The sequence below is a fragment of the Halichoeres trimaculatus genome, unplaced genomic scaffold (genome assembly GCF_033239565.1).
Source record: "Halichoeres trimaculatus isolate MK-OKI-2021-1 unplaced genomic scaffold, fHalTri1.1 fHalTri1_scaffold_3, whole genome shotgun sequence".
NCBI classification, from domain to species: domain Eukaryota; kingdom Metazoa; phylum Chordata; class Actinopteri; order Labriformes; family Labridae; genus Halichoeres; species Halichoeres trimaculatus.
Window position 1 is genome coordinate 10,389,839 of NW_027437181.1, and position 576,716 is coordinate 10,966,554.

The following is a 576,716-nucleotide window of genomic DNA, read 5'->3' on the forward strand; positions in this document are numbered from 1 at the left end:
GCGCAGATAACCAAACATAATCAAATTTTCTCTCATTTTTCATTTTACGAAACCTTTTACGGTTTAAAGGAAGTTCAGGAAAAAAAAAAGTGTTTGATGTCATAACCTAAGTCTGCCACACGGGGGAGCTAAAAATTCAACTTTACCTCCTAAAGGGACATTTCACTAAAATACATGCCATAACCAAATTCAGACATCAGAAGGCCCATTGAAAAGAACAAGGTACGTTTTATCAGTCTGTTTGTTGTTTCTGTATGTTTGGTCTACAGTTTTTACCACATGCATTTCAACTAAAATCGACCATCAGAGGAAAAGCCACTCTACGATTCTATAGTGGGACCAATCAGAGCAGCTCTATATCGCTGTTCAAAAGGGTAGTTGGTGATTTTAATCTGGCTTGTATTTGCGCTTTGAAGACGTGTGACTCAGGGAGCTTCTTTTTTCTGCACCAAAATTACATTAAATCCTCAACAGGGTAATTTGATTCCCAACAGTGCTTTGTACGGTTTGGAAAATGAGAAAAGTGACATTACTATGTATTAATTATCTTATTTTGCTTGCCAAAAACTGATTCATGCCTCTGGAATTGTACACAGAATGATATTTTACCACAAAATAACTTAACAAAACACATCCAGTGACATTTGAACAAATTAATTCCAACAGTCCTTTTTCCCCCTTGAAAAAATGGTTATGGGGACATTACAATGTAAAAATCTGCATTTACTGCTTGCCAAAAACTGATTCATGCCTCTGGTAAAGTGCATAGAAGGATATTTTGCCTCAAAAAGACTTTGTATTACACATCAGAGTGAATTTTGCAACATTTGACTCCCACCAGAACTTTTATACCATTAAGAACAGGCTATGGTAAAGGGACATTACGATGTAAAATTTGCTTATTTTGAAACTGATTCATGCCTCTGGTATTGTACATAGCAGGAAATTTAGCCCCAAAATGACTTTATACAATACATCAGAGTGACATTTGCAAGAATTGACTTCAACCAGTACTTTTATACCACTAAATACATAAGTAAAGGGACAGAACAATGTAAAAAGCAGCTTATTTGATTGCCAAAAACTGATTTATGCCTTTGGTATTGTTCATAGAAGAAAACTTTACCCATTAATTGTTTTTAATTAACACACCAGAGTGACATTTGCAAGATTTAACTTCTACCAAGACGTTAACAGATAGGAAAATAAGTAAATGTTAAATGTTGCAAATGTCACTGGTCCGCGCAGGCCTCCCATGGCAGCATCAGGCCCCAATACATGATAACGGGGGAGGCTGGGGGGAGTGTTGTTGTTGTTGTTGATGTTGTTGTTGTTTTTTTTAACTGTAGCTGGAACAAACTCATCATAATGTTATATTTTCAGATTTAACATCAACATCATGTTTGTTCTCAACATTTGATATATTGTGTTTGTACATTTTCCAGCTAAAGATGGGGTTCAAGTCATGTCAAACCAGAAGATTAGTTGTTGTTGATTATGGTGTTTTTAAATGAACAACATCTTTTGATTTGGAGTTGCATAAAGTAACGATGATAAACTAATGAAGTAAAACTCAAAGTATTTGATTTTGACTCTTGTCATATTTTACTATTCAGCCAGATCAGGATTGAAACTTCATCACAGTAAAATATGTTTCGCTTTCTTTTCCCCAGTTTCGTCTTTAGCCCTCCCCTGCTCCCTCTGGTTCTCTCCCTCGCTCTCTCTTTCTCTCTATTTTGGTGCTTCCTCGCGCTGCCAAGCCCCTGACGTAATGCTCCGCTGTTAATGATTAGCATGTGGAAACGAGCGGCGCGAGCCTCCCTGTGTCAAGGTGCCCAAAACGTTTCCAGAAGTTGTGTGGCTTTATCTCCAAAGTAAAAGCGTTCAAGTCACAAACAGGTGGCCTTTTTTTCAACCGACAGCACTGACTGTGTATAGCCTACTTATTTCATTGTAAAGAATACAGAGATGCAGTGTTGGAATGGTAGCCTTGGCATCCATCTTTGATATCGCTTTTTGGTTTGTTTGTTGAATTTGTCTTGCGCAATTTAGAATTCAATATGTCTGTTAACACAGTAAAAATCACAGTTAAAATGCTGAACTTTTGTATTTGTAAACAAGATATTTAAAAGTATAAGTCTTGTGTTTGGAAACAAAAAAAGGCAATCTAAGACACAAATAGACACAGAGGCTTTGAACAGACATGGATTGAAAAGCTGCCTTTACACTTTTTAAGAACTATGACAACTAAAGTTGCTCTTGTGTCCTCAGCTCCTATGTTACTTTGAAAATAATAAATTCAGCACCTCATTTATTTCATTTACAACTCACCTAACTTTTTGTCATTATTTCAGATTAACAAAGCATGATTGCCAGTAACATCAAAAAATTTTTGCAAGAAAACAAAACAAGAGACTTGTCGCTGTGATAGCCCTAGGCCGTGACATGTCAAACTAACAGGTTCAGTGAAGCCATATCTATGCATTTGCAACACTGGAGAATACAAGTAGCTAAATTTAGATTTCAAGAAAACAACCAGTGTAGTGTCGCAGGAAAGTCGAACAAACAAAATCATGGCTCATCACTTGAAATAACCATTGAAATCTTTTTGCGCCACAGCACTCCAGCTTCATTTTGAATATCTTCAACAGGAAGTTCCCCACTGTATCCCGTCTAGCTTGACCGTGTCTCTTTAGAGCAGAGCAGTTGAGCAGCCTGTCTGCTGGAGAGACAGAGGAAAAGTTAGTCAAGATGGCAAATCTCACAGACCCAGAGTAAAGGGGCACAGCTCCCGAACCAAAGCTGAGCCCGACGACCGGTGAGACAAAGCCAACGATGCAGACTGTGCCAGAAGGTAAGGACTGTAAACTTTTTTCCCCTTTAAACCCTGTTCCCAACAATTGAAACACTGATAACAGAAGTTTTCTTGTGTGTCTACATTGTAATCGTGTTCTCTCGAACTACATGGGTTGTGTTAGTTTTGGTGTTTGCCCGAATGCTGATGTTGCACAGTCGATAACATTTTTAATGGACACAGTGAGAATTCTCAGCCGTTAATGTCAGTTACGGCGCGGAGCCGCTGTACGTTACCACTTCGCATAAACTCGCGTTCGATTCTCTACGGCGGTTACCTCTTGATGTAAAAAAGATTTGTATATTAAACCCAACAGTCATGCCTCAGGTGTGGCACGGTCCGCAGCATAATCGCGTCTTCTCAGAGACGATTATTGGGGCACAGTTGTTAAGAAATTATGTTAAAAATTGGCGCCGCCGGCTTGAATCGCGCCGTTAAGACTCATAGCGTCCCTGAGCAGCCGCTTGCAATACACAATGAACTGAGGCGAACTCTTCGCCGCGTCAGTTCGCGTTTGTTGGATTCGTACCGTTACTCTCGGTGCTCACGGTTGTAACTTTACCAACATTAGTGTACGATGTTAAAAACAAAGATTAACATCAGCACGGGTGAAGAGAATCAGATTGTAGAGGTGAGACCAATTAGTTTTCTTTGTACGAACAGCTCACACATATGCAGACATTCACACTCGCATATCCGCCAACGGTCATTCCCTGTGTGTGCTGATGAAGCAAAGTGACAGTTTTAGACAGTGGCTAATGCTCTGCCCCGAAACCCGGAGACTGCTCCCAGCTTGCTGCTATCCGTCTAAAACTCGCGGCTGCAGTCCCCCCTCGGTCTAAAATAGAGTTTATAAGTGTAACCTGTCATTATATTAGCGGGGTGAAGTCGTTCAGCTCACAGCCCTGTCAACAGCGTCGATAACCCAGCCTCGCGTCCTTTCTTTGGAAAATTCCAGGATGCAGTCCTAGTAGTACCGACAGCTGTATTTTTAGGAATGGGTGGATACCAGAAACGAAATTTATTTATTTTTGTCCCGGTGGTGAATGCCACAAGCCTATGCGCATAGGAAGCAGCAAGGAGGCGACCTATGAATGCGTGTATGAGTTTTTTCAAGGCTGTTTTCCCCTCCATTGCAGTAGCACAAAGTCTGCAGAGCTGAAGCAACAGGGAGACTGTCGCATTTCCATTGTGGCTGTCTCCTCTACTGCACTGTAAAAGACGGAGACGTGTAGAGCTAGAAAGAGCATTGTCTGTTGAACATATTTTTTCTGCCCTCCCCTAACTTCTAACATCCTCCTGCAGGCTTAAGAGGGATTCCCTGAAGAAAATGCCAGTGAGGCTGAAGCTGATGTGACACAGAGTGTGCTGGAAGAAGGCTGACTCATCAAATATCAATCCCTCTGGGACTTGACAGCCGAAAGCAGCTCATATCAGCTAATGCCGAACTAGAAGAGCACCACACACCCCCCAAAGCCCTTACAACAGAGATTATCAGAGAGAAGAAGACGGTGGCAGGAATATACCCAGAACCAGCTGCAGTGAAACAGATTTTGAGACTTCTGATCTGCTGCTGCTGCCAAGAAAGCTAAGAATGGCATTACAGTGCTTCAGCTGAAACCTCAAGAACTGCTCTGCTCTGCATATTTAAACATCAAAAGTCAACTGATACGCCATCCCACCTGCATCCACACCCAAAGTTTACCCAAGCCATCTGTGTGAAGCCAGTCCCCTTACAATCCCGCCTTCACAGACCATGATGTTTCGTGATCAGGTGGGAGTGCTTGCAAGCTGGTTCAAGGGATGGAACGAATGTGAGCAGACAGTAGCTCTGCTGTCTCTGCTGAAGAGGGTGAGCCGGACCCAGGCCCGTTTCCTGCAGCTCTGTCTGGAGCACTCTCTCGCTGAGTGCACGGAACTGCAGGTCTTGGAAGGAGAGGCCAACAACCCAGGTAAGACACCGTCAGCTATAACCACATCCACAAACATGTGATAAAATTGTTTGAAAGGTACTGACAGACCACATTCATCTGCAATCAATGTGACTGTTTAGTGCAGATTTTCATGAATGAAAACTTTGCGGGTGTACTTGGAAAGTCTTGAAATTTATGCCCTTGATTTTTTTTGGTCAAACTACATTAAGGTGTATTGATTATGATTGTCTCCGACTTATTTTAGCGTGTTTCCACATAATTTGATCCACTTATCTTTCACACACAATCTGTGCCCCACCCTGCCTTTTCTCTACCGATGTAACTTTTTGTGCGAAAAATCACTAAACAGCAGGTTTTAAACTAACACCTAGAAAAACAAATTATTTTTTAAAGATTTTTCACTAAATATAACAGATGGTCTGTGGGTGGCCAGGGCTTGTTAATGTTGATGAGAGCTTGAGAGTTCTGGATTAAACCAAAACTAAGATACAGAATGTCGTTGACAGCAACAAAGTGCTCATAACCTTTAAATCAAAGGTGAGAGATGGTTCAGTTTTAATATGACATGTTGCACATCTATAAATACATTACAAGGAGGGTGTGAAGTAAGACTTATTTCTTTTTGGCCACCTGCAGCACAGTGAGTCAGTCGCCACACATTATGTACATCTCATCTTTGAGGCACAGATCTTATAAACTCTGATAGTTTGTTCCACATCTGACATTCTTTAATATTTTTTGAGGGCACGTTTTCCCAAAGTCTGTGTAGTCCCTGACCAGGGACCAAAGACTCAGGAGAGCACTCACATATGGGACATCTCCAGTGTTCCCACCACCATTATAAGGGGGGGGAGCCTGGAAGTTAATTTTATTCAACATATAGCCCCAGATCAAATCAGAAAGAATTTAGTGTTACCTCTCTCATTAATCAGGTCTACACCTTGTTTTTTAATTTAACAGACAGACTTATGTTTTTCATCTTGTGAATTTCCTCACCAATGAGTTCATAGACACACTAACACGTGCGCACATTTACACACACGCATACAAGCACAATCTGTATAGCAGACAGCGATCTGGGAAAACCACCACAAGAAACATTTCTCAGAGACTTCCCTGTGAAGATGCTCTCCTGTGCTCACACCACCCTCACCCTGCTGCCCCCCAAGGCTGTAAACTTGGGGAAAACACTGGTCTACCTGGCATTAGAATACATTTTACTGCCCCAAACATTCCTGAAACCCCATCAAGAGAAATAAAAAGCTGAATCACTGCTGTTATGAAACTGTTCATAGTGTGGTGCTGAACTGTAGCCAGTTAGAGAGTCAATGTGGAAGGATCCTGGAGTTGTGTGCAGTGTTAGCTCAGCTGGCACTGTTGCCCGTCAGAGACGTCAGTCAGTCAGTCAGTGTGCCAGCCTATAGTGCTGTATCGCTCCCTGGGCTGGAATTGCGCCAAGGTACCCGGGGACGGTGGGGAGGGGGTTCTGGCTGGGTTTTGTTGCATCAGACTGCAGCGTGGCCATGGAAACAAAAACCTTGGCAACCAACTGGGCTCATGAAAAATAGAAAGAAGTGCTGCTGCTACTGGAGAGCAGGCGTCAGTGTGTACCTATGGCAACATCTGCATGCAGCAACACATCTGATGGCTTACACTGGGCTGACATAATGGCCCTGCCCTGCAGACACACACACACACACACACACACACACACACACACACACACACACACACACACACACACACACACACACACACACACACACACATACATTACACAAAGTTTCCATCAGGGTTTACAAGGGGCAGTGGCTGTAGTTAATAGTGGCGGCTCTGTGTTATTGTTTAATATAAAGTAGACATCAAAGCAGACTATATGAAGTTTCCTCAGTCGACCCCTCCCAAAGTCAGAGTGGTTCAGGCTTTCAGAGATCAAAGCAGACTGATGACGTAGGGAGGCGATAGAAGGGGCTTGACGTTTTCAACATCGCCTTTTTTCTTAGTTTTGTGAATATTTCAGAGTTCAGAACATCTGTGTGACTCAAAGAAAGTCTGTCCCTTAATCTTTGTGGCGATCCTGGAGTCACATCGGTAATTAAATCTCCCACCATTTGTGAATCTCTATATCTCAACAGTGACTTTTAGTTCCGAATTGTGTCCAACCAGGTGCTTAATAGTGGCTGCCTTGATGTATCTTGATATTAACTAAGCTTTCACTGATGCTGTATTCAACCCAAGCTTAAAAGCTTGCTGAATTAGAACTGATCATAGACAGCATTGAGAAAAAAAACTATGCTAGTCAGTTATGTTGTCTACCAAGTTGCACTCTGTGGTCACTGCATTTCAAACACCTTTGACCCTCTCAACAGATCCAGGTTGCGTTAATAACAAGATATCAATTATACAAACACTATTCATTTGCATACTACCAATTTTAGTACTTTCCCACACAAATTCCACACATAATTCCATTTTGAATAACTGACCAAAATGTTAATAGTTTAAAAAGCAACTATGAGGGAGTTTTTCTTGACTTCGGCACCTCATAATGCAAAAAATGGCAAAGTTCTGCATTTAATCACTGAGATCTTGTCCTGCACCAAAAGAGTATTTTTTTAGGGAAAAAAACATCATTTTTAAGCATGAGCATTAACCCACTGTCAATTTCTGCTGATGAAATCAAGAGGCTGCTTCTTTACTGTGCTGAAGAATTCTGATCTGACAACTCCCCCCTCGTGGTTTATGGCTCAAAAAAAGTCACAGTATAGAAATTGCCTGGTCAATTGATGGTCCTCCTTGCTTATGTAGGCTGTATAGAGGCACCAGTAGTACTTTTGGTCTTCTTCACAACCTGTTTTAAATTTAAATCAGTGTTGATCAAAATAAAGCAGGGAGTTTTTTCACTTGTTTAAACTTTGACCGAAATGTACCTATAATACTAGGGATGGGTACCTTTCACATTTGAAACAATACGATACTGATACCCGGTACCTGGCAATCAGTATTGGTACGCAACGGTACCAATTTTTAGTACTTTTGTAACATTTAGTCTTAAGTATAGCCTTGCAATGCTGTGTTCATGTCCAGCATGAAAAATTGCCCACTTTCTACTCTCTCACAGTCACGAGGGTGCGTTTAGGTACCTAAACATGGCAACATTTAAGTTTACCTGAATCGGTACTTGGTACTACAGATGCAATTCGGTCTGTACCTGTAAGTACCTAATTCTGTACCCGTCTGTATAAAATACAGTGCCTTTTTCAGTATTGCTCCTCTTCAACTCAAAACAGTGATGCTCAGTGTTTGTTTTAAAACTAACGTTTTTAATTTGGCACTGACAGTCTCTCCTGTATTGTGTCTAGCTGTACGCCTCCTCCCCTGAGCGGGACGATCGTCAGTTCAACGGTGGCTAAAGACCAGTGGCTAAATAATCAAGTTTGAAATCTCATAATACACATGTTGTCTGTCTACTGTGCAACCCTGCGATCGACTGGCAACCGGTACCGCCTCTCGCCCAGTGACAGCTGGAATAGGCTCCTGTACCCGCCCCGCAACCCCGAAAGGGATAGCTGGTATAGAAATGAATGAAATCACATACACGCCCCTCACCACCCCTGAATGGACAATCAAAGATGGCTGCCCCTATTCTAAACACTTATCAAGCTCCTGTAATAATCAGTTCACAAGCACTTCTGGCAAATGTTTGTTACACTAAATCAGCCGAATACATAGTATTGTTCAACTTATATTTCTAGAATTGCTGCCACAGTGTTATTTACATCCCTCATGTGGCATTTGTGAACTGAACGCAGAGCGTGCTTACAACAGCTAACACAACAGCCCTAGTAAATCGGCACAGTTAGCGGATGTGTAGAGGGTGTCTGCCAATCTGCTTGATTAGTCTCCCCGAGGGGTACAAGATGACGTAATGGTTGTGCTGCTCTAAATTGAAATTGAATTGTAAAACTGAATCTGCTTTTTGTGAATTGAAATTGAAATCTGAGTTTATTTAATTTAAAGTATAGAAAGAGTTTAATTTTTCTGTGTTTTTAAATTGAAAGTATAAAAAGAGTTGAATTTTCATTGGTAAAATACCATAATTCAAATTCAGTTTCTGATGGCACAAATTTAACCTCATAGTTGTGTTCTGTCTCTGTAAGTTAGATTTCCTGACAATGTGCATATTTCTTTCTTTTCAACGTGAATGGCATGGTTAACTGTTTGCTTCTGACCTTTTGTGAACAAAACTCTGTCCCAGTTAAATCCTGCTGAAGTATGTTTTTGTAAGCCTCTACCTATAGTGCCCAGATTAAGCTATGGACCCCACCCTTGAGTTCTTCTTCCACCTGTGTCAGCTTGTGGTGGCCTCAGGTCCACTGACTCAGCTAAGTGAGGTAGAGCTAGCAGTCCTGTTTCAGCTCTCTAGACTTTACATTAGGACACATGCCACTGAAAAGGGAGAGATTGAGAAGGTTGTCTGGTTACGTGATCCCTCTGGTATGTTGTGGTAGCTTGTTTGAGAGTGTATGTGCCAGAGTATGGCTGATGCGCCAGTCTGCTGTTTTACTGGAATAGTGCTGAGCTAGTATCAAATAAGTGTCACAGCAGAGGTTTTGACAGACTTTGTGGTAGGTATTGTATTGCTTTAAACTCCGTAGGAACATTGTTTTGTAGTTGCTGAAAATCTTTGTTTCATTACAAACAGCTTTTCGATTAATTTTAACAGTTTGCTTATCCAATCCAAAAATAGGCCTGTGAAGACAGTGAGAGTGAAATCTTTCAGCGTTTTCTGTGGTAGTTAATCACCACAGACTCAGTCAGTGTAATAACAGAGCCATGAGCAGCTCATACTTTGATGGGTTTTATCAGACCAAAGCACATCATACACTGTTGTGATTTTCCAGTCTGATGATCAGTTGTAGTGCTGTATGGTGTTTCTATGAGTGCAGGAGTGAGAGCGACAGGCTGCTAAAGGGTTAACATGCAGCTGGAAGTCTTGGGCTGAGTGGAAAAGCGCAACTATTTGGAAAGCGCTGTACAAATGAATGGAATCCTCAGTGACCTACTTCTCCCAGCCGCTGTGAGGCTGCCTTGTTTTAGGACCCAGCGATTGATGCGACTTCATGCAACAGCAATCAGAATCAATGCAGGATCATTATCACCCCACAAGATTAAATTGTCTTGAAGTTTCAAGCTATTTTTATATTTTACTCCAGTGAGTTATTTGGTGCTTCTAAGTTTGTGCAATATTGCCTTAACAACCCAGCACTTAACAACTCTACCAAGTGTGTTTTTTTTTGTAAGAATCTTTTCAAAGTGACTTTAAATCCTGGTTTTGTTCTGGGATTCTCGATAATAGCCTGAAGCAGCATTTCAGTAGTGGTTATTGAGGAATGTAACTTCCTGTTTTTCCTCCCCCCCTCGAGGAGAACAAAACTTCTTTTGAGACAATCTCAAGAGGGACAATATCCGATCAACTTGACGGGACATGAATAGCAGAAGAGTGCTGTCTGACGAATGACACTCACAAGCACATTCAAACATATGTACTCTCTTACACACACTCACACAAACACGTACACACACACAGGGTGTAGTGAAGTTGGTGTAAGGGGTGGGGTAGGGACAGGACACAGGGCCTGGTGTTCTGAATGACTAACTTCATTTTCCTGTGGTGTGGTGGATTGCTGACCTGGCCTGCGCAACTATTTGAGCTGGAAGGAGGCAGGCAGGGATTCAGTTTGTACAAGCAGCTGTCCTGAGAGCTGGAGCTAATGTCACTGACCATGCTGCTACCAACAAAGTCCAACAAAACCTTAAAAAAATATCTTCAGGCACAAGTTAGAGCAGACATTGCACTGGATATCTTACTTGTCCATCATTTTGACGGACAGGATTGTAAAAATTCGGTCATAGTGAACACTGATCCCTCAATTAAAAAATCAATGAGACCTTTTAACTATTAATTATACATTTTAGCATATCATCACAGACATGACTCTAATACAACTTGTACCATTAATTATGCAGGGCAATTCAACTGGCAGAAAGAGAAAACAGACAAAGACCAGTAATAGAAAATGTGAATAATAACACCCACCCTGCCATCTAGAGCTTTCTTAAGCAAAAAAAAATTGCTCTCACAGCAGGCGGGATGCACTTTTTTAATTAAATGGAAAAACTCAGATCTGTTTTCACGATAAGTTTCAAGTCAAGTTTTTTGCCAACTTTTTTTGGTATCCTCTGAGCTCAAACTTTTCTCTTGGGCTGCTTGGATTTAAAGTAGATGCTCATTTTAGCGCAATCAAGGTCGTCGAGCAAGAGAGCGGCAGAGGAGATCAGCATCAGGTTATGTATCTTTACCTCAGACAGCCGACTTCATCATGCATCTTTTTTTAATATAATGGAGGCTGAAGCCCTGTTCTGCTCAAGCGGCAACCTCCGGTCTCAGAATGTGAGACAATGCGGAAGTGCTAAAATCTGCTGTTCATCGAGTGTTCGCTTGAGACTGGCTCCGGAAGTAGCGGAAGTCACATACACACAAAGCCAAAAAAAGCCATTTTCAAAGCAGAAATTAACCTATTTACAGCCTGGTTAAAAAAAAGTCTCCTGTCTGAGTCGCTAATTTTACTACCGGCTCCCACTGTACGGGGGGTGAATTTTTTTCTAACATGGCTGTTCAGGGGATATTAAGATCGCAAGCTCCCCCAATAAGAGGCACAGCTGAGGGTCACGTGACGGCCGGTGCCCTATGGCTGTAGGCGAAGCCCTTGCCACTACCAATATGGCCGCTATAGCCAATGTGCTTCATTTTCCGTTTCAGAAACAGACGGGTGACGTCGGCGAGACTACGTCCATGTTTTATACAGTCTATGGTTCTGCTACAACACTACATACTGGAATGACCACTGCTGCTTCAGTAAGTGTTTCAAAGTCTGGAAACATTTCACCCAGTGAAGTACTTAACAATGGGCAAGACGGGTTTCCCAATCCCGCCAGAACCCACTTCGCCGGCAGGAAATCCTGAAGCATGTGATCCTGATGTACAAGAGGGGCCGCCTCAGAGTCGTAGTGGTCACAGATGTGCCACAATGTATCAACTCCATGGATCTTAAGCGTGCCGTCAGCAACAACCTGTGACTACAGTATGACAACACAGTGCCTGATTAATTATGCACGCTAGCCACCCATTGGACAGGGATTCGACTGCAGGTGCCGGGTGTGGTTAATTAGTGGTTTTGTGTGACAATGAAAGTGATGGACTGGATCACTCTCGGAGTTTCTAATCCGTCAAAATGACAGGCAACTTTCATAATTTTCGTCATTGCTTAAAAAATTCAGTCAAAGATTGAGGATAATTGGTCAATGCGACCTCTGAGTTAGAGTTGTTTTAATACCTTTTTCCTTTTCAATATCCAGTCCTGTGTCTACAACCTGTTCCAATTGAATGATAATGTGACAGTACCCTCCTCACTCTTTGTAAGGCGTGGTTTTGGTTAAAATTTTTGAAATCATACACACATCAGCAGAGGCCAAGTCTCAAAGAACTTCCTTTCATCCAGTTAAAACAGCTAGTATAAAGAAATAAAAACAAGAACCACAAGACACCAATTTTAAAGGTGAAACTTCCTTATTTAGTGTATTTTTTATGAATATTATCCACCAGTTTTTCAGGGAGAAGGAGAAGAAGTTACTTTGCCTGTCTATTTGACTTTGTGAGCAATAAACACTCAACGAACTTTAGCATAAAAAACAAGCAAAGTGCAAAGACGCATTCTGAGCTAGCCCTGAAGAAAACTTCTCTAACTGCTCTCTCGAACTTGAGTGAGTGTCACAACCCTGTAAAAACTGACTTTTCATACATGTCACAGTAGAGAAGTATATTTCAGCTTTTCATTTTATTTGGTATCAGAAGTTTCTAATACTGACAAAAATGATTTCCTTAAATCAGATACACCTGATATATGTTATATATTATGTGATGTTTTCATTGTCTGGTTGATTCTCCTCTGTATTAAATCTGAGGATTTGTTCAACAATATTTTCCCCGGATATTTAATCTTTAACTCAAACATCCTTAGTGTAGGATCTCAGTTTGAAAAGCTGTTTCAAGTTCCAGGTCAAAATATGACATTCAGAAAAATGATGACTTTCATTGACGCTCCAGGCAGAAGAGTGAGATAGCACGCCTCTGCATTTTTTTTACTGTAAGATGACTGACATGGAGGGAAAGCTGTCATTATATAACGGTTGATGTTACTCAGTGAATTCCTGTTAAGCTCTGCCTGAACTAGGTCTGATGAAAACGTGGGCTGGAAATCAGCATTCCCGGCTGAGGCGGTAAATGGTTCCGGTGTTGGGGATACTGTCTAGGAATGTAGGCACGTCGGAGCACACTTGAGTCAGGCCCTCAGTGAGGCTGGATGGGGCTTTTCCAGCATGGGGGGAAAAGACACAGTGGAAAAGGAAAACTGATTCCACCTTCAGTGGAGCTAAGGTCTCCTGAGTACACCGGGGTATTGAAGGAGGGAGGGTGAGGATGAGGAGGAGGGGGAATGGGTGGGTAGTAGAAAGGAAAGAATGGAGGCTTAGAAAATACTGGCACAATTTACAGCTGAAATTCATTCACCACTTTTTTCTAAGTTGTCTGATTTTCCCAGGACTTAATGCTGTCAAACTGAATCTGCACTTACTACACCAACTACAGAATCATCTGTTGGATCTCTAACTGGCAAACTGACCATTATTCTAACTAGGGTCTCACAAAGATTTTTACGAATGCTTATTAAGATGCTTGACTTTTTTACTATACCCAAAAGCTTAAACAATGAAACTATCTAGAAATTAAAAAAAAGTCATTGTCAACTTAGACAGATGTGACTATAATAAAACCCATGTGTAACAATTGAACTGAAGTCTTTTGTAGTCAAACACTTACTCTAGCTATATTTGTCAACATCCTCTCTAAACATGTCATTGGCCATTCCCTGAGTGAGAGAGAAAACTCTGTCTCTGTCCAAACTATTTCATCGCACCCCCGCATGAGCAAACAGTTTATTTCTGGAAGTTGACGGCGTGTTCTGTGAACTCGTTCTGAACCTCAGGAATGGGGACAGACGACCTGCCAAAACGAGCAGAGGGGAAGAAAAAATAAAGCTTGTCTTTTCCCTCCAGTCTCTTCAGGCTCTTCTTTTCAGCTCCCCCTTTCAGGTGTTTGTGTGTTAGTGTGTCTATAAAAACAAGAGGAGAGACAAACTAGAGTCATAACAAGCTGCTCAAATGCTGATGGAAGCTACTGGAAGCCCCAGACATGTGCCGCTCTTGTTATTTATCTCTGCGAGAGACAAACGTTGTTCCACTGATAGCATGGATTATGCAATCAAGCCCTTCATAAACCCTTGTGGTTTAGTTTCTCACTGAACTTGTCTGTGCTTCTTACAGCTCTGATCCCAGCTTTGCTTCCCACCAGCTTGTTGGATCGCTGCACTGTGTGCATCTGTGTATGTTTTTACTCAATCTCAATCTATCAGACACACTATCATCAGTCATGATTGAGTAGTGTGTGTGCTGACATTGGCGAAGTGTTACAAACAGACTGAGGACAAGCTGAAAACACAATTGTAGGGTTTTATGATACACACAATGAAAAGTTTGACGCATACTGTGGCTTTTGGGTGTGAAGTGGGTGTTGTATGTTTTTGGTACAGAAAGGAAGGGAAGACAAACATCTTTTTATGAAAGCCAGAAAACACCGAACACTCACGAAGAGACGCACACTCGCCAGGTCATTCAATGATCTGAAAATGGTTATTGAGTATTAAACAAAAGAAGTCATCTACAATCCAAGTATTGCACACAATTTTTTTTTCAATATACAAATGAAGAAACATTTTGGTAAGGCTTAACCAGCTGTATCTGAGTATAAAGGTATTTCCATGGCAGGTAACAATCCCACAGCGCTGGTTTGGATTTTGAATGTAAGGCTTGTTGAATGCTATTGGTAGAAGCCCTGGGTTTTTTTGGATGATACTCTGTAAATATTTGTAAGCAGAACCTTTACTTCTTTATAAATGCAAACTATGTATGATATGTACCGAAGATGAGATACTACAACTCCTTTCAAGGTAGGGTCTTCAGGATTTTCCTTAAAAAATGAAATATCAACTTTTACAGGAATATTCCTGCTCAATCCTCTTCTACTGGCCTCTATACATGTGTGTCAGTGTGTCTGTCTACCTCAACCCCCTCCTCAGCCTGTATGTTGATGTTATGGTTATTTCGGGATGTGTCTGGGTGGAGAGGGTGAAGTTTAGCTTGACTTTCTCTCGCTTTTTGGCACTCAAAGAGAGCAGCACAGAACAAAGAGCCTCACGAGTTGGCTCTCTGCTAATCAGGTATGTGTCAAATACCATTACTGTTTAGTTTGTGCTGATAAGCCAAGTCTGATGCACAGCTCTGGAGTCTCTTCCATGTAGAAATGTGATGCTACAGGTGGTTGCTGGGATGGTGAGTGTGTTCACATAGTGACAGTTGGAGATACAGTCTGTGAGTTGGAGGCTGTGGGTGTGCGCTGCCATTGGCACTGAGCCAAGGAGGAGGAGCCCAGTTTGAATGTTATGTTTACTAACAGTGTGTACCCACCGAAAGCATCGCAAATTTTTCGCGCGTTGATATTACATACAAAGTAAATTTAAAACCGCGAATTGACGCTGCGTCGGGGTGAGCATAGAGCGGCTTCAAGTGTTCAAGCGTTGAGCAGTGAGCGTTTCCAGCATAAAACGCTCGCTGCTCACCGCTCAACTTGAAATAATTGAACTTTTCGTGCGAGCGAGTGTCTTGACCGGGACAGCCTATCAGTGTGGAGATCGTCACCGATGGACAGGCGCTCCACAGCTGGAATGGAGCGCCTGTAGTTGGTATCCAGGCGGGAGATCCTGGCACCAACCCTGGATAGCAGGTCTTTTAACTGGGCAACAGTCAGCTTGAAGTACCGCTGGAACCGGCCGTCGTCCAGACGCAGCTCTTGCAAGAGACGGTGGAACTCACCAAGCTCAAACCATCTCCGTAGGGTAGCATGCATCCAGTACCGACGTCGGCTCCTAGCCCGCAGCAGCTGACTTCTCGACAGCAGGTACAGAGCTGTGATGGTAGTGATCAGAGCCATGTTCGAGGATGAAATGATGTTGGCGGACTTTCCGTGCAATGAAGCCGTGGCGAGCGGTGATCGTTTTTTGTATATTTGTACCAGCGTCAAAACTTGAGCGTCTAGCGCGGCGCAATTTTACTTGATGCGAATACATTTGCTCTTAACGCTTTCGGTGGGTACACACTGTAACAAGTAACGAAAATTCCTACAGACCCTTACCTTTAAGCAAATACTCTAACAAACTTTTATATCAAGCAAGGGGAAAAGAGGCATACTTATGGAGGGTCATAGCTTCCATGCTAACAGCTATAGTATGCACACTTGTAAATGACGTTAGCCATTCTCTTAAATATGCAAAAGATGTAATTATAATATCTTCTAAAATATTTTCTGTACCAGGCTGTAAACATGTTCGTTTTTGTCTAATAAGATCAACTTTTCTGAATGGGTGTGAATGTGGTTTCTGGTACTTCTGGGGCCAGCCTCAAGTGGATGCTTGAGGAACTGCAGTTTCTAGCACTTCTACATCTGCTTCTTTTCTAATTGCTGGAAGCTGTGGCTTGGTCAAAAAACTAGCAATGCATTTCTATGACAGGCTGAGTAAGTGAGGCAGTGTTGTCTTTGTCACTTACCTGCAACAAGTACGCGAGTATGCACGTTTTTTGCAGATAGTACCATCAATAACTCTGGCCTTCACTGTGAATACCTTGATTGTGTACTTTAATGTGTGTGAGTGAGGGAGGGGTGACGTTAATAAGAAAGAGAGAAGTGAGAGAGTATGTGAAAGAGAGAGCAGGAGAGGGTGAGAACAGGTGAGAGATACCAGTCTGTCTCATAGATGACCAGTCAGTCTCGCCCCGACCACAGCAGACATACAGGCATATAATGTTTCCCCACATAGCCGTCCAGACCCTCCGCCCAGCCCTTCCCCATCCCCGCCCTGCACCCAGGCAGCTGGCTGTGCTGTACACTGCACTTCTTGTGCAAGTGGCTGTTTAGGCTCAGGAGCCATCCAGTCTTAGCTGAACAGACAAGCAGGTTTTTACAGACAACAAGGCTGCACACAAAATAACATAAGTTTGACTTGGAACAAAAAACAAGATGGCCTTTGGCTGCTCAAGTCTGGAACCCAAAGACTTTGATAAATTTTAAAGAAGCAACAAATCTTCACATTTATAAGGCTACACCAAGTCACAAATTATTCAGCCATTTGTTTTATATTTAAATAGATTGCACTTCTTTTCACTGAGCAATTTATGGGTGGGCCACTGACCATATATTGTACTAAAAATACTTCATGAAGTTTCAGATACATCCGTGTCTCTTCCACATTTTTTTACATAACATTGAAATAGTTAAAGGAAGTTTTTATGCCAAAAGAATTGTTATCAGAAAACCCGGAAGACAATTTTTTTTTGGCCACTTTGGCCACTCCACTACAGCTGAGCCAGAACCTAGATGTGTGACTCTGCTTTGCCTCAGCTGTGTCTCTGACTGTCCTCTCTGTCCTCACATGAATGGACACTGACAGTGGAGACACAGCATGGCGCTGCCAACCACACTCACTCTCCTCTGATCGGTCGACACTGTTCTGGCCAGGACACACAAACTGACATCAGCAGGACCAGCCGGTGAAAGAGCCCCGTGGTAACAGTTGCCGCAGCGGCCATACAGCAGCAGTCTTTGAATCCCCTCAACAGGGGGGAAATGACCTCACCAAAACAGATCATCCAGGAAGTTGTGTTCACTGCTTGCTTCAGGACTTAATAAGTTGGGCACTCCCAGGCCAAAGCATCCCTGATACAGCTCCACAACATTTTTATCTCTCTGCTTTTAAGTGAGACAATTTGCCTCTTTCATCTTAAAACTGTCTCTTGTTGGCCACGTAGAAAAGATCACTTGTTGCCTTGAGCTGTTGTCCTGTCAAGGTTTTGTGAATGAGCCTCTGAATGTTTGCGCTGCATCATCTCATGTGATGATTTAGCCAAATGCTAAAACTTTATCCTCCAGGCTCTCGAAATTCTGCTTAGTGGAGCAGTTAGTATCTCATTCAGATATCACACGACATGTTATTCTCCAATATTCCTGGCCTGCTACAGAAGTTAGGTTTGACAAACTCAGCGACTGACCCCAAATTTTGGAATTCTTTCACTCAAGCAAACTTTGAGTTTTTGGTTTCAGAACAGCTGATCTGAGTTAGTTCAACCTGTTCTTTCTTGGACAGACTGAGGTTACCCCTTTTTTCAGTTTCAATTTACCTCCTTATCTGAAAATGAGAAACCAGAGTTTTACTCATATTCTCAGGATTAACAAACTCAGGCTTTTCACTAAACCTATTCTCTCGAACTGGCCCTAACGATGCTGACATTGTCAATACAGGGCATGTTATGAATTTATCAGATAATGGTCATCATAGTAGGGAGCAGTTTGACCAAAGCACCCCTCTTCTTCCAGACTTCTTCCCTCTTTGAGTGACTTGTTGATTGTTTCGTTGTTTAATAGATCACACACACTTAAGTAGTTTAACAGGACACCTCCTCACAAATAGAGGATGTGTCCTGATACTTCTGTGTGAATGTGTGTGTGCACCTTTCACTTTGGTGGCGTGTTCTCCTTCTTCCCAGCAGGTACAAAAATAAACCTTTCCTGCACAAAGGAAAATAATTATCATTCTTGTACTAGAAAGGAAGAAGAGGGGGTGGCGTTGGAGCGGAGTGAGAGACAGACAGAGAAGCGGAGAGGTTGAGAGAGCGGCTGATGGGCTCCTGACTGCCATTTCCTTAAATAGAGTTGTGGGCTTCTCCGGTCCAGCCCTGGCAGAGCTGAGGCTCACATTCCCAGCATAGCTGTGATTGCCACATTCAGAGCTTTTCAACACTGAAGTGTTACGCTTCCCCAGGTAGACTGCGAATCCTTTGCCCTGCTTTCAGCCCCCCACCCCGCTTCTTCCAGACCACCAGTTAGTCCTGCAGCAGGGGAGAAGAGGGGATGTTGATGAAAGACTCTGGAGGAAGTTGGGACGGAGGGGGGTTGGAGTAAGGGATCGCAGTGAATTGTTCTCCATTCATGCAGCAGCCGCGTCCTTTACCAGGAAACCTCCCCCACTCCTGGGAAATGGATGGGACAATAAAAAAATCTTGCCTCTTCATTCACAAAAAGACACCCAGAGATTAAGATATGTCTTATAGTACGCAAGAAAAGTCTTGCAGGATGAGCACAGACATTTGCATAGGAGATGAAACACAGAAAAAGTTGATCATTTGGGACCCAAATCAAATAAGCCAATGTTGTGAATAAAACTGTTTCTTCGTACTAATTTTTTTCTTTTCAACCATTCAAACAGACTGGAGCTATACTAGTGAGCTAGTGTGACACAGTCCTGCTTCTGCTGGATCAAAAATATTTTTAACAATATGTTTTTGGCAAGAGAGGGTTTCTTTGGTTGAGTGAAGTGCATTCGTCTGCAAATTTTAAATTCATTCTGAAACATTGTCCGACCGTTGCCTAAAGGCAATCTGTGATTTCAAAAGAAATTTAACTACTCAAGCTGCAGATAAATGCTTCTTATATTGAGGAGAAAACTTGTATGGAAAGTTGTTATTGAAAACTGTTCAAGTGTAAGGTATTGGCAGCATCAGGGTTTCTGGACTTGGCAGTTTGAATGAGGATGAGTGGAGAAGTGGGATGAGGTCAGAGGATACTACCACAGTGAAGCAAACGTGACTGCACACTGATGAGAAGCTGTGATGATGCTTTTCCTTTTCCTTCTGAGGGGAGACACGCACACAACCAGGTGCTTCCCTCACACACTCATATCTTGGCCGCTGTTTAAAACATTACACAGTATAAATAAATAAGCGTGAAAGAGGAAAAGACCTACTTTACACGTACTGTACAGCAGGCCTGCTGCAGCACAAACACACATTTACAGAGACTCACACAATGTGGAAACCAGATGAGAGCTGAGCTTTTTTTAATGCTCTCTAAATTGAGCAGGTGTGCTGGCTGTGATGATGCCAGACTGCTATGAAAAGGTATTCCTCTTCCTGTTCTATTTTAGTCACAGGAATCTCTCTCTGTCAAAATGCCCTGGATACACACTCCATCCCAGTGATTTCATTCTGCAGAAGTAACTCCTTTAATTCAGAAGCATGAGGGACAATGAACTTTTTTATCATCTATCCTCTGAAAATGAGACAGAAGTCCTGTTATGTGTGTGTGTGTGTGTCTTTTTCTTTCTTGTTGTAAGAGCTCCAAAAGCATGATATTATTGTGTTTCTCAGGAGTTTTGGTCAAAATTAGACCAACTCTGGGGAACTCCTACTCTCCACAGACCTGAGGAAACAATGTTGGACTAGTTGGGTTATGATATTTAAATCGTTCAGGGAGCATTTTGATCTATAATACCACTCACACTGTTGGCTGTCTACTAGATTTTTATAGGATGTTTTTTACAGGTTACCCCAGGATCAGGGGACAGAAATGAAGCCCTGTCCCCACCTTATAGGTGGTATTGCTCTCAGGTGTGATGCTAATAAGGCTATCAGTTCTGGGCTGTCAATCTTGTGTAAGAGTGAATTTTCTCCAAATATTAAGGACTAAGTAGGGTTGGGTTCCAGTTTCAACTCCACTTTTGCTCATCGATTTCAGTTTTCATTTTATCCTAACTCTGATTCCAATTCCATGATATTTGGGGAGGAAAAAGTACCAATTATTATAAAAAGAACTGGTATTTGCCTTTATTGTTGGGCCATTTTGACTCTCAGGCCACATTTACACGTCAATCCCAGTGCAGTGAAAACGCAGTGGAAAAAAAAACTGCATTTACACAAGAACGCGGGACTGAAAATGCTGTAGTAAGTATGCCAGACCTTTAGTTGGCACTACAACGATCTTGTCCAAAAGCTGCTTTTGGTAGATCTCCACGGAAGTTAAGTTGATCATCGAGTAACACAAGCACAACATGGTGGTCTGTTACAATCATAACAACAGTACTCTTGTCCTGTTGTATGCGCTAGTGTGACGTCAGCATTTCCACTGAAAAAGCGGGATTACGTTTACACGGCAACGGTGGCTGCAGCGTTTCAGAAAAAAATCACTCTGGAGGCCATTTTCAAAAGTTTGCGTTTTCGGTTGGCTAAAATGCTGTTTCCGAGTAAACATGAGGCTGAAACACAACATTACTTTTGCGTTTCACCCTACAACCGTTGTTTAACGGCCCCTCAATGTAAACTACCAAGTGCACCTCTATACAAATAAATAACATGTTGTGGTGAAGTAACTGTGACGATGAACATGCTTTCTCCTTTGTAGCATCAGTATCATTTTGAGCAAAACTTGGCCAAAGTTTAGAGAGGTTGTTTGTTCCACCATTAGCATTTTTGACCTCACACGCACTGCAGAATTCTCAGGTACAGATAAACAAAATGAAAATGCTTTATCAACTTTACAGATCTTTGAAATTTGTAAACACAACTTGCTCTCAATACCTGCTGCTTTGTAATGATGCTTGTGGTACCATGTTTCCAGTTTCTTTGTCCAAATCTTGTGATGGTGCTGTTCACTCAGAACACTTTAATGTTCAGATACATGATTGAAAAAGAGTGTCTATGATTAAAAGTGCTGTGATGTTCACGTGAAAATGTTTGATAAGTCTGGGTTCAACTACTGCTGCAGCTGCTTTTAGCCATCCTTGATGCGCTTGATATAAGTTCACACCTAAAGACTTAGTTGTTGGTTGCAGGTTAGTTGGATGTAAGAGAAACAACCGACTCATGACTCTTGCTGATTTTGCTTCCTGATAGTTTGACTAGCTGTCCCCTTACTCTCAGCTCCACTGACTGACACGCTAAAATGTGTGATATGAGTTCAGGTAGCTTTACTGAGTTCACGTTCTTTCTGAGATGCCTGAAAACCTAATTGAACTTTAGCTCTGCACCTTTCAGAGGCTCAGCTTCATGACCTCATGCAGAGAAATATGTTCCATATCTCCTACCTGTTTCAACAGCTGGAGGGCTCACAATACCATTTCCCCCCGTGTTGTTGAGTAGCATTCTGGGAAAGAGCTAAACTTTGCTCAGAGGTTTTTTAAAAGCAGACAAGACAAGAGTAAACAGCAGTTCTCCGTTCCTCCTGCTGCTCCTCCCCCCTCAGTCAGTTATGTGTCAGTAGGTCAGTATGAGGCCAAGGTCAGGCTGAACCCACTTCTCCTCGTCTTCCCTTCCGGCTCTGAGACACTCTTTCTTTTTCTTTTCCATTCTTTCTTGTTTTGTTTCCTTTCCTTTATGCTTAATAATCTTATCTTGTTTATTTTGCAATCTCCACTCTCTTTTCTCTCTCTTTCAGTTGGAACCTGTTGACACTAGTGAACTTTCTAGTCTCTTACTAAATCTCGTATCCTCCCCCTTCCTTTCCCGCCCCTCGTCTTTCAGCGTACACATACACATGTGTGCGGTGAGTGTACGCACAGGGCCCCAGAGCTTGTGTAGGGGCCTGTGGGAGCCTGCCTGCACTTCTTGTCGGGACATGGACTCTGTCTGTCTTTCTGTTCCTCTCTGTCAGGGTGGGGTGAAGCTGTGCATAGCATTAGATCATATATTTTGTGCACCACGCCTCTCTTTCTGCTAATACACTCACTGTCCCACCAACTCCTAACTTTCTGTCTGAACTGTGACTTTTTAGTGATTAACATCTTTTTTGTGTGTGTCCTTACAAGATTTCTCTTTAGTAACTTTTATTTCCTTTCTTTTTTAAACTTTTCTGCTTGTTTTCTCCTTTTTCTCTTGGTCTTGTGATTTTTCTTTTTACAGTAATCATTCTGATGGGTGTATTTCTTTTGACTTGTTTTCAACTTCCATAGCTTTAAGTGTTCTGACCTCTTTTTTTAAATAGCTTTTTTCGCTGATTGTGCCTCTTTTTTATAGATTATTTGGGCCAGAGTCCCTATGTTTGGAAAACAGATTCATCATGTGTCATCTCTGATTTTTCTTTCTATAGATATTACACAAAACATTGCTAACATATCTCTGTTTTGATTTTATTCCTCCTTTGATTCAGACACTTCACAGCCTCAACTGTAAAATGCTGTGTAGTTATTTTCTGTTGCGGTGAATTAGATAGATCAAACATTAATTTAAGACACGTGTTTTTTTCTTAAGATCTTGACTTTAACTTTTACTCAAATCCTTTTTTCTAAAGCTGCAGCATAAAGTGAGGCTTGTTGAGAAAAAAAAACATCAGCCTAAATGTCACTAAAATGTCGTCATCAACTGTATGACACACTGCCTGACCAGCATTACACACCAGTGTTTTGTGTAAACCTGGTCACAGTGAGGTTGTGGCTCGTTATATGTGGTGTGTGAAAAAGACCAGTCTTACCTAATACTGAGCTTCAATAAAAAAGGGATACAGCTTAGGCTTGGCCTTTGTCTGAGTGTGTGTGTGTGTGTTAGAGAGAGCTGCGGCTGTGTATCCGTTAGGAATCACTGCATTCTTCAGCAGCAGGCTCTGTGGTATGCCAGCACATTCCCCACTGCTGAGCTGGAGAATCCACTCGGAAAGCAGGAGCGGTAACTTTTCCTTTCTACACCCTCCCACCCCTCACTCCACCCAGCTATTCTGTCTTCACTGTTGTTCACAAGAATCTCCCTCTTTTCCGTTCACAGCTTCTTGTGAAGTTCTCTGGAGTGATTCTCTGTATTTCTTTGTACTCTGAGTCAGTGTGCGCATCAGATGTGTTGCCAGTATGTCTCGATTTCCCATCTTCAGTGTTTCTTCTCGCTGTCATCAGCCACCTTGGCAGGATCTCTGCTAAATAAAGCCCTCCACACTTTACATTGTTAGTCAGCTCTCCCTCGCTCTCAGCTCGGTGACGGGAACACGCTGTGTCAGACGTGGTGTTGAAACAACAGCAGCTATAGTGATTTGCGGGTAGTGTGACAAAGTGAGCCAGCTTCATGTTTGTTTTGCTAACAGGAGAAGCACAGGATGGAGGTTTAGAGGATACACACACTGAGAAACACGGGACACATACCATGGACAAGATTAACGCTCCATGGTTACACCTCAGCTAAAGCGTCATCTTTAGCTGAAACCTGATATGAGGAGATTTGAGCTGGTTATGAAACCGTCTCGATTTAATACTGGTGCCTCTATATGATCTCGAACAGCCAACAGGACCATGAGTGACACGATAGACTATTTTTGTGTGGTTATTCTTAATGCCTGTCTCCCAGAGAACCTTTTGTTTGTTGTGTCCCCAGCAAAGTCTGTCAGTGAGAAAAACATCAACAAGTGTGAAGGATTCAAAGCTTGGCAACAGTGAGCGAAATGTAGGATGACAGAGCATGAGTGAGGACAAACCAAACAACCTGACATGACTTTTAGGATCATTACTGTGGCTTTTATGACTGATGTTTTGAAGGAAGTCATTAGGGATGCACGATATTATCGGCACAATATCGGTATCGGCTGATAAAAGCTTAAAAACATGTTTATCGGTATCAGCAGATAAGAAAATGTCTGCCGTTAGGCACAGACGATAAGGTGCTATTCAGTTAGGATTATTATTATTATAATTCTGAAAAATAAGCTCCTTAAATAAAATATAGCACTTAATGTATTTGCACTGCAGAGCTCTGTGTCCGTCACCAGGTTGTTACATTAGCTCTAAAATAATCAAATGCAACTTGGTTATGTTTAAAAATGCATTGTACATTTAAAGTTCATGTGATCTAAAGAAATTATTTTTCTGTAATTCAATACTGAATGTCTTGAGTTTGAAAAAAAAAATACCTTTCTTATTTATGGTAAAATCAAATGTTATTTGTCTTTTTTTATGTGTGTTTCTTAAACAAATAAGACCATCACAATAAGAGTAACATATAAATTCCAGTATAGGATAGACTTAGCTTTCTTTACAGTGAAAAAAACAAACAAACTTGTGATTATCGGTATCGGTATTGGTATTGGTATCGGCCAAAAGGGATTTCGATATATCGACATATCAGATATCGGCAAAAATCCAATATCGTACATCCCTAGAAGTCATGTTTGTCAAAAGCATATTCCACATCTAAAAGACAGCTTTCACAGATGATGTCAAAATCAGTAAAAAAAAGTTCCCAAAGCTTTTTTCAATCAAAGAAAAATAAAGATCTCATCATCTTCATAACACTTCATGGTGGGAGTTATGTTGATCATCCAGTTTATTTGTCAGTTAATTAGAATTTACAAATTGACACTCTTTGTTCCCATTTAAGACATTTTTATACACTTACTTGCTCACACACAGTCATTCTCTTGGTCTCTCTTGACACAGAAGGCCTGTGTCATTGTCAGTTTGTTAGGAGTTACTGTGTCCCTTTGCCAACCACTACTATGGACTTATTTGCTTGGTAGCTGCCTTGTTGTGGCTTTGTGTGCTGTTGATCCATCTATATTTAGAACAAGAGGAATCATGTGTCCAACAACCAACAAACAGACTGTGTGTGTGTGTGTGTGTGTGTGTGTGTGTGTGTGTGTGTGTGTGTGTGTGTGTGTGTGTGTGTGTGTGTGTGTGTGTGTGTGTGTGTGTGTGTGTGTGTGTGTGTGTGCGCGCGCGCGGGCACACTCCCATCATGTGTATCAAATGAGCTCAAACAAACTCATTGTTTCCACTGCTGGCCTCTTGTGTCTTGTGATTGCAGCCGGATGCTGAGGGGTCACACAGCGTCCAGTTTTGAGGCCAAAGTTAGTTTTAAGAAGTTTTACGACTTTTCATTCTATTAACTCTTTGTCATAAAGTGAGGCCGCCACAAAACTGCTCCCCCCTGTGGCTGGCTGCAGTATAGGCCAAAAATCCAGCTCCCCAGTCATTCCAAATGTGCTGTGGTCAAACTTTAAAAAATTATTATACATACTAGAAATGTTTCTTGTGTCTGATAGTTGTGATGATTTAAAGGTATCATTTGGCTACTTTGTAAGTACTCTTTTTCTCTGAAAAGTTTCGTTTTGATTAGTTATTAGAGGTTAAAACGAGGCTTTACGTCACGTTAAACGATGATTGACAGCTGCCGCTCTTGTGTATTTTGGGGGAATTGTAAAACATGTTTGGAGGGAGAGCTAAGAAGAGATTAGATTCGCAAAAAAGAATTGTTATTATTGTCTCCCAGCTTCACTCAGATTCTCTCCAAGTCCCTCATAGCCTCTACTGCGCAGACTCTGGCCGTACAACAGCTGCCAATGGTGGTGCCTGTGAAAAAAATTGCCAAGTGCTTGTCTTATTTTAAACTCAAATTGAGTTTTGTCTTGTTTCCTAACTCTGCACCTTTGAATTTCTGCTTTTTCCTCCCTGCTAAATCGGAACAACTATTCTTCAGGCAGGAATCAGATAAAAAAAATGAGCATATGAGGTTTTGGATGAACCTGTCTCTTTATTAGTCATGTCTGGTTTTTTGGCCTAAAAAAGATTTCCTGCACTCAGCAGCTGACACAAGAGAGATGTTTCTGTTAAGAAGAGGTTCAGTCATCTGGGATCAAAAGTCAGTGCACTTTAGGTTTTGTTGTGTCATTTCATGTCAAGTTCTTCCTGAATCAGCTTGATTTGAGTAACTGCTGACTGTAACAATGGTGTTTAGTCTGCTCTATCAGTTAGGGTTGAAATCAGTGGATTGTGTCATAATGTGAACGCAGTGACCCACTGATTTCTACATCTACTGTAGAACCAAAAAGGAGACTAAGCAGGCAGGTTATAGAGGCAACATGAGCAGTTTGACGCAGGGCTCACAGAAGAGGAATTATACTCTGAGAGGCCAGGCTGTGTACTGCAGCACCCTTGTCTTGGTGCCAGAGAGGGTGTCAGAGGGCAGAGCCAGGCCAGGGTGGCACAGAGTTCAACAGCAGACATTGTCTGCATCAGCAAAATGCTGTGTCAGCCCCCAAACAAATGACTCCCTCTGTCTGAGGTTTTGCAAATGTCTGACTTTCTTTTTCACTGTTTCTTCTCAATGATGCTGTTCTGATTCATCACTTCTCAGCATGCCCTTCCACCCCACATGACTGAACAAAACTGAACACTCATTGAACACCTAACATCAGCTTTCTTTCTCTGTTTTTTTTAATTGTGTGGTTCCAACATGATCACATTTATTAGATTTATCACCCCTATAGTATACAGAATCCATATTTTATATTCACATACATTTGTAAGAGCATAGACAGATATAACACAAAGCTAACTTAACTATCAGACTGATTCCTACATCCCCTCTGACAGAGGGCAGCTGAGGTGGATGACTTCAGCAGAGCAATCCAGCACTGAAGTTCAACAAAGAAACAAGGAGACGAAGGAAGTGTCAGAGGATTATTAAAACAGTGTTTATAGCACTTTCCCCTTGAGGCTGATGTTGCTAGAGAGAGTCTGACTACCATACCCTTGGTTTGTCATTCTCTTTTAAATTTACATTTGGTTGTTTGTGTCAGGCTGTACAGATTCTGGTTATTTCTTCATAGAGGGTCTTGTTTTGTTTTTCTTGTTTTTCCAGCTGTTGAACTTCTACCTGTGACAGATGAGTCCACTATCACTTCTCTTTGATCTGAAAGAGATGCTGTTGTTTGTTCAGACTGAGTAAGAGGAAATGCTCCAAGGCTGACGCACTGAACTTTTAACCTTGGAGTTAGAGGTCAGAAAGTAAGCCTGGAGTATTTTCCTCACCCGTACGTTAAGATATCCTACCCTCTTGTGTTGCTGTTCTGTTTGAATTAGGCCTCTGGCAAGCTTATCCATTTATGAACCATTTTATTGTGCATGGTTTTAGTCTTATCAGAATCCAAGACCAATCAATGTTTTAGAATGACTTTGAAGGGGCTGAGAAGAGTCATACTTTATAAGTAGCTATGCTTAAAAATAAATCTGTAAGTGTTAAAAACAAATAGCTTGAAAACTGTTTTTGATGGAATGTTTCACAGCTTCAAATCAGTTAATCTATTGGATTTTTAATACTATCATCAAAACCTAGAATATATTAAATACGATGATATGTCTGACTTTTAAATACGCCTAAAGGCCCATTTATACTCCCTTTACGTACGAAACTGTATCCATCCTTTTTAAACAATGTTACAGTCACTGCTCATATACTTCAATGCGTCCTTTACGTTGGCATTGCAGTTAACCAATACATCCACCAGGGAACCAAGGGGGGCAGCCCAGAGTCAAAAGTTTATGACAACAACACTCAAAAAAAAGCACGATGACTGTGGAGGAGGTATTGCTAATGTACCACTTGCATAAAAGACAAAAATGAAGGCAGTGGATGGTGAGGCAGTTAAATACATTGCTAAAGTTCTGCCATTGTTATCTCTTCTTCGTGTCTCACTACAGCTTTGTATCAGGTAGTAACAGCAACACTGGCCCCAGGGTTTCCAGTGGTACTGCTCCATTTGGTCCTTATCTGTAAGCTTAACGTGCAGAAATACTGACAAAATGAACACAGAGCACGGACTAAAGGCTCAGTCTGTATCCGTATCTGTATCCGTATGTTATGTTGAGCATGAATGGGCTTTAAAGCTTCACATTGGATTTAGCACTAGGGATGCACCGATTCATCTTTTCTGGTCCAGATAACGATCCCTGGGCTTTGGGTACTGATTGATCCTGGTACTGATCAGATACAAGTGTTAAATAATAACCTGCATGCCCTACTGTGGGTTAAGATTGGTAATGTTTTGCGTAAAAGACAAAAGATGAGTACATATGGAATTACTGAAGTTAATACTTATAGGGATGCACAATAACTTTTTTCTTGAACCGATATCGATAACCGATAACTTTCAGCTTCTACAGGTCGATACCGATAACCAATAGCACACACTCTCAAACATTTATATATTTACCTAAGATCATGACTTGAATTCTATAAACAAAACCAAAATACTTTCATAATTGCAGCTACTGTGTACAGTATAGTGCTTGTTTATAAATTAAGTTTGTATCCTATATATATTTTTTTCTACTTGTGTGCTGGTTCTATTCTTTGGTGCAACTGCGGCTGGAATCTGAATTTCCTGGGGTAACCTTCCCGAGGGTTTAATGAAGTTCCTGTCTATCTATCTATATATCTATCCATCTATCTGCCGGCCATTCATGTCTTACAGTGGGAGCGGGGCACCACCACACTGACAAAGATACACATGTTATCGGGGCTAGCCGCCGTAATATCGGACCAATAGGAATGACGTAATAATTTCCCGTTATCGACCCGATAACTATCAGTTCGAAACATTTTATACCCTGTAGTCTAAATCATAATTAGCCTTTGTGTCAAGTTTGGACTGATTCTTTCCCATCAATACCTATAACCTGATCCAACTTTGAGGGGCTGTATCAGGGCCGATACCAGGATTGGATTGGTGCATCCCTAATTTTGTACTTTGATGCTCCTATGAAGAAACCCATCACACTAATCCTCTAAGAAAAGTTATTTGTTTAGACACTGTAGTCTAGCGAATGATGGAGCCTTTGTCATCAGTAATGATAAGTCAAGCCTTTAATGCCCTCTGAGCATCTTATGTAAGTAAAAAAACGCAACAAAACTTTTTTATAGCTGAAAAGTACATTGCAGAGTATCTGTGTTACATTTTCTCCTTTTCCAGTCATTCAGAAATAAAATTTTCATCATTGAACAATTCCTGTCCTTGGATGGACCGAGCCTTGCCTCATTCATAGGAATGAAGGATTACATCATCTCTGGAGCAGAGTGGAGTAACTCCCTGGCTCCCCTCGCAAAACTCAGCCCCTCCCTCATCCTTTCCTCAACCTCAGCTTTTCCCCACCTCTTCAGTCCTTGTGCTTTATGTTAGCCTTTGTTTAAACTATTTGCTGAGCTCTGGGGCAGCTTGGCCTTGTTCAGTCAGACTTATTTCGACCACAGATCTGTTCTTTATTTCAAAAAAAGTTCACCATCTAGCTTCATCTCAGTGGATGGTCTGTGCACACGATCTTAGTAGCTTTGGCAGAAATCTCCTCAAAATCTGTCAGATCTCAAGATGAGTCTGAAAAATTTAAACATTTCTGATGTGTAAAAGTGTAATGTTTTCAAGGCTGGTACTTAAAATGATTAAAGATAAGTTAGCTGTTTACAAAGATACTCATACTGCAGGTTTTCTTGTAACAGAAAAAGGCCCAGGGTAGTCACGTGATTGTATCAGTTTATGAGTAAGCTCAAGTCTGAATTGTTTAATCCTTCAGCCCTTGTCATCTTACACAGACCGACATGAATGTGAACCTTGTTGGGAAGGCTTCAGGGGTCTCTGGTCTTCCATCTGACTGTTCAGGACTGCAGCTGTCCACTTGACAGGGCAGAGAAAGCTGTACATCAACACAAAGTAGACTGTGACATTGAGATATCTTTGGACAGAAGGGCTAACAGATGTATTATCTAGTTTCACCTCATGTTGGAATTAGAGACAAGATCCTGAGGGTTAAGTATGACCCATCTCCCAAGCAGGAAGTAGCTCTGGCCTGGGTTCTGTCTCTATTTGTGTGTCTGTCCAAAGCTGTTGGCCTGACCCATTGGTATCTATAGCACTGGTCCAAGATGACAGGAATGAGCTCCTCACGTCCGTCTGACTCTGACAACAATAGAGCTCCATGACCTGCAGTTATGTATAGAGTGTAAAAGTGCTTGGAGCAAAGAGTAAAATAGAAGGATGACAGTGCAGAGGGTCTGACATCATCTCTGTGTCGTCTATTTTTAGCCCCAATCCATCTGTTCATCCATCAATTAGTGTCTCTTTTTTTTAAGCCTGAATACCGTGCAGAAGCATCCTGTGATTCATGTTTCCCCAAACAAGATCCAAATCCAAATTCTACTACTGCCCAAAACAGTGTGAATGCCAAACATTTAAAAACCATTTTGGGACTCAGTTCAGCAAAAGTTCACAGCATACTCCCATGCTGTTTTAAAAGAAGTCATTAGTTTAAACCTAATTGCCCCTAAAGTGTTCACTTACAGTGTCTACACTGATACTTCTAAATGTTGATTTTTCAGGGCTGTACGTATGATTGTTTTGTAACTCATTGGTTCTTTTATCTCCTCCGACAGGGGTGATCAGTCAGTGGCAGGGTGAGTCGAAGGAGCGAGTCATCTCTCTTGTCCTTACCCATCTCCCACTGCTCAAACCCGGCAATGTTGAAGCCAAGAGTGAGTACATGCGCCTGCTTCCACGCATCCTGGCCCACACCATCGAACACGGCCACCACCTGGAGGAGTCTCGCCAGCTCCTCTCTTATGCTCTCATCCATCCCGCCACCTCTCTGGAAGACCGGGCCGCTCTGGCTCTGTGGCTCAACCACCTGGAGGAGAGAGCTGCCGCCCGAGGAGACTCACTGGAAAGACCTCCCCCATCTGGGCAGCATCACCACCACCACCAGTCCACTCCTCCATCCACCCTCAGCTCATCGGGATCCTCCTCCTCTACAAACACATCCTCATCAGGCAATCTCTACTCGTTGCACCACCATCGCTATGGCTCGGATGACCGCCTGAATGGGTGGCAGGGCTCCAGAGATTCAGGGCTGGGTGGAGGTTGGCATCAGCAGCAGGGCTGTGAGAATGGACACCTCCTTCTCTACCCATCATCCTCTGTGCCGGCAACCATCAACACGGTTGGAACTGGTGGAGGTAGCACTAGTAAGTAATGCCCTGAATAATTAGCGAACAGTAAATTCATTTTGTTTTGCACACACATCATCAACTGTCTTAGGAAAGCAGACAGCTTAACACATGAGAGCTGATAACAGACCTCACTTACATACTATAGGCAAAGATTGTATTCAATAATTATACTATGAGCCTCAGTTCCTAAGACGTTCTGTAAATCTGCTAATATTTTAAAGGGGCAGTGAGTTTGAAAGTCATCTTAAGAAAGTCTTCCTTCTAGATTTATGCCTGATTATAATCCACACTTTGAATTGAGATTATCAACACTGATATTGCTGGTTACATGTTATTTTAAGCTGCTACTTCTTAGCTTCAAGGTCAGGTCAACCAGGACCAGATACAGCACGGTCTCTATGACAACGCCACGCTGGCTGACAAAGTTTAGTAGTGGGATGAGATAAAGGTTAACTAGCCTTTAGCTCGGGCTGTATCACTCTAACACAGGGATCTGTCCAAACTTGAGTCTATCAATAAAATGAAGAGTGAGGTTACGTTAGCTCTGCTTGGTAGATGACTGGCAGGACATAGCTAGTCAGGGTTTACTAATGTTACACATCACGGACATGTCTTAGAGCACCAGACTGTCAGCTGACAGCTACTAAACTACATACAAACTGACAGTCTTTACTTGTTGTCACGTTAGCCTACTGACACGTCAGAGCACCAGGCTGCTAACATGTAGCCGGCTGTTACAGTGTTTTCTTGATGTCACGTTTTGAACTGTATCGCTACATAACTGTACCGATAAGTCCCTTACCTCGGCATGTTGTATCCTGTAAAAATTTATCTTTAACGAAGAGAATTTGTTTCGATCCAATCTCCATTTAATTCTGAAACAGACATGCCTCGCTAAACATAATTAGCGACAGAGACTCCGGGCCACAAGGTGGCAAAGGAGTGCAATTAAAACAGATCCCCTTCATAGCATCTTTAAGTTATCCTCTTTTAAACTTTACAATAAGAATAAACCCAGAAGGGTCCTCCGTTCTCTAGTAGAAAGGTTAAAAAAAATATATACATCTTTGAACATCATTACCTCACAGCTTTAGTTTTTGCAACAAGTTATAGAGAGCAGTATTGTATCCTTACCCGTATCAATAAAATCCCAGCAATGCTTATGCATACTGATAGCCTGTCTGAAAGGTGATCTGATCACATGTGTAAAGAAACAGTTTCACACTTTGAACAACTCTAGTCCTCAAAAAAGAGGCTTTGAAACTAAAAACAGTAAACAGCTGTGTAAAAATCTGTTTTCTCTTTTAAATATCTCATCATGGCAGTTTACTATTTTACTGTTAGTGTTAAACTATTGAACAACTGACCGAAGGACACAAACATCTGCTTGGCATCTGGTTGAATAACAGTGGTCATCTGCAATATTATTAGAGGCACTCCTAAATACACTCCAAACAGCATAATGTACTACATACACTGAGAGAAAAAAACCAAATGGACTCAACACAGTAAACACCCCCTGGTCAGACCAACAGCGCTCTGAAGTACCCACACCGCAGCTCCAGAGGCTGTTTGAGGTGGAAGTCAACACACAGAGAGGGCAGGGCTGTGGAAATTGAACATAACTATGGTCAGAGCAGGATATTTCAAGACAAGAATGCAAAGGCCCTGTGTTTTTTTTCTGGGAGATGAAAGAAACAGCTGAGGGTTTATAAATACAGACACATTTAAAGCCCTGCTCGCTGCTCCAAGAAATATCCTCCTGTATTTTTGACTCCTCGCAGCCTTAGCCACGCACAAAAGACCGCAGGATTTCTCAACAGATAAACTAGAGTTACCCCAGACTGCAGTATGGGGCTAGTGGGCACACATGCATAACTTATGAAACTCTGAAGACGTGATTCTTACACAAAAACCAAGCAGTGTACAGTGATTAGTGTATAAGTCACGAACAGATGACAAAATATGCTTAAGCATTCCCTTAGGTGCCAAATTTTAGGATTTTTATTTCAGGTTTGAACCAGAGATTATAGGAAACATTTTAGCTACTGATAATACAACAGGGACTTAACCCATAGTACAGTTACTGGGCCCCCACCCTCTTCCCTAAACACTGTGTTTGTCTGGTTTTGTATGTATGATAATGGGAGTATAATTGTCCAACCACATCAACCTGTGTGCCACTGATACGGCATCCTGTTGACCCCCCACCCGTTCTTCCAGCCTTAGTCCAAGCCACAGCGGCACATACCTCCCATCCTTTCCCTTGTAAGGCATCCTTTGTGGGAGACTGTATTTAGGGAAAATGGCTAATATTTAGGGACTGGAACTTGTAATGTTAGCTGGGCACCTATTTTAAACAGGGCCCATGAAGTCCTATACATAGCGCCAGCAGTAAGAGAACCACATATAGGAGGAGGAGGAGAGACTGGAGTATTGGTGGCAGCTTACCCCGTCAGAGCGGCGACGCAAAAAGCCCTTTGGCTCTCCACCTTTTCATTCTGTTTCCCTCCAACAGAACTCTGTGATGATAAAGCTGCTTCAGTTGGGTTCAAAGTACTTTAATTTAGAAAATAATCATCACCTTTATTTGACCCTGCTAAGTCTAGATTATTTAGACACCCTAAGGAGCAAACACCTTCAATATTTAAAGTGAAAAGAGGAGAGAAAAGAAGGTGGAGACAGACACAATCACACCATGATACCATGAGGTTTATAGTGGAATGGATTAATGGGTAGAAGGATTTAACATCAGTGACAGTGTTTTCTTCTTTGGGGACATCGGTAAGCATGTTTAGGGTTCAAGTTCAAGTCTACAAGTTATTGAAGGAGAAAACTAAGGAGTAGACAAAGTAAATAAAGTCTACGACAAAGCTCTGAAATAAGGGATGTTCGATAGCACTTTTTATGCAGACCGATACCAGTACAAGTCTGGGTTTCCGTTATCCGGTAATTACCTGACTTTGACCGGTAAAATCTGCCGAAGTCCGACATATTTCAACTCCACCGGTCAAAATGTCCGGTGAAAAATATTCCCTCTTATTTTTTATCGATAGGCCTGGTCTATGTGGAACAAAACTTAAAAAAAAAAAAAAAATTTCAGGCGGTACTAAATTAGTAGCACGGGTTTCATTTACTCCGACGAAGTATGCAGTACAACAACAATACAGTGGGAGACACATGTCGAAACAGGCGAAACTTAAAGACTTTTTTACTAAACAAAATAGTTCAGAGGAGAAAGATGGTGGTGAGGCTGAAATCCCGGAGGCTGCAGCAGATGATGTCTTGCCTCCTGCCGAGAAGAAAAGGAAAAGTCGGTCGTTTCGGACTGAATGGAAGCTTCCGCTGTGCAATATTAATTTTAGTTAACCAATTGAGTCAGTTGATGGCACTCATTTTATTTGATACAGCCTATGCTTTAAAAGAAAGTTTTATAAATTGACATGCTTTGATATTATTCTTATATGTACGTCGTATCATTTTAAGTCTGCCCCTTAACGTAAACATGAGGGTCCATGTAAACTTAATGGCATGACCCTAAAAGCACCAAATTAGTTGCCTTAACGAATTTCGTTAGTAAATAATGTGAAAACTTGTAAAATACAACTTCCATGAGGCTATTCACTCATGCAGAGACAGATCACCCTATAGAGCCTAAATGTCATAGTCGCTGTCGAGGTGCGGATCCTAACTGTCATTATTTGGGAGCTGTCTGCGGGACTCCGCTGTTTGACTCCTCATTACCCATTGACGCACAGTGCAGGGTTTTATAATCAGTTTTTGGAATCAGTCCACTCAGGATGTAACACAACTGTACTTTGAAGATAGAACAAATGTTTCTAGGACCAAATTATTTATGTTTTTAAATCGCTTTGTCACATATAGTGACAAAGATTACATCAACTGAAAATTCACCCCCACTCAATAACAGGAATCGATTTTTTTTACAGGCTTGCTTTGCAGGTGATTAGACTTTATCCATATGTCCTGATCTTTGGGCATATCTTTGAATAAATTCCCCTACCACTCTATTGAAATTTAGTCCTCACGAAATTTGACAGGCGAGGACGGGGCCCTTTGAAAAGTACTTGCTTGACAGAAGATTTTCTTGCCCAGAGTATCTGCTGTTGGTTTCTGCAGCCCTCACGAGTACCGATACCTTGAGGAAAAGCTGGTATCGGCCCTAAACCAATTTCTTCTTTTGCTTAGTTGCATATTTGAAAGTGAGTGTATGGTCCACTGTGCAGCAAGGTTTATTATTGCACATCTAAGAAAACAGAAAGGTTGTCTGTTTTCAGGATGAAGTTTATTTGAGTCTGGATTTCAATAGTGGCATACAGACAAGATACCAGTAAAGTGTGTTTGCTCCCTGCCTAGCAAGTGCAGTTCCCTCCATCTAGCTGTTTGTAGTTCACTCACAGAGTTATGTTATAACGTCAACCTCATGCCCATTTAAAAATCAAGGCTGTGGAAAAAAGAGGTCTTATCGTGCCTAGAATCTGCCCTGAATTTTGAATTATTCATGATATAAAAAGTTTAATATCATGATACAGCAGTATGTAATGATATTTTCTGCAGCCTGATCAAGCTCTAACAGCCTGCATCTACCTGACTTGTCTTGCAGTCCTGTCAAGTGGAGGTGGCAGCCAGCAGCACAGTCCCTTGAAGCGCTCCGTGTCCCTAACGCCTCCAATGAGTGGCCCCAGCAATCAGCCTCTGGGCCACGTCTGGCTATCCCAGGAGGATTTACGGAGCGCTAGAGGCCCAGCCCCAGACCATGCGCCTCTCTCGCCACAGAGCAGCATAGCTTCTTCAGGCAGTGGAGGCAGTGAGCATCTGGAGGATGCTGGTTTAGGTTCAGGTTTGCATCGAAGCTCTTTCCATGAGGATGGCAGCGGCATGAGGGGTCAGTATTAAAGACTGGTTTGTGATTTTTGTTTTTCCCTCCGAGATTGACACATGTTCATTTCAAATTGTAGGATTTATGCAACGGAATAAGCAGCACTGGTTTGGTTGATTTAGTTTTGTCAATGTGGTGAAATCTTTTCTAACTGACCTTTGCTTAAAACATGCTGTAGCTTTGTTCATTAAAGAAACCATCCTTTTCTACATGAGTAGTTATACCGAGTACATGCAGCAAGATGTCTACTAACTTGCTAATGTATTCATAACTATACCAAGTTATTACAGTAAGATAGCCCACTGTGTAAAAAAAAAATTTTAAGTTATTCTTCAGGGTATCTTTGGTCTTACTGAGAAAAAAAAGTAAAACTGTCACCTGTCTCAAGTTGAAACTCCTTTAACTGTTAACACTGGAGGATCTTATTGGCTGTCTGCTATGTGTGCCTTAAAGCCATTCTTCTGGAGGCTTTGGAAAGTTGTTGATCCAGTCAGAGCAGTTTGTCAGGGGAAGCAGGGGCCAGAGCTGATGATCCTTGTGGCCTTTCTCTGAAACTATTACTCTTTTATTGGAGTCAAACCTTTGATGTGTCCATTCAGTCTGAGGTTTTTCTAGAGTCACAGGTATAAAGAGAAACTCCCCAAACATTCCTTAAATGCACTCCTGAGGTGAAAAAGAATAAGGTGCTTGTTTACACGGGTCGACTCTTTACCAATGTCTTACGATATATTAGAACGGCATTGTTTTTCATCAAAGACTTGGTTCGAAATTCACAGCAGTCAACATGATCTAAGATTGATTGACAACTTCCCTGCTCTGTACGAACTCTGCTTAAACTGTATCCTATTTGCTGGAAAATGAGCATGTCTCCGGCCTTTGGTGATTGCACCTCACATAGGCCTTCATGTATTAAACATGCATACAACCGAAAATGGGTGAACGCTCAGAACCATGCACAGATCAGCATTCATCAACCTGAACATGGCCATTGGGTGCACTCAAACCCCACACCAAGTCTGAGTTCATGTGTGCAAGTTTCATGTCAGTGGGGAACCCAGTGTAGCGAGGAAATCATCTATGGAGGGACATTATTAGATCACATGAGTGCGAAACATTTTCAGACAGAAAAACTGATGTTTTTAGATCAATATTTAGATCGTTGAATTAGATATGACTAAAAAAATGTTTTAACATTTTACACTTCTTCTGCCAATCTGTAAAATACATTGCTCATGAAAGAGCAGTGCAAGTTTTCAGCTGATATCTCCATATAACAAATGTGTTTCCTTTATTAATTCACTTTAAAAGAAAGAGAGAGATGCCGTTATTATTTATTAATACACTCCCATGTCTGTTTTAGTTTCAGTTTATTTATTTCGGACAAATAGTCCATAATAAAGTTTCTCCAGAGAACACACAGAGGACTCTGCATCAAACTTTTAGCATGGTTTTTTTTAAGGAAGCTGTATTGATTACAGGATTTACAGTAAAGATGATTATTTCACTCCTTACAGTATTGTCATATAGATGTGAACCTTGTGTGAAGAAGTGGATTATTTCATAACAAAAGACGTTCATTTACATTGGAACACAATCGGCTTATCTTGTGGTACAAATAATCATAAAACTGGCTGCCAAACAACACTGCGTCATCCCTTTCAACTTTGAAAGAGATGGTTGCTATGGCGTTGTCAATTTTCAGCACAGAGAAGTCCCCCTTTTTCCGTAATACGTCTCTCTATGTTGTAAATTCCTTGGGTTCAGCCAGATGAACCTTGAATATTTTGGGGTGTGTCATTTAAATCACGACTGTTTTCAGTCACCCCATTTATCAATACCTGATCAGGTGTACACTGTGATTGGCCCTGGTATGCACATTGCAGTAAGCTTGTTTTTACACCCAAATCTGCGCCAATTCCAACGTAGGATTGATAAACGAGGGCCAAAGTGACCAAAGTGATGTTCAGTTTCCAAGTATTTCCTTGTTGCACAGTCATTCAAGTTTTTATTTTTGCGAGTCTTTGCAGGAACATAGAAACCATCAGAAATGAGAAGATAATTATTGAAAAGCAGCTTAGCAGCTTATGAAGGGAATGTTTAGTGAACATAAGCAAAAAAAGAGAGATCAATAAGAAGCTATACATATGCACAGTTTTTTTTTGCTTACTTTTGTTTCTATTATTATCCTGTGAGCAAAGAGAAAAACCAAGCAGTGGGCTTTCCTCTACACTGCAAATTGAAGCAGAGATGGCTTAGCAACTAGTTAACACACTCAGCAGTTTGAATGGGGGCAGCAGAGATTAGCACTTGGGTAGTTCAGGCAAACATGATCAGTGAGAATTAAATACATTTTTTATAACTACCAGTACATGGCACTTATTTGTTCCTGTATACTGATCTTTAATAATTCATATGTGTTTTAGTTTCTTAGTTTTAGTTTACTTAGGTTTTTAAGTATGATTTGATTTTATGTTTGTACATAAAGACATTTTTTAAGTCTTTTTTTATTCTGACATTCTGTTTTCACCACTAAGAACTGCATTCAGTTTTTGTTTACATGTCTGTGATTCCTACCCATAGATGTTCCTGCCTGGCTGAAGAGTCTCCGTCTCCACAAATACGCAGCTCTGTTCTCCACAATGACCTACGACGAGATGATGTCCCTGTCTGAAGAGCAACTAGAAGCACAGGTTAAATACAATCATAAACTAACACACAACAACCAGGCTGATTTATTTTCAGATGCCAGAGCTTCTCATGAGTTTCCAATACATTCTGACACATGAATAGAAGAGCAGGGATAAAAGCAGAAAAAATTTGTGTTACAACATTAAAAATACATTACTACATTGTATTTAGTCATTCTTCTGAAAGTTATTGTAATCATACAACCATAGAAGCTCTAGTGGTTTTAGATTGAAAGAGTTTCCTGTTTGAATAGACTGGTGCAAGGCCAAATTAGTTGTGTTTCTTTTTCTGTGCCTGAACTTAAAGACATTGAAAAGTCTATTCTGAAACAGGATGCAACTAAATTTAACACAGTCCACCAGGAAGCTGTAGACTTCCTCCAGGTGCAGTTAACTTTTCTCTGTCTGACCCAACATGGTGCACATCTACAGAGACGTTCTGAACTCCTACAAGTCCTTTTTGCCCTCACCCCAAAATTTGCATTTTTTTTTTTCTAGAGTAGAACCGAGTTCCCTGCTGCCACTAAAATAATCATTACCTCTATGCATATTTATTTATCTCTTCCCATTTGATGAAATAATGAAAGCACAAAACCCTTTCTCCCAACAGAAAGTCACCAAAGGAGCAAGACACAAGATTGTTATCAGCATCATGAAGCTCAAAGAGAGGCAACATCTACTCCGCAGCCTGGAAAAGGTTGGTTCTCATGCAGTTTCACTCCTACATTCAAATTTGTAAGTCTTGTTAATTTACCAACACTTTGTGGCGAAAGTTGAGCTTACACAGGACTCCACATTTTATTTTCTGTTATAAGATTAAATGATAAAGGCGTCTCAGATGGCATTTGAGGGAACACCTAATCCAGGAAGGAGAGTTCTGGGCTCTGAATACAAACCCACAGCCCCCCATTCAGCCTTCAAAGCAATACAATGGCAGTCAAGGGCACACCACAGGAGGAACTTCTTGGGCCAGCTAAATTCAGACTTAACCTTTTCACCAACACTTCATTTTAAAATTTTGTCCCATACAGGGAAACAAGACACCTGTTGCTCGGTATTTTGGGTAAACACAGACTCATGTATATCACTGCTCTTACAAGGGGGGTTAGGGCGCTAATATGATGCATCTAAGTGGAGAAGGAACTCTATGTACAAGTCTCTACAGATATTGCTCTGTTATCAGGCAAATCCTCCTAGTTTTCTCTTTTCTCTCTTTTAGCATTCAGCAGAACAAACTTTCTCATAGACCACCTTATGAAGTCTTCCTCCTTATTCTCCGTACTTCTTTCCCCCTTTCATCTCCTTCAGGATGTGCTGGAAGGCAGTAACCTGCGCGCCCCGCTGCAGGAGCTCCACCAGATGATCATGACGCCCATCAAAGCTTTCAGTGGTGGGGATGAGGCCTCTGTGCAGCGCCCCCTGCTGAGTGCTGAGGGCAAGAGTGCTGCGCCTGGCTCCCATCTGAGCAGCAGCAGTGGAGGAGGAGAAGCCGAGTCGGGCACGAGTGTAATTGCAGAGGGAGATTTACCCGGCCAGTTCACTCGTGTCATGGGCAAAGGTGAGCGGCACGTACTAGTGATCTGCTGAAGATGTTTCATCAACTCAAAGGCATTTATAATTTAACCTTTGTCCTGTTTTCTTGTCAGTTTGTACTCAGCTACTGGTGTCGAGGTCAGATGAGGACAACATCAGCTCCTACCTACAACTCATCGACAAATGCCTTATCCATGAGGTACCAGCTTCTTATATGACAAAAGTCTGTTCACTGACTCTGTGAGACTCTTATGTTCGAGAGGAAAATCAGTTTTGTTAAATATTAGTCTAACTGTGCAGTTGTCGGTATTTACTCATAGAGCAGTATCTTACGTTACTCATACATGATGAATAAAGTTGTCGTCATTCACTGCTTCAATGCCTTAAAAATTCTCAGCTGTGCTCCTCACGGGTTCAGCCTCATTTCATCCCTGATTCATTCTGCTTGTTCTCCCCTCCCCCTCCCTTCCAGTCCTTCACTGAGACGCAGAAGAAGAGGCTGTTGTCATGGAAACAACAGGTCCAGAGGCTGTTCCGGTCCATTCCAAGGAAAACCCTTCTTGACATAGCAGGGTACCGACCGCAGAGGAGGTAGACAGACAGTGGCCTTGATTTTCTGATTTAAGTGTCTATAATGAAAACTTCTGAGTGAAATTTCACTTTAAATTCAGTAAAGAGCCAGAGAGCCAAAACAATTCATGGATCTGTTCAAACACTTGTCATGAGGGTGTCTATCAGTGTTAAAGTGTTTTTTCCTCATCCTGCTGCAGCCGTTTTGGCCAGTCCAACTCTCTCCCCACCGCTGGCTGTGTTGGGGGCAGTGTGTCAGCCAGGAGGAGCCTCCGCCAGTTCCAGATGCCTTCCAGGAGTTTGCCTGGTGCCAGACTGAACCTGTTGAGCAGTGGAGGGCTGCTTGGACCTACGCCTCGCAGCTCTAGCAGTACACCCACTGGTCCCAAACAGGGGAGACAGGTGAGTCACAGCAGCAGAACTGAAACCTTTGAACCTCCTCCCTCAAAGTAGCAAAGAGCCAGAATAAGTTTCTTGTGCAACTTTCTAAAGTGATTATAATAATCTCAAACTTTCAGTTTCCAGGGACTTTTTTGCCATGATTTAATTCATTTTGTGGTTTTGCTTGATATGACACTTTTAAGACTCAATGGATTTATAGTTCACAGTCCGAAATGGTGAATAATATTTTTGAAAAGTTCCCTGGTTTACATTTACAACTTCTAGGTTTGTTCTCTGTTGAGTGACCTTTTCTTAGGACATGGTCTTAAGATTTAACACAAGCCAGAAAGTCTCTTGAGTTGTAGCAGTGTTCTCTATGTCTCACTAAACTGACTCTTATGGGACCGCGCTTCATGTAAACAGACGCTCCACGTTGATGCGGCAGGTCATGCGTGTGCCTTAGGTCTGGTTCATATTGGAGTAGTGTGACCGAGGGCTGGATATCTGTGCTGTAGGGAGGCAATCCTGCTTGAGTACAGCACAGTCAGCCCACTGTGACTGCACCACACCGAATAGCATTTGTAGTCAAGACACAGTTAGTGAATTCAGTGATGAATCCTTTTAGCTATATATAGTTTGAAAAATGCCTGGTCTATTTACTGGAAATGTTAAAATATTTGTGTATGAGAAGTGTGTCACAACTGTTGCAGTTTCGTAGGTCAGAAGGGGCAGATGAAGATGAAGATGTTCAGATATGTTCCTAAAAGCTCAGTGTATTAAAGTTACCTAAGACAGGAAACCTAGAGCTAAATTCAAACTCTGTGTTTGGTGTGTGTGTGTGTGTGTGTGGTGTCTGGAATGCTGAGTAGCAGTGCTGTTCGTGACTGTACAAAGGAACATTTGGAAATATGAAATAATACATTCCAGGATGTTTACAATAACCTGGGCAGTGGAATTCCTTCTTCAGCACGTATTCAGCCTAAGATAGGGTTTTTTACTCCATGACCAAAAATTGTGGGGTGAGGAAGAGGAGCAGCGCTGCTGTTTGGCCAATGAAGCGAGGTGGATGGAACTCGTAGGCAGGTCACCCCACATACCAGAGGCTCTGCGTCAGTGCCGAACTCTGAAACAGGAGGAGCTGTAGAGCTGTTTCGGGCCCAACCTGGCACACTTTGGTCTAGGCTGACCCAGTTCATTGTAAACCTCTCCCTCTTTCTTTCTCTCCTTTCCTCACCCCCCCTCCTCATTCTTTACAATTGAAGGAAATACCTCCGTTCCTCCTCCTCACTCTGATCCGTCTTGTGTGGGACAGTAGTGTGGATGTGTAGGGAGGGAGAAGGAGGGTGGGAGGGAAATTTGTGAGTCATAGTTTGGGAGAGGTAGCTGTGGTGCTGGAGGAGGAGGAGGAGGAGGGGCGATAGGAGGGAGAGAGGCAGAGTTTGTACGAGTGTCTATGAGAGAGAAAGAGTGAGAGAGCCAGTCAGAGGCAGTGAGAACAGTGCACAGGCATTTCCTGTTTTTCCCTGGCCCGTGGCATTAGAGGGCCGCAAGGAGAGGAGGAGGGAGGGGGCCAGGGGGAGAGGGGAGGGGGGGTATGTGGTGATGGTGTTGGGGGGTATAATAGGCAGGTTACTATGAGGAATTCATGTGGCTAGCGTCTGAGACTGTCATTAGGTGTGGGCCAGACATCCAGACAGAAGTGGTGGTGGGAGGGGGGGTGAAAATATGAAGAAGTTGTGGTCTGATCGTAGACAAGTTTTCTTGCAAGCTTGCAGATTTCATAAAAATCTTTGATCTGTGAAAGTCTGAGCGATGTGGGGAAAAGTGATGTAAGGGATGATCTGAAGTAGGATAGTTTTACTTGAAAGATTTTTTTGAAGTGAATCAATGAAATAGTAGTAATTAATGACCAAGATCAACATAAATCATCAAAGTATCACTATATTTAACTACTGGTATCCACTTCTAAATGAGGGATATGATAATGTACATAATGTGATAAAGCTACATTGAGTTTTAAGCCCTTTCATTATATTATAATATAATATAGGTATCAGAGACTGAACTGTTCACAAAATCCACAGTTCAGTTTAAATCACAGTTTTGAGGTCATGGTTTTTGGTTCAGTTTGATTTTGATTGTTTTTAACACCCCAGATTACCCTATACCCTGATAATCCACTATAAACAGATTGTTTTGAATCAATTATTTCATGTATAGGCATTAAAAACTTGAAGAATGAGGCTGTCTCCCATTTGAAACATAATTAAAGCTGAGTGAAACATCGCTAGTTTCAACATGCCAACTCCCCAGTAAGGAAAGTCACTATTGCCTGTACCAAAGGTCAATAGATGACGCTGCTGTCTAATTTGCATAATAAACCATTTGCATGTTATTGTCATGGACTCTGTAGGAGAGAGAAATAATGTTGGAGAGACAGAAAGCAGGTAAAACACATAATCATAAATATGTTTAGAACTACAAACCAATTTTCCTCTGTTGATTATTATTATTTTTTCTTATTTGTCAAAATATCAACCCTCTTCCTTTATCTGGGCTTGGAACAGGCATAAATGACCATAATGAGACACACACTTGTGTGATTTCATCAGCTGCAAGTGAGGACTGTCTCTGTGTTTTGGATAGGAGAAGGGTTCACAGGAGCACAGGCTGCCCATTGAGGAGATCAAAAAACGCTCTAATGCCGGATTCTCCAAACTCCAGAAAAGCCGCAAGAATTGTCGTCTTTAAAAAACCATGCCAGAGGGGGTCTAAAGAGTCATTAAATGTAGCGATAAAATCTCTAAGTTGGCAACACTCAGTCACGGTTTTATCCTCCACTTTCTCACTGCTGTCATCAGAGCTCACACTGAATCTTAAGTGCTCCTAGACAGCAGAACAACACAACGCCACAGGTTCATCCTCTAACTCTGTCTTCTCTGCTCGTCATGTACAAAACACACACGCCTCCCCACAGCTCTTATGCTGTGCCTTGCGTTGCACATACACATGCGTATGATTGGAGCTACATACTTGTTCCAAACTGAGTTGTAAAACAGAAAAAGAAAAACACGAACCGAACAAAGCACACGCGCCCTGAACCAAGTGAGGGAAACTGAATGGTTCAGATTTTTTCATAATCCATTCCATCCCTAATCTGTTTGTTTTGCAGTGTGTCACAAAAGATGTTAAAGACTTTGTCATGCACCATGTATAACCATTAAATCCATGTTGCTTTTTGTATCTCTTGTAAACATAACAACAATCTAGACCTTTTCCTTTGTTCAGTGTCAGAGATAACTTCTGTCACAGTCTGATGCCACAGGAAGAACTCATTATTCTGACCCTTTAACATCAATCTTACTACAGTGATAGCTATGTTTTATTTTATTGTATTTTATTATATATATATATTTTTTTTTTTTTTTTCTTCTCTTCAGGGTTTGTGGTTTGCCAACCCGGGAGGAAGCAACAGTATGCCCAGCCGGACTCACAGCTCTGTGCAGAGGACCCGCTCCCTGCCAGTCCACACCACTCCACAAACCATGGTCATGTTCCAACAAGCTGGTAAGAAAGGGACACAACGTGATTGATGCTACTCGAGTGGTTTTAGACCATAATGGTGTAACAGGACAGCATTTATTCGTATGATAAATCTAAAGGTCGAGACTGCAAAGTACAATGATTGCATTTATTTGTTCCCATATCAAGATAGAGGAAATAATGACTTTACAATGTTAGTATGGACTTGAAAGTGTTTAAGTGTTTAAAATGCAAATTCATAATATTTTGTCAGTATAAGCTTCAATATGGTTCAAGTTCCAAGTTATATATCAAAACCAAACACTCCAGAAACCTGCTTTGTTATCTTTGATGCTTCAGGTTTCTTTTAGAGGCGTATTGGATACCTCACCGTAGAGCTACAATTTCAGCTACATGCCTTCTTGCCTTCATCTTTGGCAAAACACAGGAGATACAGGGGCTTCCAAAACACAGGGTTTACAGAGCGTGTTTTCAGTGTCCGAAACCACCTAACTCCTAACCTCCTAACTCAATTACAATTTTTAACCTTAGCCTTGAGTGGCTCTGAAAGCTCCAAACTTACAAAGTCTACCCTGGCTCAGCTCATAGAAACCAGCGTGAGGCAGAATGACCTGTAGTAACCTCTGCTGACGGGACTTTGTCCCACAGGAACAGTGGACAGTCATCAGACAAGCTGGGACTTCCTCCTCTCTCTGTCGCTTTTTTCTCTTTTTAGAATAAAGAGAAAAAAGCAGATTTTAAAAAAGCAGGAGGGAAGTTGGAGGGAGAGTGTGGAGAGAGGAAGAGATAGAAGCAGGGAGGGAGAAAAGAGTCAGAGTCTTACAATGAAGCTCTTTGTGCAGTGGGTACAGCGCTCCCTGACCCACTTTCCTCCCCTTCCTTCTCTCCCTGAGTTTCTCTCTTTCTTAACTTTTTTTCTCATGCCTCCATCTCTTAGGCTTTGACAACTGTGCAGAGTCATGCACTCAGAGCAGTCACTCTGGAGGAGGGCTATAGCTGGGTTTGGGCCAGAGAAACTGATTTGAAAGGCTATTGTCCCCTCTACCCCCTGTGTGTCTGTGGACATACATGCCATCCTTCTTTAACCCTCTGCCAACAGTTGGATTAAAAAAAAAACTTATCAAGTGAGATATAAAACAGGGGATGAAGGGACGAGCAAGCGTCTATGAGTACAGTACTCTTCTGAGTGTTTGTGTCGTTGTTGTCTAGGGGTGGAGGGGTGTGTGTCGGGCAGATTCAGAGCCTATAAATAGCCCAGTGTGGACTACTGGGCCTAACTCAGCTTTTCTCTCATGCCGCAAGAGATTTTCTCTGCCCGGCCTTCGTGAAAACTCAGCTAGGGACTAAACGGCTGAAAAAGGTTGCTAGGCTACAACAACACACATGGACTCTAACTTTAAAGTCAGCCCTCTTTTAAACTGCCCCCACCCCGACCACAGGCACAACATTTAAAGTTGAATTTAGGTGATAAGCATCTAGAAACAAAAATTTATTTCACATAATTTTATAATAGTGAAAGCAGTTAAAAACTCTGACAAGACTGTTGAATGCAAATACCCGTTAGTTTTATGATAACGGTTTTACTGATCAGCTATTCAAAATTTAATCCTCAGAGTGAGATATCACTATTGATAAATATTTACTCTTACTTGTTGAGAGAGTAAGTTCAAATTTTTGTCCCAAATCAAGCCTCTGATATTTGACACATACACGCACACACATATTTCAAATGACAAATAAATTTCTCCTCCTGTCTCTGCTGAGCCGTTTCTGTTTCAATGTACTGTGTGCCTCTGTGCTGGAGCTAACAGTCAGCTATAATCTGATCACTGTGGCTACACTCTGGTTGACTGGACCACATTGTTCCATCACACTGATCTGAATTCATTTCTTTTGTCCTTTGCCAAGTCCTCTGATGCTGCTTTCTTGAAAAGAGGGAGTGTAAGGATTATCGTGCTTTTGTTTAATTAGGATGAAAGCTGATCAGGAGTGTGTGAAGTCACTTTTTATTAACGAGGAACTGGTATTGTGCATGATCTAACCCTGGTGGAATAAATGTGATTAAAACAAAGCTTTATTTATTAGCCAACCTGCTGCGACCATCATCAGTTCATATTTGGATTACCTACCAATTGATCCCTGGCTCCGATATTTGTTTTATATCTGTTTTTTTGTTTGTTTGTTTGTTTGTTTTTAATACAGATCTTCAGTTACCAGTGACGGAGCCAGATATCAACAACCGCCTTGAGTCTCTGTGTCTGAGTATGACAGAGCACGCCTTGGGAGGTAAAAATCACTTGTTTACATTCGCCAATTAATCACTGCAAAAAATAGCTCAGCCTTTAACTGCATTCAATGATCAGTGCTAGATATTCAATTCAAGCCTGATCTTAGACCTTCTGACTCATTCTACCCCCTGAGGACAAAGAGGAGAAGGGTCAGCTTAAGTGCCTAAGTGTTCCCTGAACAGATTAGTCTTCAGACATCTCTTAAAAGTAGAAAAGGACTCTGCAGATTGTATAGAGTAAGGTAATTCATTCCACTATTTGGGCACAACAGAGAAAAAGAGTCTGGCTAGAGATTTAGAGCCGTGCTGGGCTGGGAGCACCGGGCATCTTTCACAAGCAGAGCGTAGCGGGCAAGAGGGGGTATAGACCTGGATGAGGGACCCCAGGTAGGCAGGAGCCATCTTTGTCAATGTTTTGTAAGCCAGAAAAAGATCTCTGAATTTGATTCAAGCTGCCACTAGAAGCCAGTGAAGAGAGATCAACAGTTTTTGACATTTGCTGTTTTGGGCTGGTAAAAGACCAGACATGCCAGTGCATTCTGGATCATCTGCAGAGGTTTAAATGGACACTCAGGGAGGCCTGCCAGGAGGGAGTTGCAGTAGTCGATGCTTGAAATCGCAAGGGCCTGTACCAGAAGCTGCATGGTGTCAAGTAGGGTCTGATCCTCCTGATGTTATAGAGGGCATATTGACAAGATCGATGACCTGTGGTTGAACCGAGGGACATGCTAGAAGGACAATGAGCTCAATTTTGGACAGATTTAGCGGAAGGTTGCGTTCCTTCATCCATGTGGAGATATCAGCCAGACACACTGGAAACTTGACTGAGAAAGTTGTTTTGTGGACAAGACAGGAAAAGCTCAGCGTCATCAACAAAGCAGTGGTAGGAGAAGCTGTGAGAGCGGATCACTGCACCGAGTGAGGTGGTGTATAAGGAGAAAAGTAGGGGACCAAGCACTGCACCCTGGGGTATCCCTGTTGATAAGCCATGTGATTTAGACACTTCTCTTCACCATGACACTCTGAAGGATCTGCCTGTAAGGTAGGACTTGAACCACGACAGCACAGATCCCGAATTCAGAGAGTGTGAGGAGGAGAATTTGATGGTTTACTATGTCAAAGGCAGCAGGCAGGTCCAGCAGCAGTATGACAGAGGACTGACCAGCAGCACAAGCCAGTTGCAGTGATTCTGTGACTGACAGAAGTACGGTCCCAGTGGAGTGATCTCACCTGAATCCAGACTGATAGCAGCATTCATTTGAACTGTGTTTACATTAGGGCTGTGTGGCTTGGTAAAATTGTGTGGTTAAGGTTAGAATGAGTAAAAGAGTGATTTTGGATGTATTTAATTATGTGAGTGTACAAGCTTGGCTATCAAGGAACATGCAGAAATTATTGCTCGACCATTGATTTCTGATAACAGAATTGAGATGTTATCCAACAAAACTAAAACTTAAACTAAAGCTCATTAGAATTTAACATTTTTTCAAATGCAAACATCCCCGAGCCTAGTAAGAAAAAAATCTCAATTGTTGTCACTTGTAAAAGCTATGTCATATTTTACAACGCATTGAGGGTACAGCTCACTTCCTACTCCAGAGTTCAAATTGGTTTAGGATATAATGGAAGCCAAAATCCAAAGTTGAGCAAATGTAATGACAGAATTATTGATTTGGCACCAAAAGCTGATACTTCTTTTTACAGCTTTCTTCAGTCCAATCAGAAGACTTTCTAGTTTTATCTCTATCAGGAATTCTATTGTTGCTTCACTTTGTGGAGGTCATAAGGTCTGAGCACTACAGTATTCATGCTGCTGACAGACCTGCACAGGTAGCAGGCTGCCCTCATAAACCTGCGCAGTATTTATGCCTCAGTATTCAGTTTTGAGGGGTCCTGCACGGGCTTGTTTCTCAGGCTTTTCCAGGTTTGTGAAACTGAGGTTTACACACTGACATGCCTGTGTACAAACGTGATCAGAGACTCTTCCCCAGCCCATCCAAGCTTCCTCTGTCATGACAAGAGCTTCTGTGTTGTGTTCAAAGTGTGTGTAAAACCCTTTAAGTGCCCCCGAAATTGCATCAGGCAGACAGTGAGTCATGTTCAGGTCAGGTCATTTTAGTTCATCTTAGCACTGATCTCTCTGCAGAGAGGCACATTCCAACACTCTGTAAATGATCCTGTTGTGTGAACAGCTTAAAGTCTGGAGATTTTTATTATCTGATAGCTGCTGACGTGCTGGAGCCTGACAAAGGTTTTTACACATTTGTTTGATTTTTTTCAAAACTCACCAAGTTTTTTGGCTGACTGTAATTTTGGCAACAGCTGAAGCGTGTTCAGAATCAATACGAGGAAGACAGAGATGATCTACTTATGGATATGGAACCTGTGCTCGAACCTTGTTGGAGATTTTGTTTTGTTTTTTAATACTACAAACCATTAAAAGCATGATGTTTATTGATAAACTTAAACATGTCTTTGTTTTTTTATGGTTGTCTTTGCCATTCTAAACCACTGAAAACAAGACTTTTGAGGCCTTTTTGAATTTTGAAACACTGGTCTCACATTTAGCTTGCTGAGTAATGAAGTTATTGAAGCTCCACCAGCTGATTGTTACAAACCCATTTACAAAGACTTGACCTTTATCTCACTCTTCAAGGCTAAATAGCTCCTCTGGGCGATAAACTCATTTGTCTGCGTTCACATTTGCTATAAAAGGGAAAACCATATTATAAAGACCTGAAAATGCTGATGCAAACTAAAAACCTTGAGAACACACAGATGACTTCTGGATCTGTCAGCAGTAAACTGTTGTTGACGTGGCTTTACGTGGTCTGCTCAGATGACATAAGCAGATTTTTTTTCATGTACAGTGAATTTGAGTCTGGGTTACAGCCAGTGCCAACACAGCCACTCCCCCCACATCCCAGAACTGAACTGAGGTAGAGACAGTGAGCCTCAGTGCTCGCTGGACAAGTGCTGCTTTGTGTGTGTGTGTGTGTGTGTGTGTGTGTGTGTGTGTGTGTGTGTGTGTGTGTTAAAAGAAGTTAAAGGTGAGTATACGGAAAGAGTGTGTTGAAGAAACTCCCACTTCATTAGTGTTTTACCTTGCACTGATCCCTCAAACATCCAGCTGTGTGTCGAAGCTTCACAAACAAAACTGAGTCACTGAATCCAGCAAGGTACCTGGAATAACCATGACACGATGATTTATGGAGGTGAGGAAGAGACTGAGGCTGTGCAGCTGGCTTTTAGTGACATCAAGACTCGAAACAACAAAAACAACCCGGGAAAAAAACAGCGTTTGGATTGCCTCATATCCATTTTATATTTTTTCCCCTTAATATTTACATTTATGTCCTCGGGATTATGAGTTATACTGCTCAACCTCTTACTGCCTGAATTAATTAACAATTATAAAAAAAATATTGTTTAAACGCGTTTTTGCATTCTTACAGATGTTAAATTAAGAGGAGATTGTAAATTTGAGTATAGTACACACAATAGTTATAACTAAGTTATATAATAAAAATAGACACAAGAAGTTCATCCCCTGACCAATACTTTGTGACATGGAGTGGATCTGATAAGATCTGTGGTATGTGTAGAGTATGAATCAATAGGTAATAATGAGATACAAAGGTAATTTCCGCTGCATCAAAACCTGGCAGGGTATGTCGTTAATATGCGACAACAGGCATCAAGGGGTTAATAAAAGAGTGCAGGTACTGGGATCAGATTAGATTTGCCTCAATCTCAGTCCTTGTCCGAAGTAAAGACTCAAGAAGCAAAGTACCTGTGAGAAGTGTATGTCTTAATTTAGCAATCAATTAGAGCCCGACTGATTAATTGGGCGAGTTGATTAATCCGGCCGATTATAGCCTGTCAACGATTAATCAACATCGGCCAAAATGTAGCCGATTATAAAAAACTTTGCTCCACGAAGATTCTGTCGCTCCTGCTCCTGTGTGTTAATTAATATAAGGCTACTACACAGTGTCTCACTCTATAATGCCATGCAGGATAAACCTGGGCTTATAAATTCACAAGTTATTGTTTTGGTTGAAATAATTTTTGAAAATGTTTCAATGTATTTTGTTGTAATTGTATTTATTGCATGTTTTGAAAGCAACGACATTGCTACTTAAAATCTAATTTAGTCCCATGCATTAAATGGAAGATGGAACTTTTTAATAGCTAGTCATAATTTGTGTTCATATACAGTATTTATCAATGAATTTATCACATATATCAGCCCATGTATCGGATATCAGTCGATATATCGGATATCGGCTTCTTTTTGCCCCCAGTATCGGTATCGACATCGCGCCTCAAAATCCCATATGGGTCGGGCTCTACAATCTATGTCATTTAAGATTCATCTCTAAACCCAAATTTTCCCCCAATGTGTTTCCCAAAAGTACAATATTTATGAAAAAAGAAAAGAGCACTGCCAACTAAGCTTGTTGTATTGGCATATAGAGTGGAATCAGATTTAGATAAGAGGCAGCAAAGACACTGTACACATTAGCCTTTTCTTTGGCTGCCAACAAGCTCCCAGCCCCAAAAACATGATCTATAGATCTTTTTATTGTTGGAGTATTTTGGTAGAGTCAAAATTTTGGAACTGGTGTGAGGTCAAGTCTATAAGACTCTCACATTTACTTACCATTAAATTATTCTGTCTGTACTTGACTCTGGTATCGAAAATGTTACTTTTTCATTCTGCAGCAACCAATAGCGACATTAATCTGCCCTTGTAATCTTTTTGATAACAAAGGTTTTGTTTTCATGGAATAAAAGTATCCAGCAGTGCGTAGCCTGATAACGTTTTCCTCTGCAGCCACACCAGAGGCAACAGCTGTCAGACTGTTGTTTTCCTCTGAACGCCTCTATCAGTATTTTGACAGATGTGTTGTTCTCTCACTGTGACAGTGTGGGCTCTGGCCCCTCACTGTTGAACAAGGCAGAAGAGCTTCAAGCCTTCTTCACTAAAAGTTCACGATGAAGTTAGATCATACATATATTACTGCACAGAAGATTAAAGTGTATCCATAAAGTACTCTGAATTAACCCACTGTATCCCAAAGAGGGTCAGAGAAACTTCTAGGAGAAAGTTGCTATAAAATGAACTTTTTCCAAGTGGAATAACTTTAGTAAGGAGAGTTGTACTGAAAGGATTAAGAGGTGTTAAAATTAAAGGAGGGCTGTGGTTATTAATAGTTCAAGGAAGTATTCAGCAAGGCTAAACTCCAGGTCAAATGACACATCTGTTTGGCTCTAGTAGTCAACATAAATTGGACCTAAGCTTTGGTTGCTGGACTGTAACTGTTATGACTCAGTTGGTGAACACTGATGATAGATGCTGGTGAAGACTTCTCCAAAGCTCTAACCACTATTCTCTCTGCCCTTCCTGTTCAGACGGTGCAGATCGCACATCTACGATATGAAATGAGGACCTGTGCGAGAGCAGCAGGACAGCGCTGGTTCACGAGGCTCTCTCACGTTAAGTCACCTCGAGGTCACCAGCTCCTCCTGTCCCCACTCCCTGTAGCCAATGGCAGAGCTCAACCAAAGGATCGGGACCGGAAACACGAAACACAGAGGAGCCAACCACCACACGGCTAACAGGAACCACCACATTGGGACCGTCCATCGAGGTGTAAAAACACACTTCCTGCTCCACCAGCATGCTTACAGTCACCTGCATCTGGGTGAGGAGAGAGAACAACGTCAAACATGGCCAGGACAGTGTGTGAACAGCGCCCCCTCACCAGGGAGGCCAAAAGCAGCACTGCAGACTGGTTTGAAAGGAGATGCTGGCTCTTGGATAAGAGCCTAGTGGGGCTTCGGCCCTTTCCCTCTCCAAAAACCTTCTGGTCCTTACACATAGATTTCAGCTCGTGGCATCTTCAAAATCTGTTACAGTACCTCAGACCCAGAAATAAGACAAAGCAGTCCGGCACAGAGAGAGGTTTGGGATATCCTTTTCAGTGTGTACTGAGCGTCAGAAACACAGAGGGAGGCCCCTGGCTCTGTATTGGATGGAAAAAAATCATTTATGTGTATTGTATGTATTTATTGTTTACATATTGATGCTACTTTCAAAGGGTACAGAAACATGGATGAATTTCAGGTATGAATCGTGTAATATTCTGTAAAGCCTCGGCTATCTACCAGCTTTATGTCCCATAAGTAGTCATCACGCTAGTTTACAACCAACGTGCATATTCTTTATTTCTACAGCAGATGAGGAAAATGTGTCTGCTCAAACATTTTACCACAAGAGAATGAGGGGGAGAAAAGGAGAGAGCAGAAGTTTAAGGAGGATCAGTGGAAGAAGTAAGAGAAAGACACAGGAAGTAGTGGAAGAAAGAGGGAGGCTGAAGTGATACTGGAAAGGGAAGCGGATGTTTAACGGAGAAAGACATCAGAGGCAGGACCTTTGGCCGGCTGAAGAGGACGGAGGAAGATGATGTCATGTCTAATCATATTGTAAGTGTGTTCACGTGAGTAAGTGTAGGAGGAAGGGAATTTGGCACCAGTCAGTTACATATTGTTTATCCGCAGCATGTACTGTATGAACTCTTTGTATTCAGAGCCTTTGTGGGCACAGTGTAGCTTTCTATATGAGTAAACGGGAGATAGATACAGCAGTATCATCAGTGGGATTTGTCTGCATGTTCAGATGTTTGGTTATTTTTTCTAAAGCAGGGTGATGTGCTTCAGCTGCGTGTTACAGCGAACACGTATGTCTTTGGGAAAAGACAGATTGTGAAATGGTCAGCGGCAGACTAAATAGAAGAACTATCTGGTTTCTGCTCCGACCGTGCTGCTGAGAAGATTGCAACATTGGAGAAATCACACTGTCAATCCATGAAGGGTAGTTTTCCCAGAGATTGTCTTATTAGTGCTTACCTCCACCTGCTGGCCGAACACAGTCATGACGGGAGGAGTCCACAAACACAAGCACTCTGTAGGGTGGTCTTCTGTTTGTCCTGTCAGTGTAGGTCTTCATGGGGTTTATTAACTTCTTTTAAATTCAGAATCTTCAGTTATTCTGTGTCTTAATATTTATCCTCCTCTTTGTGTCTGGACTTTATTGGAAAGGTTATATCGGAGAAAGTTGATCAGGAAACGGGAGCTGGGAGACCTGATCGAGGGTTGCTGTTTATTATTGTTTAGTTTCTTTACTATAGTTTGTTGCAATTCAGTAGTACTTTTCTTTGTATTCTGCACTTGATATAATGTGATACACTAAATTTAAATGTTCAAGGCTTAAAGCTATAGTTCAGTGCTTTGGAGTCGCCTCACACAGACATAGAACATTTATGATTGGCAGTGTTTCTTTGCACAGCAAAGACAACATGCTCCTCAGAGCTTTCATTGACACTAAAAGATGTCTGTTAGTCTGATGATGGATAGAAAAATCTCTACCGCAGCCACATTCAATTACAGGACCATGTTTGTGCATGTTTTAGTCCATTACTACAGTTAAAACACATATTACAGAGAAAACTCAAAACAGCAATGCTAAAGACAACTTTGGAAGGTTGTATCTTTTTCTAAACCTTCTCAAAACACACTAAGTATCCACGTTTTATATTTCTGCTCTAGAATAACTCCTTGGCTCATATAGATGCTCCAAAAAAGCTCCTGTTTTTGAACGTGCAAAGCTTTTAGATATATCTGCAGAGGCAAAAGAGCTCATTTAAGATGAGAAAAAAGCCTCTTTAACTTATATCTTATCGACACTTAATGTGTTAACAACCTCCAATTCTGACATTGTAAAAATACTTTTTTACAAATTCAAGAACATCGGAGCAAGAGCTCGAGAACACTAAAGTGATAGATCAAGTGTTGGATCTGTATTTAAGGGACTAAGTCATGCAGAAATTATCTCATGGTTCTTCATTTGTTACTCCTTTGATAGGTTGAATGTAGCTTCAGTTACTCTGCAGTGACTGAGGCTTGAAACTGGACTCTGGATGTGCGCACACTCAAACAGTCCACACACTAAGTGTGTACGGTGTTGGATTTCAGAATCGCAACATAGCTGCACTCAATATTTTCTCTCATGTATCAAGTGTGTTTAAAGCTCTCATACCCTGAGAGCAAATCTGACGTCAAACTTCAAGACTCCACCAAAGCATGAATGTGACATCAACCCGCTAAAATCCTGAAGCAGGATTACGATGTAGCATCTTAGACGTTTCTATCTGATGCTGAGAAGCAGCTTTGGGATCTGGTCATCATTATGAGACTGTTCACTATCACTGCCAGATGAATCAGTACTTAAAGTAGATGCAATTATTTATTCTTTTGTTTGTTTTGTTTTGTTTTCGTAAGTTTTGCAGAGGTGATACTGTTACTCATTTAGGTGTATTATTATTTAAAGTACCATATGTATTAACGTGTTATGGCTGGTGACCATACATACATCTCAAATATTAACATAGTTATTGTCAACTTTTTTGTTTCTTTATTTTTATTTTTGTTTTTGTTGCTGTTGTTGATCATAGACTCTTCCTTTGTAACAGTGTCATGTTGAGATTTTTCATATGAAGCTTCATGGTTGGAAAGCAGCAGCTGATTCTTCCAGAGACATCTGTTCACTCTTTTCAGAAGAGTTGTGTGCTAACAAAACAGTTTGTTGTTGTTGTTGTTGTTTTGGTCTTTGGCAGGCCAGGAAGTAGACCAGTCCATTGTGATCTGGAGTCTGAACTTGGTGCTTTGGTCGTGTCACCACCTCAGTCTGTGATCCTGAGTGTGAGAGGCTGATAATGTAGGTATACTTCACAGATAATGTCTGTAGTATTATGAGTTTTTCTTCCTGTCAACAAATCCCATAAAGGTATGCTGACCACTGAGTTAGTTTTTACGGAGTTTGTTTGATTCAAGAAAATGGAATCATACCTCTACATTCATCCCTGAAAATGTTTGACATCACTTGTTAAAACGATGAAACATGCGGTCAGTAATGAAATCAAAGGGATAATAAAAACTGTAGAACTCTTGCAGTATTGTTATTAACGTTCATATCATGGTGCCATGTTTGAGTTTTAAAGGTGTTCTGGATAAATGTCTGTGCCACATTTTATACAAACACTCACAGAGTGTTTCACTAACCTGACTTTGTTTTTGATATTTTTTTCTGGAGAACAGAACCAAGTAAAGTTCCATGTTTTGTGTTTAGAGTGTCAATCAGCAGCACAGGACTCCAGTTTCTACAGTTTCTGTCTGCTTCTCTGGGTCAGATCGACCACTGTGTGAACACAAAACACACCTGTGACGGGACGTTCAGCTCTGAGGTCTGGATCATTACTCTTCAAACCAAATGCTTTTATTTTGTTTTCTCTGAATGCATATCAGCTGTGTGGGTGTTCAGGAGGGCTTCTAACGCCGCACACACTGCAGTATTAACAGTTAGATAACGCCTTGATATTCCAAAAACATTTAATGTACCTTAAGTTGAGACATTTATGCTGTTTTGTATCTTTTATTTTTGTCATAGACTCTGCAGTTTAGTCAGTTTATGTCATTATGGGATGCCAAGACGTTTTTTTTTTTTTTTCTTTTGTTTTTTTTGTAAATTCAGCAGCATCCATTCTGTAACAAAGTGTTACCGCTTGACTGTGCTCCTTATTTCATTTAGTTTTATTTTATCAAATAGCCGATGTCCTGTATTGACTGCAGGCTTACGTATATATTTGACAAAAGAATATTGTATGTTTAATAATAAAAAAACACAAAAAAGACAAAAAATTTGAGAAAATGCAGAAAAAAGAGAAGGAAAGCATTGTGGGCAAAAAGTGTAATTTATATTTTAAAACTGCATGCACAAGGCTGGGAGAGTCATATTTAGAATAACAAATGGCAGTGCCTTTTTTTTGTACTCGAGACGTTTCACCCAAAATGTCAAATGGTTTTATACAGACTTAAAAAAAAAACTGTCATGTTACAGGATGAAACTAGTGACTGCTGCGTCGGCTCGCGTTCACACTGCAGCTCAAAGCGCCGCAATCCAGATAATTTCCCTTATCCCTGTACGATCTCTGTGGTTAGAGATCAAAAGATTGATTTTTTTTTATGTGCAGAGACTTATGTAGGTTAAGATGAATCCTTGTCTGGGCTGATTAGTGACACGCTACTATAATTACTGGAATAAACTGACATTATTTTCTTTAATTGTTAATAAAAATTCTTCAGCCCAAAAAAATAAAGTGAAATAAATCTAGAATAGTTTCCTAGAGCACAGGTGACACCAAAACACAAAGTACATTCTTATAACAAGAACATAAAATCCTTAAAGTTAAGGCGCTTTTATATTTGTTTTTTGGAATTGCACAGAACCAGAATGCCTAAAACATCCACACACTGAAACCCAAACTTGAATCTGGATTGCTCAGCGGTGCAGCAGTGTGAACGTGGCCGGCAGCTCTGAACTCAGTCTGTTGTGTGTGTGTACTCTGTAGGTACTCCTTCTTGCTGATATGAAGTTATGAGTTATTGTGGTCTGTATAAAAAAGTGTGTGAATGAGTGTGTGACAGTGTTGATATGTGTGGGAGTATGGGAGTGTGTGTGTGTCTGTGAGTGTGAATACATTCAAGTGTTTTTCAAAGTGTCTTGCTGTAATTTTGTCGCGATGTACCAGAATGCTGTGACTTGGCATGCCCCTGTTATACATAAAAAGAAAAGTTGTAACTCCTCTCTTTGTTTGATGGATGTTTCCCTTTTTTCATGATTTTGTTCTGATAACCAAACTCAGCTTAGAGGATCTGCAGGTTTAAAATGAGTTTCATCATCCTCTGTAAAATTCACTTTATTATCAATAACTCTAAAGTCAGTGTGAGATAAACAACCATCTCTCCTCCTCTCTTCTGTTTCCTCTCAGTTTAGATCCTCTGCAATGACGACCACTCTGAAAACTCAGAGCTCAGACCAGCAACATGTTGCAGCAGGTGTTTGCCCTCAGGAAGTCATGCCAGGGAGCAGAGACTTAACTCAGCCAGGAAGCTAACAGCTCAACCTGAACCACAGAGGGCAAGAGAGCAGGTTATGGAGAACACAGACAGAACCAGCACATTTTTGCAAATCAGGGTGATTTGGAGTACTTTTTTAGGCTTAAAGAGTTCAAAATGTTGTTATTATATCATCATAGTCTGCATCACGAGAAAGATCGCCTCAAACAAACTCAGCATCTGATCTGAAATGGCCCCAACCACAGCCTACCAGTCTTATGAACTGTCCTTCGTTGGGGTTGAGCCCTCAGTGTAGTTTTGTGTCAAAGGAGGATTTTACTTTATTGATCCCTAAAAGGAAGTTTAGTCTTTTTACAACAGTGCTGAATCATGACACACCCAGGTTGAAATGTGCCCCCTTTCTTTATCAGTTTGCTCTTTATAAAAGGAAACAACAACCACTGGATGGAGCTAAAGGACAATATTTTATTCTTAATTGCTGCTAAAGATGTTTGAAATCCTGGAAAAAAAAAAAAAAAAAAACATGTTTACAGCTCCTTCTTGATGATGTGTAGAGAAGATGCTTAGCTGGTTCGTTAGTTAAGTTGTAGACGGGCTAAAGTTAAGATACATTATTACATGTAGGTCAAACTGATGGGTTAATAAAGTTAATAACGAGTTAGTTAAATACTTTTTCTCAAATGTTCCCTCTTTTCTTTTTTTAGACCTTAGGCTGAAAGTTTGATTCTCGATTGTATTTATTCAAAGGCTTCTCATTAGTTCACATTGTTTACTCTTAACGTCAATCATTTTACAGACCTAGGGCAGTCTTTGCACATCCTCAAAGGAAGAAACAAGAAAAGTTTTTCAGACATTGTGTCACTACTTTAATGCCCTTTTATCTGAATTTAAGAAAAGATTGTTTGAACCGAATCCACATAGAAATTATGATACAGCCGGAAGCTTTGACATACAGCACTTTGTTAGTTACAAACAAAATATCAAAGATATAATTTGTTACAGGATAAGCACTCGTTTCTTTCCCAGTGTCTTTATGTAACCAGCAGAGGGCGCCAAAGTGACAGATACTGTTTCCCTCTTGACTATTTTCAGAATGAATGGATTCAGGAGTTACCTGAGCTCAGAGACAAATGTGGCATCATACTGCGGTTGAAGTTTGTGCCACAATTATTTATACAGAGGTCATTTCTCTGTCACCATATTGACATGATATCATCACAAAGTTGCAGCAGATGTGTCTGAACATCCATGATGAGAATCTCCCGTTCCATCACATCCCAAAGGTGCTCTATTGGATTGAGATCTGGGGACTGTGGAGGCCATTTGAGTACACTGAACTCATTGTCATGTTCAAGAAACCAGTCTGAGACGATTTTAGTTTTGTGACATGGAGCGTTATCCTGCAGGAAGTGGCCATCACACTGACACTGTGGTCATAAAGGGATGGACATGGTCAGCAGACATGGTCAGTATGAAGCATGCTTAAATGGTACTAAGGGACCCAAAGTGTGCCAAGAAAAAAAATGCCTCTCCAACTGATGATACAAGGCAGGATGGATCCATGTTTTCATGTTTACGCCAAACTCTGAGCCAAACAACTGAAGGTGGGAGCAGAAATCCAGACTCATCAGACCAGGTAACATTTCTCTGATCTTGGAAGCATCATACCTTGTTTGTAACCAGTGGTTATTTGGGTTACTGTTTCCTTTCTATCCTCTCCAATCTCAACAAGGCATTTACTCCAAGAGAACTGCTGCTCACTGAATGTTTGCTCTCTTTGGGACCATTCTCTGTAAACCCTAGAGATGGTTGTGGATCAGCAGAGCAGCAACCATGTCACATTCAAAGCCACTCAAATCACCTTTCCTCTCCAGCAGGTCATCTTCACCATCTGGATGCCTGAATGGATTGAGGTGTTCTTGATAGAGTGGCTGATGAGTAAGTGAAAATCAACAGGTTGTGTCCAAATACAACAAACATGGCCTTTTATAGTTATGGATATGTCTCAGTGCAGCAGTGGCTTACTTCCTTTGACAGTTTTGCTTCTTACGATCAGTCTTTTGTAACTTTTGATAGATTCAACCTGCAGTGGTGGTGACTTATTGTGACCTGAAGCGTTGAAGTTGTACCACATCACCTGATGACATCAACTATCCAGGTAACATGAGTTTAAATGTTGATCAGGCAAATAGCAGGAGCACACACACACAAACACTCTCACGGTTGTGTTTGAACACGAGCTTACTGAGTTTAACCTACAGTCCCACTCCTGCAGCTGTGGGGTTGATGGTAAATGAAATCTGCGAGTGTGATGTTATAAAACTCTCACTGGAGCTGCTGAGTCATTCCTCTGTCAGAAATCCAGATCATGTTCAGATCCATGTCCCGGGCGCAGGGCCAGATCAAGCCTCTAATTAGCATCAGGGCTGAAGTGAGCTGTGGGGCCCCCGATTTTAGGCTGCTCTACATGGGTTTGAGTGTTTTCTGTGTTTGCAAAAGAGCAACAGAGGATAAAAGGAATGAACCTAAAGCTTAAGACAGAACAAAGTCATCCATCACTGTCACATAGAGATTTATTTCATTTGATTAAAAAGTATTTCAATGAACACAGTACATAAAGTTACAATGATTGAAGGGCCAAAGAACAGGCCGTCCTTCTTTACAAGGCCACAAAAACAACATCAGAGCAGTGTGTTTGTGCTCGACTTCCCTCCATCTGTCTCTCACACACACACATGCGCACACACACGCATACTCATACAGGACTTCAGTAACTACATGGACGATTAATGACTTCTTAAAATCAGTCTGGGGACATTATGACGCGTTAAAATTCAAAAGTAAGCTACATGAGGAAATACAGACACTGAACAGCACACACATACACACACACACACTTCATACTTGTCTGCTGGGATGAACAAACACACACACGCACACACACATACAGTTCAGATTTGCAGCGTACAGTCAGGTTTTAGGGGGATTTTAAATCGAGTTGGCACACGGGTAGATCCTGACATGGGACCAAACGACAAAAGTTAGAAGTCTTCAGAGTTCAACACAAAGAGTTTGAATATTAGTGTGATCACTGTTTTGTGCAAAAAGTCCAAAAATGCTTGTTATTTAAAAACTTTGCTTTAGTTGATTGTAAAGTTTTCAGCTCTACTCTTAAACCGTGAAAATGATCTTGATGTAGTGACAGTAAAGGTTTGTGAGGTGTGACCGTGAGTAAAGTGCTGTTCATTAAAAACCAAAAGTTGAAACTTTTGCTTCTGTACAAAAACTAAAAGTAAGTACAATAATTGTAGCTTTCCAGAGCCCAAAGCAACATCTTTTCAAACTGCTTGTTTCCTCTAACTATCCAAAGCTGAACAGAAAATCCGTACAGATTTACTTTAATCATCTAGACATAAAACCAGTGAGTGGTTTGAGTTTAAAATAAAAAAAAAAACATCTCTGACTGTAAAAGTTATGGTTTAGAAATCTAACTTCATTTAAGTGGATCCTGAATAATTCTGCAAGTGAGTTTTTGAATAAGTTACTACCAAGCAGCATTGTGTGGTTTAAAAAAAAATAATGAAACTATTACGGAGTTGAAAGTCTTCGGTTGTGTCCGAAATCACTCACTCATTCCCTACTCACTACTCACTATATAGTGAATAAGATGTAGTTGACTATATAGTCCACTCAATCAGCTGAATTAAAACAACATTTCGGACACTACTCACTCATTTCCAAGCCGCTGACAGTGACGTATTTACTCTCGCGTCAGTCACGGACGGCTGGGGATTTACAGTTATATCTTTTCTTAAAAACTGCAAAACAGTATTCATTTTAGTGATACCTAATATCATATTTAGCTTATTTTCTGCAACAGCCAAATATAATAGAATCATTTATTACACGTTATTTTTAAATAAATAAACCATATATTTGCACGGAACTTATGCTGTGTTTAAGAATTACAAGGTCCTGTGAATGCATCACCCGCGTGGAACGGTTTAACGGCTAACGTCCGTGTTGTTTGTTTCTCAGCTCAAAGTTGTGGGATGGGCTCGTCTGAAAGTTCAACAGGGAGCTAAGTGTTATTCTCTGACAGTTTTTAATGTTGTTTCATGCTATTAGTGATCATTAAACATGTAATCAGCCATTTCTTCTGTTTGAACCAAAATGCATGACGATATATATTGCTCATATAGTGAGCATCGCAAATACACTACTTTTCAAAATGCATCGTGGGATACATTGAGTGGACTATATAGTGAATGACCATGCTCACTCAGATTTCAGACAGCACTACAAAATGGCGTATTCACTAAATAGTGCACTATATAGTGTATATGGAGTGATTTCGGACACAGCCTCCCAGTCCTTTATGAGTCATGTGTCAAACTGACCATTTTCACACAGGATCAAACATGGATACAGCCAGTTTAGGTCTGAACATCTGATTTCTCTCTTGAAACTTGAAACATCGTTTGGCCTCAGACACTTAAGGTTGTCATTACTCAGACTGCGTTTTGTTTTTGTGTTTTTTACAGGATATGTTTCTGATAGAAATGCTGATATGCTTCAATTTTTCCAACCACCATGAGATCCAAACAGGTGAGTCTGACACACACTAAAAACAGAACAATAAACAAACAGCTTCTCCTGCAAGTTGAAAATGTCTCCAATCAGCCAAACAAATCTTTATCCGTTTTATCGGATTCTGTAATTCCACGAATAGAAACTAATAACTTTACCAAACGATTAGCCACAAAATCAGCTTTATTGATTTATTTATTTGCTGCCGTAACTGTGTAATCTACTGTTAATGAGCTGGGACATAGAGTGCAGGCTTTGTTTGAGGAATAACTTTGTTAGTCAAGTTTGTAAGTTTTTATGTTATATTAAAGGCATATTTGCAGCAGTTAATTGGTCTATTGTAATGAGTTTATGAGCATTAATAGCCTCAAATAGGCTCAAAATGAGTTAAATGGTGTTTACTTAAGCAAAACACTCATTATTTGCTCCAATTAATTTACATATCTCAGATTTATGAAGCTGTTTTACTGCAAAGAAGCTAAAAATGTCATAAAATACTTTCACCAGAGTATTTAAAATAACCCAACCTGCTCTCTGCTGATATTTACATCATAAAGCTCAAAAACAACATGTAACAGTTTTTCTGCTGCTGTGATTTAACATCCCCCTCGAATGTGACAAAACAAACACCTGTTTGACAACACTGAGTTGTCGCTCTTTACAATGAAATTCCATTAACGAGACACTAAAGATGGTTACTTTAAATGTGTGTGGAGTCTTTCAGGGAAACTCTTCTTACGTAGTTTAAGGCCAAAGATTGATATTTGATCAATGATCACTCACACAACGTCTGGATTGGCCGGGTAAAGTCCTGACGTCTGAAACAAAAACATCGCCCTGGGATTAACCTCGCTCAGACGTCACTGAGATAACCACAATTAAAATGATTGGACACTCTCGCTCTGGACTCACACACACACACACACACATACACTCTCTCTCACACACACAAACACTGGCCCGTGCAGGTGGAGGTAACATCAGGCATCAGGAGGAGGAAGAGGAGGGGCTGGGTCTTCCTCAGCTCCGGATCAGCGTCAGAAACTCGTCGCGGGTTTTTGGGTCTTCCCTGAAAACGCCCAACATGGTGCTGGTGACGGTTTTACTGTTCATCTTCTGAACGCCTCGCATCACCATGCACATGTGGCTGCAGGGAGGAGAGAGGACTTTTAATGGAAGAATAGGAGATTACAATTTATATGTTTATCATGTTTATCTTCTGAGCAGGGATGGAAAACAACCAAGGAGTAAAAAGAAAATGTGTAACAGACAAGAGGGTTAATAAAACAATTGATAAATTAGTTTCAAGACCAAAGAGAAGAGGTGCTGAAACAAAAAAGGGAGCAAACAAACTAATAAGAAGGAAAGATAATCTAAAATGAAAGATGGACAATAGAGCTGAAAGTACAAAAAAAAGAGAAGAAAGTTCAGAAAATGAGCAGCAAAGGAGATAAAATGATAGAAGGGAAATTAATGACAGTCTTTTTTATACATCTGAGAAAAAAAGTTCCTAAAAAAGAGATGAAATGTCAAACTTTTTGAAAAAACTTCACAATAACATGAGAATCTTCTTAATAATAATATTAATCCAAAGAGTGAAACTACTGGCTGTCCACCTTAGTTTAAATTAAATACATTTGGAGAACTGTCTTTAAATAACTGATCATTAGTTTGTTCATTTCCTGCTGGAAGTATTTAGTTTTCCTGCTCTGCTGGACATTGTCTCAAAGGTCAGCTGAGCCAATGTTATATTAATGTAAGGTGACTATAAAGACAATCCAGTAGACTTTTCTTTAATCATTTTAAAACATTTCCAAAAAAAAATGAAATAAAGCAATCAAAAACGTGAAAAATGTGTTAAAAAAATCCCATCGTGGCTAAAAGATGTGATTAAAATCAAGACGCAACAGAAAAATGGAAGGCAAAGATGGCAAACAAAGTGACAAAAATGAAACAATGAAGAAAAGAAAATTAAAAAAATAAAGACCACAAAATAAAAAGAGAAGAGTTATGAAAGAAGAAATGGAAGAAGGAAAAAGTCAACACACTGGAAAAAACTGAAATCTTATCAAGTGTTTTTGTCTTATTTTTAGTAGAAGATGTCTTTTTGGATTTGATATGAGCCACATTCACCTGCCCAGTTCAGAAAAAATGTCTTGTTTTAAGTTATTCAAAGACAAAATGAGGTTTGAATTGTTTGTAACAATTAAAAGGAACAAGGAACAAAAGTTACTTGTTTAATACAGAACTCTAGTTTTAAGAAATTTTTCTTGTTCTATTGGCTGATTTTTTTTCACTTGTTACAAGCAATTCAGAGCTCATTTGTGTCTTTAAACAACGTGAAACACGACATTTTTCTGTACTGATCAGTCGAATGTGGCTCATATCAAGTATAATACGACAGTTTGTTCTTAAAATAAGACAAAAACACTCGATAAGATTTGAGTTTTTTGAATTGCAGGAAATAAGAAAAGGGGAAAAAAATATCTTTGGAACAACAAAGAAAATTGTAGATTATCTGAAAGTGAAATAAGATTATGAGAGAGAAGTCCAGAGGAAACAAATTGAAGGAAAGGGAAGAAGAAAGCAAGGATGAATCACTGAAGTGCGCATGGAGACAGATATCAGAGTGGACGTCCGTACGTTGCCTCGATGACGACTCCGACCCCGGTGGGCTGCAGGGCCTCGGTGATCGCCACGGCAATCTGTTTGGTCAACCTCTCCTGAACTGTGGAGAGACGGAGAGATGGACAAACATCAACTAGAGAGCAAACAGAGAGCTCTGAACTCTGGACGTGGACTGGATGTGGATTAAAAAATGAGAATCAGTGTCGGTGTTCCTCTTGTACCTTGTAGTCGGCGGCTGTAGATCTCAACGATCCTGAAGGAGAGAAGAGTGAGAAACATTTAAAACACACACATTTCCAAACAGTCATCGGAGGAGATCTACTGGAGAGGGATGAACAGAAACAGAAACAGCTCCATGAAAACCTTTGACCTGCTGCTCTTCTCTGTGAGCAAAACCGCTTCAGACAAGTTTAACCCCGACAACCTCCGAGGAAATGTCAAAGAGCAAACAGAGAAGTATGAGGAGAGGCTGAGATACACTGTGGATTCACAGAGAGACAGACACCGGACTAAAACTGAGAAAATAAACCAACAAAAGCTGATCTGAAGCCAGTAGGTGAAGAAAAGGAGGCTGTGGGGGGATTTTCTGGGGTTATGATACTCCACTCAGCTCTCAAAGATCTTCATCCCTGTCTTAAAAATTCTGTGGGACATTTTCAAAACATTCTTCTACATAATTAGTGAGAACAAAGATGGGCATTTACAAGATTAAAAAAAAAAAAAGCTTAATCTATAAGACCAAAGATTTCCTGAAGCAGAACTTCTGTCCCCTTCACAGTTTTGTTTTTGTCACAAAAATCTGAATGGATCAGCTGTTTGTCATCACCGTGTGTGAGTGTGTGTCCGATACGAGGTGTTAGTACGATAAGCCTGAAGGTATTGGGGTCAGTGGGATCAGACACCTTTAAATAATCAGCTTAAATACACACTAGCTCTCTCTCACACACACAAACACACACAAACACACACAAACACATCCACTTTAAGATGTCTAATTAAATATAGCAGAAAGAAAAAACACACACACATATAATCAGAGGGAGTGTACCCACCGTGCCAGTTTGCTGAGACCAAGAACTCGCTTGTTTGGTAGGTAACCGATGTGAACCTGCAGAGGAAAATTGTAAAAGAAGATATTTGTAAAATCATGGGTGAAAAAGTGAGCAAGTCCAAAACTTATCTGATACAAAACAAAAAGAAAAAATAATCTAAGACCTTCTGCTGTAAACATTTAAGGAGACAAAGGAGGACAAATTTGTAGGATTAGTGAGAGTAGGACATGGAAACGGGATGATCCTAAGGTATTAAAACAGGAGTATTCAAGAAGTGAAAACACGGCCAAGGCACTTCAAGATCAACACAAGATTCATGCAGATGTAATCCTAACAAGTAAGAAACTCAAAAATCTTTCAGTGAATCGGTGAAATCATTTGAATAAACATGATCTGACCCTTTCTGGTCTCCTTCAGAGCCTCAAAACCTAAACAGTTTCACATTTAGTCTGTTATTTAAAGCTCGAGCACTTCATGTCAGGAACACGTTGACTTTCTTTGTTTCTTCCCTCCACGGTTTCACAACAGCAGCCAACACATTTCTGATTTACTGAATATTTAACATCTACATTTCTGGTAGAGGCATCATCACAGGAGTCTGAAAAAGATGGTAGGAGCTGATTTATACTCATGGAGTCCAGAAGTGTCTCATTGTCTCACCTTTAGAGACAGAGAAAGGTTTTCTTCTCCCGTTGTCAGTGTGTGCATCTGTACAAATCAGAATACTGGCTTCTTTCATAGATCTCTTGTAGTTTCTAATCCTCAAAAAGGTGGTTGTTTTTCACTGGATTTATTATCATCCAAATCCATTCTGGTAACCTTTCAACTCCCTTCGCCCACTTCTTGTTTCATAAAGAAGTTTTTCATGGACTATCTCTTTGGTTTTTGCTATAGCAACACCTTTGGTCAGATCAGTAGTGTTTTTCTGGGATAAAGACTCGGTTTCCCATGAGCACCATCACCGACTGCAGTAAGAACGTCACTCTTGCCAAGTTGTGAGTCTGTACTGGTATTTTCAAAAAGGGAATGAAAACTCTTGTTTAGCTTTCTTCTGCTTTTTTGACCTTTTTTTTTTTTTTTTTTTTTTTTTTTTTTTTTTTTACAGTCCAGCTCCAGCTTCTATCATTACTGTAAAATAAATCCAAGAAATCCCTTTTCTTCAGAAAAAAGCTAAGATTTTGCCCTTCACTTCTAAACTTTCCTGGCCATCGTTATGTCAACAAAAGTCTATTTTTCCGAATATGTTTTTGTGTCTCCTGGAAAAATCCAATCTAACCATGAAAACTGAGAAGTAGTTTTTAGACATAACTAATTGTGTCTTTGATAATCTCATTTAAAGATGTGGATTATGAACTGGAAAAGTTAAGAAATTTCAAAATCACTTTTCAAAAAGTCCTGACAGGGCCTCACTGTTATTTGTCTTTCCTCTCTCCTGCTCATTTGGTTGTAATTTCAGTAGCAAATCTTTCTAGATAGCTTGAAGAACCCCTTCCCAGTCTTCAAAAGTGTCCCACTGCCCTTCCTCCTGACAGAAATATCGTCCAAAGCGGGGTCAACCCAGACCACGTGGCTGAGGCTGACTGAGTCCAAGCTCCTCTTTTTACAGACTCAGGAAATACATTCATGTGATTTTATGACCCGTCTTCAATGTTTCCATCAACAAAAATCTGATCCAAATCTGACCTCTGTCCATGCAAGTCTTTGAATAAATATGTAGTCAATTGCTTCTTGGAAACGTTGACCCCTGACTGATGCTTTAAGTGTAATTCAACTAAATGCAAAGTGTTTTTTCAAGGAATTACCCCAAAAACAAACTTAAGACCTCATGTATATGGAATCCCAAAAGATTCACTGAATAAATAAAAACAACAATTTGAAATAAATGCCAATTTGATAAATAAAAGAAAAATATGTAATTAAATTGTAAAATGTGGCAATATTATTTTAAAATATTTTTATCATTCTTTAAGATTGAATTATTATATTTAAATATTTGATATAATTATTTTAACAATTTCATGATTTTTAAACTAATGATTTTTTATTTATTTTCCAAGGTCTAAAAAAAAAAAAATGTTGTTTCATAATGTTCTCTCCACATTGGCCTTTTTATTGCATACTGTCGTTTTTCATCAGGGAATTACCCAAAAACTAGGGATGGGAATCGAAAACCAATTCCAACTGAGAATCGTTAACAGTTCCATCAAAGAATCAATATCATTAATTTTGTTGCTAATCAAATCCCTTATCAATTCCATTCAATTGACAGGGTTCAGAAGTGTCAGAATTGTGGCTTAATTTTAATTACACCTACTGCACAACCTTAAGTGAGTGGAAACACCAGCAACTTGCTGAAGCAGTTATCTATACTGGGATGTATGTTTGGCATTGTTGCCACTGAAAATCAGACCATTTGCCCACATGCAAAATTTACTGGAATCAGCAAAGGAATCGTTAAAAAATTGAATGGATTAGCAGGATTGTTGTCAGCATTGGTATTGATAAAATCTTATAATTCCCCATCCCTACCAAAAACAAACTTAAGACCTCATGTGAGGAACTTTTGGCTTTCTTTTCCCTTCCTTGAGCTTCTGATTAGAGTTAAAATGTGTTTTCAGACAGAATGGTTCTCATCAAACTTTCTTTAAACTGTCAGATTTGTTACTCACTCTGAATCTTTACAGGCTGACAGAAGCTGTTTAATACTGCACCACAGAACAATGTTTCAGTTCCATCTCACATCATACAGGCCGACCCTGTCCCTGTTTTTATTTCAGCATAAGACGAACAAAATGGACAAAGAGGCACCACCTAAAGACAAGAGGAGCAGGTGGATGAGCAGCAGACGAGAGCAGGAAGAGACAGAGTCGTCAGCTGGAGAATCACTACTGTGGATGTCTGGAGGCTCTAACTCTCTTAAGCACACGTGCACACCACTCAAATGTCAAATGCAATTTGTTGACAAGCCGAGAGAAAGGGCAGCAGCAACAAGCGTGCAGAGATCTTCCTTTCTGTTCTTCAGATCCCTCCCTGTGCGCTCAGCATCCTGACATATCGACATCTAACAGAGCGGCTGTGACGCTGCTTGCACATCAGTCTGCTCACTGGTTTCAGAACATTTAAGTGTTTTTTTTCCAAAAAAAACAAAACAAAAACAGTGCTTCCACTTTTCTCAGCTTACTCTCATGTAGTCAGTTTTTACTCGGACAGATTTTAGCTGCTGTAAAAGTACAAAAAAGAAACAACCATCATTTTTGAAGGATGAATCCTCAGCTTTTTTCTTTTGTTTAAAGTTTGTTTGTTTAAATATAAAGTTAGACATCTCCTGTGATTGGCTGGAAAGTTTCAAGCCTGATTCGATAGATTATTTTAACATGCTGTCTTCTTTCACAGTTGTCCTGATACTCTGCAACAATTTGCTCCTCTGTTACAGAGACTAAAAGAGTTTAGGAAATAGTGTCTACATCTGCCAAAAAAATGAAGAGGAGGAGGAGGAAGAGGAGGAGCTCTCTCAGTGGTGAGTCACTGACACACAGCAGACAGATGAACAGATGTGCGACGGTGGATAAGAGGTGACGCTGCTGACGGTAGCAAGGAAAGGGAGGAGGTTTAGAGACATGAACAGCCACCTGATGGACACTGATACACACACGCACACACACAGGAGGTGTGGTAAGTGTTGATGTGATTCACTGCTGTCATCAGAGCCCATTTGCAGTGGTGGGAAAGCATCAGCTGCCAGCCTCTATTGTCTTAAACGACATGCACCTGCAGGCGAAGATGGAGGGATAAGAGGGAGCAGAGGAAGAAAACTCCGACCGAGGGAAGAGGCCAATCAGGTTTCAGAGGAGAGTAATGATGTCAAAGGAGAAGGATGGTGGCTTAAACAAAAGGAATAAAAGGCTGGATAAACAGATCTCAGCTAATCTGATTGTTTCTTCTGTCTCTGCTGCTCTGCAGACCTCCGGAGAAACATCACAGAGAAGACTGGTTTGTTAGAAACATGTGAGCATCTTTAAGGCTAGAAATCTGATATTTGAAGCCTCTATGAGAACACAGTTTAAAAAGGCAGCTCTTTACAGAATTTTCTGTAAAATCTGCAAAATGAGGCAGGAGGGTTTAATCCACGGCAGGAAGAGAAGCTCAACAAACAAAAGACATGCACAAAGAGCTCCAGTAAAACTTAAAACTGTGTATTTCTCTCACCCTGCCGAAGATGGGCACCAGGTGATGCTCACACATGGAGAACATGTCGATGTCTTTGACGATCACCATCTCATCGTGGTCCTCATCAAAGATGGCGTCATTCAGCACGTCTGCAAGAGAAACGGGAAGTCATAAAAATAATCAAATTTTCCTGTAAGAAAAAATACCCCAGAGACACTTGATCTATTTCCAGCCTCTGTTTAAAACAACGTCCGGACAAGACAAATAATTACACAATGTTATCACTCATTTTTGTTTTTGGATGTTTCTAAATTTCTTTATTTAGTTTACAGAATGAGATATTTTTGATTCATCCAAAAGTTTTGGGCACATTTTTTGCACAGTTCATCCTCTTTACTTTATAGAGCTTATATTATCCAATCTAAATGTATTTATGAAGCACATTAAAAAATAACAAAATGCTGACCAAAGTGCTGTACAGTAAAAAATTAAAAACAAACAATGAAACGCAAACACAGGAAAAAGTCAAAACTGGAGAACGCCAGGGAGTAAAAGTGTGTTTTTAAGTTTGATTTGCAAACAGGCATAGAGGGGGACAGCCTAATAAGAAGAGGAAGAACATCCCATTTGATGCAGGGACTGAGAAAGCTGGGTCACCCCTGAGCTTCAACTTTGACCTGGGGACAGTCAGAAGACACTGATCGGAGGATCTAAGAGTTCAATACAAAAAATGTGGGGTTTTAAAAAGTCAAAAAGATAGATCACAAAATTTAAAATCAATCCTAAAATGCAGAGGAAGCCTGCAAATTAGTCATTATCTATAAACAAACATCTGTCTTTATCTGTGTCTATTTGATGCAACTTCAAAACACAACAAATAAAATCATTTGAATTTTTCATGCAACTGCAAGTGTTTTGGTTTTCACAAGTTTAAGAAACCAGTTTGTAGTTTTTTGGGGGGGGCTGAATCCCCTGTGGAGCATCTTTAAAAAGAGATTTTTAGTCGTACATTTCTGACTTTTCTATCAAAATCATTGGCAATCCATGTTAATAGATTACATAGACAAACAGCTTCATATCCTTCATTTTCATTTTCATTTTCATTTTCATTTTCGCTGACCCTACCATAAAAACTCTTTGAAGCACTTCTTTTCCTTAGTACTTGTGTGCACCAATAATAAAAACTGTAGGAATTTGAATTTATGAGTCAAAATTTTGCTTAGTTTTCAGTCATCATTAAACACAATCAATCAACTTTGATTGAAAAAAAAAATTAAAAGCTTTCCTTGTAATTTTCCATCCTTTTTTTAATTCTGACTTGCACTTAGATTTACTGCTCTAATTTTACCAACATAATCCATGTTTATCCAGATTATCCTGGTTTCTCGATCCAGTTTGAATTTCTAATGTGTTTATCATGAAGCTACTTTATGTTTTTCCCCGTGCCCTCCAATGACAGACTGATGGAAACCACCTGGACCTGATGTTCACCTGCTCGCTTCAGCTGCTCCCCTCTCTTTGTTGTTGACTTTCTGTGTTTCTTTCAAGCAAACATCCTTGTGTAATTATAGCTCTGCCTCCATACTCTCCTTCCTGTTGTTGCTTTATTGCATTTTTCAGTCGCCAGGGGTTCAATAAACCGCTTTATCTGTTCGTGACGATGCAGACGCCTCTCGCTCACTGCGGCACTTTTTAATTTCCTGACTGGCGATCTGTTAAAGGGAGAGGAGCCAGGGTCACTGATGAACAGGAGACATGCTGACTTGTTGCTGCAGAGTTTTTATTTGACGGTGTGTGTGAGTGTGTGAGTGAACCAGGTAATAGGTGGTTACGAGCATTTTTAGGTCAGTTTTTGGCATTTTTGTTAAGTTGATGATGACGCATGTTGGTGAAGGAGAGAAGAATAGTCCAACCATCAAAAAGAAATAGTGACGCAGGAACCTTCTTTTATACCTGTGTGTGGTTTAATATTTGATCATACATGTTCAACACTTAAGTATTTTAAACAAAAAAGTGTCAATAGAGGCGGTGAAAAAGGTTTTAGAACTGAAAAAAAGAGTCAAACCTCTTGAATAATAACTGAGAGGATGTTACTGTAACAGTTAAAGATTCTTCTCAGAGCAACATCCCCCTGAAGCAAAATAACGTCACCTTAAACAGATAAAGGGCAGCGGGTGAGGACTGTCTGTTCTGATGCCCAGGGTGACCATAAAGACAGTGTGTGTGTGTGTGTGTGTGCTGACATGTTCTTAATGAAGCAGGATACAGTTAATGAGTAAATTACTGAATAAACATGGTTTATTATTTGATTTTCAGATGTGTGTGTGTGTGTGTGTGTGTGTATTAAATGGTGCCCACTCATTACTAAAACACACACACACACATTTCCTATTAATAGCCATGACCCGGGGCATGAATTCATGACTCACCCGTTTACATTTGACGCCTGAAAACACACCGTTTTCGACACACAGTTAGTGTTAACTGACATTAAAAGCTTGTTGCTTTTTTTCTATCTTAACATCCCATAATATTCTCAATTCATGATAATTTCAAATCCATTTAAAAGTGAAAATATTACTTTATGTTGATCAAAAGTGTGTAGAATGACTCATGACTCGATGATTGATGCTGTGTGTGTGTGTGTGCGTGTTAGTAGGTTTGGGTGTGTATTTCTATCCTGTGAGGCAAGGTAAGGATATCTGTGTAGTTGTTCGCCATTATAACCCTGCTGTGCCAAATACCAAACTCTGATTGGTCGGAAGAGAGTCAAGCACATTTCACCTCAGCTTGTTGACACTGTGGCAAAGCGGGAAGCAAGTGAATCGCTAAATCATAACAATCCTTCAAAGCTCTGAGATGCTAGTTGCTAGGTGCCGCCCTGTTGGCTATGGCTGCCTTTTGCAGCAGCTCTCTCTTCTTTCTCCGTTTCTTGTAACTTTTTTCGTCTCTTTTTCGTAATCTTTGTATTTGGAGTGGATCATTACTTTGTATTGTTTGTTTGTTGGTCATGGACGCCAAACTTTTTGCGGCTTCAGTGATATTTTTACTATTTTTTCTCCTGTGTTTGTCTGGAGATCCTACATGTAACCATGGCTGCTTTGTTTACATGTGAACTCAGCTGTTAGCAGCCTGTAGCATGTCAATGCTAACTGGTGTAAGGCCTGATGTCTTCCAATAAGGTGAGGAGAAGGAGGTGAGGATGACGTACTGGTTCTCAGGTGTGAGCTAAGAAGTGACGACATCAACCTGTCCTTCCATTCATTGTTATTGGGAACGTAAGATCTATCTCCAGTAAGATGGACGAGCTAGCTGTGCTGACCCAGCAACAGAGGGAATACCAAAAGGAGGAGTAGCATCATGCTATTCACAGACATGGCTAACGGAGCTAACATCAGACCCCAACACCACATTGGAAGAGCTTCCCCTGCTGTGAGCAGACAGGATCCAGGAGATGGAGCATGACTGAAGAAGCTCAGTCCTGGACCCTGTGGAGGTGGAGGCTGGCTGAACAGGAGAATGATGGACAAGCTGTCATCATCCATTTTCTTATGGACCTTTTAGCACTTTCTATACACTTTCTTACTTTTGTTTTCTTGATTGCTGCTGTGACTTCAATTTTGTTGTACTTGTTACAATGACAATAAAGTTCTATTCTATTATTGACAACAATCACTGGATTGTTAATCTGCTCTTTACCTCTGTGTTAGCTTTTAAAATGTCTTACAATGAAATGCAAGTGACGTCAAGAAACTTTTAATTGTGAGACCTTCCAAAACCAAGAAGCTGCAAATAAGTAGACTGGAAAAAACTTTTAAGCATTGAGTAAAATGTTAAATTTTCTGGCATTACAATACTCAAGTTAACTCTTAAATTCTTATACAATGATCACCTTTAGTTTTAGCATTGTAGAAGCTAAAATAAGTTTAGCCGATGTCTTGCAGTAAAGATCAGTTTTTCTCAGTTTTTTTTAGACCAAGGACCACTTATACTTCCAGAAAAATCTTGCAGACCACCATGAGCTAAATATTCCCAGAACAACACCCCAGAGATCAAACTCATGAACTACAAACTCACATCAAACATGTTGTTGTAATTACAGCAGCTATAGTAAAAAAGTGAACTTAGTCCCTCTTGATTTTTTTTTTTTTTTTTTGAATGAGGGAAAAAAACGACCTGAGTATAACGACATCACTGATATATTATTCCATAATACTTAAAATTTCCAGTATTTAAATACTTAAATTCTTAGATTAAATGACATCACACAATGCTTTTATAAACCATTTTTTATTAATTTGTGTGGGAGCCATACTCACCTCCCTACCCCTCTTTTTTCTCAAATCTTCCATTAAAAAAAAAAAAAAAATTCTCCTCAGGGTCCGCGGACCACTACGGGACGCTGATGGACCACTAGGGGTCCACAGACCACAATTTGAGAAATACTGGTATAGATTAGATTGTCACATTGATGACATCAGAGCAGAATCTCATAGTCAGGGAGCTAAGATATTTTTGTTGACTGTCACTTTTTGTTGTCATGCTAATTTTTTTTCACCTTGGTTCTATCACCATCATTTGTTTAGTTTTCATCCAGTATTATTTTCCAATTTTTTGCCTGAATTACATATTGTTTCGTGACGGTTTTTGGATTTTTTTGCACAATAAACCCTTTGAACTGATCGCTGGACTTTTATTGAAAATTTTTGGACGCGTCACAAAAGGAGGAGCTTCACCCAGCAGCTGAACAATAGTAAGCAACAAGCATGATACATCTAAAGAAGACATCTCCTCCAATGTAACTCAGTGGTTTTGTGATGCCATTGTGCCTTTAAGTAGACGATACATTTAATTTAACATGTCCAAATTTTGCTTTTTCTAAATCCAAATTCTTTTAAATGCATCATAAAATAAGTCTGTGTCCTCGGTCAACCCTGCAGCTAATATTGAAATGTCCTGGCTGTGTGAAATGTAATAATCCTTTAAAGCTCTGGGCCTTTGACTGAAGACTGGTCAGTCATATTCAAGCACATGAGCACTTTCTGTGCTTTCCAGCAGCAACATGGTCGTATAAGCCAGCTGTGAGTGTGTGTGTACTTTCAGGACGCCTGCTTGACACTCCATCAGTGTAGGAATAAGTGTGTGTAAAGTGCAGATGCTGGAAGTGGAATGTTGTTAGGTGTCAATTTTAAATAATGAGAAAAGAAAACCAGAACATTTAAAGATTTAATTTTTCTTGATAGAGTTTGACGCAACATGGAGATTTCAGATTCTGTAATGTGTGACCACACTAGAATAAAAAAAACCCTAAAGATTACAAGAATTATAATATTGCCAGGATTGGGTATATGAAAGGATGGCCAGCAGGAGTTGGAGTTGAATTCCCATAAGATGACTGATTCCTGATTTGGACCCCAGATAAAATGTTCTGGGTCAGAATAAAGAAAAAATTATATATATTCGTTAATACTCTGAGGAAAAATAATCAAATTTACTTTTTTTCAGATGGAAACAAACAACATGATTTAGAGACTAAGGGAAATTGCCACATTGATTGGGATAATTAGTTAAGAGTAAAAACATGCAGTAAGCAGAAAAAGTGTTCAGTGTCTGTAATCTGGCTCCTATAACATCACAAGCTTAATAAATTCCTGCTTAATCTCCTCATAACTCTTCCTCATTACAGTTTGTTGGTCATGTGCTCAACAACAAGAGGATTTCTAGCTCATGTTGTGATGAAAGCTGAACCCATGACCTGCGTGCACGCATGCTAACACACACACACACACACACACACATGCGCACAATCACAGTAATCAAACAGTGTGAAACTTTAAAAAAGGCTGTAACTCTCCACAAACATCCAGCAGCCTAAAAACTAAAACACGTGTTTTTTGTGTTCAAAGGGGAGTCTCCAGTTACGACCAATCAGCATGCAGATAGACCACCACCTCCTGAAGAACAACACACATGTGTGTCATCATTATCTCGTCCCCTTCTCGCTCGGACGTGAGGGGAAACTGGGAACTGTACCTGTGTTTGAAACTGGACCAAACACCTCCTCCTCTCACATGGTGCCCTCACGTTTTCTCTCACGTCCCTGCATTCTTTCCTCCAGCATTACAACGCACCAAACGACCCCCACAACAAACTGACTCCAGATGGAGTTCTGGAGATGGAGGAGAGGGGGCAGATCCCTGACAGCAACCACTCCTGGGAGAAGCCGGCCAATGTGGACCCAACACTGTGTGTCAACCCCTTCACCGGGTGTTCCAAACCCCCTAACCCTCATCTGTACATGACTCAGCAAACAGGCTCTGGAAGTGAGTCCAGAGCAGCAGGCCAGGCTGGTTTGACTGGATTTAACATGAACCAGAGGAGGGATAGGCCGATCAACGACAAGGTGTCCCTTCTGATTTTAATATCAGTCACTCCCATCTTCGCAAAAGAAGTCATCCTGCTCTCCATCAACAGACAAATCTATTGCAAATTGCGAGAATGGGTAATATTTAAAAATCAGTCTGTGTGCTGATGATCTTGTTATGCAGACGATGAAGAGGCGTCACTGCAAGTTAGAAACACTGAAAGATCGTATCACGTAATCTTAAAAATAAAACAGAACAACAGTGCCTTCCATTAAGAAGTGGACATACCCTGTGGGTCTAAAAAAAAGCGAGTCAAAAAAGCCTTAGGCTGCATTCTCTCTTAATGGCCACTAGGGGCAGACTCCGCTGATTGTAGGAAATAGTGAACTTGTTTAAGGAAGAAGTAACCCACTTCTTGAAGATTTTTCATCTCATCTTACATTCGAATGACCCCACAAACTCATTAAATCTCTCTGGTAAAAGTTAGCGCCATCTTTTGGTTTACGAAGGGATCGATGGGTCAAACAAATAAACAAACTGTTGAGTTTCCGGTAATAAGAGAATTGTACTAGAAGTGATACAGACTGATAACTAGTCATAAATAATCCGATAACATCCAAAGTGGATGTTAAAAAAAAAAAAAAAAAAAAGGCTGCAAGTTTTTTTTCCTCTTAAAGTATCCACTAAGTGTAGTCTATTTACTATAAGTCCATAAAATCCCAAAAAATACTTGAAAATATTGAAATGCTGAAGCCAATAGTCGTGTTATCAAACTATTGTCTTGCTTAATCAACAGTGTAAAGAACGTTGATTACTTTTTTTACCTTGACTATTGTAGAAACTGAAGCTGTTATCAAACTTTTCTTTAATATTTAAAACAAATTCGGTCAAATTCCTGCTGAATAAGCTAATTAGCATTTTGTGGTTTATACAATTAACAGATTATCCTAATAGCTTTGGATCAATTTCTGCCAAGCCAATAATCGATAAATCGCTTCAGCTCTGACTCAAACAGCTGTTGCTGAACTGTTTTTATTGTCTTCTTTGGCAGTTTTAAGGAGGTTTGAGAACTTTTACATGAACTTCAAACAGGGTCAAAGTTTACAGGGGCAGTGTTTACCTCTCCCTCTGCAACATAAGCTACTAAAAAAGTCATATTTGCCAACAGTTGTCATTTTTACTCCACTTTTTCTACTCCACAGGCATAACAGAGTACAAAATGATATCCAACATTGTTGCAACTTTCTTGGAGATTCAATGTGATGCATTTTACACACTGACACTTAAATTAATTATAAGATGGAATATAAGTTGCTGTATCACCATATCACTCTCCTCTATCTGCATAGGAGTACTTTGTGCTTTGAAATTTCCATGCTTTACTTATTTTACAGAATTGTGCTTGTATTTTCCCAGCTTTTACTGATGACGAATGCCTCTCACAAATATCTGAAATCATTACACAATCTGTCCCTTTATAAGTAGGCTCAATATGAAGGATTATAGCCCACGATTTGGCTAAATATTGAGCAGCATCTTGTTAAAATGAAAATCAACAATGATGGTGTCCAGGAACTTTTCTTTCAGAAAGACAAATAAAGTAGTAAATGAAGTTATAAACATAGACGTGTTAAAAGATGAAGTAGTAATGCAAATAAGTATGTTGACTTGAGCACATGTCTTTAGTATTTGTTTTTAGCTTTAGTACTTTCTTTGCGTGCACACTTCTTACTTAAGAGGGACATCTTGTTCTTTTAACTCCAAAACAGCCCTATGAATCTATAAAAGTGTGTTGTTTTTCTTTTAAAAGGTTATAATGTCTAAGTCTTATAATTCATTAAGGAAGGCATGTGGATCATTTCTGTGGATGCCTGAAGCTGCAGAGTGAATTTTGGGATGTGTTTGCAGTCCACATGACACCTGTTGAACCGCAGCACAAATCCCCTGCACCTCTGAGCGGCTTTGTGGATTAAAAAACTCACCGATGATTTTCTCCTGGTAGCCCTTGGTGAAGAACTGCATGGCTGTCGCGGCTCTCCAGGGGGTCTTGAGGAGCCCCTGCCGCTGAGGGTCCTCCCCAAGCCCCCGCAGGATGGTGGTGTAAGCGGCAGCCAGGGAAGGCAGGCTCATCTCGTTGTCCTCCACGCTTCTGGTGCGCTCCTCCCTCCAGCTCTCCATCACCGCGTTGGTCTGCCGGTGCGACCCGCACTCTGCACCCGGAGGTTGGGGAGCGGGTGCGCGCACGGGGCCGCCGGCCGGCCGCTTCACAAGCCCGTCAAAGTGTCCGTTAGGCACGGAGCTGCTGTCCCCGCTTTCTTTGATCTCTTTCGACGTGTACTGAGTCTGTTTGGAGTGCTCCATCACTTCTTTTTCGTCTTCACTTTGTGTTTCTGTCTGCTGGGCACTCACTGACACACTTTCTCCACCTGATTGATCGTTTGCACTTGTTGTTTCACTTTTTGTGCGCGCTACTCGAGCAGCTGCTGCATCCTCAGCCTTTATAACAGCAGGATAATCCAGAGAGGGCTCCTATTGGCTGAAAGGCTCCAGGGGGCGGAGCCACTCAGTCTGACTCTCCCATGAACCCTGAAAATGATGAACCAGGTTCATAATGTACCACAGGTGCTGTTTCCATCTAACGAGGCTCAGTTCTTGATTCAGTGTTTAATGTATAACTTCATATTCATTGTACTAACTTGGAGACTGAAATTCTCTAAACCCTGCTTCTAAAGTGATAGGCTACTTGTGCAATAAAATCAGAAAAGTCTTAACTGAGATTTATTTCAGGGCTTTGACTTTAATCTTAGAATCTAATTTAAATCTTAAACTTCTCACTTATTTCAGAATAAGGACAGAAAAAAAAAAACTCAAAATTTTGACATTTGACATGTCATTCCACATTTTCACAGAGGTCTTTTGTAAATCCTGACTTTTGAAGTCATAATGTGAAAATATGTTGATATAGTCGACAGCATATTTCAGCAACACCACAAAGTGTAGGTGCCTTACACAATAATTTCAAATAATAGAAAAAAACATGTTGAAAGGAGACATTTTAAAAGCATTAAAATATTTAGGAGTCATTCAAACAGACTGATCAAATGATATTAAAAAAAGTCTGAACAACCCATTAAAAACATTCAGAAAGCATAAAAAGTTGGAATAATGTTATATTAAAGAGGTTAAAAATTACTGAGGAATTTTAAAGAAGTTATAGAAGCATTGCAAAAATGAATTTACATTGAGATCTGGTATATTTAAGAAAGACATAATCATCGCAAGATTTGATGATGATTTTTGAGTTCATTTTAAAGTTTTATTGATTGTTTTTAAGTGCTTGAATGGTCCGGCTCCACCTTATTTAACTGAACTTTTAAAGCCTCATATGACTACCAGGGCGCTTAGGTCATGAAACCAGTTGCTCCTGGCAGTACCTCAGACAAGGCTCTCCACTCGGGGGAGACCCTTTCCTATCTTTTACTCTACTTTTATTGTTTTTATTCTTATTTTATTTTATTTCTGTTTTTATGCATATTTAATGTTTGGCTCCTTAATATAAAGTGTATGAGAGATTGTTTTGTACCCCTGTAAAGCACTTTGGTCAACCAAGGTTGTTTTTAAATGTGCTCTATAAATAAACTTTGACTTGACTTGACAAGACAGAAGTTGATCAAACAGGAAGGGTCATATACTATATTTTAGAAATAAAGTTTTCACTTATTTCACCATTAACTTTTTTAGTGTAAACCCTCTCACCAAGCAAGACAAGAGTGACATGATATTAAACCACGTTAAACACACCAGGCTTCTTTATGACACCTCACAATCTACACCTGTAGTCAGGTAAACAACAGACATGCTGGAGGCTGTGGACAGGTGAATGCAGGTCCCTTGCATTTTCCCTGGTTAGGTTTGAAAGTTGAAACATTTTAGGGCAGTTTCTGGATTTTTGATGAGATTTATAAATACTTAAGGACCCACAGATTGTACACATTGGATATCAAAGGGATGACACCTCTTTAAAGTCCTGTGTAAGAAGGCAATCACAAGGAACTGGCCAAAATGTGACCCTCCTCAACAACAGAAGTTAGAGGTCAAGGAATTAGTAATCTACTCAGGTGAGGGAGTCTGCAAATCTTTTAAGAGTTGAGTGGCTAGTAATTTATTTTTTAACTTTTAACATCTGAGCTTGTAGGGTAAAGGCAGGACAAATTAAGAAGCTGAAAACCCAGATGTGAGCTTTGGTTTTTCACCTGATTCCCAGACAAGAAAAATGAAAGCACGTTGGTTTTATATATTTGATTTGTAATCAACAATTTTAAATTTGATGCCAAATGAAAGAAGAAAAAAATCAAAGGCAAAGCCGTTAACAGAAAAGTACATTTATTGAATTGTTAAAACATATTTAAAGAATTAATGAGAAGATACATAAAAACAAGCAGGACAAAAAAAAAAAATACACCATTTTTCATGACCCATGAGGGATTCTTATAAACCTTTATGTTCTGATGAAGTGCCCAAATTGATGAATGATTCTCATTTAACACATCAATGTCCACATTAGCAACAAATACCAAACATGTAAAACCCTTTAGTTTTTGTTAAAAGCAAACGCCGAAAGCTTTGACGAAGGATCCAACGATTTCTTCTTCTTCGCTTCTGCTTGTCCATTTTCATTTTCCCCTCCTCCTCCTTCCACTTCTCCTCCCTCTGCTCTTTTCCTCTTCTTCGGATCTGCAGCTTCTCCACTTTGGCCTTTTGCTCTTTCCGTCCATGACTGAAGGGGGGAAAATAAAAGGACATGAAAAGCACGCGTTAATTACTGAGAGAGAATCGGACAGAATGGTATTGTGTCTCTGTTTCCATCCAGGCAGCAGACACCTACATGCTGATGACTAAACACACGGACGCTCAGGCGTACACTTTGAAATTGCATCCTGTCATGTATAATCACTATTGACAGGCTGCGTCTCTTTGGCCTCTTTTCCTCCTCATGCTTTTGTTTTTTTTTCCTCCCTCCAGTCGAGACAAAAGGAAGCGCTTTCCTGGACGTAATGGAGCTGGGATGAATCATCACAGCCTGCTGATGGAGTGGACTGGCAGCATCACAGGACACACACACATTTACAAACACACACTTTTCACCTCCAGTGGTCATACAAGCGCCGCCATTAACCCCGTTAAAATTCAAACGCACAGAGGCACCACCAGAGCAGAGCTGGTTGACACAACAAGCTTTGACATCTCACCATTCAAGCGTAATTTGATTGTATTTGGACAAAATAATGAAATTAAGAAGAACTCACTCCATGTCACACACACAGCCCTCAGACGTTAACGAGGATACTGGATCATTGTCCTGCTTTCATTTAAACATTTACACAGCTAAAAAATAAAAAACCTGACTGCTTTTAGAAAACTACAGTGAAGAAATAAACCAGAATGCACCTTTGACTTCAGTGTCACCTGTAGTATTTTTTGCTCCTTAATAAAAGATCTGAAGTAACGATGCTTGATATCTGTAGAGGACTACAACATTTTTTAAACAGACCAGAGTAAGCTGCTTGGACTGATTTTAGACTCTAGCCGATAACACCTTAAAGAGGAGGTATTCTGCTTTTAAATTATTCATAATTTTTAGCTGAAAACAATCCATATTTTCTCCCACTGTTTCAGAAAACCCTTGTTTCAACCTCTTTTCTAAATGCTTAATTTTAGCTGCTGTCACTTTAAGCCTCCCTGTTTCACGAACCCCCTTCCCTCTGATTGGCCAGCCCTCTGGAGGTCTGCAGAAAGCAAAGCAATGGGTAGACCTTGGTGTTTGAGGCCCACTTCTCAATTGCCATTACTCAGTTTGGAAAACTTATGTGCTGACCCAATTTCAGTACGTCTCATGAAAACCTTGTGCTATTTACTGTATTCACTGTATATCTGTGTTTAAAAAATGAGAAAGCAGAATAACCCCTCTTTAACTTTGTTTTTCAGTTTGATGTTTTTCATTTGATTCAAGAGGTTAATGTAAAGAAAATAAACTTCAACAGTATTTTTACTTTTTACCCACTACAAGGTGTTAAGCGCCGTCCTGTTGTGGCATCCCTCTCTTATTTGTCTAATTATTGTAATTTTTTCATCTCTTTTTCGTCATTTTTGCATTTGGAGTGGGTCTTTACTTTGTATGGTTCATTTGTTGGTCATGGACACCAAACTAGTTTTGTCTTGAGTAATATTTTTACTATTTTTGCTCCTGTGTTTGACTGGAGATCCTACATGTAGCCATGGCTGCATTGTTTACATGTGAAATCAGCCATTAGCAGTCTGTAGCATGTCAATGCTAACTAGTGCATGGCCTGATGTCTTCCCACAAGGTGAGGAGAAGAAGGTGAGGACAATGTGCTGGTACTGAGGTGAAAGCAAAGAAGAGACAACATCGACCTGTCCTTCCATCCATCATTATTGGGAACGTAAGATCTATCTCCAATAAGATGGACGAGCTAGCTGTGCTAACCCAGCAACAGAGGGAATACCAGAGGGCAGAGTAGAATCATGCTATTCACAGACATGGCTAACAGAGTTAACACCAGACACCAGCGCTATAATTGGAGGAACTTCACCTGCTGTGAGCAGACAGGATACAGGAGACAGAGACTGAACAGACTGATGAGGAGGCTCAGTCCTGGACCCTGTGGAGGTGGAGACTGGCTGAACTGGGGAATGATGGACAAGCTGTCAGCATCTATTTTCTTACGGACCTTTTTGCACTTTTTATACACTTTCTCAATTTTGTTTTCTTGATTGCTGCTGTGACCCCTGAATTTCCCCTCAGGAATAAATATAGTATTTTGTCTTCTATCCTATTCTACTAGCTCGGCCTGTAGCTCCAGATAATGGGGACTCATTAGTTACTGTAACCCTTTTGTTACCCAGATGTAAACAAGAACAGATACCAAATGGGGGCTTGACCTTTGGGGTACAGAAAACAATGATTAATTCCCAAGTTACATTCCACTGAGTGATGCATAACTAGCCTAGTTAATGGGCATTAACCTGCTAAGAGGACTGAAGGCTGCTGCTAATAGTAGCTACAATCTGTGAAAGAAGTTGTTTACCTGTAGATTGTGATCCCATTTTTAGCCGTGTTTAATACATCATGCTGCATTTTGATTTTTTTTCAAGTGTTTTTTTCCTTGGACACACTTTTTACAAAAATCAAGAAAAGATTAAAAAAAAAAAGTGAAATCAGGGTGGCAGAGGATTTCAATATTTTCAAAGTGCTTCAGGTCTAATTAAGTGTTATAGGAGCCCCAGGAAAGCCTGGTGGTCAAATCATGTGTCCAACCTGCGGCCCCTTTCCTGCATTTCACTCCCCACTCTCTGCCTGTTTCCTGTTCCATCCACCGTCCTGTCACCTGAATAAAAGCCCAGCAATAAAAAGTGAAAAAGCTGTTTTAACTTCAAATCACTGATATTATCCTTTGAAGTCTCTTAAAAGAAATGTGCACCATGAACCGTTCCCTCCTGCAGACTGACCAGCTCTCTGTCCCTCACAGTATTATCATGAGATCAATGCTTTGTGCCCTCGCTGATAAAAACACACTCCACTGGGTTCCCAGGCAACAGGCGTCTCCCCCCTCCACTCCCACATCCACTTCCTCTTTTGTTTCAGTGGAGTGTCATTGTGCTTTCTGCTGAGGGTCTTGATGAATGCAGGGTCAGGACCTGGTTACTATACAGGCACACGGATTGATGTCTATTAGCCGTCAGGTGGATGAAAGGATGAGGTCTGTTATTACTGACACAGCAGGCCTCATTATGAAGCCATTGACTGAACACAGCTCAGGAGATATGAAGTGTGAGAGGGGGCACTGCTGTGAAATTTACAGTGAAGAAACAGAGAGCAGCTCCTCTATGGAATTAGATTTGTGTCAAAAAGAATCAAACAAAAAAATTAAATTGCAAAAAAAAAAATATACAAATTTGAGAGTTATAATCTAACTCAAGCAAAAAATGTATTAGTTGCAATCAATATATTTGTGTAATTATGTAAATAATTAGACTTTAACTTCTCCTGTCATGTTGTTTACAGTTTTGCCTTTTATTCTCAGTGATCAGACTTTTGTTCTCAATGTCAGCTTTCTCGTTTGCGCGGCCTGATTTTTTGATAGTGATTTTTGACACAAACCTCTTGAGTGGGTGGGCTTTGTGTGGAACGCGTTCTCATTGGCTGGATATTTTTTGGGTGACACCCCTTACCTGGATGTTGTTCTGTGCGGCCATAGACATTATATACAATGATGTTGTTGTTCCTCCTCTGCTTGTTAATACTCTTCCCTGTGTGTATTTTTATTACTCTTTTTTTATACTTTTTTCTTTGTTTTATTTACTATGAAAAATTTACATTTACAGTTACTATCATTATACTACAGCTGCTAGTGTTAAATGACTTTTCTCCCTTTTAAAACAAATCATTATTACTGTTGTTCTACTTATTATCTATTTTTTTTTAATCTTTGTTTTTATAAGAATCCGTACTACAGTTTAATTTCATTTCATTTTCATTGTGGCTGATGTTGCCATCGTTATTATTAATTTTACTACAATTAAGTAGTACATAGTATAAATATATATAAGTATATATGCATGACCACATAAATATTGTGTCTCATGTTTTGTCTGCCCATCTTAACAAACTTATCCGTGTGAAAATCAGGTAAAAATTTGCTGAGTTACGCTCATAATAGTTGTGCATTATACACCTTTCTCTAAAAAGTCTAATCATTTACATAATTACATGAATATCTTGATTGCAATTAATACATTTTTGCTTGAGTTAGATTATAATTCAAATTTGAATATATTTTTTGCAATTTAATTTTTTTGTTTGATTCTTTTTGACACAAATCAAGTTCTATACTCCTGCTTTCAAGCAAATTAAAAACATAATTTTAAGTATTTATATTTAGAAAGCACCTGTCCATTTATATTAAAGTTTAATTTCTACGTCAGAAAAACATGTTGATGCATCAGACCTGCAGCAGCTAAACTGCTGATCAGAAGGGTTTTTCTCTCCTGGATAATAAATAAAAAAAATAATAATAATAATTTTTAAAAAAACGAAAGAAAAAAAAACAGAAAAAAGGGTGCAGGTTGGTTCTGCTGCATTACAGGGGAATTTTTTATTAAGTTTTAAAAATGAATGATATCTTTCTTTATTCAAGTTCTCTACCGACTGCTTGGTTCAAAAGTTGGATCGCACTGTCTCATTTTTATTCATTAGAGTGGAGATCTAAAGCACTGAAATATCAGAGCACTCTGCCTCTTTATTGACTTAGATTTGTGGGATGTTATTTGGTATTTTAGTCAAATTAATCTGTGATTAAAGAAGGTTTAATCAACAATATAACAGCGTTGAACATTTTTGTTTTGGCTCATCTCTGGCTTCCATTCCCAGCCTCTGATGGGTCAGCTCATGACTCATGAAAACATGATCACATCACCACCACAGACCCTGCCCTGTGTCAAAAAATATAAAATCAAACAGTTTGAAAGCGTTAGGGTTTAAAAGAAATGAGTGTAGACGCTGTGTGTGGAGAGTCTTCAGACTAAAGAGACAAAGAGGTTCATGGATCTGCAGCTGGTAATCACTGCTATCCTACAGACTCTAATTGATGGTTTCATTGGTCAGTCTACTCATCAGGAGCCAAGCTGGAGTTAAATCTCAACAAAACTCTCTTTTTAGTTCTTTCTAGTTTCCTGCTCACTCTAAAGAGGAAACTTTTGCCAAGATGAAGACATCACCCCTCCCTCCTACAGTGTGCCGTACCAGTCTCTCCTCCGCCGTCAGCGTCCTGAAGCGTCCCATCGCCTCTTTGATGACGTCTGTTTCATCCAGATCCGGCTGGTCAGCGATGATGCTCTTTCTGTTCTCCTCCAACCAGAGCTGAAAGCCAGTCTTTGGCCTAGAAAGATGAAAGACCATGAGTCAACTCATAATCCACATTTTAGTGGTTTTAGAGCACGGGTGGAACATTTTGAACTCTTACCTTTGATTTTCTGTGTTTTCTGACTTGTCTGCAGGTGGGGCTGGAGGCGGGGCTTCTGCTTGTTTCTGCTCCTCTGCAGGGGGCTCTGGACTCTCCAGAGGTTTCTTACTGGCTGTTTTTTTGCTGGTCATCTGCAGCAAATTGGACTGAGTCTGGAGAGAATAGAATGAATGTTATCTGCAGGGTTAAATAAAGGTTTGTTGAGTGTATTTATGGTTTAAGACAAAGGGATGCTGTGTAAAATGTTCAGACTGAAGAGACGACAGCACCTTTGGTTTGGCTCTGGGGGCCAGTGGTTTTAGGACGGGGCCTTTGCCTGGTTTCCCTGCTGATCCGCTGAGTGAAGCGGACTTCCTGCTGGCCGTCATGTTGTCGAGGATATTAGAGACTCGCGGCTGCCCGGGTGCAAATGAGGGTTTCCCTGATCCTTGTACCTGCATGTAGACCATCCAAACATGAATCACTCTTTAAATCTTTGTTCTTCTTCTTTTCATTTTTTTTAAAAACCAAACAGTGAAAAAAAGTCTAAGTTCTTACCTTGAAAGGATTTGCACGTCCTACTTTGTTAACTGCCAAAAAAAACAGATAAAAGAATGAGTTGCTCAACTGAGTTAAGAACATAACAACTACGCCTCTCACCAATTATGCAAATCATGATGGTTAACTCACTTGGTGTCAGAGACGGAGGTTTCACAGGTGATCCTGCTTCTTTAGCGAATGGATTCACACCTTCAAAGCCACACACACACACACACACACACACACATCAGACCTGTTAGCAGAAATCTAATCTTACTGAGAACTGAAACAGGAAACAGAAGAGGGACTGACGTTTTCTGGTTTCTGTCAACTCTTCAGTATCCATCTCCTGTGCGTCCTCCTCCTCCCTGAGCTCCTCTTCCTGCTCCTCTTCATCCTCCTCCTGAGTAGGTCTCCTGCTGTACCGTCCTCCTGTGGACTCACTTTGTTCATACCTGTGAAAAAATACACTCATTGAGTCTCTGCTACCAGAACACAGCAGCTTCAATAAGCAGAGTAAGAAATTATTTGTTGTTACCTTGATGTTTGTCTGGAGTAGTGCGGCTCCTGCTCCTGCTCCTCCAGCTCTTCTTCCAGGACTTGGTTCGCCTTCTCCAGAGCGATCTCACTCAGCCGTTGAGCGAGATTCATACGTCTGGACCTGGACGCGTACCGGATGGCGAGGGTCACAACGTTTTGGGTCATCATCTCTGCCAGCTCCACGCAGCGAAACTCTCTCTCCAGCTTACAGGACAGCTGGAGAGAAACATGAACTCTGATTCAGTGAACGTTCCTCCACCTGCAGTCTGATGGTGAGAGTGTGTGAAGTTTTAATACTCACAGCAAACATCTTCATCAGCAGCTCCTGCTGCTCCTTCTGGGACCGACTCTGTCCGTCCTCATCGATCTCGTAGCCGCTGGAGGACAGGAAGCTGTAGTGGTTGTGGAAGAGCACTGAGCGCAGGAACTGTTCCTGGAGGAGACAGAGGAGGAAATTATTTAGTGAAAACTGTGTTTTTCCATTTTACCCCAAACTGTCCTCAATCAGCCAAGACTTTTCTCTGTTAACTACAGTTGTTAACACTTGTTAAGAAATCATTACTCTATCAGTGTAACAAAAAGAAAATAAACCCAGCCCTCTTTGAGTTTGACTGCCTTACCTCCATCTGCCCTTTCTCCGTGCTGGTCTGACACAGCGGCAGCTTGAAGGGCAGGATGGCGACAGCCGGTCTGGGGAGAGTCGGAGGGAACCTGGAGCCCTTACATGGGATACACCTGATGGGACGAGAAGAGAGTGAAGGTTACTGAGAGAACACGTCTTAATCTTTAGTATAAAACATCATCACAAAAAGGAAAAATTAAGGCTCAGGAAATTAAAAAAATCACACTGGTTGTTTTGTTTTTGTAGAATCAAACATTCAGTCAAGATTAAGTTTATTATGTTCAGAAATGAGAAGGATGTGAAGATCTTAAAGAGATGGAAAAACAAGTGGTTCACAGCGGCTGACGACACTGACGCTGAATAAAATGTATTTTTTTAGTTCAAGTATTAATTTAGTTGTACAGTTTTCTAGATGAAAAAAACTTAATTTAAGATAAATATTCAATTAATTCTAACAATGTATCAACCTTTATACACAATATTGTCTATATTGTGAAGATAAAGTAGATTTTGTGGCTCTGGACTGACTCTAATCCACGTAAACTGAGGCAAAGTGGCTCCTTTGGTACTGAAGGTTGCAGACCCCTGGTCTAGAAGATTCTTCCACTTTGATATCATTTCTTTCTTGTTTTAACACTTGTTTTCTACATAACATGTTTTTTTAACAGCTACCTTTAATCAGATTGTTTCATGAGATGCTCAAAATATGCTTCATCCCACAACTCTGCACTAAAACTGTTATGCTCATCTTTTAAAATCAATTTCATTTTATTAGAATCCTCGATTTTTCCATTTTATTTTTTCTCTTCCAAGTTTTTTTTCCCAATTAGGGTTTTTTTTTTGTTTTTTTTTTACCTCTGGAGGTTTTTTTTTGTCTTGAGTGAAGCACTTTGAATGGCCTTGATGCTGAAATGTGCTTTATAAATAAACCTGCCTCATCTTGTCTGAAGAAACTTTGTCCTCCACAGATTCATGGTAATTTCAGTTGGATTTGGAAAAAAAAAAATACAGCTGGGAAACTTTTTTCATTAGTTGATTCTGATTTTACTGTAAAAATAGTGTTTGTTCAACTGCTGAAAATTAGCATAAATAGTGTGAGCTATTCTTTAAATACAGGCTAGTTTTCCTCGCTGCAAACTGAGTCATAATGTCACCTTCAATTTTTTTACGGAAAATATATAAAAGGCAAATTCTTTAACCCTAAGTTTCAACGATTAGCCCTCTAACAAGTTATGTTTTGTAGTAAAAAGAGGAGGTTACACAAAGTGAACTTGCAGCTCATGGTCAAAGATGAAGTTTACCTGAGCTGTTGAGGATTCTCGTGGACTCCCACCACCCAGTAGTGATCAGATTTGCTTCTGCATGTCTCTCTGGTGTTACAGACCGGCGTCCATGTGTTCCCAAGAGAGCGGTTCAACATCCGGACGACTCCCTCTGAGTCCACATAACACGGGGTGCCTGAACCGACAACATAGTCCTCAAATTAAAGAAACAGAAACTGACGCCTCAGAGTCAAAGAAACAAAACGTGCAAAGAGACGGACTGACCCTCAGCAGTGAATCCGAGCCAGAGCAGGAAGGATCTCTGAGACAGAGGGAGGTTTTCTCCGTGGATCAGCTGTTTTCTCCTTCGACCAAACTGGAGAAGCTGAACACCAAGAGCCTGGTCGCCATCAAATCCTGTCGCTGGGGATGAAAAAGGAGGCATAACACTGACATGAGGCCCTGAAGACACTTCATCAAAACTTAGGCATGATCTGCTTTGCTAGATCACAAAGCTAGGAAGTAGTTTGAACACAAAATGAGGAAAGAAGTTTGATGAAAACTTTATTTACGTCCCTCACCTCTGTGGTAGACGACCAGCAGCTGCTCTCCGTGTCCGCTCATGCAGACTATAGGTCCCGGCAGGCTGAAGATTTCTTTCTGCACTCCTCCGATGGAGAAGAGCCGCAGCATCAGCGTGCTGGTGGCGACCGCAGCCCAACCCTGACCCAGGCACAGCGCCCGAGCATCCTCGCCCTGCGGCAGGTCCACCATCCACTCCTTGTTGGTGTCCCAGGACGAGAAGTGGAGGCACTGGAGCTTACTGAACAGAGGATCAGAGGGTTTAAGTGTTTGCTGAAAAAGTAAAAGTTTGAATGAGGAAGATTTTAAGAGGTGTACCTGGCAAGCTCATCTGTGCTGGGACTGGCCAGCAGCACGGCCTCCTGGGAAATATCAGCCATAGTGTGACCAAGGGAGTTTGTGAGGTGCATGGCGTGGTGAACAGCTGAGTCGTGAAACTCCACATCGATGGCGTTGTCCTGCTCGTCGTTGTAGCCTCGTATGATTCCCACAGAGTTCCACATCTGAGGCAGAGATGAAGTTTTAGGACATTTTAGACTCGAAATCTTAAATTTTACCTCCTTATTTTAAATCACAGAGTCAGTTTATGGTTCAACAGGAAAAAGATTTATCTTTTTTGTTTTATTGTGATGTCCTGGGTTTGTACCATGAAGCGGTGTGTGAGGTGTGCAGGGGTGGAGCCCGGCTGAAAGGCCTTCTGGGGGGGCGTCGGCATGGGTCCTTCATATACCGGCCTCAAAGGCACTGATGGGGCAGCTGGAGGCACCACAGCGCTACCAGCATCATCATCATCCTCCCCAAATTTATCCAGACCGAGCCTCAGTGATCCTGTGTCTGGATGAGAGGACGTAAAGATTTAAGAAGTCTTATCCTCTGTTTCTGCTCGGACTGAAACTCACTCATCAGTTTCCAGAGTAACAAATAAAAAAAAAAAATTCAGAAGTTTATTCTGTTCATTTCCTACTGCTCTGTATCGCCCCTGTATTGCTCTGTATCCTGAACTCCTTCATCACTCACCCAGCGAGTTCTCATCGTCCAGGATCGCCCCTCTGTTCCTGACTCGCCCGGTTGAAGGCATCAGGTCATCATCATCGTCATCATCGTCCCCAGTGACAGGCTTCTTTACAGGTGAGTTCGTCTCGCTCAGCCCTTCATCCATGAGTCTGTCGTCATCATCATCAAAAAGGTCGTCGTACTCCTTCGCTGCCTTTTTGGCTGCTGCCTGCTGAAAAGGAGGAGACGGTTCAGTTAATTTGGAAGGTTATAATCTGGGATTGAAATCATCAGCAGGTGAGTTTAAAGCAGAAGCTGAGCGTCACCTGTGTGGGTTCAGGGTTAGAGGTAGAGGTGTTGAGTCCCTCCAGCAGGCTCAGGCAGCCCTCTGTGTCTGTGAAGACGATTTGAGTCCCTGATGGATGCCAGGCCAAACCACACACCGTGAAACCTTTCTCGTGTTTCTGCCTGCAGCGAAAAAAAACAACTTTCACTTCTCTGGTCATCATCATCTTCCTCTTCTCCAAACAACTCACAGACTATTTCTATTACATTCAAAACTAAAATCCAAGAGAGAGTTTATGTTTTTTGAAGTAAAAACGCATCATTAGACTTTATGAGCTGCACTGTCTTCTTTCAAGACTGAATGACAAAAAAAAAGCCTGGATTTTTTTGACAAGAGTAAAACAAAATTCTACCAATGAGGTAAAAAAAAAAGTTGTTTTTCAAGTTTCTTGAAATAAGAAAAAAATCTTCATACAAGAAACTGAACAAGTATGTTGTTCTGACCCCAGTGGGAGATTTTTTTAAGAGATTCAGCCCTCAGTTTTGTTTTTTAATACCTTAAACGATACATTCATCTGGACTTGTCAGGTAAATGTGATCCATAACACAATGAAGGATTAGGGCCATATTTATGAGATTAATCTCATAAACTTCAAACAATAAAGTTTAAAGTTGTTATCTTAGTGTACCGCTATAGGCTATAAGAAGACCTTAGAAATGTAGAATGAATAACGTGAGATCATATGAGTGAAAATGATTTTGATGATGTTCCCTCCTCCGGGCTATTTAATATTTCTGTGTCATATTTATCAGTGTTGCAATTTGCAGACGTTTCATTCACAGAACAAGCTGGCTCTGCTTGAGGACAGAAAATGCGTTCGTAGCTCTCAGACTACCTTGCTGTGATTTAGAGAGGTGTGGATTTATTAAAAGTAATGTTCCACTGACGAGTCATTGATCTGGGAAAGATGCATCTGTTCATGTCTTTCTAACTTTAACGGAGGTTTTACCAAAGCCCAAGTTTCTTTGCCATCTTTCCAGGGTCCTTATACTCATCACAGAGCTATACTGATGTGCCAAAAGATGAAATAATTCCTTATTTGTAAAACCTACACTGAAGTATAACTTCACAAGATGCCCCAAGGTTCTCGTTTTTGAACAGGCAGCTGCTGCTTTTCTGATAGCCAGGCTATAGACTAAAATAAAAAATGTATTCTCATAAATTTATGATTTTAATCTCGGAGACTTGCGACTTTACGCTTGCAAATTTATGACTTCATTCTTGTAAATCTGTGAGATTAATCTTGTAAATTTACTTTTGTTCCTTTAACGTGGCCCTAATCCTCCGTCGTATCTTATTAAGTCTGATGAGACGTTTTTCCTAAACGGTTACTTAGTTATTTAGTTTAGTTATTGCAGTGTGATGGATTCTGCTGTCCTGATAATGCAACATTACAACCCATAATTTACATTTGAGATCCCAAATGATCAAACTTTTACCTTTATTTTCCATAAAAGAGGATAAACATGTAAAGACATTAAATGTACATTCATTTTTTTTTATCTCTGGTCCAATCATCTCACCTCTCAACACAAAGCTTGCTGTTCACGTCCCACACGGTCAGCGAACCTCCGACACCACCTGCTGCCAGGAACGTCCCACACGGAGACCAGGACACCACGTTGATGGGCTGCAGAGAAAACAGGAGGCATCTTTAGACTTTATAGTGATTAGATTGTTGGTGTGAAAACAATGTTTAAGTTAAAGAGGATGAAGTTGACATTAATAAAAGGCGACTATAGTAAAGCTGGAGCTCACCTGAGTCAGCAGATCATCAGTCAGAGTGCTCACATGATCCCAGGTGCCTCGCTCATACAGCTGCACCTTCATCTCCACAGGAACCGCTAAAAACTGAGAGGACACAGACACAGGAACACATTATACCGAGAAGAGGATGAACACAAATATAAAGAAGAACAGGAATCAGGCTCTACACTGACCTTCCCAGTCCCAGGCTGCCAGGCCAGCCGACACAGAGACTTGGCGTTACTGACGTCATTTGTCTTCTGCAGAAGAGGCCAGCTGATCAGCTGAGTCTGGAAGAAACAAGAACATCAGCATCAAACTGACACCCAACCTGGAGTGAAAGTGCAAAAAGGACCAAATCAGATAAAAAGAGATTGAGTCGAGATGTTTTTACCTGTTCCTCAATATTCCACACAACCACAGAGCCGTCACAGCTCGCTGACGCCTGACCATAGAAGAACAAGATTAAATGTTTTACAATCAGAACAGTTTGGGTCCTATTGTAAACACATTCTTTTTACCCACCAAGAATTCATCCTTTGGATCAAAGGTCACACTCAAGACTGGTGCTTCATGGCCTCTGAGTGTTTTCTGTTTGCTGCTGTCCGACACCTCCACCACCTTCACCATGAAGTCACTGAGGGGGAAATGCAGCATGTCTCATTATTTTCTGCAGATTTTTTTAATTTGTCAAGATACAACTATTCTTCAGGGAAATAAAATAAATGAAATTATGCAAAACTGTCAAGTGCAGGATGCAGTGAAAGCCACATCAGCTGTGAGACAACATATGCGCAAACCATCCAATCAATCAGTAAATATTTCTGATTTCCACCGGATGCAGATACTGAATGTTTCCAAACAGCCTCAGGTACCCGAGTTCTCACAATCAATATCAAAGCACTTATTAACTGAGTGAAAATAGCAGCATCAATACGACTCCATGCTCTGTGCTTTCATTGCTGTGATAAACTGGTTTAGAGCAAATCAATTCAGGCAGGAAACAGACGCTTATCTTCAAATAAGGCTGATCAGAAACCGAGTCTGTGAGGTGGAAACATCATTCAGGTGACTTTAAAGAAAGACATATCTGAACGTTATCACAGTAGATGATTAACACACAACAGCTTCTGCACAGGTAACCATAGTCAGCAGAACATTATATTCTTAGACTGTGGTTTAATGGCAGTCATTTATAATTAAAACAGGGAAATTTCTCCCATTCATGGATAAAGTGAAAAGTGTGTACGCATTTTAATTCTGACTGTAAAATAAATTTACAGTTATGCAGCTAAAATCTTGTACCTAGATCCTGCTGCAACTTTGGTACCGCTCCTGTTAAAAGTCACGTGCGTGGCATTGGTAGTGAACCGGGTCAGGATGCCATCTGGATCACCATCAGGAAACGTGTGGATCTGCACCGCTTTGTTGGAGCTTGCTGTCACCAGCTTCCCATTCTGTGGAGGAAAAATCACACATCAGTCCCAGCTTCTTTTATTCATAACATCCGGCACATAAACGTGGGTGTATGTACAATATGAATTTTTGTATATGTGTATATGTGTTAGGTGTAAAAACTACAGATTTAATAGTTATAGGCATTTACGTAGGTATGAATTGAAAAACAGATATTTAAAGGCAACAGTTCCTTTGGATTAAAATGTATAATTCATGAATTTATTTATTTAAAATGGTCATAATAGGTTGTTATTGTTTTACCGTGTCCTTTCTTTTAAATGGTCCAATTAACACTTTCAAATTCAAAAAAATTACATATAATATCTTAAAAAAGCAACCTAGATCTGACAGGAAACACCATATAACAAACCTTGAGTGCTAGGGAGTAAGCTTTCTCCCCAACAGTGATGAACTTTGGATCATCATCATCCAGACCCTCCCAGATCCGGACATCTCCATCATTCCCACAGGTGACAATGTACCTGAGAAAGAGTTTTTATCACTGTCAGGGTTGAGAGATATTACCAAGAAGAACAAAAGCAATCAGACATTTCTCACATCATTTATAACCGTTTGAGTGTGTTCATTTTCCTTTTAAATCAGCAAACCAAGACTAAACCATTCACTTATTATTTTCAAAGGCACAGACACAGACTGACTTCACTAGAAAAGAAATAAACCTCACTGTGGATACTGACACAGAGAGACTTTCTGTGCACTTTTGTTTGACTTACTTTCCAGAGTCATCGAAGCAGACCTCGGTGTGTCCCTCTGAGTGACCGTAACGAAGCTGCTTCCTCTCACACGGCATTTTAACAGACTGACAAAGAGACAAAAAACATGTTTAACACGAAACTATTATCAAAAAAGAGCCAATCCTTTGTCTTAAAAAACATTTCCTACGTCCTGTCAGTGTGTATGCCACAGGTTGGCTGTACACTTGTGCTACCATACTGACCCTTTTTAAGAGCTACCACGCTATTTCAAACTTATCGTTGTTGATATTTGATATAATCGCAGCTTTTTAGCCCTCAGTAAACGAAAAACTTTGTTGAGTCATAATTAGGAGTCAATATCTTTTTAAAAGTTGAAACTTACCCGGTTTTCTCCTCAGACCCGCTCCTCTTCTTTTCTCCTAAATCTCCCGCGCTGCGTTGAAAACAAGGAAACGCAGCGTCATAACTCCCGCCTGCTACGTCATGACGCATCAGCCAAAACTCCGCCCATATGACCGAGTATTGAAAATAATAGAATAAAATAATAAGAAAAAGGTTTTCAACACAGATAGGCACCCATAAATGGTTATAAACTAAATCATAACTAAAATTTATATAAAAGTTTATTTAAAAAATCAAATAAGACAATATAAAAAAATAAATAAATACACACATTAACACAGGCATACATATTTTCATATAAACATGCGATATTTAATAAAAATAAAATAAGAGCTGAACAATATTAATCGAGATCAAATGCTTTTGTTTTTTTTATCAGCTTTGTTATCTATTTGTGAAGTATTTACACTTTGCTTTCTTTTTTTCTTTTTTCTTTTCTTTTTCTTTTTTTTTTTTTTTACTGCTTAACGATAAGACAAAGTTTAGGAGGTCACACTGCTGTCCTCAAACCTGTTCTTGGAATATTTCATCTTGAATAATGAATTTTATCAAGGATTAATGCACAATATTCTGATGTTTCCACTGTCAAAGAAAAACCAGCATTGTCTCACTCCTCACCCGGCTGGTTGAACAGCATCCCAGGGGAGAATTTGATTAGTGCAACAGGAAGTGTTCTGTTGCTTGACAGCTGGTTGTCTCAATACCCCATCACTGAAACACTGCAGAGCGTGTACAGTAGACCATGAGTCTATGTGTTTAAGGCTGTATGAGACTGTATGAAGTAGATCAGGGTGAACTGAAAACCTTAGAGTGAAACATTTTATCCCACAAACCTGGATATCAGATGTATTATGAATGCAATGTTGCATTATATCAGCTCTGAGGATCTGAAAATGATGCCCTATTACAGGATAATTTGAGACAACATTAATATTTCATGTATGTGGTGCAGGACAATCAATGGATGTGGCTCCAGACTCCGTCCATTGAGTGAACTTTGACATGCTGACCACAATAGAGATCACACATGAGGACAGACTTAGCTTCAGTCCAATCAATATATTTATTATCTAGTTCATAATACAGTAGATCAATGTTGTTGTTTTTTTAATAAATTGATTAAGTTCTTGATAAATGGAGAGCTCACGTGATTGTTTTTGTAATTTGTTTTATGGTGTGATGGTTACTACCAGCCCTATATCCCTGTTTGGAAAATCTCCCTGCAGCACGATGGAGATGTCACGCACCACTTCAGGGCATATTTATTCACACAGAGACTGAATGAGAGATGAGTAAATCAATCGAGTGAGCTTTGTGTGGGGAAAAAGTGTTTTTCATGTCCTTATCTTTCCACCTGCTCTGCTGGAGCGCTGGCATTTAGACGTGTCCTTTGCAGAGAGCGAGGTGAATTGTTTTCAGAGCCGTACTTCTAAAGCAGCATTTTCCATACCATTACCCTGTCCAACTCTGAGCTGCTGCACCAACAGGCGTGGATAAACATGAGCACCATTAAATGAGAGCAGAGAGAAGAAAGAAGGAGTCTGGCAACAGAGGCAGAGTAAATGGGATTTATTGGTTTGTGTGTCAGTGAAATGTAAATACAACATTTTCAGTGAGGGTACCAGAGTGATTCAATAACTTTAAAAATAATGACCCAACCTCCTCAAAGCTGATCAGGCACAGGTCACAGAGGAGCTTTCAGATTAATTTGTTGGAATATAAACAGTTGAAGATGTGAGAAAAGGCTCCCTTGAATGCTCGATCTATGTAGAAGTGCTGCCATCCTGTGGCCAAAACGGAAAATGCAGCCAAGAATTAAGTATTGAGAGGCTGTAAAAGAAAAAAAGCATACAGTGAAGATGTTGTCAAGCCTTCTGTTGTTTTAGTATTACCATTTTCTTTTACTGATGAGCCCCACCAGACTCATAACCCAAACTCAAGCTTGAGCACCCAGAGAGTCTTCTGAGATATGTTTTGAAGTTTAAGATAAGTTGGAAAAGGGTTTTCTGTGTTATGGCAATTTAGAAAAGAGCTTTTCTGCACCAAATGACACAGCAGAAAAAGAAGTATCAGTATCCTGAAAGATGCAGTCCTTCTTTAGTGATCCCACATGCCAACACTATGAACCCTGATTGCCTTAAATTCAGAGGCAAATTGCTCCTGCTTTGTATCTCTCAAATATCACAGAAAAAGAGATTCACATTTAAGGTCTTAGTGATTTAAATTAAGAAATAAAGAAGGAAAATCTGCCACGTAGAGATCCATTAAACTTTTCAAGCTCTCTGAAACATATTATCTTAAAGGTGCAGCACAGATCGTATCGTATCATATTGTATCGTATCGAATCATCAGCCACTTTGATTTTGAGTCCTTTTACACCTTTAAATATCTACAGAAGTGAGGCTGCTTGAAAAGTGATTCAGATTTGGATATCCGGATCAGGGAGGAGGCACAATTCAGTGTACAGTTTATATTGTATTGATTGAATTGTATCATTTGGTATCGTTTCAGTCTCTCCACTTTTACATCCTTTAGACTTTAAGACCTGCAGCACTGAGGCTTCTTGAACGTCTTTGGCCACATTCTTGCCTCTTTTGCCAAGAGAACCAGCCGTGTTATTCCCATCTCTGGCCTCCTTGATATGGAGCCATATTCAAAGTGTCATACAGCACAGGCTCCATCACACTTTATGTGGTACTGTCGGAGGAAGTCCCTGAGCTGGGGGGGCAGTGGCAGACAGTCTATGCCCTGGTAGGTGGTGCAGCTACAGATTACAGCCCTGGACATGTGCTGGAGGGTGAAAGGGAAGGTCCTTGGTAGTGGCCTGGATAGGAGGGGCTCAAAGAAGAGGCAGGTAGCCGGGTCACTGTAGTGTCTCAAGAGTCCAGTCACACTTGGATCCCGATACATGCATGGGTCACGAACATCAAAACTGAAGCGCTTGTCATTCTGCTCAATCCGAGCATGCAGGGAGCGGCTGTAGCGCCTGAAGCTGACTGAGAAGAGGAACTCATCCTGGGCAGAGTCTCTAAGCAGAAATGTCCCCTCTGGTTTGCCCTCCAGTAGCTCCTCAGCTTCAAACCGGTTCAACACACCCCAGTAGCAGGAGCTGTTGTTGATCTGCAGGAGATCTGGGACGAGGATGTAGTCAGTGTGGCTACAGCTGCCCTCTGCTCCCCCACGAGGACAAGATGGGTCCCAGTCCTCCAGGCTGGTGCTTCCAGGCCCAGGCGAGCAGCAGATGTCATCCCAGGAGAGGGGGGTGTGTGGTGGGGAAGAGGAGGATGTTGAGACATTAGGTTTGAGGGGTGTCTCCATGTCTTTTAGGGAGTTTGAGTTTGCTGTGTTGTTTTTGATAAGGTGCCAACATCGTGCCAGTTCAGATTTGGGGGAAAAGGGACATTTGTCCTGCATGAGCTCAGAGACATGAATCTTGCGTTTGGACCAGAAGAGCACAGAAAAGGGTCTTGAAGAGCCTGCTGAATGATGGTGGTGATGATGATGGTGATGATGAGAGCGCAGTGGCAAGCACTGACCCACAGCATCCTGAAACTTCTGCCTCAGAGAGCGGCGGGACAAAGCCTTCCGACAAACTACATCAATGTCTCCAGAGGTCAAGGCATCTCCTATAGCGCTGCAGCTGCATTTTCTTTCTCTGCGCCTCCTTGTACAGGATCCTGAACGTACACCCAGTTCCTCTGTCCCCTCCATCTCCAAACTTCCAGGACTTGACCCGTTACGAGAACTACGGGAGCGTTTCTTTCCTCGCCACACATAACTGTCAGCACTCCAACTGCGGAGTCCACACTTGGGACGTGTGTCCGAACTCCTTGGCTTCTTCTCTGACATAGCTGCTTCCTGCTCCTGATCTGTGAAACATTCAAAAACAGAAGTCAGAATCATAGCAGGATAAAATCCCTGTGTTACGAATAGAGCGAGTAAGAATGAAAATAATAATACATGACCTCACCATAACCCTACTAAGCTACAAATACTTTACAATGACGACTACACAGACCAAAATATTAATATGGGTTGGCAGGAGAAGCATGCCATCTATTCTGCCACCCTGCGGATCAGATCATCAGTACAACATACTGTATATGTCAGCAGTGTTTTGGCTTCATAGTGGGAGGAGGTGCGTCATCCATATCTACATACAGTCAAAAAAAAAAAAAAAAAATTATATATATATATATATATATATATATATATATATATATATATATATATATATATATTTATATATATATATATATATATATATATATATATATTAATGTTTATATTTGTGTTTTTATTTTTGTCTGTAGGAATTAAATGCCAAACTGAATTGATTGGTTATGCCCACTCATTAAAAAAAAGGGGATGTTCAAGAACTTTTTTTAATCTCTGTGTGCTCGAGTGCTGGCTCATCATTTGACAGAAAATTGTCAGGGTCCCACAGAATGAATTGAATAAGGAGCAGAGATCAAACAGAGCTTTCAGATTAAATAAACCAGTTTCCATAAAACTACAGAAATTGGTTTCAAAATGTATAAAAGTAGCAGACTTCTCATACTTTGCTCAAAAACTGCAGTTTTATTGAGCAAGCTGTAATTCTGATTAAACTCTCTCCAGATTAAAGGCAAATTTTAACCAAATCCGGAAAATACAGACTGTCAGCAGCAGCAATCGCTGTTGTTATTTAAGAAAGATGATCTTACCTTCATAAAAGACTAAGAAACTCTGCTCCACTCCAGCGGACGTGTGTGACCATCCTGCAGCCTCTCCAGCCTGAACAGACGGCAGACTCCTCTGCCTCCTTTATAATTATGATGCCAAATCCCCAAGGGGGCAGCAGTTTCCTCTCCACCAGGAATGAATGAGGAGGTGCAGCGGGGTCGAGCTGATCGAGGAGAGGGTGAGGGGAGGGTAGTCTCGGGTTAATGGCTGCAAGACTTCCTCTTCTCTCTCTTACATCTCCTTTACACTTACATTGACAGAGAAAATAGGGCAGAGATACCCAGAGCAGCCAGAGAGTGCTCTTTCATTCACAAAGTGAATTATTTTTGCTGGTAATTCTATTTCTGCAGGTTTTAATTTCATTGAAGAGCCGTAACTTAAGTTCAAGCAAAGCACATTTCATAGGAGGCTTTTGACTGGTTTAATTCTGTCTGTGTCTGGAGGATGCTAAACTACAAACTACAAACAAATTGATCCTCAGGATAACAACAATGTTGTGTGCACTCATTTACAGACAGGTTTCTTAAATCCCAATGGATAAATTTATTTTCACACTTGCATTGAACACATTATCCAACAGGGGGCAGAAGTCGTTCCATAGATAATTCTTTGATGCAGCTCTTCTTAAACTTTCTCAAACTTCCAGCTACTCTTTCCCCCTCTCCTTGTACATTTACACGTTCCTCAGTTAACACTAAAACAAGCTGTTAAACACATCTTTAGCCAATAATTCAGTTTAAAGAATATTAGATTTAATGTTAGTGCAATGTTGAAATGAAAACTAACAAACCTTTGTCACATTTTCTTACTGGGATTTGGTGATTGAGATGTTTGGTGTAGCTCTATAACCTCACATTTACCTTACTGTCTATTTACGTATTTGGACATAATTAACCCCCGGTGTGCTGTTTTAATCAAGCTTTCTATATCCTCTCTCAAACCTCATTACTTCACTTAGGGGTCATGACCCCCCAGTCTGAAAATCAATACCCTGACGACTCCTCCAATGGGAGGGGTCACTTTGTGGTGTTGCTATCTTTTATGCCTCCATTAAAACTGACTTGCACCTTTGTAAGTTTAAACACACTTATGAATACTATATTCCATTTCTTCTAAGTGTGATTTGACCTTTTTTTTCTAAAGTTAATGACTCATACGTGTCACATTTCTGGGTGGTGATGTCAGCTCTATGAAGTACTTTTAAAGGGTTGAAAAAGGGTTTTGTGTAGCTTTGATTTGCCAGAAAACCCAAACTGTTTCCACTCATTTGCTAAACACAAAAAATAGATGAATTAAGAGTAATTAAATAATTAGAAAAGTAGACCTCTGCCAAACGTTTTGTGATTGTCACACAACACTTTAGTCCTACTTTAATGTTATACTCCCTTCTACCAGACTGTCTGCTACAATTTGCTGTTAGTTGCAGGTTTGTACCATAATTTGTTACCTGACAGTTTTGAAAATCATGATGACCCAGTACATATTTCATATTCCGGATTGTAGTATCCAGATTATTGCCAGGATCTGGATCCTACTTTTACATCTGTCAGAAATTATCATGACCTTGTCTTTTATTGTTTTGCAAAGGAATCAGACCATTTATGGTGGAGTTATATACACATTTGGTGAAAACGGCCCTATCTCACAATGATAAAGAATCCTTTGGAAAATCCTGGATCCAGTCTGTGATTTGGATCACCTCCAAAATTTAATCACTTTTTCTTTGTCCCATTTTTAACATTTCCTGAAAATTTCATCAAGATCCATCATTTACATTTTGAGTTATGTTGTTCACAGACAAACAGAAAAACTTTCCCAAAATCATAACCTCCTGGTGGAGGTGAAAAACACTGTAATGAACATGCATGAATAATTTCTTTTGGAAAGCTCAATAAAGACTCCAGATTAAAGAATCTTAGATCTGGAAAGAACTGAACACTTTAGACCTTACAGGGCCATAAGAGGAAACAACCAGGCGTTTGAAAAGCTTTGTTTATTGATTAAACCACCTTTGAGCTTCCCAGTTTAAACTTCCAGAAAGTGCCTTTGAAGGACTCATCTGTCAAAGTGATGTCATGCTCACAGCGTCCAGCCTGGATACTCACTCTGGATGACATTTTGGAAGATGATCAATAATTCATGAAACAAATAGACTACATCTATCAGACAAATAATATTACTCCCAGTGGTTTTGTGTGTGTTTGTGAGTGCGTGTGTGTCCTATCAGCTCTAACAGATAAAGGAAAGTCATCAATAAATCCCTGACATCTCAGATAATGTAGTGACACTCAACTTCCTCTTAACTGAATATTTAATGCTCTTCACATTATCACACAGCCCGGCCGGATGATAAACCAAAGATAATTTATTGACTTCTAACTTCTGGAAATAAAAGAAGTAAAACCAAACAGAAAAAACAAGGTCAGAGTTTAGTGAAGCAAATAAAATCATTTCTATTTCAACTGCAACAACCCACTCATGATACATTTATCGTCTCACAGAGTTCATGAGTCTACTTCATTTCATGTTCAAACAGCTGCACAAACACAGTTGTGTGCTACTTTCACAGCTTGGGTCTGGGTTTATTCTAGGGCCTCTATCTTTTTCAAAATAACAACATCTCTTTACCTTCACACACCTTCCAAGCTCCCCAAAGTGTGTCAGTAGGGTGTGGTGCAGAGTCTTTTGCAGGAAGTGCCTCCAGCAGCTGCTGAAATTCAGTCGGCCCATTAACCTGCTGAAGCCAGGACTCAACCGGGGGCTCGTATCAGTCCACATTACAGAAGCATCGATCCCAGGAGCAGCACGGCGGACAGGAGCTTTCATGAATATTTGATGCTGCTCTGATTGAGCGGAGACTCTGCTCTCCATTTTTTTATATGAACTATTGACTATAACAGCTTTCATTGACACTTATGCAGCCAGGAGCAGTGAAACTACAAAAAGGTTGTGTAAAAGTTTCAGTGGGAGACTGTTTGAGCTCAGTGTTGGATGTAAAAATACAAGTGCATCTCCAAAGCAATCAGATCATTTCAGTAGTTTTGGTTTATATCGTACAGCTTTCTTTGGGTGCATGTCGTATCATGTAGAGAATTGAGTATCACAAAACACAACCACAAACCTCTACTTATACATTAATATAAATTCTAATGCCTGGTACCACTAAAGGTATGTTACCATAAGAATATGATGAACATAAAAAAAAAAAAAAATGAATGTCCTATTTGACATGCTTAAGCTTTGTTTTATTCCCAGCGTATATAAGAGGCCTTCTCATGTCATAGGCAGCACTGCACAGCAAAAGGCTAATACTGGTTTCCTGCTTAGATTCATGTTGTAGCACATCTCAGAAGTTGTCAGCTCTCACATAATGCCCATAACAAAAGAATTATGTGACGCCACAAATGCAGCCATCTTGGAGCTGCTGGAAATCAGCATGAGTGAGAGACAGGTAGCCAAAAAACTTAAATCTCCAAGACAGCTGTTCATTACACCATGAAAGAGAAAGCTGAACATGGTTCTACCAAATGGATGGCTGGTTGAGTCTTTCTACCTCATGAGATGACCATGCACTCATCCGTTCCTGTGTCAGGAAACATTGTCAGATCTCCAGGGACCTTAAAACTGAGTGGGCACTGTCGAGGAATATCACTTTTTGGCGAGGACAGTTTGAAACCAAATTTTTGAAGCTGGCCTGAAGTCACTCAGGGCACGGAAGAAGCCTTTCATCAATGAGAGGCAGAGGAAGACCTGGTTACTCTTTGCTAAAGATCACAAGGATTGGACTGTTGATGATTGGGTGACGTTTCTCTCCAGGGTTGAGTCCAATTTTTAGTTAATGCTCCAGCCTCCTGCCAAAATACTGGTTAGAAGGGAGCCCAGAGAAGCCAACAAAAAACTGTCTTGCCCCAACAATAAAACATGGGGGTGGATCAGTGATGATCTGGGGTTGTTTTAGTATGGGTGGATCAGGGCAAATGCATCTATGTAAAGGGCGGATAAACTGGGTAGTGTACAAGGCTACTCTTGAAAACAGTCTTCTTCCACCATCTGGAGAACTCTTTCCTGCTCCAAATGACTGGATTTTCCAACAAATCAAAAGTTTCAGCATGAGACAGAAAACTGTTCCACTCTGTATGCTAGGTAGCTCAAAATCTACATGGGACCCTGATGGCTCTCAGTTTAAACTCTGGACACAACAAGACAAATGCAGGAAGTCAGTGATGTTAACAGTAAAGTTGTGGTGAACTTTTTCATGTCCTGTGATCTAAATAACAGAAATGTTATCCATATCTGTGCATTACAGTCAGTGTGTGTGTGTTTGTGTGTGTGTGTGTGTGTGTGTGTGTGTGTGTGTGTGTGTGTGTGTGTGTGTGTGTGTGTGTGTGTGTGTGTGTGTGTGTGTGTGTGTGTGTGTGTGTGTGATAATGTGAGTTTCAAAGATGGTAAATTGAATCTGCAGGGAGTCTCTGGCTCCGCTAGTCTCAGTTGTTTCCATTGATCTGTATCATAAGACTCCACTGACCAGCAGCAGTGCTGTTCCTCTCACTTTAGACACCACAGGGTCTCATTTTATCTCACTTAAAGAGACAGTACACCTTTTTTTTTCTTTCTACATTTAGAAACATGAGCTCTCAGACATTTGCTGCAGAGCAAAACAGTAGTTCTGTAGAAATTGTTTGCTCAGGATTTTGTGCATTTACTTATCTATTTTTCACAATGTTATTGCTGCTGCATGCAGACTTTCAAATAGCTGTCTATAAGGACTGGGGCTGACAGACCAACTTTTGAATTTCTGCTGGACGAGCTCTCACTTTATTTCCAATTTTGAGACTGGACCTCCAAGTGTTCGAGGGGATCATCCTCTCTGCTCTGATTGTTGTGCTCTAACTTTACATCCTCCTTTCTCACACTTAAACTTGGGTTGAGGTTTTTGAGCACTTCTTTCAATCATTGGGACCTCTCATGTTTGTGTGTATCATATGCACACTGTTTTGTATCCATTAAGATTCAGTCGGCCTCGAGTATTCCTCTTCCTGGGACATGTGAGCTGCTGTATCGACTTTCCTCAGGGGAGATTTATTTCTGCCTGCAGCCGCTCAGCTTCCCGCAAGCAAGGTGCACCAAGAAGGGTTTCTGCTGTCCGTCATGTTAGAGAGAGTGTAACTAGAGCTGGGATGGTCACTGGAGTCAAACACACACACACATACACACACATACACACACACACACACACACACACACACGGATGCAGGGATACAGGGATGCAGGGATGTATTGGTATATGGATATGTATACACAAGCTCATTTCACTTTCATGCAGGGGTTGTGTAGTTCAGTTTATTATCTGCAGGTGAATATCTCAGACTTTCCTGTCAGATAGAGATTGACGGGGACTTCATTGATTATCTGCAGGACATGTCACTGTCACAGCAGCTTCAATCACAGCCAACACAACACATCTTACAACAGATGCAAAACTGTTAAGGCACAGGAAATAAGCCAAAAACATGAAAGAAAAAAAAGGATTCATGGTTTTTAAACTTTAAAACAAAATAGTAAAAGTTGTGAGACTTATAGGAAATGTGGCTTTGAAATTAAAAAATTCAAGAAGCTGGAACAAGCAAAGATGTTCTGCCCTTGAGCATAAACTTAATTTATGTTTAAAAGCACAGTTAAAGGCCAAATTTTACTTTTTTTCCTCAAACATTACAAGCATTTAAGGACGCATGTGTAACAGAGAAGCCAGAAACTGAGACTGAAAGCTGCAGCAGCATCTTTTTTCCTTGTAGGAGGCAGCAGGATGTGAGTTGTCTCATCATGTAAAGACATCCTGACAGGAAGTCACAACAGAGGAACCGAATCAATATTAAGAGGATGAAGAGGATGAAAATCCTGACAGATAATATAATTATTACTTCTTATTACTGCAGCTCTTCACCGGCTCACACAGATACACAAGAAAAGAGAAATCTAGTTACATCTCATTGGCATCAGATTTGTCTCAAAACTTAAACGAAATTTAAAGTCTGTGTAAAGTAAAATCAGTTCAGTTAAAGTTAAAAACACTCTTTTTACGTTGAAACAAAATTGCTGCAAACATGCATTTGGAAAAGCATTTGATCAAAATCTCCAAATGTGTGTGTCATCGGGGCACACACTACCACTGTAAGCCAAGCTGTATACACTGACACACAGTTACTGGAATTTCTCCTCTCTGCTATTGATTTTCAGTGCAAATGTTTACATGACCAGCAAGAGACATACAAGCTTTTTCAAATGATCCCCTTCCCTGCTCTCCCTCCTCTGTGCATTAGGGAGCAGCAGACAGGCAGGATGTGAGCAGGCCGATAAGCTGCAGAGAGACAGAGAGGCTGCCTGAGACTCTCTGATGCTCCGTCTGTCACTGTCTAATAACCTGCATACTGTAAAAAAAATGTTTAAGCTCCTTTTTCATGCTGGTGGACATTTTAAGAGGATTAAAAAAAAGATACTGCAACATAATTTTCTTTTGTTTCTGATACGATCATATGATATGATCTCAATATGCTTCAAGTAAGAGCTCCAAGAAGTACACAGTTAAAGCCAAAGTTAACAGTCAGTTTGCGGTTTATTACACAACACAGCAAACCAGCACCTGCTCCTTAGTTTGATCTTCTAATGTTTGTTTGTTGAAGATTTATTCAGAAAAGGCTGGACGGGTCACCCCTTTGCTCTGCCCCTAATAAAGGCTGGACTTGTTGAGTAAATATAACATAAGTAGGACTTAAGTGGTGTAAATATGCTGCTTGGTGTGGTGGCTGCTGACACTGTCAGAGGTCTTCCTGATGGAAAGCGGTGTTAGAAAATCATCTCTCTGCAAAGATTTTACAAAATCCTGTTTTGAATTTTTAGGATGGGAAGTGTGCTGGTTTCTGTTTTTAGCCTGAGAAATACTGACCAATCATGAATCAGCAGGCTTTGTAAATAACAGCCTGTATGAGAAAGGCAGGTGAAACAAAACCAGTTGTTATCATCTAGTTCATAAACTGATCTCTGTAAACGGATATCTGAATGCAAGTGCAGCTTACAATCTGTTATAGATCAAGAGATTAAAATGTGCTCAGTGCTGTATTATAAAAGCAACTTATTAGATATTTTCATTAGGCTCATTTTTTGTGGCCCAACATTTCCAGAGGGTCAGTGCATGCCAGTTTGAATGACAAAGCTGACTCTTTAGTGATGCATTTTTATACTTAAGAATTTTAAAATATATTCAATGTGAGATTTTTTAGGTAGTTAGTTAGTTCGTTAGTTAATTGGTTGGTTATATGTTAATGTGGAGGACCTGCACAACAGCCAGACACAGTGACAGTGCTTGATATTTTGGCCTCACTATGGGGAGATGTCATGTTGTCCATTTTTTTTAACACTTTGTTGTAATGACTTGTGGTGATTTTGTTGTATCTACAGAATAACTGTGGTTGATTTGTGCACAATCTTCTTTTTCTTTTTCTGCAGAACCAAATTACAAAAGCTGTCTTAACAGTCTTGAGCTTGTTCCTGGATCAGACACCTGACTTCATAATCAACTTAACCTATAGTGATAAGTGTTTCATCAGAGTTATTTGTTTCTCGTACCACAGTTTACATTTCATTTTGTGTTTATTGTGATACAGTACAGGACTAATTTTGAAATCTAACCTGATACATATGGATACTTGTTTATTGCATATTGACATCCTGTGATAAAAACCTAAAGGGAGTCACAGGCTGGCACAAAAAGCTTACTTGTGCCAGTGAAAGACGCAGCTATTATCACTGTTTCAATGTTCAAAGGGAACAAGTTGTTAATCTCCACTGAAACCATTAACGGTGCTGTAACGTAGCAGATGTTTATCTCCCTGAGAACAAGAATTAGATGGAAAGTAATGACGTGTTTATCCATAATGTGACATTTTGTCTATTAACGGTATCTCTTCCATTACTATGACACCAAAGCCGCAAGAATGTGTGATTCATTTCCTCAAAGGGGGTAAATTAAAATATGCTGTGGATGTGAATCTGTACCATTAGCATAATCAGTTGTAAATGATTATATTTCAAACATACTACACCTGTGCATGAGTGATCTGCAGAGACTGTGCTTTGAGGAGAGGAACAGCAGATGGCAGCAGTGAGACATAACTCAGATTAAAGCCAATGGATAATAATAATAATAATAATTACAATAATAATAATAATAATAATAATAATAATAATAATAATGATGATGATGATGATGATGATTATTATTATTATTATTATTATTATTATTATTATTATTATTATTATTATTATTATTATTAGTCTCCAGTTAAAAAAAAAACAAACATTTCATAAAATGTGTGGACACCCTTTTCCATTGTGTTTTATGCACCAGATGTGTAGGTTTTTTGGCTGTTGTGACTTTGTAAAGTGTCTTAAGGCCTCAATTAAAGTAACATATTTTAGAGATGGTTAATGTCCTAAAATAAGGGAGAAATGATTAGATTGCCTCATAGCAATAAAACCCTAAATCTTGTTACAGCTCTGTAATATAAAAAATTAGTCTTATATGTTTTACTTTCAAACTAATGAGAAGCACACTACCATGAAGAGGAATGAGAGGGACTTGTTTGTATGATGAACAGTTCATCCATGAAGAATGTTCACATCTTTGTATTTTCTTAATTGAAGTGTCATGTATGCCCATGACATGTTATTGTGAACATTTTTAGGTGAAAGAAGACTAGTTTTAAGCAGCCTATAAAAATCTTTATGCAGCTCCAGGATGCATCTGCAAGTTTTCCTTACGCCTGTGCAAAATAAAGTAAAACGACTTTCAGAGTCTGGAAGGGGAAATCAGATGTGGTGTAGCAAACAAGCCCCCAGAAACACCTCTACCTGAACTTCACGCATACGCATTAAAGGGAATTGACTACTGCTTATGCATTTACAACCATTAAATAGGAATTTCTGACACGCTATGAGAGCTGCATGCTCATTTTGGTGCTCCATACTTCAGAGAACAAAGGAGAAAATGTACTTTTTAGGATTTATAAGTCCCTGTATGGGAATACTCTGCAGACTCTCCACCCTCACACCTCACACCTACACGCCAACAAGCTGTTTCAGCCTGTTTCATCATATTTTCTGCTCTTTAACACAACGTTAAGCAGATTCATTTATTCTCAAGATGAGCAAACAAGCCATAAATGATGTGTCACTTCCAATCATTTCAACGCTTTGCTTCAGATAAAGATGGATGGTGATGGGAGAAAAGTGTCAGTTTGTATCCTTCACTCATTCGTTTTCTCTTCACACACACACACACACACACACACACACACACACACACACACACACACACACACACACACACACACACACACACACACACACACACACACACACACACACACACACACACACACACACAGAAGTAAATCCCATCAAGCACCAGGGGGAGACAGGCAGGCAAACACTCAGTGACCGGTTCAACAGGGGGTAGACACATCTTATATTAGAATCTTTGCAGTCTGGAGTCCTCCCGCACCAATGTTTGGAGGGTAAAAGCAAAAGAAAAGCAGTTTCCTTCATTCACATTGAAGCACAAGGACCTCAGAGACATGCCTGACTTTGAGCATTTGCTTTTTTGGAAATATTTTGCTGTGTGTAGCAGACTTTGAATGCTAGTATTTGAATAATCTTTTCAACCTTGTTCAAAAAAATGATCTTAAAAGTGTTTCCTCCGCTGCAGCTGTTGCTTTTAGGCAAAATGTCTGCAGGAAATCAGCTTTGAGGTGTTGTTTGCTTCCTTTTTAGATTTCCTTTTTTTGAACACATTATTATGTGGGCAGTCCAGGTGATTATTTTAGACTGCTTCAGTTATTTCTTTTCAGCTCACGTACACAAACAGCAAGCAGGCGGCACTGAGCACTCAGTTCAAACAAGCCCCACAGACTTCTTTTCTGTTTGTGTGCACCACAGTTTATCAGTGAGGTCAAACAATGCGAGTAATGATTTGTCAAAAGTTGGACACATGAGGCTTTGTTGCATGTTAGTAGATAACTCTTCTAACTTGGCTTTCAAAATTACTAAATAAATAGAATTTTAATATCAACATTTAACCAAACAACTCAACATAATATCTGAGTTACTGAAAGAGTTACAATAAGCAGGACTTCCTCAAACTCAAGTTAACTTTCAGCGTCCTTAATGTACATCAACATCAGCACCAATGAACTAAGTGCGGCTACAGCATCACAGCACACAAAGACTGGGTAAGCTGGAGGAAAAAAAAGTGACGCATTTAACGACTGAAATGAATAATTTTCTCTGGAGATGGTGGGAAATAGAAAAAAAGAATAACAGTTATTTGCTTGCAGATGAAAGATTACATTCAATTTGATTACAGTGCCAGATCTGAAGAAAAATTAAGTACTGTATCTTCTTTGATTGCACACTCTTCTTCCCTTTCATCAGCCACACCTTCACCTTTCTGCAGATAGCATTATTGTCGTATCTTATACATCATCATCTTTATAAAACTTGAGTTTATTTTGTTGCCATCCTCTGAGTTAGATGATAGTTTTCTGAGTCTGAACCTTCTTTATTTTGATGTCTTTAATTCTTTCCTGCAAAAGGATAGATGCAAAAAAAAATATCAAAGCAATAGGGAGAAAATCTTATGACACCTTGTGAGATTTTCAAATAAGGTGTGAAATTTTCAAGTAGAGTGTGGGATCTTACAGTCTCACTTTTCTTGTTTGATATCTTTCTTTTTCTTTTTTTTTTTTTTACATGTTTTAGATCTTGGGAAATAAATAATAATACCTCATTTTTGAGAGTTGAGTTTATGTTTGTTTTTATGTTATGTTTATGATGACTCTATAAAGTTGGCACATCCTGGTAATGCAATTGAAACATCTTTAAAGCCTCTACATAAAACTTTTTGGTTGTGTCCATATTGGTGTCACCTGTGGCCAAAACAATGTGTAATATACACTTTTCACTTCTAAACTTTGTCAACTGGTATGGTGTTGCCATAGAGCTGTCTACATGCTGCAAATCAATCTGATCCTAAATGAGCCGGAAAATGAAACTGAGAAAATACATGTAGAAATAACCTGTTTTAGAGCTGATAATTTATTTTCAAGTTGTGGTTTAGGACCAGGTATATATACAAAAGTGAGGCTGTTTCAAGACTTCTAAAGTCCTCACAGGGCCTTTAAGTTGAGCCTTCAAAGTCTCTCTGCACAATGTTTTGAGTCTGCAAACCAGATATGGCAGCTTGTTAAAATTTGACACTGATCTCATCCTTCATTGCAGCTGGGACATAACAGACAATAAGAAGAAGAGCAGAAAAATACATTTTGCTGCAGAGCCTCAAGAATCTCATGACTCACTTTCTGGAGTGGGAGTATCTGGGTGCAAGACAAAACCCAAATTTTGCTCCTTGGAGATAAAATGCAGTTTACTCCTCACAAATCCTTCCTCTACGATTATTAATTACCCACAGTGTCAGGTATAAAAAAATATTTCATAAGCATTTCTATTTTCACACTCCCACAGTTTCATGTTCTCACAGGAGGTATTTTTTCTATCTTTTTTATCAGACACTTTCCCAAGTCTATTCTGCTGTTATATTTGCTTGACACAAGTTTTAAACACAGCAATGTACGAGAATATTGTCAGTCAAATATTTATATGCCTCATACAGCTATTATACAAATACTGAAAAATCAAGTTCATGTCAAGACACAGCTGCAAAGGAACCCTAAATCTTCCAAATACAAAGGCAAACTAAAGAAATCCAAAGGATAAATAGAAGCTTTCGTGTCTTACCCTTAATGAAAAATTTGCATCAGGAAACCAAGAGTGCGCCTTAAGCGCTGATACTGGCTGCTTCTACAGGGGCCCAGGCCAACACACGACTGAAAATGCTTAAAACCCCTGTGAGGGGTTTCTGCTGCCAAAGCAATAGGCTGAAGTAAATACTGATGCTTCCTAATGAGCTTTGAAAACAAACAAGACCATTAGCAACAAGACGGTGTAGTAATTTTTAATGCTTGTGACTGCTGTGAGGGTGTCGATATCTCACAAGACAATTAACAGAATGCTTGTTTCATATGTTCCACAGCTAATCGTCTTAATGAGTGATACATTTAAGTTTTAACTTAAAAGACAAAAGCCAGACAAAAATTGCATGTGCATCTACCAAATTACAGAATATATGCAAAGAAATAAGAAGTATGCTTTGTCCACAGAAGGTGCCAAAATGAACGTAACTGGAAGTTCCCTGTAGGGGCATCAAACTTCACGTTCACAGTGACACATTTGTTTATCCGTTCCCTGTGAACAGTTATACAATAAATTTGATTTTCTCAGGGTTGCTTGAGGCACATTTTCAAGTTAGAGTTTTTTTCATTGTGGTAAACACTATTCATTGTCACACATGAGAATTAATGTGTGAGTGAAGATAAAATTGAATTGACTTCACTTTGTGAGCATATTTGCCATAGGCTGTTTTATTGATGTATACATCTAAGTTGTATAATTTCAAACAGATAACCAAAATGAAAATGATTTAAAACTGCAGATTTTTGGTTATTTCAGGGCAGAAAAACATCATAACCATCAGAAAAACACAAATATGAGACATAATATGTTCTTAAACAGATGTTCTGGCTCCTGTGGGAAGAGGAAAAGAACATGAGATTCTTAACCTCTTTGAAATGGACCGAAGAGACACACCAACACTCCACTCTGTGCGCACATGCTTATGTCAAACATGTAGCAGGTGCACAGTTGTCTCATTTTGGACTGAAAAACCACACCACATAGAAAAGTAAGAGTGTTCTCTGCATGCAATATGAAATCCACCTCAGAGACAACGGCTGCTTGCTGCGTAGCGGCAGGGTTTTTACAAAAATATGCTTCAGGGCAGCCTAGGTGGCATTTAAAACAGCAGGTAAAACATTGAATTTTCCCTGCTGATAATCAAAAAACAGCAGGTCGTAAAGATACTGGTGAAAAACTAAACTTCATCTCCCAACACTTTAAATGCTGCCAGAAAAAAAGCACAGCCTCTTCTCTCAGTGGGATTCGGCCACCATGAGGCATGCGCAATACTCTATGTGTTTGTTCAGTGTTGTTTTGCGATGCTGTTGGTACACATCTTATGTTGTTTACTTGTCACTCCATGCTTTCAAAGCTGGCATGGACTGTATGTGCTTCATAGTGTGCTGAATACAAATGGATTCTGACAAGCAATGTTTCTATGCTGGACAGATATTGGAGTAGGCCAGTGTTTTGTTAAAATAAGACAACCAAACAGACATATGAGGGGGAAGATTTTCCCCTGGGTCAAGCACAACTAAGGAGGTTGATTTTTCAAAGAGGGGTCAATGAAGTGATAGCATAGCAGTCAGGTGTGTTTTCACATTGTTTATAATTCAGCAGCACTGTGCAATGACCTGTATTTCTTTCACTAATTAGAAATCAGAATTAGGTCAGTTTCAATGATCAACTATTAATGACAAGATAACTGAGGAGATATAATTGCGAGGCTTGTCAGCATCAGCTAGATTATATGACACTTTTCCTGCTGGGAGAGGCTGCTGCTGTGATGTCAAACTGCCACCCTGGAGGCACGAGGGTGTGTGTGTGCCTGTGTGTGCGCGCGCGGCCGGTCGAACGAACAGCGGATTCCCATCACAACCAAGATGGCGGCGGAGCGGACAGCCGGCTCCGTGCAGTGACTGACAGACAGAAGAAGCCTCACTCGGGCTGAGCAGCAAACGGTTTCCCTCTGACTGACAGAAACAAATACGAAAAACAACCGAACTGTTCATTTCATCTCCACGATACCGACTGTACCGAAATGAAGCAAAACCGTTAGACGACACCGGCTGAAGTTGTGCGCGAGGACTAATTTGACGTCCACGAACGGGGTAAGTAAAGATGAACCGTTATAGTGACAGACGGATTTACTCAACAGCTGCTAATAACGTACTTAGACAACCTAGAAATAACATCTCTCCCTCTGTCACCTCACTTTTTCTTTGTGTCTTTATTGTATTAAAGCCGATACTAATTGACGCTAATGACAACCCTGCCCTCATTGTATTTGACCCAGTATCTGCCATGCCGTCTTCGCTGATTCATTTCCAAAGCAACGCTAAGTGTGTGCCGATGTGCCACAGGTTGTTGCAGTCAACGCCAAATCGTGACTGTTTTAATCACCTCTACTGCGTGCGTGATGTAAACGAAACACTAGTCACACCACATTAAATCCCTTTTCATTAGGTGGTATATGACTGTTTTAGCCTCCAGCGTGAGGTCGTTAGGGAACTAAAAATATCCCCAAACACTACCTTCTCTCTATGCACCCCTTTTTTGCCTGAGGATATTTGGGGTCGTTCAGTTTTCACTTTTGTCTTATAAAATGCCTCCAACTTCACCTTGCTACAGGCTGTGGTACAAAATGTGCAAGGGGAGGCATTTCGGGATAGGGATTCCTCTGTTTTGATGCAGTTGAGGTTCACAATAGAGGCTGACACTTGTGGTGTATCAAGGAAAAGGGTTCATCATTGGGGACACGGTGTATGCTCTGTACTCTCAGCACTATCTGCATCACATGGATGAGATGATTGCAGCTGAGCAGATTTGATGCAGTAACATAAGTTGACAGCCTGTAAGGGCTTCATGATGAATAAGGCTAGATAATAATCTGCCAATAGTAGAAAATTAGATTTATATCACCTTTGCTGGCCTTTATTGGCTAACCTGTTGTCTACCATGAATTGAACTGATAAATATTTATAAAGAGAGCAGGGTTCAGGCCCTTAGTACATCTTTCCCGATAAATGTTTATGTTGTAAAAATATTTACTGATCTTATCACACAAGAAACAACATCAGGTTTGATTGGATACTGTTGTCATTGCAGTGATTTTCCAGCAGTCAGTGCTCTGCTCCTATAGTTGACATAACTTTCCGCATTGTCTGCAACACATAACTCAATAACTGCTTTACAATTCATAACAATGTAATATATTCATTTTTTAGGATTATTTTTATGCATTATTTTTTGATGATGCAGACTTTAGAGAACACTTGTAATTTCACAGTTGTGTAAAAATTGGTGCACAGTTCATATAGAAAGTATTTTCTTATCATCATTGCAAATATTTTTACTGAGAAATGGGAAGAGAATGCTGTTGAAGCGGAAACACCATAAGTCGAGTTGTTGTGGTTCACCGTGACTTTCTGACATCAGAACTCAGACATGCTCTGTGGTGATGGCTGCCATCACGTCTTGACATCTAGAGGATTTACTTCCCAAAGAATTCCCCTCTGCATCGTTAAGTGGTGTCGCTCAGGACAGGCAAGTCTGGTCAAATCACATATGTGACAGAAATACTCTTAAAGACTGTGATTTGAAAACCTCAGCTTCACATTCCTGCAAGGTAACCCACACTGTAATACTATAATTCCTCTGCCTGCGTGGCTTTTTTTTTGTATTTTGGTTTCATTCAAGCCTTAGTCCCTTCACATTTCATGAAGATTCTCATAGCCATGCGCTGTTGTTGTGCATGTGATGGACAGGGTGTTTGTCTTGTGTCTTTTTTGCCATGCCTGTTCATGTTCAGAGGGCAGAGGGGGGCCTTAGTGGAATGCTGGAGAGGAAAAAGAGAAATAGTTGAAGCCACTGTCATCAAACAAGAGCCAAATGGCAAAGACCCTTTGCAGGTTTCTTAACTGTGCCGTGAACTCTTGTGCAGGTCCATGTAGAGGATTTACGGCAGTAGGTAAAAGATCAAAGGACAGACAGCTAGATGTGTCTGCTTTACTGATTGAAGACCACATATATGCTCAGCAACCCTGGTTCCTCTCACCCTGACACCAGCCTCAGGGTTAATGCCTGCTGTCCACCTGTAATTGACACCACATATCATCTCATGTGGCAGGGGCAGGTTAATACCTGAGGTGAAGAGAGAGAAACTACTTGTAATTTTCTTCTTGATTAATTCAGTACACATAAACAAAGGGAGCAGTGATATAAGCTACAGACGATGCTCATCCTTCCCATGATTTTGAAAAAACTGAATTAGTACTGCCTTCTATGAAGCAATGAGTGCGCAGTACCTAAATTTATCAAAATTGCAATTAATTTCTAAGTGAAGTTTTTACTAGGGCTAAGTGTTATACCTATGTATTTAAGTACCTTTGTAAATAGAAATAAAAATGAATGTCATATGCCCAAACAGCAACTGACAGTGATGAAAAATGAAGCTTGAGAAAAATTGCAGCTGGCTGCAAAAGCCAAGGAAACCCCACAGGGTCCTGTATTGAAATGCTGAGCCGAACAGCAGAAATGATCATGTTTACAGTCTTGTTCCAAAAATGTTTTTGGCCTATGTTGCTCTTTTTTTTTGTACACACTGTACAAGGGGGTGGATTCTTTTAGGCAATAGGAGAGCAGTTGAGTTGACTAACAGGTAGATGCTCTGTGGTTGTTTTCCTGGAGGCCTGCCTTGGCACAGCCTGTTTTGAGCTTGTCTGAAAGTCTGGTTGAGTCAGCATTTCTTTGCCCATGATTTTTTATGGTCTGTAGTTATGTATGTATGGCAATTTTTACTTGGGGTAGGTGATAGCACATGAGTAACAAAGTGTAAGAACAAAGTTATGCAAGTAAGGTGCAATGAAATTGGCGCTACTTGGGTCAAAAACTAGCTTCTTATGGTGAAATGACTGTATGTATAAATGTGTCCTGTAAGTAAGAACACACAGAATTGGGCAAAAATTTAACTTTTCCTGAGGAACAACTGAATCAACTGCTTTAAACTTCAAATGAACCCTCTTTTAGGGTTTCCCTACTCAGTATGTTGTATTTGACGTGAGTTAAATCTCAGATTTCCTGTGGCTAGACTGAGGAACCAGGAGGATATTAAAACAACCGTACATTAATATGGTCTTTAAGAGATTCAGAATGGTCTCTCTCTTAAAAAATGGCCAGGCTTACACACAGAGTAAAAGAAAAACACCAATCAGTGCATGGTTTTTAAGTAACCATGTATCTGGGGTGTGATGATAATGAATTGTTTGTAGCTGTGATGCAGACACGCTGGTATATTTTAATTAGGAAGCTGGAGGCCACAGTAGCTTCTAGCATTTTTTAAATCTGTCATAATGATAAGTTTATAATTTAAAAGAGCGAATGAATGAATATCTGTCATCCCACCAAAGCCACTTTTTCTATTTACCCGTGGTTAAACGTTAGACAGGATAATACTGACAGTGGCAGCAAAGAAAAAACTCATAGAGCCATAAATATCGAAAATTAGTGACAGCTGTACTATTGGCATTTTAATCTATTTCCCAACTCCTCCCTTTGTGTCTGATGGTTTGTTTCCCCCTTATTTGTTGATTTCTCACACACAAGGGCCTCATTCTTACTGGACAAATATTACAGAGGACCCCATTTAATAGAGATTGACCTCTTGTTTCTGTGTATGCGTTCAGTGCATTCACAAGTCTGCAATTTACTCAGAGCTAATGATGTCAAAGATGAATGTCAAGGGTCTACATTGAATTTGCTTTCTAATGTAGCTGTCAAAAGATTGCCTCATGAATAAGCCTAATTTAAGATAGAAAATCCATCCATGTAATCATTTTGATATTTTACTTTTCTGAACATTTTTTACCTTATTCGTAATGTGCTGTCTAGCAAGAGAGCTGTTCAGTTTACACCCAGAATACTGTGAACAAATCCTCTAATGCGCACCTGAAAAGTCGAATTTGAACGAGTTTACAGGAAACCATGTGTCAAGAGTGTAGAGATGTTAAAGCATCCTCAATTTAAAGGGGACATATCATGCTTGTTTCTCCTTTTCACTTTGCCAGACGAGGATGCCTGTAAAGCATTTCTGCCCTCAGTACAAGTCATTTAGTTCCTTCATTGCCCCACAATAGCGTTCTCAATATCCTCATTTTAGGCCATTCTGAAGATCTCATTGAAACGCCCCGTTTCGAGAATGACAGTAACCTCGCAACATCACTGCCCTTTGAACTCTGATTGGTCAGTTCTATCAGAGGGGTGGAGGGGGTAGAGCCAGGGGGTGGTTTTTGCAGCGTGGCAGTATTTACAAAATCGCCGTATTGGATGGGGCAGACCGAGCGAGTTTGCTGTTTGCTAAAACTTCACCGTAAGGCATTGATAGCACTAATAAAATGGCAGAGTGTAGGATACGTCCTTTCGTATTCGACCCCGAGTCAGACCCGGACGGTTCTGCAGCTCAGGAGGAAGAAAATCCACCTCGACACAGATCATCTCAGGATGCTTCAGTGTAGTGAGTCAAACTGGTACTGTAACATGTATAGTTTATATGTTTATACTCAGCTCTTGGTGGGTGTATCCCTCGGTGGCGGTTGTGTGACTAACTGACTTCACAGAGGAGGAGCTGCTTTATCAGATTACTCCAATAAAAAGAGAGGATCCTTATGTCGTCACAACGTTTGAAATCTCGCGGCCAACTGGCAATGACCTATTTTCAGAGGCATCAAATCTCGTTGTAGGATATCAGAAAAAATACAATATCTCATTTTTTGAAAATTCAGGGGGTGAAAGGTCTTGTTTTCAACTTTATTATATTATATGTAAGTATTAAATCAGGGATCAGCATGATATGTCCCCTTTAAATGTCTGCATCCAGTTTACATTTGCTTTGTTAGCCGTGGCTGCTTTGTTAGCCATGGCTGACCTTCCACAGATTATATGACACAGCTAAAATTACACTAATATTAAAACTTGATCAGGAAACTCTGTAGCTTCTGATTCATGCTGCCAAACATCCCACTGAGTGTATACAAAAACTTTTGAGGCTGAACAGTCGTCTCTTTTATCACTGCAAATGATGCTAGAACTCTAATAGAGTTGTAACAAGACTTTTGTGGTAGCAGAATGAACATTTTTAGGATGAGAGACATTTTTTTAAATGAAACCAGGCTTCTGTGTCAGCCCAGAGGTCACAGCATAGCACAATTGCCATCTTCCTGCCATTCAACCAAAAGAAGACTTTGTTCTGGCAAATAAAAGCTGTTATGGATTTGCATGAAGACAGACTGAGGACAGGATTACATGTTCCCAGGGAATACCATCCACAAACACTAATTAGCTGTAAGCTTAGAGTACTGTCTGCTGGGAGAAAGACATAATGTGTCCTCAGTTGGTGGGTGGCATCTGGTGCTAGGCGAGATGATTTTGGGCGTTCTGTGCTGATCTCGTCATCTAAAGTGAGATTCACAGCTACCAGCAAAGTCATCTGTCAAACCAATAAAAATTAAACATTGACAGTTTTTTTCTCATTGTGAAACATGGCTGCAGTCTGTGGTGTGTGCAAATTTCTTGTAATTGATGTTCTTACAGATGTCAGTGTATAGCTTAAAATAGGGAGCACTACATTGATTGTTTTGAGTCACTATAGATGACCCATAATTACCTGTATGATGGCTGATGTTGACAAGATTATCTGTATTTTTTCACCTTCTGAGATTTACAGTACGTCACTGGGAGTGCCAGCCTCTAGAGTTACAAATCAGAAGATGTCACCGTTAAGGACATCGAAAGATCAGGCTGTGCGGGGGCAGGTTGGTGAGATCAGGTTTTGTGACATGGAACTAAGGGAACCAGATAGTCGTGTTGTATGATCAGCACAGCAGTCTGACACTACCGTTTCATGTGTGTAGATGCCGCCTGTGCACGGCTCTTTATAGTTTATTGTTTTTGTGTGGGTGTTTTTTTATTGCAATCAGATATTGATGTTATTAGGATCAGTAGCTGCATGGTAAAGTCTATCACTGCTGGTTCTCCTGCTGCTGCATCCCCATTTATCACAGTTTGTGCTTAATTATCCATAACAAACACACATCAGTCTCCCTCTCCCACCACCAGAGACAGATTGTCTTAAACTTGAGTGGAATTTCAAAACAGCTTTAAAATGTAGGTCAAGACCTTGCAGAGAGTTTTCAAGGCTCTACGCATGCTGTTCACTGCTTTCACTCTCAATGTGTTATCATCACAGTAATGTTTTGTGTAGGTTAGCCCATGCAGGGCACAAATTACCAACTCTGTCACTACTTTCCCATTTTTTTCCTCTTGATTCACTAATAGACCTAATTAACATCCTTGTGATCCTTTGTTTAGTTACATTGCTCAAATAAAGGCAGGTTTAGTCAGTGCTAATGGATAAAACATCAGTGACCTGACCCCAAGCATCCTCCTCCTGTTCTGAAAAGTGCTCAACTTTGAAGCTTTAAAAAGAAGTCAAGGAGAGTTTATCTGAAGAGAAAATACAAGACCCAGAGCTGCGGCAAAACCTTTACTGTCCTTTTTTGAATAAAGCAGCACATTTTCTTACAGGGTAACCTTGATGCTTGAATTGTTGTTCATTTTACAAAGCAGAGACATTTTAGAGAGCTTTTGGCAACAGATAGAAGTCCCATCCTCTTTGTTATTACAGAAAAAGTGAGGAAAATAAAATATAAAACTTTTTTCCCTGAAAGCTTTTAAAAGACCTTTCCTTATCCCTTCAAGTTGGATAAGGAAAATGAGACAGTCGACAATGATTTGTGTCTTTTTCTCCATGTCTCATAAATCATGACCTTTGGAGGATTGACATAGTTGTGACAAATCATGCAGTGATGTGTCATATTTCTTTTGTATTGTTGCATTGCTGACACACTGTCACAGTAACATGTCAACACAGGCTGCGTATTTGTGATTTGAGACAAGCATCACTTTTGAAAAAAACAGCATGTTTATTGTTGTCTTGCATCTTGTAGAGCTCTGTTTACGTGATGGGGGGTTGTAAAGGTAAATTTGATTTTAATTATCCCTGAGGGAAATTTGTTGCAGACGTTAAAAAGCAGCGCTAAAGTATGCAAACACAAAAACAAACTATCAACAACAAATAGTCTCATACCTAATTAAAAAACACCAAGCCTGTCAGCAGAGGTTAATGCATCCCAATTATCTTCTATGAATACTCTCTGAAAGCAATTTAAATCGAGGTTAATTGTTGAATTTTATGATATTTGAGTTGACAATGATTTCAGGAAAGATGTGATCATCTGTTGGAGGCATTTCTTGATTTGTCTTGTGTGTAAACATTCCCCATACTCGGAGCTGGCAAAGTGTAAAGCTTGTTGCCCTGTCCTTTGTGGCTATTTAGCTGTAATCATTTTTCTATTTCCTCTTTAATTGTTGCTTTGGGACCTGGGAGTTAATGAGGTGCAGCTCAGACAGGACCAGCAGCACATTTCATTTCAGTTGAGTGTTTCTGAGATTTTTGGCTGCAGAAATGTTTGCCTCTCAATGTAAATATTACAGCTCTACATGGATAAACGTAACTTCTTTCTCACAGAGGTCATCTTTCTTCCACACTGTGAAATGACCTGATGCTGCTAAAAGGCAAAAGAGCCAAACACCCTCTGCTCTGGGCAAATTGGAAGCAGATGCTTGGCTAGTGGGGCTTCCTATTGGCTTATGTTTATGTTCATGAGCACATTCCTTCTCACCTCCTCCACGTGTCTGCCCTGCTGTGGCTGTGTCTGTGCTAGTTGTCTTTACAGCTGCAGGCCAGAGCAGCGACCAGGGCCGTAGGAGCCTCAACCGAGAGTCCCTTCGGTGAGTTTCCCTGGCTCCAGTTCTCGTGAACTCAGGACAGCTGGAAATCGTTGGCCTGTCACGTTTGCTTAAATAAAACCCTTGTGGAGGAGACTGAAGGCCCTGTTGGGTCTGGACATCTTATCAAACTCCGCCTTGACATCCCACTGTGGTTATAAGTCAGCGAGTTTAGGCTGGGAAGCTTTGTCTTTGGCTCTGGCACCAGGCTCTTCATGTGGTCAAGTTTAAAGTTTCACTGCTTCTCTGACTCCCATGCTGCTCTCTATGCTGTGTGATCACTGCACAGCATTAGATAGAGCCCAGACAATCTTTGCATCCAGGTGTGTCATGTAATAAAGTACCTCATAAAGCAAGTTAAAGACATCATTTAAGATGCTCTGCTGTCAAACACTGATTTCAGCTTTACTGAGACAAATGGTCTGCAACATGTCAGAGAAAACTGTGTCTTAAGACATTTGTGCTGAGTCCACCCACAGCGTAAATCATTCAGTAAGATAAATATTACCCGTAGTGCTTCAGGAGCATTGTGAAAGACTGACCTCTTAGAGATGCTCGCAGCCTGAACACATCCCTTTTTAATTGTTCACATTTTTTTCAAAGCTGAGAGGAATCAGTGATTTCTTTCTGGGCGTCTACCTCCAGACTATGTCCAGCTTTCCCTTTCAGGTCAGTCTGCCAGGGGAGAAGTGGGACAGCCAGCAAATTAAGATATTTGGATTAGACCACTCAAGCCTTGAAGCAGATTTTTATGCGTGTGTGTCAGGCATGGTATGAGTCACAGCTCTGCATCTTTCTGCTGCTGCAAGAGGATCCTGTGTTGATCCTTGCATGATGGACTAAATATACAAAAGATGGGTGTTTTTCTCTCTTTTGCTCTCTAAGCACTTTGACTCACATGGATGAATTCAGAAATCTGGCTTTCTTTCAGCTTTTAAGTTTTGGCGATCACAAACAAGTTCCCATAAGATCAGAAGCAAATCAGTCCTCAGTTCTGCAAGTGATTATCACTTTGAGGATTTTAAAGATGTGCTGATGTGTTGCAGATGCTCAGGAAGGATCTGTTCAGTTAAATATCTGCAAGACCAAGTGACTGCAGTAACACCTAAAAGCCAAGTTACGGGTGCTATTGTGGGAAAATCAGGAGGTGGGTCATAGCATATTGCAGCGGAGCATACTGGATCAGGGACGCCTTTACTTGCTAGGTTGTTGTGGACATCTTTTTTTAAGAAATGCACTTTTGTGTGCTTGTTTTGAATTTTTTTTTAGATTACATTTTTCTGTTGTAGTGAACTGTGTTTCCTGGATCGTCACCAGCTATCCTGAAACTGAAATCACTTTGGACAAAACTGTGTGGATGGTGCATGTGTGGTGCAGCTAGGCCTGTCACGATAATCAATAAATCGATTAACCGAACGATAATTAAAAACGTCCTCGGTAAGTTTGCCAGCCTTGATAAACTGACCCCTGCATGCATGTTTGTTTTCCTCCTCTCTTTCGACCAAAGAAGCTGAATGAGAAGATGTCTCAATACGTCTATCTTTCCTAATATTGGGGTGCATAGGTTCTATTGCGGATTTAGCGGATTTATAGCTGAGAGAGCATCTGTCAAAAATGCGATCTTTGGCATCTTTTGTGACGGGGCTGCTCGCGCGTACACAGAGAGAGAGCTGAAGCGAGCCTCCTGATGGGTAAGGAGGAAACACACGCTAATATGAGTGATGGCAAAAAAGATACGGTTCTTAAGCCGCCTGCCACAGTCCCAGTGTGGGAATATTTTGTTTTTTATCAGAATGAACCAAGTGTGAGCTCATGAACACCAACGAGCTGATATGTCGCATTTGTTTGAAAATAGTGGCGACGAAGAAGAAAAGGGAGGTGCAGCGGAGCCTTGATCTTTCACAATTTGTCTTACTGAGGCTTTTGGTCTGCAAAGTAAATAGAAATAAAAGCGCCAAATGGTGGGCGCTCAAAGACAGCTACATTGCCAAAGAAATGCAGCCCTTCAATACGGTTGAAAGCCAGAAATGTTAAAAATGTTTGACAGACAGTACGGATTGACTGGGAAAAAGTACATGTTACAAACAATTCAGGAACTGTATAAACTCCCTTTTATTTAGGCTTTAGTTTTTATTGTTGTTGGTTTTTTTTTAGTTTTGTTTTTATTTAGAGACAGGGTCTATGTTTTATTGTTTTTGATTAGTATTAATTATTTTCATTGACATGTATTGTTTTTCTAAAAGAGAGTCCATTTCATTTTCATTGTATTTTTTTCTCTTTCTTGTTTGTTAAATGTATTATATTTTTTGTTTCATTAATTTTATTTTATTTAAAAGATCCTGACCTTTTAATTACAGTTAAATACTCTTAAGAAATTAAAGTTTCTTGCTTTTGATATGGTGTACTCACTTTATTATTCCATTTATCATAATTACATCAATGAAAAAATGGAAAAAAAATCAAAATAATACTGGCAATAATATCGTTTATCGGCAATAATATTTGGGAAAATTATCGTGTAGCAAAATTTGTTATCGTGACAGGCCTAGGTGCAGCAGTCTTTCAGAGCTGTATAGTGGGACAGACAGAGAGAGGGTTGCAGACAATAAAAGCAGTCCCACATATGCAATACATGAATTCCTTATATAATGTGTGCCACAGTTCTCCTTCTGCAGTGCTTTGCTTTGTATTTTTAGCTGTCTGACAGCATGGTAAGGATGAGTATCATTCTTTGGCTCGTCATGTGGCTCTGTGGTCGGTCTAGCTGGGGAGGTGTTACACCAGAGCTCTCCACTGCCCTGCAACCGAAGGACTTTGGAAAACGGGGTCAACGTCTCTTTGTTATGTTTCTGTTTGAAATAAGGGTTAACTGTACTTTCTGTGTTTCACATGAAACAATACCCATGGCTGTTTTTGCCAATTGAGTTTTATGCAAAATCCCTCTTGGTCCTTAAAGAAGCATGGATTTGTAAGAAACGGGATAGCTGCTGGAAGGACCAACACCCTGTGTTATTGCACCCCTCCTTTATTATGCATGATGTTATATTTTATGGACTGCATGTGCTTTGAATTTGTCTTAAGAAGGAGAACAACAGAACCAAGGCCAGATTCATAGTTTTGAGTGCTTGTCGTGCGTCTGACGAAACCACACAAGTTGACCCCTTCAGTTTCTGCCTTTTGTTAAGCCTGTGTTAATGCAAGAATGTGACCCCACAACCCTGTGCTCACACACACCAAAAAGCATCATCAATTTCTCACCTCCTCTGCAGACTATATGTTACCTTTTCAGCCTTTCCATGCACTCGCACTTGGGCTCACATGCCGGCTTTTTATGGTGGAGGGTGTTAGGAGCAAACCTGAAGGTGCAAAAAGAATGTGTTTGTTCCACAGCTATTTTTGTTTAGCTTTCCTCCCTCTTGTGCTTTTAGCTTTTCTGTTCCTTCAGTAAAAGTAAAGATGAAAGATTTGTATTTTATATAACATATCTGACCTTCACACTCACCGATCTGTACTGAAGGTTTTCATTTTGAAATCATTCTCTGTGCTTTGTAATGAGCTCAAGTCCCATATAAGTTTTTCTGAAAGAGGAGTGAGCACACGTCCCACATCCTGTCCTCTGGATGATACTCCAGTTAGTTCTAATGCAGAAACCTTTTATGAGTCTGCACTGTGTGTTGGACAGGATGTTGAATGTAGACTGTGGTCTTTGGCTGAGGATGCTCATACAGATGTGAAGCCCTCAGGGCTCCTGTGGTCACTCTTATGTTGGGAGGTGTTTCAACATATAACAGCCCTCTTATTCTCCATGTTTCACATACAGCCATTTCATAGCCAGGTGCTTCAGGCTAAAATATCCTGTCTCTCTTAAAATAAGCATGTTTTATGTAAACAATGCTGTTTTTACTTTCTTTTCACTATTTTCAATTAGATATAGGGTTGTTAGCAATTGTTAATTTTCAAGCTCAACCCAACATGTAAAATGTCTTGTTGATAACAGATATAAACATGATATGACCTGCTGCCATGAGAAGGATTATTGTGAAAAGTCCACCTGACTCACCTCAGGACTTTTTTATGTTATTAGTGCTGACCAGACATCATTTGGCACAGAAAATAACCTTACTGCTACTGTTTTCTCATTGGCTTCTTACTGTGAGGAAGTGATGAGATGTATTTGTAATCCGAGTGCAGGAGCCAGGACAAAATGAACCAGCGTTTTCTCACCATCTGTCAATAGCTGCAAGTGATAATCAGAAAAAAACACAAATGGCCCTTTATTTGGTTACAAACTTGGCTCATTTATACTGCAAATATGATCTCATTCTTACACTAAACACCCAGCCTTTGTCAGATTTATGCTAATCAACCTCTTTCTTCCTCTAAATGGTTTGGGAATTAAAAAGATAACTCTACTGTTTATATATTATGCTTCCTGCCAGTCAGAACAGCAACATGTGTCACAAGAACACTTTGAACACTGCAGATGAAAGACAAACAAAAATCAGACAGACAGAAACAGTAAAGGTCAAACTAGAGAGAGGTTTTCTTCACTTTGATCTCTTCTGTACTTACATCGGTATCTGCTGGTGAGAGCGGGAATAAAGGAGACACTAGCAGGTTTGTGTACATGCTGAGGGAGCTGAGGTTTTTCTAGCTGAGGATCACACATCCTGAAGTTGGCTGCTTTTTCAACATCCTCCTGATCCCACACATTTAAAATAGCTTACACCCCCTGCTAATTAAACCTCTCTCCTCACACCCTCTTTCTGCTTACAGTTGGAATCACTTGTCCGGTTGAATTATTCAGAATTAAACTGAGAAGAGGGCCTGTAGTTTCAAAATCTGCTTGCAATGAACGGACTCTCTGGGTGAGGCTTTGTCACAGGCTGTAGCACCAGCTTGGGAATGTTTTTATAGGGAACTCCCTTTAAAACTCTGTATTTCAACCAGATGTGCATGGTTTTGCAGGATGTAGCATAGCACGCTTTAGCAGGCTCGGTATCCGTCTAGTTTGGAAGCTGCAAACCTGAAATAGAACAGTGAGACATTAGTGGAGCCAAATAGTGATCTCTGTGTGACCTCAGCTAACAGTTTTATGAGACCAAACCCAATAAAAGTACTTCATCACATGCAAGGAGTTCCAGCCCGAACTCCACCTTCTTGTCTTTTGGCTGGCCCAAAACTTAGGTTGAGTCAGCTGCTGACGTTTGGTAAAAACCAACAAGTACCGTGACAGTGACTGCATCCATGTTTTATACAGTCATTGGTGGCAGCCCAATCTGACACAACTTGAGCTTTGACTCAGTTGGATTTTAGAAAATGCAGAGGCATAATCTGACTTAGTTTGAAAAGAAAAGTGTACTTTTTCAGTTTTTTTTAATCAGCTTCAAAGGGCTGATTAAAGGAAGCCTAAAGAGGTGCCACAAAACCTTTTTTTAATGCAGCGGAGCCTCAGATTCTTCTTTGGTGACTTAAAGTAATACTCCGGGATGGAACAAGTTGGGTCCTATCACAAGGTTTAGGGCAGAAATTACCCCTACAGCAGTGTTTTTGTGCAGTGGAAGCCCAGGATGCTCGCACCAAACACCCCCCCCCCTGCTCCTCTGCCGGTTTCCTCTGCACTCAGACGGGGCCATATTTTACTTGACCAAAAACACAAATAAACGGACTCCCACCAAAAAAATCTGATATTGGTCTGCATTCACGCTTTATTTAGAGAATTTTCAGTGCGTTACTTTCACACAAAAGCACTGCTAAATAAGGCTCTAGTTCTCATCGTGTCTCTCCGTCCTGGCAGACAACTTGCATTTGTTTATATCCAGCAGGCCGCGCGTGCGGACTGATAAACTAAGTGGCGAGCGCCTCGTAGCCAGCTGTGGCTCTGCAGCGGAGGTGGCTCTGCAGCAGAGGTGGCTCTGAAGCAGAGGTGGCTCTGCAGCGGAGGTGGCTCTGCAGAGGAGGTAGCGCCGGTTTATAGCACGATGAGAACTAGAGCCTTATTTAGCGGTGTTTTTGTGTGAAAGTAACGCGCTGAAAATTCTCTAAATTAAGCGTGAATGCAGACCCAAATCAGATTTTTTCGGTGGGAGTCCGTTTATTTGTGTTTTTGGGGGTCTTTTCAGGGATTGGTCAGTGGAAACACTGTAAAATGCGCCGTGCCAAGACGAACCGAACTGAACGGCTTGGGGGAACCAGGGCTTTAGACTGAGACTATTATCCAGGTACTGCAGACTTGAGACTTGACACACAACCCATTCTCTCTTGGTATGATTACACTGAGAATCCCCATGAGTTTCCAAGTGTTCAAAAGAAATGCCATGGAGAAGTCTGATTTCTTACCCACAGAGACAAACTTGACTGTAGGGCAAGTGTCAAAAGGTTGACTTATGGATTGAGACTTTACACCACAGCACCCTGAAGAACAGAAGTCCCTCATAAAAAACAGTTGCCACAGTATAACTGTGTTGCTCAGCACTTTAGCATTTTGTTGAACTGTAATGCAAAGAGTCAACTTGTTTGTCAGAGAGAAGAATGTTACACAAATCTTTTTTGAGAACATCAAGTCAGGGTTTGGGCTGCAGGCAGTGTTTGTAAACTGCAAAATCATTGAATGGAACTTGACGACAGAAAGAATGGAAAACATTTTTACATGCCATCCTCTTCACAATCTTTTTCTTTGAGTTTTTGTTCGTTTGGATGTTTTTGTGCCTCTGCAGGTGAACTTGTGAAGTGATTTATCATCTGCCTTCTTGCTGTTGGGGCACAAAAAAGAAAAAAACTTTGCTCTCATTTGATCTGCTAGAAACTAAACCTCAACCCTGAAGCAGTACAACACTCTGGTGTTGTTCAGTTTGTGACATGTTTGGTTATCACTTTTTCTAAAAATTAAGTTTCATTGCACATTTTTTTTTTGTTTTAATCAGAAGTCCCTGCATATATTTCTAATGTCAACCTGAAATCAAATTGTTTTGCAGTTGAACCAAACACCCTTTAAGACTCAAATGAAGAATCCAAAACATTTCTTTCAAAGGGAAGAAGAAACCCTCAAAGACATCATTTCTGGCCAAGCCTCAAGCAGCTGCTCTTTGAAGATGTGCCATAGTTCAGCTTCTCCTCACACCATTAATTTCCCTCTCTGTTGTGTCTTTGCTGTTGAGGTTTTGTATGCGGTTTTGTCCCAGACCATGATCTCAGGGGTTCTGATTCCTCTGTTCTTTTGGCACTGCTTTGCGATCACGATACAGCAAACAGTCTGTCACCAATTGTGTTGCAGAATCAGAGTGGCCATATCCATAAAGGGTTCTCAAAGAGAGGTCCTCTGTCTCTGTTTTTGCATCAGAAAAGACATTCATGTTGTTTTTGAGAATCACCCAAAAGACTATTGTTGGTTGAGTTTATTTCTGTGGCACTTTGTGAGGATATACTAATAAGAAAAAATCTTTTTATCCTCAAACAGCCTACAAGTTTTAATTCAAGGTTCTCTATCATGAAAAAAATCCTATTTTTCTCTAGTTAAAGGTGACATCTCTGCTTTTCCTAAGCTCTGACCAGATCAATGTCAGTATACCTCTCACCCTGTGCCATGAATGACGTTGTGCAGCCAGGACCTGTCATCCTCAGGCCTCTCTCCATACAGATTAAGGAAAAGACTGCTTGGCTTTTTATCACCCAGCTTAATAGGCTCCATGATATCACAGAGCTTCTCATCAGCAGGTTTTAATGTGGAGCTGCTTTGTAATTGAGGCAGAATGTCAAGTGTGAAGAAACACCTCGCTGCTCCCTTTTTAACATGCATGCTTGTGTCCTTGCAGGCAACCAGGCTTTGACTCTGCCTGTTCAGAATCGGAGGAAAGTTCAATCCTCAAATCTAACTGTCCTCTTTAGACTCCCTGTGTTGTGTCCTTGAACCAGCACACTGAACTTTGTAGTTTAATCATGTGAACTAAAGTCGATGTGGTCAAAGTCTGTCAGCTAGCTGTTTCAACTGCTAATGGCTGTCTGCTACCTAATTGAAGCCCCTCTCCTCCTCATATTGAACCCACTCTTTTAATTTGCCCTTCCACTGCCCTCCATTGAGGTAGATTTATGACTGTTGGATTTTTTATTTTACTGCCAAAGCAAGGGCGTGTGAACCGTCTGTACCTGCTACAACAATGAAAATCAATCTCCCTTTTGCTCCCTTTCTCTCCCTGCCTGTGTCTCTCTTCTACTCTTTCTCTATGAATCTGTGCAGGCAGCCAGGGGGGATGGGAGATGATGGAGGACAAAGGCCCCCGTGTAGCTGACTACTTTGTGGTAGCTGGTCTGACGGACCCATCCAAGCCGTTGGACCAGGAGATCCACTTTGATGATGTCTGCCACAAGACGGCCAAACCAAAGGCGCCCATCACAGATGTGTCTTTAGTGATCCGCTCCATGGGCGAGGAGGTGCCGCCAGGGTTCACATGTATAGACGAAACACCAAGTGGCCATTCAGCTGATCTTAACAACGGGGGCCTCATGGCTCCACAGATCTTCCTGTGCTACAGGCGAGGCCGGGACAAGCCGCCTCTCACTGACCTCGGGTATGTACCAAAAGTGGATGCCCCTTTGTGGTTGGAGCTAATTCAAGTTAAGTAACACAAAACACTGTATGCATTGAACATAAATCCAGAAGAATACATGAGTAGCTAACTCTGGTTACTGGTTCGATTAAAATTGGAATTACTTTGACTTGCATGGCCAAAAAAAATCAAGGATAATATTTGTATCAACATGTCTAAAGTTTACAGCTACTGCAGCAACTCTATGAGAGGCTAACTAGGGCTGAACAATTAATCGATTGTAAACCGACATCGCAATGTAATAGAATGCAATTTTGAAATCGCAAACCCTGCAATCAGAAAGAAAAAAAGAGTTTCATCATCTACACAGACCTTGTTCTTGTACTTGTTCTCCCCTAAAACCAGCAAAAGTCAAAATGCTGTTTTTTTTTCCTGGCAAAAAAAACCCTGTGAGCTACAAAGATCCATCCAGTAGATCGCAGAGCCATACCCCTTGATCACTTTATTCTGTATGGTTTGTTACTTTTACTGACAACTGGAGGTCAGTAAAATTTCACAGTGTTCCTTTTTCTTTTTCAATAAAGAAATGCAAATAAGACTTGTTTGAATGTTAACAGTATCTTTTGTCATGTAAGTCGTACTATAAAATTACTTAAAACTTGTGTTAAGTAAACAATGCAGAAGATAAATGCCCCCCCCCCCCCCCCCCCCCCAAAAAAAAAAAAGATTAATTAATTAATTAAAAAAAAATTGTATGCTAAATAATCTAATTGCAAACCCAATTGCAGTTAGATTATTTTTCAAAACTGTTCAGCCCTAATACTAACTGTAGGTAAGATGTTTATGAACGTAGGAATAACTTGGTGTTTGGCTGAAAATAAGCCATATTAATTAATCAAACTTAGCTTTTTGTGTTTCTGTTTTTCTGTTATTGTAGCCCCTCAGTTTTTTCAAATATTTGCTTTTTACTCTCTGTTACCCCCATAGTCATACCATTTATGCAACATGTCATATCTGTTATTTTTCTCATTCCCTGAAATAATCAGCAAACGCTGAAGCTATTTCTGTTTCTGTCAGGTTTCTTCCTAACCATATAACTAGGCGCTGCTGTGCCTCGCTGTTGTGGTCCCTATTGGAAAGTCCTCCATATCATGTTTGTTCTTAAAAGCTGAAGTGCTTTTGGCTTTAAAAAAAGTGCTCTGCTCTGCTCTGCCTGGAAAATCCTCCTGTGCAGCAGTTTTTTCCCCACAGCAGCCTGTTTCTGTTTGCCTTGCAGTCGTTCCACCACTGTGATTTTTGCACCAAGAAGTGAAATAGTGTGGAGCATTGTTACAGGTGTCCTCCTCAGCAACATCTTTAGAAATATGGGAATTCAATACTGTTTGTTCAGAGCTCCCACACCTTAGGCTGACAGAGGAAGGTGGTGACAATGCTAAGGAGGCTCATGTTAGCCTCTGACACTACAGAGTGCAGTGCTTATCAGGCACTGACACAGAGGCTGCTCAGACGCTATCAGCAGCTTCGTGTGCTGAAAGCTCAGAGGGCTGCACTTCCCAAACACTGTGAGACTAATGGGAAGCTGACGTGAGTGTGAGCATGTCTAGACATCATTTACATCCATCTTTACTTATTGCTCAATATGATGGCAAGTTGTTTCTCACACTGTTGAAGGAATAATCAGCAAGCAACAGTCATACTGATAGCAATCTGGCCTTGTGTATACCGAGAACCAGTGAAGAATATAAAAAGCATTAGCGGCTCTAAGATTTCAACCAAGAAACTGGTGAGCAGAGGTGGTAATCCACAGAGTCGCTGTCACATGCCATGTCATCATCGCTTTAGCCAGTAGCGACTCTTGTTTATATATATGTCAGAGCACCTTAGCTCTCTCTGTCTGAAGACCTGATCAAAAGAAGACAGTTTTGCAGTTTGCAGTTTTAATATGAACACTTATAAAGAAGCTTTGTGCTGTTTTTGTATTGCTAAGCAACAAGTGAAGAGCTTGTCCTCCAACAGCTTTCCTAAAAATTCAAGTAGCAGCTGTAATCTCTGTTGTCCCCTCCACACAGGGCCAACCACTAAATTCATTTGATTGGGATTGCAAATATATCTTTTCATGTTTTCTGCAAAGTTTGGCCTTTCCTTAATTTAGTGCATGAAAAGCATCATGCAAAAAAAACCCCAACAAGCTGCAAACTTCGAAAGGCAACACACAAAGGATGCATAGGCTTTGTACAAAAAATTCAGTGTCTGTAGAAAACAGCTGGAAAAAAGTGCTGCTCATTGTTTCATGATTCTTTTATTTCCTAACTATCTTATTAAACAGAGTCAAGTGATCTAATTTTAAAAAAGATAAATTATTACATAAGATGTCGACTTCCTCACTTGTTGATTGTGTCAACATAAAGCAGTCTGATCTCTCTGCAGAGAAAAATGTCCACTCAGTGTTTGGTCGTGCTGTGAGCAGAGCAGAATCACCACAGTGATGAGTACCAAACAGAAAAAGGGACAGAATGACAATCCCCACAGCTAGCTAGCCACTTGAAGTTCTCTTTCTTTTCAGCTTTGGTTTACTACCACACACTGCCTTTAGAGCTCCACTTGAAACAGTAATGGAGGATAAGTGCATGATGGAAGCACAAAGAGGAATGTTTAAAATTACTGCTCCTGTTACGTACCTCTGAGCATTCATCCTCTAAGTGGTTTGTGTGAGTGTCCTCTTGTGCCTCATTGCAAAGCTGTACTGGGTTAATATGTTTTGACAGACTCTGAACTATACATTAATCTTCATACCCAGAGAATATTTGAGCTGTCAGGTATAATAAATACCAAATTTTATGAGATTTTAAGGATCAAATTTAAATTTAATAACCATCAAAAACTTTTTCTTTTTTTAAAAAAAACACATCTCTAACACAAAAGGTCTGATACAAGTTTTTGATACACTTGCGCCACAAAAACAATACAAGTCAAGGTTTATTAGATAAAATATCCCAGATACAGAATCACAGTTAGTTTAAATGAATATTTTTCACACAGTCCATTCATGAAAGAAAAAAGTGCAGAGACTTTTTAGTGGCTATTCAAACAAGATATTGAACAAGGATTCATTTATGTGCCTTATTCCCTTTTATAATAAAGTTAATAACATCAAACTCCATGGCTAAATCTAATCTTGCTTCCTCAAATGTCATGGCAGACTAAAAGATGTAGATGTTTGAATCTTTCTCTTCCAGTCTCACCAACCTTCACCTTGTTTCTCTCTTTGTCATTTGCCAACTATCAAATTTTTGTCTTTTGATAACAACAGAAGTTATAACAGCTGCAACATTTCTTGAGATCTTACTGAGGTCTTTTGCTGTGCAGCATTTAACATAGCATCCATGCTGTGATTCTTTTACTAGCAGGTTTTAAAACCTAGAAACCAGAGTGTACACTGACTAAACAGCATCTCAGCACTTAATCATTGCATACAGCTTTGTCTCCATTTTATTAATTTTGTTTTATGAGCTCATATTTCTCTCTATAAATGGTATTAATTCAGCTTTGCTGTTTTCAAGGTGCAAAGCCAACCTTAATCTTAATCAACTCGATTATGTCAGGACATGCTTTTCCAATTAAAGACTCACACAATGACCTCCACCCTGTTGGCTCAATGAATAGTGGCATATTGTGTTGATTGATCTAGCATCCTAATCACTCTGTTAACTACACATTGATGTTGGTTTGTTGGCTAACTGCCCAACTGTCCCCCCTCCTGCAGTGTGCTGTATGAGTGGAAGGAGCGCCTGAAGCAGGGCTGTCACCTCATCCAGACCACGCCCTCCGGACGCCCGGCCAACATCAGCGGGAATTCTTCTCAGCGCATTTATGTAACTTACCGCCGGGCGCCTGAGAGCCAGCCACACACGGCTCTGGCTGTGACGGACATCTGCATCATCATCCCTAGCAAGGGAGAGACACCCCCACACACATTCTGCAAGGTGGAGAAGAACTTGAATAGCAGCATGGTGAGAGACACGTTCATGAACACTTTACACTTTGGGTGGTCCTGTGGTTGACTGCACATACTTTAAGGTCTGAAAAGAAGTTCTGAATAATTTACAGCAAAAATTCACCTTTAAAGATAACTTTAAAGAGGTGTCAGCTGAAATCATACAGGTTCAAACCTTTTGCAGAAATATCAAAGAGCTCAGGGCCTGCTTGTTCAAAAGTTAATCTGGATCAGTGTGTTCCAGGTTTGTGAATCCTTTCCCTTAATCATTAATTATGTGATTAATTACCATTTAACTTCATATAGGATGTTAAGTTGACTAATATGTAGGGGTGGGCAATATAAATCGTGTACATTATTATCCAAAATGTTGCTTTAACGATGTGCAATTTTACATTATGGAGTACTACTGTTTTGAAAAAAACAGACGGTGCATAGATGGCAAAGGAAAGGTGCTCAAAAGTCCTCATTCGCTGAATGCTTGGCTCAGAAACCAATCAGTGGACAGGGTTCAGTCACGTGACTCAGTGGAACCCAAAACACTTCATAGTCGCACGAGGAGGAAATATGCAGGAGTCTCCCATCTTAGCGGATGATTTAATAGCGATACACTAGCCTACCTTACACAATGGTAGGGAAAAGTATTTTTTGTTCAATATCATCAGATTATCGTTAACGGAAAATTAAAAAAATATATATAGATATATTTTGCCTTATCGCCCATCCCGACTAATATGAGAGTTCTGTCAAATGAATAAATGAACATTTTATTTATGAACCAGTGAAGTTACCTTTAAGTACAAACTTATTATGAAACTGTTTTTTATTTGGAGTTGTAAGCTGGATAATTACTGGTGAAATGTAGAGTGGAGAGAGTGGTTGGCAATTTGCAACTGGATCCCTTCAGGGAGATCCAGCTAAAACATAGTATAAACAATGAGAGGTTAATGAGAGGAACCCCTCATGGACTCTGGTGACAACGGTTTGGATGATCTCTAATTTCAGAGAGTGTTACGTCATGAAGATCCACAACTTAGAAAAAAAAAATGTTGGTTCTTATATTTCAGATTTTCTTTTTTATGTAAAGTTTTCTCCTTTGATAAAGTGTTTTTGGACCACAACTCTAAATTTGATGAAACCCTGAATAATACACATTGTTTCTATTCTCCTTAAAGGCAGCGTGTTAAATGCTCACATGGTAGTTTTCTACTCTGTTCTTGTTTTCAGTGGGGCTCCTCTGTATACCTGTGTTATAAGAAGTCTGTGGCCAAAACCAACACAATTGCCTACAAAGCAGGTAAGCCTTCCTAATCCCGTGACTACCGGTGTGCAGAGATCTGAATACTGATGTGACCTTCCTGTTCAGGGTGGAAAGACTGAGATATCAAATAACCGCGACGGATTCTTTTACCTTTCTAAGCTCTTCTCCTCCGTTTTTTTCATATGTGATAAACAGGCATTAAGATGATTTCAGATATGTGATAAATAACATAAAATTGCTCTTACTGCCTTTTTGTTTGGTAAAACTGTATGAATATGGATGTAAACGGAGTCCTCTGTATGAGTAGGCTGCGACAGCTGTTCATGCAGGCTCCAACTTGTTGAAGCATGCTGATGCCCTAGATCTGGAGCAATGAGATAAGCCACTGCAGGCCAGTATTCCTCATCTTAAAAGGGTTTATATAGTCACTAATATATTTAACATTAATGTTAATGATTCTGCACTTGTTGCACATTAAATCTATCCGATGTTTCAGCACTCTGAAAGAAGGCTGTCATTTAGTGATAATCCTGTTGGCTCAGTGCTGCCGTATTTGGCTCAACCTCAGACTTGCTGGCTGGGGTTTTGTTGAACATGTCTTGAATATGCAGCAGACTGTGAATGCAGAGATCCTATCTGTTTCTCACTGATGTTTTGCATGAGTCAGCCCACAGAGCTGAAGTTTATTTTCTACATTTCACGCCAGGAAGATTCCAGCACGCTTCAAGCTCTGAGTTTTTGGAAACAGACATGTTTTGCAACATCTGATCTTATTTATACTCTCATGCCACATTTTAATCCAGAATGAACATGCTGAGTTTGTTTTGCTGGTGGATGTATGGTTCTCATTTTGAATTGAAATACATTGAATGTGCTGTTATAGCTGAAAAGCAAGTCATTTACAGTGTAGGAGCAAAAATATTGATGACAAAAAACTGGCAGGAACCATTTTAAATTATGCTTTGTTAATTCTTTAATTTGCATCAATGAATTTGTATTTTTTATATTCACTAATAAAGTGAAGCAACTAAAATACTTCTTGCGTGAAGGGGCTGCATACATTCCAGGAAACTTATCAGCAGCTCTACAGCTCTTTCAAACTCATTAACCTTCCTTCAAATCATTGATTTTTCTCTAACAGTAATAATTAAAGTTTTTGTTCAGTCTCAGGGCTCTTTCGTCAGCCTGCATCCTGCAGCAAAGAGGAGGAAACAGATTCCGGCTGAAAGCCACAAAATTTCAGATAGAGAATGGAAGCAATAGGCAGGTTTGAAAATATCTGATAGTTTTCATTCATATGCAAAATAATCAGTGATTTTAGATTCTTCTTATGGCTACATGAAGCAGTCCTTATAAACACATTTTCAGTCAGTAAAATCAAGTGCTGTTCTTAAGTCTAAGATGTTTGCAAGTTCACTGTACTCCAACAAATATCCAGGGAATAACAAGGCAAATTTATGCATGTTGAATCCAATCACAAACTAAAGTTAAATCTTAACCGATCTTGGGTAAGCTGAACAGCTTTTTTCTCCAGCTTTTTTTCTTACTGTGCAGTCTTGAAAGTGCTGTCAACCTTAAGGCCCTGTCACAGATCCAGTGAGTCAACTCTAGATATGATGATGAATTAAAGAAAACCTAAACCTAGACTTCAAAGAATGAGTTTTGACTTTTGGGGCTATTGATGACCGCTTTAGTTGATGTGTCTTAACTTCACCCACAAACTGTTTTCCAGAAGACGTTTTGTGCAGCTTGTATCTGTGATGAATACTTGCAGATTGCAGCTGTAAAAGCCACACTGAGATGTAGCAGAATAAGATTTAACTAAATAAAAGCACTACCTCATTGTTTATTTTCCGTGTCCACTGACCATGACAAATGGCCCAGAGGCCTGATTACCCTGCACTGATTGCTTATTACAAAGCCAGGCGTTTTTGTAGCTGATCCCTGGCTCAATGAAGTCATACATTATTGCTGGGATTAAACTGCAACTAACTCCTTTTTTTCATTTAGGACTTATTGGAAAGGTGGGTTTACATCTAAATTGCATGTTAAATGGTTATCTCAGGAGGGAAGTGCCAGCAATCTGCTCTCAAAAGTAAGTTTTCTGACTGTTTACTTTTTGTTACCACCTGTAGGTTTGTTCAGCAGATATCCAGAAGAGGACTATGAGTCTTTCCCCTTGCCAGAGTCGGTCCCTCTTTTCTGCCTTCCCATGGGGGCCACAATTGAGTGCTGGCCAGCTAACACCAAATACTCCCTCCCTGTTTTTTCCACCTTTGTCCTCACCGGAGCCTCTGGAGAAAAGGTAAATAGACACTCTTCTTTTTCACTGTCTTTTGGCATATTTCTCTGTGGCAGCTTTGGGTGTGAAACAGTGACAGTTACACCTCAAAAACAGACGACTGCCAACTACACAGCTGACATGACCACAGACAAACCAACTATAATGAGACATGAGAAGAACCACAATGCCCCACATGCCAGGGGGAAAAGTGGGTCAGAATATGTGCTTCTTTGTCAGTAAAAACATCGTCACTTAACATCTAGTGACATTTTGTGTAACGGGCCTCTTGACAAACATCTGAAGAATGTAGTAATTATGTGAACTTTTTGAAACTAATTTATTCATAGAGCTTTTGTTCTTTTTTTGGCTCTAAGAAAGAGCTCACTGAGCTTTTTTTCTTTCAAGACAAACATGCATACTTGCTGACTTACTCATCTGTTTACACAGCCATCGGCATGTCACTGTACACACACTCGACAAATAGGTTTTTTTTATGTATACAGAGGATATAAACGCATCCAAATAAGATGAAAAATTCAGCAGAAGTTGAATTATTTTATTTAAGATTCAACATGATACAGAGGTCTTTCTGAAAGAACCAAAAACTATGATGGACATAAAAAGCATGCTTATTATTGAGAAATGTTGGAGGAAGGAAACTTTTCACTTTTCCATTTTTGACTCACTAGAAAACTATTCAGCACTGCCCGTCTCGCACTCATCTACAAGCTAGAGATCATCATGCAGGTAATTTTGTAGTCTTGACAGCACATCTCCTGGAAATCTGCCCTGACACTTCTTCCAGTACTCAGAATGTATTAGCAACCTTTTGAAAGTTCAGCACTGATCAAAAGTTGAGCCATTACGTATGATCCATCATGTTTGATGGAGGCAGCTCAGGTCAGTCTAGTCCCAGGTTCTAAAGACTGATATATGCCTCTGCAGTTTCAGATGGATGATTGTGTGGACATGCATAAAGAAGGTGGTTATTGGTTACATCTCCTGGATCAAAATGCAGTACTGATCAGTCAAGCGGATTGCTTGCACCACATTTCAAATCTCCAACTTCTGGTTTCTTGTACATTCTCTACACTTTGTGGTTAGCTAATCGTGACAGCGCTGCTTACTTGTTAATTCTTTTCACCATAACAGAAGCATGCAAATTTGCCACCACAACATTCATGAGTGATGGTTTGCGTGCTGTCTGGAAAAACTTTATTCCAGTTGTAGGCAGCTCATACACAAAGACGCAAACACACATTTTTGGTTTGCGAATCGAAACACAGGCCCCCACCCACTGTGCTAGTCTGTGGGTTTGGAAATTGGTCCAGATGGGATGACTCTCATGTTGACACGTATTAGCGAATTATGTGGTTAAACACAATCATGATTGAAAACAAATAACACCCAAAGCCTGCTGATGTTTAGATGGCAGCGGTTCTGCTGAACAAGGCCAGTCAGGGGTCAGCAGTGATCACTGGTGCCAAACCCTCTGTGCTCTGCTGTGGCTGCTGCTGAGTCATGTTGGGTTGTGTGTGTGTGTGTGTGTGTGTGTGTGTGTGTGTGTGTGTGTGTGTGTGTGTGTGTGTGTGTGTGTGTGTGTGTGTGTGTGTGTGTGTGTGTGTGTGTGTGTGTGTGTGTGTGTGTGTGTGTGTGTGTGTGTGTGTGTGGATCGGCCCTCCGTTGAGCATGCAGAGGACTATTTTTTGAGAACAGTCTGTGTGCTGACTTGTGTTTAAATGACCAAGGTCAAAGGGAGACTGAGCTGGACTCTGGTCGTCTGTGGACTCCATGTTTAACTGAGGGATCACCTGTTGACCCGTTTGCACTCATAACACACCAACACATCCCCTTCTTCCAAAACACTTACCTCTTATTAAGTTGAATTAATTATATCTCACTAGTGTTGTATACATCTTTTTTTAACTCTTACTCACCTGTATTAAAGTTGTAAATGTTTCACTGTGTCCCACATTTCTTTAACACTAGCTATACGATGTAATTTGTGTATTCAGAGGAAAGAAATGCCATCCTGCTTGAAAAACGAGACTAGTTTGTGAACACAGCACTAACACACAAAAAACACAGGTCTCATTGCGTTCGATCACCAGTAAACAAAATCTTAGGCAACCTCTGTCCCTTTTGGGAAAATGTGGAAAACTCAGTCAAACTCGGTCACATAGGCAGCTCAGTCGACCAGCAGATAAGCCCGTTAGCTTTGATTTGTGTGTGAATTGTGAAACTCATATTTCCAGTAAGCAATGGGGATTCATTTGGCTCAGTGCTGCTGCTGGTCCAGCTGGCTGTTTGTTTGTTCGGCCCCACTTGGCACTCATGGTATTGATGTTCAACAACAGTTAAACAAAGTGCTCTGTACTTACCCTTTTTCTGTGGTTATCGATTTTATCATTTATTTAAGAGTGCCGGGCTGATTTAGAGCCCTGCAGAGAGCTTTCTAAACTCCTTTTCATTGTGAGTTTGGCAAGTTGATCCATTTTACATTTTCTCTTGGAAGTTATTGTTAAACAATGACAAAAGCTTTAATTTACCCTTTGTATTTGTGTGAGGAATGAGCCAAGCATTGTGTATAAAGTCAGGACAGTTTTTACAAGGGATACTTTGGATTTTAGCCCTGTCTTCAGATGATTACAGAATGGTAAAAGACCAGTGTGAACTACATGTTTGGTTCACAAGTTCACAACTGTTAGGTTTTGATGGTGTGGACCACTGTTACCTGTTTAGTAGTACTTCTAATCAGTCAGACAAGAAGAAAGATGAAGAAAAACTGGTTTGTATGCAAGGAATGCCTTGGATGATAAAAGGGATGAATCCATCTTAGTAGTTTTAATATTAATGCAATACATTGGTCAAACAGTCATATTATTTTTGGTTACCAAAAATGCTCAAAATATGCTAAATTCAGCTGGTGAAGTGTGACTCATTTTCCATTTCAAATTGAATATCACTCTGAAGATTGTTTTTTTTTTTCATAGACATTTTTGTATTACTCGTCTACTACTGAACTTACCACTGAAGTTCTATCCCCTGTTGGGATTTAAATCAGAAAATTAATACTGCAGAGATGAAGTTCAGGGACTCATATGTGTTCCATCTGCACCTAAGCTGGCATTTTTTTAACTAATTAATAGACTCAACAGCCAAAGAGATAAAATACATTTTTGATTTTGAGCTGTGTACCAATCATGTGTTTTGTTCCAGGTGTACGGTGCAGCCATCCAGTTCTATGAGACCTACCCCCCAGAGTGTCTTACTGATCAGCAGCGTTCCCACCTGGGTCTCCTGAATCTGGATCCAAACAAGCCGACTTCCTCTAAGTCTACACCAACAGGCAACAAAAGTGCCACAAACAGCCCCACCACACAACGCTCGGTCCACACCAACAAGTGCATCTGTCTGCTCTCCCACTGGCCTTTCTTTGACGCTTTCCGAAAGTTCCTCACATTCCTGTATCGCTACTCCATCTCTGGCCCACACGCTCTGCCTATTGAGAAGTAAGTTATCTCATTTTTATCTCTCAATTTCACTTTTTTATGCTCTCTTAAATCTTGCTTAATTTCTATTTTTCTAATTTGAAGTCAGGTGGCAGTCAGTGAAGCTTGCTGTTGAATATTGTCAACACTTTTCTTATACAATCAACTTTTTAATCATTGTTTTTATTGGTTTTTTCATGACCTTGTCCTCAAGTGATTAGGTGATGTGTTACAGAGGAACTATACTTCATGTTTTTCTCCTGCTTGTAACTCTTGTTCCTCTACAAGGGGTGCTTTGACGAATCATTCAGCTGCCAGCTGCTGTTATTTTTGGCCTCACATCTCCTAATTTGTCTTCTTCTTCTTCCCAGGCACATTTCTCATTTTATGCACAAAGTTCCCTTCCCTTCCTCCCAGAGGCCTCGTATCCTGGTTCAGGTAGGTTTAGTTTTGAAGCGTAAAACATTCCCTGTGGTGTTTTCTGCATATGGTGCATGTTAGGACTGGTGGATTATCCTTTCTCTTCACATACTCTAGTGTTGTTTTCTGAAGTTGTGTTGGAGCCTTAAGCTGCATCAGCTTGCATCCTCCATTACTGATGAATATTTAAGTGTTACACTGAAAACGTTTTGTGCTCAGTTTGTTTTTATCTCACTTTCCACCTTTTCTGCAGCTCTCCCCTCATGATAGTTTGATGCTGAGCCAGCCGGTGTCTTCTCCTCTACCGCTCAGGTGAGAACAGCAGCACACAAGCTTTATTGGAAATACTGGATATTTTAAACAAGAGCTACATTAACCACTTTCTAATTGGTCCAAGAATGCAGTATGTGTGAGCAGGAGAGTTTGGGTCCTTTTAAGCTGTGAATACCTTCAGATCAAATACTGAATTTCTGGTAATTCTGAAACGGTCTGTGTGTTTGCAAGAAAAGTAGTTCGAAAGTTGGTTTAATATTTTTTTTATGACTCTAATTTTATTTTATTTTTATTTTTTTTTAACACCACTCTGAAAACATGCATAGAAAATAAGGCATAACTAAGACACATGATCTTATTGTGACAATAAAACATCAAAATATGAACAATAAATCAAACAATAAAGCAGGTAAAATTAGTCCATGCTCAACATGATAAGCATTAGGGATGGGTACCTTTCACACTCGAAATGATACGATACCGTTGTCCGGTACCTGGCAATCAGTACCGGTACTCAACGGTACCAATTTTCGATACTTTTGTGTTTATGTGGTAAAAAATATCAATTTGTTTGAAAATAAAACCTCAATTTTTTTAACATTTAATATATTTATTCTTCAATATAAAACCTTGCAATGCTGTGTTCGTGTCCAGCATGGAAAATCACTTACTCTACCACTTCCTCACAGTCACAAGGATGCGTTTTGGTAACTAAACATGGTACATTTTTGTTCTACATGAATCGATACCCGGTACTTTTGACAGAATTCGGTCAGTACCTATAAAAGTACCTAATTCCGCGCCTATCCCTAGTTAAGCAGGAGACAACCACAGCAATGCTGTATGTTTTTTCATTGCCCCATCTGAGGCTTACTGCCCACAGGTGGTAAACAGATCCCTGTATCGCACTCAGTCAACCTTCATCTTCGTTTCCATGCCGGCTCCCCATAAATAGACCACAATGATCACAGTGTATGCAATTACCTGTTAGCTATATACTTAAAAACATTACCCATTTCTCATGTATCAATATTATCCGTTAAACTGTGGGATATTCTTTCAAATTCTGCTGCTCTGACTAACTGGAAGCTAGTCTTTAAACAAGGGGCGTTCTGTATCTCTCCACTTTCTCATTGTCATCTGTTTGCCAATCATTATACTTGTCTGAATCCAATTGGTTAAGGGTTTTACAATTGGTTCAATACTCTGAAGTATGGTCATTCATCTAGTAGCCACATCACACCTTAAGAATGTCTTCAGGCTCAGAAAAAAAATCCCTTTTAATATTCAGTGAGACACAAAATACACACAAAAGTTCCAAAGTCCATTAGAGGTTCAGCACTTAGTAATAAACAACATTTGAAGCCTACCTCAGCACCTGGATTTAGTTGCTATTTCACAAACAACATTTAGATGACTGGGAACAAAAGCACCTGCAGAAAAAAAAGCCTCAGGCACAGAGAATGCCTGTATCAACAGTATTAATTAAGCCAAAATGTGGTCTATTGAAACTCTGTTGCATTTGCTTGTAAAAACACAAGCCTCAGGGTCTATTTGTATTTAATTTAAATTTTAATTTGTGTTCCTCCCAGTGGTGGTAGGTTTTCTACACTGCTCCAGAACCTCGGACCAGAGAACGCCGTCACCCTCCTGGTATTTGCCGTCACTGAACACAAGATTCTGGTCCACTCGTTACGACCTGCTGTACTGACCAGCGTCACTGAAGCTCTAGTGTCTGTAAGTTTCTGCTTTAGATTTCAAAGTGATCCCACAACAGCCAATGTTTTTACTCATTTAAAAACAAACCTGCAGCTGAAACATAGCATCCTCAACCTTTTCTGTATCTTAACGTACCCTCCTTTAACTGAATTATCATTTTTCCTCTCAGATGATTTTCCCGTTCCACTGGCCCTGTCCATATATTCCTCTTTGCCCCCTTGCTTTGGCTGATGTGTTGAGCGCCCCCTGTCCCTTCATTGTGGGTGTGGACTCCCGCTACTTTGATCTCTACGACCCTCCTCCCGACGTGAGCTGTGTGGACCTCGACACAAACACCATCTTCCAGTAAGCATAAAACCTAAAAACTTTCCTTTACCTTTTGAAGAACTTGCTCTTTCTTTACTACTCTGTCCCCTTTCATTTATAAATATTGTATGGCATCGCTGTGTGTGGTCAGTGAACTGAACGTATCCCATAGTGCACTTCTACCTAAGAGCTAAACATTGTTCCTTTTGCTGATCTTTTTTCCAGACCACATTACTGCCAGGTCATGGGTTCTAAGTTTAGAGACCTGGAGCCTGAGTGGAAGTGGCTATTTTTGTAGTGTCAGACTTGTTTAAGCTTTGAGGGATATGCATTTTTGTGGTGAATCAGGTACTGACAGTATTTTCAAATTGTATTTGGCCTCATTACCAGTTCGGCAGCAGCAGGGTGGTCTTAACTCCCCTGGTCTGACTGTTGTCCATGTTGGTTTTGGCCTATTTTTGCTGCTCTAGAACTCAGTGTGTGTTTATGCCTCTCCAGCAATGAGGATAAGCGAGCCCTCACGTGGAAGATTCTGCCAAAGAAAGCCTGTAAAAACCTGATGAATGTGCTGAGCAATCTCTACCAGCAACTGGTCGACGGTAAGTGCTGCTCATGAACATAGCAGTAAATGTCCCAATTGTTCAACAAATTAAACTCTCAAAAACTTCACTCTCTTTTTTTTAAATGTGACCAAGGCTGCACAGATAAAAAAAATACTGAAACTGCGATGTGTCAATGTCTAATCTGTACTTTTTGATGCAACCAAATTTTGTTATCAGAATGGATGAAAGGCTTTTAAGAATTGGTCGATACTTCATTACCACACACTTACGCTATTGAAACCGTTAATTTTCTGGAGTCAGATAAATCTAAAAGCGCCAAAGCTTACAAAAAAAAAAAAAACAAATCTGCCGTCATAGTTGTACCTACAGCAGACATTTTTATTCCCTTGGGGTTATCGACCATATCTGTGGTCCATTAAACCACTTGCAGAGTGTGTCATATGCAGTTCATCATCATTAGTTTAGATCCTTTTGTCTTTGCAGTTTATTCTGTGTTCAATCTTTTCATCCCCCTTCTAACTAAATGAAAGCTGCAGTAATCCCATCCGAGTTTAGATTTGAACAATTTCCTAATTATCCACCCGGCCTTCTGTGCTGTTCATTGTACTACTTTCAACCTCTGATACTTGTGGAGCTGTCTCATTGAGAAACTATGAAACCTGCTGTTTATTGAGCTGTAGAAATTGAATAAATGGATTTTCTGATTCAGTGAAGTTGAAAATCTACCCAGTTTCTGCCACTACTGCTGAATATTGATGAGTCTGCCAGAAGTTTAAGTTGACACATCTAAGCCCTATGGCTCTTTTGGAATCTTGGGCATCAACTTGTGTTTATTTTCCTAATTTTGCAATTCTAATCCTTGTTTTTTATACAAACACTTAAGTTTGAGGCCTCAGGCTGTGCAGCGGTGCAGGACTTTTCAATGCATAGCTTATAATCATCATCAGTGACCTAAACAAAATGCAAATTTTGCCAGAGGGAATTTTAACCCTGAGCTGAAAGTGTGCGGTTGTTTACAGCTAAAATTTGAGATAACCGTTTGGCTATAACACTGACTCTGCATTTTCATTCTTATCCTCAGCTTTAACCAGTGTTGTGTTCCTCTAACTGCAGGTCAGTACCGTCCTGATGGGTTGCTGGAGCTAAGCATGAGTGATACATCAGAGCTGAGCTGTGGGAAAAGCCTCCACACACTGGAGCTGGAGATCCAGGAAGCCTTCCTGCGCTTCATGGCAGCCATTTTGAAAGGCTACCGCTCGTTCCTGAGACCCATCACCCAGGCACCCTCTGAGAAAGCCACAGACGCCAGCTCCCTTTTTGACCTGCAAGGTATCTGGAATAGGGTCACTATAACCTCATAGAGTCAAATCATTATACGTTTTTTTATTAATGTGCATCATGTTTGAGTGAAATCTGCAGTCACACAGGAAACACAGATCCAGCTGTTCTATTCCCCAGCAGTTTCCTCAAACTCCTCACTCATGACCCAAAACAAGGTCACAGTTAAAAACAATGTCTTGAGCCAACATTTTCCCTTGAAAGAAAGGTTCCTGAGCAATGATTCCCACCAAAATGTTTACTCAGATGCAGATGGTTGAAGCTTTGCTGTCCTATTACCAGTAATCTAAAGGGGCTTTGTCATGCTTGAGACCTTCAAATCCACCACCAACTCGTGGGAAACATGGTGTTAAATGAGCTCTTGGTGGAATTATTGGTTCACAATGCCTTCAGGTAAACAAACAGTAGAAAACACGTAATTACTGTAGTTTTCCAAGGGTGGAAAGGCCAAGAGACTTTAGTATGTGGTCATTTAAACAGAATACAATCAGAGGGAGCTTTAGCTTGCAGCAATGGAAAAAGCTACGAGATAGATCTCAAGTTAATGTTATTTTGTTATTCTGTTATTTTCAATGTCAAATATTGACTTGCATACATTGTGCAGGTAATCTGTATTCTGTTGTCAAGATTTATACACCTGAGAAATTTTTTGAACTCATTTTTGTTTACTGGTTAACTGAATGGTTTCCGTGCAAGGCTCAGTCGGGCAAGTTCAGTGGTAAATCTTACTACCTTGGCTCAGTATCCACCTAATCAAAGCAATCATTCCCAACATATTGATTTGTGTTTCTTTCACAAACATTTGGAGATCTCTCCGGAGCAACAAGTCCTGTTCTTTCAGCTCCAGTGATCAGATCTCAGTCCAAAATCATTTGCTCCAAGAGCCAAACTTTGTTTTATTGATTTGATGAAAGGCTAGTTTCAAAACAAAGCAACAAAAGGGGGATCCAGACAGCTGAGATTAAGTGCCTTTTGATTGTGGAAAGTTTGTGCATTTGAGCCCATAGACCACCACCCGATCAGGGATATGTTTACAAACCAAAAAGTGCAGTTTTTTTACACAACCCCTAGAAATGATGTATTAAAAAATGAATAATAACTACCAAAAATCAACATCTGTCAAATCAAGTGTAACTTAAAGTCCCTATGAAACCTCTAACTCATGATTCAACATGTGTACATATTTGATTTGTTCTTTTCCCCGTGAACTTTCAGCACCTGCTGACAGTCTCTTGGATTCCTTTACTTGAACTACATTCAGGAAAACTAAACATCTCCTGTACCAAAATCTGACCGCACTCAAAGAGATTGTGAATTTATGGAAACTCAGAGAGGCCGTTGGCTGCAGGGATGGATACATTTCTAGATCTTTAACAGAAAGTGAATCCAAATGTCTGTTGTTCCGGAAAGTTTAGTTTTTCATCTCTCTGTCTTTTGCCATGACTGTGTGAAACCAGTTTGCCTCATGCTTGTACAGTTATGGTGCATGATAACCGCTAATGAGTCTATGAATACAGAAACTGATACTGTGTCATCTGTAGCACCTTCCCCTCTACAGCTGGCTCGCCTCAAAACAGATGGCGTTGTTTAATACATGAGCTCTTGTAAGGGTCTGTCCTTGCCTCTTAGTAAACACACACGCACACAAACACACACATGCTTTCACACAGACACACATACACGCACACTGCCTGTGTGTTTGGGTTGCAGGGGCTGCAGCTTGAGAAGAGGATGAGGTTGGAGGTTCAAGGCTGTTTGCAGACTGAAGGGTACTTAGAGCCGTGAGTGTGGCCTCTAGCTTTGGACCGGAGCCCATGAAAGCTGGTTCACATCACATCTGAAATGAGTTAGTCTGAAATCGTGCTCGCTCTGCTGGGGGATTGCTGCAGCCAAGGTTGTGTCTGGTAATGTTATATGATATGATGACAGGTTAGCTGCAGTACATTATGTAATGATAGAACAGCTCATGTATCGTGTGTGAACTCTGGGCTGTCTATGGAGCTAATATTAATAACAAAGAGAGATTACACAATATCTTAATGTGGCCACAGGGAATATTATTCTGTTTCCTGTTTTTCTAAAAATCACAGATATGTCTCTTTATGTTATAACTCTTTGAGTCCAACATCTGTGACTTTATAAGCAGGTTACTGCGAACTTTGAGATCTATTCAGCAGCTTCTCCGTCGTCACATTTAGAAGAAAAACTCCCTCCCCTGATTGTCATACTTCAGTACATCATTACCATACTATAAAGGAGCTCTGGAACAGCTACTCAATTCAGTTCTTTAGTGTTCATCACACAACAGTACCAAGTGTTTTGCTGTTTTCTTTTTCTTTTCTCATCTACTATAACTCGAATTTTATCGAGCTTTACATCCTTCATTAAAGTCTGTTCGGACGACATTCTATCATTTTTGCGTGTTCGGAGGTTTATTTTTCCATTACTTATTCATGTAAAAATAACTATAACTATTCACCTCACCTACTTATAAATGTATCAGAGGCTACCATTCTATATTTCTTTTTTTTTGACTTTCTGTCTTTCATTTTTTCAATTTAATCTGTATTCATCTGAAAGGAAATCAAAGATGACTCATGGATTGATTATTATAACACCCTTTTACAAAACTAAATGAGTGTTCTGAACCATTTTGATGACATACCTGATTTTCTGTGTATGCATCCGGCTTATGTAATCACATTATCCTTGGAGTGCATTACATCTTAAGATTTTGCAGAAGTTTTTCATTAGCATTCAAGTTAAAATGTTTTTGAAAGTGTGATGAAATTGAACATGCATTTGTTTTGTTTTTCTGAGGTTCATGAAGGATTTTTAATATACCAATGTAAGGAATGTATGCTCAGTCATATTAACAGTTTATACAACCCCTGGGATAAAATTCTGGTTTAACTGTTCTATTAATCTAAATTCACCACAAACAGTCATAAAAAACATTAATAAACTCACTGAGGTGAAGTTTATTCAGACTTGATTAATCCTCTGGGCTGAACGCAGCCTGTCAGTACTTAGTAATTTCTCCGTTGTAGGAAGTGTTTTTCTCACTTCACGCCAGTGTTTGGCTTCCACCTCTGCACTGTGAGCCAGCAGCCATCCATCCAGCTGTCAGTGTCACAACATCAGTGAATTATTAGTCAGCTAAGCTGCCTTCAGCATCTATTAAGGAAGCCATTTACCACCTTCTTGTACAAACAGACTATCAGCCTAATAACAATGTGCTAGCTTACATTATCCAAACCAAGACAAATGGAAGTTACATACATTGAGCTTTCAGAGGGGTAATGGGTTTTTTAACCACTGACTCACACACATCTGAACAAATGACAGTAAATGACCCTGAATACTCACTGTTTTCAGAAAGATAGAATGCTGAACTTAGAATGAACCTTCAGCTTTGTCTGAAATTATTTTTGATTCACTCCTCACCAAAAAAAAAAAAAAAATACCAGCAAGGGTAGAAAATAAAACAGCCTCTCATTTTTTTAGGCTGCACTTTTTATTTCAGAGGTCTAAGATAGAATAAGTGCAGTCCTTCGTTCTTCATTTTCAGATTGTCAGAATGTAATACAGTTTGGGAGAGATGAGGTTCCTGTTTGAGTAAAAGCCAAATAGTCGTGTCAAAGACTAAAGTGAGAGATTAACAGAAAATTAATTGAGTTTGTGAAGAGAAGACACCTGTCCTTTAGGTGCAAAATGTCTTTTGTTGTTATTTTTTTTCTTATGGAAATATTTACAGACTGCTGTTGTATAAAAGCAAACCTAAACACTGTTTATGTTTATGTTTGTTCTCAGGGTTCCTGAAGAGCCGTGACCGCTCACACCAGAAGTTCTACTCCTTGATGACTAAAACTCAGATGTTCATCCGCTTTATTGAAGAGTGCTCTTTTGTCAGTGACAAAGATGCCAGTTTGGCCTTCTTTGATGACTGTGTGGATAAGGTAACCATCCTTTTTCAATCAATGTTTTAAATTCATGGTGTTGCAATAAATCCCCCCCTTGAAAATAAAAACAAATTAGAATGATCATTTAAAAGCCTTTTTCCTTTTTGGCCATTTTTCTTTACTGTATTTTTTCTTTTTGTTTGTTTTTTTGCTTTTCTTCTGCTTAATGTGCTTCTGCCCCCCCTGCTTCAAATTTCCTGAGTGTTTCTCTGTCTTCTCCTTTCAACTTCTGTTTTTGAGCAGCTCTACAATTCAGAGCGGAGTGCAGACAAAGCAAGCAAGGTGAGATTTTTGTTAATTGGTTGTAATTCAATCCTTTTCTTGGTATATTTTTCTCAGACTGAGGAAATATGCATGGGGCATTTTATCTGCATGCTACCAAACTAAAGCTGCATGCAAGTTGGAACTACCAAAAGCTGAATTTGACACCAAAATTATCTCGTCATCTGCATCTTTTGCCTCTGACTGTCTCACTTAGTTGTTTGCATTAATGTTTCCAAAACCTTATCTGACTTCACTCTTGATGGACTGCAGGAAAAGTTGTTTGTATTATGTAACAACACCCTGTTGAGTCAAAACTGACTCACAGTGTGGAATTTAAAGGAATAACAGGGCTGTAGTTTGGCTGGTTATGAGTGAGAGTTGTCAAATGTTGTGTTATGCCATAACATTGGAGAATCTTAGTAACTTTTATGTTTGACAGTATAAGGAGGAAATACATTTTAAAAACAAAATAGATCTACAGGATTATTTTCAGCCTAAAGTTGCTGTGTGCAGAAAAAAAAGCTGTGAAAGGGAAAAAAGAGGACATTATTTACAGATATTTTTCACAGTTTCAGAGTCATGTTATAACCTTTCAGCACTTTCCAAATTTACACAAATGTGTAGAAAGTTGTTGGATTTTGGATATTCCTCCTGAAATCTATTTCTTTCTGTCTGAGGTCGAGCTGCTCTGCCTGCTACCACAGCCTCTATATCACTTAGTGTTCACATTTACAGTCTGCAGTACTGAAGTCTTTTATGGTCCCTTTGGCATATCATAAAGATGCACACATTGCGTTTATGTCTTTTGCAGACAGGCTGAGAGCAGAAGAGAGAGAGATGGCGATGTCACTTAGGCTCTATATGTTTATAAATCCTGGCTTGCAGATTGTTGATGGGGGAGCCAAAAAAACAGTGTACAATAGCAGACACACAAAAAATATTGACACAAGACTGTCAGAAAATAAAACAGACCTTTCTTTGCAGGTATTAATGAGCTGAAATGTATCGGGTCTGCACTTTATTTCAGGGAAATCTTGTTCACATTACCTGGAGCAGTGCCACAAAGAGGATGCATATGTAGAGTGATAGCACATGTATTGGGTGTTGAGTGGTATTTGGAGGCTTTGCAGAGTGACTTCAGACAACATTCGACCCCTCTAGTCTTTCTTTCATGTTATTTCCCCACCTACTCATCAGTGTGTAAATTAAATGAGTTCTTCCTGATCCTAACTGCATCTCCTTCCTTGAATCTTTTCATTTTTAATGAACACTGGATTATTCACTCTCCATGTCAAATTTGCTGCATCAGCAGTTTGTCGTCGAATAGTGAAAGTACAGTTTCATAGAAAGTCCATGCACACAGTTTTCTTCAGTAAATTTTTCATGACTTGGGGGATAGTATGGGCTTTTAGCGCCTCAGTGATTCCTGAAATGCTAACGGAGCTTAAAGTTGTTTTTTTAAATCCCCTGAGCTTGTAGCCTCGGGTGTGACAGTATGAAGGGCTTTGCTGCGGCTGTCAGTGTGTCTTCTGTGCTTAACTGAGGGAGTATCTAGCAGTTTGACCCTGCAGGCTCACAGCCTGGTGTTTCTCAATCAGGCTGTTTGTGAGTTGAAGGTTAAATTTGTTGTTTGCACTCTTAAAGTCCAAGTAGACTTGTCTCTCTGCTCACGTCCGCAGGTCACTTCTAACAGACTCTGTAATAGACTTGGCTGTCCTTGGATTACCTGTGTGTGTGCGTGTGTGTGTGAGTGTGTTTGTTCGGGTTGTAATTGAGACATACTGGAAGTGAATCCAGAGTCCAGCATCCACAGCCCCCCCTCCCTGTGTCCCCAGACCTCGACCTCCCTGTGTGTCTGCTCCACGGGCGATTAAATCCTCCGATTGTCTTTCTGCACTGTGGCTGTTTTACATTATCTACTCCCTCTGCAGGAAAGCACACTCCACCACAAAGGCCACACACACCTCACACTGTACTACACACACTCACAGCAGCCATGTACAAAAAGATAAGAGAAAAATGTACCGATCCCAGAGGGAAAGTAGCTCATCGCTGTAACAAAAGCAATTAAATCCAGCTGGGTGGAGAGACAAAACAATCTTATCACACACATGAAATACAATGGCATCAATTAAAAGCTGTCAACAGTACACACAGTAAATTAAAAACATAATGTTGCCAATTTTCTGATCAGAAGGGGATAAAGTCAGTGATTTCAAGGGCTTGTACGAAACTTCACAAACATACAAATTTTTGGTACTTCAGCGCAAAATGGCCATAAAATGCCTAAATGTGACATAAAGGTAAAAGTTCCTACTTTTTTCAGGATAATTTGGGATATGCAGCCTCTCTATATTGGAGTCTCTTACAAAGTGGACATGTCCTGCGTGTCTCCCATAGAAAACATCCGTTACCCTTACCTGAATGACTCCAACACTGATATTATTAAAAAAAAAAAAAAAAAGAAGAAGAAGAAGAAGACAGCTGTGGTTAAACTCTAACCTCTTTTTGATATCTGTGCTAATGCACCACTATTTTTGGAGCCTAATAAGTGCTCAATCTTTGATGTGCTGCTGTAGACACAGGAGAATTAACAAAAGTTTCCTCAGAATAAAAGGCCTTAGACTGCATCACAGAGAATAAATCTCACCTATTTATACTTAACGACTTCACTTTTAATTGCTATCACACCAAAACTTCACACTGAACTTTGAGCAACTACTCCACTTCCCCTCTTTGTGACATAAACTGAGCCATTGCTTTTATCACTACAGCCTGCCATGAAGCACCTCTCAATTTATAACCTCACTGTGACCCTAAATTCCATAAAAGCTCTAACTTTCTACTTTAATATTCACTATCTGTTAGCTCCAACAAGGCTGTAATGAAATATATCAAGAAACTCCAAATGTCAGGGATGAAATTTATAAGTACAATCTTTTGTGCTGACAGCAATTTACTCCTCCACCCAGATGTTATTGCTGCACCTTTTTGAATAATACTGTCTGGAACGGGGGGTTAAGGACAGAGACATGCTTTTAGAAGCTCTGCTTTGGGGTTATTTATTACTCATGCTGAGTTGACAGCTATGTAATAAAGTCACATAACTGACTGGAAAGGGGGTTTAAAGCAAACAGAATTTAAGATCTTCACTATCATGTGCAGAAAAAATGTTGGAGAGAAAATTCTCTTTACTGCTGTGGAAAAAAAAATGAGGAGTCTTACACTTGAACTTAAGACTTGGAAGACATGGGACATTATTACATAGTCACACAATCATCAGTTAACATTAAGTTCTGTACTTTGGCAGAGAGTTAGAGAGTATAATTTTTGGGTGAAACAGCTGCCCAATAATCAGCGATTAACTCATATTTCTGCTAGGGCTGGGACAATATGCTATTCTTGTGATTCAATTCTACTATGATTTTTGGGGTGCCAATTCGATTTGACCAGCGATTCTTCGATATTTACGATTTTTGCAATTTTTAGTTCTCTTTTTTAACACCAGACCATGTGAAAAAGTTAAATGATGATAATGTCTACAGACTATATCAGGAGCCATATTTTCCTATAAAATGCACATCACGTGAGTCAAAGAGAAAGATTTCACCCTCTGCTGGATACATTTTTTCCAATCTGTTTTATAAACAAAGACTGAAACGAAGAATTCGAATTTCCAAAAAAGATTTTTGATATCTAGAGTTTGATCTTGTCAAACAGAATACTTGTATATTGATTTTCGATTTTTTTTACCTGTCCCCGGTGTTGCTTTTGCTTTCAAAAAATAATTATGAGGCTTTGACCAATCAGAGTAAAACTGCTGTTTTTTGGCTGTTGAAAGTTGGCGGGCGTAAGAAGGATAGAGGCATGACATTTTGGGTCGGAGATACTTTGGCTGTAGAGTTTTAAGGAACAAACATTAACCACCTGCAGAAGTATTTGAAAAACAGACACGTTATAAAAGGCTTTGTAGGAAGTGCAGAGTGCAGTTTTCAGAATCATAGCATTTTCTTAATTTCTGAGTGTTTTAGCCTGACCAATACTGGGAATCAGCTGTATGCTCGACTGTTTTACATAGACTTTCACTCAAGCGCTTCATTCACCTCCATATAAATCTAACTAAATAAAAGCAATGTCTACATAAAAGCATTTTTTCTCAGAGAATATACTGTTGATGCAACAAAACTTTATTTAGTTTGAGCTCTGTGTGTATGTATGTGAGTGTCTGTGTGTCTGTGAAGATTGAGGGAGGCTGGTTCACTAAAGAAATCTAGGTCACCTGCTGTCAGCCTCCCTCAGATCTTTCTCTCACTCTTTCTGTAGAACTCTGCAGGTCTACAAAGCAGTTTTGAAATTATCTTTCAGTGCAAAATGTTATTCAAAGGTGACTCAGCAGACCAAAATCTTCCCGTCCAGGCAATGACGTGTTTTTATTAAAGGGCATAATGTCAAGCTCCGTGTGGAAATTCTCCCGTCTGGCGAGTTACTCCCCTTTTCCATCAGCTGTGATGAATGAAAGGTCACCGTACCACCACCCAAACATCTCTGTTCGTGTTTTGTTCTGTAGGTGGACAGTGACAGGCCGGAGGAGGCCAGACTGATAGAGATTGATGAATCCCAGCGTAGTGAGCACACAGTCTTCATCACACCACCAGAGCTGCCTCCTCTGCCAGACGGGGAGGAGTATCCTCTTTGCTACAGGTAAAATCCCTGCTGCTGACTTTCTCTACCTAATGCTCCTATTTTGCATGTTTATAATTATTGCCAAGTTACAAAGTTCCCGTCAGGAGCTGCGAAACAAAACATCTGTGATTCTCCAAATCAGGGCTGTCATCAATCAATGAGTGTTGAATTTCCAAACTGAAAAAGGAAACACGTTCTACTTCTTGTGTTGATTTACAATTTTCCACCTGATTTGTTTTAGAGTTAGTGTGGAAAATAGATTCAGCATTTGCTGATTTTCCTCTGTGTCTGAGGTGTAGCTGTAATACATGCTCGTCTCTGCACTGTTGCCATAATTTGATGTAGTTGGTTGCCCAGAGGAACTTCAAGCTGTTTCATCCTGGAATTGGCCTCAACCTCTGGAGACCTTTTTTCTTTGCTGCTCGTGCTCAAAGGAAGAATGGGTTGTCTACTTTTCTGTGAAAAGAGCGTACGTGGCTTCAGCAGTCCACATTTCAGAGTGTCCTTGGGCAGGACACCAAACTTCAATTTGCTCTCAATGCATAATCATAATGAGAAATTTGATGTGTGTGTAAATGAGTTGGATTCGGTCCTGGTGAGCACGTTGGCAACTTATTCAGCAGCCTCCTCCATCAGGGTATGAATGTTTTTAAAGGGGTGATATGGCAGTAAATTCAGGCATATGTCTGGATGATATGATTTGCAGTTCTGGATTCACCATGAAATTTTATCACTTATCTGTGTGATTCTCTAATTTCATCATTAAATGAGAATGTGCCTCATTTACGCACAAATTTGCGCCTAAATCATGGGTATGAACATTTGACACACAAATCTGTTATTTATTAATATATTTCTGTCTTGAATTTGTTTTTACTCTGAGAACAAATGCATGACATATTTAGACTATTTGCATTAAAAGAAAAAAGACTTGAATAGAATTCAAGGATAAAAACTGTGAATTCACTAAATGCACTAAATAACAACGAAATTGAAGCATATTCATGCCTATTATACATATGATATTGAATCTTAAATTAAGTACTTAGTTTTACATATCAAAATGCCCCAATGTACATTTTAAATATCACAGTTTGATGTTATGTTAATGAAACGGTTGGCTATCGTAAATACAGCATCTATAATTGAGGTCAGTTATAAAGCATGTTTCAAAATGCAGAGTGAAGACATGAAATAACTGCCTCTCCTCATGAGTTTATACATTTTCTGAGCAAATAGCACTCACACAGCTTCACTGTTCACTCAAACTTATTTATTTATTTATTCCTCCGCAAAAAAAATATATGTAATATCTAGCAGCGGTTTTAATGTGTGCCATCTATGTTTTGGATACCCGTTGCGATATCCCTCATAGCACCCATGACATCCAGCTGATTATTGATCAACTCGTAAAGACTCCCGTTGAGTGAACCGGGGAGTGGGCCGTGTTGTTGACACTGGCGATGCCGTTGTCAAGGTCTGTGGCGCCTGCATCAAACAGATGTCCTTATATGGATCAATTGGGGCGTGGTGCTATGCTCATGCAGGTTGCAGGCATTTGCCTGTTAATTTAGAATGATTCTGATTCAATAACATACACATGGTGGTGAGAAGAAAACTGGCTGGTGTACTTGTCATGAATCTGACAGAGATTTTGCTTTAACACAGAACTTGTTTGCACAGAAAGAACATTTCTATGCATTTATTAGTAAATCAGGCCCAATGAGCTTAAATTATGAATGCTTTATGAATTTAATTTTCTGACAGGAAAATATACTTTGTTTATATGTTTTCCTTATTCTTCCTGATACATTTATAGTCTTTTGAGACTTGAGTTTGTAAATTCTCTAGAAGGAATTCAAATTATTACTTTGCTGAAAGTGACAGAGTATTTTCCAGAAAGACCTGTTCCAAAATGTATATTCAAGATAAACAAAGTAGTGCAGCCTGTGTTTCTAGCGCTGAGCCACAGAAAGTCTTGAAGAGACGATTCATTTTCTTCACAACTGACTACTTGTCGTCTTATGTAAGGTCTCACCAATGTTTTTGAAAAGTAATGTTATGACATCTGACTCTTGTGTTCATCAGCCCCAATCCTTAAAACTCTACTGGATAGAAAATCCCTCTGGTACTTGCACTTGTTTGACAAGGGGGTTTTATGTCTGCTCACCAATGTCATCTAGTTTTAACTGTTTGTTTTGTTTGTCAGTCACTTACAGATTTTGCAGAAGTGCAAAACCTTGCTCCTGCACATCTGGTTTGAAAACACACTTCAGCTGTCATGATCTCATATTTTGATCTTTTGATTATTGTGGCCCAAACTATTAATGGTGAAGATATTATTGTAACAAAATATTCACAACAGAGCATTGCCCTATTTTTACTGCAATGTTTTTAAGATAGTTATTTTTTTTAATACTGGTAATATGTGACAGGCCTAAACATTTAATTTTCACTTAAGGTTTCATCTCTCCTCTTGACATCTTTCATGATACTCTCCAAACACCAAACCGGATCCTAACAGCAGGAAGAAATGAGAGTGTCTGACATGTACATGGAGTTGAAAATTGTGTATCACTAATTACGGACCAGCAGGAGTCCATCTCACTTAAGAGACTAAAGATTGAACACTTCAGCTGGACTCTGTGGGTCTTATTTTTGTATTCAGCAGTCATGTTTCGCTCAAAGAGCTTCCTGCCAAGATAGTTTAGAGAAGCACTTAAATTAAACTTCGTAATAATCCATAATGACCAGCAATGTCCCAGAGTTTTATCATCAGCTCTCTTTCAGATAATTACAAACTGTAATGATCCCTATAACCTTGGGAGGAATCATTTCATTTTAGATAAAACCTTCCTTTGCAGGCATTTTGAGCTGTGAGAAGAAAAAAAGAGTGCCTGTTGTAATTTACGTGTGTATTTTTCTCTTCATCAGATATGATGGTTTTCCAGTGTTGAGCCTTGACCTGTTCGACCCCGTAGAGGGCCTGCGTACCCCCTCCTCCCGCCTTGCTGCCAGGCACAGCTGTCCCACCAGCCCTGCCCCCATGTTTAGACGCACCAAGCAGGTCAGCAGAGCAATAACTCAGTGTTGTTACAGAATGATTTATTGATTTATCCTAAGAGACTGAGCTGGAACTCTTCTTAAGAGGAAAAGCACAAGTTTGATTTTCTTTCACCAAAACATCACAGTCTTTCAAAGCTTTGTAATAATTTAGCCTCAGCTCAGCCTCTTTTTGACATTTGACCATTAAAGATACACAAAAGGCAGCACAAGGCGCTCCATTGTAAAGAATCCCAGACTTCAGGAATTAAAGTTAATTCCCTTATACAATGGGATAAGATAACTGATATGTGACATCCAGTCCAAAAGATTGCACTAATATCTGATGTTTGTACTCCGTAATCCTCCTTTCAAACCACAGGAGATCAAATCAGCGCAGAAGATAGCCAAAAAGTACTCGTCCATCCCTCAGCTGTGGTCCAAATGTCTGCTCCGTCACTGCTATGGCCTGTGGTTCATCTGTCTGCCTGCATATGTGAAGGTGTGCCACTCCAAAGTGCGGGCGCTTCGCACTGCCTACGATGTCCTCAGGAAGATGCAGGCAAAGAAACTGCAGCCCCCTGATGAGGTACTTCAACTATTTTATAAATACTTGTTGATAGTTTTTGTTTCTTGACTCACGTTTTAAAGTTTATGTAATATGCATTAAACAGGTCTGCTACCGTGTGCTGATGCAGCTGTGTGGACAGTACGGCCAACCTGTGCTGGCAGTCAGGGTCCTGTTTGAGATGAAGAAAGCTGGTGTTCACCCCAATGCCATCACTTATGGCTACTACAACAAGGTACACACACAAACTATTATGAATGGATGAAAAAAGGGTGAGGTTTAAGTGAGCGCTGGGATTTTTATTTTGCTGTAGAGGAACAACAAATAAAAAGTTTTGATAGAGGTAGTTAAATTTTTTTGTATGGCCTGCATCTAAATCTATGCCCACTCTGGACGTAGACTTGAATAAAGGATGCAGCCCATCAGTGCACAAACACCAATAAAAATATACGAGCACTGGGACTCCCAAGTTCCATTTTGTCCCCCTGGGTGTCATTTTTCTGATGTGGGTGTGTTAGGAATAATTTGTTGATTCAGCTGCATAAGTGTGAACAAACCCATCATCGCAAAATGCTGAAAGAATCTCCAGGGAGAGCTGGATCCTCCCTTTTACATCAGCTGTAAAAGATGAAGAGACAGACTAAGTCAGCAGTAAAATGGGCAATAAAAGTTTGAAGAATCTGCCATAGTTCAAAGTGAACAACTTTTTTACTCATGGTATAATGACAGATTTTTATATGGAAAGCATAAAATCATCATCTATTAAAGCACAAAGTTTGTGGATGTCAAAACAGATTAGGAATAACAATGAAGCAGTGACAAATTTATTTTTAAAACACATCCAGAAACTGTATTATCCAACTGAAGTAAGCAATAAAACACAAATAAAATACCAATAAAAGACTCTGAGCACCAACATTCATAAAAATACACAAAACAAAGTTAAAATAAGTTGAAGAAGAAATTAAATGAGGGAGGATGCATAGACAGGTGGCTTATATAACACCAGCTATATTTTGTCAGTCAAGAATGTGTCTGTGCGTGCGTTTGTGTGTGTGTTCACAAATAGATGTAAGCTGTGGAATATTATAAAAGCATCTTAATGTTAGAAATGACTTTCAAAAGACATCTAAAGACTTGACAAACAATTATTCAGTCATTTTCATAGTTTATAAGTTGATCTTGAGTTTGTTTTGTACAGAGACTTTGTTTAAAATGCTGATCACACCTTCTCACAGCCCAAAGTGACGTTTTTGGAGCCAGTTATCCAGAAAAACAAAGATTATTAGTTTGTTATCATATATGACAAAAAGCAGCAAAAAATTATATTTAAAGTCTGTTACTAGTGAATGTTTGACATTTTTGCTCTAAAACAACCAAAAAGATTCAGAGATGACTCAGATTCAGTGTGCAATTAATTTTCTGTGCATCGTTATTATGACGCAGACTGATTACAACAAGGTGTTAATCATCTACTCCAGACTTGCTATAGCAGCATGATTCATGCATACAGATAATTCCACCCCTGTGTTGTTCTGCTGCTCCATCACTAAAGTCTCTGGATGGTAATTATGAGGCAGAGACATTTCATCACTGTTCCTCCTCTGCAGACGCGCGGTTTTCGGATAATAAAAGAAACATCGGTGACATTTGTAGTTTCCTACCAAGGTTGCAGACCGGTCGTGTGCAATCATCCTCAGGAGTCGAGATGAATCAAAGCTCTGTTATCATTACAACCAGTCCTGATATGAAAACCCAGGGAGCAAAAAGGTAAATTGTCTGATGTGATGTAGGAGTACACTGTCAGGAGATGAGCTGGCATTAAAGGTTACTTGGTTGTGTTTTGACACAGAGGCTCTCATTTTATCTTTTGGAGAGAGAGACTGGAGGCACAATATGGCTGATTCAACCTTAACTGCTGCAGTGGACTTCTGCAGGTCTTTTTATTTCTTTCATTTTTTGACCTCTGCAGATGTTTAAGGTATAAAGAGGAAGGAGGAATTTGCAGGTGTGCATGTTTTAATTTTTACTTTTCCATTCAGGCATTTCCCCAGCTGCACATTAAATAAATACTGGTAATTCTGGACATGGGTTACTCAAGCATTCAAACTGACATGCTATATGCATACAATATACACAATATACAATTCAATTCAGTACCTGAAAATTTGGCTCTTAATCACCACCTTAGAGAGGGCCGGATAACTTCGTCTGGTTTCTTGCTCTGGGAAACTCTGCTACAATATTAGAGCTTCCTTTCACTTCACCTAAGAATATATGGCAAAAAAAAGGGTGTGAAGTGTAACTTAAGTCACGATCAGTGGGACACATTGTACCTTAATGTTTTACTTCTTTGTCGCAACAGAATTCAACAAAGCTACACATATAGGCCCATGATTTTGTCCTCAGCAAGTAATCATTGTTTTGGTTATGAAGACATTCAAACTGGAATGCAGTTAATCAGCTCACCTCCAGACACCTCCCTGTCTCTGCTTTGGCAGCAACTAGCTATACAGCTTAAAGCTGCTACAAAGAGATCTTTGAGAACTTCATCCATGGATTTTAAAGTATCACGTAGTGGAGCACAGATGGCCTAGTGGTTTAGGTCACACTCCATGAGGTTCTCCCTTGCATGGGTGGCCCAGATTTGTATCCAGCCTGTGGCCTCTGTCTGCATATCACTCCCCACTCTCACCCTGATTCCTTAACTATCCATTGTCCTCTCCCCTATCCAATTAAAAGCATAAAAAGCCCCAAAATAACTTTAAAAAAGTGTCACATAGTGACAGAGTGTGGTGATGGATGCTAGTTATTTTTGTCTGGAAAGAGAAGCTGTCCCACCATTTGATGTTGTGTATGATTGCTTTCTTAAACTGCTCTCTCGAGGAAATATTTACAGTTCCAGTGGGAATCTGAGAGGCTTGAAAACTCCAGACAGCTTACCTGAAAATAAACTGAAAAGATTAAGAAACTTAAAATTTATACCGGGCTGGAACCTATCCCCAAGACTGTCAGGGGTTTACAAGGAACAAACTAAGAACTGATACCCACCCAATATAAGATTTTCTTAGGAGCAAAAACTGAGCTGCTGCAAATGCCAACAAGAATCAAAGTTAAACAAAACATGGGTCAAATTTCTTCCAGTCATGGATTTCTGTGGTATTAAGTTTACTAGGTGTAATCTGGCCTGGCAGCATAAAGGTATCCTTCACATACTTCACACCCAATTCTTGCTTATGTTGGTTGATTTCAGGTTGACATTGGTGGAAAAATGAAGCAGTTCATTCTTGTAGAAAAAACATACAAAGAAAGAAGCAACAATATCAATTCTTTTAAACTGATTGTTCCATGTTTCACAAGACATAAACTATCCCAAACTGTGACTAATATCTCAATCTTGAAACAGACAAAAACAGCTTTTGATAAGATTTGAAATGTTTTTTTTCATCGTGTGAGCTTACACTGTTAATTGATACTAGATATCGCCCACTCTTGATTTTCAGTTCCTCAAGATATGTCCATGATTATCATTGGAGAGTGTCTCCAGTGTGGTCCTGACATCAGTCATAAAGAGGTGTATTTAGTGGACGGAGCTCTATGCTTTAGTTGTCTAACATCTGCAGGAGGGCAGCTTCATTTCACCTGGCCCAAATCCTCTGAGTCTTCACACGAGAGCAGCTGGTGTAATAAACAGTTCTGCTCAGTAGCATACCAATCATGTTTTCCTCCGGAGGTTTCTGAAATGTATTTTAGGAGCAGACCGTGACTTTTAAACGTGACTTGGCAAATAACAGCTGCAGCTCTTAACTCCTTTTTTTCTCATGTTCAGTCTCACTGCGTCTTATACCACTGCAGCTAATAATTTGGTTTAAATATTAATTTAAAGTGATTATATGTGGAGCAGAAATTGGGTCAGTTTTAGTTCACTCAGTTTGAAACGTTAAGTTGAAACAGAATGAATGAGTCTGAAGATAATTGTGAGAATATTTTATGGAGGAGACTTTTGAAATAGTTAATTAACATCCATATTCTTTAGAGCTAAAATAAACCGTCTTCTTTTAATCTTCTTTTTCCTTATATTTGTCCTCCCATCTCCTTCGCCCTTCTCCTCTGGTCCAGGCGGTGTTGGAGAGCACGTGGCCCTCCAGCACCAGAGGAGGATACTTCCTGTGGATGAAGCTGAGAAACGTTGTGCTAGGGGTGGCGCAGTTCAAGCGGGCACTGCGGCGTCATGCTCCCCACACCCAAAGCCCCCTCTCAGGTAAAAGTGAACTTTGCTTGTCTCTGGAGGGGAAAGGTGATGTTGTTTTAGTTGATCAGTTAATTCCATGCATGAAGCAAAGATGATGAGCCCTGATACATTGAAAAAACAAAATTTTAACATCTTACTGTTGCTTGAACACTACCCAAGTAATAATCGGAATCAGAATCAGAATCAGAATAATGAAGACATCAAAACTGGAGCAACCACTGACACTACAGTCTAGAGTCCTAACTGTTCGATTGTTTGATTTAGGAATTTTTGGCGGGGATTATTTTTTTTTAGATTTTTTTGCCCAACTTTTATTTAATCAAACCCCCAGTGGGTATATGAACTTTGCTTAATCTCAAAACCTGAAACACTTTTTTGATACGTGCATAGAGAAAAACAAAGACTTTTTATGTTGTCGTTAACTGCAGCAAAATGAACAAAAACACATGATTGCTCTCCTGTGTTTCTTAGGCTTGGTCACACACATCTACAGCAGTGTATAAACACAGCAGATACAACAAACTTAAACAAAACAACACAAAGCTTAGACCCAACAAAAACATCTCAACAAATCATGATCTGATTGGAGTTCTTTTGGGTGAAATTTACTTAGAGGTACTGTACTAAGTCTTGAAATGTGTTTCGTAGCAGGGATGATCTATTTTAAATCCGAAATACCAGGGAGTTTATTGGCCAATTAAATGGCTATCAACGTCTTCCAGCTCCAAACTATCACTGTTTAATAGGCCTTTAAAAATCCACTTAGTCAGCCGTGAGCAGAGTCTTTATCCAAGAAGTCATTATCATAAATACAACATAAATAAATGATGATCAGATGCTTGCTTGATTTTAACATTATAAACAATAAATGATCTGACTATGACCTTGGAGAGTCACACCCATGTAGCTCCTGCCAACCATTTATAACGCTAAGCACTTGTTATTATCAGACCAAACAGAAGTCAAAGGTAAAACTATGAAGCACAACAATTACAGCATGTGTGGTTTGACTTCCCTGCATGCCATTGAGTATCTGCACATCCAGCATAAGCTTTTTCCCGTCCTGCTAATCCCTGTTTCTTTGGAATATCTCTCACCTGCCGTCAGCGTTATGTTCTTAACATCCCTCATAATATTGTGACAGAATAGGAGACTACCATGATCTGTCGTTTAAAGAAATTTGTTTTATTTACAAAAAAGGAAAGATATCATCAGTAATGTAGAAAGTGGGCGTCAGAGTTTGTCAAATAAAACCGATGAAATCCATCATTATCAGGCCTGCCATTGTCAATCGCCTGAGTGGGAGGTCTGGAGAGACTTTGGGAGGTGGAGTGCACCGTGTTCTTACAGCTCATATAACTGATGACCCTTTAATAATAATAACGATAATATTAAAATTATTTGTAAAGCACTTTTCAGCAAAGTATCTCACAAAGCTATGGATTAAAACAAGGTTAAAACAAGTTAAATGCTTTCTAGGAAAGCTTTTTTTCTTTGAAAAGAAGGGTAAAGGAGTCTGTTGTTTGTAAAGACCTCAGGTGGTCAGAAAGGGTATTCCACTAGTGAGAAGCAGCTGAGCTGAAGGCCCGATCTCCCATGGTACAGAGCTTAGTCCTGCGAGGCAGAAGGAGGTAGTTTTTACCAGAGCGGAGGCGTAATAAGGTTTGTGGTTTGAGTCATTCTTTGAGGTAAGGGGAGGCGTTTCCGTGAATGCAGTGATTTGTTAGAAGGGAGATTTTGTATTAAATCCTGAATGAGACCGTAAGCCAGTGGAGGGAATGAAGAACGGGTCTGGTATGGTCATACTTCCATACCCCCATCAGGATCTCAGCGGCACTTTAGCCAGTACACACCTTCCCTGTAACTCAGTATCAGGCGGAACCAGAGATGCACCGAAGTGGCCTGGTGGATGGGTTGACACATTCAGTTTAAAATACATAAAGTTACCTCTAGAAGTAAAAGACCCTAAAAAACTCATGCAAATAAAGGAGTTTTAGCTTCATTTTACACCATGGAAAGTGAAATAAATTTTCAACCTCATACTTCATGTGCTACTACTTCTTCTCACTTGGTTCATCTTTTTGTAACCAGAGCGTCACATCAAGATAAAGATTTCTTATCAAGAAAGCACCAAACACCTAGAATCATTCACCAAATCACATACACACAATAATGTGATACTGTGAAATAATGAAAACTTTGTAGAATTTACAGAGAACTGTTGAAAATAAAACTCCCCAAGGTGAATTAAACTCTGAAATAACTTTTAATTTTATGTTTTCTAATGGGTGTGATGCAGGCGATGTTCTGCAGTGGTTTATTGTTATTAGTTAACCTAAATTTCTGAGGCCTTGTTCTTTTTGAATTTATGTTTAAAATATCATGAAAAAGGGCCAAGTTAAAGCTGAATGTCCATTAGTTAATGTAAACTTAATTCTCTTATATGCTTATTATTTACTGTAGTTTTCTGTAGACAAGTCAAGCTCTCTTGATATTTACCTGACCTGATATTCACCTGTGCAAAGACTCGCAAGGCTGTGCCAACACAGAGTCAGACTGAATTAATTAGAAGTGTCAGAGCTAAGTCAATGTTTGTTTTCATTTCATTAAGACTGATTTAGATATGAAGTATTTACAGATGAAAGTTAGTTTCTCAAAAAACTGCCTGTATTAAAAAAAAGATGAAAACCATGCTTTTAGCTTTGTAAAATGAATTTATTCACTCAGTTTTTCACATCTTAGCCTTACTCTGGAACTATTCAAAGCTATGAAGAATCATTTTTTCTTTATTGCAAATTAGTTTGCAAAAAGTTAAGTTCACAAAAGTCATCAAGACACAACTAAAAAAAGTAGAACATGAGCTTCTTGTAATAAAAGTTAAAACCTTAAACATAGCACCTGCTTCCTTTAACCCCATGTTGTCTTTGGGCAGATGGCAGCGACCTGGATGCAGTGAGTCATGGCAGCCTGGATAGCTCTGCCGACACTAACCTGACCGAGCAGAGCGCCTACCCCACTGACTCTGCAAAAGTTTACCCCACTGACGATAGATCTAGCACAGGTACATTCATCAGGCTGCTTCTTCACCTCACCTTTCACAGGCAGCCATCTTGTCCTTCATCCTTGTCTCTCAATGACACTTATCTTTATCCTCCTTCCTCACTTTCCCCACTCAACAACCTCTGTTTTCTTCGTTTTGCCTCCTTTTCTTAATCCTCCATCTCTCCACCGCCTGTTTTTCCACCTTCCTTTCGTTCCTGTCGTCCATCCATGTCGTCCTCCTGGTTTTGCGGCTGTGGTTTCTGCTCTGCTCTGTCCCTAACCCTGCCCTTCACTCTGGCCCTGCCTGTGTTGCCCTTGCATGCAGCTGGCGGTGGGGGCGGCAGCGTGGGCGCCAGGGCCCCGGTGGTCCACTCACACTGGGGGGGCTCTGAGCTCAGAGAAGCCACCCTCCATCCAGGTAAACCTCTCTGTCTGCGTGTCTGTCTTTCTCTGGTTTCACCTCTGTGTCACATCTTACCTGCTCTGTGATGACGTTTTCAGGCCTTTCATTACCTTCTCTTTACTTCTCTGTCTGTAAATTTGTCTCCTCACTATGACATCTCTCCATCCAGCTCGTCTTTTATTCCTGCTCCTCTTTTTTCGCTTCCTTTCTTATTTGCTTCACCGCAGAGTGATTTGTCATTGTCAATTATGCAGAGTAATTACCAGAGGCACATTCTTTTTGATTATGGAAATCATTTTAATCATGAAGACGACACATCAGCAGGAGACAGTGCTTCGTGATGCAGTGAGTCTGAAGGGGGACCGCAGCCCACAGCACAGCAGGAAGAAAGGACCTCGATGTGCGCTTCATTGATTATCACAGTCCTGGCATGACTTTTGTCACTTGCTGTGCAGTCTTATGTTTTATTTAGAAGTGACGGCCGGAGAGGTTCATGGCAAAGATGAAAGGGGGGAACAAATCATCAGACAGCTGGTGGTCTGCAGACTGAGGGGTTTTACAGGCAGATGGAGTCAGCCCCGGGTGAACCCCCCCCCCCTAAAGGACAAGTCTCGAGCAGTTAAATTCATTAGCAGCTGTGAAACTGTGGTTAGCTTCCTGACTGTAAGTGTATATCTCTGTGTGCCCTGAGGAGGATTTTGTGATTCAGCACAGCTTAGCTGCTTCTCGACTCCTCGCTCTGCTATTGTGCTATACATCCCAGAATAGAAGAGATGAAAGGGAAGAAAAGTCACTTTTTTCAGTAACATACTTTGATTTGTATCTTCTTCTGCGGGGTTAAAGCTCCTGTGAGGAGTTCTGAGCTTGCAATGAATCAGACTGAAATCAAACCTAAAGTCCTTCGCTACAGAAAGTGAGACCCTCAGGGAGAGGATTGATTACATCCATATAATGATTTTATTCTCCTGTTGTGTCTGCTGCTAGATGCTGTCAGATGAGGTTGTTTACAGCACACAGCAGAAACAGCTTTTTTTTTTTTTTTACATTTATTTACCCCAAGGATTCATTGTGAGTTGTTTGGTTGATATTTGATAAAAAGAAGAGAATTTTATGTCGGAGAGCGTAAGATGCCTTTGCACAGAAGAGGATCCGCAATGTCAACAAATGTCATCTCAGAATTTTTTTCTCAAATTGCTCTTCTAGTCAGGTTTTCCATGTTTGATGTTGCATATTTATCTGTGATCTTGTAGACACCTCAGGGACTGTTACATCCTTCGAACACAACTTCATCCCTCTTTCTCTTCTTCTTTTTCTTCCTCAGGTGACCAGTCAGATTTGGGTTACAACTCGCTGTCCAAAGAGGAGGTTCGGAGAGGAGACCCCAACGCTCCAGACTCAGCCCCTGACAAAGATGACAAGAAGGAGAGCGACTGCAGCTCCTGTTAGTTCTCTGTCTGATCACCTGATATTTCTTTCTGCCTCAACTTCTATAAAGAATGATAACTTGGCTGCCTCACAGCCTCACAGGATTTCCCCTTCCTCTGCCTTGATCTTTCCGTCTCCTCTAGAGATGATTCATTCATTTTGGTTTCTCAGCATCAAAGAGTTTCAGCTCTGTGTCATCCTTCAATGGATTTTTTTAAGAACAGGCCCTTTTTCAAGCTGTGCTGGTAGTAAATTTTAAATGGTAATTTTTTGTTTGTAGTGTCGGAGACGGAGAGCAGCAAAGGAAGCAAAGACTGCCTGCCTCAGCTGGACGTGGAGAGCCAGTCCTCCTTCAAAACCAGAGGAATTGTTCGCAGCAGTTGTCCATTTGACGATTCGTCATGTAAACCCAAGAGCTCTGCAAGCACAGGTGAGGAGGTGGACTCAGGAGGTTTGTAGAGCTGAGGAGGATGCTAGTAAAGTTTCAGTATTTTCAATATAATAATCCTCAGCTGCTGTCACTCTGAAGAAGAACCCAGTAAAAAAAATCAACCTTATAAGTAGATTAATGGGTGGATGGAGCCTCTGTTGTGCACAAAAAATAATACAAATTTTAGCAGAAGCAGAAAGAAAAGGAGAGTCAGTGAAAAGGAAACTTTTACACCATTAAAATATGTGGTTCTATCAGCTTCATGTTTTATCTAAGCTCTACAAAGCCCTACCTTTACCCTCCCTGCTCGTTATCAGCTAACGCAACAGCATTGAAAGCTCAGATGATTGACGTTTTCTTTGTTAAAAAGATTCTCAGGAGTTGTGAATACATGCACACATGCTTTCACCTCAGATATTTCATCAAATGACTAGATATTTTCGAAAGGCAGTGTCTCTTTTTTCTGTTAAAGATTCATTCAGGAGAAATTTCATGGTCATCCAAGCTTGAATTGCACCTCAATCTCACAATTTCTACAAAGACCAAAATCTAAACACACCATATCTCTTTGATCTTAATGATTAACTAATTGTGTTTTCTTCTTTCGCAGGACATGTTGCAGGTCTCCTCTTCACCTCCTCCCTGGAAGAGATTGGTGAAGTCCACACCAACAGTCTGCTCAGGAGACATAAAAGTGCTCTGGAGGAGGTGGTCGGCAGTTCTGGAGGTAGCTCCGCTCTTGACTGGCAGGGTGTGAGGGGCCGCCGCCTGAGTGGAGACACAGTGGGCAGCAGTGGAAGCGGCACCACAGTCCTTGGCCTGGGCATGAGCCAGGCAGAAACCGACCCAGAAAAGATTGCAGGACACCTGGGTGCAGATGTCAAAATCCTCTCTGGTGCAAACTTCACTAAGAAAATGAGGCCTCGGTCGCTGATTTTGGGTGTGTCAGAGGAGGCTGCTGTCAAGCCAGGTGTAGGCAGGTGTCATGATCACATGGAGGAGGAAGAGGAAACAGAGGGACTGGACTCCAGCGATGAAGACAGAGGTAATACTGAAGCCATCTTTGATTTGGAGGACATAGATTTAGACAAACCAGCTCTCGAAGGAGGAGGAGGAGGAGGAGGCATCAGCTCTAAATCGACTCATAAAAAGCCTGTTGGGCGCAGTGCCAGCTATGGTGGCATTAGCACTGAGGTGTCGAGAGGTGCAGTGAAACGCACTGACATTGAGACAGGTTACGATCCTCTGTCCCTCCTGGCTGCAGAGTCCCAGACTAAACAACAAAATGAGGATCGGTACCCAGAGGTTGACGAGACCAGCACACCAAGCTCCCATAGGCATCTCGCCAGGGAGATCGAGCTTTACATGAACCACATGGGCAGCCCACTCAGCAGCCGCACACCCAGCTTGGACCTACAGGACCCTGCCAGCCCCCTCCTCCTTCACCCGTCCTCCCTCTCTGCCCCCCGCAGAGCCAGCCTTCCTCACAGCTCCCCCCTCAGGACTACAGGAGTACCACGCTCCTGCACCTTCCATCCACCCTCCCCCTCTGAGGCCATCTCACGCCAACGTCTGCTGTCGTCACCTTCGTATCGCAGCTCAAGCACCACCCCAAGCCCCAGCCCTCGTCCCAGGGAGTACAGGGAGAGGAGCGATAGGATGAGCCTGGCCTCACCCTCACCTTCCTCGTCCTCATTCGCTTTGGACACTCTGCTCACACCAACACTTGATGTATTCAAGACCAGTGTGGTCTCTGCTGGAAAGGGTGTGGCAGAGAAGGCAAGCCGCTGGTATTCTCGTCTTGCCACGTACACCACACCAACCAAGGTAGAGATTTATTGAGATAACTCAAAACTTCACGTTTGAAAACAACAACAAAAAAACACAGATAAAGATTGCAGATGAATCTGCTCAGAAGAACACAGGGAGCTTCAGTTACCTGATATGATGTGATGGATTTGTTAAAGTTGCATCAACTCGTCTTATTTTTTTAGGTTCTGTTGCGAATCTGAAACTGTGATATTCAGTTTAGGCTCCAGCAGTATTCCAAGAACAGAGTAAAGTCTGACTGGTGCTGCCACCCTGTGGCCTTGTGAGTGCCTGACAGTGTTCCTCTAATAGCCAATGGATGAAGAGCTTGTTGGCAGGCTGCTGTACATTTATCTTCTTTCTCCTCATTACTGTTTCTAAAGTTGTGAATTAGGTATGTGTAAATAGCTGTGGCTAGTTTTTATTAAATCAGCCAAATACATTTCATACAAGTGCAGAATCCCCATGCAGCAGTGTAAAATCCTCTGTTTTATTTTTATAGGGAATGATTGCCATGATTTAAACTTCTAGTCAGACCTTTTGTTGTATCCAATTTTTAACTTTGCTGACTCCTGATGCTTGAATTTAAAAGTAACGTACCTTTTTGGTTTGATTAACCATGACCTGAGAAAAATCAACTTATCTTGCAGGAGGGACTAAGTGATCAACTGAGTGTGTCCTCGCTTGGTGTTGGAGATCCTGACAGCGCCTCCATGCTGGACGAGGAGGACTGTGGGGAGTCAGGGAGCTCTGTGGTTTCTCCTCTGAGAAATGGCCCCGTGGGACCTCGCAGGAGCCCCAGACGAAGCCCCCTGCACAACAGACTGGAGAGTCCCACTGCAGGCTCCAGCCAGGGGAGACCCTCATCCCTGCTCCCTGGTAAGAAGACACTTAACTGAAAAATATGTTCAAAACCTTCCAAAGATGGTCTTGTTGCAACTGGATCTTAAAATTATACAACAGTTTAATTTACTTGTTGGCGATTCAAGTTTTATCATCTGCTTGTGTCGCTTTTTATTCAGTATCTGAACCACGTTTGCCTCGTGCTTAGTGACAAACAAGGAGACATAAGTTTACCATCACAGATAACAGCTGGCTTGAATCCATCAAAAGATATGTGCTGTTGGTTTTCTCCACCCTCCTTCAGGATGTCTTCTCTCACCTCCAGGTTTCCCTTTGCCGGATAAGTCAGACCTTGGCTCTTCACGCTACACCAGCAACACCAGCATCTTCAACAACTTTGCAATGGAGGTAAAACTACAGAATGAAAGTAGAAGTAGCACCCACTATCTTTCTCCCAAACGAATGTCAAAGATGTGGATGTTCTTTTCCTGTTAAAAGTGTAGTTACACATTGTAGCGATGATTTTTGAGGAGACATTAATTTTCATTTTTTTGCTTCAGACTTTTCACAAGGGAGCATGTTCGCAAGCTACAATTTTCTTGGCATTGATTTCTTCCTTTGTGGAAGCTGACTCATTGTGGCAGAGTTCTTTATAAATACTTCAGCTAAATTTTTAAATTTGAAAAATTCAAACAAAAAAGGCCTGTCAATGGTGTCTGAAAGAACTTTGTGATAACATTAACTGTGTTCTGAGGCTTAAAATACAAAAAGGCACGAATAGAATTTTTTTTTCATCATATTTCAGTGAGAAACTTTTGAAGTTTGAAGTCTTGGAAGCTGAAGTTTATTTATCTGCAGTAATTAAGACTCAAAGTGTAATTGGTTGAACCATATTGCAGTAACTGTAGCCATGACAAAAGCAGAAATGACTGTACAGTATATAACCAACTGGAATATTACATAATACAGATCAGCTTTAACTTGTAAAACAGTTCTGGTTTGAAAAGCTTAGTGGACTAAAGTGTGTGTGTGTGTGTGTGTGTGTGTGTGTGTGTGTTTGTCCAGCTGCTGATCTCCAGCTGTTCTCGCTGTAAGACGTGTGACTGCCTGGTGTACGATGAGGAGATCATGGCTGGCTGGACAGCCGACGACTCCAACCTGAACACCACCTGCCCCTTCTGTGGAAACCCTTTCCTGCCGTTCCTCAATGTGGAAATCAGGGACATGAGAGGACCTGGCAGGTAGATGTTGGATGAATGTCAGAAAACAATCACTGAAGTTTTGTTGAGAAGTGTTTTCTGTGACAGGGTAGAGAACTGCCCTTTTGCTGCACGCCAGAGGAAAATATTTCCCGTACTTTTTTTCCCCTCTCTGCAGACTTTTCCTGAAGGGAAGCCCATCTGTAGACGAGGCGATGACCTCGTCCTACTCAGCCTCCACAGGTCTCGATACAGGGACGTCCACCTTATCCACCCCTTGTCCTACAACTGCTGTCTACCCTCCCTCGCCTGTGATTGCGGTCCAGGAGTGCTCCGGCAGTGGACGGTGAGACTTCACTTGTTCACATCCTGATCCTGATTTAGTTTGATGTAATATTTATTTTCTCAGCTCATATGTATTCAGCTTCCAGTTTGTCTAATTGAACAATGCTTTTGAAGTAGGAACCTGCTGTAGCTGCCTCCAAATGCTCCACATCTGCATTGTAAAAGAGCAGTGTGAGGTGAATTGCAGCACCTGGTCTGAACAGCGCTCTCTGTGTGGAACAATAAAACATTCATCAGGTTATGAAATGTGTGAACAACAGAGAGAAGAGTGAATCAGACCTGGATGCCAATTATCAGGCTGCCAGATGTGATTCAGTGTGTTCTCTGAGTATTTACTGAATTTTTATCATACTTGAATAATCTGCTTTAGGTTTTGTCTGTGTGACAAAAGTTTAACTTTGAGTTATGTTTTGCTTCAGTGTTATGAGATTGGTTCCCACTTTGTGTTTCCACAGAACTCGGTCAACCAGAGCTCAAGGTATCAACATCCCTACAGACCATCGGCAGGGGGCGCTGTCCCCTGGCGGACCCATGGCTCGCAGCGTCAGTGCTTTTGGTCCTTTGGAGGAAACATCTCGACCCAGACGCTGTGTGCCCACATCAGGGAGCCTGCCGAGTCGTCTTAATGAAACTCCAGTATGTTTATACAGTCATGGATGCTTTTGAAGCCATAAAACAATGGTTGATGTCTTCTGAACTATAAATCAAATTATTTATTGAATGGAATGTGCAAAATTTTAAGCAAAGATACAAAATGAGGACAGTGACGGTTGTTAAAAAAAGTTCAAGTTAAATGCTTAACATTTTTTACGTAGAGTTTTGTGGCTTAGTCAGGGACTAAAACAAAAGCAACATCCTTATCTACCACCTGCCCTCTTCCCCTAACCTGCCCTCACTCATAACAACAATGCAACCCTGCTATGCTTTATCCTCAGGACCCTCTGAATATGGAGTGGCGGCTCCACAACCCAGAGCCAGTAACTGTCCCTTACCTGAGCCCCCTGGTCCTGTGGAAGGAGCTGGAGAGTCTTCTGGAGAACGAAGGCGACCCGGTAATCACAGAGGCTGACATGGTGGACCATCACCCCATCATCTACTGGAACCTGGTCTGGTATTTCAGACGGTTGGACCTTCCCAGCAACCTGCCGGGTCTCATTCTCACTTCAGACCACTGCAACATAGACTCCCAGGTCAGACACACATCCCCTTTGCATCCCCCAAATTATTTATTAAGAAAAAACTAACTTTCACCTTTGAAAAGCTTGAAAACATATGTATTTGTACTCTCTGTATTATGTTGAACAAGCCAAGCTGTCCCTCTTTTATATGGTAAAAACAGTATTAAAGAGTCAGGTTGTTGGTGATGATGTGGTGGAGGTAGAAGTAAGTGAACTAGCAGGGTTTAAAGGGGGATAGAATAATTTCTCCTGAAGACATTTAAACCCCCTCACTAAGCCGCCTTTTGTCTTTGCTGTCTTGTCAGGTTCCTCGTCACTGGATGTCGGAGGACAGCAAACACGTGTTAATTCAGATCTTGTGGGACAACCTGAAGCTGCACCAGGACGCCATCCAGCCTCTCTACATCCTGTGGAACACCTACAGTGAGTCAGTCGCTTGTGTTTGAGTCAGACCTGTTTTAAATTCAGCAGACGGTCGTGTTATTTACTCCCAGACAGTTCTGCTGCTGCTGCTGGGGCAGTTTTTCAGGAAGACATTTGAATTAAACTTTAAAGATGCTCAGTGCAGCATAAGGAAGAGTAGATAATGGAATTAAAGGATGAAAATTAACTTTTGAAGACAGAAAATTAAAGTCAAAGATTGGAGGATGTGTTGATTCATCATGAATAGTGAATTAACACATCTTTATCTTGCATCCTGATATATTCATAAAAATTGGATATTTTAAACTGTTGAAATACACAAAAGTAAGCTGTGCAGACTTAGTCAATAAATAATAGTCATGAAGCACATAAAGGCAGCTTACCAGGAAATCACAGAAGTGTATTTTTTCACATGTACAACTTCTAATATTTGCATTAAAGTCATTGTAATCTATTTAAAATTTCCCACAATCCTATGGAGAACTTAATGTGAAGTAAAAACCAATAAAGATAGGGAAAAGGTGTTCATGGGTCATTTGTTAAACCAGATTTCATCTTTATAGCTATTAAAAAAACATCAAAAGTGAACAGTTGGTGTGCAACCGTTTCATATTTTGCATGCATTTTGCAAAATATGAACACAAATGCCCAAAAAATGTTAAAAACAAAGACTAAAAACTGAAAAAAAAAGTGTGATGGAAACAGACTTTAAGATAAAGCACTCATTTCAACTCCTTCAGTGAAGACAGATCTGCAGAGCCACATATAGTTTGAAGTTGAGTGGAGTTATTTGAGCGTGAAGATGTCTGCTCTGTGCAGTAATCTGCTATTCAAGGAGAGGGGGGTGTGGCAGCAGCTGGCTAATGATGTGCTAACAGGCTGTGTCTGCTCTCTGTCTTGCAGGGCTTAATTGCTCTCTGTTCTTAGACAGTGAGTGTTTATCTCTCCTCTTTAGACCAGTCTCGTTTTATGTGTGCTGTTCTGTCTTCAGACCTGCTTCTCCTGTGGTGTCTCTCTCTTGCTTGATGCATTTCAGTGTATCATCTGTGGAAGTTCAGCCTCCTCCTCTTCAGAAATCACTGTGTTTGGAGTGAGCGTCTTCGTACGACGTAACCTTAATGACAGAGAGATTATACTTTGTGTTTGAAGCACTGTTGACGTGGAGCATGTTTGTCTCAAATACAGCCTTTCTCTGTATTTGAAAGCAGGTTTGCGTCTGTGATGAATGAGTCTCTCCACTCAGAAACCTTCAGAGGATGGCAGTGTGGTACTGAAGGGGCTGGGTATTTAAGCTATGAGATACCCTTATGCTCTTTTTAACTTTAACAAATGTGTTTGAAACATTTCCCTCTTCTTTAGATCTAATTTAGCAGCGAGGAAACTTTTAAGCTTCTCTAAAGAACTGTAGTTTTTGAGCACCCTCTGGAAAAAGACAGTCTCTATTGCTCGTTTTGTTCTGTTTTCTTTCATCATTCAGTCTCGTTTCTGATGGCCTTGTTTGCTTTGTTGGGTCATAAAGAGACATAAGTGTTAGTTAAACACTCCTCACAGCAGCTTTGAGCAGTTTTATTTTGTAATCCTACAGATACCCAGCCCCAAGTACTTTTCATCAGAGTGAAAAAAACATGTCAATGATCCAGCCATTCTCATTTTAAAGTTGTTTAATGTCTTGACTCTTGTACAGTACAGTTCACTGTTGAACTCCTTGTGTGTTTGTGTGTTTTGTCAGATGTGGGTTATCCTCTATCCCGGCCGGTCCCGGAGGAGGAGAAGCCGTTCAGTGAGGAGTTGCTGCAGAGCGTGGTGAGGAGCATCCAGAGGAATGACCTCAGTCGGCCGATGGCTCACCTGCTGCAGCTTCTGGGACAGACACTGGGGGTCAAAAGGCAAAGGTTAGCACCTGGGAATATACAGCATTTGTTAAAAAACTCAACTCCAGTGTTGCGACCCTTGGTCTCAATTAAGTTTAAGTTGTCTCATGGGTTAAATAGTGAATATACACTCACACTGGGGCACTTGGTTTATCAAATACACAACTCCATGTAAGGTTAACAGAAGTTTACGCTATTGTTTAGCTTCAAAGCTCATATTAGGGCAACAATAAAGGCACAGTTAATGAGCTGAGAGCAAAAATTTAAATTCATGGTTCATGATTTGTCGGTTTCACACGCACTGATTCAGTGAGTTGGCACAGCGGTTTATGTCATGCCCAATGAGGCTAGCCTGTCTCACCGTGTTTTCAGTTCTGATCACGATCCTGTCCTCTCTGAATAAAGACATAAAAAACCTGGAAAGTAAAAGACTGATTACAGCTGATGTTTCCATAAACAGAAACTGTTTACCCTCCTCCTCTCTTCTTCAGGAGTTTATACAGAGACATCCTCTTCCTCGCTCTGGTGGCTCTAGGAAAGGATAACATTGATATTGGTGAGTTTCGCTTAATATTTAAAATGTCAAACTTACCACTGGTTATTCATCCTGAGCATTTTTTCCTCAGACGCCTTCGACCGTGAGTACAAGGTGGCGTACGACCGTCTGGTGCCGAGCCTGGTGAAGCTGACCCATAACTGTGACCGTCCTCCCAGCACGGGGGTGATGGAGTGCCGCAGGACATTTGGAGAGCCTTACCTGTAAAATATCTCACCTCCACCTCCACCTTCACACACACAGAGGATTTAAACGGTCCTAAACACGTCATTGCTTTAAGACGAGCTCAGGAAACCTGATGGCAGACTGTGAATGTGCACTACAGTAACATGAATCTATAAAATGTTAAAGGTACGGTCGACAGCGCTCAGCTTTATGTAGCCTGAAGAAAAAATGAGTTTCAAATACTTTTTCTGAACTAACAAAAACACTCACACATTCATCAACTTCATCCAGCGCTGTTACACAAAGAGTCAAACCTGTGAAGATTCTATAAATATCCTGTAAATACACAACAGTAGAGGATTTTTTAACGCTACATTTATATTGTCATACAGCATATGAAGGCTATTATTAGCAATATTTTAACTTGAAATATTTATACAAAGTAAGCTTTATTTATTGTTGTGTCTTTTTATGTCAGGCTTAGTGTTTGTGTCCTGTTGTTGCTTTTAAACTAACATGACGAGCCTCCAGCACCCAAATGAGTTCAACATATCAAGGATATCTTCTTTTGTTTTTAGCCAGCACAGTTTACCTGTTGTAACTGTTAGAAAGAAGCCTTTACCACCAACCACACACATCAGTGAGTAAACTGGCAGCAGAGCAGTTTATTTTTCAAACCTGGAGCTAAATGAACCAAAAATATCAGTTTTTAAAATTTTCTTCCACCCTGCATCTGACAGCCCGGACTTCTATTTTGTGGTTTCAGCTTTGCAAAGTGTGTTTTTACTTTGAAATGAGATAAACCTTTACTGATCCCAAAGAAGGCAGAGAACTTAACCATCAATAAATCAGACAATTAGAATACTGTTACAGAGACACAGTTGTTGCAGATGTTTGTATCCCACATTCATCTGCAGGGGCGCCTTACAATATCTTGTAGATTTAAATGGTATAACTGTCATATCTTTGTTTTTGAGATATCAGATATCTGTAGTTCTGTTACAAAGAGATGCACAGTGCAGCAGAAGTTGTTTTAAATATCATCAGAGTAAAAACTGAGCCATCTTGTTTCACATCATCTCAGTCGTATAAAACTTGAACCAGAAATAAATTCTAACTCATCAGCTTATATCAACATGTTCAATGTCTACTTATCTTCAACCGAAACTTGAGCACTTTGTTTCCTAAAACATGAAGAGTTAAGAATGAAAGAGACTTTACAGTATACAGACATTTAAGTGTGTTTAGATACAGAAAATAAATTGTGACACGAATATTCAAACTTTAAAACGCAGGCACGCACTAATCTGCACCTACATGTATGGGGAAATTCAGCAATGGAGTCTCTTGAGTCCAGCAAAGGTGATCATTATTATCTTGTGCGCATAAGATGAGCCATTTGGGAAGATGATATGCACACTTTCCCAGACATGAATGTTTACTTTTGGCTCAAGAAACAGCGGAAGCACATCTGGTCTTTAGTAATAAGCTGCGAGAAATGACTAAACATAAGGCAATTTCCCAGCTACCTGTGATAAAAAGGTTGTTGAACCATGAAGATAAATGCAGCTTTGATCTAGCTAGGAAAGCATTAATGCACATTGTTGTGCATTAATTAGTCTCCATCAAATCCATATCCCCACAAAAATGTTTGATGTTACTTTCAGGGGCTGGCTCAAACATGTCACACAGACATATATCACTTAGAGGATAAACTCACTTAATTCAAAACTTTATAAAAGGCCTAATATAAACCATCCAAGCATTGGGAGCAACTTTTAACTCAACTTATCTAAAAAAAAACAACTAGCAAATATTTTAATTCAGTGATAAACAAGGGGAAATTGGTTAAATCATTTCCTCCACAGCCTTTTTAAACATTTTTTACGTGTGCACACAAGATAAAAATTATTATCTCATTGGACTGTTGTAACTCTGTGTTGAAGTAAATTTTCATTGTGTTAAAAAATTAACTCATTACCACATGTGAAATCCTTTCATATGTTTTTTACAGTTTTTAAAATCTCTAGTTCTGATTTTCTTTCAGTTAAAAAGACTGAAGCAACAGATGTTTTCTGAGTTATTGGAAACTTTTAACTAATGACTGATCCAATCCTGAAACGAACACCTGATGGATTATATTAGGAAAAGAACTGGATTTAGGCAGGAACAAACTGGATGTCTGACTTACTGTACTCAATGTTTTCATATGTATTTTATCAAAGTGACATCATGGTTGAAGGAGGACTCTGGGGTCTAAACTCATCAGGGTCTCATGATTTCTAACCATAACTGTGCTTCACAGCCAAAAGAACAAACTTAGGAAACGTTGCACTTTGTTTCTGAAACATGAATCTAAAGAGGGAGATGCATCATCAATGTGAGCAGGTTGAAACAGTTGTGATTAATCTGTGGATTTTTGTTGTTATAGTTGTTGTGGATAGCTGTACAAATGAACGGTTTTGCAGAATGTGTACATTTTAACCTTCCCTTTGTAGAAATCACATTTTATAACGGTTTATGTGAAAAGGTCCTTTTAAGATGTGCTGAAGGCTCTGTACAGCGACCAGATCTGCAGGACTGTTAAACTGTAAATAAAATCACTCACGCTGTCTTTCTGTCCTTCTGTGGGTTTCTTTATTTTATCAAGTACTCATACAACAGCAAGGATTTGTTCACCCTCCACTTTGCTCTTGAACTCTTAAATGCTGTTGATCCACCGTTTTCTGAAGTCCAGAGTCAACGCAGCCATCTGACAGGAAATTTAAAATCTGTTCATGCTTGATGCTGATTTCATTGTCCAGCAGGACACAGCACCTGCCGACACCGCCAGAAAAACAAAAGCTGGTTGAAGGACCATGACGTTACTGTGGTTGTATTGAAATAGTTTGGTTTTTTTAAATTTCAAATACTAAATCTAGACAGAAATGCAACTTAAACATATTTATCTAACACAAAGATCTCTGTATTTCATCTCAATGAGTGTAAGAAAGCTGTATAAAGAAACCACAGGCAGTTCATTACTGTTAGAAAAATAATTTATTGCAGCATGGACTTTTGATTCGGATAGCGTTCCCTATCATGAAAATACACGTTTGCATCCACCGAAATCCAACAAGAGTATTTAACAAGACAGCCACACTGACACCTGTGAGGGTTACCTTAGAGCTAACACAGCCTGACACACACATGATCACTGATTGTTTGAACAGAGGCCCCGCATATTTCTCAGGGGACATGTGTTGGAGTGAAGAAGTGGGGCGGTAGTGGTATGTTTTTTCATGAGAGCACCCATGTCTCTCAGATATTTTGTTCACAAATTGTTTTTTTTTTTTTTTCATACACGAACATCCTGGTGTACACAAAACACGAACAAACACAAGTTGGGTTTAAAATAAAACAAAGTCTTATAAATGATGCTGCAGGAAGAGACGTCCTGTTGTTTTTAGTCTGAACCGACATTAAAAAGGAGAACAAAGGTGGCCTCTTGTCTTAAGGCTTTATTCCTCTATCAGACGTTTCCCACAGACAGCACAGACCCCGTCTGGACACACTGACTTGTTTACAGTGTTGACAGCGTCTGTCCACTCAGATAGAGATGGGGCAGATGAGGGTGCGATCCTCCAGCAGGACACTGAGAACCAGGAACGCAAAGTACAGTACAAACATGGTGAGTCCCAACATCCGGCTCATTTTCCAGCGACACGCAGCAATGGAGATGATGACAAAGAGCAGCATGAGGAAGAGGAGCACAATGGCGCAGAAGAGGCCGTTGGAGCTCACGGTTACAGGGTCGCCTTTGTGTAACAGGGTGTACAAGAGCCACGGGACCGGCAGACTGAAAGCAGAGTGTGAGTTCCAGTTACGTTTATAGTTCACACAAAGCCCATTCTCTGAGTATCTCTTTAACCCCTTTCCTGAGTTTATCAGAATTTAGAACTCAAAGATCCTGTGAGGATATTTCATCAGGTTATAAAACAAACTGAAAGACATACTGTTGGCTCTGTATAGGATACAGAAGAAAAACAAGACTGTCAAGCATAAATATGACTTATAACATCACTTTGGTGTTCCTCAGGGTTCAAGTTTAGGTCCTCTGCTTTTTCACTCAGAACTATTCGTGGCAGAAACAACAAGCCTCATGATCTTCACTTTCACCATCTTGGTGTAACATTTGACTGCATTTGATTTGAATGCCTGGTTAAAGATTTCTAGCAATGACTTTTTTCAAACTAAAACTGTATCAATAAAATCACATTATAAATATACTAGGGGTGGGATGAAAAATAGAAAAACGATGTATCGGGATTTTTTTTGGCAATATCTAAATCAGGATTCTTTTTCAAAAAACAATTTATTTTTCCAATTCAAATTCTTTATTTCAGTCTTTGTTTATAAACTGAATTAGAAAAACGTTACCACTTTTCTCCAGCAGAGGGTGAAATGTTTCTCTCTGACTCGCATGATGTGCATTTTATGGGAAAATATGGCTCCTGATATAGTCTGTAGACATTTTCATCACCATTTAACTTTTTCACATGGTCTGGTGTTAGAAAAGCAAACTGAAAATTGTTAATATCAAAGAATCGCAATTTAATCGTACCCCAAAAGTTTGTAACAGAATCAAATCGTGAGAATAGCATATCGTCCCAGCCCCAGCCAGGACAGACTCACCCTACAGTGATGTCAAAGATGTTACTTCCCACAGAGCTGGACACCGCCATGTCTCCCAAACCTTTCCGTGCTACAATCACACTGGTGATCAAATCAGGAATCGACGTTCCAGCTGCCAGGATGGTCAGGCCCATTATTTCCTCTGAGATGCCCACAGTCTCGCCCACCTGTCCAAAAAACCACAACACCAGATGAAAGTAGATCAGGACCATGTGTTTCCAAACAGCTGATGTAAATACCTGTATAAGATTATCAACCCACCTGGTGAGCCCACCACACCATCAGATAGGAGAAAACTCCGATCCACAGGATTGAGCCGACAAACGTCATGATGAAAAATCTCTTGGACGCCTGGAAAACATAAATGAATTCAAAGACTTGTGGGACATAAGAAGTAGAAAGACAAAGTAGCAGAGTAGAAGTTTTTAGCTTCATAAGTTGGTGCGTGTTTCTCTGCTCTCACCGGGTTTCTGACGTCAGGCAGCGTGAGCCACAGCGGGAACACGATGGGCAGCAGGACCAGATACGTCGCCTGCTTCCTTCTGGTTTCAGGCCACTCCAAAGACAACGGTTCATTCTCCTCCTCTTCCTCTTCCTTTTTCTCTTCATCGTCATCTTCATCTTCACTCTCACTGGTGTCACTCCTCTCCTCGCCCCCACTGTCTTCCTCGGCTCCTCCCTCTGAGCCCTCTGACCCGCCAGCAGCCGTCTGGAGGAGAGTTAAACAGATGAGAGCAAGTGTTTGGTCATCATAGAAACGTGTGATTTGAGATAGCAGAGCATTTTCTGCCAGTCCAGCTTCTTGTGATTTTTTTCAGTTTTTTTTTGGCAAAATCCTCGACCCAAAATTTCTTAAACTGTCAGATGAAAGTAGATTAATAATCTCTGCTAAATTAGAGCACAGTAGAAGTAGAATAGAGAATAAGAAAATGCTATATGTCACAAAACTTGTCCTCGAATTGAATTTTCCACAGTCCAAACCAAGACTTAGTTTTGTGACTTCTTTCCTCTGTGCCTGGTTTCTTTTTTTCTACCCAGTTGAGTTCCTTTTTGACTACCTTGGCTGTCCTTTCTCTCGTCTCTTCATTCGGCTGAGGCTGTGAGGTCGATGGCTCGACTGCAGCGCCCCCTGCTGAAACAGATACCTCGGCGTTTGTCTTTGGGTAGTCATCTGTGCGGAAAAAAAGAGGAACCAAAACTTTCAATGTGACATGTTTGGAAAACAAGATTAATTTCAAAGTGCTTTACACCTGCATTCTTTTTCATGACCAGTAGAGGGCGACTATGGCAGCCACACCATAGACCGTATGTAGTGTGGACAGCGTGGCTCCGCCAGTTATCATTGTATTGTTTTGAAGCCAAAATACCCCTGTCACAGGCGCCACCATTGGTAGCAAATGCTTCCAGAGTTGGCACAGTAAAGACGATGAGGGATTCTGAGTGGAGCTGGGTGAGAAAAGTAATGACTTTTTTTTTTTCTTTCGAGTGTCTAATCACTTCTTGACTCTACCTCTGGACATATTTTACAATCCCCGAAAAATATACACAAGAACGTCATCTGTCAATCATCGATAAATGTTACGTAAAACCTTGTTTTCAACCTCGTCTAACTGATGAAAATGAAAGTTTTCAGATATAAGAGGACTTGAATCAGCACAACAATTGGATGTGAAAAACGTTTCTACGAGCTGTATTAATTTTTTTAAGTTTGACCACAGCCCATCTGAAATGGCTGGGAAGCCGTATTTTTTAACCTATACTGCAGCCAGCCACCAGGGGGAGCAGTTTTTGTGGAGACCTCACTTCCAGCCGAGTAAGCGGACGTCCATTTTTCTTTTATTGTCTATGGGCCACACATGAAGTCAGTAGATTCAATAACTGAGGAGATGTTTTTTTCTGAAAATCCATGCTCCTGTTTTCTGGATTTAGTCTTACCTCCAAGTGTTTATTCAACAAATTTTATTACAAGATTGACAACACACTGCAATGTCCAGCTAAAATACAACTTTGTCTGTGTGTAGTGTGGATGTTTCTTTCCAACAAATATTGTTAAAGCAGATGCTCCACTTTAGATCCATTCTGTTGTCTGGCCGTGGTCACCTCTCAAATAAAACTAACAGAAGCAGAAAGAGACAAGACTTTAAAAAACCTTGGTTCAACAAATAAAGGTAACGTTAAAGCTGCTTTAACCCAAAGTCTAAATTTAGCTGCTCCTTGTGTTTTACATCAGTCGATGTTTCTACTTTCTTTTTGTGAAGTTACAGTATTTCTTCCGTCACATTTTCATTTTACATCGTACTCTGAATGTTAACTATCATAAAATTATCCAGCAGGTCTGAAGAGCCAATGGGAATGATTGGAGTGTTGGTATATAAACATGTTCTGACAGTCGGGGTAAAGGGGTTTACTCCCATACACACACACAAACACGGACCCATCTGCATGTTAATCCTCACTCTGATTGATTCAAGCTCCTTCAGGCCTCTCCAGACAGCCTGCAGACCCACTTTAGAGCAAATCTCGGGGTCTGAAGGACCTAATCACTACACACTGTGACGCACAAACACACAGACTGAGTGGCTGTACTGATGGGGGAGAAAAACCTCTTTAACCCCAAAGACCATCTCTGATGTTCAGAATACTAACAGGGTTTCCACAGGGTCTGCAACTCCAACATAGACACATCTAAAAATAGAAACTTTACAGCATTATGTAAAGATGTGACACCTGAAAATGGAGTCATTTGGTTTCTACAAACTCACCTTCAGAGCAGCTGTGACGAGACTTGTTCTGTAATTTCCCAGAGAGCGGGATGTTCAGAGGTTTGACTTTGTTCTTTGCTGCAATTTAGAGAATCATCAGCCAAAAGCAACCCATGAATCTTTCCTATTTATCTAAAACAGCGTATCTTTGAGTATGAAGTTAATCATAAAGCCAAACACACTGATGACCTCAGACTCCAACACTCATCAGCTGTTTAGTGAGAGCGGTGTGCACAGACTGAAACTACGAAAAGGGCTGCCTTATTCAGAATTATTTATCCAACCCTCTCCTAAAACAAAATGAGTTTTTTAACATAATATACTTTTTTAGGAAGTTCTCCAAACAGCCGGAGTGTGTAAAGGTCTGAGATCCCTCACAACAACAACAACAACACAGAAACAAGCACAAAAACAGGCAAACGTCAAAGCCTTCAAATGCAAAACCAAGCAAACCTCTGAGACGGAAACAGACCAGACCGAGCACAACAACAACAACAACAACAACAACAACAACAACAACAACAACAACAACAACAACACAAAGACGTCTTACCTTTCCTCTGTACTGACCCCTCCCCTCTGACATCACCATTAAAAGAGGTCTCTGGTTGGTAGAGATTCAAACCAGGATTGAACCACATCCATCTCAACAATCTCTGCTTTTAAAGTTTTGATTTCGTGCAACAATAGAAGTCTGCACCCTCGTCCCGCTCTTACCTCTCCTGGTTTTCCTCAGGCCGGGGGTCCTCTGGGCCCCTCTGAGGGCGGACTCTGAGGCAGAAACCCACAGCGCAGATTTTAACCCTGATATTTTAACATGTTTTATGCAGTACTACACCTTGACTTGAAATTAAAAACTACCTCTCAAACTGACCAACACTGAGTTTTCCATGAACAAATGCAAAAGTGTCCAGGGTCAGTAGAGTCTAGCACACCGCCATTTTTGACGCTACGTCTCGTCTGCGGTGTCTAAGGCCTCTGATCTTTCCTCATAGGTAGTAACAGACACAGCAGGCCCATTCTGCACAGATTATGCTCAATGCCTTTCACACTCCTGCAGCTCTGTATCACTTTGTGAAATTACACACATGAACACCAGTATGAGGAAGAACAACCGTCAACATTCATGCTAACACCTCACAGTCCAGACAAAGAAACAGCTGTGATGAGTCTCAGCTCTGGTCCCTCTCCTGCGCCTCTTCCACAGAGATAAAGAGCTTGTTCTGGCTCTGACCCAGCTTTTATTAGCCTGTATTTAAAAGCTGATTAAGACTCACAGGTTGCCAGGTGCTGTGAAAGCGAGTGATGATGGCTGGTGAGCCTGAGTACAGGCTGAAGGTGGCTGAGGTTTATTATGTCACTTTGACTTACAGACAGTTAGGGGAGCTGCTGTGCTGGACTAAAAGTTTATGCAAAATATACAAATACACTCACCGGCCACTTTATTAGGCACACCTGTGCAACTGCTCATTAATGCAAATTGCTAATCAGCCAATCACATGGCAGCAGCTCAATGCATTTAGGCATGTAGACATGATCAAGATGATCTGCTGTAGTTCAAATTGAGCATCAGAATGGGGAAGAAAAGTGATTTAAGGAACTTTAAACGTGGCGTGGTCTGAGTATTTCAGAAACTGCTGATCTACTGGGATTTTCACGCACAACCATCTCTAGGGTTTACAGAGAATGGTCCCAAAAAGAGGAAATATCCAGTGAGCGGCAGTTCTGTGGGTGAAAATGCCTTGTTGATGCCAGAGGTCAGAGGAGAATGGACAGACTGGTTCAAGCTGATGGAAAGGCAACAGTAACTCAAATAACCACTCGTTACAACCGAGGTCTGCAGAAAAGCATCACTCAACGCACAACACATCCAACCTTGAAGCAGATGGGCTACAGCAGCAGAAGACCACACCGGGTGACCCTCCTGTCAGCTAAGAACAGGAAACTGAGGCTACAATTCACACAGGCTCACCAAAACTGGACAACAGAAGACTGGAAAAACGTTGCCTGGTCTGATGAGTCTGGATTTCTGCTGCAACATTCGGATGGTAGGGTCAGAATTTGGCACCAACAACATGAAAGCATGGATCCATCCTGCCTTGTATCAACAGTTCAGGCTGCTGCTGGTGTAATGGTGTGGGGGATATTTTCTCGGCTCACTTTGGGCCCCTTAGTACCAACCGAGCATGGTTTAAAGTCCACAGCCTACCTGAGTGTTATTTCTGACCATGTCCATCCCTTTATGAGCAGCAACTGTGTGATGCCATCATGTCAATATGGACCAAACTCTCTGAGGAATGTTTCCAGGATTAACGCAGTTCTGAAGGCCAAAGGGGGTCCAACCTGGTACTAGCAAGGTGTACCTAATAGAGTGGCCGGTGAGTGTACATTTCAAGTTTGTTTTGTTATCTAAAGGTTTCTGCTTTCTACTTTTGAACTGATGACATTTCTTGTTACCTTCTCCCAGAGGGTCGAGCGTGTGGATCATCAGCTGGAAGATGGTGCTCCTCAGTGAGGTGTTGTGGAGGGAAGCCGTGCTGCCACCCCGCTGCAGGACAGGGCGAACCTGGACACAGAATGAGAGAGAGGGATCAAAATGCAGCTAAAACTTACAGGTAACAGTTCATTATCAGATCTTTAAACTTTCACAGTTACATGCAAAATCATTACTTGGGAAGTACATATAGTGCAAGTGGGTTAATAATAATAGAAGCTTCTTCATCACAGCTAAAAAAATAAACATTTGGTAATGCTAAGTAATAATGAGTCCTGGGTACCCTGAGTCTGGTTTTGTCTTCCTGCGGATGTGAGTTGTGTTGTGGGGTGACAGGAGGATGTTCAGGCTCTCGTTTTGATTGATCTTCAGCTTTTGGTGCAGCAGCAGAAGCAGCAGCAGGAGGAGGGAGAGGAGGTGCTGATGGAGCTTCACTCTCCTGTAAAGTCAGTGAATACACTCCAACATTTAGCAGCACATTCAGTTCACATGCAGAAATAATAATGCAGACACATCATCAAACTGAAGAGCAGGTCTGAGGTGTTGTTTTAGCAGCAAGAGACTTTACATGAAGCCCAGGTGAAGACTTTCTATTCAGGTGAGCAGTGCATGTGTGCAAAGAGCTGCAGACATGATTACTGCAAAGTGAAGTGCTCGACCGAGTACTGAGGTGTTCCCGACAAAGGACTAAACAGTAATCCAATCCCTCTAACACGGCTGCATGGACAGCATGCATTTCTCATCATCAGCAAAAGAGCACATCATGCAGCTTAAGCCTTAAAGTGGATCTTTCTCTGTCCCCTCATCCTGACACCTCCATCATTCCTGCTGATACTATCTGTCCTCGGAGTTACATTGTTCAAATAGGCACACAGAAGGCCAGGGCCTGTGTCGTAATCTGGTGTTGGAATAATACACACCATGCATAAAGAGGGGTTTAGTTCGGGCCTCACACAAGTTAATCCAACTGGAGATCTGCTCTATGTCAACCTAAAGGTCTGTTCTTTACTTCGAATAGCTCCGCTCACTTTTTGGGTCAACATTTTTACTCTTACCGTTTGGCTTTGCAGCTTTTTAAAGCAGTTTTACAAGTATAATTCAGCAGTCTCTTAACCGCACTAAACATTCATCAGGATGCATCCATCTCAAACTGTTTTAGTTCAACATTAAAAACATATCTTATGGGAATATTATAGCTGATATATAAGTGTATAAAACTAAACTAGGATGTGTTGCTCCTGTTTACAGGGTCACTCTTTGCACTGGAAGACTGGGAGCTGTGACAGAGACACATTCACACTATCAGGCTCAAAAAAGACCATTGTTTAAGAGGTGTTAAACCAAGACCATCACAGCTGGGTGTCACCTTGTTGGACAGAGGGAGAAATGAAAACATTTCTTCATCATAAATTCCCAGTTTATTCCCACAAAATCCTGTGGAAAGTTTAAAACTTTAAAAATTCCCAGGATTTGCAACCCTAAAAGAAAAAGAAACTTGTGGAACATCCCTGAACACAGTGACAAAGTCTTAGACACACTGAGAATTCATCTGAAGCATCTGTTGCCCATTAACTGTATAACAAATATAATAACTCTAATAAAGACTAGAAAAGAAATCAAAAACGATAAGTAAACTAAAACTGTATCTTGTGTTCACAAAACTAACTGAAACTAACTAAAATTATAGAGAAGATTCCCTTACTTTTAGTTTTTGACAATATTAATAACCTTTAGGATTTAAATTAATCCGACACATTTTCCCAACCAATTTCACGACAGTTTTAGGCAGTTGTCAGCGCCGCACAGCACCATCATAGCGACGTACTGGGACATGCTTGTTTACTGCACTGACTGGCTGTGCGCTGTGCTGCGACGAAACGTGGTGGAGCAATGAATTAGAGCAGTCTGAATTTAATTGTATTTAAGTCTGTCTTTCTTGTTAGAGTCCAAGTTTCTAAATATTTAAGCTCATATTATATTGTTTTATATAGTTTTAATTTATGTTAATTTATGTAATTTAGGTTAACATTATTTTTTATATAATTTATGTTTATATTTTTATAATAAGTTTAAATATTTTCATGTGTTTAAGGCAGCAGCCAACAGTTCAGTATCAGCATTGACTGAGCAGTGAGCACTATGTTGGACTTGAAAATAAACAGTATTAAAAAATATATACTCTGACCTTTTTGAATCCTGCACCTGGTTAATAAGGTATGAAAAAACTAAAACTAAACCGAAACTAAACTAAACTAAAACTAAGCCTTGTTGCAAAAAACAAAACTAAATAAAAACTAGAATGCTGGCTCTAGAACTATTTAAAACTAAACTGTAATGGGAAAAAATTCAAAACTAACTAAAACTAAACTATAATGAGAAATCCAAAGCTATTATAACCTTGCTGACCAGGTCTTTCCACCAATAATTTCTTATCAACTTTAGTTTAATGTCACAGTAGTTTAAGTGACAAACTTGTCACACTTTTCAAGTTAAGTGTTTGTATAAAATTCTGCATCTGACTATCATTATTTCAGACATAATAAAATAGAAAAGTTGTTTTCAATCAAAAAGTAACTATGTAGAATATTGCATATAAGCAAACACATCTCATTGCAGTCTTTGTTTAATTTTTTGAAAGCCCAGGATAAAATATTTCTATGGTCTGGGCCGATGCCTTAAACTCAAAAGCTCAACCAGTCACCTTCTTTAGGCATCTGATCCAGAATGTGTCAGGGCTCCAAAAGTTCAACTATTTCCAGCTTCCAAAGTGACAAAAACCTGCAGATGCTGGAACCGTTTCAGAGCTAAGAACACTAAAGGCTGACAGGTTGAAATGCACACATTTCACGTAGTAAAAAGACACAAGAAAGGCCTAGCAAAAAAAAAAACCTTGTCGGTGGACATAGGCCCTGAATCCAAATGGTGCCTGATTTCTGCTCCTCACCCTCTCACCCACTTCAGAACGTCTATGTGCAGAACTGGTTTGTTGGATGCTCATGAATGATAATGCACGTTGGATACCTGGAAGAGGATGTGATGAATTCCAGTAACCCTGACCCATTAATGTGTCAGCATGCTTTATTACCCTCAGAGCAGAGACTGAAGGAGAAAAAGACATGCTTTACGTTAATTGAAGATCATTGCAGCAGTACTTGACTCACTGAAACACACAGCGTTGCATGTTAATTAAAGGCTTATACATCACTGCTCTATGTCTGCAGCAGGAGGATGTTCAGGCCTTAAAATATCTGCTCTGTCTTTGTTTTATCCGTGCACATGTTGTGGTTTCAGAGCTGTGACGTTTCAATCTTCATCACAGTGACACCTGGAGTCCCCTCTGTTCAGCATCATCAAAGGCTTTCACACAAACAGGCCGTCACCTGCCCAGACCCACAAATCACTGCTCTGTATCTGAGCAGGAAGCAGTCCCAACATGAGCACATGAAAGGAAACAAAAGCATACTGTGTGTGGAGATGAAGTCTGCAGAGACATCTGTTTCTATCTGAATCCAGCTTTTGTTGAGCTGAATGATGGAGGATTCTGTCTTTATGTGTCTGTGTTTGTCAGAACTTCCCTCTTTACAGAAAATGTGCAAAAATATGAAATAAGCATTGATTTAAAGCTCCTTAGAGGAAATTTTGTTAGTTGGGACTTTGGAGCCCCCTGTGGACAAAGCAGCATCTCTCATCTTTGCATGTTATGATGCACTGCCTACTCATATGAGACAAATGAAATTAATGCAACTGCCAAACAACATTTTCCCAACTAACCTTCTCGGGCTCCTCTGCCGTCCACACTTTAACGATGCTGACGTGTTTGTTGATCTGTGTCTTCACAGCCTTCTCAATCTGACTGTTGAACTTCATAAAGCTGACGTAGCTGATGTACCCAAACACCAACAGGATGCTCTCCCACCACAGGATCTTGTTGTCCAAGAAGAAGACGATGAGCATGATGAGGTCCAGGATGTAGAAGGTGACATCTCTGAAGAGCGGCCACCACGTCAGGTGCAGCATCTCTCTGGAGAAGATGGCACACATCCCGATAACGAAGAGGATGTTAAAGACTGCGGAGCCCACAATGGTGCCGATGCCAACGTTGCTGCGAGAGATGAAGACTCCAATCAGAGAGGTGAAGAGCTCAGGGGCGGATCCTCCAGCTGCCATGAAGGTTGCTCCAGCGACATCATCAGAGATCTCCAAGCTGCTGGTGATGACCTCCAGAGCGGGGACGAAAAACTCATCACAGACGATGGCCAGAGCTGCAAACATGTAGACCATACCAAGGATGTGAAGTGCCACCCATCCCTGCTGTCGCTGCTCCAAAGAGAAGAGGTCCTCAGGAAAGTCCCCCTTCTTGTGGGGGGGTTGGGGTGGAGGAGGAGGTGTGGTTGGAGGAGGGGGAGGTTGGGGTGGTTGAGGATCTACGTAGATACACTGTTCAATATCCGTCCTGTTTACAACCAACACAGACGGAGGTTTGGAGCTCTCAGGTGACATCACATCATCATCCTCTGTTTCATTAGATGCCCTAACCGTCCGGATGTTGACCTCCACAACATCATGGGTGGAGGCCGGCGGCTCCTGCAGTTGCATCTTCAGAGTCAGAGTGTAGACAAGACACAGCAGCACACCTGAGACGAAGAAGAGGAGACGACCACGTCTGAGCCTCCTCCTCAGAGACGTGTGTGCACCCATCGCCCTCGTGGTCTCGACTCCTAACAGAGACGCATTGTTAGTCCTCAGTGTTTCCAGCAGTTTGGTGAGTCAGGAGGACGCAGCAGGTGGTGCGACAAACACAGAAACACACAGTGCGTCTCATCTTCTGCAGCAGGCAGCGGCTGCTTCAACCTGTGGAAGGACTGAAGACAGAAAACACATCATCATCATCATCATCATCATCATCATCATGAACATGTGAGGTATTTTTAAACATGTCTTTGCTCACATAGTTGCAGAGGCAGACCTACTGAGGAGAAGTGTGTGTATGTGCATGAGTGTGTGTATGTGTTGGGGATGCAGACAGCCACCTGTTACTATGGCTACGTAATCACCCTGGCTTTGGCTTTTTACAAACCAGGAGCGAAGTGAAAACACGATCAATGCGATAAATAAAAAAAAAAAACCCAGAGAAATAAAAGACCTGTTCTCAAAATCCAGCACATAAACTCAAATCATATTAGTCTATAGCATGCACGCGCGCACCGGAACATCGTGATGAAAAGCGCGCGCGCACGCAACAGCTACTGATAAAACATTAGTTGGCACTTCATGATGGTAAAAAGGATTTGAAAAACCCAACAGGAGTCAATAGAAGAAACGCACTAAGGCGACATTTTACGGCATTCGGACAATAATGCAAAAACAAAGCAAATATTTCTGCATTTGTCGACAGTGAAGAAGAAATATGGATTAAAATCTACCCTAAAAGCAGTGAATAGAGTCATTAAGTAAGTGTTACCTGTACCGACGGCTGCTCGCCCCCTCGTCGCTGCGTACAGTCCCTCCAGCTGTGCGTAACGGACGCAGAGATGCTGACTCCGGGGTTTGGGGAGCTACAGGAGCGCACCGCATCTTCGGGCTTGACCCAAAGTCAGCATAATGCTGCTAATCGGATTAGGAACCGAACACCCCTCACCTTCCCTCTCACACATAGCGCTGCTGTATCAGTACACCAACATTCAAACAGGTGTGCGCGCGCGGGGCTGCAGCTGCGCGTGTGAGGTGAGACCTCTGAGCGCGTGCCTGATGGATGCAGAGTAATTACATACGCACGAGGACACGGGTAGAGTGATCTGTATTTGAGGTGCGGCCAGGTTCATTCTGGAGCTGATTTTAGTTCCTTATTTAAGTGCAAGATGTGAAAACACACAGAAACAAGTTGTGTTTTTAAAATGATCAATTACGGAAATATTTGTTTCGTGGTTATTACGAAGCAATTGGTTTTAAAACGCAAATTTAAATTTCAAGTTAGAAAAACGTGTCAGAAAAACGCAAGTGGTGTCTGAATAGCAGCATCAGGTGTCGAACCTGTAGTTCTTGTTGTGTAAGTCGAGTTTGGATTTTTCAGGCAGAATTTGACTTACACAAGTTAAAATCATCTAAACCAAACAATAAAAATGCCAAGTGAAAGGTAAAAGAAACTCAAATAGTACTTCAATAAACTTACATCAGAATCTAGGATCCAAAAAAGAAAACATCAGACCCTTTAAATTAGAAACTCTGGTGTTTATTCAGTCAGTAAAACATGATCACAACTAAAATTCTGTATCTGAATATTACATGATAAAATTAGACTTCTGAAATGAATCAAATTGTCTAAATCACACTGAATGTGCCCTAATACATAAAAAACCTAGAGAAAAAAATACAATGTACACAATTAAAGCAAAAACTTCAGTAAACAGCAATAAATAAAAACAATGAGGCTCAGGTGGAGAGTTTGGAAAAGAGATCTTAGTCATATGTGTCAAGAGTAGGGTGGATCATCAGAGGATAAGAAAAACTCTGAACATAGAGTTGAACGAAAAAGATTTGCATGTTTTTATCAGATTATGCGTCCTTAAAAATGTGACAAAACTGTGAAAGGATTCATAGATCAAGTTTATGTCAGGGCTTTACTCGTTAATTCATGAATCCAGCCCAAACTGCTTCCTGTTGATGCAGACATGTTAGGGGGGAATAGAATATGAAACTTAAATCTCTTTACATGTGTAACAGAGTATAGTAAAGTATACTGTAGGCAAACATTTTTAAAAAGCATTTCCAGTTTGATTGATTTCAGAACATGAAACATGGAAAATAAGAAGTAAACCACCTTTTTTAAAAGTCTGAGACAAGTAGTAAAAAGAGGACCTGGATTTTTGAACCTTACAGTAAAAGTAACAATACTGCAGAGTGAAACCCTTCAATGCAGCAACAGACGTGGTTTTCAAGCTATAAATTTTACTTGAAAGGGCCAAAAAGGAAAAGTTTCTAAATCTGCAATTTATCTTAAAGAATTTATTTCTTAATATATAAACTTGCCATGCTGTGTTTTTGTCCAACATAGAAAATTACCTTCTTTTCTTCTCCCCCACAGTCACAAGGATGTGTTTAGGTATCAAAACATCGTACTGTTGATTTTACACAAATCGGTACTTGGTACTAAAGACGGAATTTGGTTGGCACTTATAAAAGTACCTAATTCGGTAAAGGTGGAGCTTATTTATTAATTTATGCAAATTACTCACTTAAAGGGAATCACAGTATTAGCTTCTAAGTGAAGTCACATGAGTTAGCTTTAATGAAATCTGTCACTCAGTTCAAGAGCTAAAAAAATGTCTGATGATTTACCAACTAACAAGGTTAAATGAGTTCAACATCAGCTTGGAAACACTTCATTAAGAGATAAAGTTAGAAGTGTTATTTATAGTAATGGGTTAAAAATCTGTGAAACACCTTAAAAACATGGAAAGGAAAAGTTTTGAGAGTAACAATATTATTTTCAAACGAACAGTAACATTAGATTTAAAAACAATGAAAAGACAAACACAGAGGAAAGGCAGATTTTTAGTTTCAAGCCTTAATGGTTTTTCTGAACCACTTGTAATTTTCAGTTCCATATGTTTAAAAAGTAAACTCTTCTGATGATTTCCCAATGAAAAAGAAAGATGTTTTAATAAACATGTCTGTCTAAGAGAATAACATGAGGACTCACTGTCACTCTGGGTCAACATGTGGGATGTTTTCAGCATTTAGAAATGACAATGTGAGTGCAGGGGGGTGACCAGTGCTCCAGTATCATGTCTGAGTGTGTGTGTGTGTAGGAAGATGAGAAAAGGCAATAAAAGGAAAAGAAAGGTCCCGTGCGTAAGACACACGTTTATCAGTTACTGAGCTTTCCTTTTCTTTGAGCGGTATCGTCTCCTCCGCTGTTTGTACAGGTGTCGAAAGTTTATGAAGAGTCCTAGAGAGGAGAGGAAAGAGGAAAGAAAAGTCTTAGTCTTCATAGGGTCATGGACAGGCTGGCTCTTTTTGATCAGTTCAGTCACGTTACACAATTCATTAAATGAATTCTCCACCAAGCACAATGTTGCATGCTCTATGAATAAATGATGTCTTTTTTAGGATGTTGGCTGCTCTGCTGAGGCAGCAGGTGGTGTAAAGTTCATGTAGGGGGGTAGAGGGCAGCACCAATGAGCCGCCAAGCTGGTAGTGTACCATGTGGAGACACGTCGGGTCCTTACAGCAATAAGACTGGTGTGTGTGAGGTGAATAATACTCTAGTGTGTATTTTGACGTCTTACCCAGAAACATGAGGATCAGGTACAGCTGTAGAGTGTAGGAGAAGCTCAAAGAGTGACCCAACACTGCTGGGAGAGGGATGCTGAACAGACGAGTCTCATCGAAGATGGGCAGAGACTGGATCACTGCCACCGCTGGAAACACACACACAGAGCAACTGTTAGCAGCAATGACTGCAATCTTCCTGTTTACCAGTTAACTTCACAAACTCTTCATTTACCTTCAGCCAGACAACCCAGGGGATACAGAGGGATCCAGAGGCTGTATCTGAGCCAGGTTAGCAGCTTCCAGTCTGTGCCGATACAAGCCAGCATGTAGAAAGGGTATCTGATGAAGAGGAGAGAGGTGATGATACATCAGGTTACGAACTTACTGTACCTAAAGCAGAGTGAGCCGTCAGCTCACCTGAAGATCTCGATGGTGCTCCACAGGTAGAAAACAAAAAAGACGACAGCTTTGTTCTGCATCTCTTCCAGACTGCCAAAGATAACGAACAGAATGACGTTTCTACCCGCCACCTGCACGATCAAAGAGGGAAACACAGATCCTCAAAAAGTACAAGAGGGAAACACAGCAGCAGATTTAAATATGAATTGAAAGTAATTCTTTTAATACAGCTTTAACTGAAGTGTTTTGCTCAAAGTTTAGGGTTTAGTTGCCCCTGTATTACCTGTATCATAGCAGGAAAAAAGCCTGTCTTGACCAGACCCAGTAACGGATTAATGACCTCGAGCACGGCCATCATCTGGCAGAAATACATCATGTCAGCTGTGGTGTGGAAGGTATCATAGAAAGAGTCTGTGGAGAGAAACAGACATAATTAAACAGCACGATACACCGGACAACATCTATAACCCTCATCATTTGCAAAACAAATCCTCGCCATGTGTTTGTGTTCCTGTTTCTATTCAAATGAGCTTGTCTGTGAATAGCTCCTCACAAAACAAAAACACAGACCCTTCTCACCTCCTGTTTGTTTTTTCATTCCACACACGGGCACTAATTGCGTTTGTTTTGCTCTGTTTTTATGTTTCATAATCAATCACTTGAAAAGTGTCGCCCTGTGATTAAATATCCAGACCTTAAAATGAACAAGTAAAAACATTTCATCTGCTCCCTCCATTTGTCTTCATTCAGCCTTTTAAAGCCTAACTTGTTTGCTTTAACCCAATCTTTTTTGTTCCTACTTTAAAAACAGTTTTGTAGTGTTATGAATGAAGCAAATATGACTGTTTCTAAACAAAAGAGGTTTAATTTTATTATGAATGTATATTTATGAAGTTCAGAAATGACCTTAAAATCAGATTAATACGAGGACAGTTTGGGCTATCTGCTCTCTTTCTGCTGTAGATTTGGAGATTTTTACAAACCTTGACCAAGAATGAAGAGTCGAACGGTCATGTTGACAAAGATCCATGAGAATCCTAAAAACTGCACCAGGTTGTACATGAACAAGTATCCTTTCTTCAGGCCAAGGTAGGCTGAGGAAACAATAAAACAAAAACAACACATTCAGCTGATGCTAACTTTGATAGAATGGATCCTAAGATTTGTAAGTCTACTCACGGTCCTTTCGAACTCTGGACTCCACACTGATTCTGTTTAACTTCTCCTCCTCCTGAAAAAAACACACCATCAGAACCTGTGCTAGCCCAGTGGGAGGAGACTTTGCTGTGGAGAAGTTAACATTAGTCATGTTACATGTGTTTCGTGGTGAGCTAAAGCAGCCCACAATGAGGAAGTTCTGTGAACTATGTTTGCAACACAAAGTATGAGGAGGGCCCAGTGTTAAACAGGTCTCTTCTTTTGGGACTCTAATAAACACAAGAATCTGTCACATCTTTTTCCTACCTTTGCCTGAAGCTCCATCTCAGCGTCAGACTCGTCCAGCCAGCGGTCGAAGTCTGGAGCCAGAAACAGAGGCTTCTTCTCCTGCAGCGTGAGCCGGTCCCACCAGCGCTCTTCCTGCTTCCTGATCTTTATGTCCACCTGGCGCTGAGTGGACTTATGGCAGACCTGAAAACAAAGGATCAGAAAATTATGTCAGGCCAAGAAAAAACGTGAGAAGTTGAATTTATTACATTTAAATCCAACACTTCAGTTAAGGTCAATGTAAACAGCAAAGGTGGGACATAACATTTACAGCTTCGTCTTAAGTCTGACAAATATTGCATGGATGTCATCAAATTTTAGTTTTCTTATTTTAAATAGTAGAGCGCACCTCTAAACTTGTTTCCCCACCAGTTTGACTCACCCTGTCACCATTGCATTCATTCACACAGTGGCACTAAAGGCATTAATGCTGCACTTCAATCTTGAGGGCTTACAGTATAAATGCTAAATCATGATATTGTTATTAAAGTGGAGAGCATATCAGGAGTTACATCATATCCTGACTATCCTTACTATAACCACTGGTTATCGTAATTGCTTTGATTATTTATGGAGAAGTAACAGATCAATACCTCAGGTCGAACCGCTTCCAGGAACTCCAAACTGAACTCATATTCATTATCTCCTTTGGCTCCATGACCCTGTGCTGTGAGACATAAATAGCGAGTTAAAATCTTTAACAACAACATATCACATTATCACATTTGGCCATTGTATTGTTTATTAATAAATAAATGTCAAAATTTCCTGGTCAAAGTTTGATAAATGTGGGATTTGGAATTTTTCTTTGTCATTTCTGATAATAAATGAAGAGTCTTCAGGTTTGAACTGTTGGATGGTAAAAAGGAAGCATTTAAAACACATGACTTTGTGCTCTAAGAAAAATAACTAAAAATTGTGCACAAATTTGTACACTTAAATCGACTAAGTCAATATTAATGAGACAATCTGTGATATAACACGGTCAATAAAATCAATATCATAACAACACCTTAATAGAGCAGCAGTATGTGAAATATCTTTTATGGTTTAAAACTGTTTTAGTACAACTTATCTCCGTACTTTATTGTTTCATGTCAACATTTCTCATTCATGTAGAAACCGACCTCTAAACTGAAGCGTGTTGTTCTCTTGCAGGCTGATGTCAAGATTCTGAAAAAGACAACAAAAAGAAATCAAAACCAAATCAACACTCGAACAAAACCATCGAACGCACAGAGTTAATAACATAACGTCAATTTAAACAAGTCTGATAATATTTCCAATATTTTATTTTTGCATGTTCAAAGTTATAAAGTTATCAAAACAACTAGCAACTTAAAATTTTAGCAAACAATACTCAAATAGATGTGAGATGTGAAGCGTTCTACCACTCTTTTACTATTACTATTTACTATTCAGCTACAATTAAACCTAAATTAAGTGGTCAGAATTTTGATTGTTTTGACCAAAGTCTTTAGTTTTGGTTTTAATACACTGTTTATTAAAGCTGCTATGAGGATTTTTTTTTATGATGGCACCTCCTGTGGACAAAGTGTTACCTCTTCTCTTTTCCTGTTCATGGAGAAGCAGTGTTTCAGCAAATCCTTATCCTGATGCCTTTAAACAGCAAATGGTATCACCTACTGTGCGTATTTGTCTTAGAAACAATACAACTATCACCACCTGGTGTGGTTTCGACACCATCACCGTGGTTTCAGACATTAAATATTAAAAGAGAAATCCTCATCCTTGTTTCTGATGGTCTTGTTTATTTTTGAAGATCATGACGAAGCATCAGATTCCCTTTCTCAACCAGTCAAAAACCCATTGCCCTTAGAATTTGAAGGCCTTATGTTTTCTTATGATATAGATTTAACTACTAAAACCATCCAGAAAAACAACTGTCATACCACAGATGGTGTTCTTGAACAGGTGTTCTTCTGTCAACCCGTTCAGTAATCATTAAGCCATTCCCTTAAGAGGCTAAACAAGATCCTGGACGACCATTTAAATCCATGAATCTTTTATAAGACTTTTGTCCAACAGATGCAGAGTGACGCTGGGTTAACCTGGAAATGTCCAGGAGGGAAGAACTGGTATTTCATGTTATCAAAGCAAACAATCGTCTGCAAAGTAAATTAATGCATAAATAAGATACAGAGAGTCTGTTAGAGACACCCATAACTCAAATACTTCTTGAGATCCCCAACACAGATAATCAGCACAGATCTGTGTTTCCTGTCAAACCTGTTAAACTAGAGTCAGTCATCTGTTGAATATGCTTGTATGAGAGCAGGAATCTCTTATTGTACTCAGGTTGAATCACAGATTATAGACAAACTCACACTCGCTCTGATGCTGTCATTTAAAGCTGTTACTCTGCACCACTCTGCCATCAAACTCCACTCTTATCATGTTAGGTATACACTCTGTACATGGAAGTAAATACACCTCCGAGGTGAACCAAAAGTTCACAGAATACACAACTTTCACCTAAATTACATCTCTTTGACAGATTATAAATGAGTCCCATTTTAATGAGAAATCAGTGAGTGGATGGAAGGTATCAGCATGTGAAGATGTATTCAGTTGACAGACGTTTTTAGAGGAGAAATCCTGAGTGTCCACCAGAAAGGGGTTTAAGCCCAAAAGTCACTCAATGATAGTTGAGCTAGCTAGGATATGTTTAGACTGTGAAATATTAAGACGTGAACCAGAAACTTTTCTAGGCCAAAGATAAACACAGGCCTCTTGGTATGAGACCTGGGTTATAATGAAGGAACCATAAAACTATGTCCAGACAGAAAACTGCAACAAATATATGGTGATAACAATGACTTTTAGTTTATGGATTGCTAGTTAGCATAGATTTAATAAGTTTGTGAGTGAGTGTGACAAAATTACGTAATTTATCTGTGTGCATAAAATCTTTTTATTTTCTTTGTAATTCAAACCTTCACTTATCATTTTCTCTCCACATTGAGTCCTCAGCGTCGCACTTGGTCATAACCTTACCTCCAAATAAACTTTTATATTAACAACCCAAATTAAAAACTAGTTTAAGGATATCAGCATTTAATATTACTGGTTTACAGTCAAACCTGGTTAACTGAGACTGAATACAGAAAACTCATTTAGTAGCTAGCATTTGCAAACATCACTGGGGTTTCAGGGCAAAGTGTGACCATGTTAACCAGTGGCTTCACGCCAAGGGATGGGTACCTTTCACATTTGAAACGATACAGTACCGATGCCCGTTACCTGGCAATCGGTGCCGGTACTTAATGGTACCACTTTTCGGTACTTTTTTGTGTTTATGTGGTAAAAAATATCCATTTGTTTAATAATAAAATATTATATTTTTTCAATTTAACATATTCATTCTTCAATATATAACCTTGCAATGCTGTGTTCATGTCCAGCATGGGAAATCACCTACTCTTTCATTCCCTCACAGTCACAATTAATGGTGCCTAAACATGGTACCTTTTGGTTTTACCTGAATCGATACCTGGTGCTTTTGACAGACTTCGGTCGGTACCTATAAAAGTACCTAATTCGGTACCCATCCCTATTCACCCCTGATGGCTAGTGGTTGCTGCGTGGTCACAACAAAGCCCCAACAAAGCCCCAACAGTTTACATTAACAAAAGCTCCATCACTGACAAAGCACAAAGTAAGCCAAAGTAATGACTCTTGGGTGGCCAATCCTATTCCGTAGGAGACACCCCATGTCAACCCTCTGGACGCGCCCCTGCGCAGCTAGCAGTTAGGCTAACTGGTTATTAAACAGCAAATACAAGGGAAGAAGCTAACGGTATGCCCAATGCTTTGTGAAAAATAAGTCAAAGGGTGTCTACATATCTTAGTAAACACTGAAAGGTCAGTGTGTGAGAGTAAAGGCTGACAGAAGCCGGTAGATGCTGGGTCTGCCTTACCTTTGCATCGCTCAGCTCCACCCGCAGATAAACTTCTCCGTGCCGCTGTGCCCAGTAAACATGAGGGGTGAGGGTCTGCATCGTCACCGCTGGGTCTCTGGTATCTACAGGCCATAAAAGTACAGAAATCTACTACATGTAATGACAAGAAGTCCTTGTCTGACTATCTGACAACCCCCCACACAACAACACAGTGGATGAGGCAGCCTACTTCCGGGGGGAGGTCGCACACGAACTTCAAAATAAACGCTAAGGCTCTGTAGGGCAATTTCGAAATAAAAGTCCTAAAACGTGTGCGTCATAAAAAAAAGTTAAAAAGACAAGATTTCTGTGCGTTATTGTTAATATTCTAGTAACATGTCAGGATTATTTTAATCTCGTAAAGTAAAAGTGAAGAAAAGAATGAACTCCATAATTTCCTATCCCATACCCAGTTACAGGAAGAGGATTTGACAGGTCCCGGAAGGACCAGGAGATAAATAGTTAAACTCAACTCACTTTAACTATTGCGGTCAGAGGCACAGGTGCAGAGAAGAAGGACCAATCAGCCCATGGAGTCACTGAAAGATGCTGCTAGTATGAGAAGGACTATGGACTCTACGACCAAGGTAGGCTACGTGTTATCAGTCTGGGTATAAAAAGACACAAGTAGAAACATGAAATCATGCTGTTTTTCAGTGCTTTTTACCATTTGAAAATGATAAGTAGAAGTAGTAGTGCAACATAAGTGGGAGCAACATAACCGGTGTGAAGATTTGTTGTTGTTTTTTTGTTAAGTTCAGCGTCCCTTGCACCCAGGGTCAAATGAATATCCAAACACTTCCCAATTTTCCATTCAGCTGATAGTGGAAAAAATTAAATTGTCTTGAGAATGTAATGTTATAACAGACAAACATAGACATTGAAGAGAGAGTCTTAAGATTTAGTCTTAAACATTTCAGTTTGGAAAAATTTATTAGAAACAAAACAACCAATGTAGTGTATTTCATATACCAAAAGTCATATGGACAATAAAACAGACTCGAAGTGGCTGGCTATCCAAAGAAATTTTCAGGGCTGATGTGGCAGACAGAGACAAAGGTAGTTCATGCTATTTAACAAAAAATGTGTGTCTGTAAATTTGTGAGACGCAAACTTTAAGTGTCTTGTTGGCATGCTTTTTGTACTGGTATGGGATGTAGGACAAAATGTGAAATGTTTCAGGCACTGAATGGAACGCTCCATGTGCACTCTTGCACTGGCAATAAGTTTGTTGTGGTTAACTTCCTCCATTGTGAACTGTCCATTGACAAGGAATGTTGGGATGTTTAGTGATACACTTGCAGGCAAAATGTCATGAAGCCCTTGTCAGCCATCACCATGTCACCTGCTTCTAGCTGTTGAAGTACTCCGCAGTCTGCTGTTATTGCTTTGTCCCATGTGCTTCCACCCTATAGGTCAATAGCAAAGGCTATCACTCCATTGGCTGCCACAACAATCACAGCCTTAAGCGTGGTACATGCTTTGTAATGGCTGTACAGATGACATTGGGTGTCCAAACTTTCTGTGGTGGAGACAGCCACTTCAGTACAGTGTAGCACAGGGATGTCAAAAACTCCACCATGTGATTTCACTGATTACCTCGCCTTCCAGTAGAGAGCAGGTATTAATCAGTGAAATCATCTGGTGGAGTTCTGGTTGGAACGAAAACCTGCAGCCTCTCGGCCCTCCATGGCACGACTTTGACGCCTGTGGTCTAGCACAATCCGACAATTTTGAAATGGCTGGAAGCATCTGGCAGGGAGGTTTGGTTCTTGAGTCTGGAGGGGATTTTGTTTGCCATCATGCCAACATACAAAATGTCATGCAGGGCACTGGAGATGGTGATGAAGATGTTGGTGACTGTGGCACGGCAGCAATTGAACCTTGTATACCTTTCTATAGAAAGGTCTAGGACACCACAATTTAACTGAAGCTTCAATAAAGTCAAGAGCAACTGATCGATTATTTTTGGACATTCCAATCAAAGTGATACTGGAGGTCAAACACAAAAACGGACGCCGACTGATAAAACGTACCTTGGTCCTCTACCTATATATTTGTTGAAGAAGTTTAATTGTAATGACTCAGGCTATTCCCTTACTTAACTCGCGCCACCTTTTTTTGTTTTTTGGCGGGAGCTAAGTCAAACCTGACATAACTTGACAGTCTTTGGATCAAGTTGAAGAAGTACTCATGTGAATATCTGTAAAGTTTTTTGCTAGACTAATTTTAAACATGAAGTTAAACCAATTTAGTTCCAGGTTCACTGGAATGGAGGGCATGAACCTTAAATTTGATTTTAAAATTTTCCTAATGTGTTTAGCTACTACAAATAACTGAGTTCACAAATGGTGAAAAAAATATTAAAACAAATTTACAGAACCTTCCTTGTTCACATTAATACCTCTGTGAGAAATTTTACATTTTTTTTTGTTTGTTTAATACTTCGAAAGCAAATGAGTCCTCAAGCAACAAAACCAGTAACTGGAAATTTTATTTTATTTTTTTAAATGTGCAGTAGATATTAAAAACAACTGAAACTGTTAAAGATACAGCCTTTTTATATTTCCAAAAGAATAATTGTTCACAAAAGTGTCAAAATTAGCTGCTCAGCGGGGGCCATATTTTAACATTATATTCACTGTAAGGGCAACCGTAAGTCACATTTTTACATTTAACACAGTGGTGGGCAGTGGGGTGGGCTTTTGACTTCACTGTTAAAAAATGCGTGATAAAGTGCCCTCCTGTTGGCAAAAAAACACTAAACTGCCCCCTTGGCTGGGCAAAACATGATAAGCTGTCCTGGGAGGCTATAAAAAGTGCCAAAGTGCCTTCAAAACCATGCCAAACTTGGCGCCCTCTTTGGTGACAAGAAAACACTGTATGCCAGTCTAAAAGTCTGTGGATGCCACTGCCAGAGTGACATCCAGAAACTCACCGTCACCTTACTGGCTGACAAAGATGAGGAAGAAGTGGATCTTGAATCCTCTGTTTTGTTTTGTTTTTTATAAATGTTGCATGGAAGATAGGTTTTGATCAATCTCTTTGACCTGAAGAAAAACACAAAACTCACTGGTGCCTTGGTTTGAAAAAAGCCAAAACTGTTAAAGACTTGTTTCAGAAATGCGTCTCAGAGGAATTCTTTCAAAACTAAATCATTCATACCAAAACGAAGCTACTTTGTGGTGGTACCACCACTAGATGGCAGCAAACTTTTAAGTATTATGATGAGTCCCAGGTTAAGGCGCTGTCTGAGGGTCTGGATAGTAAACAACAATGAAATTAAACACTAATGCAAAACAGAGCCCCCATAATTCATTGGAATAGAGAGAATACACAGATTAAAAATCATAAATCCAGGACAGCCAGCAAATGGTGTTGATTATTTTATGTAAAATAATAATTCTGTTCTTATTAACTTTAGATTTAAAGCCTTTCTTCCCCCTTTTCACACTTTCTTTTGCAGGACCATGTGGTGGAACATGTGGCTCCTCTTGGTCTGCAGGTTCCTGTTTTAGCCAGCTCCACCCAGGGGATGATGCCTGTTTCTTTCAGGCTTTCTTCATGGTGTTAATAGGGATGATCACATTTTTCCAACATCCTGAAGGTTTTGACTTCAAAGGCTCGGTGAGATGGCACAACATGTAAGTTTCTCAGTTAATCATTCTCATGTACATTATAAAAGTAAATAAATTTCTTGTGCTAATTTTATTTAAAGGAGCTGAAAAGTCTCATCTCTTTAAGTTCAATTTTTGTCTTCAGAAGCAGTATTCACAGTAAAATACTACTCCACACATTTCTTCATAGATTTTTCTTGAAACCCCAAAGAACTCAACAACCTATAACATACAAACAGACACAGGAAATACTATTGTTCTAGACAGGAAATACTGAGAGTGGCCCCTCAAATGACACTCCTGGAGACTGAGATTGGGGGGCAAAGTGAATGCTGCATGACGATATGAGTGAATGTGAAGAAAAACACAGAGACAATGTCAGAAAACCACCTACGCTAAACAGTTTCTACCATGTCACCCAGAACAGCACATTCTGTCCTCATCTGCCTTGGTGACATTTACTCCAGCATGTGCAGACACTTACAGTCACACACACATAAGTGCACAAAACAAAGCAAGTATTGTAGTTAGCAGCCACGAGAGAAGAGTCTCACACGGCTATGGGAAGCTGAGCCATCCATGGTAACTGAGCTGGAATCTTGGCCTGTCTCCTGTATCCCTCTATCCTCAAAGTTAGGATGACGAAGATGTGATACTGTTTGAGTGTAGGTGGATGCTTTTGTGCTGGTGTAGTCAGAAATCTAGAAGCAAAGAGTGGTAGGAGATACATGAAAATTCTGATTTCTTTGAGGGTGTCGTCTAGATATTAAAGCTTAAGCATCAGGCGATAAACTCTGGGTGCATAAGGACTCATGAACCTGAGTTGGAACTGCAAAAAAAAAAAAAAACTCATAATACCTGAAAACTACTATGTTGTTTTTGAAAAATTCTGAGATAAATGTTTGAAAGGCAGTCATTTAACAAGAGACTGTTGACTGACAGTCTGAAAGTACATCATAGATATTTGACACAAATGATTTCATGATGGTATTGTATGGTCTACATCATTTAGAGTGCATTCCATTTGTCCCATGTTGGATCAGTTTATCTCACCCTTTAGCATGTGCAGTACCCCCTACCTATCTTTTGCTTCTTACATAATTATAATCTTTGTTATCTGCACATTTCTTACTTGCATTATTGGTTCTGTAGATATTTCTTATAGTCAATAGTAGAGATAGACTGATATGGATTTTTCAGGGCCGATACCGATACTGATTATTTGTAGTCAAGGAGGCCGGTATCCGATATTTGAAGCCGATATTAATTTCCACTGCTGATTGGCTGTTACCCAAACCATGGCTCTGCTTGTAACCAATCAGATGATACTGTGGGTGGGACAGTGCTGGGGATTGAATAGTGACTGCAAACAGCTGGAACAACACAGTTTTAAATTTGTTTCTTATCGGTTGTTGGATTATAAAAGAGGCAGATGCCGATATGCTTCAAAATGCCAAATATTGGTCCGATAGTCGGCCTCCTAGTCAGTAGCTCTGTACATATGTCGCTTACAATGCACTTATTTTATTTTAATCTTTCTATTTTAATTTTTGCAAAATCCACTTAAACCTCTTAAAACCCAAGCTTTTGTCTGGTGTGCATTTTTTAATTCATCTTGCTATTTTTGATAGGTGAGACCCAATAAGTATTACGACTAAACTTGGTCTTTGTATGGGAAGTTTGATTATTTGTGTTATGAGTTCTCTATTAGTTGTTTGTTAGTAGTGTTACTGAACTTAAATAAGTTGTTTTTTCACTAAAGTGGGTGTAATGTTGTGATTTCACCAAAATATGATGTTGGCAGTGTCTCTTAATTTGGCTGATGGGTCAAAGTTTCAAAAAATGAAGCATCATGGGTGTGAGAGGCAGAAATGTAATGTCCACATATGTGGATGCTGAGTCTTAAGAGGTTAATCAGCTGGACCCTGGTTCTGATGTGAATTAAAGACGCACACAGCTGGGGGTAGAAGAAAAAAAGACAAACATTAACTTAACTTTTTGTCCTTGTCTGCTGATATGTGTTTCCTTAGTATGTACGCATCTCTGTGATACTTTCACTTTAAGAGATTTCTAGATTCAGTGTATTTAAATTGGGTCTTGAATTAAAGTGTTTCTGTCCTCTCCCATCAATGTCTGTGCCACACACACACACACACACAGCGGATGACGTGCAGCCCGAGTAGCAGACTGCGACACAGCGTCCAACTCCCTCCCTCCCTCCCTCCCTTCCTCACTCTCTCCTGCAATCCTCTCCTCTGTCCTCTGCTGTCCCAGGCAGCACTGCTCCTCCTGCAGCCTGACTGCTCATCAATAAGCTGTATTAGGCCATCACTAATCATACTGCAGGAGACAGAGAGTGAGAGCGTAGGGCAGCTAGACTGTGTGTGCATCATTATCACTCTGTGTGTGTGTGTGTGGGAGAGAGAGAGAGTCTGTGTGTTTCCGTGTGTGTGCAGCCAGGGAGGGAGGAGGGAGGGGTGTATTCTAGCGAGGAGCTTTTCCCTATCGTAGTAACCAACCGCACGCCGACTGCCAGCCATTACTTCACTGCAGCAGCAACCGGCCTCTCCGTACTTAGTGATCCAGACACACTAACCTGTCTGTCCCCTCCTCTTTTCTCTCTCCCTCTGCATATTCAGCAGAGCTGCCCTCCTCTCCTCCTCATCACTCTGCCACTCCTGCAGCGTTGCTCTCTGCTTGAAGGGGACACTGGCCTGCTCCTCACCCACTGATTCTGCATGACTGTCACAAAGGTAAGAGCTCTCCGGATGGGGATAACTTTTCTGCATGTCACCACTCATTTGTGTGTGTTTTGGCCTGTGAAGCTGCTGTCTTCTCTGTCTGTGTGTTTCTGTCTTGTTGGTGAGTTTTGAAGGAGTGTTGGAGTTACCGGGTAGGGCAAGGTTATCCTGGTGCTTCTACCTGCAGATGTGTTTGTATGAATGTGGTCCAGTTACAGTGAACTGTACTCACAATGAGACCAACATTTAATACAGTTTGTGATCCAGAATATGGCTTCATATAAACTTTATTCATCTATTTTAACTCAGTGTCTGGCCTGTGCATTTAAATTCTTAACGTTACTTTACTTTCTTTCAACTCACTTATCATATTTTAGTGTTACAGGATTGTTAAGAGATCCCACAGTAGTGTCTTAAACTAGCTTCAATTATTGTTATTAAAAAAAAGTAAGAACAGTTTGATTATCCAGCAGCTGCAAGGAGCAAAACGTTTCCCATAAAGCTGTGCTGTGCCTTCTGATAAAACGTGATTCATGATGCAAATTAACAAGAAAGCTGACAATTACAATATGCAAACTATGGCTTATGGCTCATTATGAAGTGCTCCACTTAAAACACAACTTAGGGTGTTAAAGATTCCCCAAGTTTTGCTGTGGATCAGTCATATCCTGGTATAATGTGGCTGTAAATATTACTTTTCTGAGCTTAAAGAAGTAAATACTTACATGTAGTGTTCAGAATCAAGCTTTTAGGGCTCTGCTGTTGTTAGGAAATGATGAAAAGGTTTGTAAAAAGCCAACTGACAAACGTTAAGGGCAAGACTTGCTTTTTTATTTAACACTAGGGCTAAGTTAGATTAACTGTATATCAGTGTGATTAAAATGACGATAATGCTTTTTTTGATTTGTACAAATCAATGCAGTAACTGAGCAAGTGACAACAACAGACATGTGTCTACTAGCTGCTTGTGCAACTGTTTATGTACACTCAGGTGAGCCTTGGTGGTCAAGTCAGTACTTAACCCCGCTGCAGCCGGTTGAATCCTCTTAATCAATTAACAGAAGGAGACAAAGAAAGAGAGAGACACACTCACAGAGGAAATCAGCACACCTACTTTCATGTAAAGAATTAACCTGGACTAAAATAGATGACCTACTGCAGTCACAGGACAATGGCCTATTTGCTCACACTTATGGCTGCACACCTGCAACTTCCACATTCAAGTTCTGTTAATGCAGAAAAGTGTAGGAGGTAATTCCAGGCTGCTTTCTCCACAGCAAAACCACACAAAATCACAGACGATTGCTCTCCAAGAACAAATTTCCTGCCTGAGAGTGAGAGTGATTGTGTAGGAGGTGTGTGTGCCGCTGAGTAGGTGGACGTTCTCCACTACGAGAACTGGAAGAGGAAAAGGTCAGGTGCGCCTGCGTTGGCTTTCAGCCAAACTCTAAATCTGACTGTAGACAAAGCCAAAGGCAGTGAAGAGAATTTTAATGAAGACAGGAATTATTTTCTGGCTTGAAATTTGACTCATACCTGCAATTATGGAAATGAAGGAGGGAGAGAAAGAAGGACAGAAATGTGCTTTGACATCTCTGTTGGAAAAAATAAAAATGGTATAAAAGCACATTACCCAGTGGTATCTGAAAGATGATGGGTGTGTGGGAGAGGCAGAAAGCAAGGGAGTCTAGGGAGCTGTTTTCATGGCTTTGCCTGCCAACAGCAGAGAAGTCACCTTGGGAGGGAGGCAGGACAAGAGCTGCTCTGCTGACGGGGCTAAACAGTCTGCTACCCCTCAGCATAGAGATACACACACTGACAACATCCTGGAGAGACAGGCCCTGCTCATCCTACTTAGTGTTACATGAAGATTTGTATGATCTGGCCTAACCTCCTAACGTTACAGAGCAGATTTAGACATTAAAAAGGTTAGCACAGGCGGAGTCCCCTCGCTTTAAATTTGACACTGACAAGATGTCTTTTTTGTCCAGTAAGCACCGGCTAACCATCAAAGCTTTGTTCAGAGCATTCAAAGGGAGTATAACTCCTGGGTTAGCTCATTTACAAATATCCAAAGCTAACTGGACTCAATTAAAAGTGTAATAGGTGTCAAATTGATTCTGTGCTCTACTTTAGAAAGATAAAAGGCTCTTTTTGAAGTGGGATATTTTGTATCAATAACACGTTAAGTCGGCCAGGAGGAAAATTCAGAGTAACACAATAAAAAAGGCTATTTTAACTGTTTTCTCACTGGGACAAAGGTTCTGAGATGAGCTGCTTTTATGAACAAAGACTGACACATTTTCAATCCGACGTCACAAAATATTTCTGTCCACCCTCCTGGGAAAATAGGGAAGCAAAGTCTTGGGGAGCTCATGTGAGAGTAGCTGAAAATTAAAATTAAAAAACACATATATTTTTTTTCTTTCGAGAGTCTAATCACTTCTTGACTCTAGCTCCCGACATATTTTACAATCCCGGAAAAAATGCACAAGAATGGCAGCCCCCAATCATCGTTAAATGTGATCTAAAACTCAGTTTTTAACCTCTTATGACCAAAGAAAATGAAACTTTTCAGAAAAAAGTGAACTTGAATACAAGGCAGCCAAGTTATATCTTCAAATTACCACAACAATCGGATGTGAGAAACATTTCTACGAGGAGTATTAATTTTTCAAAGTTTGACCACAGCCCATCTGGAATGACTGGGGAGCCAGATTTTTTAACCTATACTGCAGCCAGCCACTAGGGGGAGCAGTTTTTGTGGCGACCTCACTTCAAGCCGAGCGAGATGACTTCCATTTTTTTTTTTACAGTCTATGGGTTGAAAAGTCGCTGGTTTGCGTCACCGTGTGTGTATGCATTGGGATGCTTGTCACTAGCTTTCATTTAAGATTTCAGGACTAGTGAATCTTAATACACCAATATTCAAAATAATCAAACAATTTTTCCAGTACAGATGTTTCAATCAAGCCACCACTCCATTTGCATTAACAGAGTAAAAGGAGCATGTTTAGACACTCTTTTTACAAAATTTAATGCATAGTATCAGGTCCAGGTTTCTTGCTGTAGGCATGTGCCAAGCCGTTAACACATTTCACTAGGAGGCACTTTTTGATGGTACACCAGTGTAATCCCAGAGACATCAACAAAAAACCTAGCTGCATTGGATTTTACTCATTTCTCTTCCTCATAGTGTATTAAAACATTCATTTGTTGACATGGTGGATACATTGACGATAAAAGTTGTTGTTGTACTCTGTTGCTTTGTCTGCCCACCTTTTTGTAATTAACTTTATTACGACCACTGACAACACAGCTGTGAATTCACTGACAAACGAATGTCAGTTTTAATATTGCATAACTTTGTAAAACATGACACCGTGGCTCCCACAGCCTCTATCTGACACCACGTCTAGTCGTTTGTGGCTGAATATTTTGTGGTTATTGTTTGTCCCCACCAAACATATTCATACTTATTTCCCACCAGACAGTCTAACTTTGTGTGTGCATCTGTGACATAAAGGAGTCCTGCACTCCAGACACAGATCAGAATAGGAGCTGTAATATACGCTGTTTGTTTTCCACTGAGACAGAGAATCCACCCGTCACTCGCTGACAGAATGCTGACATTGAAAATGGGTCATTGCATGTTTAAATCCACGGCCTTTGCTTTGAAACACGGCCTCTCTTGGCAGTGAGACTGGGCCTTAAGCTCTTTGGCTTTTTAAGGCCGACACTTTAGTCTACTGTTCATAATTTCTTTGAACCAGAGGTTTATCCTGCATACTGCTTCCAAATAATTCCAAATATCTTAATACCACAAGTTGAACAACATAACATGATTTGATAAATACCCAAGGGAAATACATTTGAAGTTTCTGGATGTTGTTATTATGTTGTAGGTTTATGAGCAGAATCAAGTCCTTGTGATGCTGATGGGCGCTTTAACTGTGCTGTTCAGATGCAGACTTTCAACACTGGAAGTTACTGAGGAGATAAATGACCAACTGCTTAGTGGACTTCCAGTCATAAAAGAGGAACAGTCAGTGCTATATTACCTTGAATTTAGACCATTTTACAGCTTTTTCTCCTCCTCATTAAGTCCCAATCATGCATTTAAAGAAAACAGTGGTGCACTTTTGAGCATTAATACCTATGGAGTACTAGTTTAACTGAAAATGCTCTTTTATCCAGTGCTATAGGCAAAGACAGATGGTACTGGAACAGGCTACACAGCTGCACGGAAACCGCACATTGCTGATTTCACTATTAAAGAATAGGTGGATAGTTTGATTTATTTTTCCCCAGGAAGCCCCCTGCATCCATTATACCATGGAACCATATTCTGGGTTTTACGGTAGTCCAATGCCAGGAAGCCTATTTAATTTGTACTTTAATAAGTGATTTAATTTGAGCTCTTTCCTTGTTTTCTATAAAAACAACTTTTCTCTCCCATTTTATTGTAGTTTTCGTAAATTTTAAATACATTTTTAGTCAAGAATTTTCATTAACTTCTGTTCATCCTCATTAAAATCTCCAACTACAGTTCTTAGGACTTTCCCAGTTGATTTATCAGAGACTGTCCTTTTTTTGACAGCATAAAAAAATCTCTTCAGCTGTTGGATCTCGTCTGCAGATTAATCACGCCACAAATCCTTTGACTGTGACACGAAAAATGAGCAGAATATTAGAGGAAGATAAATACATTTCTCTGGAGTGAGATGCTTTTTGCTGCATGCAGCGGACTGCTGTCGGTAGCTTGGCGGAAAAACTGCCAGCGAAGGAAGCGCATCAGGGCTCAACATGGGATTATAATAACTATATCTGGACACCATGTTCTCATTTGCTCTGTGATTGCGTGTATGTCTGTGAGCATGAGTGTGTGGATGTGGGTGGGAGGGCATGAATGTGAGTTGGCAGACACACTCAGTGTAGGTGGGTGGACAACTTCTATTACTACTAAACCAGTGTGTGGTGGAGGAGATTTTGAGATATCATTATAAGAATCTACCTCTGAATCTTCTGCTTTTGATCTCTGTCTAAAACCACGTCATTTGGTATTAGCTTAATGAAACCCTGCAGCTCACACAGAACGTAAGATGCTCATACTAAGAGCAAATACAGTCCCATTACTCAGCCTTCTGTTTGTCCAATAAACCAACACTTGACCGTCCTCCAACAAACCAGCGCCTGGCTCGAGCATTGATCGTCGCCCTGAGTTACCTTCCTGTCACTTCTAGTTTAGCTCCCAGTCCACTGGGCTCAAGGGAGAAGCATAATGGTCACAGTGGGATTTCTCTGTTCAAGGCACTGACCTCTCCAGAAGGCAAGGGTCAACTGGTCCTCTGTCTGCCAACGAGCTGCGGCCAGAGCCATTTGAGAATAAAAGCACACAAGGATTTCTGCTTCATATTCAAAGTCATTTCTCAGCATTTAGCAACATCACTAGCGCCAAGATGCTACCACTGAAAAAGTAACTCAAACCACTTGGGCTGTTGATTTGTATACCCCGTTTGATTAGTGTGCAGAAACAGCAACCTTTGAAATGGTCCAGTTGTTTTTGGTTGGATACCACAGAAAGAGCGGTGTGCCAGAGCTGGGGAGGGGGGACCGGGAAGACAGAGACGCTGAGGGAGGAGGAGGAGGGGTTCTGGCCTTTGGAGAACCTCTTTGTGTTCCTCGAGACACCAGCAGAAATACTCCCTAGATAACACTAAAGGGAGGCTGTGTGGTGATAAATGAGAGTCTCTTTTAAGAAGGGTTGACACCAGCAGAGGGACACAAAGACACATACATATTTATCTATTTATAACTCGGATCAGGAGGAGTTTTTATGGCTGCAGTCCTTTTTATGTCAGCTTCTAACAGCCAGACCTTCTTTTGCATTTTCCAATCAGGACACACTGACAATAAATGCACAGGGACAGGGTTTGAGTTGAGCTGCCTTAAAAACAGGAATGAAACGTTGGTAACATTACACTCTGTTCAATATTCCCATCACTTGTTGCTTGTTGGGCTTGACTTTTCCATGTTTTGCTTTTAGCGTACAGTGTTTCTGAGCCTTAAGTTAATTTGGAGAATTATTTGGATATTATTTGTCAGTGTTTTGGACTGTTGCAATTAGGGATAGACTGATATTGACTTTTTCTGGGCTGATACCGATACCGATTATTTGTAGTCAAGAAGACCAATAACCAATATTTGAAGCTGATACTTTGCAGTCAAAGTGCAAATATTTGTGTCAAAATTTTGAACAATACAAACCCAAACACTTAACTTCATTCAAATACCTTTAAACATGAGTTTATTAAACAGCTCCCAGGCTCAGCAGCATGTTTTATAAAGTTAAATGAAAACTTAAAAAAAATAAATACTAGCTTAAGTTTTCTACAGTAAATAAAGTTTTCAAAATTTCAATGTAACTGTAATTACTGTAATAACTGCTCTGCTGATTGGCTGTTTCCCAAGCCATGGATCTGCTTGTAACCAATCAGATGGTACTGTGGGTGGGACAGTGCTGGGGACTGAGTAGTGACTGTAGACAGCGGAGTGGCTGCATCAGTGCCGCAATAATGCAGTTTTAAATTAGTTTCTTATCGGCCATTGGATTAAAAAAAAGGCAGATGCCGATATGCTTCAAAATGGCAAATATCAGCCCGATAACCGACCCGGCCGATAACCGGTCTATCCCTAGTTGCAATCAAAACAGATGTATATTTAGACTTAGAGTAGGCATTTTTCTCTCTTTCCAGTGTTTATAAGAGATAGAAATATGCAATTGATTTGTGATTAATTGTGAGTTAACTGTTGACAGTCATGCTATTACTCACGATTCTTTTTTTTTGGAAAAAGGTTTTTTTTTTTTCTGCCCTTTTAAAGACGCTTGTGGGACTATCTTTTTAGAGATTTCATAGACACCTTTGGTAATGTTTTTTAGTGAGGGTGGGAGGAAAAATCGAAAATCGATATATTGTGATGTTGTATTTGACAATCTAAAAAGCTGGATACTTTGTCAAAAATCGTTTTTTGTTTTGTTTTGTTTTGTTTTTCTTTTTTAATTCAAAATTTTCATTTCAGTCTTTGTTTATAAACTGGATTGGAAACATTTCTCCTTTCCACATTTCTCCAGCTGAGGGCGAAATCTTTATCTCTGACTCATGTGATGTGAGACTCTAAAAATGGTATAACCAAAAATCACAATTTAAATTGAATTGGCACCCCAAAAACTGTAATAGAATCAAATTGCGAGCATATCGTCCCAGCCTTAATGCAGAGCGACATTGATCTTGCTCCTTCCTGCTAAACCCTGTCAGCTGGTGTAATGTCATCATAAAGACATTCAGTGTATGCCGTGAATGTGTTGGTCAGGTGATCCATGGCTACTGATAAATAGCATTTAGAAATAATTGATTTTGGCACTAATAATCTCATTTTTATTCTTGGAATCTGCAAATATATAAAAGTAAGACTATTACAAGATCACTTATTAGTCCTCACAGTGCCTTTAAGTTGCATCCTGATAAAGAAGTTTCTTTCTTTTATGGTTTAAGATTTAGCATCAAGAGTTTTGTCAAATTATACATTTATTTTATGTTGTGGAACTCACTCTATTCAAATTGCATACAAACACAAACGTGTACATGTTTTTTCTTGAGCAAATGCTTTATATATTTACCCATACTGATGTGTGCTCCATAATTCAAAGTAGCATTCCAGCTGTGTTATGTGTGTTTGCAATTATATATGTGCAAGCACTCCAATTATGAAGGAGGCCCTCGCTGCTGTGATGTCAAGCACACATGTGGTCGGAAAGACGTCTGAAAGCCATTTTCAGAGTTTATGGTTCAGCTTCTGCTGTTAACTGTGAGGTTTTTAAGACTCCCAAAGCACAAAACGATTCAAGATATTTTCAAGATAAGGAAGCTCAGATAAGTCTGTTGTTGAGCTGCTACATTTTTATGTGAGAAAAACATTAGATGGGAAACATTTGATGTAGATGGATTCTCATTTACACAGAAATCCAAGCACATCTACACTAAAACTGTCTGAGTTCCCTCCTCGGGGCACCTCGCCCACCATAAATCTTAATTGAGTCTGATTTAGACCACTGGCCATTTGTCAAGCTCAGTGTTTGCCCGCACGCTCTCTCACACACACCGCCACACACCGCCACATTAAACTGAGGGCCGAATCGCCATCCTAGCAACCCACAACCTGCCATTCCCAGAGAGAAGGAAAAATACTCAACAGTTTAGCAGATTAAGAAAACTAAATCCAGAATTAAGCTTTTTTGTGTCTTTTTTTTCACTGCAAATGAAGCAGATAAAAGAATTAACACACAAAAAGAGGGAGGTGTGTGTGTGACTGTGTGTGAGAAATGGAAGAAAAAAAAGAGAAATAGTTGTGAGAAAGCCACAGAAATGCATTCATCACGGGAAGACATTCAGATCTCATGAGCTCATTGCCTGTCAGAAAGCTCTTTTACTCTGCTGGATGTGTGTGTGTCTGTGTGTGACTATAAAAACTGTACTTTCCAAATCTGTGTGAAAGCCAGTGTGTTTCCAGTTGAGTTGGGAAACTCTTCTTTCCTTTTGTCACTGCATGAATCATTCCTCTGCTGCAGATGTATTCATACAGTCCACTCTCTCTCTTCGTCGGTGACTTTCTCACCACAGTGTGACGAGAGTTCTTTGATTCATTGTGAAAAGTGCAAAGGGGAGGAAGCTTTGTTGTGGCTTCTTTGGGATAAAAAGTGTTTCCCTTTTTTGGATTCCCCTTTGGGAGGTCTCTGAGATATATAAAAAAAGGAAAGAGTCCTGAAATTATTTATGAACATCCAGGAAATAGACACGGGACAGAGAGGGACCATTAGCAGCAGCGCCTTTTCCCCTCCAGCTGAGATTAGGTGCACATCCCATGGAGGGGATGCATCTGTGTGTGTATGTGTGTAGTCTGTACAATGAGGACATAGGATGTGCTTCCTGTTTGTGGGCCTGGGGACAGATGGTTGTTTTGCTTTGTGTGTGTGTCTCAGTTGTGGAGTCTAAGACTGGATGGCTGGTTAAAACTTAGTTCACAATCAAATATCCATAATCTGGTTATCAACATTTTACACACTACGATAAATCGTTCAGTTGTTTGCAAGAAAACAGATTTGAGTTTCTGTCTTTGAGAACTACACTTTAATTTTTTATTCAAAGCTGTCTGTTTCCTAGTGTTTTATTTAGAGTCTACATGGACTTCAACACCCGATCCCGAGTCTTATTTCAGTTTTGATCAGTAGGATATGTTTATGGATATGGCACGTAAGATTACCTGTTCTTTCATGTTACTGCACACATGATAAACTCTTGTTTCCACGTTTCTGATGAATTCTTTAATAAAATAACAACACTATAGCTTAACGCGGGCTCAGCACAACCAAATATAAATCCTGCATTGCTACATTTACGGCAACGAAAAGTAGAGCAACATGCATTGTTATAATATGTTCATGACTCTGACAGGTGACGGGTGACAGGTGAAGGTTTGCTGCAGTAGGGATGGGATCATCATCATGGAGTTCACTGATTCCAACATAGAAATAAAAAACTTTGTTGATTTTTCACTCTAGAAATAAGAGGTACTTTTATTGGTGCTGACTGATTCTGTCAAAAGTTCCAGGTACTGATTCATGTAAAACTGAAAGGTACCATGTTTATGTACCTAAACACATCCTTTTGACTGGGAGGGAGTGGAAAAGTAGGTGATTTTCCAATCTGGACATGAACACAGCACTGTGAGGTTATATGTTGAAGAATAAATATCTTAAATTGAAAAACTTTGAGATTGTATTATTATAATTTTGATATATTTTTCCACATAAACACAAAAAAGCACAGAAAATTGGTGCTGTTGAGTACCGATACCTGGCATCGGTACTAACCTGACACACCAGATGAACAGTTTCATAAATCCGCCACGGTAATATTTCACAAGTCCATCTGGGTAGAAGCTTTTTGGATTCGCTTTCTGAGGCGGGACCTTCAAAAAAATTAGCAGCTGGTGATTCGACGACCGCTCTGGTTGACACACTCACCACAGACCAATCCACATCAAGCCAAGGTATGACGTAGCTTATGTGCGCCGCTCCTGAGAAACAACAGACAAACAACTACAGGAACACAAGAAACAGCTGTGATAATGGTGTTAGATGACTGCTGTCGTTGGTCAATGGAACCTGTCAAGGTGGATCTGCAGGATTTCAGAAACTGAATCAGGCAGCTCCATCTGCTCTGCAAGGTTACATCAGTACCGTACCATTTCAAATGTGAAAGGTACCCATCCCTAATACTTACACATCTCAAATTTGACAACTGGCTTAAGTATTCTGCAAGCTATTGACTGCCAGCAGCCTTCACTGCGTTTGCTCTTATGCTGGGAGAAGAATATACAATATTGATGTGGATATCAGCTGGGCTAAGGCTGGGCTTTTTACCACACCTTTGGAAACAAAGCCGACAGACTGGTAAAAAGTCGATTAAGAGCGATTACTCACACAGGCAAACCTGGTTCACCCTTCTGTCTGCAGTCCAGCTACATCAAGGCCTTCTGAGTGGGTGTTTCCTGATGCTGGACTGCTGGGCTGCACTCCTGACTGACATTTGACCACATGGACGTGCTTATTTTTATCAGTATAGGCTGAAAACTGGACACGAGGAGTCCGTTTGGTTGCAGTGATTCCACATTGAGTAGTTTGAGCCTCACTCTTTTTGACCCTCAGAGATGTTTTTATATGCATGCTCCACATGATGGTACCAGTATGTTAAACATCTCTATACGCTCTGTAGCATTACAGTATGGTCAATTTATGCAGTTTATTTTTTAAAATATACATAAACACATTTTGTAATGTCATTTTTTCATGGTAAAAAATCTTTTTAGAGAAAACTAAAAATCTGCACCTGTCTAGGCCACAGTATGCCATTCATTCTCTGTGCACTTACTCTATGCCACATGTTTTGTTTTGTTTTGTTTTTCAGATAGGCCCTTCCCATGCAAAACAAGAATTAGCTTTTTTAAATCATTATTGTGATTTTTGGATTTTTTTTCCTCTATTAAGAAAGGAAATCTTGGGGGCAGAGAGTGGGGGAAGACATGCAGCAAATGTAGAAGACTAGAAACATGGTCCATGTTTCCATGACAGATTCTTTTCAGCCTCCAGCAAGATGAAGACTTATTCAGCTGAACTTCTATTTTATGGTTCAGTTAAAACATTAGCCTGCTTATTTGTTCTAATTCCATTACACCGAAGCAACATCAAACATGCTTCATTTAATAATAACAGGGCTAGTTAAATTAAAGTGGTATGGAGCTCTTCCAGTCAAAGATGTTCCTGCAGTGAGCAGAGGTAATTCATGATTTCTATTTTAGTGTCCCTGTAGATGCTCTGCTGTAGCTGCAGTGGTCAGTACGTGTCAGCTGCTCAGGCTTATGCTGCGTCACTGCAGTGAGCATCAGGGTGGTCCAGCGGCCTCCTCACTGGAGCTGCCTGGTTTGGTGACTTCACAAACATGCTTACGTAAATTTAGCTCACATCCCTCTCCTGCGTAAGGCTGACAGTAGCTGTGCAGTAGATTCTAAAGTAATGTCATCTCACATTTGGAGTCTGTTTTATTGTGTTTATCATCAGTTCTGTTGTCTCGTGTAACCAGATTTGTTTATTTTGCTGGTGTGGTGTAGCAGGTAGGATGTGCTTTCTTGTCTTGGTGACTCATAAAATCCTTTCCAAACCTTTTTTGTACAAAGAATGAATTTTTATTTGCTTGTTTTGTGATTTTAGTAGAGTTGTTTTCCATCTACACTGAATGAAACAATGCTGAATAGTTGCAAAACATAAGAGAGCACTGAGTGGGGAGTGGGGCAAAGATTGAGAGCACATCCACAGTAGATGATGCTACCGCCCACACACTCACACACGCTCACACAGACATCCACAGCGGAGTTCATCAGGGTCAGATCCAGCTTTGTATTTTGCCTTTGGGCACAGATCGCAGTGTAAATATAGATAATAGTGTCTCTAAAGCACAAAATCCTCTTTCTTTCCCTTCCTCATGTGCTTCTTCTTGCACTTCACATCACTTTTGTTCCTTTTACTTAATTTTTGCTGCGATCTGTTGGTCATGGTGGCTCAGTGTTCTGAACAAACTGATGAGCCCATGAGGAGATCACATGAAGCATAAATACATAAGCCTCTTACTGTATAAAGACCACAGTATAAGGTGAAAGTGTCAGCTCAGAGCCTCAGATAAAGTCTGTTATGTCAGCAGTTTGTGTGCGATGAGTTTGGCAGACTTCTCAGAAAGGCTTGTTTCACTTTAATTGATGTTTGTAGAGATCAGGTGCCAGGTGGTGCAGAGAGGAAGCTATTAGTGCAGCAGAAACCTGAGTGAAGCTCACAGAAAGGGATTTTTTAGCTGCACTAGAGGCTCCAAGTGTTGGCAAGAGTGTTTAGATTTAGATTCTGATAATGTCTTTAAGCTCAGGGGCACAATTAAAGTCCAAAGTAGACCATGTGACATAAATTTATACTTCTTTAGCTTTATTGTCCACTTGTTCTCTTAAGAGGTGACTTTAGTCTTCTGAATTTTCCAGATCATTTCAGGACAACCGGGGCCCATTTTTTCAGAAGCAACTTTCACACTTACAAATCACAGCAGGAGAGTGTCAGTGTTGGATGAGCTCCTCTAGCTCGAAATATTCATATTTGGATTAGGTTTTTGGTGTATGTCTGTGTGAAGCATGAAGGAGGAGGAAAGGGAGTTGTTGCCTTTGAAAGAGGATGTTTTTTGTTTCACTGCTTACTTGAGGTGGTGGCTCCAAGCTATTAGCCGCCACATCTTCACAACAGCTCTTCATGCAGACTTTTACTTAAAGGATAATAGTTCAAACTTTGCTTGTAGTGAAAAGGATTTGGATTAACAAATGGATCCCAGCTGGACAATGTTGGGAAATTTTCAAGAACCAATAAATTCTCATCCCCAGTTCATCAAAATCAACACTTCTTCACACACTGTCAGGTTTCCAACAGGCAAATATGTTAACTTCTAGACTAATTCTGCCAAAAAGTATCTTTGACATATGGTTAAAAGTAGGGTCTGCAGGAATTTTCATTACTTGTTAGCAATCACACAATATTCAAACTGGGCCAATCCTCCTTGGTTCAGTGCCAGCGGCAGCCCGCACCCACTGCCTCTGACAGTGACTGCGTGAACACACTCACTAGCCCAGCTACCACCTGTAGCATCACATTTCTATGTGGAAGAGACTTGAGATTGGTGCACCTGGCTTAGCATGTTAGCACAAGCTAATCATGGGTATTTGACACATACTAGCTTGTGTCGCTATTTGCCCCATGCTGCTCTCCAAGTGCCTAAAAGTGAGTGAAAGTCGAGCCAAGCTTCACATTCATCTAGTAAAAATTTGTATCTATTTGCCGTTTAGTTTTGTTTAGTTTTGTCTCACTTTGGTTGTGTTTTCCTTCCTCTGTGCCACGCCCACTGTCATAGCTGCTCTGATTAGCTCCACTGTCCATCATCAACACGCAAAGTCACTTGCGCACTGGTCGCTCTGTGATTGGCTAATGTATCCTAGCTTAATCCCCACCAAGAAATGTCCTGATACAACCAAAACACCAACACACAGGCTGAGGTGAGGGTTCAAAGCAGACACAGACACTGACACGTGTAGAACCCCGTAAGAGATGATAGCGCAGGAATATTCCTGTAAAATTTGACTTTTTTTTGATACATTTTTTTGGAAAATCATGCAGACTCTATCTTTAACACTTTAAATCGACCCAGCTTGTTTGGTTTAAGTCAGTACATTAACTATTTCCAAAGATTCGGACAGCATTAATAGGAATAGTTAAGTTTTGATTCTGACCCAGCCACAGACCAGCACAGCTTGGTTTGCTTTTCTGTGTAGCTACTTCATCACTTGTCTTTGTTGAGACATCAGATACGAGAAGACACCTTAAGCAGAGCCAGAGAAGCTCACTTTTCAACTCATTAATTTAAAATACACGCGGTTACAGATAATTGTCCAAATGATTAATATTAGCCCCTGGTAATCAGTCAGTCTGATTATCTATCGCCTTTTAATGAAAATGGTAATGAAGTAGGGGTGTAAAAACTAGACAATGGATTTTAGTCATCTTATATGAAACTGAGAGTCTGTTAATCACATCCCATAACGAAAAATCATCCTCCAGGTGCAGCACAGGTCGGCTCCGTGCTGAAATTTATTTCACAGATTGTAGAGGATTCCTTCTTCAGTTTCTGCCAGAAATCTTTCATCATGACTGTGAAACTTTTGTATAAATGTCACTCAGGCCTTTTTTTGTAGATGCTTTTTCTGAATCCAGCTCTCCGGATTTCCATTGCTGTCACTATGGAAACTCAGCTGGTATGCCTGTGTGTCAAAACAGCTACAGTCTGACAGAGGCGATAAAACAAAGAGCCTTTAGAAATTATGGTCATTAGAATTCATACCACTCCAGTCATGTCAACCATGAGCTCTTCTCTGCAAAATTATTAACATTCGTGAGTCGTTCTTTGACACATTGTTTTTGAGACATAATTAAAAATATTAATGAATAAACCATTTATTCAGATTTATTCAAAAGCTCAAGAAACACACTCAGGGTAACTTTTACCCTTTCATTGACTTTCACCAGGAAGTATCAATCACTTTGTACCAAGAAACTTCTGCTCAGGGAAAATGTGTCTATACCATGAAGTTGTGTTGAGCCGTATGTTGTAGAGAGAGGATTTTCTCTGTTATTGTTTACAGCACATATTCACCAGCTGAGAGGCAGCTGTGTCTGCATTCCAGCCCCTCGCTTCTTCACCCTGGGTGCTGACTGCTGCTGAGAGGGTTTCTGGGTCTCTGCTGATGAGTCAGGTCATTTATTTATGTGGTTGGTTCAGATGAAGTGAAATGGAGGAAAGTTACACATGTCATGAACAGAGAAGAAAGGAGGGCTAACGTAAATGTTTCCTGAGGGTGATTCAGCTCAGATCAAAGCATTGCCAATTAAATGTAAATGTGAATTGTCTTTTTTAAGTTTGGAAGCAAGAAGCAAGATCGACACCTCTTGAAAACAAATCCTACAAACTTACCTGATGAAAATCAGCAGAAACTTGTTCAGATTAATGATAGATATAAATTTACATAGTCCCAAGGTTAATCTAAAGTGGAGGTGGGGTGTAACAACAACAACAAAAAATATCAACTCCAGGACAAAGTGTGGTCAGAGTACTTCAGATCCTGCTGAAATTCAACACTCCAACCTGGGTTTGTTGCAGTTTGAGCTTGTTTTGGTTTGTGGCTGGTGGAGATAAGATATGGCCAGATACACTGAAATTATTTTTCTTGTGAAGTTTTGGTACAAACCAGGGATGAAATACTATGAACTTGTACCATACGACTCTGGAGGTTGTCACATGTGGGGATGGGTACCTTTCACATATGAAACGATACGGTACCAATGCCCGGTACCTGGCAATCGGTACTCAACGGTACCAATTTTTGGTACTTTTGTGTGTGTTTATGTGGTAATAAATATGAATTTCTTTAATAATAAAATCTCAAAGTTTTTCAATTTAACATTTATTTCTCAATATATAAACCTGCAATGTTGTGTTCACGTCCTGCATGGAAAATTGCCCACTCTTCCACTTCCTCAAAGTCACAAGGGTGCATTTAGGTACCTAAACATGGTACCTTTTGGTTTTACGTGAATCTATACCTAGTATTTCAGACAGAATTCGGTCGGTACCTATAAAAGTACCTAATTTAGTACCAATCCCTACATGGGTACCTTTCACATTTGAAACGATATGGTACCAATGCCCGATACCTATTGGTACCGGTACTTAACGGTACTAATTTTTGGTACTTTTTTGGCTGTATGTGGTAAAAAATATCAATTTGTTTAAAAATGTAATATATATTTTTTCAATTTAACATATTTCTTCTTCAATATATAACCTTGCAATGCTGTGTTCATGTCCAGCATTGAAAATACTCTTCCACTCCCTCACAGTCATAAGGATGCATTTAGGTACCTAAACATGGTAGCTTTTGATTTTAAATGAATTGGTACCCAGTACTTTTGGTACAGAATTCGGTAGGTACCTTTAAAAGTGCCTAGTTCTGAACCCATCCCTTATCACATGAGAACTATCTGAACTTTTTTAACTCTCTTCTTTTCAGGAGACTAGACTCTCAGCATCTCTTTCTGTGCAGTCATGGAGAAAATATATTTTACTTGCAGACAAGATAAACCTGAAAATAACCCAGGGAAACTTACAACATAGTTTAAAGACAGTCTAAATACCTTATATATTTGATATTCAAAAGTATTAATTATAATATTTAACTGTATGGTCGTTTTGACCCTAAATACACTTCTATGTGATTTGGCATCAGGCCTTCGTCTGGAAGTGAAGCAGATGTTAGTAAGCAGTGAGCTCTTTTAAAATACCTTCATTTCCTTACACCTGTTTGACTCCCTCATGAAGGCTCGCTTCTGAAATGTGTATGAGGGAGTTTTAGGATCAACATGAACATGCAGTTGAGAATAAAGGCCTGCAATTGGACTATTTCTTGGTTTTCTAAAACTGTGTATCCTTATCTAAAGAGCACCTTAAACGTCACCCTTTCTCGATCCCAGAAGAGTTCCTTCCTCGGTTTCTTTTTAAATTCTGCGGCTAAAAAAATAACTTGTAGACCTTGAGAAACACAGAATTATGTAAACTCAAACAAGACTTAATTGCCACAATTTTACTGCAAATCCTGCTGACGGTCACACAAGGTAAAGACTTCAGCACAGTGGCCACATTGGGAATGCACCTGACATTGAAGAATGGGAGCTGTGAATTCCTGAGCTTAGGGTAATAAAGGTTAAAAGACTTTATTCCACGTCGTCAGGGGAAAAAGAAGCTGTTGTGGTTTGGAGTGGAAAGGTGCTGAGAATAGCAGCAAAGACGGGCAAAGGAAAATAAAACTAGTCCTTGTGACATTAAGAGAAAAGGAAAGAAACCTTAATGTTAGTTGGAGTGGTTGTAGCTCGAGATCTGTTTTGTTTTACTTCCACACAAAATGGTTAACCTGCAAAAAGAGGGTGTTCACAGGCTGTTAAACTGAATCAAGAGCTGTCTAAGATTTCCGTCCATCCATTCATCTTGTGCTTGTCCTGATTCGGGTCACAGTTGCAGCAGGTGAAGCCAGTCAATCCAGACGTCCTCCTCCATCAGTGTTTTCATCTCTTCCTGGGGGAGTCCGAGGCATTCCCAAGCCAGACGGGATACATAACCTGTCAAGCTTGCTCCGGTCTTCCCCTGGGTCTCCTCCCAGTCAGGCATATGAGGGAAACCTTCAAAGGGAGACACCCAGGGATCTCCTTATCATTGTTATCATCCTTATTCAAAACCCCCTCAACTCTCTTCTTTAGATGTGGAAAAGTGGCATTTAGGCCGTTCTCCCCCCTGGATTTCTGAGCTCCTTTATATGCTCTAAAAAAGGAGTATAATTTTCTCTACAATTCTTTCTGTAAATGTTGTTGTGGAACGGATAACTGTATTTTAGCTGCCTCCATCATAAGGCACATTGTCTTCATGCTTTCAGTCAATACATGCTTTTTGATGCAAGTGCTGTGCAAGAGTATAACAGCAACTGACCAAAACTTTGGACGTCATTAATTAATCTGAGCAGCCAATGGGAATTGAGTTTGAATTTGAGCTGACTTCACAAGCAGTCATAGAGTTTAAAAACAGGTCAGACTTTCAATCTCATTCTTTTGGTCTCTTCCGTAAGATCATGATTTCAGGTGAAGATTGAAACATGGATAAACCGGTAAATCAAAAGCTCTGCCTCCGTGATGGTCCACAGTGCTGCTGATGCTGCTCCAATCCTCCTGTCAGTTCCGCCGTCCATCTTATTGTTTTATTCCAGATCCTAAGATACTGGAACTCCCTCACTTGGGGCAAATGGACTTTGATGGAGCAAACCATGGTTTTCTAGCTTTGAAATAATTTTGCTAGTTTCATATTCATTATCAGTTTAGCCATCCATCTGGTGCTGTTGTTTGATGGTTGTTTGTTGTTTGTAGTCAGTGGCAAAGTGTCCCGTCTAGGGATGCACTGATACTGATCCTGGTGTATCGGTGCCCCCCAAAGCTGGATAGGTATCAGTGGGAAAGGGGCTGATCCATAGTGCTGATCCAGGCAAACAGCTCCATGCCTTTTTTTCACTGGCGCTCTTGGCTACTTGATTTAAAATGTTACCTTTGATGTGCTTTTTTTTTTGCTACATTACCAGTCTACAGGGTTTGAAAGGTTACATTTGAGTAGAATTCCTGTACATTCTGAAGCATTGTTTTTGCCAAAATAGTGTTAAACATTTGAATATTCTATAGTTTAAATAAATATTTACTTCAGTTTTTCCATCTACTCATTTTTTGCCTTTTACCCCAAACATTACCAGTCTTATCCCACAGTAGGGCATGCAGGTTATTATTTAACACTGGTATTGAATCAGTATCGGTATGGACTGATACCCAAAGCCCAGGCATCTGTATCAGAACCAGAAAAGTTGGATCGGTGCATCCCTACATACCATGCCATTACATATTGCACCCAGGTTGTTGCAACGCTATTTAATAAATGGCTTGAAATTGAGAGTGTTTTGTTTGTTTAATGTTTTACTATGTTGTCCACTGTATTGGTATGGATCAGGTATTGGCACAATTGAATTTTGATAGATCGGATCGGATCGGAATGTAAAAAAGTCTATCGGCCCTAGAGATGGGAACCGAATTAGATACTTTTATTGGTACCGACCAAATTCTGCCAAAAGTACCGGGTACCGATTCACATAAAATCAAAAGTTACCATTTTTAGGTACCTAAATGCATCCTTGTGACTGTGAGGGGGTGGAAGAGTATGTGATTTTCTGTGCTGGACATGAACACAGCATTGCAAGGTTATATATTGAAGAATAAATATATTAAATAGAAAAGAATTAACATTTTATTATTAAACATACTGATATTTTTACCGCATCAACACACAAAAGTACCGATTGCCAGGTACCAGGAATTGGTACCATACCGTTTCAAATGTGAAAGGTACCCATCCCTAATCGGCCCATCTCTTGTCCAGTCATAGTGTTAAATTCCTGATTTGCTGTAACATGACAATTTATCTTTACCAAGCAGCAAAAACCCTTCATGAAGAAATGCAGGGGAGCAGGCTGTCATGGTGTTAATAACATGTTGTATTGAATTAACTTACCGGTAATAACAGTGCCCTTTTTTACGGAGCTTACCTCACCTTATACATTTTGCAGTGCCAGTCTTTGTCAGAGGTCTAGATATTAACAAATTCTAATAAAACAAGTTTGATAACTTGGTTGTACTTTGAAGCAGCTCCCAGCCACATTTACAACCCGGACAAGTTGTCAGAGGGGATCAACTGCACGTCGTACAGATCAGCGATAAAGATGTATCACCACTGATTACTTCTTAATAACTTCTGTGTCTTTGATCTGTTTGACAACACCGCAGCCCAGTTAATCCAGAATTCTCTAATACTCTAAGAAGCCGGCTACACAGGAACGAGGATGGTACAGATTAATCAGAGAGCTAAACTGGAAGTGCTTTGGAAGTGCTTGGACCCAGCAGGGAGTAGATGGTGCCAATAAAGGATCCCTGATGGAATATGAGCCAAATTTAAATATTTGTCCCAGAAGAGGACGCTAAAATGAGGTCTGTATTTTACAGCTGGCTTTTAAACTGGGCCACACTAGTGATGTGTGCAGTGGGAGTGCAATCGACTGGCTGGCAATAAAAGGATCAATGAAACAGACTGGAAGGATGTGCATCAGTGACCATAAAATATATCGGTTGTGTTATTTAGTGCCAACACTGACCTGTGTGTGGCTGCAGTGGGCTCATATTATATAATTTGAGACAAACGTGTGGGGGGACTTGGATGTAAACTGACTGTAGCATTACGGTCAATGTTTCCTCTGTGATCTCATCAACGCAGAGCTCCTCTGAAATGTAGGTCAAATTCACAACACATTAACCTTCACGCACATATGGGAATACTGTCATCTCAAATGTGGCTTAACAAGCTCACACATGGTAAAAGAGGAGTACTGCTGCCTGTCTCTGTCTCTTCCTCTCTATACGTGTGCATCAGGGAAAAGTGGAAATGTCTTTTGTTTCATTCTCTAATTGATGAAACAGAAAGCTGCAAAGGAAAATGAGACACTGGAGAGCTTGTCCTGGGTGCACAGGAGAATTTATTGTAGTTTTAACTCGAAACGTAAACGATTAAACGTCATCATCTTCACAAGTCAGCCTCAGAATAACTGGTCAGCGTAGTAAATAATTCATATCTTGAGTATCATGGACCTGAAATGCAGGTTGCATGTTGAGTCAAAGCTGTCGCCAAGCCACCAGCTACTGCAGCTTCTGTTACTGGTGAAAATCATGATGCCATAATGCTCTATTATCTGGATAATGGCAGTATTTTGGTTGAGAAAATGGGGAATAAGTTGCATAAAGGTTGTGTCTTGTTAACTCAACATAATGTATCATGAATAACCAGCACAGGCATGGGAAAACTGAAGGCTGGTGGTGCTAGCCCTGCTATTGTTAGCCCCTCCCAGCAAAAAATGTTGACATTGTTTATACACAGACTCTATGGTCTCATGGTCAATCATTAAACTTAAATTTATATATTTTTTTTAATGTTTTCATAAATTTTCATGGCTAAGCTGAGCTGTGCTAGGAGATACCATCTGTGCTTGTTTACATCCAGGTAGTAAAGTATTATGGTAGTAACCATCTACTGGAGCTACGTGCTGTGGTGTAACAGTATAAATTTCTTTTTTCAGACCGACTAGTAATTCTGGTACAGATTTGCAAAGATGACAATGTTTAATCTTTAAGTACGCTAAAAGCATAAATACTTAGTGCAATTTGTAGGTTTAGGATTCATCTGACAGCACAAAGTTGTGAAAGATCCCCAGTCATTTATTAAAACACTGACAGAGAAAGAAGTCAAGTAGGATGTTTGTACGATGGGGCTAAAAAGCCAAGGGCAGGGTGTTAAAAAATACTAAGCAGTGCATTTATTTATGATACTGTATGAATTAGCAGCTTTACAGAAGCTGAATCTGCTGACTTTAGTAGAAAAACCCATTAAGAGTCTTTCCTCCTGATCCCTACTCTGAATAAACAGGAACATCTGGAGTGTCCCAGCCCCCACTTTAACAACGGCAATCTGTTTGTCTCTCCCAGATTGGACCTAATTTGCATCCTGCCGATTGTAATTCACTGTGATATTCTTACCTTAAATTTAATCCAACAAAAAATTACATTTTGGGGGCTTCCTACCTGAGTAGCTTCAGATATCTGCTTGATCTTGCTAAGCTCTCTTTATTTCACCATATAATAATCTCATTTGAATCATTAACTGATAAACGATTCGAAAGGCAGTAAATGGGTGATATTAACTTCTACAGGACTTGTACTTACTCCATAAACCCACCTAGGATGTGACTCCACTAGTCAATTAAAATGTGAATAGTCTATAAAGAGATTACAGAGAGCTGACCCTTTTCACAAATATGATATTGACTTGAGTGAGGTTTCTGTACAAGGTCACCAGTTATCTCTTTACTCTGAGTAACTGTCAGACAAAGAGCTCTGTAATAGCTTTTCACCACTGGTATCAATCCTCTGTGCCCTCTGTGACTCAGTTATTCTCTCCAGTTCTTTGGTCCTGAGCAAAATATGTCAATACAACAGGAAAGATTGGAAAAAATATGCTGTGTCACCACAGGCTGCACAGTAATCGTTGCTAAAGTGAATCTCTGGCTTTGGTGAAAATGTCCAGAAAGAACAAGTGACATATTTAAAAGTAAGAGCAGAAACACTGTTTTTTAGTGATGGCAGAAAGTCATCATAGTGCGCTCCATCTTAAGGTTGATAAATGCCCACCATTACATCAATCTCAGGTCCCATCCCCCATGGCCTCTGGAACTGACGGCTAATGTTTCAGCCTTCCGGTGTAGCTTGCTGATATCAGGAAAATTGATAACGAACAGGCAACGACTCTGTTCTCCAACACTGTTAAAGAGCAACTTCAGACATGAGAATGAAGACTTGGTTCAGGTTTTCTTTCAGGTGTTTTTATTGCAGTAATGTAACAATGGAATTTTTTGCCAATGCAAAACAATATTCACCACAGAACACAGGAAAACATGTTAGCAAACAGTTACAACATAGATATATATGGATATGTAGGCATTTTTTGTCAATCTGGGCAAAAGAGAGGAAGAGAAAAAGAAAGAAAACAGTGGTATTACTTGGTTTTGTTAAACACATGGTCACAATTCAACGTTGTATAATGAATAATAACTACAAACTTAATGTAAAGCGCAGTTCTCTCATGAAACAAACACAAACATGTTATTTTAAGGAACATTATGTGTTTTCGCTTATGGAAGACACGTTTTTAAAGAGAAGTACTTCTTTCTGCCAAGGTTCAAATGGTCACAGTCTGGAATAACTGGGCAGATGGTCTGGCATGTTTGCTGTCCAGGGTTTCTTTTTCTTGTTATCCGTCCTTCTAATCTTTGGAAGAAAGAAAAAGAGACAGAGAGAGTTTAGAGAGGGCCAGGCAGACTGCGATAGACTGAAGCAGACAGAGATACTAAGGAGCTGGTTATGTGGTCACTGACACAGCTCAGCGTAAAGCTCATCGTACTGAGACTCTGGGGCTCTGGACTTCAAAGCTTTGTGTCTTGTCAAATCTAGATGAAGGATAGCTTTTCCTGGACTTTGAAGAAACTGACCAATAACTGTACAGTATGCTTTGTTTGAGGAAAGATCAGGCGGTGTTAATCATTGGAGATGACTCAGTGTTTAATTAGAGGAACAGTTTGATCGATGGTTTTAATGAGGAGGAGAAACTAAATGCTTGGACTGTTTTCATGTCATATTTTAACTCTGAATAAAGCTTTTATTTTGGTAGGTGTTCGTTCAATACTGTTATGATGTGTAGTCATTAGTTGAGTTGTGTTTTTGGGAGAGTTTGTTTGTCTGTCTGTGATCAACATAACTGAAAAAGTAACAAACGGGTCTTGATGAAATTTTCAGGAAATGTTCAAATCGGGATACAGAAGAGGTGGTTAAATTTTGTAGGTGACGGATCACCGGCTGGATCCAGGGTTTTTTGAAAGGATTCTTTATCATTGTGAGATAGAGTCGTTTTCACCAAAAGTTTATATAATTTGACAGTAAATGGTCGGATTGCTTTGCAAAACAATACAACACGAGGTCACCATAATTTCTGACAGATGTAAAAGTACGATCCAGATCCTGGCAATATTCTGGATACTAAGATCCGGAATATGAAATATGTACTGGGTCATTATAATTTTCAACACTGTCAGGTAACAAATTATCGTGCCACTAACACCAAATTGTAGCAGACAGTCTGCTGAAAGGAAGTATAAAATTAAAGTAGGGCTAAAGTGTTGCATCACAATCACAATATGCTTGGCGTAAGTCTGCCCTCTCTGAGTGTTTTTCTAGTCTGACATATCTTAAGCACTTGTGTTTTTAATCACAATGGAAATGTCTCTTCTCTGATCACAGTCCCTGAAACTGAAGTTACTAAAAAGTTATAATAGGAACAATCTGTCTTGTAAGATAAAATACATTCAAAGTGTTCAAATACAATCCATCTTAAAGGGATGCTATCACATACAAGTGCATGAATGCCTGAAATGCAGGAGCTTGTTATGCAATGCATAAAGGCATTGTTTGACTTTGTGTAAGGATGAAAGTGTGGTCACCTTACAGCGAAAACTTTAGAAGACACTGTCAATCTGTATTCATGTCGAGGTGCAGCAAATATTTCCATGTAATGACTCACCAGAGCTCATTTTGACGCCAACGTCGTGATTCAACCTTCTGCAAGTCAACGAGCTCCACCAGCAATCACCTTGAAGTTTCCAGTCATAACATCCAAACAGGTCAAATATCATAACTCAGTGACTGATTATTCATTCCACAGAGCAGTTTCTGTGATCTCAACCTGGATGATGGATTTCAATAATCTGATGAAAGTGCTCCTTCATCTCCTTACAGGGACGTGGCTCGATGCCATGTAGCTTTCTCAATTTGAAACGGTGCCAGAGGGGTTTTATTTCAGTGCTAATGAGATCTGTGTACCATGACATAAATCATAAACTTTCTATAGTGATGGTTCTCTACAAGACGCCTCCTGAAACATGACTGAAATTATTCATTATCATTATCAAAGGTTAAACAGATTTCCACTGCATAAGAAATAAAACGGTGTATTCAAGTTGTCTCTTTAGAGTTGTAACCAAGAAAAAAGGAAACACAAATTGCCGTCAGATTTTCAGTCTGGTGGCTAGATTTCACATTTTGTCACATTTCTGTTCTTTGTGGCAACAGAAAGTCATACGATGTCACCCCAAAAATTGAAGTTTTCATTGCATTTGGTGTAGCTGCAGCTCCTGTTCCTTCACACAAACAAACAATAGATGCAGACAAAGAAGCATCAGCCTACATGCTAATTTTTAATACACTTGACGGCACCTAAAAAAAAATTGGTTTTCAGGATCAGGAATTTAAGAAAGGGGTACTAAATAGTGGGCCACCAGTTCAGATCTGCAAAAGGCTTGATCAATGTTTATTTTTTTAGAGAGATGATGATGTATCTTCCAAACCTTACATGTAATTAAAGCCAGAAACTTTAAGTTACAGACAGGATCAAGTCTTCCCAAGATTGTTATATCTGGTAGTAAAGAGATTGAGCTTATTCTCAACAGAGTACTAATAAAATAGTGTCAAAACAACTCTCTGTTTCCATTTCTTCCTAAAAAGAAGACGGATTTTATGTCCTGAGTGCAAGCAACATGCCTTCAAAACAAAAACACAAAGTGTATCTTCCTGAGTCTTGACTGAATTGTCCTGTGTTTGCAGGACCCAAAGTGCAGGACTCAAGAGACGGGAAGACAGTTAAAAGGTTGTAAATCAAATTCAAGTTTGGTACAAAGCAATAACACAGGCAAAGGTATCCAAAATCGTTAGGCAGAGATGGAGCCAAAAACTGAGGTCAAAACAAAAAGGAAACACAGGGGGAATCTGCTGGAACCCTGACAACGAAGTTCAAGACAAATTGGCAAAGAAGAGGGAGATGACTGGGCTTAAATTCACACAAGAAGTGGGGATAACAAGACACAAGTGGGGCTCATCAGGGTCATCAGGGAAGTGGGAACAGAGCTACAAGACAAAGGATCTGAAAGCAGACCATAGAGCATCAAAATATAACACATTACAAGATGTGAAACAAGAAGAAGGAAAGCCAAAGATGTGAAAATAATTCAAATATAGAGAAAGGTTTAATCTGGATTCATCCCTGAGGTCTCCCTGCTTTGTAACATTAGTTTGGATTTGAAATCTGACAGAGTGAAGCAGACAGGAGGGTATTTCTGTCAGAGTGTTGTGCACAAAGAGACACAGATTTAAGCTCCCTGGATTGAGATATTCAATCATGCTGATGCTTCAGTTGTGGGTTTTTAGTTATTGAAAATATCAATTTTTATCTTCAGACAGTTTAAGTTGGCGTGTGTGTGTCTGGTGCGTGTGTGTGTGTGTGCACGTGCATGTGCTGCAGGCAGGTGGTCGGACAGAGGGGAGTTAATCTCTGTCTGGTAGGAGCCTCCTCTGCTCCTCCTCTCTGTCTGCCTTTCTCTTTGTGTCTAAATATTTCATCATTCTTTGTTGCTCGGCTCTCGGCCCTTTCTCCTTCTTTTTCTTATCTCTTCTGCTCTTTTCACCTTCTCCCTTTAAAGCACTGCCTTTATCTCTGTCTCTCTTTTGTCACTTGGGCCCACGTGGCTTCTTTTGTACGCGCGTCTTTCCTCTGGACTTCTCCTTAACTGTCCGTCTACAACCCCCCCTCCATCGTTGGGGGTGCAGGGACCAGCTCGCATCATTATGCTCCAAAAAGCATGTGGCAGCAACTCCTAGGGGAAAAGGGAAAGCAAGCACGAGGGAGATTATTAATTTAGACGTTTTTTTTTCTGATTTTCAAGAGTGACCTTGTAAATGGGAGAGTAAAAAGTGTCTCTCTTTTGTGTTTGCAAAAAGATGTGTCCCAGTTGAAAAGACAGAGGATTTGTGATTATCTACTGATCAAGGAAAAAAATGACATTATTTCTCCTGAACATCATCTGTAGGGAAAGACAGCTGTTGACAAACTCCTCATACCCTACATAAGTGGATGGATGGATTCCTGTACACCCACTCCTCCTGTGTACTCGTGCTCTGTAAAGTGCCCTTCAGGTTGGTTTTCTAGGTTTCCTGTCCTTGGGTAGTGTGCTCTTTGCATCATTACCGCTGCTTAATGGGGCTGGCTCCAGGCCTGAGAGCTGCCATTAGGTGCAGCTTCTGCATCTCCTGTCATTATCACGCTGTAATACCCTATTATCAGGAACTCACAAACTCATGCAGCTCAGGCAGCTGTTTCAGCGGGCTTGCATTGTAGGGATTATTTTTTACTCTATTAATGCTTTTTACTGTGATCTTTAGGATACAAGTCAAGGTGTGGTAGAATACTCCCAAGGTCTTGACACAAACAAGCTTTCATCTACTCTTTAGTGGCTACAACAGGTTGTAAAACAGATCTGTAACTCTTTTATTGGGTGGCTAAACACAGTACTCTTTTGGCCTTTGGGTGTTATGTTAGTGTTGAGCAGCTCCCATGTCTCTTGTATTCTGTGTTTTAGTTTAGACTGGATAATAAATAGATGTAGCATCCATGATGTCATCCATCTGTTTCTGATTCAGAGTTTTGAAGCAAATCGTTGGCGGCGAGAGCCATATTGGAAATGAAGAATGAACGTCTTCGCTAACATCCACAGGGTGTCCACCTGTGCCTCTGATTGGGTAAACCCATGATGTGAATATTGTCTGAACTGCTGAGTTACAAGAAAAAAAATTACCCCCTGTACAGTCATCAGAGAAATTAGCTATTCAGGTTGAAGTCAGTTTTTGTACCAGGTTGTAAATGTGTTTATTTCTGCTATTGAAATCATCTTTTTTGGCTTGGTGTGTGTATGTGGTTTCTGGTACCACTGGAGCCAGACACTGGGCAAGCTGCAGTTTTTAGCACTCCCACATTGACTTCATTTCTCACAGCCAGAAGCCGCTGCTTGGTCTTAGTTGGTTTGGCATATTAGCTTGCTATCGTTTGTTGATGGTGGTGGTGGTGGCTAAAGCTGATGAGAGTGTCTTTGATTGCCAGATTTTTGTTCAACGTGCTATGTACTCTACAAATTAAGATAAAATAAGGTAGGAAAACAATTGAAAGCTAGAAGATCAAATGTGTTCAAGTTTTCAAATAAACCAGGGGTCCATTAATGTTACGTTTCAAAGAGATCATCCTCTGGTTGTCTGATAAGATCACTGACTGTATATGGAATACACAGCGTGGCTTTGCCATTTACCACTGTATGGTTTTGAGGCCAAAATACCCCTGTTTCAGGTGCCGCCATTGGCAGCAGTTGTGCAGTCAGAGTTTGGGCAGTTGAGGCTATGACGGACTCAGAGAGAATCTGAGTGAGGCTAAGGGACAAAAATAATATTTTTTTCAAGAGTCTAAGCTCTTCTTAGCTGTCCTTCCCAACACACTTTACAACCCCGGAAAAAAATTCAGAAGCACGGTAACTGTCAATCATCGTCAAGCTTGTTGTAAAGCCTCGTTTTAACCTCTTATAACTAATGAAAATGAAACTCTTCAGAAAAAAGAGGACTTGAATGCAAGGCAGCCAAATAATATTTTCAGATTACCATAACAGTCGTACTTGAGAAACATTTCTACGATGTGTATTAATTTTTTTAAGTATGAACACAGCCCATCTGGAATGACTGGAGAGCCAGATTTTTTTTTTTTAACCTATACCAGCCAGCCACCAGGGGGAGCAGTTTTTGTGGCGACTGAGCAAAATATGTTTTTTAAAGTCTGGGGTAAGCTAATTATTATTACCTTTATTTAACCAGGAAAAAGTCTCAGTGAGATTAAAAATTTATTTTACAAGAGAGTCCTGGCCAAGACAGGCAGCAGCACAAACACAAAGCTGAAAAAAAACACACAACAACACAGTTAAAAACAAAGCAGAAAGAACAAGTACACAGAATAGACACAAAATCAGCGGTCAAAACATCTACAGCCAAATGTACTTGCTTCCAAGTCTTTCAGAAGAGCCTTAAAAGCATCAAGTGACACCAGATCCTATAACTTTTAGATTTTTTGCAGCTCATTCCATGCAGAAGGGGCAGCATAGCTGGAAACCCTGTTACCTAGTGCGGTGCAGACTCTCGGTACAGTCAGTAGAAACAAGTCCTGGGACCGAAGGTTCCGACTCCCAGTGCTTTTTTGAGTGAGATAGTTCCCCAAGTATGATGGAGGCAGGCCAAGAATGGCCTTATAAACAAAGACATGCTAAGATCTGGTACGAAAAGATATCATAGAACAGGGTGGGACGCAGTAGAGCATGACCTGGTACTGAACCATGTGGTTACATTCTAAACCATATAGTATGATACAATGGAGACGTCCACCTCTGGTCATCCCCACAAAAACACAATATTAATGGTTTAGTGATTTAGACCTGCAGGTCATAACCACCCCACTACTTTCACCTGCTGTTGCTCTAGTTGATTACGATGACTAGCTGGTTTGCTACCAAAGATGATGCAGCGTGGTTTGGCTTATTTTGATTTAGAAAATGAAAATGAAGCCTTATGAAGGCTGTGTTAACCGGACCAGAGTGTAGCCTGCAGGTCGGACCACGGGCTGGTGCTGCTAGCTCAACTCAAGCTAGCCATCCGGCAAACTCTACAATTTCGTTGGAAAGTTTGTGTGTGAAACTAAAAGATAAAGTGCAAAGTACAACAAGACCGAAGTATGTTACCATATGTCACAGTATGATACAGCGCAACTCAACACCCCAGTACCAAAAAATGCAATACCATATGGTACAATATACAACACAACACCATGCTATACAGTATAACTGGATATGGTGGCATATAATTGTATAGAGTACAGTTCAAAATAACATTACCGCGCTGAGAGTCATTAACCCTTCTTTTTCTTTAATGGAGTTTCCAAAAAGAGCAACTTTATATGACCATTCAGGTCCCACCATGTAAGCTGACAGAAATAAGCACTAACTCACCTCTTAACTTTTCTGTCTGCCGTCACAAACCGCACAGAAAACAGTAAAATGAACCTCAAGAGAGTCCTGACCAGCACAACTGTACTCTGCAGCACACTGTTAAACATTTGCATCTGTGCTGCTCCTCTGAGACATTTCAACAGACATCATGAGACTAAATTTGCAGTTTCAAGTTTAGTAATACAGGGGAATATTGCAGCTTTGCAGGCATAAATCATGGAGTTTGCACAGCACCACCCCCACCTTCACCTCCACCTGCCAGGAGTGTTCATGGGACAGGCTGACATTATAATTGGAAAGCCTTGGCCCTTCACCTAACCTGACTGTTTAATGAGATCTGTTGCAGTTAAGCTGTTACCGTGTGTTTGTGTTTGCTCTTAATAGTCTGAGAAACTCCAGAAATGACAACAGACACTAATGGGTTACATAACCGCCGCTGAGTGAGTTCCAATAGTTTCTGCGCCTACTTTCTCAGCTGATTGAAATAAATGCAGGTCAAATGAAAGATTACCTTTCCAACATTCCTCAACTAGCCATCTGGAAAATCTGACCAAAAAAAAACCCCAGATGGACTGATTCAGTTTGGGCTGCTGGAGCAGGTGTGTTAAATCTATTCTGCTCTGTTTTATTTTATTCCACTTTCTCACAGCTGCTCTCTCCTGCAGGGTTGGCTGTGCTGCACTCGTCTGAGTAAACTTTGCATGCACAACAATTGTTTCAATTGAAGATTTGTGGTGTTGTGTTTCAGTTTTAAAAGTAAAGACTTTTTCTAGTGTGTTAGTCTAATCTCTCATGGGAGCTTGTAAGTGCACCTTGCAGCGAGGTGCAAACTTTCTCTTTCATTGCCTGCTCATATTTTTGTCATGACTCAGTGGAGCTGTCAGTCACTGTTGCCAACAGACGGCTCGTCTTTTTTCTTCTGCCGTCTGTGACTCAAAAATGTTTCAGCATTTCTTACATTTCTCTGGACTTAGTTCTTTAATGCTGGTTATTATCTGTGTGAGAAAACCCTGAAGCTGGAATAGCCTTATCTTAACACATTGTATTGAATTTGCGCTTCATACAGTGCTTAAGGTGGAAAAATAAGTGTCCATACTACTATCGCACTTTCAGCAAGTATCAATAAGACATTAGTATCATCGCCGATTTCTCCAGACCTGTGTCCAGGGCCATGGATAGGATTTTTCTCTTGGAAGGCCAGGTAGGGGCACAGTCTGTAGAAGAGATACATAATGAAACTTTTTTTGATTGCCACACATAGATCTTATTAAAAACAGTGAGCTAAAATTAGCATAAATTCATATTAGCTAAAATGAATACACCTTGTTCAGTGTAAAATTGTCCAAAAAGTTGGTTTTGTAATCCATGAGGATCAGGTTTTGAAACTCCAGGCTGAAAAACTGATTGATAGCTCTGCTATCCCAGCCGGTCCAACCCCCAGTCAGCTCAATGGCCATGCCCCTGGATGTGTCATCATTAGGGATGCATGATCTGACTTTTCTGAGCCTGTCAACCCTCCTGACCTCTGAGGGAGTGTAACGACTTTTGGCCCATTCTCCTGCAGTTTCTCCCAATTTTCTCACGAGGATATGTGTCATCAGACCTGGCAGTATAACTTGGCAGCGAAAGAGTGCACAGATTTTAGCATAGAACATGGAGGTTAAAGAGCACAGACAAATGTTGAGGCACGGGTGGCAGGGGGGTTTGACAATGAATCTCACAATTCGTCACTATCTTATGTTGTCAGGTATGCTTTTCAAGTCCTGATACCAATTCCAATACTGAATTCATCTGATAGTAGTATTTATTTTACGTTCTCAATTCCTTGGTATGAGGATGAGATTATGTTTTTGCAAGTTCAGGCTTTTCTAACTTTGTAACTAAAGTTGAAAATCTCTAATACTAAAAAGAAGTGCAATCCGACCTCAGGGGTGCATAAGTGAGGAATTAAACATACACATTTTGCAAGTTGAAACTGCTGAGTCGCTGCAGTTGCTGTCCTTAATGCTTTTTTAGCTGTGACAAGCAAAAATGCGCTGCCCTATGGCATTGATGAGCATAAACAAGCATCATACTGAGATGGATAGATTTGTTTTGTCCATCAGCTTTTGTCATCGATATCCCAACTAACTTTTCAAGTCTGTATCAGACTGATACTAAAACCAGGATCAGACCTGGTTCACTTAAAAAATTTAGTGTCACAGTGTTGAAATATGTATCAGACACTTTTGTCCAAAGTAACATAGATCCAAGAGGGGATACAACACAAGCAAACATCTAAACAGGGGGAACCACATGAGTACGTGTCAAACTGTTTTAAGCCCAGTTGAACACAGCTGTTGATATGCCGTGTGAGACAATGGACAGAGTGTTCAGAAGCAGATTTTTTGCATGCTGTGTTGTATTCAAGCTGCCCTGGGAAGTATAAAATGAATGTTTTTTGGGAGATGGATGTTGTCAGTGTTGCTGCACTGAAACAGATTTACACCATCAAAAGATGCAGACTGTCAGCTGTAGCTAGACAAATGCAAATACTTTGCTCTGACAATCCACATCTCCAGAGCACACAAAAGCCCTTTATAAACCTCAGTCGTCCCATCAGGCAACGCTATAGCAGAGAGAAAATATTCCAGCACTCGAGCCAAGCTGTGACACTTCCTGTGTAAGTGAGAACGAGAGATGTCACTTCACGCTGGGAGAAAGTTTGGCCTAAAGAGCCGATAGGATGTCTCTCTTTTGGCGATATTTACTCCTCACGGAGACAGGAAGTCGTCATAAATGAGTGTAGAGTGTTGCTGCCAAGAGAGGAAGAAGAGACAGAGCACGGCGCGGCAGCTGACAGAGCTCCACTATGTCTGAAAGACGGGATATGCAGTCGTCCTGTGGATTTCTCTTTTGTATCCACTGAATATGAGCTCAGATGGTCCCACTTCCGGATTTGGCACCGATGTTGAGAAAATCTGGATTGAAACACTTTAACCCATTGATTGTGTTTGTTGGTGTTTTGAATGGCCTTTTTATGGTGCATAATAAGTCTGTATGGCAGCATTGATTCTTACACTTTGAGAGGAGAGTGGACATTTGGCTGCAGCTGGGATGATGGTTACAGAGAGCCAAGTGATGTTTTTTAGGAGATTTTTTAAGGTTTGTCAAAAAATTGTAGCTGCTTTTGTTACAATTTATTATTTATGGGATTATTTTGAAGCTATGGAACAAATATTTGGTGCTTTTAGGATTCTAGGAAGAGGGTTAAAAGCTCAAAGAGAGGAGGAAAAGGAGAGATTGAGTGTGCACAGAGCAGCAGCAGTGCCTTGAAGCAAGATGTAAAAAAAAGTCAATAAACACACTCAGCTCTCTGGAGTGGTCTGCCTCCCAGCCATGAACACTACAGTAAACGTATACTGGTGCAAACAGACAACATATGGTCAGACATGGATGCAGACATGGAAAATATGCACAACACACAGTAAATGCTAAAAGCAAAGAGCACCACACAAACACACACACAATAAAACACACACACTATTACAAAGCAAGCCAAGAGGCCAATGAAAACCGCCTTCACATAAACCTGCAGGGCTCCACCCACATTACAAACACACACATAACTGTCAGGGGAAGCAGTTTTCACTACAACACCTGCCTCTGTGTATCGACGTGACCAGAGGTCGTTTTAAAAAGTATCTGTGCTGGAGCAGCTCTCGCACAAGAGGAAACCAGCTCCCCCAAATCTCTGTGTGTATTTTGATGAGGAGAAAAAGATATAATTGATAGAGCGGAGAGAAGCTCACATAATCCTGACAAGAAGGCTCAGTCAGTGTTAATTACAAGACTGAATCATTGTTCCTAACAAAGTCATCTTCAAACCGGAACAAACACAGACGGTCAAATTAACTCAAGCTATTTCAAGTGTTGCTTGTAGCTTGTTGACACAAATCAAACCATGGTAACACAGCTACTGTGATATGTGCCTCCAGGGCCTGTTAAGAATGATGCAGAGTCCATCTCATCACCTAGGTGTGATTATTTCTACCACAATAGAAATAGTTTTACCAGACTTTGACAAAGTGTGGCAATAAGCTGATTTATGAATTAAAATGACGTGGTGATTCATGTCAGCAGATTCTTTACTCATGAGCAAATTGATCATTAAAACAGATTTCAGATTGATTTCAGATTTTAAGAGAGATGCTTATGTATATATTTTTTTAGCCAATACAGATAAACAGTAGTTACATGCTCCTGATGCTGATGAGATTTCTATTTCCAAAAAAACTGGTAAGAAGAACAGTGAGTAAAGCGGAATAAAAACTCAATATTTTGTACTTACAGACTCTTACCATACATTAGGTGTTTCCCTACATCCAAAATGAAAGTTGTGTTGAAGTCTTCATCCAGACACTGAGCTGTCAAACTTATCCTACTCACTCACTGAACTCTGGAGTCCACATGTTTGTGGTAAAACTCATATCGCTGACTGTGAATGGAGATCACATCAAACAGGGCAGAGAGCAAAAGTAGAGGGAACTCAGGACACTAAACCTGGGTTTAAAACACTCCTCAAAGGAAGGTTGGTCATCAGGTGCTGTAAAGTCAGTGTTTGATTTAGCATTGATTGTGTTCGATAAACTTTCTGCACCTCTTATCTTTAGATTCTTTACTCCAAATTACTTTTAGGATTTGTTTTTGTTTTTACTTCTCTCACAATTAAGAATTTTGTGTTATTGTCCTCTGAAGAAAAATCACACACACCTGAAAAGCCAATTTTACAAGCACTGTTGCTGTGCTTGTTGTTTTTTTCCTCTGCATGTAATTATGGATGGCACATCAACACCCACTGTCTTAGAATGTAAAACCTTGTTCATATGGGAATAAAGCCTTAACTACTGACTTTTTTTTCCCTCATAAAGTCACAATTAAAGTAGAAAAGCACTCAGAGAGCACAGACCTCCGCCAAGCATGTTGTGACCGTCACACAACACTGAAGTCCTACTTTAATGTTATACTCCCTTTCAGCAGAATGGAAATTATGTTGACCCTGTGCATATTTAATATTCTGGATCTTAGTATCCAGAATATTGCCAGGATCTGGATCATACTTTTACGTATGTCAGAAATTATGGTGACCTTGTCTTGTATTGTTTTGCAAAGCAATCTGACCATTTAGCGTGGAGTTGTTTACACACATGGTGAAAACGGCTCTATCTCACAATGATAAAGAATCCTTAAAAAAAAATCCTGAATCCAGACGGTGATCCGGATCACCTCCAAAATTTAATCAGTTCTTCCTTATCTCATTTTGAACATTTCCTGAAAATGTCATCAAGATCCGATTGTTACTTTTTGAGTTATGTTGTTCACAGACAAACAGACAAACTCTACCTCCTTGGCGGAGGTAAATACATTCCCACAATTGGCCAATAATTGGTTAGATCAATACATATCCTGCCTCCTTAGTTTTAAGCATGTAGAAAGAAACAACACATGGAATGATGATAGCAATAATTTAAAAGATAAACAATAAAAAGTCTGCTCTTTTCTTACAGTACGTAAAATATGGAAACATACAATATTCCAGCTCTCACAGTCTTTTTTTCAATAATGTTTTTCACAAATCTTTACAGCTACATTTACTATAGATAACACTTGGAATTTTAAACCATACCATTAGTGTTTCTATAAACTTTTTGCAATCACAACATTGAGTAAAATTAAAATTTCAGACTAACTTTAAGACAGGTTTCATGCTTCTGTTCAGAGCTACTGTGCAGGTTTCAAATAAGAAGAGCCGGAGGTTTTTCTGAGCTTTGAAACATCTTTGGTTTGTTTTACTCCTTATTGGGAACAGGTTCTTCTGCATTCTTGTCTTTGAATGTTTCTTATTGAAGAAAAGCCAGTCTGACAGTCTTTATTGCATTGTACTTTTTCTGCAAGGTAAATAGTTGCAGACTTTCCTTCTGGGGTCCACCTGTCCAACTTGCAAAGTTTTAGCAGGTTTCACACCTGTGGAGTGAGGGATCTGGGTCTGACAGTTAGAGAAAAGAGATTAAAAGATGAGATGAAGGAAGGAGTGAAAAGCTGCTGGTGGTGCTGGGGATCAGCCAGAAAGGCCTTGTGATTCCAAACAAGCAGAGGGTGGGAGAGGAAGGAGGATGAATGGCTACTACTCAACTGCTGCTGCCGCTGCTCTGCCTAGGCTGGATGGGCTGTGGGAGAGACTGAGGGGCAGGACGGGAGAGGGAAAGGGTAAGAGGAGGGAAGGGGGGAGTGCTAGCCCTCCAGCTATCAGTAGCAGAGGGAGGAGAAGAGAGTTTGAAGGGGAGGAGGGAGAAAACATGAGTGAGAAGGAGGTAGAGCAGATGCAGGCTGGCTGCTTGGATTTGACAGGGAGGAAGGAAGAGAGGAGGTCCTGGCTGCGTCTCTGAAACAGGAGGGTGAATGTTTGCAGCCAGAGGAGGCCACAGAGACTCTGTGACTATAGGGACACTTGTAAGGTAAGGTGAAATTTTCAATACAGAGTTTATGGAGAAGTATGTAGCAACTAAATACTCTTCTTTGAGAAAGTGAGGAGGGTTTTATTTTCACCTGGTTTGGCTTTCAGGTGTTTTGTTGAGAAAAAATGCAAGAAGAGTGTCTGCAAAGTGACAAAGCCATCACCCTGGAGGGAATTACCCTCATACCACAGAAGTCTTATGATCAGATGGAAACAGAGCCACTCCTGAGTTTCAGTGTATTTGCATGCCTGTACTCTCGATGCCTCGGTGTGTTTTTATGCATCGAACCCTCAAGAGATGAGAAAGACACAAACACACACACAGACATCCTCTCTGTGCCAGACGCTGATGACCAATGAATGAGCATCCTTGTAAAGAGAGCTCAAAACAGACGAGTCCACTCTTTCTCTCTCTTCTAATCGTCCCTCAGGCCTCTCTCTGCTGCTCTTCTGTTCCACATTAATTCTTTAACAAGCTGCCATTATGCTGCTCATACAGACATGGCTTCACAGCAGTCAGTCTGGATCAGAAAAGGACAGGGGTGAGATGTTTATGTGCTTATAGTAGCTCCGCATATATGGGGCCGCAGCTGATAGCTATGGTCATTACTGGTTGAAGACTTCTGAGTTTTCATGTTGCAGCTTTTGTTTGACCATCAATCCTTCAGATATTCAGTGTGTTATTCTACAAATTACAGTAGACACTAACTGGGTGAAGTTGTTTTTTTAAATTGATACAACAGTATAAAGATCTACTTAAGAAGTGAAAGTTACTTTCAATCTTACATCAAAGAATAGTACAGAAATGATATCATAAATGCACTTAAATTATGATAAAACTGTTTTTAGAGCTAGAATATCTAATTTTACAGGGGTGTTATATACAAGTATCCAATGCTGAAAGGTTCCATCCAAGAAAAAAAAAGTATTTTTTTATCTTGCTCTAGCACTAAGATCAGAAACCAAAAAGAAAAAAAATCACAACAATTATTTCAAAATGTAGAAACAGGTTTTACTCAGTTAAACATATTTTCAAAGAGATGTAGTGCCTCAAAAATGCCCTGCCAAACAGTTGAGCAGCAAGTTGAAGGATTAAAGCTCCTGTGAATAGTTTTTGCCAAAAATGATTTATGGTTCTTTATATTATATTATACTAAATCAAATCAGACCATAAGCAACTAAAAATATTTATATAAATGACTTTTTAAAAGACGTATGAAATTGCTGCAGGGTAGGTGTCTGGCGTTTGTCACTTTTTTTACATTTTCTACTGCTTTGTTTTTCTCCTTTTTTTTTTTTTTTTGTTTGTTTGTTTTGTTTTGTTTTTGTTTGTTTTTTTGAGGTGACAAATTTATTGTCCACAGGGGGCACCAAACTTGTCTAACCAGGAGTTCCTCGCAGGAGCTTTAATATATAATTAGTTTGTGTAGTTTTCTAATGCCTACTTTACTCCACTGGACACTGCGCATTTATGGTGCAACTACAGTAAAGCAAAAATGAAAAGTTACAGGTAGCTTAAAATGATGCTTTCAGGATATTTCTCAAATTACCTTGATGGATGAGTGCAAGTCACATGCACAACAATGTGGCCACATTTTACACACTTCTTGGAAACTACATATACAAATTTATAGGTGGATTAGTTGATTCAGACAATGAAATAACAATGTCACTTACTCAGTTCACAACTAGAGACACAAGAATTGTATCCTGTTACTGGAAACATTGGTACAAATGTCTTTGTGTTTCATTGTGGGCAATATGTGAACTGTGTTTTTCATTTTTTTTTCATTTTTTTTATCCATTATCCGTGGTTTTGCTATCAATACAATTATATGAAATAAAGTAAAGTAAAGAGTGAAGTAAAATGAGTAAATTAATGCTGTAGCTCAGTTTAACTTGGATGAGTCTTTAACTGAGTTGTATGTTTGTGAGCATATTATAAATAGCCTGTATAGTTTGTGTGCCCCTTTATTTTCTTATTTAGACAGTGTTTTCACTGGCTCTGTCTTTGTTTAGTGAGGTTTAGTGTGTTGGCAGGACTAAGACTTTCTTGCTGCATCTGTTTTGCATAGACTGGCAGGTATAGATCAGCATTTTTCTGTAGGGGTCTATGGAAGAAATGAGATATAGGGGGTCATGATTTGTTTCACTGTTTATTTGCTTCGAAGAAATAAACCACCAAAAACACAGAAACATCTGTTTTACTAAAGGATTTCTCCTGCTGTGTACATTCATCATTTGTGCTTCAGTTTAAAGTTTCATTGTAGAAAAAGTAGTGACACCTTTCAGACTAGACTGTGCTGTATGAGCCCAACACGCCTTGAAAATTAAATTGCTCTGAGAAAGTGCTGCAGTCACCTGCTGTTTAAGAGATGAAGTGCAAAGTGACCCGGCACTGTTACAGCCTTCTGGATGCCATTTCTCCAGTCTGGTTTGAGACGGATACAGAGCAGGACAATGGCAGCAGCATGGTCTGAGGATGTTTCTATCTGTATGAGTACACCACTCCCACCAGTTCCCCTCCACATCCTAAGAACAATGCTGAATAGAGGGGAGCCTGATGTCATCCTGCGTTACTGCTACTGATCTGACAAGAGTCATAAATCCTCTCTTTCAGCTTAAAACGAGAACATCCATCAAAGCAGTGAAACTCGAATTTTAAACAAATCTGGACATAGAATGTAGAATAATTCCTTCACAAAAACACAACAAAAAAAAACTTTCTCTGGGTCAAAGGGGATTACATGTCCACTTCCTGTGTCTGGGTCAGCTTTGGAGTGTCTCGGCACAACCAGTTCACGCCAAAAGATGAGAAAAACTTTGTAAATGCATTCTTGTGGTGGAGACACAAACAAAAGACGCATCTTGAGTCCAGTGTAACCACTCCTCTTTTGTTGTTTGCCGTGGCTGAAAACAAAGGCTGCTTTTCTGTTGTGCAAGAACCCAGAGTGACGGACAACAGGAAACACTGCAATCTGCTGCGTACAACAAAAATTAATCATTTTGGTTTACACGGCTGTCAGTTTTGGTGATGAACTCATTTGGAAAAAATGACTTTATATTTAAATTTTCTATCCTGATACATTATTCACCGTCTGTAATGCAACATGAGGCTGTTTTCATCCATTTTGTCACCCTTCAGAAGTCTCGCGCCATGGCCAATCTAGACTATTTCCCACAACTGTATGTGTGAATGTTATCATGCCTGCACAGATGGGACAGCCCACCCTGCAACTGCGTGCTTGGGAGATGAGAATTAGACATTAGATTTCACTAACATCTCTGTATCATCATCTGCCTGTAGAGATTCTGACTGAATTTACAGGACAGTGATGACTTTTATCAAAAAATGTAATTTCCTGTTACATTTCACCACAGATTTCTTATTTTCTTCCTATACATTCCTATAAAACTGCCGCTTGGTTGGCAGCAGTATGCTCAGCAGATGGCACAAAACCAGAAAGCATGTCTTTAGTCCATAGTCAAACCACAACAAACCTGCAACATACGATATCTGTTTGTTTATGTCTGGTTGGCAAGACTAGACGAAGCCATTATCCTGAATTGATGGAACAAAAAAGCAATTAGCAGCTTGGGCTGGAGATATTTGTAAAATTTTTTAAATTATTTTCTTGATGGATGATGACAAATTTACAACAAGACAGATTTATCAACACAGAAGAAGTGTTAGTTTTAGCCCTAAACAAAGCCAAATATCGTCACGTAGATTCACAAACAAGATTTTTTATTTTTTTTAGTCAACATCATGGCACCCTGTCAGCTAGAAAAATGATGATTTATTCAACTGCATTTTTTTCTGTTTTTATTTTTGGGTGAGACGTTGTCACCATTACTAGTTAACACGGTTATTAATCTTCTTTTTAATGAAGGCCTGAAATGCGAGTTGTTTATTGTGTCTGAGCTGTAATGCACCCACCCTCTGAGTGCCTTTCTAGTTTTTATTATTTTCTTAGAATTTTCTTTTTGTCACATTAACTTGCTAATTAGTCAGTTTGTGTCTGTGAAAGTGTTGAACAGAGGTCTTAAAAAAGAAGGCTTGGTGATCACAATGGCTGAATCAAATACTTGAGCAGTAAAACAAAGCCATAAAACTAGTCACTAGTCTAAATTATCTTTGTTTATCTTTCTCAGATGTCATGGCGTCCGACCTACCGAAGCTCCAAGTTTCGAAACGTCTACGGGAAAGTCGGAAACCGTGACAACTGCTACGATGGCATCCCCATCACGAAGAACGTCCATGACAACCACTTCTGTGCCGTCAACTCCAAGTACCTGGCAGTCGTCACTGAGAGCGCCGGCGGGGGTTCCTTCATTGTTATACCTGTGGGCCAGGTAGCCGGCACATCACACTCTCTGTTTGTGATTTTTTTTAACTTCACACTTCTAGTTTAAGGCCAATGAAATGCTAACAGCTGTAGTTTCCACTGTGTCCACTGGAGGCAGATGTGTGTTAAAACTCACATCTTTAAGCATCAAACATGTTTACAGCGTGGTTACAAACATGGTTTAGCTTCAAAAGCCCAATTCTCTGCTCATACACACTTTAAAGGGGTAAAAAAGAAACTTATATAACTCATTCATCATAAACATGATCTCACCATGTTCATGTTTAATACAGCTTATTTTTGAATACTATGTAGTGAACAAAATTTAAGTTTTTTTGTTAACAACTCCTTTAAAACGTGTGATGCAATGTGAGACAAAGCATTTTGTTTTTCTGAGGCGTGTTGTGCTGCATGCTTATTTACAGGTTTTTATTAAGAGTTTTTGTTGTTTTATAAGAACACACGTGACATCAAAACTATGAAAGTTGTTCTCAGAAATTCACTCCCTTCTTTTGCAGAGCCAAAATTTAAAGCCAAACTCATAAAAGAGTAAGATTGCCAATAAGATCTCATACAGGGCATGCTGGTTTTGCCCATAAATGAGACAAAACGGGCAGTGTTGTGATGAAAATGTGAGTTTTTACTGTTTTTTTTACAGAGAGATCCCTTTATTTTTAGCAGATATTGTTTTTCCAAGGTTATATTTTATGATTCAGGTTTGCAGGTTTCAGTAAGGAGTGGTGGGGGTGTTTTGTGTTCTGAATTTGATTTCTATAAGGAAAGGGGGAGTTTCTTTTAATTATTGTCATCATTGTGGCTGCGATTTCTGTCGCCTTCTGTGAGAAACAGCACATAGCAAAAAAAGAGTATATTCCCTCAATTTAGATGCCCAGTGTGCATCTTGTCCTTCTCTTAATGGACGACCGTGTGGGCCTGAGAAACCATGGAGTGCGTTGCCTCTTTAAGAGACGCTTTTGCCAAGGTACTTAAAAAGCTCTCAGCTGCCAGGCAGGGTCGAGTCAGGCTGTTATCAGGCAGGCAGCGAAAAAAAGTATTCAGTAAGCTGAGCTGTTCTGCTGTCTGAAGAAAGGAGGGAGACCTCAGCTACATTTAACTTACATCATCATGAGCTTCTGTACGGTGTTAAGCAAGAGAAAAAGAGCCTACAGGCTCAAAACCCAACAGTGGTGCTTATAGCCAGATCAGTAAACTCTACCTTTGCTGTATTATTTTATTTGCTGAACAAAAGAAGTTTGTTATAAGCTTCTAAGGCTTAAAGGTCCCACATAACATCCTTTTCTGCAGTTTAATATGGATCATTGATGTCTTCATGAAATTATACTAACATGTTTTGGTCCAAAAAGCCAATAAATCAAGCACAGCAGCATTGTTTCCAGGCTCTCATAGCCCCTCTGTTCAGATCGCTCTGATTTAGTGGGCGTGACCTTCATATGTAAATGAGCCACTGCTGATACCACCCTGCTCCTCCACGTCACTGAGAGCGGCGCCACAAGCTCTGAGTGAGCAATGTTTAGAAAACAGCGAAGCTCGTTTACTGTAACATCACAGGCTAAAACAACAGGCAGCCAAAGTTAGCATCCTGAAGCTAACACAGAGACAGGGGGGACGCTGAGGAAAATCTCTTACATCTGCTCCACAGCACACAGCATTTAAAATACTCACATTTCTAGGGTCCGAGGTTTGTTGGTGGATGGTTGGTAATGCGCCTGGATTCAGGACCAGTCTATTCGCTAGCCCTCTGTTGTACTGTCAAAGGTTGGAAAAGCAGTCAGCCGTGATGTGACTAGCACACACATGCACAGTTTTACTGAGTGTAGCTGACACATTTCCTTGATAAATGAACTCTAGCCACTTAGTCTTGTCTTCTTCCGAGATGGGAAGCTTGTGCATGGAACTATGTGGCTGATTACAGCCAAAAACAAAGCAGTGATGGCTCTTCAAATCTCTCCAGCAGTGGGGAGGAGAGTGGGCGGGGAGGGGGTTCGGGGGATCTGCCCAGGTGGACCAATCAGGTCAGACTTGCTCCTGATTAGTCAAAAAGGGAATCGCTGACGTCAGCAAATCCCAAATCCCAAAAAGCTTGTTTTAGGTCAGGATTTTACATTTACAGGCACTACTAAGAACAGGTTTTGTCATTAAATATCACATTTTGTGGGCTGGGGGGAAGCTGAAGACCCACGGATTTCACTTAAATACTTAATAAAGTGATTTTTGCATAATATGGGACCTTTAATACTGTCTCTCTGGTCCCCCTAGTAGCTTCATGTGGTTTACAGCTGAAAAAAGTTCTTTTTCATTTTTCTCACACTGGTGTTTTAGAAAACCCTTTCTTCAGTGTCTGTCCTAAAATTCTTTGTTTTAGCTGTTGTTTCTATAGGCTCCTGCTCAACAAACCTCCCTCTTTCTGTTTGGTCTTATCTGAGGGTTTCTGCATCACATAAATAAGAAGCAATATGAAAATCTGCATATATTTTGTATGAACATCCAAAATCTATACTTTTTATCCATGTTTAAAATGTGGGAAAGTGTAATACCCTCTCTTTAGGTTTCTGACCATGAAGAAGTGCTGCACAGCTTTCTGTCTCTTGTTGAGTTTGAGTTAGATGGAAGAAGGTTGGTTTTGCTGGTCTGAGATGTTACAGTAAGGCAGCTAACTTGTTGCTCTCATGATAAAATCATTGATGTTTTGCAATTAAAGAGGATTAATCAGACCAGTTAGCATCAGAGATAGATATGTAAATACAAGGTGTATGCAAACAAGCAGGTTTTCCTCAAAATAGTATATCAGAAGACAATTGTCAAGAACTCAAGATCAATTTCTTTACCTACATAACCTAACCTAAATTAGTCGCTAACACGACTTTTTCAGCATTCAGAATGCCAAGTAGTCCATAACCCAGACCTCTTATTCATTACGTAACTTCATATTTTACTGTGGTATTTTCCCGACTGAGCGTTGACTCCATCCATGACCCCATCCAGCTTGATCGATTTCCTCCTCGCCAAAGTATTGCACTCAGGCATTTCCTCTGCTTTCTGCTGAGGTGACAAGTTCACAAATGGAGTTTATCATATTCAGCAGCGGCAGATGACAGCTTCTGGGGGACCATGGCTGCTGTTTCATGCTGTATCCTCACGTCAAAACAGCAAATCAGCACGCTGAAGTGGGCCCTTGTATAAGACAGTTATGTAAGAAGAACTCACTTTTTGTATTTCAGTGTAGTTTCTTGTGGGGACCATGAAATGCAATAAGTTTCAAACATTTCATTTTTCCCTGAAGCTAACAAAAGAAGAGTTTTTACAAGGTTTGTGATGAAAGGATGATGTTATATAGCAAGGATGTTCTCAGTAACTTCTGGTGTGCCAGTATTAACTTACAACTGTCTGAAGGTCACCTCTGAACATTTCAGGATGTGGAAGTTTAATTAATCGATCAGCTCCTCTTCTCCTAAGGTGAGTCATAGTGTTTGACAGACCTCAAAGGAAGATAACTGACTGAAGTGAACCTCATAGAGTAATCAATGACAGGGGTTAAAGTCAAACAAGGTTTGGTATGCAGAGTGAAGTCAAACTTCAACCAAAATCAATACCTGTTAAATAGATGACTCTATCACACACAGCCAGGAGAGAGCCATCCTCCTGAGATCACTCAGGTTAGAAAAAATAAAAAGTCACAAAATTTGATTGAAGGCGAAATGACACATGTGAATGTTGAAAATGAGCTCCTTCTCTGTTACAAACCCAAACAAATCAGTGGGGGTGTCGGGCTAATGGCGAGGTGTAAGCCTGGCAGACATGTTCGGATGACAGCCGGCGAGACGGCCATATGGTAACTCCCAGACAACGCTGCTAGCAAGCGGAGGGACTACCGCTGGCACCACCTGGTACACAGACAGGCCCCAAAAACTGACAGATAAGGTCACATACACCTTTCATCACTACGTACAAAGAGTGCAGTGTGTCCTTCAACATAGAGCTTTAACGTACCATCATTAATGTTGATGCTGTTATATCAATCAAAAAAGAAAATTGATAGTTTCAGCTTCTTGTGTGTGAAGATTGTGTATATTTCTTTGTCTTACTTGAAGACAGTGTAACATTTTCAAATTCTTGGGCTTAACTGGCAACATACTGAAGCCATTGTGTGAAGGTTTCTCAAACATTTACTGACATTTGGTCATCCAGAGTTTGAAGATTAAACAGCAATGAATGGTTTCCCAAAACTACACATGGCTGAAATGTTTGTGAAAATATTTGCTACGTGAGTAAAACATGCAGCAAAGGGCTGAGGTCTGACCCTGACTTGTGGCACTGTGATGAGGACTAAAGCCTCTGATTAATTCAGTTCAGACAACTTTGTTTATACAGAAGAGCAAATTGGTTTTAACAGTTCACCAGGCCACACAAACAGCAATTAGTAGTATGTCAGAAGAAATAAACGTCAGTGGATTCTGTGCGCCCTTCTCACAAACGGCACATAGAGAAAACAGTTAAGCCACAGTTTAAAGTCCCTGTGAGGACTTTATAAGTGATCTTGAGATAGTCTCACTTCTCATATATTTGCCTGTTCATACTCTTCGGTTTTAAATGAGATTTTCAGCACCAAAATCGGTCATTTCTTAATGCCATTTCTCAGTCAAAATCAGATTTACTTGAGAGAACATGAATCCATTTCCAAGACCTGAAGTCCCTTTGACTACGCCATCCAGCAAAGTTTACCATCAAGAAGCAAGATCCATCCTTTGTATTGAAGAAAATGATTTCTTGGATTTATTTTTTCCATTTTTTTGCAAAGTTAAACTGCAGTGGTCTGTTCATAATTGAGAGTATTTAAAAAAATGAAGAGCTAGGTAAGTTAGCTCTGCCTGGTGAGGTTGGAGTTGGTAGATGGACAAAACCAGGATTCACTAACGTTACAGACATGTCATAGAGCATGATGCTACAAACTGAGTCTACAGTTTTTTCAAACAATCGCACTATGTAAATGAGTACATATCCTAGTTTCTTTGAATCATGACTCAGCATGTTTGTTAAGGCTAATGAATTATTAGCAACATGGAGAATAAAGATACAGGCACCAGAATATTATTGAATACTAAGATTCACAGCACCTCCATTCAGCAGGCTGTAACTCTGTGACTCTCATAATGAAATAAGGAAAGAAAAGACGTAATTGTAATATCAGACCTGATTTATTGAATCCACATTGTCTATTTCCTCCTCCTGAAATTAATTTATTCATATTGTTGCATATTAAACCATGAGGAATCATTTTGAAACATTCATCTTCTCATAGGCTTTTGGATAGGACAGGGTGTAGTCTGATGATGCTTTAACCATAGAGCAGCTGTGCTAAGCTTTGTTAATAAGGATTTATTGGGAATCGCTGTTCAATCTGAGCTAATAGTACTGTGGTGGAGAAATTTGTACCTGGTCTGAACATCTGTGATCACCAGGAGGGCTCATCTGAGACACAGCAACAGGAGATGAGCTGAAGATGAGATGTAATGTGGGTCTGTGCCTCCCACCAGTCATTCAGACAAACGTCAGCAACACTATTTTCATCGGTTCATCCACCTCTTTTTATCCTTCTTCTTGATTTTGGCAGAGATAAAGCAAAGTCACATCACACCTAAGCTCTAATCTTTGATGTCTTATTACATTTTCTGAATTCCTTCTAATCCTTCATAAACCGTCATAACCCCTAAGGTTCCCAGCAGACTTTATTTCTCTGCAGGTAATTAGTTCCATCTAAGTACAGAGTCCCTTTAGATCCTGAGTTATTAAGGTTTTGAGGCCATGTTAAAACCTCACAGTCACTCCAATGACTGTGTCATCAACACTTTAAAAGTCTGAGTTGAATGTAGCAACAACTCATTTTGTCCTTTCATCAAAAAGCTTTTATTCAAACTCACCTCACTGCTCTGCTTCAGGATCCTTCTTTATATCTCATATTAGTAGCTTAGTCACACTGTCTCCTCTGTCTCTTCCCTCCTCTATTGACTGAATTGATGGCCCACTTCACTGTTGTCAGGATTTGGCAGGCAGTGGTTTTATTGGTTCTGGCAGGTGTCCTTTTAACTTATTAGTGAAGCTTCAGTGTCTTTGGCAAAGTGTGAACTCAAAACTTATGGAACAATTTAATGTTTGCAGACTTTTCTTTTTGTAAAGTTGCATATTTATTGCTCTGCTTCCATTTTATGCAAGTGTTTATATATATGTTGTGCCCATATTTGAACACATTGGTATTTGTTTCTCATATTCTAAGATCCAGATTGCAGGACAATTCACAAAAAGATCAGGTCAGGAACACAGACTTTGAGAATAGGGATGTAGTCTCAGTGATGCCATCTGTTAGTGTCCAAAAAAGCTGCATTTCCACCGAGCAGACCGGTTCGGTTCGTCTTGGTATGGCGTGCATTTTGTGGTGTTTCCACTGACTTATCCCGGGATAGATCCCCAAATAACCGAGACGAGCCGTCCCACTTTTTGGGACCCTTTCGTATGCGTTGATCAGTCAAAAGGATTGCCACTTATCCTGCGACAGCGGCTGCATTTCTCCTGGCTGCACATAGCCTTCTTTGAAACAAAGCTTGATTGTTCTTTGTTTCAAACAGCCACATGCCAATCACAGAGAGGACGAAATGCTGCATGTCTTCCATCTTTGCTCTGTTGTGTTTTTCTTCTTTGTTGGATTTATTAGCAGGGCAAACTGTGTCGCGCTGCTATGGCATCATGCTATTGTTTAACAGCTGGGGCTTTCAGCATCCAGCTTACACACCGCCTACCACAAGAGGGCACAGTTCGCTGTGGAAGCGCAAACAGGATCAGGCTTAACTGTACCAAACTGTGCCAAACCGTACTGAGCCGAACCAGACTGCTTGGTGGAAACGCAGCTTTTAGATGGTCACATAGATGGTCGCTTGCTAAAGATGTTTTGAAGCCAAATAAAGGCTTTCACTGTGAGACTGCTGGCTCAACCTTGCTCTGGATCAACCCGTGACCCTCAAAACACTGTTGATGGGGACCGGCGACTCCCTGCCATAGAAATACACTGATAGGACAGTAACAAAACAACAGCAACAAACAAAAAGATGCTTTACTTTTCTGACCGGTAGGAAATTAGACTGCCTATATGCACATATTGATACTGTCTTAATTTGGTCACCTCAGGGGTCTTATTGCAACAAAGAAATGTGAAAAACAGATCATTTTTTTCTGTTTGCATTGTTTTGTATAGAATGAAACCTTAGTTTGGATGAAATATATGACTGTCAATGGTGTTTGACAATGGAAGGCGTTTCACGACCCCTACAAGTGTTCTGCTGACCCCTGCTGCAGTGAGTTCAATAAATAAATGTGCTAAATTCTGAGATGTTTATTTTTAAATAAAGCATTGAACATGCATATTCCTATTTTAAAAGTGGCCCTTTCGATATTAATCTTAATGGGCAGGCCTTGGGTTTTGCAGCCAGCACCAAGTGGCCACCATAGGAACTGCAGCTTTTGTTTCACTGTTTCACTGACTTCACTTGTCAACAGTGGATGCTGCTGCTTAGTTAAGACCGTACTCTTGTTTACCTTGAGCAGGAAGTTGACATTTGTCATCCGTGTCAATAAAGAACTTCCTTTCCAGCAGAGCTTGGCTCATGGTGAGCCGCCATCTGCCAGGATGTGATGGGCTGAGAAAGAGGGATGGTGTGTGTCCTCTTCCTGGATTAAAAGTCTTAATGGTTAACAGAATCACACCCAATGAGACAAAACATGGTCAAGTTTTTACACAGTAACTTGTCTTCCTGATAAATTCAACAAATAACTAGTTTCTGTGCTGCAGCCCACAACTCTTAAACCAGGGCAGAGAATCAGACTAACAGAAACAGAAACAGGGATGTTTTCATGTTTTTATGTATCAGTGAGTGTAGGGCAGTGATTGACAGACTCATAATCCTTTTAAACCTGGGAGCAACTGAATTAAACTGAAATGACTTTATTTAATTTAACAGGAATGAGACAGTGAAACAGTCTCAATATGCATGAAAATGATTAACTGAACAGAGCTGCAGATTTCAAGTCTAGGGTCTGATCCATAGACCTGCCTTTACGCAACCTGTTTAATTAAAAATACAGCATTAAGTTATATATAACCATGTTAAACGTGTATAAAATTAGCAAAAAAGAAGCTTATTTTATTCTTTCATTGTTATTTCTAAAGCATGTCTAGAGGGACTGTTAATGGTTCAGTGAGGACACTGCAAATACACACACACACACACACACACACACACACAGGATTTCATAGAGGCATGACCTGGCGCTTAAAAACAAATCTCTGAGGAGCTAAAAAAAAAAAGAGGTCAGTGTGGATTGAAGTGACATCAGACATTGATGACATCATGACCGACATTTGGAGGTTCCTCTGCTCTGTTGTTATGAGTCACTGCCCCTCTGTGGACTCAGCGGGTTATTGCAATAACAATAATGTAGCCTCAGACGTCCCTGCACAATAACCAGCTCTGCTTTGTTTTTTGCTTCCCGAGTCATCAAATCATCTCACTGATGCAATTTAGATTTTATTGTGTTATATTATTGTTTCATGTTCATGTTTGTGACGCTCTTTGGTGGATCCAACACAGCCAGGAAAGAAAATAATTCTGTTACTTTCTCTCATGTTTTACTGCTCATTAGTTATGTGCAGAATTATTCTCTGCTCCTTTCTGCTGTTTTATGTGTTTACATCTTCTGTGGCGCAGAGCACACATTTCTTCTGCTCAGGTCTGTTTAGTTCCAAAAACAGTTTTATAACGTCTAATTCAGGGCTTTCCTTTTTTTTCAGCCCGGTGCCCATGTTTGAATTTTTATTGTATATATATTTTTAATCAACATTGTTATTTTCCTACTGCAAGCAGCCTGAATTTCTCATTCATAATTTATTTATTGTTGCACTTCCTCTCCTGACCACAAATTAACACTGTGCTAGACTTGGAGTAGGATGTTGCTAGTCCTGTCAGCTCAAATCTGGGAGTCCATGACCAGAGAGTAAGAAGATTCAGGGTCATGGCTGGGATGGAGCGTATGAGACAGTGGCACTCTGACAGTTGGAAATATGAGTACTTTTTTTGTTCTTTTACAAAGTTTGACCCCACAGCTGTTTTGAAAGAGTTTGTAAATTAATGTAAATACAGTAGTCATTTACGAGGGGGATTAAAGCAGGTGACCAGTTTTATTACTATTCCATATTTAGAAGGATGGAAAATGCACTATTTTGGTCTCATAGGAGCATGCTGTGTCCCATGTTGTTCAGATTATATTGCATTAAATGTCTTTGAAGACATAGGCCCAGTATTTGTGCCGTATGGATGTTCAGTAATTGCATGCTGTGATATACAGGAAAGAAAAGTGTTTTCATTTTGCACAATTATGCTATAGACATATTTAATATCATGCACTGTGACATGAATGTTTAGTTTTGGCCCTCAACCCTCCACCCTGATTCATCTTTGGCCCTTCACTGAAAGGAATTTGGGCACCCCTGCCCTAACTGATGACGTGTCACATGAGAGAGATGAAGATAACAGATGCTGATGTTTTGATCTCCTAGTTATCAGAGGTTAATGTAAAATGATTTGTCGCTGTCACTCTGTTTCAGTCGGGCCGTCTGGACTCTCATCACCCAAAAGTGTGCGGCCACCAAGGCAATGTGCTGGATATCAAGTGGAATCCTTTCTTTGAAAACATCGTAGCATCCTGTTCTGAGGACACCTCGGTAAGTGAAACTTGTTTTATCAAAGATTACGTCATTCTTTCAGAAGAAAAAAGTAAAATGTGTATTTATAATGAATGGAGTTTTACTACCTAATCAGAATTGATTCAGACTGTTTTTTAACAGGACTCTAGCTTGTGCTTGGACTTTATCTGGCAGCTGCTCTGGTTGTCATTGTTGTGAGCCAGTGGCCTGAAAAAGACTGATGTGAAAACACCTTTGAGCAAAGCGAGCTCTTCAGTGACTGACTACACTAAACGACATTGGGTGGAATATAAAATGTCATTCACTATTACTCTTAATCTCAGCTGTCCCGCTACACATTGTACTCTCAGACCCTGTTGGCCTTTTTTCCAGTTCATGCACCTGTTATCTGTCTCTGCTGATCATACTGAAGCCACGGCAGCTCTGTGTCCTGTAAAGTACTTTCACTTGTTGCAGGATAATCTCCTCCGGTCATACACAGAGCCCGGAGCCATAGCTGTAATCCAGATTAATCCTAATGCAACGGGCTGCATTGATACCATGTGCTACTTTTGATCAGAGAGAACTCTGGCTGTGTCATGCTGATTGTGTTTTGGAGCTCATATCAGGAAGAATATGAAGTGGCACAAACGTGATGCTCATAACCTGCTCCTGTCGGTCTGTTTGTGCTTCATGATGCTGCAGTGTTTATTCATTTTCATGGTGTGTGTGTGTGTGTGTGTGTGTGTGTGTGTGTGTGTGTGTGTGTGTGTGTGTGTGTGTGTGTGTGTGTGTGTGTGTGTGTGTGTATGCACGTGTGTGTGGCAGGTGCGAGTATGGGAGATCCCAGAAGGTGGTCTGAGGCGAAACATGACAGAAGCAGTGCTGGAGCTGTACGGTCACAGCAGACGGGTGGGTCTGATCGAGTGGCACCCCACCAGCAGCGGCATCCTGTTCAGTGCTGGCTACGACTACAAGGTACCACGTCCCTGTTTCCCCCACAAACCAGACAGACTCTGTGCAGTATGCTCCAAATGTGCAGCACCCTGAACATCGATTATAAAACAGACAGAAAGGTTTCTTTATTCTGCATCAATGTAAGTACAATGTTTCTGGGACAAAACATGACATCAATGTGACACTTCGGGCACCTTGTTGGGACATTTTTACTATTTATTATGTTCAAGAGACACGGACAAAACAAAATCATTACATGAGAACACTGCAAAAAAAATTCAATCTTATCAAGTGTTTTTGTCTTATTTTCAGTAAAATGTCTTTTTGAATTTAAAGTTCCTATATTGTGCTCCTTTTCTGCAGTTTAATATGGATCATTGATGTCTTCATGAAATTATACTAACATGTTTTGGTCCAAAAAGCCAATAAATCAAACACAGCAGCATTGTTTCCAGGCTCTCATAGCCCCTCTGTTCAGAACGCTCTGATTTAGTGGGCGTGGCCTCCATATGTAAATGAGCCACTCCTCCTCCACGTCACTGAGAGCGGCGCCACAAGCTCCAAGTGAACAATGTTTAGAAAACAGCAAAGCTCGTTTACCGTAACATTACAGGCTAAAACAACAGGCTAACTGCAGCTAAAGTTAGCATCCTGAAGCTAACACGGAGACAGGGGGGGACACTGAAGAAAAGCTCTGACATCTGACAACATTTCCAGGGTCCCAGGTTTGTTGGCGGATGGTTGGTAATGCACTTGGATCCAGGACCAGTCTATTCGCTAGCCCTCTGTTGTTCTGTCCAAAGTTGGAAAAGCAGTCGGCTGTGAAGTGACTAGCACACACATACACAGTTTTACTGGGTGTAGCTGGCACATTTCCTTGATAAATGAACTCTAGACACTTAGTCTTGTCTTCTTCCGAGGTGGGAAGCTTGTGCACGGAACTATGTTGCTGTTTACAGCCAAAAACAAAGCAGTGATGGCTCTTCAACTTTTCTCCTCCCGGCTGCTGGAGAGAAGAGTGGGCAGGGAGGGGGGTCGGGTATCTGCTCCGGTGGACCAGTGAGGTCAGACTTGCTCCTGATTGGTCAAATAAGGGACTCGCTGATGTCGGCAAATCCCCAAAATCCAAACAGCTCGTCTTAAGTCAGGATTTCACTTTCACAAGCACTACTAAGTACAGGTTTTGTCATTAAATATCATATTTTGCGGGCTGGGAGGAAAGCCAAAGACCCACAAATTTCACCAAAAGATTAAATAAAGTGATTCTTGCATAATGTGGGACTTTTGATATGAGTCACATTCAATTGTAAGGTCCAGAAAAGTATCTTATTTCAAGTTGTTTACTGACAAAAATGAAGTCTGAACTGCTCTTAATGAGTAAAAAAAACCTGCCAGTGCGGTAAGAAAAAGGTACTTGTATTAAGACATTATTCTAGTCTTGACAAGCACATTTCTCTGACTGGCAGTTTTCTTTTTACTTGTTCCAAACAATTCAGACCTATTTTTTGTCTTTAAATAACTTAAAATAAGACACTTGTATGGACCTGTCAAGTGAATGTGGCCCATATTAAGTCTAAAAAGACATTTTACACTGAAATAAGACAAAACACTCAGAAAGATTTCAGGTTTTTGCAATGAATTCAAATAATATTTCTTCCAGCCTCCACGCAAAAGACTTGCAGTACACAGATTTTAGGTGATTACATCCCAGGACTGGCACCTTTTCTCATTCAAAGTCACATCCACAGTTCAAGTACTTCAGCCATCTAACATCTCCACCCAAACAATGTGTCAGATCCTCATCTGGAACCTGGAGATCGGAGAGCCAGTGAAGATGATTGACTGCCACACCGACGTCATCCTCAGCATGTCCTTTAACACAGACGGCAGCCTTCTGGCCACCAGCTGCAAAGACAAGAAGCTGCGTGTCATTGAGCCGCGCTCCGGGACAGTCCTGCAGGTAAAGGAGACAAGTTTGTGTATCCAGGGATCGGCTGTTTCTGTAACTTCATATGAATGATCCTGCTGAGGAAACTGAACAATAACAACACTAATCACACATAATCTGCCACATCAATTTACAATCAGATTTTCCCTGAATATTAGTGCTTGACTCTGACCTCCAGTGGCCTACTCATCTTTTTTTTAACAGAAATCTTATTTTTAGAGGTATATTCAGGGATTTGTTTTAAAGAAGAATTGACTTCTTAAAAAGCAGTGAATATTAAAATAAACTTCATTTGTCCACAGTGTGAGGAACTATCCTCAGCTCTACAGAAATTGCTCATCAAACATACAGACTAGAGCAGGCGTGGCCAACCAGTCAGAGACCAAGAGCCACAAAAACTACCGTGGTACTACAGAGAGCCACGTCACACATGGGGTCTTACAAACACACTTCCTCTCACACATAAACTAAATGACATAAAATAAAAATCAATACATTTCCAATTTTCAAAGCAAGATTTACTGTGTTTGTAAGTGTGTTTAAATTCGTACTAGAGAAGAGAAACTGAAACTTAAGTATCAATCAGTACACCCAAACATTGATCAACGCTGATCCCAACATTGGCATCAGTATATCAATATTTTAGATTGATCGGCACACCGCTACTCTTAACTATATATATTTTTATGAATGGATCAAAGAGCCACAAACTGAAAGGCAAAGAGCCACATATGGCTCCTGAGCCGCAGGTTGGCCACCCCTGGACTGGAAGCAATTCAAGTTCTTTCCATCGGTTTCATCTTAGTCAATATAATTCAATTCAACAATATATGAATCGAATATGAAATTATTTCCTAAACATTTTGTGATAAAAAGACGCCACAGACGATTCAGTATCATGATCAAGATGTAGAAAATCCTCAATAAACCAGCGACAGTTGAGGAATCTATGTTTTAGTTTAACTGCTTGAATTGCAAAATCCCCCACTGTGGAATGAAAAAACTCTCTGTAAATAAAACTATTTTGACAACTTGATGTGAAAAATGAAGAGCAGCCTTAACAGACCCTCGATTAAAATCCTCTTTCACTACTGGATGGTGAGTCAGACCTTATCACCAACCTCAGCTCTTGTGACTCCATCTATCAGCTTTTTAAAATCTTGTTGGAAACCAAAACAAGAGAAGTGAAAAACTGCTTGTGGTTTGTGATGAGACCTCCAACAGTGAGACAGTGTGAATCACTTTTGGACAAATCATCTCCCTGATTCTGAAGTAGCCTTGAACACCTGGTGGTGGTGGCTGGAGAATTTGGGGCGCCATTGTTTTGATTTCAGCTGTGTATCTCTATGAGCACAGTTAACATCATTTTCAAAAACCTGTGCTCACCTAAAAACAAGCTGCTGCTGGTGCAGACCACTTCTCAATCACTTCATGTTTGACCTTGGAGGTTTGGCCGCCTGATGACCATGAAATAGTTTCTGATTAGACCCGTGTGCCGTCTCCCTGCTGCACTGAGTGGGGCTCATTTAGAGCAGGCAGCTGGAGGAGGAGTAGAGGGACAAATCAGGAAAACCTGAAACACAAATGTGACTTCCAAGATTCCAAAAGAGGTGAAAACAGGCATGATGTCAGAAGATTATTTAAAAATTATAAGAAGTATGATAATATCAGTGCTAAGAGCCTTTTAAACTACATCATCACAAAATCTTACCAATAGAAACTGAACAATCTTTGCCTTATAGGTGACATTAAATTAGCTTATTGATAGTTTTCCTGACCTTTGTCTATCACATCTCGGCATAACAGTCCAAAAGCAGCTGTAAATGCTGCTAATGAAAGATTGGAAAGCATAATGTGTTATATAATTGTGATGTCACATTTTTTGGGGTCTGCAAGAAACCTGTTTTATCTCTGAATTTAAGATAAATACTACTCTATTATGATTTATATGATTTAAAATATCTAATTAACTTTGCAGCCCTTCTATAACAGAATTAACTTCCCTTACTGATGCATTTCCCATTAAATCTTTCCTCTCTCATTGTGCTCCTCTCCACCAGCATGCCAGTTGTAAAAACCACCGCGTAAACCGGGTGGTGTTCCTGGGCAACATGAAGCGCCTGCTCACCACAGGGGTTTCTCGCTGGAACACCCGGCAGATCGCTCTCTGGGATCAGGTCAGACAACACCTCCATATGGCTCTCGCCTGCAATGCCAGAGTGGGTGGAGCAAAAGTGTGTGTAAGCGTGTGTTTGTTCACTGCTTGTGTGTGAATGTGTGTGTTGCTCTCCCCAGGAGGACTTGTCCATGCCAATTGTGGAGGAGGACATAGACGGCCTCTCAGGACTGTTGTTTCCCTTCTATGATGCTGACACACACATGCTGTACCTGGCAGGAAAGGTCAGTGCTGAGCCTGCCTGGGTCAAACTGAGGAAATTATTCCTCATGACTGAAAAATTTCTTACATTTTGTACATTTACATCAAAATTTAACAGAATATTCTGGCTTGTTTTTCTGATATTAAAGCTAGTCATCTCACCAGCTAATAAAGGCAGGTGTTAGGTTTATTTTTGACCTTTTTTTCTTTTTTAGAGGAAGGAAATGGTTAATGTATAATATTTAGTGAGAAATAAGGGGATTGAATGCGTATTCTGGAACATTTCTGTAATTCTAGCCTTACTGATATAAACTGTGGTAGAAAAAAATCATCCCAGTTCTTTTGGGATTTGGAGCAGAGAGCGCAGACCTCCACCAAGCATATTGTGATTGTCACGCAACACTTCAGTCCTACTTTAATGTTATACTGCCTTTCAGCAGACTGTCTGCTACAATTTAGTGTTAGTTACAGGTTTGTACAATAATTTGTTACCTGACGGTGTTGGAAATTATGATGACCCAGTACATATTTCAAATTCCAGATCTTAGTATCCAGAATATTGCCAGGATCTAGATCATACTTTTACTTCAGTCAGAAATTATGGTGACCTTGTCTTGTATTGTTTTGCAAAGCAATCTGACCATTCATGGTGGTTTTATGTACACATATGGTGAAAACATCCCTATTTCACAATGATAAAGCCTTAAAAAAAAAATCCAGGATCCAGACCGTGATCCAGATCACCTCCAAAATGTAATTACTTCTTTCTTATCCCATTTTGAGCATTTCCTGAAAATTTCATGAAGATCCGTTTGATACTTTTTGAGTTATGTTGTTCACAAACAGATAAACTCTCCCAAAAACATAACCTCCTTGGCACAGGTTATTAGAAGAAGCTGAACAGGAAGTGTACAAACTGAGATGGATGAAGTGCTGTAAAATCATCTGCTGCATTCTGTTGCCCTCACAGGGGGACGGCAACATTCGCTACTTCGAGATCACCTCAGAGAAGCCATACTTACAATACCTGATGGAGTTTAGGTCCCCGGCTCCACAGAAAGGTCTAGGTAAGTCATTTGTTGAGTAATGATTGAAGATCCTGACCACTTCATTAGATCAGGTTAAAAGAAGTGGTAAGCTTGGCCTCGACACTACTCCAGAAGTGTTTTGGGGTTTTCTTTGTGGTTAAAAGAAAGAGTCAGTAAATTATGATATTCTCTCTTTGATGTTTTTTAAGTCCTTATATTTTTGCATCAGAAGCAGATCACAATAGTTTTACATTTTCCTCTGGTTGATGTGACCACACTGAACCATCAGTCTTTAAAAGTAGCATCCCAAGCCATTTTCATTTTCATTTCATTTCACCTGGAAATAACTAGAAAATGAAAAAGAACCAACCCCAAATTCTTGACAGACTTGCCACTTGTCCCTTGTAAAGTGGTGTTGGGTGGGGATCAGGAGGCGGGGCTTACAGCATGATGCTGCTGTGGTCAAAATGTTTTCAGGATATCGTATTTGCCTTTACATCAATGCTGTGTGATTGGAGTTAAACCAAAAATGAAAATACATGAAGGGAAAAAATTCACACTGTTGCACCAGTTGTGCATATATATTGTTTTAGCCGAAACCTCATCGCCCCCACCCACACGTTTGTGGTGAACTGACCTGAATTTTACCAGCTGCATTTTCACTGTAGCTCAACCTAACTACTTGCTAACATTTTCCAGGGGGTTTTCAGGAAACATTCCTGTTACAGTCGACAAATTTGTCATACATTTTGCCCTCAGCGTGTTGGGAAATGTTCAAAGATTAATTTCATATGTTAACACAGTTATGTTGACAGAACAATTATTGCACTGTGCTCTTATTTTCTTGTCTTTAGGTGTGATGCCAAAGCATGGGCTGGATGTGGGAGCTTGTGAGGTGTTTCGCTTCTACAAACTTGTGACCCTGAAGGGTTTGATTGAACCCATTTCCATGATTGTGCCAAGAAGGGTGAGTGAGAATTCAGTAAAGGGCAGAAATAATAATAATAATTTAAAAAATGTCATTTCCATGCTTTTAGAAAATATAATTTCGATTTTTACTGGATAATCATCTGTGCCAAATCTACACTGCAAAAAACTGAAATCTTATCAAGTGTTTTTGTCTAATTCTAGGGGGGGGAAAAAGTCTTTTTATACTCTGTTTTAGCCACATTCACGTGACCAGTCCAGAAAAATGTCTTGTTTCAAGTTATTTAAAGACAAAAAAGAGGTCTGAGTTGCTTATTGAAAATTTGCTTAAAACTGGAATAATGACTTAATATCTGGACTGGTCAGGTTAATGTGGTTCATTTTTAGGGATGGGGATCAAAAACCGGTTCCTGTTGAGAATCGATAAGAAATGTTTCAATCCATCGATATCGCCTTTTTGCTTAATAATTCTCTTATCAATTCTTTTTATTGTGCCAGAGCCGCCGGGCCTTACGTCAACTAGTCTGCTGCAGCTATCTTAGCTAAGCAGTTAGATAACGTTTCCCAAGAAAACTCTGATTTGGGATTTTCTGCTTAAAGTTTGACTGAAGAGCTGACTTCATAAAGAAATGTACATTCCTCTCTCTCAGGAGATTCATATTCAATGCATTAGAAATGGTATAAATCACCTTATTTACCAAAATAACAAAATAGCGCAAGCCTGATGCTAATGTATATGGGAAACTACATTGATATGCTACCAGTAAGCATACATCAGTATAACTTCAGCTTCAGAATATGATTTCAACTTTCATCACAGAAACATATCACATCAACTCTTTATAAAAAATACTTAGAATTTCAAATGTCAAAAGCTAACAGGCAACTAAAAGACTCATGGCTGACTCCATAACTACGGAAAGCTTCCAAACAACTTAAACCATTGCTATAACCACTTTGAGACACTAGATGGCCTACTTTATTAATATATTACAACATTGTACATCAACGTCACATTGTGTGCAATTTTTACCTGTTTCTGTATTATTATGTCCAGATATATCCAGACTCAGGGACCAATTACATTTTATTCACTTACAGTATAAACTCAATAAAATGTTGTTGACACAGAAAACCTGTAACGCTACTTTTTGTACCTAGAAAATTCTTACAGGAATTGACAAGGGAATGAATAAAGAATCAGATCGATAAGCAGAATTGATAAGGGCATCAGTATTGACAAAATCTTATCAATTCCCATCCCTTTTCATGTTAAGTCTAGAAAGACATTTCTTACTGAAAATAAGACAAAAACACTTGATAAGATTTCATTTTTTTTGCAGTGTAATAAATAACATGAAAATCTCTGTGGTGTGTCCTGGTCTACAGTCGGACACGTACCAGGAGGATATCTACCCCATGACTGCGGGAACAGAACCTGCGCTGTCTGCCAGTGAATGGCTGAGCGGCATAAATAGAGGTAAACAACACTTCACACACACCCAGGGATGGCCAACCCAGCATTTTAACACAGACCAAATTTAGAGGTTATGCAGTGATCTTCTCCTCCTGATTCATTGATGCAACAAAGATACACTTGAATGCGTGAGTGATTCAAAGGGCTTGCTATGAAGACGCAGAAAAAAAACTTTAACAGACACAAACAGGTCGAGCACCTCATGGTGTTTGCTTTCCAGTGGTCAGCCCGGGTTTGGATCCAACCTTCAGCCTCTTCCCTCCATGTCACTCCCCACTCTCACCCTGTTTCCTGCTCCGTCCACTGTCCTGTGATAAAAGCTTGAAAAAATAACTGGAAAAAAAAATCTAGATGTTGAGAATGTTTCTAGAAAGAAGAATTCACTCCCACCAGTTCTTGGCTGCAGAAAACACTAAGAAGAGGATACCTTCTTAATCAGAGAGTGGGGGCTGGAGATGAGTCACGGCAAACAATGCAGCAGCTCACACAGTAAGAGAACAAACCACAAGTTTGACTATCAGCTTACCTCAAGGCTCCCATCGCTGCAGAGAGACTCAAGGTCCAAAGATTCTTCTGCTGCTGGGCAAAGACTTCCTCCACCACCTGAAACACAGAGGACAAGACAGGATGAGGAAAGAGGTCAACAGAAACCTCACATCCACAGATTCTTTCACAGAAGCAGGTTAAGTCAGCTGGCTGAAGTTCACAGAGAGCTCAAAAAAAGTTTGCTGGACAGCAACAACCGTCCACATGATGAGGAACTAAAGGCTGGGAGGGTGATCTGAACCAAGCTCATAAGGGCATTACAAGGAGATGGGAGGGTAAAAGCAGAAAATCTCCAGCAAATACTCCAGAAAATCAGTCTCACCATCTGACATGAATTTGATTCTCTTCCATGTCATTTCAAAAAGATCTCTCCCAGTTGTGCAAAGATGACCTCTCACGCATCCTCTGTCTTATCTTGGAAGACCAGTCCCTCAAAAAGTCCCTGCGCTGCCCTTTATCCTCCTCTGTCCTGCTGTGCTGTAACAGCATTTGTCAGGGGAAAGTGAGATTCAAGCCGGATGCCTGACGAAGTCTAGATTCACAGCAGCTGGGCACGGCACGCGATGGAGATCAACATCCGACCAGTCGTGGGTCTGTAATTGGCTTGACTCCATCTCGTTTACATTATCAATTAGCTTACAGCAGCTTAAGCTAAGCTAGCTTCAAACTCAGGTGATCAGAGATCTTTGAATTCTCTGCAGCAAGCCTTCGGTTTGTAGTTCCAGGGGCTCCGACGACAAATTGTTTTCAACAACAGAAATCACTTTACTTTCTCCATCCTTGGCTTGGTGTCATTTGATCATGCTAATGACACCTCAGTCACCATAAAAAAGACAAATCTGTTTTATTGGTCTGCAGACTTTGATGTAAAGATGTCTACACACTTCAAAGCTGGCATCAAGACACAAGACACACTCCCTGTGATGATCATTTCTCCCTCTAAGTTCAGTCTTTGCTTCTTTGTTCAAACAGATCCAGTCTTGATGTCCCTAAAAGAGGGTTACAACCGCCCAAATAAACTAGTGTTCAAGGCCCCGGTGAAGGAGAAGAAGAGCGTGGTGGTGAATGGGATCGACCTCCTGGAGAACGTACCACCTCGGACAGAGAATGAGGTATGTGAAGAACCAAACACAGCACTACAAGTACGGCAATTTGTGTTTGGTTGATTATTTCATTCTTGACAATAAATCTTATGTTGCAAAGCCTTTGTTTCTCTTTTAAACGGTGCCACATTTGTAAGAATCATGTATTGGTGTGATGAGCAGCAGAGCTGAAAATGTGGGTCGCCCCGTGAAAAAAATAGCTAAATCTTCTCTGCCAATGCCAAACATCTTATTCACTTCTCTGTTGTCAGAGACACAGATGACACTAATTTTAGCAGATTGTTATCAGCTAAATCACAGAGTCATAGTATTACAACATATCATACAATAAGCAAGGGACTCGTAGCTAATTGCATGAGTATGTTGGGGTATTCACAGCAGGAGTTAGAGTTGATATTTGGAGTATTTCGGAGATGGATGAAGGTGATTGTGCGACATTTTACATCTATTATGTCTTAGTGAGCTAATAAGCTTGGAAAGTTTATCAATTTAGGGAATTTTTAGCTAATATAGGCAAAAAAGTGTGATGTGCAACACTCAAACATCATGAAAGAGGACTTTTAATAATCATTTACAGACTAAAAACTAGAAATGCACTCAGAGAGCGCAGGCCTCTACCAAGCATATTGTGATCTTCACCCAACACTTTAGTCCTACTTTAATGTTATACTCCCTTTCAGCAGACTGTCTGCTACAATTTGGTGTTAGTTGCAGGTTTGTACAATAATTTGTTACCTGACAGTGTTGAAGATTATCCGAGTCTTAGTATCCAGAACATTGGCAGGATCTGGATGGTATTTTTACATCTGTCAGAAATGATGGTGACCTTGTCTTGTCTTGTTTTGCAAAGCAATCCAACCATTTATCGTGGAGTTATATACACATATGGGGAAAACGGCCCTATCTCACAATGATAAAGAATCCTTTAAAAAAGATCCTGGATCCAGACGGTGATCTAGAGCACCTCCAAAATTTAGTCACTTCTTCCTTATTCCATTTTGAACATTTCCTGAAAATTTAATCAAGATCTGTTTGTAACTTTTTGAGTTATGTAGTTCACAGACAAACAAAGAAACAGACACACTCTTCCAAAAAACATAACCTCCTTGTAGGTAATAAAGAAAAAATAAAAACACCAAAAAAAAAGCAAGATATGGTAAGACAGTAGTAGAATGTAATCATAAAAGTTACGGTGCTGGGTTACATAATTTAGAGTTTTCATTCTTGATTTCCTTTTTGTCTTTTAGCTCCTGAGGATGTTCTTCCGACAGCAGGACGAGTTGCGGCGACTGAAGGAGGAGCTGACCACCAAGGATGTGCGAATACGCCAGCTGGAGCTGGAGCTCAACAACCTTAAGAACGTTAGCCCCAACAACGTGTGACCTCTCAGCCTCCTGGACTGGCAAAGCTGCTTCCTTTTGCCCCCAATTCTGACCTCCGACAAGCTTCTGAGCCCCTGATCCATCTTTTTTATATGTCATAAGTTCATTCCTGCTGCCCTGCGTAGTGCACACAATAATATGATCAATGTTGGATTATGTCTTAACTGATGCAGTTACGGGAATAACTTTATTACGATTAATAAGATAAATAATGTAAGCAAGGCAGTGTTCTTGGGGTGTCACCTGATGATGAAATCAGTGATAGAACTTCAACAATAGTGGTTTTCTCTCTGTTTTTAAACTTAATACTCTTGATCAAACACTCCTCAGTGTTGTGATCACTTGCTGCGTATTTTCTGCCAGACCTCCTGAGTGTTTGTCTCTCTATGCCTCCCCAATGATTTATGTGGCAATACACAGGCAAACGAGCCTCTGCACTCATCCCCCCTGTAATGACCAAAACATCATCTAGTTCTCATTATTGCTGGGGCAAAACTGGAGGATAAAAGACTGTGTCTGGCACCTACTTTTTCTTCCCCAAGGCCTTAGACCCTGCTGCAGACACAGATTGCAGCGAGCTGCAGCATCCTCTCAAAATGGCTGACGTGAAGTGGTTTTGCAAGATGAGACGAGCTTTTGCAGACACAGATCCTGTTTTTCCTCTGAGCTGCTCATCCCTTACTGCTCCTTTCACCCACAAATTTTGCCGGCTATAAATTGACTCCACAGTGCTGATAAACAGCCTCTCAAATGCAGTCTTTCTACCCAGGGAGAGTGGATCGCTGGCTCACTCAGAGTATTTCTGTTCTGTATTTAAACAGAGGGGTAGCAGCAGAGGAGACGTGGATCCAGAGGCGGTGGACTTGCATAACTACTCGATTTTAGTCTCAAGGGACGCTTTGCTGGCTTTTGGTTTTCAGGGCTAATTTTTGAGGATGGGTAGGGGAGGTGATGTATATTTGCTTCTATTTATTTGTTATATTTTACCTTTTTAGCTAATAACATGTATATTTGTTAACCTCATTGTTTTTGTACGATGTGGCTGCGCAAGTAATGATTGTGACGCTTGATAGATTTTGCTGAATGTTTCTGGTTGAAATGGTGCAAGATTTGTGTGAAACTGTACCTTTAACAGTGTTTGGTCTTTGACCCTGACAACAAACCTTCAGATGAGGTGTAAAAATACTCTCTTGCCTATTCCTAACAGTGCAGAAGACTGTCATAATAACCATCCTTTTACATTTAAGCTAAGTATATCACTATAACTGAGACGTGTTAACATGTAGATGTGTAATTTTCTCTAGAGACTCCTGGTCATCTGTCATCTCCGACTTCACTTATACCGTTTGTAGATGAAGGCTGAATTTTAGTTTGAATGCCTTTGCTCTACTTTTCTGTTCCAACAGGTTTTTTTTCCACCAGGCTGACATTTAAGAGAAGTGTGGACTGGCTTTGCAATTGATTGACTCGATTAGGCCAGTCGGGTTCAAGCTGCTCCAAAAGGTTCTGCTTAACGTTCAGTTTGTTTTTTAATCCTGAGACCAGAAAAAAAAGATGATCCACTGCATGCATAGAGAGAGTGAGAGTTATAGAGAGTAAATAGTAAGTGAAAGGCACAAGTCTTCATCATCACATCATAGTGGGGACAGAATACAATCTGCAGATCTAGACTTTGTCATTTAGACTTGACCCTCTGACATGTTAATGGTTGATTTGTATGTTGATTTTTTGCAGGGAGAATAAAAGGCTACAGTGAAAGTAGAGACAGGGATCCAGCAGTAAAGGATCAGGTTAAGTTGCAGCCAGAGTTGTGCTATGTCAGGTGACTTTTTTTTTTTTTTAACGACACAAAACTGTTAGTTTATAAGCAGATAGGACAACAGGATGTAATTTTTCTATGCTTTTCAAATGACTGGATCTCTCTTGATAGACTACACCTGTTGAGTAAATCTGAATGTCAGGTAGCTCAGTCTGATTCCTTGTTGTACTGTAAGTTTTGTGCAGTTTGGAGTTAACAGACATTTATCAGTGCAACCTGGATCGAATACACCTACAGAGGGAAAACGAAAGAAGACTGTGCGACTTTCACCGTGTGACTCTGTTAAACAAGGACCACAAACTTCCAAACATATATAAAAGGGATTTATTGAAGTGAATGGGAGGAACAAAAAGAAACAATTTGGCTGATGACAGTGGATGTAACAGAAAGTGAAAAATCACTGAGGTAGGCCAATTTGACCGTTAGGTATAGTAGTGAAAACAAAGTCCAAATAACTGACTTTTACCAGAGTTTACACTTTGAAACAATAAATTTTCAATGCACATAAGTTTCTGTTGTACCTCCATTTATATCAAGCACTTCTCTACTCTACCATCACAAACTCAGAACATTGCCACCTGTGTGTCACAGAAATGAACATGGAGAAAGCGTTAATGAGTTCTGACATTGAACAGTTGTCTTTATGGAAAGATTATGCATACAAAGTAGTGTTCAAATTCCAGAAATTTCACACTGCGTATTTTTAGATAAAGCAGCATAACATATTTAATATTTTATTACAATTCATAGTTTCACTTCAGTTGTCTGTTCAATGTCTGCCGTCATCAAAGAGAATACAAAAAAATAGATTTGGTCATTATTTACAAGAACACGTAATTTCCGAACTATCAAAGCTGAGGGTCTGAGGAGGAAGAGGAGGAGGAGGAGCTTTGACAAGGGCAGACATTTTTTTGCTATGATTTAAAAATATGCCCTGTGAGGGTCACACTGTGCATGTTCAAACACAAGTTTCACACCAGGACAGCAGAGAGTATTGGCATACTGGTGACACTACAAATACATAAGTTACATTTAGAAAAAAAAATACAATGCAAAAAGAAAAAATAAAATAAGATTAAGACGAGGAGAGAACAGCCATACATGAAATCCAGTAGTTGACTTTAAAATGTATTAGACATGCACTCTTTTTTTGTGTCATTTTGTTTTTTTCTTTTGAAGGGGGGGTCTTAAAATACACAATTCATCAGAAACTGGTCGTACACAAACGGTGAGAAAACAAAAAAACTTCTTAAAAAGGTTTATCTTTGCTATTATTTGAGATTACAAAATTGGTGTCCACAAAGCAGTTAAAATTGGACCATAAAGACTGGAATACGGGAGCATCAAAGATACAGAGGTTTAACTTATGTCTCCAGACAACCCTGCCTACCTGACTGGCCAATAACAAAAACCACTCCTACTGCAATATGAAACTGGGGGAAGGGGAATACATGGGGGTTTTGGGGAGTGACCGGGAGATACAAGTTTTAAAACAGTTCACAACTTAGCTCCAAGAGGTCTCTCAATCATCGTCGTCTTCTTCTCCTTCTTCATCAAGGTCCCTTTTTCTCTTCTGACCTCGCTCTTCTTCTAGAAAAGAAATGCAGAGTTAGAGGGGCAATCTCTTTCAGGTTTTGAAATCAGCAATTTTGGCCAAAATGCCACAATTTACACATGACGAGAAATTCTTGGCACAAAGTGGTGCAAAATGAAGACCTCTGGAATCAACTGAGTCGCAGATAGGTGGAGGTATGCACCAGGGACGCCACAGGTCTCACTCATTCAGTGTGGCATGTACTATCAAATAAGTGCTTGTGAACTGAGTTATCCACTATCCAATACTAGAGGAAAAGCTGACAGCGCTGGAAAGAGAGGCAGAAATATAAGGAACCATTACCGTCTTTTAAATCACAAAGGTGATTCCTACTCAAAAATAAATATATCAAACATAACTGGGGCATCAGAGAGACATTAAAATATAAAATGGGAAGTAGAGAGTTAGTTGCAGAGGATTTGAAGCTGTTTCAGTGCTGGAAGATTTGAGCCTCTGTCACCTTATGAAAACCTCAATTGTCTCACACAACTTTCTGCTCCAAGGTTATTCCTGATTCTTTATGAGACAACACACAAAGGTATTGAGAGCAAATGAACTGAAGCAAAGAGCCTTCCTCTTGCTACAGAAACAGATAGCAGCTACTTTACTGTTAAAGTTCACCACATGTCAGATCCGAAAATAAAAACTGCAATACCCCAGAATGAAAGCCATACAAGAACTCATTTGGCAGAGCAGTTAAAAAATGCATTACATACATGGAAATTGAATGAATGAAATATTATTTTGGTTTTGAATTAAAATACAGAAACAGATTGGGAATTAAAATATTAAGTTTTTTCCCCTTCCCTTGTTATTTCTCTAAACACACACTGATGACTTAGAGCATCAGAACAAAACTTTGACCAAAAAACAATATATGAATTGCTTTAACTGTATTTTCAAATCCAAAATATACATATCTGACAGATTTATCTGGTGTAGTGAGTGAACGAACTAAATAAAGAGCAGTAGTTTACCACAGGGAAACACAAAAAGGAAATCAAAGAGCATCAAATTACATTGGACTGATGGTGATGATGCAACTTCAGAAACACAAGGGACACTCTGCTGACTCAAATTCTTTAAGAAGTCTCGCCCTAAAGTTCTTGCATGACTTCTTTTCACAGCACAGGCACTAAAAGCATCACCTGTTGCATTACAATCAGTCACACTTTCCTTCTTGAGACCACTAGTAGTGCTATGGAGTAATGTTTTTACATATGGACGCTTTTTTATATGTTCTAAATGAGCAGAAAGACAAGGTGAAGCGACTAAAAGAATGAGTTGAAACTCCACAGAGCACATTTCAGTTTGTAGGTTTCTTTGGAAAATCACCAGAGACCACTCTCTAGTTTATTCTACCTCTGTAAGAACATATAAAAGGTTCAGAAAGAGCTTCTGTGTTTCCATTTTACTTACCCTCATCATCCTCATCATCAACCTCCCTGTCGTTCAGATCTTCCTCCTCTTCCTCCTTCAGAAAACATAAAATACATTTTGTCAGTGAATGTTTTAACAACGAAGGGCAAACATAATTTATGCTCCTTTGTTCACTGAATCTCACCTCTCCACTGAGGTCGTCCTCTTCCTCTTCTTCGTTCTCCTCCTCATCTTCCTCTCCTTCTTCTTCCTCTTCATCTCCTGGTGCTGCATCATCATCGTACTCCTCCTCATCTACATCTGGTTGAAACCAGTTAGTTGTTAATTACAGGCCACTCGCTTGAACGCCTCCGTTAGAGAGCCTAACAGTCTCTATGTTACTGTTTGTGAGACTTGAGCATCAAACTTACCATCTTCATCATCTTCATCATCCTCCAGGCCCTCTGCGTACACCTCAGCGTCAGAATCTGGTGCCTCTTTGTCGTCTTTGTCGTACCCATCCAGGTATGTTAGCTGTGGTAGTAGCTTGAACACGTTGTCTCTGTATTCATTCAGATTTGTCACTTCACAGTTGAACAGATCTAAACTTTTCAGGGTGGCCAATTCTTTCTGCCAAAAGAAGGAAGAAGTTTGATGAATATAACACAGATCAGATTTTTAGATTGTGCTTCATCTTATTAGTTTACACTTACCAATGGTTCTATTGTGCTCAGGTCTTTTATTTTGTTTCCACTGAGGTTGAGATGTGTGAGGTTGGGGCATTTGGCTGCCAGAACTTCCAACCCTCCTGAGATCCTGTTATCGCTGAGTTCAAGCTGTTAATCAAACAATCAACATATGAAAAAAACAAATCCAGCCTTAAAGTTGCACAGACTTGTTTGTGAAGAAGATACACACACCTTTTTGAGTTTATTTAGCTTCGGCAAGTGGGCAACCGTCGTCAGTCCAACATTGATTGTGCTAAGAAATTCCAGCTCCTCAAATTCATCTGTTAGACCCTCGATCTTTCCTTCGTTTGAGCGACAGTTGTCTAGCACAAGTTCTTTGACCTGTAGAGAGAATAAATACACCTGGTCAGCATCCGTCAACTTTAGAATTCAGCTGAAAATGTCAAATGCATAGTGTATAAAAGTAAGTCTGCTTTTTAAGTAATCTGTACAATTTGAGCAAAACACATAATTGTGCTTTTAGAAGACAACTCCCACAACTACCCAGTGCTTCAAGTCCTGGAACCAGTGTCTGAATACAGATGGGCAGCAAGTGGGCACCTCCTGTCTCTGGTGTTTTGTTAACAATTAGCTCTGCACCCCTGAGCAACACCCGAATTTCAAACCTAACCAAGGCCCATACATGCAGGCCCCAGGTAGTGACAACACTGATACTACCTACTAGGGATGCACGGTATTGGATTTTTGCCGATATCCGATATGCCGATATATCGAAACCCTTTTTGGCCGATACCGATACCGATAATCACAAGTTTGTTGGAGTTTCTTTCACTGTAAAGACGGCTAAGTCTATCCTGTACTGGAATTTATATGTTACTCTTATTGTGATGGTCTTATTTGTTTAAGAAACACACATAAAACAAGACAAAAAACATTTGATTTTACCATAAATAAGAAATGTATTATTTTTTCAAACTCAAGACATTCAGTATTGAAATACAGAAAAATAATTTCTTAAGATCACATGAACTTGAAATGTACAATGCATTTTTAAACAAGTTGCATTTGATTATTTTAGAGCTACTGTAACAACCTGGTGACAGACACAGAGCTCTGCAGTGAAAATAAATGAAGTGCTACATTTTATTTAAGGAGCTTATTTTTCAGATGGTAAATAATAATAATCCTAACTGAATAGCACCTTATCGGCTGTGCCTATCGGCAGAAATTTTCATATCTGCTGAAACCGATTAACGTGTTTTTAAGCTTTTATCAGCCGATACCGATATTGTGCCGATAATATCGTGCATCCCTACTACCGACACTACCCTTGGCTGCCAAAAACCCTAATCCCAAAGCTTGGGTAAGACTTAGCACATATATGGCAGAATGTAACTGAGTGTTTTAATAACAAAACATAAAACAAATCGGCCAGTTTGTGCAGATTATCAACAATTTCATCAAACTACCGTTCATCTGCTTCAACAGTAAAATACTGCCTGGTGTAAGAAAATCAATTGGAGAACGTTATCTGATACCTAATCTCTTCATTGAATACTGTTTAATTATTATTTTTTTAACCAAAACATTTATGATTGGATAATTCAATCATGTTTGAAGGTATGATATTAATTTCAAAAATATATTCTTTGCACTTTAGTCAACTTTAGGTTGTGTGTTCCCCTATAAAACATCACTTGTGAAGCAGTTAAGTAACGGTTTAATTAGTTCGACACAAAGATATTTAATATTTGGTCACGTGTGTGGATATAGGACATTACACCAATCAGCAGCACAAACCGGAACTTTAAAATACAGTACATAAATAATTAGTCAACACGTTACATCGCTTTAGGTATCGCGATGAATTGACTGTCCTTTCGTTACGTAAATATCACATTTAGTGACTTTTAGGGAAAACAGACAAAACAAGGCAGCTGAAAGGTGTTTCATCCCCCTCTTTGAAGATGAGTTTTGGTGGCTATGAGCGGCGCAGATGCACATTAGTGAAAACAAGCCGGAGCCAAACAGACCTACGAGTCGTGCACAGGGTCATTTGTGAGTAGGAGGGGCAGCTGAGGCAGATTAGATAGCTGCCAGGCAAACGTTTCATTGTTGCTTGTGCTAAACTGTTGCCGATTGGAGTGATGGCGAGTGTAGACTTCTTGTAAAACGAAGGTATGATGAATCGTTCGTCATTTGAGTCGAATAAACGGGATATTCAGTGTATTTCAGATAGCCTTTGTTTCTCGGTAAAATGGCGGCTTGTCCTAGTTCTGGAAAACTGGAGCAACAACGCGGCTCCACACTTTGTTTTCATTACCACTCATTATTGTGTCGTGGGGGACAATGGCTCGATGAAACAACCGAATAAAAGCCTTTCGGTGAAGGCGGACGCGGGCTTGTGTTAGTTCTCTGCCTGGTGGCGTATAACGGTCCATGCTAACGGTGCTTTCTTTCGGCCATCTGTGCGCACTGTTGGCTGCACAGGCTGCAGGCTCGCCTCTGTGCGCTCAGGCTCAACCTCTGAACGCACTTCCTGCAGAAATAACCAACTTCATCTGGATGCTTCGGCTTACTCCAGGTGCAGGATGCTCCTGCAAGGCGATAATACGAGTCTGTGATCTTTATGCATCATTGATAATGTCATGACTTTGAGTCTCCGCATCCTGAACGCGCCAAGTGCACGGCTGCAATGTTTATGGTTAATGCATTTTTCAGTAAAAGCATGCACATAGTTCATGAGACTGAGTAAATACCATTTGCAAAGGGTTTCAAAAAGAATAGCAGACCAAAAGTTGCAAAAATGGCTCCTCATACTGCTTGTCTTGTTTATATCGCTGTGCTGCATTCTCAAACTGCACATCCAAAACGTGAGCATCAAGCCGCACAAAAGTTCCACCAGCGTACCTGCAGCACCTGCACGGCTGTAAACACGTCCGTAACAATGTGACCCGACCTCTCCATCATCTATTAACTTGTAAGAAACTTTGTATCCCCACGCCAAGACATCACACGAAAGATTCTCCATTAGCTGAGTGTGAAAGCATCACCAGAGAGACGTGAGGCACACTTACGTCTGACGGAGTGCGGTTCCGCAACTCTAGATGAATTCTTTTCTTCATGTCCATCCTGGATCGACGCACCCGTGATATGATACACACTTTTGATAATTACAGCAAATGCAACTAGCACCTCCAGAACAGACTGCTGTTGTTCATTCAAACTTGATCCGCTCGGTGGGCGGGACCACGTTGCGGGATTGTCGTCACCGCTGACCAATGGCTGCGGCCGAATAAAGAGGGAACGGATTTACAGACACACAGGCCAATGGAGCCTCCCTTATAAAACTGGGTGGGGTTTTGTTGTCGAAGTTTGGTTGTTTGTTAACTTAAGTTTACATGGCAAATAAAATACTAAAATGTTTAGCAAATAAATACAGGCCACGAGGAAGGGATGCCACACAGAGACCACAGTCAAAGCATCTCCTCAGCTGAGGCACTGTGCAAAGCTGGTGATGCAGCTTTAGATATTTTGTCTGTTATAAAACAAAATGTATGATTCACTTCTACCAGTGTTTACAGTTCATAAGAATAAATCCTAAAATCTTGTTTGCCAATGGCTAGAGAAAGAGAAACCTAGTAGTGGTTGAAGAAACATGTATTTTAGTAGTCATAGTAGTAGTATTTTATTTGGTCACAATATAAATAACATAATTCACAGTACAGGCAGTTAACCAAACCAACAGTCATAAATCTAATAAAATTAAGCTACTAGTTTCCAAAGTAATACAGAAATTAACAACAATAATATTTACAATCTTCCAAAACTGCTTTGGGAACATTTTAAGAAATGACACACAATCAAATATTTAAAGTTTATACTCCATTATTTAACCCCAATGACAGAAACTCATCTCCTTTTTATACCTATCATGGTTCTGGTACAATAAGTGTTCAGATACCTCCATGTTACATTTATTCTCCTGAGTTAATATATATATATATATATATATATATATATATATATATATATATATATATATATATATATATATATATATGTGTGTGTGTGTGTGTGTGTGTGTGTGTGTGTGTGTGTGTGTGTGTGTGTGTATATATATATAAAATCAGAGTCAATAATAAAAGATGATATCTATTTTATCAATCATATCGGAGGTTGTTGTGGCAGAGGTGAAAATGATCTAAGACCAAAAAAATGCTAACTGTTAGCATGTACATTCTAATTGAAATCAGAAGTATAAAAGCAATTGTACAGTTTAACAGAACTTAATGTCAAAGTGGAAATTCCACATTAGAGGTGTCTTGGTAAAGTTAAGTGCAGAAAAATAGTGCCCAAAGTGAGAAGAGGAATAAACATCAGTGATCAGACAATTGCAATTGAGTTGGATGTTGATGATGTTAGCAAGTACTGCATCACATTTTGCATGAATAAAACCATTACAAATATTAATTCAATAAATAAGCTGTTTATAATGAGTGACTATCTTCCTAAATAAACAAATAAAAAGGTGATTAGTGGACATGACCATAAATGGGTTGATGGGTGGGGCTTTGAATTTCTTTATCAAAAATATTTTACTATAATTTCATTATATTAATATGATAATAAATGTATTTTTAAGATATTTTCATACCTTTCATACAACACTGTAAAAAATGTAGCCACCTTAGTTCAAAACCAGGAAAAATCAAGAATCAGATGCAGCTATCATTGATTTAGATGGGTGAATCCTGAGGAGTTCTCTGTGGTGCTGATGAGGATAGCTCAGGCTAAGGCAGTTAAGAGAACATCCACAGGGGGGCAGCAGAGTCACAGGTGAGGTGTGGCATGATGTTTAAATGGCCCTACTCAGTTAGACCCTTAGAAAGACCAAAAAAGAGGAAGGAGTAGAAAAAGATATTAATTTTTACTTAATGCATAATCCACTGTATGATAATAAAAATAGCCTTCAAAATACAGGTCCAAGAATTGTCTACATTAAAATGAAATTGTCTGTGAAAGGAAATGTAATCCAAGCCCCAGTGGAGCATTTGTCTGCCAAATGGAAACACACTCCAGTGGTTATCAAGAAGACTGCGTGCCTCACTGCTCTTCTTCTTGTTTCTTTATTAGTGTGATAAATAAGCTGCACAGTCATGATAACCAGAAATGTGAGTAACTGTCAATAACAACATCATTGCTGTTTTGCACTGCAGCCTCTGAGACAATCTGTTTCACACAGCGACCTATAATACCACACATTAAGTCCCTGCTTTCCTCCGTTAGTGTCAAATAGGCTGCAGTATAGAGCTGCACACATGCATCATGGGTAATGAGGCTTATCCTAACTGAAGAATACATCAGCGATTCGACTTTACATATATTATTTATCTGTTATAAACCAAGATGATAGGCACAGTAATGACTTCAATACATAATTGTGTTTTTCAGCCAGTCCTGTCATTTATTTCATAAACTGGCCACCCTTTATTTATGCTGAAAGTTAGATTCAAACTCAATATTTAATCTTTATGACTGCTTCTTTTATTTCTCACATTTCCCAGAAATATGCCCAAATTCAGATTGTTCAAACCCCACCATAGAATATGAAATTAATCTCTGAGGATTTGAGCAAAGTTTGGCTGCACAGCATGAGAAGGATGGTTTAAAAGGATGGAGTGGTTAGGGTGGGAACAAAACCACCAGAGGGCAGTCTTCACCTTTTCCTGCTGTTGGGTTTTTACTGTGGAAAAACAGCCATGGAAAATTAATCACGCTCGGCATGCCTGTGTGCCTCTTGAAATTCATGAGCCTCATGAATATGTATTCAAGCTATAGGTGTTGAGCCATACAGAGCAGCCGTGTGATGTATTTCAAGCCTTTAGATTATTTTAGAAAACCAGTGTTATAAATATTCACAGCTGACAGTTTCCAAAACGGTAACCAAGACCAGTCACAGCTCAGTCAGGCTGTTAAAATGGGACATTAAAGGACTAGCAGAAAAAAGCAAATCTTTTCCTTGAGTAAAAGAGGCAGAACAAAGGTGTACCAGAGTAACTCAGTCATACAACCTGAATTCCAAAGAAATTAGGAAGCTGTTAAATTTATTTTTTCCATCAAATCAGATTTTGAAATCATTTAAGCCTTATATCTATTGTAAAGTAATGCAAAACAACTTATTATCTCCTTTTAGGAACTCAGCTACTAAATAGTTTCAGGCCTGTGCCTCCTGCTAGAGTTAGCTTTGCAGTTTACGAAGTTAAAAACTTGTCTTTATGACATTTTGTCTGATTATTATGCTGGTTTCCTTTTGGCAGACAGTGCTAATGTTTTCCAGACAGGGTTTGAACACTTCCTGATCCTGATCCTGCTAAACGTTCCAGGTAAACAAGCATATATCTTTAAGGAGGCCCCTTTAAAACAAGTTGTTAGTATAACTTATTTGGAGAAACAACAGTAAATCTTTGATAATCTTATCATTCTGAGGCATGTATCCACCCGCTGATATTTGTCTGCTCTGTTTGTATTATCGGCTGAGTGATCACTGTATAATTTAAAAGTAACTGAATGAGCCTGGGGCTGGTCATATTCACAAGAGAGTGATTCCCTTTATAGATTGTGGGCTGAATATGTGGCTCAAACAAATCTAAGCAATCCCAAATGTATCAAGAGAATACAGACAGTGAGAGCGGAGAATGCACCGACGGTCTTTACAGAGTTTTTCATTTCTGTTTGAAAATATTCAGATCTTTAGAGGAGTCTTTTCAAGACTCTTAACTCAGACTTTAAACTTTGATCTAAAAAAGGGGTACTTTTTTTTTTTTTTTAAAGCTCCTGTTTCTCTGTTACCTCTGTAGTAGCTTTACATGATATGCAGCTACAATTAATCCAGTTTTCCCTTACACTTGTTTTACAATACTCTCATTTCGGTCTCTGTCTTATCTTAGCTGATGTTTCTTTCAGACTCCCCACTTCATAAATCCCTTGAGAGCAGAGCTATGGGCCATGGTGTTTGTGGCCCCCTCCATCCCCAATATCTTATGTATCAGTAAAGAGCTCCTTATGGGATCTCCTTGACATTTCAGCAAATACCATCAAGATCTTGCGCTATTTTTAGATCAGTTTGAGCAGTTTACAGACAGATTTGGGGATTTCTACAACATATGAACATAGTAGTTTAAAAATCTGTACAGGTTTAGTCTAAACATCCAGCTCTGTTACTTTATATCCATGTTTAAACTAAGGGAAATCAGAATATCCTCTCTTTGAATGAACTTACAAACCTTTAACAACAAGGTCTCCAAAGTTACGCAGTATTTCAGAGGAAATACCAGAGTTTGTATAAAATTCTACGTAGGGGCAATCCACTGCTGTTTTTAGAAACACTATCCCTCTTTGTCTGAGTGATCAAGCTTAGCCATGGATCAATTTAGTATCAATAAGTATAAAACTGTGTATCCTGGGAAAGATAAGAATATGTGCTTTGCAAGAATTTTAATGACCCTTCATACCAAAGCTCCTCCCCCACAGGTGCTGTCAGGTGTCATCCCTCAGTTTATTATGATCTGAAAAAAATCATCAGTCAGCTCAAACTTCATTACACAACTGTGATCAATATTTATAGCTAACATAATTCTTTCCCACTCCAAAGAAATGATACAGTCAAATGCATATTTGTCAAATAAAATTGTTCATTCTCAATAAGGGTGCAGCTCAACTGCAGTGCTCTTTTTGTCCACCAGAGGGCAGCAGCTCAAAGATCATCCTTTGTGCTAAAGCCAGAAGCAACTCAATGTGCCTCCCTCTGTGGCCTTTCACGGAAGATGTTCAGACATGCAGTGACAGAACCACCAGGGTAAATAAAATAAACCTTGAGTTCCTGCAGTTATGTCCTTTTATCATGGTTTCAGAATGATCAGTTGGTGTCTGGTGACTTGCTGCTGATCTTTTTTGTTCAAGTTGAACAAATTGTTCATCTTGCTAGCACACTAAGATCCAACACAGCCTCTGATTGATTAATACAGTCTATGACATCAGTTTCCATGCTCTCATAAGTCAGGCTACCATTGGAGCTTGGTTAGAAAAGAAAAGAAAATACACCAAGTGACTCCAGACCATTGACGTTGATAGAGTTTTTGAAGGGCAGGGGCAGAAAGAAAAAAATGGCACATAGCAAAACATTCTCGCCACGCAAGAGGGCAGTTGTATTTTGCTAACCAGGAGGGCACTTTAACATGCATTTTTGCCATCCAAGAGGGCAGTTTATCACCTTTAACCTGCCAAAAGGGCAGTTAAGTGGGGTTTTTTTTGCCGATCAGAAGGGCACTTAGACATGTGTTTTGGTTCCTAGGAGGGCACTTAAGTGCATTTTTTAACAACTTGGCCACAAAGATGAAATATATATGAAATATGTACTGGGTCATCATCATTATCAACACTGTCAGGTAACAAATTATTGTACAAACCTGCAACTAACACCAAATTGTAGCAGACAGTCTGCTGAAAGGGAGTATAACATTAAAGTAGGACTAAAGTGTTGTGTGATAGTCACAATACGCTTGGCAGAGGTCTACCAAGTGTAAAATGTCATACAGTTCCCTCTACAATGACACTTTAGTTAAGTTCAGATAGAGAAATGAAATTGAGTTACATGCTCATCTTTACTCAACCGATAATATCATGTAACAAAAAGGAGACATTTGCTCTCAAAACGTACTGAAGGCTTGTGACAGAGTCCACATACCACAAGAGGGAGATATTTGCTAAGAAGAGAAAGCACAGCTGGTCATTTGAGGACCTCACAGAAATAATGGATGTATCTGTATAAGCATCTGTGATCACTTTTAAAGAAAGAAGAGAATCTGTTGGCACAAAGCCTCACTTCAAAAAGCTGAGAGCAAGAGTGAAGATGTTTTGATGTCTCTCAGTTAATTGTATCTGAATGTGAGGAGCAATTCTTCTCCACACATTAAATTTTACAATACAGAAGTGCAGCTGATGAAGAGAAGTTTTACGGCACATTAACAACAGGGAGGAACAGTTGCTGCAGTCATAATCAAGCTCTTCCACTTTTCTCCACATGGCAGCACTTTATGCCGTGCTAACCCCCCTCCCATTTAAGTGCTCACACGCTGCAGATTTTACTTTAAATCTTTTCATGACGCTTGGTGGTTGGTTCTAATTAACTCCTCTCCCACCAGCAGCTGCCTGCAAATTTAAAGGAAAAAAAAAACCCAACCTGAGCAGACTTGATTAGAGTGAAGCTTTCCTCCGTCGGAGTTTGGGATAATTTGGCAGCTTTCCTGAGCAGCAGCAGGATTGTAGATGCAGATTTCAGGCAGGTGTTTTGTTTTTAAACACTGTTAAGTTAAAGCAGCAGCTGTACTCTTAAGACTTCTTTCAAAGACTTATCCCATATAAAGCTTCAAACATCTTTGCCCTGTCAAAACAACGCTGCATCAGGACAGAAAAACAGAAAATAATGAGTTGACGTTGAGAGAAAACAGCCAGCCAAAACTAATTGTCTGCACAGCTTGTTTATGACATGTATCCAGGGAGAAGATTGGGTTTTATAGTCATAAAAAATGATCAATAACTTTTCTTAAAAAAGAAAAAGAGTTGCTTTGAATTGGCTCTGTCTTTGAAAACGATTTCTCCATTTGTGTTCTTACTCTGAGAGCATCTCAGTCTTAATCATCTTTATGTTCCTAATAAACTCTATACTATCAGAGTTATTGATTCATCCTGTTATTAGGTACAATGAATCACCAGTCTGTGAATTGCTCATTGACATAAAAGTCAATAATGTAAATGAATGAGATCAATTTAGCTTTAACTGCAGAGCAGGCGAGAAACACAAGGCAATTTATTGGCCCAAATAATCAGCAGATGAACGGTTCACGTTTAAATGAAGCTAGTGTGAGGGATTAGGGTTAAGTTGTGCATTAATGTTTTAAGTAACCCCATGATACAGAAGAATAATAATTTACAGTTTTGAATTTCTTTGTGTTGTATCTGCCTTTGATTTCCTGTTGTATTTTATGGATATTCCACGTTCGTATTATCTGTATGAGTTATGATTTCTTATTAAACCTTTCTTGTGTTGTTTGTGTGCGATCCACGTTATGTGTTGTATTCTTTGTGCGTTTTTGTTCATATATCAAAGTTAAGTCAAGTCATTTCCTGTTTTATTTAGTACTTCTTGCTCTCTGTGTGTCTGGTTTAGTTTTACTTCCTGCCCCTTGTGTTTTCCTCCAGTTTGATTACATCCTAATTAGTTTCACCTGTGTCTCGTCACAGCTGTGTTATAGTACCATGTTTGTCAACATGTCTTCTCCTTTCTGTGTCCGTTCATAGTGTTGATTGTCATTTTTTCTTGTGTTTTCATTGTATTTTCTTTGACAGGATTTTGGACTTTTTGGGTAAGCTGGCCCCTTTGTTTATAAAGGATTATGTATTTATTTTTTTATGTGTAAAACTAGCTCTGATATCTTGGTGCAGTTCATCAGGTTATTTATTCCTAGTAAAGCAAAAAAAGACATGCAAGGCTTTTTTTAAAAAAATATCATCATGTTGTTTACTTGTCCAACCTCCTGAGGTCAAAGGTCAACACTTTGAACCTGCACTATTCAACAACAGAACGATAACCAATGACAGGAAACTTGAGAGCTTCATCAATCGTAATGAATTCTTTATCACTTCCTCCCATCCTTCAGGAGACAATGACAAATGCAAGATTGCTGCATCCAAGTTGTTTGAATGATCGCCATCACAGCATTCAAGGTAAGATGTCACCAAAGACTTGTTATTTGGTTTGAACAGAGCATGATTATCTGTACTCATATGGGGATTTTTGGCAACCTGTTTGGCTCTGAGCGCAGGATGAATCCTCCATCCAGCTGTCAACACACTGAAATACTCCAACAACCCTCCCCAGAGGATGAAACAGATTGAATGCAGTGATCAATGAGATTTCCTTCAGAGAAGTGTCTCAACACCGCAAAAACTGAAATCTTATCAAGTGTTTTTGTCTTATATTCAGTAGAGAATGCCCTTTTAAATTTAATATGAGCCACATTCATCTGACCAGCCCAGAATAATGTCTTGTTCCAAGTTATTTAAAGACAAAATGAGGTCTGGTTTGCTTGTAACAAGAAAAAAAATACTTGTTACAAGCAATTAAGACCTAATTTTTGTCCTTAAATAACTTAAAACAAGACATTTTATGGATTTATTAGTTGAACGTGGCTCAAATCGAGTATAATAAAGTATTTTTTATTTGAAATAAGACAAAAACACTTGATAAGATTTCAGGGTTTTTTTGCAGTACACATAAAACAGCTCAGTATTCTGTGCTTACTTGGTGCTGAATCCTTGCTAACATAGAGTTAATGGTTAATTTCTCCTAAATTCTAATTTTGGTTAAGACTTATACAAACTAGAAATATGTTATCAAGCTAACGGTAGCAAGCTAACACTCTGGGTTTTAAACTCTTGTTTAGTTTTTGCTGGTTATGAAACTGATTGACAAAACCAAAAGAAACCATCAGGAGAGAGACGTGATTATTTCTATGATGTAATTTAAAGAAATAGCCTTGTTTATATAATATTCTACAACTTCTGATGGATTTGTCTGTTAAAAGGCTGCAGGATTGGATTGTTTAAATGATAAACACTGTTTCTGTAGGTTTGTGCTTGTGTGTACTGTTGTTTGATATATCTTCTTGCTATACATGTGTTTGATGTTTTGTTATATAAAAGGGATCAGAGACGGTGTCATCCACGTGAATCTTCCTTATCAACACAGACTTCATAGGAGCTTAAAGTGGTAACTGTGTTGCATGCTTTAAGTCGGAGAAGTAAGCTACAGGTTCATGTAGTTGCTGACTGAACAATTAGTATAGTTTGTTGTTGTTGTTTTTCGGTATCTTTTAATTTTCTTTCAGTGTATGTTTTCCCTTTCAGCTTTAAACTACTGTAAAACTTTTTTTTTCTCCTTGTCAACTTTCTGAATGGACTAAGTGTTCATATTCTACGATTCAACTGTAAGGCAGATTTTAGCCAGCTGTAAAGAGCCATGTTTGTGCTGGCGGTCAGTGACCACTGGTTAGGGCCTGTTGACCCAGCTAATCTGTGTGAGCTGCGGTTGTTGAAGTGTGTAAAGTGATCTTAGTTGGTTGAGTAATGCAATTGATGTCTCTTGATTTAACTCGCTGGTGTCAGTCCGCAGAGACATAAGAGCGCCCTCCATCTCCATGTGGATCAGATCCCTTTTAAAAGCCACAATGTTTAGTGGTGCTTGAAAGTGCAGAATATGTGATGCGCGGCTTGTTGAGAACCTGTGATGCCTTTTAACCTGATGAAGAATACTTGAAGAGCTACTTTATCTATAAATAAAAATTAGCTTCTTGTTCCTCTTGCAAAATTAAGCCTGCCTGCGTGTGTGAGCTGGAACAAAGCGAGCACTCACGACCAACAGTGACAGTTGGCATTCATTATTCATATTAATTGATTCTGGCAGTTTGGAGACAATACCTTGTAATGCAACACCAGTGCGGGGCAGGAAGACAATAAACACACACACTAATCTGCTACAGCATGCACACTGAACAGGCTGCTCCCTGCTTGTATGACTCTTTCTTCTCACATCAACCAGCAACTGTGACTCAGGTTTTATTCTTGATGCAGGAGTGTGATTGTTGGAGAAAAGGGATGTTCATTGTGTGTACACTTGTCTTTCACAGGAATATTGGCACGCTGAAACTCTTCTTTGGCTGCTAGAAAGAGCTGGACTCAATTAGGAGGCTTTTGTGTGTAGCTTTTTTATATCTCAGGCAGATTGGTCTCATATTTGTTTATTTTTTACGTCACTGTGAGCTAAATCTGTCACGTCAAACACATGTTTTCATGTAAGACTCTCATATCCACTAACAGAGAAAATTAAAAACAGATCACTCCTGTGGGATATTGGGCAGCTTTAAGTGTTCTTATCTATAAATAATTTAAAAAGTCTAAACTGCTAAAATGAGCACACTGTTTTTCTCCAGCATCCTTTAATTTAATAACTGGGCTGCTAAGATAACACAAAGACAGAGGAGAGCTCACACACTTATTTTGTAAAAGTGAAACAAGAAAAAAAGAAGGTCACATGCATCTTGATGTAAATGGCGTTGCACTCAGCTCCGTGCTGCAATTAAAATTTAATGAGGCCTCTCCATTCTGCTCAACTAGAGCAGAGGGATGTTACCGTGCAGACTCTTTGCTCTTCAGCCGCTCCCTTCCCGTCATCTGCTGGCTTTTTTCTTCCACCTGCATGCTTATTTTAAAAGCAAACTGCATGAAAAATGATAGTCTGTCTTTTTTTGAGAATAATTCCTGCACGGAGTGATCTTGATCTTTAGAGTTCTTGTGTTTCATCTCCAGTGGGATGAGATTACTTTTAGATTTACTTCTCTGCTGTAGCTGAGACATACGAAACCAACAGAAGCATTAACCTCTCATAGTGAAACAGCATTCGATACCTGTGCTACTTTCACGAACATATGTATTGCTTTCAGCGAATCCATCTTCCTCTCTGACGGCTTCTTTCATACACACACATTCACACCAACATCCCCCTGCACCAAGCGGGTGGATGATGCATAATTACATATTTGCAGAGAGCTAATCTGTAGCGATGTCCTCTTGTTTGTTAGGAGGTGGAGAAGCATTTGACACAGATCTGATAATCTGTACAGTATGCTGCCATGAGACAAACAGGCTTTGTTGTCTCATTTGCTGCAAGTCCTGCAGATCTTGTATTTAGTGTTTTAGAGGCATAGCTTTTAACAGCAATTATAGTTGATCAATAGTTCATCTTTTTTTTTCCTTTATGTAAAAGTCAGGGGAAAGTTCACTATAGCCTTCACAAAACAGTATTAGATTTTCAATCCCTATCCACTGCTCTACACTGCATATTTGAGCTATTATTGGTGGTATTGCCATTACACTTGCAGATGTCCTCGGTGTGGAGAGAATTAACCTTGTTGACTTTGTGGATTTCTTGCTTTTCACGTAGTTCCACTAACTGGTCAAAATGTCCAGCAAAAATCTGAATGAAAATCTCTGACCACAAGTCAACACATCTAATTCAAGCAAGTTTAGAGAAATCTTCACTAATGTACTTTGCCAGTAAGGACAAATGAGTCGAATCAGTGCCAACAAAACACGCTGAGCCCTCTGACCTATCCTCTCCAGCCTGTTGGAATCAAGTCTCAAACTCTGCTGGATGGATGATAGCTACAAACCCAGAGTGAACCTCTTGGTTTGGATTGTTTCTTGAGTAAACATCCAGTTTAATTAAAGATGCTATGAGGAGGATCTGTTTTAATTGCATCCCCTCACCACCTTGTGTCCCGGAGTCTTCGCGCGCTGTCTTAAATTACTTTCAGCGAAGCATGTGTTTGTACTAGAAGTAAATGGAGATCGAAACAAAAACAAATTATCTTTGTTCAAGAAAACTTTTTACTGGATATAACTGCTGGGGTCATAGACTTATCAGTACAGTTACGTAGCGCTACAGTTTGAAACATGACATCAAGCTGGCTATATGTTAGCGACATAGGCAGCCTGGTGCTCTAACATATCTGCAGGTGACAACAAGTAAACACTGTAAGTTCGTAAGTAGTTAAATAGCCATTTAATTTTAGCACAGCGAGAAAAGCTCTGGTTAGCTATGTCCTGGTTAGCTATGTCCTGCCAGTCATCTATCAAGCAGACCTCACTCTTCATTTTATTGACAGACTCTCAAGTTTGAACAGACCACTGCAGAATAACTGCTGCATGTTGGTTGGAATGAACATTATCACAAACTGTTGAACCCTTGTGCTTTAGAGTGGTAGAGCCCGAGCTAAAGGCTAATTAGCCTCCCGTTTAGCTTTCTTCTGCTCTTCTGTCCTTATACTGTCTGACAGTTAGGCTCCTGTGTCCACCATTACTACAAAATAAATCAAAGAAATCGTTTTTAACAGAGAAAAACACGGATCTCTGTGTTTTATCTCTTCTCACAACTAAACTTCATCAGCCAGCGTGGTGTTGTCATAGAGACCCAGATGTGCCGTAGATCAATCTGGTCATGGTCAACCTGAACTGGAAGCAATTAGTTTGCAATTTAAAATAGCATGTAACCAGCAATATTAGCGCTTATAATCTCATTTTGAATTTGGATTACGATCAGGTGTATCCCTGGAGGGTGCGTATCTACCAACTCCAACCTCACCAAGCAGAGCAAACGCAACTTCACTATTTATAGCTTAGTAGGTTTTTTCCTTAGTGGGTTCTGACGCACATTATCGCTAACAGCTTAACCTGTGTTTTAGCCTGTGCTCTGTCACTCTGCCATTGATCTTTCTTCTGCTCTGATGTCCTTTTTCTTTTTGAGTGTCTAGCTCCAGTGTCTGTCATTACTGCATAACTAATCCTAGACTTTATTTCATTTTAGAAAAAGGTCAGATCTTGCTTCTCACTGCTGAACTTTGCTGGCCAGCTCAGTATCATTATAGGGCTCTTTGGCCTATGTGCCATGAATGGTTTATTTGACCACAGTTTATTAAAAATAGCTTTAGAAACAACTGATTTTGGTGCTGATAATATTTCAAATTGCGGATGATGACCATGCAAATATGAAAAATAAGATCCTTTTCCTGTGATAACCTCTTGTTCAGTGCAGTACTTTGGTTGATGACCAAATGCCTTCAAAACTCATGATGTTACTTTCTGCGTCAAACTCTGTGGTTTACACTCATAGACTGTATAAAAAATGGATGTAGTCTCAATGGCATCATCCATTGGCTGCAGAATAGAAGGTAGATGGTCGGCGCCCCATGGATGGAAAACTTCCTGGCATGACACTGCAGTCCTTGGAGCAGTGGCCTGGGTCTAACTCCCTCTAGTCTCATGCTATTCCTTCATCTCTCTTCTGTTTCCACTTCAGCATTCTGTCTCAAATCTCTATAAAGTCATAAAAAGTTCCAAAAATACTCTTTACAAGAAGACCTTCACTTCACATCTTTCTATAAATGTTCTATTAAGAAATGCCTCCACAGCAACAGAAGCAACTTGATTGACTTTCATGAAGGCAACCACTTCTTCCTCTCGGAGAGAAACATCATGTCCTCAGACTCCTGAGGAAAAAACATTTAAAGTTTCAGTTGAGCTGTTCCCAAAAATCACTGCAGCCAAACACAGAAGCTGCAGAGATAATGAAAGTGTAATTTATCTGGTGGCACAAACTTTTGTAATTTGCATGAATTCTCCCCGTGTTAATGTTTTTAAAGTCCAGACCTCATTTGCATAATTTCCATTATCCCATAAGAAGTGGTCCCAGCTTCATAAAGCTGCTCTCTCTTCTCTCTCTCGTGCTCATCGCTCTCTTCTTGTAGAGAAACGGGCTTATTTAGTTTTAAAAGGAAACACACAGTATTAGTGTTGTTCCAAAAGAAATAATCCCCACAGGACAAAATTAACAACTGAGGATTTACAGAGGAAGATGTTTTTCCTGGAGTATTTTTGTGATTTTACACTACTCTCAAACCTCTTCACAGGGATAAATAATGAATGTGTTGCTCTCAGCTGCAGACGCTCCTTTGTTATCAACAAGCTGAGCTGTTTTTTGCTGAGCTAATGCTCTGTGGCAGATATGATCTTTAAAATAATAACGTTTTAAAACAAATACAGCTTTAATGGACTGTATTCACGCACCAGACGATTTCATTGTCAGCCCTGTGAAAAGCTTATTTCTGTCCTATTTGAATTATTTAATATTTTCTCCTCAGGGTCTGCGTGGCCGTAACAATGGTGGCGCATATTGCCAACAAAGAACAGATGCACGCCTTTATTCTGTCACGGAGCAGCTTGACTCTTTCTCTTGCCTCATGTTGTCTTTTCATTTCTCACCCAAACAACTTGCAGCACGCTTGGTAGAAGAAAAATAAAAATAAAAATTCCTCATGACTGGAGAATTTAAAACCTGAAAGAAATTTAGTGCAGATATAATTTAATCAACTTTTTTGTTGGTAAGCGCTGAAAAACATATTGAGTGATGAGCAGACATTGATTCAGCTTCTTTGAAAAGAGTAATTGACGGTTTGGAAAATGCGATTACTTGCTGAGGAAAGCCAGTCAATACAACAAAACTGTCCTTTAGAAAAGTATTCAGCAGAGAATTGCTACAGAAACTCAAATATTGTTGAGCTCACTGCAGGCTTACAATAAGATGAAAAGCTCTGTAAACTTTTTAATGAAGAACTTTTACCATTCAGTCCCTTCTCCTAAAGCATTCTTCACTCTGCTCTCGACCTTCAAACTGAAATTAATAGAAAGGTGAAGCATACAAGACATTTTTCTAATGTATTGTTGAAGTTTACCTCAGCCTGGATCTAAAAATGAAACCAATGCAGAAGTATAAAAACATGCAGTACCCTGGGTGTCCATTTGAGCTTTAGAGGATGGAACTGAGGAATACAAAAGGTAAACACTTCTGTTATAAAAACACATTTATAACATGACCTTCCACCAACTCACAAAACCCACACACTTATAGTCCAGGTATTATGGTCCCTGACCTATACCAGCTGGAGACCATACACACACACACTCACACATACATACAAAACCACAAATGTGCGAAAGGCACAGGAAAACTGCAGTATGTGAGAGCACATTACAAAGAGTGTTGAGTTTCCCCCAAGTGGCAACAAGACAATACAGAAGTGCAAAAATCTGCCGTGTCCACTTGAGGCTGGCTCTGGAAGTGCCATAAGTGACATACACACCAAGCCAAAAAAAAGCCATTTTCACAGCAGAAATTACAAAAAAATGTGTCTGAATCTCACCGTGCGGGAGGTGACCCCACTTCCCATATAGATGTGTCAGCCAATATGCTTCAAAAACCTGTTTCAGAAACATACAGGTGGCGTCAGGGAGACTATGTTCATTTAATATACAGTCTATGGCTGGAGTAGACAACCTTTTCCACGACTCAAACCACATAAGAATACACTCATGCCTAAAGTGCCAATACTTATTTCTTTAATAAAATCAACGGTTGATAGGAAAGTCTCCTTGAATTGGTTTTCCATGCTCAGCTATGCCATGAGAAATGGTTTAACTTCCTTACGTTGTCTGGTTTTTAACAGTGCAGAAAGTTTTGAATATGTTGCTCTGTTTCACATACTTTGCAAACACTGTTTTCAGGTTTGGTCTCAAAAGGACGCTGCCCACTTGATGTCCTACATGTCACACTTTCACAGCAAATGGTGCATATCGCTCGATCTCCAGCCATCTCTGGCAAAAAATTCATACTCTATGATCTAACTGTGTTGCAAAGACTGAACTTGGTTTGTTTGCCTTAATAACAACTCTTAATCTTATTTTGTTTTTTTTTAACCCAATAAAAAATGGATGAAATTGCAAGCTAGCACACTGACTTCCTGAGAGATTTGCAGTGACGCACACTTGCAACATCATGATTTATCATTTAACTTTGTTAAATTTTTTCGTAAAGACATTTATAGTGTGCTTGATTTCTTGTGAAGTGTTAAATAGAATACAACAGAATAGTTTTATTATTTATCTATCATATTTATCTGTCCTCTGCCTTATTGTAATATTCTCTGCGTGCTAACATAAATAGCTTCCCGTGCCAGCTGTGGCAGCCGTGCCCAAGGTTGCCTACCCCTGGTCTATGGTTTTCACACACCTCAGGTCAGCAGGTTGCTGTTACCCGAGACCTGCACCATAGTGACTCAACATGCTTGTCTGACTTCGTTTTGACTGAGGGTACGATTAGGAAGATTAGCTGATGATCTCAGGGATCAGTTTTGGGCTGTAGCCAGTGACCAGGCCAGACCATCTACAGCTCTACAGACAAATAAATCTATTATGCTCCTTTAGCACCAACACCACCCAGCATGTTATAGCTGTTGTAGTTGCAAAGGAGACAGTGCAAAAAAGTTTGGTGCAGATTTATTAAACTATATAATGTGTGCTGATTCCAGCTCCAAGTGTCTTTGGCTCTGAATATCTTTAATGTGATCGGCGGTAGTTAATCTTTGAGGTTTGGGTATGAGAGAGGTTGGGCCTGGTGACATGAATAATTAGCTGAGGTTTCTCCCAACCAATCATCTGCACCACCCGCCTCATTAAGCAAAGAATCACCTTGAGATTATCAGCCCTGCTGAAGCCGCTTTAATTGTAAGTGGAAAAACCTCAGTCCACACGATAGTACTTTTTTATCCACTGCTGGATTAAGATGAAAAACGGTGGGCTGAATATCTCTTTTCACATAAAAAGTGACTGGACTAAGTTGTCTCCGTTGACGGTAGATTTACTCTTGAAGAAAATGACTCCAGGTTTCCTTTAGTTCAAACTGTGCTTGATTCAACATTTTCAGCTTCCCCTGAAAGTGCACAGACTCAGATTTGTCAAAGCGCTCTTTAGCTCACTGATGGATTGTAAGTGAAAAAGCTGAGCTTTCATTGGGCTGTCAGGAGGAGCTGCATACTTCAGCATTTCTATAACCTCTTTAAAAGTGAACAGCTCTATGGTAATTGCCACAGAAGAATTAAAGTAATAAATTACAAGCGCAGCTTTGTGTTGGGCTGTGGGTTCAGATGCTGTAGTGTGAGGCAGACATATTCATTTAGTGAGGTTCACAGCGTTCTAACATCGACATCAAGTACAAATATATGTTTCAAATAAATGTATTATTAAATGAGCAGTGCTTCTGACTCTGAGGACGGAGTCGATGTAACAGGGGGCAACTCCACTGCCCGCAAAAATATCTGGATGCATTAACTTCTTGACTGTTTATAAACAGGAAGTTACATTTCAGCAGTTCATTTTATCTCCATTCAAATAAGTGAGGTTGGATTCTGAAACTGCATTTAATAAATCACAGATACAGATACTGCCCTCTGTTTCAGTGTAAAATGTGACCCTGTTAACTGGTAACTCTTAGCTGACAATCAAATGCAATCACATCACTGCCTGCTCTCATGTTTCCTCAATTATTGCCCCCCTGATCAGTCTCCTCCCTCCTCTCTCCTACTCCTTCGAGCACAATTATCGACATCCTTCGATATGGCGACTCAGAAAGTATTTCCGGTGTCGTGGAGGAAAGAGGTGAGAGGAGACTGTGGTTTATCGCTTTATCGCTGAGATGCATCCTATGTCCATATTGTACAGTCCATGGTCCTACCACAGCAACATCTAAACAGGATGGAGGCAATCCATTTGTTAAAATATGGTCTCTTTGTTTTTCATACATATGCTCTGTAGTCTTTATGCAAATAGGTGATGTTTTGGTAGATACCCTGTGGATTGGACTGTAGTTTATGGTTATGTAGGGTGGTTATGAAGCAGTTTTACCCAGTAGTGTTAATTTTTGATGCAGATTGGTTAAAGTCCCAAAATGAAGTGATGTTAAGAAGCAGCCTGTTCACACATATTACATCAAATCAGTCCAGCACATGCTGACACTGGCAAAAATACTAGTCTTAGACTAGACTAAGACTAGTCTTAATACTAGCTTTCTGACTCAGCAAGTTAGTCATTATGGAGGATATTCTGAACATGGATCCTGTCCTACAATCCAGGCCACAGCAACAGCTGCTGAGTGTATCCCCAGTCTTTACAAAAGTCATGTACACTGTTAACAATGAAGATAAAGGTTTGCCACATTCGTGCAACACCATTTTTGCATCCTGCTCACCATGTCAGGATTCTAATTCACAAAAGCTCATTTAAAATTTCCCCTTTACATGTCACTTTCTGCATTTTCATATTCAGATCCAAATACATGCTTAAAGGTCTTATGTACTCTCTGATCTCTGAGGCTGCAGTGTGGTATACAGCTCTGAAGATGCTGAGTAGTCACTTTGTTTGAATCTCTCAAAAGTAAAAGTGGGAGGCTTTGGCTTAGATTTACATTTTAAGATAGAGAATTTGGGAGGGTGTTATATCTTGGATATTTTGGTATAAATAACTTGTCTTCTTCCCTCATCTGCCATTTCTCTTTCACTTTGATAAACAGAAATTTCTTTGGGGAGAAGAGGAGAGCTCAGAAAATATTTATAAAATCAGTGCAGCACTGTGTCCTCTGCAATGCTCTACTTAAAGTAAATTAAAAAACATTAGACGCAATGGCACATGAATCTTTTATGACCTTGAGAGAGCAGATACAGTGAAAGACAAAAGAACCTCTCCTCATAGAGCTTTCAGGGCGCTCTGATCAATCAAACGTCGGTCAGAAAGAGTCATCTCTGTGCAGAATCTTAATCTGAGTGTCTGTGACTCAGCTGGTGGGTTTCAGGAGAACATCAAGTGGTGCTGTGTTGTGCTGTAATATATAAACAGATGTGCTGAGCTGCAGAAATAGTCAGAAATAATTTAGCTAAAGCTTTGTTTAATAGTAACTACTGACAGTTGGTTAGAAACGTTTTGCTTTCAAACCCTTGATCTGTCTGAAAATTAGATTATTCCAAAAATCCTCCCCTGTCCTGTTATAGGATGTGAAGCAGGTATGACCTTGATGGGTGCAGATTTATTGCACAGGTTAAGCTATGAGTGATGTCATACCCTTTCCCTAATCAAGACGTGTTTATTTTACTGATAAAGCGTCACCCTCCCGCAAGTTAGTACAGTTCACAACAGAACAGGTTTCTTGTGTTTGTGGAAAGCAGACAGTTGAAGTAACTGGAGGCAGGCTTCATGGCCTATACTGCTGCTACACACTAGGAGGAGCTCCAAATATTTTGGCTCTACAGTTTGTAAACATCCATTACTTTCTTTTTGATATATAATGTCAGGTCTATGGCCATAAGTTTAGTTTCCCAACAATTATACTATCAGAGGAGCTGTAGATCAGATTTTGCTCTGTCCCTGTCTAATCTGAACATCTGCTGTCTGTCACACACACTTTTTAAGCAGTAGCTAACTCCCACAGCCCTTTATCGTTTACTCACTGGTGATAAATACACTTCCGTATTTCAATGCACATCTTAGAATCATTATAAAACAGCACAGCTTGCTGGGAATTCATTTCCAAAGCAAACCTCACCCAGGCCTGTATCAGTCATGTCTCAGGGTGCCTCGTGTAAAAAATTAGCATTTGATTATTTCTCTTTCTCTCCTTCTCCCTCCATCAGCAACGCTTTTCCAACCATTTTCAAGGACTGTGGATGTAAATGAGGAATCTAGCTAACAAACTGTTATCAATCTGAAAGGTCTCAGTGGGTTTTTGTGTATTTTATGAGTCAATGAAACCGCTCTTCATCAGTGCAAATTAGATTACACTCAGCACTGATACATGTGGTGAGAAATACAATGTTGAGAGAATCAGTGGGAGACATTCGAGGCTTTGGAGGAGGAATGATTGGACGTTATCACACTGCTAAAGCTGTACATAGGATTTTTTTTTAAATGTCTCCATCCACAGTGAGACCTCCTCCTTCTCTTTATCTCCAGCCACATTCGCTGTCAGTCAGTTCATTTCTCTTTCTCGTGCCTGAGGTTGATGTCAGATACGGAGAGCAGCACTTTAAAGTAGCACACCTGCTCTTCTTTTCCAAAAGTTTAAATGGGAAACGGTCTGAGAATCCCAATAGCCTCAGATCAAATGAATGGTGGGGATTTTAAACTCTTATCTCTCTCAGTCAGTCAGGTTGGAGTTGGCGCCCGCTACATAGACGCAGAGAGAGGACTGCGGCCTCAGAGATCCTCCCAGCTACACCTCTGGCTGCAAAGGAAACATGGACATACATATTTTATCCAGTATGTCACGATATTTTTTTAGTTTTTAACAGAAATGTTTCACTAATGCTGGATTTTGCTGGTTCTTTGCTATTAGACATTTATGTGAAAAGTAAATCTGACTGCAGCATTTAAGGGAGGGAATTTGATTTTTAAGACAGAGCGTTAAACCCCCTAATCCCTATTTTCTGCTGCCGTCGTCCTGGAATGATTTTTGACAGGTATTAAAAGTAGTTCTGCTGTTTGAAGTTCTTTTTTAGAAAGCTTCAGTGAACTTGGAGGTAAGTAGGGACTTTGAGAGTTGGAGCCACAAAAAACAGGCATAAATCTTTTCAGCTGTGCGTGTTTAATCAGCCTGTGAATGGAACATTTCAAAAAGAGGATGGTAATTTCCATTAAATTCCTCAGTGAGAGGGGTTTGATGGAGATGGCTGCTCTGCATGTCAACCAGAAATGTGATTAAGTCTGAAATATTCTTTGTGGATTGAAGAACCCTCGTTGAGACTCACTAACATATTCGCTTTCCAGTTTTGCATTCTACCATAGAGAAAAGGACAGGAGAGAGGAAATGATATGGTTTGAATCGCCCCTATTTGAGCACAAATTTACATTCCTGAAATTCATGGTAAATTTTTCTTTCAACTCCAATAATGCAGAATATATATTGCATATAGGTGTGACTGATTTTTGCCAACTCTCTGCTTGTTGAGAGTGGAAGTAAGCAGTGACTTAGTTTTTCCTCCTCATGTAAATCTATCTGCAGCTTCATTACCTTCACACTTATCGCCTGAATTGATAACCTGTTGTTTCTATTTGCCTTTTTTACCTTCTCATTTTGAAACAGCTGTCCCTTTTTTAATCCAATACCCCATTCAAAGCCCTCATTAGTTTCTAAGAATGTAACTTCTCTTTTAAAAAAAAGTAAGCCATGGTTTATCTTCTCTGTGCAGTTATACAACCTTTCATTTATAACAAAATACTTTCATTATTCAGTTACAATCCACACACAAAAAATGTCCTTCCACAGAAAGTTTTATGTAATGGTTTAAAGAATTACAATCACCTGGTGTCCTTGTGCGTTTGTGACAAGAATGTGCAAAGACTGAAATTTAAACAAATGGAAAATGATGCAAATGTGACCTTTCAGAAGGTGTCTGCTTGTATAAATGCATAAAACAACTTCAGTGAAAATCATCTTATTTTCATCCCCCAGAATTTATGTAACTGATCATCATTTCTCACCTCTCCGTTCTGATTTAAAAACAAAACAAAGAGCCAAATTTGCAGCTCTGAGAGGCTTTAATCTCAGCAATGTTTTCAGCTAAATACAAACATGAGCGTGCTAAAAAACAAAAAAAAATGCAAAAGTTTGCTCTGTTTTTAAAGCTTTTTTTAATCTTAATACTTTAAATACGGGTAATACATAGTGAAGAGGGAGCAGACAAAATAAAATTCCAGCAGGTTAAAAACAAAAAAGTCCTGCTTACAGTGAAGGAATTCTCATTGTCACAACAACCTATTCACTTTACATCACACGTATTATTAATATATAAAGATATAAACAAGTTAAAACAATATATTAGATGTAAGCCTTTTTTAAATGGTTCATTTCAAAGTTGTCTTTAAAACTCCATGCTGTTCATGTTCATTTCACATTAGCTGAACATTTCTACTGATGGTACAGTTAGAAAAGGTGAACAGGACTTTTGTGTGAATATTTTATGTTGATATTTTATCATTAACACTTATGGTTTTAGTGACTTTGTTGTGAACAGCAACTCAGAGATGTTGTCACCAGCTTTGCTATGTAGCCTGGACAAGCAGGACAAGTGGATGTTGCTACAATTCCCCCAGAGGTGGTTAGGGTACAGGAGCTCCTCTGGCTGCTCTCACATTTGAGCTGGCAACTGTTATTATCAAACTCTCAACTTTCACCAGCTTGAGATGTGAAGTAACATTTTTTGCCACAGTGTCAACAGGCAGAAGTTAAATGTCCCAGACTCTTTTACCCACTGATTTAATATGAAATGTGTGATCAGGTTGCCCCTTAAACTGTGAGGGCTGTAAGACATGAATTTTGATTATTTAAGAGTTTTGACCAATCAGAATCAAGCATTAAACACAGCTGGTTCTGATAAACAATCAATAAGTTACTGATGACGCTATAGTGGGAATCTAATTAGTTGTGTATTTAAAAAAGTAAATTTTATATAAATAAAAGTCAAGCTGTGTTTTCAATGGAAGTGTCTTGACCAGGGGTCTGCAACCTTTATTATCGAAGGAGCCAATTTGCTTCATCTCACTTGGATTCATGTCATTCCAGAGCCACAAAATCTAGTTTATCCTCACAAAAGGCCATAGTTGTTAGAATTTTAAACATAGTTGAAATATATTAAAAATGTATCCAAAAAAGAAGTTTTCTGAATTTATGAAATTGTAGAACTACAAAATGAAGAGTTGAATTTGATAACAAAGCCTTTATTGATAATGTCGCTCTACTCTCCATTGTTTTTTGTTTTTTTTTATTGTCTGCTAATTTTTTGCCATCAAACTTGCCATATTAAGCTGGCATGTTGGCCATTAAATGAATGCATTCACAAAATTGAAAACTGGTGGCTGTTGCTGTGGTAGGAGGTAAAGTAGGGGGGTGGCAGGCTTTATTGCAAGATGTGATGCATATTTAGCTCAACAAAATGTTGAATTGTGATTTGGTTCAGTGTCAGGGTTTGGTTAGGGTTAGTGCGTTTAGGGTTATGTAAGGGTTAGTAGGGTTAGGATCAGGGTTAGAGTTAGTAGGCTAAGGGTTAGGGTTAGTGTGTTCAGGGTTAGGGTTAGGATTATCATGATATTGTTAGTGTCAATTTCATCACTAATACCCTTTGTAAGAAAAATATTTTTTTATTATTAATTATATGTATCCCAAGCCACTAAGAGATACTGCAAAGGAGTCATAGGTAATAGACCCCTGGTTTATACTGAATGTTCAAATTTAGTAACTTCACAGTAAGTTATTGTGCCAAATACAGAAGTTTGACCCGTAAATGCTTAAGAAAAAGAGAATGTGATCTCAAAAGTGACTTTGACTTGTTCCTAAGGGAATATCTGTCAAACTATTTCAGTGCTTATTGTACAAATCATCAATCCACACATCTTAAAAAGAATCACAGTTATACCTTGATGTGTCATTTGTTGTTTACATTTACCTTGGCTTCATTCATCATGCATGATTGAATTGTTTGTCACACACACTTATACAGAAAATAAAGCGTGAATTCTCCAAAAGTCCTCTTGAATTTTTCTCTTTAAACTATTCCCTATAGAATGCAAAAAGACTCTGGTAGATACTTGGATTTAATGAGCATCCTTATGAAGTTTCTCTATACCTTCCATAACAGCTTTGTTAGCTTATGTGGGGATATAAGACACACATGATGAAACTGTTGGGCCACTTCCACAATTTTATTTAAAAAAAAAAATGTTAAAGTCTTGCCTCATGCACAGGCTGCACACTGAGGTCTTTTTGCATGGAATGATATCATCTTCCCTAATTCTTTCTCGTGGATTGTTTCATAAGATTTAACATCTCAGTGATTTAAGTATGCTGGAATACCCTCATACAGCCTCATGCAAAAGACATTAGCACTCAGAGACTCTAAGACACAGCCTTCATCATTCCCAATAACACAGGGCTGGTGCATTTATTTCTTTCATTCTTTTAATGTGCAGATGGGTAAGAGATCCATCCTGCTGGAAAAAAAGTAGATAGTGGTGTTGTCAGCCGTCTGCCTCGGGGCTGATCTACATTTCAAATCATGAGAATGTATAATACTTCAGTTTACAATTTGATCAGAAAAAAATAGGCTTCATTTCATTTTACTCCAGTTTCTGGCTCTCAGTGTTCATATACATGTAGCCAGGGACAAATGTAATGTAACATACAGTCAGCAAAGCTAAGAAAGCCAAGCAGGAGCAAACTGGAGAGTTAAGACCAAAACATGGCGTGAAAAAACCACATGCTTCCAACTTTGGAACCCTTCACCCAGAGGATAAAATTCTACACCAAATTAAAGATGCAGAAAAAAAGATATGTGCAGGAAATGGTCAAGAATGATAATATTTAAAAGCAAATGCCAAATGCTATACCTTGCTTCTTGTAACCTGAATAAATCCTGACATTGCTATTTCCTCCCATTGCATGATTTGGTTTTTCTGGACACTTCCTCGCCATGTTGAAATCAAGCTTAACAAGGTGACTCTGTCCAGCTGGCCTGAACATTTTGTGTAGCACATTATTGTGAGAGACAGGAATGTGATGAAAAATACCAGAATGTTGTGCAAGATATGAAATGCCTTACAGAGTGCCATGGTAAAATGTGGGACTTGTTCAGAGTTGAGGGATTTTTTGGGTCATGTAATGAATCATATAGACTGCTTTGTTACCTTACCCTATATCAGTACGTGTAGCCCTGTTGTGTTGCCACCATCTCCAATTCTGTTATTATGCACAGTTAGAAGAAGTTTAAGCACTATGATTACCAGGAGTTCAGGTTTAAAATTATACAATATTCTCCCTTCATTGTGATCTACACAATGTGAAACCAAGTTCTTCTGCTTGTTTTTTTTATTTTTAATCTTTATTTTTTTTTAAGTTATATATTTTCTTCTTTGGCCTTCTGCTTATTATTCAAAGTAAAAGTGTCATTTTGCAAACTGGTTAATCACAACATGCCATTAGAGACTAGTAATCGTTTTTTCTCATTCTTCAGTAAACAAAATCACAGAGAGCAAACACCATCCAACCCCCTGCAGATAATCCGTTTAACTCCTTGTATCTGAAGCTTTATTAACATAAATATAGTGTACATCCAGAGGGATCTATTTTTATGCTAATGAATGTAATTAAAGGAATAATCTCATTCATAGTTTTTCAAGCAGATAATCTAGAATTTGTCAAACATACTGTGCAAATATTTTTCAGCAACATATTTCAACAGTGATCACTTAAATATGAAAATCTGTCTTTGGATATGTTACTTAAAACATATTATGTTAATAAAACATTGCACAAAAGATCCCAAATCTCTACAGTTTTAACATTTCTTTAAACTAATAAAAACATTTTTGACAAAAGCCTTTATTGTACCTAGATCATTATTTCTGGCAGTTTTTTGTAGCCTTTTTTTATTTATTGCAGTTTTTATAACTAAAAATTTAAAAAAAAAAAAATCAACAAAAAACATCTACTGCCACATACCGTGATGTTTCTAATTATATTAACTTCTGTTTTTGCAACTTACACGAGAAAGGCTTCTGTTTGAAATGAAAAACGCAAGAAAAAAAAGACCGGATTATGTGTCTTTATACAGTGTACTGTAGTTGTGTTTGTGGTGATTTATCTCAACCGTTAATATTAATAAAACATACCTTATTTTTTCTCTTTTCACCAGTAATGCACACTGTCCTCAGCTTCTTCCCATGAAGCAGTAACATTAACGCTTGCCTCAAGCCGGCAAATCTGATTGGTCGGTTTTGAGAGTTCTCGCGATGTCTCGCGGTACTGCTGATCCTTCAGTGAGAGGCAGACCCTGAACTGTATTCAGTCGCTGTTGTGGCTCGGAGGCAGCACAGTCAGCCAGTCGGTGTCGTTGGTTGGTCCGCTATCAGCCTGAGGTGAACCAGGACTCTCTCAAACCAACCCACCGACTGAAATCAACTCCCACGGGCGTCTCAGAAGCTACTCCAGGTCTGCGCAACATCTTTAATCCTGCAGGTAAGGCTGCTAACGTTAAGTCTTGTCGGCTCTCTCTGTCCAGACACTCATTTGCAGAGCTAGCTGATATTTTCACAGTTTCACATCAAGAAAGCAACATTTAAATCTCAAAAGGCTTCGTTTCCTCCTCTGTAGCGTCTTACACTTCATAAATAAGTCCTGAACACTGCCTCCAGCTTGTCGCCTGGTGTTACGGGGACCAGAGGCGGACTGTGAGAACTTCAAAGCTGACTGTTGACTCTGTCTGAGGAATGTAAACCCCAGTTAGCTTCTATGCTAACGATACATCTGCTTAGTATAAAGTAGCTGTTGGCAGCCTCACTAGCTTAGCTGGCTTAGTCTCCTTCCAGCCAAAGAGGAAAATAAAAGCGTTTTATATGACTGTCCTGTTAGAGAGGTGGTGTTGTGGTAGCTACACGAGGGAGCAATGACAGGCTTTTTGTGAATGGACCAGAAACTGACAAACTTAACTTCTGCCACTGGTTAGCTTCAGCCACTCAGTCATGTGCGGCTTTACAGCTGGTTTTCAGTTTTTTTTTTTCAGCTTAAGTGCAGCTACTTTTCGGTGTTATATTATTGTGGACGTATAGTGTCACTCTTTGTGTGCTGTAACTTCAAGGATACTCCCCACCACCGTGATATTTCGCCACGCATCTCTGCAGCTGTCCTGTTATTACAGACCTGAGGTAGAAGACCATTTATGTGCACTTAGCTTGAACTGTGTATCCAGTACTTTCCAGTCTAGTCCCGCCTTCTTTTGTAGCTTTACAGCTGTTAACAGGGTGCTTTGTTCAGGCTATTTCTGGATGCTTTCTTATGTGTCTATATCATAACTGTCCACTGGGTAAAATAATGTTCACACTGATTGGGATTGGTGTACCTATGATGCTTGGTGTATGTTATAAAACTAGTGTATACAATTCATATTAACTATGCCTACACAGATAGTTGAATACAGTGTAACTGCTTACTGTTAAGTGACTTATTATTGATGTATTTTACTTCACAAATATACAAGATGCAATGTAGAAATTAAGCTAAGTAACGATAAAATAAAAAGAAATAAAAACTTAACCTGTAAGACAGCACAGACATTGTGCAACTGGCAAAAGGTCTCTTTCAATGTGAAGACTGTTCATGTTAGGACTATTGCTGAAGCATGTTATGGCTGAAAGGTTCCTGACAGGGGAGAGGAAAAATCCTCATCCTATTTTACTTCTGTGCTTTAAAACCTTTGCAGTTTCATTTTATAAAAGAGGCATCATGCAAATTATTGCCACTAAGGGACAGTTTGTAGAAAGTAGGATATTTGACATTTTGTAGTGTCTGAATCTAGACTGAAATGCTCCCTTGCTCACTCCTCCTGTCAGTGGAAGCGATCAAACACGTCTATAAAAACAAATCCTTTCATGCAAAACAACATGCCCTTTCATCTTCTTGGTCTTCATGTAATACAGCCGCTCACTAAATCCCAAAAAGTGTAAATTACTAATCTGTTTATTCTTTACTTCTGGAGAAATATGCTGGTGCAAGATGACAGCCTCTGTAAAAGGGACCCTGCTGGTTACAAAGGTTTATTTTAAGACCAGAAAAGCAAAACAGTTTTTACATTAAAGTTTCTACAATAATTTAAAAACGCTATTCATATTCCTTTTCCAAATGCTTCCTAAATGCTTCACATTACATTTAAGATTTTCCCTGAAAACAAAAGACATTCATGCTGTGCCAAATACTCTTTTCTTTAAATACTGTGATTTGTGACATTAAGATTTAATTGTCATGAAGTTGTTTTTGAAAACATTAGCATGCAGACAATTTTGATGCAGATTCTGTAATCGATTGTAATTATATTATTATGCTCTGGTACTTCTGTTCTGAGTAACATGTAAGTGCACATATTTGATTTGAATAGACAGTTAATGAGAGTAAAGATGTGTGTTTTCAAAGAACTTGCAGTAATTAAGTCTGCTGGGCTGGACCTTTCTGTTTGTACTCCTCTGAATCTGAATTCTTCACAAAAGACCACACTAAGGAGTGTCCTTGGCTCCTCTTGTGTTCCCAATGCATCATATGCCTGTGCTTTCAAAGAGTGCAATGAAAGGAGCAAGTGGAGCTGCTTCGTTCGTGTAGTTTAGAGAGGTTACGTGTAACGCTATAATGATTTTTTTTTCCTTTCAGCATTCTTTTTTTATAACAAACTAATTTGAAGGTAATATGTCAAACTCCTCCACAGGGGAGTTGTTTTTTATTACAGTGGCTGACTATCAAATACCTCAAATGCTTCTCATTTTGCTAAAGAGCCAGCTGTAACACGTTCAAATGCTGCTTAAATTCCTCGCTTATCGAGTACTGTGTCTTCACTTACATCTAACCTCTCTGGATTTATGCTCATTGACAGGTTTTACATTTAAATATCTGGCAGAGGTCAAGACTAAAAACTGCTCAAACTGAACACTGCATATCTTGTACCAGACAAGAACAAACTGCATCGTTTACTGATTTACTCTGTTGTAATCACAGATTGTTGACACAGTTCCCAAATACAGTGAATAAGAAAGTAGGTGTGGGATCAAAAGAGGGAAGTCCACCCAAATGAAAGAGAAAGGAACTCTTAAAAAGCAAAGAGATTGATTCCAAAAGAAGTCAAAAGCAGATATTAGAGACAGCGATTCCATTTGTGGAAAAGACACTTTGCAGTGATGTTGCAAATCACATATCCTGCATCTCTGACACCTTAAAATCAAATTTGCTCCAGGATTACACCTTATCTTTCACATACAGAATGATACTTTGTGAAAAACAAACTCATGTTAAAATCACAGTAATCAACCAACAGCCATACTAGTGTGTGATAATAATTGTCTTGTGCATCAAAACAGAGCAGACATAGTAAAAAAAAAAAAAAAAAACACTGTTAAACGACAAGCAGCTACCATTATACATCCCATCTCCATTAAAATCCCATTACACACCCTTTTTGTTCAGACTAATAAGTAGAAGTGTTATAACTGCCTCTATTTCAACTGATTTTAGGGAATATTGTGTTGGTATAGAAATACATTTATTTGAATTGAAATTTGTTCTCTGCAAATGTGACAGCTGTTTTACAATCGACTTATCACACCTGGATTTTTTTCTAATACATTTTCAGCGCGCTACTTTGCTGACCCTTTTTAACCATATGATACCATGGCAACATCAGACACAAGATAAACTCAGGCAATTTCTCAAGAAGCAAAGAATTTATTGGCGACCTGTTCAGTTTCCCAGGGACCCGCTTAAATTACCACTCTTGGGTTCATGGGACTCACTGGCTGCATTAGAAAACAATCAGCTTCACTGAATATGAACATAAATTTCCAAAAATGATGCAGTTGTTTTGGAAAATAAGAAAAGAAAAGTCAAATTTGTCTCATTTAAACACCCATATTGATTTTGTAGACAAAAATCAACCCGCAGAGTTGAAGATACCCCTCCTAGAATACACCAGGAGATTCTGAGGTGGAGTTAAGACTCAAAAAATGTAACTTTGTGTGATTCAGATATTAGACTGAAATATGAGATATATAAATGGTTATCTGAAGCTTTCATGCTTCAGTTGTGAACAATGATATCATGGCAGCCTTTCTCTCAACTTTGGCAACCAACATTGATCACTGGCAGCCAGCCTGGCTACAGTTTCTAAAAGTTGCCGTTGGGCGCTGTCTGGTTTCATTTGGTGCTCTGGATTTACACGTGAACCAGAAAGGCAGTGAAGTGAAACAGACACAAAGCATTTTTTTCTTCCCGTAGTGGAGAGTGAGGAGGAAGAGACACATTTGAGAGCTGGGGGGAAAGAGCGATATTTTACATCGTATGAATAAAAAATGTATTCTCGTGTGCTGATGTTTAGTACACTCTCATAGGGATAGTATACCACGGTTTCCTGCTACTGTCTACACCTTCACATAGATCTAGTGGTTTCTGCACGTAATCCAAATGTAGAGTTTCTGTCAATAATAAGTGCTTTTACTCAGATTGAACATGATAGTTAGGCTACAGTCTTAGTGTGTGTGAGTGTGTATTAAAGTGAGGGTTACCTACACATAATCCCACCTTTATAGGTATGTTCTTGTGTTTTCTCTTTGTCTCCTACACACTGCATATTCACACTTTTGATCTTCACACTTTGAGCCACAGAAATAAAAACGCACCCAGCCACACACACTCTGCAAGTATTCACACGGAATCAAACGCTCACTGGTTTCTGTAAAATCTGCTCATTATTCTGTTTCTCTGAGTAAACCTGTAGAAAAATCTACTGTACGCTATCACGTCACCTTCTTTCACTGCTCATCTTTTTCTAGCGTTTTCTTATTATATTCTCTGAATTTGATATGAACGCTGTGTGTTGTTGAAGCAGTAAACATGGGATAGACAATCTTGTTTGAAGTAATGTAACCATTGTCATACCCTGATGCTAGTTTCCTGGTTTGCGTGTTGGTTTTTGAGAATTACTGCTTTAAACTACTTACTGACTAAAGCTGCTTAAAACAAGCTGATCCCCTGGTTTGTACCAGCTGGCTGATGATAACGTGAAAAAAATATACGTCTATGTGTGCATGTCTGTGTGTAATCCAAAAACCAGATTAGTGACAATGATTGGAAATTGGAATAAGAAGTTTATTCATGGTTTATGGTGTCAAAGAAGTTTATGGCTGGGGCAAATGTTCCAAAATAGACTCAAAAACAAAACCATGGTCCTCAGAGTGAGAATCTGAACTATTTTTGCATGTTGGTAGATTTCAGTAACACTGGCAGGAGTTGGCAGCTTGCTAATTAGACAGACGAATAACCAGAACTCAGAATTTAGAGGAATGCCCAGAGGAGAAATGCAGTTTATTTTCTCTGTAATAAGTCAGTGAACTCTGATAAACGCGTTTGGGAAAGGAAGAGAGTTTGAATTAAACTGACCAACAATCAATTTAGGCATTAAGAGCAGTGAAATCCATAAATGTCAGCACCTGGCAAAGTAATCCTTTACTCTCTGGTATTGATCAACAATTCTTCCCGCCCCTCTTAGACGTATTAAGGCCATTTTATGTGTTAGTACAAAATACAGCTTTTCAGGAGGAACTCCCACAACTGAAAACTGCATAGAGGAAAATTTTCTGAGTCTCTATTAGGTGTGGTGCAAAAAATCAACACAGCTATATACCCTGTTCCTGACTTATGCAAGACAATTGTGGTATTCCTTACTTACTGCCAACTACTGATACGTAAATATAAAGATAATTCAGCTTTCTAAATGAGTCTTTTTTCCAGTTTGAGTCAGTGTCACTTCTTTTTGACTCCTTCTGGCAATAATTTTTATCTTGTGCTTTAGCTTCTTATAATTTTTAATTCTTCAGTTAATAAGAAATCCAAGGGTGTCATTTTACTGCAGAGCTGCATTATACATGATGTTATTATGGACAATTTATTGTGAACATCAAATCTGTTTCTGTTAATTTTAAAGGGGAAATATCATGCTGATCTCTGATTTAATACTTACATATAATATAATAAGTTTGAAAACAAGACCTTTCACCCCCTGAATTTTCAAAAAATTAGATATTGTATTTTTTCTGATATCCTAGAACGAGATTTGATGCCTCTGAAAATAGGTCATTGCCAGTTGGCCGCGAGATTTCGACAGTCGTGACGACACGAGGATCCTCTCTTTTTATTGGAGTAATCTGATAAAGCAGCTCCTCCTCTGTGATGTCAGTTAGTCACACAACCGCCACCGAGGGATACACCCACCAAGAGCCGAGTATAAACGTATAAACTATACATGTTACAGTACCGGTTTGACTCACCACACTGAAGCGTCCTGAGATGATCTGTGTCGAGGTGGATTTTCTTCCTCCTGAGCTGCAGAACCATCTGGGTCTGACTGGGGTCCATAACAAAAAGGACATATCCTACACTCTGCCATTTTATTAGTGCTATCAATGCCTTACGGTAAAGTTTTGGCAAACAGCAAAGTCGCTCGGTCTGCTCCATTCAATGTGGCGATTTTGTAAATACTGCCATGCTGCAAAAACCGCCCCCTGGCTCTGCCCCCTCCGCCCCTCTGATAGAACTGACCAATCAAAGCACAAAGGGCTGTGACGTTGCGAGGTTACTGGAGGTCATTCTCGAAACAGAGCGTTTCAACGAGATCTTCAGAATGGTCTAAAATGAGGATATTGAGAACGCTATTGTGGGGCAATGAAGGAACTAAATGACTTGTACTGAGGGCAGAAATGCTTTACAGGCATCCTAATCTGGCATAGTGAAAAGGAGAAACAAGCATGATATGTCCCCTTCGATTTAATTTACTCAGTCCTATACTCTCCATATTGAATCCTAAGTTTTGCATTTGGTCATAACTTTGGTGCAAAACAAACTATTTAATTAACATCACAAAGTAAAAATCGGATCTACTTGTCTCTGGTCAAAACTGGTTAAAACAGGATGGATACAGGAAACACATTCAACAGGGTGTTGGTGTGGTCTAGTGGTCTCTGTTGTGCGCCCCATGAGGCAAGCCCCAGAGCAGGCAGCCCAGGGTCAGTCCATCCTGTATATCATTTCCCTCTCAGTGTTTCCTACTCTGCTCTATCCTGTCCTGTCCTCCAGTTAAAGACATAAAAAGCCCCAAAACTGCAATGAAATAGTTATCGTAAGTGAACTATGGTGATGTTCGTTCTCTCATGTCTTTTAAAGTCTGAGTTATTGTGATTATGTGGCTCTAAGTATGTTACGGTCCTCTTCTCTTGCTCAGTTTGTTTTTTTCCTCAGTGAAAATGAATCGCAGGACCTTATCTAGCGCTATCTGCTGAATTTGGCAGAGTGCAGCTTTATGTCGCCGTGCTTTGATTTATTGATGACGTATGTCCTTCCAGAGCCATTTCAGTCTCTTCTCTGATGAGTGCCCTTAATCAGCACATTTCACCACACTGCAGAAAACAGCAGAGTGTCCTTGTGGCTCAAGTTCTCTCTTCTTGTTTCTAACACTTGGCCCTTTTAAAACATAAAGGAGAAAGGGACAAAAAGCTGTTGAATGCTTGAAGTGTTGTATATTTAACTTCACTTTTTTTTTTTGCACTTCTTCTGTGGCTCTTCTGCAGCAGAGTGGTAGCAGAGTGGAAACTAGATATGCCACTTGCAGCATGTTAGGTCCTTTGCTGTTGTAATAACCAGCCTTAAACCTGGGGCAACTGCCAGCTGTCTTTGATCCACCTGCACTCTGAACGATCCAGTCAGCTATGAAGACTATCCTTCCCTGTTATTACACTGTAATGCCAAGTCTAAAAATTAATGTCTCAGCCTAATTGCATACATTAATGTGGACAGTCATCTGCCTGAAGCTTGCAGATTGAAAGAACTGGCTGAAACGTGTGTCGACTCAGTAACACTTTCAAAGTACTAATGTTTATCTGTAATGTGGGTTTGGCTCCAGCAGCTCTGCCTGTGAAAAGATGCCAACAGATGTTTGGTGTAACTTTTCATCTTAGATTCTGTGTATCGAGATCACTCTACGGGCCATTAAAACAACATCAACATCTATTGTTATCAGCTAAACATTAATTTTGAATGTTGAAACACATTGAACAGAGAAAGCTAATGAAACATTTATTTTCATCTGTGTTTACAGGACTTCTTTTTGGAGTGTGTTTATCATCTTAATTAAGCTTTAAAGGAAAGGTCTGCATGCTGCTTGAGTCTTTCCTCACACTCTGGAGGCTTTCCCATCTGTTTCCTACCAACAGCCCAAAAAAAGATAATGCTGACTAATCATTAGCAGATTTAGATAATGTTTTTCATATTTATTTTCATGTGGTGTCCTAAGCATTCATTATGAAGTCTAATCTCTGAACTTTCAGGTTTGTGTACATATAAATGCTACTTCACTGAAAACTAATGATCACTTATACTCACTCTTCTTCTTCCCTAAGTCATGATTATTTGCTGGTAGAAGTTAAATTCTTGAAGTGTCAAAAAGGATTGGGCAAAATTCCAAACTAGAAATGATTAATAATTAAACATAATCATTTTCGCTAGATAGCACCAGAACACCTAAGTAAGAGATGTTATCAATGTCCAAAACGCCCCATTGCCATGCTTCCACCCTGCTACCCTGATGTAAAAAAAACAAAACAAAACAAAAAAAAAACAGATAACATCTTGTGGCACAGTAGTGATTTGAGCTAGAAATGGTGATACAGTTGTAATAATGCTGGATCTGAATGAACTACTCATTCAACCAGACAATGAGTAACCAGAACAGGCATGTGGACACTAACCTTCAAGTAGGACTAAGAACTGATGGTGCTCTCTCTGCCACTATTAGTCACATTTGGCAAACCAATGTAGCATTGTTTACTTGTAGACTCTGATGCTGTGTTAAACTGTTAAATTAATTTGTGTTGAATTTTTTATAGTTTAAATAATATGAAATGATATGAAACCAACATCGCAGTGTTGTTTCAAATCCCAAAGGCTGCAATTAAAATAAAATAAGTAAATAATTAGAAAAAGGTTTCATGTACACAAACCTGGAGGTAATATAATAACTTGTACTCATTCTTCCTTAAAACCAGCAGATGTCAATATGCTGATTTTTCTGATAAAAATGTTACATCTAAACTAGGCTTGAAGTTTAATCAATCAGTCAGTTTTCTTCTGGGATTGTAATAGTTAAATAAAGATGTGTTATTCATATCAGTTCATGCACCAGTTCATCTCATTTTATCATAATATGTAGGCCTGGCCTAAAGGAAAGAATCGTTCATATGTTAACAGTACCCTTTGCCGTGTAGGTCATACTATAAAATGATTTCGTGACTGATGCTGAAGATAAACGTCCCCCCGTATTTAATCGCAATCACAATATGGGTCCAAAAGAAACGCAGTTAGATTATTTTCCAAATTCTTCAGTCGTTCCTTTGGGCAACAAAAAAATCCTTTGAAATTATGAGGAAATTAGTGGGGATGTACCCAGCCAACTTGTGCCATGATACCAATGTGATATCTGGTGTTTGGTATCGGCTGATTCCAATGCTAATCCAGTCTGATACCAGTATTACTTTAACATTCTCTAACAGCTTTTTGTAAACAAAAATAAAACCAAAATGTATTTATTCTTATTAAAAATGCACAGACATGCTAGGGTTAATGTTGTACACGCTTTGCAAACACAGAAGAACACAGAACTGAGTTTAATGCATCTGACTGATGGTCCCTACAGCTCTTTGTCAACAAAATCTGATCTCATTTGAGTCTGCATCACAACTGAAACCCGATACAGGACTGGATCGGATATCATTTACTGTTTCTTTAAAAAAAAGTCTGGGCAATGTTGCAAATCTGGAGGTAAGGTTTATCTGTCTTTGGTTTAAGTTTTAACATCATAAGTTTTGTCAGGTACTTTAAATGATTTTGAAGTAAGACATTGCATCCTGTGATATTGTCTTATATTTGATACATTTTCTATAAAGTATAATATAAAGTATCTATCTCAATATTCATCTTGTTCTTGTTGTGTCATCAATTCAAAATACCATTATAGGACTTGTGATATATTGCCCATACCCCTGCACATATGACATTATCAGATGTGGGTTGTTGGTGACTAAGCTGGCAGATGGCAGTTCCACCGTTGATGCTCCTTTTCCTGCAGAAGTTGACCAGAAAATCCTCTTTAAATTAGCCATTTATTCCTGCTCCTCACATCGTAGCATCCTCAAAGCCGCTGTCTTGTGTCTGTTGGTCCTCTGAGACCCTTTATTGCCATGATTCACTTGTGCTCTTGAACAGCTTGCTGAGTGGATGTTGGATATCATAAAACAGGCCAGTTTTATACCCACTTTGCACAAAAGACCTGTGTTTAGATGTTTTCTTTTCCCCCAGCAGGGAGCTGACCCTTCTGTGACTCTTCAGTCCTCATGGGAGAGGGTGGAAGTAAAGAGAATTTCTGTCACTATTTGATGCAGGGTCAGATTGGGAAAATTAGAGAAAGATTTAGTCTTTCAAAATAGAATTTTTAAAAAAAATCTTTCTTCCTTTGTAACTCATTTAGGAGCAAAGAGCATACACAAACAGCTGACATTACTAGTATGCTCAGCCCTTAGACGAGCGCTTTATACTAACTACCAGTCCACACCCACCACTGTCTTCAATAAGTGGTGCCTTCTGTTTTCTTACACTGCATTGAACCACTCCCACCTTGGACCAGCTGGATGTAAACATCCTCTCAACATTACTGCTCCGACTGACAATATAGTGCTATATTGACTGTAATCCTCCACATGGAGCCTCAGCAGCCCTGCAAAACAAACCCTTCATACATCCTGGAACCAAAGTGAACACAAACACATCTGAAGTGTAAAAAAAGAGGAATGCTGTTCACTGAGTGGCTTTCCAACAGCACACCGCCCATTTCAGAGAATAGATAAGAGCTGCTGTTGGATGTTGTGGAAGTTGCTGACCTCAAGCTGTTACACCATCTTCCTTCAGCAAGCTTAAATGTCATCGATGTCTCTCCCACAACATGCCACGATCTCATGCTGAGATTTTCTGTCTTTAATGGTGCTGAAAGACAGTTTGTCACCAAGTTTGATAATAGCCTAACCAACAAAGAGTTACTCTGTTTTGCTCCATGCAAACACTTTCTAAAAGCATAAACCTCAGGGTACTGAAATTATTGCAGATTATTTTACTGTATATTGTTGTAAAGAGAAGGCAGATTGAAGAGTGTTTGTCTTTTGAATCAAGCTTATGGTTAATCAAAAGATTAAGGAGGTAGATATCTGTGAAGTTGCATTATGTGCGTAATAACCTGATGGGGATTAAATTAGATAACAGTGGTCACTCTGTTCTTAGATTCTGCTTCTGGGAAATAGTATCACAGATAAATGAGCTGGACATAAGGTTCTGAAGTCTGGAAAAACACAAGACAGAACTGGTTGTCTTGATTTGGCTGCTATGAGGCTTTTTGTCTCATAAAAGAGAGATTATATCTTGCTTTCCAAAGCTGGCCTATGACAGGGAACTGCCAGTAACTGGTCTCTTTATTTATCAACAGAGTGGGCCTCTCTATGGATTTAGACATTCATTTGACAGTTCTAGAGGAAGCTATGCTGAAGATTATGAACCTGAGCCACTGTTTAGTCTCAGTTTAGAGTTCTAGTGTCATTTAAACAGAAAAAAGAGCAGATGCCATTCATTTCTGCTAGGGATAATGTTTGATTATCATAAAGACACTAACTTAAAATACAAACCTGTTGGCAAAACAAATTGATCTAAAGATTATTTATAAATTTAAATAGACTTATGAATTTGGTTTTAAGAACAATATGCCCAGTGAGGGCAGTAGACATTCAACAGCAGTGGTTTCTTCTCTGCCTGTTCTGCCAGTTTATATTACTTAGTGAATCAATATGTATGACACTGTTGACACAACGATAGGATGTTAAGCTAAATGGCTTTTTCAAAAATACAAGTTATATGTTGTTTTATTTTAACATAACACTCAGATACACAGGTATCAATATGTAGAACTGTTTGAGAAATGAATCCAATTTTCTCAACTCAACTAGCACATCATTCAATTCAGTTATGTTAATATTCTCTCCTCTCTTCTTAGCCCACATCTGTGCTAATTTTTGGCAGTGGATCGAGTGGGGGTGGGATGAGTCAAGGCTCTCTGTGGGACACGGCTGTTCTAAAGCCTTGCCCTGTGACCCTCACAGTACAGACAACCACAGCCGGCTTCAAAGGCAACACACAGACAGCTTGTGTCTGCATACTTTGGAGCCATAACCCTACCCCAGGCACCTTCCTCTGCACCCCTCCTCTATGCTAAATACCAACCCACCCCGTTCAACAAAAGAAGATGACCCCTGTTGCCCTCAGGCAGGCGTACAGCTGATGCAGACCCCTGCTCCTGTCTCATTATTCACAGAGGTTTTTGGCTTTCTGTGAATAAGTCCTCAGTGAATGTCTAAAGCTGTTTTTTTTATAGTGGATGTAGCCAGGATTAAGGCTTTCCAAGGACTTGTAACACTCTACGGGAAGCGAAATGCTCCGGTTGGCTGGCTTATGATCATGTGTGGAGTGCTGGTGCCTTTGCCTTCTGTCCTTTCTGTCATAGTGTCGGTACCCAAAATCTCTCCCCACGCTCCTTCATGCACATGGATTAACAATTCAGGCCATTAGTTTTCTCTTTGCTCAGCCACAATTCTCTTGTGCGACACTTGGACTTCCAAATGTCTCGTCAATAGCTGTAAATAGAGACGCTTTCTCTGCTTGTGTTCAGTGCAACCAAAGTTAATAACGCCCCTTGTGTTATGCTGACAGGCTGAAAGCCTCTCACTTCATATTTACTCACTACAGACTTCCCCTGTCAGTCACTTGTTCAAACAGTTGTGCTTCTTGGTTGCATTGGGGTGTAAAAAAAACTTGGCACAAGCAAAACAAACAGCATATTTGTCTCTTGTGTCCTTGGTTGTTGTTGTCTGTGCCAGTGGAGCATGTACATTGACTTTCATTGTTTGTATTCAAGTACTTTGTATTCATCATGCATTCAAAGGAAAATTCCTGCTGTTCTTTCCTGGGTCAATTTCTAAGAGTTGTGTACATTGTGAGTTTGGGACATGCACACAATGCTGCTGTGTAGCTTTGAGAACTGTGAACTCAAGCAAAACAACATTTATCCAAACAGGCAGTTTGAGTTTTATCTGGTTTCAACTTCAAACACTCAACTCTTTGTCCAACTAAAAGAAGATGCACAAAGTAGCTGCTGTATCGTCCTGTTGAGGCGAATGCATCGGGGTTGACTTCATTGGCAAGTTCCCAGCCAGCTAGCACAGTCCAGCTTCGGTTTTATATTTATTGATAAAACTCAAAGCTTCTATATTTGTGAAATAGAATTGTGTCTGGTGTTTTGGAATTAAGAGTGACCCTGTTAACTGGAGGCTGTCCGCAGACACTCAGTGACAATTTAGGCTTAAGGTCCCCAGTTAGCATGGTCACTACTAATTCCAAAATACCAGTTGCTCTTTAATTCAGTGGAACTTGATTCAACTGTGGAGTATTGTTTCTCAAAACTGACCGCAGAACAGCCCAGCATGTTTTAGCTGTTTATAGTTTTAATTTAAGATAAAGAAAGCTAACTCATCTAATGAGCAGAGCTAAACACTGCTTTTGTTGCCAAATTGTGTAAACATCATTATGTTGACATAGTTTGTGAAGGGGTCAACACTAGGGCTGGGACATTATGCCATTCTCGGGAATCAATTCTGTTATGATTCTTGGGGTGCCGACAAAGTTAAATGATGATGATAATGTCTACTATATCAGGAGCCATATTGTCCCATAAAATGCACATCATGTGAGTCAGAAAGAAACATTTCACCCTTTGCTGGAGAAAAGTGGTAACTTTTTCCAATCCAGTTAATAAACAAAGACTGAAAAAAAGAATTTGAATCTGAAAAAAATATTGATTTTTGACAAAGAATCCTGATTTTCATATTGTCAAACAAAAAGTCTAAATACATTAATTTTCTTTTTTTTTCCCACCCCTAGTCAATACTAATAATTAAAGCAAGACAGATCAGCAATGTACTTGGCAGCAAGGCATACTTGGATGTCATTTATTGATCAAGATACTGTTATGTTACTAAGTCCAGACACAACAACCTCACTCAATTCATGTACTGTAAACAATTACTATGATAAACAGTTTTACAATAAACCAAAATGATGAAAATGATAAGATGTTATTAAAAAGATGATTGACAGCATGAAAATTAATGATGAATGTGATGTAACTAATGTGGCATAAATCTTAATGTATGTAGTGACTTGTATGACAAAGTCTGTGTGGAGAATATTTTTTGTTTTAAAGAAATGCATTTTAAATTTAACCTGACACACCAGACGGACAGTTTCATATACCCGCCACGGAAATATTTCACGAGTCCATCTGGGTAGCAGCTCTTCTGATTTGTTTTCAGAGGTGGGACCTTCAAAAAAATCAGCAGCTGGTGATTGGATGACCATTCTGATTGACACACTCACCACAGACCAATCCACATCAAGCCACGGTGTGGCGTAGCTTATGTGTGCCGCTGCTAAGAAACAATAGACAAACAACTACAGGAACACGAGAAACAGTTGTGATAGTGGCATTAGATGACTGCTGCCGTTTTTGCAAAGTTAATTTAAGAATCAAAGGAACGCTGACAAGTACGAAAGTCTGCTGATGTCACGTCTGCTCGTCACTTCCGCTGCTCCTGCAGCTCCCGCCTCTCTTCCCTGATTGGGCCAGTCAGAATTTATCCAAGTGAATCCATTGGACAAAAAATCCAAATATTCTAAAGGGAGGAGTCCAACATTCTTTATCCGCTGTGGATTATACCAAACTAACACCAAGGAGTCCTGGATTGAGGTCTGAGGAGACAACAGTTATGTGTTGAGCAGTTGTGAAATTTGTCATTACATGAAACCTAAGCTTAGAGATTTACACATAATTAGTCTCTCTCTGATCTCCTTCTGATGGCTGACATTTTCCTGCTTTGTTGACACGATCAACTTGCCAAGTATAACACTAGGGTACAACACACTGTGCACATTGTTTGTTTTGGTATGGACTGGCATACTTTCTAATACCTAAATGTTTTAAGACACTTTAAAGGACTATGCCAATACAGGTATTTCGATCAGAATGACTCTTTTATTATGGTAAGGTACACATATGGAAGTATCTTGGCATTCTAATTGAATGAAATCTCCCATGTTGACTAAAGAAGGTAGGTTGCCATTGAAGTCACAACCTGTGCATTCTTAGTCTTGTATTAAAAATGAGATCAAAATTGTTTAAGTATCTGAACACCACGCTTATAATGATTAAACATTCTCACATTTGGGCAGTTGACCAAAAAGAGAGTCATGATTTGGCATCTGTCAAGACAGACAGTGTTTCTTGAACTGAAGCAAAATTTTCTGTATTTCTCTCATAAAGCAGTACAGATGAAGACAGAAGAGCAGTCTAAGCCTCTAACTGATATTGTGCTTATGAAGGAGTTCTTTTTCATCTACTTCACTTATTGAAGGGCTCAGTTAATGTCATGAAATGTCTCAGGGCAGCCATTTCCATCACTCTCTCAAGAACCATCCACTCTTACTACCCACTGTGGGTAAAGGATGTCTTAGTTAATTGTTTTAATAGCCATCTTTACAACTCAGCATCCTTTAATATGGCAAAACAGGGAGACTTTGAAGCCCTCTCAGTTCCCTGAACAAAAGTAGTGCTCAGAGAGCCTCCTTTGCTGAGCCTCTGTGACATTCACACTTGATTAGGCTTGCAAATGAAGTTTTCCTTCTTTTGAGGTGGAAGGCGCGACCTTGGCCCCTGAGACCTGTTAAGTCTTTATTGGATTGGCTGGACGTATTAAACAAGGAGGATGCTCCAGTCGTGTTGTAACTGCAGACTATGTACGTGCTTCATTGGCACTTGTTCCCACTCTTCTTTGCTTTCTGTTTGTCAGGTCTTGGTAGTGACCAATATTTGAGACTGAAATAAATAAGAGGAGCCTCCATTTGTCTGATGATTTTCAGTAAATCTACCAGGTCGTTCACCTTTTTATATTCATAAGTCTCACAGGACTCACTGCTGTTTTCTAAGATTGCTCTCTGTTGATCAAGTTTTGGTGTGTCTACTTCATATCCAGATTGACTTTGGAGAGTCTGGATGGCCAAAAGAAACATACAGAATGTGATTGATTTTCAAATGGGATCCAAGCCAGATATAGAGTTGGTTTGAAAATTGGATTCAGTAGATTGCTACGGGTGCAGTGCTCGCAACCAAGGACAATGTGACATCTACATTGACAGAAGGGAGCCGGAGTGGCAAAGCAAAATGCAATTGGACTGTAATTGATTGGTGTTTGTTCAAGTCTTCTACTCCACTAGATTTGTCCGGTGCGACTTTACAGTCACACGTCACAAGATAACAGAGCCCGTTCTGAGCCAGAGGCCCAATTCTTCATTAAGTTAGCAATGTCCCACATTTTTAAGGTTTCTAAGACTACCACGCCAGATATTACAAAATATATTACCAAATTTCCCCTGGTATTAATAAAGTATTTCTGATATCTGGTTCCTGTGGGTTGAGGTGTTTTATGCCAACTTTGCCTCTTCCATCTGTCTGGAAGAACGGCACTGCCAGAGAAAACCTGTAAGTGTGTCAACCACCCAAAGGTAAAGGGGCTCAACAAGAAGCCATTTAGTTCATTGATCTCAGTAACCTGCTTTATAATGTGGTGGAAAATGTTGGCTTCTGAAGGTTAATAATTTACTTGAGGTCAAGTGCTAACTTTGCCGGGTCAGGTCATCATATCATAAGGAAACTGCTATGCACAGAGAGCAAGGCTCAAAGCAGAAAGGGATTACACTATTTGATCAGTCATTAGTTTTTGATAGCTCCCAGTGAGCACTCAAGAGTGTTTTTGCTTGAAATGCCCATATCAAGTATAGATTGTTAATATGATCAACATTAGTAAAATTGAATTTGAAAATACCATCATATCTGCAATGATCCAGTAGTGTGCATTCCCATTTGTCCCACCTGGGCTTCCTCTGAGTTGACTCTGTTCGTTGCCCTTTTGACTCACTTATTCTTGATGTCTGAATAATTTAGTGTCCATTTGTATCCTACAAATTCTCCTGTTAAGCAAGAGTTGAGCTCGTTTACTTCTATTTTCACAGCAGATGCAATGACTCTGTGAAGCAGGAAAAAAGGTGTTACTAATTACACTAATTATGACTCTTCTAGTTTCCAGTGTTGCATTAAAGTGATACTCCAGGATGGAACTAGTTGGGTCCTATCTCAAGGTTTAGGGCAGAAATTACCCCTACAGCAGTGATTTTGTGCAGCAGAAGCCCAGAGCGCTCGCACCAAACACCCCCTCCCTGCTCCTCTGCCGGTTTCCTCTGCACTCAGACTGGGCCATATTTTACTTGACCAAAAACACAAATAAACGGACTCCCACCGAAAAAATCTGATATCCGTCTGCATTCAGGCTTTATTTAGAGAATTTTCAGCGTGTTACTTTCACACAAAAACACCGCTAAATAAGGCTCTAGTTCTCATTGTGTCGTAAAACAGCGCTACCTCTGCTGCAGAGCCACAGCTGGCTACGAGGCGCTCGCCGCTTAGTGTATCAGTCCGCGCGCCCGGCGTGCCAGATATAAACAAATGCAGGTAGTCTACTAGGACAAATTATGCAATAACAACGTAAAGATGAGTGATTATGAGAGCCAGTAACGCTCTAAAAATTCTCTAAATACAGCGTGAATGCAGACCGATATCAGATTCGGTGGGAGACCGTTTATTTGTGTTTTTGGTCAAGTAAAATATGGCCCCGTCTGAGTGCAGAGGAAACCTGCAGAGGAGCAGGGAGGGGGTGTTTGGTGCGAGCGCCCTGGGCTTCTGCTGCACAAAATCACTGCTGTAGGGGTAATTTCTGCCCTAAACCTTGTGATAGGACCCAACTTGTTTCATCCTGGAGTATCACTTTAAGACACAACAGTGCGACAGAAAGTGCAGTATTGGGTCCCTGAGACGAAAGCAGCTGTTTTAAATGCACCGTTTTGAATATTTAAAGTTGTTGCTGTGTCATCAAAAGGACAACGCACTAGACTAATGTGCAAACTTTTTTATATGCATGAGCAGGCAGTCTTCATAATAAAATAGATGAAAGATAGAAGAGCTGTGGGGCCTCTTACCATCTGCAATAAGTCTGGTTGATTATGATGTTGAAATAATTTCAAACAGATACCTGGGTTAATGTTTTCTGAAAAGTGCTTTGGAAATTATTTGGTGTCATCAAAGGCTGTATTTTGATAAACTGTTTGATGCTTTTTTGATTAGAATTCTTTGAAATATTTTAGTGGGAAACATTTGTTACCTGGTGTCTGTGAAATATCTTGACTCAACCTCATTTCTTACTTTGCAATCACACGCTAGCTACACACTTACCCGTTGCTCTGTCTGTCAGATATGTAGCACATATTTTGTCATTCCTACACCCTCTCCTGCTCAAACCACCAGGTCAAAGAGGATTTAAGCTAACTAGTCCAATTCAGACAACTGTGTTCAAAAATTACCACAAAATTAAAATGCCATTTACAACACCGCAGGGAAACACTGCTGCACTGTTGCCTCGCAGCGAGGAGGCTAAAATCTGCTGGCCTTTCTGCATGGAGTATTCTTTCTGTCCCCAGGAGTCGGTCTCCTCTAAGTGCTCTAGTTTCCTCCCACAGTCCAGAGACATGCAGGTTAGATGAACTGGAAACTCTCTATAGGCCATGGATGCTCCTCACAAGAGCCAAACAGTCTCAACAGAGTCCCAGATGAATGCTATAAATCACTGCTGGCCAGTGTGTGTTAGAAAGAAGGCTGATGCTGAAGAGTTGAGATTAAAAAAAGGTCTTTGTTCTTGAAGTTTTGAGCAGGTTTTAGTTGATCAGAGAGAAAGAGAGAGATGACATGAAAAGGTTTCGAGTTGGCGCTAAATCAGCAACTGGACGTCTGAGAGAGCTGCTCAAAATTTCTATTCCTTAATGGTAAAAAGTATGTTGCTCTCCTTGCTTGTCTGATACAAACTGTTTGTATGAAATATGTTTTTAAACATGCACTCATCAATCCATGAATTTACAATGTTTCTTTAATAACATCATTTAATTCCCCGTCATCCCTGTTGTTATGTCTTCCCTTTGATCTCCAATGCCAGAATACCTGTTGGGATTGGAGTACTTTTCCATCATTTATGTCTTGCATGCATTGGTTGCAATACTCTTTTTCCTCTGCACCAACCTTGTCATTCTGAATGCTGCTCAAGTCTGTAAGTCGTGGGGATGCTGACTGCAGAGAAGGGGGTGAATATGCTGTCTCTGTAGAGCTCAACATATGAAGAAGTGTAGCTGAGTAAATAGGCTTTTCTGTACCATCAAAGTGAAGACGTGTCTCTTCTCTCTTTCTCTATACCGTACTCTCTGTACTGGTTCCCTGTACCTAAGATGAACATTTGCTATTCAGCTCAGCTCTGACAGCAGCCCTGTTAGTAATGACAAATTTGATGGAAGATAGCTTTCTCAATGTCATATCTCCAACCAACTCCATCCATCTATTGCAAGGAAGGAACTCTGTTACCAGAGGAAGGGCCTTGTTTTTGTGGGAGGATATAATAGGATGATATGGTGCATGTGCACAGACAGAGTGCCAAAGATATGGGAACCTATAAATAAGTAATCAAGCACAGTTAATATGTTTTGAGCTGTGTTTTGTCGTCTGTTTAATGGACCTTTGTCTCATTTTTTTGGTTCAGCTTCACTGAGTGAAACAGATGGAGGTTTCTGTCTCCAGGTAAAGAATGAGGTCATTTAAACTTCTCTATCTGCAGTAAGAGAGACCTCCAGAGTTGTACTGAATAACTAACTACTCCACAATAAACAATCAGTGGTACACTGTAAAGAGAATTTTATTGAGCCTTATGAAACAGCCTTATTTTGTACAATTATACACTAACAATGAGTCATTACTACATTTTGCGTGTTTAGCGTACAATGAGTGGGATTCTTTGTGGACAAATCTTTGCCAGGGACAGTAGGGGTGAGTATTGGCAAGAGCCCCACAATACGCATCGCAATACTTGGATCACGATACAATGATATCACAATATTGTGATAAATTGCAATAGTCTGCACAGTTAACTATTTGATTGAAAGAAATAGTCTGTTGTATTCTATATGAAATAATGAAAGTCAGATGCAGTTTCATACATATACTTAACTGGAAAACAGAAAGTGTGTCAAGTTTGTCACTTATGCTAATGTGACATTAAACTAATGTTACAAAAAATGTTCAGTGAAAGATGTGGTCAGTTGGTAAAAATGAAAAATTTCAATTAGTGTAACCAATGTTACTTATAAAAAAAAATCGAACATTGCGCAAAACATGACTATGATTATTATTTAGTCAGTCTACTACACTGTCAAAATTAAACTTGAAATGATTTCAAACTAACCTAAGAATAGAGAGAAAACACTGATCTTTACAGCATCAAAACCCACATCATCAAGTTTAGGAATGGAAGATTTTGAAAAGATTTTAAGATTATATTTATTATATGGTCTATGGGCAACATACAGCAGGGTAGCTCTTTGGTACTATCTACCCCAGTGGAGGTGCGGAAGATGTATTGTACTTCCAACTCACCTAAAGTATGAATTTTTATTCTAACAAAACTATTGATATTTATAGTTGAAATATCAATATTTTATCACAGATCAAAGTATTGCGATACATTGCCCTGTCAATATTTTTTCTCACCTCTAATGGACAGTACATTTTTCTGGAGCTGACAGAGTAAGCTAATGAAATGTAGTGCATTAGTGCTGTTCCCCAAATGACCTCTTGAGGATGAGCCATAAAGTAAGTTAGTGTCTTTAGACCTCCATGATAATGTGTCCAACTTGCAGGCTGTATTATAAATGGATGTAGTATCTGTGATGTCACCCGCCTGTTTTGGATCCAGAGTTATGAAGCCTATCATTGTTGGGAGCTATGATGGAAATTCTGACCTCAAGAGGTGGGCTTTGAGCCTCCTCACTAACAGCTACGATGTGCCCACCTGTCAATCATCTGAGGTGTGCCTCTGAGTGGGCAAACTAGTAATCTTAATATCCTTAAACTGCTGAGTAAAAACAGACCCTGACAGAGAAATAAGCGGTACTCCTGGGGCCACCCTCAAGCATACACTTGACATCTACCTTCTTTTTTTTTGGCACTTTCATATCCACTTTACTTCTTAAAGCCAAAGGGCGCTGTTTGTTCCAACTGGCATATTCATTATTTCACAGCTTTGATCACTGTATATATGCCTATAGCTTTAATCAATAGTGAGATGACTACTTTAAGTGACAGGTTGGTGCCTCTAGCAGTGTTCAGGCATCATTTAGTTCAAGTCATTAAATTTGACCCTCCTTTGGTCCATCCTTTGATCCATCCTTTGGTAGTTGTTCCTGGATGAAAAAAAGGAGAAGACACAGGAAACCAAGCGTCAAGTTTAAGGGTGTTTGTATCCTTACGCAGCTCAGTTTGTTTTCTTTCATTTTTTTTTATTGACGCTGCTCGGAACACTGTATTTACTGTCAGTTGTTTGTTCATTACTGAAATAGAAATAAAATTTTTCTGCACTTTAACAGTCTGTCTCAACACAAATATCTAGCCTGAATGTTTGAGTGCAAATGTAGTTTAATTTTGCTTAAATGAATTAAATCTAGAACATTGATATTGGCTGAAACGGCATGGCATTGGAGTGTAGAGGTTTTAGAAAATTGTTCTAGTCATAAATTATGATTTATTCCTTCTTGTCTTCTGAAGACCATCTCTCCCCCCAAAAAACTGGCAAACAATATTTTTTAGACTAACACTTAAGGGCCCGACTAGAAATTAAGCTGTAAACAACCTTATCCTAAATGTCAAACTCTATCAGCCAAGAGGATGGAGAGAAAAGCTATGCCTGAACAGTGAGAGACACGCTGGGGTTTGATATAAATTATGCATTAGTGTGGGAAAAAACAATATTTGTACAGTTTTTACCAGTAGAACAAGTTTATTTCAAAACACACTGTGGGCAGGTGAGATTGATAAAGTAGAAATAATCTTATTTTTCAAGCACTGTTTTAAGTCTTTAAAGATATAAGATCTGTAAGATGAATCAGTAGTTGCTTTTAAACTTGACGCTGTCACTTGTAGTAACTGTTAAGGGTTACTTGCAATTGTTTGAATATTATGTGCAATATTTTAGACCGCATTAATAGTGTGTTGGTGGCTGCACTGTTGTTATTATAACCTGCAAAAATAGCATTTTAGTCCACCCACTGTTTAAGTTTTGTTTTTGCTTTTTTCAAAATCTTTTTCTTAGAAATTGTAATTTTTATTGACACAGACATAACAGCAATAAAAAGGACCAACAAAAGACAGAAAGAACAAACCACCCAACTTAAAATAATATAACAGAAAGTGTCTGTGTCAGTCAGATGATGATTACAGAGTCTCACACAAAGGTCAGAGATGGAGTTTATGAAACCAAGACCGGACAAGGCAATGAAAGGAACAATCCAGAAGCAGAAGAGCCAGCATATAAATCCAAAGACACAGTGCTTCAAAAAGCAAAATACAGTTCAGTACAGAAAAAGACCATCCAAAGCAGTCATAGACCAGAAAGAAGATTGAATTTTAACGAGAGTCAAGCAACAGTTTTATCTGTTTTCACCTGATTTGCTAATGCATCAAAGTTATCCTGAAACACAAACTGAAGAGCCTTTTATTGTACATTTTTCTATGCAAGGTTGCATGAATTGTAGTTATAGTTTTGAATACACTGAGAACGAAAAAAGGCGTCTTCAGATTCTGTTCCTTTGAAATACTTCCAGTGGACATTTGGACTTCCCATTTGGAAAGTGTCACAGCCAAGTCACAAACATAGTCTCCAGCTCCCAGACTTGTGAGCAGTGTCAAAGATTTGGCATGGCCTTGTTGTACACTCTGTAAAACTAGAAGATTACATTCCTAAAACATCAACTACAAGCTAACTGTAGTGTAATAGTCTTTACACCCTTAGCATGTTCCTGTGTGGTCATACAAACACAGATGGTGAAAGGATAGGTCGAAAAGGAAGGAAATGGCCCTGGAGCTGCAGGCAGAGATTGCAGGATTTATCTCAGAGCAATTACAGGGAAGAGAGAAAAAGAAGAGATTGACAGGACACTGCCGCCCTCACTGGAGTAATAATTTGCTTGGAAAGGCCACTTACAGCCAACCCTGCAGAATACAGCCAAGCCAAGATGTGCAGAAAAGATCTCCTTTTGCTATCACCTGAAGGCTTTTACCTTTCCCTTCCTCGGGCATGTTCAACCCTGTAACTGGATGGCCAACACACTCTTGACATTTCTACTAAATTCTCTAACTCAGAGAAGCATGGTGATTTACATTTTAACTCTCACATCACTCCTGATTATCTGTGCAAAGACTCTTAAGGCTTTGTATTTGTTATGTTGAACACAGAAGGCTGAAATGACTAATTCAGAGTCTCTGTGTGTGTCAACAACCTTTTTTTCTCTGTGACTGAAAGGAGGTCTGACTTATTGCAAGAGACATGCTATCAGGCCAAATCTAATCTCTCTCCAAAGTGATGGTTAATTTTCTCACCGCAGCAAGGCTGCCATTATTAAATCAACGTGTTTGTCGAGGACTCACACCAAGAAAAACACAGTGTGCCTTCATTTCTTTCAATCCTTCAGAGGGTGGTGTTTCTGTAATTATTCCTGCACTGCTGGTGATCTAATCATTTCATTAGAGAACCTGACCTTAGATTCCTCTTGAGGGGACTGAATAAACCCTTCCTGTCTTATCCTGAGATGGTAGCAAGGAAGGACTTCTGTTTGCTTTCTGTTCCCATCCCTCCTCTTCCTCATCAGGAAACTCTATCTTCCCATCTCCATGATAGCCTTCCTCTTCCTTCAGAGGTGAGACCCAGAAACAGAAAGTGAATCATGTGTCATATCGGTTCTTTTTGATTTCCCCCAGAGCAGCCGCCTCCTTTCTCATGCAGTGGTAAAAGCAGAAGTGTGAAGAATTGTATCGCAGAACAGAACAGGAATATAACTTACTTATTAATGCCATAAAAGTGCTCTTTATTCAGAGTGTTTGCCTTATGAGTGTGTTTGCAGTGATGAATGACCTGAAAGTGCCCCACTTTCCTCCTCTTCTTCTTCTATTTCTGTCTCTGGAGCCAACTGTCTCTTTCAGCCCAAAGTCCTGACATTTTAAGAGCAGGTCTGTGTGATCGATGAATAATGATACATGTAGAATTGAGAGGGGAAGAATAACCTATCTCACCCTCCTCTCTCTGAAGCTCTTTGTTCCCCTTTCTTTACTTCTTCATTCCGTCATATCTGCCGGAGATTGAGCGATATATACCATCAAAGCCTTTTTGAAGCTTCCCACTCTCCTCCAAAATCCTTTTGATTTCCGACAGCATGAGCTGCTTAATATTCCAAACTAGTCGGTGGCCTTTTCAGAGAACTAACAAGGTTCTGAAGATGCAAGTCCTGTCTTCATGTGAGAGGCAGCTGGTGCGCAGCCCTCTGCTTTTTCAGAGCTCACACCGAGATGTCTGCGCATCTAACAAGTTCAAAGCTGTTTGTCAGAAACACAGGGGCCGGGAGGACATGTTCTTGTGTCAGATGTCTCCTTGTACTTTGTCTGCAAGAGTGCCCATCCTCTGCCCGTTCAAAGACAAAATATGTTCCTCTTCACTCGAGGTACAGCTCTTCGTTTGCTGGGTCAGTGGAGACAGAAAATAATCCTTCTTTTTTTCTGTAGTGCGTTTTAAAAAAGTTGATTGTATTTTTTCGCTCCATTCAGGGACTATAATCTCAAGGAGATGATCAGTAAAATGACCAATAGAGAATTAATTAGCTGCTCTTTTTATCTTCAATTACACGTTAGAAGGAAAAACTTTACTGATATGACAGCTCTTTGAGCTGAAGTTAGTCTTTTTTTAAGTGGGATGTTTTAAACTGCTGCCACATTGGAGTTTTCACAGGAGGTTGTTTAATAAATTATAAAGACTAAGCTATGTTTAATATTTGCTGACATTACCAACCTTATAAGACCTCAGTTTGCTCAGCTCGTGCAGACAGACCCTGCAGACAGTGCTTAAGAGTACTGTTAAATGTAGAGCCCGACTGATTAATCGGGCTGATTATAACCTGCCACTGATTAATCAACATCGACCAAAATGTAGCCAATTATAAAAATGTATCACTTCATAATGCCATGCAGGATTTACCTGGGCTTATAAATTCATAAGTTATTGTTTTGGTTGAAATAATTTTTGAAAATGTTTCAATGTATTTTGTTGTGATTGTATTTATTGCATGTTTTGAAAGCAGCAACATTGTTACTTAAAATCTAGTTAAGTCCCATGCATTAAATGGAAGATGAAACTTTTCAATAGCTAATCATAATTTGTGTTCATATACAGTATTTATCCTGTGTATACCAATGAATTTATTACATATATCAGCCCATATATCGGATATCAGCTTCTTTTTGCCCCCAGAATTGGTATCGACAACGGCCCCATAAATCCCATATCGGTCGGGCTCTAGTTAAATGTCTGTTACACAACCTTTTTTTGCATATTTTTCTGTTTATTTTTACCTTTTATATCCATGCATATCAAAAACAGTGTAAATATGAATGCTTTATCTGCATTTATGATGAATGATTTATATTTCTGCATAAATATGATGCACAGATGAAACACCCATTTTAAAAAAGCATTAGCTGTATCCCCACTCTGTTAAAATATAAACACAAACACGCAAGATGAGTTCACCCTTCAGGGCTGCACCAAAATAGCATATCATGGTTTAAAACAAACACCACTTGGTGGCTGTAAGTTTGAAATATTAGCTTTCGCATACTTAATGAGATAATGAATAATTCCTGCGATTTAACTGGTTTATGGCTTTTGCAGAAGGTTGTGTGCATGTGCATATTTATTTGCTGCTCCTGCGACTTATCATTTGAGTGTGATGGTAAAGTCTTTTATCGCCGGCTTTTCCCTACGAGGATGAAAAACTGAGTTCACTGCTGAGAGCACCACAGAGGCCTGACAGGCACCACGGGTATTTACTCAGCCTCCAAAAACTTCCAAACTCTTATTTACTTTCATCTTGGCTTCCTCTCGCAAGCTTGTCTTTGCTGCCTCCCACTCCAAGCCTTATCTTCTCATCCTGTTTCTTCCGTTTAGAGCTCGAGTGCCAAGCAGGAGTGGCTCTCAGAGACACTTCAGTTTTTGAGTCTTTCTGTTTTCAAACTTGCGTGCTGACTCCACCCGCCTCCCCGGAGCCTGTTTGAGCCTGTTGCATCAGCCTCCAACTGCGACACTCTTATACTTTTGTTACAATGATCTGATGACTGAGGCAGTAAGTAGCTTTGAGTGTGTGTTTGTTTAAAGTGCAACAAGCTTGTGATTGTGTGGGTGACATTTGGAAATTCAATTTTTTTTTAGAGAATTCAGAAATGTAAAATTACTTCTGTATGAGGAAAAAAAGAGCAGAGTGGGTGAACAGCTGCACTCAGTCAGGGTGTAAATGGCTGTAGAAAACCCGTTTTTTTCACACGCACATAAAGGGAGCTACAGAGCCTCTAAATATATGCAAAGCACCACTAAATAACATCAGAATTTACCGTCTACATCCCTGAACACTTGTGACAGCCACAACGCATCTCCCAGCATGTGATACGGGCCCTCTGAAACCCTCTTTGTGTAGTTAATCCAGTGTGAAAATTACCCTAATGTTTAGAGAGTTGGGAGAGGTTGGCATGGGCCCCGTGCTTTGGGAGTAGCATTGGTGACTAGCTCAGGCCCTGAGGTTTGTTTTAAAGTGGGTTCATTAATTATTCTCTGAATCACATTTGATGCAGCGAGAGGTGTTAAGAGCAGGGATTGATGCTCGAGGTGAAAACAGATCTTTTTAGGTACTGTTTTGACTGATTGTTACACGCAAATTTGTAATAATATCACAAGCTAGCATTGGTGTTGTATCTGGAACATCTTTCTGAAGATCTGCCCTAACCTAACCCTATTCAGGAGATACTTTTCCCTGATCTGCCATCCTTTCTACAATAGTTTTGGTGCAGACATTGAGCTGCACACTGGCTGCATTCTGAAAGTAAAATAAAAAAAAAACAGTTTCACTACAGGAAAAGATTTTGGTGTGGGCAAAAATTGTTTAACAAATTTTTGTCCCTTTGAACATTTTTTTTGTTTGACTGAAACATATCCGTATTGCGCAGCTGCCTTTGTAAGTAGTATTATCAGTATTGGCAAGTATTCCAAAAATGCACCAATCACATACTTAATAGTATTTTTCTTCCTAAAGATGAAGATATATTTATGATCAGTTATGAAATATTGAAATCTGGCAGCTGTGATTCACACAAACTCTCGCAATACTGTGTTGTGTTATACTTGGTAACAGCTGAATCATGTCTATGTATACTGTGAACCCCAAAGTTCAAGTACCCCATTGGATTAAGCTATGAAGACTTGAAATTTGTTAGTAAGTTGAATTTAATCAAATGTCTGAGTTTTCAGTGTTAAAAATGATTTCTGGGTAGATTTAACTTTTGTTAATGTTTAAGTAAGCACAACTTAAAATCATTAGTTTGTGACTGTGTTTTGTAACCGTGAGTGAGGGGGTGGTGCAGTCGATATGAGACCCTGCTGTACTTCTAGACATGCAGCAGTGGGACAGGTTCTCTGTGCTCCACATTATACTGACTGTTTGTCTGTGCCTCACAGCATGGATCAGCTGTCTGTGCCCCTCCTGGCATCTATCAGCTGTCTATGCTCTATGTGGTGTGGACTGACTGTGTCAAAAGTAAATATATCTTTTTACATTTAATTTTAAAATTGGCCTAAATAGCATGATAGTCCAGTCAAATATTTAATTGATAAATACATTAACCATTAAGCACACACTGCAAAAGTCAACAGGTACAAGATCCTGTGCCATGGAGCACAGACCACCAGTCAGTGCAGCGGGGCCCAAACAACCTGTGCCCCCTAAGCAGGGTCTCATATCTACTGCCTTTCCTCCTCACTCACGGTCACCAGAGTTATTATATTGGAGCTGATTTTTGTTGTGACGGTGCTTGTAACCATGAGTAGAGAGGGAACGTTTATGGATACGAGACCCAGCTGAAATTTAAAATGTTACTTAATTTAGTTGTTCAGATCTGCTTCAATTTTTTGTTATTATATTTACTTAATTCATAAGGCAATTTTTTTTATATCACACCTTTCAGTATTGAGTTAGGTCAACGTATTGTGTTTTACAGTGATATGCAACATTTTTTTTAACATTAATTAAAATTATAATCTGTAACAAATAAGCATCAGATTAATTGGATTAAAGACATTCAGTAGAATTAAAAAAATAATAAGTACTTAAGATGTTGATTTATGGATAAATTAAATCATCTCTATTTGAAGTTACAGTTAACTGTTTGGTGTCCTGTGAGTCTTGTCTTGGCATTAAGGCAAAGAGTGCATGAATAAACAACTTTCACTGGAACAGTTTTTCCGGACATCGTGACTAAACAGCCCAGTCAAGCCAATGAGATCAAATCTCAGTGTGTGACTCAGGATGTAGGACACTGGCCTGAGTCGAAACGCTGTGATTTAGGGAGCCTCTTGAAAAGTCTATATCACAAGGCATGTGTTGTTGGTGTGTGTGTGTGTGTGGGGGGGGTAATTATCATAGTTGATGGAATCCCTGATAAAAGTGATCACATGAAATCAATTGGCTCCACTTCTGCGAGCTGAAATCTCCTTTTAACAAGCCCCTCACTTTGCAGACTCAGAACTGTTGGATATTGCTCTGGGCATCAGATGGTCAGCGATGGCTGGCACCGTGGCGGCATCAGTGGTGTGATCACTCAAAGTTTGGCCAGCCATTGACTCCCCAGAGAAAATGGATGTATTATGAATGCCTAACAGATGGGTCCCCATCTCTTTTTTTGCACCGACTACAAGTCCTGATAGATGGCTGCTTGTGTCAGGATGGCTCCAAATGAAGAGGGACTAAAATAATTAATGGTCTAATATCACTCTGAGTCCAGCAGCAGTAAAAGACATATCCACTGCCTAATGTTCAAAATGTATTCACAGGAGAGGGCCATAAAGTTGATGTTCATGATTCATATGCAAGGTGTCAACCACTTGCTTAAGAAAGGTCGATTGAATGGGACAATATGTAAAGGCTATGAAAATGGAGTCAGTGCTGTGCTAAGCTGTGAAAGCCACATGCTAAGCTGCCACAAAGAGGAGCTGCAGTTTTATGCTTTCACCCTTTAGCTACACATTCTTAAGGGATCATTGTTGGAACTCATAATTTAATTGTTGAACTTTAGAAATGAAAAGCTTTAGAAATCCAAACCCGGGGAAGCTCGTCATTAACATGCCGATGCAATTACAGCCTCTTTGTTATATTCATAAATGGGCTGTTTTGTTTTTTGTTTTGCTTTAATTGTCTGTCAGTTGATGCCAAGGTCACAAGTATTTCAAACCTTTCAACAGAGCAACTCAAAAACCTTTAACTCATGTTTGTATAGTAACTGTTTATAAGTTTCTAAATGAAACCAAACAAACCAAAACAGAGTTTTTGTTCTTTTTTTCCATCTGATCCATGTAACTTCTAAATCAGTCACTTCATACTGTTTCCTCTGAAACACACTGTTGTTGAGAGGGGTCCAGCTGCAGACCTCCACTCTTAGCCGACTCCACTGACAGAAGGAAGTGACATAAGGATGTGAAGTTAAACAAAAAACAAACAACAAAAAAATCAGTATTTTAATTAGCTAACAAAGCGTTTAAAATTAAATAAATTTTAAATAGGTCAATGGATCTTGATATGTCTATTAGTATCTTGGCATTTAGAGTTTTGAGTAACAGAAAAACCGTTATATGTTTCTGTGATGACAGCTGAAATTCTGGTTTAAAACTGAAGTTATATCAACATATGCTACCAGCATATAAATGCTTTTTATGTTGCAAAATATACGTTAGCATCATCTAGTGCTATTTTGTCTCTATGCTGCTTTTTGTATATTAGGAGATGTATATAATGTTGAATGTATTGAATAGGAATCTGATGTGAGAGAGTATTTTACATTTCTTTGTGTGTTCAGTTCTTCAGTAAAACTTTAAGCAGAAAATTGAAAATCAGAGTTTTCTTGGGGAAGCTGTTATCAATCTGCTAAGCTAAGATAGCTGAGGTGTGAAACAATGAGGAAATAAAAAATCAGATTGTTTCACCTAACAAAGGCAACTTTTATTTTAAAATTTTATACTTCCCAACATCACTGCCTTCTGATGGTCAAGGAGCCCCCACGAGAGTGGGCTGAGAGTGGAGGTCTGCAGCTGGACTGTCTTGGCGTTGTTTACACTGTATGATCTGCATGCTTACAAGAAAGTGACTGAAACATTTATTAAACAGTAGTGTCCAAGTCTTTATTTCCCATGGACTTAGCATGCTTATTGTTTTATAATTTTAAGAGTTACACCAGATGCACTATAAAACAGTTTTGTTGCAAAAAAAAAGTCAGTCAGTAAAGATATTGATTGTAGTTTTCCTGAAAATAGGATTTTTTTGTGTTTCTGAACTCAACAAAGATGCTCCTTTGCAGCAGACTTAAAACATTTGGCTACTTTCAGTTCATCTTCACATCATTTTATTATATCCCACAGGGGTCTGTCCTAGGTCCCTTGCCATTCTTAATTTATCTTCTACTTGAGCTTGAAAATTTCTCATCAAATACACAGATACTCACCTTTTTACTAATTACTGCATGCTGTACCTTTAATACATTGTTTCAGCTTTGCAAATTACTAGATTTACTTCATTAAATCATATCTCAGCTTTGTGTAGCTACTTTTTTCGCCCTTATTTAACCTCATTTAGCAGGTATAAGCTAATAAAATAATAAATATGTATTATTCTATCTGCTCACTCAAATAAATAGGCATCCGAGATAGAAATTTTGGTATGTGCAGTTATTCAGAAACGGGTTGGTGAGGAGATTTCCTTACTGAGAGCACATCTGCATTTTCACAGTCTTGAAGTGTGATAAGCAGATTGTGCTGCCTTTTAGCTCTTATTGGTTCACTGTGTATGAACTTGTATGTTATTTTGCGCCATCTGATTTCTAGCTCCTACAGAAGTGGATGTCTGTGCAGTCAGTCGTCTGAGATGCTCCTTTAAGCAGAGCGCGACTCCATCCAGATGTTCAAGACGGCTGATATGAATAAATGCAGCCGAGAAAATGCAGAGATGGCAGGAGTGGTGCAGGATAAGCTCCAGGAAGAATGAGCTGCTCTAGGGTGACGTTCACTCTCATTTTCTACTTCTCACCATCTGCCTGCAGCACACCTGCCTCAAAAAAGCATCAGTACTCCTTTACAGTAGCCCGGACTATTGATTAAGACTGCTGACATTTCTACTTCCTTTTCACTGGCTGGGTACAAGGTGTGCTATCTTTCAGATGAAGGCTACGCACACAGACACACACACATTGCCCTTTGTGTCATCAGAGCATGATGAGGCCAGAAATTCTTCATAAAATATTACTTTTTTTCCTATTTTGAAAGAGCACATCTTATATAAAGAGTCTAGCTACAGGTCTCCAATCTAAATACTGTTTTTGGATCAAGTTGATGAGAGAAAGAGATTCAGACTGTTGCCTCTGCTCCTTCTGTGATGTCTTATTTGTAAAAGCCAAGCTGATGGATTGCAGAGTTTTGTTTCACATAATAAACAGGGATTTCTTCCTCCCAGTTAATGCCTGTCTTTAATGAGAGCATACTGCAGACTGCCTCTTTGGATATTAATTTGGAAGATAATTCACTGACATCATGTGCGACCTTTGCTCATTTTATTCCATCCAGTGTTCTTTCTGTATTGTCTGTTTCACTCCGTCTTGTTTTCAGCCTTCTCTTTTTGCTCCCCATTTTCTCCTTGAGTACTTTAACACTTCAGGGGGCCGTGCTATGACAGAAGGAGCCCAGCTGGTTTTATTTCCACAATATCTAATTTAAGTGCTTTGTCAATAAGCACATTCCGTGAAAAGATCAATATGCTCTCCTTGACGTGGCAATTTAGCTCCTTCTTAAGTTTAATAGCCTGTTTCAGCTGGGGCTAGAAATACATTGGTGAGATTAATTGCAGAGGAAAGTATCCATGTCACTCTGTGCATATTTTCACTGACAGAGTGGTTGTACTTTAATGACCCTGCTGTCGGCAGGCCTATAAATTCATCATGGGTGCAATTACAAATATGTATTTGTTTCCTCATCTTAATTTATTGGGCATACCTGTCAGAGTTAGTGGAGCATTGATTTAAGATTCTAATTAGCCACTGTGGAAAGAATTACATTACTTAATAATCTTTTTTTTTCCTTCTGAAAAGTTTGTATTGAAAAGCTGCTTAGCAGGAGGGTGTGATCAATCATAATTTACCCCCGGAAACGTTCGGCCTGTCGAAGGATTGCGTGTTAGGAATGTAGAGCCTGTTCAGACTGATATCCTTGGTGTACTCAGGAATTCATTCTTCTGTTGTTATCAATTGATCTGTAACTGAAACTAAAACCATCATGTCAGGTATGTGAATCTGCAACATGCAATCCACCGTTGCTAACATCAGGTGGAGTTTTGAATTGCAATATGAATTTGTTAAAAATAAATGATTGAGATGCTTTCTAGAGAGGTTAACCTGGCTTAAACTAACCCTGGTTATTTTTAAAGCTGAAATTATTTGTTGTAAACAAATGTTCAAGATAAATTGAAAATGGCAAGAGGCCCAGGAAAGACCCCTGTGGTACTCCGAAGACCAATGGAGAGGATTGTAAGATACAATGACAACCAATCTTATTCTGTACTTGATATTCCTAACCAATCACAAATTCTCCTCATCAGAATGTAGTGATTTATTTTGTCAAGGGCAACAGTTAAGTCAAGATGTAAACTAAATTGAACTAAAACTGGGCAATTGCCAGCGTCAGACTATATTAAGATGTACCGAGAGTCCCTGATTAGTGGCATTTAGCAAAACAGACCTGGAATAAATAACATCTGTATAATTAGATTAGTGAAGATAAAACTACTTTGTTTGTGAACTTAAAATGAGCTTTAAATAGCTGAACACTCATTTTTATAGCAATTATCACTTAGATTGGGTTGGATGCAACATAGCTCCGAATTGTAGGGATAGGTCATGATTTCTGAAGCTTCAAATATTTATTACCTTGTTAAAAGTTAGATGTTTATTGCAACGATTGCATCATTAAAAATGACAATTATTTACTGATTTTACCAGTGCCTGATTGTAATACAGTATTCCAGCCAGACAGTGTAGCATTTCCTTATGCTGTATGCTAACTATGACAGTCGCTGAAGAGATGCTAGTAGCAGTCAAATTTTAGCTTTTGATTTTAGCTTTGATTCATTTTGACATGAATGTTATTTTCTTGTGAATTCCTCAATGTTTTATTTTCTAGAAGCCCAAGAGTTTTTCAAATGAATCAGTATGAGAGGGAAACATGACCCTGTAGCTCCAAACTTGTTAATATCTCTGTGACAAAGAGGCAGAAGACGATAGCCTCAAATTGAGTATCTCAAGCGACAAAAGAAGCTTGGTCTCACGAGCTTTTGACTGGGGCTTTAGGGCTTTTGTCTGACAGCAAGAAGACTTAATTAATGCCATCTTTTTAAAATAAATCTAACAGAGACAAGAATAATGATGTACTTTGTACACACACACACTGAGGAAAAAGGGATGCATTTTACAATTAAAACGGCATTTGTTTGTGCTTGTATCTGTTATTGACATAGATTAATCACCTTGCATCCTCTTGACATCCTTGAGAATCTAAAATAACAGATTTGTATGCTTGTGTCTTTTAAAGTTATCACTATATTGGTATTTATGATCCTTCTCCCCTGTGTTCAGGTGCTGAGCGGAAAGTTCCAGAAGAGCCAGCTGTGGACTGACTCAGCGGTGGATGCCGGCAGGATGCTCAATGAGCTGACCTTTTCTTTGTGAATGGATTAGAGGTCAGTATGAATATCAGTGATATCACTAATTCAGGCCGACAAACCTCCACAATCAAGGTCCCAGTTAGCACTCAGAGAATAAAACAGTTATTTAGACATCATTAAGCGCTGACATTTTCCTCATCCACAGCCTTTTATTATGACCTCGCACTTTGTAAATTTGTTTTATGAAATGAACTCACTCACTCACTGCATGTGAGACTAAATAACTCACTCTATATGCGCTACGACCTCTTTTGCATGCCAATTTGTCCTCTGCTTCATTACACGGACAAATTAAATCCCAAACTTAGGCATGCTCCACTATCTGCGGTGAGAGATAGCCCGGTCTTGCTTGTATGATGAAATGATTAAGCAGAGCTGTTACAGATCCCCCTAAGCCCTGCATCCGTCCTCTTGTCATCAGTGAATCATCTTTGATAGCATAAGGAGAGATGGAGCTCTTTGAAGTAACTGTGGCTTCATTAGCTTGCATAACATGGGTAATTGTGTGTGTGTCTGTGTGTGTGTGTGTCTGTGTGTGTTTGAGAGAGAGGAAGAAAGAGAAGAAACTGTTGGACTTGAGACACTCCCCTTAAGCATCATTATAATCTCTAGATGAAGGACAAAAGCACTATATCACTGCTAATATTTTCGACACTAAAGTAACACAGTGCGGGCAAGCTTAGTCGTACACTTAGGTAAACAATTTGTAATTTAGAAAGAAGTATTCTCTTGAATGTGTTTTTGTGTTTCGAGCAGGGTGGTACATGTTTAAATCACCATTGAGGCTCTTTCCCTGGATGGTCTTATGTGTTTCATAGGGGCTAAATTAGTTGACCTGTTTGATGCAGAAAAGCCAAAAAGATGCACTGCTATGAATCAGCCTAAAAGCAGACATTTACAGGTGCAGAAGCAGTAAAAAGTTTGGAATAGAGGCTTATGTTTAATGAAGCTTGGCAGTCCTATACCTGTGACAGAGTGAAAGAAATAATAGAAAATTGCTTCCAATTTAGAGGAACTCTAAGTCGTTTCTTTATTATGCTTCCTTTTTTGTTAAACAGAAAATCCAACAGCTCTCAAAAGGATTGGGCCGCAAGCTTCACTTCAGCTCGTTAACTGAAGAAAAAAATATGAGTTGCAGTCTCATCAGAATACTTAAAACAGTAGGGGTGTGTTTAATGTGAGGGCGAGAAGAAGATTATAGAAAACAACTTATTTACCATGCATTTCAAAAGAATTAAAACACTCAACAGCAGCTCCAATTAGTCTCTAATGCACTAGCTACTGTTTGCAAGAACAATAATACCACAAAACACTTCATTAATGCTCCAACCACATGGCTGTATAACTGGTAATAGAAATTGCAGCCCTTGTTTCTCCAGGCACAAGGGACTGATTGCAATGCATTTTTGAGGACTCTACAGCTCTAACCAAACACCTGCCAAAAATCAAGTCAGTCCTCAGCAAACTACACTCTTTAGAGTGGGTTATTGTTCTGAATGAATACGGTTGTCAGATTTTCCAAAGTTTGAAACTACAGTGACAGAGGGGAAGTCCTTCAGACACCTTTCCAGATTCCTATTTTCCAAAGTGAAATCTTTTGATGATATCATCAAAAGTTTTGTGTTTGAAGCATTTACACCAAATGGTAGACTCCAGTGTTGAAGCTCTAAAAGCTAAGGAACTCCCATTAACACCCATGTTAAAATGAGGTCATTTTTCTGCAGCAGGCTGCAACAAAAATTTGGTCTGAACTACTTTTTTTTTGTATTTTTCTATATGTATTTGTACACACTGTCCCAAATGTGAAATTTATTGCAAATCATTTATTTTGTAGAAATGGAGTGAGGAAGTTTTTCATATTAGAAGCGTAGTGGGCTTTACCTCCAGATTTACATGCAGCTATCTAACCTTAATCTTAAGTCAACCTTGACTACAACGCTTTGCATCTTACTTGGTCATCTCAAAGTTATGCTGATCTCACACCAGATGAATTTTAGATCTTTACCCAAAAAAACATTGTGTGAAAAATCACAAGACTGTCCTAACTGATTTGTAAACATCACAATCTTACAATCACAAAAGACAATTCTATAAGAACACATGCAATCACACACTTAACATTTGTCATAATGAGTCCACAGACATGAGATCTTACAGTAGCTTGCATGATCAAGCATAACTTCAGAAAATAAACAAGCATGGTGGGTGATCATCGCCATAAGCTGGCTGCTGTGGTGTGTATGCTCTTAAAACAATAACAATAACAAAAGACAGGGAAAGCAATAAGGGTGAAATAATTTGACAAACTTTGTCTTCCTGTTCAGCATTCACCTTGGTTCGAGGTACAGCTGTTTACATTCATACGCCATGTTTGTTAGAGGTAAAAGTACCAAACATTCACTTCCACTCTGACTTGGAATTGTAAATATCAAACATGTTTGACATTTACAATTCCAGATTGGGGAGCCTCCAACATGATCAGCAGTAATAAGATAGTAGTACCAACACCACACACATTATTTGGGCAAATAGTCAGTTGTGATGAGCCCCAAATCAGGTCATGCCCTCCGGATTGTTTAGGGTGGTAAAGTCCCTAAAAGGGTTGCTGCATGTCTGACCAACTCCTCTGAGTTCCTGAAATGCAAATGACACAAATGACTTGATTCATCAAATACATGCAGCAGAAGAAATTTCAGTCAGAAAAACTTGTTGGTTAACCGGGGAATACAAGACTGCATTATAATAAGTTTACTTTGCTATTCGTGAGTGGGTGTGTGGCCTTTTAACACTCAAACTCTTGTTTTCTTGCTGAAATACATTTTTATGAATATTGAGTGTTTAAAAAACATTTCCCAAACTTTGTGTGCATATAAAAAGTAATTGTGATGCAGTTTGTTTATTCAGTCATCGACAAAGCAGTTTACACTAAAAGATTAGACTAAAATCCTTTGCCTTGTTCTCTGCGCTGACTGCTTCTGTCTACTCTTTGCAGACTCTAGCTGCAGCACTGTGCTCTAAATCCGACCACAGCATGATTTGTGTCTTAGTATTAAGTATCTTTTGCCACTCCCTATTTTTTAGATCTGTTTTAGGGGATGTGTCAGGACAAGCAGTTAGCATGACCTGCATAAAGTTGTTTATGAATTTCTCTCTTGTCTCTCCTCCATTTGATTAGGAGTTTGCTTAATCCCTCAGTAGGGCTCAGTTATAAGCTTTTTGGTTATGACCTGCTTAATCCTCCTACAGGAGATAAAGCACACAGTCGCATTAACTTCAAAGCAGTTTACTCTCCCCTAAGCTCCCTTAAAACAATGCTTTATTACTGAGCACTGCAGCAAGTTTGGTTGCTGATCTGTTGTGTTGGTGTAGGTTTGTCAGCTGAGCATCTGCTATTCTTATCTGTGACGCATAAGGAAAGTCACCATATGTTGTTTGTAGACTTGGAGTAACACCAAGGTTTTTGTCTGAAGTGCAAGTTTTTCAGTTTCATGGTGTTAATAGATCTGAAAAGTGTGTCACTCATAGATGCAACAAATGGAGCAGCTAAAAAGAAAAATATAAACCTTTTTTCATGTTTTTTTTAATATATATTATTTGGTCCTGAACCAACCTTCTAAGCTTTCTTAAAAAACACATATTTTTTTTACTTTTCCTTTGTTGTTTTTTTAAAAAAACAACCCAGACATTTTAAGACAGGTCATCATGAGTGAGGTGAAGTGTTTGATAAATCATACAGTATATTAAAAAAAAAACATTTATACAAACAAAAAAGGGGCTAGAAGGAGTTATGTTACTTGATCACTGCTAATAAATGTCTTGTTCATTAGTATTAAATACTGTTTGTTAAAATCTTTAAGAGTCTTTTCAGTCCAAGAATGGTTGAAAGAAACAAATCTGTTTTCACAGTTAAAGACATCATTACATGTTCATATGGGTTTTTTTTTAATCTCAAAATATTTTTCATCTTTTTGGTTTCTTATTTTAAAGAGAAAGCCAGTTGTTCCAGATGATGAAATTCTTAGCTTTTTTCCTTTCAGTGAGAGTTGGGTATTCCTGTATTATTCTGACGTTTTCTTTATTTTCTGACAATCTAATAAACAGAACAAATGATTAACCGCTCAGAAAGTAGCCTTGTTGTGACCAAGTATTTTCTAGCTTCTGTGTATTTCATCTATGATGACAGCACATTGGATAAAGCAGAAAATTGGACCCAGAGTAAGGAATGGCATGTGAGAAAAGGGCCACAGGTTGGAATCAAACTTGGGCCACCCTGCATAAGAACTCCAGCCTTTGTATAGAGCCCACGACTCCATTACTCCAAACCAGCGCCCCAGTTTTTGTGTCTTGAGGAGCCCTTTGGCTACTCAGTTTCAGAACTTACCCCCAACAACAAGAGCTGTGGCTGACAGGCAGACATTGGCGATGGTACAGCGAGCAGTTTTCCTTGAAGTGAGTCCCTGGCGCTTCATCATGAATATGCAGACCCCTCTGCTCTCTGTGGCTGCTGCTCACTGCTTTCAGCTGCACTCACAGAAGAGTGACGGGAAGAGGACGAGGGTCAGCAGACACATTGAAACTGTGGCCTCCTACCAGTGACTAAATTTAGTTCACCAAGGTTGACGTTTTGTAGTATTAAGCTGTGAAAAGCTTATTTTGTTCAAACTCCATTTGAAGTCAATGATTCAGAAATCGACCTTGAAGGAGTCAGGATTTAAAACGAAAACTTATGAATAGACAAACTCAAACGTTTTTTTGCACCTTCACGATCATTTGATTATTTTGGTGGATCTTGCCTTGAGGAAATTTTTCAATATTTTGGAAAAAAAATCTCGTTATTGACAACTGTGAGAATTTAGTAGAATATGAAAGTTCAAGCAGGTCGAGAAAGAGAGTCGTAGCTTCTCTACTTGCATTATCTCATGGTTTGCGCTTGAAGATCTAGGTTATTTTTCTTGTCAGTTGTTGCCTTGAATACACCTTGATGCCTGCACAGTAACATAATCAGGCTCAGAACCACAACAGTCTGCCCCAGCACACACACACAGACACACAGACACACAGATATAACACATACACACAGTCTCCCATCTCCACGGGAGCTAACATGCCTCCCAGCTTCGGCATAAGCTGATAATTTACAGGCAGTCTCAAACAGCCTGCCTCTCTCCAGCCGTGGAGGAGAGCAGTGAAAATGTCAGGAGTTTAGTTAAGGCTACAACACCTGCTCCTCACGCATACACCGGGGCTTCTGCTCCAATAGCTCCCAGAGGATGGCTCATGAGCACTCTGCTTTTATTGCCGAGATGACTGCTTGTGATTTTTACGCCGGAGGACAGCAGGAGAAGAAAAACAACTTCATTCAGCCATCCCTATGCTCACTGCCGCAGCAGTTTTGACATGTTGTAAATGTTTTACATCTTCACTGGGGACCAGAGCACAGATTAGCAGCTAGTTGGATTCGATGTCGGTTTAACAAGGTCAACTTATTTGATTTTTTTAAGCTCCTTTTTGCTTCAGAAGAGTTTATATTCATGAGACTCTTGTGAGACCTCCCCCAGCCTTGTTACTGGGGATTTAGGGGCAAAAGATATCAAATATTAGCATATATTGGAGGGGAAAACATGCATCTGGATGTCAACGTCAGGCAGAGTTTTCCATTTAAAGCTAAAAGTTCACATGCTGCAGATGATTCCATCAGGGCACTCAGATATCCCTCATACATTTCAGTCCATCTCAGCTGAAAGGCTCGCGGAGTAAAAAGCCTCTGATGATCTGCAGAAGCAGCAGAACGGCTGGGTATCATCTAGCACGTGAGCACCCATGGGACCCCAGGACAGCAGGGGGTGGAGGTGCTTTTCTGTCAGAGCGTGAAGCTGATGTTTGCTCACTTTAAGGTGTCAGCAGTTTCATGAGCAAGCTGTCGGATGAAGATGATTACCTTGTAAAAGTTAGATGAGACCTGCCATCAGTTAGTGGTTCTTTAAGCAGTTTGGATTTAGTGCTCAATAATATTAGGCACAGTTTTCATCCTCTGAGTGTTTCAGAAAAAACAGGAGTGTGGAGTCATTTTTATTTGTAGCTTTGGGAGTACAACCAGCCACTGCTGTCATTATTGATCATTTTGCCTTTTTTAATCAAATGATTCATCATCTGGTTTGTGATATTCTGAAAACAGGAAAAGTGTCTATGAGACATCCCCAACAAATGACTCATAACTCATTGATTTTAAGCTCAAAATCAGATAAAAGAAAGAAAAGACAAGATCTACTTTATTGATCCTCCGTGGAAGGACATTTTCTTGTTCCAGCAGCTCGCAACAAGGCACAGGAGAATACGACAATGTACTTACAGAATTAAAATAGAGGAGTATTAAAGGAAAAACTGAAATGTAGCAAATGTATTCACAATGTGCATGAGCAGCAGAGCTGAGTCTGTGGGTTCTACCCATGAAAAATTTGCAGATGCCCAACAGCTTCCTCTACAATTAACTCCACCAAAACAAACAACAACAAACAAGAGTCAATAACAGGAGAAACTGTTTAGCATTGGCAGAGAAGATTTGGGCACAACCTACATACTCAGCTCTGTTGCCCATCCCACAAATACACGTTCCTCACAAATTTCACTTCATTTAAAAGTAAAATGAAAACAGGTTTTCCAAGGGTATAAGATTTATTGCAGGAAGCATTTTTGCATCAAGGAAATAATCTACAAAACACAAATTGTCTTAATTTTTGTATTATGTTAAAGTATATAAGGACACAGAAATATTTGTGAGCTGAGATGCTAAAACATTTAACTTTGGCATTAACAGTGACTCATATGTAAAGTGATCACTTATGGGTTTATGGGTATGATTCATGAATAATGACCTGGAAAGATTGAAATGTAGTGCAAAGTCACTAAGTTGGGAAAAAAATGTGTTTTTTTTTCTAAGAAAAGTTCTTAAATAATGCATCAGCTCTTATGAAAGTTGTGTTGTTTAACTCCTTATAGATGTAAGGGAGCAGTAGCCAAAATACAACAGAGACAGAATAGCTCCTGTCTGAGCACCTGATGAAACATTGCTTGCCTTGTGATTAACCCACTCACAGCTACAGACATGTCTCCTCAAATGGTTTATTTAAAAGAACACAGCCTGGAGAACATTGCGATGAAAAGTTTTTCTTGAAGCTTCATTTATAGGGCATAACTTTCAATAACGACAGAGAAGACATGGCGAGAACATAGACCTTGTTGATTAGGAGCTAACACTCCTTCACAGACAGGGCTGGATCAGGTCATTTCTGAGAATAGCTCCTTTTGACCCAGTCCTTTCAACACCTTTAATGTGGGAAGATAAACTCCTGTATCTGAGTTCTGTAACTCTTTCTTGTGTGACTCTAACACAATAAGGCAAGCTTGTTTCTTACTGGCTTCACTAGCAGCTAGCCAGTTTCTTATTCTTTTTGGTTGTTGCATTTTTTAATTCACTGTAATAAAAAATGGAAGACAGCAGCTTTTATTAGTTTATTTTTCCTTTTTTAAATCTGTTCCCTCACAATCTGGGTCTCTTTCTTTATCTGTGAGAACTTCCTGTCTCTGCTGCAGGGCTCTGGTTTGTTTAAACTGCTTTCAGCCACACAGAAAATGGACAAAAGCTTAATTGAGACAAAGTGTGATATTATCGCACTCAGAACATTTATAGTTTCTGAGCCAAAAGCAAACTACTCTTATAATTTTCTCACATGTGACATTAACTCCTCTTCTGCTCCAGCAGGATATGATGCTCTCCTGGCTGCACTGCTTAAGCCCTTGTCTATCCACCTTGAGCCTGAGCTCAACAACCAGCAACGAATCACTATAAAAAGAGCCAATTATTTATAGCCGGCTCCCTGACAGGCTGGTCCCACTTATCTTTCAGGGTGCAGTCCCCAGGCCTTCCGCCTCGCATTTTCAGCATTGTCAGAGCTCCCAAGACAGCCTGATCTTTCATCACTGCACCAGGCTGACATTTCTCCAAATATCAATGATAGTTTTTATGTGTGGCAATAATTTATCAGGCAGAGATGCACCAACGCTTCTCCCCCCAGTGCTAAGTGGAAGACAACAGCAAAAAGTTTAGGATCTAAGAAAAAGAATTGAAGGAAAGCTTTTCTTGTGCAGCATAAAGGACTCAGCTGTGTATCGAGAAAAACATGTTCTGTGTGGTCACATCTCAACCCTTTTATTACAGCGAGCAAAGCCTGAATGCAGTGTAGTTTTTACAGTTTAACCTCTAAACCTTCGTTTTGAGAGAGCTCCTCTTCATCTCCCACAACTTTCACATTAACTTTGTTCAGAAAGCTGCTAACAACCTACAAAGCTGTGGCTCGGTGCTGTTGTCCAATTACTGCACATTAAGTGAGCTGACCTTTATAGCAGCTTCTTGTTGAGGCTGAGATATTGAGATAAACTTGTGGGGTAATGATTCTCCTCCTCTCCCTCCTCAGTGATCAGAGGGTCGAGCTTTGTCCTCACTGTAATTGTAAATTCTTTGAGCAGTAGGCTTTAATTAGTGCGAGGGAGGAGACCTTGGTATGCGTATTGATTTCTAGCTGGCTTGGTGAAAATGCCAGAAGAACACAGAGGACATGAAAACATAGATCCAGACTAACTGATCGAGTAAGGTGTCTGATTGGTGTGGTGCAGCGTTAAAAGGTATCGTTGTACAATTTAATTGCTTGTAGTTGTTTTAACCTTTTCAAATGTTTAACAATTGTAAAAAGTTCCAGAGAGCATTCAGTATAGATCAGGTCAGAGATAAACACTGATGACTTTATGGGAGTTCTCTAAAAGTAAAAAAATAAATAATCAGAAATTAAGTAACAGATAAGAAATCCGTTAATGTATTTTTGGTGCAATTGGTTTCTCACACACAGCATCCAAAATTTCTGCACAAGTCAAAAGTCGACATAGGCCCTTAAAGCTTGGCCCCAGAAAGAAACAAATAAGCTTTTCCCCTTAAATGTTGCATTATTCCTTTAGTTGCCACTCTTTTAATAGACATCTCAAATTGAAGAGCTGGAACCAATCAGCAAAAGAAAACCGATTTCACACATTTATTGGGCACAATGGATAATGAATAAGACACAAACAAATTCACAACCAAAGCAGAGTCCAAATCTTCTTATTGGTCATAATCTGTAGCTCATATGTGTGACCACAGACAAGTCCCATTGTGTTCTGTGTGATTACTGGCTAGCTTGTTTCTACCTTCTCTGTCCTCATGTGCCTCTAACTCTCCTCCTCCTCCAGACAGCAAAGTGGGTTTGACACAAATTATGACTCGTCATCTATTTAGAGAAAGATGCTCTGCACAGAAGTCTCCTGGGTGTATGTTTCATGAATGAATGAGACAACGCTGCTAACACTTGTACTGGAGACTCCTCTGTGTAATTTGGCATGTAGCTGATTTGCATTGTTTCCCTTTTTTTCCCCGAGTATATTTACAAACCAATTGACTGGAAGCAGGAAAACTGAACCTCTACAAAGACGAATTAAAGCAGAGACTCTTCTTGCAATCAGTGTTTGATTTGTGCTGAAGAAAGCTGACATCTGGTCTCATTTGTATATGTACATGTGCTTAATAAAGACTTAAGACTGCAAGAGCTGCAACAGAACTGCTGCAGGAAGAAAGCAAAGATAGTTTACATGACAGCCTCTTTCCTAAAGTCCAACTCACAATCAAACTGACACTAAATAGCCCCCAAAAGTCTAAATGAAGTCTCTTGTTTGTGTTATGCAGGCAAGTTGTGATCATGCGCTGCCTGGCTGCTCGGGTGAACTACAAGACCCTCATAGTCATCTGCGCCCTCTTCACACTCATCACTGTTCTGCTATGGAACCGCTGCTCCAGTGACACCACCCTACGCTTCTTGCCTCGTGCCGCCTTGGTTGCTCCGAGCCCTAAGGTGGGTGATGCCAGCATCAGCAGCCAGCAGCACCCTCCACAACCTCCAGAGCCCCCACCTGTGGTTGGGGTCGTCGGCGGGATCAAGTATGAAGAAATCGACTGCCTGATCAACGATGAAACCACTGTGAAAGGCCGGAGAGAGGGCGGAGATGTTTACCTGCCTTTCAGCTGGATGGAAAAATACTTTGAGGTGTATGGGAAAGTGGTGCAGTATGACGGCTACGATCGGTTTGAGTTCCAGCACAGCTACTCAAAAGTTTACACCCAGCGCGAGCCCTACCACCCTGATGGAGTCTTCATGTCGTTTGAGGGATACAACGTGGAGGTCCGAGACCGCGTCAAGTGTATAAGTGGAGTAGAAGGTAAGACCTTTGGTTCATGTACAAACACAAGAATAATTTCAAGTCCATTGTTTAGTAAATAGTGTTTGAGGAACACAAATTGAAGAGGTGAAGATATGAGTTTTTAAGACTATTTTATTTCTTCAGTCGGTTTACTGAAATTTATGATGTCTCTGGGTAGGTGGTGAGGTTAGACAGGGTTCAAATCCAGCCTGTAGCCTCTTTCCTTCATGTCTCTACTCACTCTTGCCCCGTTTCCTGTCCTCTGATTAAAGGCATAAAAAGCCTGAAAAAAAATACTAAAAATATTATGGGAACTTCTTGCTCAGATGTCTCCATCATGAATCATCATAGCAAAAACTTAACATGTTTTAGGCCTGAACAGCTTTCCACATTAATCTCTTACCAAAATGATAGAATACAATTTCTTTACAGATGTGCAAAATGCCTTAAAAGTGTCAATAACACACAGAAACCTATATACTTTGCTTGGTGATGGTTATTCTACAGTAGGGGAAGGCAACCTGGGACACTGGTGTCATAGCTGGCATGCAAGGCTATTTATGTTGGCACACAGAGAATAACTACAATGAGGTAGAGACAAAATAAATAGATAAATGATAAACGATTGTGTTGTATTCTATTTATCACTTAACTAAAGATTGAGCACACTATAAATGTTCTCACGTAAAAATTTAACAAATAACATTAAATAACAAATTTAAATTACAACGTTTAAGTACCCAAATGTGTCTTGCAGGTGCATCACCGCAAATCTCTTGGGAGGTCAGTCTTCTGGCTAACACTCACATCCATTTTCGGTATTATGGAGGCAAACAAACCAAGTTCCATTCATTCTTTCCAACATAGTTGAACAAGGGAGAATGGATTTGTTGCGGGCGATATGCCCCTTGTGCTGTGAAAGTGTGATATGTAAGACATAAAGTGTGAAGCGTCTCTTTGAGACCAAATAAGAAAACAGTGTTAGCAAAGTATGCTAAACAGAGCATCACATTCAAAACTTTCTTTACTGTTAGAACCAGGCAACAGAAGGAACTTGTACCATTTTTAAGCATGGAAAACCATTTAGGGAAACTTTCCAATTGACCGTTGATGGTTTCATGGAAGAAGTAAGTGTTGGCACTTTAGGGTTGAGTGTATTTTAAAGTGTCTCAAGTCATGGAAAAGGTTGCCTACCCCTGTTCTAAAGCTGTAACCATTGACTGTATATAACCACGGACAGTACAACAGCTACCCTAAGTGAAGCCAGAACTTAAAGCCTGCCTCTACCTTGAAAATTAAGATACACTTCAAGTAAATGTTCTCATCATCATTTTAGTTTGTTCTTATCTTGCTGCTGCATGTTCAAGTGTCTTTTTTTCTTTTTTTTTTTGAGTAAAAAAAAACAGAGTTTTGATGTTATAAAGAAAGGGGTGATGTCATGATTGACAGCTCTGATGGCGAATTCAGGCTCCTGCAGCGTTTTTTACCAGAACAAAGCAGAGGAGAAAAGGAGAAACTGTTTAATCCAATTGGAAGCACAGCTCACTTGACTGACAGGCAGGCACCTTACAGATTATTAGTGATAAGGCTTTAAGCTAGCCCCATTTCCAACATGGCTCCCACCAAAGATTTTCTTTAAAACTCTGTGTGAAACAAACGGGTGATGTCACAGAGTCTATATCCATTTATTTTACAGTTTATGGTTTTAGTTTGTAAAAGAGGTGTTTTATTATATTTTATGTCCACACCAACAGACGCAGTATTTTGGCTTCTCTTCTCACAGTAGGAGGATGTCGAGCCGCACTGTACATATTATTTCACAATATAATAGTAACATTATGGAAGAGATTCCTAAACAAAAGCCTCTTCAGTGGCTGGCTGAGATGCCATATATAAAGACCTACAGGAGAAGTTATGATTTGTTTCCTAACACACACATTCATAATTAGCCACTTAAAGGCAAGTGTGTTTGCTTTAATGTCAGTTATTAGGCTTTATTAAATAGTCCCTGTAGTAATGTACACTTTTCTTAATGAGGTGTATTTCAGCTAAGCTTGGATGATAAATTCTCTGTTTGATCTGTGAGAAAGTAAATCAAGACTTGATTAACAGGATGGATCCAATTTCAAAAGCACCTCCTCACTCTCTGCCACCCATTCCCAGACTCAGTTAGTCTTCCTTTAACACCAGCGCCATCAAACATCATTTGTGCTAAGTCAATTAAAACTCAATCTTGTCTTCATTCAGACACTGTCAGCATTTCTTTGTATAGCTTTCTGGATGTGTGTGAAGTGAGTTTGCCCCTCCCTCACACTTTGTCCCCGTCCTCAAAGTTGTTTTCTTTTTGAGGTTCCTTTTAAAGTAATTACCATGAAGGATCAATAGCTCATTTTAAAAAGCTATTAGTTTAAACCACATTGTCATCAATAAATGTCAGCGCCCTGCTCACTTGAAGAAGTGGCTTTGTAGATTTGCCTCAAATTCCAAAATAGATATTCATCGTCTCTTCCTGTGTTGTCAAAATCCAGCAAAACCAAAGAGACGCTAATACAGTGGAATCTGGAAATAATAGGTTAAAAATATTCTCTTACACACCCAAATATATCTCAGTTATGTATGAAAACGACAGAGAAAAAGAGATTTGTGTAGACATTTCTGCCACAGATCTGGGCGCTTTGCCCTCTGAGGAGTAAGCTTTTGTTTTCGTTGGGAGATGTAATATTAGATGATATACTCACCAGCAGAGTGTCAGTTGCTGAGCTTAGCTTGATGAGTAATGATAGCCAGTGTCTGAAAGCAATTTGTCGACAGTAAATAGGTATTTCTGCTGAGATGGATTGTGCAGTTTCACATATAGTCATTTCTTCTTCGCGCAGTGATACAAATCTGTTTTTCTGATCAGCTCAAAACAGAACACCACGTACTTATTGTTTTCTGTTTGTTGTAATATCTGCAATGAAGCCATTATTTATGTCAGTGCAGAAATATACAGCATGATTGTACACAGATCTCTTCCAGAGGTCATTTTATTTTCAGTAGATTTCATCATTTCATGTTTGGGTTCTCCAAACTTTTTGCTGTCCACTTTTTGGATAAGTCATGCTTCTGACTATAATTTTGCCCCACTCCCTCTCACATGAGGAAAGAAATATGTTAAAGGAAAAATGGGTCAGACAAGAATTCAGACAAGTCTCTGGGCTGAGCAGCAGAGATTCGAGTTATTCTCACTCTCCTGTTTCCTGCACACCGTTTCTTTTGGTACAAAATGGAGGAAACACGTCGACACTACAGCACACATACACACATGCACACACACAAACACACACACAGTTTACCAAGGTCCATTAATTAAGCCCAAGGCTCCGCGCTACTTAGCACTCCACATGCACAAGCACACACCTCTCTTCAATTTAGCATATTTTTATAGGTGAAAATAGCAGTTCATTAATTAGCCTGTCACAGTCTCGAAACCACAGGGCTTAAACAAGGTCATGGGAGCATTTCTATCCCAACTTACCCTGAGAACTTTTTAATGGGACCTTCAGCAATATTCATTAAACGTTGTGATGGGCCTTCTACACCACTCAAGCTTCTGTTGTATTCATTTGGGATGTTACATCTAACTGAAGTCTGTGCAGCATTTGACGAGCACACAGTTTTTACTGAGGTCTCAAGCTCAATCTAAAACTTAAGAATATATTATTTTTATTAAGTTATACTCTCAACGTTTTACTATTTGACAAAATTATGCACTTTTATGTGCCGCTGTGACGTGCCACATTGTCGTGCCATCTCCTGTGGATTGTGTTTCCTTATGAATGGGCGTGGAGGTCTCACGCTCCTCTGTGAGACACAGAGCAAAAGTTGAATAAAAGGACAGTCCAGCAGCTAGGATGCTATCAGTAGTGGCAGCAGTTAATTCTCTCTAACAACATCCTCTAAATCAGGACTTCCTCTCCTTGTCTCTTCCATTTTTAAACAATCTTTATCCCAACTCCTACTTTGCTGCAGACCACCAGCACTTTTCTCTCAAATACAGGCACATACTTCCATAAACATGTCTATTAGCCTGTACGTGCTTGACCAGACACTCATGATATAAAGATTTTTACAATGCTGATTATTTAAACTCCTTAAAAATGTGATACAAAGCATCAAACAAAGAAAGGATATAACAAGTGCATTTGATTCCCCAACCAAACACCTGTGTACTCTCAAGGAAGGAAAGAGCCCAGGTCTCACCATTTTCTTTCTGAAACCAGCCCCTCAAATATACAGTATTTTTGTCTAAGAATGTGCTTTTACACACATTAAACCAGATGCATGATTTAAACAAACTGCAGGAGTTTTTTGCAGGTTTATATGGTCACAACAAATAAAAGCCGTGGTTACTGTTGCCTCACATTTTTGCCTCACCATTACGACTTTTTTCAGCTGATATTACTGGTGGGCTGCAACAGTTGCATAATTCAGTCTTGAACATACAATTAGTAACAGAATTGGTATATCCAGCTCAATAAATGTGTTCTAGTTCTTCCAAAGTACTTGATATTGCAAATGTAAAGCACCAGTATTAATGCAAATCTATAATGGAGTAGCGATTTTGAGAGACTAACAACATTTGTAGCATAGTAGCCCTGATAAATCATTGATTCTCAAGCGATGTTTTCAAAGAGATTCTGTTTATACTTGTAGATCCAGCAGAAACAGAGAAACATGAGTCATTTTTCTGACCTCCAGTCTTTTATCAGTCCCTTTACCATTCTTTGGTCTCCCCTTCTGAAAAATACTTGGTGCTAGCTTCAGCATGCTTAACTTTGTCCATCAGTTTACTCCTCTTCACACAGAGATCATCAGAGCTTGGTCACACAGAAAACTGAAATTCTAACCAAGGCTTTAAGCTGTAAAACAACAACTGAACTGAGTCCTTATCCTCTGTGGGTTTGGCACAACAACCAACCCTTTCACACCACACTACAATCCTTCAGTTCAATGTTGATATCAAACAAGGCTTCTCGTCGCTTTAATGTCTGTTGTCATTCATCTAGACGTCCCAGTTGGACTGCTGGAGGAAATATAACATCAACGTGGTGGACGTTTTCTGCACCTACATTAACTTCAGTGAGCTTGGAGCTCGCTGTAATTGGTGTAAGACTTTGGTCTACAGATTTCTAGAAAAAGCCCGCTCTCTGGAGTCATGAAAATACACTGAGGCTTAACAGTCAATTCCACATGGATTACTTAGTGTTATTCACCGAGTTGCACAGCGCTACAGTGCTAGGATTTTTGACAGTCATTTGACTTAAGTTGTCAAGGGAGATGCCGGTAACAAGACAAGCATGAAGCAGAGTGTAGCCAGGCTGGAAAGTGTGTATCCGTCTGTGTGTGTGTTTATTTATTTATATATTTGGTGAACCCATAAATCAAAAGTATTGGTTCTCAATCAGGATGTGTTGTACGATTGTTCCAGGACATCGATTCCAATCTTTGTATTAGTGCCTGTTTTTAAAATTATATCTAAAAAACGGAAGATGGATTTACACCCCATTAGTTAAGGTTACTAAACTGAAGAAGACATAGTTTTGTATTCTGCTTTGGGCTTTTATGGCTTTGTTAGAAGGACAGGATGGTGGATAGAACAGAAAACTGGGAAGACTTGAAGGGGAATGACTTGCAGCAGAGGCCACTGTATTATGCACGGACAGAGCAGATCAGGGCTGGTTTGAGGATTTAGTTCAAGCATCTTGCCAAAAAAATATTCATGTTCTAATTATAGAAAGGTCAACAATTCGATGAAATGTTATTTTTTTTTCAAATAGTAGACAATAGGGGTGGGCGATATGACCTAAAATTTATATCACAGTATTTCTTCATATTGCGGTTACGGTATTATATCACAGTTTTCCAACATGAAATAAGGGAAGTCTTTTCAAAACAGTGAGTCTGTCTCTGACTCTGTTCTGTGTTATATGTGTACACATCCTACCTAGCAGGTGGCTGATGTTATTACAGGCTTCTCTCAGCGATGTTTTAGCATGCTGTTTTGCTTTCTGCACAACAGTAAATTTTTACTTCCTCTTGTAAGCCACGTCACGGCCTCTGTGCTACTGGACTTAAAGGTGTATGCACGTTGATTTTCAGAATGGCTGTGGCAAAAAAGTGATCTCTCATTACGTTGGGAGAAATAAATCTCCCATATAGCTACTCCGCCTGAATTATGTGTAACAATGCTTTACCACAGTAATTACGGTATTGCAAAATTCATTTTGTGGCAACACTTTATACTAGGGGTGCACAGATCACAATTTTCTGGCCAATCACCGATCACCGATTTTTAAAATGCCTGACCTGCCAAAACAGATTTGGGCCGATACCGATTTTTACTTTTTATTTTCTATAACTGACAGCATATAACTTCAATGTTCCAATCTTATTTTATTGAAAATCATTGAACAATACCAGTGAAACAATAAAATCTTTATGTTTTAACTTAAACAACCAATAAAGTGTCCTGAGTTTTAGGTCTCAGAACAAAAAGCAACAATGGCTGGCTGTCAGACCTTCCTGGAGGTATATAAAATCAGTTTCATATGTAAGAATGGGCCAATCACTGATTTCTGATCCTTGATCACTGATCCCCCAAAATTAAGGAAAATGTGTCTATATTATACCAGTGATGGTAATGAAACCGGTGTACCGCCCACCCCTTGTAGACAAAAGCAGGAATGAAACAAAGTCTGGCTTTGTGCATTTATTAGAATTTTGAGTTGCATAAGCCTTTTTAACAAATGTAGAATGAAAAATTATTTTGCTCATAAGAACTGAAGATGTAATTTAAAAATCTGTGCCGGGCTTTATCCTGCACGTCCCCGCATAACCTGTGTGTGTGTGTGTGTGTGTGTTACTGTCACATTACATTAATGTTGATTGCATTAATTATGCGGCATTACCATTTTAATGGCTGTTCGACTCTTAAAAGTCTTTTTTAGTACAGCACTTTGAGCTGCACCTGGAGCCACATGTGTGAAAGGTGCTGTGTAAATAAAGTCAAAGATGATAATTAACGCTTTTAGTATCACACACAATAATACTGCACCAGCTGTATGAAAATGTTTGTGGGTTGTACATCAGACAACAAAATATTTTTAAAAAGCTGTCTTTTGAGCAAGATGACCTCCTATAAAGACAACACCACTCAGGATAAGGAAAGCAGAGCCTCGGTGCTGTGCCGTGGCTGCAGAGGTGACTACTATAAAAAGAGGAGGAGTTTTATCACCCAGCCAGAATCAGAGTATCTTATCTTCCTCTTCCTGAAGTGATGGGTTTGGGTTGCACATGTGCTCTCTCTGTCACAAGGTCTTTATGTGAACCATCTAATCAGAGAGATTCTTCTCCCGGCGCTATTTCTGGCTGTGTGTGCTGGGAGCTCGCCTCTGGTGAAATGCAGCGTCCTGGGTTGAATTTCACCACATCGACCAGTCACTCACCAAAGCTGCTGGTGGAGGAGTTTGTTTACTAACCTTAATCTGATCTTCTGATGTGTCTTTTTCAAAGATCTCCGACCTCCATGTTAGTGTCAAAGTTGGCCTTGTTAAGTCAGTGGGAGGTTTTAATACTTTAGTGTTTGATATCAATAATTAATTTAGTGCCAGTTTTATTTGTACAACGAGGGTTATGAACTAAAAGTGACACTGCTTGAAACAGCTTCAGCATTTATCCTAGCCAAAACTAAATCTGTTGTGAAAACTGTCATCTTAACAGAAGATTTGCCTCAAAATTTTTAAAAACAAAACTCTCCAGATAAACAAGATGATTATCTAAGCTCCAGATGTAGTATCATCTCAAACACAAGGAAACAGCCTTAAAAAGAAGCATTTCTCTTTTCTCAGGCACATGAGGAGATCATTTTCTATTTTTAATTAACCTTCCTGTCCTTATCTCTTTTCTTTCCCTCCCCTTTGTCCACCCAGGCGTACCTCTGTCCACCCAGTGGGGCCCACAAGGCTACTTCTACGCCATCCAGATTGCTCAGTACGGCTTGAGCCATTACAGCAAGAACCTGACCGAGCGACCTCCTCATGTGGAGGTCTACGACACCGCTGAGGAGAGAGACAGCCGGGCCAGCTCAGCGCCCTGGAGTGTGCCGAAAGGCTGCGGTCTGAGCCGCCTCCATGACAAGAGCCGAGCCACCTCCGTGCGTCAGTTCAGTGCCCCAGGTATGTTAGCCTTCCATGAGCGCAGAGAGCCTCAGGGCAAGGAGCTTATCTCCTGTTAACTGTGGCTGTAGGAGGCTCGATATGGAACTTCACCCTCAGGACAGGATGATAGTCAGCAGTGAATCACAGCCAGAGAGACAGAGAGAAAATACTGGCAGGCAGAGCTGGTTGGCAGAGAACCCAAAACATAATAACAGATTTCTAAAATTTATGATAATTTAAGAAGCAGCAGACACAATATCACACGTTTCATCCTCTTCACTGAGTCAGACACTGTCACATACATGGTGCATTGTTTGAAATGCTGCCGACAGGAACACTTCCAGTCAACAATATTTTCAGTGTAAACCTTTTCTGTTTATCCAGAGCATGAATATCAGCGGCTGCGATGATCATTTTCATCTCCAGATTATATCAACCGCAGACAATTAGGCAGCATATTGTTGGTCTGTTGAAGGACAAAATGAGGCTTTAGACTGCTGTCTGGTTAGATTATTCTTTGCAAGCAAGTGTACACACCATTTAGGCTTTAATGGAAGGGTCAAACTATTATCTTTGTTCAGCAACAGGCTCAAAGAGGGTGAAGGTCTTCTTTGCTAAAACAAACTTTTAAATTTTTATTTTCTCAGACATGGTGAAGTTTTAAAATAGATAATGTATCTCACATGTTTACCACTCTGTACAAATATTTGGCTTCCTCGTGTGTTGGAAATGTTTGTGGACAACGGTTGTTGTCAATTGAACGCATCAGGCTTAAGCTGCTAAACATTAATTAAAATGTCTTTAAAAGTTATTCGTGGAAAAAAAAATAGAATATTGTCACACTTTCTATTGAGGGTATACGTTTACGTCACTTCCCCTCTGGGACACGCCCAATTCAGTCAGGGAGACCTGGAAAATGTGGAACATGACATGAAATTAAGGATAGTTGGACTCATCACTGATTTGTTAAAGCTATCAAAGAACCAGGGGTCCACAAACATCAACATGTGGCCGAAAATCATTTCGGACATCAGACATTTATTTTTACTTGATTTCAACACCAGGAAACACACAATGCCAAGTCTGACAGCTACGAAAGCCTCTATATGATTCAATTTACAGTATACAGTTTATTGACCCAAATGAATACATGTATTACCTATTTGTACTTTTGGTATTTAACATAGACTGAATTATTAATAGACGTATAGTCTCCATGAAGGTATCAAAGTAAAGTTAATATCAAACACTTTATACAACACAGCTACTACTGCTTGTGCTGGAGTCCCCCCTTATTTGGAAAAAACTGGGTCAGCCTCAGTTTTAAGCTGCTTTTCCACCAAGCAGACCGGTTCGGTTCGTCTCGGCACGGCGCGCATTTTGTGGCCTTTCCACTGACTTATACTGGGACAGATCCCCAAAAACAGAGACGAACCTGCATGCTTTTTTGGGACCCTTCCGTATGGGTGCCAGAGTGAACCGGTCCGCTCTCGGAAGGTGGAGCAACACACTGAAGACTGTTGATTGGTCAAAGGAATCGTCACCTACCCCCACAGCAACTGCATTTCTCCTGTTGGCACACAGACTTTGAATTGAATTGAATTTATTTATTTAATAGGGACGATGCAGTTTAACATAGTTCCATCACTAAGTATGAATCTGATGTGCTGCACAGAGAGTTTATAGCAAATGCTAATTTCCAACTCTTGTCCCTAGTTGGGCCTTTAAAAGTCATAAAATGTACAATATTTAACAGCATAAAATAATTTTAAAAAGTTTACAAAACAACAATAAAATACATGTTCACATCAGAACAAGTAATTATACGACTTCTCTTATAGACTTCTCTGAAATAAAGCTTGATTGTATTAAAGAGCTACATGCCAATCACAGAGAGGGCGAAATGCTGCATGTCTTCCATCGTTGCTCTTTGTTTACTGTGTCACGTTTTTCTTCTTTGCTGGATTTGATAGTGGGGTAAGCTGCTACGGCGTCACGCTAATGTTTAACAGCTGGGGATTGCGGCATCCGGCTTACACGACGCCTACCACGAGAGGGCACAGTTTGCTGTGGAAACGCAAACGGGATCAGGCTTAACTGTAACAAACCAAGCCAAACCGTACTGAACCGACCCGGACTGCTTGGTGGAAATGTGGCTTAAGTTAGTTTACAAATCATGTCGAGCATAAGGTTCATAATCACACAAAGACAAAATGTTTCAGTAATGAAAAATATAGCTGAATGAAAAACGCTAACAATCAGAGATTTCAGAATTTAAGGAATGATTTAATACAAAAATACAGCATAAATTAAAGTAAACTAACACAAAAAGAGTCGTCTGGTTTGTTTCTGAAAACTTTATCCATCAGTTTCTCTTCTCTTTGTCTTTTAGTAGCCAGTCAAAAAATAGCCCAGATTGCTTTACAAACATGTTCATTTAATCAATTGTGCAATAGCTCTTCCCCATTTTTAGATTTTGGTTTAGAGTTTATACGGTATTCAAGCCAACGCTGCCACTCATCTCCCTCAGAGGGCGCTACCACAATGACTTCCACTTGCTGTGTCATCACATGCATGCTCTCTATTTGTAAGTTGAAACAACTCAACCCAGTGTCTTTGGTTAGTTTTCTCAGGATTTTGGTTTCATCTTCTCTGTGAAGCGAGTTTTTGCTGGTTCTGTTTCAGTCCGGTGTGTTCAGCAGTGCTGTGTTGTGTTGCATTCATCAGTCAGATATCATTAGCTTTGACATCATCAGAAGTGATGTGTCAGTAATTTTGCTACTTCAGCCAGATGTTTTTCATTAAACGAGCCATCAAACTCTGTTAATCTCCACATTTTGAGTTACCATTATGAAGAGGGAAAAATGTAAGCATTGCTACAGCAGAGTTCACTAATTAACATTAAGCTCTCTGATGAGTCACACATTGAGTGATCATCCAAAAATGTCTCTAAAAACTTTGGGTTTTGTTTTTAAAGAGATTTAAAGATGTTTTAATCTTTTTGCCTGAACTTTCACACATCACTTCAAGCAGAGCAGTCTTTGGCATAATAAATGTTAGATTCTTTATCAGTGTACATGAGGCCCTCAGAAAATAGAGAGTTTTTCTTCACAGAACAAAAAGACTGAAGGGTTTCAAACTTAAAGGATTTGAGTTTCTTTGTTTTTGTGGCTGATATCTGCTCCAGCCTCCCTCAGACTCTGCAGCCATTTATTGTGTACAGCTCTCACTCTGCATCTAAAAAATGATCTATGAAGAAAGACATTTCGGAAAAAATAAGCTGTCTTCTTCTGCACTCCTATCATCCTTTTCATCGTGCACCAAACAGAGCTCTTTTCAGGGCTGCTGGATTTGGTTTGAGTGATGCAATCTGAAAGAATGCAATTAAAGTTTCATGTGGTGATCGCTGGTTTCTCTCGCTTTAATGACGACTGTCTCTCACAAATGTAATCAGCTTTCGCCTATTAATGTTCGTTCTGGGAGATGGCAAAACAACACAGATGAACTCACGGCTGCTGCCTGGTTAATAAGCTCACTCTCTGCATGCTTGTTTGTAGACTTCCACTGGTCCAAAGAGGGCTTTTTGGAGGGGAAACCATTGTTTCCAAAATAAAAGAAAAAAGCCTCCTTGTACTGTTAGAGAGAAACAGAATGGAATGTTATTTCTGAGATGACAATTCCTATGTTTTTGAAATCCCGGTTTAACATAAGACTAAAAAGTGTCTTGAAAATACTCCATTGAAAACAGACACACTCAGCGTTTCCCTGTGTAATTATTATTAGCCCCTTTTCTCAAAAACAACCAAAAGACTTCACATTTCTTCAGAGCCAGGTAACTGTTCAGCATTGAAAGTTGAGAATTTCATTATGAACTTCAAACTTTGAGCTCAGCTTTGATATCAACAGAGTAAAACATCTTGTAATAGCCTCAGTTTTAAGGATCCGGTCTGAGCTTCAGTGTTAATGTCATTTCCTTGTGTGTTACCTACAGTTCCCTTTATTCCCTCTTTTTTCAACTCTGTTTGGGGCTTTTATTGTCATAGTTTGGGGGTTTTAGGACAATTAAAAAAAGCATGATACTGGGAAATAGATGTGGCAATGAAATGTCAATCAATCAGCCAGCCAATCTTGATTTATATAGCACCAACTCTTGGGTTTAGACCTATCATTGTGTAATATTATTCAGGGACTCAACATCAAAACAAGATAAGAAGTCTTATCTCATCTTTGTCTGCCATGAGAAAAGACCTTTGCAGCATTTACCAAGTTACAATGGCAGGGAAAAACTTCCTTTTAATGGGTAGAAACTTTGAGTAGAACCAGACTCATGGACAGACGAGATGAGGAAAGAGAGAGATGGGCAGAGTTAGTAGTTGTGTGTTGCAGTCGTTATGATGATGGTGGGACTGCAACACCTGGGGTATAAAGCTATTATTGCAGCAAAATTATTATTGTAGCAATATTATAATTGTAACAAAATTATTTGTGTGTGTGTAAATGCATCCACAAATATGTGAACTGATCCACAAATGTGTGCGCAAATCTGCAAATGTGTATGCAAATCCACAAATACATGCACAAATCTACAAACGTGGACTGATTTGTAAACATTTATAGCTGAAAAGCCTCAGGTAGATCATTTGCACTACAGGACTGTTGCAAAATCTCATGTACCCAGACAGCAAGAAGGAGGCACGCCTCAGTTGTAACCAATAGTTTGCGCTTATTTTATTTCTGGTCCTGTAGACAAACCACTTAAGCCGCGTTTCCACCAAGCAGACTGGTTTGGTTCATCTAGGTACGACGCACATTTTGCAGTGTTTCCACTGACTTTTCCCGGGACAGATCTCTAAAAACCAAGACGAGCCCGCCTACTTTTTTGGGACCCTTCCGTATGGGTGCCAGAGTGAACCGATCCGCTCTCGGAAGGTGGAGCAACAACACTGCAGACTGTTGATTGGTCAAGAAGAATCATCACTTTCTGTGCGACAGCGGCTGCATTTCTCCTGGCGGCGCACAGTCTTCTCTGAAACAAAGCTTGATTGCACTTTGTAACAGAGAGCTACATGCAAATCACAGGGAGAACGAAATGCAGCATGTCTTCCATCTGTGCTCTTTGTTTACTGTATCGTGTTTTTCTTCTTCGTTGGATTTAATAGCGGGGTAAACTGCTACGGTGTCACAATATTGTTTAACAGCTGCTGCTATTGGCATCCAGCTTACACGCCGCCTACCACGAGAGGGCACAGTTTGCTGTGGAAACGCAAACGGGATCAGGCTTCACTGTACCAAACCGAGCCAAACCGTACTGAACCAACCCGGACTGCTTGGTGGAAACGCGGCTTTAGACTTTTCAGCCATTTAAGAAAACATATTTATTTGCTATCAGTCCACAAATTTGTGGATTTGCGCACACATTTGTAAATGTTCAACACATTTGCAAATCTGTTTACACATTTGTGGATCAACGCACTTGTGGATTGACTCATACTTTTGTGGATGCACTGACACACACAAATAGTTTTACTGCAATAATTGCTCCATATGTAGCAACTGAAGTCTGGCAAGTCCCTTGCAACAGGGCAGTGTGAGTTGAAGGACCGCAGATTGGCCACCTGCTTTGAGGGCTTAAGCCTCTGGACGCAGGGTATGTGATTTACCCACCTGGCCACACTGGCACACCTTGATGCACCACTTAAATTGCCAAATCGGCTGCTTCAAGAGGCTTTTTTCCTGGGTTTTAAATCTGACCCATGGCTCTTTGCCGCACAAAAAATCCTAAAAATATATTTATTTTTGAATGAGGACTTCAAGATTTCATAACAACTGGTGAAAATAGAAACACATCGTTAAAATAGACACTGACATGGTGCCCTGTGTTAGTTTAGAAATAAGCATTCAAGAGCCTATAGGTTTGAAGTGATCTCAGTTTTCATGTTTCTCCTTTTGAAGCTGAAGAGCCAAAGCTATTCTCTCCACCAGTCGCGTTCATGGTGTGCCATGCTACAAAAAAGTGAAAGATGCTTTAAGTTTCATAGCCGCAGCTTTTGTTGTTGAGAAGACATCTTGATACTTAATTTAGGGTAGGTAAATGTAGAATTGTTTCCTCTTTGTTTTTAGTTTTTAAGTAGCAACCTGAAAACCACCAAACCTCCTCCAGAATCCTGTGAAACATAAGTATAGCATCGAGTGTACTCCTCTGTGAGAAGTCTTCGTATCTAAACTATAAATAAAACCTGCCTTCATTAGAATAGAAATCTGAATTCTGCCCTAGTTTTTGCAGCTGTAAAATGACCATGGCTGAGAGCTGGTTGGTGCTGGAGTTATTTTTGGAATTGGAGAAGTCAAAATCTTTTACCCAGCGCTGACTGCGAGCTGTCTTTTCTTCTCTTTTGATCTCCTGCTGATATTTCCAGGACACTCTCCCACTGAGTGTCTGTGTGTCCTCTGTGAGCTGCTGCCTCAACTGTAATTTTCACCTCCTTCTAATTCCTCCACTTTCAACCTCTCATCATCAACAATTTCTTTTCATTCCACCACCCTGCACTTTTTTTCCTGTCTCTCTGTCTGCTCCTCCACACCTCAGCTTACAGCTTCAGCTCACTTTCATAGCTCTCTCTTTCCTCCACATCATCATGTTTTCATCATCACTCCTCAGCCCTCCCTCGGCACTTCTCTACCTCCATTAATCTTCCTCTCTCCATCCCAAGTTTCAGTCAGTTTTCCACCTCTATTTACTCATTTCCACCCTTTTATCGCCCCTCAGCCTTTCTGTGCCTCCTAAACGTTGCAATCACATTACCTCTATCTGTTTTACCGCGCTTTCTGCTCGCTCATCCAAACTTTTCTTGTCTCTGCTGTCAGTTTCTCTTTCTGTCTCTGCTCTCCTCCTCTTTCTGTTTGGGTCTCTTTTCCTCCTTACTGTATCTAGGGCAGCGGTGTTGAACAGCCTCTCAAATCCTCTGACAAGTGGATCAATCGTCTGTCCCGTGATAATAACCTACCATCTACCATCTGCACAATCCTGCACGAAAACTGTCCGCCACTGACTGCCTTCATTGTCTGAATTTCTCTGTGTTCCTTGATAGCCCAGAAATTCAGTTTGTCCAACCAGCCCTGCCAGGAACGGAGAAGTGATCTAAGTATGGAGTTGCAGCTGTCAGCGGCTTCAGCTCTTTGAAAAGTGTTCACAAACTTTGGGAGATTTCATGTTTCAGTGTCTGAACACAGGCTCAGAGTGGTGTGAAAGTGGGCTCTTTGACACCGAACAGAAGAAAATGCTTAAAGGTTATAAATATTAAGATTTCAGCCCTGCCATATACCGCAACACCTTAAGAAACTAAGTGTGGTTTAATATTTCACCACTAGCTCACCAGCGTGTGTGTCAGAAACAGAGAACCAGCTGCTGGTGTGTTATAGTTACTCACTCCGACCCAGCAAACACTTTGTGTTAATAAGGACGTCAGTCAATTTTAATTGCAAACGTGATTTGATTTCAGCCGAGGGCATGAAGGTTGGATTACTCTCTGAGGATTTGGAGGTGTGCTGCTTTGTCCAACAACTTTTGTTTCTCTTACCAATCTCTGAAAATTTGAATATGACTCACTGTCTAAATGATCTGATATCTGAAGCCTTTTTTGTTGAAGAGTCATAAATGTTGATTCTTCATAGTTAGAGCCTCTGGTATTTCAGCTGGGTGGTCTTTGACCATTTATCCCCCAAGTAATATGCATACCACCTGGGCTTCTTTTTCATTTTGACCTTAAAGAGAGGAATCATGCTACCAGTGTTTGCTTTTGCCTTTTTGAGAATAACATAGATCTTCAATATCTGGCAACATTTTCCTTTCTAGGGGTTTGGAGAATGTAGAAACAGTTTAAATGAAACAAAACAAAAAGACTTGGTTTGCACGTGGCTTCCTCTGCAGTATCATAATACCCCAGGTATCACCATAGAGCTTGTCTTTTCTTCTGTAAGAAGCTTTTTGAATTTTTTTCTCACGGGACCAAACGGTTGAGGAGTTACAGTTTTTTTAAAGAGCACTTGTAGAACAGGAGCCCTGATGGGATTAACTAAGGGCTAATGCCTGACGAGGCTTCCATTATCAGAAATGAATGGATGATGCGGAGGCGTGAACTGTCCGACGCAAAGCGAAGAAATCATACGTTTTTCACAAGAAGCGGCTAAGTGGACTATTTATTATCTCTCGTTATGATGTGTTGCCAAGGTAACCAGCTCTAGCCACAGAGCCCGCAGCTCGGTCGGCCACAGCTGTTACATTAGACCTAATCAGTGGAGGGAAGCAAGATGATTGCGCAACGTCAAGTTGCGTGATACAAAGTATCATTTCAGAGGACAAGTGCACCTCTTACCGCTTGTGTGTGTCCAGAGGATGATGGGAAGTTTAGTTTCAGAGAATCAAAGTCCACAGATAGCTTCCTGAATCATTTGTATTTCAAGAAATATTATCTGCCATTCACTCTGATCAATAAATGTGTATCAGGCTGTTTTTTTTTTTCTGGAAAATAGTGTGTAAGTGTATGGGGGGGTGTGGGGTGTAACCATTGAAACCTGCTGATAGTTGTTGAGGGTTGCCACACGACCACAACAACTATCAGCAGGTTTTTGTACAGCTATTGACCTCACGTTGGCTGCAGTGATCTGTCAATCACAGCAGAGACGCAGTGACAGGAGCTATGGACAGGAGATTAAAATCAGAGAGGCGCAGTGATTGTCCAGAGCAAAGTGGACCAAAAGTTGGGAAAGTTAAGTGACAACTGAGGCAAAGTTATGATGCTAATTTCAAGTCACTGATGGTCAATGCAATAGAGACGTTTAACGACTGTCAGGCAGCCAAACATGGAGTTGTGGAGTGTGAAGTCCAAAGATTGCCCGTCCATAAAGCATGTCTGAAAACTGCAAACTGTAAAAGAAACGTTTATCATGGACCACAAATTAGCCGTTTCCAAGAGACTGGCAGGAGGGTGTGTGAATTTATTGAGAAATGTAAAGGCATGCCCATTACCAGAGGGGTCATTAGAACTATATTTAAAACACAGATCTTAGTAATTGTATTTAAAGCCAAAAATGAAAGCAATCTTAATTATTTCAGTGGTGATCTCAGAATTTCAATAAAAAATAGTTACTAAGGCCCTCATTCATCAAATCTGTGTACGCCTGAAAAATGGGTATACACTCCTTTCCACGCACAGATCGGCATTAATAAATCTGAACATGGGTGTCGGTACGCTCAAGTCCCACACCAGGTCTGAGTTCATGTACGCAAGTTTCATGTCAGTGGGGAGTGCGGTGCAGCAAGGGAAATCCGTCTGTGGAGAAGAATTATTATATCATATGTGCACAAAACATTTGCAGAAATAAAAACTGATGTTCTGAGATTAATATTTAGATCCTTGATTTATATATGACACCAAGAATGTTTCTAACATTTCACTCTTCTTCCACCAAAAATACTTTGCTATGAGACAGCAGCAGTGCAAGCGGTCAGTTGATTTCTCTGTTTGAAAATGTGTTTCATCTATCGGTTTACTTAAAAAAATTGAAAATAGAGATGCTGTTATCAGTTTTTAATGCACTCCCATGTCCATGATAAAGTCTTTCCAGAGAACATTCAGAAGACGCTGGATCAAACTTTTAGAACTAATTTTTTTAAGGAATTTGTATTAATTACAGGATTGACTGTGAAGATGTTTATTTCACTCTTCATAATATTATCATATAAACATGAACTGTGAGCGAAAAAAGTGACTAGTTATTAACAGAAGAAATTCGTTAACATGAGATCACAATCTATGTCGCGTCTCGTGGTAGGAATAATCATAAAACTCTGGTCTACCTGTGCGTAATTGTGCACGATCGACACACTTCAGCTCCACTCTCTCCTTGGTCTGTGACAGGTTCAGGGTGAAGTCTGCAGCTTCTTTCTAAACTCAGACACATTTTTTTAAAGCCCAATTCCCACGTTTCTGGACCTGAACGGAAACAATTAATATTATTGTGGCTTTTAACAGTCAGACATCACAGATGAATCAATCAAGTTATAAATGAAGGCTGTGTAAATTAAATGTTTAAAACTCTGTTGTGTTTTACTTTGACACATCCACGCCCCTGAATCACTGCAGTGATTTCCTTGCAGATGAGTTTTTTTTTCTGATTCGCTCTACTTTTCCAACTGCCAAACAACGCGGCGTCATTTCCTCTCTACTTCTGTTGCTATGGCTTTGTGGATTACCAACCAGCATGGAGAAGTTCCCTTTTTCTCGTAAAGCGCCCCTCCATGTCGTAAATTCTGTGGGTTCAGCCAGCTGAACCTTAAATATTTAGGGGCATGTAATGTAAATTACGATTGTTTTCAGCCGGCACATTTATCAACAACTGATCAGGCGTACGCCGTGATTGGCCTTGGGGGGGTCTCATAATCGAGGTCTGTAAAATAACTTATGTTAACTTGTGTTCTGAGTTTCTGCTGCCACAGTTACCAACTAACGTTTGAGCCAGCTGAATAATTTGGAGCCATAATCAGGCTATTTGACCAGAACATCTTTATAGGTGTCCTATAACACTCTTTAACAAACACCCTGCAGCCAATCAGAATTGGGTATTCAGCCAGACCATAAAGAGTTATAACAACCACTTTTAAATTCCTTTTGTCTTCTTTGAAGGACAGACCCAACAAAATCTGCATTTTTACTTTTTAAAAATCTTCTTCAGGAAGTTGTTAATCTGGCAAACTCAAAACCTATAAATTTTAAATAAATGATGACGAAATATGTTTATTTCTGGCCTTGTATCACTGAATCAAACCTCTGTGTAATGTGCTCTAAGCTAGAACAGATAATCAGTCACTTCTCTGTGGTTTGTTATGAGCCAGAAGTGAGTAAAAGGAAGTCACCAGCTCCACCAGAAATCATGGAAAAGCTGGCACCTGTCCCCTGAGGCATGTGATGCATAAAGTGTCAGATAATGATGGGCGATGATTGACGCTGGCTTTTGTGATTGGCAGAAATGTGTCACAGCTCTGATTGGAGAGGACAGAAAACTGAAGCTGATGTCAAAAACAGTAGAGCGTTGCATGTGAGCAGCATTTCTCTGTGAATGCCTCACACTATTTGGAAGAGAAAACTGTGAAATCATGAATGACAAGATCTGGAAAATCTTGACCAAAACTTGTATCTTGATCCAAAGCTTGAATCCATCAAAGTATTAGAGATTAAAATTTCAAATCTCAGGGAGATAGATCTCCAGTATTCAATTTAAACAACCTTTTTACAATTTAACCGTATGAAACATTTTTAAGGCGTTTTATGAACGGAACATTAATAATGAAATAATTTGATCTTCTTTTCACTTTTTTCATGTGTTCTTCATCAAAAAGGCAAAGAAATCACAGACTTAGAGCAGACATGTCCAAAATATTTATGAATCGGGCCACAATGTGTTATGTGAAGATGACCAGGGGCCACTAGCTCTTACCGACAGATTTATTGACTATTTCTTTTAATGATTTCTTTATAACATCACTGTAATAAACATGTGTTCTCAAACATCCTTGTGCCATCAGTACAGACTTATGAAATCAAACCTCACCTGTCCCTCAGGTGTCTTTTGATACCAGATGATAAGTGGCCAGTTTTCTGCAGTGCTACTCTCTCCGTATACATGTGCAAACTCTGTTTCTGACTAAGGAAAACATTCTCCATTAGGGGGCGTGTGGGGGAAATATGTCAGGATCTGGAACTTATAAGGATTCTTTTTATGTTTGGGCTAATTTGACCTGAAAACAACATTTTTAGATACAAATATGTATCATTGATCTCGTCTTGTGTCCTCTATAGTGTTTTTTAAATTCTCTCATTTTTACATCATGATTAAAAAAAAAAAAAACATTGAAACACGTCAGCTGTAAGAGCTAAGTTTCTACAGAGGGTACAGAGCTGTAGCTTTATACAAATAGACTGTACACAGTCCAGATGTAGTTTAGTGAGGTGTTACTGAATAAAATATATATGTACACATAATGTAGAACAGGGGTGGCCAACGAGTCAGGGACCAAGAGCCACAAAAATTACTGTGGTACTACAAAGAGCCGCAAAAAACATGGTCTTACAAACAAAATTACATAAAATCAAAAAATTGAAAACATTTCCAATTTCAAAGCGAGATTTATTGTGTTTGTAAGTGTTTTTAAATCTGTATGTGGAGCCCTGTCAAAGACAAATTTCTGTTTTTACTGCAGAAGAGACAAAGTTCCATCTTTCTATCTATCTATCCATCTATCTATCTATCTATCTATCCATCTATCTATCTACGAGCACATAAACTACTGAGAGGAGCATATGTAGAGAAAAGAAACTGAAACTTTAGTATCAATCTCATCACCCAAGTATTGATTAATACTAGTCCCAACATTTGCAACAATATACAATATCAGTTTTATGAGTGGATCGAAGAGCCGCACACCAAAAGACAAAGAGCCACATGCGGCTCCACAGGTTGGCTCCACCCCTGATGTAGAACATGATTCATTTCGGTTTCAAAATTCATACATTGTAAGACAAGAGCTGGGGGCCGAATGAAGAACATGTCTGACTTTGAGGGGTTCAGCTCAAATAGAGAAACTTACTGTATTTTTTTTAATCCTTTTTGGTTTTAAACCCATTTCTGCAGGAATGTCATGTTACCTGCTTGAAAAAGCTGGTTTAAATGTCATCTTGGGATTAAGGATTTTTAAATAAACATTTTGTTTTGATTCTCCAACATATGGTAATTTATGAAATAATTGTTTTCTGCCCTGAAAACAGCAAAATATCCAACTGTGTGCTAGAATGAGGCGATGCGTGTCTTGTGGACACACTGATGCATTCACAGAAAGATCCAGATGAATAATTATGCCAGCGTTGACAGTCGTGTTGTTGCTTAGATCTTATGCAAAACACGTTCTGTACATGAGTTACTAAGTGTTCCTTCAACACACACACTCACTCATACATACGAGCATGCAATCACGCCAACATCCTCCTAGCTGCATGTCATCTCTGACTCCTGCCTTATTGCTAAACAGCCTGAGAGCCGAGCAGAGGAGGTGGATTCTCGTCTATATTCCCTTCCCATCCTTTATTGATGCCAGAGTAATCACGGGGCCAGAGTACAAATCCACTTACTCTCTGCATTGCCTTAAGTAATGGATTTATGAGTGCATTAAAGAGCCGTAGTCATCCAGAGGCCCCTGCCAGACTGGCTCTCTCCCTCATTCTCCTGCTGATCGACTGTCTTTGTGTCTCATCTGCTTCTGCTTTCTCAGCTCCTGTCATGTGAGATCTCTCCTTCTCGCTGATTCTCAATTGTCTTCTCACTGTTGGCTCATTTTCACTCCCTCCACTCTCAGACCGGCTTTAAGGGCACTTGTGTGACCCATCATTCCATTTCCCTCCATTTTGTTGACTCCTACTCTTTCCTGTCTTCATCCTCGGAGGCACCCCGTTGAGAAACGGAGGCTTGGCGTGTGTTTTATGTGTGTGAGCTGTGGAGACGCGGTAACAGGGCCTGAGGAGAGAGATGATTCCAGAAGCTGCTGGTTGTGTTGGGGGATTGAAATGAATTCAGAAGAGTGAGTAAAGTGGCTGACTGGCAGAAAGTTGAAATAATGTAAGAGGAGTGGTGGCAGTTTGGGAACTGAATATCATCTTTGAGTTTTTGCGGGGAAGGCGATGCAAATAGAAAAGTTGCTGCACTGCATCAACTTTGTCTCTGGCTCACTTGTTCCAACTTTTCTTGCTTTGTTCTTCTCCTCCCGTCTGTCCGGTTCTCCTCCTAATTAAGCCCAGTGTGCAGTGACACATCTGTTCTGAGAATCCCATGAGAAGTCTGTCCCTGTGTGTGTTTGAAACTCAGTCATACACACACACAGCTCCAGCCTCTTCACACAGATAATAACATTACAGAGTTCTTGGTGGAGAAAAATGAGATTTGACTGAATCTTTTCTGTAAACTCATTTGACTCTTATTGATCATTAGAGGATGTGACTTCAGAGTGAATCTCTAGAACAAAAGGACAAGCTTTAAAGGAAGCATGCCATCAAAGAGAGTCTTAAAGGAGACAGGCGCTCTGTAAAAAGCCTCAGCCGCTCTGCTGGAAATAGTCCATTGTGATCCAATAATTGTCAGAGGTGTTTTAAATCACTCAGAGGTTACTACATTTTTTCTGCACTCTAAGATGGGCTCTAAAAATGTATTCTCCTGCAATTCCTTTTTTTTACACATTTAATTTCCCTCCCACTCATTTATCTGTCGCTACCACCCTCCTCACCCCGCCACCCCCACAGAGGCCTCTGAAGGCGTGTCCCTCCCGCTGGGAAACTCCAAAGACTTCATCCTCAGCCTGGACATCAAGTTCACCTCTAACGGCAGCGTGTCTGTGATCCTGGAGACCACAGAGAAAGGACCCCCCTTTACCATCCACTACGTCACCAATACGCATCTCATCGCCTTTAAAGACCGCGACATCACGTACGGGATTGGGCCCAGAACCGCCTGGAGCACTCTGACCCGGGACCTGCTCACCGACCTCAGGAAGGGCGTCGGGCTGTCAAACACCAAGGCTGTGAAAGCTACGAAGGTGAGTTTATGACAAAAGTTTGGTGCTAAAATGCAGAGTTCCTGAATATTTTCATTTTCAACTTATTAATTGCAATAATTTAAATAATTATAATAATAATTTTTCTGTTTAGAAAAATAACCAGAGCAAATATTTCAAAGTGTTTTCTGAAATTTTCTTAAGCTACGGCTTTTATTGTCCAAAGAGAAAATTACTCAGTTGATCGATAAGGAAAGTAATCGTTAGTTGCAGCCCTGAGCTTTGCCGTACATCATTCATCAGGATTGATTTCCCGTCATACAGCCGCTCATCAGTCTGTGTTTAAAAAAAATATCATGATGACTATCTCTGGAGACTTTTTGAAAAATGTGTGAATAAAGACTTCTGTAGTGAAGCATTTTTGAGAAATTGAATATATTAAGTGTGTCTTCTTCAGAATTAAAAAATTATTATTGAACTCTGTCAAAGCTAACTCTTCACTTCTCTTGTCTTCATCTGCTCAGATCATGCCCAGACGGGTTGTGCGTTTAGTCCTCCAGGGGCGTGGCTTCGTCGACAACGTTACGATATCCACCACAGCACACATGGCCGCCTTCTTTGCCGCCAGCGAATGGCTTCTGCGAAACCAGGACGAGCACGGCGGCTGGCCCATCATGGTCACCCGTAAACTGGGTGAAGGCTTTAGACCTTTGGAGCCCGGCTGGTACTCAGCCATGGCTCAAGGCCAGGCCATGTCCACGCTGGTGAGAGCTTACCTCCTCACCAAGGACCAGGCCTACCTCAACGCTGCCCTCAAGGCAGTGGGACCCTACAAGGTGCCTTCATCGCAGCACGGGGTCAAAGCTGTGTTCATGAACAAATATGACTGGTATGAAGAGTATCCCACTACGCCCAGCTCCTTCGTCCTCAACGGCTTCATCTACTCCCTGCTGGGACTCTATGATTTGACTGAGACGGCAGGAGAGAAGCTGGGCCGGGAGGCGGGGCAGCTGTTCAGCCGGGGCATGGAGTCTCTGAGGGCCATGCTGCCGCTCTTTGACACAGGGTCAGGGAGCATCTACGACCTGCGCCACTACATGTTGGGCACTGCGCCCAACCTGGCACGCTGGGACTATCACACCACGCACATTAACCAGCTGCAGCTCATTGCATCTATAGACAACTCTCCCATCTTCAAGGATGTGGTTAAGCGCTGGAAAAACTACTTAAAAGGGATCCGTGCCAAGCACAACTAGAAAAACTGTAACCTGTGTTTGGTGAACAGCAGAGATGGTGATTGACAGTTGATTCTCTTCATGTGTGAGGACGTGGTGGATTAATGAATGTGAGGTGGTGCTTACAGTGCGTGTGTGTGTGTGTGTGTGAGTGTGTGTGTGTCCTGGTTTTGGATGGGGTTCATAAACTGAAAGAAGAGTTTATTCAGCTGCAGCTCAACACTAAACGTTTCTCTCGTGTGCTCTGTTGCAGGTTTTATCTTTTCTGCAACATTGACTGTAGCTCTCCCCTCAGATTTTATTTCCTTGAGCTAGTGTTTGTAATTATGCACAGACCTAGTTTCAGAGAGTGTGTGTGTGTGTGTGTGTGTGTGTGTGTGTTTGTGTTCAGACAGAGCATTTTGTGTGTATGTGAGTGTTTAGAGCAACAATATATGATGTTAGAGGAAGATAAAACTCCTGGAGTTTAAAAACACAATTCCAACATTTGTTGATGCATCCACCACAAGCCTCTTCTCCCGTTCTATTTTTAACCACTTCAGACAGATTTGCAAAGTTTATTGAGACAGATACACAGATTATATCAAAATAAAAGATTTTGAATAGAATGTTGCCAAAAAATCTCATCATGAAATACAGAAACGCTTTGGTTTTATTTGCAGAAAGCCTCTCCTGTCCTATAACCTTGAAGCTTCAACATTTTAGGATTTTTTTTAAGAGTGCGATGAAGTCAATTTGTTTAGCTTCCTGTTTTTTTTTTCTTATCCTCCTGAAAAACAGATCAACACAAACAAATTATTGTGAAGAGAAGTTATGTTGTTTGATTTTCAAACATCTCTTCATAGATATTTATTTCTCTTTATGTTCGTTCAGTCATGGATCAGGTGTTCAGCTCAAACCATCACATATGACCAGCTCCACTTCCTGCAAGCCTTCTTGCTTCCTACCCACAATTCCTCTGTCTAACTTTGCCTCTGCACAAAGGTCACAAACACAACTGTTTCTGTAAGATTCCTCTCCAGAATCAATATCCTGCTAAATAATGCATCCTTATTCCCCTCTAGTGCAGACACCCCTGTAAAGCTCACACCCCTCATGTAAGCTTAAAGATGACAAACTGAACCACAGAATTAAACACAGTAATTCATGCGTCTTTGCAGAATGCAGCCACAGAGACGTTTCTGCTTCTCTCTGAGTTCATGCCGATGTCAGCCGAGTCGATTCAGCTCCAGCGTTGCCACATCTGATCACAAATCAGAGAAATGAGCCACATGCTTCACTGAACACGTCACTTTTGCTCTGTTATTGGTGACTCTAGAAACTCGAAGGATGGAGATGGAGTCAGCTAACCAATCATTTTCAATCTCTTTGAGAGTTTTTTAATCTTAAACTGGGGGATTCCCAACGCTAGTTTGATGTTATCCAGTTTATAATTTCTTCAACCACTATGTCTGAGGATTGGAGGTTTAAATGATGTCACACAAACATGGCTACAAATAAAGATCAGTCCAATTGGTGACAATATTTAAGGCCAAGCTAGTGAAAAGATTTTAAAATCAATACTGAAACCTCAGTGTAACCTTCAAGAGCATCAGTAGCTATACTGACAAGGTCTTATGGTTGCATAGTGGGAGGTTTCTAACCAGGTGATTGACGGCACAGTGGAGAATCAGCCTTTCATAGCATTTTTACAGTAAAAGACTGTAAAAACAAAAACATATTTATGATTTTTTTTTATGTGAAGATTTTTATGTGCCATTTTGGCCTTTATTGATAGGACAGCTCAAAGATACAGGAAAACTGGGGAGTGAAGATGGAGAGGGAAGACATACTGCAGAGTTTATTAGCTTTATGAAGCTAGCTCTGGTCAAATACACCATATGAAGTTTTGTTCCAACACTTTACATGGTGCCTCTGTAAAGAAATTCACTTTTGTACTAAACTTTAGCCTGAAATGACTCCCTGACTTGGCGTTCAATATGAGAATGTTTTTGCCCCTTACTTTGAATAATAGCATCATTAGCTGTAGCTTCATTAAATAGGCTCCTATGCCCTACTTTAAGGTCTGTTGTGGCTGTTTCCCTGAGAACTCAGCTAAACAGCTCTTCTCCCTAACCCCACACTTCTAGTTAATAATTGCAGGATCAAGTGTAGGTGTGCAGATGTAGTGCATTCTGGTAGAGCATCTCGCTAACATGCCAATTTATAACATTTAAATAGACAATGCGAGGAGCGCTGGAGGTCAGGGGTGAAGCCTGGATGAACACAAAGAGGCTGTCAGTCCCAGCAGACTCTCACTGCTCCTCTCAGCTGCTGTGGGTGCATGAACTCAGCGTTTTTAATCTGAGTGCTGCCCTGTTGACCGCTGTGTGAGGAGAAACGGCCTCGCAGAGACACTAACAATTCACCCGGCTAATAGGCCTGAGAGGCTGTACGCCGCACAGTCCCCAGTCTGAGGATGAGTCAGCATCCACTGGCATCGCACCCACAAAGAAAACAAAGTGGAGGCCTCAGCATTAATGAGGCTCTCATCGATCTACCTTAAAGATTATAAATGGGAGGCAGAAGCGTCAGGCGGGTTCGGTTCTCTGAAGGTGTTTATGGTGGATTTTCTTTGACCATTTTCATAAAACTTTGAAAACTTTTCCCCCTTCTCGTCTGCTTTTAAGTAGTTATAGTGTCAGCTTATTTTACGAGTGCGTCGGAGAAGTCTGTGATGCATTACAGCGGGTGGCAAAAAATGAGACAGCTACGTTGCCTTTGTGCAAACTTAGTATTAAATCCTCTGTCTGATGCTTCCTGACTGTTCGGCTCCGTCTGTAGCTCAGCGGCATCAAGCAGGAGTGGGTGAGGATTTGGAGCTGAGTTTTTTGGGCCAGTGTTCAGAAAAAAATCACACATTATTAAGAAAAGTTGTTAGAAAAAGTCATGATACCGAGCAGAAAAGAGTAGCTTTCTGCAAAAAGAATGTTCAACCCAGTAAAAAGTTTTTTGTTAGCTACACACATGCATTAAAAAGCACAAACTCACAGTAATACAATAAAATACTTAAAACATAGAGCACCAGATGATCCAGCGTAACTGAATCTCTTCGTGACTTTATCAAGGATCCAGTTTGATTTCTTCTTTTATTTGGTGTTTGCAGATAAAAATTTTCCCCAAACATGCCTATTTAATCCTGAATTTTTCTCCAGAATTATCACTTTTTCCTTGCACATGATTCCCCAATCATCACAGAGGTGCAACGGTGCAACTTCAGAAGGAAAGATTTTAATTGATGCTCTGTTTTTCTACAAAAAAAAGGCTATCCCAGAGAAAGCTATGAGTGATTTTTTTTTTATTTTAACAATCCATCTTTTCTGTCTTTATTTTCTGGTAGCTTTGTCCTCCCATGAACACTCTCAAATCTCACAAGTAGAAATGTGTAGTCTAAAGGGAACATTCAGGAAATTGAAGTGTTGATTGTCATTCTCTGTTTTGTTTAAACCAAAGTCATCGACTCTATTTGAGTATGTGTATTTTTGTGTGAACTGATTTCCATTGAGCATTTAATGTTTGCTGACAGAGAGACACTGCCTTTAGAGAAATGTTAGTTTTTCAGATGTAGTTTTGAGTAAATGATGGTAAAAGAAGAGAGGTTAAACTTTGCTTTTTGTTTAAGGGGATGTGTGCAACTAGAGATAAGCATTTAGCCAGCTTCTGTTTCTGAGAGCTGCAGATTCTTCTTCAAGGTTTCCTTCCTTACTCTCAGACTTTGTTTTTCATTCATCTTTTGTTGGAATATTCTGCAGAGGAGTGAGATATTTTGCTAGATAGGCGCTAAAGCACAACTGCCGTTTTCCACTCACATGGTTTTGTTGCATTTCTTTGTTTTCTCCGTTTAGGACAATGTGCAACGCCTTCATTCAGGAAGCTGCTATTATTGTTCACTGTGGCACAGGAATGAGATCTTCTTCAGTTTCCTCATGTCAACTGTTTTTTCCTCTTTCTTTCTTTAAAGACTTCGACATATGGCCGCTGAGGTCAAATGTGATTTATGCAATAACATGTTTACTGGGGTTGTGACACCACAGGAGACCCAGAGCGGTTGTACAGACTTTTCAATCCAAGCACAATGTGCAAATGCTACCATTTTTTAGTCTAAGGAAGAGAGGTGTTTATATACAGAGTAAATCTTTGTGCTTTAAAATTTGCTTTTTAAAGGTGTAAAAAATAAAAGCATTTTTCTTAAACTTTGGTCCTTTTTCTTTTTCTGTGACATACAAAAGTTTATGTAACTGTAAAGTCTTGATTAAAAGATAAGTGCTTCTGAAAAAATAGGGATGGTTTTATAGGGTAGGGTGGAGGATGATGCCACTTATTCTTATAGCGAACTGCGGGTCTAAATTTGTTTATCAACAACCTCTCCACTCTTTTTTCTCCTCAGACCGCTGACTACACCTTTAACTTCGCCTGTTGGTCCTTTTCTCTTGATGGACCGTTACTTAGCCTCAGTAGGCTTTTGCCAATATAAAGACCTCCAACTTCAGGCTTCTTCCTTAACATATGACTGACTTTGAATCAGTTCTGATGATTGTATTAAAGATGCTGGTCTGTTTCTGGTTATTTTTGTTGTTTTGATAGCTCAGATTTAAGACATTTTCTTGTGCCCTTTGTCCTTCCTCTCTGCCGTAAAAAAAACTGTTTATTCATACAGAGCGTGGTCTCTATGAAGCTGCTGAAAAGAAAAACAATCCTTATGAATAATTGATCCTAATTAGGCTATTCTGATCCAGCGAGGAGCGCAGACACCTGAGAAGGACGGTGTCTGCTGCCACACGCTTGCATTTTTCATTACCTTCTGGCATTTCCACAATCTAGCCATAATTTCTCCCACACAGCCGCACACTTCACCCCACGCTTTTCATTCCTCCTCTTTCTTCCAGCTAATGATATTACCGTCCCTCCTGACAGAGAGTCTGTCTCCCAGTCCGGTAATTAGCCCAACATAAACCCCATAAACTGAGTCTCCTCATGGCCACTGCTGCCGCTCACATGAGATGACTGTGATAACATTACAGTGGATCCTTGGTTACCCGTCCTCTGGAGGCCACGGGCATCATGGTGTCCATAAATTTACTCTCTTGATGAAATTAACACTTTGTTGAACCCCGCCTTATTGGATTTGTTTGTTTGTAGTTGGGGGTCTCAGAGGAGGTGGGGGAGGAGAAACTGCATGTGAATGCATCAAGTGAAAACAGAAACAGAAAATCTGCTGCAGTTTTGCCCTGGAGTTTGAAAAAAGAAGGCGTCTGAGGTTCACCTCGATGAGCAACTTTCTTCCAGAGTTTTAATCTAAAAGCAAAATCAGCCAGATATTTGGAGGAATTCACTTTTTGCCCTCTGGCAGTGAGTTAGAGATGAGAAAATCAATACCTCTCTCATATCTCTCTATTAGATACACTTCCAAAGCTTCAGCAGCCTAGCTTAGCAGAAAACTTAAAGCAGAGTGAATCAGTAGTCTGGCGAAAAGGAGATATAAGCACCACTAAAGCACTCTAATCAAGTTAGAGGTAAAGTCCAGGGTGTGAACTGGGGTCCTACATCACACTGCTGGCTTCTTTTGCTCCAACAACTCACGTCTGAACACAATCCTGTTTATTACAGAGTCACTTATTAAATACCTCAATATTTGCCAAAACATGATCACTTTGTTGTTTTATTTGATAAAGGTTTCATTACTTCTTCTAAACTTAATCTGAATTTTAAGTGTTTCAGCCTGAAAATTACATTCAACAAACTGAATAGAGATAGTGTGGGGTTGGATGGGGCTGTGTCTGTCTTAAATAAACCCAAAGTCAGTGTTGAAGGATTTTTATCCTTTTTTCCCAAAAAACACAATCAATTTTTCTTAGTTAATAGGATGTGTTTTTCACAATCACATCCCCCCTGAAAAAGAGATCTTCTGATCTCAACGGGACTAAACTGGTTAAATAAGATTAAATACATTTTTTTTAAGTGCCCAGCACAGTGTCCCACTTGTGAAGAAATGTTTCTATTTATTCTATTTTATTACAACTTCATTTTTTTTTTTCAAAACATCCAAGATTCAACTTGCAATTTTGAAGATTTGCTTAAAGAGGGGGTATTGTGCTTCTTTTAGGTTGAAGACTGTCTTTATGATTCCCCTATCACAGTCTGCATGATTTTTCTCCCACATTTTTGTTTTTTTTATCTTTTTTTTTTTATTATTATTATTATTTATTTGAATTATTTCACCTTCTGTCTGAAACACTTCATTTTAGCTGCTGTCTCTTTAAGGCTCTTCACTCCACAAACCCCCTTCTTTCTGATTGGCCAGTCATCTGGAGGCCTGTCAGAGGGAAGGGCTATGGGAAAACCTTGGTGTTGGCCCGATTCAGGGATTTCTACAACATACAGATATATTGAGGTTTTATAGCCTACACAGGTTTAATATGAACATCCAGCTTGCTGTATATCATGATTAAAATTACCCCCTCTTTAAAAAAATCATCATAAAGTTAGATTTGCTGAACTAAAAAAAGAAATGTGAGAAATGTCAAAGGAGCTAAGAGCAACCTGTTGCAGCAAAGCCCAAATAATTGTTTTAAACCAAATCTACCTCTGACATGAAAAACAGACATTTTGGACGTTTTAATTATCTATTCTAATAATGTGACAGACATACATTCATATGACCAGGCCTTGTGTGCTTACAAGCCCGAGGAAGAAATTAAAAACAAATTCATTTTACGGAAAGATATTTCTCAATTTTCAAAACAAAACTAGCAAACATAAACGCATTGGTGTAAAGATTTTAGGATGGCCAATCAGAAGTCAAGGAGATCCCTGGTCATTCCTCTGGGTCTGCCCCTGGCTGGATGAATAAAAACCTTGAGTTAGAGCAAAACACAGCCAATAATGAAAAACAGCTTTAAACCTCTGCAGCCTGCTTGTTACACGATTAAATGTTTTAGTTTTTGTACAGATTGAAAAAAAAAAGGAAGCATATAATGAGATTTCATGTATTATGGGGCAGATGTTTGATAAATGTTTCCAGAGGAAGGCTAACTCTCTCCACCTGTATACAGTCTTGAAGCTAAGTTAAGCTAACTCCCTGCTGGCTGTATAGCTTTATATTTAACAGACAGACTGAAGGTCTGTATTGATCTTCACATTTACTGACACTGACAGAATAAGAACAAGCATATCCTCTAAAATGTCACAAGTACTTCTTTAGAAATCGTCCACATAATTAGCATCTACCTCAGCAGAGCTCCTGAGAGCTTCACTAAATCATCAAAAAGGAAAAAAAAAAAAAGAGGGAGAGAGAAGCAGTTTCTCCTCCCGGTGCTCTGCCAAATGGTTTTCAAACTTCACCTCTTATCTTTGTGCTGCTGAGCTGACAGTGCTGTGAAACTCAGCTCAGTCTCCTCTCCTCTAAATGAACACCAGAGACTGGGAATCGGCCATTACACCGCAATAAAATAAATCTCCTCTCTCCGTTTCCAAACCTGCTAACTGCTTTCTTTTGCTCATTCATGAGCAGCTGGATCATTTGGTTAATGTTACAGAGAGGATAAAAGTCTTCAACAGTGCTATCAGCACCCGAGCCAGAGATGACGATGGCTCCGGAGAAAGAAGAAGGGGATGAGGAGGAGACAGAGAAGCAGTGGGGGTTCGAGCTAATATAGAGATAATACAGAGACGTATAGGGGAGGATTCTCTCTGTGAAACTCTGACTCTCAACAGAAGAGGGGAAGAGAAGCGTGTGGAGTGTAACAACTATAAATAATGTATCAGGGGGGCGTCCGCCACACGCGCTCCTCATTTGAAGACACAAACTACACCTCATCAACCAAAACACCAGGGAGGCCCCAACACAGTGAGCAGCTGCAGCACAGCAGCCTGCTTCAGTCGAGTCTACCACCCATCTGTCCCTGCAACACCACGCTACACAGACCACAGGCTACACATCATCTGCACCAATATTATTACTGTTGTAGACACGGAGAAAGTAAAGAAGGAAATTATTGTTTAATGGAGCAAATCAAGAAAAGGACGAAGAGTCAGAGCTGTACGGTGTCTGCAGCTGGAGTTCTGTTCTTTCTGTATTTAATACCTGTATATGTATACACATGATCAGCATACTGCAGTGGGAAGTAAGTGCACTTACTCAGCCACTAAACTCAGCTGTGAATTTTAGTTTCTTAGTTTATTCAATTACCTACAAGGTAAAATGAGATTATCAGTGTTTGTTTTCTTATGGTGAACAAAAGTTGATGTTCAACCCTCACCAGGAAAAATGGGAGCTCTGGGTTGGTTGTCACACGTTTTACTCTAGTGTGAAATGCTCGTCATTAAAACATCCTTCCGTATTCATTCCTGCATTAAATTGAATCTTAAGGTGTTGGCAAGAAATGTGTGTCCATCTCATTGTCCAACTCATTGTAACAAAGAGGAAATTAACAATCTAAGACACTTTGACACAATCACAGGGATGGTTGTCACACACATGTCAAAATGTTATTTCAAAGGGACTGTGGGGACCATCTAGAAAAGCTTATATTTTTCCAGGATAAAGTTTCCCATGAGCACTATCACACTCTGTTGTTAAGATGTGACTTTTGCTTGCTTGTTTTGAAGCAAATCCTGGATCTTCTTTTTAATACTGCTTTTCAACAGTTACATACTGCTATAGTTTGAAATGTCACAACAAGAGAACTTTGTTAACTCAGTTTCTACTGTAGTTTCATAGCCAGACATATTTACTGCTACTGGTGACGCCAGGTTATGTCCTACCACTGCTCATCTACCAGCTCCAACCTCACCAAGCAGAGCTAACGTAACCTCACTCTTCATTTTACTGATAGACTCTCAAGTTTGAACAGACCACTGCAGAATAACTGCTGCATGAGGGTTAGATGAACATTATCACAAACTGCTTAGCTCGTGTGTTAGCCTATAGCTCGTGCTCTATCACTCTCCTGTTTAGCTTTCTTCTGCTCTTTCGTCCTTTAACTGTCTGACAGTCCAGCTCCAGTGTCCACCATCACTACAAAATTAATCCAAGAAAAACACAGATCTCTCTTCTCACTGCTTAACTCAGTTGGCTAGTAAATCAGTCCTGGCCAATCTGACAAAGAAACTGAGAAATAGCACTTAAATAAAAACTACACTGGTGCTGACAATCTCATTTTAAATTGTGGATTATGTTCAGGTTTATACCTAAAGGTGAAACTTTTTGAAGATCACTTACAAAGTCCTCACAGCCCCTTTAAGATTAAAACAGTTGAAGACACTTGCTCATTGAGGTGAACCTCAGACACCTTTAGTGCAGCAGATTTAATGTTTTTGTTTCTGTTTCTGTTCTGAGATACTGTTAGCAGGATGTCTTGTTTCGCTAAACTGGATACAGAAACATCTACTAGCTCACATAATCTTTGTGAAAGATGTAATGGACCATCTCCACCTAAACTGAAGAGAATCATGTCTTCAACTCAAATGATGACCTTTTATGGACAGCCAAAAGCTGACAGACCCACGAACAACAGAAACACTGAGTGAAAACATTACTTCCACCTTTTGTTGTCACTGTTGTCTTCACTCAGTCCTCTTTTCAAATGTTGACATTTACTTTTATTACAGTTCAAATGTTTTGATAAAGTAAAAAGCCATAGATACATGCATCTATAGTTATAAAATGAGAAAAAGAAAGATGCAGAATCTTCTCCCATTCAGACCTGTGAATAATTTAAAGAAAAAAATAAGAAAATAATTGTGATTCAAAAAACAAATCCATATGTCTTGCATGAATCAAGAGGGTGTGAAACAAGACTTAGTTTTCTTTTGTCTAACGTTTGTTTTGATCTGGATCCAGTCTTGCAGAGACTGTCAGTTTTTGAACCTTGAAGATATCATTTATTACATCAACCAAATTACAACTTTGTGTATCTGCATCTGAAGCTCGTATCTTTTTTTGCTCGAATAAATATTTTAAGTACTTCACTGTTTGCTAAACCCCCTCTTTGGTTGTTGCTTTTCCTAGTGCATTTTCTAATCTCTCTTTCAGTTCAAAGCACCAACTTTTTACTCTTTGTTTATGGAGCTCGATTTCTTAAATGAACATTCAATCAAGGCAGGTATTTTCAGTAAAGATTAAGTTATTTTGCAGTTTTACTTATTTTGCTTTCACTACTTTCCCTTATTATGCATATATTAGCCTCAGATTTACTTAAAATTATATTTTTGTGTAAAATCAAGAGCTTAATTAAAAAAGAAGTCATCAGAATGTTTTGGGATAAAAAGTGTAATGCTTTCCTGGACAAAGTGCTCCTAAGTTTTGCTTCCTACCCTAGAAACATATACATAAAACCCAGATATTTCAGGGTTTTTTTGATCATCTTAAGTGCTCAGAATTTAATATCTGCTCTGAAGGTCTTTGGACTGTCTAACAGATGTGTGAAGTAAACAAAAACAAAGTTCCTTGGATATTAAACACATTAATGTTTGCATCAGCAACAATGACTCCATGAATGCTTAATGTGAGGAGCTGCTCAGTTGTTGTGCTGATGATACACAAACACTCAGGGCCACAGGAGGCTCTGCTTGGCCCCGCACAGACAAGAGAGAATGTGTATGTGTGTGCGCGCGCGTGTGTGTGTGAATGGTGTTTGTGTGTGAGGGGGTCTTTGGCCTGAAGCGAACTTCTTACGTTTTCTCATTAACAGTCAATAAAAGCAGCACAGAGCGCTCTCAGACCTCTCTGTCCCTGCAGTGATACACTTTAATTCCCTCTGATGTTTCAGAAAGTGTGGCTTTGTAGTCTGAGGTCACAGCGTGATAAATGAATTAATAAGAGAGAAAAACAAGAACAAAAAAACATAAAACCCAAGGCTGGAGGACACTGAGCTTCATATAAAGAAAAACCTTCAGTTCAGTTCTGGATGAAAACAGGCTGCAAGAACAGAAAGCTTTCACCGATTCAGCTCCAGAATCATCTGCAGTACCTGTTCACACCCAGACCTGAGCAGCTTCTGCTGCAGAGCACTGACACCTAGTGGGGAGATGGTGTAGTACAGGTATCAGCAGCTTGAGCTGTTTCAAAACTGTGATAGTCTGACTAAAATGATTTGAACTGAACTTCTTTTTAAAATGTTCATTACACAGATGAGAGAGAATCTGAAAAATGAAACATGAAACATGTTTTCCACTCTGTTGCTCTGATCTTTTTCAAAATAAATTCATGTCTACTGGAGAAGCTTTCTGTGTGATATGTCTGCTCCTTGTTCCAAGTCTCTTCGAGAACATATCACTGAACAGTTTGAGTTGTTTCTTGTTTTGCGGGTTACAACATGTCACTTTGATTTACAGAGCATCTACCATGACAAAAAACAACTTGATTCCACCCTGATCAGTGATCCGGCATCAGTGCAGACTGATGGAGGGTCTAAAAACCCACTTGGACTCCACACTCTGAGGCTTTGGACGTAGTCAGTGTGGTGGACCCTCGACCCAAACAAGCAAATATGGGCTTAAATGTGGGTTTAGGGCAGGGGCGACGAGGGACACAGATTGAGAGGGATTCAAAGTGTCAGTCAAGAAATGCTTTAAAAAGCACATGCACAGCTTGTAAGAGGGAAAGACTGTGATTGAAACTCAACTACTTATTTCTCTATCCTTGTTACTTCTTTTTTTTAGGAAATAAATACATTTAGATGCAGACATTGACACTATCTTTGCTTTGAAGCCACTAAAAAGACTTTTTGAAAAATTGATATTAATGGTGATGGCACTTTGTGTCCAGAAAGCAAACAAAAAAAATTGGAAACCCTGATGAAATCTTCTGAACTGTTCAGGTGTCATACCAGATGACTTTTCCTGTAGGGGGGAAAGTAGGGGGAAAGAAAGGTGAGCCTCAGGAAACATTTCTTACATACAACACAAAATAACACAAGAGGAGCACCAAGGAGTTTCAAACCTGACACAGACAGAAAGTTCCTCACAGGAGCTTTAACATTAAACACAGTCTGCTTAGCCTTCCGACAAAATAGATGTAAAATAGAAAGTAAAGAGTACAACAACCTGTAAGTAGTACAAACTGCTTCCCCTGGTCATTTGAGACATGTGTCTATGAGTCTGTATTGTTCGCGATGCTGTGAGGTGTTTTGTTTCAAAGCTCCTGATTCAGGTCAACAAATAGAAAACATAAACCCATAAACCCATTTTTAAGAGTAGATTCAAAGTCTTCATTATGACTGTGAATGTACACTCACCGGCCACTTTATTGGGTACGCCTCGCTAGTACCAGGTTGGACCCCCTTTTCCCTTCAGAACTGCCTTAATCCTTCGTGGCATAGATTCAACAAGGTACTGGAAACAATCCTCAGCGAGTTTGCGCCATATTGACCAGACAGCATCACACAGTTGCTGCAGATTTGTCGGCTGAACATCCATGATGAGAATCTCCTGTTCTACCATATCTCAAAGGTGCTCTATTGGATTGAGATCTGGGGACTGTGGAGGACATTTGAGTGCAGTGAACTCATTGTCATGTTCAGGAAACCAGTCTGAGATTATTCCAGCTTTATGACATGGAGCGTTATCCTGCTGGAAATAGCCATCAGAAGATGGGTACACTGTGCTCATAAAGGGATGGACATGGTCAGCAACAATACTCAGGTAGGCTGTGGACTTTAAACCATGCTCAGTTGGTACTAAGGGGCCCAAAGTGAGCCAAGAAAATATCCCCCACACCATTACACCACCACCAGCCTGAACCGTTGATACAAGGCAGGATGGATCCATGCTTTCATGTTGCTGACCCTGCCAACTGAATGTTGCAGCAGAATCAAGACTCATCAGACCAGACAACGTTTTTTCAATCTTCTATTGTCCAGTTTTGGTGAGCCTGTGTGAATTGTATCCTCAGTTTCCTGTTCTTAGCTGACAGGAGGGTCACCCGGTGTGGTCTTCTGCTGCTGTAGCCCATCTGCCTCAAGGTTGGACGTGTTGTGTGTTCAGATGCTCTTCTGCAGACATCGGTTGTAACCAGTGGTTATTTGAGTTACTGTTGCCTTTCTATCAGCTCCAACCAGTCTGTCCATTCTCCTCTGACCTCTGGCATCAACAAGGCATTTTCAACCACAGAACTGCCGCTCTTTGGCTATTTCCTCTTTTTGGGACCATTCTCTGTAAACCCTAGAGATGGTTGTGCGTGAAAATCCCAGTAGATCAGCCATTTCTGAAATACTCAGTCCAGCCTGCCTGGCACTAACAGCCATACCACGTTCAAAGTCCCTTGAATCACTTTTCTTCCCCATTCTGATGTTCGGTTTGAACTGCAGCAGATCGTCTTCATCATGTCTAGCATTGCTGCCATGTGATTGGCTGATTAGAAATTGCGTTAACGAGCAGTTGGGCATTTGTGCCAAATAAAGTGGCCAGTGAGTAAACTGATATGTTTTATTTGTGCTCTCATACAGAGCAGAGTTTCTTCACACTGCTAATGATGGCTTTGTTTTGACCTTGTTTTCTCACCCCGGGCTCTCTGGGGTCAGAACTGTCTGCACTCAGCTTTGTTTATCCCGTTCCTATAAAGTCTTAATGACTCACGCATTAACTCACACATTAACTGTAGTGACGGCCTCTGACCAAAGCAAACGGACTTCTAGTCAGACATTCATCTACTGTTGGTGTATTTTTAAGCCTGAGGTGTTTCTGTAGCTCTGCTCCTCTGAGAGAGCAGGATGAGGTCCCAGGGTGCCTTGCTGCAAGTTGTGTATGACTTCATCGCACTGTGACTGCGGCTTACAACACAGAAGTGAGGAGGAGAGAGGAGGCTGGTTGTTAGAGGAATGTACGTAGATAAACGGAATAATGTTGAGGATTTGTCAACAGAAGCTCGTTGAGGATTAGACATTTACAAACACAATCATTTGGTTTTCCATTAAACCTTCATTATAAAACATTAACTAATGTTTGAGTTTAAACTAAAGCAAGTATCACATTCTACTACACATTACTGACCTCTAACAAAAAGATTTTATAACCTCTGAATCGGTGCTAATGCAAAGGCCGAAACAGTCTTTTTTTTTTACAGTTTTCTTTAATGAAAAAAAAAGACAAACAATTCACAAAGACTCCCCCCTTTTTCTTTCTGTTTCCCAGTTCTGTGATGGAAGTTTGTCCTGTTTGCTTTCATTGCCACACAGTTTGAACAAGATAACAGACCTGGGAGCTCAGGCTGGGCTCACCCGTCCCCGCTGGGTGTGACGGCGGCTGTGGCTCTGAGGGCAAACGGTGACATGTCCGCTCAATCTGAGAGTCAGGCAGGAGAGTGGCATGAAAGGAGCTATGTTGACTTTTCAACCAGAGCCGTTCACACCCCTCATTCATGGTGGCAGCCTTATCTGCAGCGGCTGAACCTTCAGAGAGCTCTTCTTGAACTGCACTTGTCGACAGTTTCTGGCAGAAAATTGCTGAAAGTATCAGACTGAGTCGTGGGCTGTTGATGTCAGTCACAGCTGTTTTATTTGGTTGTACTTTTAGGGTTGAATGTTTTTGTGAAACCTGCCTTACTGCTCAGATTGTCATCTCTTTGTGAGGAGATTATGCAACAACAATAAGAGCTCTCCTCAGGAACAACACTCTTTTATTTGGATGTTAAGATGCTGTAACTGAGCAGAGAGCTGGCCAAATCTTGAAAAACTGGTTTTCTTCACAAAAACAAAAAAAAAACATGTCCTGTGTCAAAGCAGCACTGTGTGATGCCTGTGTGTGTGAGATTACACCTGTGTGCACATGACCTCCACCTCCAGAGACAGACACAACAGGAGGAGGAGAAGAAAGGGGAGGAGTGGCTCAGGTATACTGGATATTCTCGCTGGGTTTGAGGAGGAGGAGATGAAACCTGGAGGACAGCATGGCAACACAGAGCTCATAAAGACAGAGTCACACCCAGCAGGCGGCCTCACTTCAGCTCCGACACCTGACAGCAGCAGCTTTCTGCAGCCGTCATGCTCAGCCTCATCAAGTTACCGCGGGTCTTCACCATCAATCAGGTGCCCAAAGTAAGTCCAGCTTCACTGAGTCTTTACTGAGCTATCAGGAGGTTTCAACTTTGAAAACTTTTGAAAGAAAACTTGAAACTCATGAGTGTGGGAGTCTCTTTCATGAAAATCAGATAAGTTATGTCAAAGTCATGTCAATATTTAGCCTTACTGAAGCGATGCTAAAGTGTCAAATCAAGTCAAGATAAACGTCTAATTCTAAGATATCACAAGTGAAAAATAAGATCTGTTTCGCTTGTAATGATAAAAGATATGGTCCAATGTTATTACCTTACCATTACCTTATTAAAATGAGAATGATTTATTATTTTAAGACACTTCACAGTGTCTAAGATACTTTTTTTTGGCTTGTGATGCATCTATTTGCAGAAAGTGACCCTGGTTAGGTTAAGAGTTTGGGAAGAAAGCAGCCACAGGTTCAATTTGAACCAGATCTACCTGTTGTCATGGACTTTAACGGAGTGCCTGTTTTAGCCTTGAAGCCAAACTTTCACTTTAAAATTTGACATGATAAGGTTTTAGAAAGCTTGTATAAATTCTTCTTTCCACACTGTAGCCCATGTTTAATCTCATGTGATATTTTGAAACAGATTTTAGACGGATACACTTACTTAGAGCTGAGTTCTGCAGTTAAAAACTGAAGTATTTGTCATTTTTGAACACTTCTCTTGCTTACATCTAATTTGAAGATAACTTTGGACAAAACTTATCTGTAAATGTGTAATTTTGTCTAAAATCAGTGGTTCGTACAGAAAGAAATCTGTCTGGTTTTTGTGTACAACTTTTCGATATGAACATCAGGTGTTAGTGTGAGAACCAAAATTTGATTTCTGCTTCGCGTCTTTTTCTAGCATTGTTTAGAAATTAAACCAACTAAAATCACCTAAAACTTTTATGTTTTTCTTTCCTTCTCATACCTTTCCTTCACATTCATTTATGAGTTCATTTCTCCAACAACAGTTTTTGGGTCTCTGTTTAGTGTATTTTGTTTACATTTGAATCCCTTCCATCCCATCTCGGGTTCCTTTTTGCACCCTCTTAGATAAAGCATCAAAAGGCGTTTTTCCTGGAGGGGTAGAAAATCCTGCTTCACAAATCTGTCACACTGCCTGTGGACTAACTCTGCCTCTTGTTTCTGGAGGTTTTCCATGAGGACAGCATCATCTCAGGGTACAGACATCCCCGCAGCTCAGCCACCGACTGCATCCTCAGCCTCTTCCAGCTAACCAATGAGACACTCAACATCTGGACACACTTCCTGCCCACCTGGTATGACTGCAGCGTGTCTTGTTTGTAGGGTACTTTAACATCCATGTACACTCCTGGCATGTGTTTGTTAGGATGAGAGCACATGAGACACACCTGAGGGCATGTTCAGTGCATGCAGCTTTTTTTATTTTGAGGCAAGTGGCCAAATTTATGATGGAGCTCAGAAACCAAATTTGATTTAATTTCAGTGAGGAAGGGAGAGGATTTTCACTTTTTCTGCACAGTTTGAGAGAAGCTTTAGAGTTTGAAACCTACAGTGAATTTCAACTATATGTTTTTCTCAAAAGAGAGGGCCCCTGCTTTCGTGACAGTCAAACAGTAATTCTTCATGTTAAAAGGGAATCCTGCACAGCTTGTTGAGCTGGAAGGTCAGAGAGTAATACAGAATGTTTTCTCGTGATTTTGTCGTTTGGTTTTAAAGTCGGACATTTCCTGAAGTCGAGGCTCTGACTCTTGTCTCACAAAGACTGAGGATTTATTCCATCAGTTCTGGCACATTACTGACTAAAGCGACCATCAGTTTTACTGCACACATCTAGAGCTACATTAACTTTCAGCCTGGGATCTTTTTTATAAATCAGGGATTGAATCTCGCTGTAGCTGCACTTTATAGATGCAGTAACTTCAGCGGATTTCTTGTGATAAGGCCTTTGTTGTCGTAGGCATCTGCTAAAGCGTTCACTTGACTTGCAGCAGTTGATGTGTATTAACTGGAGTGATATAGAAGGACTGCACATACAGACATGTTTGTTTTGAAGATGCGAATCCCAGCAACCCTGTGGGTACAGAAGACCTCCCGCAGAGTCTCAGTGTCTCCCAGCAAACAAGCATAATTTGCAGCTAGCTTTGATATCAGGAGAGTTATTCATCAGATCATAGTTGATTTTACCTTTAATTTAAATCATACAAAATCAGACTTTGTTCAAACTTTGACTTTTTTTCCTCTGTTGCATAGGTGAATTATTTTGTGTCTATTCTAACTGATCAGTTAGTCAACCACACTGAAGTTAAAATGTTTCTTTCTGACACATTTTGACTCAGATTTTAAAATTGTAGTTTTTGTTGTGAAGCCTTCTTTCTTCTGTCCACCTGTGCCTGCAGCAGTGTCCATTCTACATCCTGCTTGGTTTGCTCTGGGAATCTAGATTGTTTAGTTATGATGTAACCTGCTTCTCACAGTTAAAACTTTGTATAAAACAATCAATTTATCAGCTTTTTTAATAAAGCATCTTCTTTATAGATAAAATGCATTTAAAGTGTTGTACAATAAGAAAAAAAAAAATATAGTATAAATATATGACATAAAGTATATATATATATATATATATATATATATATATATATATATATATATATATATATATATATATATATATATATATATATATATATATATATATATATATATATATATATATATGGAAAGAAAAGGGATCAGACTAATTCGAGCTTATGAAAAATATGTGTCAGAATAATTGATAGTTAAAATAAATAAACAAAAATGTAAGGATGAAATTAAAGATTAATCAAAAATACTAAAACACAACCATAAAAATAGAGTTAAATATCAATAAAGAAATTAGATATTAAAAGATTTTTGTTAAAAACTATTAAAAAAACAAACTTTATTGATTGAGATTTTGCTTATGTTTTAAAGTCTCATTATTTTCAGCTCCAATCAGATCCTCCTTCAGGCTTTTCCATTTTATTTTATTTTATACCCACAGAGACTGACCTCCACAGAGCTGTTCACTTAGATGTTTCTTTCAAACACTACATCCTCCATGCCTGGGTATTAAAGGCCTAGTTGTGCATGAACTCACTGGCCTTGACGTTGAAAGATAATCTCTAAAGGCTACAGGTGATGGCCTTTTCAATCCAGTTTAATATTTCATGTAGTATGTGAATAACAAGTTGCCACCAATGTAGCTAAACCGTGTGTGAAAATCAGTGGATGAGTGGATGCTGAGCACCCAGATTTAAATACTCTGACACGGGCTGCAGAGTGGTGCAACTTAAACAACAACACTGTGTGGGTCAGCCCCTGCACATATGGAATATGCAAAACAGACCTTACAGAGGTTCAGGGATCATCGGAACATAAGACTGTGCTGTTTGGATATAATACACTTTGTCACTATGTTAAAGGGGTTTAAGAATCTTACAGGGAAATGTGATGTATGTAAGTACCGTATTGACCCAAGTATAGGAAAACCCCAATTTCAAGACAACCCCACATCAATTTTAATGTAAAAAAGACTTGTCTTATATTCGGATCAACACAGTTCGTCTGCTTCAAGGCTTATACAACTCTGCAGTCTGTTTGTGAACTTTTTGCAGATAAGTTTCAAATAACAGAAGTTACAGAACTAGGATGAACATGTTTGTCGGACTTAAAGTCTGTTTTTTCTTTGTTAAAACTTTTAAGTTGTATAAGTTCAAAAAGTTCCTGTGGGGAAGTTATAGTTTAATGAGGCAAAAGTCTGACGTTGTAAAGTTAAGAAAGCTAACACTCTCTAAAGTTGTGTTTAACTTTTGCAACTTGCATTTTTGTGTGTTTTATACTTTAAACAGTGTCTGCAAGCTGCGGACAAAAGACTTAAAAGGTGATACAGAAAATGTCTGCAGGTGAAATCCTTCCAAGCTTGTTGTGACTCTGTACCAGACTGAGCTCTTTTGTCAGTGTTCATGTGTGTATTTGTTTCCTAACTTTACTATAGCGCTCACTGCTCCCACCACACACACTGCACTTCCTCCCTGCTGAGATTGTTGCTTTGACTGCATGGCCTAGGGAGAAAGTGTGTGTTCATGTGTGTTTAAGATACACTGAGGGCAAATGGGTGTTTGTGTCATGGGGCTCGGTGTAGACTTACGAGCTGGTCGCTAATGAGCAGAGCTGAGCTGGAGGCTTTCATGTGAGTTGCCTCAATTAGTTAAGTGCTCAGTGACGAGAAACACACAAATAATGTTGATTTGTTAATGAGGTGCACTGAGGCGTGGAAACATTGGCGGTTATACAGACACACAAGGAAAAGCAGAGCCTGCTGAGAAGACAGTGCTCTTTGTGTTCCCTGTTATGCAACTAACAGCTGGTGATACACCAAGGTTTTCATGAATCAAAAAATATTTTAATGGCAATCCATATTTTTCCCTACATTAACAGGTAGAGATAACACCCTCAGCATGAGTGTTTGAGTGTGTGACTGTTGGTAGGCTTATTTCTACTGTCTTTTGTAGTGTTGTCTCATTATTATAATGCTCCTGTGTTCTCTGCTGCCTCACAGCGAGGAGCTTCAAATGAGCTGCTTCGTTTTGTTTGCTGAAATAAAAAGTTTGATATTTTGGGACATTCTCTATAGATCTATCTAGCTCGGATGGCTCTGTATGATGAATCCAGTTAGAGCAGGGAGGCTGCGAGCTCAACAGTGTCATTAGCATTCTGTATCTAGCTTTGTTTGCTTCTTTAAGCCCCTGTGAGGGTTTTTAGCTGCTTTTGAAACTGATGGAAATTGATATCAATGCCTCTAACAAATGCAAACAAGACAGTACACTCAAGCGTCAGTATTTCTTATTTTTTGGCATCACTGTCTATTTGAGGGCTAGCTTCATAGAATAGAACTTCATTGTTATTGTAAGAAGTACAAAGAAATTGAAGTCACAGCAGCAATCAAGAAAACAAAAGTAAGAAAGTGTATAGAAAGTGCAAAAAGGCCCATAAGAAAATAGATGATGACAGTTTGTCCATCATTGTCCAGTTCAGCCAGTCTCCACCTCCACAGGGTCCAGGACTGAGCTTCTTCAGTCATGCTCCATCTCTGTCTCCTGTATCCTGTCTGCTCACAGCAGGCGAAGCTCTTCCAACATAGGTGTCATTAGTGTCTGATGTTAGCTCTGTTAGCCATGTCTATGAATAGCATGATGCTACTCTCCCCTCTGGTATTCCCTCTGTTGCTGGGTTAGCACAGCTAGCTCATCCATCTTATTGGAGATAGATCTTACGTTCCCAATAACGATGGATGGAAGGACAGGTCCATGTCGTCACTTCTTAGCAAACACCCGAGAACCAGCACCTTGTCCTCATCTCCTTCTCCTCACCTTGTGGGAAGACATCAGGCCTTACACCAGTTAGCACTGACATGCTAGAGGCTGCTAACTGCTGAGTTCACATGTAAACAATGCAGCCATGGTTACATGTAGGATCTCCAGACAAACACAGGAGAAAAGTAGTAAAAATATCACTGAAGCCACAAAAAGTTTGGTGTCCATGACCAACAAATGAGCCATACAAAGTAATGATCCACTCAAAATACAAAGATTACGAATAAGAGACGAAAAAATTACAATAAACGGTCAAAGAAGTGAGAGCTGCTGCAAAAGGCAGCCATAGACAACAGGACAACACCTATTGTGGGCTGATATTTGAAATTTATAAGCACTGAGTGCTAAGTATTTACTTCTAACCCAGGGGAAGAGGAGGTAAGAAAGTAAGATATGAGTCCTAAATTAAGTCAAAGCATATTTATCCAAAATGTGTTAATATATTTTAACCAGCAGGAGGTTACCAATGTGTGGAGTTATTTTGGTGTTAGGACACAACAATAAAGCTATTGAATAATTTTGCAGGGCGCACTTTGCACTGAAAACTTAAATCTTATCAAGTGTTTTTGTCTTGTTTCCAAAAGAAAATGTCTTCTTAGACTTAATATGAGCCACATTCACCTGACTAGTCCAGAAAAATGTTTTGTTTCAATGTTTTGTAACAAGTAAAAATAAAAATCTGCAAATGGAACAAGAGAAAAGTTACTTGTATTAAGACATTATTCTAGTTTCAAGCATATTTTTCTTGTTCCATTGGCAGATTTTTTTTTTACTAGTTACAAGCAATTCAGACTTTTCTGGACTTAAAACACCAAAAAAAAAAACTTGATAAAATTTCAGTTTTTTGCTGTGTGTAGAGGGTTCCTGTACAAGTTGGCTGTCAGTAAAAGCCAGTGTTACCTTGCCAGCCTTGTTGTGTTAGCTCACGGTTATTCACAGCCCAACAGAATCCACTTCAATTCAACTTTGATTTTTTTCTGACAGGTACTTCTTATGGAAACTAGTGACTGTGGTGTTGATTCAGAGAGCATGGCAGGACTCCTTCACCTGGCCTCTGCTGGTCTTCCTGTTCTCCTGCTGCATCTACCCGCTGGCGTCCAGCTGCGCACACACCTTCAGCACCATGTCAGCCAGGGCTCGCCACATCTGCTTCTTCTTTGACTATGGAGCACTTAGTTTCTACAGCCTGGGTAAGTATGTGTGTGTTGGTCACTTTTACTTTTTAATCAGATCCATGCTCAAAAATGACTGAAGGTTTTGCCTTTTAGCAGACATGTGATGCAAAAGAGTTACACCAAGAATTAAATTCATGTATCTTAAAAAATTCAGGGGTATCCTGAAATCTTTCAATTGATAAAAATCAAATTAGATCCACTGAACTACATTTGGGTATTAACCTTAAAAGTAAAAATTGTTCAGCATCTTATAAAGTAGTAAAATGGAGCAAGCTAAGAGCGCATTCTAGCAGGTGATGGGTAACAACATACTTCAGCATGCACAGTCCACTTTGATCCACCTCCTCTGGCTCCTCTTTTGGCTGCTAAAATCTTGGCATTACTTGTTGAGATTGTATTTTACAGTCTTGTGACAGGTTGATATTGCATTGGCAGGTGTTTATAATATTTTTAAGGTAACTTGAAAAGATAAAATGATACAAACTGAGGTACTACATTTTCTGTTAGTAGTTTTCACCATTGCTGTGTCTTTGTGCAGGGTCGGCTATTGCATATTCAGCTTATGTCTGTCCGGATAGATGGGTGAACAGCTCCTTCCATCAGTGGTATTTCCCCATCGCTTTCTTTAACACGGTCATCTGCACTGCTCTGTCCTGCTACTCCAGGTACGATGAGAAAACCTATTTTTTCAATCATTTCCTGTTTGTCTTTTAAAAAAGGAAAGAGAAACACAACAAAGGCAAACATCATATACAGTGCCACATGATAATGTTAGTTCACTTAAGAGATATGGATGGGATACTATGTTTCCCAGGTGGGGCATGAAATATGTATGAATATTACATGAATAATCAGTGTTTATTTTCCTTTTTATCTAGATTTATTGTTTAATTACTCAAAAGAGTTCATGTCCTTGTTTATAATGTTATTACTTAAAAAAAAAGAGAGAGAGAGAGACCATGGAAATCTTTTCTAAATTCTTAAAGACATCCAAGTTTATATCTTTCAGGACAAAAAATACACTGAAATACCATGTAAATTATTTCAACACAGGCCCAACCCTCTGAAATGGGAGGCAATCAGTCATAGTTTAAGATTGTGGGGCAGTTAATCAGATTTTAAGAGGGGTCATGACCATCCCCTGCATACGCCCCGGTCTTTCCATTAATCTCAAAATTAGTCATACAGGGTAGCTTTACCCTCTGTGTTTTTTTTTTTTTTTTTTTTTTTTTTTTGGCTCTGTGGTGAACTGTCAAATTGTCTTTGTTTTATAGAAAAAAATAGTAAGAATTACAGTTATTTCCTTTAATTCCTGAACAGAAAAATAATGATGTAGTTGTTGTATGTTACTCCTGATTATTTTCTGACTCCTCACAAAGTTCTTCTTTGTTGGGTCAAAGTTTGGTGTGAAAACATGATTGTTTTCAGGATTGACCAACAATCACTAAGTTAATCAAATGTAATATATATATATATATATATATGGATGCTGATTCAAATTTCTCAAATCAAAAACTAACCCTTTCTGAATTGGGTCTGTTATTCAATCAACAGTGGTAAACATCATTTAATGTCAGTTATGACAAATTGAATGAAACGAGTTTATAATCAAGATGAATTTTATGTGTGACATTCTGAAATGAAAAAAAAGATCATCAAAGTCACTCAAAGTGGATTTCCTTACAAGAACTAAATCTGACGATTACCCCACCTTTGTAACCAGTCGATGGTAACATTTTCCCACTAAAACTGATTTTCTTTTCTCACTTGGTGGTTTTATTTCCTGTTCTTCTTTGTTTCCATATCAATAATCATCATGTTTAACTGAATCCTATAACCATCCGACAGTGATTAACCTGAAAGTTAAGTCTTTGTTAACCAGATTTTGATTAAACACATGACAAACGTTTGTTAAGAGTAAAATAAAATACTAAACCTATGGAAAGTGAAGTTCTGTAGGGCCCTCTCTTCCACCCTGAGCTGTCATCACATTGCTAGCACTGTTTAATCTACATGTGTGTGTTAACTTAGTGTGGCTAATTGTTGTTCTCTTACTCATCTTTCCCTTTGCTAAGGCTTGGCTTACCATTTCTGCAATATAACCATGACACCATGAAGAGGTAAAGACTATCTCACTGTGCCTCGGATGGTTGTTCAACAGAGCAACAGATAAATTCAACATCATCTTTTATGAATGAGTCATTGTGAAGCCTTTAAGTCTTCAGACAGACTTCATCCTACAGACATCAATGGCAAGGATTTCAAGAGACAATTGAGCAAGCGACTGTTAAACAGGCGTTACCTAACTGTGACTATAGAGACCAACCCATAACAGAGATTTAAGTCTATGTGTGGTTTCAGCTGAACAGGTTAGAAGACATGTCAATAATAACAACTGCCTACACATGCTCTGTGACAACCAGACAGTAGGTGAAAAAAGAGGGTTGGTCTGCATGTTATATAAGATTCCTTGTCTGTGAATAATCCTGTAATTAGGCTTCTGTGTACAGGATAACATTTCATTCATAGCTTCTTACATTTAGTATTTGAGTCAAGAGCTATTGCATTATTAATAAATGTTATATATAATTATTAACCTGCAGGGATCCTGTGCTGCAGGTTTCCACACAGCTTCCTCCATAGCTCTTAATCCTTAGATGAATCCTGAGAAAGACACAATGAGTATAAAAAACTATAACTTTGCTCTTCTTCTGTTACAGATTCCCTGAGTGCCACAGACCCAAGTTCAGCAAATATCTGCGTGTTGTTGCGTTTGCCTACCCCTACCTGTTTGACAACATTCCTCTGTTCTACAGGGTAGGAACACGCCTGAGCATTTCAAGCACGTGTGTCCTCGAACAGAGCACATCTGAATTGTTCTAGAAATGCTTTAGATTGTTGTGGTGGATTTTTCTCTGTTTGTATCTGACTTTGTGCTGCTCGTTTCAAATTAAGTCAACCTGAAGACACTGGACTTGAAGGAACAATAATAGATGCTAATTTATAATAATTTCCAAATTACAAACACATCTTAGCTTATACTACCCAACAAATTACTTACGAATGACTGAAGAAGAGCAAAAACTTACAAAAGATGACACTATTGTAATTATGATTATATTTTATTTACAATGCTCTTTACATTGAGAGGAAATCTCAAAGTGCAACAAGACAGTTCATAAAAGACCAAAGTAAAAAGCTGAGCAGTAAAGCTAGATGATACTACAACAAAAATTGGGGCAGCTGGTTTCAAAAGTAAATCAAAGTGATAGTGTATGACTTGGGACTGTCCTTAAAAAGAGGAAGGTCTTCAGTCCCTGGTCTGTTGTGCTCTCATGGTCAGGGAGACACCAGAGATGTGAAGTAGCAGAATAAAATGCCAAATCCTTGTTGTGGGGAGGTCATCCTGCGCTTTGTGTTGTTGTGACAAAGATTTCTTGTTGTGGTCTGTAGTGTGAGCAGGTCTTTCAGGTAAAGGAGTGTTTCCATGAATGTTGTATTTAATCCTAAGTGACGTGCAGTGATAACTAAAAAGGTAGGGATGTGTTCATATCAGCACACTCTTATCCAGACCCTCACTGAGCTGCTCTGGATTTACTGGAGCTCATGAAGACTCTTGCTAAGCTTCCTGGTGAGAAGTGTGTTGCTGCAATTTGGCTTGAAGGAGATAAAGGCTTGGACCAGTTTTTCAGTATCAGTGAGTGGGGGGCGGGGTCAAGCATTGTTTCAGAGACCTCAACAAGAAGTTTTAGAGAGTTTTTAAATGTGGGCCTCAAAAGTAAAAGGAGGGCTTTTAACACGCATATCATTGATGATAAATGAAAGGTGATATCTTGGCCCAGAAAGTATACAGTATAATTAGCAGTATCATATATCAGATGTATGAATTGGCTCTATTACAGTGAAATCTTTATCTTTTTTTTCTTTAGAAGCTAAATGTATTGAATTAATGGTTGTAAGGGTAGGGAAAAACCTTTGATACAGGTCGTTTATAAAACATGTTTTCCACCATCACCAACAGCTATCAGATATGTAAGCTACATTTTTAGGGAGAGTTAAATTTGCAAGCATGCCTAAAAAATATGAAAACATTTACTGTTTATTATGGAATTAGAGTTAAAACCAATATTAATGAAAGAAGAAATTATCAGCTGATTTCAGCCAGTAGCTGATTCTGAATCAAAAACAGGGAGTTGGTGTAGGGAGCTGACCAATTTGAACAATTTTTTTCTAAGAGCAAACACTTAAACATCTACTGTATCTACCTGCAGTCCTCTTTATTTGATCAAAACAGAGGTATTTTGTGAGTTGTTGGGTAAAGTTTGAACAACAATCCTGCTTAACTTCAGTGAAGTGATATATGCCACACTGCAAAGGTGATACAAGGTTCCTTTTTCGAGCAATCTCACTGTAATCTGCTGTCTTTCTGTGTGTCCTGTTGGCAGGTGTTTCTGTGTGTAGGTGAGGGCTGCACAGACAACGATACAAACATTCTCCACCTCTACCACATCGCTTTGGCTTTCCTCACAGGCTTTTTGTTTGCAACTCATTTACCTGAGCGCCTGGCACCTGGCAGCTTTGACTACATCGGTAAGGCTGTCCTCAGGATTGTTTTTGTCAGCATCTTATTATTTTTTTTTAAACAACAGAAAACTGATTTAAAAAAAATAATGAAAGAAAATGCAAATTAAGCTACAAATTCTTTGTTCACTTACTCCTCAGCACTAAAAGGTAGACAAGCTAAGTCAGAGGTTTCTGGTTGGTTTACACAGTGAATATTTAGCTGCTCAAGAGCATATAAACTAAAAACTTTAGTCCTTGATGAATTACAGAAACATTAACACATGAAACTTTATATTATCAGTACTGAAAACAGTGAAATAGTGATAATGCATAACCATCTCTAAATGTGTTGAAACCAGTGGGAAATGTGACACATTTGCACATGTTTATGGTTTACTTTTTTATTTCTGCTGCTTAGTCACAGCTCTGTGCTGCCTGAGCTCAAACATGACTCTACTGCTCCATCTGCAGGTCACAGCCATCAGCTCTTCCATGTGTGCGGCATCCTCGGCACCCACATCCAGATGACAGCCATAGAGCAAGACATGATGACACGGCGACCCTGGCTCCTTGAACACTCTTTACCCATCACCTTTGTCAACTCAATGGGTGCTGCTCTGTTTTGTGTGGTGCTGAATCTGGTCATCATCATCATCTACAGTCTACCTCTCCTCTCTGCCCCGGTCTGCAAAGAGAAGAGAGATGATGAAGACCCAAAAAAGTCATCAGCCAAGGTTGGCCGCTGCTGCTAGATCCCCAGCTTACATCAGAGGAATCCCAGCTCTAAGCTATAAAATCACATGAGAACGAGACCAAATTGCACCATGGGTAATGCAAACATTAAAACAAAATGTGAGTTAAATGAAAAAGGAGCAAGATTCACAGCCATATGATCAAAATTTAACAAAGTATTTGTTACAGAAAATTTTAAGGAATTTTAATGTTTCTGGTTAAACTTTACCCAGTTATTTATTTGTTTTAAAATATATGATTTTGTTCAAAACTCTGATTTCCACACATGTGGGGTATGAGGAGAAAATATGCTGCAAGGGGCAATGGATAAGCTTTTAAGGGGATGTTTTTATTGTAATTTCCTTTTTGAAATCCAAAAATTTTTATATTTATAGCTGTGCTTTTTAAACATCTTTTAGGATGGTTAGCTAACACAACATATCAAGAGATAAGAGACAGTCATGACTCAGGAAGAATTTATCTGATCTAAAATTTGCACTACCGGCAAATTGATGAATGAAGAGTTAACAAGAAACAAATGTTAAAATGGGAAAAAAATTCTCAAATGATTGCTGTTTCTGTATGAGACCCCCTTGATGTGTCTTTGATGTAAAACTGAACATATTTATGTATATTATTTATTAAAATTTCTTTTTTCAACTAAACCATCAACTAAACCTGTTGTGTGTATGAATGGTCTAAGTCCTGTTTTTGAGAGGAAAACATTTTTTTTTAATGATTAAAATATAACAAACACATTTATATGTATTTGTATGTACTTGCCCTGTTAGAAGTTTATTGTAGTTTTATCAATTTACACGTTCTTGAGCAGTTCAAGAGTTAATTTTTTTGTGTCCAATTTATTAGTAAACATATTTATTTATTTTTCCTGCATTTGTCTGTTAAAATGGTAACAGTTCTACATTTATGAATATTATCTATTATTAATCATATTAAAGGACGAAATCCATCCAAATTATTTTCAGTTGCTGCATTGAGGTGCTCCTCGGATAGTTCCACTTTAAAAATTGTGAAGCTATTATCTCGAGTTCAGTAAAACCCTAAGCTCAAATCTAGTGGTAAACCACCAGAGACACTGCAGATAAATTTTTTTTTTATTAGCAGTTTTTTAAATCCACAACAGTAGGTCAGTGAAATCGAGACATCACAGGTACCACAACAGTAGGTTAGTGCTGTTAATTATGTTTTTTTTTTTTTTTTTTTTTTTTTTTTTTTACAAAAGAAACCTCATTTTATTTTTAAAACTGACCCGAAATTTATTCCGGCTTACCATATGTTACACTAATTAAAAGAAAGCCGGTTACCAAAGCTTCTCTGCGTAATGAGAATGCTATCTAATGTCCAGTCGGAGAATTTGCCGGGTTGGATTCTCATTCCTTCGACGATTTAAATGCACTAGAATGCAACAAAAGACTAAACGCTGGGGGCGGGACTTCCGCTACTGCATGTGGCTCTTGGCTATAATTGGTTGAAATATCCAGCAACCGGAAAAGCGTAACGGGAGAGGGACATTTCAAATCCAGACGAGAGGCGCACTTCAATGCGGCTATTTCTTAAAACAAACAATGCAGAGACCGGGGTGAGTAATTTTTTTTTTTTTTCAGGACACAAAATGCGGGTTAAAGCGGTTAACCTTTACAATACACAATAATGAGTAGACGACTAACGTTTCCTGTGTCTCGTTGGACTCTAACGGTTGAAAACGAGTGGGCCAGTAGTTTCAGAGGGGACTGTTGTGTTGCTTAGCTTGCTAGTTCGGTTGACTGTTTGCTTCCGACAAGTATCGGTTCAAAAATACATTAACTTAAAACAGCGTGAATATAATGTTGCAAAATGAGTAAACCGCAGTGTTGTTTTTTTTTCGTGGAAATGAGACTTTAAGCAAGGGCTCTGACCATCAGCTGTGATCTGACGTTAGGAAGTGACACCTGAGCTAGCTGCTGTACTTATCGTAAATCCAATGGAAGGCTGAGGTCAAGTCAGTGAGGGGTGATTAAAAAATTGGGCTATGCATTGGTCCTATACATTGTGTTTTTTTTCATTGCAAATGTGATTTTTTTTTTTTTTTTTTTTTACACACTCGTAAAAGGTTTTTTTCATATTGATTCTGTTGCCTTGTCACTTCTAGCAAAGGAAAGACTCCTCGGAGGCTGGGCCCCAAAAAGCCATCCAGTGTGGAGAAAGACCCTGTTGGAGTAAGTTTACCTTAATAGTATCACTTTACAGCAATAACTACCTTTTTTATTTTAAAATCTGAGTGGAAATGGAAAATTTATCCCAAAAGTAAATTTACATATACCCAATTTAGTGAGATAACACACAACATTAACAAAAACACAGTAAAAAGGAGATGTTGATCTGCCACTTTTAAAGAAGCAGCTGTTATTTTATGCTTTTGACGTTTTTGTGGTACTACTTTTTCTTTGGTGAACCCAAATTGTGGTAGTGAGTAGCAGCTGACAATATTGTTTTTCCAGGGCTGATACTGATTGAAGTAATTCATGAGACCGATAATTATTTTGTCTAAAAATTCTTCTCTGCAGGTGTACTGTCGTATACGTCCACTCGGGGCAGAAGATGAAGAATGTTGTGTGGAAATGATCAGCAGCTCAACCATTCAGCTACATGCTCCTGATGGCCTCAAAGCCAACCGCAATGGCGAGTACAAAGAGGTAGGCATGCTGGAGTTTTTTCGGCTGAACGATTGGGTATACACTGCTGAATACATCAATATCTTTGTCTTTATTTGTCACATACACTTTCACATAACAGCTTCTGTCACAGTCCATAAATGTAGAATTTTTCAGTGACTATCTTTTTCAGCCATTTGGGTTGAGTGTCATTTACATATATTTCTTTGGTTTATTCTTCAGACGCAGTACTCGTTTAAGAAAGTATTTGGTATAAGTACAGGTCAACTTGAGCTGTTTGAGGATGTTGCCAAGCCACTTGTAGAGGACCTCATTCATTGTAAGAATGGTAAGTCTGTTTCAGTTTGGTTGAAGACATGAAACTGCTTGCTGTGCATCAAGGTGAAACACAAAATAAAAATATTCAATTCTTAACAAAGGTTTCTCTTAAAGGGGGTTGAATATTGATAAATAGGACATTTTACTAAGCATTAACGTTTAACTTTTGAAGTATCTAATTGCTAGGTTTAGGACTGCTGGTTAAACTAACATTTATCTTTGCACAAGCTTTGTAGCAGCTGGCATTGCATTACTCTTTGTCATTCATGTCTATGTGACAACCCCAACCTTTTATTAGGTCTGCTGTTTACATATGGTGTTACTGGAAGTGGGAAGACATACACCATGACTGGCTCACCTGGAGAGGGTGGACTCCTCCCTCGATCTCTAGACATTCTCTTCAACAGCATTGGCCCCTACCAGGCCAAAAGATATGTAAGACTTTGATTCTATCTGTTTTATTATTAGAAGCTCTGTCATTGCAGAGGGGTGAGGCATTTGATGAAAATGTTTTTTTTTTATCTTTATCAGGTGTTCAAACCAGATGATAAAAACGGGATGGAGATCCAGAGTCAAGTTGATGCTTTACTGGAGAGACAGAAGAGGGACAGTCAGCCGTCTGTGCCCAAAACCCCATCTTCTCGGTATTTTTGAGCAATGTTATTTCTCTTGAGAAACTAACTAGACAGTGAATTCAGACTTCTATCAACTGTTTTTTTTCTGCTTTATTTTTTAGACAAAAGGCTGATCCAGAGTTTGCAGATATGATCAGCTCAAAGGAGGCATGTAAATTTGAGAATGTGGATGAAGACTGCGGTTACAGCGTATTTGTGTCCTACATTGAGGTCTACAACAACTACATCTATGATCTCCTTGAAGATGCTCCATTTGATCCCATCAGACCTAAGTAAGTGACAGGAGATCAAACCATAGTTTTTTTTTCATTTTGAAGGAATTTATTGTGTCCAAAAGTTCTTGGTACAAAGCTTTGTCATTTGTCATCGGGTTATTTGTAGTGCTTAATGGAACTGAAAAGCTGAGCAGCTGAATCCACACAGTAGTGCTTTTATGTGTACAAAAATGTTTTCCTTCTAGTTGTGCTTTTTAGTTTCATGTCGACAAGATGCGCTGTTTAAAGTCTTATTTTTATTAGGTGGCTCGCTGGAGGCACACCTGTGCGCAACAATGAGTTCATGTATGTGGCCAGTAAAAGTACATCATTGTATATTACTTTGTTTATCTGTAGTGGTAACTTGGCTGTAACTATTATGCTTTGAAAGTAATCAGTGCATTTCCACCCCATTAATCCAAAGCTCTGTACAAAGCATCAGTGTAGCTTTCTAGCTTTGTGACATTTACGTGGCTGTTGTCTTGAGTGATTGGCTGTCTTCCATTACCGTTAGTGTCGAGACCCATAATGCCTCTGGATGGCTTATGTCTAAACCCAGTATGCATGTGTTTCTACCCCTAAATGTGTCGTTGTGTCCCACTAGAGGGTCTTGTCAGTTTTAACATTGACACTAACATTGTTTATGTGTTTGCTGCTTTTCTTACAAAAGACAAATATTGTATGGTATGGTTTGTGTTTTGATTATTCTCATCATCTTGTTTCAGACCACCTCAGTCCAAAATTCTTCGTGAGGATCACAATCACAACATGTATGTGGCTGGCTGCACAGAGGTGGAAGTGAAATCCACAGAGGAGGCTTTTGAAGTTTTTTGGAAAGGTTGGTGGGAATAATAACCACATCTCTTTATAAACTTTGAGAATAACCATCGTGATTTGCCATCAATGTTTTTTTTTGCTTCATACAGCGATTTTCTGGTTGAAAATTAAGAATCATAATTGCAAAGAAAATTGGACGAAAGAAATAAATCTGGGGACTTTTAAAGCTATTGTTGGAATTCTAATGTAATCATTGTCTTTCAGGACAAAAGAAAAGGAGGATAGCCAACACCCAACTAAACCGTGAGTCCAGTCGCTCCCACAGTGTGTTCACAATAAAACTGGCCCAGGCTCCACTTGATGCTGATGGAGAATACATGCTGCAGGTGACAGTCTGCTTTGTAGATTTAGAAAAAAAAAACATCAAATGATAAAACTTTTTCCATGAAAATAATTGTAAAAATTTGAATGTATTTATTTTGTCCCTCAATTCCTGACAAACCTCCAGTCCTGCTGTGATTAAAAAAAGCAAATATACAAACATAAACTGTGCGGCAAGCTGTTAACATCATGGTTTTTAACTGCAGGACAAAAACCAGGTGAATGTAAGCCAGCTGTGCCTGGTTGACCTGGCAGGAAGTGAGCGCACCAGCAGAACCCGGGCAGAGGGAAACCGTCTTCGTGAAGCAGGTCAGTTAAATCATTCCTGTGAGGGGCCCTTTTCAATCATTCTGCAACATTTGTATATTTTTGTTGACAAATGTCCGATATTCTTCTCATTCAAAGGTAATATCAACCAATCCTTGATGACACTGCGCACATGTATGGAAGTGCTGCGTGAAAACCAGATGTGTGGAACCAATAAGGTAATTTTTTTTCTTTTCATAACCTTTTTCTTTTTATAAACTGTTGCTCGATTTATATTGTAAAATATTGTGGGGGTGATCTTTCCATTGGCACCTTCACATAACCTTTAATTTCTTTCAGATGGTGCCATACAGAGACTCTAAAGTTACACATCTCTTTAAAAACTACTTTGATGGAGAAGGAAAAGTTAGGATGATCGTGTGTGTCAATCCAAAGGCTGATGATTATGATGAAACTATGGTAAGATGTTTTGATTTGTATAACGGTTGTCTTTTTTGGTAGAACTGCTCTCCTAAAATAACTTTACCCTGCATTATGTAAATCTTTAGGATGTAACCCAACTGCTTGTTGCCATAGAACTGATAATATTTTATCAGGATAAATGCGAATCAGAAAGCTTTTCTCTAAATTATTCTGATATCATCCAATATTATACACTTAAATTTTAAGTAATTAGAGGCGCTTGAAGGAATTTTAACTATTTAACAATTTGTGTTGCAGCTGGTGATGCGCTTTGCTGAGATGACCCAGGAGGTTGAGGTTGCACGGCCTGTTGACCGGCCCATCTGTGGCCTTACTGCAGGTCGCAGGCACAGAAACCAAGCCCTTAAGGATGAGCTGACACGTCGTCTAGAAGAGCGAGGAGGTCCCATTAATCCTGGTACATAACCCTTAATTCCTCAGTCACCCAACATGGCTCTGACGTTTTCATATCTATTCTGTTTCTGTTATATGTCACTAATTTGGCGAAATTCTTATTTATTCCCTCATTAGATGATCCAGGTCTGCTGAATCAGCTGATAGAAAGCCTTCCACCCCTGCCTCCCTGTGAGCTGGTCGACCCAGCTGATGATCAGACATTGCCCCGCCTCATTGAGGCTCTGGAAAGGAGGCAACAAATCCGTCAGATGCTGGCCGAGCAGTTCAGCAAAACTGGTTTGTACATTTTTTCTATAGAATATTTGATTGTTGGGGATAAAAGGAGTACCTCATTACTAAGTTTTAGGGAGCATCAATAAACTTTGGGGGATGTATTTTATGTAAACATCAGCTATCTGAACTGATGTTATCCTTCTGCCCAGGTCACCCTTGTGAAAGAGATCTCAGTGGGTTTTTTTTTCTAGCAGGTTAAACAGAGGTTAAATGTATCCACCAGTGATACAACCAGACTGTAATTTTGAGGAGTAGATGACATCTTGTTCTGAGGTGTGATAGGATTTTCACTGGGTCACTGAGTAAAACCTCTTTGAATTAATGTGTACTTTCTTGCAGCTGCTAGAGTGAAGTCCATGATTCAGCAGTTTGACAGCCAGCTCAATGCAAAGGAAACCTTCCTTTTTGATCAACAAAGCAAACTGGGTGAGAAGGACAAGGTCATCATAAACCAGAGAGCTGAGTTGGAGAGACTGGAAAAAAAATCCAAAACATTGGAATATAAGGTATAGTTGCCTTTGCATTTGTACAATCAAAAATTTTAACATGCATGTTGATTTAAATAAATATACTTTTTTCCTCCCGTGAACTCCTGGGGCTCCTCTTCAGGTTGATATCTTGCAGAAGACGACAGATATGTATGAGCAGGATAAACGCTCCCTTCAGCAGGAGCTGGAGACCCGGGAGCAGAGGCTGCAGAGAGAGCTGTCAGACAGGAGGCGCATGGAGCAGCGCATGCAGGGTGTGATGACAGACACCAAACTCAAGTGGGAGAAGGAGTGTGTAAGTGGAGCCAATGACAGGAACTCTCCTCTAGAGAAATGTTTGCTTTTTATACTGAGGGCTTGCTAATAAATACAAACCAACCAAGATCATATTAGTTGAGCTCTGTTAAATAAGGTAATTAAAATATCAGGATCTTTGAAGAAGCTCATTGACATTTAAGCTTTCAATTGATTAGAAACTGTAAGTTATACGCAGACTGGCTTGTATGTATAGAAAAGTTGTGGACATCTAAGTTTCAGTTTTTCCTGTGGTCAGAAATGTAAACACGTCACCTCTGAGAATCTTCTGAAAGTTGATAAAACATACTGCCGTTTGATCAATAGGAGAGGCGAGTGAACGCCAAGCAGCTGGAGATGCAGAACAAGTTGTGGGTTAAGGATGAAAAGCTGAAGCAGCTCAAAGCCATCGTGACAGAGAGCAGCAGCAGTGGTGGCTTTTCTGTTGAACGCCCAGAACATCCAACAAGGCCCTCGAGGGAGAGAGATCGTAATGTTGCCCAGAAGAGGTCTGCCTCCCCATCGCCACTTCCTGTGAGTCATTTACTTTAATGTAAAGGGTTTTTTTATTTTCTGTGTGATTTATATTCATCTCTGGAAAACCTGATCTAACCTATAAAATTTGCATGTAATCAATTATTGATGTGATAATCTTGACATGATTTCTAAGATTTCTGTTGCTGTACACACAGTTTCTTCTCTGTATCACGCTTTTGTGTTGTTCTCGAGCCCCTAACATCCACAATGCTTGGCCCCACCCTCCTCATCACTTTTCAGGAGCTCAGCCAAACTCAAACCAACCAAAACCGAGCCAACATTAGGGCAGCACAGGATTCCTACCCCACCTCCAGCAGTTCCTCTTCATCCTACCCCTCAGTAGCCTCCTGCATATCTGAATGGGAGCAGAGGTTACCTGTAGACTCAAGCAGCAGGGCTAGACATGCTGGAACTCCCCAATTCAGGAGCCGGACTCCTGCCCCCTGCCAGGGCACCAGCAGCGTGGGTCGCAGGAGAGGCCAGCGTTGGGGTGCTGACTCTGAGGCCCCTGCTACGACTCTTGTCTATGGTCTAGACCTAGAAGCAGGCACAAGGGTTAGTGTGTATTAGAACCTAGATGTCCTGAAGCTTTTGTTTTGTTGTGCGTGTTCATAGCTTGAGCCTTGCCATCCTGTAGATCTGCACCCGTCATATTTCTAGTAGAATCTGCTTGCATAGAAATGCATCAAGTAGAGGCGCCACATCAGCTTAGGCTGGTGTTTCTCCCGATCTGTGGATTGTAAGGTAGTCCAGTCTCTGTCATGCTTGTGTCCTCTTGACTTCCATCTTTAGCGTCATGAGTAGTTCTACCATGTTTGTGGTTTAGCTTCCAGCTCTCTTGAGTTAGCTTTGTCCTTACATTTTTCCATTTTCTCAAACACTTACAGTCAACATCAGGATAAACATCCTAGTGATACCCATAAAAATGCAAAAGTTGCATTTCTGCACATCATAAAATACTGATGCAGAATGTCACATGAATTAGGTTTTTCTAACAGAAGTTAACCAGCATGGAAAAGAAAACATACAGCTTACGAAACCAAGAACACTACTGCAGTCTTGACAAAAAACCCTGCGCCGTTAGGGCAATGTGATTTCTGAATTTTGGACTTTTAAAGTGTGCCACTTTTAACAATTGCCATTTCAAAGATAGTCTAACCATTTCGTTTTTTTATACCAGCTCCATTAGCTCTAGGTGTCACTTTGTATACTTTTTTAATATGTTAATATAAACAGCAACTGTGACACTGTGTTGGAGTTAGAGTTCACACATAGGGACCAAACTAAAAGATTGAAACCTGTTTTTTTACACAGATACACTCAGCCTTTCTCAAAATGTGCACTTGTGAAACTGCCTATCCTCCCCAAGATCCTCTTTCAGCCTGTGATTTTTTTTTTTGTAATACAAAATTGAAATTTTACCTCAATCGGATCCAGACATGTGAATTGCTGCCAAAATTTCTGATTTCCTCCCAGCAACTCAAATAATCAAAATTAAATCAAGCAAGACAAAGCAGTAATTCAACCTGATTACATTTCTGACTTTAATGAATACCATGTGGAAAACAACATCTGCACTGAGCTTTACAAAACTTGAAGAAAGGACCAAAAAGTAATCGTGGATTTTCTTATTTGACCTTCTCATTATGTTGTTACCAAAACAGAATATTCTCATGATTGTCTTGTTTTGGGACTGAGTGCATTAGCTTTTGCGTCAAATCAATGAGATGTTTAAAACCTCTTGTCAGTCACCTGTGCTTGAGAATACAACTTTAACCTGGATTGATAAACCAAGTTTTTTCACTTTGCATCCAGTGTTACTGCAGCACCTTCTCCTTATCCCTTTGGCACTGATTTGCATGCTTGCCTTATTCACTTATCTAGCTGTAGTCCCTAAATGAGAATATGTACTGCTGGAAGGCCACAACATTGGCTGTTTTCGACATCCCTGGAAGCTTTATAGAGCTAAAAGTTTTCCAAACCATTTTTTATTCAGTATTTTATTGTTGACATTTAATTCATCAATCCCTGCCTCTCACGGACTTCCAGAAGTACATTTATTTTCTGTACCGTCACTAACCCTAACTACCTTTAAATGATCATCGTTGGTGTCCCACATAAATAATTACTGGCTTGTCTTTCTCACACTGGGATCACCAGACAGCCCCTCCTGTTCGTCCAACGCACAGGCGCTCACAGTCTGCAGGTGGGGAGAAATGGGTAGACCACAAACCGGCCTCTAATTTGGACCTAGACACTGTCATGCAGCCAATCATACCCAATGCAATCACAGTGTCGACCCCCAGTGAGAGAGCTCTCTCTAAATGCCACAAGTATGTGCTTAGACACCAAGAGCTCGCCTCTGACGGGGAGATCGAGACCAAATTGATCAAGGTAAAATCCCATCACTTGCTTAATTGAGACTTCAGCCTGTTATATCTTGCATGACTCAGACTTTTTGACATATTAATTTCACATTTGGGATCCTGTTAAAGATATTAATGGGACATTTGCTCTGTTTTCACTCATGGTTTCAGGTTGCATTTCTTTTGTTTATCACCTTTAGACTTAAGTTTTTTTATTTATTCGCTCAGGGCAATGTTTTTAAGACCAGAGGTGGAGGACAGGCTGTGCAGTTCACAGACATCGAGACACTTACACAAGAATGTCCAACAGCACCAAGGTAAAGTATTGAAGGTCCACTAGCGGTGGAGTTTCTCTTTTTTAAGATACTGACATTACACTAATGTTTCTAAAGAATAAGTCCATGATCTGAGGAAAAAAAGTCTCAACATACTCGTTACATTAGTTGTTATAAATATGTAAGTGGCATACTGCACATTTTCAACATTTAGACTATCGCTGCTTATGCATTAAAACAGAGTAGTGTGATGATATGTTTGCAAACACAAGTTTTACGTACCATGGATTTAATGTGCCCTGAATAAAATATATCCATCCAGGTTGAATTGAATTGAAGTCCATGCTGAAAGAAATGATCTGAAAGGTTAACATAGCTCTTTCTTTTTTAGTCGAAAGAGGCGATCAGGGTCTGCGGAGAGGCCAGCCAATATCGATGACATAGAAAACAGGGTAAGCTGTCAATGAAGTAAAACTGTAAAGACAAAAATCTTTCAGTTGCTTTTTTCTTATAACCCAAAACTTTTTTTCTCATTAGGCTCCACTACCAAGTTCAAGCCAAGGGTATCAAAAGTAAGTAAATCTATCAATGTGTGTTTGTAATGTGTGTGTTCTGTGTAGTATTTACTCTTAGTTCTTAGTTCTTAGATCCATGGTCCGGGTTTTTAAAATTCCTTTTTTTGTTTCTTTCAGGCGCAGAAAGCCTTGAGGTCTTGTGTTGAACATATGAAGATTTTTGTTTTTTGTCCTACTGTTGGATTGCTGAAGGGACATCCATTCGAGACTATGCACCCTCTCAATAGTCCAAACAGTTTTCTATCATATCTGACTTTGTTGCAGATTATTACTATTCTTATTTAATCAGAGCTGAAACTAAACTATGCTGGACTAGTGTGCCTTTTCTTTTTGAATGCTGGCATTATTAAGCATAAAGACATGGACATGTAGACCAGTATGAATATTCCTTGAAAAATTGAAGGTTTTTAATTTTCAATTTTTCACTGCTTTTTATACTTGCCCAAAGAATGTATTATTTGAGCCCTAGAACAATAGAAGATTTATATATTTTTATTACTCTGTAGTGTCACTGCTTTTTACTTTTTCCACTGCTTGTCTTCTTTTTTCAAGGATTATTCATCTGTTGGATGTTACACTTAGCATATGTCCGATCACAAAAAGAGTAAATTACAAAACACGGTTGTTTTAGAACAACAGTGTGTCAGCTTCAGCTGTTAATATCGAGCTTAAAGTAGGTGCTGAAATCAACTTCAAACGGTAAATAAGTCAAGATGCTTTTTTACCTTTTGTTTGTGGAAATGATTACTAAAATGTGTGGCACAGTACTGCTTTTGATGGCATTAAATTTATTGGAATCGAAACTGTGGTGATGGTGTTTTCTTTATTTGTAAAGACAAAAGTCTTCATCTCAAAGCCTTTACTGCATGATAATAGTAAGTTGACTTTGCACCTGTTTTGCTGGTGTTTTTTTTTTTTTTTCATTTCAAATCTAAATTTCAAGACAGTTTGAAGATGTTATAAAACCTTAATTGGATATTTAGTTTAAGTTTGTTAAAGCTAATTACACTTCATGTTGTGGTGCAGTTCGCCAAAATGAATCCCATCTGAAAGGCTGAACTCCACCAAGAGAAGGTCAAACAAACATTTCCCTCAGCTTTTTATCAGAACCACAATGAGCCACTCATCTGCAGAGTCAAAGGCTCACTTTAAGGCTAAACACACAGTTTGCCTTGCTGACAAGTTGACACTTCATTCATATTTGTGCAACATTTCTGGCCTGTCAACAGGTGAGAAATATCAAACCAAACTAACACAACCAGGTAGAAGTATACACTAAGAAGTCTGTATATCGCTTCCTCTCACCTCTCCTTAAATCCTGTGGAGTGGATCTTTCTGCTTACATTCTGACCATGTGAAATTCCACCAACGTGTTTAAAATACTTGAGGGATGTTGAAGTTAGAGGCGTATTTTGGATCATGACTAGTCAAATGTCAGCCTCTGGAGGCAGTTTGAGTCCCCATCTGAAGCAAAGACCAAATTCTGAACTTGGAATATCTCCCTAAAGTGTTTATATCTTCTCTTTTCTGTAATTCTTTTGTAGCTTTTTGTATGTAGTAGTTTATAAAAGCCCTTTTTTAATCCAACATGCTTTCTTTGTATTCAAGGTTATTTATCTTTCATAGAGAGGAAATGAGATACAAACAGGGATTTACAGTAAGAAGTCTGATGAGCCCACTTAAAATGCCATTCACAGATCAATTGATGGATCTCGTTTAAAGATTTTGCAGATTTACTGAAATAAACAAATTGCATTCGTCAGTAGATTGTGAAATTGTAGTTTGCAGTGTGAACAGCAGGTGGAACTAGATGCCATGAGAGGACATAATTTTGAAGCAGGTCATCAAGGAACATTTGCTTTAAAGGTCTAAATTGACAAATTAGTTCTTCAGGCTAAACTCAATCTCACATTTACCATCACTTGAAACAGTAAATGGACCTTTAAAATCCCCTTTTCAAGGTATTACAGCCCAAGTTAACGAAGTGAGTGAGTCAAACGAGTGACAGTCATCACACTTTATAGAGGTGAAATCCTGCCCACTCAGTCAGTGCCACTGACATTAGACAGCTTGTGTTTCCCAGAATGCCCTTCTGCCTCACTGCTATCATTTCACAGTGACTGCCTGGACAGCCAGGATGATGAGGTCACTGATTTGCTGAACTGCTTTCTGCTTGGATGATGAGCTGTCATTAATGTCTCCCTGAGGCTGAAATTGCCACATTTTCACTTCACAGCAAATGAAGCTGAAAAGTATGCGTGCTAATGGGCAATATGCACTCGGCTAATTGACTGTGGAAGGCAATTAGGTTACTAGAACAGGATGATCAAAAATGAGCTGTTATTATATTTTTCCTGTTCTGAGGCCACTGAGCATGACGTCAAATGCACTGCCTGTCCACTCAAACATGGTCTAATGAAAGGTGATGATGTAATGTGGGCCTAAAATATCTGATTTTAATTTGTAAATGCCTGTGTGTCCTGCTGATATACTTTAAAAGATTCTACTCAGGGCCCAATTCTAATTGTGACATTTCTTAAGATATTCATTCAGGAATTTTGAGTTTGGACTCTTGTTATTACTCATTATGAGGATACATTTTTGTTCTTGAGTTAAAATAACCAAATCTGTGTGGGGAAAAAAAAAAGATTGACCCTATTTGTATTTCAGTTGAGCAATGACGTTAGAGCAAATATTTTGCATGGCTAAAGATGAAGCATGATTGTTATCCTTTCTAAAAGCATTACTCTGAACTTTGATATGATTCGTGTGCTTCATGTTAGCTCAACTTTCAAGATAAGTTACCATTAATTCATCATTTGTGATTCATAGTATTAAGTTAACGAGCCCACACATCCCTCACGTAATCATAAGGCCGACTGCTCTCACATGAAATATTTTCAGTCATTGGTTGTTCCATCCTGTAGTGATCTGTGTGCTCCCCAAGATGTCCATCCTGTCCTGTGGTAGTTTGAGCACCCGTTGGAAGAGCTGAAAATATAGGAAACAGCCATCAGCCAATCTTTGCTCTTGTGTCTCCCAACTCGCCTGTGAAAATATTGACCCTTCCTTCCTTGGCTGTTTAACTATCCAGCCTTTAAGCAGCGTTGGAGCAAACACCACATGACAGCACGGCTTTGGTAAATGGCTCCTTTAACTCAAACACTTGCTAATGGCTGCTTAAACAGCTCCTCTTATCGAAAAGGGACTTTGTGTTTGTTTTGGTAAATTGTTTCAGACCATTAACCTTTGGTATCTTGCTGAGTGTGAAAGTGAGACATTAAACCCTTAATTTAAGTGTGTTGAATTAGGTTAGTGTTTTAACTGGGCCATACGGGTTAAAGAATTTGGGCATTCTTATTGTAGGTGGTTGGGTTAGTGGAGTTTGTCCAACCAGGTACACACAGGAGTGTAAAACAAAACACCATGGAAGTGTTTCCTGTAAATTGGATGATTATGGCATTAATTCGTAACCAAAAATAAATAAATAATGAGAGAGTTGTACATTTTTTATTTGATTATAATAAAGAACTATTTTGACTTTGTTGTTGTTGTACGGTTTCATACTTCATTAAAATTCTCAAAAGTGCAGAAATGTAACTGCCATTTACAGCTGAATTAAATTTGATGTACTTAACAGAATCTGCCTTTTTTACTTGCTTTATTGCTTCTGTTCATGTTCTACCATCTCACAGGAAGCCAAGGTCTTTTAAATTTCCCCAAAGCCCTTCTAAAAAGAAAACCATTCACATCATCATCTTCTTCAAGGCTCCACACTGGCTCTTTGTGTCTATTAGAATTGATTTTAAAGTTATTTTTACAGTTGGTTTTTTTTCTACATAGCCTTGCTGCTCCGCATATTGCAGATCTAATTTTGTGCTCCAACTCAGTCACCGAGATCCTTGAAGCTTCCTACTTTAATGCCCCCCTAGAAAGAGATTTCTGTTGTTATGTCCACAACCTCTGGAACTCTTTTTTTTCTGGACATCAGAAGGGCAAGCTCTCTCCGTGTTTATAAGGGCATATTAAAGATCTTTTAAATTTTACATAATTTATTCAAAGTCCACTTTGATATCACTATTACTTTTTTCATTTTACATTATTTCATTTTATTTTCATTCCACTTTATTTATTTTCATGCTAATGTAATGAATGGTTCTTTTTAAAACTCCTTTTGTTTCTTTTTATTCTTATATCTTTGTTTTCTTGATTTGCTTTAATTTTTACTTCTATTTTAATCATTTTGTTTTATTCTTATTAACTTTATTTGATTCCATCTTAGATTATTTTAACCCATTTTATTGATATTGTTGCACTAATTTAATTTTTTATTTGAAGTGTTTTATAGGCCTTTTTTTCATATTGTACAGCAGTTTGGGTTGCATGTTTGATATGAAAAGCTAAGTTTGGGAGTTCTGGTCCATTTGGTCCAATGTAGCGGTCCGTCCACCCCCACTAGTCTGAATGGTTTAGTCCGCACGTGCGCTGCTTCAAAACAATGTTAAGTACAAATGTCCGTAATGTGTTAATTTTAACGTTTCTTTTTAACAAAAGATGAGTTATGGGACGGACAAAAACGAACTCCACGGCAAGGCAACAAGTCATACATTCTCGCTGGAGAAAAGGTTTGTTATGAAACGTGCTGTTAGCCTCAACGGCAAGCTCAGGTTAGCTTAAGTACGCGGGTAACGGTTTTATCTTACATAAGCTGTTATCTTTTAGGCTAGTGCTGTTCCATCCTGTTAAAAGTCCAGGTGATGAGCTAGCTATTAGGATGTATGGAAGAATAATGAAGTTCCTTCACTTTGTAATGAATCAGTTAGTGAATGTTGAAGTTTGGCAGGATGAGTTTATGTCGTGATTTTAGAGCTTGTTGGTTTATATTTCCAGGTCAAGTGCCCACTTTGAGGCGTATGGCGTATGCACCTGCTCCTGCTCCTTCTCCTGCTCCACCTCCAACTATTGAAGCTACCAGAGACACAGTTATGGTGAGTACAGAAAACACTGCATGCTTTCGGTCAGCAGCAATCTCCTGAAATTTATCAGGTTATAAAGTATTCATCCCCCAAAAATTTACACTATTACAATGGAATGTTGCTGTGTCATGTCATCGGTGTGCAGTGATGGAAGAGGTACTGTCAACAAACAAGAATATCATGGAAAACTGTCAAATAATTTTTCATCAGTTTCTTAAGCGTGTGACTTGCAGTCAATGAGCCCCACCCAAATACCTTGCATAAGAATGAACAAACTTTTCAGTAGTTAAAATTCCAAGTATTTTCAATACTTGGTTGAAATTTGGATGTCAGATTCTCAGGAGCATAACGCTAAAACCTTCAAATATAATAAGAAGTGGCACATAACGAACATTTGTCTACTTCTGTAGAATGAATTTTGGAAAAACAGGACTTCTTCACAGTGTTATGATTTTATTACATGCACTTTTATCTACAGTTATAGTAAAATTCATTTAGTGCCAATGAGAGGCAAGGCAAGTTAATTTATGACACATGATTCATACAAGAGCAATTTACAGCACTGTACTGAGTGAAAAACAAAACAATCACATGGATAGCATTAAAAAAAAGACTTCATGATGGAGACAAGCACTAAAAATTGAAGATAAAACAATAAGAAGAATAAGATCAGGGAAAAAAGAGTAATATTACATAATATGTTTCATTAAAACTTAATAATAAAAAACAAAAACACCAATTTATATTCTTGAAATGATCTTAAGCTGAACAAGTGAGTAACCTGCAGCCAAAAGTTTTTTACTGAAAGTATCTTGAAGGGCCCAATTACGATATCTGGATCATTAGCTTGTTATTCAAGATAAACTGAAACAATATAATCAATAATAAAGATATTGTAACTGTTTTTGTAATTTAAAATCTTGACCCTGAGGCACAAGTATCAAAATTTCATTGGATGGTTATACTGCAATATTATTAGGGGTAACTAGAACAGAAATTAGCAGTTGAAGGAAAAGCCAGTGTGTTTAACCTTTTGTTCTACATTTGTAGGATTTCCTGAGAGTTTTCTAAGCAAGGCATGTTACACAGCTTGAAGGCATGTTGACAAGGAACACAATGTCTCTGGTTTTCTTTGAGCCTGGAGTCACATTTGGTGTTGTTGGTTGTGATTTTAAGAATTACAACTTATTCCATTAAGACAAAGTATTGGGACAATAGGGATGCTGACACACTGGACTGTTTTGGAAGTTTGTCTGCAGGACACAGCTGTGTTACCCCTTTCTTTGTAATGTCTACAACATAGTTCTGCCATTTAGTTCAGCAACACAGGATAAAACAATCTTTGCTTTGACAACCTTTTCTTTGCCAAACACCTGTTTAGAGTATAATAATTCAAAAATAGATTTAATCTACCAGCTGGTAGGTGCAGCAACATGTGCACATCAGTGCACCCTGATCTGGTTTAAATACAGAGCTATTTTTAATCAGAGTGCTTGCTAAAGGAGTAAGAGGCTTTCCTTTGAATCTTGACTGGTCAGTCATTCAGGGTTGTTGCGAGCTTTATCTCATGTAAACACAATGATAAGTCCAATTAATTATCTGTGGCTGAAAGTCACTGGAACCGTTGTTTTGTACTGATAGCAGTTCTTTTACATTTGGCTTTAGTTTTTACCCCCTTATACTCAAATGACGTTCATGTCACCATTGTCTCAGAAAATATTTGACAGCCCTTTCCCCCATCAACCCACTTTTTTCCACCTGCCTCCCGTGGCCCCTGCTAAGTAAACAACCAGTGTTTGCTCAGCCGTTGATGTACGTGTGTGTGTGTAAGTGTCTGTGTGTTTGTGGATGTTCAGAGTAAACAGTGGTGGTTTCAAGCTGTACTGTGTCCCCCTTGTTTCCTATTTAATTTTCAGGTTACACCTCAGTGGTCCACTCTTATTGCTTTACACCTTATGCTGGTCAGTGAGTGTCAACACAATCTTTATTATATATGTGATAGTCAAACATACCGTGTGGCTACTGTGAATGATGTTGCTCCTGACAGGTTTAGGTTTACTAATGGGGATGGCTTTATTGGAGGGAAAACAAGATTTTATGAATAAAAAAATCAAATTACAAACATCTCATGCTGTACAGTTTGTGCTATTGTCACAATATTAAGGACAGACAGTTTTGTGCCACTTGTAGACTTTGTAACACAAAGTAAAACCTTCATTTTAGTCAGCTAAATAACCTTAAAAATGTACTTGCTACCAAAAGAAATTAAATGGATATGACTCATCTGCAATTGTTGCAAGATGCCTCTGGGAAAAGATGCCAACATCTTGGTATTTCTTCTGCTTAGTATTAAAAGACTACCAGCCAAGACTTCCTGTTCTTTGCTGCATTTGAAAATGAAAGCCATCTTGTCTAGGATTCTTGCGTCCCCTGGAGTAATGCTGTTTGTCTGTCTCTGGTATGTCTCATTTTTAACTTAGCCAGGCACATGCACCGAGTTTCTAACCACTGATTGGCATTTGTTCCAAACTGAGCATGCACTGGTGTTTGTGTAATTTGCATCAGACAAGTGCATCCTGTGTTGTCTGTTTTTTTTTTCATAAGACACAGTTGTAGAGTTTACATTTTGGAGGCAGAAGTTCTTAACAATTTTACGTAATTCCATTTACTAAATCTCTACCTGTTTCAAGTGTTGCCACCACAGAATTTAATCTGGATAGCTTTTCTCTGAACAAAATGGTGAAACAGGAACCAGCTAACAGAGGCAGAGTAAAGGGAAACTGATGTTTCTGTCTGAGCAGAAGGTTTTTGTGTCATACCTGAGATTCAGAATAACAGACATTTTCTTTACTGCACATTTTCAGCTTATATAACTTGCTTACATGGCAGTCAACATCAAATTAGGACCATGCCTGTGCTGTTCAAACAGGTTGTGATCTGTCTGCTATCATAAGTGAACACAAAATTGTCAGCTGACGAATGAAATGAACCATGTTGATGTTTAAAATGTAACCTTTAGAGCTTGAAGAGCTGTGGTTAGTTACCTTGTGGTTGTTGTTATGGGTCATATATTACTTACATCAGATGATATAATGTATTTATTGATTTATTGCACTCTTGGTACCTCTTTGTAATCCCTTTATTTCTTTCCTTTAAAGTCTAAGGTCAGGGCAGGGCTTGTCTGCTAGCTTAAGCCGTAGCTTCCTCCACAGGTGATCGCTACTGTTGAGCCTGTTTATCCACTTTGCCTGTTGATCTGGCTAAAAGCCTCTCACACCCCCTTTACACACACTCTCCCTCCCACACACACATTTAACAAGAGTGTTTATGTGTACCCAGTTTAAACACACACATTAATAACAACTGTAATGCCATTCTTTGTGGAGTGCTTTTACAGGTTCAACATTGACCTTAGTGTTTAATCTTCCTGCACAAACAACCGTCACTCGGTGTGCAAACAAATCTTTAGTCACCACCAGCCAACTCCCAGCTTCTATTAAGACCAATCACAAAGTAGAAGATGAGACTTTTTCTGTTCCCTTAGATAATTATAACCTAAGACTCTAAAGCTACTTAAAGTGGTTGTTTGTGCTCTGAAGGCATTTAAGGTCAAGTAAACCTAGGGTGGACTTCAACGGGCTTGTTATTGACACATTTATATAAGGTTCATCAGACATTTCAGGTAGTCTACATGTCTGTTAAATTTCAAGCAACTTCTGAGCCCAAGATTAGCCTGACAATGATATTGATCTTTGCTGTGAGAAGCTTTCTTCAACTTTCTACATTGAGATTTTCAGTTATTTTGCTGGTGTGAGCTTGTGAGACAAAGATGAGCTAACTTCGCCTGTCGAAGTCCTCTGCAGCCCTCTCTTAATTTCTTTATGTTTTATGTTTTCAAGTAACAGAAAAAAAAATCCTTTCTCAAAGGTTTTTGCATTAATTTTCCTCCTGTTCTTGGAAATACTGTAATCTGCTCTGAGTGTTCATGATCCTGTGACTGAATCTGAACAGAGCTGACTGTCATATGACTGTTTTTGTTAACCTCAAACCAGCTTTTATTCCTTTCTTTGCATCCATCCACACCCTCCTGTGTTACCAGCTGCTGCCATTAGATGTCAGTGTGGTCCACTCGTTCTTGCATCCCTCTTATATCCCTCCTCCTCTCAACTGTTGCCTCCCTCTCCAATAAGAAACAGATGGGAGACCTTTGCTGCAGGCTACTGCCAAATGGAGCAAATTCACATTACAACGTCTGCAAGCTCTGTTTATTCTCTCCAAGCTTCACCTCCACCCTTTGCACCACTTTGCCATCTGACGTGTTGAACGCTTGTTTCCGATGCAGACGTGTCAGTTTGATCTGCCTTATTTCACTGATTATAGGATATTTGTCATCCTTAGCACAAATGAAGAACAGGCATAATTTTTTTCCGGGGCTGCTGCTTACAGGGACCTGTAAGCTCGCCATGCAAGCTGTTGTTTCACAGAAACTGTCTATCTTTAGAGCGCCGTCTCTAATGTTTCATCTTCATGGAAGTGCGATTCATAGAGAATCCAGTGCTATTAGCTCTCTAGTTCTGGTTTTAAACTTTAACTCCATGAATGTGCTCAGGGCCCCTGACATGAATGAAATGATTTAAAGATTATTCTGCGGGAAATAAAGATCAAAGATTAAATTCTTAAACTTTCTCATGATAGGCAAATGGTTTAAACTAATGTGTGGAGTTAACAGTTACAGATCTTATCTTTTTAAATGTTGAAATTTAAGGTGTCTGTATCTTGGAATAACTTAACATTATGAGTTAGAGAATATGTGTGTTAAGACATTTTGCAGATGACATTTAAAGACTGAAAAATCTAGGTGCAGCTAAACACTCTGCCACTATCTGCCCACCTCTGTCCTGAGTCACGACATCTTTACCTACTAACTCCTTCTCTCCCCATTACTCTCTATCACAGACAAATCCCCAGCTCTGTTTGAGTCTCCGGTCTGGGAATCCAGCACTTGGAATGGAATATAAATGACATCATTATGTAATATTCAATCTGTTGCTGCAGCAATATCCTATTCCACAGATAGCCCCCTTCACCACCCTCCCCATATGCTCTGGACCCGCTGGTCTCCTGTTCTTTTTCATAGAGAATATTAAAGAGTTATTAAATTAATCTGTGCTCGCTGGCGCATGTTATTGCAGAGCAGAGATTTGTGGGGCGAATGAAGCCGTTAGGCCGCACCCTAAGCTGATTTATTAAGGGTGCGAGGGAATCACCAAATAGACCTGATAACCTGTTTTATTTTGCATAAGTGAACACTTTCCCTCAAATCCGCTTATGTCGTTCCTCTCCCTTGCCTTTTTTTTAAATACACGTTCAGCTTTTTTATTAGTATTTTTCTGACCTGAGGCTGTGCTGCATTTTCATCACAGTCTCTCAGTGAATGGCACAAGTCATGCAAAGTATTGCAAATTATATAACGCTCAAACTAACCTTCTAATCTGGTACTTGGCTTTGCTTTGCCACTGAAATTTGTTGGTGTACTTTGACTGAATGGTTTTCAATCAGTATTTTTTTTAAAATACATTCCTAATTAAATAAGAAGAGTATCAAAAAAAAAGTAATGAATCTACTTTTACACCCCTTTTCCAGCACTTGCTTACATCAGCAGTACTTAGTACAGCAGTTCAGTAGGAGATGTGTACAAGAGATAATCAAATACACAACAAAGTTAATGAGAGTTTCACACAAGTGCTTAAGCATTCCCTATCTTATTCATCGTCTAACTCCAGGCACACTGCCTGACAGAGTATACAAACAGTTTTGGGTGTTAGACAGCTGGGATAAAGCTGCCTAACTAGTGCATGTGTAATGTGCACAGCCAGGCGCTTGTATGTTCCCTCGCCCTGACAGACTTAACACCGGTTGATTCCATCCCAGATTCCTAACCTCATTTATCAGAGTGTGTGCCAGCAGTGTAAACATTTAATCCAGCGTGAGATTTTTGGGCTCCTTTGGGTCAACAGTTTAGCTGTTGCTTTTTTTCCAAGCCTGGAGACAAAGTCTGCTTTCAATTATTTCTGCAAAATTGCTTTACAGGGTCCATGCATGATTAAATATTCATTATGTTAAACTAAGCACTTTCTTTGTATATAAATCCATATTAGATTTGGCTGGCAGGCTGCCTGAAGCCACATGAGAAGGATTTTTTAAGCAAAAAAATCCCTGGACCTCCTCAGCAGCTCCTTTCTTTTACCGTCTGATTGTTTTTGTACTGATGTAAATGATGATTTGTTGATATTTTCCTACCTTTTTTGTCTCCCTGGCCAGGCACACAAACAGGCCTTTTCAGTTGGGGGAGAAATTTAAAGTGGGCATGGGAAAAACAAACAAGCGTGTCAGTGGTTCTGGCTGCAGGGGAGCCGCACTGATCAGTCCAAAAAACTGAACTGCAACTGAAGGTGGTTATGCTCAGAACGAAGGCCTGTGTTTGCGTGTGTACACAGTTTGGAGAAAACGCAGTGTAGGGGGCGAGGAAAGCCATTCCATTTCAAATATGACTGGTTTCCCCAAAAATATTTACCTAATATTTTCCTCTTTCCAAGCAAAATTGACCTCTTTGATTGCTAAGATTGCTCCAAAGACCTCATGGAAAATAAAGTCAAGAGTATTTGAAATTCCAGAGTGGATTCGCCAGGGCTGCCTAGCGTGAGCCCATGTTTATTTGTTTTATCATCTGCAGGGGGGAGGGATCAGGCTTGTGTTGACTCAGAAGGTATTTGGTTTGTCTTCTGTTACAGACATCAAGAAGGGGCTCCTGCTGCAGATGGTCAGAAATAGGACAAACCTGTAGCAGCTGTATACTCTCATTCCTCTCAAAGAAAAACTGTATACTTGTCTGCCTGCCAAGTAATATGTTTTATAATTTGCTTCTTGTGGTTTTTTGCCTTTTATGGCTTTTTGTCATTATTTTTACTAAACCAGAGTCCGGTAATGTGACCACTTTACTTGCGGTCTTTTCTTTGGCTGTGCAACCTGTCCCGCTTGGCCCTGAGCTGTTGGAGTGCGGCAAGTTGTAAGCGGCTGAGGAATGCGTATCATTCTTGAATGAATTGAACAGGCGCTGACCGCAGAAAAAGGGAGTCTGGTGTTCTGTAGAATAACATCAGAAGAAAGGAAAAATTTAACTGCAGAAGCTTCAGTTCTAGCCTCCACATATGAGAGATGTGTGCCTGGCCCAGAGAGGTTGTGCTGCTGAAAGATATAGGATTGTGGACTACCATGCATTTACTGTGGGTGGTCTGGCACACAGAATCCCATGGAGGGGTGTGCATGTGTAACTTAACCCCTTCCATCAGTTTCACACTTACACTTACTAAAAAAATAGACTGAAGCTAGCATGACTGGATCAGTTTCCCCCGGTAAAATAACACCAAAACACACACAGTTTATGTTACAACGATAATGACCTCCCTCTTGGCACGTATTGATTGATTTTATTTTCCCATTACATGAGTTCATTATCAGAAACACTGGCTGCATAATAAGCCTTAGTCAGACTCATCACAAACAACACATCATCTGACTACACGTCATCCTGGCATCATTAACTTTATGCTTTTGAAGGCAATGCTTGGAATTAGTTGCACACTACTGTACAACACAGTCTTTGTACCCAGAGATCAGCTCTACCAATTGGTTCAGTCGTTTTTTTATGCAAACTTTAATCATTTTTTACTGACTGCTATTCAGAAATTAGATTTGTGAGGTCAGCTAGTAAAAACATTCACCATAAAAACCTCCACTACAATAGGGCGTTTATATCAGTCTGATGATGAGTTTCAGTGATGCATCACAAAGAATGTATGCATTTTGATATTTTTGATCTAAATGGTTTCATATTGCTAGAATCTCTGCAAAAGCTGATATTTCAACCACATAGCTACCTAATTAACTTTGCACAGCCTGACTTGAATACTGACATTATATCAGACTCTGATTAAACCAAGTCACTGAACCACAGCAGTTTTAAAGTCAGTGTTGATCAAACTCAGTGTTGCTTCTTCTTCTATCTATATTTTCTCATTTTTCCTGCAGAATACTTAAGCTAAACAAAACTAAACTTAAACTTGCAGAAAGAAAACCTGCATGAACTGGACCTGGTCAAACAAGAACTCGACATGCAACCTCCATACCCTTACAATATGGTTGTTAGTAATAACAGTGCCTGTTTCCCTTTTTATAAATGAGACGTAAACACAACATAAAAGAGTGTGTAGAGGGTTGTTTCGTGCTAAAAAGGAGTTGTAGCCATCTTTGTATAGAGAGCAGGTTGGGTATTTGTAACGTCTTTAAAAAATTTAACACCAGTGTTTTAGAAGAATACATTCATCACGTAAAAAAATCCATTTTGACACTGAGCATCTTCTGTGTGTTTCCCAGCCACCCTGTTCAACAAAAACCCTGTAATCCCAGCCCAACATGAAACCCTTCTCAAAGGACATGAATGGCTCCAGGACTGAAGAGGGCAAATAGAGAACAATGAAAGAACAAGGGCTGCTACATTATGAGAATTAATCTAATCGCAGCTCTGAGCCAAAAGCAGGCTTTGTTAATGGGGCCTGTACAGTCAATTATCTTAATTGTTCCATTTACAGAACCTGCTGCATGTTTCAGGAGCGGCTGCTGGAACTTGAGGGATGAGCTCAGTCACTCTCCATAATTGTAATCGTCAGTAGATTCACTTATGAACGTCAGGGCGGCCATAAGGAGGATGAGGATAATGGCAGGTCATTCACGTTGTGTGTGTGTGGTGTGTGTGTGTGTGTGTGTGTGTGAGAGAGAGAGAGAGTGATTATAAGGAGTGGATGGAGGCTTTGTTTTAATGATAATGAACACATAATGAGGGGACATGTTTGACAGTCTGTATTATAACACACTGTGAATATCATGCATTATTGTCTCTGTGATGTTGGGCTAAATGTTGAATGTTTACTCTGTTATCCTGCGCTGACTGCTCCAAGTGCTTCTGCAGCTCGCCTTGAACCAGAGAAGTTGTATTCATCCGCCAGAAGACGATAGATTTTTTTTATTTTACATGCTGCTTTGCTCGGAGGCAGTCACCCAAATCCATCTAGGGCTGCAACAAACGATTACTTTTGATGTCGACCAATGTATGGATTATTTTTTTGATTAGTCAATTAATCACGATAGGCTTGTGTTTCAACCTAATTAGCCACCATTTTTTATCATTGACTGAAGAGTGCACACCTTTAAAACCCAACCTGTGTAATCCACCCCATGGTGATCTATGCTGACGTTATATCTCCTTCCTTTAATAGTCAAATAATTAAATAATTAAACTATGACTCAGCAAATTACATTATGAATAATATGACTTAAAATAGTGTTGAACTAACAAGAAGCAATTACTGTGGTTCAACACATGAATGTTTAACACCAACATCAGTTCATCAGTTGTTGCCGGTTGAAGTATTTTCACAGTATTTCCAGGGAGAACTTTTTACATATCACTTTGATAAGTATTTGTATATTAGGGGGTTTAAATATGTTTTTCTTACAGCACCTCATATCAGTGACCAACATCTGTTCAAGTGCTTTCCAAGTTTTCACTGCATTTACCCAGAGCTAGGTTCTCGCCTCTGATTGGTCAGCCCCGTGTCATGTGTGAAGGTAACAGGGAAATTAAGTTGTTTTTCCCAGTGTTGGTTGGCCAAACTGCTTATTAGTGACTTTGGGGTTGTTTTTAAATATTTAGTTGCTTTTTAGGGGTTGTTTTTCTCTCTGAATGATCCCGCTTGGTTCTCTCCCAGCTCTCCACAACAACGCATTTAGTTGAGTTTCTCTGCATGCAGGACTTTCACTTGGCTCATGCGCACTCCACCCCTTCTCCTCCCCGCTGAGTGTTACCAGTGAGACCAGTGAGACCAGTGCAGTGTGAGCATGAATTAGCTTCATTGGATAAATGGCCTCACTTTTAAAAAAGTTACTGGAGTTTTGACACTAGTTTGTGACTCAAATCCTGAAAAACTGTCTATACAGAGAGCGAAGACGACTCTTAATCACATAATCTGGCACTTAACACTGGTAGCTGTGCGCAGTACAGTCAGGGCGCAGAGATATTTCCTCATCAATATTCCTCATGTATGAACTTAAAACTGAAGTTATAGATGAGCATTTACCACCTGATATTTGATTTTACCTTATGACAACAACAACAACAAAAACAATAATACGACACATTGAATTCTAAAATTAGCGCCAATGAATTTTCATAGTTGAATGGTCGATTATGTCGAATAATTGTTGCAGTCCTAAATCTATCAACCATCAGGGGTTAAAGAGGTGTCAATGATTAGAGGTTTTTCTACAATTATTGTCTGATTTGAAATCCTGGTCCCCTACAAAGTTTATATTCTGGTGTACTTTAGGGATGAGAAAGGAAAAGGTATTTTATGAGTAACATTTTCTTCTCTCACTGTAACAAATACCTATTTAACCAAGACTTTGATACTAAGAACCAATGCTGAAATCCTTTGTACCATTATACCCATGAAACCCCTACATTCCTACTCCACACAAACCCTGAGTGGGATGGTGTGCAGCCACTTTTTAGCACTGTAAATACTCACACAGTCACACTGTGACCCTGTATGGACACCCACTCCCAAATCAGTCAGCTACACCACAGAAAAACTGATGACAGAGCGAGAGAAGTAGCGGTGGATGAGATCTTTTTCTCTCTCTCACACACTGCTTTCTATCTCTGCATAAATTCAGCAGTAACTACAGCCCTGTTTCAATTTAAAATTGTTGGAGAGTGACTAACATGGAGGTCTTGTGGAGAAGGTCAAGCACTGGCGGCCATTAAACTCACTTGTCTGAGATATCAAGTGCTCTGCTTCATGACCATGTAGTGTTTGATGAGCTGTACCATAAAATAATCAGTTGTTCTCTGCACTACTTCGAGTTTTCTGAGGAGTGCTTCATAATAGAGAGCTTTTACAACAGTCCTACATTTAAAAAATAAAAGCTGCCACATTGAGATGAGTCGGGCTGTGTTTGGACAGCAGATGAATTGCTGGATAATGGGAAAAGATTACAGAAATCTAATTATAGACACACTGTAACACATGGAACTATCTTGGCATTTGATTAATCTGTAGTCTTGTGCAGTTGGCAGTATAATAAGGCAAAATGTATACGAGAATGAAACTGTTTCCAGGTAACATGGTGGAGTTTTACCTTCACTTAATGAGGAGTTAGATAGAGCTGCTTACATTAGATTGTGCAAATGCTCCATGCCTCGAAAGCTGTTGTAACACAGTTTTGAACAGGCCTAGTGGAATAAAACCCTTTCCCAAATGTTTGACAGAGTCACAACATTGACCCAGATATTAACAAATTATGTGATCATTAAAGCACATTGGGCTTACCTATAATGAAATGTGCTCTATGAGTACATTTCTGTTTTATCCTTCTTTCTCAACTAAAAACATTTTTGAGATTAAAGGAAATATACTACTGCACTGCAAAAAACTGAAATCTTATCAAGTGTATTTGTCTTTTTTTAAGTAAAAATTGTCTTATACTCGATATGAGCCACTTTCAACTTATCAATCCAGAAAAATATCTTGTTTCAAGTTAGCAGAGAACAAAAATGAGGTTTGAATCGCTTGTAACCAGTAAAAAAATCTGCCAATGGAACAAGAAAAAATTGCTTGAAAATTTCCTTGAGACTAGAACAATGTCTTAATACAAGTAACTTTTCTCTTGTTCCATTGGCAGACTTTTTTTACTGGTTACGAGCAATTCAGACCTCATCTTTGTCCTTAAATAACTTTAAACAAGACATTTTTCTGGATTGGTCATGTGAATTTGGCTCATATTGAGTCTAAAAAGGAATTTTCTACTGAAAATAAGACAAAAACACTTGATAAGATTTCAGTTTTTGCAGTGTGCTTGGTTTAGCCCCTTCTTGAACTGATAAATTGATGCAGTCAACAAATATTGATGACAAATTGTCATAAAATGACAAATTCGGTGGTTGATCATTGGGGGATAGCAATCAACAAGTAACAAATAAACAAAACAGCCAAAAAAAACAAACAAAAAAAAACACTGAGCATTTACCCCTCAATGCTGCAAAGGAAAGAACTTCCTACAATATCTGTTTAGAATTTAGAAAAGAGAAATGTAACATTTGAAAACTGACAGCTAAAGAAGAACCACTGAGTAATTTTGCAGTTCAGTACCTGATTGATTGAATCCCCATTTTACTGATTAACCAGAAAAGCACTCAGAGAGCACAGACCCCAGCCAAGCATATTGTGATCGTCATTCAACACTTTAGTCCTACTTTAATGTTATACTCCCTTTCAGCAGACTGTCTGCTACAATTTGGTGTTAGTTGCAGGTTTGTACAATAATCTGTTACCTGAAAGTGTTAAAAATTATGATGACCCAGTACATATTTCATATTCTGGATCTTAGTATCCAGAATATTGGCAGGATGTGGATTGTACTTTTACATTTGTCAGAAATTATTGTGACCTTGTCTTGTATCGTTTTGCAAAGCAATCCGACCATTTATCGTGGAGTTATATACACATATGGTGAAAATGGCCCTATCTCACAATGGTAAAGAATCAGTCCTGGATTGAGACAGTGATCTGGATCACCTCCAAAATTTAATCACTTCTTCCTTATCCCATTTTGAACATTTCCTGAAAATTTCATCAAGATCCGTTTGTAAGTTTTTGAGTTATGTTCTTCTGAGACAGACAAACTCTTCTAAAAACATAATCTCGTTAGCGGAGGTAATGACAAGCCAATGATCGCAAAATTTGTGGTCCTAGTTACATTTAGATTGTATCATTTGGAACGTAATTTTGAATGTTGCCTTTAAGAAATGAATTATACTTATTTATTTTAAAGGTTATAGTTAATTGTTGTTGCTGGAGCTTAAGTTTTGTCCGACCCTCATGCAATGTTTGTCACAGTCGAGCAGCACGATCATTTTCAGTGACCCTTCAAACTTATCAGCGAGCTGAAACACACAACAGGATTTGGCATACACTTAGTCCAATCCAATAACCACATTACCTCCAAGCAGAACTGAAGACATTTTTATAAATAAGCAATCACACAGTGGCAAATTTAATTCAGTGCCTCATAATTAACCTTGGGAGGAAAACTCATTTAAGTCTATTAAATCATCAAATGAGCTCAGGTAAAGCTAAACTTGATTATGCTAGAGCAAGAAAAAAAAAATCCTGTTACAGTCTTTGAGGTGAGAAAATACTGTCATTTATGGCAGCCAGAGCAGCTCTCTATTTGAGCCGTTAAATTGTGGCTCACACATCAATGCAATTAAACTCGTCAGAGGAATACTGACTTTCTGGTTGAATTCACAATGTTAATTAGCCGGTTGGGATTTTTTGAAATAAGTTATTGCTCGGCTTTATCTTGTGCTCTGGGTGAGTGATTCTCATAAAGACTAGAGCCTTTCTCTCTGCCTTCCTATCATAGGCAATGTGTGGGTTGAACTTGCAGAATAATTGCAAGGAAGTGTGTAACTAATGATTTCCACAAAGCTGCAGCGCATAATGTGCTGCTGTTTAAAATGCTAATTTCTTCTTGTTTATTCAGGGAGCATATTCAAATTCCAACTTACATACCTTGCTGTTTCTTAACTTAGGTTCTGTTCAGTTTGCAAATATTTATCAGCGTCCTCTCAGATAAGAAATGTTCATAGCTTTCAGGCTTCAGAATATCATTCTCAATCTTTCAGATCTGCTTGATGCTTGCATGGTGGATTTTGACACAACATTGCACACTTCTTGCTTTTCTCTGTAGCACACACTTTGTTGTGTAAAGTGGAAAGCTTGTTTAACAATTTCTGCATTTTAAATAACGTGTAAAATACTGACAAATATGAATAATGCAGGCAGGATCCTTTTAAAAGCTACTGAGGTCTTGGAGGTTGCCGCAGTGTTGCCCCAGTGTTACCCCAGTGTTGCCCATGACCTTTGGAGCTGCCGCCACCGGCCACATATAATCTATCAACATCTAAACTTTCCCCTGAGCTTGGTCCAACACATGTGGGAGAGCAACCACTGACATTAAAACTCAATTAGCAAGGCCACTTTCTAAATAATACATTAGCAAAGTGCATTAGCTGCACATCGTCTAGTGCCCAGAGCACAGTTCTTGCTCTACATCTCAATATGTCAGGGCTACGACTGTCTGGGAGCTAATGTGTTGGAATCGGGAGACATTGGGATGCAGATGAGCTCCTGCAACTAGAGCGTTAGCAGAAACGATTCAGAAAGGAGAAGGAGCTCTAAAAGTAATTTCCTGTATCTGTGTCATTTGGGTTTTCCACTCTGTCACCCTCTAAAGGACCAGTGCCAAGTCCTGAGTCTGTTCCTTGGATGGGAGTAGATTACCTGAGCATATATTACTGGTCAGCTAAGTAAACCTATTGGATTCATCATTCTATTATGTGTACACCTTGTAGCTTTGAACAGTATTGCACAAAAGGTAGTTCTTATATGGATATATCAGAATGAACTACCCTTTCTCATTCTGCATGAGGGGGGCTGACACATAGAAGCAACTTGTAAGCTATGACATGGAGGAACATTGCAGGTTAAACCAATACCAGTACAGAACAAGAGCCTTTAAGAATACCCCTTCTCATTTTACACCAGTTTCTGAGTTTCCCCCCTCAAGCGAACACCAAACAAACCAGCAGCCAAGCTCAGAGCAAGCGTTGAAGATGTAAACTGAGACAACAGTTTCCACTCCGGGATTTGTGTGTATCCCAGCTGTGTCCACGATCCCCACATTACTGAATGTGCTGCGGTTTATACATTGCCGTATAAGTAACATTATGAAATAAAAGCTGCTCCTAAATGCATCCGCTTGTGGCACTTTCATAATGCCATATCCATTACTTGGAATTTGACTGCGTAAAATCCCATCCAGGAGTGCTACTGCAGCTCAGGGCTGCAATCTGCCAAAGCACAGACATAATGTCAACAAATACTAGAAATAGATAACAGAAGACCTTATCCTTTATACATATGAAAAGACTCTCTGTGTATTTATCCTGAGAACAGAAAAGCTCTAATCTGGCTTTGTTTCACTTAGAGGCCTCATTTGTCATCCCATTGATTTGTCTCTGTGTAATGACTCTCAGGCTAAAAAGCACACGATGGTGAAAATAGGCTATTGTGATGCACTGGGGCGCTTGTTTTCTTACCATTTTTACAACCAAGTTAAAGCACAAACAGATAAGATGGAAGAAAAATCAATTGTCCCTTAAGAAACCAAAATAAAGGCCTTTACTCCCACTCATGGCTTCAGCCTTGGAGGAAGACAGTTACATTCATGAGCTATAAAAGATAAATACATTTGCAAGTGATTACCGTTAAGCTGGTTCCTCGTCAACACCAACCAGGACATGAAGGTCCCTGCCAAGAACAATGAAAGCTCTGGGTTTTTGCATCCACAAAAAATATTGGAAGGCATTGTTGAGGGATAAACACTCTCAGCCAAAGTGGGTTGGATGTTTTCCTTGTGTTCCTGGCACAGCCTTCGCTTTCTGCAGCTGTCAGTGGTGTGGTTTTGCTAAGGCGCTGTGAATCCCAGGCTGACTTTTTACTGGCTGTGGTTGTCTTTGTGATGACAATGTTGAGACTGATCTCCATCCACCCACACTCATTAAGGTCTAGTGTGCACAGTTTTTTATGGCTTTCTCACTCTTTTTATCATCCCGTGAAATCCCAGTCTCATTTTACTTTCAGATTTTAAGTTTTTAAGTACGCTGCTGTGGAGTCCACACACCACTACAAAATAATTTAGAAGTCATGTCCTGATTTTACATCTCCAGCCATTATTAATGTAAGTTAACCATCTGCACCACTGCACATGGCATTAGCCTCTAACATTTCTACTTTTATGTCATCCAGCTCTCACAAAACTGTCTACTTAGGGGCAAGAATAATGGGAAATATTATCCCCTTTGAGTCTTCTCCTCTTTGAATTTTTAACAGACAGGTGACAGAAAAACAGGAAAAGTTCTGTGAAGCATGGAAACGCCAGATTGATTCCTATTTCATTATTTACCTGTAATTGGGAAAACGACTAAAGTCATCAGGTACATACCCCAAAGCCTTTAAGTAGCTTTCCGAAACAACTCTTGGGTGACAGCAAGCCAGACTATTTTGCTAGCCAATGTGACAGTATCTGCTTAGTCATAGAATCAGTCACTTATTTATCAGTATACACAGTAAATTGCGTTCAGAATTGTTGTTAAGCTATCTAATGTTAAACTGATATGTCCAAGGTCAGGATTCTTGGAAGGCATTAATTATCATCCAAAGGAAATGAGGGACAGTATTATCGCCTACCAGACCTATTTGGGGAGATAGAAGACTCTTGCCTTTGGTATTTCATGCACAGCTGTTTGCTTTCTTTCACACTGTTTGGTATGACTTCTCTGTGAAAACCCTGGTCCTTTTAACAGCTCTTTTAACTATGTTTTAGGTGGTGTTATATAAAGATAACACTGCAGTAACTAATATTAATGTTTAACTCCTCCACCTTAAACAGCTTCTGTACTGTTACTGTTCTCAGCAGCCATTAGACATATCTGTGTGGACCTCTTGTTATCAAAACTATAGCCTGGGCAGAATAAAACTGCTTCATGTATACATCAGCCGATCTGTCAATAAGTAATTTCATTCTGATCATGTAAACACTTTACCTGATCATTTCTCCCCAGTTGGAGGAAATACTGTTTTTACTGACCATGTCTGCGCCACGTGACTTGAAGGGCTTCCACTTTGGTTGTTGCTGGATTTTTAAAAATTTTGGCAGAAACAAAGTTAACCCTGATTTGTAGCCAACACATCTTTTTAGACCATAGAGAAAAGTGGGGGATTGTTGACTATCTCTTTCGTCAAAAACAAAAATCCAGGTTTCAGATAGAAGAGAGGGGAAGACTATAAATTCAGGTGCAGGGGGAAGGAAGCAGCAAAATGTCGAGGCGTGCACTGAATGTATTCATTGTTTAACTGTATTTGTTTGTACAATGGAACATCAGCCAAAGAGTTTGTAAACCACAGAACCAGAAAGAAAGTTAATGTTTTTTTTTTTCTTCATCAGTCATCTCCTCTTGCATGCATGTAAACAGTGGAGTTAAAATCTCTAATTAGATTTAGATTTTACTTTTATTAATCCCCTTGGGGAAAATTCTGTTTTTACACTCTGAACATGCCATATATACACACACATGCACAAAAAGCACTTTTACACAGAAACATGCACTGATCGAGGTCAGAGTGATGGAGCTGCACCTTCCGCGTGCACCTGAGCAGTTGGAGGTTTTGGTGCCTTGCTCAAGGGCACCCGACAGTGCTCAGGAATGTAAGCCAACACATCCCCAGGTATCAGCCCAATTCCAATCTTGGTCAGCACCTGGCCTTCAACCAGCGACCCTCCGATCTCTAAGCCAAGTCCCTACAGACTGAGCTACTGCCGAAATCAAGGAATATTGCATGTATAAACAGCCACTTTGTCTACTGTAAATGTGAGACTCAAGACTCTTCATGTATGCACTTGCACTTTGTAACTTGATCTTTCTTTAGCTGTCTTGGCAGTATAGGCAAAAATATCTCAAAAACGACCCAACGAAAAAATCAGTTTCACTCATCATTACTCTCCAAATAGTTCAACTATTAATATTAATTAATATAATATAATACATATAATATATAGTTTATATTTATATAAATTCATAAATATTAAATTAATTTACTATTATACAGAAGTTCTGTTGGGAAAGACTAAACAAACACTAACTTTGGGGTGTTGTTTCAATAAACCAATTGAATACAGTTAGCAAGATGCCTGACAATTTTATCGATCTAGTTTGTTTTTGCTCAAGATCAGGCTCATGTTTCTTTGTTACTAGTGTCACTTGTATTTATTTTTAGTCTTTAATGGATCACACAGGTGGGCAAAATATGTATGTGTAAGAGTGGGGTTTTTCTATAACCAGAAAGCAGTCTTAGATTCTGTATTATTAGATCTTGACACCATGCTAAAACTTAGTACTTCTTTTATTACATTCAAAGCCCTATTTTAAGACTCTAAAGTCTGAAACATGTGCACATTAAGGGCTGTGTTGTTGACCTCAGATGGCGAAGATAAGTGTGTGAAGCAGTCTGAGAATAATTGCGCCAAAAGCTGGCAGTAGCAGTACAGAGTGGTGCATTTTCAGTCTCTGGATGAAAATGAGTAGAAATGAGTCATGTATGAGTGGGGCTACTCACAGGCTGCCACAAGAGCTGTCCAAGTGGCTTTTCAAAAGAGACATAATTGCTTTCCTTTTCAACCGAGCTCACTCTGGTTACAAGAAAATAGCATACTGAGCTTTTTTTTTTTTTTTTTTTCCTCTGAAGAGTTTCATTGAAGCTCTTTTTAACAATGCTGTTGCTGCCCTGTTGGATGTGATTGGTAGAGATTGCACAATAACCCCTATTGTTGGCTGTTGACAATTACGTGGCTTTCACGTTGCTGGCTAGTTTTTCTAACACATTTAAAAAAGAATTCTAAAATGTATGTATATTAGTAGAGAAAATTATAGTCCTTATTCCAGTGAAAGCTACAAAAATAATTTCCATTGGACTTTTGAGAGATAAGAGCCTTATAAAAATGTTTTAAATTTCACAACGCCAGGGCTGAAGCTCTTAATGTGGATCCAGGATCTCTTTGAGTAAGAATTGTTAAAACAAAGCTACATTTATGGGTAAATGCTGGAAACCTTCAAGTGCTTGGGAAATTAACTTTCCTCTGTTATATTTGGAACAACTTTTAAGTATGACGTCCCAGTAGTTCAACTCATGTGGTAAATTAAACAGAGATACAAGTCTAATCCTGTTGTTCTGTATACGTCTGTTGTGCTAAAAACTTTGTTGCAACCCCCCCTACTTGACTTTGTTTTATTATCAAAATTAGATAAACTAATTAAGTTATCTGTTTCTCAAGCTTGTGCACATCTGCCATTTAGTTTTATTCGAACCCTTGAAACATGTAGCAGTTCATTCAGCTCTCTGTAGTGCCCCTCTTCCCATCCATGCTCATTTCTTTGTCAAAATTTTTTTTTAGTTGTTCAGTCTATAAACGATTTAATATGGCAAGTTACTTTCCCTGTGCTGTCTTGCTGTTATATCCTGCCAAAGCTAATATTTGTCTAAGATTTTATTGGCAACAGTGGGTTGAAGTGGTGGATTGACATTATCTTTTAAAAGAAAGACTCAGCCAACAATATAATGCTAACGATCATGTTGTGTGCCAAGCTGGGGAAATAATTACCTCAGCTTACATGGAAAAGTGATACTGAACTGAGGTGTAAACTGACCAGGTTGTAACTGTGAAATAGCCTTTATAAGAATCCTTTTTGAGATGAGCTTTTGTTTTGGAGATAAACTGTGGACAGGACTTTGACCATCAAAAACAGGTGGTGTTGTGATGACCCATTGTACCATAGTTCTTAAGGCTGAAAGAAGAAAGAATTTGGTCAAGGATCAAATGTTACTGAAATACCAAAGACAGTACATCAGGCACCTGCCAAACAGATTCAAGCTGACCTGCAGGCACAAGGTAAATCTGTTCTAACCCAGACCATCTGCTGCCAGCTCAGGAAAAGAGAGCTACATGATAAAAAGAGAATTCCATCACTGAAGATTTTGGAAATGAGCAGCTGAACTTTGCAAGAGCACACATGAGGATGCCAAACCCCCCCCCCAAGGTCCAGGTGACCCTGAATACTCCTCACAGAGCAGCATTATGTGGTATTGTTTGTTTTGGTTGTCTCAGAGATACCGAGGAAGAGATCTGATCAGTCAGTACTTTCAAAATGAAATTTCATATTTAAAAAACTAACTTTTAATTGCAAATTTTAATGTTAAACAAAACAAACAACCAAAAAAACCCCACAAGCCTTTCACGTCATTTTGATTGCTTCATTTTAGCTGCTATTTATGTTGTTTGGGTATATCCATTTTGTTGTCATTTTATTTCGAAATTGCCTTTTATTTTTCCTTTCAGCTTGTCAGAGATATCTTATATGGTATTATGAAGCTCTTATTTATAGTAGTAAGTGAAATATGCACAGACACCAATTGTTTTGAACTTTATTTTGAGAGTATGTCTTGGACTCTTTAAGAGTGTTTTTATATTTAGTTCAGATTGTCAAATGAATTTATGTCAGTGTTTTACTCAGGTAATATTCAAAAATTTAATTTTGAGTAGAAATGTTTGATAACACTTGTTTTTAGACCGATACCAGTACAAGTACTTCCTCTTGAGTACTCACCAATACTGAGTTCCAATACTACTAGTGCTTTAGATACATAAAATTTCAGTTAAAAGTGACAGATCACTTTGAAAAAAGACAACATATTATGTGCCATTACGTCAAAAATACAACACAAACAACCTTCTCTGAGATTACAAATTTTCAATAAGGTAACAAAAGTGCAAAATAAAATTAACTGTCAGAGTTTAAGTATTTTTTTAAAAATAAGGTGCCGAATAAAACAGTTTGACTGTTAGCTGCCTAGTTCATTCATGTTGTCTGAACAGGACCTGACACACATTTGCCGTGATGTTAAGCGACAACAAGTAGCAGCAAATATTGGCAAGGAGGACTTACTGGACATAAGATTTTTTTGCCTTGAGTATCGGCTGCTGATAGCCTTTGTGGGCACCGATACCTGGAAAAAGGCTGGTATAGGCCCAATAGATACCAATACCAGTCCCATCCCTAATTTTGAGTTTGTCAGGTGTACTGTCAACTTGAAATAAGATTCTTAACAGTGTATGTATTCATCTGTGCACTTTTATCATTTCTAAATATTGTGTAATGAATGCCTTGGTGTCATTTTTTAGTTTCCCATTTGAGTAAATCTAAAAAAACCAAAGTAATGATTAAAATTCTTCTATGTTCATAAATTCTGGATATACATTACCAGGAGATGGCAGTACTTACCATGAAAGCTGCTCACATTGGCAGCTGATGTGTACCTGTCCTGCCCCACCCCCACCTCTCCTTCTTTCACATCTATATTAAAAACACACAGCACCATATTCTTTTGATCTACCTTTTTTCAGCCAGTCTCTGTTTCCCCCCTCTGCTTGAATTCCATATTCTATGTGGAGGATATTGAAAAATCAGCTGGTTTCTTTTTTGAAGTGCGCTGACACGGCAGAGACGGACCCTGAAGCACTAGACACTGATTAACCTGTTCGTAAGCTTTTATGACCTGCTCTAGTGATGATGATGACAGACCTATGGACAGTGAACTCAAACTGCAGGCTATCACAGATAGTAAACACCTCGCCTGAACTAACACACACTCAGGCTAATGTTTGACAAAGTCAAAACAATTCCTCTTAGATCAGGTTGTTCCACTGAACTTTACTTTTTCAGCCAGTGCAACTGCTCCATTCGATCACTGTTTTTCCTCACACACTGGCAGTAGAAGTGATCCTTACATCCTAGCCCTGTGAACACCTGAGGTAACACACATTTCTAAAAGTTATGCCTTTGTTTTTTCAGCCTTTGTTGTGCTAACGGTGAAAATGAAACACAGCAAATGTCAGACGCTATATCCACCCATAGTGTTACTCAATCCACACACCTACACGAACACAAAAGGCCTGAACAAAGAGAAACTAACAACACTAAAAACACTGACTCACTAATTGCTTAACCCCTGTGAAAAGATGTGGATGTCCGTCTGCACCCTCAGTCTTCTCCTTTTCTAACTGGGGCACAACCTGAGAGGCACTGGCCTTATTGCCCAGACAGTGTTCCCTCACTGTTGTTCTAATGCTAGTCAAACATTATTTTGAATGGCCAAACTCAATAGTGGCAGTGTTCGGCCTGGCAGTGTAAATATTAGCAGAGCACACAGAGAAGCAGGAGTTGCTATGTGTGTATCTGTGTGCTAAGTGTCGTCTCTCTGTCAGCTTTGTCTACACAGCACACAGAAGCAACAATAAAGTTGGTGGAGACAAAGACAAAGGGGAAGGAAACAAGAGGAAGGAATTTGGGTTCATTCTGGCTGTATGTGCTTCCTTATTTGTCAAAGAAAGACACAATTTTTCTATTAGCTGTTTTTTCTCTGCTGCAGTTATAAATTATTGTCTTTCCTCTGAGTCTATTTTCCCTTACACTTGAAACGAAACGCGGCTGATGAGCTTTTCAGTCTTTACATCTCAACCCTGTGCTAATAAGCTTAACACAAAAAAGCTAACGTCTTTGCTCTGTTTAGAAAAGTCAATTTATTCTGCCATCAGTGGGTTTCCTAGAAGTCACATTGCAGTCTGCGTAAACAAGACCAGAGCTGCTTCAGAAAATCCACACAACCATCGATGATTCTATGCAACAAGTTCACTGACCGTCAGTTTATTAGCAAAGTCACGGACTCTCTGAGGACTGATTTTATGTATTGTACTTTATGTCTCTTGGTTATTTGCCACAGCAAACACAGAAAGGGTTTGTTTACTCACCCCTGAAGAGAAGTTTGTTTAGTAGCAAGTCAAACATGAGTTGTTGGGGTAAATGGTCCGCTGAAAAGCACGATTGTTGGTAACCCTTGTCACTACAAAAGAGAACAAGAGCACATTTGGTGATATGAATCATTTTTATATCGTGTGTAAAGGATAAATGAGCAAGGAAAAAAACAAAAAAAGTATAACAAAAGTATTTATTGTCTGTAAACTCTTTTAACTCTTTAGTGTGTGGTAGTGTCTAAATCCCAAAGCACCTTGCTCCTTGTTTTTTTTTTTCTCCCTTTGTTTTGTTTTTGGATTTACTTTGTTTGAGACACTTTTGAGGGTCATCCTTAAGTCACTGAATGCATGACATGATCTCAGGACAACATGCAAGGTGGGAGGATATGAATCAGCAAAAAAAAGCAACCAGGTGCCAAATCTTGCACAACAAGCTGCCCTTTTGTCTTCGGATTCTTGCACAAATAGCCTTGCCCCTGCTCGTCACATCCATTCACTTGTGCAATTTGTTATCCAACACTTTCAAGACTTAAACTAGCACAAAAAGCTAGCTTTGCTAACACCACTGGGCTAATATAAATAATTCAAAACCAAAAGTAGCTTTCGTTTACTCTGCCTCTTTGGCTTTACTGCATCTATTTGTAACATCATAGTTAAATGTCTAGATTTTTTGGTTTTCGGTCATTTAAAAAAATGTAACAGGACTAATCAGGGAAACACTGGAAATACCGATGAGCTTAAGTGTGATCTAACCAGAGAAACCTGTAACATTCCCCAAACTGAATTTTCACTTTTTGGACTTTTTTTCTTCTTGAAATGTATAATGGAAAAAGAAAAATCTCCCAACCCAAACTATTCTTTCTTCCCTGGCTCTGCTTTCTCCTCTTAGTTGCAGACATCATTTTTAGCCAAATTTGATCTTCTACTCAACAGATAGGAAATTGGATGGCAACAAACAGCAATAACCATTTCCTTGCAGGCTCTGTGGTGATGCAAAAATAACTAATTATATATTTTGACCCTTTTCCGTTTCACGATTCCCCACACCTCTTATGCATCCTCTTTCATTTGAATCTTTGGAGGAGAAACCATGACGCTCTTCACCATTGGTTGGAAGGAAAAGAAAGAGCAGCTGTGAAAATGTTTGCAGTTCAATCTCAGGAGAAATGGGCAGGAAGTACAAGCATCTTCAGCTGGTTGAGAAGCCTTTTCTTCAAATACTGTTTGTTCTGGGCACAGACACAAAACACCAGTGTAAGTGATGGGCTAGGCAAGCAAATAAACAAACAAGCTAATATTGACTGTAGTTTTATGTTTGTTGATGTGTGCCGTATGTGCCTGCTGTCACTGCCAAACCAGGCTAACAGGATTTATCACATTGTGTGTATGATTTTCCCTCACAATCAGAGAAGTTTGAAATTAATGTGAAAGCCTAAATTGTTACTATTGTTCATTCTTGTAGTAAATGGCACAAAATGATTATAATAAAGAATATGGTTCTTTGATTTGTCACTGACCATTGATCTTATGGAGTTAATATTCAGCTTAAGTCTTAAGAAGAGTCGAACAATTAAACTATTTGCCGGCAATTTTTTTTAACTATACTTTTCATGATGTTTTCCTTGCTTATACGTCTTTGTTTTGGGAGGATAGGACTGTAATTAGAGCAGGAAACTGGGACAGATAATAAAAGGTGACTTGTTGAAAAGGGAATCAAACTTGGGACTCTATATGCAAGACCATAGCCTTACATGGGGCGCATCGCTTATCCCAACATTTTAATTATCCATGTCATATACTTATATGTAAAACTCTTTCTACCAGATGGTCAACTATTTGGATGTTGAAGGGTTTTGGGAAGATCAGAGTTTCTTATACTGTTTGGTCTAAGTATTGGAATTTATGATCCACTAGTTACCTTTGCCAAGGAGGTTATGTTTTTGGGAGAGTTTGTCTGTTTGTTTGTCTGTGAAGTACGTAACTCAAAAAGTTAGATAACAGATCTCGATGAAATTTTCAGGAAATGTTTAAAATGGGATAAGGAAGAAGTGATTTTTGGAGGTGGATCAACAGCTGGATCCAGAACTTGTTTAAAGGAATCTTTATAATTGTGAGATAGGGCCGTTTTCACCATATGTGTATATAACTCCATGATAAATGGTCAGATTGCTTTGCAAAACAGTACAATCCAGATCCTGGCAATATTTTGGATACCAAGACCTGGAAAATTAAAAATATGCACTGGGTCACCATAATTTTCACCACTGTCAGGTAACAAATTATCGTACAAACCGGCAACTAACACCAAATTGTAGCAGACAGTCTGCCGAAAGGGAGTATAACATTAAAGTAGGACTAAAGTGTTTCGTGAGAATCACAAAATGCTTGGTGGAGTCTCTGAGTGCTTTTCTAGTTAGTCATGTATCAATAGTCATTAGCAGTATTTTATGAATATCTTTAATAACCTGACTTTTATCCTTATGAAATACATTTTCCCCCCCAACAAATGTGTTGTTTGGTAGAAACTTGTTAATTAACGTATCATTAGGAGGCAGAGCTGCTTATTGAGTATCAGCCAAGTTCTCTTATGCTTGGTGGTTACTTCAAGCTTTTTTGTTATAACTTGCATGTTACAGGTATTTTGCATTCATTTTACCCTGTGGCTACTGCAGAAATGCCTCCCTGCTCTTCATCTTGGCCATAGGGCCTAACCTGTCATTTTCCTTACCTTCACTTTTAGCCCCAGGCTTCCTACGTCTAACCTGCTCTGACACACTGTATCTCTCATACATTCCAGTTCCAGCAGGTCAGTCTCAATAAACTGCAGCAGTGTAGGCCAGAGCCAGTACCTTTTAGTGTGTCTGCCTTTCCCCCTTTTGTATGTGTGAGCTCCAAGTGTGCATTCGTCACTCTGTGTTGTATGTGGTCTGCATCTCCAAAGAGAGGATGCCAGACACTGAGGCATGGCCCTGGGCTCATTCTCATGCAGGCCCATGGTGTGGGGCTGAGGCTGGGAGATAATTGCTTCTCTGAGGAGTGGATGGCCTTGGAGCTTTCTTCATCTACTGGTGCCAGCCACCAAGCTGTCCATCATATGGGCCTGATGACTGACGCTCTCTGAGGAGAAACAAAGGCTATTAGCAGTGTATGTGCACAGCTGCTGCACAAGCATACAGAATTAACTTAAACACAACTTGCTTGCATACAAAGCAAGGCGCCTGCACAGACACCATCAACACTATCCTTGTGTATTTCCTCACTTCCCTTCCCATTATCATCCTCCCTCACCTCCTCCTCTTCCTGTGCTTTCTAATCTCACTTCACACCTGCTGTCTCTGACATACATGTTTCCCCCGAGAGAAGAGAGTGAAGCTTGAGTGAAGGGCTAAGGCTTGGTGTGGGAGGTGGAGAGGGGGAGACAGATTGAGCCTATTTTCTACCAGACCTCCCTTTGGCTTTGGTTTGGGCTTCAAAGATGAGGTGTATCCACCCACAGGGCAACATTTGTGCTGGATAAATCGAAAAGAGGGTGTGATAATCCGTGTGGACATCAAACTGATATGAATTTTTCACAACCCTTAAATGTGGTTAAAGTCTGTTGTGAAATACCAGAGGAAAAAAAATATGAGGTTGCAGCCCATTTATTAAAACATAGTGCTGTCCTCATCTTCACCTCAGAACATGTGATCTTTGTTGTAAAATGCTTCTGTAATAAAATTAATTTTAGATGTGTACAAGGTGTCAAACCTGGAGCAAAGTCCTCCTACTCCTGGTAGATTGGCATTACTTTGACACTGGTGTGTAATTCAGCTCCCTTCACAGGGTGTGGAGCTCTAATGAGGGGGAAATTTGTGCTTGCTAAGCATGTCCAGATTTATGAGGCAGCAAGGCTCTCCTGCTCCACACTGACAACGGATATAAATACAAGGACTCTCAGAGGGACTGTGTCACATAGGGAGTTGGGACCCTCCCAACATGGCTGCGTGTGAGGTTGTGGTTACACAGGGAGTGAGCACAAATGATGCATTTTACAAACCAGGGCCAGGTCATTTAGGTATCATCTTACCAGTGATTTATAAGAACTACATTTGCACCTGTTAATGTCATGTGGAAGCTTACTGAATTTGTGTTTATTTATACAACAATAAGAACAATTGCTTAAAAAACATTTTATGCAGTATGTCTGGCTAGTTTAAAATTCCTTATCAGGCATTTCTTTGTGAAGTTTTTTTTTTTTTTTTTTCATTTTTTCAGCTAACTATACAAAGCAAAAGAAAATGTAATTTTGGGTTGTTATAGCGTTCAGTATGCTACAGATCATGATCAGGTGTGACAAATTGTATCTGCAGAAGTTTGCGTTTTAGTAGAGAAATTGATGTTATTCCTTTTCCCTGTGTACATGCATAGTTTCCTGTCTTCAATGGAAACAACATGTCAGCTTGCTTTTATATTATCTTTGTTTCTGGTTTCATAGACTTGCAGGAAAGTCATCTTCTGAGGACAGAAAGTTGTCCATACAACAGCATGTATTCTTTAGACTTCAGGTTGGACAGATGATGTCACTCAAATTAAAATGTTTTTCCATAAAAATGCCAAGATTAAAAAGGAAAAACACATTTTTTTGATACTTCTTTAAAAACTTCATGATCTCATTTCTCATTCACTGTCAGTTCTGTGAAACATCATTCAAAATCAGTCAACATATTCTGCTGAGAATTCAAGTGCACTAAAAGCATTGCCCTTAATTCTGGACACATAAAAAGCAAAGCCTTCACACTTTGGGTGTTGCGTTTCCTTCCTTCTTTGAGGGAGACTTGGGTGGGTTTCTTACCGGGTGGGTGTTTTAAATGTTATTAGTGGTTCCAACAGGAAAAGGGTGATAAAGTGTACCTGTGTGTGTGTTTTTCTCCACATGTTTTTACTGTTCGGCTTTGAATGAACTTATTCTTTCTTCAGAGTGCCTTGCATACACGGTGTTACTCTCCCTGGGACTTGGCTCTTATCCTTTTGTTTTCTTTGGATGGTGGGCCTGAAATTTAAGGTGAAATGGCATAGACGCATATTTCCTTTGCAAATTAGGCCACATCATGAAAAGGTCAGCGGTTTCGCATGATTAAGAGTATAACTTTAATTTCCAGCTGTTTTGACATACTCTTGACACCACCCTCTTGTTTTGACGTACTTGAACCCAGCCATTTAAAAACCATTTGGTTTTCCAGCCTTCAGTTTTTGTCTAGATATAAACCAATCCTGACCTTTTCTCAACCTCTTCTCACTTTCTCAATGTGGCAATGAAAACAAGGTATGCTGAAAATTGATCCTGGAAATTTGAGCTCTGTCAAAATGTGACATTTATTCAACTCTTCACGAGGGAAATAAGCCATCATAGGAGTTTCAGGGAAAGCCTTAATTGTTTGATTATGTTGTTGCAAATCACACACAAATTAGGAGAGAATTGTGCAATAAAGCCTATCTCAAGTTCTGCTAGCTTTTAGCAAGTTATTTTTAGCCAAAAACTTCTCTAGGTTCTGATGTTCTCATACACTGTCATTTTTCTTTCTTTTAAAAAATGATTTAAATACATTTTTTGCAATCACCTCCTTTTTTAATAAACATGAATCAACTTTGTTTGATAGATAATTTCTTTGTGGTAGCAATGCTTCTCAGCAATGGCTGTTGGAAAGCCTGTTTCTTTCCTCTTTAAATGGTGCCACATTTGTAAGTAACACGTAAGGAACAACATTTTATTTGGTCATTAACTGTAACCTTAACCTGCCCATGGCAATTGTTGTGTTTTCACATGTATGGTGGGATACCAATTTGTTTGTGCCTGCTCAGTATGTTGTGTGAGCTTGTCAAGAAAGAAACTTAGCTGTTACGAAGTGAATAAATCCATCATACTCATTGGGTTTTGATTCTTTATACCTGGTTAAATAGCATTTACAATTGCTGCTGGCATAAAGAGTTGCTCAATATGCATTCAAACAATGGTCAACAGGATTTGATGTAACTGTTACTCATTATTGTATATCCAACTGTTTTTGCCTTTCTGTGAGGACAGATGAATATGCACAAACACCTGGTGCGGAGAGTATTTTTTTAGCACAGAAAAAAAAAATCTGTTTTGAAAAATATTTGTGTGGCTGTTGCTTAAAATGTGAGAGAAACATTCATCTATTAGCATCACATTCATGTTGTGGGGCTTTCCTTCAGTTGTCAATCACAGTAAATAGGAAACAACAGTTGCACATCCATCAGACTGTCAGGTCATTGAGACATGACGAGACAATTGTTATGTAGGTCTGTGGGCACAGGTGCACTTCTTGGGCTCAGTGTCTTAGAAGGAGACACTCAAGTCAATCTGGGCAGGAAGCTTGAACAACAGAACAGCCCTTGTATTTCTATTCTGCCCTCTTCAGCCAGGACAGAGCCATTAAGGAGCACTCCGGCTGTCAGCTGAAGTTTTCCTCCCTGCATCTCTCTGGCAGCCAAAGATTTGTTCTCTTGCGGAGAGAATTGGTTTGAGACTTATAGGTCCATTGTCCCCATGATGACAGTTTTCCTAACAGCTCTGCTTTAGCCCACACCTTCAACACCCACTGTCTTCAGAACCACAACACTGCAGGCAGAGCTGCACTCAGTACTCCCTAAATGTACCCTGTACCGAAACAATGTGAGACACAAGGTCTACACACTATTAAAATCCTCATAAGTATCAAATGTACTGCCAGTTATTCAGGTTTTGCTTGGCACTGTGATGTAGTTGATCGTTCCATGTGTCCAAAGATTATTTCTCACATGCTTTTCTTATATTGTTGAGAGCTCTGTACTGTACACCAAACCACAGTCCTTAATGAGGAACAGAGACGTTGAATCATTTTGTAAAACAACTCATTATTTATGAGACAGTGCCTTTTTTTTAACCTGGAAACCATCTCCAGTAACAGCCCTGCATTGATCCTTAAAAATCTAAATAGCATTTTGATAACTGTACCAATTTAATAGGCGCTCTTAGGTTAGTTTTGCATGTGTTTTCATTCATTAGTGCAGCTCATCAACATTATGCAACACAGATATAGTGGAGGTGTCTTCATGTAATACCACGGAGGCATCTACTGTGTAGAATCTAAAAAGATAGCAGGCATCCAGATATTTGAGGATTATAGCAACTCCTTTTTTATAAAACCAGCAAATCTTTGGAGGAGAGCGCAGACAGGGAGTGGGGTAAATTGATTTGTCACTGTAAAATGATCCTTTCCCCGCGGTGAATCAGTGCATATTACTGTTAGTGGGGGGCAGGACAGGTTGGTGTGAGGACCAGAGTGCATCTAAGCAGACATTTGAGAGCGTGAAAACATCAGTGAGAGAGTTCTGAGTAAAGAGTCAGAGAGGATATATTTAAGTCTGTTTCCATGGTCTGGTTTTTTATTTAAAGTGTGTGTGTGTTTGTGCTGGGAAGTGTAAATTTGTTAATGCTCGTACTGTTCATGTGCTTTGTGTTGAGCTCAGGTTTTCCTTTAAACTTTCTTTGCTTTATGAAACAAAATTCCTTTCTTTTAATATCCCTTAATATGTGATTTTCTATTTTTTTCAATGAAGAAAAAAAATCCTCATGTTCATATCATAGTTAGTGAAGCTGTTGCAAGCTAACCCATCTACACATGTGGGGTATCAGAAACTCAAAATGACTTCTGTGTTACAGTGGTTCTCCTGTTCATTATTATTCCATATGCAGCTCTTGTATAAAGTGTTAACATTTTCTTCTGTTGGATACAGAGAGATAAGATACAAGCTTTGAATTCAGGTAGAGTTAGTCTGCTGTAATGTGGCAGATCTTGCCTGGTTAATTATGTGGTTTGTCTCAGCGCCATGATCGTTCTGTCATGTAGAAACCTGTTGAAACCGCTGGTTACACTAAGCAGGAAAGGCCTCTCTCGTCACTGTCAGTATTCCTCACTTCCTGACCTTTATATCCTCATTTTCTTGGGCAAGGAGGTCTCTTTTCAGTTCTTACCTCACTGTATGGCATAGAAAACCTCATTGAGCATTATTAAAGATAAAAAAGCGTTTAGTTACCACTGAGTACTCTTGTTTATCCAGACTTCATTTTTGTGTTTGGTTTTCATGCAAAAGCAGTTGGATTAACCCTAGTCAATTCCGGGATATGGAGAGGACATGTTTTGGTTGCAGCTTCTCCCTTCAGGAAAAGTCTGAAAAGTTTGCCCTGCACCTCTTAATGCTGTATAACCTGGAAGGTTGTTACAGACTGACCACCGCCTGTCCCACTCTGGTTTCTCTGTTTTTCTTATCTGTGTTATGTACTTTTATCTCTTTTGTAAAGTGTCTTTGAGTATCTTTAAAAAGTACTATTTAAATCTGATTATTATTATTATTATTATTATTATTATTATTATTATTATTATTATTATTATTATTATTATTATTATTATTTTAAATGTAGGCTGTACTGTTCATCAGCTTAGTAGTCTTTGCTTCCTGCTCTACTACTGTGCTGTCTTCTTAATTCAGGCACATGTATTACAATACTATGAAGAAAAACGAAAGCTGTTTGTTGTGGACTTTTTTCCCCTGTGATTTTGACTAATGATACCAGGGGGTGGAAAATGTTCTGCTCCTCCATGTCAAAATGAAGTTCCCTTACTAAAACCCTTTGCACACCAGATGTGTTTTTCTTGTGTGAATATTTTGCATATTATTGTTTTTTTTTTTTCAAACCTATTGTTTGTCAGTGCAAGCTTTCAAACCAGCCATGTTCTTTCGCTGAGCGAAATACGGCTTCAATTTTTTTTGGGACGAAGGTCGAGTTTTCCTGTTTTACTTGCAAAGAGTACACATCCGACCAACCAAAATGCTCATTGTTGCCAAGTAACATACCAAAACATTCAACACTGATTTTGTTCGTGTCCCAGCACCTGGTTCTTTACGACAAAAGACATAAAAACTACAAAGACAACGATTACCAAGACATTGTTTGGAGAATAGCTCCAAACCACATTTTTCGCAATTTCGTGCCGTTTATTTGCATCAATGTTGGTGTGCAAAGGCCTTTAGAAGCACTTTACAATCAGTCAGCGATAATTCAGTGACATCTGTAAACCAGTGTGGCCAAGAAATGTAACCTGTGCAGTAGACTTTTATTACCTCGAGAAAATACATGAATACATGTTTCAAATAGCTCCATTCAACAGTCCCTTGGCTTGCCTTTGCAAACATACATATTTGTCCATCTGACATACATTGTCACTGGAACATCATTTTTCTGTTCCTGCACCCAGCACTTGCACTTAGACAAAAATGGTCCAAAGACATCTGGAATGTGTCTCATTGTTGTCAAAGCCAGGTGTAGATGTAGATGAACAGTTACCCTTGGCTTTGTGCCTCGTGCACAGAGATAACCATCAGTAGTCGTTTCTTCCCCTCATGTTTTGTTACCTTTGATTCAACTTTGGTTGTTGTGCACTTGCAGGCGGATGATGACAGAAAGTTTCCGCTTGTATCAGATGGCTGATTACCTGATCCCAAAGGAATCAGACCCCACACACTCCTGCAAGATTGTCTCCAGAGGTAAACGCACGCGTGATTATAGCATGCTGATGGTGTTATGAATAACCATTTTATTTAATGGCTGGATCACCACGAGGCACCATGTGAAGCAAAAAGAATGTCTGTCTGAGCCATCAGTGTTGCAGGCATTTAACAGATGCTCTTTTATGAAAGTGGCTCACAGCTGAGCGAGCCTGTTCACTCTTCTGTTCAAGGACAATGACAGAATGTGTTCCTGCTGCTCGTCTCGTTGAGTTCTGCTATTTTTATAAATCAGAAATACTGAAAGTGTGGGTGGTCAGTGACTTTCCATTAAAAAGAATGAAAAAAGCACAAGTCTTAGATAAAGAAACAGAAACGCATATTTTTGGCAGCTGGTGAGTTGATGTTTTCAAGTGATTGATCTTTATTTTTAAATCTCATTTAACTTTCATACATATTTTCCTGGTTGTCTGTGTTGGTGGACATGACATTGCAGATAAGATCTGGCAAATTTTTCATTGGCGCAGTCCTCTGCAGCTCATCCCACAGATGCATGTTCCTTGTGAATGTGGCCCCATTTAAAGAGAAAATAAACAGGCTTTACAACTGTTTAGTACTCGTTCACTAGAAGCATTGTCAAAACAAAAGGAATAATCTACCAAACATAAAATGCTTTATGTTTTGTGCAGTGTTTATCTGCACAAGGGACTCAACCACTCAATCTGCTCTTTTCAGAGAGCACCATACCTGTGCTTTTTCTTACCGTTCAAAGAGAAGAACATCCTTATTGATGTTTCTAAGGCATGCTCTAATGTGGGTGCACTCAGACAAGAACACAAAAATCTTAAGATAACATGATTTGAAAACAAAAAAAACTGAGGCCACAATAGAGGTTGCAAAGCACAAGAGGATGCTGGTAGAAAGTAACCACTCATTGTGTAATGGCAAATAATGGAAAATCAGAGTAAATTTACCTCATAGTGCACCTTTACCACATAATGCATGCATGCATGTCTTTCACAATGCCTGAGCGTATATCTCCAAGAAAGACCATAGCAATGAGAAGATGAAGACTACCTGCCGCATAGAGGATGTGGTTTGGGTTTCAAGTTAATGTAATAAACGTTCTCCAGTGTGTACCTGGTAGTTCTGTCTGTTCAGTGGTCTGATTTTCATGAATTTTGAAATAATACAGACTAACTTTGGCTGTTGAGGCCTAATTGAAATGTACGGCGGTCATGTCCCCCTCACTTAAAAAAAAAGCGTTTAGACCCCCCCTGGCATATTGATTGAGACTGAGAGTCTGAAATGTCAAAATGTGAAGCTTTTCTTGAAATACTTTCTTTGACTGGTCTACAGACAAAAGGTGTGTTTTTATTTTTCAAAGAAAAGGAAGGTGAATTAGAGTTGCCCAAGTTTTCCCTTGAATGATAAAACAGCTGAGTCGCGTTCTTCAGTGTCCAAACACAGCCAGCTTTTTTAAAGAAAATGTTAGCCGGCTAGCACCTTGAGCAGGCTGGCATATTAGTCTCATCAGAAACTTTGACATGCCATAAACCAATCAGGTCCTGCTCAACCCAAGCAAAGAAGTAGCATTTAGGAATAATCTATATTGGCACTAATAATCTCATTTTAAAGTGTGGATTACAATCAGGCATATATCTAAAAGGGAGACTTTTTTAAGATCACTTTTGCTCAATGTTTCTCATGTCTCCTGATATAGGTGGTTGAGATTAAGAGTGACTGAAATACACCAGATGCATCTGGAGTCCGTCTCTGCTCCGTCGCAGTGATGGATCAAATAGGTTTCCATTTAAGTCAGTGTATGAACTAACACCGAATCCAATCAGTTGCAGTCCGTTTCCGTGGCGGGTTCGTCATATCGTAGGTAGTATGCATCAATTCAGCGTAGGTATATATCAAGGAGACAGGAAGTCGCCACTGGAAACTACCGAAAACACCCAGACTTTCAAAATAAGACAGACTGTGTCAAAATCAGTTGGTATTTAGCTTGACTACGACGACAAACAGGCATAATAAGTCAACAGGTTTAAGGTTTCACAGCCCAACATGAATGAAGACAGACTTATCAATGGAGTGGGAAGCGCGGGAACTCCTCGGTCTTGCGACTCCAGCTGTCTGCTGGACTGAACACACAGCATGTTGACATACGCAGTCAACATGCAATGGAACGGGATCAGACTATCTGGTGAATTTACGGCATGAGGCAGGTGCAGAGTGCTGGAGCAGTGGAGACAGCTCTGAGCTGAGTCCTGAAAGGTGACAGAGAGCTGAGGAAAATATCACATGGCTATTCATTTTCAAAATCTTCTGCAATAATAATTATACAATAGGAAATTTAAGATAAAAGGGCATAATTTTCAGTCTAAAAACATCATAAAATATATCAGAATGCTAAAAATTGCTTCTAGTTCTTTCAGATCTTATGGGGAGGACCATTGGATCAAATTGTTACTGCAGGAACAATTGGTTTAATCATAAAATATCCATTTGCTTTTTCGACCTTCTAATGATGAAATTGATATAAAGACACAAAATGATCTCTGGCAGGTGCTTAATTAGCGTTTCAAACCTCCATTGTTTCACCTGGATTGAGCTGACACGACCTGTAGACAGACTTATTGGACTGGTAGTGGCCCGTCAGTAGTCATCAATTACAAGGCTTAATGAGCTGACGTGACGTGTTGATTGGAATGAAGAGCCCAAGCAAAAGAGCTTACTACAGCTGTTCCTGATAGCTCACACACCCCTTATATTATAGCTGAATATTATTCTTGAGATAACAATGAAGTAAAAGAGGTTTTCTTACTGTAAAGTGTGGATTGTCAGCTCTGATGGACACATCACATAAGAATCAGTTGTTTCAATTTCGGTGTGATAAAACAATTACCCATTTGTTTTAACTCTTTCAGAAAATTGTTCAGTACACTGATAGATTGTACATAAAATAACATTAACTCAACTTATGAAACATAGATGACTAAATGTGGTCAACATAAACTGTAGGGAAAGATATGTCAAGTTTAATATCAGTCACAAAGTCTCTGTAGTATATTATTCCTGAACAAAAGTAAAGAGGTTATGTTTGTGAATACAGAAAATTATTATTCATAGTCTAATATATGTATTATTCAAACCATTGGGCTTTATTTACTTTAGATTTTGTGATTTAAACGTTATCCCTTCACTTCTCACCCTGCATCTAATCCCTTTCCTCTGCTCCTCTGGCTAAAGCTCCCCTCCCCGAGCTCATCACAGCTTGTCACATCATTTTGGGGTCACTTCATTCAGAGGCCGGCAGCAGGAGACCACCGCAGGTTCTAAAAACAGATGTGACAGGCCTATTAAAATGAGTGATCTCTCCTGCCCTGCTCTCCTCTGTTGCTGCAGCCAGAATGGGTACTAAGCTGTCTTCCCCAGGGCACGGACAGGAGCAGCAGGGCGCAAAAGGCCTGGAAGATAAGGTGACAGTGGCACATAGCTGGCATTGTGGCAGCTCCCAGAATTATCTCCTGATGAGCTTTTCAATTTTGGGGGGAGGGCAGTGGAACCTGAGCTCTCATGCCTGAAGGCTGGGAGGCACACAGTGAGAGATAAACATAGGCTTGAAAGAGTGTGTGCACGTATACATGCAAACAGCAGGACTGGATGGGGCCGTCTGAGAGAAGCGGCGTCTAATAAGATTTATTCTTTTAAAAAGTGTGTCTATAAAGAAATATTGTTATCACAGATAAAATGCAGCATATCCATAAAGAGACTGTGGAGTAGATACCAAATAGCATATTTTACAAAAGCAGCACTTTAACAGTGACAGTGTTGGAAAGCTTCATCAAAGTTCCTTTTTGTTTTTTACACAGCAGCTGTATATCGCTGTCTTTGCTGGCAGCCTCCCTGAGACAGTAAAGAAACATTGCATATTGCAGCCTCAGCGATGATGCATTACTAGCCTCTAGAGCGAACATCATGCCATAAAAAAATGCTATACAGAGTGCTTCTGATAAAATTGAGTAATATAATTATCATCCCCTACTTTCATGAAGTACAGTGTGAGAAAAAAAAGATTGGAAATCATAGTTGGGGTTTTTTCATTTGATTTTTTCTGTTTTGTTTTGTTTTTTCAGCCTGGAGCAAATGTCTTCCAAATGTCTGAAGGTTTAGACTATTTGTCTGATACTGTTTCTGTTATGTTGTAACATGTTGTCTTTTGGGAATTAAAAATATCATCACCTGACAAGTGCAATAAATCAATAAGAGGAAAAAAGACCGTCAAATATAAAGAAAAGCAACACAGTTTTCTTTGAACAGCCTGCCATGTATGTGACCTCTGTCAAATGTCTCATAAAAACAAATCAAAGTGTTTCTAACATTCCTCTTCAACACCTTGCTCCATGTTTGAATTGTAAATTTGTTGGCACCAGGTGAGGTGGAAGCTGCTGCTCCAGAATTATCTATTCTGTTGGAACGGCTGCCAGACTGTGTGAGTGGGTCTTCCTCTGAGGGCTGCTGCTCTGAGCTGCTGTCTTCTGCAATCCAGCCTGATCAATGGTGTGCTATGATGAGCCAAGTCCCTCACAGACCAAGGGGCAGAGGAAGTTAGGTGAAAAGAGGAGCAGTTTTTCCTGAACAGCATTAATATGAGATTAAAGAGCCTCGGGTTGTGGTTTTTCAATTGTTAGCGTCCTGGGGTTTGTGCGCATGTGTTCAAGTGTAATAAGTGTTGAGTTTATGGTGACTATTTATCCAAACCCTGAAATCTTGCTTGTTTAGCTTTATGAACTGTGTTATAGTTCCTAGATTACATGAAATGTATAATACTTAAAATGTGAGAAAAACGATTAATCTAAATTCAATATTTATTTTGGTTTATGATTTGAAGGCCTTATATGATCACCAGAATCATTAGGAACCTATCCTATGGGTATTTCATGACTGCATAGAAAATACAGAACAGATGGATAGATCAAAAAACTTTAGCATCTTTAAACTCCACCAGCTGCTAAAGGAAATAAAAACATAAACAAAGAATGCACATTTAGTATTTATAAATGGACCTGCAGATGGATGACCCATGCAGCTCCACATTAAAGGGACAAAAAGGAAAAACTGAGGGAGGACAAGTGTACCAGAGACAAGGACTTGTCTCAGTGGGGCGGTTGAGGGAGCAAGGGAGGTAATGGAAGCTAAACTACCATGAAACTGCCTTCCGTCACAGATTACCAAGGCAGCGCTTTTCATTACCTGCCTTTCATAACAAGATATTTATGGCAACAGGAGGTATTGGAAAGGCATGAGACACATGCAGCCCATTTGCTGCAGAGATCCAACACCAGTATCAGAGTGTATGTGTGTGTGCGTGTCTCAGGGAGAGAAAGTAAATGGTGCAGAAAGAAAGTGAATAGTGTAGGGAAATAGCTTCTGCGATATGCTATATTATTGTCTATTTCACAGTTGTATGAGTTTGCTGACTAGATGTTTGAAGGTGTTCTTAACAGGGACATAAGTTGAAAAAGGCAGGTCGATTCCTTTGAAGGTGTGGCTTATGAATGATTGTAAAACAGATTTTAAACTTCTTTATTCATTTTAGTGCTGCTTATGTAGTTTGAGTTGGTTTTCTTTGGATGATCAAATGTATATTATTTGAGTTGCTTGTTTAATTTTGTTCTGTTATTGCTGTTGGTATTAGTGGTCACAGATCTAGACAGTAGTTAGCTTGACATAGAAGTGCTGCTAAACCAAACAATTACAATACAAGCAACGAAGGAGCTGTTTTGAGGAAACACCACCTCATTGTATTCTGTGCTAGCATGCAATTCTCAACTTTTACAGGCTCAATACTGTAAACAACAACAGCTCCGAAAAGGAGCAGTGACTCAGTAAATCAGTCTTAACTACGTCATTCAGCTCTAAGATGAAGACATGATGATTTACAGGTCGCTGGTAGTGAATATAAAAGAACAGCATGACAGCACCACAAAAGTGAAACCAAAACTGCTCTGTAGGCCATAGAGCCCCTGTACTCTCCATTCATGAGACTTGATTCAAATTGTTTAATTCAGATAGTGACCAAAAACATTCTGACATGCTTTCAACATACTTGTTCTTCCTGTAATTAGATGTGAGATAGCTTCTGAGATTTTTCTGACCTTCAAACCAGCTGTTTAGTCTTCTGCTTGTTGTAGAACAGTTTGTCCTGCATTCTGTGTATGAACGTTGCAATATAAATAAAGTTAGGTTGAATTTTTGATTCAAATTTCTTTTTAAACAACTGTAAAGTTTGTTGCTTTTAAACATCTGTGATTAGTGAAGCATTTCAGCTTCTCTCATTTGACAATGGGAAGACATGGAGGCGTTTTGTCCATGTTAGTATTGATTGAGTGGTTTTGGATGTGAAAATGTTGCAAGCTAGCAAGAGACAGGTAAGGTTGCACTTATGAAGTATTAGAAGGATAGAGCTCTTGGCTCTTTATTAGGTCCTCTTCATCCTCCAAACTTGGAGGACTGGGTTTTGAGTTTGGTTGTGGTTCACATTGCTCGAGGATTTTGTAACCCTTTGCCCTGTTTGTACTGCTTGATTCCAGCCACTTTAACAAACACAAAGTACTGTGGGTCATTGTAATTTCAATAGTCTGTCTACCCCTAAATATTTCTCTAAATGATCAGATTGTGAGTAGTGACTATGACCCAGATTGTGTGAGCTTATTTTAGGATTGGCTGCTCATCGTCTGCATGAACAGCAACAGTCAAGATGCCTGACACTTCCAAGATCAAAGCAACTGTGTCCTCCATTCTCGCTCTCCCTTTTCATGATCCACCAGTCTGTGCACGTGGGTGTGAGGGGTGTTATGTGTGCACGGACTTCCAATCAGTGGAAGCTGCGGACGACCGGTGCCCTATGCTTGGAGGCAACCATCTGTCAGCTGACGCTTGGTCGCCACGGCAATCAGAACGCTCTGCAGCGGGTCCAATCTGTTCCACCACAGGTAGAGCTGTGGGAGGGCAGCCATCACTCCACTCACTCCCTCTTCTTGCTCCTTCTCTCCATCTTTTTGGAACATAATCTTTCACTCGCCCCATTTTATTTTGCACTCCTATACCATCCATTCCTCCTTGATCTCTCTTAAATCTTGTTTTAAGCTTATTTACCTTGTTAATTTGGAAGGCTTCTTTTACACACAGACATCACAATGGGAAGCTCATATTGTGGTGACCTGCCAATTTAATGTGTTTTTTGTAGAGGAAATGTGCTGTTACACACAAACTATAGCTATCTAGTGCTTGGAGTGTAAACACTTTACAGAACATCTTGCTAAAAATGTATGTTTCATCACAATTCAAAGTATAAGTCGTTGAATGTTGTTTTAAAACCAAAATAAGTGGTAATGATGTCCTGAGCCAACTGCACTGCACCCCTCTCCTGGCAGGAGCATCACACCTCTTGTGTCATAATGATGGCAGTGTGCTAAATGTGGTTCATCAGTGGTCACTCCAGCCTGCTAAATGTGCCATGCTGTACCCAAGCCATGCCAGGCAGAACTCTCCCTCTTTGGGCCTCAAAGTTGGCCAGAGGCCCAACTGTTAATCTGATCAGAGCCATGCTAATGGCAGAAGGCAGCCCTCCTAACCAGACTGCCAACCAGGCCAAGGAGCCTGCAGCAGTGGAGGTGACATCCTGAGCTCTACACTCACAGATGAATTATTGAACAGGACCCAGAACAGAGCTCGAGGACGCTGATTTGGCTCGTCTGTCTTGTTCGGCCACTTAAACGGATAGGAAAGTCTTTTCTGGCACAGTTAGAATGGTACGTGTTTCAGTTAAAGTTTTATGAGGCATTTCAGATTGCTTCAAATAATTAACAAAGCAAATTTATGAGCTAACCATAATGTGTTTGAGCTTTGATGTTTGATCCCTTTGTGTGTGTGTTTGTACGTTTGTGTGTGTGTTTGATTTGGTAAGTCATACCTGTTTAAAACAGGCCATGCTGTGAGCAGTGACTTCATGCCGAAAACATATAGTTAAAAGTTGACCGCTTCCAAGAATAGACAAACATTCCCAAATGCTCATTCTGCTCACAGTGTGTTAGTTTATTTCCCTTTAAAAATAAGTCACTCTGAGCTTCTTGGTGTGCCACACACACAGTCTTTGGCTTTTCACCATATCTGCCACTTTACAAGGCAGACTTTTACAGTAAAACTTGAGCTGGCTGTGTGACCAAGCATGTAAGGGCTCTTTCAAAATCTTTCATGGATGCTCCAAAATAAATAACATCTTGGCAGCATCCGCTCAAATAAAGCAAAACATGCAGATGGAGCTCTGCAGGAAGGCTTTTATCTGATATTCTTCCTTTACTCTCAGCAAATAAGATTGTAATCTTCAAGCCACAGCCATATGACATCCGTTGCATACTGGTGATTAAAGCGAAGGCAATCTTAGGTCAACATTCTGTGTATTATTATATAAAAAAACAATTCTTCTACTTTAATTTTATGGTTTGTACGTTAAGTCCTGGTACTGTTGCCCACATCCTCTGCCACACCCACAGTGTTAGGCTTTCATTTCAACCAATCTGTGAATTGTGTGTGCCAATATCACCCACTTCCAATTAAAATATGAATGTCATCCATATAAAGTTATGTCTATTGAATTCCTTGTCTTTGGCCTTAGTTTTCGTAATATTTCTGCCAGTTCTCTCTCCCCTCTGCTGGCACAGTGCTAAAACAAAGGGAGCAGTAGGGACTGGCAGAGTTAGAGCTGTTAAATTCAATAACATCCCCTTTTATTCCTTCAGCATAAAATGTAAAATTCAGATCAGATAACATGTAAGAATTCCTTTTTTTAAGCGTAATGCTGAAAACAGATGTTACTTTCTTTGAACATCATGTTTCTGTCTCTCCTGAATGCCATGAAGGAAAAGTAATGTTGCTCTTCCAATGATCTAATCTTTTAGTACTTCCCATAGTTATGATAAAGCTTGTGTTCATATGCTGAAGGGGTCAGACGCAGTTGTTTTCCAGAATTTACATGACGATACCATAAACAAGTTTGGTTACCACAGTGAAACCAGGCCTCCCACTGAAGTGAATTTTACAGCATCTGTTTAAGTTAAGTTCAGCCAGAACAGTGGAGGCACAGAGTTTATATGCTCAACAATGTAAGCCAAACCGCTGTAATTCAAACCCAAACCACAGTGCACGGTTGGGTTATGAACACTGGAACATAAACATGGGCTTTTTCTCTGAAAGCTTGTTAAAAGTTGGCATTTTCCCTTTCTCTCCCTCCTCTTTGAAGTTGTGGTTTGCAAGTATTCACCAATATCTGCCAACCACAGCTTGAAATGCTTCTTGGTCCAAAATAAATGAAGTTTATACCTGATAGGTTTTGTGAAAACACCAAAGTATTTACAGAGAAATGTGAATGGAAGGAAAATTAAGAGGGTAGTGACAAATGCTGCACACAAATGAGCTCCTGCAGCGCTCTCCTCCAGTCCAGTTTAAAGTGTACAAACAGTAGCAGTGACCATATTTCTGGACTGGAATCAGGCGTGTTCCAACAGAGCTGCTGAGGCTGAGGTCATGCTGCTGAGGCTGAGGTCATGCTTTTGTTGTGCTTTGGCTAGTTTGGGGTTATGTGTGTTAGACTATAAAAGCCACAGTCATCCTGGTTTAACCTATGACCTTTAAAACATCCAATTTTGTAAACTGCTGCAACACCAGGTCAGAAACCATATCCTTTATTGAGAGAGCTGCTGTCCTTTAAACCTCGAGCTAACACCAAGAAGCTTAACCAAACTGTTTCTGAATGATAGCAATGAAATCTATGTTTACAACTGTGATGGTGAAAATATATGGTAATAAAGTTCATAATTTTACAGACAACTGGACAATAGGAGAGAATAGTTTTGGTGTTGCCTTTTATTATGTGAAATGGTATTTATTAGGGGTGTAAATCACCAGTTTCATGACAATACGATAAGATATCAATTCTTTTGGCAATGATGATATTTGCCGATATCACAAAGTCTGTCACGATACGATGCGATGCGATACGATGCGATGCGATACGATGCGATGCGATACGATGCGATACGATGCGATGCGATGCGATGCGATGCGATGCGATGCGATGCGATACGATGCGATGCGATACGATATGATTCAGGGGCCTTTGATCGATTTAAGACGATAGTATGTCCTTACTGAACACAATCAGCAACATTTCACCTGAGGCAAGAAAGAAATACAAAAAAATTTTGATAGTTTTATTACTGAAATGTGGAACGATGTGCTTACCTTTGGGTATGATAGTTTGTAGAGGATTATAGCCATCTGTATGATCTAATTATGTTTTAAAATTGAAACTGACTTTCCATCGATGTGATTGGATCATTGCTTAACCAATCAATGTATCGATCTATATCAATGAATCATTACACCCCTAGTTTTTATAGTCAGCACATGAGGCTGTCTACCAGAATAAATGCAACACATTATCCAAGAAGTGCATCTGTCAGAATTAAGATATCGTTTAAAGTTTCCTAACACATTCTGATATTTGCATTCAAATGTCCCCCAGAATGGCTAGCCTGTTACTTATATATAATATAACTGTAACTGTACATAACAAAAACATGCAGGACAGGAGATGTGGAGAGAATTACAAGACAGTATTTCATAGAATAACAAGAAAGAAGTCACTTCCTTACTCTTATTTAATTCTTAGACAGTACTGCACTTTAGTCTTGGTCACGAAACAATCGAAGCTGGTGTTAGCGTTCGTATAGCACAGCTAATGCCAATGATTGTGTTGCACTGGTGAGCTAACATTTGTAGCATAGCTAACAGCTAAATGTGTTGGATACAGCAGAATAGCCACCCACCCATTGTTGCTAGGTGCAATCGCCATATCAAGTTACGTCATGTCCGAACCTGACAGAGGAGGTGCTTCACTGTGGAGATCTGCAGTCGATATAATTGAAATGCTAAATGTTGTCAATCACAAATTTGCCTGAAGCATCTTTTTAATCCATGTGGCAGAGGATCCCTGCTATGTTCACATCTATTAAGTAAAAACCCTAAAGTGGTTGAAGGTGTCTTAAAAATGAAGTCCATTATAAAATGCAAAAGAATTTCCTTTTTTCTTTTTTGTTTCTTTTACTTGATGAAAGTAAAGTAACACATTTCTGAACAAGGTCTCTGCTGTCTTGTTTGTCTTTCTTTGGACAGCAGATAAATCTACCAGATGATAAGTTTAAATGCCTCTTGAGAGCTTTATTATTCTGGCATGTCAGTTTTTTTTGTCACTGCTCTTAGCTGGTACGATGCCAAACAAGTCAAGCGCGATAGAAACAAGCCGTGTCTTTCAGAGTGATTATTACAGAACCTAATACATCATAACATAAATACCAGCTTCACGCCTTGCTCTGACACTGTGGAAAATGCCTGTGGCTGATTTCCAGCTGTTGTGGTTTAAGGCTTTATGTCTGATGACAGATGAATATTGTGCTCACAGGAGGTAGTAGAAAGACCACAGAAGAAATGGGTGGATGGTTATTCATACTATGACACACTGTTAGGTGCATGTTGTTGTAAAGGCAGGTTTGTACTTAGACCTCTTCTGGTATGTTGATGTAGGAAACGCCTGTCTGTTTACTACTGGCTCACCTGTTGAAAGATGACAAAGATCTTTTGTTGAGCCAGCCAAACCCTTGAAATGAAAATATAAATACCGTCACAGCTGTGGAAACAGAGGATGGGACTCGTAAAGCATTTGGCAGTGGTAGTTAAAAAATCTTTCTCTCTGTATCTTACAGCTCTCTCTTAAAGCAGGTGAGTGGTAGCAAATGGATTATGAGAGGCAAACAGAAATAATCGTTTTAAGTTGCGCTGTTTTAACCACTACAAGCTAATGTTTAAACAGATTAAGAAGCTTCCCGGTCGTTCATTAATCACGTGTGTGTGCAGTGTGTCTTTAAAATTCATTGACTTCATAGAAGTTTCAGTTAAACCGAAGCATTGTGCATTCTTTTGCATTTGGAGCACTTGTGCTCCTACGATTTAAAATGTGTCCACCGTGGGTTGAAAATGTATCTAATTTCCAAATCTGACAATTTCTAAATGTGTCATTTCTGTTATTTGTTCGGTATTATTTGAATGTTAGGAGCTGGAGTTTTTCAGCATCACTTTTGAGGCCCTGATGTTGCTGATGAAGCCTGCAGTAGCCCCAGATATCCCTCACTGCATTTTAGACAGTGGATAGGATGCTGATCTATAATTATTAAGTAATTAACCAAATGTCTTTTTTAAACCACCACTGACATACATTACAGTATGATCAAAGTGTTACTGTTTTGATTTTATTCGGGTTACCTCTTTAAATTTCTCCCTCATATTTCCCTTCTGTGTAAGCTGTTTTTGCTCATATTTTTGAACATGTAAGCTTTTCTTCATGTAACTCTTTAAGGAATCAAACTGTAAGCTTTTCTCTTCACTGTATAATTAAGACACTTGTGGTAGTGACAGCATGCATAGAGGGTATTCAATGTCCTCCCCTGTGTTAAATCATACATCCCTTATGGACCCCACTTTGGCTGTTCCCCTCCCACTGCAAGCTATAGCTGTCAGGAGGCGGGACCACAGGGAGCCTGCTGATGGTATTTATAGCTCAGCCGCACTCTAAGTGATAGATGTCACCTTCACGCCGCCGCCTCTGGGGCACTGCACCAACCATCCTGTCCCTCTAACAAGCTGCAAAGTGCTGTGGATGCATATGGAAGGGCAAGTGGAGGTGTGGGGAAGTAGAGGATGTGTGTTCCTGGCTTGTGTGGTGGAGGAAGCAAGGGAGAGGAAACAAACAACATGACAACAAAGTTGCTGTTTGATCAAACGTGTTACATTTTCCCACCTGGCTCGTTTGCCTCATGGTTTCTCACTTGCTAATTAAAACAACGCTGTGGATTGTCTCCTGGTGAGAAGTTTGTTTTAAGATGAAGCGGTTTGTGTTTGTGGCACTTTGGAGTGTTGTGTTCCTCCCTTGAAGCAGTAGTTGGATGATGGATGAGAGGGAGGGTGATGAAGACAAGCTTGACAACAGGGTGTAACTAAACAGGGGAATCGCTTGGCCTGGCTCCTGTGTGTGCAACTTTATATGTCTCATGTTAAGTTTTATGCACAATTCATGCCAAACTGCTCTGTGTGTGAACGTACACAACATACAACATTAAACAGTGATGAAAGCAGATCCCAGCCACACACATATGCACACGTACAAACTCTGATTTGCCACAAAGCTCCATCTTTGTTCCACTAGTGCAAAATAAATACCCCACAGCTACTGTCACTGTCACAAAACATCACCCTCTGACATTTTCAATCATCTCCTCTGACAGAGATATTTTTGGCCCAAACGATTGTTGTCCTTTGGAGGCATCTGTAACACAAAATATAATTCAGGTCTGTCTGACAAGTGGAATAAGCTTGTCAGGAAGCTGAGGCTGGAGGAAAAGAGCTTCGAAACAAGGACTCACTTTGGCATTGTTTAGACATCAAACTCTTACTTCATTTCTAGTGAAAGTACCATGACTGACCTCATTCATTCTGTTCAAGAGTTCTTAAAAAAAAAAAAAAAAAAAGTAAAATGTAATAACTCAATGTTATGTTTAGACCTGGTAATGGTTTCATTTTCAACTATTGTTCCTGTGGATCCTTGAAAGGCCTCAAAGACCTTTTGGTTTCAACATTCTTTGACTTTCAGTCTAAGTGCTGAAAATAGATTCATGTTGAGAAACTGAATTCAGAAATAATCCATTTTGGTGCTTGATAATGTCATTTTTAATTGTGGGTTATGAACAGGCAATTATATAAAGGTGAGACTATTACAGAATGGCTTATAAAGTCCTCACAGAGCTTTTAACAATGGTTGCCAGATGACTTACAAGTAGGGCCCGACCATATATGGGATTTTTGGGGCCGATGCCAATACCGATACTGGGGGCAAAAAAAAGCCGATATCCAATATATCGGCTGATATCCAATATATATGGGCTGATATATATAATAAATTCATTGATATACATAGGATATATACTGTATATAATTACAAATCATTATAATACCCATATGATCCAAGACAGAGACAGAACACTATTGGATTAAAACAAGGAACTTAAATGATAAAACTGTCAACATAAGAACTGTAGCGTTAACCAATGATAAATAAGAACAAGCTGTAAACACAATAATAAATAAAAGAGTCAAACTGTAAACACCTTAAATAAATAACTCAAACTTAAAACACAGTAAGTAGAAAAGAAAGTCAAACTGTAAACACACAATGATCAACTTACACAATGTTAAAACGCCGTATTATAGTCTTGCATGAGATAATGATGGACGTGTGAATTAACAGTACCATTTATCTCTTTTTATCTCTCAAAAAAGCAACTAACACTACGTTAAAACGTCATTCTATAGTCTTACATTAGATAATGGTGGACAGAGGGGGCGGGCACTCGGGCAGTGTGCAGCCCAACACACAGACACACAGGGACAGGAGCGACAGAATCTCCGTGGAGCAAAAATTTTTATAATCAGCTACATTTTGGCCGATGTTGATTAATCAGTGACAGGCATAATCGGCCCGATTAATCGGCCTAACCAATTAATCGGTTGGGCTCTACTTACAAGATATGCACAAGAGCTTTGAAACTCAGGATGCTCTGTTGTTAGTATCAAGGTGTCAAAAGGAGTTCCCTAAATTGCGAAACCAAATATTTTACTGCTCAGAGCTCAGAACCATAATAAAAGGAAAATGTATGAATTTGAATTTAAAAACCTCTTGTATCCACTCCTATGCCAATAGTACCAGGTATTGCACGAGGCAGCTTGGTGTGTCTCTCGCTGTGTGACTCTGTGTGTTGTGAGTGGTTGGGGAGGGGGATGCATGCCCTTCCCTGACAGTGACAAAATGGTCAGTGAGTTGCTGAAATTCATCCCTGCGAGGGTGAATGTGTTGACATCTCTTTAATTCAGCTTGCCATATGACACTGTGCCCAGCTCTCCTCTCTGAGACAGCAGGGTGGACACGGATATAGGCTGTCAAGCTTGCATAGCGTGTTGAAATACTTTATACATGCCAAGTGAGAGGCTGGAGGACAGAGCTGAAGAGGCTCTCTGCGAGTTTCAATGTGTTACTGTACTGAAGCAGTTCTACTTCAGAAGTATGTCTTCTCAGGACACTGGTTGACTTGGTGGTATTGGCTTGTGTCCCTTCAGACTAAAACAGTGGCTTTTTCAACTCTAAGCCATCACCCTTGGTTGCATGTCTCCTACAACTCTCTGTGTCTCTAACCTGGATTGTATACATTTGTCAAACGTATATTAATCTTAAATTCTGTAAAGAGAGTTTAAGCATAAAAGGGTGAACAAATCTATTAATAGTAGCAGTACTGATGATATCATGCTGCTGTAGTGTCTGTTCAAATATTCCAGCTTATTATAAAAAGTTAGACCATCATCCATGACCATGTTTTTCATTCATCAGCTTTTCATATTTTGTTTGACTCTCCAAGCTGAAGGTCAGGGTAAGCATTCATCCCAGGATTCGTTTTTTTAACCAATTGTGTTTAAAAAATGTACATCTTTGGCTTTCACAGGCCGCTAAAAGCTTGTCCATTTATGTTATTTTGTCAACTTCAAATTATTCTTCGTGTAAGAATTGAGTTAAATAAGTTAAAAATTTCAGGTTCCAAAAAAAATTATTATGAGTACAGGTTATGCTGATAGAGAAATGAGCTATTCAGACCTGGCCTATTTTGAACCAGATTGTAAACAGGTTTTTTATTGCTGTGAAAATTGTCTTTCTTGGTTTTGTGTTTACTTTGTGGTTCCCGGTCTCTCTGCAGTTAGCTTCAAGTGAACTCTCACATCTTCACATAATAATGACAGCACAAGAGTACAGCTAGCGATTACAACACCCAATGACTCATCTTCTAGTTTGTTGAATGTGGTTTTGGGAGTGGCCTTTAATGCATTTCTTTTACTGTTGGTTAATTAAAGTTTTAGCTCTTTTTTTGTTTGTTTCTATCCTGACTGTACTGGAATGCTATTTTGAGCTGTAAATACAAATCACCTCTACAAGATGTTTCAGGTTTAGGCAGGCTTCTATTTCGAAATCAGCAACAGAAAAATATTCTTGTGGTGCATTGAGCAGTAGATACTGAATCCTGCCAGCACAGTGACATGTGGCTACATTTTTATCCAATTACCAGTTTGAGGGTAAAATAGTATACCTTAGACACTCAGAGTATTTGCACTGCATCATGTCATCCAAGAAGTTGTGTATAATTTGTCGGTGTACGTGAGCTGAGTGACAGTGTCCTCTTACTAGTGAGGCCATCCAGAAAGATCAGCAGACATTTACTGTCAGGAAGTGTCAGGAAGTGTGTGTGTATGTGTTCTGTGTGTGTTCAAGGTCCTGAGTGTGAACATGAGCCAGTGCATGTATGAAGCCTGTGAAACGTGTGTGCATGAGTCAGATAGAGAGAGGCTGCTCAGGAGTCAGACACAGCGGACACACTATCTTCCTGCTGACAAGTGTCATCAACTCCAGCTGCTTGGGGGTCTTTAGTGTCATGTGGGGGAGAGGGGGCCACAGGCTGGATAGGAGTTCTAGTGCTGCTGGGGGGAGCTGGGGTGAAGGGGGGTTTGGTAGGTTGGCAATGAAACAGTTGATGGAGGTGACAACAGGGCCAAGCTAAGTGCAACCAGCAGACCCCCATTGGCGATCAGAGTTTCAGCACCCAGGCTTCCACCTGTCGTTTCCTCTTAAACCCCCTTCAACCCCCTCTTACTCTCCCTTAGAGAGAAGCAGAGGGAGGGGGCTGACGCTTAGGTCCAGCGACCCACTTTAAAGGCCACTGGTATGAAACCTAAAATGAGGCCCGACATAACTGTGGCATGTTTGCTTAGATTAGATCTGCATTGTCAGATGTTTTGAGGCAGCCCAACTCCCTGCGTTTACACCTCTATATATAGGCAGCGTGCAGGCTCCACCACCAGTCACAGACAGATACAATTTGTTTCATTCCCACTTTTATGGTTATCATGTGCGCCTATAAAAGTGTCACAGTGTGTACCTTGTGCATTACATCCTAACGCTGCTTAACAGTGCTGACAAAGCAGAACTAAGTAGAGGGAAGCTGTGAGCTCTCCTTGGGTGGTGTTCAGGGTTACTGATAATCACCATTTTGCTACTCTGATGAAATTAGTTGGGAATGCATGTGTTGGAAAGCTTCTTTCTTTTTCTGTTTCATTAAAGAAAGATAATTTCTGAATCATCATTCATGTTGATATCAGAGCTCATCTGAAAACACATCCTTTAAAGAAAACAGAATTAATGAAGTACAAGTTAAAGCTGCTATTCAGACCTCAGACCCTGAGATCCAGCTGCTCTCCCATAAATCTGCCCATGTCGATCAACAATGAAACGCAGCTGGCACTCGCATATCACACCCCCGCACCCCACACCAGGAGTCAGATTTACTCCAAGTGTGAAAATAAGATCTGCTACCTTCAATAAATGCCTCATAGCAGTGCGATCAGTCAGAGGCTTTCCAGCTATGTGTGGCCTCCTCTGGCTAAACCGGTCTCATTAGCAACAGGGGACCTCATATTTGCAGCACAGTTTAACACCGTTTAGATTTACACTCTGCCTGCCGGGCAGGATCAGGGCCCCAGGCCACTTGCCATTTTAAAAATGTGTTTTTATTGGTGTCATTCATTTGGTTTTAAAGACGTCACAACAAACCAGAAACCCTCAGGTAGTGATTAGGGCAAATGGCTTTTTTGATTATGAAAATAAGATGAGTACACTCGTGAGCAGTGTGCTTACTGACTTTAAACTGAGACCAGAAATAAAGACACATCCACAGCCGAAGCTAGAGACATGATTTCAGGTTAATGTAGTGTGACCAAGGGGCAACATCCGGTTTAGAAAAAGGAAGCCTATGCAGAAATTTCATCAAGAATCCCCTTGAGGTTGGCTGCAGAAAGACCAGAAGTCACATACACATCCAGCCAAAAAAATAGACTTTAACGGAATTAAAAAGCATATTTGCAGCTTGGTTCAAATAACGCTGATTTGCTATCCGCTCAAAGTGTAAGGTGGGTGAATTTTTTTCTGAATCTGTGATTTAGAAGAAATTAGGATCGTTTGATGATCCAATCAGAGAGACAGCTCAGCTCACGAGACTGAAGGGTGACTTATAGCTGTTGAAAAGAAAGCTCAAATCCTGAGCCATTACTTATGTGGCTGCGTCTGCGTATTGGCTCCATTTCACAGTATCAGGATCAGACGGGTGACGTTGTGGAGACTACGTCCATGTTTTATACAGTCTATGGCTACGTTCAGACAGTAGCCCTTAATGCTCAATTCCGATTTATTGCTCAAATCCAATTTTTGTGTTTAGCTGTTCAGATAACACCTGTAAATGTGACCTGACTGCAGACTGTGATGTGAACAGCTCACGCTTCAGAAGTGACACGCATGCTCAGTTTAACATTAATGGCATCACGCACAGCACCGTGTCAAAAAGAGCAACAAACACAGAGCAAAACTGTGCTTCACAATGCTGGAAAGTTTGTTTCCATAACGCAAAACCTGATGTTGCAGCAGCTCACCTTGAGTGAGCTCTTATTAAAGTAATTATGGCTATATTTTATTTCTTATAAACCTTAAGGCGGACACTCTCTCCCGCTGACCCTGCTACATCTCAGAGCCGTAGTGCGCTGAACAGGTGAACAAAGAGGCAAAAACTTAGTTTTGTCATCTGTTCTGATGTTTCGTAGTTTGCCTAAGGGTAGATCAGACAGGAGCAGACGGATCTCTAACTGACGCTGTCTCGTAGGAAAGTACAGCAGCGCGCAAATACGCACAGATGAGATGGACAGCAATAGATCATCGGTGTCTCTGCGTCCTGTAAACTGTTATTTTAGCCTGATTAATCCATTCAAAAAGTCGGCGCAGTGTTAATAAACTAAGTTTGTTAGATAACATAATACAAACGTACGATTCATTCACCTTCATCCTTTATTATGTGTGTAATGGAGACGCCAGTCGATGTTCCAGCGCTCTCTCACTTTTTCTCATCACTCATCCTTTTATGCATTGTTTAATCAAGCTTGTAGCTGGATAAATAACTAAAACTCTTTATCTAAAAAAAGCATACACTTTTTAATAATCATGCCTATATTAACCTCTAATTATGTTCTGTCCATGAAGTGACTTTGAAAACATTTGCCCTGAGGTAAACTGCTGCTGTAGAATGATGTCAAAGTCACATTAAATGCGACCTGGCTGTTCAGACCGCAGTCGCATTCAAGAAAATCGGACATTTATCTGATTTAGTACCACATTTGAAAGTGGCTTGAATCTGATTTGAGAAGGTCAGATTCAATGCGACTTGTGCTGTTCACACTGTCAGAAACAAATCAGATACAGGTCACATTTGAGCCAAAAAATCTGATTCAGGTCACTTATGACTGCAGTGTGAACATAGCCTATGAGTGTCACTCTAGATGTCCATTCAAGAGTGTTGAGGCATTCTGGGAATACCTCAAGCACTCTGGGACCTTGTGACAGCAACTTTCGGTCCATCAAAATTCCACGTACCTGACTGTTGTATGGTATTGGCTCTGACTTACAGGAAGCAGTGTTCCTCATTAGCTGTACCGGTGGTAATACCAAACACAGAGGTGATCAAATGTCACTTTTAGAATAAGTCAGAAGGTATTGCTTTGCCAGATAATGAAGTTATTCTTTCTTGTTATTTTGCTGTTGCCTATACTTTAAACAAAATGCATATTTATATGTTATCAATATGTGCTTGAAGGCAATATGCTGTTTTGAAGTGAGGACAATTAGTCATGGTTCCTCAGTTTCTTCACTTAACTGTATGTTTTTAATTTCTTATTTAATAATTATGCAAGAAGTACTTAGTTTGCAAACTCTTTATTTTGGTTTATAGCCCATTTTTTATTCATTTTAGAAGAAATATTGCTCCCAGTCTTGTTTATGAAGCCAAATTTTATTTAGTCTTAAGGCTTTTGAAAAACAGAAGCACACCAGAAACCTGCATAATTTATACAATATTATGCGCAGGCTAACAGAGACATATGGCTTTGGATTCAAGAGCTAGAGATTTCCGGGCTAACACCAGCAGTTATCTCCAATGAGGACTCTGTGATGAGCACAGGCACGCAGCACTGGCCAGGTGGCTCTTTGGAAGATAGAGCCAAAAGATGAAACCACCTCAGTGTCAGCATTTTAATTTGATCTGCCATGTGCACATATGTCTTTTAAGTCTGTGGGGAGTCTCTTATCCATTGATGTTCCTCGCCAACGGCCTGCAGTCGTACAGGTTAGCACTGCAGGCTAATCTGTAGTGAGTTGGGCCCAAAAGCCTGAGCCAAGTTGATGGCAGGATGAGTGATCCCCTCTCCTCTGATCCCCGGCCCTTGGATGCCCACTGTGTGCCAACTATTCAGCTCCTTTGTAATAAGTGCCAACATGCCCAGACGGCTAGAGGAGGAGCAGAGAGACCCAAACAGGATTTCAGAAGCAGGAGTCCTCTTTTGGGCTGCAGGCACAGTCACTTCAAGACTGGCACATGAAGGGGAAGAGGGGGTTGCCAGGCACACTGGAGGAACATATGAGCCTTCAGCAGCTTCAAAAATGAGTGAGATGTGTCAGAACCTTTATAGACAGAGATGAACCAAATGAAGCTTTAGTAAGATGAGAATTAAAGTTGGCCTAAATTTATAGTTGTCATAAAACATGCTCCCTTTACTTTAATAGCAGCAAAAATATTTCAGAATTTTATTTAGCCACTCCCTGCTGCTCAAGCGTCATAATATTTAGAAAACACTGAAGCTACAGTATTCTGCTGGAGTTGACTTTTATAATTCTTTTATGCATGCACAGAGCTCTGCACTTGCAAAATAAGAAAAACATTTAATAGAAGTTGAGAGTTCATCAAGATACAACATAGCTCAGTCCGATTTCAATTATCAACCCACTACAAAGTCCAATAAGTAATCCTCTGATGTCTGTTGTCCAGTAATGTCAATATCTTTGAGACTGTTGTTAAAAAGACAGGTCTGTTTCATTACCCTGCCAAATCAGATGTTGATTTATGTCTTTGCCTCAATATTTTCTGTCATGATCTCTGCTTAATACCACCATGCCCATCGTTATGACTAATTACATCATACGTCTAGGATGGGAATTTGCATACAGAGCTCTGCAGCACCACCCAGACTGTTGAAATGGTTTTTGATTGCAGTGCTGCAATGGCATATTTAACAATATTATTGAAGTAGCTGTATTGTGATTTTATAACATTGTGAGCCCAGTATAGCATATTGTATTGTGAGTCATCCAGTGATTCCCACCTTTAGTAAGCATTCATTTTTTGAATTGCACATACTTACAGGATTGGTCAAGAGAAAGATCATATTGCAGTAATAAAAACCATTTAACATGGTGTTGTATTAGTTTGTTATGGTTTCTCTTTGCTTCTATTTTTTGACCACAAACAACAAACTGGACAAAAAAAACTATGATTTAGAGGACTTAGAATAAGTGCAACAATTCTATGAGTAACTAGAGTGCAGACCTCCGCTAAGCATATTGGGATTGTCACGCAACACTTTAGTCCTACTTTAATGTTATACTTCCTTTCAGCAGACTGTCTGCTACAATTTGGTGTCAATTGCAGGTTTATACGATAATTTGTTTCCTGACAGTGTTGAAAATTATGATGACCCAGTACATATTTCATATTCTGGATCATAGTATCCAGAATATTGCCAGGATGTGGATCGTACTTTTATATCTGTCAGAAATTATCGTGACCTTGTCTTGTATTGTTTTGCAAAGCAATTTGATTCCGATCGTGGAGTAACATACACATATGGTAAAAAAGTCCCTATCTCACTACTAGTGCTGCACGATTTGGGGAAAAGGTGTGATTTGCGATTAGGTGGACAATATTGCGATTGCGATTGTGCTTGCGATTTAATATAAAAAAGTTGTGTCATGATGAGTCTACAGACTTGCTTGGTTATCATGGAGAAAAATCTGAATTGCATATGCTGACATTGCGATTACGATTGTGATATCCTCTTTTGCGATTACATAATTGCATGTGTTGACATTGCGATTGCAATTGCGATTACGATAATCGTGCAGCCCTACTCACAACAATAAAGAATCCCTTAAAAAGTCCTGGATCCAGGAGGTGATCCAGATCACCTACAAAATTTAATCACTCCTTCCTTATCCCATTACAAACAAACAAACAAACAAACAAACAAACAAACAAACAAACAAACAAACAGACAACTCTCCCAAAAACACAACCTCCTTGGCTGAGGTATTAAATAATATACTGGCAAACATTTAAGACGGAATCTTTTGGTGTATGTTAACCGAAAGGACACAGAGCTTTTCTTTCCTCAGCAGACATCCAGTAATAATCTGCAGCGCTACAAACTGAACATTTGCAGTGAGTCATAGCCATGAAACTCAGCATCTCATGTATCCATTCAGTGTCAGAACAATTCCACCATTAGAGCCTTGTGAAGAGCCCTCGAGAGCGCTGCGCTGACGATGGAGTTCTCGCTCCTCCTTTCTCCTCCACTCAGCAGCCTGCCCACATTAACTCTCCAGCCCATTCAGCTGTGATTAGAAAAGCCTCTTGGCTTCCAGAGTTTGCAATCATTTGACCATAATGAATTCCAATCACTCCCTCCTCCGACCCTCTGCTCCCACTTGTGCTTGACAAGTTATAAGGAGGAGAGAGCAGAATGGAGAGACAAAGAGCAGAGACAGTCATAGAGAGACGAGTGCTAAGCCAGAGAATAATACACCGAGAATTAAGCCTGAAAAAAGGCTGGGGCTGAACGTAGAGGAAAAGGCACGGCAATCACAGCCTCACAAAGAGAATACCTAGGTATACAAAGGATAGCAGTGTGATAAACGTGATCAATAAATGGCAGTGTAAATCATGAAAATAGAATTTTACAACACAATCATATCCAGCAGTTTGATTTGTAGAAGATGATAGAGAAAACACATTCCCCAACTGCGCTAGTACTAATGATACCATACTGTACTGCAAATGTGCCAGACTCAGCTATTAGGGATGGGAGAAAAAATTGTTATATGTCTGGATTTTTTGTTTGGCAATTTCAAAATTGTGATTCTTCGTCGTTTTTTTCAAATTCAAATTCTTTATTTCACTCTTTGTTTATAAACTGGATTGGAAAAAAAGTTACCACTTTTCTCCAGCAGAGGGTCAAATGTTTTTGACTCACATGATGTGAATTATATATGGAAAAATATGGCTCCTGATATAGTCTGTAGACATTATCATTACCATTTAATTTTTTACATGGTCTGGTGTTAGAAAGCACACAAAAAATTGCAAAAAATATCAGAGAACTGCAATGTTAATCAAATTGGCACCCCAAAAATCATAAAAGAATGGAATTGTAAGAACAACATATCTTTCCAGCCCTATCAGCTATACTATGCTATGCTATGCTGTGCGAGGCTATGCTATGCTATGCTCTGCTATTTATGGAACAATGGCTCATCCTGAGATTGTGAAGATATGTCCAACTAATCTGTTTTGGAAGGCCGTTTTGGTTTGGAATATCTATAAATGCATGAATTAGCTGAAGTGTGTATCTAAAACTTCCCTTTTTGGCAACTTTATGAGCTTTTTCTTTAGTATAGCAAAACACGCTTAAAGCAGCAGTTCAACCTTGTCACTATAACGGCGCGTCACATAAATTTCTGCCTATGTCCCTAAAGGATCACCATTCATTAATTAAATAACCAAGTCAACCTATTCTTCTTTTGCACGTCTTCATAAAGATGTCCAAACTTCTGTCCTGTGTATCACTTCTAAGGGTTGACAGTCCTTGGTGTAATAGTCCTCATAAAACAGGCAGTGTAAAAGTGCTTCAGTCTGCTGGTTGCTCTCTACAGCTCCTTCATCTCTGTGTCACAGTGATGATGCTGACAGTGCTATGGTGATGACCTTTCCTCATCGCCATGCCAACATGCCCAGGTCCCTCTGGCCAGCAGTGTCCCTGTCACCTATAATCAGCACCACCGTCTGGCCACCAAGCTGCCTCCCGAGTAAGACCAGCCGAGACACAAAGGCGAGTCAGAGTCGATTAGAATATGCTGCCAGGCTGTGAAAACCCCTTCATTTATAAGATTATTGTTTAAGCTAATGAAGATTAGGCATGTAATGAAATTCACACTTTGATATGATTTCATCTGTGCATTGTATTAGCCTGAATTTGATGTATGAAGCCAATTTACAAGCTGCTAACAGCAGAAATGTGAAATAGAGAATGAGGCACTTAGATGGGACCAGAAGTTACCAGAAGAATTCTGTTTTTTTTATGCTTTTGAGAAACCATTTCATCCTGCATTCATCTTTTAGTTATTATTATGTCACAATTCTCACATATCAGACTTTTACATTTCTATTGAAGCTTTTACTACATCTGTATGTCTTCATTCAACTGAGCTTCAATCTATTTTGTTACCTATAGGTGGTATAATTTGTCAGAAGATTGAATGTTTTTTACTGTTATTGTATCAAAGTGCTGAGATGACCCTCTCTTCTCTCCTGATGTATAACTACAATAGATTGAGTAGATGCACATTATATGTTAGCAAAAGTGAGGGCGACAGTGAGAGGACATGAGTGCACTATCTATAGCCTGTTCCATGCAATGGGAAAATGGTGTTAATACCACAGAGAGCTGTGAAAACGTCAGTGACTGACAAGAGTCTGAGCCAAGCACCCACTTATACAGTGACACCGAACCAGGTTCACTGTGGCTGGAGATTCAAGAGGTATTGAGTCATCTATACGGCTGCCTCATCTCTCACGAGAGGGTGACTGACATCTGAGTTTCTGTGTCTGTGTGTGTGTGTGTGTATGTGTGCGCCTGTGAGAAGTCTGACCGGGGCTGACAGTCCAACCCACATCCTCAGGGGCTGCTTTTGTTGGTGACAACTTTTGACACATAAACACAGACCCACACATAGAACGCATTCGTTTGCACATGCAGAAAAGTTTGTATTGAGCTGCACAGACAGGTCTGGAGTCAGCAGGAGTACGTGAGGTCAGTATCAGCAGTGTTAACATGATCCATGCTTGAGTGATTCATCAACAGTTATTTAGCATTAAAAAATGTGCCAGATCTACTCTGCCAATGCCAAACAGCTTATACTGAAACTCAAACAGATTTCTGTCTATTTATGTATTAAATGCGCACAAACAAAACAGGTATCCTGTAATCAAAAGGATCATTACATTGTTTTAATTTCACCCGCTCAGGGACTTTTTACCAGCATGCTATGATAAAATCTCCCTTGTTTGTTGTGCAGCACATGATAAGATGTGTGAAACTGAAAACATGCTGTATTCTTTGCTTTATAGTTTATCAGCCTTGTGTTTGTGGTTATTGTGTTGGAGGAGGGTGCTTTATTTGTTTTCCAGGTTTGATAGTTCTGGTCTGCTTTGTTCCTTTTTACATTACATTTACCCTACAGGGAAATATTTGAGCAAGATGATAAGATGATAAAATGTGGTTTAAAAATAGTCCAGGATGTTGAATGGTTCTTTGAGCTGTGTTGCTGTGTGATCGACGTCTCTCAAAGTGTTATATATTAAGTATAGCTAGAAACAACAGATGGCAAAAAGCAGCTTGGGAGAAAGACAGAAAGAGATAGTGAGATTGATCTGAGTAAATGTGTGAGCCAATGATCTATGGCTTTCTCTCTAATGATGTATGTACTTCATATCTTCTGTGTATAAACATTCTGTAATTAGGAAGATTGTCTGATAATGGATGAGTAACAAACAAAGCGCAGGCACTTGAGAGATTTCTGTTTGTGAGTGTGATTGTCTTGTATGTTGGGTGCATGTGGTCTGTGTGTGTGTGTGTGTGTGTGTGTGTGTGTGTGTGTGTGTGTGTGTGTGTGTGTGTCTGAGTGAATCATTGGTTGCTTGGCAGCAGCTGTGCTAGGTTCATTACCCTCCTAACGACAGGCTGATGGAGGTGCCTTAAGAGGCTCTCCTTTCTCTCACTCTCCTTCTGTTTCTTTTTCCTGCTTTCATCTCACAGACACATCTCCTGCTGATTGCCATCTCTCAGTGACTTCACTATACCAATATTGAGAGAGAAAAAGGAGCAAGGCCTTCGATACTATATTCAGCCTCACTCTAGTTCCTCCTGCATTATTCTAGTCTGGTAATGAATGGTATTGCTGTGAGGTAAATTATATATTTTGCAGGGTTGTTTTATTACTTTGGATCGTTTCCTCCAGTGATCAAATCCATACAAGATAATGCTGTGTTGTAGTCACTCACCTATACTCAGGGTAAACAATGATGCTCTAGAAAGTGAGGAATGATGAATGCTAACTCTTAGCATAGGCACAATTTTACAATGGAGTAGGAATAATTGAATAAATGTGGCAACATGTAGAATGCATTGAGCTGAAGGACCTCATCCATAAACATGAGTCACAGAGATTTTCAATGGAACTGCTGTTTTATAATATAAGACAACAACACCCACAATCCCTGGCTGCATCATGACGTCGTCTAACCACATCTTTTGTTGTTTAGATTGACAGACCCTGGAGGTAAAATTAAAATACAGTGTGTTTAAGCCGTAAACGAGTGTGTACACACAGACCAAAGGAAATGTGTGCAGACAAAGCTTGCAAATGCATATCCACATTCGGCACATGCACTTTAACACACACTCTCTTTTGGATATGCAGTCACACAAAGTGCGTCAATATCCATGTCAAAATCCAATTCAAACCGAGAGCTCTGTCTGTTTTTGTGTTTCTGTCATTTACATGAAAAGAAGTGGTGCAGGAACAAACAGGCCTAGCAAAGCACCCCGCTCTGCTTCCCACAGATAACATTCACTTATTAATTTGTTCCCGTCATAACACAGCCAGATTGTACATTTAAAGCCCGTGTCAGCTGATGGCAGTTGCTTCTATTCATTTCCCAGAGAACTGAGGGGGCTGAAATGCCCACCGCTTGGAGAATTCAGCAGAGAATTTAACCGTGATGGTCGCGGAGAAAAGAAAAATGAGGAAAACCACACATTTTCCTTGGTGTGCACGGAGACCTTTTTATTTCTAATTAGCCATCTGGCCTGTGTTGTTCAGTCTGCAGTGTCGAATGGTTTATAATAGGTGTGAAGACATGTTTAAAAGATGGCAGACGTTTTGTGTTTTTTGAGCCTTTTTTGAGTTTTAGGATATTTTAATCAACTTGTATAAAGCATATGAATGTCTTGGAAATCAGCATTAAAGTGAATTGTGTCACAGTAAAAGACAGGCAAACAGTACAGATGGACACAGAGGTGTTCGGTTCTGTCTTGTCCAAAGTGAAACTGAAGTGTGTGACACTCAGTAATCATGCCAACCCAAGCGCAACACTTTTGGGCACTAGATTAGAGCTGTGTGGGCACAATAAACACATCTTTTGTACATGTTGGCAAAACAAAAGTCATGACTAATCCAAGCTGTGATGACTTTATGTCCAAAGTTGAAACCAGTGAACCAGATCCAATGTGTATATGACTGTTGTTTCCAAGTGAAAGCGGTTGTATGCCTCTGTGACTTATGTGCTCTTATGTGCCCCCCTTGCATTGATATTGACGCCAAAGGCATAATATTTCTGGAGCTGCTTGTAATGATGTTTCGTTGGAGGCCTTCTGGCTCTGCTCCATTTGTTTCAGCCCATTTTGCTCTCACATGAACCCACGCTCACACACACGAACACAATGCATTGTCTTTGTAACCGTTCAGCCGCACTCATCTGTGTGATATCCTGTCCTCCCCTCCCTCGCTTTTGCTATCTTTCTCTGCCTTCTCTCATTCCATTAGTAAGGGATTTTCAAGGCCCTGGCAACACAAAAGCCCATTTTCTCCATTTTCCCCCAGCGGCCTCATCATCAGGATTCAGCCTGGGAGCCCCAAGCTAATGTTTTTAATTCAATCCCAGCAATCCATATCTAAGCACCCATTCCTTTCCCCGTCCTACTCTTCTTAGACGGGTAGAGGGAGACTTCAGAAATGGCATATATGCATTTTGATGTATATGTTTTTATGCGTGTTTGGATGTGGGACCCTTCTTTAACCTTGAGGCTCACATCTGGCAAACCTTGATAAGAGCAGTCAAATGTCATGCTGCATCCCCTGGAAATGAAGAATAAAACCTGCACATAAAGTATGCACTCAAAGTTTTCCCTGCAAACACACTTTCAGCCACAATACTTTGATGTTTTATGAAAAATGTTTGGAAGAACTACTACAGCAAAGCAGAGGGATCATGATCAGTGGTGAGAAAGAGTGGGCAAAGGGGCCAAAGCACAGATTTCTGTTAGCTTGCCTTATGTCCTCTCGTGCCGCAGGCGAGCTGTGCCACTGACTATTTGTACACAACAAAACACAAATAGATCTGGCCTTCGCTTTATGCCTGCTGAACTAGAGAACTGTCTGGAGGAGGAAGGCGCTGAGATGGGGAGGTGTGAGCAAGGCAACAGGCAGCTGTGTGTATAAACATGGAAAAGTGTGTGTGCAGTGGGATATAATCATGCTCCAATGCCTATGGAGGGCAGTCATGTGTGCAATGTGTTTTTATGAATTAATAAAGGCGGCAGTTGAAGCGAAGCAGGGAGAGATGATGGAGGGAGGGGAGGGAAGGAGACGCGGGAGGGAAATGGAGGAATAAAAAACCAGGAGGAACAAAAAAAGGAGAGAAATGAGGAAAACAAACAAAAGGAGAACAAGAGAGACTGTTGTGCTTTAGCCCACAAATAAATATACAGGCCAGCCCTCATGGCCAGCCAAACAGAAATCCAGCCTCTACAGCAACCTGCTCTACTGTACCAAGTACATACACACACACATGCAGCACACACACACACACACACCCTGTCGCTCCAGATGACTATCATTACCCAGGTAAATACATCTGGCCTTGGGAGCCAGGCACACACTCATCACTTCTCTCTCTGGTGATGTGATTTTTCTCCCTAACCTTTTTCACGCTCCACCTCCTGCCCATTACTCTGCTCCCCCACCCTGTACGCAGACACGCATTTTGCACAAATATATGGCAGAGAGACAGATGGAGGGCGGCCATGCTGCAGAGATTCACCTGCCTCATCAAATGGGCAATTATTTCAGCACAATCATATTTAAACTGTGCTGAGGCAAAAGGTACTCGGAGGGGTCAGTGCGTTTCACTGAGTGACTGCATCCAAAAATGTTAAATAGGCACAACAACAAACCCTCTATGGGTCCTAACAGTCCAAATGGTTTTGGGTAAGTAAACAGGAGCATGTATATTTTTGGACTTTACCGTCACAGTGTTTCCTCACACAGCTGACTTTTTATCATTCTGTACAATTTTTACTGCTTTCCCCATGGTCTTTTCAGCATGTGATCTATAAAGTGTGTTTTGCAATGCCTGCACACTGCATTGCGTTCTTCATCAGTATCTTATATGCTGTTAGGCATTTTATGAGTTTTTGGACTCTATATTTTGTACAGTTTTAGCAGGGAGCCTGTTTTTATATCAAAGTATTGTCACAGTGTCTAGCACAGCGAATCAGCAGTAGGTGGATTGGATGAACCAAACAACACAGGGCAAGAGTCAGGTGCTGTGTGTAACTACAGCAGGATTTTTGATCCTATCTTTCCCCAAATCTAAAATGTTTATCTGACCCTTACCATTTATTTTTTGTGCTTAAATTGAACATTTCAAATCACAAGAACAGACAAAACAGACCTTGACCTGTGGGTCTGTATGACATGTGCAGAAAAACCCTTTGGCATCGACAACACAGGACAAGAACCTGTTGAAACAGCTTCTCTTGTACACAGACATGCACACACACCACACTTGCACTTCCTCTCTCTTTCTCTATTGTCTCTATTTCCCATACAGCTCTGTTCCTCTGTCCCCCTCTCTCTGTTTGACAGCCTCTGTCTGTCTTGCTTTCTCTCTTTCTCTCCCAGGGGTCTTCTTCACAGATCAGTCCCCTAGTTACAACATCACTCATTGATTTTAGAACTGCCACAGGCATTGATCTGAAGCAGCCATGCTTCAAGGTGCAGAAAAAGTCATTTCTGCTTGCTAGGCTGCTAATGACATGATGAAATGCACCCCGCTGCTCCTGTACACTCACACATATCCCTTCCATGAATCACGTGTGTTGTTTTTCCTAAATGTTTACAGACTGCATGAGTATATTAACCTACAGGGGTGTGACTTTTCTTTACTCTGTAGTGACTGACGCCACCAAGGCTGTGACTCATTTATTCATTCATTTGTATTCAGGATGTAAAGGGGGAATCCAATAGTCCAAGACTTACAACTGGAAATAATCCTGATACTTTATAGAATTGGCAAGGAATTTTCAGAATCGGAGTGGAGTTATCGAGTAGGTGGTGTTTGTGTTTGTGTTTTTGGGGATTTTAAAGGCCAGGAATTGTGTGAAGTAATCTGCAGCTCATTAGCAGCAATGAAATGCTGTTTACAGTTATTAGTGGGCTAAGATGTTTAATTTGTAGCTATCAGTCTGTTCTCCAAGTGTTAGCAAGGAACAGAAATAAAGCCCCAAGTACTCTGTCTTGTTTTAGAGCCAATAGGGACGTGAATACCTTCTTGTAACAGAATGGATGTGACTACAGCCTTGTTTGTCTTCATACACATTAAAGACTTTCTGGGTGTGTGAAAAAGACAAGGGAGAAAAAAATGCAACTACTTGAGAGTTGGTTATATATCATGAAAAAAATGTATTTGATTATGACTCTGGCGTCCTGATTGGTCTGAATTATCTCCAGTTACACATGTCCTCACAGGATTAGCTGAATGACCTTGTGTTATCACTCTGAGGTGAGCAGGAAACACTCACACGACTCTAAATCCATAAAGCTGAGCAGCGCAAGTTATTGAAGAGAGCTAAATTATGCATGTCAGGTTTAAATAGCCTAAATATCAGAGAAATACTGCTCTTCAGTCTGTTTATCTGCTCCATTTAGCCTACAGCTCCTCGGGGCTTCATTATAATTATTCCCATTTAGAAACGACCTCACTGCTTTACACTGAAAAAAGGTATTAGAAAGGCATTCACACTCACCCACTCAGCCGACCTCACTGTATACAACTGCTGTGTGTGCTGCAGCAATAATTGTTGAGGAACTCAATGCGTAAACGGGAAACGTTACATTCACAGAGTTTGTGTTACACTGGGATTGAAAAAATAAAGCTGTGGGGCTTCAACTCATTCGACATCAACTTGTTTATTTCAAAAGAACAGCCTTATGAAGCATTTTCCCAGGGATTTGGATAATTCCTCATTTAATCTCTAGCACCAATTCAGAAAAAGAAAAGACAAAAAAATGTAACGTAGAAATGAAAACAAAACAGCCAACACTCACTTTTGAGTGAATTGACCACAACAACAAATCATTTCTGTCACATGAGATTTGAAATGGCTTAAATACAGATCCTAGATAAAGGGCGAAGTCACGGTAAATTATGGTATGTTTTATGCTGAATGCGTGCTCTCACATCGGTCAACTCACACTGGCTGCTTGATCTGGCACATAGGACTTCAGACCACTGAAGTTAAAAACTAAGGATTTCCTGTGCTTCTGATGTCAATAATGAACCTCTCCTCATTTATAGTGGTGCAACGGATCACAAAACTCACGGATCGGATCGTTCCTCGGATCAGCAAAAAGCAAACAAATAAAAATAAATAAATAAACAAGTTTAGTCCATTTATTAAAAACTTTCATTATTAAATTAAAGTAGTGCACAAGGCATATCTTCTTTATAACATAGTTATTAATGAAAAACAATTTAAAGTGCAATATATAGGTATATCTCCTTCCTTTAAAATTTAACAATGAACCAAAAATCAACTTAAAGTGCAACAGCAACATAAAAAGGCATATCTCCTTTTAATATTGGTTGAAAGACCATTAATAAAATAGAACTCAAAGGTAAACATTAGAAGACATCTTCCTTGAAACAAGGAGAGTGAAAGAACCTGAGCTTAAATTTCACCTTTTTTTTTTTTTTTTTTTTTTTTCAAAAAGACACGCCAGATAAAAACAAACAGATATAAACAATATGGGAATGGAATGCAAAGTGAATGGCAGGTCGTCTTTGGTCTCATATTCACTCATCTTTATGTTGTTATTGCATTTCATCCTGGCAGACTACCTGCGTTTGTTTATATCTGGCATGCTGCACGCGAGGACTGATACACTAAGCGGCGAGCGCCTCGTAGCCAGCTGTGGCTCTGCAGCGGAGGTCGCGCCATTTTACGACACGATGAGAACTAGAGCCTTATTTAGCTGTGTTTTTGTGTGAAAGTAACGCGCTGAAAATTCTCTAAATAAAGCGTGAATGCAGACCGATATCAGATTTTTTCGGTGGGAGTCTGTTTATTTGTGTTTTTGGTCAAGTAAAATATGGCCCCGTCTGAGTGCAGAGGAAAAATTGGTCCAAATTAGTTAGAATGCCATTTAAGTCAATGTGTCAACTTAAACGGGATCCACTCCGTCTCAGTCTGGCAGGTCCTGGATAATACACAACCATCCTTATTTTTCCGGATGCTGGAGCTGACGCTTCAATAAACCAAAGTGAACATCAACCAGGACAGTAAGTGCACGAGTTTCAAAATAAACTGTTTGAAACCATTCGTATTTAGCCTAACTTCAACAACAAATGGGCATGATGAGCAGAGCCAATCCAGAAAGCCAAGAAGTTTGAAGTTTTACAGCCCAACATGAACGAAGAGAGGTTTACCAACGGAGTGGGAAGCACAGGGACTCCCCGGTCTTGCGACGCCAGCTGTCTGTCAGATCATGCGGCTTGCCAGACTGAACACACCGCCCGACTCCTGTCCTGGATGCGCTCATGATGTCAACTTGTTGTTGTAGTGGAGTTAAATGCAATCTTGTGTTGACACAGTTTATTTTATTATGAAAGTCAACAGGAAGTTTTAATGTGGTTTTAGTACCCCCCTTCCTGTCTGGCTCGATCAGCTTTGTGCAAATTGATGCTAATTGCTGCAGCATAATTCACAGTCTTACGTAACAGGAGGGCTCCGACCAGATCAAAAAAAACAAAGTGAAGTCTGTGTGAGTTGACTCATGAACTTGAAAAGAAACGTATCAGATCCTATGCTGTCACAGAGCAGAGACACAGCTGATGTATTTAAGCTGTTAGAGCATTCGACAACCAGATACTCCTCAAGCCAAGCAGTCAAATGAAGCAACTGAGTTACAAGAATTAAATATCTACAGAGTCTGTTGGATGTGACCTCAGCCCACCCTCAAAAATGTCAGTCATCTTTAAAGTTGTGAGCTTTGTACTGTTGCAAACAGACGGTTAAAGCTAGTGACAGTCAACTGAGGCATTTAAACAGGAGTTTTATTCTAGTTTTTATTATGCAGTTTGCACCATTTGCTGCTTGCTCACTGGAGCATCTGTGACTACATGTCTGCCTGTTGGAGCCAATCTTGATGCAACTACAGGCTCATAAGCCAAACCATCGTATGTCAATAAATCTAAATGATTTCCTGAGCTGGAATATGTCCATGTGAAGATGCAGATGTGTGTATCACGAAACCACGTATGACATCCAGCCTGGTGTTGTGGATTGTGTCTTGCAGATAATGAGAAAGTGGATCCAAAATCTAAAGTAGAGTGTTTTGGTATTGATGAGCACATTGGCAGGGATGTCTGCTTGTGGGGGGTGAATAAGACTCTTCTCTGCCCACACACTGTCCAACCAATACTCTAATGACGGTTTCCCTAGAAACCACAGAAAAAGGAACATGTGACAGACACAGACACACACACACACACACACATGTAACAGACGCAAACACAGTCCTCCTCAAGATTGTAATCTTTAGGGATGTGTCCTAGAGTGTCAGAGTAGGCAATACAGAAGCCCACTAGAGGGTTGATGAGAATGAGTGAAAGGGAGGAGAGCAGAGTGGTGGAGGGGTGGGGATTGAATTATGCATGCCAGCAGCCTCGGCCTGGCCCTCTCTGATGGATTCATTATGGGGGCTGGCCAGGTAATATAAGGACTGTCAAGGAAAACGCAAGCATAACACTGAAAATAGTACCAATGAAAAGTGTGTGTGTGCATGTGTGTATGCTCCACTTGCTCTTGCCCTGGAGCAGCAGTAGAGAGGTGACCCTGCCATGGTAATAATGTGCTGAGGATTACAATTTGATTGAACCAAGCCACAAGGGTTGTTTCCTTTCCGCTTTAATGACAGCTTGTTGCTGCTGGGACTCCTACCTCGGCCCACTTGACACACACATAAACACCACCTCCTTCTCTGTCTCTCTCTTTCCTGCTCTTTTTTTCCTGCAGTCACTGGCGGCTGAAGAGATGCAGAAGAGTGTGAGAGGAGATGGTTATGAGAGATTAGAGAGGAGACGGGAAGAGATGAGACAGGTGTGTGAGATGTTTGTAGCTTGAGGACACATTTAGAGAGAAAAAGATCAGCTTGGTGGGCGACTGAGAAACTGATCGTGGAGACGGAGAGAGAGCATTAGAGAGAGAAGTTTGAAAGTGGTTGTCTGGGCAGATAAGTGTCAGGAGAGCACGGCTGACATCCGAGGTACCTGCTGCTTTCCTTGTCTGCCTGTCTGAATGCATTGATTCTCCGCTCCACTGAGCCAACAGCAGCTGACTGAGTTCCTGTTTTGCAGGAGAGATTTTTTTTCCACACTGCAGTTAAAATTGTCCAAATGATGATACAAAAACAATACTTTGTGTCTCTCACTTTGGTCTCCTAAAGTGCTGTTAAAAAAGTAAAAACAATCACTTGGTTGTGTGAAAAAGCCATCTCCTTTTTTTATCCTGCAAAGAACAATCACAGAGCTTTTTATCTCACTCACACAGCCCCAAACGCTCTGTCTTGTCACTGCTAACTACCTGCTGTTGTAGCAAATGCATGTAATTAATTAGACAAATGTGATACTGTCGTCAAGGATAATTGTTTGTCAACGCATCAGGAAGCGGAGCATAAGCCAGGCAGCCAATTAGACAATCATACAGACAGACAAACTGTCAATCAGCCAATTAGACAGCCAATCAGTCAGTCAGTGAGCACGGCACTGCTGCTGATGAGAGGTGTGCTCAGGTCTGTCAGAGTCACTGTCAGAACTGTTTTTCCAAACAAAATCAAACCCTTATATCTTGTCACATTTAAGGCTGTCATATTCATTAAGTTCCTTGAATGAATAAAGTAAGGGATCATATGCACTCACCAGCCACTTTATTAGGCACACCTGTCATTAACTGCTCGTTAACACAAATTTCTAATCAGCCAATCACATGGCAGCAGCTCAATGCATTTAGGCATTAGACGTTTTTAGACGTGGTCAAGACCATCTGCTGCAGTTCAAACCAAACATCAGAATAGGGAAGAAAGGTGATTTAAGTGACTTTGAACGTAGCATGGTTGTTGGTGCCAGACCGGCTGGACTGAGTATTTCAGAAACTGCTGATCTACTGGGATTTTCACGCACAACCATCTCTAGGGTTTACAGAGAATGGTCCCAAAAAGAGAAAATATCCAGTGAGCGGCAGTTCTGTGGGCCAAAATGTCTTGTTGATGCCAGAGGTCAGAAGAGAATGAACCGACTGGTTGGAGCTGATAGAAAGGCAACAGTAACTCAACCACTGGTTACAACCAAGGTCTGCAGAAGAGCATCTCTGAACGCACAACACGTCCAACCTTGAGGCAGATGGGCTACAGCAGCAGAAGACCACACCGGGTGACCCTCCTGTCAGCTGAGAACAGGAAACTGAGGCTACAATTCACACAGGCTCACCAAAACTGGACAATAGAAGATTGGAAAAACGTTACTCTGATGAGTCTGGATTTCTGCTCCACATTCAGATGGTAGGGTCAGAATTTGGCATCAACAACATAAAAGCATGGATCCATCCTGCCTCGTATCAACGGTTCAGGCTGGTGGTGGTGGTGTAATGGTGTGAGGGACATTTTCTTGGCACGCTTTGGGACCCTTAGTACCAATTGAGCGTGGTGTAAACGCCACAGCCTACCTGAGTATTGCTGCTGACCATGTCCATCCCTTTACGAGTACCGTGTACCCATCTTCTGATGGCTACTTCCAGCAGGATAACGCTCCATGTCACAAAGCTGGAATCATCTCAGACTGGTTTCCTGAACATGACAATGAGTTCACTGTACTCAAATGGCCTCCACAGTCCCCAGATCTCAATCCAATAGAGCACCTTTGGGATGTGGAGGAACAGGAGATTCTCATCTTGGATGTGCATCCAACAAATCTGCAGCAACTGCGTGATGCTATCATGTCAATGTGGACCAAACTCTCTGAGGAATGTTTCCAGTACCTTGTTGAATCTATGCCACAAAGGATTAAGGCAGTTCTGAAAGCAAAAAGGGGGTCCAACCTGGTACTAGCAAGGTGTACCTAATAAAGTGGCCGGTAAGTGTATTTTTAGCAGATAGTGAAACAACTATGCCTCTAGCCATGGTAAATTTGCAAGTTAGTTTCAACCATGCCTCAAGTTTACTTAAATGTTCATAAAGTAAACGTCTCCACAAAGCAAGCAGCTCAGCTTTCTTTGTGTGACACATGTGGATTGCATATACAAACACAAATCTCGACTTTCAAACAAAGGCTGATAACCTTTACTTTGAAAGGATCTGTTAAAAGCAAACAAGCTCACATTTTAACCAACAAACTACTCTCCATCATTGTGTTATTGTACATAAACAACTGTACTGCTTGCTTTGTGCATTTCTTTTCAGTTTATTTTTCAAGTAATTTGCAATTTTATAATTACCGCACTCAACAGCACTCACATGAAATCATTCAAACTTACTTAAAGCAGCATCAAAAATCAGTTTCAGTGGCACTGGTGGCAACTTGAGCACTTGCCAGTAGCCTGGATAACAACGTATTATTCAGTGAGCCTGCTCTTTGTCTTAAAGGGTTTTTTTTGGTCTCCATTGATCCAAATCTACAGTTAGAGGTCATGCCACCATTTTCCAGCCCAATAAAATTAAAACAAGGCTCAATTCTTCCCCCAAATCCCTCTTTAATGTCCTTAATCTTCTTTGTTACACAAACTGTCTGCAGTGTTTTTCAAATTTTCACGTGTTGACTCATTCACTGGAAATAAGCTTTAATCCTTCTCTTGTGGCAGGGTTTTTCCGAAATACTCAGAGAAATAAGAACTTAAGAGTACGGAGAGGGAGCAGAGTACTTCATAAACACTTGTCATAAAAAGAACCAAATCAACACCAGCAGTTTTTTCTATTTGTCATGAAATCCCCGATCTCCATTTCTTTTAATTAAGTGAAGAGATTAAAGCTATGTGTTCATTTTAAATGGGCAAGTTGTAGTAATACAAGTTCCATTATGAAAACAGGCCGCGCATGGTGCCAAATCTTTGTTGTGGTGACCCTGGTTTTTCTGTGAAACCATAAATCCCTGAAGAGATCCTTCTCAATTAAATCCCTCAAAATGTTGAGGTGGTTGAATTTACGTTATTTCAGACTGCAGCAACAAGAAGAGGGGTTGAAGGGGATTAACATCATTACGGCTAATGTTGTGTTCTGAAAATGATTAATCTTTTATAAGTAAATGTCCTACCTGCAGTGCTTTTTGTGGGTTACCAGTCAGAGAATGAAAACAGAAAATGTGTGAAGATACAGACATGGAAGGAACAACAAGAAATATCAAACAAAAGAGAGCTGGAGTCTGGCACAGGAGGAGGGGAGAGTAAAACAACAACAACAGAAAAATGAATGCATAAAGACTGCCAAGCAGCAGTGGAGAGAACTGACACCCATGATTGGGTCCAAACCAAGAGGCAAATAAAAGAAGCCCCCTAAGCCCTTGTAATCAGTAGAGGAACAGACAAGGCCGGGCTGGTTTTTCCTCCTTAAGCCCTGGTGGAGTTTGGGGTCCAATACTAGTCTTTCAGCAGGCCCTGCCAAATGGCAGCACACATCAAAGTCTTTAGCTGTTAGCCTCCTTGCCTACTCACGTCAATGTCCCAGGGATTAGCATTAGCATAATTGAGGTTTATGTACAGATGCTTAGTGCAAGGGCTTGATGGATCACTGTTCTGGAATGGGAATGTGTTGTGTAATGTGGATTTTGCATCCATTCTACTTAAGACTGTGAACACCACCCCCGTAGCCCATTACACCGTGTAGAGTGTTTGTGTGTGTGTGTGTGTGTGTGTGTGTGTCCGTGCGCAAGTACATGGACAACAACAGCCACACTGATCTCATCCACCCCCCCCACCCCACCACCCCCAGCCCCCAACACACACACACACACACACACACACACACACACACACACACACACACACACACACACACACACACATATACTGTCTATAGTTAGATTCTGAGAAAGCAGAAATGGACAAGCCTGGAGTAAGCGGGGTGTGAGTGGTGGAAATACGAACACATACACTTAACAGCCATGGGAGCAAATCTGTACTTACTTTATAGCTTTAACACCTAAACTTCTCATATCTGTACAGAACACACTTTCAACTAATTTCACGTTTGTGCTCAAGAGAAAAACAGCTTTGAAAACAACACAGGCTAGTTGTTTCAGAGATAAACAGTGGTTTGGTTTCTTTTTACTTTGAAAGGATTGGCCTGAAACTTTTTTTTGTCATTCAACAAGGCAGTTTCGGGAATATATTATTTGTATTTAGGTTAAAGGTTAAAGGATTTTTATTTATTTATTTATTTTTTTACAAATGATGATAATAAAAATAATAATCTCACATTCCTAAAACAGTTTACTTTTACAAAAAGTGTTAATCAGCCAATTAGAAAAGTGTCAAAATACATATTCTGTTGCTAATTCTTCCAACGATCACCCCTGCACCTAAAAGTACCCATGCACCACCACACCATTTTTTTCCATCTGTATCCATCACAGGGCAAGTTATTGACTTCTCAGCCGACCAACCACTGCAGTGACCCTGCTGAATCTTTGTTTCTGGCCCATGAGACACAGGGTAATGGAGCTGCACTTTCCTATATTGAGGCACTGTAAAGCCCCCAGCTGATGTCTTTATTTAGTAGAGGAGGGAGAAAATGAGTGTGTGAGAGGCGTGTACATGGGTTTATGGATAAATGTTTGCATCTGTTTGGATGTGAGCATCTGTTCGAATTTGGTTACTGATTGTCATAATTCCTCCACACAATGGGGATTATCTTTTACAGCTAGTTTTCATGTTTCTCTGCATCGACCAGATGTTAGTATCACCAGGGAACTTCCACTTTTATGTCAAACAATAAAGTTTTGACTATCATTGTCACAGTGCTCTCATATCAGTTCATATTTAAAGTCAGTGGAGTGCTGTTGAATAAACAGTGTTGACCCACGGCTTTGGTTTGCATGTCAGTGCTCATTTCCTGGTGTATTTTGTGGTATATAAGGAGGGAGGCTGCAGGTTGTGCAAATGTGCTGGTGGCTGTCTGTTATCCATTTGCATGTATTTAGGGAAGTTTCTGTGAAGGTTCTCACTGGACTGTTCAATGATTGTTGACTTGAAAGTCAAACATCAAAAATTGATAAGGCTTTTTCCCCTTTATTTTAAAGGGAAACCAGATAAACTAGTAGTGGCACAACCAGGCACAACATCTGACAACAATATGCCAGCTGAATCAAAATCACTGGAAGGTGCAAGGATGGAGAGCTCATGTTTGAGAACGCTGACAGCCAATCACTTTGGTTTGACGTCCACTGATCATGTCATCAGGTTTTTTCTTCTGTATCTGTTGTTCCTTTCCTATTTTTTGCAGTCACTGATGTTCTGCATTTCCTGCAGACTGGAGTGTCCACAAACATCCCGTTTCTTTTTACCAAATTCAAAAATCTCCCAAACTAAACTTGCAAGGAAACTTTTTGGGGGTTTGGGTTGAGTGCCATTATCTCATTTGTTATCTCTAACAACATGGCTTGCGCTTTAGTAGAAGCTACACACTGCGTCTAGGTTAGCAGGATAGCTAACAACAATCATTCGATTCAATTTAATTAGGTACCTTTTCTTAATACCTGTTATCAGCCCTACTATGATACATTCAATGATACAGTTGGTGTGTTTGTTGGAGTTTATAGCTGGTTACACGTTAACATTTTATCTAGATGATTCTTTTACCTCAACAGTGTGCACTAGACATGCACTGGTGCTGATTTCCTTAATTTTGGGGGATCTGTGATACCTCCAGGAAGGTCTGACAGCCAGCCATTGTTGCTTTTTGCTTTGAGACCTCAAATTCAGGACACTTTATTTGTTGTTTAAGTTAAAACATAAAGGTTTTTTTGTTTACAGATGTTTTTCAATGATTTCTAATAAAATAAGATTGGAACATTGAAGGTATATGGTGTCAGTTATAAGAAGCTGACACTGTAGAGGCAGCACACAGAGGGTTTTCAGATTCATATGCAGTGTGAGTGAACAGCTGTCGAAGAAAAACAAAAGACTCTTGCACTAAAAGATTCTCTGGTGTTGGTGGGGACCACCCAAGCCCTAAATGATGAGTGTTTATTGGCCTTTGATTCATCATGTGGCAAAAAAACATGACTCCAAATGGAAGCTAATGTCTCTCTGTGTGTACTGTATGTAAGCGTTGATTTTCTCACACTTAGCAATAACAAGCTGATAAAACAGTGTTCTGTGGTTCAGTGGTTTTCTCCCTCCAATGACTGAAACTTGATCAATATGCCTTAAATGGCGGGGCTCATTCAGTATCAAGTACTTTAGTCAGGTGTGAAGAATTACAGCTCTGAACTGTTCCCTCAAGATCTGCAGGTGGATGCAGACAAGAAGTCTTACTCACCAGCAGTTCAGTGTAGATGTAGTCGTCCAACTGAATGATGATGTCAGTGTTGTTGTGTTTAGTCAAGATGTCAGGTTGCAGACAGGTTGCAGGAATATAAGACATAAAAAGTGCCTAAGTGGTATTTGCATACCTTTCTCTTACATTTAGGGAAAAAGATATACGTATGCATTCTTGTCATGTCATCATGCAACCAAGGTAATCCATGAATCATCCACTGCAAAGTCAGAGTGGGAGAGAGTGAAACACCAGAGAAGAAGGGTGGAACTGAAGATCAATGTGTTTTGCCTGAACAGGGATCGAGCGTGGGAAGTTTAGAAAAACTTCTCCTGGGCCTCAAAGCCATTTTGTGTGTGTGTGTGTGTGTGTGTGTGTGTGTGTGTGTGTGTGTGTGTGTGTGTGTGTGTGTGTGTGTGTGTGTGTGTGTGTGTGTGTGTGTGTGTACATGCACACACAGCGAGGCATTTGTCAGTCTTATCGCCTCTCTCGGCTCGGCGCTCTGTGGTGGTGCTGGTGGTTCTGGAGAGTAATTGAGTGCTTAGAGTTATAGATGAACTAATTAGTGGGCGCATTGAAAGCTCAGCTCATTAGTGGGAGGGAGAGAGCCCTGTGCTGCCATGGCTCTGAGGGCTCTCTTTCATATCCAGTCCCAGCATAGGGAAAATGCTGCTCCATACAACTTTATTAAAGAAGCTGCAGGGAGCAGAGGACGAGGGAGAGGGAATTAAAGTGGGGAGAAGATTGTGAATGCACCGAGACACTGAGAAACACTCTGTGTGTCAGAATATCAGCAGTCCACAGCCGTGTGACACAAGGCAAATATTGAAGGGATGGACCATGATTCCACCTAATGTGCAAACATTTGAACAGTCAGCACAAAACAAAGCAAAAGCAAAGTCAAACACAACATTCAAAGAAAGAAACTACCCTAAAAAGCTAATTAAAAAAAAGGTAAGTTCTTGTTATTTTGAGGCTTAAAAGATGTATGAAAAGTTGCTTTGGGTGATGTCCAGTGTTGGGCAAATTACTTTAAAAAAGTAATTAGTCATAGTCACTTGTTACCTTCCCGAAAAGTTAGTAATGGAATTACTCCTTCATAAATGTAATTAGTTACTAGGAAAAGTTAGTCTTGCGTTGCTTTTTTGAAAAACCTTCAATTTCGCGAAAGAAGGCAATTTTTGGGCAGGTTTTGCTCTGGGGCATTAGGTTCACATGTATTTTCTTGCCTTTTATGTCTATAATTTTGAAGTGGTGTCTGTGTATTTCCATTCTTAAAATTACCTTAATGTAGAGCCTGTACTCCCATCCTGTAAACGCCAGTTTTAACCCCACTGACCGCTCCGGACTCACACATATTAAACCTGCAGCTCCTGTTCTGTGTCTGGCTGAGCCTGCCAGGTCACTCCCGATTTAGAAGGAAGTCTCTGGCTTTTTAACCCTGTCTCTTGCTCCAGTCCCAACTTGTAATTTCTCTTGATTAACCCCTTATTTTTAGGTCTGGTCCTGTCATCTCTAACATTTTTCAAGTCAAAACAAGTCAGCTACTTGTGCCTTACATTCAAACCTGGAAAAGCATCCACCCCTCTCCCTCGAATTGGTTTGATCCGAAGACACTGCAGGTGAAGGAGATTCTCTCTGACTTTGGATAACAGAGACGCACACATGTGGTGGTGTAATACTTGTTGCTGAAAAGTTTACTTTAGCAACAGCTTTTTGTTAAAGACGTGTCAACATGATTGTACTCATATGTGTCTGCCTGCGTTTCCCCACATTTTATTTGTAGCTCCTCTCTTGTGCTTGGCTGAGCAAGCCAGTTCGGATAAATAGTAATGCACCTCATTTCACTGTTGGTAACTGTAACAGGGTTATAACTCTGGAAACAGCAATTCATCAGATTACGTTACTGGAAAAAGTAACAGCATTGGTAACGTTGTTGGTTCTAACACCATTATTCCCAATACTGATGATGTCTTCAAACTGCTTTTGTTCTGAGTAACAGTCTAGAAGTTGAGCAATATCTGTTTATTTTTCTCAAGCAGCAAATCAGAACTTGTCATATTGAAAGATTAAAAAAGAGACTTCATGGTCGTAATACTTACTACGTCATTTACTGTAATACTATCTTGTGTCTCTAGACCCAGTAGTGTCAGTAAGTTAAAGTTAAAGATGATTTTTGAAACAGTGGATGCACTAAGTTAACATTTTTTAAATCCTCTCTGCAGTGTTTGTCGGTGTCACAGCCTCCCCCCTGCTGTAACTGCTGAAAGGCTGCTGGATGCAAGCTGTGGAGGCAGGTGAGTCATGGTTCAGATCTTTCTCAGTAAAACACATGTAAACGGCACATAGCTGAAATAAAAGCATCACTCTCACACTGGAAAGAACAGGAAAGCGCAGATTTGCGAAAACCTTTGTTGAACAGGTTTTCTGCATTTGTTTAACTGCTTTACTTCACTTTAGCGTCATTTGAAGACTTTGGATGTGATTTTGGTTTTATAGAATATGATACATCCAGTGTAAAAGCATCAACAGAATGGCACAAACCACCCAAAGTGCTGGATTTCAACAGTTTAATGCCTCTGTCAGTTGCCATATAAAATATTTTCAGAAAACTTAAAATGTTTTGTTATGTTGTGTTTACCAAAATGATGAGTTTCATGCTGTACCCTCTTTGTGATGGACAGTTGACCATCTCCAGCACAATGGGGATCCTCTCAGGCTTTTCCATCATGTCGTTTTGATGCACGTCGTTATTTCTGGCTTTTTCATCGATTGAGAAAAGTGGCTTTTTATCTTGTCCATCAGAAAATGGAGTTAGGGCTACTCTGCTTTCAGACGGGGCTAAAGATTTATCGACTTTTCAAGTATTGACAAAACATATAGAGCAGAGGTCAATAATGGCAATCACTTTGATTGATTAAGACCACTCTCCTTATTTTAACTGTGGAAGTCTGAAGAGTGTTTCCAAATGAGTCGATCTCTTTTGTGGAGAACTTGATTTTCTTAGCATTTAAATTGAAAGTCTTCATGAATGTCGAGGTCCTAGTATTAGAAGGAAATTACTTTTATTGTCACTAATTGACCAATAAGTCTTACTAAAGATGCTGGTTTGGAAAGTATGTTGATCTTTGGCTTCACTCCCCACTCATTATTTTCCCTATGGTAGCCTTTTATAGCGTACACACAGAAAAACAATTAGCTGACCATGTTAGGCATGCTAAACTTAAATTTCTTACAAGTGGGGCAGGTTGAATACTTGTATCCTTGATAGAAAGTCAGTTTTTGATGAGCTTAACTCTTAAGACTCAGTGTCCACATATGTGGACACTACATTTCTGCCTCTCACACCCATGATACTTTATTTTCTGAAACTTTGACCTATTAGCCACATTTAGAGACACTGCCCTCATCATCTTTTGGTGAAATCACAACATTACACCCATTCCAGTGAAAAAGTATGTATTTAAGTTCAATAACACTACTAATAAACAACTAATTGAGAACTCATAACACAAATAATCAAACTTCCTGTACAAAAACCAAGTTGAGTTATTACACTTATTAGGTCTTACTAATCCCAAATAGCAAGGTGAATTAAAAATTGTACACCAGAAAAAAGCTTGGGTCCTAAGAGGTTTTATCAGTAATTTACACACTTGGGTCCAATAAGACAACATTCCTAACATATAATAACAGCAACATCTACTTTGTTTTATCATTTTATTTTTTCCAGGGAGGACCATAAAGTCCTTACAGGACAGTTACGTACAATAATATCAAAATATATCCGCTTATCTATTACACTCCCTTTTATTTACAGGTAAACAAAGTTAGAAAAACCAAACAAAGCAAAACAAAACAAAACAAAACAACAGGTGTCACACTACCTCATTTTCCATGAAATTTGACTCACAACAGTTTTCAATCATCACTCAGGATACTTAATATTCTGATACCTAAAGCCATATATTACAAATACTCAAAGCAATTCAGGCCTCCTCACTTTTATATATATTATCCATCTGGACCACATCTTCTTAAATTTTATCTACTTTGTTTTGATGTGACATTTCCAAAGGTAGACCCTGTCCTGCATTTAGGCTTGTCCCTGGTAAACTAACTCTGCAAAGCTTCACCGACCTCCCTGTCAGGATCCTTAGTGTCTCTCTTTTTCTGTCAATAAAGCCCTCAAGAGGTTTTTTGTAACAAGCAGAATGACCAAAAGTTAGGGTCAAACAAAGCTTCAAACAAACTCTCCACCTTCACCAGTCACCCATACACCTTCTATTTGAAGACTTCAGATTATTTTGCCAGGTTCTTATGATAGCAGCCAAACAGCCAGACTTAGCCAGGTTGCCTCAGAACAATCTGGCCCACAGTAGCTAATCTGCCTCTTCCAGCTTGTGTCCATCCGTGCCACAATACATCACCGATATGACTCCCCAGTGCCACAGTGGGCGGGAACCATTAAGCTGGATGGATGTGGGAGCTATGCCAGTCAGGGACTGCCATATGAGCCTCTCCTTCCTGCTTCCTCCTCCAGCTTGGTGCCCTTTAATGGGCACTTAATATGGCTGACAAATTTACAAGGCATTTAAAAATGACCCAGTCAGCCAGTCAGCAGAGGGGAGCAGAGGAGGAGAGAATGAGGAGGAGGAAGAAAGAGTGTCCAATCTCATTTTCTCCTGCCGACCGGGGCAATAAACACGCTGGATTTATATCAGAGCTGGGTTATGGGATGAGCAGGCTTTGTGTGTGTGTGTGTGTGTGTGTGTGTGTGTGTGTGTGTGTGTGTGTGTGTGTGTGTGTGTGTGTGTGTGTGTGTGTGTGTGTGTGTGTGTGTGTGTGTGTGTTAAACGTGCTCACTCTCTCTCCACAGTACAAATAATTCACCCTGAACACCTGTCAACATGAGTCACGACACCAGAGAATTCCTGCAATTGAGCACATCCAACTAATTGGTGGCAGCCTGCCAGCCCCCCCACCCGCTCTTTCTCTCTTCCTCTCTCACACACACACACAGACACACATACACACACACTCTCCTTCTCCCTTCAAACAAATATTTGTTCCATACATCTTACTCACACTCCATCTCCGTCCACCCCCTCCTCCCCCTGTTTTGTTTTTCCCCTCTCATCTTCTTTAACAAAACATTTATGGATGAATGATTTAATACTGCTTATCAAACCCATCATTGTAATCGCATCTCTAATTACGCTTAATTAAAACCATCTAATGGCTGCTGCTGAGTTGGTTTTTGAAAGCGACTCAGCCGCTCTTCTATCTCACCAGGATTCCTCCCCTGACTTAGCATTCTGTAAATTCACTCAACACCTCCGACAGCCAATCAACTGCAAATTCTCTCTCCAGCTCTTGTCAGGTCGTTAATTAAGCTCCCGAAGTGCCTAATGATTAAGATAACGCTGCAATCTAATAGTGAACAGGCTCTTTCCTCCCTCTTCTTTTTACAGCTTTCGATTATAGCACCCTCGAGGTGTTACTCAATCTTGATGAAATGCAGACAATTGACAAATCAGTTGCTTTGAGCTGAAGCTTATTACACTGCTGCATATTCATGACTTGTTTTGGGAAGAGTGGAATGATTTCTAATCAAAGTCACCGAAAAGGACGATGGGAAACCAGGGGCTCTGTTTAGGGATGGTAATCTTGCTACACCTAACCCCCTTCCCTCGTCTCAGCCAACCCCTCACCACCCCCACAGTGAAAAACATGCATCATTCATTGGATTCAGCTCACATTTGCGTGGATGCAGCTGGCAGGGGAAGATGTGTGTGTGTGCGCGTTCGGTGTGTTTTGTGAGGGCTTGCTTCAAGGGGCCTTGGACAAATGGAGGTGCCACATGGTCAGACCAGATGTTCCGGTTTCTTATGTGCACAGCTCATCAAAAACAACAACCGGTGCCACTATTGGGTCTCTGCTCTCCAGTAAGGCCAGCCAACCCATCTGCTTCCTGCCTGCCAAACCCCAGTGCATTGTGGGTGCTGGCTATTTCTGCGGTGTGTTTGCAGTTTCCAAGCAGTTTTGTTTTTTTGATCAGAGAGCGGAAGTGTCATTATCATTGTTGTCACTGACATCAGAATTAACCATTCTGCACACCTGTAGTAATCACAAAGGTGCAGTGAAGTTCAGTGAAGATGGCAGCACTATCACTGTGTGATGTAATGTTTCTGATCAGACGTTTTCTTGATCCCATGGAATCTACACCTTTGATGAAACTTGTGAATTAGATCCCAAAATGTGAGGGAAAAAGGTCCAATGACTGAGGGAGGGGTTTGTTTGTTTACTCTCTGCAGCAGATAGTAAACGTATTTCATCGGTGAGCTCAAACTGCGCCTCAGGTGACTAAACTTAAGATTTTGTTTTCTCATAAGACAAAAGAAAGACTCATGCTCCTCTGCGCCGTCTGTTCACTGTAGTAATTTTGACTTTAATCACTCTGCTATAATTTCAAACTCTACCCTCGGGGGTTGTTCTTAAGATGCTTGGATTTTAGAGGCCTATGTGTTAATTTGTGCTCAGAAGATAAGAAAACGTGTGTAAACTCTTCGCCTACATCTTTCTTTTTGTACATTATCTTTTGTGAAGTTATCTGATGGTTATTGGTGATTTTTTTGAGCCATTTAATTTTTTTGCCTGTTTTTTTTTAATAATCTCGGTTTTAATTAGGAAAAATACAGTAGAGCTTATCGCAGTGACACATTTATCTCTGTGCTGTTTAGCTCAGGTGGATCTTTATACATTTCTTGTATTATGATGAGGTTTGATTCTGCTCTGATTTCGTGGTTCGTTAAAAGTTGTTTTGCTTGTTTTTTTTTGCGTGAACCTTCTTTAACTAGAATGTAGATGCTTAATTTAGCTTTGCTTTGTTGTCAAAAGACTCTCAATGTTGCCAGTCTTAGATCCTACAGGTAGTAGTAATCTCATGTTTCACAAACTTTAGTGAAATCTATTCACACAGTAAATGATTCAGATGTTGAATGCCAGCAAAAACATTTGTTGCCACCTTGATGATTATATTATATATGATAATTTCCTACTCTTTGTGGAGGGTAAGTTAGTAAATTCACCTATGTATGGACATTTAGAAGTACAGTCAGGTGTATCCATGCATGGCTGTGAGAGATAGTTTGACCTTCACTCATCTCTGACAGAGAAAAAGCAGAGTAGCTTTTTCACTTGCTTGAGCTATTAGAGTCCTTAAAATTCTTACCTCCTCCTCAACCCTTTACCCTCTGCAGAAAAAAGAACGGATGTTACACAGACAAGAACATAAATCATACAAATATCTTCCAATAAATGTTGCACTCGGGCCTCATTTTGGCAAATTGCTGACGGCAATCCTGCCCATGCTTGCAGTTGTTCTCCTCTGTTGGTCTTCAGTTAACAGCATATCTCCTCTTTTTTGCCTCGTTCCTCCTTGTTTCATTCAGCTTATGTGTCTCATTATGAAGGCAGAGCACAGTTTGTTATTATGTGCACTGTCTTGCTATCATTAGCACTTGGCGGATGTTAGCTTCACTTGGGTAAGCCCATCCATAGCTGCATTTATTATTGTTGCCCAGTGAGCTGCAGTATTATGATGACTAATTGCCGGAGTCTAATTGTTGTTAGCCTGAGTGACTTGGTTGGATTGAAAATGCTGCAGAGGATATTTCAATCTTGTGCCTTTTAAAAGGTGGATAATGGAGGTGGAGGGTAAAGTCTACAGGCTTATGCAATGAATTAGAAGGTGGGAAGCTGAGTTTTTCTTTCCCTTGTTTTTTCAAAAGCCCCCCTGCACAAATGATACAGTAGTTAGGTTCAGTTTTACTGTTTTTTAGGGTTTGAGTCAGTGAGATTTACAGTCATGTCTGTCAAATTATTTGGGAAAATCATCTTCTGTCTCTGTTTTGGATGTTTCCAGTGTTGATAATGTGTTAGCTCAGAGATAAGACCATGAAGCTTTACTGCCAGTTCTTGCGTAGCTGAACACCTTAAACTACTATAACAAAGTATATGGTTGTGGGTGCCAGTCTATTATTTGTTTGTTCATAAGATTATTTTGGGAGACATAGAGATTTTCATGCCTTTATTGAAAAGAAGGCTGCTGATCTTTTTGGTTGATGAAATCATTAAGGTTTTGTTTCATTGTTGATTTTATAACTAATTTATGTTGTGTAATTTGTAAACTGTTGTGTTTTTCTAGTTAAGATCACTGATGGCTCTTCTATGTTATGTATCAAAAGATGAAAAAGAGAACCAGAGTTAAAACGGAACTCACTGGTTCTGTCTGCACCCACTTCTTATAAATGCCAATGCAATACAGCCACAATTAACACCTTTAGCTACAACTGTTTCTTATGTGTTGATAAGGTAAATCATGTGCCAGAGGTCGAAAAACATAAAACACTTCAGCAGTCCATTTTGTTTTGACATACGTTAATCCCGGTGTCTAACTGTCCAACTTTTCTAGGTGGAGTCTGTCTGTTCTCCCTCTGCACGTGTGAGTTCCCCTCAGGTACTCTGGCTTTTTCCTGCCGTCCGATAACATACTCGCTAGGTTAATTGGTCACCAAGAATTGCTCATAGTTGTGAGCTTTGTGTTGTCTCCAAGTGTGAGATCTATGAGAGACTGGCAACCTGTCAAACATTAGCTTGGATCGGCTCTAGCACAGCAATCCAAATACATGTGATTACAGTAATGTATTATATTTTGTTGAAAAATTAATTCCATTTAAATGTGTTTAAATTGACCAAGACGGATTGACCAAGACGGATCCTGGTATTGGTGGATTGGTGCCCCTCAAAGCTGGATCGGTATCGGTTTGAAGGGGCCCATCCATGGTGCCAATCCAGGCAACCAGCTCTATGCCAGTTTTACCGGCGGTCTTGGCTACTTGGCTTAAAATGTTACCTTTGATCTACTTTCGTTTTTTATGCTGCATTACCAGTCTACAGGATTTTCTGTACATTCTGAAGCTTTTTTAGAAATAGTTCAAATAAATATTAACTTCAGTAATTCCATCTACTAAATTTTTTGCCTTTTACCCAAAACATTACCAGCCTTATCCCACAGTAAGGCATGCAGGTTATTATTTACTGGAAACCAGAAAAGTTGGATTGGTGCATCTCCAGTAATGAGTAATTTCTTTGTATGGCATGCACAGTATGTGTCATATAGAGGTGTTTGTTTTGCACCGGTAAAATCCGGTTGATCTACAGTGGTAACTGTACAAATATAATTCTAAAGCAAGTTCTGTTAAGGTGGCGTTTTTTTATGCTCATTGGATAGAAAACTGTAATACAAAGCAATTCATTAGAAGTAGTTTGCTGTGGGGACTGAGAAAGGTAGTCTGTGTACCAGGAATGCACTGTCAAGAGTTAGCTAGCTTCATGTGCATTTCCTGCCTGCATCAGTGCTTTTCATAAAAATGTGTATCAATACCCAAATGATATTCACATAAAGACTCTGACATCGACACAATGGAAGTAAGGATAGAGTGATACAAAGCTAATGATGATTTTGTATCATGGGCCGCCTAAATTTCCACACTCCATAGCTGTATTATTCATTCTTTTTACAGGTCCTAGTTATCCACTCACACACACAATCAGCTGTCAGAAAACACAGGATAGCTGCCATTCAACTGATAAAAACTGATTATTTACTCTTTTTGCAAGCTTTTAAGCTCACATATAATCATCAATATACTTTTAACCGCTTTTAACCTCATCTGATGCAGGCACAAAAAAGTAACTCAGTGTGAAAAACAGAAGATGGCATCAATTATTCACCTCCCTCTCCGTAATAGGATTTCAATGTCTGCTGTTTGCTGTTTTTTGCATGAAGTGAATTCATTGATCCATTTTTCCTTGATAACACATTCTCTTTATTCTTTTGATATGGTGCTGCTGTCACTCCCTTCACCCACTCTCTCTGTCTTTTTCCTCTATGGCTGACAGTCCTCTTCTCTCTGTTTGTCTCTCTGCCTTTCGCTTGCTCTCTTTCCCTGCAAAGATCAGAGGGAAAAGATAAAGCAGGCATCCCCAACACTGCATCCTGTCATGCTTTCCTATTCACTTTACATCAAAAGTGTAAGTGTGCTACATGATATTACAGCTGATCTCCCACAGATTTTAGATATGCTTTTTGAATGATAAAAGCTTTGCTGGCTGGCAAACAAAGCAGCGATGAATATGTTGAAAGAAAATTCTGCTTTTAACCTTTTAATGTGTTTGGGGTTTTTATATTTGGTTTGGATACACATGGGTAAGCACAGGTTTAAGGTTTGATAAAATTGTTTTTAAATATTGATGAGAAAAGTGTGTTTGTGCACACTTTTCCAAGCCGGTGTGTAGTGCTCTGGCTTTGTCTGTAACCTCCCAGAGGCCAAAGGATGGTGTTCAACACCAGGGGAGGAAATGTTCGCCCGAGGATAGAGTCAGAGAAACAAAGAGAAAGTAAGAAAAGTTTGTTGTGTGTCTGTGTGTGTGTGTGTGTGTGGTAGATGTTTTATTGAGTATAAACATTTTGAGCACTACTGGCTCACACTGGCTTGTGTATGCCAACAGCTCACTGGTATAATTCTTTACACGAACACTTTGAAAGCACACAACAACCCATGGGTTGCTTCATGGTAACTGCCTGAAGGAGTTAGGGAACATTTTCCCCTTCCAGCGTCTCTTCACCCTGTTGACACAGTTCAACTTTAGATAGCACAATGTACAGCTTGAGAGAAGGATCATCAGGGAAAATAAAAGAAGGGTTTTCTACAACATTTCGAATGTTGTTGTGTAAATGCAAATTTGGGACTTAGTGTTTTTTACTCAAAAACAGCTGTACACCTGTGCGTCAATACCCCGTCAGATCAGATCAGAAGCTGACTAATGTGGAGATAACAAGCACCTGGTCACTGTTTTCTGCAAAGGCATTTATTGGAAAACATTTTGGATCAGAGATGATCATCAGGTGACTGATTATTTTTCCCCTTTTGCGCCTCACTTAAGGTTTCCTGTCTAAAGAAGAGATCCATAATCAATTTCAAATAATTGCAAGTGCAGAAGATGTTTTATTCCACTGTTTTATGCTTTGTTTCAATTTAGTTAAATTCATTTTAAGTATTAAAAGTGACTGTCCACTCCTCAGTCTAACCCTTGGCCTATCCCATCAGGTGAGCAACACATTTTTACTTTCTTCCTACATATATATTTTCCTGACAAAGACACAATTGATGCAAGACTTTGTGTAATTCTGAATTCTGTTCAACTTGTTGCGTTCTTGGTTGTTGACAGAGTGGTAGCCTACCATATTAAGAACTGAAGCTGATGCAGGACTACTAAAAATGCATTTCTTCCAGTGTCCACTTGAGGCAGTCTCCAAAAGCACAGGAAACTACATTCACATCTATTCAAAACTCGCTACTCTTTGAAGCACATCAAAACATTTTTATAGCCTGATCAACTAAACTGTTTTGGTCTGAATAGGTAATTTCTCTTTCTTCAGACATTGTATGTGGAGTGATTTTTTAATATAACTCTTTTTTTAAACTTAACTGTATTGGGTTTTTTTCCTTTGTTGCATACAAATACAAAAATAATTAAAAAGATAATTATATGCATCTGCTCACACATTCATGGTACGATATATAGGTATATCCACATACACACATAAATCTGCACACGTATAAACATGTATTTACATGGATACACCAATACACACACAACACAATTGTACATACACACATACATTAACTTAAAGAAAAAGTAAATAAAAAGAATTAAAAAAAAAAAATGAATGAAGGAATAAATAAATGAATAAATAAATAAAATAAACAGATAAGTTAAAAAAAAAAAAAAATATATATATATATATATATATATATATATATATATATATATATATATATATATATATATATATATATATATATAAATATGCAATAGAAATAAACAATAATAAGAGAAAAATACAAATTAGATATTCATGACATCACAAGGAGGATGTGACTTGGTTTTTTGATTTGGTTAGACTTAATTTTTTATGGGGTTGTTTTTGTTGTATTATTCTATAAATGGTTGTCATTTTGAGTGACACATATTAATCTTGCAACGCAGGGTGAACTTGATTCTTTCTAATTGTAAGTGTTTCATTACATCATTCATTAAAGCTTGATAAGCTGGAGGATTTTTTTTATCCAACTCATTATTTTTTAAGAGTTTTGTGAAATTAAGCCCACATCTGACTTTACTGACAGGTGGCACACTGCAGCCAAAGCTTCGCCTCAACTGGACCTCCAAGCTTCACTATAAGTCAGCTAAAAGTCAGGTTGAGTCAGCATTTGCAATATGATTACTACAGACCATGAGCTTTGAAAACCATGGGTGATGTCATGAAGACTATGTCCTCATAATACACAGTCTGTGATGCTGAATGGCCATGTTTTTGGGGGGCTACTTCCAGGCGTCACTGTTACTTACATTTCCCAGAGACTTCTCAAACCAAACAGTGAGCCAAGTGGAAAAATGTAGCTGAGTGTAGAATCAGAGCAAACTGAGCATAATGTCATCATTGTACTTCTTATTTTCTGTCACAAGCATTTGGTTATCAAAGCAGAAAAGAAACAATTGAGGGGGAAAAGCCTTTTACCCATTCCAGCTGAAAAACTAACTGCATGAATTCTGTCTCAGAGCCTCAGAGGACTCGTGAAGTCAGCGACCTGGAATTATTAAGCCTTAAACAGTCTGAAACTGTCCCTCTTACACTCTGTATTCAGAAATTAGCCTTCATACAAGAACATTAACATTGGTTGAGATACACTAAATGGATAAGTGTTGCCTGTGTGTGTGCTGTATGGGAATTTTAAGGTGATATGAGGATGAACAGCAGAATTTATTGCCCCCCTGGCAGAGGTTAAATACTGATATGAAAGTTTTTTTTCATCATTAATTGCTGTGAGCTTTCTTTGGAGTTTTGTTTTTGTTAACTGCGTCCAAGAGGTGATCCTACTGTTACATTTAATGTGTGTCATTGCGTTTGGATTGACTTGTTTAGTGATGACAGGAGCTGCTTCCTCTTTAAACCTAATTAGTTGTACCCAAATCCCTCCAAAAACTTGTGCATATAAGTCCTCCTCCATAAACAGGTATACAAACCTGTTATCTGTACAGCAAAGCCCTGGTGGTGCAGGCCTCAGAGGGAAGATAAGCACAATGCTATGCTATTAATCCTGGCCCTGTTTTTTTCCCTGTTGTCAAAGCTCCCATGTTTGAACAATGCTGTTGTCTTCTCTGTGTTTGCTCATTTAGGAACAAACATTTGCCCGAGCGCACTGCTGCTGCCGCAAACAAGCTCTCCTAGGAAGTGTTATTAATAGGATAATTAAGCAGATGGTAATGAGCTGGATTATGCCTAATTATGACAAGATTTGTTTTGGCATTTTGTCTTGTGAGGAGCCAGTGAAGTGGTAAAGTCTACCTTGGAGTTCATTATGCTGATGTGCGTGCACCTGAGTGCACAGGACAGGCAGCAGGGACCCAGGTGGGGAAGCGGGGGGCTAGGAGAGGCAGCGTGTGTGCCAGTACAGATAGCAGGGCAGCGGACATCCCTGCTGTCTGGCTGTCTTGCTAACTGGCTCTTTGGCAGTGAAACACGGTTAAACCCTGAGGTGCTGCCAGGCCGAGAGACCTCTTTGTGCCAAGTGCTGACCTGGCGCTGTCAGGGGGAGATTTTTTTTTAACCTGCTCATTGTTGGTTTTGTTTGGGAGCAGTTTGACCTATTGAAAATCCATGACAAGTTAAAGAGGCTCAATTTACTGCTCCCATTGAGGAAGGATGAGAGATCTGGTAAACTGTTCTGAAAATGTCTTCATGTAGTCAAAAGTAATTGATAAATATTTTACAGAACCGTTGATGTTAGAGGTTTTTAAGATATACTCTTTTTTTGTCAGAGGTAGGCTATACAGGCATATAATAACATCAAACCCTTCTCATTTTCATGCCAAGCAAGAGCTTTACTTATTTATGTGACCATTAAATGCTGCTGAGCATTTGAAGCTTTGAACTCACTGTTGATGCTGGTGTTAGTGTGCAGAAGGCATCCTGACAAGGGTGACTGTAAACACTAATCCCTAAGGGTGAGTTGAACTATACGACACCCCACTGAAGAACCAGGATGACATCTAGGTGAAAGGTTACTACGACAGAGATACACTGCTAAGCTCCAAATCATCTGTGATAAACAACTTAAATTTTAATCTCTGTGTGATGGATTTCCGTACCCTGAAATACCGGCAGTGACAGCAGGATGACAGTGCATCGTCAATCAAATTTATTAGAGCTGAGTGTCTTAATGCTTTTAAAACCGTTTCGGCTTAACAGAGCCTGCGCAGCGCGTATGAAATTGTGCCAGTGTGAAGGAAAAAGGGGTCTTAATGCATTTGCATTTACAAGCCAGACAACACTCCCTTACTCCCATCTTAAAAACACACACACACACTCACACACACACACACACACACACACACACACACACACACACACACACACACACACACACACACACACACACTGCAATGCGCACATCTTCTATTAAAGCGCTCCATTCGCTCCTGCGGCTTTCGATAAGAAAGCTAAGTCTGGGATTTAGAGCTTTAGCTTATCGTCATCTTTACGAAGCTTTCTCTGCAAAGTGCAGTAAGCATGGGCCAGCAATCTGCATAGACTTTACAGGGAATGACGGGGGAGGAGAGGAGGGAGGTGATCAGGAAGAGACGGAGGTGGATGAGGTGTTGGGGGGGAGAACAGTGACAATAAATACATTCGTCTGAAAACCCGTCTGTTCAGAAACAGGTGGATTTACATTCCTAAGAAATCAAAGCTGGCTCGGTCTGCTGCTGTGGTATTTATGCACTCATGAGCGCTCTGTGTGTGTGAGAGAGAGCGTACGTGTGTGTTAAAGAGAGCCAGGAAGAGAGAAAAAGCATTCATTCTGAATACAATACACTGTTAATTCTTCTACGCACACACACTCATGGAGAGCTAGGGCTCGGTTCTGTTACAGGGGACTTTTCATTTACTCTAGGAAAAAAAGCAGAAAGATGAGATTATGGAGAAAGCTCATTTCCTGCTAAACTTGGACTCTGGATTCCCAAATAAAATTGCTTTTATTCTTCACAACATGTGTTCCCGGAGATTAAGGCCCTGTAATCTTGCAAGGGCTTAATAAGACTCAGTATGCGGAGTGCAGGCTAAAACAGAAAATGTGGAACGAGCCTCGCTTAGCTCTGTTCTACCCAATGACTTTAATCCTGTTTATTAAATTATAAAGAACCTTAAAGGATAAAGATAAAGAATATTGAGTTGAGGATTTAAATGATTCAGGGTTATTTTTTTCCCTGCTGTCTTAGAGCGAGTTATTTGATAGCACTGGATCATGTTTTAAGATGGCAGCAGGCGAGAGCTGTGACAGACTTTGTTTTTACAAATGCAGCTCACTTCCCTCTGAGTGCAAACCTGCATTAAGTACGGACTCAGCTGGATTCTTTTTCTTGGGTATTAAAGTGTAAAGTGTTTCCCACGTGTTGGTAATCCTGAGTGTCACTGATCCCTGTGACAACTGTTAAAAGGCAAAGAATTACTCAGATGTTTTTTTCTCTTTTTAATCTTACTTCTATTTGTTTTTAAGCTTAAAAACTGATTCACTGAAAAGATCAAAAACCGACCCCCAAACAGGAAAGCATGTCCCTGGATGTGTTTACGATATCACTCCAAGATGTATGTTGAAACTGTCACAGCCAGATTTAAGCAGATTACCTATAAACTGTGAGAGTTAATGGCCAAGAGAGAGAATCTATGCAAGCTATGTGGACTTGTGAACTTGTCAGTGAGAACTTCTACTGAGCTGTTGGGCTAAGAGGATTGCAGGCCACTAATCCAAATCAAAAGACATACCATGTGAATTATTACATTCTGAGACAGATTATTTTACCCTCAGATTAAGGACCCATGCCAGCCAAATCTTCTCATGTCTTGCCTGATGAGGAGTGCAGTCTTCATGTTTGGAAAATCGTCCAGCTTCCTCTAAATGTTGTTGTTGTCGTTGGAGCTGAGGCCATAGCATTTAGAGCGATCACCATGATCCCCTTAATTTCTCTTTGATCCATCCAGAAACACTAACATACGTTCAGATTAGACAAGAACTCTACACAAACACATACACACAGCTGCTCAGACACTTTGCCCACTACTTTTTTTAGAAGTCAGGAGTAGTGATTATAGGGATTAAGACCTTGGGGGCCACTCTCTTCTGTTAGCAAACAAGAGAGTTGTCTAATACATGTGTGATGCACCTTTTAAGATGTATCTGACAGAAAACAAAGTCATAGCACATCAAGATAGATTAACAGAACTCACTGCATTTCTGGATGCGTTCATTGAGCTGGATAAACACTTAATCATGGCTTAATCAATGGCAGCAGAACTTTTGATAAGCATTAGTAGTTTTTATTACTGTTGGCCCAATATGTCGGTCAATAATATGATGCTCTTCTAACCAGATGTAAACAAGTACACATGACAGATGGCATCTTGTAGCATTGCATGGTTTGGCTGTATTTTGGTTTAGAAAAAGGAGCTGTTTGCAAGTTTGAACTGGTATATAACCACATGTGTAACCAAAACAGATATATTACATGTAGGCTAATCAAAAGGAAGGGTGAAGGCTGGTGGTTCTTGCTCTGCTAATGTTAACCCCCTCTGCAAACTAATCTGACGTTTACTCTCAGACTCTATGATCCTCTGTTTGGTGATTCCCAGTTTTCTTAGTGTTTTCCTATTCATAGACTAGTCATCACAAAAAAGTTTTAACTTGTGCTAAGCAGTGTTGCCACAGTTACTTTGAAAAAGTAATCTGATTACTAGTTACTGATTACTCCTTTAAAAAGTAACTTAGTTACTTTACTGACTACTTGATTTTAAAAGTAACTAAGTCAGATTACAAGTTACTTTGTTAGTTACTTTCAACAGCTGCCGGCAATACCTGCAGCTGCATAATTTGGCAAATATTGTACAATGCAATTAAAATGAATTATAATATGAGCCCACATGTTTTGTTTAAAGTAACATGCAGACAATGGTAGTTGTAAAACGTGTACTTTACAATTAAAAACAAAAATATTCATTTTACACATTTTGAATTTCAAAATACAACTAACAAATGTTTTTATGGTACCATTTTTGGTGCACTGAGCAATTTTTTATTTAAATTATTTTCTTTTTTAAATTCTTTTTTTTTCTTGGTCTAGTTTGGTTTTTATCAGTCTCATTTTTCTTAAAGCTGTAGTCTATTGAACCTGTATTTGTAATACAACAAGCAAAAATATATGTTGCTGGAGTGCGGGCTCACATAATTCTCAGTACCCTGCTCCCAGTCTACAAAGTCTGGGCACGCCCCTGCTTGCCACCAGGTGCCCCGTTGTAGTCTACGTTATGTTGCTCTGCACTTCAGCGGATGGATTTGTGCTAAACAGAGGGTTCAGCTCTTGGAATAGAGGGAGTTACAATGAAAGACGGGACTCACCTTTCCCCAGGTAGAAATCAAACAACTTCTCAAGCGTTTATGGCCGCAGTGCGCGAATCTCTCTCTGATTGATTCCTAAATGTTTGAGTCAAATATCTTAAGTAAACTGCCAGTGCAGAGTGAACAACGAACCATAATATTATCATCTTTAGCTGACACAAACTCAAAACAGTGACTGTGTTTCCAGCTAGAAAACAACCTCTCACCTTCTGTTTACCTTTGTGTTGCTGGCTGCTATTACTTGTGAGTTGTCCTCATGCTGAAAACGTGATGGACACGCGACTCCCGTCAATCCCGAGACACAAGAAACAAGCATTTAGATTTTTTTTACATGAAAAATGAAAAGCAAAGTAACGCACAGTGAGTTGAATAAGTAGCTTTAATCTGATAATTGGTTTGGTAATAGTAACGCGTTAGAATACTTGTTACTGAAAAAGGTGGTGAAATCAAAGTAACACGTTACTTAGTTGCTCGTTACTGGCATCACTGGTGCTAAGTGTACATCATCTCACCAAATCCTAGAAGGTTAACTTTGGCCGGTGAACTGAAGACTGGAAAACTAATCTTGCTCCACAAGAATTAATTTCTGTTAAAGGTCCTGTGAGGACTTCATAAGTAATTTTGAAACAGTCTCACTTTTATATAATCATCAGTTTATAATCCATGATTTACAATGAGATTTTCAGCACCAAATTTAGTTATTTCTAAATTCTGTTTCTCAGTATCCATTGTCTCGTCTGATTTTCCCAGGAGAACAGAAATCCATATACTGTACTTCGACCAAAAGTCCCCATCACCACACTAGGCTAGCTGTCTAAGCTTTGAGATTAAAAGTGAGCCGACCAAGCTGGTCGACAGAAGAGCAGAAGAAAGCTGAACAGGAGAGTGAAAGAGCAACACTACTGATTTTGGTCAAATTTGTCATTGCAATAAACACCAAATGGATAGTCCTGGGACAAAGGATAATGTTCTGAAAACGTATATGAGTTGTATTACACTTTAAATTATAAACTTTTTCTGGGCAAGGCTGGCAATAAAATGTGTCACGTATTTGTGCAAAAGACTAAATATCAAAGCTTAGGTTTCTCAGTTGGATCACTCTTGCATGTGACTGTGCAGTGTGTCATATTTTATCAAAGGGTCAGTGTTATGAACTACACTTTCAAAAGGAGACGGACCATTGGCTGACCTCTGGCTAAAATCATCATTACATCCCTCCCTGGATAAACTGATTAATGTTTTTTATAATGCTTCGAATTAAAGCTGCTCATTTCCTCATCCAAGAACTTTGGAGTTATGAGATTTTTACCTGACAGTGGCAGTTGCATAGTTATATGAATGATGCAGAATACAAAAGAGTGAGAGCGACTGAGAGCCAAAGAAGGTATTTTTGGCTCAGTGTGGAGAGGGGAAGTAATCCCCCTGGGTGATTCATTCTGTCTCTCACTTTGTAGACAAGAAGAGACGGCAGGAGATTGAAAAAAACACAGAGGAGTGAAAGAACAGATGCGGGCGGACAGAGATGGAGTGTTCTCACCAAAAATGTTGGATACTATCTGCCCAGAGTCTGGACTGAGAATATGAATGTAGAGCCGGCTAACTAAATCCTATTTCCTTTGTTCCCAGTCAACCCTGTGTCTGTAGTGTCCTACAATGTGGATGAGAGCGCCTACAGACATGCAGTCTGTCTGCTGGTGATTAGCAGCTGAGAGGATTTACTTTAGCTGCAGAGGAACAATGTCAGGTCCCGTGAGTGTGTGAGCAGTCCCACTTCTCGCTTTTGTTTTCAGGATGTCAGGTCAACCGGTTGTTATTTGATGTGCTCTGCTAGTTTACTGTCGATCATTGATCACTGCAGCAGCATAACCGCATGTTTTTGGAATTGGAGACACAGATTTATGCAGACACATGAATACACACACACACACACAGACACACACACACGCACTAAAGCACTCTTCTGCAAAGAGTGGAAGTTGAGTGACAGTTCAATTCTTTCCCTTTCTACAAAAAGCTCTGCACTCACACTGAGCCATCATACTTAATTTAACAAGATCAGCGAGGGAAAAAGGAGAGGGGATTTTTGAAGATGCCAAAAGGGAATTAGAGGGAAAGTGTGATTTCTGACCCGAGATGGGGTGGGGTATTACGGCCTGATAAATGAAAGTCAAATTGAACGTGATCTTTTTGAACATCTAAAAGGCGTGAGATGTGAAGAGGGACGTGTTATTACAGCTTTAAAGTAAGTGGGTTTTAGGATGTCATTGTCACCTTGAGATTTTAGTCATGCACAAAGCAGACCGACCTCCACCAAAACCCAGGAGAAATACAAAAATAACCCAGAGAAAAAAGCAATCCTTCTTTCCTGTCAGTTTAAATGCACAGTTTTATTTACCATAAAGGGTGCCTTTCATGTTTAACCTGTTTGACTGAGCCCAAGAACTTCACAAAGGATTCATCTCAAGCTGTTTCCTTTAGTGGAGTGTTTGGAAAAAAATAAAAATAAAAGTGACAGTTAAAGAAGAAAGATCAAGATTTACATAGCGAGAAGCCTGGTAATTTACTGTTAAATCTTCACCTGTTGACCTGAGATCACACTGAGCTCCTTCCCCATTTTCACTTTTCTGACTCCAACTGTAAAACAAATAACAGGGCTATAAAGATAATGTTCCCTCCAGTTTATCTTTTCATCACATTGACTCTCAGAGAAAAAAAACTTAACCAAACTACTCCCATCCCCAAAATCTGCTGTCCAATTTTGTGACCAGAATTACAAACTCAATTTTGTCTTTCATGAACATCAAGTAATGCAAATATTTGCAGGACTCAGTGTCTCTGTTTTACAATCAGCATTTGCATCCTCTACTTAAACACTGACAGTTACAACCGGCGCAACAGTCATTTCCATATGCACACACACACACACACAGCTTTTCACACACACCCTTCTACCAACATGCAAAGGCCCACCCACCAAATTATCTGCAGCAGCTTTTGCAGGACCTGTTTCTATAAGAGGAACTCAAACATGCTTATCTTAATCCATTGAAGCTGAGTTGTGTGTGTGTGTGTGTGTGTGTGTGTGTGTGTGTGTGTGTGTGTGTGTGTGTGTGTGTGTGTGTGTGTGTGTGTGTGTGTGTGTGTGTGTGTGTGTGTGTGTACAGTCTAATTCAATCCTATTGTAGTTTTTCAGAGCCTGTGATCGGGGATGTTCAGTTATGACGTCATGCTTGTTTGATCACTGACAGGCCAAATGCAAACACACAGTTCTTTGAATGCAGAATGAAAAAGGTGCTGCTGGCTTTCTCTTTGCATAGATAGCAGATGGCAGATGGCTGCTGGTAGGTTTTCACATAAACGGCCACTAAATGCAGCGGGATATAGCTGACACTGTTACAGGAACAGAAGGGGAGTATTGCAAATAAACATTTCACAGCTACATGCTCACACACATGGACACACACACACACACACACACACACACACACACACACTAACACACTAACACACATACAAGCAAACAGTAGGAACCCCAGACTTTGAAAGCACGCTGACAAGTGCAACGTCTCCCACCGTGTGCACAGGGCTACGCAAAACCCCGCCAACAGTCACTCACGTCAGCCTTTTATGTTACTGGTTCAATTTTTCCTCTTTGGTTTCCATGGCACCCACAGAAACCTGTCAATCATGGACAATTTCCTCTGTGGGAGCAAGCTGGCAGTCGTTCATTCCATAAGAAATATCTGGTATGAGTGTTAGTGCATGTACTTTAATATGAGCAGGTGTGATGTCAGTGAATGTCATAAAATAAGCTTTGTCAAGAGTCCTTATATACATCAGACGTGTTGTGGGGTACAACAAATGCTTGATGCTGAAATCAATTTCAAATCAACAAACTAATTTGTCTTAGAATTTCAAACTAAACTAGAAATTGTCCTCAGCTTCTACCAAATGCAGTGTTTACTTGTATCAATCACTTGGTCTCATTTTAAGTTTAGTCATATGAATTTCTCTCAGTGAGTCTTCGTTGAATGGCGAAGAAATACAATTTCTTCCTCTTGTATGGAAGAAAATGAATTCTTGTATTTATTATGTAGTAATGGTGGACACTGTAGCTTTATAAGGGTCAAAGGGGCATGTAATGCCACATTTTGTAATAACATAAGTAATAAATTTTCACTTCATTGTGTAATAATACTGCATTTCGTAATAAACTTTGCTGCATTATGTAATAAGTTCATTCATATTGCATCATTTATTACAAAATGTGAGTTTCTGCATGTAATAAGGAAGGACCTAATACATAATGCAGCAAAGTTTATTACATATTCAAGAATTTTATTTTAAAATGTGGCAGATTATTACATATTTGGGCGTTGTTACATAATGTTCCATTACAGGGCATAACAGACGCTTTTGTCCAAAGCGACGTACAACACAAGCAAGAATTTAGACAGAAGGAAAACCTAGTTAGTGCGAAAACAGTGCTACAAGCTATTCTGCTGCAGGTGCTGCCATTAAGAGCAAGTTATTATTATTATTATTATTATTATTATTTCATTTTATTTTTTTTATGGCGGAGGGGGTTGTACAATAATCAACAAACCACAATTAATTGCTGCAACAGTATACTTCAAACTTCAACAACATTTAGTTGTAGTGCTAAAAATAATCATAAAAGCTGAGTCTTATGCCGCGGCCACACCAAACGCGAACACGCAAATTTATTAGCGCAAATCGCCAAATTGACACAAAGCGCAAATTGACAAGCTGAGGGGCGAATGCGCGTTAGTGCGGTACTGCGCATGCGGAGTAGAGAGCGCGTTCATTTTAAGACCGAAAGCCCTGAGAGCAGCTGAAAAAACAATGAGCTGTGGTTTCAAAATCATGACAGGAGAGTGTGTGAAAGCTTTGGAGATCACAATCAATGCCTGCTGCCTCTCCCTGGTAATCCACCTCCACCAGCCCTGCCTGGCTGTTCCCTCCGGAGGTCTACCTGGGGATAATGAAGGGGTGGAGGAAAGAGAGGACCGCAGAGAACTTCCATCTTTTCCCTGGCTTTGCCCCTGCCCCGCTCTTTCCTCCTCTCTATCAGGCTCAAAACTCCGCTGAGGAAAACACAGTCGGACTCAGTGATGACCTGTGCAGGCAAATCCAGCTGGGAACAAATGTTTACAGAACTTACTTTCAAAACCTGTCTCCTCAGCAACTTTCACCCAAGCCTGATCCTTTTTTTCCGGTCTCGGTAGAGTACACACGTCATATCGTAGCCTGTAACACTGGATGATGACACACCACACAGATTGTTTTCCCCCCCATTCTCCGGCGGAGTTGGAGCCGGAGCAGGCGGCGGTTGCCCCCCAACGTCATCAAATCAATAACGTCGTGGGGGAATGTCATCGCTGATTGGCGGCCACGGCAAGCCTTCATGCGAATTTGCGTCAAAAGTTCAATATTTTGAACTCAAGCGAATTCGCGTCTACCGCCCAAACGTGCAAACGCTCCAAACGCCCCAAACGCGCCGCCCGAGGCGAATCGACACCTTTGCATTGACTTTGTATGTAATTGCGGCGCAAATTCGCATTTGGTGTGGCCGCACCATTAGACCTACTGACTCATTCTACCCCTGAGAGCAAAGAGGAGAAGGCTCAGATTAGGTGCACAAGTGTTCCCTGAACAGATGAGTTTTCAGACATCTCTTAAATGTAGAAAAGGACTCGTATAGAGTTAGGTAATTCAGTCCACCATTTTGGCACAACAGAGGAGAAGAGTCTGGCTAGGGATTTGGAGCCGCACTGGGCTGGAAACACCAGGCGTATTTCACAACAGAGCGTAGTGGGCCAGAAGGAGTATAAACTTGGATGAAGGAGCCCAGGTAGGCAGGAGCCATTCTTGTCAATGTTCTGTAAGCCAGAAGAAGAGCTTTGACTTTGATTCAAGCTGCTACTGGAAGCTAGTGAAGAGAGATGAACTGCAGGGTGGCGTGTGCTGTTTTGGGCTGGTTAAAGACCAGATGTGCTTCTGCATTCTGGATCATCTGCAGAGGTTTACGTGTACACGCAGGGAGGCCTGCTAGGAGAGAATTGCAATGCATGATATCACTAGGGCCTGTACCAGAAGCTGCATGGCATAAGAAAGCTAAATGGGAGAGTGATAGACCACAGGCTAAAACACGAGCTAAGTTGTTTGTAATCATGTTCTCTAACCCACATGCAGCAGTTATTCTGTAGTGGTCCGTTCAATCTAGAGAGCCTATCTATAAAATGAAGAGTGAGGTTACAATAACTCTGCTTGGCGAGGTTGGAGTTAGTAGATGAGCACTGGTAGTACATAACCAAGGTTCACGAGTGTGACATGTTACAGATACAGATAAACTATGCTACAAACTGAGTTTATAAAGTGTTGTCACCTTTCAAAAATAGTGTAGTGTAACTGCAAATAAACACCTAAACACTTTGCATCCTGTTAAAAGTTTCCCTGAACAAAGAAAAGTAGTGTTAACAAGAAGTTCTGCTCCCAGTCATGTCATTTTGAAATTAGGTGATAGTGCTCATGGGAAATGGAGTCCATATTTGGTGAAAAACTCTACATATTCAGGATATTCAGCACCTTAAAATGAGCCGAACATTTGTAAGAAGAAATACATGCTTCTTCATCACCACCGCTGTGCCCCAAAACTAGAAACTTTGGGATCTTTTCTGTAAGTGTACATGGCCAACGCGTCAGACTGTGGTTGTAAAGAGCATCTTGTGTTACTGTGTTTCTGTAAAAAGGAAGCAAGAAGCCCAGCAAACAGCCTGTCTCATTGAAGGTGGAAAAGTAAATGTTCTCTTATGATAATACTGTCACCTCCAAATTTCTTTGAATAAAAAGTCAAGAGATTTGTGAATGCGAGCATGTCACTTGGAGTCCATGTTTGAACTGTTGACAGATTTGTTTTAGATAGTTGCCATCCATAATAATTATAATTTCATTTTATACCATCAAACTGTCAGTGATAAATTGTCTTCTGCTCTGGGACAGAGTGAAGGGAAATCACACAGGGTGGATTTGTTTATGACCGAACCCTGCCATGTATTGTTGTACATCACTTTTATGATTGGTGAGGGAGGGCTGATTAATTTTTGTCGTAATATACTGAAGTTGTTTAGTAATGTACTTCAGAGATAAATCAGGAGCTACGTGTGACCTTTAAACCCATCCTGAACTCCAGCCTTTGCTTTGGTGTGTTTCTACAGTTTGTCATTCAGGGACTCTTACACATGTCAGGCACAAAAAGATCTGTGTGCTCTTCTGCAGCACACAGATTTGGCTCAGGTTTATTCCTTCAAGGTTTTCCAAGATTTGTTGACTCATGGCCGAGAGGACAGGGAGAGCAACAACATGGGTTGTCTCCTCCATGAGTCATTTTTATGCAGTTGGATGGCAGTCAGCTGTAGATGGCATGTATGTGGAGTCAGCAGCGCTCTTCTGGAGCCTCCTTAATGCTGAGACTTTACTCGAGATGACAGGGAGGATGAGCTGAACTTCGCTGTGCAGGGACTCAGATGTATGCATTGTGAAGGGCAGACCACGTGATTTGTTTTGGTTATGTTTATGTATGCTTTTGAACAATTGTTGAGTCCCTGTTTCAGTAATAAACGGATCTAACAACCCTGCCAAAAAAGTAGATTTAATATTTTGTTATTGAGGGACTGTGTGTGGAGGAAAGCATGAAGGGACAGTAATTCTAAATGTATTCAGAGTTCTTCATTTTTATGTCACTGTCAATCCTTTTGTGCTCTGTAATGTCTCATCGTTACCCCACAATCTGTCAAGCAAGTAACTAAGTGATGTAATAAGTGATCTGACTGTGATGTTCTTTTGGTTTTGAATTGAGACTTGGCTTTCTAAGGTCAAGGTCCCTCTGCTTGCCACTAATTGTATAGTTTATATGTTGCATGTTTTCACTGAGGGTAAAATAACTGACCAAAATATATCTTTTATTGTAGGTTAAAATAATTGTTTTAGAAAGGCTTGAGGCCTAAAGATGGTCCCACAAGTCCTCCATGTTAAACAACAAATAGTGTTGTCTCTCCCTTGAGAACAACAACAAAAAAATGTTTTTGTGTGTTTTGGCAACCAACATCAAACAAAAAATAATTCGGAATTTGTTTTATTGGTAGTGACGTGACTAATATTTATAAAGAGTGTTTTTTAGTTAGAAAAATGAAATTTTAAGCCCTGTGGTTTCAGTCATAACCCTGTGGTAAAGGTTTGAAACCTATTGTGAGAAACAGATGGTGATTTTTTTTTGTCCTCTTGGGAGGAAAAAATCATTGAGTGTGTGGCTCAGGTGGAAGGAATGATCTTTCATTTACCAGAGAAGCTGTGGTTCAGTACCAGGCTTCTTCTCACAGGGTGCTTGACCTGAGGAGTGATAATCTCCCATGAATAGGTTTTCTCCTCTACCCATGCCCTCCTATGTCTGAAAGAAACTGACGAAGTCATTTATTTCTTACATCTATAGGTTTATTGGCTTAAAAGGCTATGCATAAGTTGTCTATATTCATAAGAGCTGATTCATATTTGTTCTATTCAATAATTTTGTTGATTTCTGTTGATGACTGATATATTTTCTGTTGATGCCAATGTGACTGAGCCTTCTTAAAAGAGTGTGATATTGTATTATAGTGTAAGTGCCAGCAAATTTTACTCATCGAACTTGTTAGATGAGTGTTAGAAGTTAGATCTGATCCAATGGAGACATTCCAGTAATGGATCTAGCCAGCACTATGCGTATTGTCCACACCACGGTCTCCGGTGTCATTTAGTTTACTCATGGAGCCCTTCTGTGCTGCTTAATTACCAGGAGCAGTGTGGTGTCCACAAGGTGCCTGAGGTGAAGCGGGTACAGAGCCGTGGCCGTCAGCCAGGCACAGGGATTTGGCCATGATGCTCTCTCTATTTCATCCCAAAGTCTTTGTTTATGTAAAAACAGTAGTGAGCTCTTTACCCCCAGATAACTCCCTGCTGGGAGGATAAAGAGTCACACATACACACACCAGAGCCTGGGAATGGGCCCTGGGCCAGGGCCAGCTCAGTCCAGGGATAAAGAGATTGAGGCACAGAGACAAGAGGCTTGACTGCAAATCATCTAACCTTTGCCACAAGGTTTGAACTTATTTGCTCTCAGTTTGATTACTGGAGAATAAAAGTGTGTCTGTAAAAATGCTCAATGTTGACGATCCAAGTCTACATAGAAGTGAGAGCATAGCGACTTTCAAACAACATTGGTGGTACTTAATGTGTAGAAATAAGAGGATAAATAACATGTGTTTTCCAGTTGTGTTGACAAAGACTGTCCCTAATCAGACCATTTTCTGTTTGAGGTGGTAGTGGCTCAGTCAGGTACCTGGTTACAAACTTGGCTTTTGTTGTCAGGGGCCATACTGGAAATGAGTCGGATCTTTAGCCTCCTTATTAACAGCTACAGGGTGCCCACCTGTCAGCCAGCATAGCTGTACTTCTTATCAGGTAGACTTGTGTTCTTAATATCTTCTAAACTGCTGAGTTAAAAAAAATACACCTCCATACAGTTTGTGCTGATAGATAGATGAGCTACTCAGACCCAAGCAGTTTTTTGAACCAGGCTGTAAACATGTTTATTAATGCTGTTAAAGTCTGTTGTTGTTTGTTTTTCAGTTTTGCCTATCTTTTCCTCTGAAAACATCAACTGTGGAGCACGTTCCTCGGATCAAAATCCTTCAGCACCTTGGTCAGCGCTCTTTGTCTCAGCACACAAAAGGTTGCACTCTGCCCTCTCATTCCTTTTTTTCCTGCAGAACACTCTAAGCCATTGATTTGCATCTCTAGATTCAACACCTTTGATTTGACATGAGCGACTAATATTGAGGCACATATTGGGCCTTAGAGGAGTGCATACTGGGTGATTTGCAATGGCTGAGTTTGATAGAAAGAATTCTAGGCAGCATCCATGCCCTTACTTTTAAGATCTGACATTTTTAAATTGCTCTGCAGACTTTGTTTTTGCAGATATTTTCCATAAATAACTCTGCAAAAAACAGCAGAATCTACCCACCACCATGACAATGATTGACCTGATAAATGAACTGAGCTGGAAGATTATTGATTGCACCAAAATGTGCTCATAATCCTCTCTTTGGAAAGTTTCTCCACACATTGTGTATTTCTGTAGATCGACAGCTTTTAGGGTTTTTATTTCAGACTAATCAATGCACAAGTACCAGTCTCACCTCGTCTTGGAAAGTACTTATACACCTTCAGGGAGAGATTAATCTTTTTCAGCTCTTTAACATTCATCCGTGCATTAAATTGATATCAGCAGGTCTAGTAGAGTTAGATCCACTGTGTTCACACAGTTATAGCACCATTGCTCTTTCAATTCATGTTTTTTAGATTTAATTTAAGGCAGAAACGTATGTGAGTGATGAAGAAGAAAATTATGGTTTAAAATCAATAATAAAAACTTGATAAACATAGTTTGACAAACTTTTCTGTTTATTCATGAGTTTGGAGGAAAAGTCAATGAAATACATTCCTAGCAGAGAATATAACTCTGATAAGGTGACCTTCACGAATGATGTCAACAAAGAGACGCTTCAGTCTTCAATGGTTAACAGCTTACCCCTTAATTACCTCCACCAAGGGGGTTATATTTTTGGGAGAGTTTGTTTTTTGTGAACAACATAACTCAAAAAGTAACCAACAGAGCTTGATGAAATCTTTAGGAAATGTTTGAAATGGGATAAGGAAGAAGTGATTAAATTTTGGAGGTGATCTGGATCACCATCAGGATATGGGATTTTTATAAAGGATTGTTTGTCAACTTGACATAAGGCCGTTTTCACCATATGTGTATATAACTCCACAATTGCTTTGAAAAACAATACAAGACAAGATCACAAGATAACTTCTGACAGATGTAAAAGTACGATCCACATCCTGGCAGAATTCTGGATACTAAGATCCAGAATATGAAATATGTACTGGGTCATCATAATTTTCAACACTTTCAGGTGACAAATTATCATACAAACCTACAACTAACACCAAATTGTAGCAGGCAGTCTGCTGAAAGGGAGTATAACATTAAAGTAGGACTAAAGTGTGGCGTTACAATCACGTTATGCTTGGTGGAGGTCTGTGCTCTCTGAGTGCTTTTCTAGTTTTGCATTAGTTTTTATACTAGTTCATAATGGATAAGGTTGAAATAGTGACTATTGTTCTGCTACTGTCACCACAAACGTGTCACTCAGAGAAAGGAGTTCCTGAGTTCAAGACACTAAACTGATTCTGATGAATATTCCTGATAGTGAGACTTTTATTATAGGTTTTTGTAATTTATTGAAATGCTTGTCTGTTGTGTGTTTTGCTTTAGTCGAACTTTCTTAGCTTTCACCATGGCTATGAATCAAACTGCTATTGCGGTGTAGCATACCTGCCCCCCTCCAACACTCAGACATGACAAAGCCAGCTCATGTGGCCTCCAGTCTACCTCCTAATCCAGCTATATAATTACAAATACCTCTCTCCAGCAAATACACAGGAGGCTGAAGGTGGGTGGAGGTAGACATCAGATTAGGATGTCTTTTGGCTTCATCAAGTGTTTCCTTGTCAGGGACAAAAAAAACACTTAAATGGCGCATGGACACCCAAACACATTGTTCCTCTCAGCACATAGACACACAGTACCCAAAGGACCAAACAAAGGATAGAGGAGAAGAAGATAAAATTAATAAATAATTCTGTTCAACAGCACAGTGACAGTTTGATGATGATTGTCGGAGGCGCTGATTGACCGATAAACGCATGCAAATCAAAACCTTTCTCTGACTACCATTTAAATTGCTGTTTATCTCTCCCACTGGGATGGAGCGAAGGAGGAGTTCCCAATCACCCAGCCGTCCATGCTTGAAGCCTCTGGAGGGAAGAGAAAAAAGGAGAGTGGGAGGCTTAAGTAAACAGAAGAGAACAAATGAGCTCTGTGACGGCTCAGCAAGCACTGCCTCCCTCCTCGCCTGTCTGAATGCCCGGCCTTTGTTGATGGCTGAATGGGGGGCTAAATATCCCTTGAAATCAGAGCCAAAACCACCTCTCTGGATGCTATATTCTGGGGCTGCAGCCTTTCATATGCAAATAGAAACTGGGTCAGGATTGGTTTTACCCCAGTGCTCGGTGTGCTAAAATGGACATCACATTCTGGGGTCAGGGGATGAGTAATGGGGCAGTGTTTGAGTTTCTCATCTTCAGTTAGCTCTTGGAGTCTTTGGTTGGCCTTTGGGTTTGAGCTGTGTGTGCTTATCCCTGCTGCTTTGACAAGATCTGTGTTTTTCTAAAGAGAGGAGACCAGATGGTGTCCTATGAACTGGTGTTTAGCATGGCAGGAAGAAGGGTTGGGGTGAGAGTAATGCTTGGTTACAATTCACTGAAGGATTAGTGCTTGTGTGTGTGAGGGTGTGTGTGTGTTTGACGAGGACATATCTGTGTGTGTGTGTGGCTTGGCAACCCATTCATTAGGACCTAAATCACCAACTAATACCCTCTGAATTCCCTAAATGGGATGGGACCTCAGAGCACAAACACACTATCTGTGGTGACTTTGCACTGATGTTGTTAAAGCCAACATTCACACTGAACACACACACACAAGCTTAGATACAGCCCCAACAAAGCCAACACCTCCACACCCTCCCCAGAAAACCCTGTTGGGTACTGAAAGTACTGGATGTTTTTTTGAAAACAATTTGATTCTATTTTATTTAAAGTAGAAGATATTTTGTTGTGGTTTTTTTTAATGTGTTTTTGGTGCGTTACCTGGCTTAGATCACTTTCAACAAGGGCTGAACGACTTGGGAGAATAATCTACTGGCTATTTTTTTTTTTACCAATATTGGGATTGCAATTGTGTTTAAGATTGTGATTTAGCATGCTTTTTTAAAATCTTTTGCATTATTCCCTTAACACAAGCAATAAATCTTTTTATAGTGTGGCCGAAACAACAAAGAATACTGTCAACATAATACAATTCTTTCCTGTAGGCCAGGTCTACATGTTATGATGAAATGAGATGAATTGATGCATGAATTGATACGAATAACATATCTTTATTAAACTATTACAATCACAGTAGAACACTGATTGACCGATTTAACTTCAAGCCCTGCAGAAGTATAATATAATTATCATTAAGTACCTTAAATTAAATAGTAAAGAACAAAGCACTGCAGAACAACAGACCTGGTATTAACAAACAATGATATTAAAAATGTCACACAAAATAAAGTGCAGAAATATAAATTAGGCAAAATCTCTGGCTCAACCACAGAAATATGTCAATGTGTGGAATGCATTTGTTAAAGGTCCCATATTGTGTAAAAATCACTGAAATTTGTGGGTCTTTGGTTTTCCTCCCAGCCCACAAAATGTGATATTTAATGGCAAAACCTGTACTTAGTAGTGCTTGTGAATGTAAAATCCCAACCTAGAATGAGCTGTTTGGATTTTGGGGATTTGCTGACATCAACGATTCCCCTTTTTGACCAATCAGGAGCAAGCCTGACCTGATTGGTCCACTGGAGCTCTCCAGTGGTGGGGAGGAGAATGCCAAAGTTGAAGAGCCATCACTGCTTTGTTTTTGGCTGTAAACAGCCACATAGTTCCATGCACAAGCTTCCCATCTCGGAAGAAGACAAGAATAAGTGGCTAGAGTTCATTTATGAGGGAAATGTGCCAGCTACACTCAGTAAAACTGTGCATGTGTGTGGTAGTCACTTCACGGCCGACTGCTTTTCCAACTTTGACAGTACAACAGAGGGCTAGTGAATAGACTGGTCCTGAATCCAGGCGCATTACCAACCATCCACCAACAAACCTGGGACCCTGGAAATGTGAGTATTTTAAATGCTGTGTGCTGTGGAGCAGATGTAAGAGCTTTCCCCCTTGTTTCTGTGTTAGCTTCAGGATGCTAACTTTATCTGCTGTTAGCCTGTTCCTTAGCCTGTAATGTTACGGTAAACGAGCTTAGCTGTTTTCTAAACATTGTGCACTCAGAGCTCGTGGCGCCGCTCTCAGTGACGAGGAATAGTGGGGCGGTATCAGCGGTGGATCATTTACATATGAAGGTTACGTCCACTGAATCAGACCGTTCTGAACAGAGGGGCTATGAGAGCCTGGAAACAATGCTGCTGTGCTTGATTAATTGGCTTTTTGGACCAAGATATGTTACTACCATTTCATGAAGACATCAATGATCCATATTAAACTGCAGAAAAGGAGCAGAGTATGGGATCTTTAACTGACTAAGAAAAAGGAACACTGTGAAATTTTACTGACCTAAGAGTCACAAACCGTACAGAACAAAGTGAAGTGAACAAGGGGTATGGCTCAGCCAGCCACAGTCATTCTCCTATTTGGATCTCAACAGCTCACAGTTTTTTTTGCCAGAAAAAAACTGCTGGTTTTAAGATAACGAGTACAAGTTACTATATTCCTTCAAGGTCTGTGAACATGATTTTTTTTTATTTTTAAATTGCAGCCTCTGCGATTTGAAAATTGCATTCTATTACATTGAGATCTCGGTTTTAATTCGATTAATTGTTCGGCCCTACTTTCAACCAAGCAAGATTTCCAGTGCTGGTTTTGTAAAACAGTTGTCTCTCAATATCAAGGCCTATAGAAGAAAAACATCAATTAAAAGCAAAAAGATTTTACAATAACCACTCGTAGTGGGTGATACTGCTATTTATCTTACAAATGTGGATTTACAAAGATATTTCAAAGAGTCTTTTTGACAGCACACCAATACCAACATTAACCTTTCTGGAAATAATAGTGGACCACATTATTCACACCTCTACAAATCACTTTCCCAGATGACACCACGTGATGTTTACCTCTGGGAATCGAATGCCAACTTCCTGGTAACTCAAGCAAAGCCAGTGATTAGTGTAAAGCTACTTCAAGCCATGACTTCCATTCACAGTGTGGTGTTTACATCTGCAACGTAAAAGCTGTCACTTCCTGGTCCATCACAGTTGACAGCACTTTTACACAGATGCTTCACTCTGGCTTACCTTGGCAGTATGAGCCCAAAAAGGAAACAGATTTGCTTGTGATCTTCTTACAATATACAAGTCTGACAGATTTGTGAAACGTAGCAGTTCAGAATTTGTCAGGTCTGTCGTCAAAAGGAGAAGAAAATGAGTAAAATGCTTGTTTGTTTGACTGAGGTTGATTCATTTTTGATCAATTTTGAAAGGAAGGAAATCTCGAAGCATTGGAAATCTTAGCTGATGATCTTTTGTAACACAGTCGAGCAGATTTGTTGCTTGAGTTGGTACTTTTTCTACAATATTGTTAGCTGCACTTACATGAGGATATCTGTTAACAGAGAGAAGTAAAAAAAATGTGGTTACGATGCCATTACAAAAGCCTGATGACAACTAATTGGTCAAAACTACTAAGACTACAAATTAACCACAAACAGAAGTCATTTGGGATTTCTGCCATGTGAGGATCCTTTGAGGACTTTATAAGAGGCATTGTAATAGTCTGACTTTCATATATTTGCCTTTTCCTTATGATGATGAATGATGATTTGAAATGAGGTCATCTGCACCCGAAATTTCTTATTTCTGAATGTTACTTCTCTAAATCTGTGATTAGCTCAGAGTTTCCAGAGAAAACACAGATCCATTTATGAAACATAAATCGAAGGTCCCCATGTCAACACTCCGCCAGCAGATAGAGTGAATAGAATAGAATAGAGTAGACTTTATTTTTCATGTCATTGCACAATGTACAAAAGAATTGCAGTGAAAATACTTTACCAGTACAGGTAAAGTAAAAAAAATAGACTATAAAAAGACATGATTAAGAAATTAAAAACACATTTAAAACAATTAAGTAAAAAATAGCACACCCACATACCCACAACATTCAAACTTAGTACAAGTTTCCTTCATATGTAAACATTATCTTATTTCAAGTGCAGTTATTTCTTAGGTAAAAGCTGTTTTTCGGTTAGTTTGTCCTTGTTTTCATTGGTCTGAATCTTCTGCTGCCAGAGGGCAGAAGTTCAAACTGGTGATGTCCGGGGTGTGATTGTCCCTGAGGATATTGTGGGCCTTCTTCAGGCACTGTGTATTATAAAGTTAATCTATGATGATCCTTTTGGCAGTTGCCGTACCTCTGACGACCCCCTGAAGGGTGTTTGGAGCGTAAGAAGTGAGATGACCAAGTGAAAAGTAACATATCGGTACATAGGTACTAATTTATCAATCAAAATATTTTCTGTTCACCAGCTAATGGATTGGCTAAGCATTGCCAACGTTTGTACTGAAATACAGTAGAGATCAATATTGTAAGCCCCCACAAAATTTAAAGTTTTTTTTTTTATTTAAAAAGTGCTGTTAAAGAGATAAGTGTATAAATAATATAATAATTTCACAAACAACAAAACTACCAGATATAGAAACATCAACTCCTAAATAACTGACCTTTTAATTGAGCCAAAGCACGAAATATTGCTGTGCAATCATAATCAGAAGTCAGAATTTCCGAGTTCCAAGTGGGAATGCCCAGCTGGAATGCCCCTGAAGTCGGAATTTCCAACTTGTAAGTCGGAGAACCCACACCACCCCTTAATTTCCAGTAGGGAATTCTGAGTTTCGGGGTAAACAGTAATTAAGCTCCTGTTCTTGAAGGTATAGAATTTCTGGCTAGTGTATGTCGCATAAATCAGCTGTATATATAGTACTATTCAATGTTTATATACAGAAATACTGCTTTTAAGGAAATTTTTTCCAACTTGGCAACTGGAATGCTGACCCTCAGAGATGACATCACTCCTACTACCGACTTCCTAGTTCAATGGTACAAATGGAGTGCAGCATAATGCTACAAGGTGTGAAAGTCAAAGCACAGACTGCTCACATCAGTTCTGCAAAGACTGTTTATTTACCAGATATTCTTAATGTCACTGACTCTATTCAGAGTCAGAGTCAGTGATCTAAGTAAACAAGACTAAAGGCACTGTAAATGCACACCGGTTGACTACAAGTTAGAACAAAATATATATATATAATACAAGTATCAATAATGGTTAGAAATTAAGCGGAATTTAAATAGTTTGCTAATTCAATCTGGAATTCACCATTGTGGCTTTTTCAGTGAGATAAGATCACAAAAAAGGGATTTCTTTAAAACTTTACTATTTAAAACCAGAAGCAATCTTTCAGCACAAGGTTTTTCAAAGAGAAACTCATAATATCTCTAGATTGTTAGATGTCATGGAAAAAAGACCCTCACAATTTTCAGCAGCCTTGAAGAGTCCTTGACTAGCACTCAGCGGTTTACTTAAGAGCAGTCAGAACATTGGCTTTTGTCTGCGGCAGAAATGAGGGCAATTACCTGTGCCTCTTATAATGCTCACTGCCGTCTGTAATCTTTCTGAGGAGAGCCTGAAAGGAAAATATGAGTGCTAACAGAAGTACTTCTCAACTCCATCAAGATTTGAAGAAGAGAGTTTTTTATGTGTGTGGTCAGAGTGGAATAATAGAGGTCATCAGGTGAAGGTGTTCCTCACCTGAGGAAATAAAGATAGAGGCTGTCGTCTCTGTGAATCCCTCTGAGGCTTTAAGTGAAAGCTTGTAAGATGCTGAATGCAGTTTTTTACTAAAAGAAGGTGCACTTAGAAAAATACACCAAACAACTTTTCTGAACATCATAGACAAGTTCCCAAAGTCGAATTTCAACAAAAGCATTTTTATGGTGTACCACGGTATCCTTGAGGCTTTGGTGTAAGAGATGAGGTAGCTTATTGGTAGGCAATCTTTTATCATAAATACATGGCAGTCTCAATTAAGTAATAAATAACTTTACCCCAAGGATTGATGTGGACATTATTATTTTAGTGTGTCTTCTGTTGAAAAAAGTCTGACACCGACGGTATGAGCTGCTTCCACGATAATATTCCTTGAAAAGAGCTGTGCGGTGATTACTTTCATTACACTGAATGTTCCCACTTACCGTGAAAAAATAAGTGCCGTACAGACTGAGTCAGAGTCTGTGATATTTTCTTTACCCTTTTTCAGTCCTTATACATCACCACATCCTGTTCTGTTAAGTGTTCACTTAATTCTCCATCTTCACCTTTTTTGATTTGCATTGAAGCTTTATAACTTACATGTATGTTTTTAAAATGTCTACAGTGAGGAATATTGTAATAATACCCACTCCTCTTTAAACTGTTATATAAAAACATGTTCATGTAATTCTTCAGTATCACTTTTGTCAAGAAGCCCAGGATCTGTTCGCGTGATTATTCCTGCTAATTAAGAATATTTTGTCACTGCATAGGAAATCTGAGCAATTCCCACTGTTTAGTCTCTCTATTAGCGTGTCAGTCGCCCTGTATGTGTGTGTGAGTTTGTGAATGTGTTTGTATGTGTGTGAGAACGTGCGATCATCATGCTCTCAGATTGTGAATCATTATTTTAATACTTGAAGCACAAATTAAAACATCTCAGTTTGTTGCTATTCCTGACTCTGCCTCTTAATCAGAGCTGAGTGGCAGATTTGAATTAATTTGCATCCCGAGTGAAGGAAACGGAGCTCAGAGATAAACACATGTTGACATGAGACGACGCTCAGCAGACTCTTTTAAACACCACACACAGTTTACTGTCAGATATAATTCAAGTCAAACTGAGATGTTACTATACACTCACATACATGCATCCAACAGCACATTAACACATTCAGAAACACCTGTAAGCTGCTCCCTGGGTGTTTGCACTGAATTACAGAAAAATACCCACAATAACCAGAACACTTCAGTAACTGTTAGAAAGTATCTTACAATGATTTTTATCCAGCTTGTACACAGAAATATCGTAATCATTACGTGTCCAAAGGTTCACTTTTAAATGTTGATTCTATATGTGTGTGCTCATCTCCCTTTGTCCAATTAGTTAAACTTCAGTTTTTAAATAAGACTTTTCTAAGCATTGAACATCAGAGTTTCTGAGGTGGCAGTAGTTTATGTCTCTTATTAATCTGGGATACCACATGATCAACTCTCATATCTCTTCAAATCTCATCTGAGTTGACAAATCCAAAAACACTAAAACTGAGCTCATGTTTGCTTCGCTGATTCTTTAATCACTGCAGTACAGCAACCGTCAGTTTGTCCCTGCTTTAGTGTACGTTAGCTCGGCCCATAATCATTTACCATAAAAATTGTGGTTTGTTTTGTTTAAATTGACAGACTGTGTATTATATGGACATAGTCTTTGTGATGTAACCCATCTGTTTTATTAACAGAGTTTGATGCCTATCGTCAACAGAAGCCATATTGGAAATGCTGAGCATAATTTACCTTCTCATAAGTAAGGATTGAAGAGGTGGGCTCTGAGCCTCCTCACTAACAGCTACAGGGTGAATACCTGTCAGTCAGATGAGCCATGCCTGATTGGGCAAACTCGTGATCTTAAAATCTTTTTAACTGCTGAAAAAATATCAACCTCCATACAGTTTGTGTTGTTCGAGAAATTAGCTATTTAGACTGAAATCATTGTTGAACCAGGCTGTGAACTTGTTTTTATTTTGCTGTGAAAACCACCTTGAATCAGTGTGTGGTTTCCGTTTTTGCCACAAGTGGAAGCTTGATATGATTGCAGTTTTTTAACCCTTTCACAATTAAACACACAGTGATGCATGTTGACATCCCGTTTCCCTTGTAGTTGACTCTAGTATTGTATTTTACGGCCAGTGGTCACACTACTCCAATATGAACCAGGTACCACACATGCATGGCCCACCTATGTCATCGTGAAGCATCTGTTTACACAAAGTGCGACCTAATCAGAGTCAGCACAATGAGACACAAAGAACACTGCAACAACTTTAGTGACTTTTGACTTGTGTTAAGTCCTTTTGGTCCAGCACAGCCCTCTAACACCCCTGCTATTGTTCAAAATGATGATGGCGAGGAGTGGTCGCTGCAGTCATATGTCATGGATCATACCTGTGTCTGTGTGCTTGTGCTTAAAATGAACCGTACTGAAGTAAAGGAGGGAATTGTGTGCTTGTGGTCACACTAGCCAAACAATGTGGGCTCAAGGGTTAAAGTGTGCTCAAGTACAGTACGGTTTGCCAGTGTGATGCGTCCTTAGATCTGTCTTTGACTGTCTGATACTTAGAATAAATTTATCTTCTTAAGTTTTGAATTATGATCAAGGTCTCTGTTAAACAGAAAACATTGGTATAAAATCTTGAGAAGCTTGAGCCCTGTATGTAAAATATTTACAGCGATCCATGTTTCCTCCATGTTGGTGAAAATGTCTGAGTTAAGGATGGAAGCGCCGAGCCTTGACCTGAATTCATCACACATTTGGAATGAACAGGATCACAGCAAACAAAGAATCATCGCTAAGCAAACGCACTGAATGGCTACATGAAAGCACAAACACCTCAGGCATCTATTGACCTCGACCTAAGATCCAGACCAATATAACAAACTGTTAGTGTGTGACAACCTGGACAACCCATTTAAAGGCTGGACACGACCCCTGTCAGAAAAGTGATCCTCAGTAGTATTGTTTTTAATCAGTGTTATTTTTTTTAGTTATGTCGTGTGATGATGTCTGAATTATTCTGCCTGCTCAGCTGTTGGACAGCAGAAAGGCTGTCTCATTAAAAAGTCAGTGTTTTGATCTGTGGTTGTGGAGGTGACTGAGGTTTCAGGCCTTAGTGGTTTGTCAAGTGATTTGTGTGTTAAGTATTTAACTGGTAAACTACCCCCCCTTTCATACACACACACAAACACACAGACACACACCATCTCTGTCTACTGCTGCCCCCCCCCCCCCCCCCCCCCCCCCCCCCACACACACACACACACACACACACACACACACACACACACACACACACACACACTACTGCTCTCCCACACTTTGCTTTCCTCCGACACACACAGAGACACACAAAGCCCTTCTTCCTGAGGACAATAGCTGTGCAGCGAGGTGAGACTGCAGGAGGAAAAAGCATTTATCCGAGCGGAGTAGTGCTGATGACCCTCCCTGCTGGCTTTCTCTTGCTCTCTTTCTCCCTCGGGGCGAACACAGGAAGCTTTTCTGTCGGCTGGACAGAGTCAGAGGAGGAGGGGGTGGAGAGGGGGGTGGGGGTGCTGCAGGGTTAGCAGCAGGCGGACCGCTGTCACACCACACACAGCTTTTTCAGTACACAGGCTGTACTTTTGACATGTGTCTACTGACATTACCCATGATGCCGCCCTCCTCCCCCTCTCCCCTGGCTAGGGTTGTCTCCTCGCCTCACAGGGGTAATGGTGTGTGAGACAGGTCGAGAGAGGGAGAGGGAATATGCTGTGTGTGTGTGTGTGTGTGTGTGTGTGTGTGTGTGTGTGTGTGAGTGTATGTGTGTGTGTGTGTGTGTGTGTGTGTGTGTGTGTGTGTGTGTGTGTGTGTGTGTGTGTGTGTGTGTGTGTGTGTGTGTAAAAGACAGAGAGAAAAACTCAGACTCAGACAGGTTAGTAAGAGAGAGTAAAAGCTTTTCTTTTTCTGCTGTTCAAGAAACTTCCAGTTTGATTGTTTTCTCCCAAGCAGAACTCAAAAGGTGCATTTTAGTTTAAAGTTTGTGTTCGAAAAAGGTACAAATACCCGATGCCAAGTTTGTGAAGTCATATTTACTTCTGAAGGCTTATCCCTCCTTATATTTTCCTTAACTAAACTTGATTTACTTGCTGAAATGATCAAAAGGAAATAATTTTCACCACAGCTTGCTAGCTAAATAGCAAACTAGGGACTGGAGCCAGGGCTGTTTTAATGACTTCTCTGCAGTTATACAGAGCTGTTGAAAGTGCTTCTTTCTTCAGACTTGGGTGTTTTCTTGTTAACAATATATACACGTTGTATCAAGGGATGGGTACAAGTACTCCAGTATTTGAGTACTTGCCATTGACCCCATTATTGAAGTAACATTTTTTTACTTGTAAACCTGTGCAAGTGCTGTTTTTGGCAACATCACGTGTATATATACAGCTTTTTGTCGTTGCCTTACTTAAGACTTCTTCAGCCATGGATTCAGCACACCAAGCCAGATTTCAACATAAACAACCACATTATGGCAACTACACCGAAAGCTTCCTTCTGGATTACAAAACACTAACAAGAACAGCCCCTTCCTACCTGGGGTCTCTCTTCCAGGTCTACACTCCTTCTTGCCCACTACCCTCTGCTTGTGAAAGATGCCTGGTGCTTCCAGCCCAGTGTGGCTCCAAATCTCTAGCCAGACTCTTCTCCTCTGTTGTGCCCAAATGGTGGAATGAATTACCTAACTTTATATGATCCACAAAGTCCTTTCTACTTTTAAGAGATGTTTGAAGACCCATCTGTTCAGGGAACACTTAAGCACTTTAGCTGATCCTTCTCCTCTTTGTCCTCAGGGGCAGAATGAGTCAGAAGGTCTCAGACCCAGCTCTTAATGAATTTTCAGCCTTAATTACTGAATGTTGTTGAAGGTTGAAGTATATTGTTGCAGCACTTGATCGCTGTTACTTGGCTATGTTATTCTGCTTAATAAAAAAAAAATAAGAAAAAGAAGAAGAAGAAGAAAAAGATATCCTGCAATTAATGGCAGCACCTGCAGCCAAAGTACTTTTGGCACTTTGACGCACATACAACTCTTGTGTTGTATGTCGCTTGCATGCCATAGAATGACTAGTTTGATGCTTAACCACATGCATTCGAAGCATAAGGAGGAAATGGCAGAGACAGAGAACAGGCAAGTCTTGCATCATGTCCTGAACAGCCCCTTAAATATGGCTTTGTATGAGAAAGCCTAACTAGCGTAACTGAATATGAACTATTCCTGGCTGGAACATAGATGTTTTTTTTTATTGATTAGAGAGATTGTAACTGAAATAAAGTTTGAAAATACTCATGACATCCTTTGTGGAGCGTAGCGGTGTAAATCATCAGTGACAGACTTGGCTGATTGTCTGATAAGTCTCACTGACTCAATCCAGTTTCAAAGCAGCCTTTTACTCAGTCTGATGTTTTGACCGCTGCTTTGAATTCCTGTTGGTTGGACTCTCCCACCTCCGCTCTGCTCACACACTGAATAGACAGTTTCCCCTTGCGCCTCTTGCTTTGCATAAAGCCCATAGAAATCCCAGGAACAGGCTCACACTCATTTGCCTGTCACATTAACTTGGCACCTCACTTTAACCACTGTGACCCCCCCAAACAAATGACCTGTTCATACGGCACAAAGCGCGCTGCCTCTTTGACAGGTTTCCGGCTTCATTTCACTTCTCCCTCTTCACAATGACCCCCTGTAACCTCCTCTTCCTCCTCTTTGTTTGTTTTCTTTCTGAAGTTTGTCATTTTGCATCATTACTTCAGTTAAAACTACACAGACATATTTCAAAAGTACATTTTATTTTGTGAAAAAAAAAAAATTATTTGTTTTGAAAACATATCCTTAATTCATGCATACCCTCTCTTGCCTAGATGAGCTAGTTGCTCAGTTTAATAAGAGTGTGGCTGTTGTTAAAAAGCAAGAAATGGGTTTTATAATGAGAACAATAAAGAGTGCATATGGACCGGGCATGTCAGTCAGTCGGAAGACTTACGTTAAAGCTGTTTTCATGTATCCTTGCACTCTCAAATCCCTCCACTCCCCTCAATCTTCTCTTTTTCAAGTCCTATGAAGAGGTGCTGGACACTCAACAAACAACAAACGACTCCTGGTCTAACCGGGGAAAATGTCATTTGAATGCTGTCACATGCAGGAGAAAGTAGATGTGCTGTTAACTTTTTTATCTCTTTTGGTGAAACATACATGAAGCAACGTCTTTACAAAATCAAAGAACAACATGAACTCAAGTAAACTTAGGTCTAATTAGTCAACAGTTCTTTGCACTGGAAACTTAAACATGCAGGAAACGACACAGGCGTGAATCTTTCGAAAACACCTTCAGGCAGGGACGAGCCCATGAACATGACTCCAGTTGATGTTTGCTGTCTGACAGTTGTTGTGTGAGGTTACAGGATATGTAACGACCACTGAGACATATTTACCAACTTCAGTGTGATTCAGCTAACTGTGAGCCTTGTGGGTTTATGTGTGACACACATGTCCACATAAGTAGATTAATCTGAATCTGTAGTGCTTGCTTGTTAGGAAGTGCTTGTGGCTATCACAGGTAAATAAGTAAACACCTAACACAAAAACATGTGTCTGTGCTTACATTCACTTAGTGCTGTAGGATAAACTAATCAAAGTAACTCTCAGGGTTTAGATTGTTTACACATAAACACTGATGTCTTTTTTTTAAGTGTTTGCTTTTTATTGTAAATAATTACCAACTAAAGTCTTTCCCCTAGGTTTACAGCCTTGGGGAGGGTGTTTGCATCTTGACGTGTCTGTGTGTATCAATGCGTGCACATGTTTGTGTGTGTCTGTGCAGAACGCAGAACTTCACCATGTGCAAAACAGGACAAGGAGAAATGTGAACGCAAGGATGTACGGCCTTTGGGTGTGTGTGTGTGTGTGTGTGTGTGTGTGTGTGTGTGTGTGTGTGTGTGTGTGTGTGTGTGTGTGTGTGTGTGTGTGTGTGTGTGTGTGTGTGTGTGTGTGTGTGTGTGTGTAAATGCGCACACGTGTTAAATAAATAGAATAGAATAGAATAGAATAGAATAGAATAGAATAGAACTTTATTTCATTGTAACAAGTACAAGGAAATTGAAGTCACAGCAGCATTCAAGAAAACAAAAGTAAGAAAGTATATAGAAAGTGCAAAATGGTCCATAAGAAAATAGACGATGACAGCTTGTCCATCATTCACCAGTTCAGCCAGTGTCCACCTCCACAGGGTCCAGGACTGACTGTTGCTGGGTCAGCACAGCTAGCTTGTTGATCTTACTGGAGATCGATCTTACGTTCCCAATAACAATGGATGGAAGGACAGGTCCATGTTGTCACTTCTTAGCTCATACCCGAGAACCAGCACGTCATCCTTACCTCTCTATCCTCACCTTGTGGGAAGACATCAAGCCTTACACCAGTTAGCATTGACATGCTACAGGCTGCAAACAGCTGAGTTCAGTGTGTAAACAATGCAGCCATGGTTACATGTGGGATCTCCAGACAAACACAGGAGGAAAAGTTGTAAAAATATCACTGAAGCCACAAAAAGTTTGGTGTCCATGACCAACAAATGAGCCAAGCAAGGTAATGATCGACTCCAAATACAAAGATTACAAAAAAGAGATGAAAAAATTACAAGAAACGGACGAAGAAGAGAGAGCTGCTGCAAAAGGCAGCCATAGCCAACAGGGCGACATCTAGCAACTTAAAGATAATAAAAATTAAGATAAATATCATAAAGCTAGTTAGTCTCTTAAATTAAAAAAACAAGGTATGGACCTGATTTATGAAAAAGGTAACTATTATTTCTGCTGTGATCTGGTGCTCAATGGAAAGTAAAATTAACTGGATTTCCTGGGGGGGTAGGTGCCTCTGTTGGGGGGCAGGGGAAACATCTCACAAACATTTCACATTCACACCTTTATCTTAAACGGACAAAAATGAACTTCATTTCTCTACCAAACCAAGCCGAGCAGTGCTGAAACAGTAGCATTTGCAGGTATCCACAGCTTTGTATTTACCAGGGTGAAAAATACATTCAAAAAAGAGATTTCAAAGGAAGCTAACCTGTAAATTTGTTAATAAATTGTTAATAGATTGCTCAGTGTGAGACCTTTACAAACTACAGCAAATCATCCTGTGATAATCTGGGAATGATAGTTTATACTGTTATACTGATAATAACTCCTCAGCTGTTTTTTTTTTTTAGCGCTGTTTGATTGAACCGTTTCCCTCTCTTTCTTTCTTTCGGTGGCACTTTTGATCCTAATTATCTGTAAGAACGTCCTGGTTACAGCTCACACTGATGGAGGAAGGAAGGAAGGAAGTTTATAATCGTGTTCAATTAGTGCTCCTTCACATTTTATCCCAGCCCTTGCACCGGGCTAATTACTCATTTGTACCAATTATTTGCTTTGCTGAGCTTGTTAACCCCCATGTTCACCTTGGCAGTTAGAGCGATTTCTGTGAGGAACGTTTCACAGTTTCTCTCCTTCACTTTCAGCAGATGTAACCAAGCTCTCTGTTGCCTTTTGTGTCTGTGAGCCTGTGCGTCTGTCACTGTCTGTTTCATCACTTGTGATAGATGTGAATTCCAATCAATACTTATTATCTCACTCCACTTTTATTTCTCTCATCAGAAATTGCATTTCTCTGTTCAGATAAAGCAAACAAAGAACAAAAAGCTCATCTTTGTTGTTTCCACCTCCTCAGTGAGAGTGGGTGACAGAGGAGTGGATCGATCCTGCACTCAGTGCTTGCATGTTTGTTTACATCATGCATTTGTTGAAATCCTTGTCCTTTGGGAATTGCTCAAAACTATCACTAAAACACATCAACAAAGTTTCAACAGATTATCGTCAAACTTGAAACAGTGAAACAGTAATATAAACTCACCAAACTAACAGGGATAAAAACTGAGGAGTGAGGGTCTCAGGAGTTTAACTGTTACTGTCTGTACTTTTCTTGACCAGGTCTCCCTAAGAAAAGAGATATGGGTTCAAACGCTGTTTTTCTATAATGTTGTATATTTTAGAGGATATCAGAGATATTTTTGTTTTCAAAAATCAAACACAAGAAACCTGATGTATTTAATGTTGAAGATGCTGGGAGAAGAATCTGTTTAATTGGACTGCATCCAAGTGGCAACCTCTGGACTAAGAATAGGAGACAATGTGGAAGTGCTAAAATCTGCTGTTTCTCAAGTGTCCACTTGAGGCTGGCTCCAAAAGTACCGGAAGTCACATACACACCAAGCTTAAAAAAAAGCCGTTTCCAAAGCAGAAATTAACATATTTACAGCCTTTTTCAAAAAACGTCTCCTGTCTGAGTCGCTACTTTTACTATCGACACCCACTGTACGGGGGGTGAATTTTTTTCTAACTTGGCAGTTCAGAGGATATTAAGATCGCAAGCTCGCCCAAACAGAGGCGCAGCTCAGGGTCAAGTGATTGACAGACGCCCTCTAGCTGTATGCGAAGCCCTTGCTTCTACCAATATGGCCGCCATAGCCGATGTGCTTCATTTACTGTTTCAGAAACAGACGGGTCACATCGGCGAGACTATGTCCATATTTTATAGTCTATGACTGAATCGCCACCTTTTGGCCCAGAGTCTCCCGTACACTACTATAAAGACATGACAGAAATGACCTGACAACAAGCAAAAATAAGTTTGTGCTGTAGTTGAGGTGCCATCTATAAGTAGTGCAGCTGTCAGCCCAGTGCTCTGAGACATGCCCGTAAGGTATAACAACGTAACCTCACTCCTCACTTTATTCATAGACTTTTAGTTTGAACAGACCACTGCAGAATAACTGCTGCATATGGGCTGGAATGGACATGAACACAAACAGCTTAGCCCCTGTATTAGCCTTTAGCTCTGGCTGTATCACTCTCCTGTTTAGCTTCCCTCTGCTCTTCTGTCCTTATTCTGTCTGGCTCCTGTGTCCAGCATCACTACAAAATAAATTACAAAAATCATTTCAGCAGAAAAAAACACGGATCTATCTTTTCACTACTTAACTTTGTCAGCCGGCGTGGTGTTGTCATAAGCCCGGTTTCCACCAAGCAATTCAGTTTATATCAGTACGGTTTGGTACGGGTTGGCCTGGTTAAGCTTGATCCTGTTTGCTATTCCACAGCCAACCACACCCCCTTGTAGTAGGCGGCGTGATTCCAACGGCCGCATCAGTAACATAATAGCGTGATGCCATAGCAGCGCGACACAGTGTACCCTGCTAATAAATCCAATGAAGAAGAAAAACACAACACAGTAAACAAAGAGCGATGTAGGAAGACATCCAGCAATTTGTCCTGTTGTTCTTTCGACCAATCAATGGACCGCATTGTTGTAGCTCCACTTTCCGAGATCAAAATGGCTTGGCTCGGTTATTTAGGGGTCTGTCCCAGGAATAGTCAGTAAAATACGTGCCATGCCTAGACCAACCGAACTGAACTGATTGGTGGAAACAGGGCTATAGAGACTTTGAATCAGTCCACTCCTGCTCCAGAAGCTAAGAAGTAGCATTCTGAAATAACTTATATTGGGGCTGATAATCTAATTTTAAAGTGTGGATTATGATCAGGTATATATCTAGAAGGGAGACTTTTTCAAGATCACTTAGAAACTCCTCACAGTCCCTATTAGTCCAGTCAGTTTGATAAATCGGTGAGGTTTCTCTGATTTTAGGGCACCTCCTTTACATGCCGTCAACACTGCAGAGTTTGTTATTTAATGCACAGTCAGGGAGCCGTTAGCTTTCCACAGGAAGCCTCCACCCTGACAAATTATTGATAAAACCAGTTTAAGCATTGTTCTCACTGGACTGTGTGATCAAAGACCAGAGGAAAGGCCTTTATGGCAGTAAAAGCATTGAATTATACATAACAATATGAAAACTCAACACACTCATGCTCACACACACAAAGCCATCCTCTAATTTGAGCCCCTGATCCTGAGTGGGCTCTTGTGTCCAGCAGAGACTGATGAAAGCTTCTCATCTTAAGGACGGGTCAGAAGATGGAGCACGGCCTGAACGCTATCAAAGGAACCCAAATGACCTCTGGGAGCTGAAGCACCCGCGCTCTCTGCCTCTACACAAGCTCCCTTTAATCTCCACAAGCACTTGGTTATCCAGTGAGTGATGGAGAAAGGAAAGAGCTTCCCTCTTTTTATCTGCTCCACTCAGAGAAAAAAATGAAGAGAAACGCTCCTCTGTGTTTTACTTCAGGCTGCTCGGTTCAGCCCAGTTTGATGAGCTTATATGAGCAGCTCCTGAAGAAGAGATACACAGAAAGCAGAAAGATGTGGAGTGGTGTAGCAGCTGGAAATGGAAGGAAGATACCATGAAACAGAGGGGGAAGATGCATCATTTTTCTCTCCATATTATCTCAAGGAGAAATGAAATCAAAGGACTGTCAATATAACAACAATGAAACCTTTACCTCCGAGCTGAAATGGAAAGAGGAGATGCAGAATGTCCTGTATTTCTACTGTTTAACAGCGAAAGCTCTTCACTGTCAATAGAAGAAAAACACATTGTATAAGGTAGCTACAGGCCAAGCCTTTAGGAGCAAACACAGTCAGATTGAGCATAAACATCACAGATAGACAGAATTTCTGTTGTTGTTTTGTATTGTTTTGGCCGTATATATATATCGACCATCTGTTTCATTTACTTAACTTGTTACAAATCAGCTCACAAACCTCCAGTACGTTTGGTTTTCTCTTTAGTCAAAATCACATAAGCAAACAGCTGATTGAGATTTCCATCTCGAGTCTACAATGTGCAGTTTCTGTGCAGATGTGAAGCTCTATTTGGCACCATCAGTTTTTGCCATCTTGCTCGCTACCAGTACAGTAGCTGAGCTCAGTGACCGCTGATAGAGACAGACACACTGCCAGCAACCAACCCGCTGTGACTTGCTCCACCCATCTTCACTGCTACCCGTTGTCTTGAATTGAGGAGTCTATCCATCAGACCAACACTCCACATGACTTATTCACTAAATAGTATTTCCAAACAGTCCCTGCAGACCTGTCCAGCCCGGAAATAAACACAACAGTATCAAAATGAACTTTGGTTGCGCTTCGGATTAAGCATTTCAGTTAATTATTACACTAACTCTATAAGATGTAGAATAGAATAGAATAGAACTTTATTTATCCCCGAGGGGAAATTCAGGAGTCACTGCAGCATTTAAGGAAACAAAAGTAATAAAGTGTATAGAAAGTGCAAAAAGGTCCATAAGAAAATAGATGATGACAGCCGTCCACCACTCTCCAGCCCAGCCAGCCTCCACCTCCACAGGGTCCAGGACTGAGCCTCACCAGCAGTCTGTTCAGTCTCTGTCTCCTGGATCCTGTCTGCTCACAGCAGGCGAAGCTCCTCCAATGTGGAGCCAGTGTCCGATGTCAGCTCCATTAGCCACGTCCATGAACAGCACGATGCCACTCTGGCACTGGGCTAGCACGGCTAGCTCGTCCATCCCACCGGAGATAGATCCCATGTTCCCAACAACGATGGATGGAAGGACAGGTCCTCATCGTCACCTCCCAGCTCACTCCTGAGAACCAGCACGTCGTCCTCACCTCCTTCTTCTCACCTCGAGGGAAATCATCAAGCCCTACACTAGTTAGCATTGACATGCTACAGGCTGCTAACAGCTAATTTCACATGTAAACAATGCAGCCATGGTTACATGTAGGGTCTCCAGACAAACACAGGAGAAAAAGTAGTAAAAATATCACTGATGCCACAAAAAGTTTGGTGTCCATGACCAACAATGAACCATACAAAGTAATGATCCACTCCAGATACAAAGATGACGAAAAAGAGACCAAAAAAATTACAAGAAACGGTCAAAGACGAGAAAAAAAAATGTATGCTACGTATGCCAATATAAGGTTGGATATTCACTTCTAGTGTTTTGTTTAAGTCATATGTTTCAGTCACTCAGCATCCTGAGACCTGGGTTTTTATTTACTGTGCATTTTTTATTTATCCCCACTATTTGAGACAAGATCTAATAAGTATAAGTACTCAACTTGGTCTTTGTAGTTATTGCTTTTTAATGTCATATTTGATTTATTAGTTATTAATGATTAGTGTCACTGTACAAAAATACTCTGGTATCATTCCGAAAATTTGGGTATCATTTTTTTTACCTTCTCTATCATTCCTTGTGAGCTGCTGTAAAAGTCTTTTGCATATCCCACCATCTTATTTTCACTGAAATGGGTGTAATATCACCACACAATGATGTGGGCAGTATCCCTAAATGTGGCTAACAGGTCAAAGTTTTGAAAAATGAAGTATCATTCATCCAAGAGGTACAAATGTAATGTCCTCGTACGAGTTCACAGGGTTTCAGAAAGTTAAATGAACTTTAATTAAATTTAGGAAATGATATCAGAATAAGACCTTTATAGATGAACAGTAACTAACTGGATCAGCAGAACCTCATTTCTGAGCTTTTTAACGGACTCAATAAACACTAGGTCAACAGAATAAATGGAACAGTTGCAGCAATGCTAGTGCTAATGTTAATGTATTTGAAAAAGACAAATATGTTGTACTGGTGTCACATCCAGTTACTTGTTTGATCAATGTCGGAAATAACAGAAACCATGAAAAAAAACAAAAACAAATGCAAGTCCGGTGCACAAAGAAAGAAAAACATCTACCCGTTGTCTCCAGGCGTAATCTTGACCACAAATGATGTCATTTCTGTGCCTGACAGTAGAGGGGCTTCACTGTGGAGGCAATAGGCCTGACCCCTCTCTGATGTTCCCCCAATTTTCTTGAAATTCACAACCATGACCTACTGTAGGGAAAAGCTGCTACAAAAATGCCTTTCTCTTGATTTTCTCCTGGTTTATTGGCTATACCTTTGTCCAGATTGTAGCTCTCTTTTTAGAAAAAAAAAAAAGCATCTTGTGAAACTTATTTTAGAGTTAGGGTAACAAACACATATTTTGCAAAGCCAAACTCTGCTCTGATTACATTTTCCATCCGCAAACTAAGAAAGTGTTTCTCATGAAAAAGGTTTGGAGAAATGATCCTTTTTGGAGCCGTGAAAATTCTTTAGTCCATGTTGGGTTGGGCCAAAGCTCTTGGTTAATGTTGGGAAATCATCTTTGGTCTGTGTTAAATATTAAAAAGTCAACTGTAGGACGAGAAAAGAGCTGTTTACTTTTCATTTCTTAGTGTTTCTTAATATTTAGCCAGAAGCACTTTACTTTTCTATCCTCAACTGAAGTGTTTCACTTTCCAAAACCAAACCACACACAATACACAAACCTTTCTCCCAGCTCCACCGCGGCCACTGTGTTATGATTGTGTGCAGTTTAAGAAAGTAGCAAAAAAAAATCCCTAGAGCACATAAACCACACAGTTATTACATCTACTGTAAAGTCTCTCTGGTAAAATCATTGGATAATATATAAAAAGATCATTTGAAGCAGGCAGGATTTTACACAGACGGCTGCAGCTCCTCCAGATTGATGTTCAGGTATTTAAAGAAGAATATGTGCATGTCTGTATGCACAGCTGAGCCATATGTACAAGGACTTCAGCCCACACAGTTAGCTAAAATACATGGCGAAGAAATCGCCCCATATTGCATCCCTAAGCACCAAATCTCCCCTCCCTCCCTCTCTCACACATACACAGTCAGAAATCACAGCCTTACAGCCAGCACCCCCACAAAAGTGAAAATGAATGCACCCGCCACCTGTGGTGGGAGCAGAACAAGAGAGTGGGAAAGAACGTGGGAGAGGAAGAAAGAGCGGAGAGAAGGAAAAGACATGGCAACTATTCAGGGCGATGAGTCATGAAACGGGATTCAAAGACGCTGACATTAATAGTGTACATCATGAGTAATCCTATGGAAGCCTGTGCGTGATAAAAACATAGCGGAGTAAGTCAGAAGTTTCATAACCACATGCTGGTCGTGAGACTAATCCTGATACCAGCACAAATAAACAAAATCCCAAAGTGGTTTGTCTGATTCTCAGGTGTGTGTGGGAGTGTGTGAAATGCGAGTGTGACTGAATGTGTCTCTGTTGGTGCTGCGATTCAAGTGAGGCAACAGAGAAGTCACTCACTGAGTCTGTGTATGTGTGTATTTTTTGTTTGAGTGTGTGAGTGGTTTGGCAGGCCACACAGACCCTGAGCTGTGTCTCATCCCTCCCACCATCGCTCCTGTCAGCAGGCCCGAAACCACAAACCATCCCGTCTGGAAACAAAGCCATTAACTCACAACAAGCGTCTCTGTCTCGCTCTCACACCTTTTAGATCTTGTCTCTCTCACACACTTCACTGCTCTCATATCAGTGTGTCACAACCACCACTTTAGCTGTTCCCATTACCAAAGATTACACCTGCACTGACTACTTGATTTCCCTGTTGGCACTGGAATTTGGTCAGTGTTTAGACTAGCTGATTTTTATTAGATATTTATACTGCTTTCATTAGCAAGGTAATTGTCACATGACCTGTGGGGCAGGCTGAGGTTTTACCCCGCCCCCCAACCCTCCAGAGTTATCCATAGATATACTCTTAGATTATAGAAGCTGTAGCTGTGACAAGCTAGCAGATTAGCTGGCTAGTGCTAGCAAAGAGTCATTCTGCTTTTGCTAGTTTATTATGTTCCCAGGCAGAGGGAATGTCTTAAAACATCGGAATATTGTAAGGTTTTTGAAAATCTGGAAAAAATATACTGATCAATCATTATTTAAAAAATTTGAGATTAAAAAAGGAAATTCTGAAAAAAAAAAATTTACAACTGGGTTAAACTTTTTTTTCTTTTTGAGTTCTAGAAAAATCAGAAAGCAACACAAAGAGAACACTCTGTTTTCCCTCAACCTGAAAAAAGAAGAAGTTTTATGACGTATGTTTAAAAAACAGATTATACACATTGAGCATTTTGGATCTCTGATAAAACCCTTATGTATTTTTTCTCCTTTTTTCTTTCTTTTTTTTTTATACACTTTCCATTTTTTTCCCCCATTGTTGTAAAAAAGACGACTGAAATCCTGATTAAGTACAAAAGAAGCTACCCATGTTTTGTTCTTAATGATTTAACACTTAAGGGTATACCCTTGTTTTGTTTTGTTGTTTTGTCTTGTTTTTTTTGTTTTGTTTTTTTTGGGGGGAAAAAAAACACAAAAGTATTACCCTTGGGTTATTCACAATTTGAAAAAAAAAAAAACTACCGAAAAAAACACAAAGGGTATACCAATATTGCATTATTTTATTTCTTAAATTCTTTTTCAAAATTCTGAAATCCATTTTTTTAACTTTAGGAAAAAAACCTTGAGAGTGTACACTTGGGATTTTTGTTTTTCAGTTTTGCTAACGATTATGTGTACATGTATGTATGCAGTAAGTCTCCAAGTGACCCCTAATCCCCATCAGTGTTCTCTGACAGTTACTTAAATGTGGTTGTTGTGTAAATAGTTTTAGCTTTGGTCTCTTTTGTGACAAAAAAACTGAACTCTTGGGTTTAACAGTCTCCTTCAGCTAATTTAAATGTATACAGTTCATTGTTTTTTCTCTCTCTCTCTAATCTGCCATCTGAAATTAACTGCAAAACACTATACTTTGTTTATTTACTCAACAGAGATGGGTTCAAGGATGAATGGAGTTTTAGATTTGGCCTTCATGTTTCACTGTAAGCTTTGCGTTAATTAAGTCCAAGTTTATAAAGTGGTGACTTAAAATCATTTACCACTGGTTAGTTACAGAGTACAGAGCTTCTTGAAGATACAGAGGAGCTACTCTGACGTGAGAGGGTTAGAAAAACTTTAATCAAAACCAAGTTTGCTATGAATAAATATTTTACTCTCTTGTGTAAACCTCCCCTGTTTCGGCTCTGAGGGATTGTTACAGGCCAGACTTTTTCTTGGTCAGCAGTCAGCTGTTAATTAGCGAGCTTCAGAACAGACTGCTAGCTGTGTCTTGGAGCAGCTTACAACTAATGTAGCACACAGACCTGAGAGGGGATAACATATTTTTGGTGACACCTGGTGAAACATCAGTCTGTAAATCACAGGGAAACGACCATTCTACAAAAACAGTTTTATTGATTTATTAACAACTGTACATTTCTTTTCAGTGCTGACAGCATTTGCTACATACTTTGGTGTGATTCAGAGGGACAGACAAACTTAACCCCTTCTCGTTTCTGTTTTGGGAAATGCTGACAGAATTAGGAGCACAGTGTACAAACCAGAATTAGTCATTGCTGCCTCAAAGTCAACATCAGAGAAACTTGATATATTCATTTGTTTTAACTTCCACATGAGCGTTTACACGTCTCCCTGCCTTCCCATCACAGTTGACCAAACATGTTCCAGGAATAGTGATAAGATACAAAGAGCAGAAAGAGTTCAACAGCGCAGATTGGACTGTTTGAGTTTAGTCTGTAGCCAAGAAGTCAATGGTGCAATTCATACACATTACGTCAAGTTAGCAAAAAGCACATTAACATCCAGTTTGTGCCTGTGGCAGGGCTTCTGCTGCCAACTGAGGTCCAAGGGTTAGGCTAAAGATTAAACGTCCTCTATCTTCTGTAATCTAACAAGGTAAAACAAACAGAGAGAAAGATAGCACAGACAGATGTACATTTTAAAAAGGTCTTTTTATATATATGAATTAAATTTACATCTCTTTTTCTGAATCGTAGAGTCCTGCTCAGTCATGAAGTGGTCCAAACCAGCCGAGGCTCCGCCAGAGTTAAAGGACTCCACGTTTTCATCATTCGGTAAGAGCACTGTGACAAAAGGCCATTTTAAAATCTCCACTGCCTACTGCCAGGACTCGTGCTCGGCTCTCTGAAAAGGTCAGCTCGGAGAACGGGCGTCAAGAAAATCAGAGAAAAACTTGTTAAAAAGTTCTAATCTATGTTCTGCTCTCCAACCCAAGTCATGGCCAAGTGGGCGAAAAAAAATCACAAGTACACCCAGGACATGAAAATATATATTCTTATAATATATAAAATGTCTTTTATTTTAATCCAATATGTACACTTTTCACAAGACATCTGTGGGACAAAGGTCTCAGAACTGAAGCGCTGCTTCATCCGCTTAAACCAAAAAAAATCTCAAGGAAAAAACAGCAAAAGTTCTGAAGTCACAAAAAATGTTACCCAAAAATAACCCCTTGAAAACAAAAATGTGAAGAAGAAATCTTTCCAGCACGGTTATCCTAATGCCAACAGCTCCATCGCTCCCTGCCAGGTGACTTTGCCAGATCTGTGGTTCTTCTTAGCAAGTTGTAGTCCACAGATGGTTGATCGTTGGTAGCAGAAAGTAAAGTAATCTCAGTAGAAGTGCTGAAGTCAGGAGCCTTGTCTTTTTAGTAGATGACCTCGTAGACTGTCGCCTTCTTGTCACCAGATCCCGTCACGATGTACTTGTCATCTGCTGAGATGTCACAGCTCAGGACGGACGACGACTCCTTCGACTGTGGAAGCGAAAACAACACAAATGACCATCAGGGTTTATTTATACAATGATGTTTTTAACAGATTGCTCTTTTTGTGGTTTTCTCTTCAAGGACTGTTGGGATCCACCAATGTCTTTGCTTTAAATCAGCTGTTGGAAGTGTTTGGTGTGGTTACCTGGAATATGCTGGCACCATAAGGAGTCCTCCATGCGTTCAGCAGGTTGTCTTTCCCTGTGCTCACAAACCATTTACCTGCAAACAGGGAAAACAGACTGGTTGAGAAAACAATCTGAAGGGGTGTGTGTGTGTGTGTGTGTGTGTGTGTGTGTGTGTGTGTGTGTGTGTGTGTGTGTGTGTGCGCATGTGTGCTTAAATACACACACTGAATTAACAGTTGTTGGTCTTTTCTAGACTTCACAAACGAACACCCTGAGTGTGACTGCTGTAGCCTTATCAATGAGAGGAATATTATTACACTAACTGTCATAAAACGCACATAATGAAGGAGCCTCACACCATGTCCACCCTGATAATTGTTTTAATCAGCCTCTGATTAATTACCCCACTGACTAGTCGGCTAATGATTTAATTAGTGACAGCAAGAGCTCTGAAGCAGTGAGAACCATCTGAATGAACCCACTCTGTGTGGGAGCGATATGAGGCAGTGCTCAGGGGGGGTCGTGTGAGAGGAAATGAATACCGACAGTTCTGGTAAAAGAAAAAATAAGTGAGGCGATAGTAAAAGCTCATTTTTCAGAGCCTTAGACTCAGAGCCAGCTGGTCTGCCCGACAGGCACAATGATTTAAAGTGAAAAAGCAATTACTCCAGTCTCTAATGAGCAAATAACAGCTTCATTGTTAATACAGTTACAAGCTTCCAGTGTGTGCTGGTTCAAGTGCAGAGTGTCAGGAGCAAGCAGTGGTCTGACACTCCAACACGATTAAGACCTGAAACATTTCTGACAGATGCAGCTTTCCCAACGTCAGCCTGAACATTTACCACTCAATCATATCAACATGTCACAACCAGAGGGTTTCAGTCTTAAAGTCAAGGAAGTTTAACATAAGTTTAACCCGCTCAAAATCCTCATCATGTCATTAATCAAGGCAGGTTTCTGCTTTAGACTAATCCAATGTACTGTCAGACAAAGATTAACCATTTATGCCCCAATTTTTTTTTCAGTAGCAAGGCATAAAGTTTTATCAGTTCAGTGTATTTATTTTTTTCCATTTTGTACTTTGTTTTTTGGAAAATAGGATTTTTATAACTGGCAACAATTGTTGCTGGTGGTCACACAGCTTGTCACTTTGTCACCTAATAATTATACTGAAATGATAACAACTATAATTCTGATAAAGTTATAAAAAAATAATAATATAATCACAATAAATCTTTTAAAAAGGAGGTGTGTGGGGGAAGTTATTTATGAAAATTAGCACTTTTCTGGACGATTTGCATTTGTCATGTCTTCCACTGGAAGGAGCAGGAAGCAGATGATGTCATGTGACAGACGCTATTTTATAAACCAAACTCTTTAAGTTGTCTACTAGCATAAAAGGGGAAAAAGTTGCATGAGTAGTAGTTTTTTATAGTGAGTAGAAAATGATAGTGATACACTTCGGCAACAATTGTTGTCAACGTGTTGAGTCTTCATCGATCTTCAAAAGATCACCTGCCAGACTATGTTTCAGATCAATAGTTAACTGTTGGATTGATACAGATTCTGCTGCTGTCTGGTTTAAAATAATCATGATAACAAACTGAAGATGTTTATTTCCTCTAAGGGATCAGAGCTTGTTTTCACATCATTAAAACTTCACTTTTTGTCTGTAACTCACCACAGTAGGCGAACTTCAGCGATAGGACGCAGCTCTCGTGCAGGTGCAGCTGGTATTTGTCAGGTTTGGTGTGATGCAGCACCTCCACGTTGCTGCTCTCCATGCCCACAGCGAGCCATTCTCCAGTGGGACAGTAGCCCAGCGAGAAGATCTGCAACAAGATTACATTTTTACTCTCTGAACCAAAGTAGAGACTGTATTTCTTTCTGTGTCAGTGTTTACAGGCTTCTTTCTACCTGTGAGGTAAAGTCGTGTTGCTGAAGCTGTCGTCCCTCTCTCAAATCCCAGGAGCGGACTGTGTTGTCCAGCCCTCCTGTCCACAGTTTGGTCCCATCGTGAGAGATATCGATGCAGCTGGCGCCATCTGTATGACCCTGGAACTGCCTGAAAACACAAAGACACACAAAGATCAAGTTAGAGGATTGAAGAGAGCAGAATCTGAAGAAGATTGTGTTTCTGAGCTGCAGCACTGACCGAACAAGCGTCTGGTTATGGAGGTCCCACACAGCGATGTTTCCATCCGAGCAGCAGGAGAAGCAGACCTTTGCGTCTGGACTGATGGCCAGTGCGTAGCAGGCCGGCGCAGAAGAAGTGAGCTCGGCTTTAATGCGGGGCGTCTGTGAGGCGAGGTCCCAGATGGTCAGCGTGCTGGCTTCACCGCCCACTATGAGGGTGCGGCCATCAGGCAACAGTTTGCAGGAGCGGATGTAATTATCTCTGTTCTGTAAAAGAAACGAGAGTTGTCAGGGTCTGTTAACGGTGTCTATAATCAGTTAACTTTTCAAAGATTTTCAGAGAACAGTGGAGAATAAGAACTCCATTATGATTCTGTGGAGAACATGAAGACCGTCTCTGCTAAACTCAAACAGAGTTTTCTTTGACAAGTGAAGTTTGAAGACTGCTGCTGACTCCTCCGTGTTTTAGTGAAGATGTGGGTGTCAGCGATAACAAGAGATTCAGAGTGTGAGTGGGACTGCAGCTGCTGGCCGAGCTCCAGGAGAGCAGAAAGAAGAAGATCAATAGGATCGCTGAAGCTCTCGGTCAAATTAAAACAGCGCCCTGATGGCTTTATAAGACCCAACTGCACTCTGGACGCACCTTAAGGGTGCTGAAGGCTTTATGAGTTGAAGGCATGAAGCCGCAGTATCAAAATGAGGAATGGGAGGCAGTTGGGAGGAAGTAATGAGCTGGGTAATGGCAGACAGGGTCGGCCAATCAGAACATCATTACTCAGCAGGCTTTTTTTTCTCACCAAGGATTATTTCAGCACAGCAGAGACACTTTGCTGAATTATTCACAGCCCTGTCAGATGGGATCGAGGGAAAAGCCACGATGGGATGTGGAGTCAGGCTACATTTGATGCTCAAGATAATCTTAATGAAGGAGGAAGTTTGCAGAGCCCTCATGAAACAGGAACACTGTGCTCCTGCTCTGGTTAGACACCTTGTTACCACTTTAAACATCTGCTCTAATAATAATGAACTCTTACACCAACACGTCCACGCCATGGCTTGTTAAAGTAATGCCGTTATTTACCAAGCAGTCCAGCTGGGACACAGGACTCTTGCTGCCTGGTTGGCTGATGTCCCAAATCTTGACGCAGCCCTTGCCGCCGGTGTAGACATGGCGTGTGGGGTTGCTGATGGTGACGGCACACACCACTTCCCCGTGGCTCAGTGTGTTGATCTGGCGAGCATGGCGCGGGATGCCTGGACCGATAAGTGCATCTGGAGGGAAGGGCACTGGCTGCATCTGACCATCCGCACTCACGTGAAAAGAATACGCACTACAGGAAACAGAGAGAAGAAGAGATGATCAGCCCGAGTCAAGGAAACCTGACGACATGAACAGGCAATCCTCCAAACACTCACGGTTTCCCTCCAGAAATGGACGTTAGGCTGGCCGGCAGGCCTGGAGCTCTCATGTGGGGATGAGGATCAAATCCCGCCTGCAGGAGGAAGACGAGCAAAGAGTTAAAAACAACTAATAATCTTCAAGGGTACATCAGACTGAGCTAATATTCAAATTGAAAATGATGGTTTGCTTTATCTGCGCACGCCCCGAGGAACTAGAATCATTTGCAGGCAAACCCCATGAAAGACAGAGCCAGCTTCAGTGCATACAGAGAAGCTACAACATCCTGCCAGCTAATGCTAATGAAAGCCTGGGAGACTTTCAAACATGGAGCCGCGTTTTGGGGGGGGGCTTTTTTAAAGCCTTTAGAATGCTAACTAACTAACATCAAAGTAAAGGAGCATGGCTGTCTTTGTACTCTCTCATTACGTACACACAACAAGCAGCAGCCAGCTGAGCAGAAATATTCACAATGAGGTTCAGAAATACATGAGGAACGAGCAAGTTTCTCAAAGTCGTTCTGCAGACAAGAGCTTGTGACCTAACGAGTGAGGGCTTCTTGTGTCAAACTAACAGAGGCCGAGTGAATATGTGAACTGTAGCAGCTTCATCTATTCAGTCATGAGCAGCAAGGATGTCTTTAATAAGTAGTTTAAAGAAAGACTGGACTGCTTACGATGGGAGAGCGTCCATAAGCTGCAGCCGCTGCAGCACTCATCTGAGGTGATATGAGACCTGGGTAGACACCCGGACTGGTCAGGGATCCGTTCATCTCATGATGACCCATCATAGCAAACGGAGTGGCGTAGGATCCCGCGATGGATAGAGGAGTACGCAGGGCAGGAGCAGCTAGAGGAGAGAAAGAAACGTCTGAATAGATTCATAAAAACAGTCTGAGCAGAAACATGAGGATTTTTCAAGAATCAATGTTCTTATCCAGAGATTAATTAACTTAGCCCAAAGGTTAAGAAAATGTGTTCGTTTGATTACTTCTCTTTGCTTCTTGACAGTAACTCTTAAACTGTTCTAAAACCTGTTTATTTCCCTTTTAACTGGCGCCGCATTTGTAATGAACAACAGAGGGATGAGCAGATGAGGTGAGTCTGTTCTGCCCAGGAAAAATGGCAGATTCTCTCTGCCAATGCCAAACAGCTTATTAAGAAGTAATCTACCAACACTAACTTCCAAACTTTTTGTGCTGAGTTTCTCCAATAAATCTCTGGATTAAGATGGAAAACTGGTGTGACATTAAAGGTGTTTATTTACCCAGTGCCTCCATGCCCGGAGGTTTGCCCATAGTCAAAGGCCTTAGTCCCGGCGTGCTGCTGGTTCCTGGTGTCGGGACCTCGTTTCTCGGTGTTGGTGTGTTGGACTTCAGGCTCGGTGTGGACGACTTGTCGTTCTAAAAGCAGAAACACTCTTTAACCTCTCGTTATGACCTTGATCTGTGTCCCCATACTCAAAGTTGTAAGTTCACCAACTCTCACTTTCAGCCGCACACCAAAATAAAACATCGCTCACGCCACAGTGAAGAAAAATCCCCCAGTGAGTCAGAAATACCCCCACAGCCAGGGAAATCCAGAGTGACAATCTGAGTGGACGGCTCAAGGTAATCCAATCTAACACTGACACTTCATTACAGGCCTGGTGTGTGAGTGTGTGTGTCAGTGTGTGTGTTGGGGATAGGGGTATAAACCTTAGCTTAGAAGTCAAGCTTGTTAAGAGAGGCTAGACAAGCAAGATGGCAGACTGGACCCCTCTCTCATAATTAATCCATCTTTCTTCCTCTGCAGCAGGAGGAAGAGGAGGTGGAGGAAGAGGAGGAGGGGTTTGGGGTTTATCTTAGTGACACACACTAATGAGGGCAGAGAGAAGCTGGGTGTCGAGGGAGGTGGAGGGGAGTGATGTGGACTATAAATCTATCCTAATCCTTAGTGAAGTGTTCGTTGTAAAACAGATGCGTGAGGATTGTTTCAGCCCAGTTTGGTGGAGCGACAGAACAGGAGGAGAAAGAGGAGAAGATGAGTAAAGGAAAGAAAAGGCAGAGGCAGCGGTTCCCTCCCTGCAGTGTCTCTGGGTTATTTACAGCCTGGAGTGGAGGGAGAAATGACCGTTTATTGGGTAAGCCATAAAGGAGATTGAGAGGAATGAGCCACAGGGTTTGATTTCCTGAGAGTGTATCCGCCCTCTGCCCCCCTCAAGCTTTTCATAGCAGCTGCCCGCTAAGCCTCCTGCGTATAAGTCCTTCACACAGACACCCACTTCAGTTGACAAATGCCCTTTAGCCTGTCAGCTCACCCTTCACCCCACCACTGTAACCTTCTTATTTCATCTCCTCTCACTGTGACACTCACATGGGCGTGGTCCTTCGCTTTGGAGGACGGCGTGCTGCCTGACGAGGCCACAGAAGCAGGACTGTTGGGCGCAGCGTCTTTCTTCAGGACTCTGGATTTATCCAGGCCGTTCTCTGGAGGAGAGTGAGCAGGGCTAGCTCGAGGGGTGGCCGGATCCTGCAGAGTTTAACGAGACAGAAAGAGAGGGAGGCTGAGCAAACAGAGAGGAGGAAAGCCACCGGCATGTACATGTAGGTCAAACAAACCTGGGCCTCATGTGCAAACACAGATAAATATACTCATGCGTGCTCATACTCTCCCTCTAACACATACACACACTTTTCATTCACCTGTCACTCCCTTTTCTCTTTGTGTTCTTTGTCTTACGTTCTGCATGAATGGCTAAAGAAATACTGTGGGCATACACTCATAGCGCGCACACACACTCACACACACAACCAATATTATGACAGACTTTTTGGCAGCGCTGTGAAAGGTGTTGAGGCTCCGACAGACAAACAACAAAAGAGCGCAGTGTTTAGTTTCTGTGCGGCGTTCACACTGAGGAATGTTGCCGAGCAGCTTAGTTCAAACAGTCTTACCTCATTGGAAACGTCCACCACCAGGTCGTCACTTTTGTCTCCATCGCTGTCCTGTAGAGAGGTGACACACTCAGCTTACTGAGAAACACTAACAGATACAAAATACTGAGAACAGTCCTACAAATCAGAATGAAACATCCACACCGGACAAAGCTTGAGCCAATACGTAGGTGTAAAGGCAAGTTCCTTTACTTTCCAAGAAACTGTCCAGGGAAATGATTCAGAATTTACAGAATGAGAAGCTAAACAAAAGCTAATCGTGTTCCGAGGTCCATTTTCATGAAGCCCCATGCTTTCATCTTAGAAAGTCTGAGTTGTGTGAATAAATTTAGCCTGAAGTGAAAATGTGAAAGTTCAAAAACAATTTAGAGCTCATGAGACTAGATTCATCGGAAACATTTGAGGCTACAATTGTTTGCAGCTCAAAATAGATTTAAAAACTATCATGCAAAAAAAATCATAATCAATTATAGATCATGAACCTGCCCCAAAAAAAACCTGGCATATTTTCCCCACATCGCCCCCTAATGGAGAACGTTTCCTTGATCAGATGCAGTGTTTGCTGATATTTACACAGCACATAGCACTGCAGAAAACTGACCACTCATCATCTGGTAACAATAAATACATTGAAGAACAGCTGAGGTTTGATTTCATCGGTCTGTAACTATGGCACAAGGATGTTCAAGCACACTAAGTGTTCATATGTTATGTTAATGGTTAAGAAACACGTCAGTAAGAAAATAAGCACTCACATATCTGCTCATGCTGTCTTTGTCGTCCACTTTGCGTTTCTTGGAGTCCAGGCCGTAATCTGAGGAGCCGCGGTGCTTCTCACTCGCTGCTCTCAGGCTGTCCGACGGTGACACTGAGTTATTCTGCCAACGACAACGACATGCAGTGAAGTTACTCTGCTTCTCTCTGTGGACTTTCCCTTTGACATCCTGGAGAAGCCGCTAATATCCTTAAAATATAACCTGTACATGGATGTGCTTCAGCTCGTGAGATAAAGTTAAACTTGCGGTGCGTTTGAGTGCAACCATGCCTTCAGGACTTTTCCTTTGTTGAGCCATGACTTTATAAAGCAAAATGTGAAATACTCCTGGACTGATTTAGGGTAGATGGTGCAGAAGAGGATTCTGGGACAGCTTAGCCATGCAGCTTCTGCTGCTGCTGGCGGAGCAGTGGAGCAAAAAGGAAAGAGATGAGGCAGCTGAGCAAACCCACAAACACACAAAACACAGCTGGAAGACAAAAGCATTAACTCCGAGCTAGGTGAGGCTTAAGGCAGGTTGAGTGGAGGTGAAGTGAGGATGTGAGGAGGCAGCAGAGTGCAGTGTGGGATATTTGCACATACACACACAATCTGACATTTAATCCTTGTGTAGCCCTGCACATATTGACCCGGTCAGACACACTTAAAGTCCCTCTGACTGTTAAAACCAAACACAGCTTCTGATCCTGTGACCGCATTTTTTCTCTGTGACATTGTAATACATGCAAATAAAAACAAGAAGTGACCGAGATCTCCCTCTGTGCAACTTTAAATAATGACTGCTGTAAAGTCTAAGAGTGTGTATGCGTGTGTGTGTGTGGCCTGCAGCAGAAAATGACCGCAGAGTTCATGAAATCAACCAGAATTTAAATAAATAAAGAAATAAGAGAGAGGAAGGATAGAAAGAAAGAGACCATTGAAGGAACCTGGACAAGAGTGCAACGTGAAGACACAAAGAGGGTGATGCCAGCAGAGAAAGAACCATGAAAGAGGCAGAGTGAGAAAATGAGAAAAAAAAAAGAGGAAGAAAGACAAGAGAGCAAAACAGGAAAGGAACTTGGCAAGCCATGAGAGCGTAGCAGTGTGGCAATGAGTTCTCCCCACTAGTGGGAATGCCCGGACAGGCTGGCACTCTCTCAGAAGCTGCAAACGGGGGTTTTGTAGTCTGGGCACTGGTGTAGAGGGGGAGCACTGCCAAACAGGCCGACAGGCAGAGAAGGAGGGAGGAAGAGGAGGGTGAGGGGGAGTGAAGCAAGTAAAACCCTGAGGCCAGGCCACACTGTCAGGCAGCTCAACAAATCCCTGCCTTCAGAAAGAGGTAGATGTCTGACTTCTTGGCTGAGAATAAAGGGAAGAGAAAGGAGCAGTGTGGAGAAATGAGGACTTAAAAATGAAATGAAAGGATGACAAAAGATAAAAACAACGCTGTTTGAGCAGTTGTTTCCACATTGGGTCAAATTATGGAGTGTGCTCCGCTACTGTTGAGGAAAAGTTTGTCTGGTTGGGTTTGGTGACGCTCCCTGGCAAGACAGAAATCTCTTACAACCTGTTCGTGTGTCTGCGCCTGTGACCTTTAATGGATTGCTTAGACTCAATAACCCTGCACTTGCCTCCAACTCTGAAATTCAATGCTTTGAGACAACAGGACAGCGCGTGTGTGTGTGTGTGTGTGTGTGTGTGTGTGTGTGTGTGTGTGTGTGTGTGTGTGTGTGTGTGCGCGCGCATTGGAAAAGAGATCAGGTACGGTAGGTCACACTGGCAGGTGCTTGTCACCGTACGAGACAGAGGGGAAGAGTTTGGGTTCCTTCAGACATGAGTGGGTCCATTCAGGATGGCCAGTCAATAGGAACTCAATCTGTCCGAGCAGATCCAGCAGGTCGTCACGCTCCAGCTCACTGAGAGCTTTAAGCCAGTCCAATAAACAAGGACTTTTAACATGAGAAGGAGGAGAGAGATAGACCGAGCAAACCAGCAAATTAAAGAGATAAGAAAAGGAAGAAGACGATGAAGATGTGAGCAAAGCCAAGGACAAAAGGAGATGAGACGCAGCGAGGTATTGGACACATGCAACAGTGAATCCTCCAAAGAAGAGAAGGAGAGTCAAAGTCGCTTTTAATTGTGCTGAAATTAAAGGAGCTGGCTCACTACTAATCCTCGCCCAGTGATTGGAGTCATTTTCCACCTGGATTAGATGGCACCGGCTTATTTGGCCAGACTTCATTATTTGATTTCAGTCAACCCCCTGAGTACAAAAAAGTGTGTGTTCTTACAGAGAGAGCATGAATTTCTCCTGAACAGGGAGCTTAGGTCTATGTAAAGTACACCTAATCACCAAACACAGCGAGCCAGAGAGCGGCAAAGTCAAGACACACAGGAGAAGGAAGAGACGAGAGTCAACGTACCGTGCTCGACTCGCGTTCTTTCAGAGGAAGGGCCAGGGGCGAGTGAAAAGATGAGGGGCCAGGAGAGAGAAAAGAAAAACACAAATTAGTATGAGTGTCACAGAGAGTCAGGACTGAAATCACATCAAACAAATCACTCCAAACATCATCGCTTAGCTCAGAAAGTTCTCAAACAACTCATCATTTAACAGTTTGTTTGAGGGTTTAGTGGCTGTAACTTCTGACTTTGTCACAGCTTAATAAATCATAACTTGATGCTTTTTTTAAATCAGATATAGTTACTGATGTCAAAACAAGCCGTCTGTTGACTTGTACTTTTCTTCCTACTCCCAACATTCTCTTTTTTTCCGGTGTGTAGTTTATTGTTTGACCTCTGACTTTAAGGAGGATGTTTGCCGGCATCGTAGCATGAAGTATTAATATTTGCATTAAAAAAACTTTGCTTTGGTTATCAAACATTTATAAATACAAATGACCTATCTGTTGCTCTTGGTGGATTAGAAGGAGAAAAGACTCATGACCGACCAATATGTGACTGTGAGAAGCTGTCGCTGAAGGTCTGAGGGTTCATTACCCACAATAAATTGATAAATGATTTACATTTATTACAACAGACGTTTTTCTCATTCAGAAAGAGAAAAATACACATTTTTTTCAAGTCTGCAAAAAAGATGAGTGTCGTTTTTGTCTTGTAACCGATCAATAAAGCATCAGTAGATTAAGTGGTAAATATAAAACCACCAGTTACAACCTGTAAATCCTTTATGCAGGTCAATTATTTGAAATCAAACTTGAAACAAAAATACTTCAGAGGATTTTTTGTTTTAGAAATGTTGCGTCACATCCAGAGATTTAGTTCGTAAACACTGGTGAGCAGGAATACGCAGCTGCTTGTTTCTATGATGAATGCATCTGGCTGGTAGAACCAGTTCTGGGTAGAAACTGTCCCCCATCAGCTGTGAAACACTGCAGGCTGTGTGTGTTTGTGTGTCAGGCTGTGCTCCTCACCTCTGTGCTCCAGGTCGTGGTGGTTCTTCTCGTCCTTTACAGGCAGGTGGGCCTGGCTGCCCAAAGCACCCAGAGCCAGCAGGCCGGAGCCGGCACCCGTCACAGGGGGGAGTCCGGGCGGCTGCAGGCCTGACGGGTGAGGCGGGAGCTGCACTGGAGGCCCGTGGCCGGCGTGAGAGAGGTGCTGAGCCTGGAGCTGCTGCTGCTGTAAACAAATGCACAGAGACAAGACAGAGGACAAGTGGGTCGGCTGGGAAGTGAATCCATGGATGACCACACTCCACTCATGCATTAGAGCTGGCTTTGAGCGCATTTAGTTCAAGGCCAAACCGTTTATGCAGAATAGACTGACAGAGAGTGCCAACATGCTGATCCAGCTCGTTCACCAGCTGAGGGGAAAACAGAGTCTGTACATAACTCTGGTTGTACGAGTATCATCTGGAGGAGGAGGAGGAATCTGGCTTTAAATCATCTCAGTTTTATTAAAACTTGATTCCACATCCTCAGCCTTTAACATCAGGATCTGACCAACCATCAGACACCAATTATTACAGTTTTTATTTTACTTCAAATGTTCTAGTTTTCTCTTGACATTAGCCACGTATACATGGACCCAAATATTCCACTTGCATTCGGTATATATGCTCAAACGGAAAGAATTTAACCTTTGTATACACCTCATTCTGAAAGGAAAGTGCCAACCTGAACGGACATTTAATCGGTTTCACAGGGGTGGAATATTCCTTTCCCCAAACCGATTGAGGTATCATGTATCCACTCAGACGGAACGTTGTCAGGGTGCGTTCTTTCAGCGTATGCTCAGATATGACGTAAGACGCAACAAGAGACATTCCTCAATTTTAAAAAATGGCGGCGAGCAGTCAGCACTGGAGGAAAGTTTGCTTTTGATCCAAACTTTGAAGAAGTGAACATAATTTCAAGACTGGACGGACACTCGCAATACGGAGTATTGCAATACCAGGATAACAAAACTGTTGTCCTCCGTCTTTGATAAATCACGTGGTGTTTACGTTTTTCTGCACATGCCCCATTGAGTATTCTGTTTGATTATAGCGCCACATGTAGACCAGAAATTGGAATATTCCTTTCCATGTGTACTATTGTTTTCGGAAAAGTCTTTAAGAAAGATTCCATTCGTAAAGACAAAAACTCCTCATGTAAACGTGGCTATTGATTAAACTCACTTTTGTATGTTAAAACCTGCACGTCATAAAAAAAAAAAAAAACATCCAACTGTACCTTGACAAAGACAAACCTAAGTCTATACCCATACTAAAGACCTGAAACTGTTCTTATATGTCACCCTTTACTTAATCAGACTGTCTTTCCTGCTCCTCTCTTCCCTGTGTTACAAGATCTTTACGTGACAACAGTGTTTGACGAGACAACAAGCCTCTGATTTTCAGAAAGACAGTTTTTTTCTCCGCTGTGCTTCAATCATCGCTGGGACAGTCAGAAATCAATAAGTCTACACTCAAAAACCTCAAAACCTTTCAACACTCTGAAAACCAAGCAAGCACGCCCACTCCTTCAGCAAAATGCAGTTAAGCACAGACACAATGAGAACACACACACACCTCCTGAGAGACCATGGATATGTGTGTCTGTGTCTATCTGAGTGTGTGTGGCAGTCAGAGAGGAGTGAGTAGATAGACAGGAGTTAAATAGCCACTCAGGCAAGAGGGAAGCAAGTGCTTTAAAACAAGGTTAAATAACACTTAGCACATCCATCAACCGCCTCTCTGCAGCAGGAAAAAAACATGATTGCTATTCTGCTTGAGAGATAGAACTTCAATAAGCTCATCCATACATTCATTACATGAGCTGGACCAGCGCAGATCTGCTGGCTTACCACATTTAGAGGTTTATTTAGCAGCTGGCCATTATTCAGTCAGCTCATTACGTGGAGCTGGACCTTAAATCGCACAATGGATAGACGCGACTGAGGAGCAGCATTGTTAATCGATATTGTACTGCTGTGCCGAGCAGACTATCTGTTGTGGAAAAGGAAGAGAGGAAGGGGGCAGCCAAAGGAAGAAAAAGGAGGCAGATTTAGAAAATAACAAGAGTACGACAGAGAGAGGGACCGAGGCAGGGACGTCCCTATTGAGTGTGCCTAATGAGGAAAAGCGTGCAGGGATCATTATCAAGAAGCCTCATTAACGAGCTGTGGCTGAGAAGAGGAGCGAGGAGCGACGAGGGGAGGGAGGGAAAGAGAGAAAATTCTGAAAATAAATTGCTTCCAATTCAATATTCATGGATAAAGAGCTGGCTTCCTTTCACACTTATCTTTTTTCATTATGTGTAAATGCCGCCGCAGCTCAGGCAACTTCCACAGGAAACAGGCAATTAAAGTTAACTAGGCGAAGCTGGCTCCCTGCAGAACAGTACTGTCAGGTGGAACACGCATCAACAGCACTGGCACAAACCAGCTGGCAGACCAGCTTAATAAGTCTGGCAGTCATCGCCACATTACCTACTTATCCTGAGCTTTACAACAGCTTCAGCGGCTCATCATAGCTCCTTCAGTCCCCGCAACAAAGATTAGACTACATCTGACGCTAAAAACACATCTGATTGATTTAAAAAGTGAGGATTTTATCTGGGGTTAGAAATAAAAACACTCTGAAATCTTTGTCACCTGATCAATGCAGACAAACGACTCACTGCAAACAGGCTACACAAACACAGGACATGCCCAGTCTGAGAGAAGCATCACGTTTGTTAATAAAGACACACTTGAAGAAGGACTGATTGTTTAACTTCCTGCACACTGACCATGAAGGAAGGGTAGACGCTATGAGGCAGCTGCTGCTGCGGGGTCAAAGGAGAGGAAGAGGAGATTCAGTCAGGTATGAAACAAGCACCGAGAGGAAAATGAAACTGAAGTTGTAACGCATGATAAATTTACCAGCTGAGGTTTGATTTCCAGGAAACAGTCTATGAAGGGTTAGTAATGTCCTATCAAAGATCGAAATCCCCAAAGACAGCAATCGCTGTTATTACCATGCAGCAGATAAGAAGAAGGGAACTTTGGGGCACATTACTCAAATGACAAAGAGCACTTTCATGCTCTGTATTTCTTGTGTTGTTTAGAGGCAACAAAACTACGGTCAAGAAGCAGAAGTTGGGTCCTACTTTAGCTGAATCAGATGTTATGAGTGAGGAAAGCCATGTTTCCTTTGAATGAAGTGAGCAGATCTCTGACACCATCATCCCATGTGACCTTTATGCAGTCCAACAGACACCAAACATTATGTTTGACCAACCCACAAACAACTTCATTTCAGCAACAAACTGTTGCCTTCGATAGAAGCTGGCAATCTCTTAAATTAAGGCTGTATTCAGACCAGAAAAGTCCTTTGGTCCACTTGTTTGGTCCGGACCAAAAGAGGACTTTATTTTTTTTGTTTGGTGCGGTTCGTATTCAGACTGTACTTTTTGCAGGTGGACTATATTCTGTAAACACATCCACGTGTGTGACAATTGGTGCTCTCATTGGACAGCACTGACAAAGGGCGGCACACAGAATACAGACCCAGAAATGGAGGTAAACATGTGTGTTTGTGCTCTTATTAGAGCTGCAAAATCATTTTCAGTTTCAAGAGCAGCTCCTTCAAAGCAGGCTCAACAACGCTCCGTTTCAAATTTTGAATCAGCGAAGACAAATGCGCGCAGCAAGGGGACACTATGCTCTGCGTGTCCTGACCCACAACATGCTAGCAACAGCGTGGCTAAACAGAAGACGGAGGGTCAGATATGAACTAAAGAACAACAAATTAACTACGGGCTGCGAGTGAAATATGTGGGGATTAATGAACAATGCTTGGCTACGGTGGCTTTATAGGCCCAAAAGGCGCATGTATCCTGTAGTTAGTTCGGATGGACCTTGGTTTGTATTTAGACCTGCACCGGAGAACCACAAACCGCACCAGAGTTCGTTTGGAAGCGGACCGAGACCACCTCAAAAAGTGGGTCTCAGTCCGGTTGTTTGGTCTGTACTAGGGTTTGTTTGTGTCTATTCACACCTGCATGGAATGTCCGGACCAGCGTGGGAATCGAACCCTGGTCCATTTAAAGTGGACCAAACATTCCAGGTCTGAATACCACCTAAAATTCAATGGGTAGCTTTACAAAATAAAACCATTTACTAAACCATTATCAATAACTGTTGGTAAAAAATGTGTAAGAGAAGATATGTACAGTCATGTTTTTCTCTGAACTCTAGTGGTTTAATACCTGAGTGTAACATTTTCTTTCACAGTGATCACACGTTAAAAACAAAGCAGCTAGTATTAAAGTTTACACAGCGAGCCTGACATATTAACATTTGCATAAGGGTTGCTGATAAGCAGCACAGCACCTGTAACCGACTCGTTAAACATTATCTCAGTACAATCTTTGCCTGTGTTGAATCATGGAAACGAGGGCAGCAGGATGGAAATGAGACAGCTCCTCTGACACTCAATCAAACTCAATCATATGTCGCCTCCACACGCAACTCACGCAAAACAGAGAGTAGGACAGAGAGGGACGGTTTGCATTTTATGCCAGCTTGTCTGTCACCTCTTCAATCTTTCAACACATTGAAGCTATAGGTGACTCATGCTGCCTGATGTTAAATATGGAAACTGTGTTAATGTACAAGTTTTTTTCAGCCTTTGACTCTCTTTAGAAGTTGCAAAGTTTCTGGCAGCCAGTTTCATTAAATTGTTGATCTTTGAGCAAATATTTGATTTAGGTAACTTTTTTGATGTCTTCATTATTAAACATCATAAAATACATCTAGATAACTGTTTTTTCTCCTTACTTCATAAAGGATTCACAAGATATTCACAAGTCTTGATAGTTTACTTTTAGAGCATGAAAGTTGATATTAAGGTATCTCATTAACAGGCAAAGACTTCCTCTTCGAATGGGTGAACAAAGAATTCATCGTCTACTATTGGACTGAAATCTGCGGTCAATTGTTTTTGTTTTTTTTAAGAGACTTGGGATAAAGTTAAACCTCTGCATCAACTCGTGGGTCTGGAAATTGATTTACAAAACCACATATTTAAACCTTTAGACAGAAAAAGGAAAACTTATTCATACACATTTTTTAATTAATCTTTATGTTCATCTAAAGTTGTTAATGAAGGCGTGCCAACGATTACAATGGCACTGAGGGTATAAGTGACAGAGTACATAAAACAAATAAACATTAAAACAATAAAATGTCTGTTTCAGCCCAACTCAAAATGAGAATATTTGTTCCTGAAAATTAAAACCTGGTCTTCCTGAATCCAGAGTCTAAAGTAATCTGTCGTATTTCTCCTCAGTCACCTCACCTCAGGAGGAGACAGAGAGGCAGTCAGGGACTTTAATATACTGAGTAAACTTTATCCCATATCAAAACCTGCCCCATTGTACGTGTGGTTGTGAGAAAGTGTGTGTGTGTGTGTGTGGTTGTCTAGACTCAAATCTGTCTTCTGATCTATCTGCTGTATGAAGCTGCCAGAGTCTGATGCTCTCTGAATATCTCTGAGACTTTAATGACACCACAGCCGCACTGCCTCACTCACACTGAGAGGACATGAAGATTGATCACCTGCCAGGTCTCTGCCACCATGATTAAAGTCTGTTTTCCTGTGAGCGTCTGTGTGCCTGTGCATGTGTGTGTGTTAGTGTGTGTGCTCTGCTCAGCCCTGCCCACCCCTAATGAAGGCAGGGTCACTGTGGACAGTCTCATTGAGCTGGTTAGAGGAATAAAAAGAAAGAGGAAACAGGAAGTAATTACCTTGAAAACTGCAGGTTGTGCTCCAGCCTCATTTACTCTAATCGAATTTCGATAGCTGCCTCTCATTAGACTTGACCCTAACCCACTGAGACTAGCTAACCTATGACAAACCTCTGCTTTCGAGGGCTAATCAAAATGGCCAGTTATCCATCTGGGCCCAAGCTGGCTTTGGAGAAGAAGCTGTGCTTGCAGGAGTTAAATCAAACCAGATGAAAGGGAAAACACTAAACGCTACATTAGGTCTGAGTGGATTTAGCGTGGTTCGGGTTGTGGCTATCTTAAAAGACCAAATACTTTTTGCTTACTTTTTACTAACTTACCAAAACTCAACCTCTGATATCAGCAAAAAGACAAAAAGCCTCAATGTAATAAACTCTAAAACCTACAGAGGAACACAAATAATTTTTGGGCTCATAGCATGCATCACACATTGAACTTATTGACACTTACAGCTTTCACAGCTGAGTTGTGTTTTTCATGGTGTTTGAGATCATAAATTAAGTTTTAATCTAACAAACAATGACAAGCTAGAGACATCCCCAACAAAACGACTGATGTTGAAGCCAGTCAAAACCAACCTGATCACTAATGACATAAAAATGCAGATTTAAACTGTTTATTGATACAAGGTTGAACTCTTCAGTAGTATACATAAAAGATTAACCATTCATGGTAACTCAAAGGCAATAAAATGTTTGACAAAAGGGTCAAACTTAATACTGGAACTAAATTTGGATTATAACTACATATTTTTACATTGAACATTTATAGTACACCAGGCAGCAACCACATTATAACTATCAGCTACAGGCAAAATATGATAAATAAATCAGCTGCAGGATAAATGAATCATTAACTGATAAACCAACAGACAAATCAATGAAAATAGAATTACTTGAAGCCCATTTTGTCGTACAGTGCATGCATTTTTGCTGAATCAGAAGATTTGGACTTTGCCGGCTTTCCATTCTGAAAATAAAGTGCTTTAATGTATCTGAAACACTTTATCTGAATCAGCTGCTTACAAATGTTCAGTACCTGCTCCTTCTTTACTGCTCTAATCTCTGCCACAGTCACACTGCTTGTCCAAACTTTACTGCTCTTAAATCCTGGTTACTGGGTCAGAGGTAGGGCTAAGTCTGTTTGCTGGAACCTTTTATCTAATTAAAGTGCAGCCAAAGTGAAATCTGAGAAACAGCCTGATCTGATCTCAGCCTGGACTGTGTTACTTTCTATCAGATGTTCTTTGACTCCGTCTGAGACGAAAGAATCTGAGCCGGGCTGCTGCTAAGACCGACACGCTGAGCGCTGACAGGTCACGGTTAACCAACAATCAGTGAATTTACAACAGTGAGCAGCATAAAGACGGCACATTGCAAACATCGTGAACTCAAATAAAAACATGATTTAAACACTGGAGACAGGGGCAAGACGGCACACAAGAGGAGGACTCGGAGTTCACAGATTATATTCACTCTGGGTTAAGAATCATACAATGAAAAACTCTTTAAACCTGTATTTCTTGTGAACCTAAAGCCCTTTCCAAGGTTATCCTTAAGCATCACAAACAGAGGCCGATAAAGGTAAAATTAACTGAGTGCATGTTTAAACAGCTGAAGGATCTGTACAGGTGTGCTGGTCCTCCTCTATGCGTGCTGTTTTGCCCCTGGCTTGAGGTCAAATGAAGGAAGAAAAGGGGGTATACACACAGTGAGAGGCAGATTGGGAAGTCCACGTACCCCGATGATAGCATTTAGCTCGGTCATTGTCACCTGCTTGGCCCGTTCAACAGCTTGAGCCACCTGCTGTTGATGCTGCAGGACACAGAAAAACACAAAGATTAGACTCCTGATGGGAAAGAATAATCTACAAAATACAGAGGAAAGAATTTCCTGCAGGGTCCAAACATTTAACTACACACATCTACAAATTGGCACTCAAGCTGAGGGCGGGAAATGCAGCATAATGCAGCAAAGTCATTTCATCCTCCTCAAAGTCAATACACAAACAATAAAAACACTTCACACATAACCAGCCCCGTATATAAGAATCAAGGGACATGAATTTAAAAATAATGAATCAATCACGGCAGGAAATTTCATCCTGAATATATAGAGACTGAGTCTGTTTTCAAAAAGTTTGTGTTTGTAGCCGCTCAGAGGATAAAACCTTTGGTCCCACACTGGGACAGACTGTTGCAGAGAGACAGCAGGCAGCTTCTCTGGTCTTAGCATATATAATTTGTTTTTAGGGACGCATGTAGGTCCTACAGGACTATTATTTATAGAGTTTGGTATTTGGTTTGACTCTTTGTTCAGTAATGAAAGGAGCAGGAACTGGAGCAGCAATGTAATAACATCTGAGTGATGGAGATGATTGCTTAAACTCTATTACACAATAAATAAGGGGTGTGACCAGATCTTGTGCCAGTTTTTTTTTTTTTTTGCATGTGAAAGGACAAGGTGGCTGTCTCAGCCTAATTTCAGCACCACGCCCTGCCCTCGAGAGTCTGACTGAGCTTTCATGACGAGGACAGCAGTTGGAGAATTTGTCCTTTTTAGCATCAATGTAGCATTACACTGATGTGGAGGTTACACTGTATCCAAAACGGTGAAATTTGTCCTGTGCAAAGTTTCTTGTTGTAAGGCCGTCTCCAAAGAGAGTAATGGCCAAAAAATGTTAATGTAACAAGTGATCTCTGAATGCATGTTCAACCTGCAGAGGAGGCTTTCAGAAGAGACGTCTGTCACCATTTGTTTTTATAAACAGAGTCCAGACTGCATTTACTCTTATCCACCAAAGAAACTCCAACTTAAACTAAAAAGTACGAGACAAAATATCCAGCCTTTGCTTCATGTCATCAAGTCACCTTCCCTTTATCCGTTTATCATGTTTTCCTTATCTCTGGCACAATAAGGGTGTTACAGCCTGATTTTTAAGTCAACAGTTAGCGCCCTCATGTTTTGGTCAGAACGTGTTTTAAAAAGAGGAATACATATCGATAAAGGTTAAAAACAAAAAATTAAAAACTGCTATTTCCACTAATATTCACTAAAGCAGAGAGGTAGAGGTAAGATTTCATGATAAAAGGCTAAAGTCAACATATCAACAGGTATTCCAGACATGGGAATACTGTGGAATAAGGGTATACGACTGTTGTAGAAAAAACTAAAAATATGTTTTTTAACTTTATTAACACCTTTTTTTTTAGACGAACTTCTCTTTCATAAGCATCAATAGACCAACATGTGATTTGTGACACTTTTATAAAGTTTACATGCTGTTTGTGTCTGTTATTGCAGCTGTGCACATTGGACCTGATTTGTTCCTCAGTACATCTCCGACCTTTTAAATATTTTCACCCCCTCGCAGTCCCTGAGGTCTGCTGATCACTTTCACCTCATGGTCCCTAAAACTTGTTTAAAGACCCGAGGTGATCGAGCCTTTGCAGTGGTGGCTTCCAAATTGTGGAATGATCTGCCACTCAAAATAAAAACATCCCCCACCCTAACGACTTTTAAATCACATCTTAAAACTCACTTTTATTCTTTGGCTTTTAACTCAGCATGAGAGTTGTGTGATCCGAGTCCTTTTATGTCTTTTATGGTCTTAACCCCTTTTTTTATGACTCTTATTTGTTTCTATGTGTTATTTAAATTGATTTTATTTCTTTTATTGATATTCTCATATGTTATTTTAACTGTGCAGCACTTTGGTGAACTTAAATGTTTTTTAAAATGTGCTATATAAATAAAGTGGATTGGATTGGATTGTTCTGCATGTTATAACTTATTCCTGTGAAAATTCATTTATTGTTTTATTTCATTTATCACTTAAGTGAAAAAAAAGGGTTTAAGTCTTGCTTTATCTCATTCTTGTAAATCTAATTTCGTGTATCGTCTCATCTCGTGAGCTGTAGGGGTCTTTGGTTGCTCAGCATTTTCTTGTAAGTTAAATAAACATAATAGGAGAAATTAAATGAAAGCTGTATCTGCAGTGACACTCACCTCTTGTGACAAGAACGGCATGATCTGAGCCAGAATAGCATTGAGACGTTTGGCAATCTCTGTCTGTAGGAGAAGAAGAAGAAAGAGGAAACATTAGAAGCAGTGTGCTGAGTGTGCTGAATGCCACAGGCTACATTATAATTAAGCAGTTAAACCACCTATAAAACACAGGGGCAAATGTTTGCAGCGTCCTTCAGGACAGATCATGTATTTCTTAACTAAATTGGAGCAGCCTTTAAACAAATTTACCTCCCTCTCTCTCCTGCCTCCATTAGGCTCAGGCCTTATTTCATTAGCAGGTTGAAATATGCTAATACCATCTGGCTGTAGAGACCATAATGAGGTCCATACTTCATAATTACAGCCCATAGAGGGAGGGGTGGGGCACACTGAGGCAGGCAGGTTAACTCTCTGGTCGTATCTATCAGAAACATCTCCGTATCGACCCTGGAATATTAGCAGGGACAGTAAGATGATACTGCAGAGCTCCACCAACACAGAGCACTTTACAGACAAATGGATCTGCTGTGCTGTCTGCTACCGTACTCCAGTGTCCCAAGACATTTGGCCCAAACCCATTTCCTTTTTTAAAGTCTGTATTTCTACAGAGAGAGAAGCAGGAGGAGGACAGAATCAGAATGAAGGACAAAAGGTGGACCCTGTGTGTGAGGGGTGAATGGGAAACTGAAACGCTGTGATTTGACACTAAGGTAATGTAGTTTGACTGAACCGGGGGAGGTGAACTAATTGATTCTGAGAGATTAGGGGTGGAGGCCCAGCAGGTGTGAGAGTGGGGGGGTTGAGGGCCTTCCCGCCATTTTTGTACGCCGCTGCATTCCTCTCATTTTCTCCTTTAACCTCTTTTGACTGTGAAAGGAGGAGGGAGGAGACAGAGTGGAAAGGGGGACAGGAGGTGCCGGTAGTCTCCTGCTCAGCTCTCTGTGTCAGTCTTTTCTTTCTCAAGGAGGGGAGACAGGAAGAGAAGGAGAGGGGGATGGACCTTTGCTGGCCTGTCAGGAATTATCTCACAACCCTTCGTCTGACCTCAGACGCACCATGCATTCCCTCTCCCTATCCAAACGCTTCTTCACACCCCTTCCTGCTAATCTCCACTCCTCCTCTCAGTGCCCTCCCTCCTTCCTCCTTTTCCTCTCTCATCTTCCCCCTCTTCTGTTGCTGGGGCAACGCTATCTGGCACGGCTGATCGTTATGTAAATTGGGCTGGGGCACTGACCAGAACAGCCTGTAAAATCATATTAGGCGCAGCAAAGAGGCAGGTCATTAAATTGAATTTTCGGCCTGTCGATCTGATCGGCACGGGAAATTAATGAGGGATAACTGGGAGTGGGGAGGTGGGGAGGGGGCCGCACCAGTGGAAGGAGGGGCTGAGAGAAAGAGAAGTGGGGGCTCTGTGGAGACTCATAAAGCATCATCATTAGCGGGGGCTGGATACAATGACACACAGAAGGATTAGAGTGTTTCAGTATCACACCACTTCTCTGGAAATGGCTGCGAGGGGAGCAACATGGGGCTTGTAGGACACAGCGGTGTGCTGATACACTCTGCTATTAGAGCAACAGCATCACAAACCGACTCACCAAACAGGCATCCATTCGTTCACAACAAATCACAACACCAGAGCCACTGTGTGAAGCCAAAAAACATCAACATGAGCTGAATTATTTAGCTGCTTTGTTAAAACAGGTGCGTCTGCAGATCACTGACAGGTGAGTTAGAGCATCAGGTGCTTTTGGAGCAGAGCGGAGCTAATTATTCCCCCACAGTTAGCTTCCTCTGACACTTGGGATCACATATTTTCCAGAGCCCGGATTTAAAACAAAGGAGCCGACTTCCTTTGCAGAAATATTTGCTTTTTCCTTTTGACTTGATTCATAAATTACCCATCACATGTTAAATGAAGGTTACGTGAGGGCAAACATGACTTTCACATCAAGCAGAGAAACAAACTGTAAACCCTTTCCGGTAATTGCTACCTTTCTTTTCAAAGCAGTCCCTCTGCTCTGTCAGGACATGTTTAGAGAGTTCAAATGGGCACATGGCTTATTTACACAACTTTTTCACTGCTATTTTGAAGAGAAAAAATACTCACAACACATCCCATCCAATGACTCGCAGCCCTCTTAAATGACTCCCACTTTACTATGGAGGCTCTATTTTCCACAGTGCTTTTAGCTGCACAGACAGGCACTGGAAAGAGTTTATTGTCACTTAAAGCCACTGAAAACAGAAGCCTTTGAGCAGGCAGAAGCTTTTCACTGCAGCTCCACAATTACAGGTACTCAGGGTTGTCTAGTAGCACCACAGCTTGGAGAGGCCCTCTCTCCATTGCATCCCTCTGTCAATGGTGCGTTGAAAGCCATTTGGCTGTTTGTCGCTGCAGGCATTAGCCCCCAAGTAGAGAGCAGAGACTCTGACGAGGATTCAATTGGCGAGGAAAACAAGTGGCATATGACGGGGGGGGCAAGATGGGCTGTTTGGGAATTATCTTCTCAGCCAGAGCAGAGGAAGAAAGAGGCACTTAGAGGTATCGTCTTCATTACAAATGCATGAAGAATATTTTGCGTATGCATGTCTTTCTATTTTGAGCTCACACACTCAAAACTGTAGTGACATCCTTTTTCTGCAGGGGAGCATATGGAGATGAGCTGTTTTCCAACAGATTACATCTGATTCAAACCGTCATGTAAACAATATCTCACATCTCTCATTGTGAGCGATGGAGTTTATGTGTACACAAAAGCACAAAGAAGCTTTTTTCCCCTTTTAACCACATCAACTCTGACACAAAACTATCATCAGCTGCTCAGATGAGTACAAACACAGAAACGCTAATTGTGTTACAATGTTCCAGCCCCAGCTATCAAACTTCAGCGTGTCTCACAGCCTCCTCTAACCTCGTCAACCTCCCTCTCAAGAGTGTGTGTATGTCGGTGTGTGTGTTCTCGTTGTCAGTTTGTTTTGGCTTAGAGACAGGTCGGCCATCATCACCTTGGCAAACAATTCCAGGAATCCTCCATAAATTATTCATTTACACAAGCTCCCTCTCTGTCTGTCTGCCTCCCTCTGCTCTTCTCACCCTCTGCCTCCATCCAGGAAACGGACATGACCCCCAATTCAGCACCTTCTCTGTTTGCCTCATTTCATTCAACAAGTGAGGAAACTGATACACTAAATAAGAGATGTACGGATTAAAAATGTTTCTCTGATACTTAAACTTCAGAATCAACCAATCACAATACCTCTCTGATAAAGTATGATTAAAACGAAAAAAAACTGACCACTTCAATATGACTTGATGATCATTACACAGGTGGTGTCATCAAACTCTCACACAAAAAGCAACCTGAAACAAACTGTTATTTTTGTTTTGGTTGTGGATATAACTGAAATTCGCTCTGTCAGCGTTGACATAACACCTTTCTGCACACTGTAGTCGAGCCACCCTAGCATCTTCCTGCTGCTATTGTGATGGAAAATAAAAACATTGTTAAGTTTCTGAGTGGCACATCACAGTCAGTCCTCCACCAAGCATATTGTGATTGTGATGCAACACTTTAGTCCTACTTTAATGTTATACTCCCTTTCAGCAGACTGTCTGCTGCAATTTGGTGTTAGTTGCAGGTTTGTACAATAATTTGTTTCCTGACAGTGTTGAAAATTATAATGACCTAGTACATATTTCATATTCTGGATCTTAGAATATTACCAGGATCTGGATTGTACTTTTACATCTGTCAGAAATTATAGTGGCCTTGTCTTGTGTTGTTTTGCAAAGCAATCCAAAGATTTAACGTGGAGTTATATACACATATAGTGAAAACGGCCCTATCTCACTATGATAAAAAATACTTAAAAAAAGTCCTGGATCCAGACGGTGATCAAGATCACCTCCATAACGTAATCACTTCTTCCTTATTCTATTTTGAACATTTCATGAAGATCGGTTTGTTACTTTTTGAGTTGTGTTGTTCACAGACAAACAGACAAACTTTTCCGAAAAACACAACCTCCTTGGCATAGGTAACTGATACATGAGGTTAACTAGAGTACACACCAACTGTTTGGAGACTCACTACAATCATTTAAATGCAAAATAAAAACACTATTTATCCGTAATGTGCAAACTGTTCTTAAATGCAACACAGTAGAGTTTTAAACGTGCAATTAAAAAACACACATAGTTAGTGGGCTTAAATGATTGATGCCTATTAAAATATCAATCTCTCAACAGCCCTAATTGAAATACTTGCTATGCAGATGCCACATTTTAGGCAGAAGTCAATGCTGCTATGAAACAACACCAAACAGCTGCTTACAGAATATAACAGCCAATTATATCAGCAGCTTACAGAGCATGTTGATGCTTCACTCTTTGATATATCTCTTCATGTACCTTTTACTTTCAATTTACCAAAACAGAGAAGTGAAATCAAAACGCAGACAAGCTAACAAGAGATAAACAGAGACCACGACAGAGAAAAGAGGTGGAGAAAAACAAAGCAACCCACACCACAGAGTCAGCGGGGCATGTTGCTGAGGCAGCCTAATGAGCTGCGCTAATTAAAATCACTTATTGACAGCAAGCGAGGGTGATTACCTCCACCCTGTACTCTGTGCCATCATAAGAGACACTGTCAAAACAAATTACCCCCCGGCAACTGCACACATCCCTTTGCTAGCAGCCATTCAGATGAGCAGCAGCAGGGAACAGGAAGTAGTGTGTGTTTGTGTGAAGACAGAACTGGTTTTACCATTCAAATGATGCAAGTATTTATTAATATGCCTGTTTGCTTGTGTGTGCGCCCATTTGCCAGGTTTTCAATCCAGCTTTGGAGCGATAACAGCACAAAGTGGGTTTATCATGCCTCTTCTCTCACACGCATAAATCTTCTACACAGGCAGAGTAATATGTCCGCCTGCATCCAATAATCCATCCCCCTCCCCTCCTACCAATAACAGGGACCGCTAAGGGCTGTCTGTTTACCTCTCGCTGATGTCATCACAAACACTCGTTCACCAGGGAGGGAGAACGAGGAGAGAAGGGGGAGGGAGGTGGCAGGAGTCATGCATTATTCAGAGTGCTCAGTCGACTCCACCAGGCTTATTGATAAACAAAGGAGATGCGCAGGAGAGGACCAGTCGATTAACCCATTTACCCCAAAGTCTCTCACTCCTTTGCCGCCCCCCTCCCTTCCTACTCGCTTTGTCCATGGCCACCAGCATCCACCCACAGCCACCAGCTCTGTCCCCCCAACCCCTGCATTGCTTCAACCGCCCTGTCGGTGATAAGTGCCTGACAGAAAGACGCTTGAGAATGGCGAGGAGGGGGTGAGGTAGTGAGCTCCTTCATAAACAGAAAACACCTAGTTAGCACACACACATCCATCCACACACACACACACACACACACACACACACACACACACACACACACACACCACACGTGCCTGGAGAAATCGTCTAAAGCTGATGAATTGTGCAGTCTGCCGCTGTTCCAACCGTGCCTCCCTCCCACTGATGCCATTAACCTTCTGGATCTGAGGGCCACGCAGCCTCCTCCCCACCTCTTTCTTCCCCCGCCCTCATACATCATATCACACAGCTAATGACACGAGGGCCATCATTCACCTCACATCACATCACTGGGGTGGCGGGGCAATCGGAGGAGGGGAAAGCAATAAAAAGACGTGAGGCCACAACGAGGTTGGAAAAGGAGAATCGAGGAGGCAAAAGGTGAAAGAGAAGTGAGACAGAATCAGCAGAAATGGAAATGTAAGTGTAGACAGATAAAACAGGGATCCCATTAATCTTTTTTCCTTTTATTAAATGAACTGAATAAAAGATTACGCTGATGTCTGTTGATACAAAAGAAAACGTGGGTGTCACACGGCTGACTAAACAGCCTGAGGTCAGGTCTTTAGCTTTAGAGAGCGCCTCTGGTTCCCACAAATGGCTGAGTTCTTGGATTAAAATCTGTGTTATCTTGTCATAAGAATATCAAAAGTCAGCCAGCCTATTACAGCCATCACAACGTGGCACAGTTTCCATTCTGGGGACAAAAACACTTCCAGAAGCTGAAATCTCAAGCATCTTAATGGAATTACAAAACAACTAAAAATGTAGTTATACGATTTCAAAATGTCCACAAACAAATCAGGGCCTGCAGCTAGCCTTTTACTTATTATGTTTCTAATTTATTTCTTATCAAAACTCAAAGTTTATCTCTTCATTTACAGACATTACTGCCTCTGCGACAATAAAACCTATATTGGCACAAATGGATAGCATGCAATGGCACTTTTGCACCATAATGTCTTATGGCATTAACTTGTCAGGCAACACGATGCCAAAAAACACAAAAACAAACTCACTGTAGGGAGCACTAGCTGTCATCCAGAGGGTTATCACATCATCTCTGCTGACACACATTCTCTGCCAGATCTCCTAAGCTTTCAGCGCCTTGCTCTGAGGACACTTCAGGAGTGTGAATTCTCTGTGTTGTTAAACCTACTCAAGTACTAAGGTGAAGGGATACACCCAGCTGCCCCTAAAATGTTAGGCAGTGAAGGCCAATTATTACCCAGAAGTACAACAAAAAGAGCGTGCTAACATGATTTAAACATATCTACCCCCAGCTACCCCCTCTCCACCCCCTCCGTGCCTCCAGTGGGCTGAATTGGCTTCCTGGGTGGTGTAGAGGAAACAGCAGATATTTTTGCCCCATTCATGTGTGGAAGTCTTTCCACTGCAGCATGATGCCCAATGCTGGGTGGCAGCTGAACTAATGAGCTCTTAGCCTGGCTGGCACTGGGGAGGCAGAGACAGAATAGTGCAGGCATATGGGCGCACACACACACACACACACACACACACACACACACACATACACATATACACAAAGAAGCGCATACACATTCAAAAGGACAAACCACACAAAAACACATCCTCTCAGACTGTCTGCCAAATACTTTACTTTAATCTTATCAAACCATCCCCATCAGGCAGCGTGCCCTCTGTGTTGTTGAGCCTGTCAGCGTTTTCACGACAGAAAGCCAGTATGTGTTTGCCTCCTGAAGCCGTTTAAGGATGAGGGTAGACACTGAGGTCAGGTATGTGTGTGTGAGTGAGTGTGTGTGTGTTTATATTTCTCAACCACTAGGGAAGAAAAACAGCAGTGTTTTAGCTGTACACACACATTCTCTGATATGGCTACATACCTGTTTGTGCATCTCAATGTTGAGCCCATAGGACATCTCGTAGTACTGTGAAAAAGATGAAGAGAAAAAATTATTATTAGAGGAGAAGACTTCTAAATGTTACATTTCATTTCAAATTAAATCAGTGATTGGAGGCAGACATGATCTCATTTTGTTATCTATCATCATTTACTGCATGGACTTTCTAAATTATCAGTGAAACAAGATTTAAATCTTAGTGATTTACTGACCTAACACCTTTATCGGGCAGTTTTATCAGAACCAAACTATAAATGAGACAAGCTCAATACTTTCTGCAGCTCACACACAGAAGTGAGCTGTTAAAAAGAGACACCAGAGAGGTTGTCAACTTCATATTCTTTGAGCGACCACAGCTGACAGTCGACTGACTACTATCCTCACTACTTCTACCCCATGCTGCCAGTTTCTGCTACAAACAGTGTCTATGGCTTCAAAAACCCAGCACAGAGCCAATACTATTATTGAAAGCAACATTATCTGCCGGTGATTGCCAAAAAGCTTGTGAGCCCACCAACAGAAACAAACTAAAGCCGAGTAGTTTGTCTGTCTTGTTTATCAAACACACAGCTAACAGCTTCCATTTATTATAACTACTCCCACCACCTTCTGGTCCCTCACAGGGAAAATAATATTTAACAAACGTACTGCTGCGTTTGGTTAAATTCAGTCCTTTCATGTACAAACAAGATAAGCACACACATACACAAACTTACAGCGGGGTCTGAGTTACATCACGTCTAAGATAAAGATTGTTCTTTCTTTCCATGCACACAATGCAGCCTTTCCTGTATGAGAAAGAACCTTTGTGTTGGCTTTTCTTTTCAGAGGCAGAGATTTCTTTGTCTCTGTTTGATCATCTGGAAGCTCTGAGCTGAATATAATGTGTTTTAATTGCAGTCCCGGAATAGTTTTACATGCAGCCCCTTCATTGATCTTGAAAGATGTGAGACATCTCTCTAATTTATCTTAAGAAAAGGTTGAAAGGGGAGTAAAACTTAGTTCACAGACAGTACACTCACTTTAGTAGAATTTGCACATGGAGGAGGGCTGCATGTTGGCAACAATAGATCACAGGCTTTAAATGAAACTTGTCAGTTTGTTGGGGCTGTATCTGCTTCATGGATTAATTCACCAGCTGATGTTTTTGTTGTGTGAATGTGTATTTTTGCTTTGAGGAAATAAATCAGGTGGTGATTCATTTATTTTGTGAAAACCATATAATATATAATCACATCACACCCTTACTTTGTAAAAGTTATGTCCAAATCAGTAATCCAGGGTCTAGTGTTGCACTTAACTTTTGATCTAGTCCTATTTGGTTGAGTTGATAACAAATAATTTCTTGCACTGAGCAGAAATATTATTTTTTTATATAATTTCATAATCACTACACAAAAACAGAGAAAACTAACATCAGTTACAAAAACATTCCCCAGAACTGGGATGTTTGGTTAAGGATAACACCTGGCCTGTAGTTGGTCAGTTATTTTTATTGTTTGAGAAAACCCCACTGTGAAGCCCCTAGGTGTGTCAAAGTGCTTGGAATGACCCCGTGCTTCACCCTGGGGAAGTTAAGAAATAAAAGAACAAGCAGGAAACCCTCTGATTCATGCACAGAGCAGACAGACCAGTCATTAACCCCCTGTGGGTCGTGTAGGGTGTGTGCGGGAGGGGTGACGGGGGTCATAAAGAAGACCCCAGAGCTATAGAGGGGGGTCGTCACACCCCACAATCAATAGTTGGATATTTGACCCCTGCTTGAGTTTCAACCCCATCCGCCAAACACCCCCACCCAGCACCTCCTTACCCAATGAAAACACAGGCGTGACTCAACAATACCACGCAGGGAGAAATGCTAACATGGCCTTTGCAAAACACCACCTGTGACTGTTCACCTGAGGCTAAAGGGAGGATACGGTTTTAAATCTGGTTCACAGCTCCATAATGACTGCTCTTACCATGACGTAGTGACGTTGCATCTCTGTCTTCTCATTGGCCAGTTTATCGTACTCCACTTTAAGACTTTTTTAAAAGAGAACAAACAAAAAATGAACTTTATGTTAACATTTTTTTTCACTCTGTGGTTTAAAGGCTTTGCACATGCAAAAATGTAAGAACAGGTTTATGTTTGAGTATAAACAGAGAAGATTTGTTGCATGAAGCTATAAAAAAAAAAAAACAGAGCAAAACAAAAGCAGCTTCCTCTTCGTATTCTTTCCAGGAAGCTCATGCTGTTTACAGAAGGCTGATCATTACCTGTGGTACTGTGCCTGCAGGAACTGAAACTCGTCTTTGATCCTGTCGCAGGACTCTGCTACTGTGAACTTGAAGCCAGGCTGCCCTGGCTGGTGAGGTGCCTGAAAAAGGTTAGATACCACAGATAAGTAAAGCGAACACAGTGCACACAACAGTTCCCGTGAGATTTTCTCTTGATTGTTTACTTCACATTTCCTCAGAGCCCCAACTACAGGATAAAAGAGCTGCTTCCACTCATCATGTCTTGTGTTAGGGCTCAGGCGAGTAAATCCATTCACAGAGTAATGTTTCATCACAAAAGCAGTATTATTATTACACCCAAAGTGTTTGTACTCTTGTACATTTAGCTGTTCAACCATGCAGATTTTACAGTCAGGGGTGTTGATCTGCATTCAACAAAAAGCTCTGATCTTTCTTGCAAATAAAGACAAGTTTCCCACTTTCTCTCTCCTGCAGAGTGAGGCGTCTCAGCAGCAGGAGTGCAGACCATAAATAGTAAGGTGTGGATCAGCAGCTCTACTCTGAAGAGCTAATTAGGCTACTTTGAAGGGCGGTGTATTTGCATCAATTTACAAATAGTGACATAGACAGCTACTTACCGGATGCCGGCCTTGTGGATACATGTCGCGTCCTTTACACAAGGGAATTTGGTTTGTTGTCTCTATATCCGTAATCCCAGTGAAGGTGCAGTAGATCACCGCCGCCCCCTCCCCTGTGCGCGCAGGATGGCGGCGGACAAAGCCCTGCTCTCGGCTGCGAGGAGCACACTCAGACCCCGATCACTGGATGTATCACCTCGCCTGCCTTTCCTTTTTTATCTAAACAAACAGAAAAAGAGGCAGAAGCTGACGATCTGAATCACTTTTGCAGCAAAATGCAGACACATTGGCTGTAACCGGCCGGATATTAAAAGCTTAATGATTTTAATCAGACTTGTCTGGTATCTACTACTTTACAAAATGTGAATAAAGTAGTTTTAATGCTCACTGTAACATGTTCTTCTGAAATTTGTTCCAAAATTTCCTTTTAAAAATCAATTCAAGCGCCCCGATTTGCATTATAAAGCAAAAGAAACAAAGAGAGACTGCAAAAGAAAAATGTATTTAATCCGTGGTATCAAATAAATCCCAAAGTTGATACTTTCAATCACACGCCCTCAGCGACATGGAGCTTTATTTTCTCGTAAATCTAACGAGTTCTCCCAACAAAGGAGACAAGAACACACAGAGAAGCTTGTTTTTGGTGGTCCGGGAAGATCAGAAAACAAGGAGCTGCTGCTTTCAAAGCCACACCACCACCAACACCACCCGTCTTGTTAGCGGCTCTCTTCATGTCGCCCTTTTTACCTTTGTCTGGACTGATTCCTCCCCTCCTCTGCACAGGTAAAACGTATATTATCCAGACACAGCGCTTTATATCCTCAACCTGTATCCGTCAACACAAAAAGATACAGGCGGAAAAGCTCCGTCGTCGTTTCTGTTTTCCTCCACTTCTTTTCTCCCTCTTGAGTCCTTTAAAACCCCGGTGATCCCGAAGCGGAGAGCGTCTCTCCGTCCGGTCGGACGTTGGAAACCCCTCAATTGGGGCGAATTGTCGGCCAGTCACAACTTCAAAGAAAACCTTAATTAGATCCAGTGGTGGTAACACGAATCTTCGAGTAAGTCCAAGATTATTTTTTTGGCGAATAACCGGGTTAATTTTCTTGAAAATGTCGGCCGTTGTGAAATTCACCACTAGCTCGCTGTTGGGTATACCCAGTTCCTCCGCGCGCGCTGTACCACACACAGACTGTGCACTGACACGAGGACCCGACTGCCGAGAGAGGGCCCTGCACTAACCAATCAGGTTCTTCGAAGGAGTTTAGCATCGTTGACCAATTACAGCGAAGGTACCCCACGTGGGGATACAGAGGAACCCGGGCTTCTGATTGGGTTGTGAAATGTGACCTCACATGTTCGCCATTTTGGATCTGAAGTGACATTCAGTGCGTTCAACAGCTTGTTCAAAACAAAGACAATCATTTATATATCCGTGGATTACAACTAGTATCTCAGCGTTTTACATCATGAGTAAAAATGTTGGAGTGTTATCGTTAAGATTTAGAAGATTCAAGCTCACTTTGCGGGTGTAAACAGGTGAACAACCACACGTAATTTATCGAGCAGACAACGCATTTGGCTGTAAATTTATGTTATGTGTGTGTATGAACAGTTAGAAGTGAAGGTACGCAAGTTATGGCTGGAAGAGTAAGCTTTTAATCTGGAAAACACATTTTCCGTTCTATATTCAGGGAGATGTAGGGACGCCAAGAAAAAGAAATCAGCTCTGTTTCTATGCCAAGAATAACAGGAGGTCGTAGAAATTCATTCAAGACCCGAAGTGTTCAGAAGATGTGAATACCGCTTAATCTACGGCAGAGTGTCCTCTGAGTGACTTGAATTGATCGACCTATTTCTAACGAGACCTCAAGCATCTACAAGCTTTCCTATCAGCAGCACTAGGTGGGCTACAACACGTCTGCGCGTGAGGAGATCAGCCTATCAAGTGTTGCTCACTATGCTCGCCCCCACGTGGGTCCCCTCTCCCGTCTCTTCAAACGGTTTCAACCAATGGTGCTCGTGCTGTCTCTCGTCGCGGCTTGTGATTGGCTGAGAGCTGGAAAAGCTGTCAGTCAGGAGCAGTGGTTGTCAATTAAACCCACGTTGGGTCCGGCGCTGACAAATGCCTGTGCTACTCTCCCTCCTGCCTGCGAATAGAGCCTGGAATGGCTGCTTAATTAGCTTCGAATGGCTTTTCCTTTCAGCTCAAACAATCTGTCACTACCATGTGGTAAAAAGAGCCCTGCATAAAACAAAAGCAGGAGAAAAAAAAGCCAGTAGGGGCTAAATATCAGTTTGATTCCCCCCTCCTCCTTCAACCCCTCCTCCATGAAAACATTTGCTGCAAAACAAAGCTTTTACCTCGCTCAAACATTGGCCCGTTACACTCATCTGTTTTTATCCCTGCTTCTTCTAAAATTATATTCATTTATTAATCACAGTCACCACTGAAGTCTCTTCATGTTTAAACTGTTCAGATAAGGTTTCTGTATTCCCCCCAAAATACTGATGTATGTTTGTCAAGCCGGTATGATGGGCATATTTATTTTGTGTCGAGTGTTTAGGATGTTGTTCATTGTTATAACAGTAATTTCAAAGACCAGTGGGACTCATCATCAGTATTTTGGGTTCAAAATGACCCAACAAAGTATAATTAAGATGTATTTATTCATCATTTTGCTGTGTCTTTCCTTTAAAATTCCCTCAAATGTATGCAGCTATGTATTTAAGTGTTATATAAGTAGTACAGACAACACTGCTCATGGACTCTTTGTGATGCTCAGCCTGAAATTAAATTAAGTTTTTTTTTTTTCAGCTAAACAAAGGGCCTAGGAGTCAAAAAGTATAGTCCTCCCAAATTTTGAACATAACTGAAGCTAACATGCTGCGAGCTTTAGCTGTTGCTTAGCAACAAATGTATCCCTCCTGCAGATGCTCTGACATGAGCTGGGATAATAACTCATGCACTGAGGGCATGTCAGGGAGCTACACACTCACTAGGAGATTTTAAAAGCTTTTTTTCTCTCACAAAACTTCCTAAGTGAAGAATTAACTTTGTATAGATTGAGTTTGAATAATAGTTCGAGTAAGAGCTGTCTGTACACAGTGTGGGTAACTCATACTGTAAAGAAGCTTCCAGAAAGAGCTGTGTTTAGAGTTCCTTGGTGCCAAATATAGGCTCCAGCTGACACTGTTTTCAAAAAGGAAACAAATAATATAAAATAAATAATATATAATATATTTTGAGTCTGAGAACTAAATGGCCTACATATTTTCATTTTTCCAATTATATTTGTTTTCTTGACACATACCAAACAGCAGTTATCTATTGTAAATACAGTAACTCAAACAAAATACGAATGTTAAAATAAAAATAATGTTAAATAATGAAAATTGGCTTCACAGTTGTAGTCAGTGTATAATGTTTCCCACAACACTAACATTGGTCTTTGTCTTTGTGGGTGACACTCTTAGTGTATTACCACCAATTGCTACATGTGACTTCTGCTCCCACCTAATCTCTATATCTCTCTGTATCTTGTACCTGTCTTGCTCAATGTTTTCAAGTGTGTAAAGAAAGGCACTATCAATTTTTATCATTATTACTGTGCAAATTACATTAGTACAAAATGCTAAAATTTAATGATCAGTATTGTAAACACAAGTGAATCTTGTCACTTCTGGTCATTACAGAAGAGATGCCTGTCTCAACAGTGACTGCTTTTTGTGAAAGTAAATAAATTTGATTTGAAAAACTTGTTCACCTTTTTCAAAACAACTTAATGCTGTATATCATACTACATACATATTTCACTGTAAAGAAAGGCTGTATCTACAAATGTGCGGGGGAAAGCAGACCTTAAATACAGAAAAGGAAAAATAAACAAACAAAAATGAGCAAGGCAACTAAAAAAAAAAAATCAGCCAACCCAGCCCGTCAAACATGGTGAGCTGTAGGTTTGGTTTGGTTTTAAGATTAATGTGTCTGTCTTTGTGGATGTGCTATAAATGTGTCTGGTTTTGCATTTCCCTGTTTTATTAATTAAATAACAACACTAATTTGTTGTATAAATAGAATTCAACACAGTCTTAACATCAGGAGGCAATACATTACAACAAAGCAGCAACCTACTGAGAATAATGAAGCCTATGCAGAAGTGCAAAACACTGCAATTCCTCTAGCATCCACTTGAAGCTGGTGGCAAGAGTCACCAGCCTCAAGTGGATAAGGGGGCTGGCCCACCAATGTTAAAATGTTTATTTCTAAAGCATAATCAACTACTACGGGAGAAAAATATGAACATTATTTCTATCTACAAATACACATGCAGTTTAAGGGTGAAACTGTTGGGAACATATCCACAGAGACCGTCCAGAAAGCTCTGAAGTGCTCCGTAGCTTCACCTCTCTGCCTGTTTCTTGGTTAATTGAAAGTTATCAGCTTAAGT

At 40.1% G+C, this 576,716-nt stretch overlaps 13 protein-coding genes, 1 long non-coding RNA gene and 1 pseudogene across 34 annotated transcripts; 7 read left to right on the top strand and 8 right to left on the bottom strand.

Moving 5' to 3' along the window:
* Positions 1-4,374: 4,374 nt before the first annotated feature.
* On the top strand, positions 4,375-58,191 carry samd4a (sterile alpha motif domain containing 4A). Of its 2 annotated transcripts, XM_074666342.1 has the most exons (12): positions 4,375-4,806; positions 31,018-31,605; positions 36,215-36,496; positions 39,071-39,180; positions 39,788-39,874; positions 40,486-40,735; positions 40,824-40,909; positions 41,183-41,301; positions 41,481-41,682; positions 45,102-45,228; positions 47,407-47,490; positions 52,910-58,191. In XM_074666342.1, the coding sequence occupies exons 1-12, from the start codon at positions 4,611-4,613 to the stop codon at positions 52,936-52,938; spliced, it is 2,160 nt and encodes a 719-aa protein (XP_074522443.1). In that variant the 5' UTR covers positions 4,375-4,610; the 3' UTR covers positions 52,939-58,191. The 2 variants fall into 2 exon arrangements, with proteins under 2 accessions (XP_074522443.1, XP_074522444.1); XM_074666343.1 differs by lacking the exon at positions 36,215-36,496.
* Positions 58,192-61,090: 2,899 nt separating this feature from the next.
* On the bottom strand, positions 61,091-79,729 carry gch1 (GTP cyclohydrolase 1). Its single transcript, XM_074666819.1, has 6 exons — positions 79,256-79,729; positions 70,948-71,057; positions 66,742-66,797; positions 65,911-65,942; positions 65,705-65,789; positions 61,091-64,208 (listed from the first exon to the last, which is right to left on the bottom strand). Exons 1-6 carry the CDS (start codon positions 79,632-79,634, stop codon positions 64,082-64,084), a joined length of 789 nt encoding a protein of 262 aa, XP_074522920.1. The 5' UTR covers positions 79,635-79,729; the 3' UTR covers positions 61,091-64,081.
* A 1,912-nt stretch (positions 79,730-81,641) lies between these two features.
* wdhd1 (WD repeat and HMG-box DNA binding protein 1) lies at positions 81,642-96,565 on the bottom strand. 2 transcript variants are annotated; one of them, XM_074666817.1, is made up of 26 exons: positions 96,480-96,565; positions 96,116-96,201; positions 95,752-95,863; positions 95,229-95,380; positions 94,449-94,560; positions 94,318-94,368; positions 94,118-94,213; positions 93,936-94,028; positions 93,701-93,807; positions 92,158-92,299; positions 91,856-92,060; positions 91,485-91,672; positions 91,157-91,341; positions 90,838-91,079; positions 90,542-90,679; positions 90,296-90,452; positions 88,993-89,107; positions 88,674-88,805; positions 88,371-88,588; positions 88,145-88,287; positions 87,983-88,042; positions 87,851-87,882; positions 87,583-87,747; positions 87,314-87,465; positions 87,094-87,229; positions 81,642-82,050 (listed from the first exon to the last, which is right to left on the bottom strand). In XM_074666817.1, the coding sequence occupies exons 2-26, from the start codon at positions 96,190-96,192 to the stop codon at positions 81,865-81,867; spliced, it is 3,396 nt and encodes a 1,131-aa protein (XP_074522918.1). In that variant the 5' UTR covers positions 96,193-96,201; positions 96,480-96,565; the 3' UTR covers positions 81,642-81,864. The 2 variants fall into 2 exon arrangements, with proteins under 2 accessions (XP_074522918.1, XP_074522917.1); XM_074666816.1 differs by having other exon boundaries at positions 91,856-92,063.
* Positions 96,566-98,140: 1,575 nt separating this feature from the next.
* socs4 (suppressor of cytokine signaling 4) lies at positions 98,141-101,293 on the bottom strand. The gene is made up of 2 exons (XM_074666979.1): positions 101,206-101,293; positions 98,141-100,368 (listed from the first exon to the last, which is right to left on the bottom strand). Exon 2 carries the CDS (start codon positions 100,346-100,348, stop codon positions 99,161-99,163), a length of 1,188 nt encoding a protein of 395 aa, XP_074523080.1. The 5' UTR covers positions 100,349-100,368; positions 101,206-101,293; the 3' UTR covers positions 98,141-99,160.
* Positions 101,294-114,901: 13,608 nt separating this feature from the next.
* On the top strand, positions 114,902-180,171 carry LOC141787452 (C-myc promoter-binding protein-like). Of its 4 annotated transcripts, XM_074665836.1 has the most exons (35): positions 114,902-115,179; positions 131,145-131,475; positions 135,218-135,464; positions 136,676-136,745; positions 138,845-139,014; positions 142,213-142,505; positions 142,856-142,922; positions 143,158-143,216; positions 144,770-144,914; positions 145,066-145,241; positions 145,701-145,801; positions 146,879-147,094; positions 150,917-151,062; positions 151,309-151,347; positions 155,897-156,030; positions 158,947-159,079; positions 159,437-159,643; positions 159,729-159,857; positions 163,742-163,883; positions 166,807-166,935; positions 167,242-167,334; positions 168,641-168,760; positions 169,025-169,174; positions 169,785-171,001; positions 171,634-171,862; positions 172,152-172,234; positions 172,892-173,067; positions 173,204-173,371; positions 173,826-174,006; positions 174,306-174,560; positions 174,854-174,971; positions 175,875-175,901; positions 176,701-176,863; positions 177,334-177,398; positions 177,469-180,171. In XM_074665836.1, exons 2-35 carry the CDS (start codon positions 131,165-131,167, stop codon positions 177,603-177,605), a joined length of 6,096 nt encoding a protein of 2,031 aa, XP_074521937.1. In that variant the 5' UTR covers positions 114,902-115,179; positions 131,145-131,164; the 3' UTR covers positions 177,606-180,171. The 4 variants fall into 4 exon arrangements, with proteins under 4 accessions (XP_074521937.1, XP_074521938.1, XP_074521939.1 ...); XM_074665837.1 differs by lacking the exon at positions 175,875-175,901; XM_074665838.1 differs by lacking the exon at positions 167,242-167,334.
* Positions 180,172-180,242: 71 nt separating this feature from the next.
* Positions 180,243-193,214, bottom strand: LOC141788277 (sodium/potassium/calcium exchanger 1-like). The gene is made up of 12 exons (XM_074667172.1): positions 192,955-193,214; positions 191,265-192,355; positions 187,777-187,932; positions 187,457-187,565; positions 185,717-185,770; positions 185,553-185,603; positions 185,000-185,077; positions 183,296-183,408; positions 182,701-182,946; positions 182,499-182,588; positions 182,238-182,404; positions 180,243-181,401 (listed from the first exon to the last, which is right to left on the bottom strand). The coding sequence occupies exons 2-12, from the start codon at positions 192,189-192,191 to the stop codon at positions 181,152-181,154; spliced, it is 2,241 nt and encodes a 746-aa protein (XP_074523273.1). The 5' UTR covers positions 192,192-192,355; positions 192,955-193,214; the 3' UTR covers positions 180,243-181,151.
* A 507-nt stretch (positions 193,215-193,721) lies between these two features.
* On the bottom strand, positions 193,722-201,821 carry LOC141787350 (very-long-chain (3R)-3-hydroxyacyl-CoA dehydratase-like). The gene is made up of 11 exons (XM_074665634.1): positions 201,593-201,821; positions 198,779-198,824; positions 198,245-198,318; positions 197,631-197,795; positions 197,346-197,397; positions 197,150-197,260; positions 196,450-196,577; positions 196,185-196,297; positions 196,000-196,106; positions 195,782-195,913; positions 193,722-195,441 (listed from the first exon to the last, which is right to left on the bottom strand). Exons 1-11 carry the CDS (start codon positions 201,671-201,673, stop codon positions 195,365-195,367), a joined length of 1,086 nt encoding a protein of 361 aa, XP_074521735.1. The 5' UTR covers positions 201,674-201,821; the 3' UTR covers positions 193,722-195,364.
* Positions 201,822-202,090: 269 nt separating this feature from the next.
* coro2ba (coronin, actin binding protein, 2Ba) lies at positions 202,091-271,973 on the top strand. 3 transcript variants are annotated; one of them, XM_074667148.1, is made up of 14 exons: positions 202,091-202,200; positions 205,080-205,257; positions 207,870-207,983; positions 247,963-248,163; positions 257,824-257,940; positions 258,730-258,879; positions 260,654-260,818; positions 262,867-262,983; positions 263,102-263,206; positions 264,154-264,250; positions 265,066-265,178; positions 266,528-266,618; positions 268,134-268,273; positions 269,512-271,973. In XM_074667148.1, the coding sequence occupies exons 3-14, from the start codon at positions 207,969-207,971 to the stop codon at positions 269,644-269,646; spliced, it is 1,446 nt and encodes a 481-aa protein (XP_074523249.1). In that variant the 5' UTR covers positions 202,091-202,200; positions 205,080-205,257; positions 207,870-207,968; the 3' UTR covers positions 269,647-271,973. The 3 variants fall into 3 exon arrangements, with proteins under 3 accessions (XP_074523249.1, XP_074523250.1, XP_074523251.1); XM_074667149.1 differs by having other exon boundaries at positions 207,873-207,983; XM_074667150.1 differs by lacking the exons at positions 202,091-202,200; positions 205,080-205,257; positions 207,870-207,983 and adding an exon at positions 243,595-243,808.
* Positions 202,206-205,811, bottom strand: LOC141787822 (uncharacterized; annotated as a pseudogene).
* On the bottom strand, positions 271,776-278,365 carry anp32a (acidic (leucine-rich) nuclear phosphoprotein 32 family, member A). Of its 4 annotated transcripts, none has more exons than XM_074667153.1 (7): positions 278,185-278,365; positions 275,339-275,488; positions 275,132-275,254; positions 274,850-275,048; positions 274,624-274,739; positions 274,479-274,533; positions 271,776-273,055 (listed from the first exon to the last, which is right to left on the bottom strand). In XM_074667153.1, the coding sequence occupies exons 1-7, from the start codon at positions 278,236-278,238 to the stop codon at positions 272,988-272,990; spliced, it is 765 nt and encodes a 254-aa protein (XP_074523254.1). In that variant the 5' UTR covers positions 278,239-278,365; the 3' UTR covers positions 271,776-272,987. The 4 variants fall into 4 exon arrangements, with proteins under 4 accessions (XP_074523254.1, XP_074523253.1, XP_074523252.1 ...); XM_074667152.1 differs by lacking the exon at positions 278,185-278,365 and adding an exon at positions 278,018-278,152 and having other exon boundaries at positions 271,776-273,052; XM_074667151.1 differs by lacking the exon at positions 278,185-278,365 and adding an exon at positions 278,018-278,148.
* A 7,050-nt stretch (positions 278,366-285,415) lies between these two features.
* LOC141787724 (uncharacterized) lies at positions 285,416-303,477 on the top strand. 2 transcript variants are annotated; one of them, XR_012598092.1, is made up of 3 exons: positions 285,416-285,531; positions 285,826-285,892; positions 303,346-303,477. It is a non-coding gene; the product is annotated as an uncharacterized LOC141787724 (long non-coding RNA). The 2 variants fall into 2 exon arrangements; XR_012598091.1 differs by lacking the exon at positions 303,346-303,477 and adding an exon at positions 297,802-298,093.
* A 9-nt stretch (positions 303,478-303,486) lies between these two features.
* On the top strand, positions 303,487-375,899 carry glceb (glucuronic acid epimerase b). The gene is made up of 6 exons (XM_074666367.1): positions 303,487-303,668; positions 337,330-337,433; positions 347,185-347,714; positions 355,667-355,912; positions 370,237-370,529; positions 371,012-375,899. The coding sequence occupies exons 3-6, from the start codon at positions 347,198-347,200 to the stop codon at positions 371,741-371,743; spliced, it is 1,788 nt and encodes a 595-aa protein (XP_074522468.1). The 5' UTR covers positions 303,487-303,668; positions 337,330-337,433; positions 347,185-347,197; the 3' UTR covers positions 371,744-375,899.
* A 10,840-nt stretch (positions 375,900-386,739) lies between these two features.
* paqr5b (progestin and adipoQ receptor family member Vb) lies at positions 386,740-398,708 on the top strand. Its single transcript, XM_074666950.1, has 8 exons — positions 386,740-386,793; positions 387,935-388,062; positions 393,145-393,350; positions 393,874-394,000; positions 395,411-395,455; positions 396,056-396,152; positions 397,781-397,925; positions 398,370-398,708. The coding sequence occupies exons 1-8, from the start codon at positions 386,740-386,742 to the stop codon at positions 398,648-398,650; spliced, it is 1,083 nt and encodes a 360-aa protein (XP_074523051.1). The 3' UTR covers positions 398,651-398,708.
* Positions 398,709-400,131: 1,423 nt separating this feature from the next.
* On the top strand, positions 400,132-410,416 carry LOC141788307 (kinesin-like protein KIF23). Of its 4 annotated transcripts, XM_074667209.1 has the most exons (23): positions 400,132-400,230; positions 400,780-400,846; positions 401,195-401,323; positions 401,525-401,630; positions 401,919-402,055; positions 402,152-402,264; positions 402,357-402,527; positions 403,235-403,347; positions 403,551-403,672; positions 403,874-403,976; positions 404,073-404,152; positions 404,274-404,393; positions 404,655-404,814; positions 404,928-405,089; positions 405,426-405,592; positions 405,696-405,869; positions 406,196-406,402; positions 406,646-406,960; positions 408,566-408,799; positions 409,000-409,088; positions 409,438-409,498; positions 409,584-409,618; positions 409,739-410,416. In XM_074667209.1, exons 1-23 carry the CDS (start codon positions 400,217-400,219, stop codon positions 409,752-409,754), a joined length of 2,895 nt encoding a protein of 964 aa, XP_074523310.1. In that variant the 5' UTR covers positions 400,132-400,216; the 3' UTR covers positions 409,755-410,416. The 4 variants fall into 4 exon arrangements, with proteins under 4 accessions (XP_074523310.1, XP_074523311.1, XP_074523312.1 ...); XM_074667210.1 differs by lacking the exon at positions 408,566-408,799; XM_074667211.1 differs by lacking the exon at positions 406,646-406,960.
* A 129,763-nt stretch (positions 410,417-540,179) lies between these two features.
* Positions 540,180-573,493, bottom strand: tle3b (TLE family member 3, transcriptional corepressor b). Of its 7 annotated transcripts, none has more exons than XM_074665950.1 (21): positions 573,016-573,493; positions 572,269-572,487; positions 571,670-571,770; positions 571,372-571,435; positions 569,393-569,437; positions 562,155-562,217; positions 559,887-559,961; positions 552,348-552,549; positions 551,340-551,356; positions 548,918-549,040; positions 548,163-548,213; positions 547,582-547,737; positions 546,494-546,629; positions 545,904-546,076; positions 545,245-545,321; positions 544,910-545,159; positions 543,848-544,095; positions 543,610-543,757; positions 543,374-543,524; positions 541,710-541,786; positions 540,180-541,552 (listed from the first exon to the last, which is right to left on the bottom strand). In XM_074665950.1, exons 2-21 carry the CDS (start codon positions 572,290-572,292, stop codon positions 541,445-541,447), a joined length of 2,289 nt encoding a protein of 762 aa, XP_074522051.1. In that variant the 5' UTR covers positions 572,293-572,487; positions 573,016-573,493; the 3' UTR covers positions 540,180-541,444. The 7 variants fall into 7 exon arrangements, with proteins under 7 accessions (XP_074522051.1, XP_074522048.1, XP_074522050.1 ...); XM_074665947.1 differs by having other exon boundaries at positions 551,340-551,397; positions 552,347-552,549; XM_074665949.1 differs by having other exon boundaries at positions 552,348-552,552.
* Positions 573,494-576,716: the final 3,223 nt, after the last annotated feature.

Excerpts from the sequence above, each read along its gene's own strand:
- anp32a (XM_074667151.1), bottom strand. The coding sequence starts at position 278,077 with ATGATGGAGAGGTCGGGTCACATTGTTACGGACGTGTTTACAGCCGTG. Across the intron at positions 275,489-278,017 it reads CAGCCGTGCAGGTGCTGCAG|GTCAAAGAACTTGTGCTAGA; the intron begins GTACGCTGGTGG and ends TTCTCTCTACAG. Across the intron at positions 273,056-274,478 it reads TGATGATGAGGATGATGAGG|AAGAAGAGCGAGGTCAGAAG; the intron begins GTAAGTAAAATG and ends TTTCTTTTCTAG.
- socs4 (XM_074666979.1), bottom strand. The coding sequence starts at position 100,348 with ATGTCAGAGAAGAAGCCAAGGAGTTCGGACACACGTCCCAAGTGTGGA.
- coro2ba (XM_074667148.1), top strand. Across the intron at positions 258,880-260,653 it reads GTGCTGGCTACGACTACAAG|ATCCTCATCTGGAACCTGGA; the intron begins GTACCACGTCCC and ends ACAATGTGTCAG. Across the intron at positions 260,819-262,866 it reads GCTCCGGGACAGTCCTGCAG|CATGCCAGTTGTAAAAACCA; the intron begins GTAAAGGAGACA and ends CCTCTCCACCAG.
- wdhd1 (XM_074666816.1), bottom strand. The coding sequence starts at position 96,192 with ATGCCGTGTGAGAGGAAGCAGCTTCGTTACGGTCACTCAGAGGGACAC. Across the intron at positions 91,342-91,484 it reads ACCTCACACACCGCTTCATG|ATGTGGAACTCTGTGGGAAT; the intron begins GTACAAACCCAG and ends TCTCTGCCTCAG. Across the intron at positions 90,453-90,541 it reads GCTCGGATTCACTGCTGAGG|GCACCCCGTGTTATGTGGAC; the intron begins GTCAGTCCGTCT and ends TTGTCGGTTCAG.
- glceb (XM_074666367.1), top strand. The coding sequence starts at position 347,198 with ATGCGCTGCCTGGCTGCTCGGGTGAACTACAAGACCCTCATAGTCATC. Across the intron at positions 355,913-370,236 it reads GCGTCAGTTCAGTGCCCCAG|AGGCCTCTGAAGGCGTGTCC; the intron begins GTATGTTAGCCT and ends CCACCCCCACAG. Across the intron at positions 370,530-371,011 it reads AGGCTGTGAAAGCTACGAAG|ATCATGCCCAGACGGGTTGT; the intron begins GTGAGTTTATGA and ends TCATCTGCTCAG.
- LOC141787452 (XM_074665836.1), top strand. The coding sequence starts at position 131,165 with ATGATGGAGGACAAAGGCCCCCGTGTAGCTGACTACTTTGTGGTAGCT. Across the intron at positions 169,175-169,784 it reads CAAGAGCTCTGCAAGCACAG|GACATGTTGCAGGTCTCCTC; the intron begins GTGAGGAGGTGG and ends CTTCTTTCGCAG. Across the intron at positions 174,972-175,874 it reads CATCCTGTGGAACACCTACA|GGCTTAATTGCTCTCTGTTC; the intron begins GTGAGTCAGTCG and ends TCTGTCTTGCAG.
- LOC141788307 (XM_074667209.1), top strand. Across the intron at positions 404,815-404,927 it reads AGGAGGTCCCATTAATCCTG|ATGATCCAGGTCTGCTGAAT; the intron begins GTACATAACCCT and ends TTCCCTCATTAG. Across the intron at positions 405,593-405,695 it reads CCAAAACATTGGAATATAAG|GTTGATATCTTGCAGAAGAC; the intron begins GTATAGTTGCCT and ends GCTCCTCTTCAG.
- paqr5b (XM_074666950.1), top strand. The coding sequence starts at position 386,740 with ATGCTCAGCCTCATCAAGTTACCGCGGGTCTTCACCATCAATCAGGTG. Across the intron at positions 388,063-393,144 it reads ACACACTTCCTGCCCACCTG|GTACTTCTTATGGAAACTAG; the intron begins GTATGACTGCAG and ends TTTTTCTGACAG. Across the intron at positions 395,456-396,055 it reads AACCATGACACCATGAAGAG|ATTCCCTGAGTGCCACAGAC; the intron begins GTAAAGACTATC and ends CTTCTGTTACAG.
- samd4a (XM_074666342.1), top strand. The coding sequence starts at position 4,611 with ATGATGTTTCGTGATCAGGTGGGAGTGCTTGCAAGCTGGTTCAAGGGA. Across the intron at positions 36,497-39,070 it reads GGATGGCAGCGGCATGAGGG|ATGTTCCTGCCTGGCTGAAG; the intron begins GTCAGTATTAAA and ends TCCTACCCATAG. Across the intron at positions 40,910-41,182 it reads ACAAATGCCTTATCCATGAG|TCCTTCACTGAGACGCAGAA; the intron begins GTACCAGCTTCT and ends CCTCCCTTCCAG.
- LOC141788277 (XM_074667172.1), bottom strand. The coding sequence starts at position 192,191 with ATGGGTGCACACACGTCTCTGAGGAGGAGGCTCAGACGTGGTCGTCTC. Across the intron at positions 185,604-185,716 it reads CCTGAGGAAAACCAGGAGAG|AGACCTCTTTTAATGGTGAT; the intron begins GTAAGAGCGGGA and ends TCTACCAACCAG. Across the intron at positions 182,589-182,700 it reads TGCCTGACGTCAGAAACCCG|GCGTCCAAGAGATTTTTCAT; the intron begins GTGAGAGCAGAG and ends TATGTTTTCCAG.
- LOC141787350 (XM_074665634.1), bottom strand. The coding sequence starts at position 201,673 with ATGCAGACCCTCACCCCTCATGTTTACTGGGCACAGCGGCACGGAGAA. Across the intron at positions 198,319-198,778 it reads CAACACGCTTCAGTTTAGAG|CACAGGGTCATGGAGCCAAA; the intron begins GTCGGTTTCTAC and ends TATGTCTCACAG. Across the intron at positions 195,914-195,999 it reads CCTGGGTTGTCTGGCTGAAG|CGGTGGCAGTGATCCAGTCT; the intron begins GTAAATGAAGAG and ends GTGTGTTTCCAG.
- gch1 (XM_074666819.1), bottom strand. The coding sequence starts at position 79,634 with ATGGAGCACTCCAAACAGACTCAGTACACGTCGAAAGAGATCAAAGAA. Across the intron at positions 65,943-66,741 it reads GGTCTCAGCAAACTGGCACG|GATCGTTGAGATCTACAGCC; the intron begins GTGGGTACACTC and ends TCTCTCCTTCAG. Across the intron at positions 64,209-65,704 it reads GGAGTCGTCATCGAGGCAAC|CCACATGTGCATGGTGATGC; the intron begins GTACGGACGTCC and ends TCCTCCCTGCAG.
- tle3b (XM_074665943.1), bottom strand. The coding sequence starts at position 572,292 with ATGTATCCACAAGGCCGGCATCCG. Across the intron at positions 562,218-569,392 it reads ACATTGAGATGCACAAACAG|ACAGAGATTGCCAAACGTCT; the intron begins GTATGTAGCCAT and ends CTTCTCCTACAG. Across the intron at positions 551,398-552,346 it reads CACGACCTGGAGCACAGAGG|CCCCTCATCTTTTCACTCGC; the intron begins TGAGGAGCACAG and ends TCTCTCTCCTGG.